Source organism: Ornithorhynchus anatinus, chromosome 2 (genome assembly GCF_004115215.2).
Source record: "Ornithorhynchus anatinus isolate Pmale09 chromosome 2, mOrnAna1.pri.v4, whole genome shotgun sequence".
Lineage (NCBI taxonomy): Eukaryota > Metazoa > Chordata > Mammalia > Monotremata > Ornithorhynchidae > Ornithorhynchus > Ornithorhynchus anatinus.
Genome location: NC_041729.1, coordinates 117229775 through 117806490, shown reverse-complemented (window position 1 = coordinate 117806490; position 576716 = coordinate 117229775). Strand labels below are relative to the sequence as shown.

Here is a 576716-nt window from a genome sequence, read left to right as displayed (position 1 = left end):
ACATTAGCAGTGTGCTCAAACTTCATGCCATTTCCCAAGGGGATATGAGGGAACAGGCCATGACTCATTCACTTGGAACTCAAAGACATATTTGATTGTCACAGAGTATTATTCTTGGGAATCCTGAAATTAGTATACTGCAAAGAACATCCAACAAATCACTGACAGACTGAAAGCAGTGTGTGCACTATTTAATTCACAATGAAATCCTAAGGAACAAAGGCCTGCAATTTTCAAGTTCACAGATAGAACAAGTTGCCAGAAATTGGGCCTTCTGTCACACTTCATCTAACCCTAATTATTCATCAAAGGATTAGTGGGAAGATCGATCCAGGCAGTTAGGAATTTGATGAAGAAAGTGTTTGACAATAGGCAAGACTTGTGTAAAGTATTATTAACTTACCCCTGGATGATGCATGGTTCCTAGCACAGCTGATTTACTTATCACTGATGGTAGCTGAGCTGGGGAGAAAATCAAACCACCAGAAGGATGAAAATGACTCAGAAGCAAAAAACAAATATGGCATTTTTATGAGACAGCCAATGATGTCCCTTTGTTAAAATCAAGTGGCAAGGTTAGTTTGAGGAATTATTTCTAATATAGAGGAAGGATACAACAAGAAAGATTGGTGCTAAAGTCACACAGTTGAGAAGAGTAAAAGCAACATATGTTGCATAGCTGACAAGACCTTCAGACACCCTTCCAAATTGCTACACTCAATAGGACAGCAAAATAACTTCAGACCTTGGTCAGATCACTAAGACCTCATCTCCTCCAAGAGGCCTTCCCAGACTGAGCCCTACCTTTCCCTCTGCCCTTCCTCCCCACTCCCCCTACTCCCTCCCTCTGCTCTACCCCCTTCTCCTCCTCACAGCACTTGTGTATATTTGTATATATTATTTATTACTCTATTTATTTTATTAATATGTATAGGTCTATGATTCTATTCATCTATCTTGATGGTAATGATACTTGTTTTGTTTTGCTGTCTCCCCCTTTTATACTGTGAGCCCATTGTTGGTCAGGGATCGTCTCTATCTGTTGCCAAATTGTACATTCCAAATGCTTAGACCAGTGTTCTGCACACAGTAAGCGCTCTATGAATACGATTGAATGAATGAATGAATGAATGAATGAATGAATGAACAACTGAATCCTCTTCTTCATCTGACCTAGAAGTAGAACAAGGACAAAGAGTCTGACCAGCCACAGGAAAGATAAAAGCACCATCAAGATTGATAAAAAAAAAAGTATTAATGACACATACGGAATAGTAGAATGAATAGGAATAATAATAAAAACATCAAAAATCAGAGGAATGACAGGATGTTGACATGGAAGAAATGCTATAAATGAGAATTAAGCAATATATCATTTTATATAACCAAGCTCATTGAGGGCAGGAAATATGTCTGTTAGTGCTCAATAAATATGATTAAATGAATGCATAAGAAAACTAGTATGCTAGATAGTAAACAAATTTGATAGGTAAATTCAATCTCAATTATTCTGGGTCAAAATAATTATTGCCTATATTCACTAGCATATTTGGTTTCTCCTATTCTTGATATTTTGGCATTTTATTCCAAACATGTACTAACAATGGCTACAGTCCTCTATTCAGTACATAGATCTTCCATATACCAATTTTAAACTTACATAAATTGAGGCTTCTGAGTCATTTGGTTTCAAGTGCTGGATAGACATTTTCATAAATTGCTGCTAATTGCCAATTATTGCTACAATTTTGGAGAGCAGTCTTGGTCATAAAAGAGAGCACATTGTGTTTGCAAGCTATTGCTACAGATATTCTTTGTCCCAAAAAGTTTCTAACTGTCTTCTCACATGCCAAAATGTGCCACTGATTTTATACCTTTCTCTCCTTTTCTATGGCATTTGTTAAGCACTTATTATGTGTCAGGCAGTGTTTTAGGCGCTCAGGAATATACAAGATAGGTTGAACACACTTCCTCTCCCACATAGCGTTCACAGTCTCAATCTCCATTTTACAGAAGAGGTAACTGAGGCAAAGAGAAGTGAAGTGATATGCCCAAGGTCCCAAAGCAGAGCAATGATGGAGTTGGGATTAGAAACGAGGTCCTTCTGACTTTCAGGTGTGTTTGCTATATCTACTAGGCCAAGCTTCTTCTGCTCTTGCCATCCAAAAGCTTGCACTTTTGTTACCAGGCTGAAGGCAATAACATTGAATTATTATAGTATTTGTTAAACACTTACTATGTACCAAGCACTGTATTAAGCTCTGGGTAGATACTAGAAAATTGGGTACCACATGGGCCTCACAGTCCAAGTAGGGAGAATAGATATTGAATCCCTATTTTGCAGATGACAGAACTGAAGAACAGAAAATCAATCAATCAATAAGTTAATCATATTTACTGAGCACTTCCTTTGTATAGAGCACTATAATAAACTCTTGGGAGAGTATAATATAACAACATAACAGAGTTGGTAGAAATGCTCCCTGCTGACAATGAGGTGACAGAGAGGGAGACGGATATTAATATAAATAAATAAATTATGGACATGTACATAAGTGCTGTGGTACCGATGGAGGGGTGAATCAAGGAAGACTGAATGCAAGGGAGACACAGAAGGGAGTAGGAAAAGAGGAAAGGACTGCTTAATCATGGAAAGCCTCTTGGAGGAGATGTGTTTTGAGTATGGCTTTAAAGGAGAGAAGAGTAAATGTCTGTCAGATGTGAAGAGGGAGGGTGTTTCAGGCCAGATCAAGATGTAGGAAAGAGGTTGGTGTGAGATAGATAAGATCGAGGTACAGTTAGCAGGTTGGCATTAGAGGAGTGTAGTGTGTTGGCTGGGTTGTAGTAGGAGAGCAGTGAGACAAAGTAGGAGGGGGCAACATGAATGAACCACTTAAAGCTCCAATGGGTAAGGAACTTCTGTTTGATGTGGAGGTAAGACGGGCAACCATTGGAGGTTCTTGAGCAGTGGGAAAACATGGACTGAATGTTTTTGTAGAAAAACAACCCAGGCAGCACAGTGAAGTACGGACTGGAGTTGGGAGGGACATGAGGCAGGGAGGTCAGCAAGGAGGTTGATACAATAATCAAGGTGTGATAGGATAAGTACTTGGGTTAATGTAGCAGTTTGGATGGACAAGAAAGGGATGATTTCAGCGATGTTGTGAAGATTGAAACGACAGGATTTAGGGACAGATTGAATATGTGGGTTGAATGAGAGAGATGAGATGAAGACAATGTTGGTCAGTCAATCGTATTTATTGAGTGCTTACGGTGTGCAGAGTATTGTACTAAGCACTTGGGAGAGCACAATACAACAATAAACAGACACATTCCCTGCCCAAAATGAGCTTACAGTCTAGAGTGGGAGACAGGCATTGATGTAAATAAATAAATTATAGATATGTACATAAGTGCTGTGGGGCTGGGAGGGGGAATGAATAAAGGGAGCAAGTCAGGGTGATGCAGAAGGGATTTAGAGAAGAGGAAAGGAGGGTTTATGAAAGAAAATTTCTTGGAGGAGATGTGCCTTCTATAATAATAACAATGATAATACTTACTCTGGTATTTGTTAAGTGCTTACTATGTGCCAGGCACTGTAGTAATGCTGGAGTGGATACAAAAAAATTAGGTTGGATACAGTCCCTGTCCCACCTGTCTCACAGTCTTAATCCTCATTTTACAAATGAAGTAACTGAGGCATGGAGAAGTGAAGAGACTTGCCCAAGGCTACACAGCATACAAGTTATGGAGACAGAATTAGAACCCATGTCCATCTGACCCTCAGGACAGTGCTCTATCCACTACACCTTGCTGCTTTGAAGGGGCAGAGAGAGCAATTCTCTGTCAGAGTTTTCATTCATTCATTCATATTTATTGAGCACTTACTGTGTGCAGAGCACTGTACTAAGTGCTATGAAAGTACAATTCAGCAATAAAGACAATCCCAGCCCACAATGGGTTTACAGTCTAGAAGAGGGGAGACAGACATCAAAACAAGTAAACAGGCATCAATATAAATAAGTAGAATTATAGATATGTATATATATACACAAGTTCTGTGGGGTGGGAAGTGGGGATAGAGCAAAGGGAGTAAGTCAGCGCAATGCAGAGGGGAGGGGGAGCTGAGGAAAAAGGGGGCTTAGTTTGGAAAGGCCTCCTGGGAGAGGTGAGCCTTGATTAGGACTTCAAAGAGGGGAAGTGTGATTGTTTGGCAGATTTGCGGATGGAGGGTGTTCCAGGCCAGAGGGAGGACAGGGGCCAGGGGTCAGAGGCAGAACAGGAGAGAATGAGGCACACTAAGAAGGTTAGCACCAGAGGAGCAGAGTGTACAGGGTGGGATGTAGAAGGAGAGAAGGGAGGTGAGGTAAGAGAAAGCAAGTTGATGGAGGGCTTTGAAGCCAATAGTGATGGATTTTTACTTGATATGGAGGTTGCTAGGCAACCACTGGAGATTTTTGAGGAGGGGGGTGACATTCATTCATTCATTCAATCGTATTTACTGAGAACTTACTGTGAGCAGAGCACTCTACTAAGCGCTTGGAATGTACAATTTGTCAATGGATAGAGACAATCCCTGCCCAACAACTGGATCACAGTCTAAAAAGTGGAAATGCCCAGAACATTTCTGTAGAAAGGTAATCCAGTGGCTCCTCCTCGACCTCTCAGCTGTCTTTGACACTGTGAACCATCCCCTTCTCCTCAACACATTATCCAACCTTGGCTTCACTGACTCCATCCTCTCCCAATTCTCCTCTTATCTCTAGGGTTGTTCATTCTCAATTTCCTTCCTGGGCTCCTCCTCCAGGCAGCACTGGAGATTTTTGAGGAGGGGGATGACACGCCCAGAAAGTTTCTGTAGAAAGATAATCCTGTCAGCAGAGTGAAACAAGGACTGAAATGGGGAGAGTCAGGAGGTTGGGAGGTCAGAAAGGAGGCTGATGCAGTAATACTGTTAGGATAGGATGTGTGATTGTACTAATATGGTAGCAGTTTGTATGGAGAGGAAAGGACAGATCTTGGCAATGTTGCGAAGGTGAGATCAGCAGGCTTTGGTGATGGATTAGATATTTGGAATTTGAAGGATTTGATATTAGATATGAGGGAAGGCATTCCAGGCCAGAGGCAGGGCATGAGTGAGAAATCTGTGGGTAGACAGATTAGACTGAGGAACAGTTAGAAGGTTAGCATTAGAGGAGCCAAGTGTGAGGGCTGGGTTGTAGTAGGAGAGTAGTGAGGTAAGATAGGAGGGGGCAAGGTGATTGAGTGCTTTAGAGCCAGTGGAGGTGAGTTTCTTTTTGATGCACAGGTAGATGGCCAACTATTGGAGTTTCTTGCAGAGTGGGGAAACATGGCCTGAGCATTTCTGTAGAAAAATAATACAGGCAAAAGAGAGAAGTATGGATTGAAGTGGGAAGAGACAGGAGGCTGGGAGGTGATCAAGAAGGCTCATACAAGTAATCAAGGCAAGATAGTATAGGTAATTATATTATCATGGTAGCAGTTTGGATGGAGAGGAAAGGGTGGATTTTAGCAATGTTTTGGAGATTGAACTAAAGGGATTTAGTTATGGATGGAATATGTAGGTTGAATGAGAGAGGCATATAGGATAATGCTAAGGTTACGGGCTTGTGAGACAGGAAAGATGGTGGTGCTTCACATAATAGTGATGGGAAAGTCAAAGGGAGAACAGGGTTTGGGTGGGAAGATAAGAAGTTCTGTTTTAGACATGTTAAGCTTGAGGTAATGGAAAGACATCCAAGTAGATGTGTTCTGAAGGCAGGAGGAAATGTGAGACTGCAGAGAAGGAGAGAGATCAGGGCTGGAGACGTAGATTGGGGTATCATCCACATAGAGGTGATAGTTGAAGCCATGTGAGTGAATGAGTTCTCCAAGGTTGTGGTTGTAGATGGAGAATAGAAGGGGACCCAGACTAAACCTTGAGGAACACCCACAATTAGAGCATTGGAGGCAGAGGAGGAGCCCATGAAAAAGAATAGATAAGAGGTTGGATCATTTTTCCAGGAGAAGGGGATGGTCAGCGGAGTTAAAGGCAACTGCGAGGACAAGGATGATTACGATGGAGTAGAGGCCATTGGATTTGTAAGATCATTGGTGACCTGTGAAAGGACCATTTCTGTGGCCTGAAGGGGAAGGAAGCCAGAATGGAGAGAGTTAAAGAGAGAACTGGAGTGGAGGAATTTAAGGCAGCAGATTTAGATGACTCGCTCAAGGAGTTTGGAAAGGAATGGTAGGAAGCAAATGGGGCAATTACTGGAGGGATTTGTGGGATCAAGGGAGGGTTTTTTTAGGATAGGGTAGACATGGCATGTTTGAAAGCAGTGGGGAAGATGTCACTGGAGAGAGAACAGTTGAAGAAGCCAGTTAGGAAGTGAGGATGGGAGGGAGCAAATGTTTTGATAAGGTGTGAAGGAAAAGGCTCAGATGCCCAGGTGGAGGGGTGGGAGTTAATGAGGGGTGGGAGTGAACGAGTTCCCCCAGGAAGTGGGTGTAGATGGAGAATAGAAGGGGACCCAGAACTGAACCATGAGGGAGTCCTACAAAGGGGGTGGTCAACAAAATTGATTGAGAATGAGCAGTCAGTGAGTTACAAGGAGAACCAGGAGAGGACAGTGGCAGTGAAACCGAGGTTGGATAATGTTTCCAGGAGAAAGGGTTCATAGACAGTGTTGAGGACAGCTAAGAGTTTGAGGAAGATTAGGATGAAGTAGAGGACATCTGATTTGGCAAGAAGAAATCATTTGTGAACTTTGAAAGAGTGAATTCTGAGGAAGGAAGAGGATGGAAGACATATTGGAGGGGGTCAAGGAGAGAACTGGAAAAGAGGAATTTGTGACAGTGGGTGTAGACAACTCGTTCAAGGAGTTTGGAGAGGAATGATAGGAGAGAGATGGGATGATTACCAGATGGAGCTGTGGGTTCAAGGTTAGGTTTTTTCAGGATACTGGAAACAGAAGCATGCTTGAAAGCAGTGGAGAAAAAGTTATTAGAGAAAAAACAGTTGAAGATGGCAGTTAGTTTAGTTAAGAGAAGTTAAGTGATTTGTACAAGGTTACATGGCAATCAAGTGGCAGATCCAGTATTAGAACTCAGATCCTCTGACTCCCAGGCCTGTGCTCTTCACAGTAGGCTACACTGCTTCTCTTTAGGTAAATTACTTTAAGATAGGTTAACGTACAGTGCTCCAAGTGTTTTGTACAGTTCCCTGCACACAATAAGCACTCAATAAAAATCATTGATTGATGGCTTGAGCAAGGATTACTGTTTCAGGGTAATATCCCCAGGGCTTTACTTATGCTCTCTGGCCTAAAATGTGGTATACTAGTTAATTCTGACCTTTTTGACTAGTTCTGGGAATACAGCATATTTTGTATCAAGTTGATTGTTCTGTGAATTCAGTCCAATTGTAATAAACACTTACATATTAGGAATATTACTATTCATGACTCTATAGATATTCATATGTGGATTGATTACTAATATTTACAGAGCAACAATGCCTGCAGAGCACTGGACTATGTTCCAGAGAGAGTACACTGAAGTAGAAGACATAGTCCTGTCTCCTTTATAGTTTACAATCTAATGGAGGAGACAGGCAGACATAAATCATTTAGAAATAGAAGAGTTTCATGAATACAATAGGTAGTACCACAAGTATGTCAGGACAAGATATGTGCTAAAGGACAATTACAAGTTCATAAGCGCTCCTGGGACACTGGTTGACCTACTATGGAAACAAGGTTTAAAAAGTTCTAGGTGGTGAGGAAAATTTTTAGCCATTTTTTACATGAATCTGTGTTAGTTGGGTGGGAATTGATAGGTGAACTTCAGTTAGGTGTAACCAATCAATCAATCATATTTATTGAGCACTTACTGTGTGCAGAGCACTGTACTAAGTGCTTGAAAGAGTACAATAAAACAATATGACAGAGTTGATAGACATGTTTCCTGCTTGCAACAAGCTAGTCAGGTTGGATACAATCTATGTCCCACATGGGGGTCATAGTCTTAATCCCCATTTAACAGATGAAGGAAATGAAGCACAGAGAAGTGAAGTGACTTGCCCAAGATCACACAGCAGTCAAGAGGAGGTAGCCAAGATTAGCACCCAGGTCCTTCTGACTCCCAGGGCCATGCTCTATTCATTGTCACATTGCTTCTACCCTTACATAAGAGTAAATCTTGGGTCCTCCCTGGAACTCCTCTGGAAGTGGTGCTGGGGCAGAGCCACTCTGGGAGATATTTGTGACAATGTTATTGTTTTGTTGATTACTGTATCATTATCCCTGCTGACCTCCCAGGCTAACCCTAACTCCCTCTTGTCTAACCCCACTATAGTCCATACTTGGCTCTGCTGCCCAGATCATTTTTCTACAAAAATATTTGAGACACATTTCCCCACTCCTCAAGAACTACCAAAGGTTGCCCATCTAACCTGTGCATGAAACAGAAAATCCTCACAATTGTCTTTAAAACAGTCAATCACCTTGCCCCCTCCTATCTAACCTCACTACTCCCCTATAACAACACAGACCACACATTTTAGTTCTCTAATGTTAACCTTGTCATTGTACCTCAATCTCATCTATCTCACTGCCAACCTCTCGCCCACGTGCTGCCTCTGGCCTGGAATGCCCTCACTCCTCATATACATCAGAAAATTACTCTCCCATCTTCAAAGCCTTACTGAAGGCACATCTCCTCCAAGAGGCCTTCCCTAAGTCCTCTTTTCATTTTCTTCAACTTCCTTCTGCATCACCCTGACTTACTCCTTTTATTCATCCCCTCTCCCAGGCCCACAGCACTTATATACATATCTGAACAGTGCTTGCCACAGAGTAAGTGCTTAACAAATACTATCATTATTACTATATCTGTAATTTATACATTTATATTAATGTCTAGCTCCCCTGTAGAATGTAAGCTCATTGTGGTCATGGAATGTCTGTTATATTGTTATACTGTACCCTCCCAAGCACTTAGTACAGTGCTCTACATAAGGTAAGAGCTCAATAATTATGAATTACCAATTTACTATTGTTCTATCCTTACATCAGCACACTGGGGCATTACTTCCTTGCCTCTGATACCCTAGGGTCTGGCAGGGTCTGGTATGATAAAATGTTCATATCAAAGTTGAGCATAGTAGATAATTTAAGAAATGCTTAGAAAGCACTAATGTTTAGACGAACCATTTTGCAAGCAGACACTTTTCTATATTCATAGATTAAAAGATGAAGCAAATACAAGTTACTGATTAATAATAATAATAATAATAATGTTGGTATTTGTTAAGCGCTTACTATGTGCAGAGCAATGTTCTAAGCGCTGGGGTAGACACAAGGGAATCAGGTTGTCCAACGTGGGGCTCACAGTCTTAATCCCCATTTTACAGATGAGGTAACTGAGGCACAGAGAAGTTAAGTGACTTGCCCACAGTCACACAGCTGACAAGTGGCAGAGCGGGGATTCGAACCCATGACCTCTGACTCCAAAGCCCATGCTCTTTCCACTGAGCCACGCTGCTTCTCTAGGTTGTACCCCCTATATAATGTATCAGCATAGACCATACTCCAGAAAAGAGATTATTAATGATTCATTTCTGTAAAGAAGGGTGGGAAACATCAGCCAATCCCTGCAAAATTCAGTCTTTCTTGTCCCCAAGACACGCCTAGCCTTACAATGAAGTTGGTGATCTTTTTCTAATCATCTATGTTTACTAAACCATAAATTCTTAGGTGCATCCTCTAAAACAAGGAGAGGCATCTTATTTCAGTAAAGCAAGATACAATTGATGTGATAATTCCTTTTAGACACTGGTAGTTCATCAGAAACTCACATTTAAATGAAAATTGATATCGATTAATCAATCAATGAATGATAAAGCACTTACTTGTACAGAGCACTGCATTAAGCCCTCTTCTGTTCTCCATTTACACTCACTCCCTCGGCGAACTCATTCGCTCTCACGGCTTTGACTACCATCTCTACACAGATGACACACAGATCTACATCTCCGCCCCGTCCTCTCCCCCTCCCTTCAGGCTTGCATCTCTTCCTGCCTCCAGGACGTCTCCACCTGGATGTCGGCCCGCCACCTAAAACTCAACATGAGCAAGACTGATCTCCTCATCTTCCCTCCCAAACCCGGTCCTCTCCCAGACTTCTCTATCACCGTGGATGGCACGACCATCCTTCCTGTCTCTCAGGTCCGCAATCTCGGTGTCATCCTTGACTCGTCTCTCTCGTTCACCCCACACATCCTATCCGTTACCAAGATCTGCCGGTTTCACCTCTACAATATCGCCAAGATCTGCCCTTTCCTCTCCACCCAAATGGCTACCTTACTGTTACGGGCTCTCGTTATATCCCGGCTAGACTACTGTGTCAGCCTTCTCTCTGACCTCCCTTCCTCCTCTCTCGCCCCGCTCCGGTCTATTCTTCACTCCGCTGCCCGGCTCATCTTCCTGCAGAAACGATCTGGGCATGTCACTCCCCTTCTTAAACAACTCCAGTGGTTGCCTATCGACCTCCGCTCCAAACAAAAACTCCTCACTCTAGGCTTCGAGGCTCTCCATCACCTTGCCCCTTCCTACCTCTCCTCCCTTCTCTCTTTCTACCACCCACCCCGCACGCTCCGCTCCTCTGCCGCCCACCTCCTCACCGTCCCTCGGTCTCGCCTATCCCGCCGTTGACCCCTGGGTCATGTCCTCCCGTGGTCCTGGAACGCCCTCCCTCCTCACCTCCACCAAACTGATTCTCTTTCCCTCTTCAAAACCCTACTTAAAACTCACCTCCTCCAAGAGGCCTTCCCAGACTGAGCTCCTCTTCTCCCTCTACTCCCTCTGCCACCCCACCTTTACCTCTCCGCAGCTAAACCCTCTTTTTCCCCTTTTCCCTCTGCTCCTCCACCTCTCCCTTCCCATCCCCACAGCACTGTACTCGTCCGCTCAACTGTATATATTTTCATTACCCTATTTATTTTGTTAATGAATTGTACATTGCCTTGATTCTATTTAGTTGCCATTGTTTTTACGAGATGTTCTTCCCCTTGACTCTATTTATTGCCATTGTTCTTGTCTGTCCATCTCCCCCGATTAGACTGTAAGCCCGTCAAACGGCAGGGACTGTCTCTATCTGTTGCCGACTTGTTCATCCCAAGCGCTTAGTACAATGCTCTGCACATAATAAGCGCTCAATAAACACTATTGAATGAATGAATGAATGAATGAATGAATGAATTAAGCACTTGAGAAACTACACTATAATTTTAAAAAATGGTGGTATTTGTTAAGCACTTACTATGTGCAAAGCACTGTTCTAAGCACTGTGAGGATACAAGCTGATCAGGATGCCCCACGTGGGGCTCACAGTTTTAATCCCCATTTTACAGAAGAGGGAACTGAGGCACAGAAAAGTTAAGTGAATTGCCCACAGTCACACAGCTGACAAGTGGCAGGACAGGCATTCGAACCCATGACCTCTCACTCCAAAGCCCGTGCTCTTTCCACTGAGCCACGCTGCTTCTCTATATCATAAAGGGAGGCCTGAGATATTTCAATAAGCAAAATAGAAGATTGGTATTAAGCTTGAGTGAGAACACAAAATTACATTTTGGAAATAAAATGTGGGACATGAGTGATCATTTAAAAACACAAGTACAAATTTCAACATAATAAACAAATATATAAATCAAGCAGTGTAAAATGTATTGGATTATAAAGCCATTTGAGAAATATTTTCACTTATGGCTGTTTTTCCAATTTCCTTTATTATTATGGCAAACATACTAACACAGAAATCCACAAAAAAGCTATAATGAAATGCAGAAGAATAAATTAAACAAAAATGAAAAACATCACTGAGGTTGTGTGACACACTAAAAAAGAAGCACTTCAATGACTTTTGATTAAGCAAACTTGCAAAACTTGGGTTTTATACATACCATTTTTTGCACTTGAATTTAAGATAATTTTTAATTCTAAATCAGTTGTGAAGTTCTATGAAGTCCATGGCTACAGGGTATAATATGAATTATATTCACCAACTATGTTGTTTAAATAATAAATGCGATATATAATAGGAATGAAATTAATTTTATTTCTAACAGCTTTTTATAAAAATTATGCCATATTCAATCTTGCTGCTTTCAGTTAAGAGAATTCCCATAGATTCAATAAAGTCTTCCCCACCTATCCTATCTCCCTCTCCTTGCTCCTTTTCCTCTCCTTTTCCACCTCTTCTCAGGATAATCCCTTGTGGACTCCATACCCTGGAATAATCACATGAAGACAATGGCCAAAAGTTGTCCCATTGTCCCTGTATATGGTGGTTCTCCTGAGCAATGCCTGTTGACTGTGAAGTTCAGGAAATAAATCAATGGTGTTTATTGAGTGCTTATTGTTCGCTAAACACTGTACTAAGTGCTTGGGAGAGAAAAACACAATAGAGATGATAGACACAATTGTTGGAAAGGAAAGTAGGGTTTGGCAGAACTAATAGAGTTAAAAAATGAAGTGAGAAACGGGGAGCCAATCAAAAGAGTGAACTCCTTGGATAACCAGAATATGGAGGTGCAGCTAACCAAAATAGAGGAGACAGAGGCAGATAGGAGGCCTAAGAATGTTAACTGGTGGGCAACAATAAGATAAAGATATTATAATGAAAAAGATAAAGAACAATGAATAAGAATATTATAGAGAAGCAGTATGGCTTAATGGAAAGAGCATGAGCTTGGGAGTCAGAGGTCATGGGTTCTATCCCAGCTCTGCCACTTTTCAGCTATGTGACTGTGGGCAAGTTACTTCACTTCTCTGTGCCTCAGTTCCCTCATCTGTAAAATGAGGATGAAGACTGTGAGCCCCACGTGGGACAACCTGATTCCCCTGTCTATCCCAGCGCTTAGAACAGTGCTCTGCACATAGTAAGTGCTTAACAAATACCAACATTATTATTATTATTATTAATCCCGCCTCCACCACTTGTCAGCTGTATGACTTTGGGCAAGCCACTCAACTTCTCTGTGACTCAGTTACCTCATTTGTAAAATGGGGATTATGATTGTTGAGCCCCATGTGGGACAACCTGATTACCTTGTATGTGCCCCAGCACTTAGAACAGTGCTTGGCACATAGTAAGCACTTAACAAATGCCATTATTATTATTATAAAGGGAACCTCCAGGGGTGCAGATTGCTACAAGTGACACTTGTGTAAATCTAGCCTTTGGGAGAACTCACTAGAAACAGAAAGAAACGGGGAAACATCTGGAATAATAGCAAATAATTGTGTATGTCAGCCAGGAAGGATGGTGGTATTGGCAACAGTGATGGGAAAGTCCCAGGAAAGATGAGAAATAGGTGGGAAGATGAGAAACTTTTCTGTTTTTTGTTTCTCCCTGTGCACTAGAAAGATTACATAAAATGATGCCCCAGTGTGGCCACCAAGGAGAGCATACAATGACTCATAAATCTTGCATCTAATATGAAGAGTCAAGGAATAGGGAAGAGCAATTGGAGGTGTCATGGATGCTGTGTCATCCAAAGGTTGGAAAAAGTTCAAAGGGCAGAACACAGAATTGATCTGAGTCTATCTGTCAGCAGTAGCAGCTGCCTCACCGCTTGTGAATTAACAGTGTGAGGCCTTTCCTGGTTCCCCAAATCTACTCTCAAGACCTCAACTCTCCTTCCCACAATCACACATTTACTTTTGCCTTCAGTATATCTTGGATATCCTACTTACATATATCCTAAGTTCAATTTCTCATCTTCCCACCTATTTCTCATCTTTCCTGGGACTTTCCCATCACTGTTGCCAATACCACCATCCTTCCTGGCTGACATACACAATTATTTGCTATTATTCCAGGTGTTTCTCCCTGTTTCAAGCCACATATTAGCCTATCTCCATATCTTGTGGATTCTATCTTCACATCATCCCAAGAATCTACTCTTTCCTCTCCACCCAAACGGCTACACTTCTAATCCAAGCAACTGCCATAGCCTGACTTGACTATTGCATCAACCTCCTCGTTCACCTCCCTGACCTCTCAGTCTCCACCCTTTACTCAGCTGCTTGTATGGAGTTTGATGCACATGGTTTCTTCTGCCTCATAAATAGCTCCAAAAACAGATAAAGAAACAGCATACATTATCATTACATTCAAATGATATTAATTAGTAGCCTCTGCTGCCTCTGACCCAAGGTTAACACCTTGCTTCTTTCTGCAAACACCCTTCTTCTTCATATCCACATGACTTCAGTTTCTGAAACCCCATCTCATCCAAAAAACTTTACCTGTTTACTTTTTCTTCTCCCCAGGTGACATACTCTATCATCTCAGAACTTTTTTCCCACTTAGCATTTGTAAACTCTCAGCCTCCAGTAGCACTTGAGTACATATGTAAGCATTTCTTTTCATCACTGCAAATGATTTTGTTTCTGTCTTCCCTGTTCCATTGAAAACTGCTCATGAACAGAGATTGATACTTCTTTATTCCTCTATTGTACTTCTCAAAAATCCTAGTACAATGCTCTACATGCAGTAGGTGCTTAATAAACATTTTGACTCACTGCTGTTCTGTTTGTATTTTCGGGAGCACTTAACAATACAGTGTTCAGAACATAGTAAGGGTTCAATAAATGCCATTTATTGATTTATGGATTTAGAGACCCATGCTTTTAGAAGTGATGGAAAGAAATAAGTAAAAGGACATTAGAGAAATGGATAGTGGCAGACAGAAGCAGAGACAGAAGGAGGGGATCGTTTTCTGCCTTAACTCTGCCCTCTCCTCCGCCAGGCAAAACTTCTCCTCCCTCATCGACACCCTTGCCCGTCACCCCCGCCAATTGTTCAGGACCTTTAACTCTCTCTTTAGGCCCCCGTTCCTCCCCCTCCCCCATCTCTCACCCCCAATGATCTGGCCACCTACTTCATCACAAAAATCAACACAATCAGGTCTGAGCTCCCCAAAGTCACCCCTCCGCCTCTCCCCTCCCCGCCACCAACCCTCTCCCCTACTTTTCCATCCTTCCCTGCAGTATCCTCAGAGGAGATCTCCTCCCTCCTCACAAGTGCCACCCCCTCCACCTGCTCCTCGGACCCCATTCCCTCTCACCTTATTAAAACCATCGCCCCTGCCCTCCTCCCTTCCTTAACTTCTATTTTTAACCACTCAATCTCCAATGGCTCCTTCCTCTCTGCCTTCAAACATGCCCACGTCTCCCCCATCCTAAAAAAACCCGCTCTTGACACCACTTCCCCCTCCAGTTATCGCCCTATCTCCCTACTACCCTTCCTTTCCAAAATCCTAGAACGAGTCATCTACAATCGCTGCTTAGAATTCCTTAACTCCCATTGTCTCCTGGACCCCCTCCAATCTGGCTTCCGTCCCCTCCACTCTACCGAGACTGCTCTCTCTAAGGTCACCCATGACCTCCTTCTTGCCAAATCCAATGGCTCCTACTCCATTCTAATCCTCTTTGACCTCTCTGCTGCCTTTGACACTGTAGACCATCCCCTCCTCCTCCATACCTTATCTCACCTTGGCTTCACTCCGTCCTCTCCTGGTTCTCCTCTTATCTCTCTGGCCGGTCATTCTCGGTCTCCTTCGCAGGCGGCTCCTCCCCCTCCCATCCTTTAACTGTTGGAGTTCCTCAAGGGTCAGTTTTTGGCCCTCTTCTGTTCTCCATTTACACTCACTCTCTTGGTGAACTCATTCGCTCTCATGGCTTGGACTACCATCTCTACGCAGATGACATGCAGATCTACATCTCTGCCCCTGTCCTCTCCCCCTCCCTTCAGGCTCGCATCTCCTCCTGCCTCCAGGATGTCTCCACCTGGATGTCTGCCCGCCACCTAAAACTCAACATGAGCAAGACTGAGCTCCTCATCTTCGCTCCCAAACCCGGTCCTCTCCCAGACTTCTCTATCACCGTGGATGGCACGACCATCCTTCCCATCTCTCAGGCCCGCAATCTCGGTGTCATCCTTGACTCGTCTCTCTCGTTCACCCCACACATCCTATCCGTTACCAAGACCTGCCGGTTTCACCTTTACAGTATCGCCAAGATCCGCCCTTTCCTCTCCACCCAAACGGCTACCTTACTGCTACAGGCTCTCGTTATATCAGGCTAGACTACTGTGTCAGCCTTCTCTCTGACCTCCCTTCCTCCTCTCTTGCCCCGCTCCAGTCTATTCTTCACTCCGCTGCCCGGCTCATCTTCCTGCAGAAACGATCTGGGCATGTCACTCCCCTTCTTAAACAACTCCAGTGGTTGCCTATCGACCTCCGCTCCAAAAAAAAACTCCTCACTCTAGGCTTCAAGGCTCTCCATCACCTTGCCCCTTCCTACCTCTCCTCCCTTCTCTCTTTCTACCACCCACCCCGCACGCTCCGCTCCTCTACCGCCCACCTGCTCACCGTCCCTCGGTCTCGCCTTTCCCGCCGTCAACCCCTGGGCCACTTCCTCCCGCGGTCCTGGAACGCCCTCCCTCCTCACCTCCGCCAAACTGATTCTCTTTCCCTCTTCAAAACCCTACTTAAAACTCACCTCCTCCAAGAGGCCTTCCCAGACTGAGCTCCTCTTCTCCCTCTACTCCCTCTGCCACCCCCCCTTTACCTCTCCGCAGCTAAACCCTCTTTTCCCCCTTTCCCTCTGCTCCTCCACCTCTCCCTTCCCATCCCCACAGCACTGTACTCGTCCGCTCAACTGTATATATTTCCATTACCCTATTTATTTTGTTAATGAATTGTACATTGCCTTGATTCTATTTAGTTGCCATTGTTTTTACGAGATGTTCTTCCCCTTGACTCTATTTATTGCCATTGTTCTTGTCTGTCCGTCTCCCCCAGTTAGACTGTAAGCCCGTCAAACGGCAGGGACTGTCACTATCTGTTGCCGACTTGTTCAATCCAAGCGCTTAGTACAGTGCTCTGCACATAGTAGGCGCTCAATAAATACTATTGAATGAATGAATGAATGAATCCTTGACTCAGCTCTCACATTCACCCCACATAACCAATCCATCACCAAAACCTTCTGGTCTAACCTTCACATCCCCAAGATCTGCACTCCATCCAAACCACTACCTTGTTATCACTCATCATATCCTGACTGGATTACTGCATCAGCCTCTTTTCTGATCTCCCAACCTCGTGTCTCTCCCCACTTCAGTCTATACTTCACTCTGCTGCCCAGATTAATCTCTCTCGTTCACCCCACACATCCTATCCGTTACCAAGACCTGCCGGTTTCACTTTTACAATATCGCCAAGATCCGCCCTTTCCTCTCCACCCAAATGGCTACCTTACTGCTACAGGCTCTTGTTATATCCCGGCTAGACTACTGTGTCAGCCTTCTCTCTGACCTCCCTTCCTCCTCTCTTGCCCCGCTCCAGTCTATTCTTCACTCCGCTGCCCGGCTCATCTTCCTGCAGAAACGATCTGAGCATGTCACTCCTCTTCTTATACACCTCCAGTGGTTGCCTATCAACCTCTGCTCCAAACAAAAGCTTCTCACTCTAGGCTTCAAGGCTCTACATCACCTTGCCCCTTCCTACCTCTCCTCCCTTCTCTCTTTCTACTGCCCACCCCGCACGCTCCACTCCTCTGCCGCCCACCTCCTCACCGTCCCTCAGTCTCGCCTATCCCGCCGTCGACCCCTGGGCCATGTCCTCCCGCGGTTCTGGAATGCCCTCCCTCCTCACCTCCGCCAAACTAATTCTCTTCCCCTCTTCAAAACCCTACTTAAAACTCACCTCCTCCAAGAAGCCTTCCCAGACTGAGCTCCCCTTCTCCCTCTACTCCCTCTACCATCCCCCCTTCACCTCTCCGCAGCTTAACCCTCTTTTCCCCCCATTTCCCTCTGCTCCTCCCCCTCTCCCTTCCCATCCCCTCAGCACTGTACTCATCTGCTCAACTGTATATATTTTCATTACCCTATTTATTTTGTTAATGAAATGTACATCGCCTTGATTCTATTTAGTTGCCATTGTTTTTACGAGATGTTCTTCCCCTTTACTCTGTTTATTGCCATTGTTCTTGTCTGTCTGTCTCCCCCGATTAGACTGTAAGCCCGTCAAACGGCAGGGACTGTCTCTATCTGTTGCCGACTTGTTCATCCCAAGCGCTTAGTACAGTGCTCTGCACATAGTAAGCGCTCAATAAATACTATTGAATGAGTGAATAGGAAGTAGAGGTAACCCTCTTATCTCTCACTCACACACAGCCCACATTCATTCATGCACTCAGGTACTTAGACTCTCAGAGATTTGCTAATTTGCCATCACAGTTGCCTTGAGCATAAAACAGAACAGCCATTAATCTATCAGTGGTATTCACTAAGTGCTTACTGTGTTTAGAGCACTCCACTAAGAGTTTGGCAGCTCATAGTACAATAGAGCTGGTAGACACATTCCTGCCCACAAGGAGCTTACAGTCTAAAGGCAATCAATTAATGAATGGTGTTTATAGAACATTCTTTATGTGTTAAGTCACTGTACTAAGCCCTTGGGAGAGTACAACACAGTACAATTAGCAGACACCTCCCCTGCCCATAAGGAGTTTATGGAGCAGTGGCAGAATAGCTAATTGAACCCACCTTGGTGCCATTCCCCCATGGACTGCCCATTAGGAATTTCTAGCTTACTAGAGACACTGGCCATGGTGGTAGGCTGCAATGCTCCCTGTTCTTCCCCAACCTTCTCTTGCAGTTCTTACTTCACTCCACTACCTGCCATCTGAGTGTGTTTATAAGTGTGTGAGTGTGGTGGGGCTATTGAAGTGGCAGCTCCCATCTTGAAAGTGGAGAGGGAAAAGACTAATAATAGAATAACTAAGTTTTTCCAACTGAAATTCATTCTGACATAGTCTTTTCAGTTAGCCATACGTGGTTTCTGTTTGCTGATTGCATGCTTTTATTGTTTTGTTTTATTTTTTCAGTGATCATTTAGTCTGCAAGATAAAATAACTGGACAACTATATCTTGGTTAAGAAAAGACAAAGTTAGAAAATTTCTTACAATATTTAATATCTTGCAAAATGAATAAAAAATATAACAAGAAAAAAAGAATTAGAAGAATCAGGATGAAATAAAAAAATAAATGTATACTTGATTCTCTTTCCCTCTTCAAAACCCTACTTAAAACTCACCTCCTCCAAGAGGCCTTCCCAGACTGAGCTCCTCTTCTCCCTCTACTCCCTCTGCCATCCCCCCTTTACCTCTCCGCAGCTTAACCCTCTTTTTCCCCTTTTCTCTCTGCTCCTCCACCTCTCCCTTCCCATCCCCACAGCACTGTACTCGTCCGCTCAACTGTATATATTTTCGTTACCCTATTTATTTTGTTAATGAATTGTACATCGCCTCAATTCTATTTAGTTGCCATTGTTTTTACGAGATGTTCTTCCCCTTGACTCTATTTATTGCCATTGTTCTTGTCTGTCCGTCTCCCCCGATTAGACTGTAAGCCCGTCAAATGGCAGGGACTGTCTCTATCTGTTGCCGACTTGTTCATCCCAAGCGCTTAGTACAGTGCTCTGCACATAGTAAGCGCTCAATAAATACTATTGAATGAATGAATGAATTTTTTTGCAAGTTCATCATTATGAAAGCATAATCTCTGAGCATATCTCCACATCAGCTGATCAAACAAAGCAAAGCAAAACCGTGGCTCAGTGGAAAGAGCACGGGCTTTGGAGTCAGAGGTCATGGGTTCGAAGCCCCGCTCTGCCACTTGTCAGCTGTGTGACTGTGGGCAAGTCACTTCACTTCTCCGTGCCTCAGTTACCTCATCTGTAAAATGGGGATTAATACTGTGAGCCCCACGTGGGACAACCTGATTCCCCTGTGTCTACCCCAGCACTTAGAACAGTGCTCTGCACATAGTAAGCGCTTAACAAATACCAACATTATTATTATTAAAACAAAAATCATCCAGTTGGTGGAGTAGTCACAAAGTCAATTGCATAATTCCTCCCCCTGTTAGAATCTCTGCACTGGAGTCTTCCAAGTGCTTAGTTCAGTGCTCTGCATACAGTAAGCATTCATTAAATACCATTAATTGATCGATGGCTTAAGGGTAGCTGCCAGATTTCTTCTTTTCAGATTAAAATAATTATCGAGTGTCCATTGGCAAGTATATTTTTGGAGAGGATTTTTAGATTTGTCTCTATCTGTTGCCGACTTGTTCATTCCAAGTGCTTAGTACAGTGCTCTGCACATAGTAAGCGCTCAATAAATACTATTGAATTAATGAATGAATGATTGAAATAACAATAAAGGGACTTATTAACTGCTTATTCCAGTCCAAGCTTATTCCATTCTCCAACCCTAAACTCAATGTCAGCAGGGAATATGTGTGTTTACTGTCATATTGTACTCTCCCAAGTACTTAGTACAGTGTTCTGCACACAGTAAGTGCTCAATGAATACGATTGAATGAATGAGAATAAGCTGCTCACAATTAAGACTCTAGGATTAAATTTGGTAGCCCATGCTCAAAGAATGACTGGAATTTTACAAAAGTCCTCCAGCTAAGCAGCATGAAATGGTGTAGCTTAGTTCATTTACCTCTCAAGAAGGTGATCTTTGATGGCTTTGCACTTGTGGCCAGGGAAAGTTTCTGCAGTCTTTTCTGTATGACTGTTATAAAGCTCAGAGGGAAGACAACTCAGACATTACAGAAACAGCCTGGCCTAGTGGATAGAGCATGGTCCTGCGAGTCAGAAGGACCTGAGGTCTAATCCTGGCTTCACCAGTTTTCTGTTGTGTGACCTTGGGCAAGTCACTTAACTTCTCTAGGTTTCAGTTACCCCATCTATTAAAAGGATTTAAGACTGGAAGCCCCAAGTGGCACAGGGACTGTGTCCAACTTGACAACCTTAAGTCCACCCAGGTGCTTAGCATAGTGCCTGGCACATAGTAAGCACTTAAAAAATACCAATTAAAAAATATCAATTTAAGGCTTCTAAGCAAACTATTAGTTGTTAATTTACTGGAGTTCTTAGAGTCCATTGTCAATAATGGGACAAATACTGAAAACTCTATAGTAAGACAATTAAACCAGGTATTGCAAAATGGAAGTGCAGAGCTGTTTTAGAGCTGAGTGAAGATTACTGAACTCTATCAAAACATTTGCTCCTTTCTTCGCTCCTTGAATTCAGGTTTCTACCACTTACTCTTGAATAGCTCCTTCCCCACTGTTTTCAAACATGCCCATGTAGCTTCTATTCTAAATTAACCCTCCTTTGAGCTCATAGTTCCTTCAAGTTATAACATCTTCTTTCTACCAATCCATTCTAAATTGTTTGAGTGAGTTGTCTACACTTAATGCCTCCACTTCCCCTCCCCCAACTCTCTAATTAGCCTCCTGCAATAAGGTTTCCAACCCCTTCATTCCACAGAAGCTGCCTTTCTAAAGTCACCAATGACCTCATTCTTGCCAAATCCAGTAGCCTCTATTGTACTCTCCCAATCATTTAATACAGTGCTCTGAACACAGTAAGCAACTCAATAAATATGACTGACTGATCGAATGACTGACTCTGATCTTTCTGCTGCTGCCTTTGACACTTTGGATGATCTCCTTCTCCTGGAAATAACCTTGCCTTCAATGACACTTTTCTCTTCTGGTTCTCCTATCTCTCTGGCCACTCCTTCTTAGTCACTGTCACTAGCTTCTCTCTACCTCTATTGTCCTCATTGTGGCCTTTCTCAAGGCTCAGTTCTGGGTCCCCATTTACACAAACTACCTTGCAGAACTCATTCACTCCCAAGGTTTTAACTACCATCCACACAGATGATTTTCAAATCTAGCTCACCAGCCCTGACCCCTCACCTTCTCTGCAGTCTCACTTTTCCTACTACCTTCAGACCATCTCTACTCCACTGACATCTCAAACTTAACAAGTCCAAAATGGAACACCTCATCATCCCATCTAAACCTCTGCCTTCCCACTGAATTTCCTATCACTGTAGACATCACCTTTGTTCTCTTACAAGCTCATAGCCTTAGCAATATATTTGACATATCACTGTCACTCAAGCAACATATTAAAACTGTGACCAAATCCTGACAGTTCTACCTTCACATCTCTAAAATCCACCTTTCTTCTCCATCAAAACTGCTACCATACTGATCCATGCATTTATCATACCCCCACCTTGATTACTGCAGCAGTCTCCTTGATGATATCCCTAGCTCCTACCTTTTCCCTCTTTAGTACCACACTTCACTCTTCTGTCAGGATCATTGTTCTGAAAAAATCCTCAGCCCATGTCTCTCCATTCTTCACAAACCTCCAATGATTGCCCATTCATGTCCACATCAGAGAAAAACTCCTTATGATTGACGTTTGCAGGGAATGTGTAGGGAATGGGTCCATTAATTCTGTTGTACCTTAAGCACTTCTTAGTATAGTGCTCTGCACATAGTTAACAGTCAAGAAATACTATTGATTGAATGATTGATTGGAGACACTCAATAAACTCTCCCTCTCCTACCTTACTTCACTGATATCCTACTACAACCGAACCTACACATTTTGCTTCTCTATGCCAACTGACTTTCTCTATCTTTGTCTTGTCCACTCCTCCGTTGACTCCTCACCCATGCCCTCCCTCCCTCTGGCCTGTATCTCCCTCCTAACTTCATATTTATTTTTTTTAAGCATGGCTCAGTGGAAAGAGTCCGGGCTTGGGAGTCATGGGATTGAATCCCATTCTGCCACTTGTCAGCTGTGTGACTGTGGGCAAGTCACTTAACTTCTCTGTGCCTCATCTGTAAAATGGGAATTAAGACTGTGAGCCTCATGTGGGACATTCTGATAACCCTGCATTTACCCCAGCACTTACAACTGTGCTCCGCACATAGTAAGTGCTTAACAAATACCAACATTATTATTATTATTAGTCAGTCAACTGTATTTATTGAGTGCTTATTATGTACAGAGCACCGTATTGAGTGCTTGGGAGAATATAGTATACCAATATAATAGACACAGTCCCTCCCTACAGTGAGCTTACAGTCTATAGGGGAGATGGACATTAATAATAATAATAATAGTTATTATTATTGTGGTATTTTTTAAGCATTTATTCTGTGCCATGCACTGTACTAAGTGCTGGGATGGATATAAGCAAATCAGGTTGGACATGATCCTTGTCCCACATGGGGTTCACAATCTCAACATGCATATTGAAGCAGCAGAAGCTGCTTCAGAAGCAGAAGCAGAAGCAGAAGCAGAAGCCACGGAGAAGCAGCCTGGCTCAGTGGAAAGAGCACGGGCTTTGGAGTCAGGGCTCATGAGTTCGAATCCCAGCTCTGCCACTTGTCGGCTGTGTGACTGTGGGCAAGTCACTTAACTTCTCTGTGCCTCAGTTCCCTCATCTGTAAAATGGGGATTAAGACTGTGAGCCCCACGTGGGACAACCTGATTCCCCTATGTCTACCCCAGCGCTTAGAACAGTGCTTGGCACATAGTAAGTGCTTAACAAATACCAACATTATTATTATTATTATATTACAGATAAGGTAACTGAGTCACAGAGAAGTGAAGTGACTTACCCAAGGTCACATAGCAGACAAGCAGAGTCAGGATTTTAACCCACAATCCTCTGACTCCCAGGCCCTGCTCTATCCACTATTCCATAAATAACTTACATATATGTACATAAGTGCACTGGGGCTGGGAGGGAGAATGAATAAAGGGAGCAAGCCAGGATGAAGCAAAAGGGAGCTGAAGAAAAGGAAAGAGGGCTTAGTCAGGGAAGGACTCTTGAAGGAGATGTACCTTTAATAAGGCTTGAAGGGGAAGAGTAATTGTCTGAGAGATAAGAGGAAGGAGAGTATTCCAGGCCAGTGGCAGGATAAGGGCGGGAGGTCAGCGGTAAGGTAGATGAGACTGAGGTAGAGTGAGAAGGTTAACACTGCAGGTGCAAAATGTGCTGGCTGGGTTGTAACAGAAGAGTAGTGAGGTGAGGTGGGAGGGAGCACAGTGATTGAGTACTTTTAAGCCAATGGTGAGGAGTTTGTTTGAAGTGGAGTTGGACCACTGAAGTTCTTGAGGATTGGGGAAACGTGGCCTGAACATTTATGAAAAAAAGTGATCCAAGCAGCAGAGTGGAGTATGGATTGGAGTAGGGAAAAATAGGAGGCTGGGAAGTCAGCAAGGAGGCTGTTAGAGTAATCGAGGCGGGATAGGATATGTGATTGTATTAATGTGATAGCAGTTTGGAAGGAGATGAAAGTGCAGATTGTACTTTCCAAGTGCTTAGTACATTACTCTGCACACAGTAAATGCTCAATAAGTACAATTGAATGAATGAATGTGGATTTTAGCAATATTGAGAAGGTTCAATTGACAGGATTTAGTGATGGATTGAATATGTCAGTTTAATGAAAGCCAGAAGTCGAGGATAATGCCAAGGTTACGGGCTTGTGAGACAGAAAGAAAAATGGTATAATCTATAGTGATGGGAAAGTCAGGGAGAGGACAGGGTTTGGGTGGGAAGATAAGAAGTTCTGTTTTGGACATGTTAAGTTTGAGGTAACAGAGGCCATCTGAGAAGAGATGTAGAGTAGAGGCAAGGGGAAAGGTGAGAATGAAGAGAGGGATAAAGATCAGGGCTGGAGATGTAGATTTGGGTGTCATCGGCATATAGGTGGTAGTTGAAGCTCTGTGAGCAAATGTGTTCTCCAAGGGAGTTGGTGTAGATGAAGAACAGAAGGGGACCTGAACCTTAAGTGACTCATCCAGTTAGGGGGTGGGAGGCAGAAGAGAAGTCCATTAAAGTAACTGAGAATGAGCAGCCAGAGAGATAGAAGGATAACCAGGAGAGGACAGTGTCCCATAATGTCAAATATCTGCCATATAGCATATCATTCATATCACATCATATCATATCTGTAATATCCAACAACAAACAATAATAATAATGGTATTTGTTAAGAGCTGATTATGTGCAAAGCATTGTTCTAAGAGCTTCACCACAATCCCCACCTTCAAAACCCTCCTATAATCACATCTCATCCAGAAGACCTTTCGTGACTAAATCCTCATTTCCCCATATCTCTCTCTCTCCTCCTCTTTGACTATGCATTCATATCTGTAACTCTAAAGCACTTTTATTCTGACCCACACTCCAGCCCCATACCACTTATACCCATATCCTTACACTCTGCCACTTTCCCTATCTGTAATTTATTTTAATGTCTATCTTTCCTTGAAGATGGCAAGCTCCTTGTGGGCAGGGTTCACAGGTACCAACTCTATGGTACTTTATTTGCCAAGGCGGTTAGTGCAGTGACCTATAAATGCTCCAAATCTACCCACTGACTGTTAGCCTTCTTGATAGTTTGGATAAATAGGCAACAGTGTATCTATGGAGAAAGATGAGTTGCAGATATTGTAAGTGGGAATGTTCCTTGGAGAAAGTAACCTTGGATAAAGACTGTGAGCCCCACGTGGGACAACTTGATAACCTTGTATCTACCCCAATGCTTAGAACAGTGCTTGGCACATAGTAAGTGCTTAACAAATGACATCATTATTATTTAACAAATACCATAATCTTTACCAGGCATGCCATGAGAAGTAATAGTTGCCATTTAAACAAATAATTTGCCCCTTTCCAATTAATCTCAAAGGCTTTTTTTCTTTTGTAATTTTAAAACATCATTTGCTATACAATTTATATGTGAACTATCCCATTAAATTGTCTACAGTATTTAACATTTGGGACAAAGTTCCTCCAATATAAAGGCCATAGATGCCCTCTGCTCTCTGCACCTCAATTTTTCCCTTTCTTCTTGATGCCCCTTTGTGTCCAAAAGATCATTTCCAACTCAGATTTTATTTATTCTATAATAGATTATCACAACTTGCTCCACTTTTAGAAACCACCAGCTACCTCTATTGAAGTTTCTGAAGAACTACAAAATGATGACCATCCAAGCAGAAAGCACAAATTACAGAAAGATTGCTAAACAGGATTGCCAAAGGAAAAAAAAGTGCTCTTAACTTTTTCAAACTCTCATCAGGAATTCTGTAAATAATTCCATTTCACTGCACTTTCAGTTCAGCATGCCTTTCCCCTTAATTGCATGCTAAGCAAAATAATACATGAAATGTCAAAATTATAGCATAATGACATGACTCATTTTCTTAACGATAATTGTTTTTAATTATTACAGTATTTTTATTTAGCTTCTCCTGTGTAAGTACTTTTTTTTCTGTGCTTTAAAAGCCACTGATTTTGTTTTCTAGTAAATGGATGGGATATAAAACTAAATGAGCCCCTTTTTTTGCTTTACTTTTATGTCCTGGGGCTGTGAAAGGGGTTAATGATTATATAGTTAAGAAGATTTCAAAGCTAAGAATTTTGGCCTGCAAAGCACATTAGGAAAGCTACTATTAAACAATATATAATGGTACCATAAAGATGCCCATTTTTATCACATGAATGTTATTATAATATTAACATTTATGTCCAATACACCAATGCTTATAAACTTGTTTGCTGAGATTTTCCTTTAGAAGACTTATTTTACAGTGTATCATAGTATTCAATTGTTTAATCTTAAGAGACTGATAATTCTATAGTCTTATTGGAGCAGAAAGAATGTAATATTTCTTTCAAAAAACAATGTGGTCTAAAACAGCTCTTCTTCAGACATTAAATTTAGATCTGATAAACATCTATGCCTGATATATAACTGGTCTTGCTGTAAATTAAAAAAATCTTATGGAGAATTAGATTTAGATTACAAGAAATTCTATCCATTTATATCAATACCTGTTTCCCCTTCTAGACTGTAAGCTACTTGTGGGCTCCATTATACCATACTCTCTCAGGTACAGAAATTTATACCACAGTAAACACTAAATAAATGCCATTGATTGATTGTTTGATTGAATGATTGATTTTTTTCCCAATTATCCAATTTAATGTGTTGAATTCTAACAAATCACCAATATTAATGAACAATTCTACAAGAATAAGAAAATGTATTTTGCCAAATATTTTAATAATAAGAATAATGTTGGTATTTGTTAAGCACTTACTATGTGCTAAGCACTGTTCCAAGTGCTGGGGTAGATACAAGATCATCAGGTTGTTCCACATGGGGCTCACAGTCTTAATCCCCATTTTACAGATGAAGTAACTGAGGTCCAGAGAAGTTAAGTGACTTACCCAAAGTCACACAGCTTACAAGTGGCAGAGGCAGAATTAGAACCAACAACCTCTGACTTCCAAGCCCATACTTTTACCACTAAGCCATGCTGCTCACAACAAAACCAAATTTTCAAAGCAGAATACAGTCCCCAAAGCACAAGATAATCATTTCACCAGATTTCCCCAGTGTCTAAATCATTTTTAGTAAAAAGTTAGGGATTTAGGAAAGAACATAAACTGTTTCAAATAGGGCAGCACTGGAGAAAATACTGCAGGAAAGTTTTATTTCCATATGTCTGGGGGAAAAAAAAGCAAAACAAAACTGGAAATGACATATAAATTAATGCAAATTCCCTAACAGCATAGGTTAGGTAGTTAGTTCTTTTAGTTTTATTCCCATAAGCCTAGCACTGTACTCTACAAATAAAGGTTTTTAATAATGCTCTTAATAATGAAAATGAGTCCCCAGAAATGCCCATTTCCTTTTCTTTCATGCTACTTGTACTCCTTGTACTTCCCACCCTTCCTGATCCCTACCTCTTCACCACTTTCTCTGGCTTTAAAAGTCATAAAATTCACATGCTGAAGGATTACCATATTACTCTCATTCTTAATATGAGGAATTGCCCACCATTATTAGTAGGCACTTCAATAGCTTGCATTTTATGAAGTTTATATTTATTTAATGACAATTTATTTTTCCAAAGTAGATGATTAAATCTCTCCATAGACTGAAAGGACGTAAATAGCAGATAAAATGTCAACATTTCAATGAAAAGTCTCTATATAAGACGTGGTTAGCCATTTTCCTATTAATTATTGACATCAAGTGGCTGCTTTCATTGCTTACCTGTATGATCCCTTCATATCCTGAATATAGGAAAGTGACAAGATGCATAGCAAAAGAAAATTACTTAAAATAATGCCAAATATTTTAGGCACTAACTCCAATGTTCTTGAAAATATAAGTAGGGCTGGAAGGTGTTATAAGTATTTATACTGCAAGCCCCATCTGGGACAGGAACAGTAAATGGCCTAAGTGGTACTGTCCTCTACACATAGTAAGTGCTTAATAAATATGATTGATTGATTGATTGGTTCTACTTCAGAGAGAGGATCAGAGAAAGGACAGAATAAGTTGCAACTTCAATTCAGACTTTGCGGCACCTCAGTCACTTTTTTAATGTTCCTCAAATGTACTACTGAAAAAATGCTAAGCTAATGTTTAATTATGAGTCTGGTGATTTTTCTGGAATGCTTTGAGGTTTTTACTTAGGAACCTTTAAAAATAATAATTCCAAAGACATTAATATATTTTGCAGTTTTTTAATCAAGTTGTAATTTTATAGAAATCTATTTCACCAAATTGCCATTTTCCCCTCCATTGTGTATTATTTCAATCAATCAATTAATCACAGTTGTTGAGCACTTAGGGTGTATGCAGCACTATACTAAGCACTTGGGAGATAATATAACAGAGTTGGTAGACACAATGCCTGCCCACAGTGAGCTAACAGTCTAGAGGGTTATTAGAATGATAAAAGAATCAGCATAGCATAGTAGATACAGCAAGGGCCTGGAAGTCAGAAGGTCATGGGTTCAACTCTCTTCTCCACCACTGTCTGCTGTGTGATCTTAGGCAAGTCACTATACTCTCCATACCTCAGTTACCTCATCTGTAAAATGGGGATCGAAACTGTGAGCCCCACATGGGACAGGTACTATGGCCAACCCAATTTATTGTGTTATTATTATTATTATTAACTGTATTTACTGAATGCTTTACTGTGTGCAAAGCACTGTTCTAAGCACTTGAGAGAGTACAGTATAACGTAAGACACATTTCCTGCCCACAATGAGCTCACAGTCTAAATGGAGAGACAGACATTAAAATAAATAAATAGATAAATAAATTACAGATACATACAGATATATACATATGTATCATGTGGAAAGGAGAGAGGATGAATGAAGGAGCAAGTATAAGAGATGCAGAAGGGAGAGAAAGAAGAGAAGTGGAAGGCTCAGTTAGGGAAGACTTCCTGGAGGAAGGCTTTGAAATGAGGGAGAGCAACAATCTGAGCAGTGTGGCTTAGTGGAAAGAGTACGGGCTTGGGAATCAGAGGTTGTAGGTTCTAATCCCGGCTCTGTCCCTTGTCTGCTGTGTCACCTTGGGCAAGTCACTTAACTTCTCTGTGCCTCAGTTACCTCATCTGTAAAAATGGGGGTTAAAAAACGTGAACCCCATGTGGGATAATCTGATGACCCTGTATCTACCCAGCGCTTAGTATAGTGCCCAGCACATAATAAGCGCTTAACAAATACTAACTATAATTATTATTATATGAGGTATTATTATATAACATTATATAATTGTATTCATTACATATGAATCATTATATTATAATTATGGTTATATGGATGTTCCAGGCCAGAGGTAGACTATGGGCGAGAGGTCAGATAGATGAGATCGAGGTAGAGTGAGAAGGTTAGCACCAGAGGAACAAAGTGTGTGGGCTAGGTTGTAGTAGGAGAGCAGCAAGGTGAGGTAGGAGGGGGCAAGGTGGTTAAGTGCTAAACAGCCAATGGTGAGGAGCTTTTGTTTGATGTGGAGGTGGATGGCCAACCACTGGAGTTTCTTGAGGGGTGGGGAAACATGGTCTGAGCATTTTTGAAGGAAACTGATTTGGGCAGCAGAATGGGGTATAGACTGGAGTAGAAAGAGACAGGAGGCAGGGAAGTCAGCAAGAAAGCTGATACAGTCATCAAGGGGAGATGAGATAAGTGCTTGCATTAATGATTATTCCTACCCCAGCATTTAGTACAGTGACTGGCACTTAGTGCTTAACAAATACTATAATTATTAGTGCTGCTGGTGGATAACGTGCACTAATGCTAACCCTTTTCATAAATGTTCAAACAAGGAAACTAAAACCCCAAAATGATAGTAGAAATAAAACCATCAGCCAACATATTCTATTTTAAAATGACCAAACCTATCAATGTAAGTAGGACAGCCATGAGACTTTATTCTACATTGCACCTTCAGAATGGTAGCCTAAAGGAACCCATTCAGTTCCCACTATTCTTCATGGTGGCAGGCATTAGTGGATAGAGCACGGGGGTCTGGAAGTCAGAAGGATTTGGGTTCTAGTCTCAGTTCCACCACGTTTGCTCTGTGATCTTGCGCAAGTCACTTAATTTCTATGGGCCTCAGTTACTTCATCTCTAAAATGGGGATTAAGAGTGAGAGCCATGTGGCACAGGGACTGTATCCAACTTGAATGACATGCATCTACCCCAGTGCTTAGAAAGTGCTTGGCAAACAATAAACCCCTAACAAGTACCATAATTATTATTATCATATTATGATGATGGCTTTGATTGTTGTAGCCTGCTCCATAGGAGATTGCAGCCTATGTCCCAGAGGAGTGGTTATGGTGGCAGCAAACAGTGAAGGGCAGGGCCGTATTAAGAAACATATAGGCCCTGGATTGGTCTGCCTAGTGCTCCTCGATCCCCCCGGGCTCTCAGTAACACCTTTATACCATCACCATTCAGAGTGGTGGCAGAGATTTAGGAGGGCTGTGGGTGACACTGGCAGCTGGGGCCAGGAGGCCTCTTGTCTAGATGGGAGGGTGGGAAGAAAGGAAAGAAGAAAGAGAAAGTCAGAGTCAGCAGGACTCCCAAAGTAACCAGGTGACATTTTAATCAATTAATTCATTCATTAAAGTGTGATTTTCCTCCCCACCCCCCTCTCCATGCTTTGCTTGGTGGTGTGCTCTTTCTAAAAGCAAAGCCAACTGAGGGGCAGGATAGGGCAGGGAATAGGGAATACCCCATCTTCCCTGCACTGATAGTAACAATCGATTATTCAGTAGAATTTATTGAGTGCTTGCTATATGAAGAGCACTCAAGAGCACTTGGGACAATACAATATACCAGAGTTGGGAGACATGTTCCCTGCCCAGAAGGAATTTATAGTCTAGCAACAGGTGAAGGTATTTGTGGGGGGCACCCAGATGAGTAAACAGTACCCAGCCACACAGCTGTCACATAAGTGCCAACTTTACACACCTTGAACATCAAGCACAGTTTTCCCCTTTTTATTCACTATCAACTTAATGACCTCTCCAAATCAAGGAATCAACAAATCCTCCTGGAGGTAGAGAACTCCAAGTGGTGATTAGAATCTCTTTGTTTTAACTACTATCCACATCCTCCCTGGACTAACTGAAGCTGAGGCAGCATATTTTTAAAAGAAGTCCTGGGGACAAGAAGCAAGGAGAGTCCTCTTTGTCTATTGCTCAAACAATGATAATGCTTGCATGTACTGTTGCAACCCAGGTAGTAGCATCAGGGACTTCATGATGGAAGGAACAGTGGTAACTGGGTGATAAGGGGTACTCTAGATGAGTGTCATGAGCTCATCTGCAAATTCTCCTTCCCCTACTCTCAGGCACTCAAGACAAGCCCTAAATTAAAACTTTTCTTGTAACCAATTTATGCCATAAGCCCTGGGCCCTGCTTTATGTGTTCCAAACCAGCCCCTCCTTCTGAACTGGGAAAGCCTACTATCCTAACCAACCTCAATGGTCGGGAGCATCCTAACGGGTCCAGGTCATCTGAGACAGATCCTAGTCAGAAGCAATGACCAGGAATTTCCTAGTCCAGCCATTCTGTGAAAGATTCAAAATAAATTAAACCACTATTATGTATAGGGGAGACCTTTATTTAATTCTTGGCCTAATTACATAGGGAAACACACATATGCAACAGACATTGCTACCCATCTAACAGTTTGCACCAAAGTTCATGGAAGTGATCCTTCATCAAAGGAATCTGAGGAGTCTGGCTGTGGACAGAGGTGTGAAAACACGATGTGAGTCTTAGCAATTCACAGTTCGTGGAGGCTCTGTTGGTTCATGATGGCCCTAAGTGGTAGCACGTACTCTCAGCACAAGCTTTAGCTTGTTCGTGGAGGCTGCACTAGTTTGTGATGTCCTTGAGCAGCAGCGTGCGCTACTAGTGTGAGCTTTAGCTGGTTCACTGTGGCTGCGCTTGTTCGTGGTGATGACTCGCTCTGGTGACGGTGGCAGTAAGGCAGTGGTGGTAGTAGCAGGGGAGGCCAGGGGCCGCAACTCAAAGTGACTGCCTTTTATCTGCCTCTGCCTCCAGAATCGCAGAGTTTCCTGATTCTCTGCCTCGGGCATTTGTGATGGTTGTGGGTTTGCTGCTTTGGACATTGTGGTGGTTGTTGATTTGCTCCCAGCCCATTAACTGGGTGAAGCATGGAGGGGAAGCTACTTCTTCCTCAGTGCCCGACTCACGATCTGTTTTTTTCCAAACATCTGCCCTGAAGAACAGGCTAGATCCTTCTTGAATTCCTTCCTCAATGTTATTAACAGGATCAAAAACAGTCCCTTACATAATGGATTCTTAGCTAACAAAATGGCTCCCGCAGGATCACCACAATGAGTATTTGTCATTTTGGGTCAGGGTGCTGATACACATATATGTGTCAAGGAGTATGTCTACCAACTTGGCTATATTGTCATATTGCACCCCTCCAAGCACTCATTACAGTGCTCTGCACACAAGTAAGTGCTCAATAAATTAACTGATTGCATCCTGCCTTTCTCTTATTGTCCCTATTGCTCTGTGCTTATTTTTAACTCTCTATAGTTGACTAGCTTTCAATTTCCTTTTCATTCTATTTAATCTTCCTCATGGAGAACACTCCTCCTAACTTTCCCAAGTGCTTAGTACAGTGCTCTGCACACAGTAAGCACTCAATAAATATAACTGAAAAAATGAACCATTTTCAACACATTTAAATATGTGTTGCATTATGGGTATTTGGAATACCCAAAATATGTTTTTTCCCCAAGAATATTTGCAGATGCTTTTTAGTTTGAAAGTTAATCTTTGATCTCCTTAGAAGAATATTGATTTTGGAACCTCAGTTAGAATCTTATTTATCTACAATAAAATTATCTCAGAGATATCCATTAGCCTTCACAAGACTATCATTGAATTCTAACCCCCTGGTTATTTTCAAAAGTGTAGTGTAGACTAGGTTTAATTTGTCCTGACACAAATTCTAGTGAATGTTGAGAAGGGAAATGTTCTTTCTTATGAAGCTTTCCTATTTTTTCACTTGAGTTCTCATGCCTTTTTCATAAATGTGACTCCAAACACATCCTTTTCAATTTGTCTTTTGTGCTTCTTTCATGCACCGCTGCATTAACAGAACCAGTCACTGTGCCGAAGTATAGGGCAGTCAATTCCAGGAAGTTCTTAGTACATAAGAAAAGAAATAAATACTTGGGCTGACTTTAATTTTGGTAGTTAGATGTAGCCAATAGCAACCAACTAGGAGTGTAAAGAAACTATTACTAAATTAAACTAAAAACTACTTAGTTTTTACTGAAAATTTAAAGGAGTGAAAATAACTTTTACAAACTGATAGGTTGTGGTCTTTTCTAAATTAGAGGATCCAGATTTGGGGTTCAGGATGATATTTTGAAGGGTTTGGAGAAACTTGAGCTGGTGGAAACCAAGCTGAAAGTAGACTTTTAGAAGGCTCCTTCTCCTCCATATCCAAGAAGTTACAATTGATGCTTGGAAATAGGAAAAGCTCAAACCTTATTTTTTTTTCTTGTGACACACACTCAGCATGGGCACGAACCTAAACTAAATTGAAAAAGATAGAAGTAAATAAGAATCATTGCTAAACTTCAGCTGTCCATAAAATCCAAAACCCTTCAGATTTGCAGATAGTTTGTCCTTTATATAAATGCTAAGAGGTAATATTGGCTCAGAGGCATTTTATCCCTAAGCCATCAGCAATAAAACTGGTAACACAAATAAATATAGAGACATATTAAAGGCATTATTATTTCCTCCCTTGTTTCAAGCCTATTGCAAAGGCAAATGCTTCCATCTGTTCTTATACAATGTTAAGAACCCACAGTTAATCTTCTTATTGTCTGATTTTACATCTGATTTGTTTCAAGGAATAATCTTCCTTTTCATATTTATTACATTTGACTGAATTTTGTTATCACCTCACAGTATTTTACTCCATCACCTACAGCTTTGGGAAACCCACTGAAGTGAAGAAGCAACAGACTGGGAAAAAGGAGATAGAGCTCAGTGGGATTCAGATGCTGAGTGAATGAACAAAGGTGAAAGAATCACAGAAGATAAAGTTCAACAATGAGGCAGATTTGCATTCTAAGGTATCCCTCCAGAGCTACTGAGAGCAAATATCTAGTCTTTTGGATAGTAAACAAAAAGTTAGTGTAAATAGTATGGAGAATAGATATCTCCTGAATGAATTATTCCTCTGTTTTTACATTAGTGACTGCAAATGCCACACTTTGTCAGTAAAGGAGGTGGCTTGTTGATGATTCTAAAGCCCTATGAGAATATAAATTTGATATATATATACTGAATAATAACAAGAACAAGAGGTTATGGTAATAATCCCAAAATTCTGGTTAGTGATTTCTGTGTTCCTAGTCAAGTATAATCTGTTTAAAAGCTCTAATAGAAAATGTGACGTGAGAACCTGAATAGGATCTAAGATTTGTTAACTGACTGCAAGTGGATAATAAAAGGAAAATCCCCAGAGAAAAGCAATGAAAATGATTCAGAGGCCAGACAATAAGGCTCTCTAAGGAAAAGTTGAAGAAGTTAGGAATATTTATCCTGAAGCAGAGCACTCCAAGCGTGACAATAGTAGTCTTTGAGCATATAAAGGGTTATTACAAAGAGATTGTCCATCTTCACTGAAGCTAGAGTAGGAAGAGTTTAAATGGAAACAAAGAAATAAAAATGCATTTTACTTTTGTTAAATACTAATATTGGATTTAAAAAGGAAGCTGTGTGATCTCCTTCATTCCAGGGCTGTGAGAAGAAAACATAGCATTCTGATCCTGTCACTTCATGAGACCTTCCCCTTAGAAGAAATTAGGCCAAAGTAGGGATTAGATCAGAGGAGAACTGGTATTTTAACTGTGGTATTGTTGCATTTGAATGTCAAGCAAACAAAGATCATGGCAATGGAAGTTTTAACACGTTTATAGGGGATGGAGAGAAGATTGAAATAGCTGGTAGTTTTTCTTTCCAGGAATACATAATCAATAATAAAGTAAGTAGTAGTCAAGAAATATACCCAAGATTAATGTTGGGAAAATCTGCTCTGAGTCCCTGGAAAAATCATGAAATGTGTTGATGTAACAATTGCCACAAAAATACAAATTGTCAATTCAATGGCATTTCAAGTGACAATATATGGATCTGAATTCTGGAGAGTGAAAAAACAGGATAAAAAGAGCATCAGTTCTTTTGAAATGGGTTTTGGAGAAGGCTTTTGCAAGTATATAGACTGCCCCAAAAACAAACAATTGGGTTTCAGAGCAAATTAAGCTAAGATCATCTTTGGAAGGCCAAATGACTCAACTTAGATTAGGATATTTTGGACACATCATCAAGAGGACTAATTCTCTGGAGAAGACACTAATGCTAGGGAAAATCCAGGGAAAATATGGAATTAGCAGACCAGCAGCTAGAAGGATAGAAACCAAAACAACAACAAGGGAAGAACTGTTAGCAAGGTTACAGATCATGGTAGAAGATAGGACGTTCTGGAGAAAATATAACCATAGAGTCGCCATGAATAGGAAATGACTCCATGGCATTTGATAATTACAATTGTCACGACAGCTTGAGACCACAGCATTAATTTTTCACCCCAAAGTTTATAGTAGGCGATCCTGGTCTCCTGAGGAAATATTTGCCTATTAAATATTAAACATTAAATACTCTTTACAGGCTTGGGGGTGGAGGGAATCTAACCTCCTGGAAATGAAGGTTTAATATAGAAATGCTAGCTGCTCCCCTCTTCTCTCAGAATTGCACCTGCAGAGTTTTCAATACTCTACCAGTCTCAGCTATGGGAGGGAAAGTCAAACAAAGACATATCCATTCCATTCCTAGCTTGGTCAGTGGCTAGCGAATGGAAGGCAATCTGCTACAAGTTAAAATTTACCTGGCATGGGAGAGAGTTGAGGGCAGAGACTCAGGTTTACTGTGCAGAAGGAGGCAATGGTAAACCACTTACGTATTTTTACCAAGAGAACTCTAAGGATACACTACCAGAACTATTGCAGATAGAGGTGGGGCAGTCTGGGAGAGATGTGTCCATGGCATTGCTAAGGGTTGGAGGCGACTTGACGATGTAAGACAAAACAAGTTTCTCCCTACCTAGAACAGTGCTAAGTATTGGAGGTTGCAGCCCTGATACTACATAGATGTAGCACATTGGTACGGTAGGACAATTTTTTTTCTAATTAATTAGCACATTACCAAATTTAATTTATTTCCAAGGAAACTGGAATGAACAAGTTGACAAACAGTCCCACCACAGATTTCTAGCTGGCCATGTTTTGGCTGGTTATTTTTAGCATCTTCCCTGCTCACTGCTAACTAAAAGAAGAAAATATTGAGGAATTGGAAGACTTTTTAATGACAAACTAATACACAGGACCTCACTCTACTTTCTCAGCCTGACTTTTATGACTTGAGCTCCAGGTCAGAACTATATTTTTTGGGTTTATAGTTTTTTTAAATAACCAAATGTTCACTGGGAAAGATTAGAATACTAGAACAGAAAATATTAAGACTATTAGATGGTTTTTCTTTCTTTCCCTTTAAGTAGAAAAGTTTCACTGAAGCTTTGGGAGCACTATATTAGTCATCTGAATCAGACAGAACAAATCATGAAATCAGGGACTAGATCTTTTTATCAAGGCAAAAGTACAATCAGTTGAAGAGGGAAGTGATGCAGCACACTTTGAGGAAAGAGAAAAATTAGCTAGGGCACCTACTCTTCAGTTTTCAAGTATAAGTGGTGATCCATAAGATATATAAAAAAATCCCAATGAATCAGTTCCCACTTCAATTGATTGTACTTCTGCCTTAAATAGGCTGTTTCAATTCTGGAATCCTTTTGTCTAAAGAAATTCAAGCTACTCAGTTGCTTATCTTAAAAGTACAATCACCAATTGTTAAGCTCTTTTCTTTTGTTCTTGTTGTTCTTTTTTTTAAATCCCAGCCTCATTGTTCACATTATTCATTTCTTTTCTAATACTTAGTGATCTTTTTCATTTTCCCTTCCTCCATCCATTCCTGTCTATTTATTTTTTGATCCTTCATTTCTCCTTTCCTTGAGTAGGCAGACTTGGATGCTTACCTTAATGTAACTGTAAACTTTAATATTTAGTGTAATATAAACCTGAATAAAAATATTCCACTGAATAATCCTTTTGTTATCTTGAAATTCACTATTGTGGAATTCAGAATTTTCCATACAACACTGAGCCCTGAAGCAGTAGCTTAAAAGTTCCCAGATAATTCACAGTCCTAAAATCTAAACTGGTCCTAAGTATTTATATGCTTCAGGGGAGTGGATTTATTTTTTGAATTTATTTTGGCTGAAATATTTAAAAATTCAGACTAAAATATACTTTTTGGACTTATATAGCCAATAATTTGCATGGGTAGACCACAATAAAACTGTGTCTATGTTATTCTAACATTTCCCAAGCTTTATGACTATTCTCTTCTACTGCATGGTGAATTTCTCAGATACATTTCTGGTACTTTTGACATTTTATCAGTGCCAGTGATGACAGGCATTTAAAATATTGTGTTATGAAAAATGCAAATGGAATAAACTCTAAATGAGATAGACACATAGGAACAAGTTCTAAAGTCGTGATTTAAAAAAAAATCTACTTTTGATATCATGGCCTTTAAAACAACACTTTTACTTCATTTTCGGCACAATCATTAAAAAGCATATTCATGTCAGTAAAGGTTATTTGTATGCTATCTTTTTATATATTCAGCTCAAATGCTCCAAGTTTCATAAATATCTTTATTCAACAGGAATAAAAAGCACATCATTTTTGATGCCAACTATCATTTATAAATATTCCCCAAAGATTTGTCATTGGTGTTAACATATATCTCTCAGATCTCCTAGACTGAGTTACTGCTATTTTGGTGAATGAGTTAATTGTATCCACTAGGTAAATTAAGTAATGAGTTCTTCAATATTGGTCAGAAAAAGAGTTGTTCATTCTTTTCAGTGCATAATGTTTAAAATTGGGTTTTTTAAAGATATAAATGTCCACATAACTCTTTAATACTTTTAAGTGTCAGGTTGATTAGGGGATTCAGGAAAGAATTAAGAGTGAATATATCCACTTTTCCTCCCTTAAAATACCCTCTATTATCATCTAGATTCCCTAATTCAAAGAGGATTAAAGCAACTTGTTTATGGGTTGTGAACAATATGATTAAATTAAAGAAGACAGGACCTCATTTTACACTCCTGAAAAGATCTGAAGCCTCTGGTACTCATAATCAAAGTATTTCAAAAGCAACCAAGTTAAAATTTATTTATGATATTATTAAAATTTGTCCTCCTGAATGCCATTTTGAGCTCCAACAAATCATTTCCACAGTAGCCTTATAGGTCACTTCCCCTGCATTTGGAGTCTGGAAATGCTGAGTTCTAATTGATGGAAATATTATAAATATAAAATCAAACTTTAAAAACCATCAGAACTAAGCTATACATTAAAAGTATGTGATTTCTGAAGTGACTACCATCCTTTCAACTGGAATCTGAAGTGGCATGACACAGAAGAAGGTACAGAAGAGAAGATATTCTGACACTTCAGAGCATAACAAATCTAGACAGAAGTAGTAGCAATTTTACTCTATTAAATTTTGTTAGCCATAATGAGTGCTGTTAATGACTTTTTCCAAAGGGTTAACTCTGAATTTTCTGGGCTAGTCAGTTCAGAGCTATGTAATAATAATAAACATAAAAAAAAGACCCAAAAATATCAGTTCTTCTATGGCTGACCCCTAGATGCCTCTGTGAAGCCCTTTCAGTTAGGGAAACTTAAAGGCTATAGCAGTAATAGTAGTGGTAGTAGTAATTATAGTAATTAGTATTTATTGAGCACCTACCAAGTGCCATACAATGTACAGTGCATTGGGACTTAAGGGTATATGGTAACTAAATTTTGAGTAGCAGGTAGTGGATAGATCATGGGCTTGGGAGTCAGAAGGACCTGGGTTCTAATTCTGACTTTGCTCATGTCTGCTGTATGATTTTGGGCAAGTCACATAACTTCTCTGTGCCTCAGTTGAATATCTGTAAAATGTAAGTGAGCCCCATGTGGGAAAGGGACTATGACCAACCTGTTTAATTTGTATCCAACCCAATATTTAGAACAGTGATTGACACATAGTAAAGATTTAACAAGTACCATAAGTTTTTCACAATGCTTCATCCTTACCCCATTGTACAGTCAGCGGCCCTCTGGGTTGCATGGGTATTGTAGAGTGGAAGCAAAATTGTTCCCTTCTGCTTAGGTCCAAAGAGGACAGGCAGCTTCCATATATTGGAACAGATCCAGGAATTGACATATCATTATCATAATCTTCAAAGAGCACTAAAACACATTTGACCTCAGTATGTAATTAAGTTCAGACATGCTCCCCTGAATTCACAGCAAAGTAGGGGCAAAGCATAAGAAGCCAGGGAGAGGCTAAGTAGCGCACTGAAAGGAAATACAAGTAGCAAATGGCTATTTACGCATTTGTGAATCCCTGCATAATATGCTAGGTTATGCAGACATCATATTTTAAGAAATTTAGAAGATGACTAGAAAACTGTAACTTGTTCCTAAAGGCTAAATTACTTAGTATTGGTGACCACTGTAAAACTTTGGGCTATAAATAATCACTTTCAATCTGACATTGTGGTCTGTTAATAATTTGGACTGATTAGATCTCAAAATGAGTTTTGAAAATGCTGCCAATAAAGATCGTTCCCTATTAGTCTAACGTAGAACAGCTCACTAACTCCAAAGAAAGTGTGGAAGAGTATAGCTTTCACTGTACATACAGCTCAAAGGGTGTTGATGATGATGATGAAGATGGCATCTCTTAAGTACTTAAGCACTTAAGCACATGTGTCAAACACTAGGGTAAATAAAAGCTACTTATAATATAATTCTACTTATAATTTTACTTATTTATATTGATGCCTGTTTACTTGCTTTGATATCTGTCCCCCCCACCCCCTGCCCCCACCCTCTGACTAGACTGTGACCCTGTTATGAGCAGGGAATGTCTCTCTTTATTGCTGCATTGTTCTTTCCAAGCACTTAGTACAATGCTCTGCATACGCTAAGTGCTCAATAAATATGAATGAATGAATGGATGAATGAATGAATGAATGAATGAATGAATGAATGAATGAATGAATGAATACAAGCTAATCAGGTTGGACACAGTGCCTGTCCCAAATGGGGCTCGTGCTCTTAATCCCAACTTTACAGATGAGGGAACTGAGGCAGAAAGAAGTTAAGTCACTTTCCCAAGGTCAGACAGTAGACAAGTCAGGATTAGAACCCAGGTCATCCTGACTCTCAGGCCCATGATCTATTCACTACGCTACAGATAATGGCTATGCTTTCCTGGGACAAATACATTTTTGACAGAATTTTTTTTCCTGTCAATCATTTCTGCTCAGAATACACACAAAGAAAATTTAATACCTGACTGAAAAAATATTTGTGTGGTGAGAGCTAGAAATTAGGGATATATTTATGCAAAAATCATGTTCTGTACATTCTGATCCCAGAACTCAACTCCTGAGGTGTAAGTAACAGGTGAATTATGGGGTTTTTCCAGCTCCCAATCATATCATTTAACCTCTCTGCCACCTCAGTGGACTACTGGGAAATGTCTGGAGTCCAGTTACACGGTCAGATGCAGAGCACTGTACTAAGTGCTGGGAAAGTACAATATAATAATATTTATGGTATTTGTTAAGCACTTACTATGTATCAAGCACTGTTCTAAGTTGGGGTAAGTACAAGGTAATCAAGTTGTCCCACATGGGGCTCACAGTCTCAATCTCCATTTTACAGATGAGGTAAATGAGGTTCAGAAAGGTTAAGTGACTTGCCCAAGGTCACACAGCTGACAAGTGGACGAGCCGGAATTCAGACCCATTACCTCTGACTCCCAAGCCCGTGTTTTTGCCACTAAGCCATGATGCTTTGCTGCTTCAGTATGATAGAGTTAGTAGATGTGACCCCTACCTACTAGGATCACTTGGACAATCTATGGTATTAGTTGAACAGTTGTTATGTGTAGAGCCCTATAGGATAGAGCACGGGCCTGGGAGTCAGAAGGTCATGGGTTCTAATCCCGGCTCTGCCATATTCATTCATTCAGTAGTATTTATTGAGCACTTACTATGTGCAGAGCACTGTACTAAGCGCGTGGAATGTACAATTGGGCAACAGATAGAGACAATCCCTGCCCATTGACGGGCTTACAGTCTAATCGGGGGAGACAGACAGATTAAAAACAATAACAATAAATAGAATCAAGGGGATGTACATCTCATTAACAAAAATAAATAGGGTAATAAAAATATATACAAATGAGCGGACGAGCACAGTGCTGAGGGGAGGGGAAGGGAGAGGGGGAGGAGCAGAGGGAAAGTGAGGGATAAAGGGGCCTAGCTGAGGGAAGGTGAAGGGGGGGGGGCAGAGAGGCAGCAGAGGGAGCAGAGGGAAAAGGGGAAGCTCAGTCTGGGAAGGCCTTTTGGAGGAGGTGAGCTCTCATTAGGGCTTTGAAGAGGGGAAGAGAATAAGTTTGGCGGAGGTGAAGAGGGACGGCATTCCAGGACCGCGGGAGCAGGTGGCCCAGGGGTCGACGGCAGGATAGGCGAGAATGGGGGACGGTGAGGAGGTGGGCGGCAGAGGAGCGGAGCGTGCAGGGTGGGCAGTAGAAAGAAAGAAAGGAGGTGAGGTAGGAGGGGGCTAGGTGATGGAGAGCCTTGTAGCCTAGAGTGAGACGTTTTTGTTTCATGCGGAGGTTGATAGGCAACCAATGGAGGTTTTTAAGAAGGGGAGTGAGATGCCCAGAGCGTTTCTGCAGGAAGATGAGCCGGGCAGCGGAATGAAGAATAGACTGGAGCGGGGAGAGACAGGAGGAAGGGAGATCACAGAGAAGGCTGACACAATAATCCAGCCGGGATATTATGAGAGCCTGTACCAGTAAGATAGCTGTTTGGGTGGAGAGGAAAGGGCGGATCTTGGCAATATTGTAAAGGTGAGACCGGCAGGTCTTGGTGATGGATTGGATGTGTGGGGTGAATTAGAGAGCCGAGTCAAAGATGACACCGAGGTTGCGGGCTTGAGAGATGGGAAGGATGTTCGTACCATCCATAGTGATCGGGAAGTCAGGAAGAGGACAGAGCTTGGGAGGGGAGATAAGGAGCTCACTTTTGGACATGTTGAGTTTTAGGTGGTGGGTAGATGTCCAGGTAGAGACGTCCTGGAGGCAGGAGGAGATACGAGCCTGAAGGGAGGGGGAGAGGACAGGGGCAGAGATGTAGATCTGTGTCATCTGCATAGAAATGATAATTGAAGCCATGAGAGCAAATGAGTTCACCAAGGGAGTGAGTGTAAATGGACAACAGAAGAGGGCCAACAGTTAGAGGATGGGAGCGGGAGGAGGAGCCTGCGAAGGAGACTGAGAATGAACGGCCAGAAAGATAAGAGGAGAACCAGGAGAGGACGGAGTCAGTGAAGCCAAGGTGAGATAAGGTGTGGAGGAGAGGGGATGGTCTACAGCATCAAAGGCAGCTGAGAGGTCAAGGAGGATTAGGATAGAGTAGGAGCCATTGGATTTGGCAAGAAGGAGGTCATGGGTGACCTTTGAGAGAGCAGTCTCGGTAGAGTGGAGGGGACGGAAGACAGATTGGAGGGGGTCCTGGAGAGAATTGGAGTTAAGGAATTCTAGGCAGCGAGTGTAGACTTCTGTGTGACCTTGGGAAAGTCCCTTTACTTCTCTGTGCTTCAGTTACCTCATCTGTAAAATGGGGATTGAGCCTGTGGGCCCCACGTGAGACATGGACTGTGTCCTACCTGATTTGCTTGAATCCACCCAGCACCCAATGCCTGGAACATAGTAAGCACTTAACAAATACCATTAATATTATTATTATTATTATTACAACATAATTAGTAGACATGATCCCTGATCACAGGGTGTTTACAGTCTACAGGAGAAGTTTATACAGAAGAAGGGGAACAAAGACATTAAAATAAACTACAGAGAAGAGAAATAAGTGCTTTGGGTCTGGCATGAGTATCAAACTAAGGGGTACACAGCAAGTGCACAGTGGATAAAGAGGGGAGGGCAGTGAGAGGACAGGAAGACTTAGGCAGGTAAGGCCACTTAGAGGAGATACGATTTTCAGAGGGTTTTGAAGGTTTGGAGTGTAGCAGACTGTCAGATCTGAGGGAGGACATGGGCAAGAGGTCAGTGGAAGAATAGTTCAGATAGAGGTTCAGAGACTAAGTTAGAGGAGTAAATTGTGAAAATTGGATTTTAGTAGGAGACCAGTGAAGTAAAGTAGGAGTGGGAAAGTTGATTGAATGCCTTCTGCATGCATTCTGATGGGTAGCCATTCATTTAACCATATTAATTGAGTGTTTACTGAGTGCAGAGCACTGTACTAAGTGCTTGGGAAAATAGAATACAACCACAGAGACAATCCCTGCCCACAACAAACTCACAGTCTAGAAGGGGAGAGACGGACACCAATACAAGTAAACATCAGTATCAATATAAATAAAATTACAGATATACATAACTGCTGTGGGGTGGGGAGGGAGGAAGAGCAAAAGGAGCAAGTCATTCCCTGCCCACACAGGTTTACAGTCTAAAGATGAGCTCACAGTCTACAGACTGTTCCAGTAGTCATCAGTTATCTTCAGCCTAGTCCAATAACCAGCATATGATTGCATGATTGAAAGTTTGTACACAGTTATCTTAGAACTGTGGTTTTACACAAATCAGTGAAAAAGATAATTTCCTGTTAAAAATGTAACAGCTATTTAGGAATACCACTTTCAACCATTCTTCTTACATGTTTAGTGAGAACAATTCTATATCAAATGTTAAGATAAGGGTACCATCAGTGGGATCCTGGAAAGCAGTTAGCCCTCGACCACAGGCACTGCAGTGGGTGGGGCATAGAATAATGATAATCATAATAATAACAATAATTATTATTATTATTATTATTGTGGCATTATTAAGCACTTACTATGTGCCAGACACTGTGCTAAGTGTTTGGGTAGATAAGAGGTACAGGACTGGCATGGTGGGTGGCAGAAATGAGGAACACTATTAACTGCAGATAGTGGATGTAGAAGGTAAGGGAACCTGCATGGGGGAAGCAGGGAAAGTAAGGGATGAGAATGGTGAGGAGACAAGTTATTTTTTTTAAAATGTGTTTGGATTCTTATGCAGATGATTACCAAATTTACCTCCCCAGCCCTGACCTCTTCTCTTCTCTGCAGTTTTACATTTGCTCTTGCCTTCAGGATGTCTGTACCTGGAAGTCCTCCTGACAGTTCAAATGTGACATGTCCAAAACAGAACCCCCCATCTTCCTGTCCGGCTCCCTACTTTCCTATTATTCATTCATTCATTCAATTGTATTTATTGAGTGTTTACTACATGCAAAGCACTGTACTAAGCACTTGGGAGAGTACAATATAGTAAAAGACACATTGATGCCCACAACAAGCTCAGAGTCTAGTTGGGGAAACAGACATTGATATAAACAAATAAGTAAATAGATTACTAAATAAATAAATTACAGATATATACACCACAATGATTTTTCCTAATTCACAAGTCTGTATCCTTAGAACTACTCTCAACTCCTCTCTCTCAAGAAACCCCACATATTCAGTCTGTCACCAAACTGCTACTATGCTGATAAGCTGATAAGGATTTATCCTTTCCTGCCTTAACTACTGCACCTGCCTCTTTGCTGATCTCCCTGCCTCTTGTCTCTCCCCAGTCCAGTCCACACTTGACTGTGCTGCCTGGATAATTAAAAAAAAAAACATTAGGTCCACATCTCCAAACTTCTCAAGAACTTCTGTCTCCTCATCTTTACCATCAGGCTTAAAACATTCAATCAGCTTGCCCTTTCGTACCTTACCTCACTGATATTACCTACAGCCCAACTCGCACTCTTTACTTCTCTATCTTAAGCTTGCTCACTGTGTGCCAATCTCACACACCTCCTCACCCCTTTTTCACATCCTTCCTCTGGTCTGGAACTCCCTCCCCCTTTATATGTGCCACACCACCACTCTTTCCACCTTCAAAGCCTAATTTATGAATAAACCTTCCCCAACTAAGCCCTCTTTCCTTGACTTCCTCTCCTTTCTGCATCTTCTATGCTCTTGAATCTCTACCTTATGGTCCCTTGGAATTTACCTTACCCTCAGCCCCATACTCCACTCTCAGCCCCCAGCATATATATATTATTTATTTATTATATTATATTGTATTATTATAATACTATATTATGTTATATTTTATGTTAATGACTGTCCCCTCTCTAGACTATAAGCTCTCTCACTCACTCTCTCTCTCTCTCTCTGTCTCCATATATATATATATCTATACACACACACATATCAAATCTAAACTAAAAGAAAAAAACAAAAATGCAAACTTCTCATTTTTACAGCAATATTTTTTACACATACTCCATTAAAATTTGCATTCAGTAATTTTTTCTTCCAAACTAACATTGGTCATGGTCTGCACAGACACATATAGAGCAGTAATGACAGAATGTGCAATAACTGAGTAGTCCAAGAAGTTTAAGTTGAATTGTAGCTTCCTTTTTAGATTCTTTGAGCTTCCTCTGGGCAGTTAATAGCAAAGAAATCAATGACTGAAAGATGTGGAAGATGAACTGCCTCTCCTCTCCTAGAAGAGATACTTCCAGGTCAAGGTTTTGACTTAATGGCAGGATGGACTAGTGAAAAATGAATTGTGACTCCCCAGGCAGTAAATGTCTGGTGAATAACCTTAAGGGAGAGGTTAAACCACCTCTGATTACACAAGTACCACTAAGGAACAAAGTGGTTTTCCGGTAATAGCTTTTTGCAGGAAATAGACTATGAAAGGCAAGGATTGTAGATAGCTGACAGGAATGAACATTCCAAGAGTTATTGCTGTTTCTGATTTGGTATTTGATCACAGTCTGATTTGGCCTTCTCACAGGAAGGTTCTAAGTTCTCTGACTGAAGATCTGAATCTATTCAACTGAAGTGGAAAATTAGTCTTTATTATATTTTGTTTCATTCAGTCTTGTGACTCAACACACCTCTTCTAATACTTTCTAATCCAGTCTCCCCATCCCCCAGTCACTTTCCTCCCATCTGGTAAGGGAATAGCCAATATGTAATTCTTGGTAACAGTGCGGGAGAAAGTGTCCTCTAAGGTAGCATACATGTAAGAGAGAGGAGAACATGGAATTGAAGTCCCCGGGGAACAACCTCACTTGGTGAGTGTGTGTGAGGTCTGAGGAAATCACCAGTAAAGAGTCATTGCTTTGTACACAGTAAGTACTCAATAAATACATTGGTTGGTAAGAGAGGGAAGGCTGGTAAAGGAGCAAAACTACTTAGTAATGCAGTAGTTTTGTATTTAAGGAACTTACAATCTACTGTATGCAAAACAATCTTCTAAGCACTTGGGAGAGAAAAAAATTCAGTTGGTAAACATGCTTCTTGCCTTGAAGGAATGTAAATTCTCCCCATTGGGTTCTGTAAGGTAGGTGCATCAATTTAACATACCCTGCCTCTGGGGAACTATGGCCCTAGAAATACGGGAAGCAATTCCTCTCCACCAATTCGTGCAAAAGTTACTCTCTCTCCTGCTACTTTCTCTCCCCCAACTCTTCCCCCTTTTCTGCCCCCCAAACCCACATATATTGGGTAGCTATGAAAAATCTGTTACATTATAGAAAGTTAGGAACCATGATTTTGGAAAATTGGGATTGATTCATCACCTCTCATTCAATCAGCCAGTAGTATTTATGGAGGATCCATTGTGAGCAGGATAGCATACCAAGCACTTAGGAAAGTTAAATAAAGTTAGAAGACTTGATCCATGGCCTGGAACCTTCTCCCCAAATTTGACAGACCACATATCTTTCGTCATTCAATACCTTCTTCAAAAATCACCACCTACAACAAACCCCCCAGACCTTTAGACTATGATCCCGTTTTTGAGCAGGGATTGTCTCTATCTGTTGCTGAATTGTAGATTCCAAGTGCTTAATACAGTGCTCTGCACAAAGTAAGCACTCAATAAACATGATTGAATGAATCCTCAAACCATACTAATTCTACAGCAGTATTTATCCCCATCATCAGCATTTTTGCATATATGCTTCATTGCTCTCAACTTTCCCATATAGCTCCCTTGCTCATGCTATTTCCATGATTTGGAATTCCTACCCCTCTCACAAGAGAAGTTGTCTGCATACAGTAAGTGCTCCATTAATAGGATTGAATGAATGAAGTTCTTAGCTCTCCCCACCTTCAAATCCCTCCTAAAATCATCCCTCTTCCAACAAGCTTTCCTAAATTGATTTCCCCACTTCCTGAGCCATTTAATACCTTGAGCCAATTCTAGTACTTTAAAACTTGTTTCCATCCTACTTAGGCTTGTGTGTGTATTATATTATAATGTATTCTGGTGGCATGAATTGTAAATACTTATATAGGTGCCTTCCGGTTAGAATGAAAATTCACTGAGGCTATGGCAGGTCACTTCTTATTCAATGCTGCCCAAGTGAGCACTGAATAAATTCTACTGTTACTAGTAGCATTTATTACTACTCCTAAAGCTGCTACTGTTACTAGTACTATTATTTATACTATTTTTTAATTGTACAGTTAATTATATTTACTGTTCTATTTCTAAATATTTTCATGTATGTCGCTAACCTTAGAATATAAACTCCTGATAGACAGGAAACATACCACCACTCTGGTTAGAATTACTCAAGCAGTACAATATACTACATTGTAATGGACCCAGTGAGCATTCACTAAGTATTACATCAACTACTACTATGACTACAATCCATTCCTCAAGGTGCTTACGATCTAGCTAGTGAGACAGAAACAAAATTATTTTCAGGAAGAAGAGAATGCAAAACAAATGTAGATGAGCAAGGCAACATGTACAGATGTGCTACGAGTGAATATTACATAATTGGCACAGGAAGACTAAGTAGTCACTGGGGATATGACAAAGGGAGTAGAAAAATTAATTAAAAAGGCCTCCTTTGATTTCAGACCTCCTACCTAATCACCCAAACACCACTTTTAGTTGCTCAGTGCTCATTTACTCATCTGATCCGGCTAAACTACAACTAGGATTCCTACTCAGAGATTTCTGCAGTTTTAGAAATAGCCTCGTTTTGATCATTTTCTTCTGATAGGGTAACTTCCAAGAGAAGACAATAGAAATCTACTTTGAAACCTCAGCCTAATTGATAATTTTATTCCTTTTATTATTTATTTTTAAATGGAACAGGAAACTGAAAAATCATTATGATCATATTTTTAAAAATACCATTAAAGGCATAGTCAAATTCCTATTCTTTCATTTTTAGCTTGATATATCAAATTCTTACAGTGATAGATCAAATATGGAGATAAAAGCTTCTACAACATAATGGGTTTTAAGGATTTCAATATGAATAGCTTTTTTGGCCATTAATATAGACATGCTATATACAGTGTATACTTTTCAAGGAGACCACAGAAATTTACCCTGGAAAGGGGAATTTTTTAATAGAGGATCCTTAAATTCAAAGTCTCCAAGGCACGATTTAAGTCTTTAGTCTTTATTATTGAATTAGGGTCAAAAATGAGAAATAGTACAGTGAGTAATTTCAGGTAGTTGAGAGATGAAATCTTACATGACTTCATGTGAAAGGACATCATTTTGAAAGTGACTAACTCAATTCATTTCTTACTCAGAAAAGGGGACATGCCTCATTAGTTACATTTTCAAAGTGAGTTCCCAGTGACCTGCTATATTCAAAGCCACACTACACTCTACACTTCAGTATTCACAAAAATCATAGAGCAGCTTCTCACTGATCGTAGCGGTATCTAAGATAGCCCCTTTGTTCTTCCGGCAGTGATAGATCATCAAGGGCTGGGAGAAAGTACTTAATTTGCCAACTGATTGACAGTCACCATTGAAATAGCAAGATAGTGGCCTTTACCCGGAAGGATGGTAGTGTTCCATTTGAGACATTTTTTCTTTCTCACCATCTTGTTTCATTTCAGGCTTCACCCCAGCTTTACATTTAGATTCAGAGGGCATAAATTAGCTTGTCAGCCATAAACATAAAAATAAGTTACTCTTGTTACAGCACAATAATCTCAGCACTTTGGTAGTAAGGTAAAATTTTAACTCAGACTGTCCTATTGTTTCCTCATCTTGACCACATTCATCCCCTGGGCTTTTTTTGTGGGCATGTACCTTTAGTATTTGAAACTCAACTATTTCCAAGGTAAACACTTCAAGATTCAGATTGATTATCTCTTTCTGAAGTTGTCTTCCTTTTTCACCACCAAGTTAACAATTTTTTTTTCCTATCTATCCCCTACCCTTTCAATATTTCCATAATTGTCCTTATCAGCTCATTTTACTGAGTTTTTTCTCTCCCTGATTTTTTCCCTTCCTACTCAGGCCTATCTCAATCAATCAATCAAGGTATTTAATAATAATGGTATTTAATAATAATGACTTCCCATGTGCCAAACACTGTTCTAAGCAGGGGTAGATACAAGGCAATCAGTTTGTCCCACATGGGGCTCACAGTCTTAATCCCCATTTTACAGTTGAGGTAACTGAGGCACAGAGATATTAAGTGCCTTGCCCAAAGTCACACAGCTGACAAGTGGCAAGGTTGGATTAGAACTCATGACTTCTGACTCATGACCCAATTGCTTATTGGGGCAGAGCACTGATAGAGTATAGTACAATATAGTTGGTAAACCTGGTCCTTGCCCACAAGAGGAGGGTGCCCTTCCCTGAAGGAAGTGTAAACGCTAATCTGAGCCATTTAGAAAAAGAAATATTGGGAGAAACTAGGTGGTCAGTTAGATGGAGAGAAAGATCCTCAGCCATCTTAATGCAAGTGGTTGCAAGCTGTATTCTTAGGCGAGCAGCCAGGAGAGTCACTCCCGGAACCTCTGTACTTTCCTGTAGGTGTCCCAAAGGCTTAGATTCAGTTGGTCCTTTCTCCACTTTTTTCAGGGCATCCCAGGTTCCAATTTTACCCTCTCTAAGGCCTTCAGATGAACAGTGTCTTAGTATCCTTACTTCCTATTAGGGACAGTAGTCTCTCTCCTTCAGAGTCCTAACTCTGGACCCTGAACTTTCAGGATATTCTCAACTCTCTTCTGGGATTATTTCCAATCCTTCCTTGCGCCCTGGGTCCATAGAGGGCTATTGCATGAGCTTAGTCCATGTGCTGCTCTCCCAGGTGCACAGCTTGCAACCTCTCACCTTAAAATGGATTAGGATTTTTCTCCCCAATTACCTGGCCCCTTACTTCCTCCCCAGTCCTTCTTTTCTGATTGGCTTGGTTAAATATTTACAATTCTCTCAGGGCAGGGCACCATGAAGTGACTCTCCTGGCTTCCTCCTATCAACACAAGTATTTTGGCGGCCAATGGACTTGTATGTCACAGTTTAATAATGTTTCTTGAGTGTCTACTGTATGCAGAGCTCCGTATTTGGAGGCTGAGAGAGTGTAATAATATTAGTTGACATGATGATTCCTACCCTGGAGGATCTTAAGCTCCTGGGTCCTGTCTTCTCCATACGCTTCCTACACAATCCCTATCCCAACTTTTTCTACAGCCAGGGGTCCTCTCATTCCAATGCTCTGCAAAGCCCAAGGGTGGGACCTGATCAGAAAGAGGGGGAGAGAGCAGATGACAGCAGAAAAGAGGAAGAGAAAGAGGAAGAAGCATGGAACAAACATAGACTGTTCTTTCTTCATTTCCCTCACTTCATTTCCTTCTTCATTCTTCCAGCTGAATCTCCTGGTCTGAACTTAGTCCCTGTTTCTGCAGCCATGAAAGTTGAGGACTACTAGCTTTGAAAGCTTCTGGGATGGTGCAGGTGGGTGGAAGGGTTAGGAAGGTCCCCAGTGGGACACAGAAGAATAAATTATGGAAAGATGGGTTTGTGGTTATAAATAGCTGGAGTAAGAAAATCAAAAGCCTTGGGAGCCTTGGAGGGAGAGGGACATGGAAGGGACAGGGCTAGCTTCAGAGACCTTGACAAGAAAGAGGTCATGTGGGTCATTATCCAGTGCCACAAAATTTGAATCTACATCTGAGAATACAGTGCATGGTTTGGCACCCACCTTTCTACATAATGAGACCAGAAGAAAATAGTATAAAAGACATAACCAGCTCCTTGAATAGCTTCACAAGCATCACTAAACATCACATGACAAGGACATGATTACCAAATAAAATTGGAACACAGTCAACTCACCACAACTGAAGCAGCACTACAGACAATCAAGCAATTAATTAATGATATTTATTAAGCATCTAAAGGGTGTGAGCAGAGTTTTAATTGCTTCAGGGAAAACAAAATATGCAAGATGCATATTTCCTGCCTACAAGAAACCTAGTCTACCTGCAGGCTTGTTCCTCTTATACCAACCTACTCACATACTTTAATCTCACCTGTCTAAACCCTGATCCCTTGCCCTCATCCTCTCCCCAGCCTGAAATTCACTTTCCCCTAATACCTGACAGACAATCTCCATCCACCTCTCTGAGGTCCTATTAAAATCACACTATCTCCAAGATGTCTTCCCTGACTAGGGCTTCATTTCAACCATTCATCCTCCCTTTAATGGCCTGAAGAACTTGATATTTGCTCCAACGTGAACACCACAACACTTAGGCACATATTCCTATACTCTCTCATTCCCTTATAAAAAATGTATTTTAATGTCTTTCTAGACTGTGAACTCCTTGTGAACAATGAACATGCTTAACAACTAAAATGTGTCATGAGCCCTCCACCGACTCATTCCAACCAGGAGGAAACTCGTAGTACAATCAAACCACACCTCTGATCACCAAGGTCACTGTGGAAAGTTTTTTACTTAGTTCTACCAATGTGCAAGGGAGTGGCACATACCCATACTCACTCATTCACTCCAGTCCATCAGGGGAACAATACTAGTCTGCTGATTAAGGGAGTCCGTTTGTCAATGCTTCTTCTTTTTTCTAAATACTGTTGCCTTTGGCTGCTTCCAAGTGCTTCTCTCCTACTGTTGCTGCTGCTCCAGGTGCTTCCCTCTGTGTTAGGCTTCAGCATGCCTCTGTGCTGCTTCTCTGCATCCCCTTTGTGTGCCTCTGTACTGAGCTCTCGTGATTCAAAGCAACCACCTTTTAGATGCCTTAGGGGTCACAACTGTGGCTCTATGTAGCAGTCATTGATTGGTCCAGGCCTATTACTGGGTAGAACAGGGAGAGAAGGTCACACCTCCCTCAATGCTCCACCCCCACAGGCCAATCACCTGCCCTCAAATAGAGTCTATCAGTGGCTTTGCCAGTCTCTTTCTTGTGTTCTCGGGATCACAAACAGTCACTAATAAGGCAGCTTGTTGTCGCTCACCACAAATTGTATTGTGTTTTGTTTGTTTTTTCCCACTTGGGCCTAAATACAATGCTTAGCACACAGTAAGTACTCAATGAATACCACTTGCTGATACAATCTAACTGGGGAGACAAAGAGACAAAATAATTTGCAAATATTGGGATCCTGAGAAAAAAGTAGAGACACTGCAGGAAGTAGTGCTTAGAACATAGTAACTCTTAAAACAAGTAACACAACTATTATTGTTGGCTTTTAGGGGGATTAAGTGATTGTTTTTTAATTCCTTAGAAGAATTTAAATTCTTAGAAGAATTTCTTCCTTAGAAGAAATTAAGAAATGTTAAGAAGTAACTTCAGTACATTAGATTGATATAACATCTAATGTACTGAAGTTATTATCTCTTAATATTATGACATCCCAACTCAAAATTCAGAATATTTGAACTGTAAATTGGAAATGCATTTAAACAACTCCAGTGGTTGCCTATCGACCTCCGCTCCAAACAAAAACTCCTCACTCTAGGCTTCAAGGCTCTCCATCACCTTGCCCCTTCCTACCTCTCCTCCCTTCTCTCTTTCTACCGCCCACCCCGCATGCTCCGCTCCTCTGCCGCCCACCTCCTCACCGTCCCTCGGTCTCGCCTATCCCGCCGTCGACCCCTGGGTCACGTCCTCCCGCGGTCCTGGAACGCCCTCCCTCCTCACCTCCGCCAAACTGATTCTCTTTCCCTCTTCAAAACCTTACTTAAAAATCACCTCCTCCAAGAGGCCTTCCCAGACTGAGCTCCTTTTCCCCCTCTACTCCCTCTGCCATCCCCCCTTTACCTCTCCGCAGCTAAAGCCTCATTTTCCCCTTTTCCCTCTGCTCCTCCACCTCTCCCTTCCCATCCCCACAGCACTGTACTCGTCCGCTCAACTGTATATATTTTCATTACCCTATTTATTTTGTTAATGAATTGTACATCGCCTTGATTCTATTTAGTTGCCATTGTTTTTACGAGATGTTCTTCCCCTTGACGCTGTTTAGTGCCATTGTTCTTGTCCGTCTCCCCCGATTAGACTGTAAGCCCGTCAAACGGCAGGGACTGTCTCTATCTGTTGCCGACTTGTTCATCCCAAGCGCTTAGTACAGTGCTCTGCACATAGTAAGCGCTCAATAAATACTATTGAATGAATGAATACTTGAGAACTAGGTCTCTTAAGATTTATAAGATGTTGCTTGGAATTAAACAAGAATCTTGTGGTCATGGGCACCTTTATTTCTCTATCCAAATAAAAGAAAATTCTGAAACAGTCATAAAATTTCTAGTGTTACAGTTCACAATGCAAGTGATTAAAAACCTTAAGAATTTCAATTCAGCCTCCTGAGATTTCGAACCTCACCTCCAATCTAAAGAGACAGATAATTGAAATCATAAACACCTCCAAATTTAAACGAATGTGCAGAAAAGACAAATGAGGAAAATAAACACATGTACATCTGCAGAAGCACTTTTTTTTTGCTGAGATTGAAAACTGCAGAAAAACTACTGAAAAGCATTGGTAGGGAACTTAAAAAAACAAACAAAATGACACTACTGTAACTAGAGATCAGGCCTGCCACTGGAGGACTCAATAGTGTCCAGATAAAGCACTATCATCCTTTACCTTAATGAACCCTGAACTGACAAGTCTTTTATGACAAATTTTGTGCTCTAGCAGTAACTTCAAAACTATATGAGATTTGGAGCCCCATTTAAAGCCATATCTGGACCTGTCTTGCCTCTATGACAAGTTATATCAGTTCTCATCTGGGTCACTAAATGGAGATCCCATGATAGGGACAGCTGACATCTCATTCATCTTGCTTTGCATGAGTGCTTCTTCTGTCAGTGGACCCACATAACAATGTTAATTTTCTACACTCTCAAGAAATAGCTTGTACTGGCTGCCACAAACTAAACAGAAAAATCATGGAGGTGAGAAAGTAAATACAAGGAGCCTAATTAAAAATTTAAATGACAACAGTCCCTCCCCACACTAAAAAGAGCTTTTGTGTACTTTTTAAAGGGAAAGATTAATTACCCTTCTTCCTGTGAAACAAAGGAAATGGAATTGAACTGGAAAGATACATTTCTTTGTGTAATTAATTAATTTTTATTAACATTTTGCTCTAGTTACTTCCTCTATGGAAAGAAACTAGATTTTTTCAGATCTGAAATGGAGTAGATTGTTCATTTTAAAATCAAAATCTCACACACCTATTGAATTGTTACATATGTCTTTTTTAAAAAAGAAGTAAAGTTTTTTTATTTATTTTTCCTGGAGATTATATTACATTAGCATTTAAAAGATACTTTGAATTTTTGGATGTTTTGTGGAAGATATAAGAGCTTTTTAACCTTAAGTGAAATTTTTGGTTCCTTAAAGGAGCATAAAGCATTTTCCAGTCCTTAATACAGAGTAAAGAGTGCTTTATGTAATGGCTAAATGATGTGCAAATCAAATTAAAGGTGATATATGTCATCTATACAAGTAAAGTGGCTCATGCACATCGAATCCCAGCTCTGCCACTTGTCAGCTGTGTGACTGTGGGCAAGTCACTTAACTTCTCTGTGCCTCAGTTCCCTAATCTGTAAAATGGGGATTAAGACTGTGAGCCCACGTGGGACAACCTGATCCCCCTGTGTCTACCCCAGCGCTTAGAACAGTGCTCTGCACATAGTAAGCGCTTAACAAATACCAACATCATTATTATTATTATTATTATTATTGAAAAAAAAACCCTTTGCCATCATCAAGTCTTTTATCCATTGCTTCATAAGGGAAGAAGGGTGAAACCACCTAAATGCTAATGAAGGTTGAAACTAATAAAGAATGGACCAAATAGGCTCAACTGTAAATACTTCATAAAGATGAGATGTCAAAATATTATAATATTACTAGCTTTAAAGACCAATGAAAACATTAATGGAAAAGAATGGTTTTTAGTCAGAATTTTATTAATAAAGACTAAGTGTGATAAGGTTGAAAAATACCTAAGTCTTATTTGAAATCCTCCATAGAAGTATGTTGCCCTGGGGATCTTAGCAGCGTGGCTTAATGAAAATAGCCCAGGCCTAGGAGTCAGAGGTTCTTGGTTCAAATTCCGGCTCTGCCACTTGTCAGCTGTATGACTGTGGGCAAGTCATTACCTTCTCTGTGCCTCAGTTACCTCATCTGTAAAATAGGAACTAAGACTGTGAGCCTCACGTGGGTCAACCTGATTACCTTGTATCTGCCCCAGCGCTTAGAACAGTGCTCTGCACATAGTAAGCGCTTAACAAATACCAAGATTATTATTATTATTATCCCATAATGGCATCCTGACATCTTGCCCAACATATTATTATCTGTAGAGAAAATGTCATATCAAGTATTCCCTAGAAATGAAGAGACAAGTTCGATTTACTTCTAATAATATAAACTCCAATGGAAACAAGTTTGTGTTGTTCAGCAACACTTAATATTCCAAAAAAAAACCATCCTGCTTCTTAACCGGTTCTTGAAAGGCAGTGAAATTGAATTTCAAAACATGACTTCTGTTACCTGTTTAGTTTAGATTAAATGTAGGTTAAAGTAATCTTTCTGTAATCTGATCACAGGCCTCGACAAATAGAATGGCTAGGGGCAGGGCATGAAAAAGAAAATGGTTATAAACTTTTTCATATCAGCTTGCATAGCAGAGGTTCCCAAGTGGCTTCAAGTGCCAGCCCTGTATCTTCAGAAGGATGTGGTATCTCATAGTGAACTCCATATGAACTCCACTGGAGTAATACTCATTTTTCCTTTCAGGTTTCTTGCTTGTCAGGAAATGGTGAAATAACAGCATCATGTTAACAAAACAAAACAAAATGCAGTATTATTGTTACAGTTAGTATCATTAAATATTAATAGTGGTTATTTTAAAATCGGAATGTAATGATATCAAACAATTGTGTTGCTTGCAAAAGATATCCTCCTAACATTTACAGTTGCATTTCTAATGCTTTCAGAATTGAGGGACTTTAACTGGGAAATCACTTTTTTCTCTCTTGCAGTTTTAACTTACCTAACACTTCATTTTTAATCTAGTCTCTTCTTAGGCATGCTAAGTCTTCTCATACCTGTACGTTAGAAGGAAAATGGCAATTTCAAACAAGTGCCATCTGCAGGTTTATCGGGATCGATATAGGGGAAGGGGTTGACCCTCCCCTCTACATGACTGTGTGCAGGACTGGGAGAGATTTCCCTGAATCTGGCATGCCCTGTTGGTCCAGAAAAGTTTTAGGATTGCCCTGGGAAGTAGTGGTATTGTCTGTAGTAGAAGTAGTAATGGATTCATTAAGGCTTCCTGAGTGCAAAACATTGTACTAAGCAGGGGTAAATAGAACACAGGTGGGAATTGAAAACTGATTATGTGCCTCAAGGGGCTCACATCTATGAATAGATGAAAGAGAGGACAGGAGAAAGATACACTGGGACCAACGAAACAAAAAAAACATTAAAATACACAACACATAATAAAAGCTCATGTCAATAGGGAGCTATGGCCAGAACAGCAGTATTTAAGGCTTCTTGTGATTCAGAGTCTATGGTAAACCATAGCCTCAGGAGTCACTGCTGCAGACCTGATGTTGCAGGTGTTGTTCTGTCAGCTTTGGGGGATGGGAAAGCAGGACAGGATGGGGTCTCCTTGGTGGTGCTGAGGGTAGTCAAACAATCAGTCAGTCCATCAAGAGAATTTATTGAGCACTTACTCTGTTTAGAGTTCACTTCTGCACTAAGTGCTTGGTAAAGTACGATACAATAGAGTTGATAGGCATGAGCCCTGCTCACAAAGAGCTTGCAGGATGCAGACATCAAAATAATTTGCAGAGAGGGGAATAGTAGAGTATAAGACTATGTACATAAGTGCTGTGGGGTTAGGATGACTATCAAACTGTTCAAGGTGCAAGATCTCCTCACTATTGGCTTCAAAGCTCTCCATCACTTTGCTCCTTACCTCACTTCCCTTCTCTCTATCTACATCCCAGCCTGCATACTCCACTTCTTTGGCGATAACTTTCTTACTGTGCCTCGTTTTCACCTGTCCCGCCGTCAACCCCTGGCCCACGTCCTACCCCTGGCCTGGAATGCCTTTCCTCCTCAAATCTGCCAAACTAGCATACTTTCCTGCTTCAAAGCCCTACTGAAAGCTCACTTCCTCCAGCAGGCCTTCCCAGACTAAGCCCTCCTTTTCTTCTGTTCCCCTCCCCATTACCCCAACTCGCTCCCTTTGCTCTACCCTCTTCCCTGCCCCACAGCACTTGTGTATACATAATTGTAATTATAATTCTATTTTTATTAATGATGTGTATATATCTATAATTCTATTCACTTATAATGATGTTACTGATGTCTTTTATGTGTTTTGATGTCTGTCTCCCCCATTCTAGACTGTGAGCCCATTGTGGGCAGGGATTGTTTCTATTTGTGCTTGTACTTCCCAAGCACTTAGTACAGTGCTCTGTATACAGTAAGCACTCAATAAATATGATTGATTCATTGATTGAATGAATGAATGAATGAATATATAGACAAATGCATCTCTTCCCTCACCAATTCTGAAATCCCTCAACCTCCTCACTTGTATCCTCTCCCACATGCCTCCTCTCCATAAATCTGTGCTAACACCTCACATTTTTCAGATTTTCAGACCCTACTCAATTTTCTAAACTTATCATGCCCCATTTAGCCTCATACCCAAACTACCCTTCCTTATGATCAAACATATTTTCTCAACATCACCCTCTCTACTGAACTAAACTCACTTTATCCCTATCTCTTCATTGATCTCATACCACTAACCCACAGCCCTGAATCACCTGCAGAGTCTGCCTCCTTCACTCTCGTGCTTGCACCACAGAGCCCTGCTGGCAGAAATCTAAATATCTGGTCAATTTTGTCCACTTATCCTTTGCAATTTATCCTTGCATACTTTAACTCTGCCCTCTCTTCTGCTCGGGAAAACTATTTCTCCACCCTTATTGATACCCATGCATATCGCCCTTGCCAGTTGTTCCAGACATTAAACTCCCTCCTCAGGTCCACTGTCCACCTGCCTCCCCCATCTGTTGCCCCCATTGACCTGGCCACTGTTCAGTGCTTTGCACACAGTAAGTGCTCAAAAAATATGAATGGTTAGAAAATTTACACCATTAGGTGTGATGTCCCTAAAACCACCCCTGCCCCTCTTCAGTTCCTCCTGCTTTTAGCCCCCTCTTCAACTCTTCCATTCTGCTCAGAAATATCTCTAAAGGAGATCTCCTGCCTCCTCTCAAAAGTCACCCCCTCCACCTGTGCATCTGACCCCATTCCTTCACAGCTTATCAAAACACTTGCTTCCTCCTTTCCTCCCTCCCTAACAGCCATCTTCAACTATTTGCTCTCTAATGGCTTCTTCCCCACTGCTTTCAAACATGTCCATATCTCCCCTTTCCTAAAAAAAAGTCCCTTGAAAATCCAGCATAGAGGAAATTGTGTTTGTAGTATTACCAAAAGAGCAGTGAACAGAGCAAATGTGAAAATTTCTATACCGCTTTTCCATATCTTAGGTGCTCATTCATTCATTCATTCAATCATATTTTATTGAGAACTTACTGTGTGCAGAGCACTGTACTAAGCATTTGGGAGAGTACAATATTAGAGTAAACAGACACATCTCCTGCCCACAACGAACTTACAGTCTAGAGGGGAGACAGACATTAGTATAAATTCATAAATTACAGATATGTACATAGGTGTTTTGGGGCTGGGAGGGGAGGCTAAATAAAGGGAGTAAATCAGGAAATTGCAGAAGGCAGTAGGAGAAGAGGAAAGGGGAGCTTAGGAAGGGCTCTTGGAGGAGTTGTCCCTTCAATAAGGCTTTGAAGGCTGGGAGAGTATATGTCTGTTGGAATTGAGGAGGGAGGGCATTTCAGGCCAGAGGGAGGATGTGGGTCAGCAGCTAGGTATATGAGATTGAGGAACAGTCATAAGGTCAGCATTAGAAGAGTGAAGTTTGAGGGCTGGGTTGTAGTAGGAGAGTAGTAAAGTGAGGTAGGAGGGGGCAAGGTGACTGAGTGCTTTAAAGCCTATGGTGAGGAGTTTTGTTTGAGGAGTTATGGGATAGGGCTATGCTGGTCAATTTGATCAAGGTTGTTCATATCCTCCCTCCTGCTTGAAATTCCTTTCTCTAACGATAACTGTACTCCCCATTTTCATTAATACCTCCTCTAAGAAGCCTCTGTGACTAGCCTCTCACCTCCATATCCTATTTTCCTTCCCTTCTGCATTGCTTATGATTTTAGGTCCATATTTCTTAAGGACTTTGTTACTCGTTTGACCCCCATCCCTACACCATGTCCTTAAAATAATACTAATAATACTAATAATGGAATTTGTTAAGAACTTATTCTGTGCCAGGCACTGTAATAAGTGCTGGGATGGATACAAACAAACCAGGTTGAACACAGTCCAGGCCCTTGTGAGGCTCACAGTCTCAATCCCCATTATATAGATGACATAACTGAGCCCCAGAGAAGTAAAGTGACTTGCCCAAGGTCACACAGCAGACATGTGGAGCCAGGATTAGAACCCAAAACCTTCTTACTCCCAGACCTAAGCTCTATCCACTACACTATGCTGTTGCTATGCTGTTTCTCTACTTTTTCTTATTCTATTTCTTCTTTTAGCCATACTTTATTTTAATGTCTACTTCCCCACTATAAGGTAAATTCCTTGAAGGCACGGATGATGTTTGCTAGTTACACAACTGCTGAAACACAGAACACCTTATTTTCCCCACCCAAACCCTGCCCTTCCCTTGACTTTCCCATCACTGTAGATGGAATCATCCTCCTTTTCTCACAAGCTCACAGTCTTGGCATTATATTTGACTCATCTCTGTCACTCAATCCACATAACCAATATGTCACCAAATCCTGCTGGTTCAACCTTCACAACATCACTAAAACCCACTGATTCCTCTCCATCCAAACTGCTACCACTTTAATCCAAGCACTTATCCTATCCCAAAAGTCTTCTTGTGAACCTCCTTCCTTGCTGTCTCTCTCCACTTCAGTTCTAATTCACACTGCCATCCAGTTCATTTTTCTAAAACAGTGGAGTCCATGTTTGCCCACTCCTCAAGAACCTCTAGTGGTTGCCATCCACTTCAGCCCCTCAGCACCTATGAAATTATCATTACTTCATTCATTTATATTAATGTCTATTTCCCCCTATAAACTGTAAGCTCTTTGGGAGAAGGGAGTATGTCTACCAACTCCATTATATTGTATTCTCCCAGGCTCTTATTATAGTACTCTGCACACGTTAAGTGCTCAATAAATACAATTGATTGATTGATACTAATTCAAGCTAATTTTGCCAAGTGCTTACTACAGTTTTTGTTGATAATATGACCCATTTCTCCATATCCCTCCTACCATTCATCCCTCTCCAAACTCCTAATGTGAGTTGTCTACCCACACTGCCTCCACTTCCTCTCAAATAATACTTTCCTTGACACTCCTCCAATTTTGCTTCCAATCCGTCCAATCAATCAATCACTCATTTTATTGAGTGGTTACTCGGTGCAGAGCACTTACTAACTACTTAGGGGCATACAGTATAACAGAGTTTGTAGACATGTTTCCTGCTCACAGTGAGCTAACAGTCTCCAAAGAAACTGCCCTCTCAAAGTTCACCTATGATTTCCATTTTGCCAAATCCAATGGCCTCTACACCATCTTAATCCTCCTTGACTGCTCAGCTGCCTTTGACACTGTGGACCAACCCCTCTTCCTGGAAACGTTATCTGAACATGGCGTTACTCACTGTCCTCTTCTGATTCTTCTATTTTTCTGATTATTTCTTCTCAGTTGATTTCACAGTTATTTCTCTTACTCGTTAACTGTGGGAGTCCCTCAGGTCTCATTTATGGGGTCCCTTCTTTTTACTATATGTACTGTTGGCAAATAATTTGCTCCCATACCTTCAACTAGCATCTTTATATAGGTGATTCCCAAATGAACCTCTCCAGCCTTGACCTTTGTCCTTCTCTATAGTTTAGTATTTTCTCCTACCTTCAGGACATCTCTACTTGGATGACCCGTTTACACCTCAAACAAAACATTTCCAAAGCAGAACTCTTTATCTTCCCACCCAAACCTTGTCTTTCCCCTGACTTTCCTATCACTGTAGATAGCACCACCATCCTCCCTGTCTCCTAAGGTCATAATCTTGGTGTTATCCTTGACTCATCTGTCTCATTCAACCCACATATTCAGCATTACCAAACCCTATCAGTTCTACTTTCACAACATCGCTAAAATCCAACTATTCTCTACATCCAAAGTACTATTACACTTATCTAAGCACTTATTCTATCCCACCTTGACTACTGCATCAGTCACCCTTCTGACCTCCTGTTTCTTGCCTTTCTCTATTACAGTCCATACTACATTCTGCAGTCCAAATCATTTCACTTTAAAAAAAAACAAAACTTGATCCATGTTCCCCCATTTTTCGAGAATCTCCAGTGGTTGCCCATCCATCTCTGCATCAAACAGGAACTCCTTACCATTGGATTTCAAGCACTAAATCATTCATTCATTCATTCAATCGTGTTTATTGAGCACTTACTGAGTGCAGAGCACTGTACTAAGTGCTTGGAAAGTACAACTCAGCAAAAAATAGGGACAATCCCAACAACGGGCTTACAGTCTAGAAGGCTTGGCCTCTACTTCTTTACACCCACTGACTCCAGCTGCCCCTCAAGACTCCTATGGCTTCTACTACTCCTCTATGTAGATGACTCCCAGATCCATCTCAATATCCCTGACCTCACTCCTCTGGGCAGTTTCCTATATCTCCTGATTCCATGATAGTTGAACTCTCCTATCTCACCTTTATGATTTCCTATTATGTTCCAGTCCACTCACTCAATTCCTCTAATGCCAATCTTCCTCAGTCTTTTCTATCTCAGTACTGACCTCTTGCCCACATCCTCCCTCTAGCCTGGAAGTCCTTCTCCCTCCATATATAACAGATCACTACTCATCTATTTTCAAAGGCTTATTAAAATTAAATCTTCTCCAAGAGGCCTAAGTATGGACTAGAGAAGGGAAAGACCAGAAGCAGGGGGACCAGTGAGAAGGCTAATGCAGTAGTCAAGCCAGGTTATGACAAATGATAGGACAAGAAGGGTGGCCACTGGGGAGGAGGGGAAGAGATGGAACCTGCAAATAATATAGAGGATAGTTTTGGTGACAGACCTGAATATGGTGTTTGAAAAACAAGGAAGAAGCAAGGATAATGGGTTTCAGAGACAATGATTATGGTGGTTTTGTTCACAGTGATGGGAAAAGGTAGGGGAGAAAGGAGGATTTGGGGGAGAAGATAAGGAGAAACAATTTTGGACATGTTGAGCTAAGGTGTCAGTGGGACATGGTTCAACTGTCGTGGAATCAGGAGATATGGGAAATTGCCCAGAAGGAGTGAGGTCAGGGATAATGAGATGGATCTGGGAGTCATCTACATAGAGTAGTTGAAGCCATAGGAGTCTTGAGGGGCAACTAGAGTTAGTGGGTGGAAAGAAGTAGAGGCCAGGCCTTCTAGACTATGAGCCCGTTGTTGGATAGGGATTGTCCCTATTTGTTTCTGAGTTGTACTTTCCAAGTGACTAGTACAGTGTTCTGCACTCAATAAGCACTCAATAAATATGATTGAATGAATGAATGAACAATATTGTAAGCTCCATTAAGACTGGGTAGTGTCTTCTGTTTTCATTGTATGCTTCCTAGCACTTAAAAAACTACATTACAGAGAGACATTGTCCAATAAATAGTGATGATCACAGTAATGATGATGTTGCTAAAGCATCTTTTGTACCTAAAGTTGAGATTTATGGCCAATACAAACAGAGGAAACTTTAAGGAGCTCTGTTTTGCTTTGTTTTTTATGTCTGTAGATTGAAAACAAGGAAGTACCTGGGTTCAAATGCCAACTTCACCACTTTTTTGCTGCTCTGTGACCTTGGGCAAATCACTTCACTTCTCTGTGCCTCAGTTCTATAAAGTGAGCATTCAATAGTATTTATTGAGCGCTTACTATGTGCAGAGCACTGTACTAAGCGCTTGGGATGAACAAGTCGGCAACAGATAGAGACAGTCCCTGCCGTTTGACGGGCTTACAGTCTAATCGGGGGAGACGGACAGACAAGAACAATGGCACTAAACAGCGTCAAGGGGAAGAACATCTCATAAAAACAATGGCAACTAAATAGAATCAAGGCGATGTACAATTCATTAACAAAATAAATAGGGTAACGAAAATATATACAGTTGAGCGGACGAGTACAGTGCTGTGGGGATGGGAAGGGAGAGGTGGAGGAGCAGAAGGAAAAGGGGAAAATGAGGCTTTAGCTGCGGAGACGTAAAGGGGGGATGGCAGAGGGAGTAGAGGGGGAAGAGGAGCTCAGTCTGGGAACGCCTCTTGGAGGAGGTGATTTTTAAGTAAGGTTTTGAAGAGGGAAAGAGAATCAGTTTGGCGGAGGTGAGGAGGGAGGGCGTTCCAGGACCGCGGGAGGACGTGACCCAGGGGTCGACGGCGGGATAGGCGAGACCGAGGGACGGCGAGGAGGTGGGCGGCAGAGGAGTGGAGCGTGCGGGGTGGGCGGTAGAAAGAGAGAAGGGAGGAGAGGTAGGAAGGGGCAAGGTGATGGAGAGCCTTGAAGCCTAGAGTGAGGAGTTTTTGTTTGGAGCGGAGGTCGATAGGCAACCACTGGAGTTGTTTAAGAAGGGGAGTGACATGCCCAGATCGTTTCTGCAGGAAGATGAGCCGGGCAGCGGAGTGAAGAATAGACCGGAGCGGGGCGAGAGAGGAGGAAGGGAGGTCAGAGAGAAGGCTGACACAGTAGTCTAGCCGGGATATAACGAGAGCCCGTAATAGTAAGGTAGCCGTTTGGGTGGAGAGGAAAGGGCGGATCTTGGCGATATTGTAGAGGTGAAACCGGCAGGTCTTGGTAACGGATAGGATGTGTGGGATGAACGAGAGGGACGAGTCAAGGATGACACCGAGATTGCGAGCCTGCAGGACGGGAAGGATGGTCGTGCCATCCACGGTGATGGAGAAGTCTGGGAGCGGACCGGGCTTGGGAGGGAAGATGAGGAGCTCAATCTTGCTCATGTTGAGTTTTAGGTGGCGGGCCGACATCCAGGTGGAGACGTCCCGGAGGCAGGAGGAGATGCGAGCCTGAAGGGAGGGGGAGAGGACAGGGGCGGAGATGTAGATCTGCGTGTCATCTGCGTAGAGATGGTAGTCAAAGCCGTGAGAGAGGATGAGTTCACCGAGGGAGTGAGTGTAAATGGAGAACAGAAGAGGGCCAAGAACTGACCCTTGAGGAACTCCAACAGTTAAAGGATGGGAGGGGGAGGAGGCTCCAGCGTAGGAGACCGAGAATGATCGGCCAGAGAGGTAAGAGGAGAACCAGGAGAGGACAGAGTCCGTGAAGCCAAGGTGAGATAAGGTATGGAGGAGGAGGGGATGGTCGACAGTGTCAAAGGCAGCAGAGAGGTCAAGGAGGATCAGAATGGAGTAGGAGCCATTGGATTTGGCAAGAAGGAGGTCATGGGTGACCTTAGAGAGAGCAGTCTCGGTAGAGTGGAGGGGACGGAAGCCAGATTGGAGGGGGTCTAGGAGAGAATGGGAGTTAAGGAATTCTAGGCATCGATTGTAGACGACTCGTTCTAAGATTTTGGAAAGGAAGGGTAGTAGGGAGATAGGACGATAACTGGAGGGGGAAGTGGGGTCAAGAGCGGGTTTTTTTAGGATGGGGGAGACGTGGGCGTGTTTGAAGGCAGAGGGGAAGGAGCCCTTGGAGATTGAGTGGTTAAAAATAGAAGTTAAGGAAGGGAGGAGGGCAGGGGCGATGGTTTTAAGAAGGTGAGAGGGAATGGGGTCCGAGGCGCAGGTGGAGGGGGTGGCGCTTGCGAGGAGGGAGGAGATCTCCTCTGAGGATACTGCAGGGAAGGATGGGAAAGTAGGGGAGGGGGTTGTTGGGGGGGAGGGGAGAGGCGGAGGGGTGACTTTGGGGAGCTCAGACCTGATCGTGTTGATTTTCGTGAGGAAATAGGTGGCCAGATCATTAGGGGTGAGAGATGGGGGAGGGGGAGGAACAGGGGGCCTAAGGAGAGAGTTAAAGGTCCGGAACAATCGGCGGGGGTGACGGGCATGGGTGTCGATGAGGGAGGAGAAGAAGCTTTGCCTGGCGGAGGAGAGGGCAGAGTTAAGGCAGGAAAGGATAAATTTGAAGTGTGTGAGGTCGGCTTGGTGCTTGGACTTTCGCCAGCAGCGCTCAGCAGCTCGAGCATAGGAGCGTAGGAGGCGGACGGAGGAGGTGATCCAGGGCTGTGGGTTAGTGGAGCAAGAGCGGCGGAGGGAAAGGGGGGCGAGAGAGTCGAGATGAGTAGAGAGGGTGGAGTTGAGAGCGGAGACCTGATCGTCGAGAGTGGGAAGAGAGGACAGGGCGGCAAGGTGAGGCGAGATGCTATTGGACTAAGCATCCATTAACAGCATTAAGACTGTTAGCCCCTTATGGGACATGGACTGCATCCACCCTGACTGGTGCAGTAAAAACAGTGACAGTGAGAGAGACCTACAACAGAAAGAAGCTCTTCTTTTGAACAAAGCCACTTTACTAATTGTGAAGTAGACAACAGAAACAAGAACAGAGTAGGTGCTACAGCTGAAAATTGAAGATATTGCATGAAATTTGGATCAGACTTTCTAGTAGTACTCAACCACATGGATAATAATATTAGTGACTTAGATTCCAAGGCATGGTTCTTTCTGTGTATTAATATATAAATATATATATATATGTATTTATACGTATATCTTAGTGTTGGTTTTTGTTAAGCGCTTACTATGTGCAGAGCACTGTTCTAAGTGCTGGGGTAGATACAGGGTATTTAGATTGTCCCACATGAGGCTCACAGTTAATCCTCATTTTTACAGATGAGGTAAATGAGGCACAGAGAAGTTAAGTGACTTGCCCACAGTCACACAGCTGACAAGTGGCAGAGCCCAGGCTCTTTCCACAGAGCCACACTGCTTTCTTACCGCCCCCCCCCAAACTATATATGTAGTTTGTCTCTTTTATGTCCTTTATTCTTCACAGAACAAACACACACATAAATATAAAACTCTGAAAAGAAAATAATGGAAGCATGTTTAAAAGTGATGTGTACTGACTGCATACCAATTGGAACACAATTCAAAATTACGAACTCATTTCTTTACAACATTTATCGACTGTCAATTTCATGAAATCGTGCTATGAACTTCAATTTTTCAGACTCATCTCAGTTTCCCGCTGTCCCTGCATCTCAACTCCTAAGCACCACTCACTGCACCTTGGAACCCAAGGCTTCAAATGACAATTCTTCATGTCAGTCAATCAATCAATCATATTATTGAGTACTGACTGAGTACAGAGCATAGTACTAAGTGCTATACATAGTACATAATACACAGTAGTTCATAGTACTACTTTATTCCACATAACTAGAATCTTGTACCTAGCCAATATAGACCATGAATACTTTAGGTATCAAATTGAGGGGGTTGAGCACCAGCTGCTGAAATCAGATGTCCCCAGAAAATCATTTTGCAGCTGGGCAAACTGTCTTTTGATTTCATTTAATATGAGGCTGTGAGCCTGAAATATTGCAGCATGTAGCCCAGCCAGCCTAAGAGAAACCAATTGCATGCCATCCTCCAAACTTATTGTCACCCCGGGGACATTGCCTAACACAGGAATCATTATTGTTGGGAACATTTTGAGGCTGATGACAAATCAAAAGCATCTGTTTAAAATTGTGAAGTCCCTAATGAGTAGTAAAAGCCATTAGGCAAGTCTGTAGAGCCAATATAATTGGTGGTAGCCTTGTCTGAAGTTTTATTTAGAGAATGCTGTGTAACTGCATAGTCATGACTTCTATGGCTGGAAGAAGATAAGCATTTGGGAAAGAGATTAATTTGTTGCTAAAAAAAATCTGCTGGTAAACCCAGTCCACCTATTTATTTCAAAGGGATTATCACTAAATGACAGTTCAGGTGACGAATCAAGTGCCTTAACTATATTAATATTCAAAAATTTATCAAGTTCAAACTAAGGTTCCAAATGATATAATGAAGTAGTCCAAAAGATGATGGTGTGTAGTGGTTTGGGGCAGTGAGGAAGCGGGAAAAAGAGAAAGGGAGGCATCAACACTATCCAAACAGTGATTAGCTTGAAAATGATCTCATGCAACAGTTGGCTATAGGTTTGGGACATGGCTTCATGGATTCCCTCTCTCCTCTTTCTCTCTCAAGTACATCTAAATATACATTCACACACACAAATCACCACTTTCTCAAGTGCTTACTACAGTGCTCTGTACACAGTAAACTCTTGATTAATATGACTAAATGATGAATGAATTAATATTGATATGTATTTCATTACTCTCATTCTACCCGCATACTCAGCCTGTCGCTGTCACTAAATGCTATTGGTTGCTCCTTCACAATATCTCTATCTTCCCCTTTTTCTCAATCAATCAGTTAATGGTATTTATTGATCACTTACTATGTGCACAGCACTGTCCTAAGCACTTGGGAGATACCATGCAACAGAATTAGCAGATACATTCCCTGCCCAGTTGCTATGATGCTGGTCCAAGCACTTATATACCACCACAACTACTGAATCAGCCTCCTTGCTGATCTCCCTTCCTCCAGATTCTCCCCCTTCCAGACCACTCTTCACTCTTGCTTCCTGGATAACTTCTAAAAAGGTGTTTCTCCACTTATCAAAAACTTCCAGTAGTTGCCCATCCATTTTAACATCAAACAGAAACTATCACCCACTCTAGGGCACTCAATCAACTCTCACCTTCCTACCTAACCTCAATAATCTCATGGTATAACCCAGACCACACACGTATGTGCTCTAATACCAGCATGCTCACACTACATTAATCTCATTAATCTCATCTCTCTCTATATTGATCCCTTGCTCACATTCTCCCTCCAGCTTGGAACTCCCTCCCATTTCATATCTGTCATACAACCACTCTCCCCATCTTCAAAGCTCTACTAATGTATCTTCTCCAATGACAAATTCCTCATTTGCCCACAATAATTGCTCTCCCTCCTGTGTCACCCACGCAGCTCCATCTGGAACACTTATGAAATTTGATACTCAACCTACCCTCAGACCCACAGACAGCAGCCCCCCAGCAGCATTTAATCTGCTGTTTTTTCCATTCATATTTTATTTTAATGTCTGCCTTCCCATTAGGTTGTGAGCTCCTTGAGAGCTGGGGTCATGACTTTTAATTCTATTACCCTGCACTCTTCCAAATGATTAGCACAGTGCTTTGTGTACACCCTAAGCTGTGTACCTGGTAAACTCTCAATAAATAGCATTGATTTTATTTCCTCTGTCTGCTTTCCTATCAGCCTTTATCTGTTTATCTAATTTACACCTCTTTACTTGTCTCACAGTTGGTTGATAGCTGTGCCTTGCTGCTAGTTCATGTTATAACTGTAAGACAATTATAACACTTATTAACTCTTCCTACTGTTACCTGTAAACTCAGTACATCCAATCAAGGCACTATCTGTGCTTATGGATTTTATACCTTTAAATGTGAGGGCAAGAGGCTTATTCAAATCTGATAAATGTGAATCCTACATTTCAAAGATTAAAAAAATTCCCTATGTTCAGGTGATTCATCTTGGGCAAGGTCAAACGGCTACTGTTAAAGAAGGGTGACTGCAGGAAGAAGGTAAACTTGTATGTAAAGATTTTAGCCATATGTCCTAGAAACAGGAAAACTGCGATTCAATCCAAATACTCTTTGCAAACATAATTATGAAGTCCAAGAAAATTGTGACTGAGTTTTGATGAGTGGCCAGGAATCCTACTGAGAATCACATAGAGTGGCTTCAGGAAAGGACTTCTGCCACCTAGTAAAGTGATTTAATTTGTAACATCCTTGGCTTGTTTCTACTTCCTGGCAGGATACTGACTTCTCTGTATTTTATAAAACCACAGTTGTGCATCTAGATGAAATCGCATCTGCTCCTGCCCATTTTACTGGAATGTCCACATTCTCCACAGGTCCTGCTGCTTGGACAATATGCTATACTTCCTGTGTAGCCAACTGCATTTGGCAAGAACCGTCTACAACAATCTGCAATCAAAGCATATCTAGTTTCGTTAATCTCTCCCAAAGGCATTTGCTGCAGTTTTCTTTTTTTCAATTAATTGGATCCCAAGCTATTTCATCTTGCAGCAAGCTGATTTAGAGGTAGCTGTTAAGCTAAGAAAGCTGACCCAAGCTGCAGGATACTTGACCAATGAACATTTTGCTGGTTCTGAGCTAAAATGAAAAGCTTCTGCATGATCTGTCTTTGAAAAGGCTTACAATGACCATTCTAGAGAAAATACATTAGTTTTGACCCCCAAAAAGACAGTATTTGATGCATTCAATTGCCAGAATTCTAGAAACTCTTGTTAGTGTACTGTGAAATCAGTAGTAGGATAGAGTCAAATGCGTTTGAATGTTTCTCCATGTGTATAAAGGTCACTTTAAAAAGAACAATATCTTTTTTCAGTGGCATTTGTTAAAAGCTTACTGAGCCAAGCACTGTTCTAAACACTGGGGTAAATATATATAAGCTGAGCCCTCCCTTTCCTTCTGGTCCTCCTCCCCTCCCCATTGCCCCACCCCCTCCCTCTGCTCTAACCCCACAGCACTTGTATATATTTGTACATATGTATTGCTCTATTTTATTAATGATGTGCATTCATCTATGGTTCTATTTATTTTGATGGTTGTGATGCCTGTCTACTTGTTTTGTTTTGTTGTCTGTCTCCCCCTTCTAGACTATGAGCCCATTGTTGATTAGGGATTGTCTCTATTTGTTGCTGAATTGTACTCTCCAAGCGCTTAGTAGAGTGCTCTGCACACAGTAAGCACTCAATAAATGTGATTGATTGAATGAATGAATGAAAAGTTAATCAGATCAGACACAGTCCCAGACCCACATGGCCTCAGAGTCCAAGAAGGAAGACAGACATTGAGTATAACCTAGTGGATAGAGCATAGGCCTGGTAGTCAGAAGGACCTAGGTTCTAAGGTTGCCACAGTTACTTCATCTATAAAATGGGGATTAAGACTATAAGCCCCATGTGGAACAGGGACTGTGTCCAATATGACTAGCTTGTATCTACCCCAGTACTTAGAATAGTGCTTGACACATGGTAAGCCTTTACCAAATTACCATTATATATATGTTTGGCAGCTAAGGAAACTAAGGCACTGAGCAGTGAAATGACTTGCCCAAGTCACACAGCAAGTGGTACAGACAAGATTAGAAACCAGGTTCTCTGGCTCCAAGGCCCGTGCTTTATTCAGTAGACAACACCACAGAACTTTATAATTATTTTTCATAATATTTTCACATTCATTATGTAATTGGATTTTAACATTTCTGTGATACAGGGAGAGCAAGTTATTATAGTCAGTGTATAGATGAGGCAACTGAGGTCTAGAATGGTAGGTGACTAGTCTGAGGATCACACATTTGGTCATTGACAGAGCTGTGATCGAAATCAGTTCCCTTAACTCATAGACACTCTCCTTTCCTTTAGATGTGGATGTGTCTTACTATGCCTTTTTATTTCCTAAGCAGGGCATATTAAGGGGTTTGATCTGGATTTCTTAGAATGAAAAGATTTGAGGCACAAGATGATGTGCCAATTGAGGAGATGCAAAAACAGTATTGTGGAAATAAAGGAACATTTGCTGAACAGTGGAGAAATCTTTATATAAAAATGCAATGGGGATTCATATTCATTCATTAATTCATTCAATAGTATCTACTGAGCATTTACTATGTGCAGACCACTGTAATAAGCGCTTGAAATGTACAATTCGGCAACAAATAGAGACAATCCCTGGCCAATGACGGACTCACAGTCTAAACGGGGAAGACAGCAAAGCAAAACAGAACTAAACAAACACAAGACAACATCATCAAGATAAATAGAATCAAGGGGATGTACACCTCATTAACAAAATAAATGGGGTAATAATATATATAAATGAGCACAGTGTTGAGAGGAGGGGGAGGGGGAGGAGCACAGGGTTGGGGGGTAGGGCAGGGGAAGCAGAGGGTAAGGGGGGCTCAGTCTGGGAAGGCCTCTTGGAGGAGGTGAGCTCTCACTAGGGCTTTGAAGAGGGGATGAGAGTTTGGCAGAGGTGAGGAGGGAGGGCATTCCAGGACAGTGTAGGACGTGGGCCAGGGGTCAACGGCGGGACAGGCGTGAACGGGGGACAGTGAGGAGGTGAGCGGCAGAGGAGCAGAGTGTACAGGATGGGCAGTAGAAAGAGAGAAGGGAGATGAGGTAGGAGGGGGCAAGGTGATGGAGAGCCTTGAAGCCAAGAGTGAGGAGTTTTTGTTTCATATGGAGGTTGATAGGCAACCACTGGACATTTTTAAGGAAGGGAGTGACATGCCCAGAGTGTTTCTGCAGAAAGATGATCCAGGCAGCGGAATGAAGAATAGACTGGAGCAGAGAGAGACAGGAGGAAAGAAGATTAGAGAGAAGGCTGACACAATAATCCAGTTGGGATATTATGCGAGCTTATACCAGCACAGTAGCCATTTGTATAGAGAAGTAAGGGTGGATCTTGGCGATATTGTAAAGGTGAGACTGGCAGGTGTTGGTGACAGATTGGATGTGTGGGGTGAATGAGAGAGCTGAGTCAAGGATGACACCAAGGTTGCGGGCCTATGAGATGGGAAGGAGGGTCGTGCCATCCACAGTGACAAGTGTGATTTTCCCACCATTTCACAAACTTTTTCCCCAAAAATCCTGTGATCTCTCTCATTCCATACTATGGGCTATCTTTTTCCTAATCCCTGTGGGCCCACCATAGTTCCTATTCCTTTCTTTCAGCCAGCTCTGTTTTTTGAATTTAGCTCCATGTTTTAGGTTTGTCTGTTTTCTTTTTTCTTAATGGTATTTAAGTGCTTATTCTGTGCCAGTTATTGCACTGAGCAATCAACCCCCATTTTACAGATGAGGAACTGAGGCACAGAGAAGGTCACATGGCTGGCACTTGACGGGGCCAAGGATTAGAACTCAGGTTTTCTGAGTCCCAGGCCTATGCTCTTTCAATTAGGTCACACTGCTCCTTCTCTTTGAAGGCAGAGATTATTTTATCTATCTTACTATATTCAACCAAGCATTTAGTAGAAGTGCTCTGTACGCTGAAAACACAAAGTGAATACCACTGAATGATGATTGATGAATCAAAGTGAAAAAAATAACAAAAACTGACTCTGGGTGAGTAATAAAGTAAAATACACAAGCGCGAACACAGGATTCGGGGACTGGAGGTATGAGAAGAGATGATTAAGGGCCATGTACAGTGGTAGGGGACCGCCCTTTCCTCTCCACCCAAACGGCTACCTTACTATTACGGGCTCTCGTTATATCCCGGCTAGACTACTGTGTCAGCCTTCTCTCTGACCTCCCTTCCTCCTCTCTCGCCCCGCTCCGGTCTATTCTTCACTCCGCTGCCCGGCTCATCTTCCTGCAGAAATGATCTGGACATGTCACTCCCCTTCTTAAACAACTCCAGTGGTTGCCTATCGACCTCCGCTCCAAACAAAAACTCCTCACTCTAGGCTTCAAGGCTCTCCATCACCTTGCCCCTTCCTACCTCTCCTCCCTTCTCTCTTTCTACCACCCACCCCGCACGCTCCGCTCCTCCGCCGCCCACCTCCTCACCGTCCCTCGGTCTCGCCTATCCCACCGTCGACCCCTGGGCCACGTCCTCCCGCGGTCCTGGAACGCCCTCCCTCCTCACCTCCGCCAAACTGATTCTCTTTCCCTCTTCAAAACCTTACTTAAAAATCACCTCCTCCAAGAGGCCTTCCCAGACTGAGCTCCTCTTCCCCCTCTACTCCCTCTGCCACCCCCCCTTTACCTCTCCGCAGCTAAAGCCTCATTTTCCCCTTTTCCCTCTGCTCCTCCACCTCTCCCTTCCCATCCCCACAGCACTGAACTCGTCCGCTCAACTGTATATATTTTCGTTACCCTATTTATTTTGTTAATGAATTGTACATCGCCTTGATTCTATTTAGTTGCCATTGTTTTTAAGAGATGTTCTTCCCCTTGACGCTGTTTAGTGCCATTGTTCTTGTCTGTCCATCTCCCCCGATTAGACTGTAAGCCCGTCAAACGGCAGGGACTGTCTCTATCTGTTGCCGACTTGTTCATCCCAAGCGCTTAGTACAGTGCTCTGCACATAGTAAGCGCTCAATAAATACTATTGAATTGAATGAACACAGGAACCAGTGGGACTTGGGAAAACAATATCAAAAACCACATGGCAGTGAAAAGAGGGTGGCACAGGTCAGAATGGGAGAGACTGAAAAAGAAAGTTACAGTCTCTTAGTGGAGTCACCATGAATGAGGACTTGCACTTTGCTCATTCTACTTCTACTAAAGTAGAAGTGGCTTGTCCATTATAAATAATAAAGCTATTTAAATATACATTGAGTTTGAGAGGTTTCGTGATATAATGGCCAACTTTTACTTTGTTTTGATGCTATGTAAGCTCATTCAGATTCTGAAGCATCCTCTTGACAGTATGATTGGACAAGAAGAAGCAGCGTAGCTCAGTGGAAAGACCACGGGCTTTGGAGTCAGAGGTCATGAGTTCGAATCCCAGCTCTGCCACTTGTCAGCTGTGTGACTGTGGGCAAGTCACTTAATAATAATAATAATGTTGGTATTTGTTAAGCGCTTACTATGTGCCGAGCACTGTTCTAAGCGCTGGGGTAAACAGAGGGGAATCAGGTTGTCCCTCGTCGGGCTCACAATCTTAATCCCCATTTTACAGATGAGGGAACTGAGGCACAGAGAAGTTAAGTGACTTGCCCACAGTCACACAGCTGACAAGTGGCAGAGCTGGGATTCGAACTCATGAGCCCTGACTTAACTTCTCTGTGCCTCAGTTACCTCATCTGTAAAATGGGGATTAAGACTGTGAGCCCCACGTGGCACATCCTGATTCCCCTGTGTCTACCCCAGCGCTTAGAACAGTGCTCGGCACATAGTAAGCGCTTAACAAATCCCAACATACATATATACATGTCAGGCCTGGGCTGCCCTGACTCAGTCATTCCTCCTCACCAGGTGACAAATCCAGTGTGTGCAGTGTGCTAAATCTAGACAACTTGTAGTTTGCAGCCTAATAATCATAATGGTGGTATTCTTAAGCACATAATATGTGCCAAGATGGGATAGTTCAAGATAAACAGTCCCTGCCTCCCACGTGGGACTCACAGTCCAAGGGGGAAAGAGTAGTCCATGAGTCCCACGTGGGGGATAGGAATTGTTTATCTGGCATCAGGCTTTGATACACATCTATAGATGAGTCAACTGAGATGGAGAAGTTAAGCAACTTGCTTAACTTCTGAGTGTATATATGGCTGAAAAATTTGATTTACGGTCTGTCCACACTGTGCACACAAAGAGTCTGTTTCTTCCTGTCACTTTTGGCATTTATAGTGCCTGTCATTGTTTTCTTTTTAACTCCCTGGTTTTATAATAATAATAATAATGATAATGGCATTTGTTAAGCACTTACTATGTGCCAAGCACTGTTCTAAGCACTGGGGGGGGGTACAAAGTAATCAGGCTGTCCCACATAGGGCTCACAGTTTTAATCCCCTATGAACCATAAGAGAACCATTCTTTTAGTGATTTCAGTGTTCTGTGCTGGTTAGTCTATAGCAACTGACTACCGGTTTTCAGCAGAGATATAATATTGCTGATGTATTGTTTAAATCTGTTCTTGAATGTTTTTCCTGTCCTCATTGATTTTGAATTCCCAATTTCAGTCCATCATATAATGGGTGCTTTTTTGTTGTTGTTGTCACTGTATTTGTTATGGGTTTACTAAATTCCTAACAAGCTCTGGGGTAGGTACAAGATAATCAGGTCCTGCATGGGCTCACAGTCTAAATAGGAGGGAGAATAGGTATTGAATCCCCATTTTGCAGATGAGAGAACAGAGGCACAAAGAAGTTAAGTGACTTTCATAAGGTTACATACCAGACAAATGGTGAAGGCAGGATTAGAATCCAGTTCCTCTGACTCCTAGGCCTATGCACTTTCTATTAGGCCAGGATGCTTCTCGTTTTGGTTATCCTACTATTGTCCATTCTCCTCTCGCATTTCCCCATAACCACAGTTTTATTTCTGGGAGACTTTTTTTAGTATAGAACTTCACTGGTTGTGATCCTACCTTACCATTTGATGTTATGTATATCCCATGAATGATGCTGATGGAACCACTGGAGTTGGGAATAATGTATATGGCTATTCGATTAGACAGTCATGGAGCTCTGCTGACTTTTGAGTTTGGAGCATAATGCCACATTGCTGCCACACTCGTTTTACCTTTTCCCAAAGGATATGCTAGCCTACTCGATTTGATTTCTGCATCCTGATCTTTTGTTGGTTGAATTATTTTGTGACTGTATTCAACATAGCTGCCAATATAAAGTTTTGATTACTTTCATAGCTGCCCTAGTTTTCTTTGGAATTATTGTTAATTTGGACATCCTGGTTGAAAAGTTTAGAATCATTGACATGTCATTGGTGGGTGCCTCTATAATGCAGCTATCTATGTTCAGCATTCTGAAGTGACCATCTCCAGGACTTTGGATGATGCTAAGTGTCTCCTGCTTTGGCAGGTTTGCTGAAGAGTGTAAATATATTTAACACTTAAATTCCAGGCTCTTGTTGCATCATTCAACTAAGCCCCCCTGAGAAGCAGCATGGCTTTGTAGCAAAAACACAGGCCTGGGAGTCAGTGGAAGTAGGTTTTAAAGCCAGCTCAGTGTGGCTAGACAAACAGCATGGCTTAGTGGCAAGAGCAGATGCTTTGAGTCAGAGGACATGGGTTCCAATCCTGGTTCTGTCATTTGTCTGCTTTTTGACAAGGGAAGCCACTTTACTTTTCTATGCCTCAGTTCCCTCATCTGTGAAATGAACATTTAATATCTGTTCTCCCTCTTAATTAGAACTTGGGACAGTGACTGCAACTAATGTGATTAACTTGTACCTACCCCAGCACTTGAGCAGTGCTTAACACATAATAAATACTTAACAAACACACCATCATTAATATATACACATATATAAATATATATACACATATATAACATGACAATTATTAACTTGAATGGAAATTCTCTGAAGTCCTATATTTATCATTTTATAAAACAGCACCTTTCACTTGACATGAAAATTATTTGGATAGAAATTGTGCTTTCTTTTTTTTTACTTCTACTGGAGATAGCACTCCTCCCACCCCACCCCAAATATAATTCTGTGGCTAGAAATGTGCTAAACAGTGCCCTAACAGAAAAGAATTAACATGTCTCTGGTAAACTATCGAGGTTTGGAGTCTGGGATTTCTCAAACAAAGCTAAAATGTTCCTTTTGTTTGAAATTCTTTCTGCATTCCTGTTTCTTTTTCACTTGCAGTTTTCACATCATGAAACAAATTTCTAATAGAGCAACAAATTATGTTCTGAAATCTGTTTGCAAATATATTCTGAAACCTCCCCTTATTTCCTTCTGGCAACCCTTCCCAAAAGCATTCATTTTCAGGCCTACAGTGATCTATGAACACTAGAGTTCTCATCAAAAATTACCTGACTCTCTGGGGACAGAAGGGAACCTCACCAGAAGTGGCCTGCCTTTTTAATCTTCATCAAGAGGGACTTTGAAACAACCTGAGATATTTACAACCAGTACATCTCTGCAGTAATGTAGCATTTCACAGGATTTCTGCAATAACTATCTTTGGGTCTTCTCATCAGAGCCCTATAATGGTCATAAATATTCCTCAGGAGAGTAGGATAGAAATTGAAAGTCTTATAATAGCTATCATAAATGAATAATAAAATGTAGAAAGGACAAGTTCCCATGAAATGGCAAATGATTTGATGATATGGGTCCTGTTCACATGGCAATTATTTGAATGCCATATTTACAGATATTTCCAGCAGTTTTTTGTTGTGTCTGCAAAATTTTATAAAAGCCTAGTGAGTTGTAAGGTTTGTAGTATGGAAAGAGGTGGTTCAGCATAATAAAACTTATGAAGCTGTTTCTTCATGTATTTATCATTATGAAATCAAGTACTGACCTACCCCAACCAACATCTGAAATTTATCACTCATAAAAGGAAATCTTAGGCATCCTAAGCACCCAAGTAAGCATCACCTTAAAATTTCAAAAACCTAGCAATATTCTGTAAACCACAATCCTTGCAAGAACACTAGAGAAGCTCTTCAAGTGGCTGGAGTAGAGCTTTTCAAACTAAAATGATTTCCTGAAGAAAATGGAAAATGATTTCACCAAAAAAAAATATCAGTCAACAGAAAGAAATGAAAAAAAATGAAAACTCACCTCTTGAATCAATCAATATGAAAAGGAGGAAAGTGAAAAAAAGACGGGTAACACTGCAATATAGATAGTAAGAGAAATAATCTCAGGAATCCCAAGGTGAAGTGTTCTCTTTATTCAGAGGAGGTTTGTAATGGTTCCTGACTAAGAGGCCATTTACTCTGCCAGGGTAAAAATGATAAAAGAACAGCTGTGAAAGAGAATGGAGAACCTTATGAGAAATCTCAGAATATGAAAAGAACCTTTTAAATGCTCATGTGAAAGCAGTCTCTCAGTCTAACTTGCTCTATAATGCACCATGTTTTTAATGATGCTTTTTCTTTTCCCCTTTTGGGAAAGAGAGTATGGGTATTGATGAAGAGCCCTCATTTGGAAATAAGATATTTGTTAGGATTGGATCTCACTCATACTTCTTCCTCTAGTGTCCCAAAATTTTTTCAGTGACACTTTCTACAGTCAGCAATAAACCAGGAAAGGACCCGAGAACTCCCAGGGAAGAGGCAGAATGATTAATCTAGGACACTTCTTGACTGAGAAATTATAACAATTGGGTCTCAGATTTATGGATAACAACAAGGATATCTTCAATTTGAAAAATATTTGTCAAAGGTAATCCAAGAGCAAAGGTGACATAGAACAGAAAAGGAGTATATATGAGTTGGGAAGGCCTCTTGGAGAACATGCAATTTGAATAAGGATTTTGAAAGTGAGGTGAATGATGATGGTCTGTTGTATATGGAGGTGGAGAGGGTTTTAGACCAGAGGGAAGATGTGGGCAAGAGGTTGGCCCTGAGATAGATGAGATTGAGGTACAGTGAGTAGGTTGGAGTTATAGGAGTGAAGTGAATGGGTTGGGTTGTACCAGGATCTTAGGTAAGATAGAAGGGGGCAAGGTGATTGAATCATTTAAAGGCAAAGGTCAGGAGTTTCTATCTGATACAGAGTTGGATGGGCATCCACTGGAGGTTCTTGTGAAATGGGGAAACATGGTTTCAACTTTTTTTAGAAAAATGATCTGAGCAGCAGGGTGAAATATGGACTGAAGTGGGTAGAGATGGAAGCAGGGAGATCAGCAGACAGGGTAATGTAGTAGTCAATGCAGGATCAATCAATCAATCAATTAATCAATGGCATTTATTGAGCACTTGCTATGTGCAGAACACTGTACTAAATGCTTGGGAGAGTACAATACAACAGCATCTGTGGACACAGTCCCTACCCCAAAAGATCTTACAGTCTAGAAGGATAGGATAAGTGCTTGGATTAATGGGGTAACAGTCTGGATGGAGAGGAAAGGGTGGATTTAGTGATGTGGTGAAGGTTGAACTAAGATGATTTGGTGACAGAATGAATACGTAGGTTGATCGAGAGAGATGAGTAGATGATAATGTCGAGGTTAGGGGCTTGCAAGGTAGGGAAGATGGTGGCACCAACTATGGAGGTGGTAAAATCATGGGAGGACAGGGTTTGGATGGAAAGATGAAAAGTTATGCTTTAGACATGTTTAAGTTTGGGGTATTGGTAGGACAACCAAGTAGGCATGTCCTGAAGGCAGGAGAAAATATGAGGCTGCAGTGAAGGACATAAGTAGATTTGGGAATCATCAGTATACAGATATTAGTTGAAGATGTAAGAGTGAATGAGTTCTCTGAAGGAGTGGGTATAAGATGGAGAATAGAAGAGGACCCACAACTGAGCCTAAAGGGGCTCCCACAGTTAGAGATGGTGGGAAGCAGAGGAGGAATGATAAAAAATACTAGAGAAGGAACTGTCCAAGTGTTAGGAGGAGAACCAAGAGAGGTCAGTGTAATTTTAGCCAAGGTTAATGTTTCCAAAGTTAGATGATGTTTTCAAGAGAAGAAGGGTCATCCCCAGTGTCAGAGGCAGCTGAGAAGTCAAAAAGGATTAGGACGGATTAGAAGCTGTTGGATTTGGCAAGAAGAAGGTCATCGGTGACCTTTGAGAGGGCAGTTTCTGTGGAGTAGAGGGGGTAGAGCCACATTGAAGGGGATCAAGGAGAGATTTGTTGAAGAGGAAGTGGAGGCAGTGGTTGTAGAAAACTTGCTTAAGGATTCTGGAAAGGGATGTTGAGTGATGAGAGATGGCTCCCATGCTCACTTAGGATGGCTCTGCTGAACTGTGACTGCCACTCCTTGCACTCCAGGGATGACAGTACTTGAGCAACAATGGGATTAAGCTGAAAAGATCCCAAACTACTCCTTTTAGCACTAATGTAGTTTCACTTTTCCTGCCAATTTTTTTTTTGTTTTTATCAGTTATATTATCATTTATTTCCAATATTCCCACAAAGTCTCAACCTACAAGGTCCCCACAAAGTCCAACCTCTAGAAGTCCAACCTCACCACAGTGGAGGGGTAAAATAGAAGTCCAAGAATGTCAGCTGAGACTATTCCACCCATGGCAAAAATTTCTGACCAAAGAACCACCAAGGGAATTTCACTCAGTGGACAGTCTCAGCAGGAATTCTGAAATTAGCTAGCTAACTTGGGCAGCAAAGATTGCTGTGACTATTGAAATAGTTATTCTGGCAACTTTCCACTGATCCATGAAGCTATATCATAGCGTGGAAAGTATACTGAGGACAATTTGGCTATTTTGCCTGTGTTTTGCATGTGTAATTCTTGTATACGTATAACAATATACCAAACCCCTAACAACTTACTCACTTGTTGTATTTCACAAACCCAAAGGACCAGCATTGGCAGGAATGAAGAGGACAAGTGGTTCTGCTCAAGCCACCAACACTGACCTCAATTCCTTTAACCCAGGTTCTAAATGTGGTTGTCTCAGAACTAATGCTCATATGTCATTCCGATGAAAGAAATCCATCACCATCATGATCATCATTCATTCATTTAATCATAGTTACTGAGTGCTTATTGTGTGCAAAGCACTGTACTAAGCACTTGGAAAGGATAATTCAGCAATAAAGATAGACAATCTCTGCCCACACCAGGCTTACAGTCTAGAAGGGGGGAGACAGAATCAAAACAAGTAAACAGGCATCAATATAAATAGAATTATAGATATGTACATATATACACAAGTGCTGCTGGGGGGAGGGGAGGTAGAGCAAAGGGAGTGAGTCAGGATGACATAGAGTGGAGGGGGAGCTAAGGAAAAGAGGGGCATAGTCTGGGAAGGCCTCTTGGAGGAGGAAAGCCTTCAGAAGGGCTTTGAAGGGTGCAAAGTGTGATTGGTGGATTTGAGGAGGGAAGGCATTCTAGGTCAGAGTAGGATGTAGGCCAGGAGTCAATAATGGGACAGGCAAGAAGGAGGCACAGTGAGGAGGTTAGCACCAAAGTAGCAAAGTGTGCAGGCTGGGATGTAGAAGGAGATAGGGAGGTGAGGTAAGAGGTGGCAAGGTGATGGAGAGCTTTAAAGCCAATATTGAGGAGTTTTTGCTTGATATGGAGGTTGATAGGCAACCATTGGAGATTTTTGAGGGGTGTGTGGGGTGACATGCCCAGAACATTTCTGTAGAAAGATAATTTGGAAAGCAGAGTGACGTATGGCCTGAACTGGGGAGAGACACGAGGTTGGGAGATCAGAAAGGAGGTTAATGCAGTAATCCAGTTGGGATAGGATGAGTGATTCATCATCATGATGTTGATCACTATGATCACCATCATTCACCATCATCATTATTATTATGTTTTATATTTGATAAGGTTGAAATGGACCCCAACAATGCTGACCAACCTTTAGGGGCTGTTGGAGAAGAGACATGAAGCAGACATGTAGCTGTGAAAAAATTCCTGAAGCAGTTTTGTCCTTTTTTCTCCTTCTCTACCAGTCATCACACATGAGATATCCTTTCCTTGCTATTTTCATTCGTAGTACTGTCACTGGATTTTTTTCTTCTTTTCCTAATTAACCCCACTGAGCTCTTTACCTTTGTTCCCATAATTTTCCTTTCCCTTTCAAATTGGAGTCTCTTCTGTCCCTAAGATCAGATCTTAAATATTCTCCTTGTCCCTTTTTTCAGTGCTTAGATAGTTTTGCAGAATAATAAGTTTATTATAAGTTAAATAAAATAAAAAATAGCCATCGTGAAGGAAAACCACAATGAACTTATTTTTGTCATGGACATATTTAACAGGGCAGAAGACTGTCCTGCTTGGCATTCAACAATGAGACATGGAGGTGACTTTATTGGAACACCTGTAAAATGGGGATTAAGACTTCTACTCCCATGTGGGACAGGGACTGTGTCCAAACTGATCTGCTTTTATATACCTGAGTGCTTAGTACAGTGGCCAGTACACAGTAAGTGCTTAACAAATACAAGAATTATCATTATTATTATAATTATCAAAGTTTTTAAGACGATTGTGGGTAAAGGGGAAACAAAGGAGACCCAAGGAACTGTGGTAATGAAAACCAACAGTGCAGCAAGGAGCAACCTTTACATCACACAGTCTTTATATGATGGAATCAGTCTGACCAGCCATGCTCACCGACTCTGATAACACCTTATCAACGGAGTCATCCTTCAGGAAACAAACAATGGAGAGTTAATCAAATAAAGAGAATGAATCTATCTTGTTATTTCTTCTCTAAGTACTCATAATAGTCACTCTCTAAGACTGTGAGCCCCACATGGGACATGGACTGTGTCCAAACATATTAGCTTGCCTGGTACAAGGTAAGAGTTTAAGAAAAACAATTGAAAAAGGGTCAGGTTCCCTCACTCATGGACTTTTTTTTAAAATGTTATTAGTTAAGCGTTTACTATAGTCCAGTCAATGTACTAAGCATTGAGGTAGATACAAGCTAATCAGTTTGGACACAGTCCATATCCCACATGGGGCTCACAGTCTTAATCCCCATTTTATAGATAATGTAACAAAGGCACAGACGAGTTAAGTGACACCCAAGGTCACAGAGCAGACAAGTGACTCCTACGCCTGTGCTCCATCCAGAGTACTCTTTAAGGTAAGTATGTCAGAGGAAAGCTGGTCTTTTTACACCATCTATTCATATCCTGATGTAGAAGGGTATGGGGCATAAGCCTACAGCATAGGCATGTTTTTCTGAAACTCATGACTTGCAGGGTGTCTTAACACTACCAAGCACATAAGTACTTCACTAATCAGTACTACTTATAGGGTTCTACAGAACCAGGGATCAAGTTTCAGAAAGAGAGCAGTTATAATAAAATGCAGACCCAGGCAAGTTATGCTGTTAAACTATTAAGAAAACCATGGTTTAGTTTTAATTATTGATGATTTCATTTCAAAATGTACTAGTATCTGTCATGTAATACATCTTGTAAAAGTAGTAAGATCACAGTAACATGAAATTCTACCACAGTTCACTTCTCTATAGACAAATCTTCTCAAGACAAAACTTAGGTGCTTTAGTGGGAGTCGAAAGGATAAGAAATCAGGGTTTTAGAGGGCAATGATGTGTAATTCTTTTCTAATCCCTATAGATACAAATTGTTATGAATGATGTGGTGATTGCCTGCTTTATTGTTAAATTCAGTACTTCCATCAGTAAATCTGGAGCAAATAGCTTTGTGCCAGGGAAAAACTAATCCTTTATGTGGTCAAGTCTATCGGAGACTATTTTCACTTGTATCTGGGGTGAAAGGCTGACAATATCATAGGGCTGAAGACAGTTACATACAGCACTGGGAATCTTTCACCCAAAGGGCTATCCAAGTCCCTTGGTGTCAACCAATACTTTCTCCACAATAGGCTTTTTGATCATTTTAATTTGCTTTCAAGATTACTTTCAGATAACATTTATTTTAGACCACTTACCAACTTAGCTATGCAACATGGCCTAGTGGATATGAGCCTGGAAGACAGAAGGACCTGGGTTCTGATTCTGGCTCTGCCACTTATCTTTTGTATCACCTTGGGCAAGTCACTTAAGTTCTCTGTGCCTCAGTTGTTGTTGTTGTTGTCTTAAGATGTCTAGTCATCTTCAACACATAGCGATGTCATGGACACATCTCGCCCAGAATGTCCCACCTCCATCTGCAATCATTCTGGCAGTGAATCCATAGAGTTTTCTTAGTAAAAATACAGAAATGGTTTACCATTGCCTCCTTCTGTGCAGTAAACTTGAATCTCTACCCTAGACTCTCTCCCATGCTTCTGCTGTCCAGTATAAGTGAGTTTTAACTTGTAGCAGATTGCCTTCCATTTGCTAACCACTGCCAAGCCAGGAATGAAATAGGTATGATTCTGCTTGACTCTCCCTCCCATAGTTGAGACTGGTAGAGTACTGGAAACTCTCCAGGTGCAACCCTGAGAGGGGGTGCCTCAGTTCCCTCATCTGTAAAATGGGGATTAGGATTGTGAGCCCCATGTGGGTCAGGGACTGTGTCCAACCTGATTACCTTGTGTCTACCCCAAAACTTAGTGCAGTGTTTAGCACAAAGTAAGTGCTTAACAAATACTACTATTATTATAATAATTATTATTATTGTTATTATGCACACATGACCAAAAAAGGACTACATGTGGCTGTCCAAAGTGAATTTTTAAAATGAGCAGGTATGCCCAATATGGCGTTTCCCTTCTGGATGACTTCAAATTATGGATTATTCTGCCAAAATAATCTCCAGATTATTCTGGAGATTGAAAAAGGAATTTTAATCTATCAAATTCACAATTTACAATTTGTTCCATTTTTGTAATCAGTGTAAGTGCACAGCCACAGTAATCTACTGGATTGTTACATTCTGTCAACTGTCCAGTGGCTGATATCACTGGTTGAAATTAATGATAATAATAATAATAAAAAACCTTTGATAAGCATTTACTATGTGTCAAGCACTTACTATGTACTACATTGGGATAGATACAATATAATCAGGTTCCATAAGAGGCTCAATAAGGTGAAGAACAGGTAATGAAATGACATTTTGCAAACAAGAGAACTGAGGTCCAGAGAAATAAAGTGATTTACCCCAGGTCATGTAGCTGGCAAGTGGCAGAGTTGGGAATAGAACCATGTCCTCTGACTTCTCCCAGGCCCATTCATTCATTCATTCAATAGTATTTATTGAGCGCTTACGATGTGCAGAGCACTGTACTAAGCGCTTGAAATGAACAAGTCAGCAACAGATAGAGACAGTCCCTGCCGTTTGACGGGCTTACAGTCTAATCGAGGGAGACAGACAGACAAGAACAATGGCAATAAATAGAGTCGAGGGGAAGAACATCTCGTAAAAACAATGGCAACTAAATAGAATCAAGGCGATGTACATTTCATTAACAAAATAAATAGGGTAATGAAAATATATACAGTTGAGCAGACGAGTACAGTGCTGAGGGGATGGGAAGGGAGAGGGGGAGGAGCGGAGGGAAATGGGGGGAAAAGAGGCTTAAGCTGTGGAGAGGTGAAGGGGGCTGCTAGAGGGAGTAGAGGAAGAAGGGGAACTCAGTCTGGGAAGGCCTCTTGGAGGAGGTGAGTTTTAAGTAGGGATTTGAAGAGGGGAAGAGAATTAGCCTGGTGGAGGTGAGGAGGGAGGGCATTCCAGGACTGCAGGAGGACCTGGCCCAGGGGTCGACGGCGGGATAGGCGAGACCGAGGGCCGGTGAGGAGGTGGGTGGCAGAGGAGCGGAGCCTGCGGGGTGGGTGGTAGAAAGAGAGAAGGGAGGAAAGGTAGGAAGGGGCAAGGTGATGTAGAGCCTTGAAGCCTAGAGTGAGGAGTTTTTGTTCGGAGCGGAGGTTGATAGGCAACCACTGGAGGTGTTTAAGAAGGGGAGTGACATGCCCAGATTGTTTCTGCAGGAAGATGAGCCGGGCAGCGGAGTGAAGAATAGACTGGAGCGGGGCGAGAGAGGAGGAAGGGAGATCAGAGAGAAGGCTGACACAGTAGTCTAGCCGGGATATAACGAGAGCCCATAGCAGTAAGGTAGCCGTTTGGGTGGGGAGGAAAGGGCGGATCTTGGCGATATTGTAAAGGTGAAACCGGCAGGTCTTGGTAATGGATAGGATGTGTGGGGTGAACGAGGCCCAGGTTCTTTCCACTAGGACAAGCTACATCTCAGAGGACCTGCATAAACCATCCCAGGTGCATTATTGCTTGTGGCAATTTTTCTTTCAAAATAGCTAATCATCTACTGATGGGCACCTCTGATTTTCAAAAGACTGCCTAAGAAGAGTAAAATTGTTACATTACCTGAAGTCAGCATAACCAGCACATAGTGCCACTCTTGTGCGCCCTCTTAACGAGTCTTCAAATTTGATGAAGTCTAATCTTCCAGCAGAACAGGCATCAGCAGATCTTGCAGACACCACCCACGTACTATGATTGGACTGTGATGGGCAATATGGAACTGCTATGTATAAAAACCCTGCTATTTTAATTCAGGTCTTTGTCACTGCCAACTTGGAATTAAAATGCAAATTTCCATTTCATTGACTTTTGAGAAAAATTAGCAACTTTCCCATCTAGCAAAATAAAGATGTCACGTGGTCTCTATTTTTATATTGCTTTTCACTGGTATTATAAAACACCCACAACAGTTCAGGCAAACAGGCTGCGTGCCTTTTCCTCTAGAGAGTTTGCTAAATTTGCAATTGAGATAGCATTCAATGCTCACCTCCACTAAACTGTACATAAATATTATTTCCAAAGGAAATTCCTTAGAGGAATGCTTTTTTAGAACATAACTTCGTTAGTAATGGTTTCCCTATTGTATGCTTTCTCTCATCAAGATTATATGGAAATTGTTAATTGCCTTGCATCCCTTTTCTATGTTAATATGAATGATGTTCATGTGGTAAAATTGACCTGATTGTTTTCCACTGGTTAACTGTGTTACTCTCATTTGACTTGTATTCATATTCATCTTTTTTGTGTATATAAACTTAGACCAGGATTTACTCTAGCATTTTCCATTCTATCCTGGGACTTACTGTGGCATTACAAAAACTATGAATAAGGAAAGCTAAGTAAAAAGTATTTAGATGATATGACCAAAAAGAAAAAAAAAACAGAAATATAATTAAGAAAGAGGTCATATAATCCACCCTCAAATTTATACCCTTTTCCTTGATTGTCACCCCATTCTCAGCCCCATAGGACTATGTATATATCTGTAATTTATTTGTTAGAGAAGCAGTATTGCCTACTGGAAAGACCATGGGCCTGGGAGTCAGAGATTATGGGCCCTAATTCTTGCTCTGCCACTTGTCAGCAGTGTGACTTTGGGCAGGTCACTTAACTTCTCTGTGCCTCAGTTACCTCATTTGTAAAATGGGTATTAAGACTGTGAGCCCCACGTGGGACAACCTATATCAGTGCTTAGAACAGTGTTTGCCACATAGTAAGTGCTTAACAAATACCATAATTATTATTATTATTGTTCATTTATATTAATGCATATCTCTTGCTCTAGACTTTAAATTCTTTATAGGTAAGGAACATATCTACTAACTCTGCTGTATTGTACTCTTCCAAGTATTTAAGCTGCTCTAAGCACTAAGGTAGATACAATTAATCACATTGGACAGAGTCCCTGTAACACATGGGCCTCACAGTATACGTAGGAGGGAGACAGGTATTTTGTTCCCATTTTACAGTTGAGGAAACTGAAACATACGGACTTGTCCAAGATCATACAATAACAATAATAATGTTGGTATTTGTTAAGCGCTTACTATGTGGAGAGCCCTGTTCTAAGCACTGGGGGAGATACAGGGTCATCAGGCTGTCCCATGTGAGGCTCACAGTTAATCTCCATTTTACAGATGAGGTAACTGAGGCACAGAGAAGTTAAGTGACTTGCCCACAGTCACACAGCTGAGAAGTGGCAGAGCTGGGAGTCGAACCCATGACCTCTGACTTGCAAGCCCAGGCTCTTTCCACTGAGCCACACAGGGAAGTGGCAGAGCTGGGCTTAGAATTCAGGTACTCTCATTCCCAATCCTATGGTCTTTTCCCTAGAACATGCTGCTTTCCATATACTCTTGAATTTCTTGGACTGTATTTGGATTACTGTATTTGGATTGCCCTCGCCTATTGTTCCATATGTTTAATTTCCTCCTCAAACTCCCTGTCCCTCCGCCTCCCCTATCCCTAGCCAGTTATGACCTGGTTACCTACTTTGTTGATGAAATTGAAACTCTCACTCTAAAACTCCCCTACTCCTCTCCAGTCCCTCCCTTATCCTGCCCCTTCTTCAACTATCTCAAGAGAAGATCTCCTGCCTCCTACCTCCTCTCCACCTGTGCATCTGACCCCATCTCTTCGCACTTTATCACAACACTTTCCCCCCTCCTTCTTCCCTCCCTGACTGTGAGACTGTTCACTCTCCAATGGCTTCTTCCTCACTGTTTTCAAAAAAACCCACATCTCCCCATGCTAAAAAATCCTTCCCTTGATCCTACGGCTGCCTCCAATTATCATTGCATCTCTCTCCATCATTCCTACTCAAACTCTTTGAGCAAGTTGTTCACACCTGCTTTCTCAAGTTCCTCTTCCATTCTCTCCTTGATCCCCCCCAATCTGGTTTCTGATCCCTTCACTCCATAGAAACTGCCTTTTCAAAGGTCACAGGGAAGCAGCGTGGCGCAGTGGAAAGAGCATGGGCTTTGGAGTCAGGGCTCGTGAGTTCGAATCCCAGCTCTGCCACTTGTCAGCTGTGTGACTGTGGGCAAGTCACTTAACTTCTCTGTGCCTCAGTTCCCTCATCTGTAAAATGGGGATTAAGACTGTGAGCCCCACGTGGGACAACCTGATTCCCCTGTGTTTACCCCAGCGCTTAGAACAGTGTTCTGCACATAGTAAGCGCTTAACAAATACCAACATTATTATTATTATTAGATGATCTTGCCACATTCAGTGGCCTCTATTCCATCTTAATCCTCCTCAACCTCTCAGATGCCTTTGACACTGTCAACCACCCTCTTTTCCTAGAAACATTATCCAACTTTGACTTCACTGATACTGCTGTCTCTGGGTTCTCCTCTTCCATCTCTGGTTGCTCATTCTAATTCTCTTTTACTGGCTCTTCCTCTACCTCCCATGCCCTAACTATGGGTGCCCAGAAAGTCCAATTCTAGGTCCCCCTCTACTCTCCATCTACAACCGCTCCCTTGAAGAACTAATTCTTTCCCATCATTTCATCAACCACCTCTATGTGGATGATTCCTAAATCTACATCTCCAGATCGATCTCTCTCACTTCATCTACAGGCTCTCATTTCCTCCTGCCTTTAAGGCAGCTCTATTTGAATGTTCTGCCATCACCTCAAACTTAATATGTCCATAACAAAACTCCTTATCTTCTCACCCAAATCTTGTTCTCCATCTCATTTTCCCATCACTTTAGACAGCTCCACCATCCTTCCTGTCTTACCAGCCTGTAACCTTGGGGCTATGCTTGACTCCTCTCTCTCATTCAGCCAACAGGTTCAATCTCACTAAATCCTATTGGTTCAACCTTCACAGCATCGCTAAAATCTATCCTTTCTTCTCCCTCCAAACTACTACCACTTTAATCCAAGCATTTATCATATCCCACCTTGATTACTACACCAGTTCTCAGCTGACCTGCCTGCCTCCTGTCTCTCTCCACTCCAGTCCATACTTCACTCTGAAGCCCAGATCCTTTTTTAACAAAAACGTTCAGTCTGCTTCCCCACTCCTCAAGAACCTCCAGTGGTTGACCACCTACCTCTGCATCAAATAGAAACTCCTTACCATCGTCTTTAAAAAACTCAATCACCTATCGCACCTCACTGCTCTTCTACTACAGCCTAGCCCTCATACCTCACTCCTTTAATGTTAACCTACTCACTGTACCTCAAACCCGTCTCTCTCACTGCTGACCTCTCCCCCAGATTTTGCCTTTGGCTTGGAATGCCCTCCCTTTAAGTACTTGACAGACAATTATTCTCCCCACCTTCAAAGCTTCATTGAAGGCACAACTCCTCCAAAAGGCTTTCTCTGACTAATCCCTCATTTCCTCTTTTCCCACTCCCTTCTGCTTCTAGAATAGACTGTAAACTCAAAGTGGGCAAGGAAAGTGTCAATTGCTAAATTGAATTCTCCCATGTGCTTAGTACAGTGCTTTGTACATAGTAAGTGCTCAATAAATACCATTGAATGAGTGAATAGCTGTAATTTATTTGTTTATATTGTGTCTTTCTCCCCGACTAGACTGTAAGTTCATTGTGGGGAAGGAATGCGTCTGTTTCATTGTTTTGTTGTACTCTCCCAAGCACTTAATATGCTGCTTTGCACAGTAAGCACTCAGCAAGTATGACAGATTGATTGCTTGACTGTGGGAAGGAACATGTCTACCAACTATGTTATATTGTTCTCTTCCAACACTTAGTATAGAGCTCTACACACAGTAATTGTTCAATAAAAAAAAATATTTATTGCATGTTTATTCATTCATTCATTCAATAGTATTTATTGAGCGCTTACTATGTGCAGAGCACTGTACTAAGCGCTTGGGATGAACAAGTCGGCAATAGATAGAGACAGTCCCTGCCGTTTGACGGGCTTACAGTCTAATTGGGGGAGATGGACAGACAAGAACAATGGCAATAAATAGAGTCAAGGGGAAGAACATCTCGTAAAAACAATGGCAACTAAATAGAATCAAGGCGATGTACAATTCATTAACAAAATAAATAGGGTAATGAAAATATATACAGTTGAGCAGACGAGTACAGTGCTGTGGGGATGGGAAGGGAGAGGTGGAGGAGCAGAGGGAAAAGGGGAAAAAGGGGGTTTAGCTGCGGAGAGGTAAAGGGGGGTGGCAGAGGGAGTAGAGGGAGAAGAGGAGCTCAGTCTGGGAAGGCCTCTTGGAGGAGGTGAGTTTTAAGTAGGGTTTTGAAGAGGGGAAGAGAATCAGTTTGGTGGAGGTGAGGAGGGGGGGCGTTCCAGGACCGCGGGAGGACGTGGCCCAGGGGTTGGCGGTGGGATAGGCGAGACTGAGAGACAGTGAGGAGGTGGGCGGCAGAGGAGCGGAGTGTGCGGGGTGGGTGGTAGAAAGAGAGAAGGGAGGAGAGGTAGGAAGTGGCAAGGTGATGTAGAGCCTTGAAGCCTAGAGTGAGGAGTTTTTGTTTGGAGCGGAGGTTGATAGGCAACCACTGGAGTTGTTTAAGAAGGGGAGTGACATGCCCAGATCGTTTCTGCAGGAAGATGAGCCGGGCAGCGGAGTGAAGAATAGACTGGAGCGGGGCGAGAGAGGAGGAAGGGAGGTCAGAGAGAAGGCTGACACAGTAGTCTAGCCGGGATATAACGAGAGCCCGTAACAGTAAGGTAGCTGTTTGGGTGGAGAGGAAAGGGCGGATCTTGGTGATATTGTAGAGGTGAAACCGGCAGGTCTTGGTAACGGATAGGATGTGTGGGGTGAACGAGAGAGACGAGTCAAGGATGATACCGAGATTGCGGGCCTGAGAGACGGGAAGGATGGTCATGCCATCAACGGTGATAGAGAAGTCTGGGAGAGGACCGAGTTTGGGAGGGAAGATGAGGAGCTCAGTCTTGCTCATGTTGAGTTTTAGGTGGCGGGCAGACATCCAGGTGGAGACATCCTGGAGGCAGGAGGAGATGTGAGCCTGAAGGGAAGGGGAGAGGACAGGGGCAGAGATGTATGTTTACTGTGTGCAGTGCACTGTACTAAGCACTGGGTATAGCGAGGTGATGGGAGGACAACTAGTAGAGGTCTTGAAGGCAAGAGGATTTGCGAGACTGCAGAAAGGGAGAGAAATCTGAGATCTTCAAGGGAGTGGATGTAGATAGAGAATAGTAGGGGACCCAGACTGAACTTTGAGGGAGCCCCACAGTTAGGGAGTGAGAATCAGAGGAGGAGCCCACGAGAGATACTGAGAATGAATGGCCAGATAGGTAAGATGAGAACCAGGATAGGAGAGAGTAAGTGAAGCCAAATTTAAATAACATTTCCAGGAGAAGGAAATGTTCTCCCTCCAACTATTAGAAGGAGCATGGCATAGTGGATAGAGAACGGGACTGTGAGTCAGAAGGTCATGGGTTCTAATCCCAGCTCCACCACTTGTCTGCTGTGTGACCTTGGGCAAGTCACTTCACTTCTCTGTGCCTCAGTTACTGCATCTGTAAAATGGATATTGAGACTGTGAGCTGCACAAGAGACATGGACACTGTACAACTTGATTTGCTTCTAATCACCCATGCAATTAGAATAGTGCCTGGCACCTTGGAAACACTTAACAAATACCATTATTATTATTATTGTCTCATTGGCCAAATCCCTTGAATGGATTGAAAAAAATCCACTGCCTTCCCTTCCTCTCCAAGGAAGGACCTAATTCTCCAAGGTCACAAATGACTTTTTTGATCAGTGGCATTTAGTGCATAATTACTGGGTGCAGAGCATTGTGGGAGACTACAATCCAACAGAGTTGGTAGATTTGCTCCCTGCTCTTAAACAGTTTAGAGTTTAGAGGGCTGTTTATGAAAACAAATCGAACTAGTGCTACTCTGTCCTTTTTCGCCTTGATTTCTCTGCTGCTGTAGACACTGTGAACTATTCCTTCTTCCTTGAAATACGTTCAGTCTTTGGCTTTGCTGTGTCAAGCTCCTCACCTTATTCTGCTTTTACCTCATTGACAGCTCTTTCTTAGTGTCACTCAGTGGCTTCTCTTCCACCTCTCATCCTGAAACAGTGTATGTTCCATAAGGTACTGTATATTATACAGCTATGTATCTCAATGGCAACTATGATTCTGGCCTCAGAATAAGAATTTAAGGGTATTCTTTCAGATTAATAATTTGGTATTTGTAAATATGTATGCCCAAAACAAGGAGGATGTAAAACCAGTCACCACAAAGGCAGAATTTTTCATTTTGCAATGTAATTCTGAATCAACGTCCAACCTTTCAATAGCCCAAGCAGCAAGGTCTCCTATGAATTGCTTTGACATTACCTGTCAAATTTATCATTATCTCAGACTTATTCTGATTTGTAGCAATTTCATAATATAAGGCACTACTCTCTGATGTTCAGCTACAATACAGAATATTTCCTGAATTGAATCAATGATGTTTTCCATACAGTCACAAGAAACTGTTGTGTTTTTTTCCTCTGTATCAGGTTTTATTTCATATATGTGTTAAATCTTGAAAGATGTGTCTTTTTTTCTATTCTTTAGCCAATTCACCTATTCTTTTGAGATCCTTCATTTTAAAATCTATTTTTGTAAATAGGCTTAATTCCAAATTCCACATTAATGGGTAATCTCCCATACCTTTAGAAAATGAATAGTTTTTGTAACTGAATAAATACCATAAAAGTAAATATCTTATCCTGGCAGGGAAAATGGGAAGATGAATGAGTAGGCCTTCCATCCCTAGAGTTTATGATTAAAAGCAAAATTCACTCTTGGAATGTTAATCAGCTCGAGAGAGTTATTTTTGCACAGCACACAGTCTCAGCAATAAAAAATAGAAGGTTCATCTGACTCAGAGGTCATGTGGCATGAAAGATACAGAATAGTATCTAATGTAGAACTCAAATGTATAGTGTCAGAAATAGAGCAGGATCCTGCTGGGAGCCAAAAAAAAATATAGTTTAAAATGGAAGTTTTACTTGTAATCTGAAATTTGAGACAGCTAATCCAGAGGAAACTTTGTTCCAATGTACATCTAATGTGACAAAGGTACTGCTCCAACTGCTTCTGGCTGAAGAACAGACATAAGCAGATAGACTAAGCACAAAGCCTTACATCAAATCATATAATCTCAGTTGTATTGTATGGAGGAAGGTGTGTCACTACAATAATTTCCTCTTCTGTAAAAGGATAGAATACTGCCAGAATGTGTATGCTCAAAGGTTTTTGCAGACAGCAGCAACTGTATCCTAACATAATGTAATTACTTCAAGAATCCAGACCTTACGGAGGCAACAGACTTTTGTTACCGTGGTACAAGTCTAGCTCTCAGAGTAGGAGAGAGAATGATCTCTTTGGGCAAACACTGTATTAGAAATGGAAATGTGCAAAATAATAAGAAAATGTGATACAGTTACAATGGATTTCAGATCAAGTTTTTTCTTTACCATAGGAGAAAGCAGAAGCAAAAAGAAATTAAGAAGGGATTCAACTTGCAGGTGTTTGCAATCATGTCTTTTCATACAGTCTTCCAGGGCTACTCCCTTAAAATGAATTAAAGTGCAAGCAACTTTCTTAATGCTTTTAGAAATCAGGTATGGATGGACTTTTAAAACAGGGTCTTTGGTGCAAGGCTGGGGTATGACAAGAATATAGTAAACTGTTTTCTCCTTGACAGGATCTGTCACATGCAAGAGTAATGCATTTTTGTTTATGGAACTTGTATGCAGTCTCTGGAACTCATAATGCCTACCTGTCATGCTCCTCTGGTAAAAAGCATAAGACTTTTAATTTTCCACAGGACAATTTTAATAGTGATTTAGAGACAAACGGGCTTTCATGTTCTCTGGAGAAAAGGGAGAGGGGTGAGGCTTTGTTTCTCTGTTAAGATGCTAAGAATCTGGGCAGCTGTTCTGATGTGAATGGAGAAGGTCACTAAATGAACATATTTTTTAGAACTGTGATTCTGTTAGGATTCTTTTCAAAAGCCCCTTTTCTCTGTTTCTGAATATACCACTAGATTCTTCCTTGTAAATTAATTTCTAACCTGATTAATTTGCATTATTAGTAGAAAAAGTAGGATTAGGTCTTCAAACTACTGCCTGGTAGAAAAACCAACCCAATTATTTCCACATAATTCAGTTTCTGCTTTCCAAAGCTCATATTTCAGAATCACAGCATCTTCCTCAGCATGAGAACACACGCACATATATATACATATATATGCATATGTATATATATGTGTGTGTGTGTTATTTCCCATATACATTATATATATAATATATATGGCAAATTGAACACAAACACTTTGAAACTTGCAGAATGTGTTTCTTTGTTCAGTAACAGTTCTTACACTCACATTTAAGCTCCATCTTTTGATTTCTATAGGACTGCAAAAATGAAAGAAAAATTTGATTGTCTCCTTCTAACACCCCTATTCTGGAACCTCAGATATATCTGCACAATAAGATATCACAGAGAACATTCTTCAGGATCTGTTTCCTTTTATCATTCATTCTGATGCTTCAGACCAGGTTTTCTCACTGATATGCCATCCCACTAACTATTAATCAATGAAGGTCAGCATTGAGAGTGGAGAAAAGGAAAAATTAATGGTTCCAACAATTAAAAGCCCATATTTTTTACATCTCAGTGACATTAATGATGGCAATCAATATGTGAACCTGAAAATGGATAAAACGATAGCTCTACAAATGAGATCTTGTTAGCAAGCTTGGAAATTGAAAGAGAACTTTCAGGAGAAGGCATCTAAAAAAGAATAAATGATCATTCCAGTTGAATAAGTTTTGCCTTTACTGTAAGTTGGACAATTTTGGAGGCACATTCACTCCATTAATTCCTGGTTCAAGCAAGTTACTAAATTGTATCCAGTCTCCAGAAATGATGATGGCACTTTCAAAAGTGTCTGCATGGCATTCAGGCATGACTAACCCATTCACAGGGGTCTAGACTATCAATTTTATGGAAATCACAATTATTTGAAAATGCATACAAATAAATAACCTGAAAAGACATATGCATGATTAATTATGAGCTTGTCAAGTAATAATGAAAAATTGGGAGAATAAAAAGATATTGATGTTTCTACGACTGAGCAAAACCTGGCAGCATTTGTCTTTAGAGAAAGGTCAATCTATTTTTCAAATGTTTTGTTTCTGGCAAAATACTAGGTTGAATGAATCAATAAGGGGAGCATGCAGTAAATGTAAACTAGAGCTTAGTGGAAATGAGACCTACGATTCAACCTAAAGTAGATATAAAATAATTTCCCATGATAAACATGTAAGAATAAATTAGACTTTTGGCTACACAAAGTTGAAGCAATTCTGTGAATAATAAAGTCAGAAAACATGACGTTTCTCTTTCAGATAATTTTTCCTGTGCAAATAACCATCTCAGTTAGACTCTGCCAAGTGCACAGTAAACAGATAATATCTGTCAGTGGAGATTGCCCTGTGCAATGTAGGATCTAATTACCACTATTCTCCCCTCAGAACTGATTCCATAAATACTGGAATACAACTGCCTGATTAAAATTCCATCAATAATCCACATTAAGACTCTACACAAGGCTTTTCTAGTCACTCCTATCTCAACATCATCATTAATACCAGCAGCATTTATTGAGCTCCTCTGGTATAAGCACTGACTGCACTAAGGACAGTTCTGTCCTTTTATTTGTGGCCACTATGAGTTGTTCTGAAGTAACAAAAGCCTTAACAAATTGATGTTATGAAGAGAACCACAGGAAGAACTATTGCTTGGCAATATTATTATTACCTCACAACTGTGAAAAAATTAAGTGTCAACACAAAAAGATACATTTATATTAGTAATGATAGTTACTAATCTTAATTACTAATTACTAATTACAAGATTAGTAATATTGTAAGTGCTTACAAGATGTCAAGCTCTGTACTAAATATTGTGGTAGATACAAGATGATCAGGTAGGTCATTGTCACTCTCCCACATAGAGCTCACAGTCTAAAGGGGAGGGAGATGAGGTATTTAATTCCCATTTTTAAGGATGAGGAAACTAAGGTGTAGTCATGTGATCTGATGAAGGCTCTGACTCTCAGGCTCTTGCTCTTTTCACCAGGCCATGCTTCTTCCCTAGTGGCATCATCAGGAATAAAGTAATAGTAAAGTAATAGTAAATACTATTACTATTAATTAGTAAGTAGCAAAAAAGGAATAGTAAAGGAATAAAGTAAAACAAGAGATCTCTTGTTAGTGGTTCTTGATATATTATCTAGTAAGGAAACAACAGATCATACCAGAGCAATTTTTATTTCAGTAGATCATAAATGAGAGCAAATAATAAACCTAGAGCAGCAGTGCTGAGCATTCATTCATCCATTTATCCAATCATATTTATTAAAGCGCTTACTATGTGCATGCACTGTACTAAGCACTTGGGAAAGTACAATACAACAACAAACTGTGACATACCCTGCCCACAGTGAGCTCACGGTCTAGAAGGGGGGAGACAGACATCAATACAAATAAATAAAATTACAGATACATACATAAGTGCTACGGGGCTGGGCTAGGGGTAGAACAGCAAAGGGAGCAAGTTAGGGCAACGCAGAAGGGAATGGAATATGAGGAAAACTGATGCTTAAGCTGGGAAGGCCTCTTGGAGGAGATGTGCTTTCAATAAGTCTTTGAAGGGGGGAGAGTAATTATCTGTCGGATTTGAGGAGGGAGGGCATTACAGGCCAGAGGCAGGACGTGGGCCAGGGTCAGCAGCGAGATAGTAGAGATTGGGCACAGTGAGAAGGTTAGCACTAGAGGAGCGAAGTATGCATGATGGGTTGTAGAAGGAGACAAGCAAAGGCGAGGAAGAAGGGGGCAAGGTGATGGAGTGCTTTAGTCAGTGATGAGGAATTTTTGTTTGATACAGAGGTGGAGAGCCAACCAATGAAGATTTCTGAGGAGGGGGATGACATGTCCTGAACATTTTTGTGAAAAGATGATTTATAACCCAAACAGAAGTTATATTTGAAGATACAATTGAACAGGAAACTAAAATCTGGCACTTCATTCATCGGACAAATATAATTCAAATATTCCCTTTAAACTGTGATGGTAATAGGGGCTTCCATAGGGTGCTGCCAGTTGGGTTCTCTTGCATGGGAAGACTCCTCAACAGTTGGTGGAGAGTTCTACATTATCCAATACCAGCCAGAGAGGAGTTTCTGCAATGTTCCTTGGAGGGCATTTCGTATATTAGTGATTCTGAAACAACATTAACTGCTGCAGTTAAAGTGAAGTTGAAATCCTAAAGCTACAGCATTCAGGGTGTGCCTGGCACCTGTGAATCTATGTCAGTGCCAATGTAGTAATACATATGCTTCCTTTTCACAGATCACTGATTGAGTTATTAGTGCCAGTAATGGTGTTGATGTTGATGGTGGTGTCTTATTGGGTTGGGACCAGCCCATAGGAAACAGTTAGAACTTGAAATAGGAGAAGTGGTTTCTAATCCTAGTTCTGTTAACTGCAACCTTAGACAACTCACTTCACCTCTTTGTTTCTTGGGTTCCTCATCTTCAAAATGGGAATTACAATACCTGCTTTCTTTCTCTCCTTAGACTGTGTATATTGTGTGGGACAAGGACTATGTCTGATCTATCTTGTATCAATTTCAGCACTCAGCCCAGTGTTAGCAACACACCAAACAATACTATCATTATCATCATCATAATTATTATTGAGCTTACTAAATACAGTACACTGTACTGGACACTCAGAAAAGCACAACAGAAGTTTGCATGAGACAAGCTCCCTACTTAAAAGAAGTTTAAATCTAAAAGGGGAGGCAGACACAAAATATTTATTGAGAATCTAATAGAATAAAGAATCCAATCAATGGTATTTATTAAGTGCTTACTGTATGCATAACTCTGTCGTAAGTGGTTGGCGGAGTACAACACAACTGTTTTGATAGACACATTCCCTTCCCACAAGGAGCTCTTTGTATAATTAAATGTATGCATACATGCAAATTCCTAGGATGAGTATAAATAAATACATAACTTCTTAAGGTGTGGGCTGATGTGATTTGGAATGTTTAAATTGTCAGGAATTAATTGCCATCTGATTTGGGATCCCAGAGGGTCAGGAAGAGGATTGGCACCAAGTGAGAGATGAGCTGGGTACAGTTAGAGGTTGAATTTGAGAAGAGTGAAGATTGCAAGCTTGAGAGTAGGAGGTGAACAGGGTTACGATGTAAAATGGAGAAAGCTGATGGAACCCAACAAAACTCTGCTCCAGAAGCCTGTGACCTTGCCATTAACCTAGACTACTCATGGTTTGTCAATTCTCAGATTAAATCAATCAGTGAGTGGTATTTATTGAGAGTAACTGTATGAAGAGCATTAAACTAAGCATTTGGCAAAGCACAAAATAATAGGGGCTTCTACACTAGGACAGCACATTTTCAGCTACAGCATGTTATTCAGGCAAAATTATTCAAGATATTACAAGTGCTTGCTGTTTTTATTATTCAGAGCAATCTGTTTCACAGTTCGTATTGCCTAAGCTACTTGTTCTTCTGAGCAGAGGTCAGAGCCGGGGAAGAGAGAGGTGGGACTTACTGTGAATCTGGGGAGGAAGGAACACCAGGGATGTGGGAGGGGAGGGAAGGGAGGCAAAGAGCTGCCATTTTGTGTTTCCTTTCCTTTTACTTAAAAGTAAATGGAAAAATAAATGTTCAACATTGGTGAGCCCAGTTTTTACCCCTTCTGGTATTGCCTTCTACTCTGTCCCTCTGACCATTCCAAAGCCTTGCAGAGACACTGAGGCAGCAGGGCCAACAGTGCTAGAGAAGGGCAATAATGCTGATTTTGACTTTTCAGAAACTTTCTCGCTGTCTTTCAGTGTCTGGGTCTCACTATGGTCTGACTATCACAGGCTGGGAAATCAGAAGGCCCTGGGTTCTAATCCTGGATCTACCATGTGTCTGCTTTGTGACCATGGACAAATCACCTCACTTTTCTGTGCCTCTGTTCCCTCATCTTTCAAGTGGGGATTGAAACTGTGTTCCCCTTGTGGACAGGGACTGTGTCTAATCTGATTTGCTTGTATCTGCCCTAGCGCTTAGTGCAGTGCCCTGCACATAGTAAATCCTTAACAAATACCACAGTTATTTTAAATATTATCATTATTTAATAAAGCTTCAGCTCCCCAACTACCATCTTCCAAGGATATGCTGCCAGCAGGAATAAATTAAAGGATGAAGCTTATACTGTGCCATAAATTAATCACTTTAACAGAGTGAAGGGAAATCATATAGGGATGCCCAGGAATGTCTACAGTGCAATTAGACAAAGCTTAGAGAGTTTGCACCTGTATTGTGTACTCCAAAAGGATCATGGTAGACATGATCCCTCCTCACAAGAAGCTAACAGTGTACAGGGGAGACAGACATTAAAATCAATTACATATAGGGGAAAGTGTAAAGAAAAAGGTATGTACAATCAATTAATCAATGATATTTATTGAGGCTTTACTACCTGCAGAGCAATGAACCAAGCACTTGGTAGAGTACAATTCAACAGAGATGGTGGAAATTTATTTATTAATATGCATATGAGTGCTGTGGGGTTGAGAGGGGACTATTACCAAATACCCAAAGCTCACAGATCCAAGTGCATAGACAAAGTAGAAGGGAAAGAGAGCTGGAAAAAAGAGGGCTTAAATGGTAAAGGCCTCTTTGAGGAGATGTGACTTCAGCAAAGCTTTAAAGTTGGGGAATATTTGGAGGGAGAGGGAGGCCAAAGGTATGGGAAAGGGGTCAGTGGCAAGAGAGACAAGATTGGGAGTGAGCAAGCAGGCTCTAGAGGACCAAAGTGCGTGGAATGGGCTATAGTGACGTAGAGGTAGGAAGGGTTAAGCTGATTGAGTCCTTCCTTACAACCGCCAAACTAACTCTCTTCCCCTCTACAAAGCCCTACTGAGAGTTCACTTCCTCCAGTAGGCCTTCCCAGACTGAGCTTTCACTTTCCCTCTGCTCCTCCTCCCTTCCCCATTCCCCCTACTCCCTCCCTCTGCTCTTCCCCTTCCCTCCCCACAGCACTTGTGCATATTTATATATATTATTTATTACTCTATTTATTTTGTTAATGATGTGTATATTTATCATTCTATTTATCTTGATGACATTGACGCCAGACTACTTGTTTTGTTTTGTTGACAGTCTTCCCCGTTTAGACTGTAAGTCCGTTGTTGGGCAGGGATTGTCTCTACCCGTTGCCGAATTGTACATTCCAAGCACTTAGTACAGTGCTCTGCACATAGTAAGCACTCAATAAATATGCTTGATTGAATGAATGAATGAATACCTTAAAGCCCATGGTAAGGCATTTCCATTTGATGTGAACATGGATGGGCAACCACTGGAGGTTCTTGAGGAGATGTGAGCTGAATATTTCTGTAGAAGAATGATCTAGGCAGCAGAGTAAAATATGAACTGGAATGGGGAGAGACATGAGGAAAGCAGGTCAGCAAGGAGGCAGATGCAGAAGTCAAGGCAGGATAAGATAGGTATCAGCACAGTAGCAGTTTAAATGGAAAGGAAAGGGTGGATTTTAGCAATATTGTGAAAGTAGAAGTGACAGGATTTGGTAAAATATTGAATATGTGGGTTGTATGAAAGAGGTAAGTTGAGGAAAACATCAGGGTTATATAGGGGAAATAGTAGAGGGTAAGTCATGCACAGAGTGCTGTAGGGTTGGGAGGATTATCAAAGTACTTAAGGGATACACATACAAGTGCACAGGTGATACAGAGGAAGGGGTAGGGAAAATTGGGGCTTAGTCTGGGAAGGCCTCTTGGAAGAAATATGATTTAGAAGTTGCAAAAAGCAATGGACTATTGGTTATGAAGGCGGAAGGAGGTCCAGGCCAAAGGGAAGATGTGGCAAGGGGTTAGCAGTGGGAGACACAAGATCGAGGTATGGGAGAGATGCATGATGGCCTGGTGGATAGAACACAGGCCTGGGAGCCCAAAGGACCTGGGTTTTAATCCCACCTCTGCCATTTAATAATACTGATAATACTATTAATGATAATGATAATAATTATGGCATTTGTTAAGTGCTTACTATGTGCCCTATATTAAGTACTGGGTCGTTACAAGCAAATCTGGCTAGACACAGTCCCTGTCCCACATGAGGCTCACAATCTCTATCCCAATTTTACAAGATGACATTACTGAGGCAAAGAGAGGTGAAGTGACTTGTCCAAGATCACACAGCAGACAAGTGATAGAGCCGGGATTAGAACCGTGACTTTCTGACTCCCAGGCCCATGCTTTATCCACTACACCATGCTGCTTTGTCTGCTGTGTTACCTTCAGCAAGTCACTTAACTTCTCTGTTTCTTAGTTTCCTTATCTATAAAAGGAGGATTAGGATTGTGAGACCTATGAGGGACATGAACTGTGTCCAGCCCGACTAGCTGAAAGCTACCCCAGTGCTTAGTTCAGTCCCTGGGATATAGTGAGTGCTAAAGAAATACCACAAAAAAATAGAGAGCAGATTGGCATGAGATCTATTGCTCATTGGCATTAGTTCTTTCTACCTATCTCCTGGATCTCCCTCATTTAACTCATTCAAACAACTGTGATTCTTGTTTGAGTTCTAGTGATATTATTGCTACACCATTTCAACATCCTTCTTGCTGGTCTCCCTGACTCCAACCTCTGCCCATTCCAATTACAGTAAACACTGCTGTAAAGATTATCTTTTTGGAGCATCATTCAATCCACATATTTTCACTCATCAAAAGCCGTATCAGCAACCCATATGCCTCTGCAACAAAGAAAAACTCATCACACTTGGCTTTAGTGCTCAGAACCACCTAGCTCCATCCCACAGAGATGCTCTTTTCATCTGCAACTCCTCAGCTTACTCTCTTCTGTCAATCTAACTTCTAGATGCACCATGCTCTCACATCTTCTACCTTTGTCCCTTCTATCCTCTCACCTTTGTAACCTCCCCCAGCTAGGAACTACCTTCCCCACAAATCCAACAGACTAAAGCATTCCCCACATTCAATGCCCTTTGAAAGTCCCACCTCCTCCAAGTCTTTCCCGTTTAGTTTCCTGCACCCCAAGTTGCACAAATCCATATGCAATCTCCAGTACTTAACTACTATTACTTGTACCTATTCTAACCTCTTTACTTTTATTACTCAGAACATACTTTTATGTCTGACTCCCACATTAGAGTGTAAGCTCCTTATGTCCTTATCATGTCATTTCTCTATTTTAAAATTTCCATGTAAATTTCACTCACTCAGCAATAAATACTATACTACTACTATTACCTTTCTATCCCTGACTGTGAACAATGCAGGAGGGTGTATAGAACCAGCATGTATCTTTTCAGTAATATTCACATACATGAATTTACAGTAGCATCATTTTCAATATAAAGAACAGCTTTATATTCACAAAAAGATCTTATTGTAAATATTCCTTTTTTGAATGAAAATGAGCCTGCTTCTGTTGCGCCCAGTGAATAATATGAACATGTCTTGGGTTTATTTTAAATGAGCATTAGTTTCGCCCTCTGCAGACTAACTGTTGAGGAAATGTTATTAAGTCTTAATTATCCAATTATACCAAATTAAACAGTCACTGGGTCATTGCTCAACTCTCCAGTTCAGTATATCGCCTTAAGGACAGACACTATATGAATTAAGCAAATGTTGTTTTTGGCCTTTTTTTAATACTCAATTTCTTAGTTAATAAAATGGAGAAAACATCTCTTCCCACAGTCTCATCAGGATCACTATGCCATTCATGACTTCTAACTTCCTCCTGGAATAAGACATACAATATCAATATTTGCTCTTGTGCTAGATTGAGGAGAAGGGAAAAGGATGCAAATAAGGTCCTATAAGAAAGTACTAATAACTAGTCTCAGTGACTGTAGAAATTCCTGTCCATCATCTAAGACTCAGGACAGGTGACCCAGGACACAGAAGAGCCAGATCTCAATGGACTGTCTTCATGAGACCAATTTTGCATGTCAGTTGCACTAATAAACATGCTCAACACACCAATAAAAGTAGGGGGAAGTTAGCTGAGTAATGAAATGATGCCCTAACATTATTCTATTGTTTTTCTTGGCAGCAACAAGCATATTTTTTCTCAGTTTTCCCCATCTTTGAAAAAAATAACTTTATGTGTAGTCATGGTGCGGTGCTACAACATGCTATACCATTAAAGACAATAAATATCATTAAAAATATTCACTGACTATAGGTTTAACTACAGATGAAGGGAATGTGTACTCTAAATCAAGAAGAAAATTTGTTTCCAGTAATTTCTTTTCAAAACTTGGTATGTTCTCTCTCTAATGTCATGGATCGATTAAAGCCAATTTGTTTCAGTTAGTAATAATGCTCTTAAATTACCCCTAATTCAGAATCCATTATCAAATTTAAACCAAATGAAGTGCACAACCATTCCCAATAAATTTTCCAGTTTTTGTTTAATGCAGTAGTGAGGACGCACTGATTGCAATATCAAAACACCATGGACCAGAGGGCTACCAAGAATTTGCCTAAATATTGTTCAGCTGGTTTATTCACTCCCAAAAAAACCCCAGATTTCATTTCAAAGTAAAGAGGGAGATACTTGAAAAATTATGACACCTTCTTAACTTTATTTTTTTCTTGATTTCAATTGGAGCTTTAATGCAGCAGAATGTTCCGTAACCTCCAAAATCTTTGAAGTGAAAGTTTATTTAAATGTAGATAGGAAATACCATTCTGTAAATACTGCAAATGCATTTATTTAAATATAGGTGGGTAAATAAGAGTTTAGCCAAAACAGAAAGTCATTCACTTAAGTACAGCAAATAATGTACATTTGGAGGGATGTGCAGTTTGAGGTTAGGTAAGTAGCATTGTAATGCTACTACCTACTATTAAGCATTCACTGTATGTACAGCACTGTACTAGGCACTGGGTAAAACTGTACAGGTGAAAGTTAGACATGTACCCTGTCCCTCTAAAGGTTAATAATCTATATGCATTGTGCTTTCTGTTATATTCTCACAGGACACCTTTTTTCCCATTTCTTCCATGTGTAGGTTTAGAATATGTAGTTAAGTTGAATACCCAAACAAAGGTTGGATTTCAAAGTGAATAATGGATAAAAAGGCACTTTGAAACCAAATAACAGATTAAAGACTTGGCTTGTTTGGCAAAGAGTGATCTGAAAGCCTATAAAATATGCTGTCAGAATTTCTCTCAGTTTTCAGAAGGAACAATCATTGTTTTTTCAGACATGTGATTAGCTGATTCAATCCCCTTTCTCAGTTACAGAAAAGATATTTGTGTACCTGTGGTTTTAAAAAGTTCAAATATGCCTTAAATATATGGTGCACAATTGAAAGGGAAGAGTAATGAGAATATAGATATCTATGAAGGATCAGAGATCACATGCATTCCTGCTTCAAGACATCAGATTCATGCCTGGAAATTCTTTTAAAAAAAGAAATGTTCAATGAGGTTCGTTGAGAAATTGATGCTCAATACCACAATCAAATCTATTGAAAATGAGAAATTTTGATTTTCAACTACTCTTCTTAGCTTCTCTATGTACATTGTTCCTTTTGAAACCAATAAGGAAGTCAGGGCAGAGAAAATCAGCTAGGCAGAAAGGAAAATTATCAATTTCTCAAAGCCTAATGAGGGACATAATAGGGAGCCTAACCCCCAGAAAACTTAAAAGTTTTATGTAGAAGATGAAAAATTTACAGAGTAAGAAAACTAAGAATGAAAATAGAACCTAACACATAGTTTTGTTTTGCTATGAAACCAGATGCAGGGTGAGAAGGATGAAATAATTTATTTTATTTAATCATACCAATTAGAAAAAACATGCTTTACCAGAAATAACATGATGTAGGACTTTGTAAATACCATCTCAAGCTGTCAGTCTTCTTGCTGGTACCACTGAGCAACAGTGTTAACCAAGAGGAGGAGGAACATGGACTTATTTCAAGCCTAGGTGATGAGCAATTTGAAATGCATGAGCTCCTTATTGTGAAACTATCATTTTGTTCTCATCACTTCATGAGCTGTGCACATGGTGAATGCACATTTACTTGTATTTATACGTGCAGATTTGCAAGAGGACAGAACACTTCTGTATACTGTTCTTTTTGTAAGTCAGGACCAGCTGAAGACATTTGGCCAAACTGAGGCAGAGGGAAATTCACTACCCCCACATTGTTTCTATGATATCATCCAAAGTTTATTCAAACAAAAGCCCCAAGCCTAAAACAGTTTGGAGGGTAGGCAGGGTGTGGCATACAGCTCTTTGCTGTATCTGTATGGGCTGGACACTTAAACTTCTAACTTTTCCACATTCATCCGGATGCTACTGGAGGGTGAGAAAGGTACTGAATGTCTAAGGAATTTTACAAGGTTGAACTGATATTACAGCCACTATATGAAGCTGGCCTCTGATCTAAATGCAGATCAGGAACAAAGTGGGCATTTCTTGGAAACCTTCGACCGCCCCCCAAGAGAAAAGACAGAAAAAACGATAGTAAAATTCCTTGAATAAATTTTGATTAATGTTTATTACTTGATTTACTCCCTTACCTTTGTTCACTCTATTTGCCCAGAACATCCATAGGTGTTGAATTTGAAAGGGTTATGAACCAAGCAATTGTGATTTTTAAGCCTGACTCTTGGAAACAGGATTAATTAAATCATTCTATTTCTAGCTGTATCTGTTGGAGGTTGACCATTAATAACTTTTGACCTCAACCCACCTGAATAAAACTTTATGGAGAGCCTTGAAGATCTTTTTTTTTGGTATGAAATATCAGAAAATTGATACGAAAGTATGATGTTGGTTTGGATTATACAACTTGCTAATGTAGATCTTGTCAGTGACAAAACATTCTAAATAAGGTAGAGCCCTGATGGTTTTGTAACAATAGCTGAATAAAATACAAGAGTTTCTAAATGGCACTGGATTGTCTGAGACTTTCTTGTTCTTCACTGGCTTTGTTTAGTATTACAGAATTAAATATAAATTAAATAGTTAAAAATGTATGTCAGAAAAAACTAACCAAGCAGGAGTCATTGACAGCCAGTTAGAAGATTTTTATCTCTTTGTAATAATAATAATAATGTTGGTATTTGTTAAGCGCTTACTATGTGCACAGCACTGTTCTAAGTGCTGGGGGAGACACTGGGGAATCAGGATGTCCCACGTGGGGCTCACAGTCTTAATCCCCATTTGACAGATGAGGCAACTGAGGCACACAGAAGTGAAGTGACTTGCCCACAGTCACACAGCTGACAAGTGGCAAAGCCGGGATTCGAACTCATGACCTCTGACTCCAAAGCTCAGGCTCTTTCCACTGAGCCACGCTGGTATCTTATCCCCATTTTACAGATGAGAAACCTAAAGCACAGGGAAGTCACAGGGAAGTTCACAGAGCAGGACAGTGGCAGCAGCAGATCTGAGTCTAGAACAGGAGCCTCCTCCTGACTCCCAGGTCCGTGTTCTTTCCACAATGCCTTACTGATTCTCATTATCAGAGTATGTTCATTAATCTGAGCATCTCCTGTGTCAAATTTTTTTCAGAAACATTGAGTGGAATCTCCTTACAGGTTTGATTAAAATTTGGTCTAGCCAAATGTTTTATTAAATAAGTTTCTGCTACCTGTTTCCTCTATATTTGATTTTGATTTCCTGCTACAACCTAGCATTCATTCAATAGTATTTATTGAGTGCTTACTATGTGCAGATCACTGTACTAAGCACTTGGAATGAACAAGTCGGCAACAGATAGAGACAGTCCCTGACGTTTGACGGGCTTACAGTCTAATCGGGGGAGACAGACAGACAAGATCAATGGCAACTAAATAGAATCAAAGTGATGTACATTTCATTAACAAAATAAATAGGGTAATGGAAATATATACAGTTGAGTGGATGAGTACAGTGCTGAGGGGATGGGAAGGGAGAGGGGGAGAGGCAGAGGGAAATGGGGGGAAAAGAGGGTTAAGCTGTGGAGAGGTGAAGGGGGGGTAGAAGAGGGAGTAGAGGGAGAAGAGGAGCTCAGTCTGGGAAGGCCTCTTGGAGGAGGTGAGTTTTAAGTAGGGTTTTGAAGAGGGGAAGAGAATCAATTTGGTGGAGGTGAGGAGGGAGGGCGTTCCAGAACCACGGGAGGACATGGCCCAGGGGTCGACGGTGGGATAGGCGAGACCGAGGGACAGTGAGGAGGTGGGCGGCAGAGGAGCGGAGCGTGTGGGGTGGGCGGTAGAAAGAGAGAAGGGAGGAGAGATAGGAAGGGGCAAGGTGATGTAGAGCCTTGAAGCCTAGAGTGAGGAGTTTTTGTTTGGAGCGGAGGTTGATAGGCAACCACTGGAGTTGTTTAAGAAGGGGAGTGACATGCCCAGATCGTTTCTGCAGGAAGATGAGCCGGGCAGCGGAGTGAAGAATAGACCGGAGCGGGGCGAGAGAGGAGGAAGGGAGGTCAGAGAGAAGGCTGACACAGTAGTCTAGCCGGGATATAACAAGAGCCTGTAGCAGTAAGGTAGCCGTTTGGGTGGAGAGGAAAGGGTGGATCTTGGCGATATTGTAAAAGTGAAACCGGCAGGTCTTGGTAACGGATAGGATGTGTTGGGTGAACGAGAGAGATGAGTCAAGGATGACACCGAGATTGCGGGCCTGAGAGACGGGAAGGATGGTTGTGCCATCCACGGTGATTAGAGAAGTCTGGGAGAGGACCGGGTTTGGGAGGGAAGATGAGGAGCTCAGTCTTGCTCATGTTGAGTTTTAGGTGGCGGGCCGACATCCAGGTGGAGACGTCCTGGAGGCAGGAGGAGATGCGAGCCTGAAGGGAGGGGGAGAGGACAGGGGCAGAGATGTAGATCTGCATGTCATCTGCATAGAGATGGTAGTCAAAGCCGTGAGAGCGAATGAGTTCACCAAGGGAGTGAGTGTAAATGGAGAACAGAAGAGGGCCAAGAACTGACCGTTGAGGAACTCCAACAGTTAAAGGATGGGAGGGGTAGGAGGCGCCAGCAAAGGAGACCGAGAATGACCAGCCAGAGAGGTAAGAGGAGAACCAGGAGAGGACGGAGTCCGTTGAAGCCAAGGTGAGATAAGGTATGGAGGAGGAGGGGATGGTCGACAGTGTCAAAGGCAGCAGAGAGGTCAAGGAGGATTAGCATGCTGACCTTGCTCCTCTAGTCCCAACCTACTGACTGTACTTCAATCTTATTTATCTTGCCACTGACTGTCATCCACATCCTTCCTCTGGCCTGAAACTCACTCCCCTTCATATCCACCAGAACATCCATCACACTCCCTATCTTTTATAGTCTTATTAAAATCACATCTTCCCCAAGTTCTCTTTTCCCCTTCCCCCTCTACATTCTCTTTTGACCCTGCACTTAGATTTGTACCCTTTATGCACCCTACCCTCAGCCCCACAGCACTTATGTACACATCTCTAAATTATTTTAATGTCTGTCTCCCCTTCTAGACTATAAGTTCCTTGTGAGCAGAAAACAGGTTTACCATATTAGACTCTCCTAAGCTCTTAGTTTAGCGTTCTGCACACATTAAATGCTAAATAAATATGGCTGATTGACTGTCAACCCTGGATGGATACTGAGCACAGGGACAAAGTGAAGAGGAACCCTGGGGGTTCGCAGTCCAGAGACCAGGACCCTGGAGAAGCAAGCCTTCTAGTCCTGAAGGAGAGAAGAACTTTGTCCCAGGATGCATACATGGAATTTCAGAGGGTCCTGGTGGAGGAGGTAGTAGATCGAGGGAAAGGTAGTTTAAAGTGGATTTGTTTGGTTTGTTACCTTTTTAAGAACATATTAAATATTGAGAAATCCCAGATCTTGATGTCTCCCTGTGGGCGGGGCTGGGAAGACACATTAGTGCTTTGTCCGTGAGTTTCCTGAACCCAGCTCCAGGAAGGGTGTGGTAGACTGATCCGTGATTATCTCTATGCCCTTGGAAAAAGGCTTAGGATTCAGCCACAGAGTAGTGACAGCAAGAGGAGTGGAGGAATGTGGAGAGCAGTGAGTAGAATGCCACAACACCTGTGGTGGAAGACCAAGAAAACTGGAAGCCTTTAGAGCACAGCTGAAACCCACCTGGTCCTGGTACTCTGAAAATGACGCCAGAGGCTGTTTCAGATGGAATCTAGAACTCAAGACCCATACTCTTTTTCTGCTGGGGAAGCCAATGGGTGATCAAAGATGTTGCTTTCAATTAATTACCTGTAAGGGCTCAATTCTCACATTGGGGTTGGTTCTAAGACAGAAAACTGAGAAATGACATATAAGTCTATAGTAAAATGTTGCACACAATACAATGATTTATAACACACACACATTTTCAAGCAGCATTACATAGGATTATGCCTCTATTTCTAAAAAGTATCATCCTTGCGTTCAGGGAACTGTTATAGTGTACTCTTCCAAGAATTTAGCACAATGCTCTGGACATGGTAACCACTCAATACATATGCTTGACTCATAATAAAGATATCAGGGATATGATTTGATAATCAGCCATTTCAAAATACATCTAGGAATATTTAAGCAGCATTTTAAATTGGAGAACAGTCCATTATTTTGTAAGTAGTAGCAATAGTTTGAGGAGCAGCGTGGCTCAGTGGAAAAAGCCCGGGCTTCGGAGTCAGAGGTCATGGGTTCGAATCCAGGCTCTGCCACTTGTCACCTGTGTGACTGTGGGCAAGTCACTTCACTTCTCTGTGCCTCAGTTACTTCATCTGGAAAATGGGGATGAAGACTGTGAGTCTCACGTGGGACAACCTGATTACCCTGTAACTCCCCCAGTGCTTAGAACAGTGCTCTGCACATAGTAAGCGCTTAACAAATGCCACATTATTATTAGTTATTATCAAGTACTTACTGTGTGCAGGGCACTGTACTAAGCACTGGGAAAGAAAACATGGGTGGGAATAAACATGGTCCTGGTACACAAATTGCACAAATAGCAAGGTCTCTGTCTTACTATTGATAGAAACTTTACAGTGCTCACACACTCCTTTATAATGGGACAAATGACTCGTATTACAATTGCAAACAGAGCAGCAGACATAATGAGAAATTTCCTTATGTTTGCTAATTTGTTGCTCATTATTCCTTGTTTTAGAAACAGATTTTGATAGCATAATTTTTTAAAAAGGGTATATTCTTTTTAACTTGGGCCTATTTCATTCACTCAATAAGTGGTTTTCCTAGAAATGTGTTTACTAAATTCCTGAAAGTAATATTCTACCCTCTGTTACAGTAAGAAACAGAACCTTAGCCATAAAAACATTAACTCCCAGGCCTCAGCTTAGGGGCAAATCTTTAACCTAGCTAAGTATGTATTTTTGCCTTGATGAATTTTTAAAAGTGGTTTGTAAGACATGTTCCTTTAACTTTAAGTTTTCTAAATTCATCTCACAGGAGAACATCTGGCTGAAAAATAAGATTTAAAAAGGCTTCATGATCAATAATAATTTTTTTAGATACGATAAAGGTTACATTTTTTTCCAAGCAGGCATCATTGCAAACAAATATTTTGGGAAGGAATTAACCAGCAGCCATTATTATTACTAATATTTTTTTTAAGTAGGAACAGAGTTTGTCCCATGATTCTATAACAGGTTTCTCCAACCCTTCCTTCACCATAGTATATTCTGTGGCTTTGGTAATTTCCTCAAGATTGTTTTGGGAGTATGCCTTCAATTTCTCAAATATCGCAAATGGCTATCCCCATGCATCAAGCGGAACCACTGAAGCCACTGGCTTCAAGGCTCTCCATCAGAAATCTGTCTCATATATCTTCTATCTCCCACCATGTCCTTCACTCCTCATAACTCTCCATCTTATTGTGCTTTGCTCTTGATTCTCCTCATCTCTAGCTCTGTGATGATGCCCTATAACCAACTTGGAATTCTCCACCCTGCTTCCAATTCAACCAGACCATTCTTCAAAACCATCCTGACAACTCACCTCTTCCAAGAAGCATTCATTGGTTAATTCCACTATCCCACATATGTGCAGCCATCCTTCATAAAACATTATTAGATGGAGAGGAAGGGCTGGGGAGTGATATGCTTTCAGAGGCTTTCCAAAAATCAGGAGTAAGGCTGGCAAGGAAATTGCAGAATTGTAGATGAACTACAAGTTGAAAAGGGCTGCTTTGGCCTGTGTATTTCAATCAGTCAATCAATCGTATTAATTGAGCATTTACTGTGCACAGAGCACTGTTTTAAGCACTTGGGGAAATATAACATGTGAGCAGAGTTCGTAGACATGTTCCCTATCCTCTCAGGGTCACACCTGGAGAGTTTCCAAAATTCTGCCAGTCTCGACGACAGGAGGGAGAGTCAAGCAGAGACATGCCCTACCTTGGGCAGTGGCTACTGAGTGAAAGGTAATCTGCTACAAGTCAGTACTCCCCTGCACTGGGCAGCAGCGACATGGAAGAGAGTCAAGGGCGGAGACTCAAGTTTACCACGTGGAAGGAGGCAGTGGTAAACCACTTTAGTATTTTTACCAAGAAAACTCTATGGATCCACTACCAGAACGATGGCAGTTGGAGGTGGGACATTCAGGGAGAGATGTGTCCATGGTACTGCTATGGGTCGGAGACAACTCAACAAAATAAGACAAATTACGTTCTCTACCCATAAGGATCTTATAATCTAGAGGGACAGACATTAAAATAATCTACATATTTGTACAGAAGGACCATGAGGCTGAGGCTCGGGTGAATTGAGGGTACAAAACCAAATGTAAGGGCAGCAAAAAAGGGAATGGGAGTAGGTGAAATAAAGGAAGCTCTCTTAGAGGAGATGTGATTTTAGTAATCATTCAATAAATCAGTGATATTTACTTAGCCCTTACCAAGTGCTGAGCACTGTCCTAAGTGTTTTTGGAGAGTACAATAAAACAGAGTTAATAATGATGGTATTTGTTAAGCGCTTACTATGTGCAGAGCACTGTTCTAAACGCTGGGGTAGACACAGGGGAATCAGGTTGTCCCACGTGGGGCTCACAGACTTCATCCCCATTTTACAGATGAGGTAACTGAGGCACAGAGAAGTGAAGCGACTTGCCCACAGTCACACAGCTGGCAAGTGGCAGAGCCGGGATTTGAACTCATGACCTCTGACTCCAAAGCCCGGGCTCTTTCCACTGAGCCACGCTGCTTCTCTAGTTGACATATATGTTCCTTGATCACCACAAGCTTACAGTCTTGAGGGGGAATAATTAGGCTTGAAGGTGGAAAGAGTGATGCCCTTTGGATATGAAGGAAGGAGAACCAGGCCAGAGCAGGACAGAGCGAGCAAGGGTCAGTGGTGACATAGATGAAATCTAGGTAGAGTGAGTAGGTTGGCATTAAAGGAGTGAAGTGAGTGAGCTGGGGTATAGAAGGAAATCACTAGGTAAGGTGAAAGGGGACAAGGTGATTAAGTGCTTAAAAGTAAATGTTAAGGAGCAGCACTAGACTGCCCTGGATCCTGATCTCCCAGGCACACTGCTCACTTCCCCTCACTTCAAGATGGCTGAGGGTCTTCTTTTTCTTCCTCATCTTGACCCCTCTGTTTCCACCCCAATCTGACTGGTTCAATTTACCCTTCAAGGAGAGGCCCTTCTAGCTTTCTCATACTTCTACTAAGTCCGGGAGCCAGTAGAACTGGTCTTCACTAAGAAGGAAAAGCCAACAGTCACATTTCTGAATCCTGACAACAACACCAATTTAGCAACGGATAGAAACAATCCTTAACCAACAACGTGGCACACAGTCTAGAAGGGGGAGACAGACAACAAAACACAAGAAGTCACAAAGCTTAGCTTGAACTCTGTTTCAGCAGTGTGACATTAAATCTGCAGGGACCATCAGATAGGGATAACATTACTGGTGGGAAGGAGCTGAGGTAGTCATCTAAGGGAATTTGGCCATCTCAGGGAATTTGGCTCCCTAGAAGAATCAGTAGCATATCCTCCATCCACAGAGGAAAATATTTCTTCCTGAGGAACTTGTTCACCCAGAAAAATAGGCAAAATTCTCTATACCTCAAAATAAATTCATTTTTTAATACCACAGCACAAAGATAAACCAACACCTGAAAAGAATGTCCCGCTATAAAAATAATAGATTCATCCCAAATATGTAGATAATGCTTAGAGAGATATTATGGAAAGCATTAAGGAAGTGGTCACTTCACCTTGAAGCATCCCTGAATGGAAAATTAACTATTAATCATAATAGAAAAGTTAACCTAAAAAGAGACACTGCTGTGACTAAAGTATTTCAGAATGGAAAATCCTTCAGGAAGTACAATGAAATTTTAAAATATTATCAATGTAAATGCTTTAGTAAATAAAATACTAGAGGGTCAGCTTTTTAGTTGTTTTCCCCAATCTTGAACAACTATTAAAAATGTAGACTTTTTCGGTGACTTTAAAGAGACCTCTCTGCTGGGATGAGCTATACGTGGTATGTTTGCATGTATTTACATGTCTGTGGATATGTGATATGGCATATGGCAGAGAGAGAGGCATAGAAAACATAGAAGGGCTAGTTATTTTGCACACGTAAGGATTTTACAAGGACCCTTTCACAAAGCTATTAATCTCTAATGTATGTGTATTATTTCTAATTCAGAACATTTCAATATAGTATATTTTCCTCAAAGAGTATTTGATTTGACACAGCAGGCCTGGAAGATGAATAAATACCATGTTTTTCTTTATGTAAGGAAAGAAACCATACCATGATAGCAATACCATCACAAAACTTTACAAATTGACAAATTCAAATATAACTTTATTCATTCAGGCAAGCAGGTATTTTATATACATATTAAAGGAGCAAAAATTTCTCTCCCCTTCAACAAACTCAGACATAACACTGAAAGTGAAGGTTGATCTCCCATTTGGTGAGGGACAATCCCTCTTACACCTGAGAGTTTTCACTGCTGCTGGCAGGATTTGCACCTTGTCTTTCCTCTAGGAGAACAGCTGCTAGGAATCAGCAGTATCTGTCACCCTGCTCTCAGCCCAGTCTGCTGATCCTGTGGATGTCCCCACGGCCTGTGGTGGGGTTCCCAAGGAATTAGAAAGATCAGCATTAGACATACTCTAGGCATCAGTTGTGCTCACCCCTCCTCCTTACAGCTTCTCTGAGTTTATGTCCTACTGTTCCCTCTGGCCTCCAGCTAGAAACTCAATATCCGTTCACTCCTGGTAGGCTATGTTACTCCTGATACTGCTCAGCATGTTTTGGTGGACATCTCTCTGCTGCTTCAAGGTCACAGACTGGGTTGAGATAAAATTCTCAAAAAACCACACATCCTTAGCCCTTATTCCTTTCTTTTCCCCCTGCCTGCTATCAGGGTAGGTGAGCAGCACCTCGGCCGAAATCTAGCAAGTGATAGGGGTCCATCACCCCTGTGTTCAACTCCCCTGCACTCTGCCAGTGCTCCTTACTGGACACTGGGATCTCTGCCAATGGCACCTCCCTGGCTGCCAAAGTCTGAATATAGAAGTGAATAGATAATTGCAGCATTTAAACTGATATACACGTAAGTGCTAAGGGTGGTTATATTGTAAATCTCTGCTGATTTCCAGAGGACCTAAGAAATGATTTATCTCTGGTGGTCATTCTTTGATCATATTCCACCAGTTGAAAGGGTTAGTTTCAAGGGTGGCATCCTCTGATTGGTTCCCAGGGGCAGGATTGGCCAGGGAATGGTGTGGAGGGGAATAAACGGTGGCAGATCTTGCATCTATTGCTCATCCCTGCTGGGGACTGGGAGCAGCTATCACTCTGCATACATTCTCAGGTAGTCCCCTGGTTCAAGTTCTTCCTGGCTGAAACCTGGGTCTAACTGTCTGTCATGTAAAGTTGAATGAGAGCCTGGGCCAGGCTTCAGGGGGAATGTCCCACAGATATCCCCCGATCAAGGGCAAACGTTTCTTTCACACCCAGTGGATGAGTGTGTGCATATGTATACCTGTGTGTGTGTGCATGTGTGAGTATGTATAGGATTTACTGTTTATAGTTGCCTTATTAAAATCCACATAAAAGAGGTTAAAAGAGCACCTCTCAGTTGCTACCTGGGCTCACCCTCTTCCAAGTAGTTTTAATAATAATTTTGGTGTTTGTTAACTGCTTACTATGTGCAGAGCACTGTTCTAAGCGCTGGGGTAGACACAGGGGAATCAGGTTGTCCCACGTGAGGCTCAGTTAGTCCCCATTTTACAGATGAGGTAACTGAGGCACAGAAGTTAAGTGAATTGCCCACAGTAACACAGCTGACAAGTGGCAGAGTCGGAATTCGAACTCATGACCTCTGACTCCCAAGCCCGGGCTCTTTTCACTGAGCCACGCTGCTTCTACAGGCCTGGCCCCTGCCACCACACTCAGCTTCCCCCACATCTCCTCCCCTTGCTGACTTCATAGACCATAAAGCAGGCAGGGTGGCTTGTAGCAGATTGCCTTCCACTTGCTAGCCACTGCCCAACCTAGGAATGGAATGGGTACTCCTCTGTTTGACTCTCCCTCCACTAGCCAAGATTGGGAGAGTACTCAAAACTCTCCAGATGCGACTATGAGAAGGGACCTATATAAGGTATACCGCTTATAACTGTAATAACTACACAAACATTATAAAAATCCAGCAATAGAAATCCCACTAAAATCATAAATAAGCACAAATAATTTCAGTTTTTCTACTTTAGTTTCTACCTAATATGTTCTGCTAGATTCTATGAATATCTACAATTACAATAATTTATTTCTGCTCATTTTGAATGCCAGCATTTCATTCTTTAGAAAGAAACAGTTGTACTTCTGAATGTTAATCACTATCAGTCAAAATATGATTATCTGCAGTGTGTTGATTCCTTACCAAAAGCGGTAAAATATCATATGTAGAATCTTCACCAGAAGTGATGAAATATTATGTTGCACCAACTTTATAGTAGGCAAATGAATCTTTAAATTGAAAGGACAACTCATATGTAGCATAGTAGAAAGAGCATGGGCCTGGGAAACAGAGGTCCTGGGATAGTCAATGATAGTCAAAGTTAATGCCAATACTTCAAAGGTAACTCACATTTCAAAATTCCAATATTTATTGAATGAATGATCAAAGTTCCAGTCCTACCTGCAAACAAAGGTTATGGAAAAGCAAACCACTCATGGGCAAAACCAATTAAACTCCTAAATTATGTCTCCTAAATTTTGTTGTCTATCTGATTAACATCTTTGTTCATTTAAAATTCTTTTTACTTAAAAGTCCTTAATATTCTGAATCTTTTTTTCTTAATTGTATTTAAGACCTTACATGTGTCAACCACTGTTCTAAGTACTGGGGTAGGTATAAGTTAATCAAGCCAAATATAGTCCCTGTCTCCTGTGGGGTCGGGTATTGAATCCCCACTTTGCCGTTGAGGAAACTGAAAAACAGAAAAGTTAAGTGACTTGCCCAGGGTCACACAGTAGGCAAGTGGTGGAGGCCAGGTCTTCTGGCTCCCAGATCTGTGTTGCCACTAGGTCTCGCTCTTCCCATGTTTTCATATACTGTTGGAAATTTTATGCATATACTTTTTACTACAAAGTTCCTGAAGTCATTGACAAAATATAATGCTAAAATATTCTGTAAAAGAAAATTACCTAAGCACTAGGAGAATTGAAAAATATATCTCAGATGATTTCAGAGTGAGAAAATTGCCAGTGTAACAGGAGAAAAAAACTAAATGATGGAGATCTATTAAGAAGAAATGTTTAGCTGATCTTACTGTTATAAGGATAAGTAGAAGTAAAACTGAATCTTCGGTTGATCTGTATCAATGATAGGAATTCTGAATTTTGTTTAAAGTAGCTAAATCTAGGGCTTTAAGATCATCATCATAATAATAATAATGTTGGTATTTGTTAAGCGCTTACTATGTGCAGAGCACTTTTCTAAGAGCTGGGGTAGATACAGGGTAATCAGGTTGTCCCTCGTGAGGCTCACAGTTAATCCCCATTTTACAGATGAGGGAACTGAGGCACAGAGAAGTTAAGTGACTTGCCCACAGTCACACAGCTGACAAGTGGCAGAGGCGGGATTCAAACTCATGACCTCTGACTCCCAAGCCCGGGCTCTTTCCACTGAAGCATGCTGGTGTCACTGTAAGTGATTGGTGTCACTGTTCTGAACATCTCACATAAAAACCATCAATCCAGTGCCCACTAATCACACTGGACAATAATAAATTTTCTTCATTGCCATTAATAAGAATATGCCACATTTTCAAGACAATAAAGGCTTTTTCTTCAGAAAAACAAATCACATTGAAAGATTATAATTTTTTAGTGAAATCTTTACCTGAGTGTGGAAATACATTAGTAAGGTTGAACAACAAAAAAATTGAATAGATCATTCTTGTGGTCAGGGTGGTTCCACAGTGGGTTGGTGCATTTTGTTCTCTGAAATGTTATTTAGGAAAATAGTGCTTTTTAATGATTAGTGATTGATCCTTTCACATAAGTCACTCGTTCTTCCAAGCAGGGGTAGGTGCTGGGGAAAAGGGAGGGAAGTTCTTCGAGGGGACAGAATCCAGGACAACCATGGGCTTGCAGTCTGTCCACTGGGGAAGCAAGCATGAAGTCTCCTCCAAAGCTGAAGAGTGGATGGGTGAACTTGGAGTAGAACTCAGTGGCAGGGGCAGGAGGGACCCCCAATCTGGGCTGCTGCAGCTGGGGTTCTCCTAGCCTGGTCATGGAGAGCTGATGCTGCTGCTACTGTCACGACCACCACTGCCGCAGTTGAGACTGCAGGAGGAGAGCAAAACTAGGCTGGGTTTTCCCAGTGGAGCATGGAGACCTACTGCCTCTGCTACTGCCACCACCACCTGCGCCAGGGGAAAGAGAAACCGCGCTGGCAGGGGGATGGGAGGTGGTTCATTGCCCCAACTTGCTCTGGAGTGTGCTCTGGAGTGTGCTCTGTGTGCTCTGTGCTCTGGAGTGTGAAAACCCTTTTCTCTCTACTCAAAGCAGAAAAGTGGTGCCAAACAAAGCAACTCTGACATAGCTTCTCAGGAGGATTTATGCTGCTAAAGATCCACCTCTCCATTACTCTAAGGCAGGGAAATCGGAAAAGCACATAAGTAGACTTTTCATTTAAAAACCTGGCAAAATAATATAAGATCCCAGGGGCCAGCAGTGGTCTGAGGCATGAGCGGCCCCAGATCAGAGGGCGGTGAGGCCATTACCAGTCCTCCCAGTTGTCAGATTGCATTATATGACTGCTAGGGGAAGGCGCTGCCACATTGCATTTTAGTTCTACCCTGTTGCTAGGGATTGGTAGGACAACTGGACAAATGTATAAACTAGCCAAATACCTCTTATGTTACAACTAAATACCCCCATCATGAACTCATCAAGGTTTCCTCAAATATAAAAATGGTGGTTTATGGAAAGTGGAATTCAGGCAGAAGTCTGAATTTGCTTAGCCTCTATAAGGTTTAATCCTAATTTGATATCGTTAATGTGCTTGTAATTCCATTCCATTATACAACAGTTCTAATAGGAATAGAACCACTTCACCAACTAAAATTCTTCACACAAAAAAAGGAGACCTAAAAGTATGTTGAATATCTTTGAGTAACTTGAACTAGTTACAGTGGAGTCAGAGGAAACTCAGACTATCTGCATTTCTTTTTGATTCACAGTGACTTTGGGTTGCCACTTAATGGACAGTGAAGAAAGTGGTATATGTTCTTTCCTTACCACACTCTCATGTTATGAGAACTAATGAAATAATGTCTGTGGAAATCTTAGACAACTAGAATTTTATAATAATAATGATGATGATATTTGTTAAGTGCTTACTACGTTCCAGGTACTGTTCTAAGCACTGGGGTAGATACAACCTTATCAGGATGGACACAGTACCTGTCCCACATAGGGCTCACAATCTTAATTTCCATTTTACAGTTGAGGGAACTGAGGTCCAGAGAAGTTAAGTGACTTGCCCAAGGTCACACAGCAGACAAGAGGCAGAGTCAGGATTAGAAACCATGACCTTCTGACTCCCAGGCCCATGCTCTGTGCACTAGGACATGCTGCTTCCCTGATCTCAGGGAAGAAACCAGAAGATCTTCTTATCAATATTGCCATGAATTGCTGAAATTCTCTGCTTCAAAAATGCAAAATAGTATCTATTTTGATTTTGACAGTAAAGAAAATAAATAAAAGATACTAGAAAATTTAAATTAAAGTAAAATAAATAAAATCCTAAAAAGAGAAATATCCTGAATCATGAGGCTGACAAATATTATGTACCTTAGTAAGAATAAATTGTATTTGCTGATTGATGCAATGAGAATTATATAGGGACACATAAAATTCCTAGAAGTAGGTAGATTTTTTTTAAATGTAAACTCTTTAGGAAAGTTTTTACCTAATGGAAAATTTTGCATTTCTTCTTTTTTTTGACACTCTGTCTAAAGAAGTAGGACATCTGAGGTCAATGCCGTATAATGATAATAATAATATTACAGGAATTGTGGTATTTGTTAAGCATTTACTATGTGTCAAGCAGTATACTAAACACTGGTGTAGATACAAGATAATAAATTCCCACATATGGCTTATAGTCTAAATAGGACTGAGAAACAGGTATGTCAATTATTTTCCTTCTTTAGCATACTGAAGAGGAGACGCTCTTTCTTACTGGGTGTGTTTTGTATAGAGTATAAGAGAAACAGGGTCAATATTCTCCACTGAGGTTAACTAAGAGTACACATTCTGAGCTGCCTTCAAATCTTGGCCTAACTTTGAGGCAGAAAATGATATCATTAGAAAAACTGTTCATCAGTTATATTTCTTAAGTGTTACTGTGTGCAGAGCTCTGTACTAAGTGCTTGAGGGAGTACAAAATAACAGAGTTGGTTGATATACTCCCTGTCCACAATGAACACACAGTTTAGATGATGAACTCAGAGCCTCAGGGAGAGAGAAAATTAATAATTTTTACTAGAAAAGTGCCTTAGGAAAAGCAACATTAGCAGTAAAGACAATAGTTCTTATCATTAAGGATCATATTGATCCTTAAGTCCAATTATAATGATGCTGAGGATTATATTTCTCACCCATATGTACACGGAAATTAGTTCTTTGTTGGGAGATTTGGGTGCGATGTGTGGTGAAAGTGGAACTGATCCTTCAGTACTAAAGTCAAAATTTGAAATGGTAACTATTTTTCAATATTTCAAAGTTATTATTATTATTGTTTCTACTATTATTAATTCCTATTAATGAATAAATTCACTTCATTCAAATTAATGTCTGCCTCCCTGTCTAGAGCAGAAGCTCATTATGGCCAGGGAAAATGTCTGCTAATTCTGCTTTATTATACTCTCCCCAGCACTTAGTAGAGTGCTTTGCACACAATAAGCACTCAAAAAATACCATTGATTGATTGATTGATTCTTGCCCATTCACCCAACTCTAAACCTGCCTGAGGTTGGGAAGCTTCAGTTCCAGCTCACGTACCAGGGGCCCCAGGAGATAGGCTGTAGAGAGCTAGTGTTTCTATTCAGATGTATAAATGCTCTATTCTTCAGTATGTGTTTCCTTTACAACTTCTTACCTAAATAATGTGGTTTTTCATCCATCTTATTTGACTGGAGATTGCATCATTGTGCATTTCTTCACATTGGTATAGAAAGGATAGGATAATCAATCAATCAATTGTATTTATTGAGTGTTTACTGTGTGCAGAGCACTTTCCTAAGCACAATATAACAGAGGTGGTATACATGTTTCTTGCCCACAGGAAACTTTCAGTCTAACAGGGGCTAGCTTTTCTTTCACCCTTTCCACTTTTCTTAGTCTGTCTGCAGTCCAGGGCATTAGGGTGGCAGTAAGATGAAAGGACAAGGCGGGATCTTGGAAAAGCCAAAGGATTCTGTGAGATTCAGGCAGCCATCAGTATGCCTGAAGTAGGCCCCAAGGAGGAGGCCTAATGACAAATGACTCTTAATGCTTGTTTTGTCTATGCATCACAATTTCCACTATCACTAAATTGGACTTTAGTATTATACTTGCTGCAGGCATTATGGGCTTCAAATGGATTTTTTTATTGAAAAATTATCTTCAAAAACAGTCTTACTCTATGCAGACATGGTCTGTATGTAATCTGAAGCTCAAAAGCTAATGAGACTATTTAGCTTTTGAGTCGGTGAGCTTTTAACCTTAATACCACACAACTCAATAAAAAAAACTGGTTTCTAGATTTAGCCTCTCCTATTCATTCTTAATTATACTCTCTCAATGGAGCTTTCGAAACCTAACAATAATCCTATATAACCTCCCTTGTAGAACATTCAAAAGGATCAAAATATTATACTAAAGAATGAAAAATATAAAAGAAACAATTATAGCTTAATCTCCCTAGCTACAGAGCTTTTGTTTGCTTATTTTCACAAACAATATGTATTCTGCAAAATAATATTGTTCCCTATGTTGTCTTTTTTACAACAAACCAACTATATATGTTATGTAGATTCTATAAGAACTGGTTTGTGAATGATTCAAACTTTTCAGGTCTTTCATGGAAGACCAGGAGGACAGGGAAAGATTCTGTACTGTGTGCCTCCTTAAACAGTCCTTGAAGAAAATGTAATGCAAATTTTATTCAATTTTTATGTCACATACTGTGCCCATAACAACTGAACAAATTATTGATTTTCAATGGCAAAATTATTTAAAGTACCTATTTTATGCATTTGGGATCAGAATTAGCTACTGGCTTGAAGAAATGACATTTATTTAAATTGTGCAACGTGTAGTAGTGAAGAAATTACTGCTGAGTTTGAGGTTATCATAGAAGTATCTTTTAATAGACCTGCCTAAGCTTTCTCTTAAAACACTGAAGAATAATGGAGCATGTTTAAATGAAAGGTTCTTCTTCTGGAGGTGTAAAATATTTGTTTTATAGAAGTAATTTCAGTGAGAACTGGAGAATAACCCCTACTCTATGCTAAAAAGCGAGACCAAATCTTCATGAGAAAGCTTATCACAGCCATCTTTCAGAGATCCTATTTTCACTTCAAAGAGTAGAATAAAATGGAGTTTAGTTTCCTTCAAACAGTTTCTGAATGGGAGTCTACATATCATAGTGTAGTCTAATGGAAAGGGCGCAGCCTGTGGAGAAAGGGAAGGTGGATTCTAATCCTAACTCCACCACTTAATAATAATAACGATTGTTGTATTTACTAAGTACTTACTAAGTGCCAGGCACTGTACTAAGCATTGGGGTGTATACAAGCAAATTGGGCTGGACACAATCCTTGTCCCACATGGGGCTCATAGTCTCAGTCTCCATTTTACAGATGAAGTAAATGAGGCACAGAGAAGTATAGTAACTTGCCCAAGATCACACAGCAGATAAATGGCAGGGTCAGGATTAGAACCCGTGACCTTCTGACTCCCAGGCCCAGGCTCTATCCACTGTGCCATGCTGTGTGACCTTAGGCAAGTCACTTAACTTCTCTGTTCCTCAGTTCCTTCATCTGCAAAATGAGGATTCAATCCCTGTTAACCCTCTAATTTCGACTGTGACCCCCGTTTGGGAACTAATTGTCCTGTATCTATCTACCACAATGCTTAATACAGCACTTGGCACATAGCATTTAGCAAATATTGTTATTATCAATATTAATATTACTTAGAGGGAGTGGAGCTGGTCACTTAAGTGGGTATCATTTCCCTGGGATTTTTTTTGTCAAGAAAGAGCAATTCGCTTATTGTTTTCATTTGATTTTCTTTAGCTTACATCAAATATTGTTCATTTCAATCACGCTAAAAAAACTACCACTATGTTGGTAATAAATGTCCATTACCAATCTTTTAATGACTCCAACTATTATTACAGCTAATGTACATAAGGTACATTATGAAAACTTAGAACCACAGGAGGGCACAGCATGGTCACTGAGGAGAGGTCAGAGGAAATTTCTGTCCCACAGCCTGCATCTACTTGCCCTGTAAACCTTCGATCACCCCTTGCCATTGGTTCCTTGCAGTGATAGTGTGGATGGTTCAGTGCAACTCATCACTTCTGCTGGTAAAACACATTAACTATATGCCCGGCTTCCAAGTGTGAACAATCATGAACAATATACCACCCAATCACAAAATCCCTACTCTAGGACAGTATGCAACTGATGAAAAAGTGGACTATATTTTGGTAATTCTCATATGGTATTATGAGCATTAAACAGGGAAGCACTGATAATCCAACTGAGCAAGAGGGTCCCAGCAGATTTTCTGTTAGTTTTACATGCATTTAATTTGGGATGAGAGAGGCTGTCTTTCTGGACACAAGAAGGGATGAAAGACTCAAATCAGTATAACGGCCTTCCCAAATTTACCTCTCCAACCTTGACCTCTCCCTCTATACGCTTGCATTTTCTCCTGCATTCAGGTCATCTCTTCTCAGATGAGCCACCAACACTTCAAATTTAATATGTCCCCCCCTTCACCTCCCCTCAGCTAAGCCCCCTTTTCCCCCCACTTTCCCTCTGCTCCTCCCCCTCTCCCTTCTCCTCCCCTCAGCACTGTGCTCGTCCACTCAATTGTATATATTTTTTATTACCCTATTTATTTTGTTAATGAGATGTACATCCCCTTGATTCTATTTATTGCTATTGTTTTTGTCTGTCACCCCCGATTAGACTGTAAGCCCATCAATGGGCAGGGACTGTCTCTATCTGTTGCTGATTTGTACATTCCAAGTGCTTAGTACAGTGCTCTGCACATAGTAAGTGCTCAATAAATACTACTAAATGAATGAATATCCAAAATAGAACTCTTCACCTTCCCACCCAAACTCTGTCCTGCCTATGATCACTGAAGATGACACCACTATATTCCCTGTACCACAAGCCCACAATCTTAGTATTATCCTTGACTTATCTCTTTCATTCAACCCACATATTCAGCCAATGACCAAATTCTGTTGATTCTACCCTTATGTGATCATGAACTCCTCTCTTTCCTGTCAACCAAACTGCTTCTAAAACTCATCTATGCACTTATCACATCCCACCTTGACTACTGCATCAGCCTCTTCGCTGACTTTCCTGCTTACTATCTTGCCCCACGTCAGTCCATACTTTACTCTGCTGCCTGGATCATTTTTCTTAAAAGGATTCAGTTCATGACTTTCCACTCATCAAAATCATCCAGTGAGGGACCATCCACCTCCACATCAAACAGAAACTCCCTGCCATCAACTTTCATTGTACGCCTGTTATATTGTACTGTCCAAGCACTTAGTACAATGAAACGCTCTGCACCCAATAAGCCTTCAATAAATGCTACTGATCGATAAGTCAGGAATTCAGTCAGCTAGCCAATCATATTTATTGAACACTTACTGTATGCAGAGCATTGTGAAAAGCTCTTGGGAGAGTATACTATAACAAAATAACAGATATTCCCTGCCCACAATGAGCTTACAGTCTAGAGAAGGATAAGTGTGTGTGTGTGTGTGTGTGTGTGTGTGTGTGTGTGTGTGTGTGTATACACACATAGAGGACAGGCTTTACTTGAAATAATTTTCACCAGGCTGCTGTTACTAAAATATAAGAAATACTTTTTAAACTAAAATGCCATATTAGGCAGAGGAAGCCTTCAAAAAGTGTTGTCACCTAATTTTAGTAAATTTTAAATTTGTGATTTTTGTCCACTTTGGTTATTCATTCATTCATTCAATAGTATTTATTGAGCGCTTACTATGTGCAGAGCACTGTACTAAGCGCTTGGGATGAACAAGTCGGCAACAGATAGAGACAGTCCCTGCCGTTTGACGGGCTTACAGTCTAATCGGGGGAGACGGACAGACAAGAACAATGGCACTAAACAGCGTCAAGGGGAAGAACATCTCGTAAAAACAATGGCAACTAAATAGAATCAAGGCGATGTACAATTCATTAACAAAATAAATAGGGTAACGAAAATATATACAGTTGAGCGGACGAGGTTAGGGAAGTGATGTTTGGGGCACACCTTGTAAGATGTTCTACCTATGACAGGCATGGTCAGTCGATTGATAAATAGCATTTATTGAACATTTATTTTGTGCCAAGCCTGAAGAGTACAAAAATGTTAGTAATTATGATCCCAATCATCTAGAAATTTGGTTAAGACTGGGCATTAAGTTGGCTTGAGACTTTAGCTAATGTAAATAGTTATGTATTTTCATGTTATCTGTCCTAGGAGGGAGTAAGCTCCTTGTGGATAGGGAATGTGTGGCTTGATCATTCTGTAATTCTCATATACCTAGAACAGTCTTCTGCTCTGAGGGCACATAAAATAGATATTACTACTTCTACTTAGAAGAGAGAAGAGAAGAATGTAGGATTGCAGATGGGTAGCTTGCAAGAGCTACTGGAAAAAGGAAAAACTTCGAGACCTATGAATGGGGTGGGGAAAATATAAAAGAGGGATGGAGGTGCAAGATGGCATGAGCAGAGGAATGGGGAGGAAGCATGATGAGAGTGGGGTTTGCCAGGTTTCTAACTCTTACCGAGGAAGTTATTATATCCCCTTATCAAAATTGGTTTTTTTGAACAGATGAAAGGAAATAGATCAAATTGTTATTAATGCACAGTGTAATTGATATCATAGTGATAAACTAATTGTAAAGAGATCAATTGAATTAAAACAGCATGAGAGCATTGATGAAACTTGATAGAATGATCTGATCTGAGCTTAGTGATTTGATTAATGGAAATTTGACTCCAAATGTTTCAGACATGCAGCTGGCTGAAGACTTTACTTGGGGAAATGGATGGAAAAAGGTTTTAGTCTAAAACAATCTCCCAAATTCACTCTCACTATAGCTCCAAATGTAGCTTAAGCCAAGATAAATGCTTTGCCACTTAAAATCTCTTCTTCAAAAGAGAAGTCCATCATGCAGAGCACATTACAGGAAGTCCCAAATTGATTCTCCTCTCCCATTTATCCCTGAGGATAATTCAGCCACACCTCTATGAACCCACCTGGGTTCTAATCCCAGCTCTGCTACTTGTCAGCTGTGTGACCTTGGTCAAGTCACTTCACTTCTCTTTTACTTCATCTGTAAAATGGGGATTAAGAGTGTGAGCCCTATATGGGACATGAACTTGATTTAACTTGTAACCCCAGTGCTTGGCACATAGTACAATTATTATTAATAATAATATTAATAATATTAATATTATTATTAATAATAATAGCCAGTCTCCTCCAGAATGTTCTAAAAGCATCTATGAACTATAGTCCAAATCATATCTTTCTAGTCTTATTCCCTACAATGTTGCTGCCAGCCATTTTGACTCAGCTTGCTCTGTGGTCTCGCTCCCTTTCTACCCTCATGCTGTGGAATTCCTAACAATAATGTGCAATATCTCATTTCCAATGAACATTTAGATTATGGATGTAATTCCCATATGAAAAAAGCGTACCAGACACAACTTGTGAATTGCTACATAAAGAGTTGCATTTCTCTCCGAGAAGTATCTCCTTTCCTCTAGACTACAATCTCCTTGTGAGCAATGATTATGTCTACCTACTCTATTGTATTGTACTCTATCAAGCCCTTACTACATAGGTCTGCACTCTTTAAAATACTCAGTAAATACTGATTGATTGATTTCTCATCAATTGATTTCTCATCAAATTTCTCTCTCAGTTGATTTCTCATCAAATTTCTCTATACAGAACAAGGAGGCATCAACTGAAACATGAAAGTTCATGTTTTAAAACAAACCAGGTAGCTAAGCATTTGGGATTATTTTCTACAGGCAGTTATCACAGGTCATAAATACCATTGAATTCAAGTGTTATTTGAATAACTTCACAGATATAAAACAGATTCCATATTGTGCTTCTTTGGAGGAAGATGGGGTATAGAGGGCAAAGCAGAAACATTAGGGCATAGATAACCATTAGGGCAGATGTCATGTGTCTTCCAAATTGGAAGACTCCATTCAACCCCACTGGTTTTACTGAAGACTTGGGGGGGTGTGCTAGGTGATAACCCTCTGGATGCATATGAACCCTTAGCAGGTGCTTGGGAAAAGGGTGGATGAGAAAGGAAACAATGTTTTTGAGACAGGTTACATGAAAAGGAAGTAAAGTGTGAAAGTAAGAAACCTTGAAGACATATTAATTTAAGTGGAGGGAAGGTAAAAATAAAGGTAAAGAAGGAATGAGTAACTTATAGATAATATACTATAAAATTATGGGAATGTTTCACAGATTCTGAGTTGCCATAAAGATCATGAATCTTCCCACATGAGAACTAGAGGATTTGGATAGGGCTCGATGTCAGAAAGGCAGCATTACAAAGCGACAAAAGAGTGGAATGGAAAAGAAATTACCATTTCTACACCTGCTAAAAATAGCAATTAATAAACACTTACTATAAGCCCAGTACTGTGATAAACAATGGGATAGATACAAGATAATCAGATCAGACCTGCCCCTGAATCACAAAGGGCTCACAAATCAAAGATAGGAAAAGCAGGTTTCTTGTACCTATTTTATAGATGAGGAAGCTGAGGTGCAGAGATGTTAAGCAACTTACCCAAGGTCACTTAGTGGGCCTGTGGCCAAATGGGGATTAGTCTCATGCTCTAATTTTTCTCTTAAAATGACAGGAAGTTTGGTAGCTGAAGTGACTGCTGTTTCTTTCAAGTGGATCATTGCAGCCAATTACTAGAAAAATATCTTACTAGAACCTCAGGTAATCATAGAATTGAGAACAACCTCACTTACAACTGCAAAGTTTATATCACTTTGCAAACTCTCCACACCAGTTTATCCATTAAGGTAATAATAATTATGGCATTTAAGTGCTTACTATGTGCCAAGCACTGTTCTAAGCATTGACCACTACTGAAGGCACTATTTTCTATTTAAAATATAGGTATTTGGTGTGATATAGTCAAACTAATATTTGTCTTCTGTGGTGATATTTGCAGAGATATGATCAGTATGAACTGATCAGTATGAACAGTACTATAATTTGGAAAAATTAATACCCAGATATGAAGATTTTCCTGGAAGATTCTCCTCTACTTTTGATTGGCACTCAAAAATACCAGACACTGAAATACATAGGCACATGTGTTACTAGGGTACAGGCCATTCAGCATAACAGGATAAGGCCACATACACCGTTCCTGGAAGTATGCAGAACATTTTTCTGACTTCCATTTCGTCTGGAGCTATTGTGTTTCCTTAGTTGTCTAGGCCACAGAATTTAGTGAGAGGAAGGTAGTGGGGGAGGCTCATCTTTGGATTGCAAGCTTTTCATAAGCAGGGAACTTATAATCTAAATCTGTTGCATTGTACTCTCCCAAGTGCTTAGTACAGTGCTCTGCACATAGTAAATACTCAATATATACCATTAAAAATGAAAGTATCAGCTATAAAATTGACTAGTGCCAAATCCATACTGTATATGAGACAAACAAGTAAACAAGCAGGCAGGATCTCTAATTTGTTCCCCAACTTCTACACCTAAACTTTTAAATCAACTTTTGGAAGCATATCTAGTCAAATAAGGAAGTTTACAATCTACAGTAAATCCAGCCAGAATGTTCTAGACTGTGAGCCCGTTGTTGGGTAGTGATTGTCTCTATCTGTTGCCTAATTGCATTTTCCAAGCACTTGGTACAGTGCTCTGCACACAGTAAGCACTCAATAAATACGATTGAATGAATGAATGAACAGATCTGCCACAGTAATTTTCCAGGGGAGGAAAAAAAAGGTCTCAAAAGCAAGGATGGTATCCTTTGTGGCCCAGGAAAACCTAGAAGTGCTCACACTCTTTTAGGAAAAAACTGGGCCACAAAGAAGTCAGAAATGATTACACAAAGCCTGAGATCACAAATCAAATACATTCTATTCTCTAATGACGAAACTGATCTTTTCTTGTTAAATTGATAGTAGTAGATGTATCTTGTATACAGTGTCCAAGTCCAAGTGTGATTCATTTTTAAAATGTAAAAAGTGAATGATTTACTTTCTTGGCTCATCCAGTATTCTAGGTTTAGATCAATCGTGTTTATTGAGTACTTACTATGTACAGAGCACAATACTGTTTGGGAGAGTACAATACAATAGAGTTAGTAGAAGCATTTTATGAGAGACTTTCAAAAAAACCAACTGGTCATTTCCCAATTAGGTGTTTCAGATTATGCAATTTATATAATTAATTATGGGCAGAGTTTTTAAATCAATTAAGGATATCTCTATAGCAGAAGGGAAGGAAGAACACACTAGAAATACAAAATATGAGAAGGTCATGAATTTTATTGAGAAAGAAAACTGCAGCAAAAGTCCTAAAGGAAAATGGCAGAGGAAGCTATACTCAGTATTCCTGATATGCATGACACCATTGCCAATAAATTTTCAAACATGATTAGAAAAAAATGATTGCTTTATTTCTTTCTATATTTACAATATTGGAGCTCAGAGGGAAAAGAATAAACAAGTTAAAAAGAGGAAATTAAAGAAAGCTACTGTCAAAAGAAGTTAGTAGAGTACTATGGTTCTCAATCTCCCATAATTTTCCACCATCTCCTAATTTGAAAAAAAAAACTTTACTCATTGAAGGGATGAAATATTTAATATCAAAAATAAATCCTTATTATGGCAGTTGCTTAGGCAGAGAGCAAAACAAGGAGACTAGGTCACTTCCTGAGAAGGTCCAAGACAGGCTGGCAAAGAAAACAAAAGAACCCACTGAAAAAGACTTAGTCACAAACCAATGGTGGCTGAGGATTCCTCTTGATAATGAAGGCAAACTCCTCCCAGAGAATGCATGGCCTTTGGAAAATATAAGGAATGAATTCTTTAGTTTCCTGGGACATGTAGTTTTATTTATCTTTTCCTTCCCTTCCCTTTCCTAGAGGTCTGGTTCTAGCTTTCCACCATGCCCTTCCCCATTTTAGAGCTCTTTACACTTTCAAATTTAATAGATCAAAACTCTTCCCATTTTCAAAACCCTCCTAAAATTACATTTCTTCCAAGAGACTGTCCCCAAATAATTTTCAATCTCTTAGTTTCATTATCACCCTACATCCTGTTCAGCAAAACATTTCTCATCTCCCATATCCTCCTTGCTGCCTATTCAGTACTTGTACATCAGTTACACACTTAAGTACCTGCAACCACTAGAAACACATTTTTGTAGATATTACTTAGGTTTATGTCCTCTTTTTCTTCTTATACCTTTATGTAACTGATTTTAGTACAATACAATCCTACCCTCATGAGGTTTACAATACAATGAGGGAGTCAAGACCAAACATTTCCAGTTAAGTGGAAAAAGAATGTTGATTGACAAATAAATAAATACATTTGGGAAGCAGCATGGCCTAATGGAGTTGAAGCATCTGGTTTATGATCCCGGCTCCACCACTTTTCTGTTGTGAGATCTCGGGCAGGTCACTTAAACTCTCTATAACCTCTCTATACCTCAGTTATTTCATCTATAATATGTGATTTAGGACTGTCCCTATGCGGGACAGGGACTGTGTCAAACCTGATTACCTTGTCTATATCCTGGTGTTTAGACAGTAACTTGCCCAAGGTCACACAGCAGACAAGTGGTGAAGTAAGGATTAGAACCCATGATCTGAATTTTAAAAAAATCATTCAATCATGATTGTTTACTTTTTTCAATAAATTGGAAGACAGTGGAGGTTTCTGAGAAGTAGATTTGAGACATACAACAAGAATTATTCTTTTTTTGAATTTGGGGACATCTATCAACTCTCCAGGCCTTGAATATTGGCACTCTTCACCTGTTATTTGCCAGCAACTCTCATTGTTACTAATAAGCTAGCTTTCCAATTGTGCCTCTCTCTTGACTTTCTGGTCTCCTTCCCCTCACACACTTCTTCGACTCTCAAACTCCTTTCCCTCTTAAATATTAAAGCCCAAAGAGTTCTAATCCCAGCTCCACCAATTGTCTGCTGTGAGATCTTGGGCAAGTCACTTAACTTCTCTATGCCTCAGTTACCTCATCTGTAAAATGGGAATTAAGATTGTAAGCCCCATATGGGACAACCGATTACTTTGTATCTATTCCAGTGCTTAGAACAGTGCTCGGCACAAAGTGAGAGCTTAAGAAATGCCATCATTTTCACTATTATTATTATCTGTGCAGCAGGCGTAGTATGTAGATTGGAAGGAATGAGAATGGGAACATAAATTGTTGCAGAAATTAGAAAAGTCTGGAAATAGGGAGACCACCAAAGTGGGTTTATATGATAGTCCATCTTGGAACAGGGTGGTAGCAGTTTGAGTGAAGAGGAAGGAAGAGATTAAAAAAAATATACAGAAGAATTGGTTAAATTTAGTAGTAGATGGATTTAAGAGCTGAAAGAGTGGAGAAAGACACTAGGGATGTAAGGTTCTAGTTCCAGATGTGGTGGCATCATTAGGAAGCATAGGAGAAAAATTGGGTTTAGGAAGGATGAAGAGTAGCTCAGTTTTAGATACGCTGTGAATTTTAGGACAGTGGAAACACCCAAGTGCAGATATCCTGAAGGCAAGAAGAGAGTTAGGATTGTAGGTTAGGTGAAAGGTCAGTTCTGGGAAGATATATTTTGTTGTCATCCACATAGATATATCTTAAGCCCATCATATAAGGTGATGAACTTCCTGAAAAAGTGAGTGTAGAGCAGGACAAAAAGTAGACCAGTTCATAGGCTTGTAGGCCGCCAATTTAGCAGATGAAAGTGGCAAGAAGAGCTAGGGCATAAAACAGATCAGTGGCTGTCACTGAGGTAAGAGAGGCTTGATGGTTCAAGAAGGAAGGTAGTTCACAATGTTAAAGCAGATGGAAAATCAAGGAGGATAAAAATAAAAGCAGAGTCCATTGGTGAGCACTTACATGGATCAAGTCTAAGGGAATAGAGTTCCACACATGGGAAGGCATGACACGGAGATTGGAGGTAGAAAAAGTGAGGGTGAAGTGCATGAGGAAGTCTGGTTGGTAGGAACAGGTAAAGAGAACCAGATAGCTAGGAGAGAGAAGTAGAAAGTTGCAGGAGAATATTAAAGCCCTTGATCAGGAGTTTTAAGGTCCTTTGGATCACTTCTACTTTGGTCCAGACCTTCAAACTGATAATACAGACACCCCCCAATGTCTGGCAGTAGAGGCTGGAAGACACGAAAACAATATATAATATTAACCAGCCTTGACTGGGGTGGAATGTGAGGCAAAACAAATCGACTTCTAGAGTACATTAGAATAAATGTCTGCTGCAGGCGATTTTCATTTTAATACCCAAAAAACAGAAAAGATGTGAGAAAACAGTAAGATGATTACAAAAAAACATTTCCCAACTTCTTAGTTCCCATCAAGTATATTTTTAAAAAATAATTATAAAACTGTTTCAGTTTTCTCCACCAAAATTTTAATTTTTGCCAATATTTGTAAGAATTCCTTGTGCGGCAAGGAGCGATCTCTGGGCATGGGCACTCACTGTCAGACCAGCAGTCAGGCCATCTGGTCCAGGTAAGAGTTGGACCAGAAGCAATGAGGCAGATACAAATGAATTAGGTTGGACTCAGATACTGTCCCACATGGGCCTCACAGTCTAAGAAGGAAGGAGAAGAGGAGAAGCAGCATGGAATAGTGGATAGAGCATGAGTCTGGGAGTCAGCAAGTCATAGGTTCTAATCCCAGTTCCGCCAGCTCTCTGCTGTGTGACTTTGGGCAAGTGCCTTCACTTCTCTGGGCCTCAGTTACCTCATCTGTAAAATGGGGACTGAGACTGTGAGCCTCACGAAGGACAGGGACTATGTCCAACTCATTTTGCTTTATCCACGCTTAGTATAGTGCCTGGCACACAGTAAGGGGTTAATAAATACCACAATTATTATTATTATCATATACAGTTAGAGAGAAAGGGTTTTGGAATGGTACCCAGATGGTATTTTGTTTTCACCCCTTTATTTATCAAAGGCTGCAAAAAATATGTTAAAAATAGTAACCCCCAAAACCTAAAATAAAGTCTTCCATCAATTGTGTTGATTTCTGTTATACTTCATTAACATAGTTAATCAATCATATTGAGTGCTTACTGTTTGCAGAGCACTAAACTAAGCACTTGGGAGACTACAGTATAACAATATATAAGACACTTTCCCTGCCCATTTATTAATTCATTCATTCAATTGTACTAATTAGACTGTGAGGGCCATGTGGGACAGGATCTATGTCCAGTGTATTTATTTGTATATATCCCAGTGCTTGGAACATAGTAATCCTAGTTTTATACATAGTAAGCACTTAAATATCACTGAATTTAAAAAATTTTTAAAAATAATAAAAATAAAATTTTTTTTGCTATAGGATTTTCCCAGTGCATTGGACTACTAGCTTGGGAACCTTTATCTGTTGAATTCCTCAGTACTGAAGCATCCATTCCAATTTTGCCTGGTAGTAGTGCTAACTGAGATTTAAATCTATGCTTAAATACTATTTTCCTTGCTCTGACATATCCCACAACACTGAGCCCTGGCACTGTCTCATTGTAAATCACAGCGGGAAGTTCTGCAATGAAAGACACAGCGAAGAGTTTTTTTTTTCTTTTGGATAGACTCCTAGACAAAACAAAACCTAAAGCTTCACAAAGAATGTCATATCATCTAGAAGCTATCAATGGGATATTCTGTACTTATTTACAAAAGGGTAGCCCTTAGAAGAAAGCGATTACCACATGCTATTTCTTTTAGAAATACAGTCTTCTAGTCTATTACTCTAGTTGGTAAAGCAAATCCTCAGACTCCCCTCCTTCCTGATAGAGCTAAATGTCTTCTAATGGTGAAAGGTGTAACCTGGAAAGATCCCTCATGAATAAGAATATATATGAAAAAAGAAGTGGAGACCTCACTTTAATTTAAATTGAAAAACATAGTCATCTGCATTGTTGATGAACATGGGGCTAGGTGTTTAAATTCATGTAAGAGTGACATAGAGTCTTCTGGTAAGTAAAATAGTGCATATGCAATATGCATTCACCAGAAAGATGAAAAAGATTTAGACTAAAGAGGATTAAAGTATACCAATACCAAAACAACTAACACTATTAGGAGGTGAACAATTATCACTAGAGAATTAAGTCTATATCTTTGTAGCCAAACCATTCTTGTGGTGCAACTTCAAACTTCTGAATCTTACAGAAATACTGTAATGTGTCAAATTAGGAGTACTGCTTTCTTGAGGAGGAAAGTTTATGCATGTACTGCACACCATCCATCATTTAATCAACAGTACTTTGAGCAGCTATTGCATGCAGAGTTGGGAGACATGATTCCTGCCCACATTAGTTTACAATCTTTAGACACTAGACAGTCTACTTCAATTATCTTCTGCTTTGCACACTGTATGTGTACATTTTATAGAGAGAACTATATGTGCCAGTGGTGGGCTCAAGGTGGCATGTGTTCTGAGATGAGAGCCCAGCACCCCTTCACATGACCTGCAACAATCTGTGGCACATTTGATAGTATCACAGTGTGCTATGCACTCTGGTAGATGGATCACTTTATCTGGCAATACCTGGATGACCTCTGGGCTCTAGTAGGATGGAACAGGTGTACGCCTGGAAGACCAGAAAAGGAAAGGCATTTCTAAGGCTTTAGCAATGGTGGTCCTGTGTTGCTGGGTTAATGCTACCAGCAACACAACATAACCCACTTCTGGGCTTAGTCATCAATGAACCCACAAGTTCTGAACTTTGGACTCAAGGAAGAGGAGGGCCAGCCCCTCTGCTACTCCCAGAAACCACTGCTAAGATGGCAGGAAATACCCCTCACAACAAACAGTGCACAAGCCTCCCTCTGTGCAGCATAGGCTAGGTGGGAGTGACTGTGTGAGACACTGCTAACCTGCACCTCAAGGACCAAGCACCTTCCAACTCCCAGGCTCTATTTACATTATCCAGTGCCCCAAATTAACAGTCAATCAATCAATCATCACATTTATTGAGCTCTTACTCTGTGCAGAGTGCTTGGGAAAATGCAGTAATAATAATGATGGTATTTGTTAAGCAATTAGAGTAAGCAATTACTATGTGCCAAGCACTGTTCTAAGCGCTGGATTAGTTACAGTAATCAGGTTGTCCAACATGGGGCTCACAGTCTTAATCCCCATTTTACAGATGAGGTAACTGAGGCACGGGGAAGATAAGTGGCTTGCCCAAGGCCACACAGCAGACAAGTGGTAGAGCCGGCATTAGAACCCACATCCTCTGACTCCCCAGCCCATGCTCTTTCCACTAAGCCACACTGCTTCTATGGCTACAATATAGACTATAAGCTTGTATGGGGAGAGAATGTGTATTGTACTCTCCTAAGTGATCAGTACAGTGATCTGCACATAGTAAGCACTCACTAAATACCACTGATTGATTACAACATAACAGAGTTGGTAGACATGTTCCCTGTCAAGCCCTTCACTATTTCATCAGCTGCTAGTGATGAAATCAGGTTGTCTCACGTGAGGCTCACAGTCTTCATCCCCATTTTACAGAGGAGGTAACTGAGGCACAGAGAAGTTAAGTGACTTGCCCACAGCCACACAGCTAAGTGGCAGAGCAGAATTCGAACCCATAATAATAATAATAATGTTGTTATTTGTTAAGCGCTTACTATGTGCAGGGCACTGTTCTAAGTGCTGGGGGAGATACAGGGTAATCAGGTGGCCCCACGTGAGGCTCACAGTTAATCCCCATTTTACAGATGAGGGAACTGAGGCACAGAGAAGTTGTGACTTGCCCACAGTCACACAGCTGACAAGCGGCAGAGCCGGGAGTGGAACCCATGACTTCTGACTCCCAAACCCGGGCTCTTTCCACTGAGCCACGCTGCTTCTCTAGCACAGCAGCTGCCATCTGACACCTCCCAGAGTGGCTCCTTGCTGACTCTAGCTACAAGGGCAAGCTCTGCCACTTTTCTGCTGTCATCTTGGGCATTTAACTTCTTAGTACCTCAGTTACCTTATCTGTAAAATGGAGACTGAAGCTGTGAGCCCCTTGTGGGACAGGGACTGTGTTCAACCCAATTAGCTTGTATCCACCCCAGCTCTTAGTACAGAGACAGGCACATAGTAAGCATTTAACAAATACCATAATTATTATTATTATTAAAGTCCATTTTTCCCCCTTGACCTCAGTCTTCCCTCCTGGTGGTAAAATACTGCATCTGCCACACCAGGACAGAGGTGTTTCATGTATGTGCTTTGTGTGTATCCACGTGTGTGTGCATATACATGCCTGCATCCTGATTATGTGTGCATATTTCCTCATCAGGGCGCTGCACTTTGGGGCAGTACTACCCTATATGAAAGCTCCTTTTCTTTTATCTTACTCCCTCAGTCTTCACTTTCTGCCTCCCCTCTTGGGGAGCAAGTCATGGGCAAAGCACTGTGAGGATTAAGGGAGGAGAGAGACAAGCCAGGAAATGCCACTTGGTCATAGTGAGACAGAAAAGCACAGACTCAATTTCTGCAGTGTGGAGGTGTGTTCCTGACTCTGGTTCCCCCCCAAGAAACTCCCTAAACAAAAGGAAAGCTGTCTGGCTGTGTTTGGGCGTGTTCAGTAAATTAAGACCACCTGCCATCCTCTTCTGTTTCCACTGCTGCTCTGCTGGGGGGGCTCAGTGTTGACATCATGATGATGACATCATCTAATAGCCAAGTTTTACTTCATCTGAGAAAAGTGGTGTGGCTTAGTGAAAAGAGCACTTGGGAGTCAGAGGTCTTGTGTTCTAATCCCAACTCTGCCACTTATCAGCTATGTGACTTTGGGCAAGTCACTTAACTTCTCTGTTGCCTCAGTTACCTCATCTGTAAAATGAGGATTATGACTGTGAGTCCCACATGGGATAACCTGATTACTTAGTACAGTTCTTGGCACATAGTAAGCACTTAGCAAATACCATTATTATTATTATTATTATTATTATTATTATTTTCTGTGTCCCAGGTCATATGAAGGGTGACACAAAACACTCCAGCCCCAGGCCCAGGGTTCAGGAAACCATCCCTACTGGGTGTGGTCATAACTGGGTAGAGGATAAAAGGGATGAAATTGGTGAATCCAACACAATTTATTAAAAAAAAGAATTAAACCAAGATCTTCAGAGCCTATTTCAGTAGGCAGTAGGAGTGATATTAAGGGGGAGATATGGCCCAGATCCTGCATGTGGCTACTGTGGCTTTACCATATGCTCCCAGGAGGGCCCAAATAGCAGGTGTCCTGGGTTCAGTAGCAGGCAGGGCAGAGAGACTCTGGGCCAAGAGTCTTGTAGCTGGGGGACATGTCTCCCTACTCCTCAAAAAACTTCAGTGGTTGCCTATCCATCTCCATATCAAACAAAAACTCCTCACCATTGGCTTTAAAGCTCTCATTACTTTGACCCCTCCTACCTCAATTTGCTAGTCTCCTACTACAACCCAGCACACACAGTTCACTCCTCTAATGCTAACCTTCTCACTGTGCCTCGAATTTGATTATTTCACCACCGACCCCTTGCCCGTGTCCTGCCTCTGGACTGCAACACCCTCCCTTCTCAAATCTGCCGTACTATTACTCTCCCCCACTTTAAAGCCCTATTGAAGACACATCTCCTCCAAAAGCCCTTCCCTGACTAATCCCCCCTTTCCTCTTCTCCCTTTCTCTTCTGCATCACTCTGACTTGCTCCCTTGCTCTTCCCCCTCCCAGCCCCAAAGCACTTATTTATATATAACTGTAATAACTTTTTTATATTAATGTCTGTCTCCCCACCTCTAGACCTTAAGCTCACTGTGGACAGGGAATGTGTTTATTGTTATATTGTGCTCTCCTAAGTGCTTAGTATAGTGCCTTGCACACAGTAAGTGTTCAATAAATATGATTGAGTGAATGAATGAATGATGGGAATGATCATTCATGGTGACCTGGGTAATTATGCTCCCCAACCTGTCTTCCGTAGCCACAATGGGGAAGCACATGGTCAGGGAAATTAGCAATTCTATAGCACTTAAAAACCTGTAGGACAGTGATGGGGGAGAGTGGCATGCACAAGTTTCCACCACCATCATGGTCTGGGAGTTGTAACTGGTTGTGAAGTTAGTTGCTTCCCCTCCTCCCACCACTCAGCTCCACACTCCATGGTCCCTGACTTGGTCCATCACTCACACCTGGATGGAGAGCTGTTCTGGATTACCAGGCTCACAAGGCACAACCCTAGGGCCCTTTGGACAACAGCTTCTGCAGTACGCATCTCCCAGCTTCTTATGGGAAGGGAAGGGGTCTGCTAATTATGCTGTATTGTACTCTCCCAAGCACTCAATAGAATGCTCTACACATAGTAAGTGCTCAATAAATATCATTGATTGATTGATTGTTTGATCTACCTCTTGACTAGGATACTGCAAATGTACTCACCTCTGGCCTCCCACATTGCAACCAGATGAACAGAGATGGGGCTCCCACCAGAGTGCATAATCCCCTTTCAAGTTCAACAGAACATTTATTCAATCTTATTTATTGAGCACCTACTGTGTGCAGAGCACTCTACTAAGCACTTGGAATGTACTATTTGGCAAGAGATAGAACAATCCCTGCACAGCAATGGGCTCACAGTCTTAAAGGGGGAGACAGACAGCAAAACAAAACAAGTAGTCAGGCATCAATACCATCAAAATAGATAAATACAATCATATATATATATATATATAATTAAGGAAATAGAGTATAAATAATATATACAAATATACATAAGTGCTGTGGGGAAGGGAATGGGGTAGAGCAGAGGGAGGGAGTGGAGGAATGGGGAGAGGAGGAGGAGCAGAGGAAAAGGGACAGCTCAGCCTGGGAAGGCCTCCTGGAGGAGGTGAGCTTTTCAGTAAGGCTTTGAATAGGGGAAGAGAGTTAGTTTGGTGGATGTGAGGAGGGAGAGCATTCCAGGTCAGAGGTTGGATGTGGGCCAGGTGTCGATGGCGGGACAGGAGCGAATGAGGCACAATGGAGTGGAGTGTATGGGTTGGGCTGTAGAAGGAGAGAAGGGAGGAGAGGTAGGAGGGGGCAAGGTGACAGAGAGTTTTGAAGCCAAGAGTGAGGAGTTTGTGTTTCATGCTCCCCACACTCATTGGCACTTACCCCTGTTTCTTCTGCCTTCCACTCATTCGTCCACTCCACTGCTCCATCCTTCACCATCTGCTTCCACAGCCTTTAACGTCCCCCACCTGGATTCCTATGAATCACTGCCTTATCGTGGCAGAAGAGCTTGCACATGGTAATGACTATGAGCCTATGTGGGCAGGGATTTTCTATGTTTCTAGCTGAATTCTACTTCCCAAGTGCTTTGTACAGTGCTCTGAACGCAGTAAGCACTCAATAAATATGATTGAATGAATGAATGAATAATGAAGCTTAGACCTATGCCATGTAGAATTACCCATATGGAAAGGTTTAAGCTGAAGCATCAGACAAAGTTGATTCACCTGTGCTGGGCAGTGGTGGCATGGGAAAGAGTCAAGTCATCCAAAGGTTGATCAAAGTCAATGGCAGAGACTCAAGTTTTTTACTGTGTGGAAGAAGGCAGTGGTAAATCACTTCCATATCTTTACCAGGAAAACTCCAGGGCTACACATATCAGCAGGACTTTGTGGAAGAAGATGGATGTACTGAGAGGGTATGTCCATAGGGTTACAATTGGATGAGAAATGATTCAACAGCAATTAAAGAAGACCTGGATGTTAAAACCAAAACAATGTATAAACCTTATGGCAGCAACATTCTTATCACCAGGGGCTTCAGGAGGAACGGTAAGGTAAAAGTAGAATAGTGAAAAATTAACCAAAGTAGCTGCCATACATGGGCAGCCTCATAAGAGTCATAAAAAACTGCACATTTGTGTTAGCAATTTTTTTATAGTCATTTACTGGTGCCTCAGTAATAATAACATCTGCAGAATTTGGTAAGCACTTACTATATGCCAAGTACTGTATTAAATGCAGGGATATGTACCAGCTAATCAAGTTGGACATATTGTCTAACCCATATGGGGCTCACAATCTAAGTAGTGGGGGAGAAGCCATATTTAATCCCAATTTTGTAGATATGGAAACTGAGGCACTGAGAAGTGAAGTGACTTGCCAAAAGGCACTCAGTTGGCAAGTGGTGGAACTGGGATTAGAACATAGGACCTCTGACTCCCAGCCTATGCTCTTTCCACTAGTCCATGCTTCTCAAGTGCTGGCCATCTTAACTAGGTCAGAAGGCCTACAAATGTCCTTGCCATCTGCCTAATAGAGACAACCACTTAAGCCCTGATTCATATCTAGCATAGAAAACAAGTAAGGTGTGAAACAAATCACAATGAAAATTTACAAATAGAAACAAATGACTTTCAATAGACAAGTAAAAATGAGAGACCAAAGCAAAGGCACTCTCAGCTCAGTAAACTGCAGAACTCCCAACTACTTTAAATCAGCCACCAGTGAAGGTGAGTGAACTCCTAGATGACTTTCTTGACTCAAGTTTCTCCCCTTTCCATTCCATTCTATACCCTGATCATTTGCCTTAAAAATTCAGAACACCTCTTCCCTACTCCTCAAAAACCTCCTATAGTTGCCCATCTATCTCTAGATAAATGAAAATCTCCTCATCACTGGCTCTAAGGTACTTAATCCAGTCTTCTACTGCTACTAATCTCTAGACTGTAAGATTATTGTGGGCACGGATTGTGTCTGATCACTGTTGTATTGTATTCTCCCAAGCACTTAGTACAGTGCTCTGCACACAGTAAGTGCTCAATAAATATGAATGAATGAATGAATGAATGAATGAATAGTACTCTACAGCTCACACTCTTCATTCCTCACAAGCTAACCTATCCTCTGTTCTTATTCTCAACTACTGCTACCATCTTCATGGGCAACCCCTCTCCCCAACCTGGAACTCTCTGTTTTCTCATATCTAACAGATTAAAACTCCTCCCTTATGTAAAGTCCTTTCAAAACGTGATCATATATTAATATTATAAATTTTCCCAGTTCACAACTATCCTGTCAATTTTTTCATTTTAGTATTTTCCTCCTATATGAGACTGCAGGTTGGGCAGGGACAATAACTACCTCTTGTACCCTTCCAGAGTTTAGTATAGTGCTCTGCCCACAATAGGCTTGCATTAAATACTTTTGATTGATTGTGAATATTAATTGGTAATAACTGCTGCCCTTCTAAATCAAGTTAGTCAGGAGTGCCACCTGCAGAATAAATATGTTTTTCATGTTAGTTGTAAAAGTGAAGTAATATAACTACTGAAATGGAGGGTGAGCAGAAGTTGTGACCCCCACGACCTCCATGTCTATAGGACTTACTGTGGAGACTAGGCTTTTTACATTTTTGTAATCATGAGCCTAAATTATGCTGCAGTGGAGACTTATGTGGAGCACATAGCACTAAGTGACAGAGCATCTTATTTTGATGTGATTCTCAGCCAAGTCAAGTTCAGTTATCATTCAGGGACTATAAAAGGGATAGCACTTGCCACCAGAAACAATTGAATCCATTACTGCAATCACTGGTTAGTGAGGATTTTCCACATACTGTGATCTAGCCCCTTCACACAGAATGTTATTATATATTAAAATATAATCAAAATTATAACTGCTATGGTGATTGCTAACTCTGATTTCAGGTCACACTAGCAAAAAATCAGTGATACAGGTGTTAAATGATCATTATAATAGGCTTTCAGTGCAGTACTTGGTGTAATGGGGCAGAGAGGCAGTTCAGAATATCTTTTAGTTTCTACTGTATTTTCAATATAATCCCAGAAAATTTATATTAGAAGGGGTTTTCTTTTTCCCCACCCAAAAAAAATGTAGCCATCTAAAAGCCTCTCAACTGCCAAGCGCAGCACAGACTTCAGTGTAATTAGACAAAAATAATTATTGTAATTATAATTATAGAAAGGCAGAACTAATCTAGAATGTAGTAAATTAAGAGAAAAATGACAAGAACTGATTCAATACCCCCGACATAATAATTTTTTCCTACTATAATTAGCTGTCGCTTCTCAAAAACACTTGAAATGTGCAAAATGTCTGCAACATTCTGCTATGAGGATTTAAAAATGCTCGATTCTTCTCTCTTCGTTTCCTTTGTTGCATGTATGTCTTTGTTGTTATTGTGTCATGCTAGCAGACAGTCAACAAATCACCTACTAAACCAACTTAAGTAAATTAATCAACAACTTACAATTGTTGACCACTCCAAAAAAAAAACATAACAAATCCTGGATAAATCATAGTGGAAAAGCAAAAAAAAACTCTCCATCATTCACTTTGGAATGTCTATGTACCAGCCTCTTCGGCCCGATTTTTTTTTCCTGTTTCATCCTGGTTAAGCCTCCTGTTGAAGCCTTCTTGCAAATGATGTCCTATCTGTTTGCTACCATTTTAAAATCTATAGAACACTTTGTCATTTGAAAATAGGTGTGTGGCTGGTCAGGTCTTGAATGGTTTCAAAGAGGTTGACAATAACAATTGGGGTAAAGGGAAGATAATGTGAGTTGGGGGTGGGTTTAAGGTAGAAATTGTACAAACTATAATTGGGGCAGCTTGGCTAATATTAAGGGGGCCCCTGAACTACAGTTGTTCTGTATATCAGTCCCTAAGTTTTGGAACTACTGCAGAAATAGACACTAAAAATCATTCAATAGTATTTATTTATTCATTCAATAGTATTTATTGAGCGCTTACTATGTGCAGAGCACTGTACTAAGCGCTTGGGATGAACAAGTCGGCAACAGATACAGTCCCTGCCGTTTGACGGGCTTACAGTCTAATCGGGGGAGACGGACAGACAAGAACAATGGCACTAAACAACGTCAAGGGGAAGAACATCTCGTAAAAACAATGGCAACTAAATAGAATCAAGGCGATGTACAATTCATTAACAAAATAAATAGGGTAACGAAAATATATACAGTTGAGCGGACGAGTACAGTGCTGTGGGGATGGGAAGGGAGAGGTGGAGGAGCAGAGGGAAAAGGGGAAAATGAGGTTTTAGCTGCGGAGAGGTAAAGGGGGGATGGCAGAGGGAGTAGAGGGGGAAGAGGAGCTCAGTCTGGGAACGCCTCTTGGAGGAGGTGATTTTTAAGTAAGGTTTTGAAGAGGGAAAGAGAATCAGTTTGGCGGAGGTGAGGAGGGAGGGCGTTCCAGGACCGCGGGAGGACGTGACCCAGGGGTCGACGGCGGGATAGGCGAGACCGAGGGACGGTGAGGAGGTGGGCGGCAGAGGAGTGGAGCGTGCGGGGTGGGCGGTAGAAAGAGAGAAGGGAGGAGAGGTAGGAAGGGGCAAGGTGATGGAGAGCCTTGAAGCCTAGAGTGAGGAGTTTTTGTTTGGAGCGGAGGTCGATAGGCAACCACTGGAGTTGTTTAAGAAGGAGAGTGACATGCCCAGATCGTTTCTGCAGGAAGATGAGCCGGGCAGCGGAGTGAAGAATAGACCGGAGCGGGGCGAGAGAGGAGGAAGGGAGGTCAGAGAGAAGGCTGACACAGTAGTCTAGCCGGGATATAACGAGAGCCCGTAATAGTAAGGTAGCCGTTTGGGTGGAGAGGAAAGGGCGGATTCCTGTTTCCCTCCTACCCCTCTATTTGCTTACTATGTCCCGACATTACAATAAGATTTGGGATCTTAAAATTTGCCTCAGATGCCAGCTCTTTCCAAAGTCAAATACATGATTTTAATTCACTCAGTTACAACCTCCTACCATCCAACATGACTCCTTGACAGTTTATTGTCTAGGGAACAGCAATCTCTCCTCTGGGCTCTGGCCTGGCCGCCACAGAGAAATCCTGGGAGATGATGGAGCTGCTGTGGCATGGCCTGGAAGTCAAAGACTGGGGAGCTGAGCAACCCAGTGGAGCCTGGGGATCAAAGGGACCCCACCCAGCCCACTCATTCCCTATGGGGGCACCCATTCTATTAGACCTTGCTGCTGTCTCCTCCCAGACTACCAAACAGAAAAGTTGGTAGGGCTCCCTGTGGACTCTGTGGGGAGTCCGGGCAAATGAGCTGTGCTGCGCTCAGATCCCTATGTGAGCTCAGCTGTTGACAGAAGGAGCTGGAAAGAGCCTGGAACAATGAGCTAGGGGACCACGTTGAGCTCACTGTAGGAAGAGAATGTGTCTGTTTATTGTTGCATTGTTCTTTCCCAAGCACCTAGTACAGTGCTCTGCACACAGTAAGAGTTCAATAAATGCAACTGATTAAATGAATGAATGAGACCTGATTGGCCTCTCCTTGTTGCTCTCTGCACTGCCCCAACTGTCTTCTGAGAAGCTCTTCCACACTCGCCTCCCCCAAGAGAAAATACCACTCCCTGCCCCTCCTTTCTTTCTCCCACCTTCCACTCTTTCTCCCAGCCCTGTACCCTGTCATGCCAGCTTGCAACTTTGTTACAAGATCTGGGGCTTCATGATGGCATACAGTATTTTTGCCATGGACTGACTTTGGCTGCAAAGGCTCATCTTGATGGACATTGTTGCCTACCACACCAGTGATGGCACTGCCTCACCCTTAACAGCTACCCGCTTGTGGATACTGAAGACATATTTGTAAGCAAATGAAGGTACCCATATAAAGGTGGATGATGTTGAGGCCTAGCAGCATCTTCAACTTGGGCTTCTTAGGAAAGTCCTACCACACAGGAACAGAGGAGGCAAATGCTGGAGATAGCATGCTGCTGCAGCATTAGAAGGAGACTGGGTGGTTCTCTTACATGTGGAGCCATGCATCGTAACATCTTTTCCATAATGGCTCCATCCTGGCTAAACTGAGTGTCTCAACAAGCAGTTTGCTTTGGAACATGGGATTCCCATGGATCAGGTTATGCAGTGGCCTACCACCACTCAGTCATATATATCGATCCATATGCAGCTCTGTGAGACCTGAAAGTCTATGTGTGGGCATTTAGGTGACCAGGAAGATCCCCATCTCCACCCAGCCAGACACCAGCATGACTTCATGCACAATAATAATGGTTTTTGTTAAGTGCTTACTATGTGCCAGGTAGTATACTAAAAGCTGGGGAGGATAAAAGCAAATTGAGTTGGACACAGTCCACTTCCCCCCTCAAAACCCTACTGAAGACTCACTCCTTCAGGAGGCCTTCCCAGACAGACTAAGCCCCCCTTTTCCTCAACTCCCCCTCCCCTCCCCATTGCCCCAACTTGCTCCCTTTGCTCTACCCTCCCTCCCCGCCCCACAACACTTGTGTATATATACTTATATATAATTCTATTTATTTATATTAATGCCTGTTGACTTGTTTTTATGTGTATATATCTATAATTCTACTTCTTTATATTGATGCTAAGGATGCCTGATGTCTGTCTCCCCTCTTCTAGACTGTGAGCCCATTGTGGGCAGGAATTGTCTCTCTTTGTTGCTGAATTGTACTTTCCAAGTGCTTAGTATAGTGCTCTGCACACACTAAGTGCTCAATAAATATGATTGAATGAATGAATGGCTCACAGATCCCCATTTTACAGATGAGATAACTGTGGCACAGAGAAGTAAAGTGACTTGCCCAAGGTCACAAGCAGACAAGTAGCAGAGCCAGGATTAGAACCTATGACCTTCTGACTTCCAGAGCCGTGCTCTATCCATTAGACCACACTGTACTGTCTCAGTGGACATATGGCCTCATCACTCATCCCATCTTCTACAATAAGTCTCCCAGGAGTTTCTTCAAGCTGGACTGAAGCATCCGAGATGAAGAGTTCTTCCTGACTGTGTTCTTGAACCCAATCAGCTTCTTCATGACAAACCTGTTTTGTTGAAAATAATACATTTGGACTACTACCCCAACATTGTGTATTTCCAGATTCTGTTGGCAACAGTGAGAGGAGTGTGATTTGAAAATATCCTCCAGCATTGTGGGATGTTCACATTTCAAGCTTCAAAAGGCAGTGGGTTCAAAACTGAGCATGCTCAACTCCTGAGCAGGAAATAGAAATACTTAAAGTTATCAAGAGCTGTTGGTTTCTCTGTTATTTAATAGTTTGTATTATTCTAAGACAGGAAATTTTTTTTAATTTCCAAGAATAGTCAACAAAATCCCAGGATTGTCTCAGATAAATTAGGATATTTGGTATGCCAATTTATACCAAAGGGCTCAGAATAGGGAATAATAAACACTTAACATTCGGAATTCCTAAAAAAAATATCAAGAAGTTGAGTGTTTCATTGCATTGTGAAAAATAATCTGCCAAAGTCTCTTTAAAAATTGAAAAGTTTTCAAGACATGCAAAAAGAAAAACATGAATATTCACTAATTACTTCATTTTGTATCACATTTCCTACGTTCTTAACTAAGATGTTGAGCATGAATGAAATGTAAAAAAAAAGAAAAGAAACGAGTTTTGTCTTTTGTACTCACCTATTTAGAGAAGTAGCGTGGCTCAGTGGAAAGAGCACGGGCTTTGGAGTCAGAGGTCATGAGTTCGAATCCCAGCTCTGTCACTTGCAGCTGTGTGACTGTGGGCAAGTCACTTCACTTCTCTGTGCCTCAGTTACCTCATCTGGAAAATGGGGATTGACTATGAGCCCCACGTGGGACATCCTGATTCCCCTATGTCTACCCCAGGGCTTAGAACAGTGCTCGGCACATAGTGAGCACTTAACAAATACCAAAATTATTATTATTATTATTACTATTTCTAACTTTTAAAGCTCTATCATTATTTTTAAATATTTAAATTATAATTTAGAAGGGGTGGAAAGCTTCTCAGCAGATGAGTAGGGTATAACCACATTCCAGGCATGCACATCAACTTTTTTGACATTTAAAAAAACCTTCTTATTTCTCCTGAATCTTTGGTCCTTTAGTCATCAAACCCAATCTCCTACACCTGGGTTGGCTTATCCCTGCTTCTTTACTAGATCCTGCAGGAGTGAAACTAAGCCACCTGTATTTTGAACTATTTCTAGTCCAGATACTTGAAAACAGTTTATCTAAATTCATCAGAAGTGCTGAAATGACTTTAGAAATCTTTGTAGGATGTTTAATATACCAACCATTTGCTCAGAGGGTGGTGGATGAATAAAGATGAAACAGAGACCTGTCATGGAAAAGATCTTGGAAAGTGATCAGTAACGGGGAAAGGTTTATGAAAAGTCAACTCAAGAAGAGGACATTACTCGAAAAGAATGAAATTTGAACTGTTAGATGCATATCCTGTGGGAAGTCATAGGGAAAGAACAGGGGGGTGACAACTAGCCTCCAACTATTCATAAATTCCAGTGATACAGTCAAGAAAATAGATTGTCTTAGTTTCTCATCTCCCAACCAAATGAAACTTGATTGCTTATCCTCCAATTTCCTGCAGTAATACAAAATAATAAACTTTTTTTTTTCTGGAATGGGTTGCTTTTCTATTATTCCTAAAATGGTGCTGACAGATGATCCAAATACAAAATGTGTTTGTTTCATTTTAGTCATTGAAGACAGAGATTAGTATTTTGGAATGGGCACTGGCACTATAGCTGTTTATAAATACGTGGATATTAGAACAATAATAATAATTATAATTGTAGCATTTGTAAAGTGTTTATTATGTGCTAGACATAGTACTAAATGCTGCGGTAGATCCGAGACAATAAGGTTGGACTCGGTCCCTGTCTCACATAAGGCTCATGGTCTTAAACCCCATTTTACAGCACAGAGAAGTTGAGTGACTGACCCAAGGTCACACAGCAGATAAGAGGTGGAGCCAGGATTAGAATCTCGGTCCTTTTGACCACCAGGTCCATGGCCTATCTACTAGGCATGTTACTTCTCCAAGCGTTTTCTCTTTCCTTCTCAGCAATCTTGAAAGTGTGGAGGGATAGGGGAATAAAGACTATTAGGGTTAATAGCCCTCAGAATCCCATAAATTCCTCCACTAGATTGTAAGGTTCTTGGAGACAGGAATCATGTCTAATACTCTCTTCCAAGCACTTAGTAAAATGTTCTACACAGAGTAAGCATTCAATAAATTCTACAAATTATGTCAGGTCCTGAAAAGGCTTGAGATCTGAATTTAGCACAAACTGAAAATCCTATTCCACAGAGCCATAGCCTGATAGCCTGATCCTAGTGACTGAAAGAAATATCAAAAAAGTTATGCCCCCAAAAGTAAGGTAGAAAGAAAAAATCAGTGGGTTGAGTGATGAATACAGTCTTTCTCATTTTGGGCAGGGAATGTGTCTGTTTATTGTTACACTGTACTCTCTTAAGTGCTTAGTGCAGTGCTCTGCGCACAGTAAGCAATTAAAAAATAAATGACTGAATGATTTCACATTAAGGTTTTTCAGAAAAATATGTTTACGAAGCTGTATCTTGATGTGACAAAGTTTCAATAGAGGGAATCAATTAGTATCCCTAAACTTGAAAATGAGGTATGAGTAGAGAATTACTTTGTTCCTTCAAAAATCAGTGGGAAAATAAAGTAGACTGGTGTTGACATAAAGAATGCTAAAAACAGGATCCTGAAATCTATGCAAAAACTTTTTAATTTTTCCCTCTCATTTTTTGGCTGGTTCATGTTTTCTTTCTTTCAGTACCCAATCAATGTTGCTCTAAACCTGCATAGTTGGAGGATTTTTACCAAACATCAATACCAACTTCCAGATTTATTGTAATTTCAAAATTGGCAATGGGAAAATTTTTCTGGACTGGATAGCTATGTTCCTGTGGATTGTGGTCTCAAGGAATCCATGTTCTTTTTTTTAAGTTTCCAGAGTCCATTGTGGCCTTGGAAGTTGGAATCCAACCAAACGTCATGCAAGTCCATTGACTTGTTTTATACACCGAGAGGTAGGTTCTGTTGACTGGGGCATCAGTGCCCAGAGGCCCCCAGAGATTTAACACTGGAGTTGTTAGACTGAAGTCTTTCTTTTATGCACTCTGGACTTTCTTTCTCAGCTCTAGACTTTGTTTCTTGAACACTCTGTTCTCCTTTCTACTAAGACTGTGTGTGGCACAGAGACTATGTCAGACCACATTACCTTGTATGACCAGTGCTTGACATATATAAGCACTTAGAAAATACCACAATTATTAATTAATGTCCTTATTTTCTGATTGTGAGCCACAAAGAAGGCAGACCATGTCTAACCACAAACGTTATATTTTTTTTTCCTTGTGCTTATAATATCGCTCTGCTCAGAGCAGGTTCTATTTACTATTATTTACTACTACTAGTACTACTAGACAGCACTAAAGTACAGGGGTGTTTCTTTGGTCTTCATAAGCCGACAAAGAAAATTTTAATTCAGTTCTTCTTGCCGAATGCTAACTGAAATAACTGAAACTTTAATTAAAAGAACATCAAAGTACATCTTTCTTCCTAATAGGTAGCACCTGCAACACATGAAAATGATTTATTTGGATTGCTAGATTTTTCTAATGTTACAGAGGCAATTGACTGCACCCATAAGCCCATTAAACCATCTCCTGATAAACAAATACATAAGAGTTGTAAGGTGATTCATTCCCCAAAAATGATGACAAATGATGCTTTCCTTGAAAAATAAAATTGTTTGGTATATCCAATATAGCAATATGAACAGTCTTAACCATCTTCCCTATGATAGGCTCTGAGAATGGACTATAAAAGTGAGATTTCAGATTTTATATTTTTGCTCTTCAGGATATTTAGCAGGAAATCATTTTGTGAATATTACCTCAGTGACACATGTTGATTACATTCTATCATGAACTGAATACCTTAAATTGCATTCTTCAATTTGTGTAAGGATGGAGACCTACTACAATACACTAAATTACTACATAAAATCATTCACACCTGCAAAACTGAAACACAAGGTGCATCATTTTTATTCTGTTAGAAAATGTCTGACTTTATTCTATTTGGTGAGAGTTAGTAACATCCTTGGACACAACTTTATCAATAATAATAATGACAATGATAAACATAATTATAGCATTTGTTAAGCACTTACTATATGTCAGGCATTGTACTAAGCACTGGGTTAGATATAAGAAAATTGGGTTGAACACAGTCCCTGTTCCAAATGGGGTTCTTAGTCTCAATCCCCATTTTACAGATGAGGTAACTGAGGCACAGAGAAGTGAAGTGACGTGTCTGAGGTCACGCACATGGCGGATCAGGATTAGAACTCATGACCTTCTGACTTCCAGGCCATGACTCACTGGAAAGAACCCAGGCTTGGGAATCAGAGGTAATAGGTTCTAATCCCAGCTCCGCCGCTTTCCAGCTGTGTAACTTTGGGCAAGTCACTTAACTTCTCTGTGCCTCAGTTACCTCATCTGTAAAATGGGGATTAAACCTGAGAGCCCCACATGGGACAACATGATCACCTTGTATCCCCCAAGTGCTTAGAACAGTGCTTTAATATTATTATTGTACCATGGTTTCTCCAATATTTCTAGTGCTTAGTAGAAATAAGATATTTCTTACAAATATATTTCTCTAGTATCCTTAAAAATAAGGTCCATATTTTTTCTCTCCATCTCAGAATTCTTCCTCCAAACCAAGCTGCCTAATGATGGTGTCTGTCATTGTGAACAATGTATATGTCTTTGTCTTGAGTCTTCAGAATTGGAAATCTGTGCAAATCAAAGCAATCAAGAAATCTATGGCATTCATTGAGCCTTAACGGTGTGCAGAGTACTGTTCCAAATGTTTTTTGGTTTTTTTTTGGGGGGGGGTGTTGAATATAGTAGAGTTGGTAGACCCAATTCCTGCTCAAAAGGAATTTACAGTCCAAAGGAGGAGTCTACAATCTAGAAGAAGAGTCTGCAGTTTAGGAATTTATTACAGTGCTAGGGGTTGTAGTACCATTCACACTCTCCCAAACCCTAACAGTCACATTACCACTGGGGCAAGGAATGTAATAAACCAGTGGGCAAGGATGCAGCACCCTGTGAAATGCTCACAAAAGGGTTTTTTTAATACTCAAACCCCTTTTATGGCCCAAGTTACCATAGCTTAGTACAGCTATTGTACTTAGTACCCAGCAGTCTTAGTCACTATGGTAGTGTTTGCTGCCCATGTTAAACATGTGTTCTTCAGAACCCCCACTGAGTAGGTTCACCTCATGGAACATTCTACTGGTCCTTTGGTCACAAATTGATGCCACTGATGGATTATAGCAGAAAAAGGCAGAACTAGGTCTAAAGCCCTGACCTCGTGATTGGCATACCCATTTCATAGAATGAACAGTAGGGCTGTCTTGCCTACTAGAAACTAACAATATTGCTTAACCAAAGAAAATATTTTGCAATTTCAAAACATGTATTCTGTTTTTTCTAATGTGACTAACTTACAGTATAATTTCAGGAGTCTATGCTAGGTCTTGTGATTCTCTGAACACTAGGAAGGCTCAGACAAAGCTACTTATAAAATGGATTGTAAATTGACAAACTACTAAATAGAACACTATATCAGTTTTAACAGTCTTCATTATCTGTACATTTCTGTGTTAGATAAATGAGGTATATATGTATAAGAATGAGAATAACCAGATGGTGATTGTTTTTACTTGACCAGACCTTCTATCTGTGAAGCCCAACATGGTGATATGCGGCTATTAATGTTACACTATATCTGACTATTAATAATGTTATTGAAGGTTCAAATGAGGATGACTTTGATGGTCTCTCAGTCATCCTTTTCCAGACATGACATTTTATATTCTACTTAGGCTTGAAATTAGAGTAACCACTTCAGTCTTTTATGCTAAATGTTATAGTTTGGAATGTCTGTAATTAATTGTAAGATCTTGATGGTTGAAAATTCATTTTTCAAGGATGTCTAAAAGGTAACAATAGCAGTGTTACATCAGTTCAAGTCCTGAAAACAAAAAGAAAGAAGGAAAGAATAGATTAGTAATCCTGAAACCTACTCATTCACCTAAAACACTAAATTCCTTTCTTCTCTCTTTTGAATACTCAAAATGAAAGAATCCAACACCTTGTATGTATACTGATCAGTTCAAAAGCAGATTTGACTTGTACTTGCCCTTTCTTTTGCCAGGATTCAAGAAGCCTGGATATCTTTCCCAAGGTGTAACATCAGCAAAATTCCTTACTGGCTTCAAAGAAATATCTCTTCTCTCCTTGCCCCCTTTCTCACACTGAACATTGTCTGTGGATTAAGGTTTGATCATTCCAGATTCCTCCACACTCTAAGCTCATCCTCTAGACAGTAAGCTCATTATGGGTAGGGAACATGTCCGCTAATCCTGTGCTATTGTAATGATAATAATAATAATAATGATAATTATGGTATTTGTTAAGCACTTAACTATGTGCCAGGCACTGTACTAAGTGCTGGAGTGGATACAAGCAGATCAGGTTGGACACAGTCCCTGTCCCATGTGGGACTCACAGTTTCAATCCCCAGTACAATACTCTGCACATAGTAAGTGCTCAGTAAATATGATTGACTGATTTTACTGACAAAGAGTTGAACTTCTGTTTCCCAAGTAAAATGCATGGAGGTATTTGTTTCCAAAATGGATGACCAAGTAGCAACTAAGCTCAAGGCTGAACATTTTGTAATGTTAATTAAAAGTAATAGACACATAGGAGCAATTCAACTATCAAAACCTTCTGCCATGCTGCTCTCCAAAGAGTGCTATGTCACCAATTAATTTTGTACCAGGTGTTCAGGCTTCTGGAATCCTGGTCAAGATTCAAGAAACAAGAAGGAAGACACTTGCCAAGGCACTGATGGCTCTACCTGAGACAGGTGATTGCTGATTTGTGGGGATGAAGCATGGAGAGAGACATGGCTTTCTCTCCCTGTTCTATCCAGAAATGGCCCTGAACCAATCAATGACCATATAAAACTACAGCTGTGATGCCTAAGACAGATAAAAGGCAGTCGTTTTGAATCATGAGGGCTGCCCAAAGGGCATGAAGGTGGGGTCATGCAATGAAGCAGCATAGGAGCACGCTGTGGCTCAGAGAGAAGTAAGTAGTGGAGCACCAGAAGTAGCAGAAGGCAGCAGCACTTGGAAGCAGAAAGAAGAAACATTGGCAAAATGGGCTCCTTTGACCGCAGACTGGTATTGGACCTTTGGGGGAGTGGAGTGAGTGTGTGTGTATGTGTCACTCCCTTACACACTGGTAAAACTAAGTAAAAAACTTTCCACAATAACTTTGGTGATCAGAGGTGTGGTTTGATTTCTACTACTTGTCACCGAGGCTCCCCAATCCAGGAATGTCCTGGTTGGTAAGAACCGGGTATTTGTGACAATGCAGATACACAGTTGTGTGCAAATACAGATACTCAAAATATCAGATGTTTCCATTTCATGCTTGATCCCTGAAGTTCTCAAATGGCTTCATGAGCCTTCATTAATTCTCTCAGGTAGTACATATTGCAGGCTTTTCCCCCACTTCAGGAGCTTAATCCTGTTTCGTTGATTCAACAAGGAAGACAAAACAAATGTAGCAAGAATACATCCGCCTTGCTGTGCTTTTGGAAATTCAAGATAAAAGACGAAGACAACTGGAGTAAGGGGACAGGTAGAGGCTTTTGAAAAGAAAGGCAGAGGAGAAAAACAAGTGGGGGGAACAAGGAAAGCCAGGGGAAAAATTGAGTTTGCACATATTTAGATCTTTCCCAAATCTGAAATATCTAAGGAGACAAACTATAGATATATATACATATATATATATATATATGTATGAATACACACATGCACACACACACAGAGCAAGCAGATATATAGTATTTATATTTCTTGGGGTTGCATCAAACTTCTAAAAAGCAGGTTCATTACTGAACATCCTACGACAGTGCTTGGATTGGAACTCAGATCCTCTGACTCATGGGGCTGTGCTTTTTTGCTAGATCATGTTGTTTAAGACTGTTGAGCCTTTCTCCTGAGAAACTTTTCAATATGCAAATATTTCTTAAAGGATTTTGGTTATAGCATGTTAATTTGGGAGAATTGAAGGCAAAGAGTTGCTAGAATTTAGCCTTTTCATGATATTGTCTGATCCAAAGGATCTAATTCAATCATATTGAGCACACACAATTAATGCAGAGCACTGTATTAAGCACTTGAAAAGTACAGTTCGGCAGCAAAGACAATCCTTACCCAACAACGGGCTTACAGTCTAGAAGGGGGAAGACAGACAACAACAACAACAACAAAAAAACAATAGAAAGGCATTCATTCAATTGTATTTACTGAGCACTTACTATGTGCAAAGCACTGTACTTAGCACTTGGAATGTACAGCTCAGCAACAGATAGAGACAACCCTTTACAACAATGGGCTTACAGTCTAAATGGGGGAGACAGACAACAAAACAAAACAAGTAGTCAGGCATCACTACCATCAAACTAGACAAATAGAACCATAGATAAATGCACATCAGCAATAAAATAAATAGAGCAATAAATATGTACAAATATATATAAGTGCTGTGGGGAGGGGAAGGGGGAAGAGCAGAGGGAGGAAGTAGGGGTAATGGGGAGGGGAGGAGGAGCAGAGGGAAAGGGAGGGCTTAGTCTGGGAAGGCCTCCTGGAGGAGGTGAGCTCTCAATAGGGCTTTGAAGAGGGGAAGAGAGTTAGTTTGGCGGATGTGAGGACGGAGGGATTCCAGGTCAGTGGTAGGATGGATGTGGGCCAGGGGTCGATGATGGGACAGGTGAGAATGAGGGACCATGAGGAGGTTAGCAGCAGAGGAGCGGAGTGTACGGGGTGGGCAGTAGAAAGAGAAAAGGGAGGTGAGGTAGAATCCTACAACGAGTCGTCTACAATCGATGCTTAGAATTCCTTAACTCCCATTCTCTCCTAGATCCCCTCCAATCTGGCTTCCTTCCCCTCCACTCTACCGAGACTGCCCTCTCTAAGGTAACCCATGACCTCCTTCTTACCAAATCCAATGGCTCCTACTCCATTCTGATCCTCCTTGACCTCTCTGCTGCCTTTGACACTGTCGACCATCCCCTCCTCCTCCATACCTTATCTCACCTTGGCTTCACGGACTCCGTCCTCTCCTGGTTCTCCTCTTACCTCTCTGGCTGGTCATTCTCGGTCTCCTTCGCTGGCGCCTCCTCCCCCTCCCATCCTTTAACTGTTGGAGTTCCTCAAAGGTCAGTTCTTGGCCCTCTTCTGTTCTCCATTTATACTCACTCCCTCGGTGAACTCATTCGCTCTCACGGCTTTGACTACCATCTCTATGCAGATGACATGCAGATCTACATCTCCGCCCCTGTCCTCTCCCCCTCCCTTCAGGCTCGCATCTCCTCCTGCCTCCGGGACGTCTCCACCTGGATGTCGACCCGCCACCTAAAACTCAACATGAACAAGACTGAGCTCCTCATCTTCCCTCCCAAACCCGGTCCTCTCCCAGACTTCTCTATCACCATGGATGGCACGACCATCCTTCCCGTCTCTCAGGCCCGCAATCTCGGTGTCATCCTTGGCTCGTCTCTTTCGTTCACCCCACACATCCTATCCATTACCAAGACCTGCCAGTTTCACCTTTACAATATCGCCAAGATCCGCCCTTTCCTCTCCACCCAAACGGCTACCTTACTGCTACAGGCTCTCGTTATATCCCGGCTAGACTACTGTGTCAGCCTTCTCTCTGACCTCCCTTCCTCCTCTCTCGCCCCGCTCCAGTCTATTCTTCACTCCGCTGCCCGGCTCATCTTCCTGCAGAAACGATCTGGGCATGTCACTCCCCTTCTTAGACAACTCCAGTGGTTGCCTATCAACCTCCGCTCCAGACAAAAACTCCTCACTCTAGGCTTCATGGCTCTCCATCACCTTGCCCCTTCCTACCTCTCCTCCCTTCTCTCTTTCTACTGCCCACCCCGCACGCTCCGCTCCTCCGCCGCCCACCTCCTCACCATCCCTCGGTCTCGTCCCACCGTCGACCCCTGGGCCACGTCCTCCCGCGGTCCTGGAACGCCTTCCCTCCTCACCTCTGCCAAACTGATTCTCTTCCCCTCTTCAAAACCTCCTCCAAGAGGCCTTCCCAGACTCAGCTCCTCTTCTCCCTCTACTCCCTCTACCACCCCCCCTTCACCTCTCCGCAGCTAAATCCTCTTTTCCTCCTTTCCCTCTGCTCCTCCCCCTCTACCTTCCCATCCCCTCAGCACTGTACTCATCCGCTCAACTGTATATATTTCCATTACCCTATTTATTTTGTTAATGAATTGTACATTGCCTTGATTCTATTTAGTTGCCATTGTTTTTACGAGATGTTCTTCCCCTTGACTCTATTTATTGCCATTGTTCTTGTCTGTCCGTCTCCCCCGATTAGACTGTAAACCCGTCAAACGGCAGGGCCTGTCTCTATCTGTTGCCGACTTGTTGATTCCAAGCACTCAGTACAGTGCTCTGCACATAGTAAGCGCTCAATAAATACTATTGAATGAATGAATGAAAAGGGGGGCAGGTGATGGAGCGCTTATAAGCCAAGAGTGAGGAGTTTTCATTTCATGTGAAGGTTAATAGGCAACCAGTGGAGATTTTTGAGGAGGGGAGTGGCATACCCAGAGCATTTCTGTGGAAAGATAATCCATGCAGTGGAATGAAAAATAGACTTGTCAATATAAATAAATAGAATTATAGATATATACATAACATTAATAAAATAGACTAATAAAATAATAAATGTGTACATATAGACACAAGTGTTGTGGAGCTGGGAGAGGGGTAGAGCAGAGGGAGGGAGTAGGGGTGATGGGCAAGGGAGGAGGAGCAGAGGAAAGGGGGGGCTCAGTCTGGGAAAGCCTCCTGGAAAAGGTGAGCTTTCAGTAGGGCTTGGAAGGGACAAAGGCTGCTAGTTTGACAGATGTGAGGAGTTGGCATTCCAGGCCAGAGGTAGGATATGGGCCAGGAGTTGACGGCAGGACAGCCAAGAACGAGACACAGTGAGGAAGTTGGTGGCAGAGGAGTGGAGTGTGCGGGCTGGGCTATATAAGGAGAGAAGGGAGGTGAGGTAGGAGGAGGCAAGGGACAAAGTGATGGAGAGCTTTGAATGCAATAGTGAGGAGTTTTCCTTGATAGGAAGGTTGAAAGGCAACCAATGGAGATTATTGAGAAGGGACATGACATGCCCAGACATGCCCAGACCATTTCTGTAGAAAGATAATCCGGGCAGCAGGGTGAAGTATAGAGTGAAGTGGGGAGAGACAGGATGTTGGTAGGGCAGAAAGAAGGTTGAAGTAGTAATCCAGTCAGGATATAATGAGTGATTGTCCTAACAAGGTAGCAGTATGGGTGGAGAGGAAAGGGCAGATCTTGGTGAAGTTGTGAAAGTGAGATTGGCAGGTTTTGGAGTAGGATTGTATATGAGAGAGAGGGGTCAAGGTTGACACCAGGGTTGCGGGCTTGTGAGACAGGAAAGATGGTAATGCCGTCCACAATGACGGGAAAGTCAGGGAGAGGACAGGGTTTGGGAGGGAAGATAAGGTGCTGAGTCTTGGACATGTTGAGTTTTAAGTGTTTAGGCAAACACCCAGGTGGAGATGTCCTGAAGGCAGGAGATACAAGCCTCGAGAGAGGGAGAGAGAACAGGGGAGGAGATATAATTTGCTATGTTCATCCAATCATATTTATTGAGCACTAGCTGTGTGCAGAACACTGTACTCTGCACTTGGGAGAGTGCAATACAATAATAAATAGATAAATTCCCTGTCCACAACGATCTTAGTCTAGAGGGGATGTTCTTATTGAAGCATGTCTGTCCTCTAATGACCAATATTAAAATTCACAGTAGAGCTGGGTTGAGATGTTTGGTGGTCAATTGCATTAGGAGTAGGTTCAGCATGGAGAAAGGAAGAGGAAATGACTAGTAAAGTTGTCAGGGAAAAGGACTCCTTGTGATTTCTGTTGCAGCTAAGGAACATGACCCTGTGATTTTTCTTGAGGTTCAAGTTGCCAACTTGATATTGCCCCCTTTAGTTCCTTCACCCAGGGTCAACCCCTAAAAACCTGGTTGTTCTATTTATTTGTAATGAATGATATGAGGAATTAAACCATACACGATGAATCTACAGTATAGTTCTACTTTTTTAAAAAAAGCAGAAAATAGGGCTTTGAGGTAAGCAGAGCAGTCAGTACAGGAAGTGGTAGGAATCATTCTTCAATATAGGCAAAAATGAATAACAGCTGTATTGAAATGTATTTTCCCCACATTACATGCTTAAATTTGCAAAAGGCAAATGTGATGCTTAATTTCAATTAGATGAATTTGGGCTGATGTTGTCAAGAGTTAGGAAGAAGTGGACAAATAGGAGCCAATTGCACTTATGATCAACAATTCAAAGGGAAATTTGAGACTCTCAGAACCCAGTGAATGCTTCTGAAGGGTCATATGTCCTATATGAGAGGAAAGAGGGAGGGAAATTATATGAAGGATTGCTTGAGAGATAGAGAAAGAGAGCCTGTATGAGAGACAAGAGACTGTACCCATAGCTGGCCTAGTGGACAGAGCCTGGGATTAAGAAGGACCTGGGCTATAGTGCTGGCTCTGCCACTTTTCTGCTGTGTGATCTTGAGTGAGTCACTTAACTTCTTTGAGCCTTGATTACTTCATCTGTAAAATGGGATTAAGACTGGGGACATGGACCTGATTAGCTTGTAGCTACTCCAGGACTTAGAACAGTGCATGGCACATAGCAGGCACTTAACAAATACCATAAAAAACCAACAATAACAAAACTTCTCCCCTCCCAAAACCTCTATGGGAAAAAGTACTGATGTTAACTATTAGATACCTTTAGTTTAATTGCTCGTGTTTGGGAGAGCAGATGGAAGGGCTCCCTTAGATGTTAAGGAAAGAGAACTCTTCCACTCTGACCTTCTTTTATAATAATAATGTTGGTATTTGTTAAGCGCTTACTATGTGCCAAGCACTGTTCTAAGCACTGGGGTAAAAACAGGGTAATCAGTTGTCCCATGTGAGGCTCACAGTCTTAATCTCCATTTTACAGATGAGGTGACTGAGACAGTGAGAAGTTAGGTGACTTGCCCAAAGTCACACAGCTGACAGGTGACGGATGCAAGATTAGAAACCATGATCTCCGACTCCTAAGACCGTGCTATTTCCACTGACCCACGCTGCTTTATGTGACTAGGTCATCACGTAAGCCTAGGTAGTGGACTCAGATGCTGTAGCAGCCACTCTCTCTATTGCTTGGTGGCTATACAAAGCCCCTCCATTTCTTGATTCATTTTTACAGTGATCTATTAATGGGTTTTTTTCCCTTTTTCCCTCTGGTTTGATCTCTTCTCTCCATCCCCCTCCCCCTTTCAACTGCCAAGCTTTGAAATATCCACCCTCTGAAATGTCCAGAGATTTTTCCCCTTCATGGTCATCTAATGTGCAACAGTCTCTGTACAACAGTCTCTGTGGCATTAGGTCCCTGCTTGGTTATTCAAACACTATCCATTAATAGGTCATTGCAAAAACAAATAAAGAAACGGAGGGATTTTCCTTAGCCATCAAACAACAGTGAGATGGGATGAAACCGCATCTTTGTCCACTAATTTATTCATTCAATCATTTATTAAGCACTTACTGCATACAGAGCACAGTACTGAGCACTTGGAAAAGTACACTACAACAATAAACAGTAACAATCCCTGCCCACAAAGAATTCACAATCTAGAGAGGAGGGGAGACAGACATCAATACAAATAAATAAAATTATAGATATATACATTAGTGTTGTGGGGCTGGGAAATGGTGGGGCAGAGCAAAGGGAGCAAGTCAGGGCAACGCACAGGAGAGTGGGAGGTGAGAAAAGTGGGGCTTAGTCTGGGAAGGCCTCTTGGAGGAAATGTGCCTTCAAAAAGGCTTTGAAGTCGGGGAGACTAATTTTCTGTTGGGATTGAGAAAGGAGGGTGTTCCAGGACAGAGGTAGGATGGGGTCCAGGGGTCAGGAGCGAGATAGCTGAGATGGAGTTACACTGAGAAGGTTAGTGCCAGAGGAGCAAAGTATGCAGGCTGGTGGTAGAAGTAGAGAAGAGAGGTAGGAGGGGCCAAGGTGATGGAGTGCTTTAAAGTCAATGGTGAGGAGTTTTGTTTGATACAGAGCTGGATAGACAACCACTGGAGAATTTTGAGGGCTACCTAGAGGTCCACTACCTACAGCAATGTGGTGACCTAGCCATATGTAAGAAGGGCAAAGTGAAAGAGTCATCTTACCAAAGTAGGCAGCTTCACTCCTGTTTCTTATGAAAGAGGCAAAAGCATAGCATGATTTCCTGCTTTGGGCCTTATAAAGCTTTTCTATTCAGCAGTCACAGACTACATTTTGTGATCCCTGTCAGCCACCTTCCCTAGCACTGCATTGGCTATTTGAGAAAGGGCTGAGAGAATCCAGATGGCTCAGGAGAACCTTTCACCAGTACTGTAAAAATAAATCAAGTGCATATCTCATTCTCTGGAGGACACTACTTGCCACTTCTTCCCTCAACCCTAGGCTAAAATTCTGCTTTGGAAAGCAGTTAAATGTTGGTGCCTATATCTGATAGCAACAGCTTTTTTTGTCTGAACTCTAGTTAAATGAGCAGTCCTGTTTATGAACATATTAGATAAGGGAATCCCTATCTTTTTAAGTGTGAACCATGGAAAATTTTTTTTTCCCCACTTCCCACTATCTACTCAGGAAATGAAATCTCAACAACAGGAGTGTCATCATCAAATACAAATTCTTCTGTGTGTATACATATCAAGGATATACATACATAATAGATAAAGATACAACAACAATGCTTCTACCAGGCCGGCATAAAGTAACTGTGTTCTGGTACTTACTTTCTTAATTTTGTCCATTCCTAATCTCATACATATAGACCATGAGGTTAGTCTCCTTCTGGGGCAGTAGTGCCTGGTTACAACCATGCCCTAAGTTGTTTTGCATCTGAGTAGTGGAAGAAACATTTCTTCTACAGACATGTTATAGACACAAAGGCTACCTGGAAGGATTACTATACCACGACTCAGGAAGGAGAACTTGCAGTTACTGTTAACAGTCTCTTGCATCACTGTGAAGGAAATGCAAACAATTCCAAAAACACAGTTCTGACACCCTCTGAAGCCACACTGCCTTTAGAAGGGAAGTACTGTGGGAAGTTCTGGTTGCCCCACCCTAAGAATGATATTATAGAGAAAGTAAAGAGGACAATTAAGGTGACCAGGAATTCTGAGCAATTTACAGATGATGATAGATTTAAAATATTTTAACCTAGGAAAGTTAAGGAAGAGAGAACACATATGATTGAAGATTACAAAACTATGAGGCAGGAAGACACTGTATTGTTGTTCACAAAATCCTACATCAAGACAAGTGGCAACCACTGAAATTTAATGGTAGTTCAAAACATCGATTATGCATTGCCTGTGTACACCTTAAGCACTTTGTATAATCCAGCCTCACAATACTTATTTACATATATGTCCCTATACCCCATTATTTTTCCTATTGAAAATTTAGCTTAATGTCTGTGACCCCCTAAGAACTGTAAGCTCCTTATGGAGGGATCACATCTACCAGTGCTGTTGAATCATGTGGGGAAGCAGTGTGGCTCAGTAGATAGAGCATGGGCTTTGGAGTCAGGGCTCATGAGTTCGAATCCCAGCTCTGCCACTTGTCGGCTGTGTGACTGTGGGCAAGTCACTTAACTTCTCTGTGTCTCAGTTCCCTCATCTGTAAAATGGGGATCAAGACTGTGAGCCCCACGTGGGACAACCTGATTCCCCTATGTCTACCCCAGTGCTTAGAACAGTGCTTGGCACATAGTAAGCGCTTAACAAATACCAACATTATTATTATTATTATTACAGTAATAAAAATGCTCGATAAATATCACTGATTGATCGATGGAATCATAAGGATTAATTGGAAGAAGGGGAGCCAACACACTGCCACTCAAAGCATTCTTTGCTGGTACAGCTGGGGAAAGAATGCAGGGAACAATGATGTGATCTACAAATGCTATTATTATGAACTTATTTACAAAGAAAGGACAGGAAAAGAGAGCTGATTGTGATACAAATGAAATCTCCAGGACGGTATGCTATTGTTGTGCATTTAGAGTAACAACAAATGAGTAGATTTGTCTCGATCAGTGGTGGCCTAGTGCCTACAAGGTGTGAAGGAGTGATCCGGCATTAAGCAGAATCCAGTATCTCATTTAATTTCAAACTATTTATAAGTAACTTTCATACTTCAGGATAACAAAAATCAGGTGCTCAGTTCTGGAAAGAATGATACATATTTATATATAATTAATAACACAGGGATGTAACTTTGACCTTAATTGTCATTTTAATGAGCTTCAAATTTGGAAAATTCATCCATCAACTGCAACCTTAAAAAATACAAAAATATCTCCACACACAAAGAGAACATCAGCCAACAGGGAGAAGGAAAATGAGCAAACAGTCAGACCACAGAGAAATGTTGCAGTGATAATCTAATAAACCCATTGACATACTGCCATCCTTTCCTTCCATACTAGCTCTTCTTTCTGAGAGATGCTAACTTCATTCATTCATTCAATCATATTTATTGAGCACTTACTGTGTAAAGAGCACTGTACTAAACACTTGGAAAGTACAATTCGGCAACAGATAGATATAATCCCTACCCAACAACAGGCTCACAGTCTAGAAGGGGGAGACAGACAACAAAACAAAACAAGTAGACAGGCATCACTACCATCAAACTAGATAAATAGAACCATAGATAAATGCACATCATTAATAAAATAAATAGAGCGATAAATATGTACAAATATATACAAGTGCTGTGGGGAGGAGAAGGGGATAGAGCAGAGGGAGGGAGTCGGGGCAATGGGGAGAGGAGGAGGAGCAGAGGGAAAGGGAGGGCTTAGTTGGGAAGGCCTCCTGGAAGAGATGAGCTCTCAGTAGGGCTTTGAAGAAGGGAAGAGAGTTAGTTTGGCAGATGTGAGGAGGCAGGGCATTCCAGGTCAGAGGTAGGATGTGGGCCAGGAGTTGACGGCAGGACAGGTGGGAACGAGGCACAGTGGAGAGGTTAGTGGCAGAGAAGTGCAGTGTCAGGGCTGGGCTGTAGGAAGAGAGAAGGGAAGTGAGGTAGGAGGGGGAAAGGTGATGGAGAGCTTTGAAGCCAAAGGTGAGGAGTTTTTGCTTCATGTGAAGGTTGATAGGCAAACCCTGGAGATTTTTGAGGTGGGGAGTGATGTGTCCGGAGTGTTTCTGCAGAAAGTTGTTGAAGTGTACCCTTTGCAGGTGCAATCAGGACAGACAAAAGAAAAACCCAAGGGTTGGTAACTCCAAATAGAGCAGGTGGAAAGCACAGAGAATCTAAGGGAGATGGAAATAATGCACACACAGCCTGGTCACATTTTTCCACAGGCAGGAGAAAAAATTAAAAACACAATCTATGTGGGATTAAAAAATGCTTTTTAAACAGGAACTGTTCTTGCTGAGAAAAACGGGAAGCCAATACCTACACCCACCTAAATGGTCTTTAAAAACATGGTCCCGGCAGAACACAAAACAATATAAACTACATTCACTAACCTTGTAAACTTTAATACATAAGCAACCAGTTTGTTGCAGATGTAGGGCAGACATCACAGTAAATCCAGCTATCAGGGTGTGAAGTTAACTGTGTCCCTCTCTCTGATCATGGCTATGAAGCCCATGGGGTTGGCTTCCATCCTTCTTGAAGGCAGGGGCCCCAAAAGAGTTCATGTGCTTCAGAACAGTAGAGAGGCCTTAGCTTCTGCTGTCACTGGTGGGGCCTACAACCCTACTATCTTCATCTTCCAGGGTTCCCAGCAAAGGCAGGACAGATCTTGAGAAAATACAGAGTTCAGGAATTCCACCCATAGATGGATGAGAGCATGCACTTGCTGGAATCATTTGGCTGGAAACAAGTAAACCCAGTTACTTTGGCCAGAAGAAAACCGAGGATAAGAACTGGACCTTTCACATTTGACTTTGAAAGCTGTTCTATAAATGCTGCCTTCAGTCAGTGCTTGCTATCAAATAGCGAGAAAGGATGCCAAATACTGAGGTCTTGGAATATTAGGAAGTCTTGAAACAATGTTTATTACATTACATTTTTTCTGGGCCTGTTATGTGTGGAGAGTGGGCAGCAATATCTGAACTAGGGTGAGCTGAAATAGGGTATAGTAAACAGGGTGTACAGAGGAAATAATTGGAAGGCACAACAAAGCAAAACCTCAAAGGATGTGGTATAACTCTAGACAGATTGGAGATAACGATGGAAAAAGATCAGCTTGGCATGCTAAAAAGCATAATGATTGAATTCTGCCCACAGTACATATGGGATTAACAGTAACACACAGGTTTTATCTACCATACTTGCTTTCACCTTCATAGGCGTAATCATCACAGCTGAAGCGTGTGTGGCGTGTGTGTGTGTGTGTTTGTGTGTGCATGTATCCACATGACTGTGAAAGAATTCAAACTCCATGGTGTGACTGATTTAGCATGTAGTTGACACTGAGAGGTGAAATTCTTAGCTTTGCTCACACAATTCTTTGGACAGCAGTGGCTTCAACTCAGCCGGTCCAGCTAGGCTGATCCAGAAATGCTGTCCCTCTGCTAATGACAGCTTCAGTGGACAGATGCTGGCTATGACAGCCAAGAAGGGGGCACCAAACTTACAGACCTCATGGAACTTAAATAGCCCCTGTAGTGATTGGTTTTGGATGGCTCCAGGGCTGAAGATGATTGGAACTCCTATCCTGTGTCTGAAACCTGGGAAGAAAGAGTAAAGCAATAGTGGTGTTAGTAAAAGAAGAGTATGAGAAGGCTAGAGGACAGGAAGAACAAGTTCATTTAATCATTTAATAATATTTATTAAGCACCTACTATTTGCAGAGCACTGAGCTAGGGACTTGAGAATGAGCAATGAAAGCCAAAGATGTTTATTCTCCAGTTAAAGTTCAATTCACACGGTAAATGCTCAATGATAAATTGATTTATCTCTTACCTTCCACTTTCTTCCTCCTTTCACTTACCTTGCATTTTATTCCCCTTCCGTTCCCTCCTATATCCTCCCTTCCCCTCTTTTCCATCTAATATCCTCACTCTTGAAATCTTTTCCATTTGCTCTCATAAATTGTCCCTCTTCCCTTTAGGCCCTTTAAACTCCTGCCTACTGTAGTCACTCCTGTTCTCATAATTAAATTTTGGTGTCTAAATATCAATAAAGAAAATATCAGTACTGAAAAAAAAGGGAAGGGTAAAAGCAGAAGATACTGTGCCAAGTATTTCTTGCTGAGAAAAGTAATTAGGAAGTGATGGAAACTTCTGACATAAAGGAGTTAAAAAAGTATTTAGGAAGGTTGTATAATGGGAATGAATCAACTAATCCAAATGATACATCATGAACAGAGGGATTAGCTATCTATGTATTTATAAAACACCTGCACCTTGGTGGCATAGGCTTCTTTTTCTTTTTGCTAATCCCCCAAATTTGCCATAATTATCTAAGGAGAGAAGTAAGTTTTAAGCAGTAACACCTTTATTTCTTCAATGCTTTTATATACAGGGATCAGGAGTGCTCCTCAATGAAGGCACAGCCTTTCTAGCCCATTCTTCCATTACAATTTTGCTTTGAATCCTCCTCTCTTTTATGCTCCACAATAAACAAACTGCCTCTAATACTTTAATCCTTACTGCCACGCCATTCTTAAACTCTCCCTTCTACAGCTCTTCAGTCCTGTTGTGTTCGCACTAGTGATTTATTGACAGAAATGTTTTTGGAGCCTATTTCCAATTATACAAGTTCTGTCTGATATGGGATCCAAGCTGTATCTGGATCTAAACCTTTTGCTCTTTCTTCGTATCACGATGCCCATATCTCTTTATAGGTTTGTAGCTTCTCTTAGAACCAAAGTTCAGTGCTAGGGACAGTTTGGGTTAAGCTAGGGACTGCCTACAGAATGGAAAACTTAGAAATAAATAGCTAGTGTTTGAACTCTATAAGAACTAATGGTTTTCTAATAGGTATTTTTGAGTGGAGGGATGAGGGCCTTTGGCATTTTGGAAAAATGGAGCCTGTAGCTCTATATAAGGTAGTCTGAAGTGGACAAGTGTCTGGAGCTCAGAAACCAATCAGTACTATAGTTTCAACTCGGGGATAGTGGGAACTTTTTTTAATAGCATTTAACAGTGGTATTTGTCTAGCACTTTCTATGTGCCAGGCACTGTTCTAAGAGCTGGAGAAAAACAAGGCAATTCAGTTGGATGCAGTCCCTGTCCCATATTGGGCTTACAGTCTTAATCCCCATTTAACAGATGGGTTAACTGAGGTCCAGAGCATGAAATGACTTGGCACATAGTAAGCACTTAACAAATACCCCCCCAAAAAAACAAAAAACAAAAAAATTGCGCAAGGTCTTGTGGAGCAGCATGGCTCAGTGGAAAGAGCATGGGCTTTGGGCAAGTCATTTCTCTGGGTCTCAGTTCCCTCATCTGTAGAATGGGGATTAAGACTGTGAGCCCCACTTTGTATCCTCCCCAGCACTTAGAACAGTGCTTTGCACGTAGTAAGCACTTAACAAATGCCATCATTATCATTATTATTATCAGTCAAGTGGCAGAGTCAGGATTAAAACCCCTGACCTTTTGAATTCTAGGTCCGCGCTCTATCCTTTAGGCCATGCTGCTTCTCTATCTAGTTAAGTGTTTACTATGTGCCAGGCACTGTACTAAGTTCTGGAGTAGACACAAGCTAATAATTTTGGACACAGTCCATGTTCCACATGGTGCTCACTGCCTTTATCCCAATTTTATAGATGAGGTAACTGAGGCCCAGAGAAGTTGAGTGACTTTTAAAGAGTCATACAGCAGACAAATGACCGAGCTGGTATTAGAACCCAAGTTCTTCTGACTCCCAGGCCCATGTTCTACCCACTGGGCCATGCTGCTTACCTTATCTGGATGATGATAATCACAAGTAAAATATTTAGCAGAATTCAGAGACAGATTGAATGTGAAAGTGAATTAGAGTGATAGGCTTTGAAATGATGACATAGGTTGAGAGGAATTCATTTTGACGTAGTGGCTAGAAATTCTGGCCACTAACTTGACAAGCTGAAATATGGGAGTCTACTAGGTCTGTTGCATTGCACTCTCACAAGCACTTAGTACAGTGCTTGGCACACAATGAAAGCTTAATAAATATTATTGATTGATTAAAAGACTTACAATGCAGTTTCTTATCTTCAGCATGAAGATAAAACTTTGACCCCACGGGTTGGCACTCAGAAATACAATGTCTCTAAATAAAGTTTCACCCATATTCCTCAGCATCAGTCTTCTAGGCACCTCTTTTCTAGGCTAAATACTAAAATAAATTTAGGGTTTTTCCCTTATCTTTCTCTGTATAAGGGTAGTCATTTCCAAAGTCTTTGTTTTCCCCTTTTGAAAACCAAGCAGCTGTCCTCCACTCTTACCTCACAGACGTTTTCCCCCTTTGAAGTTTTCTATTTTCACTTTGAATATATTTTTGAGAGTTGGCTCAGTCTCTCTCACCAAAATAAATCTCTTCCAACAAGAGTCTGAATGGGGTCTGAGGAGTAGCAATTAGTCTGATGTTTCTCTACTTCCAGTTTCCTGGAAGAGTGAACAGACACATCAGTGAGAGCAATTTGTCCTTGGAAAATGCTTGCTATATTGTTTGGGTGTGCAGTCATGTATCCTATCCTGCCTTTCACAGCACTGTAGACAATATCACTATCCTCCCTATCTCACGAGCTCATAGCCTTGTTATTACCATCTACTAATCTCTCTCATACAACCCACATGTTCAATTTGTCACCAAATCCTGTTGCTTCTACCTTCACAACATTGCTAATCCACCCTTTTGTCTTCATTCAAACTGCTACTATGCTGAGCCAAGCACTTATCTTATCCCGCCTTGACTACTGGACTTTATCTGCTTCCTCCCTGACTGTCCTTCCTCTTATCTCTCCAGCCCATACTTCATTCCACTACCTGGATCACTTTTCAAAAAAAAAAAAAAATTCTGTCCATTTTTCCCCAGTACTCAAGAACCTCCAGTGGTTGCCCATCTACCTCCACATTATTAGAAACTTCTTATCATTGGTTGTAAAATATTCAAACAGCTCACCCCTTTATGATGCCTCACCGATCTTCTACTATAACCGAACCCACACAGTTTGCTCATTATGCCCCAATCTCACCTATCTTGCCACCTTACTCCTTTCCCACATTCTTCCTCTGGCCTGAAACTCCCTTCATTCATTCATTCATTCATTCATTCATTCATTCATTCATTCATTCAATAGTATTTATTGAGAGCTTACTATGTGCAGAGCACTGTACTAAGTGCTTGGAATGTACAAATAGGCAACAGATAGAGACAGTGCCTGCCTTTTGATGGGCTTACAGTCTAATCGGCGGAGACAGGCAGACAAGAACAATGGCAATAAATAGAGTCAAGGAGAAGAACATCTCATAAAAACAATGGCAAATAAATAGAATCAGGGTGATGTACATCGCATTAAATAAAATAAACAAAATAAATAGGGTGATGAAGACATATACAGTTGAGCGGACGAGTACAGTGCTGAGGGGGTCGGACGGGAGGGAGAGGGGGAGGAGGAGAGAGAAAGGTGGGAGAAGAGGGTTTAGCTGCGGAGAGGTGAAGGGGGGGGGTAGAGGGAGCAGAGGGAAAAAGGGGGGAGCTCAGTCTGGAAAGGGCTCTTGGAGGAGGTGTAGGGATTTGAAGAGGGGAAGAGAATTAGATTGACGGAGGTGAGGAGGGAGGAGCGGAGCGTGCGGGGTGGGCAGTAGAAAGAGAGAAGGGAGGAGAGGTAGGAAGGGGCAAGGTGATGGACAGCCTTGAAGCCTAGAGTGAGGAGCTTTTGTTTTGAGCGGAGGTTGATAGGCAACCACTGGAGGTGTTTAAGAAGGGGAGTGACATGCCCAGAACGTTTTTGCAGGAAGATGAGGCGGGCAGCGGAGTGAAGAATAGACTGGAGCGGGGCAAGAGAGGAGGAAGGGAGATGAGAGAGAAGGCTGACACAGAAGTCTAGCCGGGATATAACGAGAGCCTGTAGCAGTAAGGTAGCCGTTCGGGTGGAGAGAAAAGGGCGGATCTTGGCGATATTGTAAAGGTGAGACCGGCAGGTCTTGGTAACGGATCGGATGTGTGGGGTGAACGAGAGAGACGAGTCAAAGATGACACTGAGGTTGCGGGCCCGAGAGACGGGAAGGATGGTCGTACCTTCCCCTCCATATAAACCAGACTACCGCTCTCCCCATATATTCAACAACTTATCAAGGTTACATCTCCTCCAGGAGGCCTTCTCCATTTAAGCCCTCTTCCCCAGTGCACTTTCTCTTCGGTGTCATCTGTGTACTTAGGTCTGTGACCTTTAAGCACTTGGTATTCACCCCACCCTTAGCTACACAGAACCTTTAAGCATATTTGTAATTAATTTATTTACCTGTCTTCTCCTCTAGACTGTAAGCTCATTGTGAGTAGGGAACATGCCTACCAACTCTGTTGCATTGTACTCTCCCAAGTATTTAGTTAAGTGCTCTGCACACAATAAATGTCACTGATTGATTGATTGATTGATAATATCCTAAATGCCCTGAGACTCAGCCTCCAAGAGCCCAACTTGAGTATGTACCAAGTTGTGGCATAAATTAATCCTGAAAGATCTTCTCCTCTGTAAAGGTCAGCTAAAGGAAATAAAACTGAGGCAGAGATTGTTAATAGGTGGGAGCAAATTCAAAAGCAGTAATTCTAAGTAGGGCCAAGAGGTGAATAAAAAATATATGCACAATGTTTTTGGATAATAGGCCCCTAAAACAGGCTCAAATTATAGGCTGCAGAAAAGGAGTAATTGCTTTAGAGGACTGGAGATGATAATCGATCTCTACATATTCCCATGAGAATAGATTAATCTACTCAGTGGCTGGGAACTGCTTTTGATTTTGTCATTTCCTATATCCCTTTTATAGCAGCTGCCAAAAAGTCATGGCAGACAACAGACATCATATTTGCAAAAGGAAAAAATAACAACAACCTTCAAACTTCTCAATAGTCACCATTATGTGACTATTCTTTTTTTTCTGAATGAGACTAAATTTGTCCTCACCTCCACCCTTAGTCATCTGATGTCTAGTTTACATTTAAGAGCGACACATTTTAATATTGAATAAACAATACTTCTTTTGTGTTGAGGTTATTCTAATGTAAGAAGTCTCTTTGTGCTACATGATCCTTAATTTTAATTGCCCAATTAGCCTATCTGCCTTCTTCTTTCCTAACAAGAGCCAGCCAGATCACTGCATTAGATAACATAACAGTTTAGGTCTGGCAATTTACCCAGTTGTAACTAGAAAGCAAGTTGCATAGCAGACTAGGTCTTGTGTAAGTGATAGTGTAGAAGAACTAATATAGCCCCAAACTGAAAATAATGAGGCAAAAGAGTGATGTTAAGAAACCATTATTTTTTTATTTGTTAAAGCACATTGTGATTCTTTCACTGAAGGATGCCACATAGAAAGTGTTGCTCCATTTTTCATTTCAGGCCACTTTTTTACCTGAAAGATCATTATGGTAAAAGAAATGAAAAGGATTCCTAAAAAGAATGCTGTATTTGCTTCAGTTAACTACTACAGTGGTTGCCTATACATATTCACAGATAAACAGATCCTGAACTAAAATATTGACAAATATCATTCCATTTTGATAAACCATCGATACACTTGTGTAAGAAGCACTGGAATTTTAAGTGTTTCTGTAGACACAAATCAGTGTTAAATAATCATTACAAAATGTAAATAAAATAATAGTAATAATTATAAGGGTACAAGGGTATTTGGTAAGTACTAACTACGTGGCAAGCAGTGTCCCAAGTGCTGGAGTAGATACAAGATTATCAGGTTGGTCACAATCTTTTTTCTGCATGGGGCTCCCAGTCTAGGTAATCAATCAATCAATCAATCCATCGTATTTATTGAGTGCTTACTGTGTGCTGCGTACTAAGCATTTGAAAGAATAAAACACAACAATTTAACCGACCAAATTCCCTGCCCACAAGGAGCTTACAGTCTAGAGGGGGAGACAGACATTAATATAAATTAATTATGTACAGGTACACAAGTGCTGTTAGGTCCAGTGGGTTCATTCATCCATTCAATCATATTTATTGAGCACTTACTTTGTGCAAAGCACTGTACTAAGTGTTTGGGAGAGTACAATACAGCAATAAACAGACACATTCCCTGCCCACAACAAGCTCACAGTTTAGAGGGGGAGATGGATATTAATATACATAAAGTACAGATATATATATGTGTGCTGTTGGGTTAGGAGGAAAGAGGAATAAAGGGAGCAAGTCAGGGTGATGCAGAAGAGAGTGGGTGATAAGAAGAGGAGGGCTTAGTCAGGGAAGGCCTCGTGGAGGAGATGTGCCTTCAGTAAGTCTTTTAACTTATTGTTAAAGGAATTGTTTATCAGATATGACAAGGGAGCGGATTTCAGGTCAGAGGCAGGAGATGGGCAAGGGGTTGGTGGTGAGATAATTATGATCAAGGCACAGTGAGAAGGTTAGCACTAGAGGAATAAAGTGTGTAATAAGAGAGTAGTGAGGTGAGGTAGGAGAGTTAAGGTGTTTGAGTGCTTTAAAGCCAATGCAAAAAAGTTTTTCTTTGATGTGGAGGTGGATAGGCGACCACTGAAGGTTCTTGAGGAGTAGAGAAACATGTCCTGAATGTTTTTATGGAAAACTGATCCAGGTGACAGAGTGACATATGAACTGAAGTGGGGAAAGACAGTAGGCTGGGAGGTTATCAAGGTAGCCACAGTAGTCAAGGTGGGATAAGATAAGGCCTTGGATTAACTTGGTAGCAGTTTTCATGGAGAGGAAAGGGAGGATTTTAGCAATGTTGTGAAGGTTGAACCAAAAGGATTTAGTGATAGATTGAATATGTGGGTTGATTGCAAAACAGTGGTCAAGGATAATGCCAAGGTCACAGGCTTGTGACACAGGAAGAATGGTGGTGCAGTCTACAGGGATGGGAACAAGAAGGGAAGTGCAGGGTTTAGGTAGGAAGATGAGTTTTGTACATATTTAGTTTGAGGTAATGTTAGACATGCAAATACAGATGTCTTGAAAGCAGGAGGAAATGTGAGACTACAGAAAGGAAGGGAGATCATGGCTGGAGGTGTAAATTTGGGTATCATTTGCATTGGTAGTTGAAGCCACGTGACCAATTCAGTTCTGCAGGGGAGTGAGTGTAGATGGTGAATAAAAGGGGAGCTAGAATTGAACCTTGAGGGATGCCCACATTTAGGGGCTGGGAGGTAGAGGATTAGCCTTCAAAAGAGATTGAGAATGATCAGCAAGAGAGACAAGAGGAGAACCAGGAGAGGACAGTGTCAAGGAAGCAGAGGTTGGATAATGTATCCAGGAGATCGGACTGGTCAACAGTGTAAAAGGCAGCTGAGAGGTCTAAAAGGTTAGGATGGAATAGGATGGCAAGGAGGAGATCATTTGTGACCTTTGAGAAGATTGTTTCTGTGGCGTGAAGGGGATAAAAGCCAGATCGGAAGGGATCAAGGAGAAAATTGGAGAACAGAAACTTGAGACAGTGGAAGTTTGGAAGAGGAATGGTAAGAGGGAGAAGGGATGATAGCTGGAGGGAGTCATGAGGTCAAGGGAGGTTTTTTTAGAATAGGGGAGACATGAGCATATTTGAAAGCAGTAGGGCAGAAGCCACTGAAGAGTGAACAGTTGAAGATAGAGGTCAGGGATGGAAGAAAAGAATGGGCAAGTGTTTTGATAATGTGTGAAAGGATGGGGTCAAATGAGCAGGTGGAGGGGGTGGAATTTGAAATCTCCTCTCATGATACTGCTGAGAGGGATGATGGAGTTGAAGAAAGAAGGGGCAGGGAGAGGGAGGGACTGGAGAAGAGCATGGGAGATTTTAGGCAGATCATGCCTGAGAGTTTCAATATTTTCAATAAAGTAGTTAGCCAGGTCATTAGGAAGAGGCAGGAAGGACAGGAGGCTTGAGGAGGGAGTTCACTGTTTGGAACAACTGATGATGGCAATGGGCATGGGTGTCGATATGGAAGGAGAAATAATTTTGCTGGGAAGAGGGCACAGTATAGCATGTATATATATATATATATATATATATATACATATATTAGAGGGCACAGGCATAGTTTTTACCCTTAAATTGACACTCTTTAATTTGTAACAATTTTGGAGCTCTACTTTTAGACTGATCTTCCAGTCTGCTGTAGCCACATTTAAAATGTGGTTTTTGGTAAAGGAATCTCCTATAAAAAATATTTGTGTCATGTGTTGTAAAGTTCTAAATTTTAGCATATTCTTTCTGAAGTCCGGCTCTTACTTTAATCAATTTTAAGTCCTGATAATTTTGAGTTGACAGTATCTGACTTAATGAAAGAAATGATTGGGTCTGTAAGTTGTAGATTGTAAGCTAATTGTGGGCAGGGAAAGTGTATGTTTATTGTTGTATTATACTCTCCCAAGTGCTTAGTACAGTGCTCTGCACACAGTAAGTGCTCAATAAATACACTTGAATGAATTGAATGAGTTAAAGCATGCAAGAATGAATTTGAGGTGGAACTAGGCTAGCCTGATATCTAGATTTCCACCAGGAGTACTCTGAGGCTCATGCTCGGGTAACACAAAATATTTGATATTGGATATTTTTACATACTTATTTCCTTTATGCCAAGTTTATACAATTAAGTGATCATCCAACCATATTGGCTGACAATCATATATTTTGAAACTCAAGTTCAAATGACCTGCAGAAATGCTGAAATTTCAATTTTTCACAAGTAGTTTTTGGGATGCATCATAGCCTAATGGAAAGACACATGATTGGGAATCTGGAGACCTGGGTTCGAATCCCAGCTCCATCACTTAACTGTTGTGTGACCTTGGGTAAGTTATTCATATCCTCTGTCCCTCAGTATTCCCATCTGTAAAATCAATAGTATTTTTAGAGAACTTACTGTGTGCATGGGAAAGTGCAATGCAATAGAATAGGTAGACACTAACCTTTCCCACAAAGAGTTCAGCGTTTAGAAGTCTAAAATGGTTATTAATTACCTATTGTCCTTCCACTGAGACTATGATCCTTATAAAAGTCAGCAACTCTATCTGATTGTATCTGCCTCAGTGGGTGAAGAGTTAAAGCAAGAAAGAATAAATTTGAAGTGGACAAGTTTGGCCTATTATTTAGATTTCTGCCAGCAGCATTCTGTGGTTCGAGTACAAGAGTGTAGGGAGCAGACACTGCAGGTGATCCAGGGCTGTGGGTTAGTGGTATGAGAGCAGTAAAGGATAATAGAATGCCCCACTTAGTACGGGCTTGGCAAATAGCAAACACTTAACAAGTGCCCTAATTATCATCATTATTGTTATTATTTTGCCCAGATAGCCAAAAGAGATGGGACGCAAGGATCATTGTAGCCATAGAAGTTACTGTGTACTGGCCATGGCAGTACATCCAAATTTGAGGGGGCAATGTAGACAATCTATTTAAAATGTTGTTCAAATCACAAGATGGCTCATCATCTAAAGCTGAAAGACAGTATGTATAAACTACATCTTTCATTTATTAGTAAATAGTATTCTACATCTCCTTTGGGTATCATGGGATTAAGTTGTTTTTGCTGTCAAATATTAAGTAGTAATTGATCTAATTGCTGTCATTTACCTCGCCATCCTCACCATGACCCTGCAATCTCCCTGCCGCCCCCAGGTCTGCCCATTCCTGTCCTCATCTCCCCCACCCCCTCTGTCACCCAACTCCCCCCTCTTTTCTCTCTGCCCCCATTCGTCCCCCCAGCCGCTTCCCTGGAATCCCTCTGTCCCAGCGCCACCCCTCGTCCCCCTGCCCCCCATGCTGGCCCACATTAACTAGCTCCCATCCACCCCCTCCTCCCCGTCCTCACCCCATCCTGTCCTCCTCTCCTGCATCATCCCTCCTCCCCCTCCCCCGATGCCGGTCCCCATCATCTCACTCCCATCCAAACCCTCCACACCACCCCCCTTCCTCTACCCCCTCCACAGCTGCTGCCAAGTGTGGCCTACAGAACCCCTGCTCTATCATGGAGAAGCTCCCCTTCATCCATACTACTGTAGTGTGCCTTACTGTAGCATGTTGCTATATTTGTGATCTCGCTTTTTATTGTTTATTGTCGTCAGACTTTGAATTTGATCAGGTCACCCCTTAATCGAGTCTACCCCCGACCCTGATCATCACCCCTTTTATTAACACGACTATATTGTATCATACTGTATCATGTTGCTATATTAGCACCACTGTATTGTATCATATTGTATCATGTTGCTATATTACCGATTTCGTTTATTACTGTTTATTGTTGTCAGTGCTGCCACCCACCTCTCTGTCCTCGCCATGTCCCTCCTCCCCCCCCCCCCGCCCCTTCCTATCCTCCCCTTCCCCTTCCCCTCTCTCGCTCAGCTCTTTCCCGCTCTCTCCTCTGTCTCCTCCCCCCCTCCTCTCTCCCACCCTAGAACCCCACTTTACCAGCGCTACCCCTCTTCCCCCTCCCCCTACTCTTCCCCCCACCAAACCCCCTCTTCACCCCCTCCCCCCTTCTCTCTTCCCCACCCATCCCCCATCCCAGTCCTCTTGTCCCACCGCCACCCCTCATCCCCCTCTCCTCGTCCAGGGCCCCGCCACCTCCTTCCCATCCAAACCCTCCCCTCCCCCCGCCCTTCCCCCCCCCTCCCCTTGCACCCACAGCTACTTTCAAGTGTGGCCTCTGGAACCCCCGCTCTATTACAGGCAAGCTACCTTTCATCCATGACCTTTTCCTCTCCCGCTCTCTCCTCCTCCTCGCCCTTTCGGAAACGTGGCTCTCTCCCGAAGCACGGTCTCCGCCGCCGCTCTCTCCAGCGGAGGCCTCTCCTTCTCCCACTCCCCCAGACTCACCGGTAAGGGAGGAGGCGTCGGCTTCCTCCTCTCGCCCCGATGCCGCTTCCGCACTATCCCTCCTCCCCCCTCCCTCTCCTTCCCCTCCTTCGAAGCCCATATCATTCGCCTCTACCACCCACTCCAGTTACTTGTCGCCGTCATCTACCGCCCTCCCGGTCCCACCTCCGACTTCTTCAACCACCTTGACCCCTTTCTCACCTTCCTTCTCTCCTTCTCTCTGCCCACTCTGATCCTTGGAGACTTCAACATCCATACGGATGTACCCGACGACTCCTCTGCCGCCTGCCTGCTATCCCTCCTCGACTCTGCCGACCTCCTCCTCCACCATACCGCGCCCACTCACCGACTCGGTCACACCCTCGATCTCGTCATCTCCTACCGCTGCACTATCTCCTCCCTCACCAACTCTGAAATCCCTCTCTCTGACCATAACCTTCTCACCTGCCTCATCTCTCACACTCCCTCCCCCTGCAAATCTTCGCTACTGCCCCACAGAGACCTCCGCTCTCTTGATCCCATCCGTCTTTCCAATAGCATCTCGCCTCACCTTGCCGCCCTGTCCTCTCTTCCCACTCTCGACAATCAGGTCTCCGCTCTCAACTCCACCTTCTCTACTCATCTCGACTCTCTCGCCCCCCTTTCCCTCCGCCGCTCTCGCTCCACTAACCCACAGCCCTGGATCACCTCCTCCGTCCGCCTCCTACGCTCCTATGCTCGAGCTGCTGAGCGCTGCTGGCGAAAGTCCAAGCACCAAGCCGACCTCACACACTTCAAATATATCCTTTCCTGCCTTAACTCTGCCCTCTCCTCCGCCAGGCAAAGCTTCTTCTCCTCCCTCATCGACACCCATGCCCGTCACCCCGGCCGATTGTTCCGGACCTTTAACTCTCTCCTTAGGCCCCCTGTTCCTCCCCCTCCCCCATCTCTCACCCCTAATGATCTGGCCACCTATTTCCTCACGAAAATCAACACAATCAGGTCTGAGCTCCCCAAAGTCACCCCTCCGCCTCTCCCCTCCCCCCCAACAACCCCCTCCCCTACTTTCCCATCCTTCCCTGCAGTATCCTCAGAGGAGATCTCCTCCCTCCTCGCAAGTGCCACCCCCTCCACCTGCGCCTCGGACCCCATTCCCTCTCACCTTCTTAAAACCATAGCCCCTGCCCTCCTCCCTTCCTTAACTTCTATTTTTAACCACTCAATCTCCAAGGGCTCCTTCCCCTCTGCCTTCAAACATGCCCACGTCTCCCCCATCCTAAAAAAAACCCGCTCTTGACCCCACTTCCCCCTCCAGTTATCGTCCTATCTCCCTACTACCCTTCCTTTCCAAAATCTTAGAACGAGTCGTCTACAATCGATGCCTAGAATTCCTTAACTCCCATTCTCTCCTAGACCCCCTCCAATCTGGCTTCCGTCCCCTCCACTCTACCGAGACTGCTCTCTCTAAGGTCACCCATGACCTCCTTCTTGCCAAATCCAATGGCTCCTACTCCATTCTGATCCTCCTTGACCTCTCTGCTGCCTTTGACACTGTCGACCATCCCCTCCTCCTCCATACCTTATCTCACCTTGGCTTCACGGACTCTGTCCTCTCCTGGTTCTCCTCTTACCTCTCTGGCCGATCATTCTCAGTCTCCTACGCTGGAGCCTCCTCCCCCTCCCATCCTTTAACTGTTGGAGTTCCTCAAGGGTCAGTTCTTGGCCCTCTTCTGTTCTCCATTTACACTCACTCCCTCGGTGAACTCATCCGCTCTCACGGCTTTGACTACCATCTCTACGCAGATGACACGCAGATCTACATCTCCGCCCCTGTCCTCTCCCCCTCCCTTCAGGCTCGCATCTCCTCCTGCCTCCGGGACGTCTCCACCTGGATGTCGGCCCGCCACCTAAAACTCAACATGAGCAAGACTGAGCTCCTCATCTTCCCTCCCAAGCCCGGTCCGCTCCCAGCCTTCTCCATCACCGTGGATGGCACGACCATCCTTCCCGTCCCGCAGGCCCGCAATCTCTGTGTCATCCTTGACTCGTCCCTCTCGTTCACCCCACACATCCTATCCGTTACCAAGACCTGCCGGTTTCACCTCTACAATATCGCCAAGATCCGCCCTTTCCTCTCCACCCAAACGGCTACCTTACTATTACGGGCTCTCGTTATATCCCGGCTAGACTACTGTGTCAGCCTTCTCTCTGACCTCCCTTCCTCCTCTCTCGCCCCGCTCCGGTCTATTCTTCACTCCGCTGCCCGGCTCATCTTCCTGCAGAAACGATCTGGGCATGTCACTCCCCTTCTTAAACAACTCCAGTGGTTGCCTATCGACCTCCGCTCCAAACAAAAACTCCTCACTCTAGGCTTCAAGGCTCTCCATCACCTTGCCCCTTCCTACCTCTCCTCCCTTCTCTCTTTCTACCGCCCACCCCGCACGCTCCGCTCCTCTGCCGCCCACCTCCTCGCCGTCCCTCGGTCTCGCCTATCCCGCCGTCGACCCCTGGGTCACGTCCTCCCGCGGTCCTGGAACGCCCTCCCTCCTCACCTCCGCCAAACTGATTCTCTTTCCCTCTTCAAAACCTTACTTAAAAATCACCTCCTCCAAGAGGCCTTCCCAGACTGAGCTCCTCTTCCCCCTCTACTCCCTCTGCCATCCCCCCTTTACCTCTCCGCAGCTAAAGCCTCATTTTCCCCTTTTCCCTCTGCTCCTCCACCTCTCCCTTCCCATCCCCACAGCACTGTACTCGTCCGCTCAACTGTATATATTTTCGTTACCCTATTTATTTTGTTAATGAATTGTACATCGCCTTGATTCTATTTAGTCGCCATTGTTTTTACGAGATGTTCTTCCCCTTGACGCTGTTTAGTGCCATTGTTCTTGTCTGTCCGTCTCCCCCGATTAGACTGTAAGCCCGTCAAATGGCAGGGACTGTCTCTATCTGTTGCCGACTTGTTCATCCCAAGCGCTTAGTACAGTGCTCTGCACATAGTAAGCGCTCAATAAATACTATTGAATGAATGAATGAATCCTTGACCTGTTTCTGTCTCGGTCACTCCTCCTCCTCACCATCACTGAAAAATCGCTCTCCCCGGATGACATAGTCTCCCCTGTTGCTCTCTCCAGAAGGGGCCTCTGCTTCTCCCACTCCCAGACCCACTGGGAAAGAATGAGGTGTCAGCTTCCTTCTTGCACCCCAATGCCACTTTCGCATCATCCCACCACCCCCTTCCCTGTCTTTCCCCTCCTTTGAAGCCCGTATCATCTGCCTCTACCACCCCTTCTAGATTCTAGTAGCTGTCATCTACCGCCTCCCAGGTCCCACCTCCAACTTCTTTAACCATTTTGAGCCCTTTATATGATCCTTCTCCCTTTCTCCATTCCCATTTTGATCCTTGGAGACTTCAGTATCCACATAGATGTTCCTGATGACTCCTCTGCCGCCCACCTATCACTCCTCAAACTCTGCCAAGCTCCTTCTCCACCCCACCTTCTCCACTCACCAATTTGGGCACACACTAAATCTCATTATCTATAAACACTCCACACCACAGGCTTCTAACTTGCCTCTTCTCTCACACTGCTTCTCCCCATAAATCTGTGCTATTCCCCCACAGAGACTTCCAATCTCTTAACCCCATCCAACTCTCTCAACTCATCATGCCCCACTTAGCCTCCATACCCAAGCTACCCACTCCTGTTGACCAAATAGATGTTCTCAATATCACCCTCTCTACTGAACTCAACTCACTCGGTCCCCTATTTATTCCTTTATTGCTCTCATACCACTAACCCACAGCCCTGGATCACTTGCAGTGTCTGCCCCCTACACTCTTGTGCTCGAACCACAGAATGCTGCTGACAGAAATCTAAATATCAGGCCAACCTTGTCCACTTCAAATTTATTCTTTCTTGCTTTGACTCTTCCCTCTGCTCTGCCTGGCAAAAAATATTTCTCTTCCCTTATTGACACCCATGCCCATCACCCTCACTAGTTGTTTCTGACATTTAATTTCCTCCTCAGGCCTCTGGCCATCTAATTTATTAAGAAAATTAACACCATCAGGTGTGAGCTCCCTAAAATCAGTCCTCCCCAGTCCCTCCCTTTCCCGACCCCCTCTTCAACTTTCCCATCCTTCCCAGCAGTATCTCCAGAGGAGATCTCCTGCCTCCTCTCAAATACCACACCCCCTCCACATGCACATCGGACCCTAGTCCGCACCTTATAAAAACTCTCGCCCCATCCCTCCCTTCAGCCATCTTCAACCATTTACTCTCCAAGGGCTTCTTCCCCAAGCCCTTCTTCCAAGGGCTTCTTCTTCCTTCAAACAACCCCATGTCTCCCATCCTTAAAAAATCCTCCCTTGACCCATTTATTGTCCCATCTCCCTTCTACCATTCCTCTCCAAACTTCTTGACCAAGTTGTCCACACACGCTGTCTCAAATTTCTCTTCTCCAATTTTCTCCTGGACCCCCTCCAATCTGGCTTCCATCCCCTTCACTCCACTGAAACCACCCTCTCAAAGGCCACCAATGATCTTTTTTCTTGCCCAATTCTATGACCTCTACTCCATCCTAATCCTCCTTGACTTCTCAGATGCCTTTGACACTGTGGACCACCTCCTTTTCCCAAAAACATTATCCAACCTTGGCTTCACTAACTCTGTCCTTCCCTGGTTCTCCTCATCTCTCTGGCCATTCATTCTCAGTTTCCTTTGCAGGTTCGTCCTCTGCCTCCCATCCCCTAACTGTGGAGGTTCCTCAAGGTTCAGTTGTTGGTCCCCTTCTATTCTCCATCTACACTCATTCCCTTGGAGAAGTCATTCACTCCCATGTCTTCAATTACTATATCTATGCGAATGACACCCAAATCTATGTGTCCTCCCCTGATCCCTCTCCTTCTCTCCACGCTTATATCTCCTCCTGCCTTCAAGACATTTCTACCTGGATGTCTCTCCTGTCATCTCAAACTTAACATGTCCAAACAGAGCTCCTTATCTTCCCACCCAAACTCTTGTCCTCTCCCAGACTTTTCCGTCACTGGAGATGACACCAATATACTTCCCATCTCACATACCCATACCTTGGTGTCACCCTTGACTCCTCTTACTCCATGCCATACAAACTGCTACCACATTAATATAATCATTCATCCTATCCCATCTAGATTACTGCATCAGCCTCCTCGCTGACCTCTGAACCTCCTACCTCTCCCCACTCCAGTCCAGAAGTAGCTTGGCATAGTGGATATAGCACAAGCCTGGGAGCCAGAAGGTCAGGATTTTAATCCTGGCTCCACCAATTGTCTGCTGGGTGACCTTGGGCAAGTCACTTTATTTCTCTTTGCCTCAGTTACTTCATCTGTAAAATGGGGATTAGTACTATGAGTCCCATGTGCAACAGGGAATGAAGTAGTAATAGCAGCAGTGGCATTATTGAACACCTATTTGGTGTGTAATTCATGGGTTTGAATCCTGGCTCTGCCACATGTCAGCTGTGTGACTGTGGACAAGTCACTTAACTTCTCTGTGCCTCAGTTACCTCATCTGTAAAATGGGGATTAAGACTGTGAGCCTCACATGGGACAACCTGATGACCCTGTATCTCCCCCAGTGCTTAGAACAGTGCTCTGCACATAGTAAATGCTTAACAAATACCAACATTATTATTATTATTAATTAGATGCTTGCAAAGTGTGAAATAATGAAATGGCAAGTTGCTTACAAATTGCTTACATATGGGAGTCAAAATAGTGGGACTAAAATAAGTAACTTAGTTAAACCTACGTGAGTGGTAACAAGGGTTTAAATAAGATTTTAAGTGTATGTATGAAGAAATATGTTTGCAGATGACATCATTTTTATCATGAAATTACTCTAAGACATAATTACTGCCATCTTTTTGGAAGAAGAAACCTGGCTGCCACAAAGAGATGTTTCTTTAAGCACTTGATATTCAACGCACCTTCAGAATTTATATACACATCTATAATTTAATATCGATCTCCCCTTCTAGACAAACTGCTGGGTGGCAGGGATCAGATCTACCACTCTGTTATATTGTACTTTCCTCTAGACTGTGAACTCATTGTGGGCAGGGATTTTCTCTCTTTATTGCTGTCTTGTACTTTCCCAAGTGCTTAGTACAGTGCTCTGCACGAAGTAAGCACTCAATAAACCATTGAATGAATTGAATGAATGCTTTCCCTAGATCTTAGTACAGTGGTCTGCTCACAGTAAGTGCTCAAGAAACACCACTGATTGATAATGAAACTCAGTGACTGCTTTATCAACTGTTTTGTTATTTTTGTATCACATTTGTTAAGTGCTCACAAAGTGACAGGCACTGCACTAAGCAGTGGAGTAGATACAAGTTAATCAGGTTGGACAGAGTCCCTCTTCCACAGAGGGCTCACATTTTACAAATGAGATAACTGAGGCCCAGAGAAGCTTAATGACTTCCCCAAGGACACAGAGCAGACAAGTGGCAGAGCCAAGATTAGAACACAGGTCCTCTGACTCCTAGGCTAGTGCTCCATCCACTAGGCAATGCTGCTTCTCAAATAAGTTCAGTGGCTTGCTCCAAGATCGAGCAGGTAAGCAGCAGAGCTGGAATTAGAACCTGAGTCCTTTGACTTCCAAGCCCGTACTCTTTCTACTAGGCCATGAAGCTTCTCTAATTAACTAGTATAATTGGAGGATCTTTCAAAAGCGGTGGAGAGGGTGATCAGGGAGAGGTTGTCAGTAACTGAATAAAGGTGATTTATTGCAAATTTTGCTGGTTACACAGAACATTTGAAGGCTTAACAATTTCAGCACTTCTAGAATTTACAAGATTGTTGTTTTCTTTGACTTTCAATTTTAGTTTATGATTGAGAATAAATTCTGATGTAAGCTTAACATGAGAAAAAAAATCTAAGAAAACCTTTTCCTTATATTCGCCATTTGAGAAGATATTTTCAGGAAGGGCACAGTGTCTAAGGATTAGAGTGTAGTAATAGGCACCAAATATCGGAGGAATTATCTATCTCATTCAGAGCCTAGAGATGAGAATCAAAAGCTTGAATTGGATCTGACATGGGATTGATAGCCAGTTCAGAATGAAAGAATGTTAGGTATTTCTTTGAGAAATCTATGGTAAATGACTTCTAGGGTTTCTTTCTAGGTCAGCAGTTTGCAAACGGTCTTTCCGGGTTCATGTTAAATTGTTCTGTTTCCCTGTTGACCTAAAGATAATAAATGGGAGATCCTATACAATTAATATTTCTGTCCTTTAGAAACTGTCCACATCCCACAGTTCTGAATTGATTTCTATGCCCAGAAATTCATTCTTCTGGATTTCTTCCACACCTGGAAATTGTTAATAAGAAAATGATCACTGTTGTGGAAGTAACCTGGTGGTAAAGAGTACTTCTGGCCATTTGCTGAAATATAAATTTGAGTAATAACATAACAGCTGTCCACTGGTGATGTTCCAGAGTTCTACTCCCTCTGAATCTGCTGCATATAACAACCTAACTCATATCACATCTTTTTTTTTTTAAATCAGGCCTCAGGCAAGAAGCTCAAGACTTTTACACCCTCCCCCATCTCTCACCCCTAATGATCTGGCCACCTATTTCCTCACGAAAATCAACACGATCAGGTCTGAGCTCCCCAAAGTCACCCCTCCGCCTCTCCCCTCCCCCCCAACAACCCCCTCCCCTACTTTCCCATCCTTCCCTGCAGTATCCTCAGAGGAGATCTCCTCCCTCCTCGCAAGTGCCACCCCCTCCACCTGCGCCTCGGACCCCATTCCCTCTCACCTTCTTAAAACCATCGCCCCTGCCCTCCTCCCTTCCTTAACTTCTATTTTTAACCACTCAATCTCCAAGGGCTCCTTCCCCTCTGCCTTCAAACACGCCCACGTCTCCCCCATCCTAAAAAAACCCGCTCTTGACCCCACTTCCCCCTCCAGTTATCATCCTATCTCCCTACTACCCTTCCTTTCCAAAATCTTAGAACGAGTCGTCTACAATCGATGCCTAGAATTCCTTAACTCCCATTCTCTCCTAGACCCCCTCCAATCTGGCTTCCGTCCCCTCCACTCTACCGAGACTGCTCTCTCTAAGGTCACCCATGACCTCCTTCTTGCCAAATCCAATGGCTCCTACTCCATTCTGATCCTCCTTGACCTCTCTGCTGCCTTTGACACTGTCGACCATCCCCTCCTCCTCCATACCTTATCTCACCTTGGCTTCACGGACTCTGTCCTCTCCTGGTTCTCCTCTTACCTCTCTGGCCGATCATTCTCGGTCTCCTACGCTGGAGCCTCCTCCCCCTCCCATCCTTTAACTGTTGGAGTTCCTCAAGGGTCAGTTCTTGGCCCTCTTCTGTTCTCCATTTACACTCACTCCCTCGGTGAACTCATCCGCTCTCACGGCTTTGACTACCATCTCTACGCAGATGACACGCAGATCTACATCTCCGCCCCTGTCCTCTCCCCCTCCCTTCAGGCTCGCATCTCCTCCTGCCTCCGGGACGTCTCCACCTGGATGTCGGCCCGCCACCTAAAACTCAACATGAGCAAGACTGAGCTCCTCATCTTCCCTCCCAAACCCGGTCCGCTCCCAGACTTCTCTATCACCGTGGATGGCACGACCATCCTTCCCGTCCCGCAGGCCCGCAATCTCTGTGTCATCCTTGACTCGTCCCTCTCGTTCACCCCACACATCCTATCCGTTACCAAGACCTGCCGGTTTCACCTCTACAATATCGCCAAGATCCGCCCTTTCCTCTCCACCCAAACGGCTACCTTACTATTACGGGCTCTCGTTATATCCCGGCAAGACTACTGTGTCAGCCTTCTCTCTGACCTCCCTTCCTCCTCTCTCGCCCCGCTCCGGTCTATTCTTCACTCCGCTGCCCGGCTCATCTTCCTGCAGAAACGATCTGGGCATGTCACTCCCCTTCTTAAACAACTCCAGTGGTTGCCTATCGACCTCCGCTCCAAACAAAAACTCCTCACTCTAGGCTTCAAGGCTCTCCATCACCTTGCCCCTTCCTACCTCTCCTCCCTTCTCTCTTTCTACCGCCCACCCCGCACGCTCCGCTCCTCTGCCGCCCACCTCCTCGCCGTCCCTCGGTCTCGCCTATCCCGCCGTCGACCCCTGGGTCACGTCCTCCCGCGGTCCTGGAACGCCCTCCCTCCTCACCTCCGCCAAACTGATTCTCTTTCCCTCTTCAAAACCTTACTTAAAAATCACCTCCTCCAAGAGGCCTTCCCAGACTGAGCTCCTCTTCCCCCTCTACTCCCTCTGCCATCCCCCCTTTACCTCTCCGCAGCTAAAGCCTCATTTTCCCCTTTTCCCTCTGCTCCTCCACCTCTCCCTTCCCATCCCCACAGCACTGTACCCGTCCGCTCAACTGTATATATTTTCGTTACCCTATTTATTTTGTTAATGAATTGTACATCGCCTTGATTCTATTTAGTTGCCATTGTTTTTATGAGATGTTCTTCCCCTTGACGCTGTTTATTGCCATTGTTCTTGTCTGTCCGTCTCCCCCGATTAGACTGTAAGCCCGTCAAACGGCAGGGACTGTCTCTATCTGTTGCCGATTTGTTCATCCCAAGCGCTTAGTACAGTGCTCTGCACATAGTAAGCGCTCAATAAATACTATTGAATTTTACAGAATTCTCAAATTGAGACTCCATCCCTGGTCACCACTACAGAGCAAAATGTTCCTTTGACAGCTCGCCAATTAGTTTTGTAAGTAAGTTAATCGAACTGTAATTAGAACTCAGAAAGTTTGATGTACATAATGTCATGAATAGTTCAACAAACCCCAAAGAATGATGTCACCATGGATGAAGATGACAGGGGGATATGGTCTGGATTAGAATTTTTAGCAGTGATCAGTTGTATCATGCTGTTTCACTGGTATTTTTAGATATTTCCTCCTTCCAGCTCAAGTAGAGGACCCCAGAAGGAGCATACCAATGTTTCTTCCTGAATCTACAAGGGCAAAGAAATTGAAAATAGAATTTAAAAAAAAGTTGTGGCTTTTGATAGACTGCAAGACAGATGTCAGTGACAACAAGGCATCAAACCCCATCCCAAATTGAAAGTGTGTGTGTGAATTCAAACCTGCTATATAACTCAGATCATATAGTCCATGTCCCCACACCTCAAAAACCTACTATGGCTGTTCTTACATCACTTCATCAAAGAGAAATTCCTTACCATAGGCTATAAGACTATAAGACTATAAGGCTATAAGCTTTACCAGTCTTACCTTACTATACTGATTTCCTACTATGACTCTGCCTGCATAGTTCTCTCCTCTTATGCCAACCTCCTCACTGTCTCTCCTTCTAGGCTGTAAGCTTCTTGTGGGATGGAAAAGTACATATCAACTAGTATGTTCTACTCTTCCAAGCACCTAGTTCACTGCAAGGCCCACAGGAAGGACAAAGTAAAACTAGTGATTGACTGATTGATTGAAACAACCTTATATCAGAAGACACTTCCAATTTCATCTGCTGACTACAAACCAATGTCAATGCCAAATTGCAGAATAATATGAATAATGAAGTTCTGAACCAGAATTGTCAAACCAGTACTGAAATAATATCTCATTATCTACTCTGGTGGGTAGAACAAACAATGAAAATGGAGAATAATAGAATATTCAGTGAATTCCTGAATAGTGAATTGAAACAGGTAGATACAGACTAGGAAGCAGAATAGATAATAATAATAATTTGGTATTGTTTAAGTGCTTATTATGTGCCAAGCACGTTCTAAGCATTGGGGTAGATACAAAGTCATCGGTTTGTCCCACATAGGGCTCACAGTCTTCAACCCCATTTTACAGAAGAGGTAACTGAGGCACAGAGAAGTGAAATGGCGTGCTCAAGGTCACACAGTTGACAAACGACGGGGCTGGGATTAGAGCCCATGACCTCTGATTCCCAAGCCCAGGCTCTTTCCACTAAACCGTGCTGCCTCTCAATGATGGTATTTGTTAAGCACTTACTATGCCCCAAGCACTGTTCTAAACTCTGGGCGTAGATACAAGGTAATCAGGTTGTCCCACGTGGGGCTCACAGTCTTTATCCCCATTTTACAGGTGAGATAACTGAGGCACAGAGAAGAGAAGTGATTTGCCTGAAGTCACATAGCTGATAAGTGGCAGATCTGGGATTAGAACCCATGACTTCTGACTCCCAAGCCCATGCTCTTTCCACTAAGTCACACTGCTTCTCTAGAATAGATGATTTACAAACCTAGTGAAGCAGTGAGAAATAAGTGTAGTGGGTAGACTAGGCTGTTAGATGGCTCTCCTTGAGCAGAAGCTTCATTAAGATATAGATACCAAGTGGTGGGTTCCAAAGTGAATGTCGTGAGCCTAGTTCATACCAACCAGGACCCTCCTGGACCAGGGAAACCTCAGTGACACAGAGTTCAAAACTACACCTCTGATCATCAAGCTTACTGTGGAAAGTTTTTTACTTGGTTTTACCAATGTGCAAGGAAGTGATACATACACTCACTTACTCCACCACCCAAGGGTCCATAACCAGTCTGTGGTCAAAGGAGCCCAATCTACCAATGCTTCTTCTTTCTACTTCCAAATGCTGCTGCCTTCTGCTGCTTCTGAATGCTGCTTTCCTATAGCTTTCTGCGTGCTTTTTTCTCTGCATGCTTCTGTTCCTCTGTGTGCATCTTTGGTGCCTTCAGGTGTCCCTACAGCCGCCTTTTATGTGGATTAGGTGTTGCAGCTGTGGCCCTACATAGCAGTCATTGATCCATTACCAGGTAGGACAGGGAGAGAAAGCCACACCTCCCTCCATGCTCTGCCCCCCATATACCACAATCACCTGCCTAAATAAGAGCACATCAGTGGTCTCCCTTTGTGATCTTGTGAATACAGTCACTAACAAGGCACCTTGTTGTGGGCTCACCACAGTGATAAGCCCTTTATGGGAGAAATTCATTATTACAGTACAGACTTAGATATACTGTCAAACAACATTCAATCATTCATTCAATCATATTTATTGAGTGCTTACTGTATGCAGAGAACTGTACTAAGCGATTGGAAAGTACAATTTGACAACAAATAGAGACAATCCCTACCCAACAATGAATTTACAGTCTAGAAGGGGCAGACAGATAATAAATCGAAACAAGTAGACAGGCATCAATAGCGTCAATATAAATAAATAGAATTATAGGTATATACACAATAAAATAAATGGAATAATGAATATGTACATATGTACACAAGTGCTATGGGGCAGAGAAGGGGCTAGAGTAGAGGGAGGGAGAAGGGGTGATGGGGAGGGGAGGAGGAAAAGAGGAAAAAGGGGGCTTAGTCTGGGAAGGCCTCCTGGAGGAGGTGAGCTTTCAGTAGGGCTTTGAAGGGGGGAAGGGTGCTAGTTTGGCAGAAGCGAGGAGGGTGGGCATTACAGGCCAGAGGTAGGATGTGGGCCAGGGGTTGACAGCGGGACAGGCAAGAACGAGGCACAGTGAGGAGGTTAGCGGCAGAGGAGCGGAGTGTGTGGGTGGGGCTGTAGAAGGAGAGAAAGGAGGAAAGGTAAGGGGCAAGGTGATGGAGAGCTTTGAAGCCTATAGTGAGGGTTTTTTGCTTGATATGAAGGCTGATGGGCAACCACTGAAGATTATTGAGGAGGGGCTGACATGCCCAGAGTGTTGTTGTAGAAAGATAATCTGGGCAGCAATGTGAAGCACAGACTGAATTGGGGAGCAACAGGAGGTTGAGAGATCAGAAAGGATGCTGATGCAATAATCCAGTTGGGATATGATGAGTGATTGTACTAACAAGGTAGCGGTTTGGATGGAGAGCAAAGGGTGGATCTTAATGATGTTCTGAAGGTGAGACGAGTTGTGGAAAGGGATCGTGTCTATCAACTCTGATGTACTGTACTCTCCCAAATGCTTAAGTCAGTGGTCTGCACTCAATCAATTGTATTTATTAAGTGCTTACTCTTTATTGGGTACTGTAGAAGCAGCATGGCTCAGTGGAAAGAGCATGGGCTTTGGAGTCAGAGGTCATGAGTTCGGATCCCAGCTCTGCCACTTGTCAGCTGTGTGACTGTGGGCAAATCACTTAACTTCTCCGTGCCTCAGTTCCCTCATCTGTAAAATGGGGATGAAGACTGTCAGCCCCACGTGGGACAACCTGATTCCCCTGTGTCTACCCCAGCGCTTAGAACAGTGTATAGTGTAACAGTGTAACAGCACATAGTAAGCGCTTAACAAATACCAACATTATTATTATTATTATTATAAGCACTTGGGAGAGTAGAACAGAACAATATAGCAGACATAATATATACCATTGATTGGTTGCCCATCAGATTTTCAACCATCTTAAAAGGCATGGGATGGATCACAATTAGTCATTGGCTTCAAAATTAAAGGACAGTTCTTTTCTTTCCATATCAGTCCCTCTGTCCTTATTTCTGACACTCTGCAAGTTGAGGAGAGTTTGCCGAAGAGATTGCAGGTGACACCACAAACAAGAGAGCAGCAGTAACCCCATATAGACCAAATACTGTATGCAAACTTCTCTCACTTGGAGATGGGAGAAGTATCCCACTATGAGGTGCTCTTCAGAGGTGTCCCACACAAAGAAGGGACAGACAAGGTACTTACTCATCCTGGTGTATGAGAAAGACAGACTTTCTCTACCTAAACTAATTTCTCTTGATTAGGTTAATCCTGGAAAAATGGAAGTAGTTCTTAGATCAGAAAAATAAGTCTTGTAGCATTTGATGAAGGGCTCTCCAGTGGGTGATGAGGAGCAAGAGTACTTCATCACCTGTGTCCACTGGAGAGGGTGTCTCCAAAGAGTCACCACCTACACTCTACTTCATTCTGCTGCCTGGATCACTTTTATAAAGCATCATTTTGTGAAATTCTCCCCACTCATCAAAATCTCCTGTGGTTGCCCTACTCAGTGGTTAGAAACTCCTAACCATTTGGTCTTTAGGCATTTAATCAAACTGTCTCTCCCCCAAACCATCCTATTTATTCTCTTCAACTACACCACAACTCACATGCTTCACTCTTCTCAAGCCTGCCTTTTCACTCTGACTCACTCATCTCTCTTGTTATTGACCTATCACTCATGGCCTCCCTCTTGCCTGGAACTCCCTGTCCCTTCAGGTCAGGTAGACCTCTGCTCTACAAATTCAAAGCCCTTCTGAAATCACATCTCCTACAGAAGGCTTTCCATAATTACTCTCTCATCTCCTTACCTCTATGGCCATTTCAATATTTCTGTCACCTAAGCATTTGGATACCCACTCCATCCACCAATAACACTTATGTACATATCAAATTAATCAGTCACATTTATTGAGAATTTAGTGTGTGCAGAGTATTGAACTAAGGACTTGAGTACAATATAATAGAGTTCAAAGGCACATTCCCTGCCCACATGTACAATCTAGGTGTGTAGACGATAGTGATATGAATAAATTATGGACAAAAAGTAAGTGCTGTGAGACTATGGGTGAAGTGAATAAAGTCTTCAAATCCAAGCTCAAGGGTGTTGCAGAAGGGAGTGTGAGAACAGGAAATGAGGGCTTAGTTGGGGATGGCCTCTTGGAAGAGGTGTGTTTTTAATAAGAAAAGCAGCATGTCCTAGTGGATAGAGTATGAGCCTGGGAGTCAGAAGGACCTGGGTTGTAATCTCTGCTCTGCCACGTATCTGCAGTGTGACACTGGGTAAGTCACTCCACGTCTTTGTGTCTTAGTTACCTTTATTTGTAAAATGGAGATTAAGAATGTGAGCCTTGTGTGAGACTGGGATTGTGTCCAACTGGATTAATTTATATATACCCCAGCACTTAGTGCAATATCTGTCACATACTAAATGCTTAAAAAAAATTTTGAAGTGGGGAGAGTGATCTTCCATCAGAAGTGAAGGGGGTGGGAGTTCCAGGTCTGAGGCAGAATGTGAAGTGTGTCAATGGCACTATAGGTGAGATGGAAGTACAGTTAAAATATTGGCAGTAGACGAGTGAAGTGTGTGGGCTGGGTTGAAGTAGGAAATCAAAGAGGTAAGGTTGGAGGGAGCAAGGTGATGGAGTGTTTTATAAAGTCAGAGGTTACCCAGTCACACAGCAGTTCTGTCCCACATGTGAACTAGAAATGAGGCAGATCAGCTGAAATATGACTATTTGATATAAAACTAGATGACTGGTAAACCTACCTTTGACCCAGGCTAGAATATTTGGAAAGAAACGCAAACAGCCTAGAACAAAACCAGCAGCCACTAATTCTCCAGTTTCCAAAATATAATTCAGTAACCAATTCACTTAAATATAGAGTTAGGTAATCTGTCTGTATTCACTGCTACTAAATCAAAAGGCTGGTTCACTTTATGTGGCGAATCACTAGGGTGATCATAAAAAGCAGGCATAAAACAAATCAGCCTCCTGACACAGCATTGACAATGTGGAAAGCATGCCTATTGTGATGTGGAAGAAGTGCCAAAAAATTCACTCATTGGATTTATGAAACATTTACTGTGTGTACTGAATTGTAGTAAGCTCTTGGGAAAGTACAATATGACAGGGTTGGTAGATAGGTCACTGCTCACAATGAGCTTACAGTCTAGAGGGAAGGAAGGCTGGTAATGTGGTTATCATAATAATAATTTTGGTATTTGGTATTTGTTAAGCACTTACTATGTGCAGAGCACTTTTCTAAGAGCTGGGGTAGATACAGGGTAATCAGGTTGTCCCTCGTGAGGCTCACAGTTAATCCCCATTTGACAGATGAGGTAACTGAGGCACAGAGAAGTGCCACAGTCACACAGCTGACAAGTGGCAAGGCTGGGATTCGAACTCATTACCTCTGACTCCCAAGCCTATGCTCTTTCCACTGAGCCACGCTGCTTCTCTAAGAGTAAGTGGAGAAAGATTAGGTAACCAAAGGAGGATAGAATGCAGAAGAATGATTATGTGACAGAGGATGAGGTTAGGCTGATGGGAATCCTGGGAAAGATCAATAATATGAAGCAGAGATTGAACCCCAAAGGTAGAGGTCTCCAGAATCAGAAGTGAGTAGCATCACTGTGAAGAAAGACCTCCTGGCCTTGGTGTGCTTCATGAACAATAAGCTAGTGAACCCCTATGGGGTATGGGTCCACAGAGTTTATGCTTCACTTAAAACATAGTCCCAAACCAAAACAAGTTTGAAAATCCTTAATCCAGGAGATCATTCTGCCTTCAACTTCACAGTTAAAATCTGATTGTGGAGCACCCTTATTTTCATGCACATCTCTAGGGTTCCCAGCTAAGCTGTAAAAGTCCTCTGTTATGGGTATCTATGAGAAGCAGCATGGTCTGGTGGATAGAGCATGGGGTTGGCACTCAGAAGGACCTGTATCTAATCCTAGCTCTGCCACTCATCTGCTATATGACCTTGGGTATGTCACTTAACTTCTCCTTGCCTTGGTTACCTCATCTGCTAAATGGAGATTATTACTGTCAACTCCATATGGGAAAGGGACTGAGTCCAACCTGATTACCTTGTAACTACCCCAGCACTTAGTACAGTGCCTAACATATAGTAAGTGCTTAACAAATACTGAAGTTATTATCATTATTATTTTAAATAATAAAATTATAGTGACTTCCCCTGCTTATATGCAGGACCTGAACAAAATTATCTGAAACAGAGACCTCTACCAACTTTGGTAATAATTCTTCCCAATTATTTATCTAAATCTTTTTGGCTGCAACCAAGTTCTTTCCCACTTATTATATTCATTCAATAATTCACTCAATTGTATTTATTGAGCACTTACTGTGTGCAGAGCATTGTACTAAGCACTTGGAAAGTACAATACAGCAATCAAGAGAGGCAAGTTTGGGGAATGTATAGAACATCTCATTCACTACTGGATGGAACATTTGATGATCTGGGTCTAAAGAAGTTCTCAGGGATAAAAAGAAGATGCTGCAAGACTTAATTTTTTCACTAAGATACTAAGAGGGAAACCCACATAGAAATGGACCAAATTTTAGTAACCACCTGGGATATTTTTGACCACAAAGATGAAAGTGATGAAAACAAAGCCCCAGGACCAGATGGCCTCCACCCAAGACTTCTGGAGAAATTCTAAGGGGAAAATGCAGAACTGCTGGAAAGAGTGCAAAACTTGTCATTGCAAACATCTGCTTACAGTGAAAGGAGAATTACCATTGGTGGATTTCTCCACCCATAAGTGGGCTCCAGAGTGAACTCTGCTAATTATAAGGTAGTCAACCTTACTTCTATACCTGGCAAACTGGTAGAAGCCTTAATTACGTTTAGGATCAGTAAGCACCTAAGCAAACATAACCTGCTGGGGGAAAGGTAGCTTGATTTCTGTTAGGGGAAATTATGCCTCACTAATCTGCTGATGTTCTCTTAAGGAGTCAATGACCATGAGAATAGCAGAAAATTGAAGACATTATATTTGTAAATAATAAGGGATTAAAAGGAATGTTCTTTCATAGAAAACTGACTAAAAGCCAGTGGCCAACAATCTCTGATGACATTTAAGTACTTTAATTCAACCTCAGCACTTATGTATATCCTCATTCCTCAATAATATAAGAAGCTGGATTTTTGGAAAATTTTTCACTAAGAAAAATACAGTTGAGCACATTTTCATATTGCCCAATAATTTCTTCCAGCACAACATCATGTTATAATCAAATAGGTTTGCTCTTTTGGAAGAGCATTCCAAAGTTGCCCCACAATGACAACATTTTAGTAAGAATACAGTAAAAATGAGCTACATCAGAAATGCATGTATAATTGTCCATTCATATTTTAAGAATTCAGCTATTTTATTCTGCCATCCAAGCCCCTTTCTGATATATTTTTGTCAGCCCCTTTAAGGCACCTCATCCTTGGCTTTTGTGATCTTTTTCAAGCATTTAGCATCCCATGTTATTGGGTGGGTTTGGGAGGAAATTCTGGTGGGTACTATGCCATCATTAGTGAAGTTTTTGGACCAAAGCTTTATCAAAAAGCATTTCTTGTGTGCATTGGCTCACAAGGAATCCTGAATTCTGAAAATAGCTGATTAATATGGGTAGCAAATACTGCAACAATTCCCAAGGTAGCTCTCAAGGTAACTGTCAGTTGGTCTATAGTATTATTGAGTACCAGTTTGAAGGCACGCAATCAGCTCTCTCTCCACTATCTATCCTCATTCGTCTCCCCCTGCAACCCTGTCTGCACACTTCACTTCTCTAATACTAGTCTACTCACTATGCCTCAATGCCTCAATATCATCTCCAATATCATCTCCAGTATTACATGTAACAGAGTTGATAGGCACATCCCCTGCCCACCAGAAACTTATGGTATAGATATTAATATAAATTATGGATAAATACAGGAGTGTTGTGAGGCTGAAGGTGGATGAATAAAGGCTGCACATACAAGTTTCAAGGGTGATTCAGAAAGGAGTTAGAGAAGAGTAAATGAGGGCCTAGTTGGGGAAAGACTCTGCGAGCAGATGTTATTTCAATAAGGCTTTGAAAGTGGTAAGAGTGACCATCTGACAGATATGAATGGGAAGGGTATTTCAGGCCAGAGGCAGGATGTGGGTAAGGAGAGCTAGATGAGACCAAGGTGGAGTAGGTTGGCATTAAAGGAGAGAAGTGTGGGGGATAGTTTATAGTAGAAGATCAGTGAAACAAGGTAGGCGGGGCAAGATGATTGAGTACTTTAAAGCCAATAAGTGAGAACTTTCTGTTTGATGTGCAGGTGGAAGGGCAACTTCTGGAGGCTCTTGAAGAATGGGGAGATGTGAACTGAACAGTTTCATAAGGAAATGATCCAGCAAGCAGAGTGAAGTATGGACTAAAGTAGGGAGAGACAGGAGCCAGATAGGTCATCAAGGAAGCTGATGCAGTAATCAAGGTGGAATAAGTGCTTATGTTAACGTCATGGTAGTAGTACAGATGGAGAGGAAAGAGTAATAATAATAATAATGATGGCAATTAAGTGCTTACTATGTGCGAAGCACTGTTCTAAGTGCTGGGGAGAATACAAGGTGATCAGGTTGTCCCATGGAGAGCTCACAGTCGTAATCCCCATTTTACAGATGAGGTAACTTAGGCACAGATAAGTTTAGTGACTTGCCCAAAGTCACACAGCTGACACAAGGCAGACTCGGGAATAGAAAGAACTCACAACCTTTGACTCCCAAGCCCGTAGATTTTAGCTATATTGAGAAGGTGGGACCAACAGGATTTAGTGATGGATTGAATATGTGGGTTGAACGGAAAATTGAGTTGAGGATAATGCCAAGGATATGGGCTTGAGAGACAGGGAGGATGGTGGCATTGTCTACAGTGATCAGAAAAGTCAGGGAAAGGAAAAGGTTTGGGTGGGAAGATGAGGAATTCTGTTTTGGATATGTTCCATTTGAGGTGTCAGTGGGATTTCCAAGTAGAGATGTCCTGAAAGTAGTGCTTATTATTTTCCTTGCACTTGAGTACTTGAGTAGATTAGCTTGGACACAAGTCCCTGTCCTACATGGGGCTCAGAGTCTAAGACGGAGAAAGGAAAATATAAAGCCCTAAGGCTATTTTTACCTTATGTAGTACTACCTGTGAATTGTAATGTTTTACAAAGCTTGTAAGACCCCAGAAATAGACAATCAGCTTAGTAGTGTCATCCATGTGCTGGGTCCCTAAGAAAATAAAGCTATATTCAATGTAATCATCTAGTTTCAATTCAGATGAGAATTTAAGAATTATTTCTTCTGACCCTAGGCTGAGGAGACTCTAAAGGAACTTGTCTCCCAGGAAGAGCCTTATTCAAAGTGTCATAAGCATTGAGACAAATATAGGTTATATGTATTTTTTTATTTTCCACTTCATATTGTGTGCATATATTTTACCCAAAATGGCTCCAGGTGAAATAACAAATCAGAAAGGAGAGAGAGAGATGAAAGGGGAAAGAGAGGAGACAGAGAGAGGACAGAAAGGGAGAGAGATAGAGAAGGGGGGGAAGAGAGAAGAGATATTAAATTATTCTTCTTGATATATTTTGATATATTTTTGTCCTCCCTATCTCCTCTGAAAAGTCAGGGATTTCTTTTTTCTACTTATAACCAAATTCTGAGGGAGTTAGGCAGAAAACCAGAGGGAAAACATCCTCACTCGTTTCTCCTCCCCAAACTGATGAACCCCACAAAAACATAAAGAGAAGACAATCTTATGGGTCTATTAACACCTATTACAGAGTATTCTTTATTTTAGTACATCAGTGGGCTTCAGAGTCCAAATAATAATGCTCTTTCACATTGAAGACCGAAGGCCGACATGAATGGCAGCAAAGAATATCCATTAGGCTAAATTTTAACTTTTGAGCCTTGAAGTTTAGCACCTATTTGCAATTTAAAATATACCACAAATCCAGGAATATTTAGCCCAGTTAAAGCTGAGAATTGAACAATTTGAGAATGAGAGCACCCAATTTGTATTTTTCAGGCCAAAAAAAGATTACAAAGCCCATATTCCCTGGATAATGACCAATGCTCACTTTCACAAAAGTCAGATAAGTAATATATTTTACTATCTACAAGCAATTTTTAATCCCTTTTTTTGAGAATATCTACTAAAATAGGTCAGAAGTATATGCATGGAACAGGCATAAAGCTATAGATCCACAGGTGTTCGAAAAACACTCGATGAGAAGCAGCATGGAGAAGCAGTATGGCGTAGCGGATACAGCATGGGACTGGGAGCCAGAAGGTAATAAATTCCAAACCCAGTTCCACAACTTGTCTGCTATGTGACCTTGGGCTAGTCAGTTCACTTCTCTATGCCTCAGTGACCTCATCCGGAAAATGGGGATTGGAAATATAAGCCCCACATGGGACAGGGACTTTAACTAGATTTGTTTGTATCAACCCCAGGGCTTAGTACAGTGCCTGGCACACAGTAAGTGCTTAACAAATACCATTGTTATTATTAATACTAGGAATTTGGTAAAGATAGCATATCCAACTAGTCAGACCCAAATATACAAGGAATAGTTTGAGTTAAGATGATGTGGCTTAGTGGATAGAGTACAGGCCTGGGAGTCAGCAGGACCTGGATTCTAATCCCATTCTACCATATGTCTGCTGTGTGACCTTGGACAAATCATTTAACTTCTCTGGGCCTCAGTTCCCTCATCTGTAAAATGGGGATTAATCCTGTAAGCCCCATGTGGGACAGGACTGAGTCCAATCTGATTGCCTCATAACTACTCTAGCCCTTAGAACTTTGCTTGGCACATAGTGCTTAACAAGAACCTTTATTATCATTATTATACTACAATTTCTTAGAAACAATAGCCAGTAGTTTAACATTTGGAAATATGCAATATCAGGCCCAAGAACAATCAACATCAATATGTTTCATTTTCTTCAGAGGTGTTTTTTAAGGGTTTTAGTTTCCATGAGAATGAATTAAAAATTACTATTCTGAATTTCCTATGAAATCCGTGTAACTAAAAAACATCAAAATAGCTGTTAGTAGGCACAGTGAATAATCAGCCACATATCTTAAACATCAAAGGATATATTTCTATGTAGATATAACAAATAAAGTTAATAGGGCAAAACTGTGATGGACTTAACATTAGTCTTGAAGGACAGAGTGGAAAAAAAATTTTTAAATCAATACAAAGTTCTTGGCACTCTTCACACAGCAAAGTGAGCAATGTTTAAGATACAAAGAACATATTTTGAATAAGTCACTTAGACAGGTACTTGGCTCTTTCAAATGGGGAAGAAGCAGGCAATCCATTTTTGCATGAGTCCTGGCATCTCATGGGCAAAGATCCAGTCCTCCAGGGTACCAGGAGAATTGAGACTGGAGCAACTGGAAGAATCATTTGGTATAGTGTCTCCCAGCTCTTTTCAGCTTCCTTTGATTGCAAATGCTTTCCCTCCTCCTCCCACTCCCTATTAGGTTAAACAATGGATGAGGTGGAAGCATTTAAAGACTCTCCTGAGCCAAGTGAAGCACTGTCGAAAAACTTGTTTATGTGGATTTTCTAGAGTCCAAAAGAGTCATTATCGGTGAAGCATGGGCTTAAATATTCCCAAAAGATTCCGCCTGGTTTTGGACAGAGTGAGCTAATACAAACTACCTGAAAAATTTTTTGTCATAAAAGGAGATCTCAGATATAAGAAAACCAAACAATGGCATATTTACTGTTTATCACTCTTGTTTGCCTTTATAATCAAACTAACATGTGGATGATGACTTTAAGTAATAATACTAATAATAATGATGGTATTTGTTAAGTGATACTATGTGCCAAGCACTGTACTAAGTGTTGGGGTAGATACAAGGTAATGAGGTTGCCCCGCGTAGGGCTCACAGTCTTAATCCCCATTTTACAGATGAGGTCACTGAGGCACAGAGAAGTGAAGTTGACTTGTCCTAGGTCACACAGCAGACAAGTGGTAGAGCCGGGATTAGAACCCATGGCCTGGGGCTCCCAAGCCTGTGCTCTTTCCAATAAGCCACACTGCATCTCCAATCTATCCTTTTCCAAAAGATCACTGGGGCATACATGCTACATGAAAGAAAGAGTCACCCCTGCCTCCCCTCCACCAGAATGTTCATCGGCTAGCCCTTCTTCAGGTGGGACGGTGAGGATCAAGGGCCATGAGAGGCCTACTCAACTTTCTGAACATTGGGAAGATTGTGGTCATTGCCATGATAGTGCCAGCAGCTATGGCTTTTGGAATCTGAGCATCCACGGTCCCAAAACTCTTCCTCTCCAGCCACAAACCTATCCCCCTTGTTGAATGTATCATTGCTCTTGTATTTGTGTTTTTATTGCTTTATCCTTCCTTATTTGTCTACTGCCTTTCCCCTTTTCCATTTCTTATAAGAAAACCTTGAATTCTAGGATCTATGTTTAATTTTCACCTGTGTATTTTTTCTCCAGCACTTAGTATGTGCTATGCAAAAAAGCAAATGCTTAATAAATGCCATTGCTAATATTTCCTACAAACCTGGCCTCCAATAGCCATTGAACAGACTTGGCTGTCCTATACAGTTCATCAAGATTTTAGGCATCTTCACAGTGTTAAGCTAGAGTCGAAGGTGACCATGTGAGCTTTTCTCCATCTCTATCCTAGTAGAGCAGAACTATGTAGAAGCACAGCCCTGTAAGTTATTATATACATCCCTGCTTGAGGAGGTGATAAGACCTGCAGGTCAAAATTAGAATTAGATCCCTCAAGTAATTTTTCTAGCCCCATCTCCTTTTTTGATGTTGTTTTGCTGTTTTTATCATTTCAATTTTTCCTTATTTATTTCCATTGCTAAACACACCTCAACTTTTAACTCATTGTCCTTAGATTGTGGGCCAGGAATTCTATCTGAATTACAATCCTTATCTATGTTTAGAGCTTTGCACTAGATGCTCCACTAATTCCATCTGATGAATGAACATAAACAAGGAAGTAACATGGATTGGAGAAAAGAACACGGGTCTAGGAGTCAGGCAACCTGGGCTTCTAATCCCAGCTGTAACACTTACCTGCTGAGTGACCTAGGGCAAGTCACTTCTCTGTGCTTCATTCCTCATTTGAAAAATGGAAATTCAATGCCTGCCCTCCCTCCTACTTAGGTTATGAGCCCCATGTAGGATGGAGATGCAGTCTAACATGATTATCTCGCATCTACCCCAGGGCTTAGTACAAAGTCAACAGTTCACAAATACTACAATTATTATTACTCTGCTACAAGTAATTGACAAACTGCTCATGACTTTGCTTTTAGAGGCATACCAGCTATGTCGATGATTATGAATCACTTCACATTTTCTGCACAGTACTGTGAACCAAAAATAACATCTGAAGAAAAACATCAATGCAGAACTTAAGGCAACTATTTAATTATTTTACCTAACTGGATTATATATAATGCATAGATCAGAAAATACATATTAAATCAAGAAGGCCAGAAAGGCTATTGGGGTATTTAGAGTTTGGCAATAACCCCAAACCATAATGAACTGAATGTTTACAAAGTGTAGTAGAGTTCAATATCCCTCATTACTGTAATATCAGGACATATGACAGAAAGCACAACCACCTCCCAGACAGTTAAATCAGCATCACCTATGAAATGTACCCAACCACAAATTCCAGGACAGGATTACTAACAAGAAGGTCTTAGAACACAGTCAGCTTACTGGCAGTGAGGCAATTATTGCATCATATTATCTTGGCTATGAAAGAAATGCACAGGTTGTTCTATAACTTGACAGTTGTTGTATATGAAATCAGGTGAATTTAGGGAGCTTTAGGAGATGCAGCCCTGAGTCCTTGGCTAAGGCAGGACCCTGGCTGTGGCTCAGATTTGCACCCAAACCTATGCTACTTCAGAAGATGAGTACACATACCTTGTTCCTATCTATACGTCTGTCAATTTGGATGCTCTTAAGGATAAGGTCTGAGTCAGATCTTCCCAAGTCCCTTAATTCTACTACTACTACCACTAGGGGTATGGCATACATAGACTGACATGACATAATGTATTTTGGTGAGGCCCCAGGATTGAATAGCTACCAGGCCCATGAAAATCTTAATCTGTTCCTGATGCTATAGTGAACTGGAATAGGGCATATGCATATAGAGAGAGCAGAACTAGTGTTTCAGAGACTATGATGGATTGATAGTGAATCAGAGTCTCATACAATGCAGCATAGCAGCATATTACGAGGGAGCAATAGGCAGCAAATAGGTCTTTATGGCATGCCACAGTCAGGAGAGGGATTGCAGCTGCCCTTGGAAAATCAGAGTACAAAGAGCCAGTTTCCAAAACAGCAACAGATTTCAATTAGTAAACCTGAATCCACATCATAATGATTACCAATCACAGTGTGTTACAGATGTTTTAATGACTCATAAAAGGTATAACAATTTAATATTTTTAATGTGCCACTTTTCTTGCTGAACTGACATTAGGTGCATCAAAAATATGAATTATCCAGCTATCATTTAGATTGCAAATTCTTCAAGGTATCACAGATCAGTTTTCCAAGACACAAGAATGCTGTCCATGTGGCATTTAGTAAAGATTGGTCTAACCCTATAAATCGGAGAAAAAGAAATAGTGCTATCAGACATTCAGAATCTAACACAGAAGTTTAGTTAAATACTCAGTGAGAGGAAAAGAGAAAAACTAAACCAGAGCCAAAGTTTGTACACTCATTACTTAAACACACTTGAATATATGCAGGCTATCAAAAACAAAGTAAACTTCTCTTGATAATCAAAACTCTGTAGATACATACTCATAGGTTCCTGAATAATGCAGGACAACTGGTGAGTTACTCAGCAGTTAAGGAAAAAGCCCTACTTCTCTACCTAAAATTTAGAAGCTCTGTTGGGCTGCCTGATTGGGTCTCATACCCAAAGTATTATGGGAGCTGTGAGCCTCTGACCCATATAATTCAGGCATCAGGTGCTAACAAAATAAGCTTTCTGCTGAGCTTTAGGCTCTAAGCTCTTTGTGGGAGGGAAAGGATCTACTATTTTATTTAACTCTCCGAAGTGCTTGTATGGTGCTCTGCGCATGGTAAGTGCTCATTAATATGATTAATTGCTTTAACCAGGTTTGGCTTATTATGTAGGATTGATAAGTAAAAACATTAAATGACCACCAAGTATGCTGCTTAAAATTCCAACTATGCAGGATTGAAAAGGCAAGATATTTTTCTTAACACTAGCTAAGTTCAAGTAATAATAATAATAATAATGTTGGTATTTGTTAAGTGCTTACTATGTGCCGAGCACTGTTCTAAGTGCTGGGGGAGATACAGGGTAATCAGGTTGTCCCACTTGAGGCTCACAGTCTTAATCCCCATTTTACAGATGAGGGAACTGAGGCACAGAGAAGTTAAGTGACTTGCCCACAGTCACACAGCTGACAAGTGGCAGAGTGGGGAGTCAAACTCATGACCTCTGACTCCAAAGCCCAGGCTCTTTTCCACTAAGCCATTTGCTCTAGCCTGACTTGTCCAGAAAAATTGAACTGGCCCATCTTCTGGGCAGTACCTTCAGGTCCAGCCAAACATCACATGATTATTATCTCCAAACTCTGGGGATTTTAATCTTTTTAAGAAACTGTTTCTTTGCCATCTGAAGTTTCACCTGAAATATCTCTTCTGTTATGTGCCACAAGGCACCCTCAAACAGTTTTTCCTGTCTGGTAGCCCTATCCAATCCCCAAACAGTCTGCACACATACTTCTGCTTTATAGTAGAAGTGTAAAGCAGAAGCAGGTTTCAGAAGTAAAGATCAGGAGCTGGAATTGCCACCACTACAGTGTTTTGAAGCATGATAAAGGGATCATGCAATGACTGGTTGGGAACATCTTTTTTTTTTTTATGGAATTGTTAAATGCTTACTATGTGTCTTCCAAGCACTCTACTGAGGGAAAGGGTAGGTATCAGGTGGGATACCTGTCCATTTCCACCTGGGGCTCAGAGTCTTGATTCCCATTACACAGATGCGGTAACTGAGGCACATAGGGACGTGTCTCAGCCAGGGTCACAGAGCAGACAAGTTTCAGGATTAGAACCCACATCATTCTGGCTCCAAGCCCATGCTCCAACCATTAAACTGCACTGCTAATTAAGCTGCAATGTTTTTAGATGGTGACCCAAATTTTGAAATCCTGGTAAATTGAAAGCTCACTTGAATTGTGCATTGGTTTTCACACAAAGGTAGCACAACAGTTACTAATCCTGGTGTATTGCCTAATTTGAACAGTTCTATCATTTTAAGACAATGCATTTTATGAAGATAAATCTTGGTTTTGTCAAAGAGTAAAACTATCCAACCTTTGAAAGGCCAAATGGCTTAGTGGAAAGATCTGGGGAGTCAGAGGACTTGGGGCCTAATTCTGAGACTTCCATTTACCTGTTTTGTGTCCTAGGCAAGTTACTTCTCTGTGCATCAAACTTCTTATTTGTAAAATGAGGATTCAATGCTTGCTCTCCTTTTCTCTTAAACTTGAATCCAAAGTGGGCAGGTCAGGGTTGCACCTGGAGAGTTTCCAGTAGTCTACCACTCTTGACCACTAGAGGTAGACTCCAGCAGAGGCATTTCCATTCCTAACTTGGGCAGTGGCTAGTGAGTGAAAGGCAATCTACTACAAGTCAAAAGTCACCTGTGCTGGGCAGCAGCAGCATAGGAGAGAGTTGAGGGTCGAGACCCAAGTTTATTGTGTGGAAGGAGGCAATGAATGGTAAACCACTTCGGTATTTTTACCAAGAAAACTTGATGGCTACACTACCAGAACGATTGCAAATGGAGGTAGGGTGTTTTGGGAGATGTGTCCATGGCGTCGCTATGTTTCGAGAAACAACTTGATGACTTAAGAAATGACAAGGCTTTCCCTACTGTATCAGCCTACTTTATGACCTCCCTGCCTTCTGTCTCTCCTCTCCTCTGTCCTTCTTTCCACTGTCCAGATCATTTTTTTCTTCAAAACTGTTTGGTCCTCATCTCCCATCTTCTCAAAAATTTCCAGTGGCTGCCCATTCATTTCCAAATAATAATAATGTTAGTATTTAAGCGCTTACTATGTGCAGAGCACTGCTCTAAATGCTGGGGTAGATACAGGGTAATCAGGTTGTCCCACATGAGGCTCACAGTTAATCCCCATTTGACAGAAGAGGTAACTGAGGCACAGAGAAGTTAAGTGACTTGCCCACAGTCACACAGCTGACAAGTGGCAAGGCTGGGAATCAAACTCATGACCTCTGACTCCCAAGCCCGGGCTCGTTCCACTGAACCACGCTGCTTCTCAAATCAAACAAACTCCTTGCCACCTGTACTGAATCAACTCTCCCTCTCTGATCTCCAACCACAACCCAACCCACACACTTCACTCTTCCAATGCCAACCTATTCACTGTACTTCAATCTCAATATCATTTTTCTTACTACCAAACCCTTGCTCCCATCTTCCCTTTGGTCTGGAATTCCCTTCCATTTGTATTTGGCAAAACAATTCTCTTCCCACCTTCAAAGCCCTACTAAAAATCACATCTCCAAGAAGCAGGCCTTCCTGACTTTGTCCAACCTGATTAACATGTACCTATCACTCACCCCTGTACAATGCCTGGCAGGCACATAGTAAGCATTTAATAATACCATAAAAAAAGAAGGAAGTTACCAACCAGTCGTTACATGATCCCTTCAAAGTACTTCATTTGCCCTATCTGTCCTCCCTTCTGGGTTGCACATGCACTTAGGTCTGTACCTTTTAAGCACTTTGATTTTCACCACACCCCCACAGCACATATATGCATATCCATCTGTAATTTACTTTAATACATGTCACGCCCTCTAGTCTGTAAGCTCCTTCTGGGCATGATCATGCATTGTATTCTCCCAAGTGCTTAATACAGTACTCTGCATACAGGAAGCACTCATTAAATACTATTAATTTTTCAAATTTGAGTGTGTCAGACTTGTTCCTCTTCTGTCTACCATACATAGTAAACTACCCAGTATGCCACATAGTAAACAGTTAAGTGCCACAATTATTACTATTTTGGACAAGATCACAGCTGTGGAGGAAGTTGGAGTCTAGCAAGTCTTCTTGCAATGAGTGAATGCAAGAGTATTACCTTTGTAAACTGAGTGGATGTGAGTATTTGTTTCGGGTTTTCATCAAAACAGTGAGTGACAGTGTAGATTTGAGCTGTTTCTTCAAACTCGTCTGTAGTCACTTAGTCCTTTAGCCTTGGCTGTGTAATGTAGTAATTCCATATTTAGGCAATATGTTGGTATAATCCGAAAGGCTTGCATGTTTGGGCTTTTTACAGTTGTTGAAACCACTCTATCCAGATCATCACTATCTCCACCCATTTTGAAACCTTAAAGACTATTTTGCCAATAACAGTTCACAGAAAGACAAAAACTGGGAAAAAAAAAGTACTAAAAATGTGGCTAAAACACATTCTTCTCTTAGCCAGTGAAAATCAAGCAGCCCATAATAACGTGTTGGGGTTGGAAAAGTTCATGCCAAAAGCTGCTGATTTCCCTTGGGCCAGTCAAAATGATGGAAGCATTGGTTCAAATCACAGCTGAGCGGGTTTAGTCCTCTCTTCACTAGCTGCAGATGGCATGCAATTTAGGAGTGCCCATTTGGTGAAATTTACCAGTTTCTCTAGAGATCACACATATGGATTTGCATTTAAAAAGCAATTGCACCACGAATAGCTTTTTAAACAACAGATGTAAGTATTGACAGTAAAAGGATGTCCAAAAAGCAGAGTGTGTCCACATAAGAGAAACAGAAGTATTTGTGTTATCGTTTACAGTACTCTATGCCTTTTAAACTTTACAAAAGAGGGAAGAGAATAACTATAAAATCAATGTATCCCATAGTTGCCAAACCTTCTAAATTAGATATGAGATTGTATTTTTCAATTTATGGCTTTGGCATTTTCCATCTTTTTTCCAACTTTCTATATCAAAACCACACTCTTAAATCCCAAAGAAGAATAGAAGTACCTTGAGGAAAGTTTGAATTCCCTAAACTAATTTGAGATCTTTCCTTGCTTTAGTAGCTCTAGTTTCACTGGCAGGAAGCATACAAATATAGTATCCAATAACAGTCTGTTGTCATTTATAGATCTGTGGATGTATTTTTCTATGAGTGCGTGTGGGAACCATGCTGAGCCTACTCCTTTTAACCATTTCCTTAAGAAATGTGATAGTTATATTCTCTGTGTGAAGATTTCAACTGGATGTCATTTTTTTACAAATAAAAACAAAAGCAAATGTATTTTGTGAAATTGCTTGTCTGGTAAAGCAAAGCCAGTCTGAAATAACCACACTGACCTAATCTAACTCTTATCATGCAATCACCCCTTCCTCAGTAAAAGTCATTGCTATTTTGTAGGATTTGTAGGATCCAGGACCCAAGCCCCTGGCAAAACACAAACCTACTTTACATTGCAGTGTTAAAGAATAGCTTTGTCTGCAGTGCAAATCTTTGCTCTTTTTAATTGAAAGTTTTTGTCTGATAAGACTCTTCACTATAATATACCATATGGAAGTAAACTATAATTAAAAAGTTGGTTTTCAGCATATGGCTTTTGACATTGATTGTTGCCTGATTAGATAAAATACCATGTTACTTTTTCTCCTGCCTTCTTCCTGTCAATGGTCTGGAATACTAATTGCTATGCAAATAATGACATTAACAGGGAAGATTCCATTTCTAGCTGCTCATGAATAACATCATCTGAAATATTGCTAGGGATTGTCCCGTTTTTGTTTGTGAGGTGGAAATTCTGGCAATTGGTGCTAACTCCAAAAGCGGAAGAAAATGAAATCGATTCTACAAAATGCTGAACAGAGTCATATTAGCACTGAAATATTTATAATATCACTATGAGTCTTATTGCGTAGGTAGAATATGAACTATCCTTATTCCCGAAGCTTTTCTTTTAAAATCAGGTGTTATCTTACATCTTCAGAGGTCCAAATGAATTTTTATTCATGGAATTTCTATGGATTTTCTGATATTGGCTTGGTTTTATCACATATCAGCTATTAAATATGTTTAAATAGTTTTACTATTTTACTGTTTGAATGACAGGCCTTAAGCAGTGCCCGCTTGTGTGCGGTTGCTGGGGAAGGAGTGAATAGAGAAAGATGTGCTATATATTCCACTCCTTTGTTTTCCCTTTTCCCATCCAGATTCTACTCTATCCTTTGTAGATTTACCAACTGAACCATCATATTATTTCACATAATCATCTCACCTTTTGCAAACACAAAATCAGGGGAGGAGTTATAATGTGATGTCATAGATGAGTGCTGGCCAGAAATAAGTGGAGCAGGATGAAAATAAGGAGGGACAAAGGAAGAGGGGACAAGGAGAAGAAAGGAAATATCAGTCTATCAATCATATTTATTGAGTGCTGACTGTGTGCAGAGGGCTGTACTAAGTGCTTGGGAGAGTATAATATGACAGAGTTGACAGACATGTTCCCTTCCCAAATATAACAGAGTTGTCAGACATGTTCCCTTCCCACATGATCTGATAGTCTGGAGGAGATAAAAATTCATAAAAATTCATAAATTATCAATATATACATAATTGCTCTTATGATATGGGGTGGAGGATGAATAAAGGGTGCAAATCCAAATGCAAAGGAGACACCGAAGGGAATATGAGAAAAGGAAATGAAGGCTTAGTCAGGGAAGGGGTCTTGGAGAAGATGTTCTTTTAAATAAGATTTTGAAGGTGGATAAAGTGATTGTCAATCAGATATAAAGAGGGAGGAAGGTCTTGGACATTCGCAGGATCTGGCCAGAGGTAGGTGGTGAGATGGACAAGATTGAGGTACAGTAAGTACACTGGCATTAGAGGAACAAAATATATGAGCTAGGTTGTAGTAGGAAAGCAGCAAGGTAAGGAAGGAAGGGGAAGATAATTCTGTGCTTTAAAGATGTCATTTTAGACTTTCTTTTACATCTGTTGCATTTTCCCAAGTGCTGAATATTAGGGACCCTCAACAAATTGACCCCATCTCACTTTTCTTCTTCTTGTCCTGGAGTTTAAATATCAGGCAGCCTGCCTTGCTGTTATTTCTGATTCTTATCATCTTCCTACCCCAGAGCAAGCATAACTCAGTGAAGAAAGCCCCTTCCTCTGTTGTGATCTTGTTTCTGAAACATTGTAGCAATCTTACCCTTTTACTTTTCCTATGGAACATGCTCACCCCTCGCTGCCCAGATCTTTTCCTAAAAAATATTTACTCCATATCTCCCCACTCCTCAAAAACCTCTAATGGTAGCCCATTCACCTCTGCATCAATCAGAAACTCCTTACTATTTGCTTTAAGACACTCATTCGGCTCTCTCCCACCTACCTTACCTCACTGATCTCCTATTACAACTCAGTTCACACACTTCACTCCTCAAAGCCAACCTACTCCCTGTACTCCTCATTATTGACACTAATGGTCTTCCCACAAATTCCCTCTGACTTGGAACTCGCTCTCCCTTCATAATTGACAGACCACTCTCTCCCAGTCTTCAAGGCCCTATTAAAATCATTCCTCCTCCAAGAGGTCTTCCCTGTTTAGGCCTTCATTTCTCCTACTCACTCTCCCTTCTATGTTAACTGTGCCCTGAATATGACCCCTTAAACACTTGGTCCTCACCCAGCTCCCAGCCCCACAGCACTTTTGTACATATCTTTCAATACTCTCCCATTCTGCCCTATCACAAAATTATTTTAATATTTGTCTTCCCCTCTAGACTGTGAACTTTTCGTGGGCAAGAAATGTGTCTACATATTGCAATGAATTATTGTCTTCTAGATATCTAGTAGAGTGCTCACAAACCCAAAGCCCTCTCAACTGAACTCAATTCACTCACTCCCTATCTCTTCATGGATCGCCTACCACTACCTCACAGCCATTGATCACCTCCACAGTCCTCCACCATCGCTCCTGTTCATAAGCTGCACAGCGCTGCTAGCAGATATCTAGATATCAGGCCGACTTCATCCACTTCATGTTTATCCTTGTGTGCTTTCACTCTGCTGTCTCCTCTTCCTGGCAAAATTATTTCTCCATCCTTATTGACACCTATGCCCATCTTTCTCACCAGTTGTTCCAGTCGTTTGACTCAAACCCCTGTCCTCCCACCTCCCCCATCCCTTGCCCCTAATGATCTGGCCACCTACTTTATTAAGAAAATTGACACAATCGGGCATAATATCCCTAAAATCTCCCCTGCCTCTCCCAAGAGCTTCCCCACTCCTGCCCCTTCCACTCTCCCATCTTTTCCAGCAGTATCTCAAGAGGAGATCTTCTGCCTTTTCTCAAAATCCACCCTCTCCATCTGTGCAACTGACCCCATTCCTTCACTCCTTATCAAAACACATGCCCCCTCCCTTCTTCTCCCCTAACTGCCATCTTTAACTGATTGCCCTCCAGGGGCTTCTTTCCCACTGTTTTCAAACACATCCATGTTTCCCCTGTCCTAAATATACCCTCTCTTGACCCCATTCATTCATTCATTCAATAGTATTTATTGAGCGCTTACTATGTGCAGAGCACTGTACTAAGCACTTGGGATGAACAAGTCGGCAACAGATAGAGACAGTCCCTGCCGTTTGACGGGCTTACAAGTCCCTCCAGTTATTGCCCCATTTCCCTCCAACCATTCCTCTCCAAGCTCTTTGAGAGAGCTGTTTATGCCTGCTGTCTCAAGTTCCTCTCCCCCATTCTCTCCTTGACCCCTTCCAATCCGGCTTCTGTCCCCTTCACTCCACGGAAACTGCTCTCTCAAAGGTCATCTTCTTTCCAAATCTAATGGCCTCTATTTCATCTTAATCCTCCTTGACTTTGACACTTTCAAATACCCCCTTATCCTGGAAACATTATCCAATCTCAGCTTCACTGACAACACCCTCTCCCGGTTCTCCTCCTATCTCTCTGGTGGCTCATTCACGGTGTATTTAACAGGCTCCTACTCTGCCTCTCACCCTAACTCTGGGTGTCCCTGAAGGTTCAGTTCTGGGTCCCCTGATATCTGGTCCCTTGGAGGACTCATTTGCTCATATGGCTTCAACTACTACCACTATGCAGATGATACCCAAATCTACATCTCCAGCCTGATCTCTCTCCCTATAAGCAGTCTCACGTTTCCTCCTGCCATCAATATATCTCTACTTGAATGTTCTGCTATTACCTCAAACTTAACATGTCCAAAATATGTCTCTTATTGACACCCATGCCCATCACCCTTATCAGTTTTTCCGGACATTTAACTCCCTTCTCAGGCCCCCTGTCCCTGCCCCCAGGCCCCGCCATCTCTTGCCCCCAGTGATCTGGCCAGAGGTCATGGGTTGGAATCCCGGCTCTGCCACTTGTCAGCTGTGTGACTGTGGGCAAGTCACTTCACTTCTCTGGGCCTCAGTTCCCTCATCTGTAAAATGGGGATTAAGACTGTGAGACTCATGTGGGACAACCTGATTACCCTGTATCTACTCCAGCACTTAGAACAGTGCTCTGCACATAGTAAGCACTTAACAAATACCAACATTATTAGAGAAGCAGTGTGCCTCAGTGGAAATAGCACGGGCTTGGGAGTCAGAGGTCATGGGTTCTAATCCCAGCTCTGCCGCTTACCAGCTGTGTGACCTTGGGCAAGTCACTTCACTTCTCTGTGCCTCAGTTCCCTCATCTGTAAAATGGGGATGAAGACTGTGAGCCCTATGTGGGACAACCTGATTACCTTGTATTGACCCCAGCACTTAGAACAGTCCTTGGCACATAATAAGCACTTAACAAATGCCAACATTATTATTATTATTATTATTACTTCATTAAGAAAATCAACACCAGGTCTGAGCTCCCCCAAAATCACCCCTCCCCTTCCTCCATCCCCCCTCCTCTAAGTCCCCTTTTTCAACTTTCCCCCCTTCCCAGGAGTATCCTCAGAGATCACCTGACACCTCTCAAGTGCTACCTCCTCCACATGTACATCAGAACCCATTCCTTCGCACCTTATAAAAACTCTCACCCCTTCCCTCCATTCCTCCTTAACTACCATCTTCAACCGCTCACTCTCCAATGGCTTCTTTCCCACTGCCTTCAAAAATGCCCATGTCTCCCCCATCCTAAAAAAACCCTCGTGTGACTCCACGGCCCCCTCGAGTTATCACTCCATCTCCCTCCTACCTTTCCTTTCTATACTCCTTGAGTGAGTCGTCTACACTCGCTGCCTTGAATTCCTGTCTTCCAAGTCTCTCCTGGACCCTCTCCAATCTGGTTTCTGCCCCCTCTATTTCACTGAAACCGCCCTCTCCAAAGGTCACTAATGACCAATGGCTCCTACTCCATCCTAATCCTCCTCGACCTCTCAACTGCCTTTGACATTGTGGATCATCTCCTTCTCTTCACTATGTTATTCAACCTTGACTTCACTGACTCCATCTTCTCCTGGTTCTCCTCTTATCTCTCTAGCCACTGACTCCATCCTCTTCTCTCCGTCCTCTTACCTCTCTGGTCATTACTTCTCAGTCTCCTTCATGGGCTCCTCCTTCCCCTCCCACCCCCTAACTGTAGGGTTCATCAAGGGTCAGTTCTTGGTCCCCTTCTATTCTCCATCTACATTCACTCCCTTAGAGACCTCATTCACTCTCATGGTTTCAACTATCATCTCTACGCAGATGACACCCAAATTTATATCTCCTCTTCTGTTCTCTCTCCCTCCCCCCAGGTTCACATCTCCTCCTGCCTTCAGAACATCTCTACTTGTATGTCCTCCTGCCACCTAAAACTCATCATGTCTAAGACAGAGCTCCTTATCTTCCCTCCCAAACCCTGTCTTTTCCTGAACTTTCTTGTCACTGTGGATGGCACAACCATCCTTTCGATCTCACAAGTCTGCAACTGTGGTGTCATCCTTGTCTTCACTCATTCCTGTGAGCTCTTTGTTGGGTAGGGAGAGTCTCTATTTGTTGCTGAATTGTACTTTCCAAGTACTTAGTACAGTGCTCTGCACACAGTAAGTGCTCAATAAATACAAATGAATGAATGAATTCACCACACATATCCAATCCATCACCAAATACTGAAGGTCTCACCTTCACAACATCGCCAAGATCCACCCTTTCCTCTCCATACAAACTGCTCCCATGTTAGTACAATGACTCATCCTATCCTGACTGGATTCCTGCATCAGCATCCCTTCTGACTTCCCAACCTCCTGCCTCTCCCCACTTCAGTCCCTACTTCACTCTGCTGCCTGGATTATCTTTCTACAGAAATATTCAGAGCATGTCAAACCCCTTCTCCAAAATTTCCAGTGGTGGCCTATCAACCTATTGGCTTCAAAGCTCTCCATCACCTTGCCTCTTCTTACCTCACCTCCCTTCTCTCCTTCTGCATCCCAGACCACATACTCTGCTCCTCTGGTGCTAACCTTCTCATTGTGTGTTGATCTTGCCTGTCCCACTGTTGACCCCTGGCCCACGTCCTCCCTCCCTCCCTCTACAAAAGCCCTTCCTCCACAAATCCACCAATCACTCTTCCCCCCCCCCCCTTCAAAGCCGTACTGAAGGCTCACCTCCTTCAGGAGGCCTCCCCTTTTCTTCAGCTTCCCCTTCCCTCCACATCACAACTCGCTCCCTTTGCTCTTCCCCTCTTTTCCTCACCCCACAGAACCTATGTATATATGTGTATAACTATAATTCTATTTATATTGATGACTGTTTAGTTGTTTTGCTGTCTCTCTCCCACCTTCTAGACTATAAGCCCGGCAGGGATTGTCTTTCTTCATTCCTGAATTGCACTTTCCAAGCATTTAATACAGTGCTCCGCACACAGTAAGCATTCAATAAATATGATTGAATGAATGAAAAACAGAGCTTCTTATCTTCCCACCCAAACGATGTCCTCTCCCTGACTTCCCCATCACTGTAGATAACACCACCATCCTTCCCATCTTACAAGTCTATAACCTTGGTGTTATCCTTCACTCCTCTCTCTCATTAATCTCTTATATTCAATTTATCACTAAATTCTGTCAGTTCAACCTTCACAAAATTGCTAAAATCTACCCTTTCCTCTCCATCCAAACTGCTACCACATTAATCCAACCACTTATTCTATGCCACCCTGGTTACTGTATCAGTCTCCATGCCAAATTCCCTGCCTCCTGTATCTTCCCAACACCAGTCCATACTTCACTCCTTTACCCAGATCATACTTCTACAAAACATTCAATCCATGTTTTCCCACCCTCCAAGAACCTCCAGTGGTGGCCCATTCACCTTCTCATCACCCTTTCTACCTCACTTTCCTACTACAATCCAGCCCACACATTCTGGTTCTCTAATGCTAACCTACTCACTGTACCTCATTCTTGTCTATCATGCTATCAACCTTTTACCCACATCCTCCTTTTTCATCTGAAAGGCAATTACTCTCCACAACTTCAAAGCCTATTAAAGGCATATTTCCTCCAAGAGGTCTTTCCTGTCTAAGCCCTCATTTCCTCTTTTCCCAATATCTACTGCATCACCCTGACATGCTCCCTCTATTCACTACTCCCCACTCCTGCCAGTCCCACAGCCCCTCTGTATATATCCATAATTTATTTACATTAATGTCTGTCTTCCCCTCTAGATTATAAACTCATTGTGGGTAGGGAATGTCTGTTATATTGTTGTGCTGTACTCTCCCAAGCACTTAACATAGTGCTCTGTATACAGTAAGTGCTCCAGAAATATGATTGATTGCACAGCATGTCAATCAATTATAGTTATTGAAGGCTTATTGTTTGCATAGGACTGTACTAAGCACTTAGGTGAGTTGATTAGACACAGTTCCCACCCACAAAGAGCTTACAGTCTGAAGGCCCCATTCACATTCTCTAGTTCCTATCAGTTATGATCTAGCTAGGACACAGGGGACAACAAGCAGAGAGACAGATAGACTTGCAGTACATTGTGAATGACACACAGAGTTTTTTTTACATGCAGGACCACCAGGAATACCTTGGCTTAGTGGAAAGAGCACGGTCTTGGGAATCAGAGGTTGTAGGTTCTAATCCTAGCTCTGCTACTTATCAGCTGTGTAACTTTGGGCAAATCACTTGACTTCTCTCTACCTTAGTTACCTCATCTGTAAAGTGGGGACTAAGACTGTAAGCCCCATGTGGGACAACCTGATTAACTTGTATATACCCAGAGCTTAGAACAGTGCTTAGCACATAATGAGCACTTAACAAATACCATCATTATTGTTATTATTATTACTGCTTTCCCATTGTGACACCCAGGGACCCTACTCCTGACATCCGTTGTGTATGTGAGCACAAGATACTTAAACAGGGGCAGTGTGCATCTTTTGTCATTTTTTAGGGCCCCAGAAGGTCCCCTTTAGCACCATACACGTTGGATTCTGTATTTTCATGTTTTCTGTTATGTTATTTTTTATTCATATTATTTCATTATGCCTACTTAATCTTCCTTATCTTATTCTTCAATTAGGAGTCCCTGAAGGGCTAGGGACTATGATTAATTTTCATCTGTATATTTTTTCTTAGCATTTAGTTTAATCCTCTGGACTCAATAAGAACTTAGTAAACACTATTACTACTACTATGACCAATTTATTGGGAGCTTACTGTGTGAAAAGCATTGTACTTGGGAGAGTACAATATAACAGTAAACAGACACATTCCCTGCCCATAACAAACTTATACTCTTAAGGGGATGAGCTTACAGTCTAGAGAGGACAGGGACTGTGACCAAGCCAATTACACTGTACCTACCCTAGTGATTAATATAGTTCCTGGCTCATAGTATTCACTTAATAAATACCATGTGAACTACACTATTGTATCTAATACCACTGTAACTGGAATTATTTTTTTTCCTATATGTCACAATCTTTCTACAGGTTCTGTTCTAAGAATCACTTATTTCTGATTTCTATTCACCAGAGTGAACAGCCTGTTCTCTTTTCTCCTATGGTCTCCCCAGCTTTCTTTCCACTGCCATGCAACATTGTGTGGATTCAATGTTGTATCAAAAATATTTCTTCTATCATTGTGGCAATACGATTTCAACATATAGACCTATTTGGGTATTGGTATCCCACTATAACCCATTCATCTCACATAGCCTGGCAGCAATTGTGTAGTAAAATGAGCATGTCCGTAGATTTAACTGCATCTCATGGCCTTGTATTTGTAATTCTGTCCAGTCACTTGATGTTAGTCATGAAGGTGGCATTACTTAAACTACTCTAGAAGTAAAATATGGCAACTGTAGCAAGTTCAACTCTCATATAGCTGCTAATATATGATGACCTTTTCTGTAATTTACCCAAAATAAAGTTGGTACTTAATAAATGTTCATTATAGTTATGATTAAGATGACAATTATTCTCCTGTTGATGTGGCTCCCTTCAGAAGTAGAAGACAGAAAGATAGGACAGAAGAAGGACAGGAATCAGCATGGCCTAGTGGAAAAAGCACAGTTCGGGGAGTCAGAGGACCTGGGTTCTAATCCTGTTTCTGCCACTTACCTACTGGGTTACCTTAGGCAAGTCAATAAATTTCTCTGCACTTCAGTTCCCTCATCTGCAAAATGGGGACTCAATACCTGTTTTCTTCCTACTTAAACTCCGAGCCCCGCTCTGAACTTGATTTACCTTGAATCTACCCCAGAGCTCAATAATAATAACAATAATAATAATGCAGTGTGGCTCAGTGGCAAGAGCCCGGGCTTGGGAGGCAGAGGTCATGGGTTCGAATCCTGCCTCTGTCACTTGTCAGCTGGGTGATGTGGGCAAGTCACTTCACTTCTCTGGGGCTCAGTTCCCTCATCTGGAAAATGGGGATGAAGACTGTGAGCCTCACATGGGGCAACCTGATGACCCTGTATACCCCAGCGCTTAGAACAGTGCTCGACACATAGTAAGTGCTTAAATACCAACATTATTATTTGTTAAGTGCTTATTATGTGCCGAGCACTGTTCTAAGCTCTGTGGTAGATCCAGGGTAATCAGGTTGTCCCACTTGAGGCTCACAGTCTTAATCCCTATTTTACAGATGAGGTAACTGAGGCACCAAGAAGTTAAGTGATTTGCCCAAAGTCACACAGCTGACAGGTGGCAGAGCCGGGATTAGAGCCCATGACTCCTGACTCCTAAGCCCGTGCTCTTTCCACTGAGCCACACTGCAATACCATGTTTGGCACAGAGTAAGTACTTAACAAACACCATATTATTATTATTATTAATAAAGAAGTGTAACTGAAATTGGTAAGGCTTGAGAACATCTTTTGCTACTATCATCCCAAAGAAAGAGGTAGGAGTGTGAGGAATCATGCTCTGGCCTTCCAAATTCCATACCCAGAATTCTAGGTACATCTACAACTGGATCTTAAGGGTTACCTCAAGACAAGCTCATCACATAAAATGTCACTAAAACCCTTTCCTCATAATCCAAAACTGAGCTACCTGTAAGTGAACAGTCAAGCCAGTCAGAAATCCATATCATTAGCAAGTTCCTGCCAGTTTCCAAGAGGTAACAATGATTGGAACACAGCTGAATGGCAGGGCAGATTATTCTCCCCTTTGGACAAAACAGAGTATGTTTCCCACCTATGATTGTTCCCTGCCCTTGAACAGGGTCCTTTATTTACTGGGCCCAGGAGTGTTGGTGCATCATCAGTCATTTGTATTCATAGCATTTGTCCTTATCATGGGTGATTTAACTGCCCAGATAGAATACCTGGGAGATTCTCAAAAACACTTTCTCTAAATTAGCTATACAATTAGATTAACATTTTAATTAACTACACTGATGAATTTGATTTCCATTTCCTCTTTGCATTTTGAAATATTTGCATGCCTCTCAGAAGACCTGCAAGTTCTCTTTCTACAATTTACAAGCTAGTAAATTTTACAACTAAAATAAAATGCAGAACTTTCACTTTTTCCTTAACATTTTAGGGGTTTAGATATGAAATGTATTCATACAAAACATTTAAAAATATAGGCCATGAAAAATAATGTAAATACAAAACAATCCTTAGTATAAGTGTTTCCACTAATAATGATTTAGTTATGGCACACCTCAACAAGATTAAAATAATTTTCATGAGATTTATTAAAGCTCAGTTGGGAACTTTAGTAACATATAACATGCTGAGAAGGAGCATTGCCTAGTGGATAGAGCACAAGCCTGGAAGTCAGAAAGACCTGGATTTTAATCCTCCACCATTTGTCTGCTGTGTGATTTTGGGCAAGTCACTTAACTTCTCTGTGCCCCAGTTCCCTCATCTGTAAAATTCATTCATTCATTGTTTCAATCATATTTATTGAGTGCTTACTGTGTGCAGAACCCTGTACTAAGCACTTGGAATGTACATTTTGGCAACAGATAGAGACAATCCCTGCCCCACAACGGGCTCACAGTCTAAAAGGGGTAGACAGACAGCAAAACAAGTAGACAGGCATCAAAACCATCAAAATAGATAAATAGAATCATAGTTATATACACATCATTAGTAAAATAGAGAAATAATATATACAAATATACCAAGTGCTGTGGGGAGGGGAAGGGGGTAGAGCAGAGAGAGGGAGTAGGGGTAATGGGGAGGGGAGGAGGGACAGGGGACCAGGTTTGAAGAGCTCAAGTGGTGGGCTTACTACGACCAGAAAAAATAAACTTTACTCAATACTTCACACTGATGCAGCACTACTGTAGAATTCAGAAGGATCTTCACTACAGACAAAGGAACTTACAGACTAGAGGGTTTTTAGAACATTCAGGCAGAACATTCATTCAAATCTGAATGAATTCAGAAATTCATTCATTCAAATCTGTTTATCGATCTGGAATGAAGTACTCTAACACAATTTGATTCTTTTATTTCTACTTATAAAAAAAAGTGAGTGTGTTAATCATTCTAACATCTTATTCAGTAAAGCTATATTAAAATTCTGCCTCTGTCCTGGAATGACCTCCCTGTTCATGTCTGACAGACAATCAGTTTTATTAAAAGCGCATTCCCTTCAAAAAGGCCTTCCCTGACTAAGCCCTCATTTCCTCTTCACCCCCTCCCTTCTGTGCTCTTGCACTTGGATTTGTTCCCTTTATTCATCCTCCCCTCAGTCCTACAGCACCTATGTACAAATCTGTAATTAATTCATTTATTCATATTAATGTCTGTCTTCCCTTCTAGATGTAAGCTTGTTGTGGGCATCGAGCATATCTACTATTTCTATTATATTGTACTCTACCAAGCACTTAAGCACTTAGTATGCTTCTCTGCACATAGTAAGCTTTCAACAAATACGATTTATTGCCTGATTCTTTCATAAGGAAGAAGCAGCGTGACCTAGTGGAAAGAACATGAATCTGGGAGTCAGAAGGACCTGGTTCTAACCCCAGCTTCTTGACTTGTCTGCAGTATGATCTGCGGCACGTCACTTAATTTATTTGGGGCCTCAATTCCCTCATCTGTAAAATGGAGCTTAAGATTGTGAACCCAAAGTGGGACAGGGACTTTGTCTAACCTGATTAGCTTGTATCAACCCCAGCACTTAGTAAAGTGCCTGGCACATAGAAGTGCTTTAAAAGTACCATTTTAAAAAGGAGGTGTTAAAGAGAGCTTCTTATCAGGAAGGAAGCCTCCTAGCATAGCACACTCCCATAATAATGATGATGGTATTTGTTAAGTGCTTACTACGTGCAAAACACTGTTCTAAAGTGCCAGGGTAGATACAAGGTAGTCAAATTGTCCCACGTGGGATTCACAGTCTTAATCCCCATTTTATAGATGAGGTAACTGAAGCACAGAGAGGTTAAGTAACTTGCCCAAAGTCACAAAGCTGATAAGTGGTGAAGCCGGAATTAGAACCCTCGATCTCTGACTCCCAAGACTGTGTTCTTTCCACTAACTCACGCTGCTTAGTACAGTGCTTTGTACCCCCGTAAATGTTCAAAAAATACCACTGATTACTTGATTGATTAAAGAGTGTCATGTGATGACTACAAATTACCTGTTGGGGGGGCCCTTCAGAAATCTATTGGGCAAAAGATCAACACCTCTGTGAATTTAGTGAACGTTACCTTTTTTAATTTTTTTTCAAAATAGTTTTACTTCACCTTTAAAATCTATCCTCTTTCAAAAATGTCTTTATCACCCAATCAATGCCTTTCCCTCAGCTTTCCTCTAAGGTTAAGTAACAAGAATTTCCCACAAAGCACATTTATAGATGCACATTTTGGTGACCTAAGCAAAAGGAGTAGGGTGGAAGGAGTCTCTATCCTCGGCAAGTTCTGAAGTCGAAAACGTGGAAGAGTACCCCTAGCCAAATAGCATCACAAGCAATAGCCTAGTTTGCCATTATGATTTCACAATAGTTTTTAAGAGATTCAAAATTGTGCCTTTTGTGTTGTTTACTCCCTTTTCCTCATGAAGCCTAGGAAGTCGTGGGCTTTTTGGCTACTATAAAATACTGGACTGATTATTCAAAGGAACACTTGGTACTGACTCAAAAATCAACTTCCTGAGTTGTGATTTATCAGCTCAAGGCCCAATACTGTGTAGTTTAGTTTGAACTATTTCACCCAAGGTAATTGTAATGCATTCACTATAGAGAAGCTCAGTTCCTGGGCCTGTGGCTAGCAAATATGGCTAGACTTCAAGAGTTTGGGATTTATATGTCCAAAAGCATTGGGAACATAATGCAGCAACACTTGCTTTTATGGTTAAAAAAAATCTCACTGTTATCCACATCATGTTCAGAACATACACACTCTCTTTTCTTCTCTCTCCCTTTCTCTCTCTCCCTTTCTCAGCCCATTTTGCATTTATTCCTTTCTTTTCTTCCAAGAGTTCATAATTATCAGAGATTTGTTACTCATTATTGAGTTATTTTAAGATTCTTCAAAATCCTTAATGTTCACTTCATAAATATAATTTAATCAGATTTTTCTACTTTAAAGGGATGTGTGCTTAAACTGTTTATTAAGAAAGTCCAGATATGTATCTTGTTCAGTGAAGAGATGTAGCTAATGCAACTAAGCGATGCAAAACATTGGCTTTGGGCTTCTAAATCACATTTCCCCAAACATCACCTTCTTTATTATTTAAACTACAATTATGTCATTCATGGGGAACTAATTTTAGCATTTCTATGGGGCATTTTCCTTTTTCCTAGAAAATTTGAAGAACATAAGTTATTTTATGTTATGTAAAGGGCCTTTTCTACCTATTTGGGTGATTTTCTCCATGCTCTCTATACAACTTCAGACTATTATATTCATTTGTGATCTCCTTGTAATTGCCAGGTGCTGGGTTTCATATTTTGCACAAAGCTGAAATCAAGTATAATCAAATGCTTAATGCAGTACTTTCAGTACAACCCAATTATAAATGATTTTGAGCTTTATCTGAGGAAAGGTCAATTATTATCTTAAATCAGGAATAGTTGCTGTGGCAATGCATATTTATCTAAAATTCCATTAAAACAATCTTCCTTTCTGCTTGTTGATTTGACTTTGAAAAATCCATGGTTTTAACAACTATCTGAATCACATAATAGAGCTCAATTACACCAGGTGGTATTGACTGATGTATTTAATAATGCAATAAAGATGCCAACCTGACACAATTTGTTAGTTTGAAAATAGGGCAAAGTGCCATTTTCCTACAAAGTTGGCTAATGAAAAATACTGCTTACAAAATGATGAGACCAGTCAAGCAAACTTACTGCCTACAGTTTTTATGTCTTCAAGTAGTTCATAAGGGCTGGCCATGTGGATAACATATAAAGTCTCATTTATCAGGGCAAATGGATATGAACTAATGAGAGGCCACCATAGCTGACAGACTGGCCCAGCAAACCACCAATTAAGAGAAGGGTTGGTGACCTCTGGGGAGGCTTTGTGAAAATCGAGGTACCAAGATGAATTCTTGAAAAGAGTCAGGGTCTGTAGGGACTATGTACAATGAATCCAGTATCAGTGTAGCCTAGTGGAAAGAACATGGTCTTGGGAGTCGGAGATCTGGATTTCAACTCCAGTTCCACCTTTTGCCTTCTCCCTTAACTCTGTGCCTCAGTTTCCCCCCTGAGACCATGAGCACCATGCAGGAGACTGTATCTGACCTGAAAATCTTGAACCTACCCAGCACTTAAAATAATATATAGCCCTTAATAAAGACTTAAAAATTATAAGAAGTATTATTGTGCACATAATAGGAAGTGACTGACAGTCATGAATCGGTCATTTTTGTCACAACTTTAGACATGGCTTGTTCTTTTTATTGGTAGTATTGTATTCAAAAACAAAGAACAATTAATTTTCTATATTTGAATACCTACATACTACATACATATGCATTTGGAAAAAATATATTGGTTAGGGGTAAGATGTTAAACTGCATTTTTTGTGATTAACTGTGCACACAGGGCTCGATAAATTTATTCATTCAATCTTATTTATTGAGCACTTACTGTTGCAGAACACTGTACTGAGTGCTTGGAAAGTACAATTCAGTACCAAATAGAGACAATCCCAAGACAATCCCTGCCCACAGCGGGCTGACAGTCTAGAAGCAGGAAGAAATTCACTGATCCACTGATTAAATCCACTGATTAAGCTCTACATGCAAGACCTTCTCTCACTTTCCTACTCAGATGGTCCATATTGAGTGCTTCTATATTACATATTTCATTTTGACCATCACTTTTATGGTTTGACAAGTCCTATAATTTGAAGAGAACCTACTCATTAAAGAATATAGGAAGGGAAATTAAGAGTTGCAATTTTGATATCCAGAATTGGCAAATCCCAACAGAATATTAAGAAAGGGTCAGGGAGTTCCTGGAATAGCAGAGGTGGTGGCTAAGGTCAAAAGTCTAATCTAGAGTTCACAACACACATGTTCTCTCATCCCCATTATGCCTGTGCTTCCATAAGCAAAATCCAGATTTTTTTTTTTTTGAAACACATACTAAGATCAGTGTTCAGAGCATCAGAATTAGATTTAGTCCAGAAAAACATGAAGTATTACGCTTTTTATGAGCCTTCATGAACTTGTAAAAAGTTCAAAGCCTTGTTAAAAATGTTTAGAAGAAAGTAGATGATTAATTTTTCTTAACTCCCCACCCACTGCCTATTACACACACAAAAGACATTTAGGTGCCTTTGATTCAAGGTACAGAAACAGTACGGGAGGAATTTTGAGAATCATGATAAAATCATGATCATTTTTTGTGCAAAATAAAATAAGTTAAATGGAGATATCATGAAAGCACAAATATTTTATTCTCCAAGATAATTCTACAGAATTTTAAAACAACACACTATGTGTGAACTGCGGGTTATGAGAAATAACAGTGTCAGCATATGAAAACACAAGAATTAGAAAGTTTGATTTGATTATTTATATCACTACTTGATTTGCATCATTTTGCTATTTTACTTAGTGGTACTTGATTGGAATGATTTTCTTGTCTGAGAAAGGAGGGCAGAATTCACAACAAATGTGGGGCTGCAGAAAGCATTCCATTTTCTCTTGGAACTCTCCAGAATACTAACTCTTGTTTTGGAAGTTAATCTAAGGCCATTTTCTGGATTGTTCTCATCTATCAGGTCAGATGGAGGATAGCCAAAAAGATGTGGTTGATAATAGAAATGAGAAATGAGGACTGGAACAACTGAGAGGTGCAGAGGATTGATGCACTATCTTAATCTTCTGCCCTTGAACTATATGAACTCCCTAGTGAAGTCCCAGATTAGGATGGTAGGAATCAGATTCAGATGGCTGTAAAAGATCCAATAAAATAGATGACTCATATATGTATTATGTGGGCTGCACACAAGACACCCCTTCTACAGTAATAATCGGGGTGTTGGGGGGAGGGGAAACCCTTAGCTTGGCTAGCTTGAAAAGCAAGGCACAAGAAATCCTGACCTTTTTGTTCAGAGAAAAATCCCATTTAGCTGAATGATTGATTTTGTGCCTAACATCCTTTTTATTCTCAGCATTTCTTTACTTTTTCCCCCCTGTCCCTTTCTGTTCACTTCTTGTGATGCTCCAAATATTTAGACACCATTGGATACTTAACCAGAAAAGCAAAATGAAAGCAGAAAAACAAATTAGAAACACTTGTTGTATCATATTTCATTAGAGCTAAGCTTCTTTAACCTTCAATTCTAACAGGTTAGATGTCAGGAATTTTACTGCCTTTTTGGAAAAAGAAACATCTCAGTGAAAGTAATGCTATTATTTTCTATCTCTCTATTATTCGCCTAAGGGAAACAAAAATTGAAACTGAATAAACTGAAACTGATGAGAACAGAAAAGCTCTTTCTTTCACCATTAGCTTGACTTAGAGTGGTCCAGGACTGCACCATGTGCCCTGGTGTCATATTTAATGTAGATGAGATTGGTAGAGCCAGATAACTCTTAATTTATTCATTGTACCAGTAAAATATCAACCACCTCCGGTTTTTATTATACTAATCTAAAGCCAGCCATTTCCTGTTTTCATTAGACCATTGTAATGCTAGTCTCCTACTGTTCTCATTAGTGCAGGACTGTGTAATGGCAGCCACCTCATGTTTTCATTATAACAGAGCTGTATGGTGCCAGCTGCCACTTATGTTATTTTACAGAATAGCATCTGACCATGACAGTATTTCCTTTCATGTGGTAGTGACAGTCACATTGAAGACCTCAGAGGTACTCAATCAAAAAGAGAGAATCCCTTTATTGATTTACTCGGCATTGTCAGGTGAGAAATGTTGGCTATTAATCCATGGAAAATTGGCTCCAACATAAACTGGATGAAACCTAAAAAAACATGCAGAACAAGATTTGTGCATAAACTTGTGCATGAGGGGAGGAAGTCCACATTATCAGTTGCTAAATATCTTGTCTCAAGGAATAATCAATCATATTTATTTAGTGCTTACTGTATTCAGAGCACTCTACAGTATAACAGAGTTGTTATCTAGAGGGGGAGCTTACAGTCTAGAGGGGGAGCTTACAATCTAGAGGGGATTTCATAAGGAGCAATTTGTGGGCAGCAGGGACAATATTCATATAATACTGGCTTAAGAAAGAAACTTGTGTTTAATTTGTCAAAGGATTTTGGCACAACCAAAGGAGTTAGCTTTAATTATGTGATTTTCATATCATGTGCTACTCTTTACAAAAACATGTAAACATGAACATGTACATGTAAAGAGCAGAGAATATGAAAATCACATAATTTCATGTGTCATAATTTTAACAATGTTTTTGCAAAGACTCTAAGACTGTTATAAGATAATTGTTTCTGTGAAAATGTAGTTTTATTTTAATATCTGAGGTGTTGCTTTAGATGGCAAACATTCAAATATATTTTCTTCTTTTGGAAAAGCAATAATTTCACAAAAATCCAAAAAATGTTTTCTCTCATTTTAAATATTATTCTTTGCCAATATATCTGTAGTGTAATTGACAGACATGTATACATTTAGTTCAAATGATTGAAGCTGCTAAAAACTGTACCTGTCAGTACTCCTTCAGAACACCAGAGACCCAGACTTAAGGTAGGAAACTTTCCAAATTACAGTAATGACAATCTTAAAAATGACAGCTATCACCTCCAAATTTGGACCCTCTTGGAGAAAATAAATGAATGATGCAAAACTCTCAACCTATAGAAAACAATACTTTGAATTTCCAGTTTTTGGCTCACTTAATGGTAAACAGAGAGTAATACCTGGTTGTGCTTTCTGGGACTGGATCTGATGCAGACCAATCAGATTTATCACTTGGCATTATGTTAAAGTGTGATAAAAATTTGCTAGCTCTATATATATCATCTCACTTGGCTTTCATTTTTCTGAAAATGAATAAGGTCTTCTAAAGGTCTTGGTGGTTTCTAGAAACTGAATGGCAAGTATACAGGATTTAGTACCTTAATCACATTTTTTTTCATCTGGCACATTAGCCATTTCTAAAGGAAACATTTTTTGGGGTGGTTTTTTTTTGGTGCTTATAAAGTGTTTCTTTTTTTCTTTTGTTGATTCTATTTATTCTCCCTGTTCTGTTGTATTATCAAAAGTAGGGCAGGTGGAGTCATAACAATCTCTGTGAAATCAAATGCAAATTCCACTATGCAAATGGACTATTAAGAAGTAAATTAGATTGAACAGCGGTGGTAAATCAGCAATTATATTGTTTTTTATATAGCAAGATTTGAGTACAAATAAAATCCAACAACTTTTCAACACATGTTGGAGATGGTAATGTGAGTCAACATTGGAAGAACAACCTAGGGCTGCTGATGCTTTACTCAACCTGGTACACACTTACTGCCACTTTGATGTAGTCTTTAAAGCACTGGATGCTGAGCAAAGTGCTTCTAGCCCCCTGGTAACACACTTTATTAATTATTGTTTACAATAACTTTCATCTCTACATAATTGTTGCATATTAGTGCATGTTATGCCAAATAAAATCCTCAGTGTGAGCTGGTGATTAGGATTAATATTTATATGATACTTGAAGTGTGCATGTTCTTTATTTTGCCATTGTAAGCTAGTCACTGGTACTGTAAGCTGGCTATTACTGTTATTTAACCAGTGTCACTTAAGGTGCAAAATCTAGAAACGTGAAATTTTAACTGCCTTACAACTACACCCATGTCAAGAGAAAACAATTCTTTTCTTCTTCTTTGGTCCTCTAACACTTGTTAATCTTCCATATTTTAATCTAAGTGATCAATGCATCAGGAAAAAGAACACGTTAGTTGAGACATGCATGAATACATGTTCATGCAGGGACTGTCTCTATCTGTTGCCGACTTGTTCATTCCAAGCGCTTAGTACAGTGCTCTGCACATAGTAAGCGCTCAATAAATACTATTGAATGAATGAATACTGTTGGAGCTGAGAAATACCAGATTCAAGATTCTGCAGCAGCCCCTGGTGGTTACACAGCTCTCAAATTTGTCATCGCTTCTGGACATTTGGAACATATCCAGGCGCAAGGTGCTGTGAATGGCACCTTGGACAGAAAAAAATCACCAGTTATCAACAGAGCTCTTTCAGGTTTGCATTCCTGATTTCACATTAAGCTTGGCTAGCCTCCAGAAAAACTCTTCAACTCGGAGAGTTTAATTCACATGCCCTCTATCCACCCCACACCTCTCTTGAAAATGCTCTGAAAATGCTCATTCACGTCCCTGGGGTGTCAGTCTTTAGTAGGGTTGTTAGACACTCCCATCTCCGGAGCATCTGTTTTGCCTTTTCTCTTCCCTCTCCATAATGTCATATCAGAAGAAACTTGCTAAGAGTATTATTAAAGTGAAGGAAATTGATGTAAAGCATGTATGCAGGTAGAATTCATGGGAATAGTGTTTGGGGAAGACTGCATAGAGAAAAACTGAAATTACCCAAATTATCTTAGACTCTCAAAATACAACTGGATCATTTATACTTAAAACAGATAAAATGCCATTAGATTGTGAGGATTCTAGCTGACTTTCATCAGGTTATATAAGCCCAATTGCATCATAATAGGCTAATGTGACTTCAGAAGGAATCTATATTAACCTTCCCAAAAGAGACAGAAATCTTGTTTATTTAAAATTGGATATAGGAATTTTTAAAGTGGTAAGGAGATGCATAAAACATCAATTTATGCAGGAATTATGTTCATAGCTATATGTGAAGAACAATTATGAAATTAAAAAACATGATAGAGAGTGCATGTACAGAAATTCTGGAAGAAAATCGAAAAAGATAAAGGTTGAAGAGGCTTCTATAGCAAAAAAATGCATTCAAGACATGGTATGTCAATTAGAGCTTTAGGACCTGTGAAATTACTGAAATTTGCTATTCATTGTTGCTAAATTGTGAATTATTCCCAAGTTATTCAGGCTTACTGATCATAGCCAATTAATTGTCTAGCATGAAGGATAGAATTATATGTGTATGTGTACAAGATTTGTACATAGAGGTCTGTGTTTGTGCCTATGTGCTTCAAAAAATGGAGCTATAGACTATTGTATATAGTGTATAGTATAGTGTATAGTGTATAATATATAGTGTATTGGTGTAGCTGATAAAGTCCAATATGTGACCAGCAGACCCATTCACATTATGTACATGAAAAGAGTTTACCTCTGCTGCAATGACACAATAGCTGGGGATGTTTTGTTTCTCTCCTTTGCTTAGAATGGACAGCAATAGGACAACAATGAAAATTATGTGGTGATCACAGATCACTGGCGTACCGGATAGAGCATGAGCCTGGGAGTCAGAAGGTCATGGGTTCTAATCCTTGCTCTGCCACACATCTGCTGTGAGACCTTGGGCAATCACTTAACTTTCTCTCTGCTTTAGTTATCTCATCTGTAAAAAATGGGGATTAAGAGCATGATCCCTCTCAGGGTCGCACCTGGAGGGTTTCCAGTACTCTGCCAGTCTCGACCAAGGGAAGCAGAGGCATATCCATTCCATTCCTAACTTGGGCAGTGGCTAACAAGTGTAAGGCAATGTGCTACAAGTCAAAACTCACCCATGCTGGGCAGCAGTGGCAGGGGAGAGAGTCAAGGGTGGAGAGTCAAGTTTACTGCTTGGAAGGAGGCAATAATAAATCATTTCCATATTTTTACCAAGACAATTTTATGGATCCACTACCAGAACGATTGCAGATGGAGGTGGGGCATTCTGGGAGAGATATGTCCATGGCGTCGCTATGGGTCAGAGATGACTTGACACCATAAGACAAGACAAGAGTGTGAGCTACTGTGAGAGAGGGACTGTATCCAACCTGATTAACTTGTACTACCCCAGCACTTAGGACAGTGCTTGGCACATAGTAAGTGTTTAGCAAGTATTATTTTTACTATTATTATCTGACCAGTTGGAGTTACAGATTTTTTAAATCTCTTTAATTCTGGAAATTAAGTCTATTCCCTCTTTTCATATTTTTAGTGAAGAGCACACTTTACCAGATTTATCCAGGTACTGAAATGAAAATTTTAAAAATAGTATACGTAAATATTTTTCATTTCCAAGACTGGTATAATCTTGATTTGTATGCTTTTTTAAGACTCAGCAACTTATCTCCATTAGCAACTTTACCACTTCCTGTCTTTAATCTGTTAGACTTCCCATCCTAGGCACAGCACTAAAAATGGTTTTGTTGCCACGACAGAGAGAGTAAGAATGGGATATGAAATGGAGAAAAATAATAGGACAATTTTTCTCCTGAAGTGTTCTAAAGTCCAATAAATTGAGTAATGCCTCTTCTTTGCTTTGACAACTAGTATTAAATTTCCCCCAACTTCAAAGGTGTGCATTATAAAGTTAAGTGCTTGCCAAGTCCTGCTCAAATTTCTTTAAAAATACAAATTAAGAGGGTATAACCTCGCTTTCTAAAGCCATGTCTCTGATATGCACTTGGAAAAAAAAAACTTGAACTATTTTAGGATTGTCATATTAATTAATTTTAATCTCAGCTTTACCAGTTACTTTGGTCAAGCCATCTAACCTTCCTGAAATTTACAGGTTTCTAACAAAAACAATTCTTTAATAACAGACTTTTAGATGTTTGTACAAAATTGGACTATCATCTTATATTTTCATATGCTGGTTTTTCTTACATCTGACAGGATTACTTTAAAAATATTTAGTAAAGGAACAACTATTTTCAAGTAAACAGCACAGAGTCTAGTCAGTTTTAACAAGTAATTAAAATACAGCATCCTGTGGGGGTATGAAATATGTCTATGGATATACGGAATTGGTTCTGCTTTCCTTGATTTTTCAAGATAATTAAATTAATACTACTTCAATGAAACATAGTTTTATAGCCACTATAGTTGATTCCTTTGTCAAATATTCTAGAGCAAGTTTCTCAGAATTATTCTGCCAATAAGCTTCAAAATTGACTTGGTAACCAAATTATTTTCTTCCTCTAATTTACAATTTTAAATGAATAAGAACTGTGAATTAAGGATCAAATTTGTGTATGTGGTATAATGGCTATAATTTTGGAAAGTAAAGTAAATATAATTGATAAGTAAAAAGTTGTTAGACTCATTCAAAATGCACCTCCATTCCAAAGGCACAAAATTGGTCCTTCTGAAAGAAAAAAAAAATTTGCTACTTTATGTAGAGAAAAAAATGAATAACATTTAAAATTGATAACATGAGAAAAATAGGAAACAATAACTTCCATCCAAGGAAAAGAGTACCCATTTTACAAGTAATCCCAAAAATGAAGAGGTGATATTTTTCCGTTTGTGAAACATGTTGCAAGCATACTGGAGAGAATATCTTTCAAATGTTAAAAATAGTTCATTAACTTCTAAATCTATGTGTGCACTTTTGATCCACTTCTGACCTTTAAGAATTCTGATTGCACATCTTCTATCGAGGACTCTTCCTTATTACTGTCAGGAAAATTCAGCCTTAGGGACAGGTTACTATGTGAAGAAATATACTTTTGGCTTCTTTCATAACTCACTTACGTAGAGGATAAAACAAGGATGGTTATCTCATGAATAAATAAATGATAGAGAATATGATTAGTTGAGTTATTGAATATATGTAAAAATACTTTAGTCAATTCATAAGCCTCTTTCTATATCTAAAATCATCTGAAAAAAAAGGTTCTATATTCTACAGAAAGTTTATCCTAAATTGTGAGCCTCCCAAGCTACATGGACTGTGTCTAATTCCCACTTGGGTAATAGCTCTCATAGCTCAGAACAGAAATACCCAGCATGATCACTTCAGTCCTCTTACACCAACCTCCTTGCTGTACCTTGATTTCTTCTAGCACTGGCAATGGCACCTTGCCCTCATCCTCTCTGGCCTGGAACTTCCTGCCATTCATATCCAAAAGATTATCACTCTCCCTACTTTCAAAGCCTTATTAAAATCACATCTCCTCCAAGAGGTTTTCCCCAACTAGGCCCTCACTTGACCTACTTCCTCTATGCACTTGGATTCATGTACCTTTAAATTACTTGATAGTCACCTCACCCTTTCCCCATCAGCACTTATGTACATATTTGTAATTTATTTCATTGTCTGACTCTTCTAGACTTTAAGTTCCTTATGGGCTGAAATTGTATTGTACTGTAAGCTCCTGTGAGCAGGGAATCTATTTATTGTTACACTGTACTCTCTCAAGTGCTTAGTATAGTGCTATTCACATGGTAAGAGCTCAATAAATATGATTGACTGACAAGCACTTAGTACAGCGCTCTGCACACAAATATAATTGATGGAGTGGTTGATTGATCTGCACAAAATAACATAGTAATAACTACTATTACTACAATATAAATTACTGTCTTTCTGCAATAGTAACAAACCTGACAGAGGTATTTATGGGCATAATTATTCTTTATCAAGTTTTGCAACCCTTGAGCTACATGGATGACATGCCGGCAACTCTATCTCAAACTCTGCCATCATGATACAAAAAAAAAATACTAGTATACTTCCCATCTCAAGTCTATAATCTTGACTCCTCTTTCAACTCACATATTCAGTCTGTTGCCAGTAGTGTTGATTCATCCTCCACAACATTTCAAGATTTTCCTCAAATAGCCATTAGAGTGGTCCAAGGACTAGTCATATCTGGCTTGATTATTGCATCAGCCTCCTCACTGATTTTCTTGACTCCATAATCTCCCCTTTCTAGACCATACTTCACTTTGTTGCCAAGTTCATTTTTTTCCTAAAAAAAATTATGCACATCTCCTGTTGCCAAGTTCAATTTTTCTAAAACAATATTATGCACACCTCTCCTCATGCCTAAAGAAATCTTGAATGGTTCCCCATTTGTCTCTCTATTAAGTAGAAATTTCTGACCATCAGCTTTCATATCATCTCCTCTCTCTCCCTCAACATCTATACCAGATTCCTTTCAAGCTAGCCTACTCACTGGTCCACATTTTCCTCTCCTTTCGCCAATGCTTGTTCACACCATATCCCTTGCCAATAATTCCCTTATCCCTTGCCAATAACTCCCTTCCCCGTAATATTTGAGAGACTATAACTCTCCTCATTTTCAAAGCCCTTTTGAAATAATATCTCCTTCAGGTGGCTGCTTGCAGTGAATTTCTAATTACTCTAGCTTATATCCCTCCCACCTTAATTCATTCATGCCACTTAACTACTCACAACTTCCCATACCACTTTTGAACATATCTTATATACTTGATTACTTTCTTCTTTCTGCAATTACTTTAGTATATCTCTCCACCTGGATTGTGAATTCCATGAGGGCTGGGATATTTAATAATTCTACTGTATTCTCTCAAGCACTTAGTACAGTGTTTTGCAAGCAGTGGATGCTCAATAAATACTATTGATTGACTGAGTGATCACATTGAAATAGGGATTTTTTTCTTTTGACTTTTAACTGTTTAAGGCAGTATGGCATATATGAGTGTGATAAGCTTAAATTAAATAAAATCAATGGGATGAAGGCCTAAATAATGAGATAAGACCATACCTGAGTCAGACCGTCATTCAATTCAGCTTGATATACTTTTTCTGAAAATGGCTACGTTGTGAAGTTATTATCCTGTAAAACCTTTGTAATATTTAGAGATGTACTCTCAGCTCCCATAACATTTACACCATATCCTCATTTTTCCCACCAGTAACATGATATGAATCCTCATCTGTGAATTATCCAAACCATTCTTAAATCTGCTGAAGTTTCTGGCCTGAACATCTTCCTGTGGTAAGAGATTTTATGTTTATCATTTGTTGTATGAAAAAGTGCTTTCTCATATTGGCTATCATATCCAGGCCTCAGTGGTTGCTACCTCTATTTGATGAGAAATGATTTGATGAACAACAGTTCTAGGTTTCTAAATTCAGAGTTTGTAAGTTTCAATGATGCCCTCTTTTAACTTTCATCTCTCTTGATTGAAGAACACTTGGTAGCTGCTGAGGTTTTCATCCTCCAGCTATTTTCAGTATTCCTCCCGCACTTATCTATAACACAAGACACTCTGGCTGGTTCTCTGGTAAAAAAAAAATCATTGCTCAGACTCCATTGTGTTGAAGTATGGATCAGTCTTTGGGGAGGAGAATTAAGTAGAAATGAATCATAACTTTCAAACTCACAGTTACTATATGTTTATAGGAACCAGCATGCCTTAAGTAATTATAGTTAGTTCCTTATATGATATTAATGAATTAGTATTTTGGGGGGAATAATAATTCCTGAAAAGTCATTTAGCCTTGGTGTTATGATTTAGTCATGGCTATTTTATTCATTGTCCTCTATCACTCTATCTCTAGTCTATGAACTTGCTGTGGGCAGGGAATGTGTCTGTTTATTGTTATACTATACTCTCCCAAGCACTTAATACTATGCTTTGGACTAGGTAAGTGCTCAATAAATACAATACATTGAATGAATGTATAAATGAATCTTTTCAGCCTATTATACAGAGTCTTCAATACTCCTAATCATCTATTTTGTCTTTTTCCACATCTTCAATCAATCAATGGTATTTATTGAGCACTTACTGTGTGAAGATCAATGATGCAATGATAGACAGGGAACATAAAAAAGAGCCAAGAAGGCCAGCACATCCTTTGGAAAACTGTCATAAAGAGGGTAGAAGCAGCATGACATCAGGCTCAGGACCAAACTACTGAGCCGCAGTGTTGTCCAACTTTCTCTATAGCAGTCACTCCTAGACCATACAAGTGCTACATCCAGCTCCTTGAGCAGTTCCACCAGTATCAATTATGGGCCATATTCAATTCAAATGGCAATACAAGGTCATGGAAAATGAAGTTCTGGAATGTAGTCAGTTTCCTAGCATCAAAGCTATGCTTACCTTAACACAGCTACACTGGATGCACCATGTAGAGAGAATGAACCACACTAGGATATTCAAGTAACTGCTGTAAACAGAGCTAAATTTAAGAAACCAAAAGCAAGGAGGACAGAGGAAGAATTTTAAGTACAAGAAAAAACAAAAAAAAAATGCTACCATCCAAATGAAAACTGGGTGTCAGTTGCTGAGAACAGACCTACATGGCACACTGGTATCAAAAAGAGAATAGTTCTGAGAAAAAAGCAAACCACAAACTAGCACAAAGTGATGCAAATATTAAATCAAATAACACAAGAAGGGGTATTATTTTAGTGTGGGCTAATGTGGCCAGGACTATGGATCCCACTCTCAGATGAACTTCACTGTCAGTGGTGTCTTTTTCAAATATAAAAGACAACTACATATTTATACTGTGTGCAAAGTCCTGAACTAGGAATTTTGGGAGAATAAAATAAAGTGGGTGGAGATGATCCCTGTCTTCAAAGAGCTTACAATCTTTTAGGGGAGATGTTCATTAAAATAAATTACAGATGGGGAAGCAACAGAATATAAGGATATTTGCTAAGTGCTTTGGTGGTAAGGTGAGTTATGAACTCAAATGCATAAGGGACGCTAAAGGGAGAGAAAATAGAGTGGGCAGATAAAAGATATTAGACATAGAAGGCTTCTTGGAGAATGCATGATTTTAGTACACCTTTGAAGATAGGGATCAACGATGAGAGAGAAAAGAGCTAGGCACAGTGAATAGGTTGGTATTAGGAAATGAAGTGTTTGGGGTGGGTTATAGTAGGGATGATGCAAGAATAAGAGTGGTGAGAGAGTTGATAGAGTGTCTTAAAATCAATTACATATTCTATTTGATTTTCTATTCTATTCTATTTCTATTCTATTTGAGTTTCTATTTGATGTGGAGATATATGGCCTCCACTTATGTGTTTTTTGAGAGTTCATTCATTCAATAGTATTTATTGAGTGCTTACTATATGCAGAGCACTCTACTAAGCGCTTGGATTGTACACTTCGGTAGCAGATAGAGACAATGCCTGCCCAATGACGGGCTCACAATCTAAGCAGGGGAGACAGACAGCAGAGCAAAACAGAACAAAATAAAAAGAAAACATTATCAAGATAAATAGAATCAAGGGTATGTACATGTCATTAACAAAATAGGGTAATAATATATACAAATGAGCACAGTGCTAAGGGAAGGGGAAGGAGGAAGGGAGAGGAGCAGAGGGAGGGGGGGAATGGAGGGGGGAGCAGAGGGAAGGGGGGGTTCAGTCTGGGAAGGCCCCTTGGAGGAGGTGAGCTCTCAGTAGGGCTTTGAAGAGGGGAAGAGAGTTAGTTTGGTGGAGGTGAGGAGGGAGGGCATTCCAGGACAGTGGTAGGATGTGGGCCAGGGGTCGATGGCAGGATAGGTGTGAACGGGGGACAGTGAGGAGGTGAGCGGCAGAGGAGCGGAGTGTACGGGGTGACCAGAAGAAAGAAAGAAGGGAGGTGAGGTAAGACGGGGCATGGTAATGGAGAGCCTTGAAGCCAAGAGTGAAGAGTTTTTGTTTCGTGCGAAAGTTAATAGGCAACCACTGGAGGTTTTTGAGGAGGGGAGTGACATGCCCATAGCGTTTGGTTTTTGAGGAGGGGAGTGACATGCCCATAGTGTTTCTGTAGGAAGATGATCTGGGCAGCGGAATGAAGAATAGACTGGAGTGGGGAGAGACAGGAGGAAGGGAGATCAGGGAGAAGGCTGACACAATAATCCAGTCGGGATATTATGAGAGCTTGTACCAGCACGATACCTGTTTGGATGGAGACGAAAGGGTGGATCTAGGCGATATTGTAAAGGTGAGACCGGCAGGTGTTGGTGATTGGATGTGTGAGGTGAATGAGAGAGCTGAGTCAGGGATGACACCAAGGTTCCAGGCCTGTGAAATGGGAAGGATGGCCGTGCTCTTCACAGTGACAGGGAAGTCAGGGAGAGGACAGGATTTGGGATGGAAGATAAGGAACTCAGTTTTAGACATGTGGTTAGTGGTTAGAAGAGTGGTTAGGCCGGCACAGAACATTTCTTTTTAGAAATCTGACTTGGGGGAGCAGAATAAAATACAGTGCGGAGCCAGATGCAGTAACCATGACAGGCTATAACAGGTTCTTGTCTCCATGCAGTTTGTATGGAGAGGAAGAGGTGGATTCTGGAGATAATGTGTGTGTTGAAGGATAATTCCCAAGGTTGAGAGCTTGTGAGATAGGGAAGGTAGTGGTATTAATAAAAGTTGTAGTATTTTATCAGTACTTACTATATGCCAAACCCTTTCGGATTGCTGGAGTAGACACAAGATAATTAAGAAATGTGGAGTCCCTAGACCAAATAATAACTATAATAACAATAATGATAATACTATTTAACCATTTGATAATAACAAGTGCTTTCTCTAAGTAAGCACTGCACTAAGGGCTGGACTCAATCAATCTATCGATTGTATTTATAAAGCACTTACTTGTGCAGAGCAATCTACTAAGCACTTGGTACAGTACAATATAACAAAGTTGGTGATATATTCCCTTCACAATATAGAAGGGGAGACGAACATAATATTAATAGATGAATTACAGAGATGTTTGTAACTGCTTTGGGGCTGAAGAAGGGATGAATGAAGGGAGCAGATTCAAGGCAACACAGAAGGGAGTGAGAGAAGAGGAAATGAGGACTTAGGGAAGGCCTCTTGGAGGAGATGTGCCCTTAATAATAAGGTTTTGAAGGTAGGGTCAGTGATTGCCTGTCGGATATGAAGAGAGAAGGCATTCCAGAACAGAGGCAGGATGTGGGAGAGGGGCTTTTGGTAAGATAGACAAAATTAAAAATAAAAATAAAGTAAGGTTGGCAGTAGGTGAGTGAAGTGTATGTGTTGGGTTGTATTAGGACAGCAGCAAGCAGCAAGGTAAGGTAGGAGGGAGCATCACTGAGTGCTTTAAAGAGGTTTCTGTTTGTTGCAGAGGTGAATGGGCATCCACTGAAGGTTCTTGAGGAGTGAGGAATCATGAACTGAATGTTTTGTATAAGTATGATCTGCATAAAGAAGTGAAGTATGGACTGGTGTGAGTGGTGTGATAAAGTAGTCAAGGTGGGATAGGACAAGTGCTTGGATTAAAGTAGTAGCAATTTCGATGGAGAGGAAAGGATGGATTATAGTAATGTTTGAAGGTTGAACTGATAAGATTTAGTGATAGATTGAATATGTGGGTTGAATGAAGAGATGAGTCAAGGATAACACCAAGGTTACTGGATAGTGAGGCAGGAAGGATGGTAATGCTGTATACAATGACAAGAAAGTCAGGGGATGGACAGGGTTTGGGTGGGAAGATAAGTAATTCTGTTTTGTTCATTTTTGAGGTGACAGAGGGATATCCACCTAGAGATGTCCTGAAGGCAGGAGAAAATGCTAGACTGCAGAGAGGGAGAGAGATCAGGTCTGGAAATGTAGATTTGGGAGAGAATGAGTTCTCCAAGGGAGCAGTTGTAGATGGAGAATAGAAAGGGACACAGAACTGAACCTTGAGGGACACCCATATTAGAGGGTGGGAGGTAGAGGAGGAGCCCGCAAAAGAGACTGAGAATTAGCAGCCAGAAAGATAGGAAGAGAACCAGGAGATAATGTTTCCAGGGAAAGGGGATGTTGATGGTGTTGAAGGAAAGCTGAGAGGTTGAGGCTGATTAGGATGGAGTGGAGGTCATTGGATTTGGAAGGAAGAGATCATTTGGGACCTTTGAGAGGGAGGTGTCAGTGGACTGAGGTGATGGAAGCCAGACGGGAGGGTCAAGGAGACAACTGGAGAAGAGGAACTGGAAACAGTGGGTGTAGATAACTCACACAAGGAGTTAGTCAAGGAATGGTAGGAGGGAGATAGGTTAATAATTAAAGGGAGCCATGGGGTCAATGGAGGGGTTTCTTAGGATAAGAGAGACATAAATATTTGTGAAAATAATGAGGAAAAGTCATTGGAGAGCAAGTAGCTGAAGATGGCAGTCTGGTAATGAAAAAAGATGGGGGCAAGTTCTTTGCTAAAGTGCAAAGGGTGGGTTCAGATACACAGGTGGAGGGGTGGAGTTGGAGAGAAGGAGGAGATCCCCTCTTGAGGTACTGTTGGGAAAGATGGGAGAGTTGAAGAAGGGGCAGGAGGAGGGAGGGACTGGAAAGGAGCAGGGGAGATTTTAAGGAGATAATGCCTAATGATTTCAATTTTCTCAGTGAAGTAGGTGACCAAGTCATTAGGGGCAAGTGATGGGGAAGTTGGGGGAACAGGAGTTTTGAAGAAAAATGTCTGAAACAATTGGTGAGGACAGTGGACGTGTGTGTCAATAACGATTGAGAAATAATTTTGCCCGAAAGAGAAGACAGAGTGAAAGCACATGAGGTTGATGAGCTCATCCTTATATCTAGATTTCTGCCAGCAATGCTCTGTGACTCATTAACAGGAGCAAAGGAAGAGGACTGTGGAGTTGATCCACGGATGTGGGTTAGTGGTATGAGGTCACTGAAGGGGTAAAGGAGATAGTGAATTGAGTTCAGTAGAGAGGGTGGTGTTGAGGGTGTCAATTTGGGCACCAAGAGAAGGTAGTTTGGGTTGGGAGACTAAATGGGGCATGGTGATGAGGTGATTCGAGAGGATCAGGAGATCAGAGGTCTCTTTTGGGAAGCAGGACAGATATGTGGGGAGGAGGTGTGTGGGAGATGAGGCAGTTGAGGAATTTGTGGTCAGGTAGAGTGATTTTAGAGTTGGTGAAGGTAGAGATTGTACAGTGACTGGAGATGATGAGATCCAGTGTGTGTCCAAGTTGGTGAGTGGCCTAGCTAGGGTGGAACAGGAGGTCTGTGGAATTGTGAGGTGATGGAAAGTGGTTGGAGGAAGGTTCACCCTGAACATTTATGTGGATATTGAAGTCCTCAAGGATCGATATAGAGATGGAAAAAGAGAGGGAAGGAATTTGAAAAAGGGATCAAAATGATTCAAAAAGTTAATTAATTAATGTTGGTATTTGTTAAGCGCTTACTATGTGCCGAGCACTGTTCTAAGCGCTGGGGTAGACACAGGGGAATCAGGTTGTCCCACGTGGGGCTCACAGTCTTAATCCCCATTTTACAGATGAGGTAACTGAGGCACCGAGAAGTTAAGTGACTTGCCCAAAGTCACACAGCCGACAAGTGGCCGATCCAGGATTCGAACCCATGACCTCTGACTCCAAAGCCCATGCTCTTTCCACTGAGCCACGGGAGGTGGTACTAAGGTAGATGGTAGATGATCATGGGGTGATACAAGTTAATCAGGTTTGACAGTCTCTCTCCGACATAAGTTACACAGTCTAAAAGGAAGGATGTATAGGTATTGAATACTCATTTTACAGATAACTAAACTGAGATATGGAGAATTTGACTTGTCAGAGGTGTTGGACAGAAAAAAAACTTTAGCTCTATAATGGTTTTCTTGATGTAAAACAATCAGAACTGCCTGCAGTAGTTCATGTGTGGACATAGCATGGTTTTATGTAGTTGCAAAGCACAGCATGATGTGGTGGCTATAACATGGATCTGGGAGTCAGAAGATCATGAGTTCTAATCCCGGCTCCACTACTTAGCTCTGTGACCTTGAACAAGTCACCTCACTTCTTTGTGCCTCAGTTCCCTCACCTATAAAATGGGGATTAAGTCTATGAGCCCCATGTGGGCCAGGGACTGTGTCCAACCCGATTACTTGTATCCACCCCAGTGCTTACTTGCCCACTGTACTTGTATCCACTAAGGTACAGTGCCTGGTACATAATAAGTGTTTAACAAATACCACAATTATTATGCTTCTGGTGGTGCTTTCTATTCTCTCTGGATGATGCCTACTCTTTGGATTACCTTTTTGCCTTTTGCTCCACACATGTTGAACAATTGGATGATGAGTTCACAATTACTAGAACAGAAACACAGATGAAAAATTCAAATATTCTAGTAGAGATAAATTCTTAGTTATTTGTTAGTAAAAAATATTTAACCTGACAAACTCATAAAAGATATTTCAGAACACAAATTACCTTAGGAAATTCCCTTTACTGTGGGTTTGACAAATTCATCTTTATATATCTAACCAAGAATTCTAACTACATTCATAAGTGATGAAATTTAAAACTATACTCTCCCCCTGTGCAACTCTTTCCCTCCTACACCTTTCTCACCTTCAGTTCTTACCCAAATGTCTCACTGGCATACTACCCCAAACACATAGGCTGAAGTACAGTTCTTTCACATTCTATTCCTTGAGGAAGGCTTTTCTACTTATTCGCTGTTCACAACTATGAACTTTCTTCTGAAGGCAGTGATACTTAGTGGGAAGAGCACAGGTCTTGTGGCCAGGATACTTGGGTCTAGCACTAGATCTCTCACTTGTCTGTTGTGAAACCATAGAAAAATAACGTCTTTGTGCCTCAGTACTTCATCTGTACAAGGTGGAAAAGTTCACTTTTATTTCCACCTTTTAGACTGTGAGCCCAGAGAGAAAAGAGCTGATAGCTCATCTGATTATCTTGTATCTACTCAGCATAGTTTTGGCAAATAGGAACCACTTCTAGATATTACTTAATATAATCCAAGAAACGAACAATTATTTTGGTCCTCTCATTTAAGATACTATGATGACCATCTGTTCCAGAAGCTACCCTTGTAGTTCATCAGCATAGCAACCACTAGAGAGTAAAACCTACTCAACTGGTGGAATCATCTCCTATTAAGAAAATGAATTATTTATAAAGCAGAAATTGTATTCTTTTTGAAACTGATAACTAGCTTTAACAGTTGCCTCCTCAAAATTTTCTTTTCCAGTGTATTCCTTTAGGTAGCCTGTGGTATGAAGTAGATATACACATTTCTTCTATTTAATGAATGCAAGAGCAGGAAACACTACTATTAGTAATTGCTTTTTATTTGTAGTCCTCATTTTCCAGATAGGTCACATTAAACACAGCCATTAAACAATAGCGGTTGAGAAAATCCATACAATGTATGCTGCTTTTGTTGTTGTTGTCATTGTTCACCAATCACTTGGTGCAGCTTAGAACTTTTATTGGGTAATGGGGCTGATAAATGTGAATTGCCAACCTGTGAAACAATGGGGCCAGGAAAGCCAAGACTTTAATCAGGTTTCATTCAATTATATTTCAAATCAACAAGTCTTGATAGCCAAAACTCTCATTTGAATCCATGTTCTGATAAATGCTGTCTGTTGTCAAAATAATTTAATCAGACAATAATGAGTGGGTTTATATTATGCCAGGCTTCAGACTACTTGTTGTCCCCAGCAACTTCAGTTCCATTAGGCAGTAAACAGCTTTAAAACTGGTTCTAATAAAGCATCTAACCTCATTACTAGTAATCACATGATTGTTTTATGGTCATAGTCTGTGGGCCCTTTTTACAAGCTCTAATGGCAAGTCATAGTTATGAAGGTCTGTGCTAATTGAGGAAACCAAGACAAGTCAATTTTTGGTCTGACTGCAAATTGAGTTCATTTATGGTGTGAAGAGTAAACTTCACTACATATATTAAGGACGAGTGAGTCACATAAGGAAAAAGTAGGAAGGCATTCTTTGAAATTGCAGGATTTGCCACTTCAGTATTTGCTTTTGTGTGTGAATATTATAGGAAACAATTTTTTGGATTTATCTTTTACGTTCCCCTCCTGAATTAAATTATTTAGTAACATCTACAGAAAATTTATTTTCCATTCCATGAAATGTTATTATCCTTGATTTAAGTACATGATGCCTAAAAACATCCAAAAAAATTCAATTACTGGAATTTATCTGGGGCCTTTTGGAGGATATGAGATATCTTTTCCACATGTCTCAATTCCTCTACAGTTCATGTTACCAATTAGGATGAAATCCTTTCAAATTTCACTAATCACAGATCACTATAGTAGTAGGATGTTCTTTAAACTGTGAAGCTGACAATTGCAGTAGGCTTCCTCAGAAGCAAAGTGTTAGAGGTCTCAAAGAAAGGCACATACCAGCCAATGAACAAAAGCAAGATTCCCTCAACTCAGCTAGAAAAAATGAGTCATGAATACCTAATTACCGTGGACTGGTAAATAAATAATCACTACTAAATACAGATGTGTTAAACGGCTAAAGCTAGTAAATCACCAGTGACAGAGAGCCATAAGTTAAATTCCTCTTACATTGGTACAACCAATTTTAAATTTTTCTTCTAATGTCTTCAGACATATGTGATGAATTGTATAACTGGTTACTCCATGTTTAATGGACAAATGTTAATAAGATATCCTTATTAACATCTTATAAGGATGTTATAAGAAGAAGCTTTATACTCTCAGTTGATTTTAAGTACTCATCACTGCCTTAGCTTTTACAGAGTGGATATTGGTGATTAATGAGAGAGAGATAATTCTTAGGAAACTCACTGAGAACCACTCTTCCATCAAATTTCAGCTATCAAGCTAAATCAACCTGTAGTCTCCTGGCAAAATAACATTGTAGAACAGAGACAACACATTTCAGTTACATAAATTGTCCAAAATATGGAGAGTAGGTAGGTTCACTGTGTACAAGTTCCTTTTTTTAATTTAAAATTTTAAACACAAAAACTGAGAACATTGCTTTGGAAGATTTGTTACCAAGAATAAAAAAAACAGTTCACTGTAAGATTGGAAGGTTGATGAGATCTGATGATTGTTTTAAATGCAGTTTTGCAATGAGGTGAAATTCAAAATTTATCTTGAATTTGAGCTCTCTGAGGTTTGAAATTGAAAAACTGAATTCAGTTCACTCTCTGTAGGTGTGCATGTAAGTGTGTATGTGCGTATGTGTATATACACACATATACATATATATGTATATATATGTATACACCATTTCTACACAAACACAGTGGCCAATATGGAAGGCACAATATTCTCCAACAGTTGTAAATACTGCACTTTGCTGTACTGGTGTACAAACAGCCTTAATCTAACTGAGCACCATATTTCCCGAGTGTGATACTGGTGCTGATAAATGCCAGGTATTTATAACACTCAGGAAAAATATTAAGCAAAGGATTTTCTCTTTGCCATTTCTTATGCATGTGCTATTATTATTTTTGCTATTTCTGAACGTGAATTTTTTTAAATGGCAAAAAGCCACTGTGAAAGTTGGAAGAAAGAAGAAAATGGTTCTTTTTAAACAAGTCCAAGAAAAAGTAGGCAAACTAACATTTCAAATAACATATACTACTAATCAGGAAAAAAAATGGTGTAAGCAACATAAGACATTGAGGGAACCATAGATAAACCCAAGGCGCCCCCATCCTGGGACTGAAACAATTTCATGCTTTCTAAACAAAATAGGTTATTACCTTGAACTATAAAGATGTTTCATTAAGTTAAAAAGTGTGTGATACATATCAAATGAATCTGCATACTTCTTGACAAAATCAAGGAGGTTTCTGGGTTTGGTTAAAGTATAACATTTTGTTATCTAGATGGGTTTTGTCATCAAAGCTTCAAGAAGGACTTGCACATAACCTTAACTGATGGTAACAGATCTTGACCATTCAGGTAGTTCCACCAGCTCACTCAAACACATTTTGAACAGATTTATGTACTGTAGTACTTGGTAGACCATACATTAAACAAGAGACTTTGCTCTGAGGCACTGCTTCCCACACTCCATTGGGAAAAGGAAGCAGGAAAAAACAAAACTCATAGAGTTCGACAGCTACTGAGGCAACACTTGCCATTTACAATATAAGCCCAAATATTTTTGCAACACAACTATATATTAATTTAATAAAATACACAATATAGCTCTTATACACTCAACAATTTGGCTCATATGCACTGAATCTGCAATAAATCAATAAAAATATGTCATTTGATGTAAACACATTGAATCTTCTTACATTTGCACATTTAAATGATCATATGATTTGTGTATGTCTAGGATATTTTCACTTTCCTGAGCTATTTTAGTGTCCACAAATGAATAAGAAAGTGTTAATAATCAAGTTAATTCATTCTGGGTATTACCTTTCAGTGGTAACTATCTTTGAGCGACTTGTTAAACTTCAAGGTTAAAAACATATTATAATTATTTAAACCTTTGTTGGACACTAAAATGCTAAATAGGCATTAAAACTTTTATTCTTCTCTTTTATGAAATGAATTAGGTTGTGTGTGCAGGACAAAATGGACTATATCATTTTACATTTAACTTTTCTATGACATGAAGGCTGCCACTAATGACTAGGATATGTGTTCTTGAATAGTGGTCTGGAATGTTTGTAGGTGAATGTACGGCAGAGAACTTTATACAGAAATGTTTACCACAAATGCATGCTAATGTTTGGTGTAGCTTGGACTACTGCAAGATCTTTTCAGGACTTTCAGTAGAAGCCTGTGATGACTTTTGGAAATCCACCACAGACCAGAATTTGTCAACCCTGCTTTTCAAGGGGTTTGTAGGTAAACAGTTGTCAGCAATAACCAGCAAGGACAGTCTTAGCAATGATCAGAAGTACTTCCATTCTTCCTTCCTTTATTTTCCTAACAGATTGTCAGAAGGTCAACATGTTTCTTTCTCTCCCTCTATTGTTAGGGTGTATTTGACTCTGTCCTAGTAAGTTTGGCCAAAACGAAATCAGTGTTATTTGTGAAAAAGAAACAGCAGTGAAAAGAACATACTTGTGGGCACTTCAGATGTTCACTAAAAGCCTTAAAGCAGCATTGGTCTTCCTTCATCCCTGTCAAACTGTTATAATCAGGGGAGAGTGTTTCTAAATCAGCAGAAGAGGCAAGGAAATGCCAATGCTTCCCTTTTTTTCTTTTGTTTTTTCATTTTCTCACAGCCACAGGGTCACTGCCCCGGCAGTCCTGTAGAAGCTTATCAATTTCTCTCACAACTTCCTCTGCATCCACTGACTCTCTGCCTACATCCCGGCTTGAATGGTCTAACTGTTCAAGAACAGAGTCCATTTCACTGGAGTCTCGGCTCACTCGGGAATGTACATCTGCAAAGACCCTGGCCATCTGATCCGACGCGATGAATGGAGTGTCTCTCGACTGTTTATTAGGCGATAGGTACTGACTGTCAGTGGACAGGTACTGGCTGCTGGGTTCGACCAGAGCTCCCGATTTTGCTTCACAACCATCCAGTGGTCCTTTTGTTGAGGTGCAAGGCTCAATGCATGTCTTGGTTGGGCTGCTTGATGCTGAGGGAACCTCTTGGAGGAGAGGACTCAGGGCACGTTTGGCTTTTAAATAAGGTTTAACATTGGCAATGAGAATAGTGTGCTCTCGCTTGTCTTTTCCAAATGTACAAAAAGTCTTTTTCCCAGTGGGATTCACAGTTTCATAAGTCTCAGTCTCAACATTAGCTTCAACTGTGGGTACAAAGAGATTTGTGCGGTAGTCTGCATTTTCGGCCTGATTGGCGTTAGGAAACTGTGGCATCCAACACCTGTCAGAATGACCAAGCACTCGGCATTCATCTGTGCAATTAACACACTCTTCTTGTTCTGGAAAACAAATGAGAAAACAACAAATCCAATAATTAGGGTTTCCTTTAAACTCATACAGAGGTTACTAGCAGCTCTCAGTGGGCTTGCTGGACCTCAGGCCTCTAAGTTAAAAAAAAAAAAAAAAGAAAATAATAATTCAAGTATTCAGATGGGTTGAGAGGATGGTTTTATTTTACCTCTATTCTCCACCTATTGAAGTAGCCTCATAACTCAAAGAAAGTAAAAAGCATGAGAATAATTTTCAGCAAAATAGAACTGCATTGTAAATTAAAATTCTGCAGAAATCTGTGGGTCTTTATTCTGTAAAACACATCCTAAGGAAATGATGAACATAACTTTGGAAACTCAAAGGGCATTATCAGGATTAATTTTCAAAAATATCTATCAAGGAAGTGAAGGTCTCATATTTTCATAAAAATCCTTTTAAGTTAGTTTTTCATTTATCACCTCCATTTGGTTGGTAATTGTTATTTCGGGTGACAATCATAAAATAAAATGTTTCTTAAAATGCCTACTCTTCCTCTGAGAATGGAAAAATGAAATATTCTATCAAAAGCCATTCTAAATAAGCTAGTCAAAAAGCACACAACATTTTTTCATTGGGTACGTCTAGGAGTGATGTAATCTGTTTTCTTCACTTTGGCTTTTTGTATTTGATACAAATGGACAAATAGATTTGTTCAAAACATATGATTTGGAATGAATGACAAATCATGTTACAATTGCAAATAATAATGCTTTCAGTAGGAAGTTTTATTTATCTGTTTTGCCTAGAAGAATACTGAGTATCCAAATAAAATGGAGTTTTAAAAGATTAAATGTTAAAATATGCAAGAATATTCCTTTATGCAGTCACCTGTAGGCAACAGCTTTAACTTAACTTTCTAGGTCTTGAATGGGATACAGGGTAAAAGTGGTATCATTCCCTTCATGTAGGATGTTACTCAAAAAGTAGTAACAGACATCAGTTCATATGCCCGTTGACTTTGTGACCTGGTACTATATAGGTAAACCTTTTTGTGAAGTATGACCCTTTACTTGCATTTCTCAAGTTTCTAAGAATATAGGAAATGCAGTAGTCAGATTAGTACACTGATTGATTGATTGATTACCATAGTAGAAAATACTGAAATAGTACAATGATGATAGCATCTTTTGTCAGGAATAACAAAGAGCCTTGGTTTTGAACATCAGGGAAGCAGTGACCTAGTGGAAAGAACATGGCCCTAGATTCAGAGGGCTTGATTCTAATTCTGGCTCTGCACCTGTCTGCTGAGTCTGCTGTATGACCTTGGGCAAGTCACATAACTTCTCTGTGCATCAGTTCCCTCATCAGGAAAATGGAGAATAAATCCTATTCCCTCCTACTATGGGACAGTTTTGCACCTATGCATCCTTCTGGCATTAAGATCTCTTTTTAATGTATTTCCATTGTTGAATCTTTTTCTCCAGTTCATCTGGCAGAGTAGCAGTATTCGCATTAGAATGTCATTTGATACATATCTGACATAGTCCCTGACTTCAGCCTGGCAGTCATCAATTTATATGCCCACTGACTTTGTGACCTGGTACTATACCTTTTTGAGAAGTATGGCCCTATATCCACAGTTCTAGAGTTTCTAAGAATATAGGAAATGCAAGTAGTGAGTCAGATCAATAGCCTATCAAGTCCAGAATTCTGTGTCTGATGATGGAAATAAACTGCTTAGGAAGATAGTGTGATATATGCTATCCTTGACGTTTAATAATGGTTTAGTGTTGCAGCACCTAATATCATTAACTTTTATCAATCCATTCCTGAGTTTCCCTTTAGTACCCAATTTGAATTTAGCTAAGATTTTAACCAAATGCTTCTTGATCTATTAATACTTTTTGCTGATCCAGCTTGCTGTAGTAACAAAAACTGTGTTTGTCATAGATTGTGTGAATCAATAATGAACTAAGTAATAAATAATATGCATTTGTCCTATCTGAAAATGAAAGCTCAAGATAAACATACACACACGGAGCAATTATGTGAAATTTTGTATTTCTAGGCAGGGAAGTTATTCATTGTCTATCCACCTGGAGGTCAGCTAACTGAGCTAACTATAAGTTCCTTGTGGTCAAGGATTGTGACTACCAAATATGTTTTATTGTACTTTCTCAAGTGCTTAATATAGTGTTCTGCACACAGTCAGGACTAAATAAATACTACTGATTGATTGGTTGATTTGGACCTACAGCAGGAGCTGGAAAAGAGAGCATTTAAGAAATTGAGGCAACTCCATGCAGCACAAAATGAAGGTCCACCTTGATAAATGAAATTGATAATCAACTGGTTAACTGAATCCACATAAATACCCAAAGTGGAAAATCCCCAAATGAACTTTTTAGAATGAATGGTTAGGTTTGTATATCTACATCAATCACATCAAGTGGTTGAAGGCCAAATCTTCACTTTCATTTATTTTATGAAGGCAAAACCACAATACCTGTTGATATGCATGGGGCTAAGCAAAGTAAATGCCTGGCAGATAGCTGCTTATTTGTTTCCCTCAAGTGGTTGAACTGAAAAGAAATTTATAGCTCTGTCTCTGTCTCTCTCAAAGTAAATATATACTCTTTTAGGTATACATATATAATATGATATATTGAAAATATATGGTGTGTGTGCTTATCTTATTGATAAAGACATGTATGTCATTTTTATCTTATCTATTTTTACTCTTCACAAAGTCAGAAATGGAAATTAAATTCAATATTAGTATCCCTCTAGACTGCATGATCATTGTGGGCAGGGTACATGTCTACCAACTCTGTTACTTGGTACTCTCCCAAGCACTTTAGTACAGTAAGTGCTCCAAAAGTATGATTGATTGACTGACTGGGTGGTAGTAGAAAGAAAGGTATTTAGTCAGTGCCTACTGAAAACAATGCACTGCACTAAGAAAACCCTTGGGGATTTTAACAGAAGCACAATGTATGGTCTCTGCCCAAAGGGAATTTACATTCTAATGGAGGAGAAAGACATAGACCTATGTGGTATAATCAGAATAAAAATGAATGTTTAAATGAATATATATATAATCAGAAGTGCTGAGGAAGAGAATGAATAAATACACAATAAATTCAAGAAGTAGATGAAGGGTTGTTAAGACTTAAGGTACTAAAAATTAACCAGGAAAGTCTTGTTAGAAGATGTGGAATTAGGTGGGTTTAGAGGATGAGCAGTATATCTAAATTAACAAACTTGGTCCCTCTAGACTATGAGAGCCTTGCAGGCAGGGAACATTTCTACCAACTCAACTGTTCTCTCCTTAGTGCCTAGTACACTGCTCAGCACCGAGAAAGTGCTAAATAAATGCCTCTGATTGATATCTAAATTACAAGGCTTAGTGGAAAGGGCACAGGCTTGGGAGTCAGAGGTCATGGGTTCTAATTCTGCTTCCCCCACTTGTCAACTGTGTGACTTTGGCCAAGTCACTTAACTTCTGTGCCTCAGTTACCTCATCTGTAAATTGGGAATTAAGACTGTGAACTTCACATGGGACAACCTTTATACCTTGTATCTTCTCCAACTATTAGATCAGTGCTTGGCACATCTTAAGCGCTTAGCAAACACCATCATTATTTAATAATGTTGGTATTTGTTAAGCGCTTACTATGTGCTGAGCACTGTTCTAAACGCTGGGGTAGACATAGGGGAATCAGGTTGTCCCACGTGGGGCTCACAGTCTTAATCCCTATTTTACAGATGAGGGAACTGAGGCACAGAGAAGTTAAGTGACTTGCCCACAGTCACACAGCCGACAAGTGGCAGAGCTGGGATTCGAACTCATGAGCCCTGACTCCAAAGCCCGTGCTCTTTCCACTGAGCCACGCTGCTTCTCCGAGCAGAGAAGCAATGTGGCTTAGTGGAAATAGCACGGGATTGGGAGTCAGAAAACATGGGTTCTAATCCCTGCTCCGCCACTTGTCTGCTGTATGACCTTGGGCAAGCCACTTAACTTCGCTATGCCTCAGTTACCTCATCTATAAAATGGTGACTAAGACTGTGAGCCCCATGTGGGGCAAGATAATTATCTTGTATCTACCCCAGGGCTTAGAACAGTGCTTGGCACATAGTAAGCACTTAACAAGTACCATAATTATTATTTGAAGTTATTCTCAAAGTTTAGGTCATCAGCATTATATCAGCTACCACCAAATTACAGAGCTTAAAATCTTTAGCTTTTTTCTTCACTTTTTCATGTCACATTCAGCAAAGAAAATATATCATATTTTACTAGAAGAAAATAGTATGAATGCAAAGTGCATTACTTTTTTTAGGGGTCAAATCTGTATTCAGTCAGAAAGAAGCATCAATTTAAAGTTATAACGATTAAATAGACAAATATTTTCATCCAATCACAAATGCATAAGAGAAGTTTAATTAATGGCAAAGTATGCTGACAAGGTGATATGCACATTTATCTTTGGGCCTTTGCCTTTTTCTACCTCCCACTGAAAATAAACCTTAACAATTTGAATGCATACACTGAACAACAGTTGCTTGGAGGTGTTTCTCACACTCTAGAGATCTAAAATTAAACAATTAAAATTTCTTTAAACAATTAAACTTTCTTTAGGTAATTTAGGGAGAAGAAATCTTTATAGGTATGTCAGCCCATTATTTATTTCCTTTCTTTCTGTGCCTATCTAGAAGGTACTACTGATCTAGACTAGAAATATGGAAATAAAAACAAAACTGAAAGACCCTGGGAAGTAGAATTACAGTCAAACAACGTGGAATAATTTAGGATAAATATCTTTGGTGTTCTATTCCCAACTCAGGTTCAGTGTCACTGATTAAACTCATTGTAGGTCTCCCAGATGTGAAATGAGTGACGAAATGTAGAAGTGTCAGTGTATGAATTTGCTTTGTGGTTGCTATGTTTCCAGATGTCACCCCTAATTTGAAACATGCACTTACATTATTTTGCTGCAGCAACTGCATTGCAAAAGCACAGCTGTAATTGATGAGTGATCCTCTCTTTGAAGGTAGTCAGTCCTAACTGCAAGAAGAAATTCCAAGAAGGGAAGGTGCATTTTGTGGGGGTATCTATTCTAATACACTCAAAACGAAAGGGGCTTCTTCTTCTAAAATGTTCTAAGTCTACTACAATATCCAAACTTAACTTTTACTACTTTTTTCTTTTCCTGTCTGATTGAAGTGTCTTCAAAGAAAATGGAATAAATCAGTTCTTGTCCGTATTTCCTTGTTTCTAATCCAATGAAAAATACAACAATTAGAGAGATATTTCATTTAGTGTCACTGGTCAGTCAAATAATACAGGGAAGCTTCTCCATCCCCATATGATTTTGCAGAGACATCTTTCTACAGACTGAATGCAGCCAGTTGTCCCCAAACTCATGTAGAAGAGTTAGGGGACTAGTCTATTTACATTTGCTTCTAGATATTTAAACTACAAACAAAATTGTTTTTTAAAAATCTCACACACCTAATCATACAAATACAATGTGGCTGCATAATCGCAATGGGGCCACTTTAGCACTCAGCTCATGTATCATTTAAATCCCTGCCAGCTAATGTTATAGATTTAGCTTTATACACACACAAGGCAAATCTGAACAATATATTTTTTTCTTCTTGATTCTTCACATTTCTTTATTTAAAACCATATTATTCTGTTGGGGCAAGCAATTTTTAAGGGGATTCTCCAGGAATGAAAAACCTCATTTGCAGATTTCTCAATTCTGAAATCAACATCAGCTTTGCTTGTTGCTCCCTAGAATTCTCATACCTCCTAGGGACCACTTCTCTAGGCTGAGAAAGGTCATTATCATTCACCACAGTATGCAGGAGAACTACAGTCAATGCAGTATTTTAAGTACTTAACTGTTTTTGCTATTCCATAAGTGACTTTGCATGCTTCTAAAGTAATTTGTATGGAACTGTTTATATGTGAGTGAAAAATCATATATCTCTTTAGCTGCTTTCTCACTCTGATTCATTAAATATACTGTCTAAAATACAGAAGCTGGGCTAGACAAGTGTTGGGTTAGTAACAGAACTATACCTGATTATTATCTGAAGATGAAATTTGAGACTTTTCGAGTAATTGGCAAATTTATTTTTGTCAAGAGCATGGTGATCCCTTTTTTGTCTTTAACACATTTCCTGTGAAAGGCTATAAATGTTCTATAAGTCTACCAAAATGAAAAATCAGTTTTTACAGATTTAAATTAAAATAAATATTTTAAGCTATTTTTGAATCATCATAGAAATATTACAGATTGAAACCCAAATCAGATGCACACTCTAGATATAATTCTACTTGAATATACAACCAAACTGATAATAATGATATTTGCTAAGCACTTACTAGGTGCCAAAATTGTACTAAGCACTAGGCAGATATAAAATAAATCAAGCTAGACACAGTCCCTGTCCAATATAGGGCTTACAGTCTAAGAAGAGGCAGCAGAACTTAATCCTTATTTTACAGATGAGGAATCTCAGACACAGATAAGTCGGGACTTGAGCGAGGTCACATGGCATGTAAGTGGCATCCAAGGATTAGAATCCAAGCCTTCTGGCTCCTAGGCCCATATTCTTTCTCTTAGGCCAGGACTCAAGTATCCTCATTTCAAATATACACATAGTGTCTCCTGAAACATCTCCCCTATCTGTAATCTCCCCAAGTAGACTGTAAGCTCCTTGTGGTCAGGGATAGCATCTATCAACTCTTGTACTTTCCAAAGGCTTAGTAGAGTACTCTGCACACAGTAAGTGCTCAATAAATATGACTGAATGAATCGACTCTTTTATACTCTATTCTCCTAAGCACTTAGTACAGTGATCATAATACAGTAAGTACGCAATAAACAGACTAACTGATAAGAAAAAGTTTTAATATGTATTTGAAACTTGTAGTTTCATTTGAACACTTCAAATGAGTTACTAAAAAAATATTAGCATTACAAGGTCTATTTACCATAAAGAGTCTTTTGGAAAAAGGTAAATAAACATTTTCTCTAACACCCTAAATGTTAGGGTTATGAAATATTTCTGATCAGAAAATTTAACCACTGTCCTGAGATAATTATAGTTTGATTTTGAATTGAATCCAATGATTCTGATGTAAATAGATAAAACAAGCTCTCCTAAAATACAGGGATTTCCTCTGGCAGAATCTTGCAATCAGTAAATCACTGGTATGTATTGAATGCTTACTATGTAAAGAGGCCTGAACTCAGCTCTTGGGAGAGTATAATACAATTAGAGAAACTAGTACTGCAATTATCATTGCTATTATTATTATTAATATTAAGCGTTATTATGTGCCAAGCACTGTAGTAAGTGGTTAGGTAGATACAAGTTAATCAGGTTGGACACAGTCGCTATCCCTGAAGTGGGGAGTAGGATTTAATCATCATTTTACATATCAGGTAACTAAGTCCCAGAGAAGTTAAGTGACTTGCCCAAGGTCACAGAGCATACACAGGGCAGAGACAGAATTAGAACCGAGACCCTGTGACTCTCACACTCTTTCTGCTAGACCACACTGCTTCTTAAAACATGTGGTAATACATGTCATATTAAAAGCATGTTCAATCTTTTCTTCCAATATCACATCATGCTTTATTCAGAATGTTGTTAGAAGAACAAACCCTAATCCTGCTGTTGCATTATAGCTAAAACATAGTGGAAGCATATTCTGATAAATCTGAGTGTATTCAAACAGTTCCATACACATTAACAGTTCTTAAGTAGAAGTGTCAGCAATCTTTATATTCACATTGACTTTCCCTTTTAAAGATGTTCTTCTGCTAGACTAAGAAACTAAGTATCTTAGCTTGGCAACGAAAGCAAACTGTACTGTCATTAATCTTTCTTTGTACATATTCCTCTGATTTGCCTAAAATCATTCCCATTTCAGAATACTTTAGTGTTTTAGTGCACAGACAAAAGTAACATTTGTTTCAAAAGGAAAATTTCCAATTTTTTTTAATGGGATAAATCAAACTAAAGGGATTTGCAATAGATTTTTCACTGACAATGCTGCATTCCTGTAGACCACCTTCTGTTAGATTCCAGGTAGACATGAATTTTTGGTTGCTAAATTCTGAGTTTGGGTATGACTTCTCAATCACCCCCAGGTTGCTAGTCTCATTGCCAATTTCTGGGCAGGAATTTTGGGATTCTCTGAATGTCTGCTTTCACACTGCTGCCTGTCAGCTGGAGCTTTAGGACCACCATGTGACTTAACCATGATAGCAGGGTGACAAGATTAGAAAAAGCCCATGTTATCTCTCCATCAGAGTTCCCAGGACAAAGAAACTGGTATGAGCTTCACGAAAGTAATTTTTGTTTTTGTAACTCCACCCCAGTAAATTTTAATTTGACATCAGGGATTAAATAATTTACACTGTAAAGATTTGGTCAGAAATCAATATTTAAAGTTTAATGAAATATATTCCCCCATCTGAATATGACCATTGTGTCAAAACTACTTTAAAAGGAATAGAAGCATAAAAAGGACAGATTTACCTATTTACATTGGGGATAAGTCCACCCAAGGTGTTAGTAGTTCTAACACCGTTTACTGAGTACCCACTGACTGCATTGCATTGTACTAGTGCTTCAAGGCAAATGGGAGCAGAGTCCATTCTACCATTATTCAAGATTCATAATCCAGTAAGACAAACATAAATCTTAGAGTCTTGACTTGCCATCCAAAATTTACTTGAAGTCCCTTCTTTTTTTTCTTTTTTCTGGAATACCAATGGGGGAAACACTCTGGTAACTGAAATGAATGCATCACAGCTGTACGTTACTGAAGCTACTTTTCCCCTTTCTACTCCTCCTTCTTCTCCTTTGTCTCCTTCCCATCTGATCTTCCCATCAACCTGTAGGGGGGTAAGCCATGGCTTACAATGGCTGCAGCAGTATTAGCAGCAGCAGGAGTAGTAATAGTGACATTGGAAGACAGTGAAAATATAAGGGACATTGGTGGCAATGAACAGAGGGAGGGAATGGTAAAATGAGAAGTTAAGAGATTCCATCTATGTTTATATGTGAAAAAGTGTGTGTCTATAACTCCTGCATATCCATTCTTTCTTTTGTCCAAGGTCTGTCTCTGTTTTGGTCCCTATATCTCTGTTCTTCTTTGTCTCTTTCACTCTCTCCATCTGTAGAGTTTACTTCTTTTTCCATCTCAATCTTCCTTTCTATGTCTCCATCTTGTCTTTCTCTGTGATAGTGTCTTGTTCTCTTGGTATCTTGTCTTTCCATTTATTTACTTTTTGGTCTGCTTCTTAGAGAGGCTAACCTTGTTCTAATTTGCTGTCTGGAAAATACAGACATTGCAATTAAATCTGCTATGACTTCAAAGTGCAAAATTAAAGTGTTTTTAATAGTGTACTAAACGCAGTAAATGCTATACTGGAATACCGGCATGTATCTGTTTCTGTGAAGTCCATTTAGAGACCAGTTATTCTATTTCTAGTCTGAAGATAATAATAATAATAATAATGATGTTGGTATTTGTTAAGCACTTACTATGTGCAGAGCACTGTTCTAAGCACTGGGGTAAATACAGGGTAATCAGGTTGTCCCACGTGAGACTCACAGTTAATCCCCATTTTACAGATGAGGTAACTGAGGCACAGAGAAGTTAAGTGACTTGCCCACAGTCACACAGCTGAGAAGTGGCAGATCCGCGATACAAACCCATGACCTCTGACTCCCAAGTCCATGCTCTTACAGTAGCATTTATTAAGTGCTTACAATATGCAGAACACTACTTAGCACTTGAGAGAGTACAGAACAATGTTAAACAAAGAGTTGTATAAATTGAAGTTATGCATAAATTATTTTTAGTATGCTTTGGTAAACAGTATTAATGTTTCAGTTCAAGTCTCTTGCATTAGTTCCTCCTTAGCTCTCTGGTGTACTAGTGTACTAGTTATCAAAAAGATACAAATCAGCAGTTTAACGTAATCGCTAGGATCACTACTCAGTGCACTGCACTGATGGATGAAAGATGAAACTTGTTACTATCAAGGGTAAGTGTTAAAAAGCATAAAAACCTTCCTTCCCCTTAGCTTCACAATAATCTTGTGCTAAGGGAATCCACATATTTGTATATCGGGAATCATGCATATGCTTTTAGCTAACAACTTCAAATATGTATCAGGGACCTGACATTATAAAAAAAAACTTAATTGTTCTGATGGGCAGATGTTAACACTGTATTTCTTTCTTGGCTATTAACAAAAATGGAGCAGGCATCAGCAGGCATCAGTGCAGAAGTTCGAAAGTTTTGTTGCTGTGCTACTGTACGACAAGATCTGGAGGAATATCTTCTCTGTTTCATGAGGTTATCAACAAAAACAGTTTAATTTTTGTTTTGTGAATAGCTTTAAATAGAGCATTTCCTCTTAACACTGACATCTGTATCTTAAAATCAGAATTGTTTTCAAGTAGAAATATTACAGAAAGTCCAAATAAAAAGTTCACTTTTTTTCTCTTCACATTTTTCTTTTAGATTTCCAATTCCCCTTCATCACCAACACAAGCTTTCACAGCATCTAATTAGATGTCTAGCAAAGCAGGAACAAGTCGCTCATCTCTATGGCCCACTCAGTTGTTTCATAGATTAATAGAATACTAAGTGATAGATCTCAGATGATATGCCACATGCCAGGCAACAATGGCAGGTCCAGGCTTCTAGACCAGCAGATCACTTGAAATAGTTTGCTTTTAATATCAATGATATTTACTGAGTGCTTACTGTGTGTAGATCAGATTTGGTAGACACATTCTTTGGCCATAAGGAGCTTACAGTCTACATAGGAAGACAGATATTTAAAATAAATTATGAATATGTGCCTAATTGCCAAAAGGCAGAGTGTGAGGTGCTTAAAGTATTGAAAGTGTACAGATCCAAGTGCATAGCTGATACAGAAGAGGAGAGAGAAGGGGAGATGAGGGATCATTAGGAAAGGTCTCTTGGAGGAGATATGATTTTAAGTCTTTGAAGGTGGGGAGAGTGGCCTGTCTCCCCCTCTAGAGACTGCATATTCGTTATGGGTGAGGAATGTATCTATTAATTCTGCTGTATTGTACTCTCCCAAGTTTTAGAACAGTGCTCAGAACATAGTAAATACCACTGATTGACTGATTTACTGATCCGAGGGGGGAGGGAGTCCCAGGCCAGACACAGGGCACATGCAAGAGGTCAGCCATAAAACAGACGAGACTGAGGTACAAGGTATGAGATTGAGGCTGGCTTTGAGGCGACAGAGTCAGTAGGCTGGGTTGCTAGGTAAGGTAGGGGTGAGGTGATTCAAGTTTTTTAAAGACAAGAGAAAAGAGTTTCTGTTTCATGTAGAGATGGATGACAACCTTTAAAAGTTCTTGAGAAGTGTGGTAATATAGACTGAATTTTTCTTTTTTTAGAAAAATGCTGTGGGCAGCAGAATGAAGTAAGTACTGTAGTGGGGAGAAATAAGAGGCAGGGAGATCAACGAAGAGGCTGGTGCATTAGTCAAGGCACGATAAAATTAGTGCTTGGGTCAGCTCAGTAACAATTTGGATAGATATGAAAGAGCGGGTTTTAGCCATTATTAAGACAGAAAGAATCAACAAGATTTAATGACAGAATTAATATGTGAGTTGAATGAAGAGATGGGTTGAGGATAATGCCAAGTTACAGGCTTGGGATATAGGAAGGATAGTGATGTGTCTCCAGTGATGGGAAAGAAATGGGTCCGACTGGGTTTAGGTGGAAAAAGAAGGAGTTACGTGTTGGACACTTTAAGCTTGAGGTGTTAGTGGAACATCCATGAAGAGATGTCCTAAAGGCAGGAGAAAATATGAGCCTAAGAGAAGGAAAGAAGACAGGACTGAAGAGGTAGATTTGAGAATCATACACTTACAGATGGTAGATGTAACCATAGGAGTGAATGAGTTCTCCAATTGTAGTGAATGTAGATGGAGAATAGAAGGGGACCCAGAACTGAGCCTTGAGGGACTCCCAGACTTAGGGGGGTAGGAGGCTGAGTAGGAACCCGCTAAAGAAAATGAGAATGAGTGGCCAGAAAGGAGGAAAGGCAGGAAGTGACAATGTCAGTGAAGCCAAAGTTAAATAATATTCACTGGAAAATAGGGTGGTTCACAGTGTCAAAGGCAGCTGAGAGGTGGAAGGGGGTTAGGATGGGGTAGGGTTGGATTTGGCAAGGAAGGTATTGGTAACTTTAGGGCAATTTTTGTGGTGGCTTTGATGTTGTAGTAATAACCATATAAAAAGGTAACAACATGAATACAAGAAATCCCACGTTATTCAAATCTCTGTGCTTTGGTCTTCAAGCAGCTTAACTGGCAATTTTAGCAAGAATTAGAAATTTCTAATAGAAATTGCCAATAATGCCAATATTATATTTCTATAGATGCCAATTTTTACAAAATTCTGAAACGTCATTTAAAAATAAGAACGGAGCAAACCCAATTTATTAAAACCTAACCTTATTTGGTGTTGGTTATATACTATTCACTTCCTTTCCACAAAACCCAAGCCTAAAATCTGCCTAACTGTCCTCCTAAAGGAAGAAAATAACTCAGGCTTACAACTGTGTAAGAACTAAGTGCTTGGGAGAATACAATATAACAGAGTTGGTAGACATATTCCCTGATCACAAAGAGTTTATAATCTAATGGGTGAAACACATATTAATATAAACAAATAAATGACATATATGTACATAATTGCTGTGGGGCTGATGGAGGGATGAATCAAGGGTGTAAATTCAAGTGCAAGGGTGATTCAGAAGGGAGTGGGGGACAAGGGCTTAGTCAGGGAAGGCCTTTTGGAGGAGATGCGCTTCCAATCATGAATATAAGGATTCATACTATCCGTATGATCACTTCATGTCTTCAGAAGTGATTTAATAAGCTGTATTTAACAATCAGGTAGAGAAAAGAGCTATCCATATGAACACTTGCCTTGCACATGAGCTCTTGATTTGCTTTCATAATTGTTTTAATAAACTGCACTTAATCAGGCTTGGACAAAAGCTAGATGAAATGTGACAGGAGGAATTAATCACATTTCAGATGAATGACATTTTATCTACTGAATTTTATCATCAATAGGCACTGGATATCACGTCTTTGGGAGAGACCTTTCCCAAAGTCAACTATCATGGCTGGATTTGCAATCATTAACTAATACTGGGCTATTCAAATCTCCCCAAAGTATATTCATTCATTCAATAGTATTTATTGAGCACTTACTATGTGCAGAGCACTGCATAACTGATCATACATGTGCACTGAAAACTGACAAACTCTGCCATCATCATCAATGCATATGCTCCCACAATGACAAACGATGATGATGAAAAATAATATTTCTACAAAGATTTGGATAAACTCACTGCAGGAAAGATAACATCAGAGAAACTAATTATAACGGGCAATTTTAACGTTAGAGTTGTTAATTATTCCTTAATCCTGGAAGGCAGGCTTTGGGTCTTTTTATAAACTCAACCGCAAGGGCCTACTCTTCCTGAGTGAATGTGCCAAACACTATCTTGTGACCTCAAACACTATCTTCTGCCTATTTAGCAAACAAACAAAAAAATATATTGGACCCTCACCAAAGCACTGGCATCTCATTAACTACAACATAACATGCACAGAGGACTCAAGCTAACACTTCTGGAATTCATACTTACAACTAAATATAAATATTGACAAAGCATAACAAAATGCTATCACAGAATTATGTTACCTAGGCAGCACATCAATCAATGATTCAACAATCACTGATAGACAAGGAAGTAGAAAACTAGATAAATAAGGTCAGATATCACTTGAGAGACTTTCAGAAAGGTTCCTCAAAGCTAATTGTATTTTAAAGGAAATATCTTCCACGTGATTGAAAGATGTGTTGTTAAAATCCTACATATGATTTGCACTATTCATTCTGTAGTATTTAACCACATAGCCCTTAACTATGTGCCAAGCATAGTTACTTAGTACACTAAGTGCTGGGGTGGATACAAGCAGATAGGGTTGGACGCAGTCCCTGTGCCATAAGGGGTCACAGTCTCAATCCCCATTTTACAGATGAAGTAACTGAGGCCCAGAGAAGTGAAGTGACTTGGCCAAGGTCACAGAGCAGACAAGTGTCAGGGCTGGGATTAGAACCCATGACTTTCTGACTCCCAGGCTCACGCTCTGACTACTATAACATGCTGCATCCAGAAGGTTTTATTTTGGTGAGGGTTGGGGGAAATGGAGGGGACTTTCTTTTCACCTTAGGTCACAAATTGATCACTAGTCTCACCCTGGTCAACTTTAATAGATTTCAGATTCATTTTCATTTTTAAATATTTACATATTTTATTATATTAATGAATTAATATTAGTTACTGTGCTCCTTCCACCCTTAACATTATACATACATATTAGATTTTAAGAATTACTAATAAACTATGTCTATAGCCATATTCAGAAACTTTAAGAATACTGAATATTGAGTTTTTTATATAACTCCCCAAAACCACAGGATTCTATATTTTTACTTGAAATTTTAATCAGGTAAGCTTTCCATATGTTAATTTTTGATAAATAAAATCTTAGAAGTGTTTTTTAATTTTTTATTATTCATTATGTTTTCATTATAATGATGCATTTTCTTATGTTGATATTCTGTGTGGGATATAACTATCTCATACAGATAATTATTTTCCAGTCAAATGAAATTGAAAGTTGTTTTGCAATCTGCAGTTTTACCCAGATGTATTAACTACCACATAGTTTCTCACCCTCTGTTCTTTAGCATAGCTAATTATATTAAACATGACAAGACAAAGCCCTTGTTAAGGCGATAAGCACTTTGATAAAATAACTGGGAATGAGTGAACACACAAATTATTCTTTCTCATTGGTCATTCAAACACAAATGAGCTGCATTCTCAGAGGACTGAAACAGAGTATAGTGATGACATGGCATGAAATTCCATGCTGAACTAAAATCTACAGCACTACTCTATACCTTGACTCCCCATATCTTATTGCATAAACAATACCATTAGTTTTACTTAAGGACTAGTCTTATAGAAGACACAAATAAGACTTGGAGTGAAGTCTGTATTCTAGCATTGAAATTAATTTTCCTAAACACAACTTCATAGGGTTTGTAAAGGATATCAATCAATCATTCCTATTTATTGAGCATTTACTGTGTGTAGAGCATTATACTATGTGCTTGTGACAGTACAGTTTAACAATACAACAGACACATTATCTGAAACAATGAGCTTACAGTCTAGAGGGGGAAACAGACTTTAACATAAATACATAAATTACAGATAAGTACAAAAGTGCTGTGTGGCTGGGATGGGGGAATGCATAAAAGGAATAAATCGGGGGAATGCAGAGGAGGGTTTAGGTGATGTACCCTCAATAAGATGGTGAGAATAATGTCTCTCAGATTTGAAGAGGGACGGCATTCCAGGCCAGAGGAATGAGAGGGCAAGAAGTTGACAGTGAGTTAGATGTGATCGAGTTACAGTGAGTAGGGTGGCATTAGAGGAGCAAAGTGTGTGGGCTGGGTCGTAGTAGGAGATTAGTGAGGTGAGGCATGAGGGGCAAGATGATTGAGCACTTTAAAGTTGATGGTAAGATGTTTCTGTTTGATGTGGAGGTGGATGGGCAACAACTAGAGGTTCTTGAGTGGGGAATACATGGACTGAACTTTTTTGTAGAAAAATGATCCAGGCAGCAAAGGGAAGTATGGACTGGAGTGGGGAGAAACAGGAGGCAGGGAGGTCAGCAACTACACTGGTACAGTAATCAAGGTGGAATAGGATAAGTGCTTGGATTAACACCACTCCACAGAACCTCACAGAGAGCAGTTTCAGTGGAGATGGGGGGTGGGGGAGAGAGAGGAATCCAGGTTCTAGAGGGTCGAGGTGAGAAGCAGAGGATGGAAGTGGAGGTAGTGGGTGTAAGCAACTAGTTTGAGCAGTTTGGAAAGAGAGATGGAAATGGGGTCAAGGAAGGGTTTTTTGGGATAGGAAATACATGGACATTTTTGAAAGCATAGGGGAAAGAACTACTGGAAAATGAGCTGTTAAAGATGGTGGTCAGAAAGGTAAGCCTGTGAAAAGTGATGAGGTCAGTGTAGGTGGAGCAGGTAGATTTCAAAAGGAGGTAGGAGACCTATTGAGAAGCTGTTGCTAAGGATGACAGAGCAGATGTACTTAGATTTGAACACTTGATATTCACCCCACCCACAGCCCCACACCACTTATGCATGAATCCATAATTTATTCATATTAACGTCTGTCTCTCTCTCTAGATTTTAAGATATTTGTGTCTAGGGAATGTCTGCCAACTTTTTGTACGGTACTCTCCAAGCAGTCAGTACAGAGCTCTGCTCCCAGTAAGGGCTCCATAAATAATATGATTAATTGATAAATGTGGGCATAGGAGGATGAAGGTACTGGAGAACTATGAAGGATATTTTTGGGACATAACATTCATTAAAAAACAGAGGCAGCTTCAGCTTCAAACTGTCTCCAAAATTTGCAGTCATTGTTCAGGGAAACTGTATACTTTCAGGGAATGTTTCAGATTGTAGTGATGCTCTGGACAAAGTAAAAAGTACCATGTTCATTTACAGTTGAGATACTATTGAAATCAAACTAATGTTTAAACAACTGCTATTACAAATTTTGGTAAATGATGATCAGATAATTTTAAGAATCACATTCCATCATATGGCTTCTTCTTTTCTCCTAGAATGTATTATCCTTTCTGATATTGCCACTTTGACATAGCTAATTAACAAATGCTTATTGTAAAAAGTAATGTGACCTTTTATTTGACAAAATCAAATCTAATATTCATTCAGTAGTATTTATTGAGCACTTATTATGTGCAGAGCAGTCTCCAGCAATGGTGCATTTTAGTTACAAAAAATGTTTTGCATTTTTGGCAAGTATCACAGCTAGATAATTTCTAAAATTCAGAACTAGCGAGAAGAAAGGCTTCAATCCCTGGTAAGTCCATAAAATATGCCTGTTTAGATCAAGTGCTTGTAAGTAGGAGGCTATATATCTCTGCTTTTATGTTTTGATTTTAGGATGTACATTTCTTTGTACCAGAATAAAATCCTCAATTAACATATATATTTTTAATTCACATCATTTGTTCCGGTTCTAGTGGTCCTAGTAGCCATAGTAGTAGTATAATTATTACTATTACTATTATTCTTTTATAGTCGATGCACAAGAAACTGCTTTATCCTTATATTCCATAGCACCACTCTTGGTCTAGTGAAAAAAGTTTGGCTCCAGGAATAAGATCTGGGTTCTAGAACTGGGCAGCACAAATAGATTACTAATGCCTGCTAGAAACTGTGCCACCACTGCCAAAAGTGACCTGTGAGGTGCACAGACCCAGCAGTGATCCTAAAAAAAATGCTGGCAAATGTGGGTGAAATAAGACTGCAGTGGCAACCATGATAAATATATCAGTATTATGTCACAGCATTCCTACTACGTTGTGTTCATTCTGGGCAGTAAATAGATCCTACACATAAAGAACAACTTAAAAAAACCCAACAAACCAGAGCATATACTTTGCAGTATACTGCACTCATAACCTTCTACTTAGTCAGTGCACTCTAAGCCCTATAGAGAATAAGATGGTAGGAGATGATGAAGTGTTGATGACCCTGCACATATATTGATCACTATAATCAATTCCTTTCACTGGTTTTCGGGCCTGATGATTGTCAGTATTTCCAACAGGAGCCACCACTAACATCATATTTCATAATTGGTGCCAGCCAATAGGACTTGGAAATTTCAGAAAATATTTTTTTTAAAGAATGGTTTAAATGATATCCTTTTTAATAGTATTTCCTATTTCTGAGTTTTATGGGAAAATCTACTGTGGAGGGATCTAAAATTGTCAATTCCCTTAAAATTAAATTACGCAGATACGTATTACTTGACAAACTAGTTATCAGCAGATAAACTTGGCAGTAGTGCCTGCACTACATAAGGTTTGGTATTTTTGGACACTACATGATTAAAAAGAAAATATTTCTTTTCTACTTAATTGTTGGACTTATGTGTTTTAAGGAACATCATGAGACCTAGTATTGACTATTCATAACTGTGCTCTGTATATATCCTATGGGTGTGTGTGCGGATTAAATTCTGGAAATGTGTATTATCAGGCATAAAATATTCATGTGTAGACTGTGCTAATAAACAATTAGCATTAAAACCATGAAGACAACGAGAACATTAAGACTAGGTTAGAAAACTCACATCTTCGTTCTTAGTTGTTTTAAAGCAGGTAATATGCTATATTTAGAAGGCAAAATATGTACCCCCAAGTAAAGTCAAAAATTAAAGTACTATCTAGGAATAAATGGACTGAAACATCAAAAGTATATATATAACTGCTCAACTGGTATTTGATCTTATTCCATGGCTTGCAGATATGATCTGAATGATAAATTTTTACTGACTTCAAAGAGAGCTCATGGTACTGATCAATAACATGCCTCTTCCATATGGAATGGTCTATATTCCTTTAAAACTCACCCCTGCAAAAATTTCCCTAATACTAAAATATTCATATTTGGTGTTATTCTACAAGGAAATAAGATTACAGTAATTTGCAAGTTGACACTATAATTATTCCCATTTTGTTATTTGTGATCTACAAAGAGTCAGCAAGCAATAAATGAACTAACAACCTTAGGTAAAGTTGGCCTGGTAAATTCTAGGCCTGGTGAAGCCATCTAAAGCTAGCCTTGTTCTTAGGTAACCTTACCTAACTACAAACTATGATTCTAGCTTCATGTTAAAGAGTAAAGCTCACTAAAGGTTATGGAGCTATACATTTAATTGTACAAAGGGCCAAAATATATGAATAATTGTGTCTGGGGACCCAATGTGTATACAGTATATGTGTACCCAGTACAGAGAACACATAGCCAGAAGACTACAAATGTGTTCCTTGAAGAAAGAAGATGAAGTGGTTAAATACATTAGGAGGTGGGCAACTTCTGTAGGAAGTTGAAGTGTTACATGAAAAATGAGTTCCATTTGGACTAAAATAATCTTAGGATTCTGGCATTAAAAAGTTAAAAGATAACAGACTTTAAAACTGGGATAAGGCCAAAGAGTGAAAAAATACGAGAACCAGACTGACATAATCTCTAATTCAGATAAGGTTTGAAGACTTTAGGACATGGAAATGCTGGTAGATTTGGTGGGAAGTCAGTAAAACACAAGAGAATAAAAAGGGAAATTTAGACTATTCAATAAACCATAAGAAAGGAAAAGTGGCAATCTTGGGGGAAAAGGGAAGCGCGCACGCGCGCACACACACACACACACACACACAGAGTGTATGTATCCATAAACATATTTCTGTGTGTGTGTAATAATAATGATAATAATAATGTTATTTATTAAGCGCTTACTATGTGCTTAGCACTGTTCTAAGTGCTGGGGTAGACACAAGGGAATGAGGGTGCCCCATGTGGGGCTCACAGTCTTCATCCCCATTTTATAGATGAGGGAACTGAGGCCCAGAGAAGTTAAGTGATTTACCAAGGTCACAGAGCTGACAAGTGGCGGAGCGGGGATTAGAACCCATGACCTCTGACTCCCAAGCCCAGGCTCTTTCCATTGAGTCATGCTGCTTCTCTATAAGTATTTCTACTCTAACGGCTGAAGCCAGACAATACAATAATTAATTAATTATACAATAACTAATTGCAAGAAACCTTGATATAAATATCATTTTTGATATTTGGGGGTGGTAGGGTGAAGAAACCTGAGACGTACAGCCATAATTTAAATAAATGCAAAAGAGAGGAATGGGAAACACTTAAAGGGTATATACTGTATCTTGGTTACAATACAGACAGCAAATTTAGCCTGAAAATACAAAACGTTTTCAGATAAGAGGAGTTACTGTAAAAGTACATACTAAAGCCACAATAGTACAGCAGTTATATGTTAGGCAGTATTGAGAAAACTGCAAAACTAGGGGTTACATTGTAAGATTTCAAGTATCCCCACATAAATTGTTTTAATGTCACAAAGCACAGTAAAAAGTAAGGGGGGGCTTCGGTTAAAATAAATTCCTTTTGGGTCCAAAAATACACATTTCTTCCAATCAAAATTTTGTTTTCTCCATTCTTCCTGACAACTAGGGTTAGAACCCATAAAGAAAATATTGTCCTGAAATCAATTCTAAAAAATGGAACAAAACTTTATGCAGAAAGATCACAATGGAAAAGCCTCTTTGAAACAACGATCACAGTATAATAAAATCAGGGAGGGAAGGTCAAAAAAACCCAACATGAGGAAACTGTATTTTAGAAAAAGGATCTCTGATACCCTTGGTTATAAAAAGTGGTAGTAGCTAAAAATTGAACACAATTATAATCTATCAGACTGTTAAACCCTTTGTACTGTAAGTTCGTTGGGGGCAGGGAATGTGTCTTTTATAATGTGATATTGTACTCTCCAAAGCACTCAGTTTTGTGTGCTCTGCACACAGTAAGCAGTCAATAATTGTGAATGATTGACTGAGACAGGGACTAACACTTTTGCTTCTAGTGTTCTCTCTCGAGCATTTGGTAGGGTGACTAGACCTTAGTGATGTGCCCTGGAACACCCTTCCCTCTAAAACCCTCCTCCATACCTCAACCCTTGATACTTTCAATGCCCTCTTAAAATCCCAGTTTCTCCAACCAACAAGACTTTCAGATAAATTCCCAACACTCCAAGCCACACCAACCCAACAACTCTGTCTCCCCAGCTAGAGCATAAGCACCATGAATGGAAATGGATTTTTGTGCTTTTGCTGTACTTTTCTAAAGCACTTAGGAAAGTTAATTGAATTCAACATTACTACTTCTACTATTAAGTATGGTAGTGCAAAATTCCTTAGGCATTTATAATATGCAAAGCACTGTACTAGAAGCAGGATAGCCTGGTGGAAAGATCATGAGCCTGGGAGTCTGAGGACCTGGATTCTAATCTCAGTTTCACCACTGACCTGCTGGGTAACCTCAGACAAGTCACTTAACTTCTCCGTGCCTCAGTTACCTCTGTGGCAAAATGGAGGTTCAATACCTCTTCTCCACCCTACTTAGAATGTGAGCCCATGTGGTACTTAATTATCTTGTATCTATCTCAGAGCTTAGTACAGTGCATACACTTAACAAATGCCACAATTACTATTACTGAGCACTGGGCAGATACAAGATAGTCCCTGTCTCATATGGAGCTCAGGGTATGAGTAGGAGGGAGAAACATTGTTTAATCCTCAATTTAAAGATGAGGCTAAATGACTTACTTGCCCAATGTCACACAGCAGGAAAGAGGCAGAGTTGGGATTAGAACACAGATGAACTAACTTCCAGGCTAACTCTTTCCATTAGAAGTGGCTTCTACTACTACTACTACACTACAGTAAATGCTCATTTAACATTATTGATTGATTGAAATCTGAGGACTGTTTAAAATACCAAATAAATTATCATCCTCTAGTGAGTAAAAGAAATCACTCATGGGCAACCAGCATAGTGAAATATGTCATTAGAGGGATAAAGTAATATTTTAAAAATTGATAATTTATTCTACTTAGGGATAAAGTTGAGGCAGATTAAGTACAAGAAGGAAATTATGGGCTGTTGTTGAATGATATTTTTTAAATGCTTACTATGCAACAGAGGTGGATAAATAAGTTTTCAGAGTACCTTTAATGGAATACCTAAGCTAATTCCCCTACCTTTTTTCCCCCTAATTTATCAGAGGGAGAAGGCTGACTAGAGACTCAGTGAATTCTTTATCTGTGATTATTGTGAGCCCTTTGAGGGGTACTTAGACTGTATAAACGAAGATTATAATCTGTCAAAAAGGTTCAAGAAGTGAATTTAGGAATTATAGAATGGGTCACTTCTACTCCTGAAAAAAGTGACAGAATCTAAAATAAAGTTTAGGATTAGTGAGCCCTACTGAAACATAATCTGACATTTCTTCTAGACTGTGAGCCCATTGTTGGGTAGGGCTTTTCTCTATTTGTTGCTGAAATGTACTTTCCAAGTGCTTAGTACAGTGCTCTGTATGCATTAGGTGCTCAATAAATACACTTGAATTAATTAATGAATGATTTCTAAAAAAAGACACCTGATTAATACCTGTTCTCCCTCCTACTTATACTGCAAGCTCCATGTGGGATCTAATTACCCCAGTACTTGGGATACTAATCTGCTGAAATATTTTGAAGGGATCAGTAAGCATATTGGTAAAGGGAAGTAAATTAATGGAAAAACATATTGTACTTATTTGCATAATTGCATAATTTTTGTAATATTAAAACAAGGGTCAGGCTATTACACAAAATCACAGAAGTAATAAATCCAGCAAAACAGAATGCAGGAGAAAAAAAGAGAAGAGAAACAAGGTATGGGGAAGGAAAAGAAAGGTAAAATGACACTTGGGATTCTACTACTGGACACTTCCAAATGCTTCATAAAGATCCATGACAGGGTGATTTCGGATTGGTTGGTTGATAAATTTGTCTAGCCCTCCTATCAAATCTACCAATCTTTACCAGAAGGGACTGAATTATGACACAACATGGTGCCAACACTCCTGCCAATTATATGACACAATCTGAAACCTGTCAAGTGCACACCCCCAGTGCATGGCCTTGCTGGGTCAGGCAGTGGCTGCGGTGGTATCCCAGTTTGGGGATCTCCCCCGCCTCAGACTGCAGAGGCCCTGGAGGATTTATTTTTGTCAGTTTCTTAAATAAGAAGAAAACAAACATGAAGCTTCTCACTTCATTTTCTCTTCCTGCCCCATGGCTGGGACAGAGGGTACCTCACCGAGGGTGCAGCGAGGAACTGTAGGTGCTTTCCTGCTTTCCCTGCTCTGAGTTGACAAGTGGGGAGATGAACCTCTGGCCACAGGAACCTCCCGAAAGAGTCACTTCAGTTAGTATTATTATTAATACTATGGAATTTGTTAAGTGCTTGCTATGTATGTATCTAGCACTGTTCTAAGTGATGGTGAAGATAAAAGCTAAGCAGGTCCCAAATAACACCCACAGTCTAAGTAGGATGAAGAACAGGTACTATTTTACAGATATTACAGATAAGGAAATTGAGGCTCAGAGAAGTTGAGTGACTTGCCTGAAGTCATACAGCTGACAAACGACAGAGCTAGGATTAGGTCGCAGGTCCTCGGACTCCCATGCCTGAGCACTTTACACTAGGCCACGCTGCTTCTCTTCACATGGCTTCCTTGCTCTGAGGGGAGGGAAAAGGACTTCACCCACAGACCCTAACAGCAGCATGGCTTGAGATCCCTGGATGCAGTGGCACCGACTGGTGCCCCCCGCCCCTGGTTGCTGGGGTCAGCTCCACATTCACCCACACACAATTCATTTTCAGAGAAAACTGGGAGCACTCACATTCCTGGTGCATTTCCCATGAATGAGTGCCTTTCTCCCTACGGAGCTTCACAGAAAGTTCCACCTCCCTCTTCCCCGGAGCCGTCCCCTCTAAAAGGTTTGGTGATCTAATAATTTAAAACATGAGCTGATCAATCAGTAGCCATTATAAAACTCCCATTTATCATATCATTCAGGAATTTTGCATGAATAATCTTTCATAGAGCAAAATCTCTCATGGAATCCTGTATACAACAGGCACCCAATGAATTAATGGCACTCTAATGAATTAAAATCAGCCAGTGGATTAAGGGCACTCTTCCATTTCAAAGAAGAAACTCCCCATCTCTTGATGTGAGCCTGTCTGTGGTGCATTACCACATTCTGGCCCTTTCCCTCTTCTTAACCAGGAGAGATTCCATTTCAAAGAAGAAATATCCCTCCCAGAGGAGTTCGCCTGTGCTGCATGATTTTCTCTGACTCATACCTATTTTCTATACTGATATACACCAATTTCAAAGAATCCCCATTCCCTGGCTTGGTGAAATTATCACATTCCTAGCCTAAGGAGAAGTCCTTCTGTTCCTCTGGCCCATGCCACTATCATTGTTACAATTATGTTGTGCAAAAAATAATCTTTCATTTCCTCAAATAGTGAAATGGAGTAATTATGCAAATAAATATGGAATTTAATTTTCATAAGGATTTTTTATCATCAGTGGCATTGATTGAGCACTTACTAGGTGCAGAGCACTGTTCCAAGGACATGGGAGAGTACAAAAAAGTTGGTGGATAATTTCCCTGCCCACACTGAGCTTACAGTCTAAATAATTTTGACATGATTTCGCCTGAAAAGCTTTGGAAAAAAAATGAGTAACTGTATGACTTGGGGTACATTTTGTTATAGAAAACCAGTATGATTTAAAAAAAATGCTTATGGGTAGACAGCCAAATTTTTGTATGCAGAAATACAAACAGATCTGAATTTATCATTTTTCTACTTATAGACCCAAAGCTCATACCTTCTCCTTAATTAACCAATATAAAATATGAAATTATTATAAAATAATTTATATACACATTCATAAAAATGTGTTTATCACATTATAACTTATTTTGAAGTATATACAATACTTCATTTCTCATTCAGGATAAGTAATTAATGGTGTAATGAACTAAATGACAAGACTTTCATCACAATGCACCTTTTACTAACATTCTATTCAGACATTTTATTCTAGTTATGAAACAAAACAAGTTTTATATGCAACTATATCATTTTATTGGTGACTTTGCTACTAGGTTACCAAGGCATAAAAAGAGTTCTGTCTTATTATTTACTGAATTACAAAACTCTCAAATATTATCTTGGACATAACTTAAAGATGAGCAATATGCACAGCTATCGATCTACAGTTAATAGTAATAATAACATAAAATTACATTTTTCTAAAAAAAGTCATGCCCATAAAATTTTCTACTTGAGCCTGGAGCCTTAGAAACCTTTTGGGAAATCTGCCATTAATATGTAGTAATATTTTCATAAATGATCAAATGGTTGCACAGCAAAATCTGCAAGATTTTTAAGTGCCAAAGTGTACTAAGTGGTGAAATGGTGGAATAAACCTCAGGAAAACATAGAATTGATAAAGTGGGTAAAAAGTAACATGTACTTCACTGTTAATATTTGTTAAGCGCTTCCTATGTGTCAAACACTATTCTAAGCGCTGGGGTAGATGCAAGTTAATCAGATCAGACACTGTTGCTGTCCCACAGTTGGGTTCACAGTCTATGAAGGAGAGAGGACAGTTGAGGAAACTGAAGCACAGATAAGTTAAGAGACTTGCCCAAGGTCATGCAGCAAGTAAGTAGAGGTGCTGGGACTACAACTCAGGTCTTCTGACTCTCAGGCCCGTGCTCTTTCCATTAGGTCATGCTGCTTCCCTAAACTGCAAGATATTCTCTCTAAGGAAAAGTAATCCACACTATAACCATATGGTTAGCTGCTTTGAGCTCTCAGTCATGACTCTGGAAAGGTATGGGAGAGTCATTGTTCTTCAAATCATTGATCCAATTAATGGAGGCAGTCAATCAAGTAATTCAAATGTGTGTCATCATCGTGAAAAGTATAGAAAATAAAACAGAAAGCACAGTTTTCCACTATAAAAAACCATGGTAGGTCCGCACCTGTAATATTGCGTGCAGTTCTGGTTGTCTCATCTTAGGAAGGACATCATGGAGCTGGAAAAGGTACAGAGAAGGGCAATGAAAATGATCAGAGTGATGGAGGAGCTTCCACACAAGAATGGGGCTGAAAAGATTAGAACTCTTCAGGACAAAGGCCAAGAGGGGAAATGATTGAAATCACATAATAATGAAGTGTGTGGACAGGGTGAACAACACATTATTTACCAAAGTTCACAACTCCATATCTAGGTTCATCCAGTAAAACTTGAAAGTGGCAAGTTCAAAGACACTACAAGGTATAAAACACCTGTAAAACATCTTCACTTGAAATACTGTGTGAAATGTTAATCAACTTATTTTAGGACTGACAAAATAGAACTGGAAAAATAAAACTGCAGAAAGTGGGAAACGGCTATTAGGGGAATGGAGTATGAAACTGAAAAGATTAGGACTCTTTCACCTGAAAAAATCTGGCTTAAAGACATAATTGAAGTTTACAAAATCTTGAAGGAAAAGCAGGTCTTCTGACTCTAAGGCCCATGCCCTTTCCACAAGGCCATGCTGCTTCTCAGCAGCTTCTCAGAAGCAGCATGGCTCAGTGGAAAGAGCCCGGGCTTTGGAGTCAGAGGTCATGAGTTCGAATCCCAGCTCTGCCACTTGTCAGCTGTGTGACTGTGGGCAAGTCACTTAACTTCTCTGTGCCTCAGTTCCCTCACCTGTAAAATGGGGATGAAGACTGTGAGCCCCACGTGGGACAACCTGATTCCCCTGTGTCTACCCCAGCGCTTAGAACAATGCTCTGCACATAGTAAGCGCTTAACAAATACCAACATTATTATTCTCCCTAAGCCATGCTGCTACTACTTCTTGTCCTCATCATCATCATCATCATTCCTACTCCTGACATTGTTTTAATTTCCCATTTATCTAATACCTGTAGTTGACAAATGGAATTCAAACTATTACTAACCCTTATTATGACCTGACTTTTAAATGATGTCTTCCAGAAAAAGCAATTGATAAATGTACACCCACTCAATCTTTAGAAAAAAACTACCATTTGAAAATACATAGTCTATGCTATCTCTACCTTTAGAACAGCAACAAACTATGTGGTAGTGAGCAAATTAATTTTTCAGAATAGTAGTCAAAATGCCAGGGACACGAACTGTCACATTCTGTTATCCATATATTAATTACACAGCACAGTAAATGTATATGCCAATATATAATAAGGTGGCTAGCTCCCACCATGTTCACAGCCCACTGGGGAGGCACCCACTTAGACATCAAATCCATTTAAACGTTACATACCCATGGTGATGAATCTGGCTTCCAACCTCATGAGCACTCAGCAGGACGGGACACTCACTTATCCCACGGCTCGTCACTTGGTGCAAGCAGAGAGGCCTTCTCACACTCTGGACAGAGGCGACCGGCAGCCGGCTGCTGCAAGTCCAGTTCCTCTGCACAGAAGGATAGAGGCGGCAGGTATTTATCACCTGTGCCCTTAGGCCATTCCAGCTTCCAGCCTCAGTTTATCCAATCTGTGCCCTCCCGCCTCCTCCATTCCTAATTTGATTGGCACGGGGGCGAGGGGCACCTTCTGTATTCCCGGCTTGGGCTGTTAATCTGGCAGTTTCAGTTGTGGGAGCGATGTCCCACCCTCACTCCCAAGTTCCGCCTGCTGGCTCAGGAGGTCACGAGATAGCATTTGACCTTGAGATGGTCGGTACCCAAGGGTCACCTTGGGACAGGCCCCCTATTCCTCCCCCTCCTCCATCCCTCACCCTCAATAATCTGGCCACCTACTTCATTATGAAAATTAACACCATCAGGTCTGAGATACCCAAAGTCACCCCTCCCCTTCTCCATCCCCCTGCTCTCAACCCTCTCCCCTACTTTCCCATCTTTCCCATCAGTATCCGAATTGTACATTCCAAGCACTTAGTACAGTGCTCTGCACATAGTAAGTGCTCAATAAATACTATTGAATGAATGAATAATTGGTGTAATAAGATTACTTTCCTGTCTGAGGTGCTTGCACTCACAGAACTCACTTTCACACTGTTTTTAAATGTATCGAATGACACACAATAACTTGCCATGTCCACCTGCGTTGTTCTTTGCTATGACATCAGTCTGAACTAATGAAATTCAAAGTTCCCTCAAAAAATAATTCAAAAACAAAAGAACATATTCATTCAAAATAGTCCCTACAAATATTTACTTACTGTAAAGTTTTCGCAGGGAATGTCTTTAGTATGAATATTGTGATTAGAATCTTATTGTATTAGAATGTCAAATCCTTACTAAACTCACACCCCCTTCAAGCAGCCTTCCCCAGTCAACGACCAGTCTCATCTTCTCTAGTCCTACATATTTAGCTATTTTCTCCCTTGGAACACAGACATATGTGTCTCCTTAATTTTACATCCAATTATTTATTCTGATTACTCTGTTTTTAAATTTTTTTAGGACTCTGCCATTAGACTATGAATTCCTTGTGGGCTGGAAGTGTGTCTCCTCTTTCTGTTGTATCTTGCCAAATAGCTAGCAGTGTTCCATAGACACCATTATTACTACTACTACTACTATGATTAGTAACTGATGAACAATAATGCTAGGAGTCATCTTACTATGCTTTTGATAACTGTTTTTCCCAAACTGTGAGTAAATAAGCAAAAATAGTAGATACAAGTTTATCGCAAACACTATAGGCTTACTACACTCTGGGATGTGTTTATATTGATTTATTTTTACATACTAATTCAAATTCTGTATTTTTAAAAGCTTCACATTTGTTTGTGGAGGGTAATGAATATCCCAAAGGAAAAGTCCACAAATCCTGAAAGGAAAAGATTTATATTTTGATTTTTAGCCTCACAATAATGTTACTGTCCCTTTAAAAAAAAAAGAAAACATAAAACAAAGACTTCCAAAATGATGAGACTGTTTTTCAAATGGAAAAGGAAGGGTTTCAAAAACACTTAGGAATATTTTTCATATTGACAAGCATATGAGCATATACAAGTATATGGAAGTGTCGGTTAATGCCATTCTAGCTTAAGAACAAAGTATTCTAAAAAAAGTGGTTAAAAAAAAGACTCAATCTACCTTTCAAAAGAGATCCTGTTTTTCCTTGTGTTCAAACACATTTCCCTGTACCTCAGTATATGACTTTGATAAATGGCCACTGTTAATTACAGATGTCTGTGTGCTGTGTGTTTTCTTTGCTGTGTGTGTTTTCTGTGTGTGTGTGTGTTTTATGAATGGATGTTAAATAGAGAAAAATTGGTGATATATTATAATGGAAATTCACTTTCTATACAACAATCTATTCCAATTAAATTTTTATTCTTGTGAAAAATTTTCCAATTCTTGTCAAATATAAAGAACAAGCAAGCACAAAATATTTACAAGAGTCACAGAATACAAAATCATAGTTATAGAAGATCAAAGTTATAAAAGTCATATTGAACAATCCATCCAAAAAGGAAACATTTATAGTAGGGGTATACTAGGAAAGTGTCATACTTTCTCCAATAGAAATTTCCAGTTTAACCAAAATTTTGTACAGGGAAAATATAACATCCAGCAACAACTTTAGTCGATCAGTTGTGTAAATATACCTTTCCACTGAGCCTGTCCTAAGCACCCTGGTATTTCAGGATGAACATACTTTTCTTTTCCATCCCAGTTCATCTCAATGCCAAACTGGGTGAACTCCAGAAACCCTCAGAGTTGGTCAAGTAATCAAGGGGAGCACTGCATAGCTGCCAACATACTCAAATACAGGACAACAAGTGTTGTGCAACAAGAATCCTATTGTTGGGCCTACCTTACTTTACCTGATAATGCCATTTGGCACCCACTGTGTGACATTATCACAATGGATCGCCAATGCAACAAAGAAGGAAACACTCCCTGGGCCCATTAGCTCAAGTCCTAGTCTACTCACTGGGCCCTGGAAGGAGAGGGTAAGTCAGGCAAGATCCTGGGGGTTGGCAGGAAGTTGAAGCAGGCACTCTCCAGGGAGTGGCAATAGTGATGCTGGGGAATAGATAGTGTCATGCTCTACTGCTGGCTACTCCACTCCACACATGTTCACAGGGCCTGGTATTCACCCTGGAGAGAAGGACCTCTCTGGCCACTCAGATTTGCAATACACAGTGTGACTCCACTCGCCCACTGGGTTCTTCCTGGAGCAACCCGTGGCCTAGAAGATATGGCATGGGATTGGAAGTCAAAGCACCTTGGTTCTATCTAATCCAACCAATCTTCCCTGCTGTGTGAGCCAGGGGAAGGCATTTACTTTCTCAGTGTCTTAATTTCCTCATCTGTAAAATGGGAATTCAACATTTTTCCCCTTACTTAGACTGTGAGGCTCTTGTGGGACACAGACTACGTCTATCCTGCCTTCTTGTATCTACCCAGTGCTTAGTACAGATCTTGGCACATAATAAGTGCTTAACCAATCTCTCAATTGTATTTATTGAGTTTTTACTGTGTGAGACCACTGAATTAAGCAATGGGGAGATTCCAATATAACAGAGTTGGTAGACACATCCCCTGCCTACAAGGTGGTTACAGTATTCAACAATTATTGCTGTGGACACTCAGCACAGAGAGATGAGTTGCCACACCTTTAAATGTAGTCAAGGGCCAGGGTCTGCGGCTGGAAATGAGACTGAGACTGCCTGCACTTCTTCTTCACTCACCACAATCCCTGACTGCTTTGCTGGGCCTTGGCTCACTCCCTCTCCCTTCTGCCCATCCAATCCCACTGCCTTTTCCTTCTCCTCCTGCCACTAATCACTTCCGCAGTCCTGTGCCATTTAACTGTACTTCTCTCATAATTTGTGGCATTGAAATAAAAACATTTTAAAACCCAACAAACATTATCGTGGAGAGACGCATTAGGCTGACAGGAGAAGGTGTGAAGAGGAAGGGAGGATTCCTGAAAAATGAAACACTGCTTACTGCCATTAGGTTGTTAGTCCATTGTTGGGCAGGGATTGTCTCTATTTGTTGCTGAACTATACTTTCCAAGCACTTAGTACAGTGCTCTGCATACAGTAAACGCTCAATAAATACAATTGAACTGAACTGAAGGCAACATCATGGGGTGTCAGGGGGTCCTGTGCAGGCCTGGTGGCCATCTTGATGAGGACTCCATATTGGGGATCATTTGGAACGTTCCCAATGATCCCTACCTTGGTTGTATCAGGAGCTGAGCCATCTCCCCTGCTGTGAGGTATCCTGAGATGACCATTTACAGTGTTCACTTTCTAATGCCAGCCCTGTTCACAAATCAGTTGACAATTTGGAAGACTGATCACAAAGCAGACACAAGAAATCATCCCTTCAGGGGCCTAACATGCCACTCTCAGGTTGGTAAGGTGGGGATTAAAGTAGTATACCATAGCATTTCAGCGGTTAATTGTGGACCAATCAGAAGACACAGAGAAAAGCCTTTCCTTTACTAATCCCACCTGGCACTTTTAGGACAAAATATTAAACTCCAACCCAAAACACTGATTAATATTATCCTTTGCTTTTGTTTCAAAATGTGGCAGACCCAATCAAAATTATTTTGATTTTGTTCAAACTGTTTAGCTATTCACCTACCATCAATACAGTATTGATGTAACAAATAATCCCAATGCCTCAAAACATGCTCATGAGACAATTAGAATGTGGCTACCCAAAAAAGTAGTTTCTTTGAGGTTTGTGCAAGGTACTCATCATCTATCAATGTGCTATCATATGCATTTTCCAAATCCATTAATATAGGATTTGGATATTGGAGTGCTAATATAGTGGACAAGTATTTTAAAATATTTGATATATTCAACCTTTCTTTCAAATACTGAATATAACCACTGCCTTTTTTCTTTAATTACAGAAATTGAAGTGCTCTCTCAAATTTTCTCAAGTGTGTCAGAGAATTGGCTTCCACAAAATGTAAACACATAGGAGGAAAGAAAAGATAAGGTTTCAAACATTGTAATCTGGATAAGGGCAACAATTACCAACAAATAATGAACTGAGGTTAGGTTTGCACGAGGCAAATATTTCCAAGATGTCCTTCACTGTCTGATTAAAAATAGTTTTACCTGCTCAGATATTACCTGACTACAAAGGTCAAGAAGCTGTTAAAGATATGGGAAGATGAACATCAAACTAATCAGAAAGTTTATCTACCAATCTGATTAGTAAATGACTCATTTGCAGAACAACAGTTATTATTTTTCATAGAAAAACTCACCTCGCTACAGCCAAAAAGCACAACAATAGGAAGCAAAATTGAAAAGGTGAAACAAAGGGTTGAAATTGTTGGCTGTTAAAAAAATATCACCTACAATCAATCATATGAATCAATTTATTCTCTGTCAAAGCATACTCTTAAATTTGTACAGAAATGTGCTAAGTGAAAACTGCTTTTCTACCTAGTGGTGGAAAAATATGGTTTGAAAGTACAATCATTAGAACATAGCCTAGACAGGATACGATGAAAAAATGAGGAAAAACATACAATGGTTGTGAATGGATTTTAATTTGAGGTGGGTCTTCCAGGAATTCTTCCAGTGCTTAGAATAGTCCTTGACAAGCCCTAAACAACCAGAATAACAAGAATAATAATAATAATAATAATGACAATAACCTCCCAAGTGCTTAATACAGGGCTCTGAACAAATTAGACACTCACTAAATATTGACTGATGTGTCCAAAACACAAATCACAAAAGTACAATACTTGAATTTTTACCCACTGTATTAGAAGTCATGCACTATTTCAATTGCTTTTTGATCATCTTCACTCAAACTCTATTTCCCACTGAAACTGCTGACACATTAGAATGTTTTTTTCCGACAACATGAGGGTGTGCAGGAAGATAACTACCATGATTTGTAGGAGGAATGCTTTTAAGAAATACACTTTAACTAAGTGCCTTATATTCATCCAACCTCTACCCATCCTAATCCTCCTTGACCTCTCAACTGCCTTTGTTGAGATGACTATAGATGACTCCCTTCTCCTGTAAAAGTTCTCCAACCTCGGCTTTCCTGACACTGTCCTCTCCTGGTTTTCTTTCCCATGTCTCTGGCCACTCAGTCTCTTTTGCAGGCTCCTCTCACCTTCTCACCCCCTAACTGTGGGTATCCCTAAATGTTCAGTTCTGGGTCCCCTTCTATTCTCCATCTAAACCCACTCCCTTGGAGAACTCATTAGCCCACATGGCTTCAACTACCATCTCTATGCAGATGATACCCAAACCTAGATCTCCAGCCCAATTTCTCTACCTCTCCTCACTCTCACATTTCCTCCTGCCTTCATGAAATCTCAACTTGGATGTCTTCCCATAACCTCAAACAAAACATGTCTAAAACAAAACTCCTTATCTACCTACCAAAAACCCTGTCCTTCTAACTTTCCCATCATTGTAAGGATGGCACGATCATCCTTCCTGACTTATAAGCCCATAATATTGGCATTATCCTTGACTCCTCTTTCTCATTCAACCCACAAATTCAATCTATCACTAAATCCTCAGTTTGATTTTCATAACATTGCTAAAATCCACCCTTTCCTCTCTTCCAAATTGCTCTCACATTAATCCAATCATTTATACTATCTTGCCTTGATTATTATATTAGCCTCATTGCTGTCTTCACAGCCTCCTGTCTCTCCCGACTCCAGTGCACACTTCACTCTGCTGCCGGATCATTTTTCTACAAAAATGCTCAGGCCATGTTTCCCCACTCCTCAAGAACTTCCAGGAGCTTATCCACCTCCACATCAAAGAGAAACTCCTCACCATTGGCTTTTAAGCACTCAATCACCTTGCTCCCTCTGACCCCACTTTGCTACTCTCTTACTACACCCCAGCCCACACACCATTTCCTCTAATTCCAATCTTCTCACTGTGCCTCAATCTCCTCTACCTTGCTACCAACCTCTTGCCCATGCACGTTCTGCTTCTGGCCTGGAACATCCTCGCTCATTATATACAACAGACAGATACTCTCCCCACCTTCAAAGCTTTATTGAAGGCATAATCTCCTCCAAGAGGCCTTCCCTGACTAAGCCCTATTTTTTTTTCTTCAACTCTCTTCTGTGTCACCCTGACTTACTCCCTTTATTCATTTCAGCGTGGCTCAGTGGAAAGAGCACGGGCTTTGGAGTCGGAGGTCATGGGTTCGAATCCTGGCTCTGCCACTTGTCAGCTGTGTGACTGTGGGCAAGTCACTTAACTTCTCTGTGCCTCAGTTACCTCATCTGTAAAATGGGGATTAAGACTGTGAGCCCCACGTGGGACAATTCCCCTGTGTCTACCCCAGCGCTTAGAACAGTGCTTGGCACATAGTAAGCGCTTAACAAATACCAACATTATTATTATTATTATTATTATCTCTCCACTCAGCCCCAAAGCAATTTACATATATATCTGTAATTTGTTTATTTATATTAATGTCTGTCTCCCTCGTTAGACTGTAGTCAGGGAATTTTCCACTATATTGTACTCTCCCATGTGCTTAGACAGTGCTCTGCTCATAGTAGGCACTCAAGAAATGTAATCATATTTCATAATCATATTGGTTGACTCACGAATTATTAATATAATCTTTGAAAACCAAGAAAATTCAGGTGTTCAATTTTCGAGTATAAAGTCCATCCATCTTTTCAGTTAACCACTGAACTTCAGGGTGTAATGTAGGCAAACCTGTTCCTCATTGTTACTTAAAGCAGAAAATCAACACCCCACCTCTCATGAATCAGTTTTGTAATTATCACTGACAAAAGTGAATCTCAAGAAAGATGTTTTCTGACTCCATATACAGATCTATCCAACTGCTAGTATTGTTGCACCATGAGATTCCTATAAGATTCATGGTGCAACAATATTACTTACAATACTACAATAAGGCTTACAATACTAAATGTGGTAAGTGCTGAACTACTACTACTCACTCCCAATTAATGACTTAGAAAATGTGCAGTAAATGCTTTCCTAAAGTGCACACACCATTACATATAATTGAATTTGTTTTGGATCTCAAAATTCCTCCTCTACTCAACATTGCATCGTTGAAAAAAGTGATTTAATTTTGAATATTTATCTTGAATTTTGGTCCTTTGCTTTTATAATACAAAATGTATTTTCAGTCTTTTTTTTTATAGTAAGGAAAGCTTATAAGGAAATAATACATCTTGCAAAATCTGACCAAAGGCCATAGAAAAACTAAGTGCTTCATCATCTGACAAGGAAAATTCTAATCACAGGAGAAGACAGCTAGCAGATGAAGGATTTGCTCACCTGGAAGAAGCAATTTGACAGACTGAAGTTACTAGTGATGGTGTGTCAGGGTAAGGATAGTAAAGGAAAGCAGAGTTGGGAATGCTTAAAAGTAAAATATTTTCAGTTAAGCACACAAAATCAAGCTGGGAATTGGTTTTATTTGAATTCTGAATCCCTCTTTATAAAATGACTAGCCCCCAAAATATAACAAATGATATCCTCAAAGAATGGGATAATCTGCAGCCTTGGAATCTGAATAACTATTTTCTTGGCCTGAGGTAAGTGCAACATATAATCCAAATAAGATAATAATAACAATGGTATTTGTTCAGCACTTACTATGTTCCAGGCACTGTACTAAGCACTGGGGTAGATACAAGCAAATCAGTTGGACCCACTTCCTTTCCCATGTGGGGCTCACAGTTTCAATCCCCATTTTACAGATGAGGTAACTGAGGCACAGAAAAATGAAGTGATTTGCCCAAGGTCACAAAGCAGACAAGGGGCAGGGCCAGGATTAGAACCCATGACCTTCTGACTCCCAGGCCCATGATCTATCCACTACTCCATGCTGCTTCTCCAATGAGACCCACTCCAAAAGTCCCATTTGGTCACCCTGAAATTTACTGTAAAAATAATATGCAAATATATTCATCCCCAGTAGCAAGAAATGAACATTAATAACTGCAAAGCATTTACTACATGCCAAGCACTGAACTAAGTGCTGGGGTAAATAGAAGATAATCAGATCCTTTATGGGGTTCACATTTTATGTAGCAAGGAGAACAAGTATTTAATCTCCATTTTGCAGATAAGGGAACTGAGGAACTTTGAAGTTAATTGCCCAAGGTCACACAGCAGGTAATCATCATAATAATAATAATAATGTTTTTTGTTAAGCACTTACTATGTGCCAAACACTGTTCTAGACAGGATTAGAATCCAGGTCCACTGATACCCAGGTCTATGCTGTTTCCACTAGGCGCTGCTGCTTCCCAAGGAATGAAAAAGAAAAAGCGTGCCACTGAAATTTAAAATGGCTAGAACCAAGTACTGAAGATAATTTCTAATAAAAATGAAATTACAGTTCAATAGAATTTATTCTGAATGTGCCTAGATAACACAGTATTTATTATTCCAATCTTTGCACAATAACTTAGATATCAATGACCTTGCTGATTTACTTACACAAACTAGCAGGAAAAATGCTATTTCACAAAACTTGCAGTTTTGTTAACCTGCTATCATACTCATTTAAGAAGCTTTATGAAACTGCTTGGGGAAAGTTTCAGCTGCTTTCAGACAGACTAACTTGGGAATTATTGGTGCTGCATAAATGTTCAACTGATGAGACTTTAAAAAAGCCACTTTACATTAATTCTGTTGAAATGGGCAATGAATCTGAGAAATAGATTGCTGCTGAAAAGTCTTGCCAAAAATAATGCCTAGCTGAGAGCAACTATATCTCTATTTTTTAAAAGTCTCATTTTCTTATTTTCAATATTTATTCAACATCTGTTGTTTCCCTCTTCTTGCAATGTAATTATGCAGAATTTCAGCATAAAACAGGTTGAGTAGTTAATAACAGGCAGCTTAAACATTTTTCGCACTGTTGCCCTGCAGATGTTTCTTTCATATTTTTTTCTTTGACTTCTTGTTTAATTTGTGCATGTTTTTCTCTATTCTTAAAGTGCACTCCCATAACAGATGGAAACACCTGAAAACAAGCCTAACATTGGCACATGCTTATTGTGACACCCGGTACACTGAAGACAGAATAAAATGTTGAATATTTTTTTAGTTATCCAAATTGAGTTACCAAATTCAAATTATTATCTCAAAGGGTGTAGTGGCTCTCATTAAAGGAATTCAGTTTAAGGCTCCAAATTCTCCAGTAATCTAAAATGCAATCTTCTTCCTAAGAACGCTGTCACTTGTAAGAAGTCAGGCTTCTTTGCAAACCAATGCTCATTAAGGAGTTTTATCATTTAATAAACAACATTTGATAATTAGCTTTCAATAACATTGCCCTATTAATAGTTGCCCAAATCATTTCAAACAATGCACTGAATCTCACATTACCTTTACACATCACAGCTTGGGCTGAATGATGCCCAGTTCTTCCCATTTTCAAATATACAAATATAAAAGCATATTAGAAGTTCTAATTCCAATTAGAATATTACAATATATTAAAATTGGATATATGCTGGATTTTTATAAATAATTAATCATAAAGTACATATAAACCTAATCTCTCCATTAAATACATTTTAAAAGTAGACACAAAACTAAAAAAATTAGACTAGAAAGATAATGCTAGATCTCATCTTTCTCATGAGAAACTTTAAAGGATACAAGTATGGCAGGGGATGATAAGAACTTAGCGAGGAAATTTAGAAGCTATGGACTACAAGGTTTAAGTAAATATCTCGACTAAGATCAGGCAGTGAATTTGATTTTATTCAAGATGGATTCAAATCATGTGAAATAATTTATACTGTTTGCACCACAGAGTTGCATACTGATAACTCTTTAAATTTATACTCCCAAGACTGACAGGACTTACAATTCATTTATAGTAGGTTTGTTTTTATGTGATCACATTTTGATATGCAGCATGAAGGAACCCCTTGGTGAGTTCTTCCCATGTTTCCTGACAAGTTATTACACAAAATGCTGATTTTAGAATTTTTTTGAATGGTCTACTATAGTATGGAGAGTTCTGTAATTGGCAATTATCTTATCAAAGGAAAAGACGCCATACTTTTAAATTAAATGGACTTTATGCTCCTCGGAAAAAATAAGCAAATCTTTGTCTTTTTTCAATGTTATAATTCCTAGGTTTCCTTATTGATAACTATTATTTCATTAATATTGCAGCAAAGGCAGTAGTTCTGAATGGATGGCTAACTGATGGGGAAAAAATAAAACAAAAAATATTTCGAACTAATAGACTCTGTCAGAACTAACGAGATAATAAAAAACAGCATATGGTACAGAAGTGGCCAAATTGTGGCTCTTCTTCACTATTTGGATGGCTTGTGCACAGTTGCTTTATCATTTATTGTTTTGCTGTGGGTTTCGGTGATGGCACACTTCCTGCCCACATAACTCTGTCTGGGGAGTGGTGCAGCACCTGACCCCATCCTAGGTCCTCTTCCAGCATAGCCCAGCACCAACTAAACACACCAGAAAGCAGGCTACTCTGCCACTTGTCATGACCCTCCACCTTCCAGGAATACTTGCTGGCCAATACCACTCCCTCCATGGACTAGCAGGCTGCCGTTCTGGCTAAAGGAATTTTGGGGGGACCTGCAGCTTTCGGACATATTCTACCTATAGCTTGCAGAACTCAGTTCATGAAGCTTGGCCACTCCTAAAATAATATATTTAATATTTGCATAACAAATATTAAACCTAGAAGAGGTCTATCGTTTATTCTACATTGCGTTTCTTTGAAAGACATCTGAAATTTAAAATATTATTTTCTGAATATATAATTGGGATTAATTTGATTTTTAAAATGAATGAAATAATAATAATTACGGAATTTTTAAATGAATGAAAATATTTGAAAAATATTTTCCTTGATACGTTATGTGAGGCTTGTGAAATTGTGAATTGTGAAATTAACCATGATTATTTGCAATATTTACTTGAATATATATATTTGGATTATCAAATTTCACTTCGTTAAAATGTACTCTAATGCTCAGATTTTTTAAAAACAAACAAGGTAACTCCCTTTATCGTCTTTGTGCCAATTGTCATCATGTAGCCAATATCCAAAATTGTTCAATGGCATTCTTAACTAGAGTGAAAACAAAACAAAACAATAAAACCCCCAAAATCCAAACCTCAAAAAACTTCGAAAAAAAGATGTTTTGTATAAAGGAAAGCTGACCTGAAAATGCTAAAAAATGTTAAAATGAACTGAAATAAACTCTCTATCTGGCAAACCTTGGATCTAACTACAAAGATTGAAAGATGATAACAAGGCATAGTATTACAAGTCATATATTATCACTAATTGAGCTTGCATGGATGCTTAGAAAATGTAGGGTCTCGAGACTGATCCATCCAGATTATAAATTGGAGTAAGGTTATTGAATCCAACAGCATATAAAAGAATGAAAAAACGTCTTGAATGTAAATACAAGACAGTATTCTATTCACCTGGGATAATGTAATGATAGAAGCTTTCTGTCAATTCTGAGTTTCTTTGAATGAAAAAGTGCTGCATACCATACTCTAATGCAGCAAATTATCTCACCTTCTTCAGCTTCAAATAACCTCTTACAAGCACTATGCACACGTCTTAGGTTTCTATTTTTCTTAGTGGGAGTTCTATTCAGTGAACCTAGACTTTTCTATAGGAAATTATCCAGCCATTTAAGTTAATTTTTCCTGACATTTAGCCCATTACTCACTATGTTGACCAGAAAAAAATGCATTTAGATATCTTTAGTGCTCCTTATTGTTAAAATTATCACTCAAGAGAAGAAAGGCATGCGTATATTATATTTCCTTCATATAATTATGTTGCATATTAGAACATTTTCTTGGTTGACTATGCAATGCCTACAAAAAAATTATGAGAACATAATAAGCCTCCTGTAATAATCATTATCCTTGGCAATGGGTTAGGGAAAGAAAAAGAATGAACCCTTTCATTCGAATGTCTGAATGTCAAAATAAAATGGCATCCTAATGGGTACATTCCAGGTGGTGATTAAATCACCTAGACTTCTCAGATTTCAGGAATGAAATCAGGAAAACTTTCTTAGGATATAAACCATCAAACAATACATTCCCCAGTGTATTCAAAAAGGGCAAAAAATTAATAACCGTTGCTATTATTCAGGAAGGAGCAAATCTCATTTGAACATCCTAGAATGAATAAACAGTCTACAATTGTGTAACACAACCTCCACAACCCCCAACCCACAATACTTATGGATATAGCTTTAAATTACATATTACAATTATTTATTCATATTAATGCATATATCCCCCTCCAAACTGTAAGCTTATTAGCAAGGTATGTCTGCTAATTCTTTTGCATTGTACTCTCCCAAGTGCTTAGTACAGTGGTCTGCACGTAGGAAGTGCTCAAGAGATAACACTGATTGACTGATTTATAATAAAGTAGTGCTATTCTAACTGTAGTGCTCAACAACACTTTAAGCAAAAATATAAAGCAATGATAGGGCTCTTCACACCATTCTTCCACTCTGCTTGGCAAATGTGTTCTTATGACAGGGCAGGAATTAAAATTTAGAAGGCTGTTTGGTTGGATTCTTTATATAACATTTTCCTTAGTTCAAAAACATAAAAGGGAACCAGTAGAGAATTCTTTAAGTGCCACTAGGCTTCAGGGCAGAAGCTATGCAGCGAAATTTTATTCATGCAGTAAATCTTTCTTTTGAGGGACAAGATAATCAGAATAACCTTTTTAATTCTGAAAGTGATATTATTGGTGATTTGAGGATAGCCTCAATCTCAGATCAAGCATTGTAGCCTAGTAGACAGAGCATGGGCCTGGGAGTTAGAAGGACCTGGATTCTAACACCAGCTCCACCACTTATCTGCTGTGAAAGTCTGGGGAAGTCATGTAGCTTCTCTATCCCTCAATTACCTCATCTGTAAAATGAGGCCCATACGGGACATAAACTGTGTTCATTCTGATTACCTTATATTTTTACTCCAATGCTAAGTACAGTGTCTGGCACAGAGTAAGGGCTTAACAAATGCCACAACTACTATTATTAGTAGTAGTAGTAGTAACAATAATAATCAGCTTTTACAGGCCTAAATGTTTTTATTCACGAATCTGGAGTACATGAGGGTGCTTCAGCTAGACTGGCCACTGGCAGCCTTTCTGAATGCCGGACTGGGAGATGCCTGTGATGTCACACATTCTGCCAAAATTACATAGTGTAAAGGGATGTTGTGCCAGCCACCATTTTAAGAAACAATCAATGAATCAATCAAGAGTATTTACTAAACTTTATTGCATTACACTACCTTTATGAAACTACACTGATTATGTTTGATCTTAGATGGTGTGCCCAGAATGAAACCAGACACTTGGTCATCCCAGCTACTAAGCACTCTTGGAACTGCCAAGGGGAAAACAACAGTCCATGACATCCTCCCTTATTTTCCAAGGAAAGACCACCTCTGCAGAGAATCACTACATCTGCAGCAGAGAGCAGTAGAATTTCTTAGGGTTTCTTGCTCAGCCCCTTTACAGCAAGCTCCTTTCAGATGTGTTTAAGGCAGATGGCAGCAAATCCTGAAGGAGAAATTGCTAGGAAAGGGAACTTTCCATTTCACTCCTAGTCATCTGTGTCACACACCAAGATTTTCAAAAATTTCAACTGTGGTAAAGCATGGGAGGACCCTACTTTTAAAAAATACAATATTTTTTTCTCCATCTTAAACACTGACAAATTGCGTGGCCTACTGGAAAGAACAAAAAGCTGAAAGTAGAGGATCTGAGATATAATTCTGGCTCTGCCAACCTGCCTGCTAGGTCACTGCAGGCTTGTCACAACTTTTCTGTGTCTCAATTTCTTAATCTATAAAATGGAGATTTATTAACTGTTATCCCTCCAATGTGTGACAGAACTGTGTCCGACGTGTTTATCCTGTATCTACTCAAGTACTTACACAGTGCTTGGCACTTGGGAAGCACCTCTCTTCCATCGCAGCTGAGGCAAAATGCGTGTGTCTTGCATGTCCTAAGTGTGTGCAGTTAAGGAACTATCTGCCTACCTCTGCCATGCTCTGTGCATCCTGGATATAAAATCCGCTGATGTGCTTCCTTAGCCACTCTCTACCATTGTGGTTGAGCAAAATGCATGTGCTGTACACTGTTGGCCCTCCTACCTTAGTTGAAGAATTCTCTGCCTGTCCCCAGCCTGCTCTGATAGAGCGGGGCTGGGTATAAAAAGCCACTGCTGTGCCTCTTCAGAGCCTCTTCACTTCTAGACAAGCGAAACATCTGGTAATTGCAGCCTCTTCCTCCCTTCACACTCTCTGCCCCCTCCAGCAGGGCTGAAGAACTCTTTCACGTTCTGTGGCCAGCCATACTGCAGATCTGGGAACCAGTCCTACCTCTCCTCCACACCTTCAAAGAGTGGGAACCAGTCCCACCTCCCCTCCACATCTTCAAAGAGACCCATCCCTTCCTGCCTTACACCACTCAGTGAAAAAGAGACCAGCACCTACAGCAGGAGACCTCCTTAAAACCTCAGCAAGGCTAGTGGCTGTGGTACCCGTTGTTGGTTTGGCTTTGGGTATGCTACTGAGTTTATTTTTTACTTTGTGTGTTGTGTATTTGGTCTTCTCTCTTATGCTGTTTTAATATTTTATTGTTCATTGTTCCTTATGTATATGTCTCAAGTCCCCTCTCTTTCACACCACTATTCACAGATGGCTAGTGCTCAAGGAAGAGTGACTGTGCCTAGTATCCACTTTTATACTTTTTCCCAACACTTAATACAGTGCTCTGCATAAAATATGCACTTCATATAAACTACAAGACTACAATTGCAAAGAGTAAAGGCCTGAGAGTCAGAGGACCCAGGTTCTAATCCCAGCTCTACCACTTGCCTGTTGTGTGAGCCTGGGCAATGTTTTAGTTTTCTTATCTATAAAAGGGTAATCAAATGCCTGTTCTCCCTCCTACTTGTACTGTGAGTCCCATGTAGGACAGAGACTGTGACTGACATGATTACCCCACCACTCAGTATAGTGCTAGGCATATACTCCGATTTGTACATTCCAAGCGCTTAGTACAGTGCTCTGCATATAGGAAGCGCTCAATAAACACTATTGAATGAATGAATGAATACTAAGCACCTAACAAATACTAACTACAATTATTACTATTATTATTACTATTAATACTACTTAATAAAGACCACAGTATCCTGGTTTACTGTGGTAAAATATACTTTATCATTCATTCATTCAATTCACTCAATCGCACTTAGTGAGCGCTTACTGTATGCAGAGCACTGTATTAAGCACTTGGAATGTACAATTCGGCAACAGATAGAGACAATTCTTGCCCAACAGTGGGCTCACAGTCTAAAAAGGGGAGGCAGACAGCAAAACAAAACAAGTAGTCAAGCATCAATAAGCTTATTATCACTACTTTATCAAGCAATTATCACTACTTTATCAGTCCAGGTTTTTGTCTCATTTTTTTTCAGCTTCTGCACAGTTACTCATTGACAACCTAGAATTGTACTTTCCAGAGAGCAAGCATATTAATCACTTGTTGTGGGCAGAGAATGTTTCTGTTTATTGTTATATTTTACTCTCCCAAGCACTTAGAACAGTTCTTTGCTACTCAAAAGAAGTAAGAACTCAATAAATACAACTGAATGAACAAATGAATTTGCAAAAAAAGTGGGAATCTGCATGTAGAACAATGGGTAAAGGAATCATTCAATCAATCACATTTATTGAGCACTTACTATGTGCAAAGCACTGTACTGAGGGTTTGGGAGAGTACAATACAACAGAATTAGCAGAGGTGTTCCCTGACCATAACAAGCTTACAGTCTACACGGGGAGAGGAAAGAAGATTCATTCATTCATTCATTCAATCATATTTACTGAGCGCATACTGTCTGCAGAGCAATGAAATAAGCACTTGGAATGTACAATTGGGCAACAGATAGAGACAATCGCTGCCTAACAACAGACTCACAATCTAAAAGATTAAAGATAGAACTCTGAATAAAACAATGAAAAAATAGGGAAAGTCTTCAAAGTCAAATGAAATATCAAGGAAAACAGCAGTATATAAAAGGTGAATGCAAGAGTAAATTAAAAAAAAAATACGAAAGCAGCAAACACTACATCTGCATTGGCATAACAAGTTCCTTTGACCACAGACTAGTACTGGGCCCTTGGTGGTTGGAGTTAAAGTGTGTATGTGTCACTCCCTTGCACATTGGTAAAACTAATTAAAAAAACATTCCAAGGTAACCTAGGTTTGACTGTACTATGTATCATCGAGGCTCCACCGGTCCAGGAAGGTCCTGGTTGTTACGAACTGGGAGCTCACGACAACATTAAATGTTACAAATAAAATGCATGTATTATATTAATACATATCTAAATTATGCAGCAGTTTCACAGATAAAAATTATTTGGGGTAAAAAACAATCAAAGGAAAACCTAGTCTAATAAATCTTCCATTTTTTTAATACTTTAAATCTGTGTGGTATGCTAAATAGTCATCAAGACTGAGCTCTTCTTACAACAGAGTAAATAATGGTGAAATAGAGAATACTGCTTTGTCTAATTATAAAAAACAATTTTTCTTCCCAAAATTGACCTAAAAAGGCTAGTTCATTTTTGTTAATAATAATAATAATGATGGCATTTGTTAAGTGCCAAGCACTGTTCTAAGCACTGGGGTATATATAGGGTAATCAGGTTGTTCCATGTGGGGCTCACACTTTTAATCCCCATTTTACAGGTGAAGTAACTGAGGCACAGATAAGTTAAGTGACTTGCCCAAGGGCACACAGCAGACTAGTGATGGAGCCGGGATTAGAAATCATGTCCTCTGACTCCCAAGCCCGTGCTCTTTCCACTAAGCCACTGCTTATTCTGAACATAGCCAAGGTGCAAAACTCAAAGGGATGGCTATATGTCATTTATTTGAGAATGTATACAAAAGTAAGAGATGCTATTCAAAAGGAAGACCAACTAATTAGCAGCTGGTTTTAAGGATGAAGCTATGAGGGGCAGTTTGGCAGTTTTTAATTATGTTCCCAATTTACACATAATGTGTATAAATCCACTTCTGAATCTGCACTTCCTCACTAAAGGGCACTTGTTATTTAGGAGGGGTTAATAAAATTCATTTTCAAATTAAAATGAATTATAGTTGTGATCTATTCATTTCTTAGTTCACAGATGCAGATTATGGGAGACATCTGGTGGCACCCCTGTATTCCATGAGAGATCAGACAAGGCACTTTGCATACCTGTTTCTCCATTCTAAAATGGGAACAGTAATCCTTACCCCATGTTTATTTCATATAAGGAAATAAAGTCATTCTTGCAAATTTGAGAAAGCTCACTGACCTAGATATCTGGAAAGAAACAAACAACAGGGAGAAGTGAAAATTTTAATTAAAAAATTATAAATTATAATCTGGATTTTCATTGTTCTCTGATGCCTTATCATTAAGTGTGGAAAAACTCAAAATACTTAATGGGATGAGATAATATGCAAGCCTATGTGAAAGGCTGATGTAAACTGACTAACTCTATTGAGTTTTTGTATGGAAAGACAAGTAAATGAGACCCCATCCTGCGGGCCATTCTTTCTCTTTTAATAGCCAGGCAAAATAAACCAATCTTTGTAATTAATATCCATCCATTTTATGTTTCCCCTGTGTAATGGGAAATAGGAATATATAAACTTGTGTAGGGTTTATTTCAGGGCTAATAAGTGATAAAAACATCGCTCAACAGTGCCTTAAAATAGGACTGGATACTGGTCTGCACTGATCTCAATTCTGCCCTAAATTCTGTAGTGTCACCATATTATTTCGTGCACTCCACTCCATGAGAAGTATCCAGAGGCCACAGGTCTGGATTTCCCAAGCTCCATATTGCCATGAGACACTAGATCTAGTATCCTGACTATAGTAGCCTACACCTTGCAGATTATTGGAACAATTCTAAAACTACTACTAATAATAATATTTAACTATTATTTTATGTATTATTATTATTTAAGAATTTACTATGTGTCAAGCACTGGGGTAGATATGAGTTAATCAGGTTGGACACAATAGTTGTCCAATAAGGTGCTCACAGTCTAAGTAGGAGGAAAGAAGCACAAAGCGGCATTAGAGGATGGATGTCAAAACATCATATTTCTTGGGGGAAATTCTACTGTAATAAGAATATATATAAGGCAATTACTCAGCAGAGAAGAAATTTTTTTTAACCTGACTGAATAGATGTAAAACCCTTTTGGCCTGTATTTTATGAGACTATAAATTTAGTGGTATCATTAGATATTTTTCTTATTTTGCATATTTTCCAATCTATATTTCTTAGCTTCTTACACAGATATTAATTTATGTTTAAATGCCTTAAAAAGGTGAGAGATTTTTAAAAAATAATAATAAATCAACCTACAGGGCTTCAGGAAGTGGGCAGGGGAACAGTCACCTTAGATTTCTACATAGAGTAATCAGGCATGAAAGCTGCTAAATCATTGTTCTGAAACACTGCTAATCTGCATAAAAACAATTTTATTTCATGAATAAATAAAACAACTTTGAATTGCCAGGAGGTTCTATACGGTAAGGGGTATAATACCTAACTAAATAGCACATAGCTATCCATGTAATGAAAACAAATTTATTCTTCTCAAACCAAAGGAGAATGGAGCAACAGAAAAACGAGCTGTATTTTCACTGATGTAGAAGCTGTCTTCATGAATGGTGGAAAAAAACAAGCAATTGAATCTAATTCAACAATTTCTTCAAAATTTTTATTTGAAATCCTTAAAAAAAATTCAACATTCACTTATAACAAGTATAGTGGGCAATTAATGACTTGTTGAGAATGTCAATCAAATGAGATTGTGGGAGGAATTTAAGTAGATGGAAATAATGCCCAGCTTCATATTTGACTTTTTTTTCTAATAAAAGGGTAAAAAACTTACATCAGGTTTTCTGCTGATAAAAGTAAAAACACTCTTCAACTGTGTGAGTTTCTAGCCATACATCTGTTGGAAACCACATTTTATTACCTCAGGTGCAACTTCCTTGTATTCACCCCAGCACTTAGTACAGTGTCTTGCAAATAGTAAATGCTTAACAAATACTATAATTTTTATTATTTAGAAATGAGAAGTACTACTGCCCTTTATTCAGAGTAATTTATAAAATAATACATGTAAATTCTTCTATTACTTTATAATTTTAAATAACTTAACAAATAAAGTCTATTGATGCATCTATTTTGGCCTGCAAAACTCTACTTTTAACAATCCTAGAATTTTGCATTTCAAAATATTTTAAATCTATTTTAAAAGATTTTTGTCATCACAAATTGGTATATTTTCATAAAGTTTGCTAAGTGAAAAATACTTCTTTGAATATACTGGGTAAAGTTGAATTTTTTGAACTAGTTATAGCAAGGGAAACTGCTATAATGGAAATGGGTTATAGTTTCAGAAGAAAGTCATTACCGATTTTACTGAAGTATCAGATTAAATGTGCTTCTACAAGATGTAACATTTATATATGAAACTTTGCTGTCACATAAAGCCTCACTTTGCAACAGTCTAATTTTCATTTTGAAATACATTTGATAAACTTCATGGAAGAGATTTATGCAAATACATTTGCAGAAATAGTTGCTCCTAATTAAAAGCAGCTGAATAAAATGTCTCTGAATTATTGATTTGATTTTAGAAGTGATCATTGTGTTCCATATTGGAGTTTTACTGCCTTGCTTTCTTTAAAACCACAATCTCTGGTAAACTCTGCCACCTGGATATGACTGCATTCCCTCTCAATTGTGGTGAGTGGAATAAATGGCAGGACATGTTATACGGGTTATATATCTGACAATCACTACCAACAACAAAGTCAATTTTTTTTCATGTTCTCTATATCCTAGTGATTTCACCGAAAATCAATAACTCACACAAAAAACTATTTTATCTATTTCTCATTAATAACAGATTTAGCTACTCAGTTACCAATTTCATTTTTAAGTGTGGCACACTAAATACATACAATATACATTTTCAGATATTTTAATACAGAGAAAATTTGACTCTAGCTTTGATAATAATAACTGTGATATTTGTTAATTGCTTAGTATGTGCCAAAGCACGGGGTTAAGCACTAGCCAGATAAACAGATAAGACACAGTCATGAACCACACAGAGCTCACAATCTAAGGACTTACTCTCTCAATTCTAAATGATTTAGCAAGGGAAATTATTTTTTAACCTTCACTTCTAATGTAGGTTAAATAATACTATTTGCTCCCCTGGATGCCACCATACAAAATCTGGAGTAGCAATGGATCTGAATTTAATCTTATTTTGCAGAAACCTGAGGGATGTATAAAATATAAAATGATGACGTGTATGTTTGTGGGAGTCATAGGAACTTTATATTAGGGCAACTCCTTGGGCACATACAATTTGCCATACATATTTAAATTCCTGGTGAAACACATCTGGTAGTGTTGTACATATTCAGTTTTCAAAGAATGAAGAAAAAAATAAATACATTGAATTAAACCTGGAAATTCACAATCCTATATACATCACGTTTTAATAGTATGATAGAGTGGCTCTGATTTTTTCACTTTATTAAAAAATTTAAAAATCTGAAATCTAAAAATAAATTAAATGCTGATCTCAAAAAGGTGATTAATTTACGCAGCTAGGTGTCATATCACTTTACTTTAGTGTTTGTATAACACCATATGTCTTTTAACTCCACAGAATCTCCCAATTGTTTTAATGGTATTTGCTAAGTGCTTACTATGTGCCAGGCACTGTAGTAAGCCCTGGGATGGGTAGATACAAGCTAATCAGGTTGTAGCCACATGCAGCTCACAGTCTTAATCCTGAGGCACAGAGAAGTAAAGTGACTTACCCAAGGTTTTACAATAGGCAAACGGCAGAGACAGAATTTTAACCCAGGTACTTCTGACTTGCAGGCCTTTTCTCTATCCACTAATAATAATAATTTTGGTATTTATTAAGCACTTACTATGTGCAAAGCACTGTTCTAAGCGCTGGCAGGAGAAAAACTGATTAGGATGTCCCATGTAGGGCTCACAGTTTTAATCCCCATTTTACAGATGAGGTAACTGAGGCAGAGAGAAGTTAAGTTTCTTGCCCAAAGTCACACAGCTGGCAAGCAGCAGAGCTGGGATTAGAACCCATGACCTCTGACTCCCAAGACCTGGCTCTTTCCACTGACCCATGCTGCTTCACTAGGCAAGCTACTTCTAAGCATTTTAAAAGACATGAAATCAGATTTTTAAAAATAAAAACACTCATATTATTTAGCAAGACTGATAAATAGAGATGTTAAGTGAGTTGCATGTTAAGTGACTTGGTCATGACGTGGTGTATCCACATAAGAACCCAGGTCTTCTGACCCCCAGTCTTGTGCTCTTTTACTCCATGTTGAAACTGTATCTCATAATTACTATATTATTTAGTTATTATTTACACCATTAACGTAAAATGATACTTTTTAAAAATGTAGACTTCTATACACTCTATTGCACTGTACTTTCCAAAGCACTTAGTACAGTGCTCTGCACACAGTAAGTTCTTAATAAATATCACTGATAAATCAAAGGAGACAGTGATCTCTGCTTCTTTTAATATGCCCCTGAATGTCCATATTTCATATGGTTTTGCCCAGAATGTCAGAATTCTATTAATGCAGATATCTTAAAAGGTAAACTTGCCATTGTTCTTGTCTGCCTGTCTCCCACAATTAGACTGTAAGCCCATCAAAGGGCAGGGACTGTATCTGTTGCCGATTTGTACATTCCAAGCGCTTAGTACAGTGCTCTGCATATAGTAAGCGCTCAATAAATACTATTGAATGAATGAATGAACTATTTCTTACAAAGAGGATTTGTAAGCTATGTAAGCATACAAAGCATATGTAAGCATACAAAGAGCTATGTCAGCCCACTGGTCCATGTGATGCAAAGTTTAGATATTCATTCATTCAATAGTATTTATTGAGCGCTTACTATGTGCAGAGCACTGTACTAAGTGCTTGGAATGTACAAATCGGCAACAGTTAGAGACAGTACCTGTCCACTGACGGGCTTACAGTCTAATCGGGGGAGACAGACAAAAACAATAGCAATAAATAGAATCAAGGGGATGTACATCTCATTAAAACAATAGCAATGAATAGAATCAAGGTGATGTACATCTCACTAACAAAATAAATAGGGTAATAAAAATATATACAAATGAGCAGATGAGCACAGTGCTGAGGGGAGGGGAAAGGAGGGGGGAGGAGCAGAGGGAAGGGGGGGAAAAGGGGCTTAGCTGAGGGGAGGTAAAGGAGGGGGCAGAGAGGCAGCAGAGGAAGCAGTAGGAAAAGGGGAAGCTCAGTCTGGGAAGGCCTCTTGGAGAAGGTGAGCTCTCAGTAGGGCTTTGAAGAGGGGAAGAGAGTTAGTTTGGCGGAGGTGAGGAGGGAGGGCATTCCAGGGCAGAGGGAGGATGTGGCCCAGGGGTTGACGGCGGGATAGGAGAGAACGGGGGACGGTGAGGAGGTGGGCGGCAGAGGAGCGGAATGTAATAATAATAATAATAATGTTGGTGTTTGTTAAGCGCTTACTATGTGCAGAGCACTGTTCTAAGTGCTGGGGTGGACACAGGGGAGTCAGGTTGTCCCATGTGGGGCTCACAGTCTTAATCCCCATTTTACAGATGAGGGAACTGAGGCACAGAGAAGTTAAGTGACTTGCCCACAGTCACACAGCTGACAAGTGGCAGAGCTGGGATTCGAACTCATGAGCCCTGACTCCAAAGCCCATGCTTTTTCCACTGAGCCACGCTGCTTCTCTATTTCCTCTCATTCTCTATTCCTCTCTATTCTCTCTATTTCCACCACACATCATGCAGAAGATGTATTTTTATTTGTAAATGGTTAAAACTTGGGACTTAGAAAAGCAGCATGGCCTAGTCGATAGAGCACACAGACCTGGGGGTCAGAAGAACTTGTGTTCTAATCCTGGCTCTGCCACTTGTCTGTTGTTGGCCTTGGGTAAGTCACTTAACTTCTTTGTGCATCAGTTACCTTATATGTAAAATGAGGATTATGATTGCGAGCCCCATGTGGGACATGAACGGTTTCCAACCTCACTAGGTTGTATCTAACCCCAGGGCTTAGTATAGTGCCTGGCAAATAGTAAGTGCTTAAAAATACCATAAAAAAGATGATCTACCGATGATCATGCAGTGCCATTCTGTAACTAAGTGGTTGCATACATTTATGAAAATTTAACTATATAATTTATAATGTAAACTAAATGAGGGATGTAATTTTGTAAGGTCTCAGTATTGAATTTTCTTAGGATGAACCTAATGTTAAGTATCAATCTGTTAGAGGGGACTGCATTATGCATTTGAAACTAACGCTTTGGAGAGCTGTATCACCAGTTCAGCACGTAGTCATACATATTTAGACATTTCCATCCTGGGGGTCTGGGAGTTCCTGGAGGGTTTCAAGTCAAAGCAGGTGAAGAATGATATGAGGGTGGTAATACATTCATTCATTCATTCAATAGTATTTATTGAGCGCTTACTATGCGCAGAGTATGGTACTAAGCGCTTGGAATGTACAAATCAGTAACAGATAGAGACAGTCCCTTGCCCCTTGACGGGCTTACAGTCTAAACAGGGGAGATGGACAGACAAGAACAATAGCCATAATAGAATCAAGGGGATAAACATCTCATTAAAACAATAGCAAATAAATAGAATCAAGGCGATGTACATTTCATTGACAAAATAAATAGGGTAATGAAAATATATACAGTTGAGCAAGGATACATCAGCATCCTTGGACACCCACTATCAGTTGGTTAGACAATTCCACCACTAATAAAAATACAGTCACCAGGACAAATTATAAAATACAAATTCTTAAGGAAAGTTAGTTCTCTTTACTAGCAAATTCAATTTTTTTGAGTCTGACAATACTGAACAGCAACAAAATATATTAGATTCACATCTCCCCAACAACAGCTAGAAAATATGTAAGGTATCCTTAGGGCAATTAAGAAAATTAGATTCCAGTTAAAAAAAAAATCTACCTATTGATAGGTATAACTTGAAAGGACAATCTAACAGTGCTCTACAAAAAAATATGCAAGTATTTGTTTCCACACTTCTTACATTCAACAGTGCTTTTGGTTTGCACAATTGGCAGGTTTTCATTCCTATTTTCAGAAGAATGTAGTAAATGGCCCTTGTCTTCTTCTGGAAGGTTATATAGGAATTTTGAGGCATTAATGGAAATCTCATTTAAAAAAACCTTTTATTCAAAAAAAATTATATGGAACACCTCAGTTCACATTAGATTTGGTAAGTAGGAAGCAGCTATATTACAAACTTCCTTTAGATGGTACAATACAATTTTTAAATGAATTGTAAAATGGTTAAAAGAAGTATTCATTCAAAATATGTTTCCTGCATTAAAAATGCTAAGGGATCATGGTTTTTAAGATTTTATACTTAGACTGTCAAATAAATGCATAAACACAGTCAATAACAGAAATTAATTAGACTATTATACTGAAAATTGTACCTGACTGGCAGACTATATGATTTTTTTTCCCAGTACTTTCCTCTATTTGGCTGTCTTCAACCTATTAACTTACTTCTTAGTTTTAATATGGTGCTTTACACACTCTAAGTGTTCAATAAATGTTTGTGATTGTGAATTTTCAATTCTACATATTCATTAGATAGCCTAAACATCCCTCAGGTAGCAATACAAGACTTTGCACAAATAAAGAGACCTTTGTGACCTTAACAAAGCCTAATATATCTGAGAAATGTTTGTATTTATATGCAGGAAATCATCTGAATAAATAAAACATGTCTACTATGACCAGCAACTTGGGACTTTTGACTCATAGTATATATGCAAAGGCTCACTCAAATATAAAAATGAGTGAAGATTACTGATATTTTTATAACTAAGCTGTTTTTGATTTCATAAAAATATGAGATACATAAATATGAAAGGATAGATCACAGTCTCAATTAAGAAAAGGAGATTAGCCTATACCCTGGATACATATATTGGAAATAGGGAATTCATAGTCTAAGAGATATGGAGGTATACATATTTAATCTTTATTTTACAGATGAGAAAACTGGGGGGCAGAGAAGTTCATTTACTTGCCCAAGGTCACAGAGAAAGCACTTGGCAGGGCTAGAATTAGAATTCAGGTCTTCTGACTCCAGTCCTGTGTCCTTTCCACTAGGTCCCGCCAATAAGTACCCTTAAGTGTCCTTAAGTACAAGAGGGTCTGGGCTAGGAAAAGGAGCATTGGCTTACCCTAAAATCCCTCACTGCTTTTCCACATATGATACAGATAAAGTTGTATTCTTCAGCACTGAAAGACAGAACATACTTCTTCATTTTTTGAGAGAAATATTTCCTTTGGTAACTAATGCCAACTATTTCCAAAATTAGGCAATCTCACCTACATTCATTTTTCTCTGTTTACTAATTTTTCTTTTCAGTGAGTTCAACTAGCTTGGAATCAAACCTTGATGTTGACCAATCATCTGGAGACAGCTTTGCAGCCCACACCCTGTTTTGGTGTCCCCAAACATCCCTTGCTTGTTACACTCCTTTTGGCAACCCTGATCTCCCCAAAGTTGAAGCAGCATCCTTTTACATATGAACATACAATCTTCTAGATTTTTCTCTTTCTCAGGCCCATCCATTGAGATTCTGCTGTGCTCCAACCTCAACACACTGTCCAACTTTTATAAATTAGTATTGTAAGCAAAGAACAAGTTTGAATCTGTAAATGCATTTGCATTGACACCTGTTCCACTTTTTTCCTTACTCCTCTTCACCGGTAATACCAATTAACTCATTAGCAATAATTCTACTTTTAGTATTAGTATTAGTCATAGTACGAGTAATAATATTTTTAGAGCTTTCTTTGTTCATAGCACTGTTCTAAGGACTGTAAAATACCATTTTACATTTTTTTTTACTACTAAACATCTTGGCAGTCCAGTTTTCATCAGTCAATCCATGACATTTACTGAGTGCTTTCTGTGAACAGAGCACTTGGAAGAGTACAATACAACAGAGTTGGTAACACATCTGGCCTGTCTGGTTCTGATATAGTCCAGGGTGCCTTTATGATCATTTAAAATTTTCTGGCACTAAGCCTGTCTTCTCCATGCCCCTGCTTCCAGGTTCCAGGCTCAATTCTTATATCAAACTTCATAAAGATCTGGGAAGGGAACACAAAAGCCCTGATGCCATTGGGAAAGTCATGGTTTCCCAGAGAAGTACTTTAGTTTCAGGCCTATTTTGGGTAAAACAAGCAGTCTTACACAGAATGGTAGCCATGCGACATTACTTTGTTCTGTTGCATGACAGCACTTTACTAACTAACTTTACTATCTAGACAGTACTTTACTACTGCTAAGATAGAGCCAGTCTGAAATCATTCAGCATCTCTCCATGGACCTTATTTTTTTATGGCATTTGTTATGTGCTTACTATGTTCCAGGCAATGTTCTAAGCACTGGGGTAGATACAAGGTAATCAGGTTGGACACAGTCCATGTTCCACATGGGGCTCATAATCTTAATCCCTATTTTACAGATGAAGTAACTGAGGTACAGAAAAGTGAAGTGACTTGTCCAAATTCACAGAGCAGACTAGTGGCAGAGCCTAGATTAGAACCCAGGTCCTTTGACTCCCAGGCCCATGCTTACCCACTAGGCAACCCTGTTATTCCTGAAATTAGGGAACTTCCAAAGCAATGTTCTAAGCACTGGGGTAGATACAAGGTAATCAGGTTGGACACAGTCCATGTTCCACATGGGGCTCATAATCTTAATCCCTATTTTACAGATGAAGTAACTGAGGTACAGAAAAGTGAAGTGACTTGTCCAAATTCACAGAGCAGACTAGTGGCAGAGCCTAGATTAGAACCCAGGTCCTTTGACTCCCAGGCCCATGCTTACCCACTAGGCAACCCTGTTATTCCTGAAATTAGGGAACTTCCAAAAGGTTTAGATGGTCATATAATTAAAGGATTTATAAAAACTCACAGACATTTCTCTGAGACATAATCTTAATCCACATATTCAAGAAGTGTTCTATGTCTCTTAATAGATGATTGTGTCTTCCAACATAGACATACTTAACACTGGAAGGGGAAGCAACATGTACATAAGCTCTAATTTTATCCTCAACATAATGGATACAGTGGATAGTAGTATCTGAAAAAAACAACTGAGGAAATAACTGAAAAAGTGCAACAATGACATCACTGTTTATCGGGCAAGTCACTTAACTTCTCTGTGCCTCAGTTCCCTCATCTGTAAAATGGGGATTAAGACTGTGAGCCCCACGTGGGACAACCTGATTCCCCTGTGTCTACCCCAGCGCTTAGAACAGTGCTCGGCACATAGTAAGCGCTTAACAAATACCAACATTATTAATCACACACATCCGTCTCCTCTGCCAGACACAGAACATTCAACTGTACTCTGGCAGTCAAATATTTTATCAGCACTATTTATTCTCTTACATGCCAGGATAGCTAGAGTGCACACCATAATATGGTAAGGGTCTGAACTACTGCATAGTAAGAACTGAAGTATATAGTCTCTAGTTAAAGATGTTTCAACATAGTGTTTGATGCTGCAAAATGCTTAAAAATACAATTATAAATATGAACTATAGTGGAGTAAAGGTTTTACTATATCACTTTCAAAAACCAAACTCTTGACACCATAGCAAACTAAATACCAGAAAAAAAACCTAAACTACATGTCAGGAACCAGAAGCTGATGATAAGGGGAAATAACAATGTAAATCAAAAATATGACAAAAATTATGAGGTTATCTGTATTTTTAAGCATCTGTTAGGCACACCAAGGATTTTTATCTGTAAACTTTACAATTTATGTCCTCAACTTATGACCGATATTTCCAGTCACAATACTTCTAAAATCACATACTATATCCATTTGATTCATTCATTGATTAAGTACTTACTGTGTGCAGAGCACTGTACTAAGTGTTTGGGAAAGTACAATACAACAATAAACAGTGACAATCCCTGCTCACAATGAGCTCATAGTCTAGAGGGAGGAGACAGACATCAACAGAAATGAACAGACAATAGAAATAAATGAAATTACAGCTATATACCTAAGTGTTGTGCGGCTGGGGGCGGCAGGAAGCAAAAGGAGCAAGTCAAGGTGATGCAGAAGGGAGTGGGAGATGGATTTTAGGTGTTCCATAATAATAAAAATTATAATTTAAAAATCAACAACCATATTGAGGCAGAAAATAGAAAGATGGCTATCTCTATGAGGGGCACAAGCTAGCACTGAAGGAAAAGAATCTGTGGCTAACACGGGCAAAAGAGAAGAAAATATATCTCAGGTTACTCCTGAATTGAAGTACTTGGAGCATTTGTTCTTAATTACTATGTGCAATCACAGTGCTAAATGCTAAGGTAGATATAAGGTCAGGCACAGTTTCTATGCTACATGGGGCTCACAGTCTAAGAGGTAAACAGATATTTAATCCCCATTTTACAAGTGAGAAAACTAAGGCCCAAAGAAGTTGTGACTTGCTGAAGGTCTCCTGACCCCCAAGATACATGCTCTCTGTACCAGGCCACACTTTACCTTCCTTTCATCAATCAGTAAATTAATTAATAGTAAGTGCTTGGGAGAGTACAATAAAACAGAGTCGGTATACCTGTGCTCTGCCCACAATGAATTTATAGTCTAGAAGGGGAGAGAGAAATTACTATAAATAATAGATTGTGGGTATTTACTGTGGGGCTGAGAGTCGGGTAAAGCCACAGAGTATTAGCTATGATAAGGGGTTATGATAAGGAAGTGGGTGTGCACTGAAGCTTCAGGGAAAAAAGAGAAACTACTTTTAAAATGTATTGTAATAGTATTTTGCCAGATTCTGTATTTCTCAACTAGTGCAGAAATGACTACTGAGTACCATTATAGGATGGAACAGTTTTTCACAGAAATAAAATGAAAACGCCTATTATTAATGAGAGAAGCAAACTGCAACTCCTGTTAAGATGACAAGAAACGCTGTGACTCTACTGAAAGCAAAGACCCATAAAATGATGCTCAGTTTAAATAATTTAAAACAACTTCTATACCAACTGAATTAATGAAAACGGGTTTGAAAGTAAGGTGATGTTTACTGAACATGTGTTAAATCTTATTAAAGTGGGAGTTATATTTAATATGCTTGGGAATTATTTCAAGTCAATTAATGATAAAAAACTTTATTAGCAATTCATACTTCAATGGAAGCATACAATTCATGAAGTAAACTTGAGAAAAGTAAATGTTTAAGAAATCAGTTGGTATTTAATTAGTGTAACTACCTTACTGAATCTATGGATATTTCTCCACAAGAGAGTAAAGTGATTAATACAGTTAAGCACATGGGAAAGACTCAATTGACCTTTCTTTCTTTATTGAGTAACCCAGTGTACATTTCCATGAAGCAATATATCCAACGATATACCTCTTTTGTGCTTAAGGATGACAAACGTGAGTAAAGGGAATAAAACAAGTTGAAGAGTGCCAACATGAAATGGGTGGACAAGGGGAAGAGAGTACATCAATTGAATTCTGCTTGATGAGAATAAGTCTTTCTACATTTCCATTTAATAGTTATGCAAAACGAAAAGCAATCCACTTAGAAATGTATTTTCACCCTCATCCTTTGCATGTCTTTGAATTCCTGTCGAGATATAAGAGGAATTGATAGGATTTTTAAGTAAATGAATTTAGAGACTTTGATAAGTGCACTACACATAAATACCTAGTGTAATGAAACAGTAAAGTCAACCACTTATAGAAAACCTCATCTAAACTGTATGTCAGTTAAAGGTATTGCTCCTTTTGGTTCTGTACAATTTCAGATAGTTTTAAAATATATGCTGATTTCATTAACCAATATGCCCTTAAGGAGCCACAGATACCAATTTAATTCCAAAGATTTAAACTTAGGTTCAAAACTCAGCTAATAAACTTATAAATGAATAACAATTAAATTCTTTACCAAAAATAGGATTGTATACTGTCTTGAATTCTTCTGGAAATTTTCTATGGTGGGTCCATTGATGACTATGCTGCTTGAAAACAGTTGTCTAGTTCAGAGTCCTGCTCACTACTAACACAAGGATCTTCAGGGAGGACTGACTGCGTGGATCAGAAGTTCTGAAGTTGATTTATGGGCTTGAGGTACTTGTAGACATGCCTCCCAGAACCCACCTACAAACATAAAATTTGGAGTCAGGGGTCATGGGTTCGAATCCTGGCTCTGCCACTTGTCAGCTATGTGACTGTGGGCAAGTCACTTAACTTCTCTGCGCCTCAGTTACCTTATCTGTAAAATGGGGATTAAGACTGTGAGCCCCACGTGGGACAACCTGATTCCCCTGTGTCTACCCCAGCGCTTAGAACAGTGCTCTGCACATAGTAAGAGCTTAACAAATACCAACATTATTATTATTATTATTATTATTATAAGCTTGGGAACCCTATGTACAGAAGTTGTGACTATGCCCCTGGACACAACAGAATCCCCCACTGAGAGCAACAGAAAAGCCTCAATCCTGAGATTTCTGGACTGGTGATCTGCATGAAACAATTAATTATACAGATTTAATTTAGAGGAGCAGCATGGCCTATTGGATAGAGCATGGGCCTGGGAGTCAAAAGGACCTAGATTCTAATTCTGGTTCTGCCACTTGTCTGCTCTTTGACCTTGGGCAAGTCACTTAACTTCTCTGTGCCTCTGTTCACCTGTAAAATGGGATTGACTGTGAGCTGTATGTGCCTGTGGACACTGACATGGACTATGTCCAACCTATCTGGTATCTACCCCAGTGCTCAGTACAGTACCCAGCACACAATAAGCACTTAACAAATACCATAAAAAAAACCACAAAAAAGAGTAGTTTATGCAATAGCAATAACGCTTTTGTCCCACCCAGTTGGAACTGTAAAGATTGTCTTTAAGTGCAGGAACCATTTATGGCGAATTGGCCACAGCACAGTGCTGATGCTCTGTGCCACTGGTCTTAGCCCAACAGAGGTTTGCCTTGGTTAGCGGGTGAAGTTTCCACAGGCCACATAAATGAGTTGTTTTCCAAGATTCCTGCTTTGATCTGCTTTACCTGCTGGATCTAGGTTATTTGGACAGTAAGTTTCAACACTGATAACATAACCCCAGCAGGTATCCCCTATCTGTGCAGCTGGAATGGAAACCCTGATCTCCTGATTCACATGGTCATGTTCTTTTCAATGGGACAAACAGCACTACTTTCCCGGTCACAGAGTGTCATTCCCCTAGAAATTTAAGCTGTTTGAAGCTGCCTCTTTCTTCTGCAGAAAAACAGCACTGGATCATCTTTCATTTCCTCATCAGAGTAGGGTCTGTTTAGCCAAATCACACATATGAATAAATTCTCTCCACCTTAGAATCTGCTTCAGATATACGACAACTTCTAAAACTATCTAATTTACCAACAGAAACAATCAATCAATGGTATCCATTGAGAGTGCACTTGGGCACAGCAATGTACTAAGCACCTGGAAAGCAGAATACAACGTATTTGGTGGACATGCTTCCCGCCTACAAGGACCTTACAGTCTATAGGGAGAGACGGGCATTAATATAAATACTAGATTACAATATACAATTTATAGGTATGTATAGAAGTGCTGTGGGGTGAAAGTTGAGGTGAATACCAAATGCCCAAAGGTCACCAACTGGTATTCATTCAATCATATTTATTCATTCAATCACAATTACTGAACGCTTATTGTGTGCAGAGTACTAAGTAAACAATTGGGAGAGTACAATACAATAATAAAAAAAATATTACCTGCCCACAATAAGCTTATAGCTTAGAGGGTGAGACAAACATTAATATAAATAAATTATAGATATGTACATACATTCTATAGGGCTGCGAAGGGGGGATGAATTAAGGGAGCAAGTCAGGGTGACACAGAAGGCAGAGGAAGAGGAAAGGAGGGCATAGTCAGGGAAGACCTCAGGGAAGTCTTGAATAAAACTTTGAAGGGGGCTTTGTTGGTATATGGGTATGTGGAACTGGTATTCAAAGATTGAATCATCACTCTTCTCTAGACATTTTTGGACTTCATACTAGCTGAAGTTTTCTGTTTCATTTTTCTCATATGGCTAGACGTAACTGTCTGACAAAGGTATTTTTTAATCAGTTACAAGTTTGAAATGAAGTGGTTAATGTATGATACTGGTATAATGGAATTATATTTACAATTAGTTTCAAATTCTGTCTAAATATATTTCAAATATTTTGTGAATTGAACTAAGATCACCGAATCTACCTCACACTGACAAATCTAAAGAGCAGTTCATAATAAAAAGATCTGAAAATGCTTTGCCAGCCAACCAATACCATTAACAAAATAAATACAAATAATGAGCAAATCACATATATTTTCTCCAGATCTTTACTCCTCTGGAGAATCTCAGATCAAAAAAGAAGCAGCGTGGCTTAGTGGAACGAGCCTGGGCTTGGGATTCAGAGGACATGATAATTCCGGCTCCGCCACTTATCAGCTGTGTGACTTTGGTCAAGTCACTTAACTTCTCTGTGCCTCAGTTACCTCAACTGTAAAATGGGGATTAAGACTGTGAACCCCACATGGGACAACCTGATTATCTTATATTTACCCCAGTACTTAGAACAGTGCTTGCCACATAGCAAGTGCTTAACAAATACCATTATTATGATTATTATAAAAAGATAAAAAGAAAACCTATTATGAAAATATTGCATTGTTAATGCCAACCTACTCAGTGTAACTCAATCTCGTTCATCTCACCACTGACACTCACCATTGCCCTACTGGCCTGGAACTCCCTCCCCCTTCATATCTGACACCACTCTTTCTCCCTTTACAGTGTACTAAACTCACACCTCCTCCAAAAGGCCTTCCCTGAATAAGCCCTCATTTTCTCCTTCGGCTGTTACCTATGTACCTCTGTATGTACCCTGTAAACACTTGAAATCTCTAGATTGTAAAGCTCCTTGTGGGCACAGAACGTGTGTACCAACCTTGTTGTATTGTATTTTCCTAAACAGTATGGTGCTCTGCTCAATAAATTCATAAATGCCATTTATTATTATTGATCTATTAATTGAACTATTCAATTATCTGAACCAAGAAGAGATTGGAAGAAAAAATAAAAACACCCATTCTACAACTTGTCTTTAAAGAAAAAGACGTTTCAGGTTGCCATATTATATTACTTCTTACGTGGACCTCTCAGGAAGAACAGCCAACCAACAACCAGATTTGAACACATCAAGTCCTGTGATTGGAAACAGTGGAACAGGACCATCCTACTGATTACCTGACTTTTACGGTTCTTGTTTACAATTTCAGTTTACACACTGACAAGTAGCATGGCCTAGTGGCCTGAACATAGAAGAGTGAGCCAGGAGGCACAGATTTTAATCCCGGCTCTGTCACTTGACTGCTGTGTGATACTGAGCAAGTCACATGAATTATCTGTGTATCAGTTTACTTATCTGTAAAACTGGGATTAAATATCAGCTTGTTGTCCCCTTAGACTGTAAGACTATGTCGTTAGATCAGATCCTAGCATCTGTCACATAGCATACATCTAATTCCTTAAATATTACTATCAACTATTAAAGCCGGTATTTTTGAATATTAATATTCTGATGAACAGAATAGTCATTTCAGTGAAAAACAGGGATCTGTGTGTTACTTCATTCAATATAGCACATGGCAGAGTCTTTTATCACTCTGATAGTCCTTAGCCCTTTCCTGATGGAAAAAAACAGAGATACCAGATTGCAAAGTATTTAGAACAGTGCTTGGCACATAGTAAGTGCTTAACAAATGCAATAATAATAATAATAAATAAAACCATAATCAGCATTTTGCAAATGCACACCATTAATGAGATAGCAAAATAATATGCGCATACGAATTTTTCAAATGAGGATGCTTCGCAACATATTATACCCAATTCTACAAACAGGGTGTGGGGCTTCTCAGCTGACATAAACCTTTGCAAGCCATTCTCCTTCCTCCTTTCCATACCCTTCCTTTCTCAGCAGTATTAATCTCTCAGGCCAGATTATTTCCAGAAGCAAACTATTGCACTAAGAAATGCAAGTTCTGCATTTTATACATGGAGATAGTGGCCTCAGAGAAGTAGTAGCAGGAGACAGACAGGAAGGGATATAAATTCCTCATTAAATTAGCTTCAGGAATGAATCAGAACTCCAACACAAGAAGACAGGTGTGTATTTATCTTGGTTTAGAGTTTATGTTGGTGCATGCATCTGGGTATATGTGGTGGTAAGTAAGCAATTCGTTCATTCATTCAATAGTATTTATTGAGCGCTTACTATGTGCAGAGCACTGTACTAAGCGCTTGGGATGAACAAGTCGGCAACAGATAGAGACAGTCCCTGCCGTTTGACGGGCTTACAGTCTAATCGGGGGAGACGGACAGACAAGAACAATGGCACTAAACAGCGTCAAGGGGAAGAACATCTCATAAAAACAATGGCAACTAAATAGAATCAAGGCGATGTACAATTCATTAACAAAATAAATAGGGTAACGAAAATATATACAGTTGAGCGGACGGGTACAGTGCTGTGGGGATGGGAAGGGAGAGGTGGAGGAGCAGAGGGAAAAGGGGAAAATGAGGCTTTAGCTGCGGAGAGGTAAAGGGGGGATGGCAGAGGGAGTAGAGGGGGAAGAGGAGCTCAGTCTGGGAACGCCTCTTGGAGGAGGTGATTTTTAAGTAAGGTTTTGAAGAGGGAAAGAGAATCAGTTTGGCGGAGGTGAGGAGGGAGGGCGTTCCAGGACCGCGGGAGGACGTGACCCAGGGGTCGACGGCGGGATAGGCGAGACCGAGGGACGGCGAGGAGGTGGGCGGCAGAGGAGCGGAGCGTGCGGGGTGGGCGGTAGAAAGAGAGAAGGGAGGAGAGGTAGGAAGGGGCAAGGTGATGGAGAGCCTTGAAGCCTAGAGTGAGGAGTTTTTGTTTGGAGCGGAGGTCGATAGGCAACCACTGGAGTTGTTTAAGAAGGGGAGTGACATGCCCAGATCGTTTCTGCAGGAAGATGAGCCGGGCAGCGGAGTGAAGAATAGACCGGAGCGGGGCGAGAGAGGAGGAAGGGAGGTCAGAGAGAAGGCTGACATAGTAGTCTAGCCGGGATATAACGAGAGCCCGTAACAGTAAGGTAGCCGTTTGGGTGGAGAGGAAAGGGCGGATCTTGGCGATATTGTAGAGGTGAAACCGGCAGGTCTTGGTAACGGATAGGATGTGTGGGGTGAACGAGAGGAATTCGGGGAATGTATTGGTGAAGGTGAGCATGTGACATTAAGTCTGCTGGCAGGTATACAACTGTGTATATATGTGCAGAAAAAAGGAGTACGGTCAAACTCCTTGAAGAGAGAAACGAAGGATATATACCATAATCCTGGTGAAGACTGGATATTCTAGCTCATGGTGTATCCACCATGGTAAAGGTGATTAGACTAGTGGTTTTTGTTTTAATAAATACTTAAAAGTCATATTTAATCAACCGTAAATCATCCTAAAGAATAATCTTAGATATTATTAAAAAGACTAATGCACTGTAACTATAGAAAGCAAATGACAAAAAACTATATTCAGTGAAAAATGATCTTTGGAATCCATGGAACAACACTGTTCTATCAGTTAACTTTATCTGAATTGCTCTCACTTTTGCCATAATTTTTAAAAAAACAAGAAGACAACTATGCACTAAAGACGTACTTCTGACACACCTCCAACTAACAATCCTATACTTTTCCCAGTTCTTTTCTCTGGGGAGGGTCTCAAAAATGTAGTATTTAAAAATACTTTGATATTTCATGATTTCAAGGACAAGTCCCTAGGGTCCTGTTATAGTTTTCATCCATATCTAAGGTGATTTGGGAATGTTCATCATGTTAAAAAATAGATAGGCTAAGAGTAAGTAAAAAATAAATATACCCTTCACAGCTCCAGATATAAAATCGTATTTTAAAAAGGAGAACTAGGTGCGGATAAAACCAAATCGACATCTGTCCCCACCATGGAATGTGTTTTCTATCCTCTTGGGTTCTATCCAACCTAGTTTTAAATATCCTAATAATATTGCTTTTTACCCTATGAGAAGTCAAGCATGTGCCTATTGGCCTGACCTGTTTTGGCCTGGATGGAAGCCAATCGAGTGGAAAAAGCAGGGGCCGAGGAGTCAGACAACCTGAGTTCTACTGCCAGCTCTGCCACTTGCCTGCTGTGACTTTAGGCTAGTCACTTAAATATTCTCTGCTTCAATTTTCTCATGTGTAAAATAGGTGTTAAATACTTTTTCTCCCTTAGGGATTGTGTCTGACCTGATTAACCTGTATCTACCCCAGCGCTTGGTACAGTGCTTTGATTATGCTTACATACCACAATTATTGTTATTAAGAAATTATTTTAGGAAATTATTCTAGAATAATTATTCTAATTATTTCTAATGGAACTGGAGAGAAACCCTTTTATTCTAAGATGAACTGCTGGACATTGGCTACTAAGAACACAGGACTTTCAGGGGCTGCGGTCTTGGGTTGAGAATGGATGTAGGGAATTGAGGGCACATCCACATTTGGAAGGAAGAAAAAGAGAAGGACCAGTCAGAGAGCTAGGTGGAGAACCAAGAGAGAACAGTGTCAGTGAAGCTAAGTTTGGATAAAGTTTCAAGGAAAAGGGGGAGGTCTACAGTGTACAATGCAGCTGAAGGATGTAGGAGGATAAGGATAGAGTAAAGGGCATCTGATTTGGTGAGAAGAAAGTCAGGTGGTTTCCTTAGAGAGGGCAGTGTCCATGGAATAAAGGGGGTAGAATCCAGATTGGAGGGGTTCAAGGAGAGAAGTGGAAGAGAGGAAGTGGAGACAGTGTGTGTAAACAACTTTCTCAAGAAGCTTGGAGGGGAACAGGAGAAAGGAGATGGGGCAACAACTGAAGGGAGCTATGGGGTCAAGAAAGGGTTTTTTTAGGATGGGGGCACCTAAGCATGTTTGAAAATAGTGAAAAGAGGCCATTGGAAAGTCAACAGTTGAAGATGACTGTCAAGAAGGGACAGCAATAGGGGAAAGCGTTTTAAAAATGAATAAGGGATGGACTCAAAAGACAAGGTGGAAGGGGTAGATTTAAGGAGGAGGTGAGAGATCTCTTCTTGAGTTACTACAGGGAATATAGGGAGAGTCAAGAGGGTAGAAGAGGTGGAGGGGGATTTAGAGAGGATCGGCGGGATTTTAGGGAAATCATGTCTGATGGTTTCAATTTTGCTGATGAAGTATGTGACCAGGTCATTGGGGAAAGAGATGGTGGGGGTACAGGAGGTTTAAGGAGGTAGTTAAATGTCTACATCAGCTGTTGGGGACAATGGGTATGAGAGTGAATTAGGAAGAAAGCACACTGTGGGCATATTGTTATATTGTATCTTCCAAAGTGCTTAGTACAGTGAACTGCACGCAGCAAGCCTCAATAAATATGACTGATTGGTACCATCAGCAGAGAAAAGGGCTGATTGAAACAGATAAGAATGAATTTAACCCGGACAAAGTGAAAGAGATATCTGGATTTCTGTCAAAAACATTCTTCAGCTAGGGCACAGGGGAGGAGGAAGTATACTGTGGAGATGATCCAGGGTTGCGGGTTAGTGTCACAAAATCAGTGGAGGGACAGGGGAGCAAAGGAGTGGAATTCAGTGGAGAGGGTGTTTTGGAAAATGTCAATTTGGGCATCAGAAGTAGGTAGTTTGGGTGTGGAGGCCAAATGGGGTAGAATGGCTGTACAGGAAGTGAAAAGAAAGGAAGTGTCTGTGGAGAATCAGGACATATTTGCAGAGAGAAGGAATGCGAGAAAGCGATCAAAAAGGTTCATAATTTGGAGGAGCATCCTGGGGGGCAGTTGATGACTGTGATTAGTAATTGTGACTGTGACATGGATGACATGATCTTCAAAGAAAGGGAATGAGAAGGATGGGGGATTTGGAAGTGGCACTGTCTAGTGGTTAGAGCATAGGCGTGGGACTCAGAATGACCTGTATTCTAATCCTGGCTTTGCCATTTGCTTGCTATATGACCTTGAGCAAGTCACACCAGGACCCAGGACGCCCAGACTGCCTTGTGACAAGGGTCAGAAAATGGCAGCAGGGCTGGTGATGGGGAGTCATTCACTCAATAGTATTTATTGAGCGCTTACTATGTGCAGAGCACTGTACTAAGTGCTTGGAATGTACAATTTGGCAACAGATAGAGACAATTCCTGCGCAATGACGGGCTCACAGTCTAAACGGGGGAGAGAGACAGCAAAGCAAAACAGAACAAAACAAAAACAAGACAACATCATCAAGATAAACAGAATCAAGGGATGTATACCTCATTAACAAAATAAATAGGGTAAAAAATAATATATACAAATGACCACAGTGCTGAGGGGACAGATGGGGGAGAAGCAGAGGGTGGGGGGAGAGAGGAGGGGAGGGGGTGAAAGATCCTTCTGATCTTAGGGTCTCTGTTTTGCTTCGGCTCCCCCTCCCACCTCTCACCCCCCAGGGTGATGCCAGGCAGGGTCAACTGTTACCTGTGCTTTCCTGATTGGTAAACTCTCTATCCAGTCCCTGGGTTCTTCGTTGGTTTTCAGCTGCAAACTGTGGCGAGACTTGGGAAGACACTCACCAGACAAACCAACCTTAGTGTCTGGTGACTTGGCCCCATCCTTAGCACTTGTGAACCAATAATAATAATTGTAATAGCTACACAGCACTTATGTATATACATTCAATCGTATTTATTGAGCACTTACAGTGTGCAGAGCACTATATATTAAGTGCTTATATCTACATACCTATAATTCTCTTTATCTTGATGCATGTTTACTTGTATTGATGTCTGTCTTCCCCCGCCCCAAAGAGTGTGAGCCCACTGTGACAGGGATTGTTACTCTTTATTTGCTGTATTTTACTTTCCAAGCACTTTGTACTGTGATCTGCACACAGTAAGTGCTCAATAAATACGACTGAATGAACTTAAACTTCACTGTGCCTCAGTTCCCTCATATAAAATTGGGATCAAGACTGTGATCCCTATGTGGGACATGGACTTTTTTCAACTTGGTTAGTTTGTATCTACCAGAGCACTCAGTACAGTGCCTGGTAAAAAGGAAACATTTAACAATGCTTAACAAATATCATTAAAAAAGAAAAGTGGGATTGTACGAAAGCAACATGTGCGAATGAGAAGGAAGTGGACTTCTTCCCCCTTCCTAGTAAGTTTTGGAGAGTGCGAGGAAATGAAGACCTTGTAGAGGGAGCAGCAGGGGAGACTATGTCACTTGGGGAGAACCAGGTTTCAGTGATACCGAAGAGGAGCAAAAACTGCATCAGGATCGGGTCAGTGATGAAAGGCAGCTTTCCCATGATGGAACAGGGGTTTCTTAGGCAGTACTTGGTTGAGGTTGTGGGAAGGGTATAACGGTGTTAAGGGAGAGGATAGTGTGAGGTGTAGTAAAGGGTTGAATGGAATTGAGATGGTAGGGTACAGTGCAGGGGGAGGGTAATGAGAGGCGGCACTGAGACAGAATAGGAGGGATGGAGCAGGGGAGAGAAGAAAGGGAAAGGGGTGCAGGCGGCGCAAGGCGTGGGGGCAGTGCAAGGTGGGGAAGGAGTTGGATGGGACTGAGTTAAGGAGGGCTGGTCTGTGGGATGGGGGATGAGGAAGGGATCAGAAGCAGTGTTGCTTATTGGAAAGAGCGTGAGCTTGGGAGTCAGAGGACCTGGGTTCTAATTCAGGCTCTGCCACATGTCTGCAGTGTGACCTTGTGCAAGTCACTTAATTTTTCTGTGCCTCAGATACCTCATATATAAAATGGAAATTAAATAATATTCCCTCCTACTTAAGCTGCATGGCATAGTGGAAAGAGCACGGGCCTGGTAGATAGGAGGTCATGGGTTCTAATCCCGGCTCTGCTACTTGTTGGCTGTACGACCTTGGGCAAGTCACTTCACTTCTCTGTGTCTCAGTTACCTCATCTGTAAAATGGGGATTGAGACTGTGAGCCGCATGTGGGACAGGGACTATGTACACCTCGATTTTCCTGTATCCACCCCAGCGCTTAGTACAGTGCCTGGCACATAGTAAGCGCTTAACAAAAACCACAATAATAATAATAATAATGAATAGTGAGCCCCATGTGGGACAAGGACTATGTGCAACCTGATAATCTGATTAATTTAAAACACAGTAAGTGCTTGACAAGTATCATAAAAATGGGGTGTTGGACATGGGATGGGGCCGGGGGGGAATCAGAGGGAGGGGATTGAGAGCAAATGGTGGGTAGGGGGTAGGGCGGTCTAGGCATAAGAGAAAAGAAGTCCAGAGCAGTAGCAATAGAGCCCAGTGGCCAATGCAGGTTCATCAGTACGTGGTGAGTCAGCAGCTTCCAGCTGGGGCGAATCTGCAAAACCTAAACTGCGTTAGCTTTAGCGAGTCATTATAACTGCTGTCCTTGATGAATGGGAGAGTACTCCAAAGTCATTAGTTTTATAGGTGACTGTTTACCAGGCACTGAGCTAAGTGCTGGGGTACATATAGGACAATCAGGTCTGACAACATAGGGCTCACAGTCAAAGAAGAAGGGACACATGTATTTAAACCCCACATATGGAAGCTGAGGCATAAAGACTTTCCCAATGTCTCAAAGCAAGCAAATGGTGGAGCTGGGATTAGAACACAGGTCTCCTAACTCTCATTCCTGTGCTCTATCCACTAGGCTTTGCTGCATGACTTCTATGGGTTCATAGGTGGCTCTGATTGGATAAAGGTGGGAAATATGTACCACTCCCTCCTATTCTGTGTATTCATTACAATAGACTATGACATGTAGCACAACATAACGATGCCCTATGGAAATCAATCAATCGTAGTTATTGAGAGCTTTCTATGAGCAGAGCAATGTACTAAGTGCTTGGGAGAATACAATACTATGGAGTTGGACGACATGATCCCTGCCTATAATAATCTAGAGGGAAAAACAGAATTTAATATAAATAAATTATGGATATATACATAAGTGCTATAGGGCTAAGGGAGGGGTGAATAAAGACTACAAATCCAAGTGCAAGGAAGATGTAAAAAGGAGTGGAAGAAGAATAAATGAGGGCTTAGTCTGGGAAGATCTCTTGGAGGAGATGTGCTTTTAATAAGGTTTTGTAGGTAGGGAGAGTGATCGTCTGTCGATATAAAGAGGGAGGGAGTTGCAGGCCAGAGGCAAGACAGAGGTGAGGGATCGGTGGCGAGACAGAGATCGAGGTATAATGAATAGATTGGAATTAGAGGGGCGAGGTGTGAGGACTGAGTTGTTGTAGAAGAGCAGAAAAATAAGGGAAAAGTGGCAAGGTGACAGTGCTTTAAAGCCTATAGTAAGGGGTTTCTGTTTGATGTGGGGATGGATAGGCAACCACTGGAGGTTCTTGAGGATTGGGGAAACCATGGATTGAGTGATTTTGTAGGAAAATGATTTGAAGTATGGACTGGCATGGGGAGAGAAAAGAGGCAGGGAGGCTGATGCAGTAACCAAGGAGGGATAGGATAGGATAGTGCTTGGATTAACATGGTAGCAGTTTGGATGGAGAGGAAAAAAGAGCTCATATCTAGAGCTTTTCTTAGGGGACCCTGCCTGACCGATCCTCCTTTGTTCCAAAGGCACTGAATTTCCCTTCACAAGAGCTTCTAGGGCTGATGCCTTTCCATTTTTAGCTCCCTCTAGCCTCAGATAATGCTCCCTGGGGCAACTGCCTCATTTGCTTTAGTGTTTGAACTTGCTGGCCTCAGGTCTGTGCTGCTCCCATTTACCGTCAAGCCATTTAAGTCTTATTCTCCTCAGAGAGATTTGAAAAATATTAATGACGGCATCTATTCATTCATTCAATAGTATTTATTGAGCGCTATGTGCAGAGCACTGTACTAAGCGCTTGGAATGAACAAGTCAGCAACAAATAGAGACAGTCCCTGCCGTTTGACGGGCTTACACTCTAATCGGGGGAGACAGACAGACAAGAACGGTGGCAATAAATAGAGTCGAGGGGAAGAACATCTCGTAAAAACAATGGCAACTAAACAGAATCAAGGCGATGTACATTTCATTAACAAAATAAATAGGGTAATGAAAATATATACAGTTGAGCGGACGAGTACAGTGCTGAGGGGATGGGAAGGGAGAGGGGGAGGAGCAGAGGGAAAGGGGGAAAAGAGGGTTTAGCTGCGCAGAGGTGAAGGGGGGGTGGTAGAGGGAGTAGAGGGAGAAGAGGAGCTCAGTCTGGGAAGGCCTCTTGGAGGAGGTGAGTTTTAAGTAGGGTTTTGAAGAGGGGAAGAGAATCAGTTTGGGGAGGTGAGGAGGGAGGGCGTTCCAGGACCGCGGGAGGACGTGACCCAGGGGTCGACGGCGGGATAGGCGAGACCGAGGGACGGTGAGGAGGTGGGCAGCAGAGGAGCGGAGCGTGCGGGGTGGGCGGTAGAAAGAGAGAAGGGAGGAGAGGTAGGAAGGGGCAAGGTGATGGAGAGCCTTGAAGCCTACTAGAGTGAGGAGTTTTTGTTTATTCAGTACTTACTATGTATCAAGCACTTGTGGTAGGTACAAGATAAATCAAATACGGCATTGTCCCTGTCCCGCAGGGGATCATAGGTTAAGAGAAATGGAAAGTTATCGTCCAGGAAAAATAATTGAAATATGTCTGCTTCTTGAATCTTCCTAATATAAGGGCAACTCTTTGAAATTTCCTAGAGCCTAGAAAAGTTTCACTCGTGCAACAGGTGTTCAGTTAAGTGACCCTTTTTCATTTTGAGAATATTTTATCAATCAGTCAATAAATGGTATCTATTGAGCACTTACTATGTGCACAGCACCGTAGTAAGAGCTTGGGAAAGTACCATACAATGGAATTATTAGACATGTTTACTTCCCATAATAGGTTTACAGTCTAGGGGGGGAGTTTTATAGGAAAAGGATCTATAATAAAAGTACTACAAGGCTTTTTTATTCTAACCCCTTTCTGGTTAGGTGACCTTTCTCATTAGTTCAATTTAATTCATGTTTCGTGGTTATATATTCTTTCCTCTCAGATATCTCATAGTCACATTTACTTCTTTTGTCTTTTTCTAATAAATCAATCCTTTTCTTCTTGAATTATTTAGGTAGTCTTCTTCTATTTGGGCATCCCAAACCAACTATTATACCATTCACTTACAAATCACACTGTCAGTAAAAATTAATTACTTTTTTTAGTTCTGTGAAATCCATACATACTCAACTTGAAATAGCATTGTCCTTTTATTCCTGCTGGAAATATTAATCTCCTTTCCACTTGTTATTGGGCTCCTATTGATTTCTACCAATTGGATATCTTTTTAGTCAATTTCAATCAGGGAAAATTTTCATTCATTGAAAAGACAGGTTAGTGTTTTGGCTTACACCCTTAGTTATAACCTGCCAAAACCAGTTCAAAATACACACATTGTTATCATCAATATATCCATTATGCCATGATTTACCTTTTATAGATGTTTAATTTGAAGGGTTCTAATTCAATGTAATGGTCTGTAACGGGTATTGTTTTCCAGATGATCCTTTAGCAGGGTATACCATTTCAGACATTTCTGCACACCTCTCAAAGTGTTCCTGATAATCTTCAGCTGGACAGCAACAAATTGTAGTTGACTATTCCCGGGTAATAGAGAACTCTGGGAGAGGGCATGGCTTTCTATGCCTTTTTTGGTAAGGTTAGGTTGCTTTTTGGGGACATTCCTCATGGAATTCCCTCCTGGGAGTAGTCTTAGAAGAATCACAATGTCTCATAAAAAACAAGGAGAGCTGTAATTTGCACTCTCCTTGATTGTCCACCCAACTATGAGAAGAGAGTACAGAATCTTCATGCATTTAGGAAAAAACAAACAAAAAAAACAGTATCTTGACTGAAATAAATGAAAAAAATCACTTTTGCAGTATTTTATACATCCAATGGATTAATGTAAAGTTTCAAAACACTGCTCTCTAAGTTATTTTCTATGTTGCCAAAATATTTATTCATCAACAGCAGAATTGCTAGTAGGTGCCAACTGAGCAGCTAATAATATACACAATGCACGCTGTCCAGTTTAGTGGTTTTTAGAACCATTGACAATTCCAATAAGGCTCTGTCTATATAGACAAATTCTTCTGTGGTGATATTTACCATTTCCACTGAATTTATTACCCAAGTAATCTTTGTAGTGGCCTAAAACACTATGAAACACTGGAATCTTGAATAAACTCATTACGTTTGAGTGTGAAGCCTAATATTCAAAAATATTTTCACAAATGCTATATAATACAACTTGCTTACAAAAGGTGAAATAATCAGCAAATAATTATCATGTTGTTGACTCTCTTTTCCTAGTACTTAATAAACATATTACACCCGATCTGACATAAAATACTCGTGACACACAAATGGATACTTTTCACATAAAACTTTGATAAATTTGTACTCCCTAGGTTTTCAATCAATTTCAAAAGTCATAGGAATGTGGCAGCTCTGCTTGTTCTCGACGTTTAACTACCAATAGTGAGATGAAAGGGGGGTTCTCTGTTATAAATAGCAATCCCAGTTATTACATAAGTAGTTTCAAACTGAATTGTGGTTTACCTAAGCACTTCCTAGTGCTACACTTAAGTTTCATCCCTTGCTTTAAGGCAAAGAATGCATTACATCTTAATCCTAACAGAATTCTCATTCAGCCTATCAGTCTAAAGGATTTCCCAGTTGTCTAGGGTTTAAGAAACCAGAAGCACTAACAGTATGGATAAAGGGATTGGCACCTAATCTCCTTACATATTAGTTAAAAAGATTTCTAATCATTATAAACTAAAAATAATATATAGAGAACAGTGCTTAACAACAGATTCTAAATTTCATGCCTAACTCCTAGTGTATATATGCTATATATACCCATTCTCAGTGTTCAAAATTGGTATTATAGTGAAGTAACATACACTGTAAGTGGAAGAGATTTGGGGCATTTCAGAGCTGCCTTACTTTTTTCATCACCATCTTCAACTTATCTCCTCATCCTTGCCTTTTATTAATCCATGGCATAAAATTATTTTTCCCATGGCAAAACCTATGTACTGTTCTGCTAATATTAAAGTAGGGTGTGTGTTACAGATTAGTTTATGTGAACTGTTAAAAGGATGCAATGCATTAATGGCTGCAAAAGACTGCAGTGCCAGGGATTCTACACCCCTTGCTCAGTGGCAATACAATGCTGAATCCAGTGAGGAATTCCCAATAGACTCTATCAGCTCTAGCCCTGTAGAGCTCATTTTGTTTGGGGGAAGGAGCAGTATTTCAGGAAAAAAGAATCCAAATCCAGTTCTAAAACTGTAACTCTTTGTATTTGTTTCAAATGCAATTTGTGCCCTACCAACTACAAGAGCTCACTGCAACCCTGTAGTGGGATTCTTTGTATAGTGATGGTACAAAAGTGAGTTTGTCCCTGGGGCAACATGCATGTACATAATAACACAAATATTTCAGTATCAATGAACTTATCATGTTAAAAGTTTCTTTCTGATATCGCTTTCCCCAGAGTTTCACTTTTATTATAGAAAGAGTTCCTAGGTTCCAGGAGTGACTCAGCTCAGAAATTCTCCATTCACCTTCAAACCCTCCCCTCCTCTCCCAGTGCGGCATCACTGGCACTGGGGACTCAACAGACAGTTGTGCCCACCAACTAGATCTTGCCTGGAGAAAACAATCAGAGGTAGAATTGGAGGGCAATTGTAAATCATTGTTTGATCTGGAAGAATCTGAACAACAAAGGTTGTAATTTAAAGACTGTCTCTTGTCATGCATGGCATAAATTAGTCAGCCACACTCCATTTTGTAGTGACAAGATCACAATTACTGAAAGAAGTGCATTACGTTAATTCAAATGGAAAACAGGATTGTATCACCAGCTAACTTAAGTCAAAAAAAAGAACCTACTCTGTGGCAGTTACTATTGAAAACTGAAGGCTTTAACCTCATCAACCTCTTCTCAAACTCCCAACTGCTGGCTTCAAGACCTTCCAACCAGCAGTTTCCTTCTTCCTTATTTATTTTCTTTTCTTCTTCCATACTAGCCACACACTTCTCTTCCAAATCACCTGTGATTCTTTCATCCAATCTTTTGCTCATGCCTTCTCCTTTCTCACTCAAATCTGTCAAACCATGTCTTTCACCCCTTTAAACATTATCTTAAAGTACTATCACCTCCAAAAGGCATCACCCACCCATCTTCCCAATCATGTCAACCCAAACAATAAGGTGAAAAAAATCTTATCCTGTATTTATTCAAGTATTTAATTGTTCATTTTTGTTTTTATCATTTCAGTAATGCATCATGCCTTCATATATTTTATATTTGACACATTTAACACAGACTGTACAAATTCTACAAGCATTTTGCTTTTGTTGTACATTTACAAGTATCTAATATAGTGCTATGTTCCAGTATTCTTATAGGTGCTCAGCATTTTACAACTTAGTAACTCAGACATAGCACTTTAACACAATCATAAATCACTTTACAAATGTTAATTAAGCTTCAAAAATTTTTGTAGTGAAGGCAGGAGGTTGAAATAATGTAACCTCTTGAATGAAGTACAGTAGTTCTTTAACTGAGCATACTGCAAGACTGAAAAGGTTACACTGAAAAGGCGGTTAGTTTTTACTTTATGTAGGCAGATTGACATTTTCAATCTTAGAATGTATTTTGAATTTTCTAACTGAAACTCCTATTTTAAGAAAGTCTTTGCTTTAGATCCTTAATAACGATTAGTTTAAGCCTGATTAGTCTCTCTCCTAAAAAGATTGCATTCTGGCTAGAGTGCAATTTTGCAATGAATTAAGGATTGCTTAATTAGTGGCCATGCCTACACTGGACAAACATAAGGAAAGGTTAAAAGAATTATATTCTTCTATCTGTTCCTCACCACTGCTAATGTAATCTGTTTGACTCTTTAAGAAGGTTATATAGGGAGATTAGGAACTGGAACTTCATTCTTTCAGCTGTATTTATTGAGCACGTACTCAATAAGTGTGTGTACTATACTATACTAAGCTCTTAGGAAAGTACATACAGCAATAAAGAGAGACCATCCCTGCCCACAACGAGTTCACAGTCTAAAGTGGGGTGACACACATCAATACAAGTAAACAGACAACAATATAGATAAATAAAATTACAGATATATACATAAGTGCTGTGGAGAGAAGGGAAGAGCAAAGGGAGCAAGGCAGGGTGACACAGAAAGGAGTGGGAGATAAGGAAAAGTGGAGCTTAGTCTGGGCAGGTCTCTTGGAGGAGATGTGCCTTCAGTAAGGCTTTGAAGAGGGGGAGAGCAATTGTCTGGTGGTTTTGAGGAGGGAGGAAGTTCCAGGCTAGAGGTAGGGCATGGGCCAGGGTTTGGCAGTGAGACAGGACAGATCGAAGCACAGCGGGAAGGCTACCACCAAAGTGAAGTGTGCGGGCTGGATTGTACAAGGAGAGAAAGGAGGTGAGAAAGGAGGGGGAAGGCTTTAAAGCCAAAGGTGAGGTGTTTTTGTTTGGTATGGAGGTGGAGAGGCAACCATTGGAGATTTTTGAGGAGGAGGGTGACATGCCCTGAATGTCTGTGTAAAAAGATAATCCGGGCAGTGGAGTGAAGTATGGATTGGAGTGGGGAGAGGCAGGAGGTTGGGAAGTCAGAAAGGAGGCTGTTGAAGTAATCTAGTCAGGGTAGGATGAGTGACTGTATTAACAAGGTAGCGGTTTGGATGAAGAGGAAAGGGCAGATGTTGGTGATGTTGTAAAGGGGAGACCAACAAGATTTGGTGATGGATTGGCTATGTGGGTTGAATGAGAAAGAGGAGTCAAGGATAATGCCAAGGTTACAGGCTTGTGAGATGGCAAAGATGGTGGTGCCATCTACAGTGATTGGAAAGTCCCAAGTGAGGTCAGGGTTTGTGTGTGAGAAAATAAGGAGCTCTGTTTTGGACATGTTAAGCTTGAGATGATGGGAAGACATCCAAGTACAGATGTTTTGAAGGCAGGAGGAGATGCGAGCCTGGACAGAGGGAGACAGATCGGGAAGGAGATGTAGTTTTGGGTATCATCCACGTAGAGATGGTAGTTGAAGCTGTGAGACCAAATGAGCTCTCCAAGGGAATGAGCTTAGATGGAAAATAGAAGGAGGTCGAGAACTGAACCTTGAAAGATCCCCACAGTTAGGGGGTGGAAGGCAGAGGAGGACTCTGTGAAGGAGACTGAGCATGAATGGCCAGAGAGATAAGAGGAGAAACAGGAGAGGAACAAGTTAGTGAAACCAACAGTGCTTGGCACATAATAAGCACTTAACAAATACCAAATACCCAGTAGAAGTGGGTGATCCAAAGTGTCAAAGGCAACTGAGAGGTCTAGGAGGATTAGGATGTAGTAGGAGCTATTGGATTTGGCAGGAAGGTGATCACTGGTGACCTTTGAGAGGGTGGTTTCAGTGGAGTGAAGAGGACGAAAGCTAGACTGGAGGGGGTACAGGAGAGAGTTGGAGAGGAATTTGAGACAGCTGGTGTAAACTACATGCTCAAGAGTTTTGGAGAGGAAAGTTAGGACAGAAATGGGGCTATAACTTGAGGGACCTCTGGGGTCAAGGGAGGGTTATTTTTTTTTTAGGATGGGGGAGACATGGGCATGTTTGAAGGCAGTGGGGAAGAAGTCATTGAGAGTGAACGGTTGAAGATGGCTATTAAGGAGGGATCAGGTGAGAGTTTTTTATAAGGTGTGAAGAAATGAGTCTGATGCATATGTGGAGGCAGTGGCATTTGAGAGGAGGCAGGAGATCTTCCTTGGAGATACTGCAGGAAAGGATGGGAAAGTTGACGAGGGGGCTGGGAGAACAGGGGATTAAGAAGGGGAGAGGTGATTTTAGGGACCCCAAACCTGGTGGTGTTAATATCCTTAATAAATTAGATGGCAGATCACTGGGGGCAAGGGATGGGTGAGGCAGGGGGACAGGGGGCCTGAGGAGGTAGTTAAATGTCTGGAACAACTGGAGAGGGTGATGGGCATGGGTATCAATTAGGGAAGAGAAATAGTTTTGCTGGGGAGATGAGAGAGCAGAGTTAAAGCAAGAAAGGATAAACTTGAAGTGGACAAGGTTGGTCTGATATTTAGATTTCCACCAGCAGCGTTATGCAGCTTCAGCACAAGAGTGAAGGAGGCAGGCAGTGCAGGTGATCCAGGACTTTGGGTTAGTGGTACGAGAGTGATGAAGGAATAAGGGAGTGAATAAGTTGAGTTCAGTATAGAGGGTGGTGTTGAGAACATCTCTTTGGTCATCAACAATGGGTAGACTGGGCATGGAGGCTAGGTGGGGTATGATGTGCTGACAGAGATGGATGGAGTTGAGAGAGCAGAAGTCTCTGTGGGGACATAGCACAGATTTACAGGGAGTAGGAGGCAAGTGTGCAGGTTGAGGTCAGAGAGAGGGATTTCAGAGTGGGTGAGGGTGGAGATTGTGCAGTGGTTATAGATGATAAGATCAAGTGTGTGTCCAGGTTTTTGGGCAGTGGGGTGGAACAGGAGGTCAGAGGAGTTGAGGAGTGACAGAGGCAGGTGGCAGAGGGGGCATCAGGTACATCTATAATAATAATGATGGTATTTGTTAAGCGCTTACTAGGTGCAAAGCACTATTCTAAGCACGGGGGGGATACAAGGTGATCAGGTTGCCCCATGTGGTGCTCACACTCTTAATCCCCATTTTACAGATGAAGTCACTGAGGCACCAAGAAGTTAAGTGATTTTCCCAAAGTCACACAGCTGACAAACGGCTGAGCCGGGATTAGACAGGGATAGGGAGGGGAGGGATGGGGCAGGGAGAAGAGGCGGGGAGGGGTTGAATGGGACCGAGATGAAGCTACCCATATGGGGCGGTGGAGGGGAGATGAGGGGTGTCGCTGGAACAGAGGGATTCCAAGGGCGGGGCTGGAAGGAGGGATGGAAGCAGTGCGAAGGGAGGAGGGGGAGTTGGGTGGCAGGGTGGGTGGGGAAGTGGGGGAATTGTAGGGTCATGGTGAGGTTGGCGAGGTAAATAAGAATTAGATCAGTTACCACTTAATATAGGATAGCAATAACAACATAATCTGGTGACACCCAGAGGAGATGATTGAATTGTTCTTTGGCCTTATTACTTCAATTCAGGGGATGAAAAACACTATGCTGAAGTTATGGCTAAAGAAGGTTTTTTTCCATAAGATTGCCTTTTAATCATAATAAGAGTTGTACTTACTGTGTGCCAAGCACTGAACTAAACTCTTGGATTCATACAATGTAAGTAAATCAGACACAGTCCCTGTCCTACAAGGGGTGCACAGTAGAAGGATGAGAAAGAACAGGTATATTATGCACCTATTTACAGCTAAGATCACTTAGTCACAAAGAAAGTGACTTGCCTAATGTCACACAGAAAGCAAAGGCCAAAATCTGATTATAATCCAGATCTCTTTAATCCCAGACTGGTGCTCTTTCCACTAAAACACATTTTCTAATATGATGCTCTAAAAGTAAGATCTCCTCTATGTAACTGACCCACTGTATTACTGTTTTCAGGTGCTATCTAGCTAGAAGCAGTGTGGTCTAGTGGAAAGAACATGGGCTTGAGGCTCAAAGGACCTGCTCCGCCATAGAACTGCTGTGTGTCCTTGGGCAAGTCGTTTAACTTCCGTGTCTCAGTTCCCTCATCTGCAAAATGGGGATTCAAAACCTGTTCTCCCTCCTACTTAGACTGTGAGTCCCATGTGGAACTTGATTATCTTGTATCTACCACAGTACGTAATACAGTACTTGACACATAGTAAGCACTTAAATGAAATTATTATTATTATTACAGTCTTGTGGTGACTTCAGTATTCAGTCTGATGAAACAGGTAATTTTTGTTTAGCTTTTATAGCCCCTACTCCTTTTGTAGGGGCCCGTTCCTAAGCAGAATGGCTCAGTAACTTGCCTAGGACTTAGGTTTAGGGTAGAAAAGAAACGTATACTAATCCTATTGAACTTTTTCCAATAAGCCTTTCTGAAATAACGTCTTTCTGCTGCCCTTAACGTAATGAAATTCCCCCTCCCTTCATATCTGAGACAGTTAGCCTTCTCATCTTCAAACCCTGTCAAAATCATAATTCCACAAAAAAGCTTTTTCTAATTTTTCTCCCCATTCTTCTGAATTACCTATACACTTGAGTCCAAACCCTCTAAGCCCTTTGATACTCACTTCAAACTTACCTCCAAAACACTCTTTCCCTACTTGTAATCTATTTTAATGTGTTTTCCTCACTAGACTGTAAACCACATGAGGCAGAGATCACGTGTGACGACTCTACGGTATTGTTCTAAGAGCTTATAAAATAACCTGTACATAGTAAGTGCTCCATAACTATCAATTTACTGATTGAGGACTTACTATCTACTGAGCACTGTACCAGGAGTTTGGGAGAAGACAATACAAGAGATTGTAACAAGGTGGTTACAGTCTAGAAGAGTGTACAGATAATAAAGTAAATTATAAGCTGAAGCTGTGGGGCTGAGGGAAAGGTGAATATCAAGTGTTTCAAGGGTTATGCTAAAATAAGGGAAAACGAGTAGTGAAAAAGAGGACTTCATCAGGGAAGGCTTCTTGGAGATGATGCTATTTTAATAAGGCTATGAAGGTTGAGAGAGTGGTGGTGTGACATGCATGAAGAGGGAGGGAACTCCAGACCAGAGGCGGATTATGGGCAAAGGGTTGGTGGCAGGGCAGATGAGATAAGGTCCTTGTGTGTTTACCAACTCGGATACATTGTTATATTCTAGTCTCCTAGATATTTAGTAAAGTGGCTCAGTGGAAAGAGCAAGGGCTTTAGAGTCATGGCTCATGAGTTCGAATCCCAGCTCTGCCACTTGTCGACTGTGTGACTGTGGGCAAGTCACTTAACTTCTCTGTGCCTCAGTTCCCTCATCTGTAAAATGGGGATGAAGACTGTGAGCCCCACGTGGGACAACCTGATTCCCCTGTGTCTACCCCAGCGCTTAGAACAGTGCTCGGCACATAGTAAGCGCTTAACAAATACCAACATTATTATTATTATTATTATTCATTCATTCATTCAATAGTATTTATTGAGCGCTTACTATGTGCAGAGCACTGTACTAAGCGCTTGAAATGTACAAATTGGCAACAGATAGAGACAGTCCCTGCCCATTGACGGGCTTACAGTCTAATCGGGGGAGACAGACAGACAAAAACAATAGCAATAAATAGAATCAAGGGGATGTACATCTCATTAACAAAATAAATAGGGTAATAAAAATATATACAAATGAGCGGATGAGCACAGTGCTGAGGGGAGGGGAAGGGAGAGGGGGAGGAGCAGAGGGAAAGAGGGTGAAAAGGGGCTTAGCTGAGGGGAGGTGAAGGGGGGCGTAGAGAGGCAGCAGAGGGAAAAGGGGAAGCTCAGTCTGGAAAGGCTTCTTGGAGGAGGTGAGCTCTCAGTAGGGCTTTGAAGATGGGAAGAGAATTAGTTTGGCGGAGGTGAGGAGGGAGGGCATTCCAGGACAGAGGGAGCACGTGGCCCAGGGGTTGATGGCGGGATAGGAGAGAACGGGGGACGGTGAGGAGGTGGGCGGCAGAGGAGCGGAATGTGCGGGGTGGGCAGTAGAAAGAGAGAAGGGAGGAGAGATAGGAGGGGGCAAGGTGATGGAGAGCCTTAAAGCCTAGAGTGAGAAGTTTCTGTTTCGTGCAGAGGTTGATAGGCAACCACTGGAGGTTTTTAAAAAGGGTAGTGATATGCCCAGAGCGTTTCTGCAGAAAGATGAGCCGGGCAGTGCAATGAAGAATAGACTGGAGCAGGAAGAGAGAGAAGGAAGGGAGATCAGAGAGAAGGCTGACACAATAATCCAGCCGGGATATTATGAGAGCTTGTACCAGTAAGATAGCCATTTGGGTGGAGAGGAAAGGGTGGATCTTGGAGATATTATAAAGGTGAGACCGGCAGGTCTTGGTGACGGATTGGATGTGTGGGGTGAATGAGAGAGTCGAGTCAAAGATGACACCGAGGTTGCGGGCTTGAGAGACGGGAAGGATGGTCGTACCATCCACAGTGATAGGCAAGTCAGGAAGAGGACAGGGCTTGGGAGGGAAGATAAGGAGTTCAGTTTTGGACATGTTGAGTTTTAGGCGGCGGGCAGACGTCCAGGTAGAGACGTCCTGGAGGCAGGAGGAGATACGAGCCTGAAGGGATGGGGAGAGAACAGGGGCAGAGACGTAGACTTGTATGTCATCTGCATAGAGATGATAGTTGAAGCCGTGAGAGCGAATGAGTTCACCAAGGGAGAACTGCACAAAGTTCTGCACAAAGTACTCAATAAATATGATTGATTGATTGGACAGCAAACAGGCCTACCAACTATGCTCTATTATACCCTCCCAGGCATTTAGTTCAGTGCTCTGCACACATTAAGTACTTAATGAATAAGACTCATTGATTGATCAAGGTATAGTGAGTAAATTTGTGTTAGAGGAGCAAAGTGGGCAGACTGGATTGCTGGAGGAAATCAGTGACCCAAGGTAGGAGGGGGCAAACTGACCAAGTGTTTTAAAGCCGATGGTAAGGAGTTTCTGTTTGATGTAGAGGTGGATGAGTAACTACTGGAGGTTCTTAAGAAATGGGGAGACATGCACTGAACATTGTTTTAGAAAAATAATCTGGACAGCAGACTGAAGTATGCACTGGAGTACAGAGAGACAGCAGGCAGGGAGGTCAATGAAGAGGTTTATGCAGTAGTCAAGGCAGGATAGAGTAAGTGCTTGGATCAGCCTTATAGCAGTTTGGATGGAGATTGAATAACAGATTTTAGCGATGCTGGTGGCAGATTGAATATATAGGGTGAATGAGAGCGATGAGTTGAGGATAATGCCATGGTTATGGACTTAGGAAGCATAGAGGATAGTAGTGTTGTCCACAGAGGGGAAAGACATGTGTAGGACAGGTTTTGTATGGGAAGATGAGTTCTGTTTTTAACATAAATACCAGCGATGTATTGATATCCTCCAGAATCAATTCATCTATATATTTATTACATGTATCCCATTCTAGACTGTAAGCTCCTTGTAATCAGAGGACATGTCTAACACCTCTGTTGTACTGTTCTCTCCCAAATGCTTAGTTAGTACAGTGCTCTGAACACAGAAATCACTCAAAAAATAAAACTGATTGATTAGTTGAGTGACAACTGTGTACACTAAATGCTTGGGAACACACAATAGAATTAGCAAACAGAAACACTGCCTTCAAGAGCTTAAAATCTAGCAAGGAGGCAGACACTAAAACAAATTAAAGGCAGGAAGAAGTAATAGTGTGTGTGTGTGTGATTATATATATAAGTGCTGGGGTGAGATATGTGTACACAAATGCTTAAGTTGGAAATTCTGATGTAGCAGTTGGGGAAGTTGAGTGTGGAGAGATGGGAAATTAATTAAAGAAGGCCATTACTGGAGGTGTGCTTTAAGAAGAGCCTTGAAAATGGGGAAAGCAGAAATCTGCTGGAGTTGAAGGGAGAAGTTTACTGATGGGTGTAGAGAATGAAGCACAATGAGTATGCTGGCTTGATAGACACAGTGCAAAATGTGGTTTGGTGGTAGAAAAGTGAAGATAAAGAGGGTGTGAGGGAGCTGGGTTGGTGAATAGATTTGGTGGAGCTCATGCTTGATAGTTTAAATTTTCCCAGTGAACGACTTCACAATGTCATCACAGACCAGATATTGAGAAGGTGGGATCACTGAGGGCTTAAGGACTTAAATATTTGGTATAATTGGTGCAGTCAGATGAAAATGTGAGTCAGTGGGGGAGGAGAGGTAGTATATATGAGCAGAAGAGAAGGCAGAGTTACAGTAAGTAAAGACAACGCTAAAGTGGCCAAAATTGGCATGAGATCTGGATTTCTTCCAAGAGTGCTCCATGGAAGTAGTGCAAAATGGGAAGAAGTGCATTATTGAGGTAATCCCTGGCTGGTGGTGAGAAACTGACCAGGGGACAAGGCTTCCAAGATGCTGAGTTCAGTGGAGAGGACAGAGCTGAAGGTCTAGAGAGGACCATTTTGCAGAAAAGAGAAAGTCGAAAAGAAGTCACGTTAGCAGGGGATTAGAAAGCAGTAATTCAGAGTTGGTGAGACTGAGATGGCATAATGATCAGTGATGATACGATCCAGTGTGTGTCCAAACTGTGGGCAGGGAATGTGTCTATTATATTGTTATACTGTACTTTCACAAAAGCTAAGTACACTGCTCTGTAGACAGTAGACGTTCAATAAATACAACTGACTGACTGGTGAATGGATGAGGCTGGATGGAGCAAGATGGGTCCGTACAGTGGAGATGGGGAGTTAGAGGAACTGGGCATTGAGGGTCATCAGAAATGTTCACATGAACTTTGAAGTCCCTGAAAATCAGAGTAGGGGAGGAGAAGAGAAAACCGGAGGTGGGACTAGAGGGACAATATATCTAGCAACTAACAATTTTAGAGGGAAAAAGAGAAAGAGGTTGTGGATTTAACAGGAAGAGAAGGTGATACAAGCAGATGGGTTGGTGCAAAAGTGGCATTGTAGGGAGGAACAGTGAGGAGTGGGAGAGGTGAGGCTTGCTCTGCAAAGAATAGCAGGTGAGACAGTGTCATTTCTTGAAAACCAAGTCTTGGTGACAGCAAGGGGGAAAATAATCTGCCTGAAGATGGAATTTGCTCTTGGTAGAACAGGGGTTCCACTGGCTTCATTCAGACAGGTCTGTAGGGAAAGGTTGGTCGAGGTGGCATTGTGAGGTTGGATAGAAGTGAGATGAAGTGGTGTATTCCAGGGGATTGGGGCATCAGTGATAGAGAATAACAGTATTGTGAAGATGAGGAAAAGTTGGGAAGATCATGGTGAAGTCCTATGTCCTCAAGAACTGCACATTCCAGTTCCTTATTCTGAGAGGTCTCAACATACAACTGGATTGTGAGTGCCTGCAGGTTCAGGTCCCTAGTACAACTTCCTAAAACTCCATAGGTTTTGAGGTTTGCTCCTGGTGGTAGTATGTGTGGGGAGAGATCTCACTACGAGATTTCAAGAACAGGAGCTGTGCTCTATAAATTGTTCTCTGTCCTCTTACTTTATGTAGTCCCAATAACATGTATGCATATACCTTTACACGCTATTACTTTCCCCTATCTATAATCCTCTTTAGTGTCTGTCTCTCCTGCTAGATTGTAACTCTATGAGGGCACGGATTACATCTACCGACTCTATTGTAACAATAATAATAATAATGGTGGCATTTGTTAAGTGCTCACTCTGTGCCAAGCACTGATCTAAGCGCTAGGGTAGATACAGGGTAATTAGGTTGTCCCATGTGAAGGTCACATTTTAATCCCCATTTTACAGATGAGAGAACTGAGGCACAGAGAAATGAAGTGACTTGCCCGAAGTCACACAGCTGACGGGATTAGAACTCATAACCTCTGACTCCCAAACCCATGCTCTTTCAACTAAGCCACACTGTTTCTCTAAGCACTCTTCATACTCTTCCAGGGCTTATTACACTGCTCTGTTATTGTTTTGTAACAAGGGGGAAAGGTACAACTCAGCCCACACACTTCACTCCTTAGTGCCATTTTGCTCACTGAGGCTCCATCTATCTTGCCACCAACCCTTTTCTCATGTCCTCCTTCTGATCTAGAAGTCCCTACCTCTCTATATATGACAGACTACCGCTCTCCCCACCTTCAAAGCCTTATTAAGGTCACGTCTCCACCAAGAGGGCTTTCCCAATTAAGCCTTCTTTTCCCCACTCCCTCTTCCTTCTGTGTCACCTATGCATTTTGAACTGTACCCTTTGGGAATTTGTATTCACTCCATCCTCATCCCCATACCACACACATATCTGTAACATCTATGTATATTAAAATCACTGTCCCTCCTACCCATAACTTGTGGGGGTCAAGGACATGTCTACCAACTCTATAGTATTCTCCCAAGTGCTCTGGACTCAGTAAGAGCTCAATACTATTGGTTGATTGATTGATTCCAATCAGTCATGTAGAATTCCAAATTCCTAAGGTCATCACAGAGGAGAACTAATTGTGAGAGGTTTCATACGGCTATGTACATTTCAAATGAAATGATTCCCTTTCAAATGAAAGTGTGAGGTCAACAATCTGACAGAATTAGCACCAAGCAGAAGAGTTGCCTTTTCAATTCACAGGTTACAGGTCTTCACCCCACTCATCCCCAACCATTAGGTCTGATTGATATAATAAGCTGGTCTTCATCCAACTCCTTTCAAGAAATGTTAAATCTGGAGAAATGAGCAAGGAAGCTACACCTGGACAATAAATAGTAATGGCTGATTGGAAGCCCATTTTATCAAACATTTTGACCATAAGAATAAAAATGCTATACTGGATTGAGCCAATGTTCCATCCTACACAGTTCTCTGCCTTTGAAGGAGGCAAAAAAGATGCTTGGTGAAACAGTATGATTGGTCATTCTCCTTGTCATCTGTCTTAATGGTTTACTATTTGCAAGTAAATCAGAATAGCAAGGAAGACTGCAAAAATGCCTAAATGAATGACAGTAATTAAGAAACAATTCAATAAAACTGTAAACATCTAAATTGGAAGACTCTGAGGAACAGAAAAATGCCAGTAAATCCAGATTCCAATCACCCCATCTGAATTCTCCATATCTGATGGTGACTTCTCCCTCTAAATACCACCTTGTGTTCTTGGAGTCCTTCCCAGCTTTCTAAATTTTTATTAAAACCCTCACTATTTTGTTGCAACCTGAATATCATTAATTATTGTGTTTTTTGCATTTATATACACATGTTATATGCTTATTTGACACTTGATATTTTTCCTTTTCTTCCTAGAGAACATGAAAAAATACTTCTCTTGTAATTCCCATCAATGCAGTAAGGCAGAGGGTGAGGATAAGAAAAAGAAGAGAAGAAAGGAGTACAAAAAGGCATTCCTTGATTCTTCACTAAATTACTGGAGTTAGGAAAGCCCCCACAAACCACTTGATTCCTACTCTGTTTTGGGATCTGGGACTAAAGAGATGAGAAATGTATGACCTCTTCTGAGCTTACAGAGATAAAAACTATTAATACTGCAAGTGGACAGTCTGGGTACCACCATTTTAGTGCACAGGAGGTCTCTAAAACACATAATCCAGGAGACAATATGAAATCCCAGTTTGGGCCACATGTCCATCATCAAGAAAAGCAGGGGGATTACAGTAACACAAGGAATTGGGATAAGCATTTTAATAACTATTATTTATACAGCAATCATTTTAGGGAAAGATTCAACAAAAACTGTGCCTTAGAATTTCTCTCATTTGGCTTCACCATCCACATTACAATTCTGTAAAAATTTAGAAGCTTAATAAATGACTGAGCTAAAAGTCAAAATTTATAAAATATGCAAATTTGTTATTCAAGTATTAATTAAGCACGATTAATTTTAGGGAGAAAATATTGAAATCTTGCCAAGAGGAGAAAAAATATTCACCAGTAACCTAAAGCAAAGACTTTCTAGAGACTTTTGTTAGGTAGAAGATCAAATTCTAAAAATATTCTTAAGACAGTTAAAGTTACACTGTTGTGAGCCAAATGAAAGATCAAAACCTCAACTATTTTGATTAAGTCTTACAAAAAAGAATATTGTGCTTCCGAGGGTCATGTTGGGTGTGAGAGGTGTTTATTAGTGATAACCAGGAATTTAAAGCCAGACAAGTCAACAGAAATGTAGGAACAACAGTAATAAGAAAGAAAGATAAGAACTGTTACAGAACAAAAAAAGGGTCTAAGGAATAGAAAGATAGAAAAAAGCACTGTGGCCTATTGGAGAGAGCACAGGCCTGGGAGTCAGAAGTACCTAGGTTCTAATCCCGCGTTCACCATTTGTCTGCTATGTGACCTTGGATAAGTCATTTAACTTCTCTGTACCTCAATTACATGATCATAAAATGGGGATTAAGATTGTGAACCCCATGTGGGACATGGACAGTGTCTTACCTGATTAGCTTGTATCTGCCCCAGCATTTAGAACAGTGGCTGGCACACAGTAAGTGCTTAAAGAAAACCAAAAATAAATAAATATAGAAGTAGAGGAAATAACATTGGTAAGGAAAATGAGAAGGGTCTGGAGGAGAATGGGGAAAATTCTGAATAATGATGGGTGAAAGAAAGTTATAGCTACAGAGCTTGAACAATTCATTCATTTTTCATGGACCTAAGGTATTAGCAACATGTTAATCAATCAGTAGTCTTTATTTAGGGTTTATCTGTTTAAGAATTGTAATAAATACTTGGGAGAGTACAACAGATTTGGTAGACAGGGAAGCCGTGTGACCTATTGAAATCAGCATGGGATTGGGTGTCAGATGACCTATGTTCTAATACTGGTTCCCGCATGTACCAGTTGGGTGACCTTGGCCAAGTCACTTAACTTTTCTGTGCCTTAGTTCCCTCATCTGCAAAACAGAGAATTCAATACCTTTTTTCCCCTCCTACTTAGACTGTGAGCCCCATGTGGAACCTGATTATCTTGTATCTACAACAGTACTTAGTACAGTACTCCGTACAAAATAAGTGCTTCGCAAATATCACCATAATTATTATTAACAAACCACAGTCAGTTTACAATATAGTGGGGGAAGCAGACACTAAAATAAATTACAGATAAAGGTAAGCAACAGAGAATATATGGAAAGGTATAAGTGCACTTTGAGTGGAGTGGAGTGAGTGAGTGAGTGGAGTGAGTGACCAGGTGTTTAGTGATGAGGAAGTGCTCAAATTGCAAGTAGGAGGCCTTAATGAAGTGGGAAAGAAAGTTTAATCACGAAGGCTTCTTGTAGGCAATATCATTTTAGAAAATCCTTGAAGGTGGAGAGAGAAGTGGTCTGTCTGGTGGATGTGAAAGAATAGGGGGACTCTAAGGACAGGAAGTAAATGATTTTGAGAGAAACCCAGAATGCAAATAATAGGAAAAGAAACTGAATTTTTAGGAGGGGGGGGAGAGAGAGAGAGAGAAAGTGAGAGAGAGAGAGAGAAAGTGAGAGAGAGTTGATGGAGTGGTTAGGAATTTCTCCTTGGTGCAGAGATGGAGGTCCTTTTTAGGACTGGGAAGATGTGGGTAAACAAAACTATAGAAAAATGATTTGGTCAGAGTGAAGTATGAACTGATGAAGTGAAGCTAGCAGATCAACAAGAAGACTACTGTGTATTCAAGCTGGAAAGTGCCTGGGTTAGTTGTTCAGTAGAAGAGGGTGTGGCAGATTTTGGAAATGTGGAAGATGAGGCAACAGGATTTTGTGACAGACTAAATATGAGTATTGAAAGAGAGGGAGTCAAGGATATAATGCCAAAATTGCAAGCTTCAGAAATGGAAAGGACAGTGATGTTGTCAAAGGCAATGGGAGAGTTAGCTGAAGGAAAAGACTTAGAAGGGAAGATGAGGATATGTTAAGCATGAGATGCTGGCAGGATATCCAAATTGAGAAGACCTGGAGGTAGACATCTGTGAGAGACTACAGAAAAAGAGAGGTCAGGGCTAGTGAGCTACATTTTGTAGTCGTCCATACAGAAATGGTACTTGAAGACATCAGAGTTGGATGAGTTCTCCAAGGGTGTGAAAATAGACAGGGACTCAGCCTTGAGTCTTAAAGAACCAACCCCCCGGACAGGAGGTGGGAAACAAAGCAAGAGTCAGTAAAAGGGACTAAAAAAGATCAGTAGAGAGGCAGAGGAGAGCAGTGTAGGAGAAGACAAGGTTAGATAATGATTCCAGGAGAAGAGAATGGTCCCCAGTATCTAAGGTAGGCAAAAGGTCAGGGAAGATTTGGACAGAGTAAAGTGTATAAGTAACACTTGCTATAGAGGTCACTTTTCTAGTTTTAATAAAAGATCTTTCACTGGTTTTCTGATTTTTCTCATATATTGGCACAATGAAACAAATCATTTATACATTTTTCCTTCAGATTCAATTTTCCTTCAATAACATATTTACTTGGTATGCTATCTCCACCCTACATTCCACATATATTTTCCATCAGCAACCAAGTCTAAGGAACCCCAAAACACATTTTCTTCTACTCTATTCATTAAATTTGACACAACACTTGTAGGTAGGCCTCTATAATAACCTTTAAAGTAGTGGTATTTCCTGAGTGCCTTGTGAATGCGATGCATGGTACTGGGAAGCAGTACAGCCTAGATGAAAGAGTATGGTTCTAATTCCAGCTCTGCCACTTGCTGGCTGTGTGACCTTGGGCAAGTCACTTCACTTTTCTGTGCCTGTTTTCTTAACTATAAAATGGGGATTCAATACCTGTTCTCCTTCCTACTCTCATGAATTCATTCATTCAATTGTATTTATTGAGCACTTACTGTGTGCAAAGCACTGTACTAAGTGCTTGGGAGAGTACAGTATAACAATAAATAGATACATTCCCTGCCTACAGTGAGTTTACAGGCTAGAGGGGGGAGAGAGACATTAATATAAATATAAATTAATAAATTACAGGTATGTATATCATAACTGCTGTGATGTACATAAGTGCTGTGGCCCGATCTGGGTCTGATCCGATTAATTTGTATCTACCCCAGTGCTTAGAACAGTGCTTGACACATTGCAATATATCTTATTATGATTATTATTAAGTACTACAAAGTAGAACAGAAACACAAGACACATTTCTTGCCTGTAAGGAAATGTTTTTAAATGAATAAATGTGACATATATTTCAGCCTTAGCTGGGATAAAGTGCTCAGCTATCTGTCCAGTCACCAGTAATTGTTTGTCAAGATCACCAAAAATGATGGCTATTATTATTTCTTCAATTGAAAACTCCTTGAGGGCAGGCAGGAATCAGGTATGTACTCACGAGTTTAGTACAGCACTTTGTACACAGAAGCTCAATAAATACTATTGATTTTCTGACTGATTCTTTGCAGCATAATTTGAGAGGCAGTTTTTTAGTTTTCTAGCTCAAAATTACATACTTTCCTTTTCCACCCTCATAGTGTATTTTTTGCTTGTCCATCTCTTTATAGCTACAGTTCAATTTATGTTTGGAGAAGAATTAACGTGAACTGTTTGCATGAGTTGCTTTGTGATGAATAGGCTCCTCAACCAGATGTGATGACGAATGCAAACCTTTGACTAACTCTATGCAATTTTACAAATATAAGCTTTAAAACCAGAATCTGCTTGCTAGTTATTTTTTTTCATTGTTTACTGGAAAATATATCCCGTCTTGATTCAGTCTGTGCACATATGTTCAAATTCTACCAATTTAATCTTTTACAAAAATCCAATCATTTCACGTGGCCCAACCCATAACCTACTTCAGTCCCTGGGATCGTTTTCCATATAAACATCTGCAGATGTTGTTCTTAGTTACCTGTGCAAGAACTAAAAAACTTTGATCAGTGTTCAAATAGCTTTTTAAAAATAAAACAAGGTTGAAATCTGCACCTTTATAAAGATCAATGTCCAAATATAAGCACATAGTTACCATGGTAAAAGGTCATAAAAATGTAATCATTCTGGAATTTATTACTTTCAAAAAAAGGCCTTATGGGAGGTCAAGTCTCAAATACTTATGGAATAATTACACTACAGCATGTTAAATGCTCTACGCAGCAAAAATTATACTGCAATCTCAACATGATCAGAAAAATGAACTAGAGCATGTATTTGCTGATGAATATGCTTCAGATCAGACTGTACTGTAGGGAAAAATACAGTTCCAAATTAATCAGTAATTAATAAAATGGTTCATTATTAATTTCTACTTAATTATAAATATAGCCTCTCATTAAGATTAATTAATCAATTTTTAAACATTCTTAAACACCATGAGACCCATTTTATTACATATTTTTGCCACTACCAGCTTCACAAATCCACAATCAAATTAACATAATCTTACCTTTTCATATGTCTAAAAATATTCAAGTGGCCAACTAATCCCCATAGTGCTCTCTGAATTCTGTTTGGCTGGACTAATAAGGAAATGCAAAGTTTCTTTAAAGTAGAAGTTATCAAAATAAGTAGAGTCCCCTCTAGAGACATTCTTTAGAAAAAGGATCATGCTCAATTTTCATAAGGTCTGCTTATAAAACAATGCTAGGGTATTAATCAATATTTTATGGAAGTTGTAAACATTTGTTCTTCTTTGTATATAAATGAAATTACTGTGCTGAATATCAGGCTAAATCAATGCTTGGCCTTCCTAATATTAACATTTAAGCCGATGTCCACAACATACATTGAACAATGCAGCCAAAATCTCTTGCAATTATTCCTCCTCATCGCTAAATAAGTCCTGTATTCCTCTGATTTCAGCTGAACTTTCTTATCTTGGAAGAAGGGAAAACAAGGTATTTATGGTATTTCTGACAAAGGATGGGACACAGCCCTTCACAAGTGGAGAACCATATGTCTCCACTGTGCCATGGACAGGAACATGAGGAAGTATCTGTTGCAGGTATCTCCCCACTGGCACTTGGGATCGTTCAGGGGACAGTTGGCTGGACTATTCTGGTGGTGATTCAGCACTGGGCACGGAAGTCATTCCTGTGATTCCACACATCATCCTGACACTGCACACTCAGAGTCACAATTAAGAAACTGCACAGCAGAATAGGAGCACTAACCAAGTATTCCAGCTAGAACAGGTGCTCTCCCCTCTGAAGGTCTTGAGGATGCAATGCTGGATTCCTGCAGTGTTAGGGTCAACAATACTAAAAAAAGTCTTGATTTCAAAACTATTTAATTAGGATATTCTATAAATATGCTGACATAAAGACAACATATGACACACGTCTAGAAATGCTCATTGGAGATAAGGTAAAACTGATTATTTAGGAAAAGTGCTTATTTGGAAGACATACTCCCTAAGAAGATAAATGAGTATGATTACTACTGTTTAGCTTCATAATGTTATTTAGAGAGGCATGGAGCAGTGGGTACTGTTCAGGAACATCTGCAAGATTTGCTATTTCCTTCGATATACCACCAATGGCTTTACAATTGCTAGCCACTGCAACTGCAATACTTATAAGTCTTTAATCATGCCTTACACTTGTAGGAACTGGAGATTTGACTCACCTTGTTCGAGTGGTTGGCTTTTAGTTGAAGCAGTTTTCATCTTGAGCGCCTCCCTAACAGACATGTCACAGCAGGAGCCTTTGTTAGTGTCTTGGTCACTGTCAGCCTGATCGCTGTCCCCATGTCCGCTGTCCCTCAAACTAGCCCTTTCTGGGTCCTTGAATGTGGAGCTACTGAAATACATATGAGACAAAAAAGAAAAGAGAGTGGTTTCTTTATTGCCTTCAATCTGAACTGTAATACTAGCAAAGCAATTTTGACACGAATGCAAATGGGGAAGCTGAGAAAGTTATTTAATAGGCCTTACCTTTGAACAAACTGCTGCCTGCTGCCCATGTAATTGGGCTCTGCGGGAAAATTGTCTGTCTGTGAAAGAGAAGGAAAAAAATACGTATAGTTGTACATTGGACAAATCTCCTGCAGAGCAACAAGATTTCCTAGTGGAGAAATGATTAATAATTCAAAAATTCCCTTAATCTTCAGATTTGTACATTTTAATTAAATCGGAAAATCCTGGCATGTAATTATGTACTCAGAACAATTAAATGATTCCAGTCCACAAATTACCTGCTAAAGTAAACAATGAGGCTGTCATAACTGGCATTCTCTGTTAGTAACTGATGGATGACACTGCTTATGTTGTTTCATTAGTTAGATATTAAGATTGGATATTTGTGGAGGAGGGGAAAAAGTGACCTAATTTGGCATATTAAAAAAGTGAATTATTTAATAATACTCATTTCTAATCATAAATACATCATCTGCCAGGATCCTGACATCCTCATTGCTGAAATACTATTTAAGGACATAAACCAAGTTGTGCTTGAATGAAAGAAAACAGTTTAGAGTGATCTTTCCTCAGACTTTCCTTCTAATTCTGCCATTATTCAAGGCAAGATCTACACATATGGTTCAATATGAGTGTTATACTTGATTTTCATCCTCATTAGTAGACACATCTCAAGTTCAGAAATTGCATCCAAACAATAAAATACAAAATTCTGGAAGGCAAACACTTCTAAAATATATGGGGAGTTCGAATGTTTAAAAGGGGGAATGCACGTCATGTCTTAAGTATTTGTGACCTTGCAAGTGAACAAATTATAGAACCAGTACTTTTTATGGCATACAGACTGATTTGGAAAGTTGCCAAAAAAGACTGAACTCTCCTTGTATCTTCAATTAGGAGCTTTTGGGGAGAAAGAGACTAGATCTTTCACAGAGACTACTGTACATTCATACATGCCATTTCTCCCTGCAGCTGACCTAGTGACAAAGGTTCTCTTGTTTGCTAATTCTCTTCAAATCAATCCATTGCACTTTGGAGAAACTACAGGTTTTACAAGATTATCCAACAAAGTGTATAAGTAACACAGAGACACTTAATGAAGGAAAAGATCTGCACAGTATTTCATAAATAACTAATTTTAAAATATTAGGCCTTTTTACCCCCTTCCCCTATTTCATTGTCCATGGGAGATGTGAAAAATAGAATGGAAGGAAATGAGGACTGTTCATTATGATTATTATGATTATTTTCATCATTTGGACCCCTTTGCACTAACAATTGTTTCTTCTGACATTTTTCATTTGCATATTACACTGATTTCAAATTTCAGAGACTTTAACTGCAAAGTGGAAAAATACAAGCTTCTCAGGGTTTGCTTAAATTCCCAGTAAGAGGAAGTTTAGTACCCAATACCAAGTAAAACTTTTTGTGAGTCATGGTCTCCTGAATTTTGAAACGTACAATCCAACAAACAAAAGAATCTGCTATACTGAATTGTTCCCATAAATGCTATTTTGTCTACTCTGTCCAAGTCATTGTTAGAAAAATGAGGCTATAAGTTGAACCCTAACAGTAAGAACATGTTGATGAGTAATTTGAAATCAGGTTTTAATAAATGATCTCATACATTCTATGTTTGCAACTAAGTTGAAAGGAAGGGGTTGGACAAGAACTATCAGAATTATCACATGCAGTTGAAGGGTTCCACGGAACATGAACTGGGTAGGCTCTCGAGAGATATTAGTTTGGTAGGTATCTGTGGTGAAGGTTGAAAAATATTCCAACTATGGCCAATGAGAAGTTCCAGGGCAATAATGTCCTAGAAACTCTAAATGAACAGGGGACTAAAACTGAAAGACCAAAGGATAGAGTTTTTTACTCAAACATTTTTTTAAAGAAAAAATTATTAGGTAGCTTCAAAATAATACAAGCATCATCTTTACTGTCCCCTCTAGCCTTCCCTGTACTGCTTTTTAACTTATATAGAATAATGATCTCAATCTGCAACTACTATAAGAACCATGTCTAGTTTACGGTATTTGGTCAAATAACTTGAGCTTACACAGATAATACTTTACAGAGTGTTGGATACCATCAACATGAAAGGATGGAGGTGGGAAGGCAGTAACAGAAATTCCATAACATCTGCACCCATTAAATAATGCTTTTATTTATTTCTATGTATATGTCTATAAACGTACAGTTTTCCAACTCCTAGTGCAGTGCACTACACCCAGTACTTGAGACTATTAACTCTAATACTGATACCTGCACAATACCATTTCCTAACCATTTCAAAGAAGAGAGTGCAGCAATGTCTGCTGGGGCTATGTCATCTGGGGTGGTTTTCAAATAAAGAATCAGATAGGATTTCATGCAGGATAAACAGGCTCAGGAGAAATCTTAAATAATAGCTGGCAAATGTGCATGGCAAAGATCAGAGTTGCTGGTGGCTGACAGGCCTAGAAAAGAGCTACGGCACAAAGCCGCAGTCAGTCAGATTGGAAATGGGTTCTGCTAATGGAAATCTTGCATGTGCCTCCCAATGTGCTGCAGTCCTGATGGCCCACTTGTTTGATGCCTTCTAGTCATCATCAGGGGCATAGCAGGAAGGGAAGAAAGTGAAGAGAGTGTTCAGGCTACACTACCCACTGCTATCAATTAATCAATCAATCATATTTATTGAATGATTACTGCATTCAGAGCACTGCACTAAACGCTTGGGAGAGTACAATCTAATAACAGACACATTCCCTGCCCACAATCCATTCCCTGTGTCGATTTCCAGTCCTCAAAAATAAGAGGACGAGCCTCGTCTATCATTTTCCACAGAGGATTCCTTCAACATGCTCAAAATTCTGACTTTATAAGAATTGTAAATGGATAAGGCTATAAGACTTCTTAAATTGCTACACAGTAATTCAAATTTAATGTTAACGATTTTAGATTGCCATACTCTCCTTCCCAAAATCTAATTTTATAAGGTATACAATCTCAAGAAGAAACGGTTAACTTTTAAATCATTATTTTAAACATACATAAACTCTATGGCTACACTACTAGAACAATTACAGATGGAGATGGGGCGTTCTAGGGGAAGTGTGTCCATGATTTCACTATGGATCGCCAATGACTCGATAGCATAAGACAAGATTTACACCCTAATTCTTAGAACCAATATTATAATTCTTATCTCATATTAAAAGTAAAATGTGTTGATACACTACCAAATTTGAGTAATAAATACAAAAAAAGAGAAAAATGAGTTATGTTCTGTGATCACAGAAACAAAAAATGCTTATACGAATCACTGGATCTTGGTGTTCCATGATAGTTTTTCCTAGAAATTTGTTTTCAATGAAAAGTTGAACTGCAACTGCTTTTTTTTTTTCAACAAGAAATACTTAATTGGACAAAGTTTTCTGGAAGCTCTGAAGGCTTTGATGGGCTAAAAGGTTTTCAGCATTAGCCATTATTAAGATTTGATATGTTATTTAGATAACTGAGGAAGGGTAACCAGTGAAATTGAAATATGAGGGACAGTAACATCAGTAATGTAGATCGAGTAGTTTGAAACTGCCCAAATCAGTGGCCAATTTAACATTCAACTAGGACATATATGCATTAAATCAAGAAGCATGGGAGGCTCCTCTTCATTTGCACCTACTTCTCTCTCCCAGAACTGTACTATGTGACTGATATTTTGGGGGCAGGGTAGTCTTTCTATGGAGATATTCTGCTTTGCCCCCATCTACCAGATTATCAGCTCCAATTCCCTGATTTTTCCCCATCAATAGTTCATTTGTCATACAGGGATCAGACTAATTCCTACCTAATAATCATGACTGGGATTAGGTTATTAAAAAGCGATGGTCAAGGTGGTGGGATATTCCTTCTAGCACAGGGCCAGATTTTCTCAGTCTTGGCAACATCATGGTTAGGAGCACTGTTGAGAATTTTCTACATAGGCAATTATTTTCCAAAAATTTAGAAGACTCTGTCAACCCTGGACTCTCTTTCCATTCTTCATAATCTCTCTCTACTTCCTCCTCTCTGTTCTATCTTCAGGGTTTCTGTCTTCTTTCTGGTTTAAAGTCCCCTGGAAATTTGGCCGTGTAATGCATATGGTAGGACTAGAGTAGGCAGATGAACAGGAGGAAAGTATGTAAATATTAAAGGAATTAATGTGAAAATTAAGGAGATTATTCACCATTCAAATGAAATCTAGCTGAGCTATTCTGTTTCTTTATAATGACGACTGAAACCAAATTTAAGTTGTAATAGCATTATTTCAATCAAAAGCTTTTCTGGATGCATTTTAGGCTTTTTTCTCTTTCCAATTTTACCACACCAAATAACACAAAACTTATAGACTGCTAACATTATATATTTGGAATTATTTTGACGTGCTTATATGCATTAGATATAAAAGGAACTATTTAATCACATTAGAGCACCTTGATATCAGAAATGTCATTTTCATGTTGTGAAGAGGCAAATACACAATATTTATGTATATATATTTTTGTTTCATTAAATGATTTCCATAGTACTTTATTATTTTGAAAATTATGTATCTTCTCTCTATCAATTCCTAAATACAGAAAAATTAAATATAGCAATAACTTGAAACAAAACTAAACAAAACAAAACTAAAGAACAAAAGACATCTCTAGAAAATGCTTTGTTTTCTTCAGCAGTTAAACCATCTTGCTTCCCTTTGTAAACTGTAATTAAAATAAGGTCATCCGAGTTTAATATTGCTAATAGGTAATGTTTAGAAGCAAGATCTTTTCCAAGAACCTTAGTCAAGGGTTTTAGAGAAAAATTTAATAAGAAGAAAAATCAACTTGCACAAATTATGTTTAGAATATTGAAATTCATTCCCAATGATATGGCATTACATTTTTCTTTAGACAATTTTATATCTACAGAATCTATAAATCTAATTCTAGTATGAGCTTAATGTGCCTATATGCTCATTTTACTCCATGCCCCACTGGGAACATGTTTGGCAGGGAGGAGAGAGTGAGTGATGCTGCAGAAACACCAATACTTGAAATCAATTCTTTTGCCCAGGTTTTCTGCCTAGAAAGCTTAGGTCGAGGCTTATGTGGGGTTCTTGATGACAGACATCACCAGTGTACCTAAAAGTGCATCTACTTTTGACTTGTTCAGAGATATTGAGTGCTTACTGTGTACCCAACGCCATACAAAGTGCTAGGTTAGATATAAAATAATGAGGCTGGACACAGTGCCTGCCCCACAATGGACACATAGTCTAAAAGGGAAGAACTGTTTTATTCTCATTTTACATTTGAAGAAACTGGGACACAGAGAATGTTAAGTGATTTATACTAGGTCAGACAGCAGGCAAGTGGCAAAGCTGGGGACTACTCTTAAGTTTTCTGACTTCCAGCCCCACGTTCTTTCCACTAGACCACACTGCCATTTAGTTAAAGCAATTAATGACATCTTTGAGCGCTCACTGTGGGAAGTGCTCTGTACTAGGCCACTTTACTAAGCCACATTTCCTGTTGCCTCATTTATGTGCCTGTTGGGCAGCAGTGAATTAAAGAATGGCTGGTTATGAAAAATGGCTAAGATCAGCTACATAGAGCCAAATTTGAACGTAGCAGTTATTTGGGGAGTTTACAACATCTCATTATACCTAACCCACTTAGCTGAATTTTGAAAACTTCAAAATACTGTAAAATAAAATGAATTATAATTAAATTTCACACTGCACTGAGTAGAGTAGTTTGAAGACCCTCCTAATTACTCTGTAATAAGCATACTTCTTAACAGCTTAAGCAGTAGTGCAGGATTACTGTTCACAGAGAAGGAAGTAATTTTTCCACAATCACAGACCACGAGATAATCCATTTCAGATCTGTGGTCGTGTCCTTTAGGTCACTAGTAGGATACTCATATCTTTCTGGATGTAACAGTATTAGAAATACAGCTAATTAAAACTGTTGCAAAATACTTTGCAAAATGGAAATAAAATGCTAGCCAACTAATAATAATGCTCTAATATTGTAATACCTCTCCTAATAATGAAACAAAATGTTTATATCCCATACAATGTTTTATAAAAGAGTATAAAATCTCTGGTTGAGGTTCAACAGCCCGCTGAAGGATAGTTAACAGAAACAGGATCTGCGTAAACCTTGTTACAGAGAAGTCTTTCCTCCTCAAAGCAGAATCTGACAGGAGAACGGTTTTGCTGTCAGAAAAATGCTGGAATCAGGCCTTTAAATCTGCCTAGAAATGAATTCTGATGCCTCTAATCTGCCCCCCTGATTAACCGTTCTTGACTGCAAATGCCCTGCTCTGATACACCTGCTATTTTCTGACTCCGGTCTGTCTAGTTGTGAAGAAAGCAATTGTGGTTTGCCCCTTCATTCATTTATTCAACTGTATTTATTGAGCACTTAGTGTACTAAGCACTTGAGAGAGTACAATATAACAACAAACAGACACATTTCCTGCCCACAATGAGCTCACAGTCCAGAGGGTGTGACTGACATTTATATAAATAAATTAATTAATAAATTACAGATATATGTGCTGTGGGGATGGGAGAGAGGATGAATGAAGGGAGCAAGTCAGGGCAATTCAGAGGGAGTGGGAGCAGAGGAGAGGAGGGCTTAATTAGGGAAGGCTTCTTGGAGGAGATGTGTTTTGAAGTTGAGGCTTTCAAGTTGGGGGAGAGCAATTATCTCTCTGAAGTGAGAAGGCAGGGAGTTCCAAGCTAGAGATAGGATGTGGGCGAGAGGTTGGCAGTGAGATGGATGAGATCGAGGTAGAGTGAGAAGGTTAACATTAGAGGAACAAAGTGTGTGGGCTGGTTTGTAGTAGGCGAGTAGTGAGGTGAGGTCGGGGGGGGCGGGGGCAAGGTGGCTAAGTGCTTTAAAGCTAATAATGAGGAGTTTTTGTTTGATGTGGATGGAGGCAGATGGGGAAACACTGAATAATAATAATAATAATGATAATGTTGGTATTTATTAAGCACTTACTATGTGCAGAGCACTGTTCTAAGCACTGGGGTATACAAGGTAATTAGGTTGTCCCACATGAGGCTCACAGGCTTAATCCCCATTTTACAGATGAGGTAACTGAGGCACAGAGAAGTTAAGTGACTTGCCCACAGTCACACAGCTAAGTGGCAGAGCCTGGATTCGAACCCGTGACCTCGGACTTCCAATCCCATGCTCTCTCCACTGAGCCTTGGAGAGTGGGGAAACATGGTCTGAACATTTTTGAAGGAAAATGATCTAGTCAGCAGAATGGAATATGGCCTAGAGTGGGGAGAGACAGGAGGCAAGGAAATTAGCAAGGAAGTTGATACAAAAATCACAGCAGCATAGGATTAGTGCTTACATTAATGTAATAGCAGTTTGGATGGAGTGGAAGGGGAAGATTCTGACGATGTTATGAAGGTAGAACTGACAGGATTTAGTGATGGCTTGAAAATGCGGGTTAAACAAGGGAGAGGATTCAAGGATAATGCAAAAGGTTATTGGCTTGTGAGACAGGAAGGATGGTGGTCATCAACAGTGACGGGAAAGTGAGCAGGAGGACAGGGTTCGAGTAGGAAGATAAAAAGTTCAGTTTTAGACATATTAAATTTGAAGTGACAGGAGGGCATCCAAGTATAGAAGTCTTGAAGGCAGGAGGAAATGAGAGAAAGGAGAGAGGTAGAGAAATCAGGGCTGGAAATATAGATTTGGGTGCCATCAGCATATAGGTGATACTTGAAGGTGTTTGAGCAAAGGAGTTGCTTTTGTTGCTGTTGTTGTTATTTGGTGTTTTTTTCATTTTGTCTTAGTTTTCACAATAAAGTGGTAAAGAATCCCCCTTACTAAGCCAAAGTGAGTATCATATACTGATTAATGGCTTAGAGTGGTTTCTCCTGCAGTTGAGGTCTCAGAGACTAAAGACTGCACCTGTTCTTCCCACCAGTCACTGCACAATGCATTCTACTGGGCACAAGGGCACCAGGGAAGACTCAATACAAGCCATCATAACTACTTCAAAAACAGCTTAAGCACATTTTCTGGAGGTCATAATCAGTGAATCAATCAACGGTAATTACTGAGCATTTCTGTGTGCAAAGCACTCTACTTACACTTGGGAGAGCACAATACAAAAGCATTGGTAGATGGATTCATTGTCTTCAGTGAGCTTAGCCTAGAGGTGAGTTCACAGTCTAAAGACAAACTTATAATCTGGAGACAAAACAGTCCAAGGTATTTTATCTGATTGGCAGGGGATCCAAAAAGATGCACCACTGACTTTTTCATGGAAAATGTGTCCAAGTTATTCTTAAAGACATTTATACTCAAGAATGGAGTCTCATATTCAAAGCCAAATGCATATCAGAGTCATAGGAGTATTTTTAACTTTATCTTTCTAATTTCTGCCACATATTTCATAGTAAATATTCCTACTTTTACCATTTTAGGCATCTCACTACTATCATAAGCATGTTCCTCTGACTAGTAGAGATTAAAATGTGCAAGCAAATGAGTTTGATATCTAATAAGTATCTTTATAAACAAGCTATGCTTACAAATATGCATAAATGTCAATATTTATTTTTATATTAAAATACAAATCAGTATCCATTTGTGAGCTCACTCTGTTTACTATTATTTGCAAGTTCAGATAAAGTCATTTTAAAATACCATACATCAAATTTAGTGCATATATATATATATATATCATAAAAATCCATATAATAAATTCCATTAGCTAAACTACACTAGCAAATAAATAATAAAAGTTATAGTTTACATTAAACTCAAGAAGTAAAGCCTTCATATCCATTTTCTTTTTCATAAAATTTGTCATCTTAGAAACAGCAAATATAGGAGTCATTTCTTTGAACACAATTCACACAGTCAAGATCTTTCTGTGGATTAATTTAATTAGCCACACTAACAAAGACTGCTAAAAAATCTGACTTCTCTCCATCAGGGGCATGATCTGTGAACACGAATACACAAGCAATCTAAGGACCCTTAGTTTGACATCAGATAATACTATTACTTTCATCAGTACTGTCCAATCATAATCATTCCAGATGCCAGCAGAGTTATCTTTAGCAGTCTGCTTTTCTCTTTGGTTTAGGAATTTTGAGAGGAAGGATTTCCTTTTTGAATCCAGTAACTTCCAGGTTCGGTTTTCGGCATGATACCAGATATGAAAATATACCAAAGGTCAGTGACATTCAAAAATGGCACTGACATGCACATGGCCCTCACTCCTACAACAGAGGAGAAAGTAACGTAGAATGAGAAGATAGATCAACCACAGCCTTCCCTATCTCCAAAGTCCCTCTGAAATCCCCCATCCTTTTATTTCCCTGACTGACTTTCTTCTCCTCAAGACATACATACTCACACAAACATACTCAGCACATATACACAGTGACCCATAGCACTTATGTACACACTGACATATATTCATATATGTCACATATATACTGTACACATATATACTGTACTAAAAACTGTTTCACTCGCATCCATATTTATATTTTATTTTTTCTCTAAACTAAGTAATTTTGTACCTGTCTCCCCAATTATAAGGTAAATTCCTAGAGGGAAAGGCCCTACATTCTTTACTGCTCTTCCTCTCTTGAGGGGCTTAGAAAAAAGCTCTGGACACAATAAATGTTCAGTAAATATCACTTTTTTATTTTAATAGTATTATTTATTTGTAAATGCTTACTATGTGCCAGGCACTGTACAAGATCATCAGATTGGACACAGTCTAATCCCCTATGGGGCTCCCAGTCTTAATTCCCATTTTACAAATGAGGTTATTGACGCACAAAGAAGTGATTGTCCAAGGTCACACAGCACTCAAGTGGCAGAACCGGAATTAGAACCCAGATCTCTGATCTCCAGGCCCCCGCTTTTTCCACTAGGTTATGCTGTTTCCCATTAATTAACTGATTGAAAGAGTTCATGCACACACCATATGGCTGGAGTCATATCTTGAAGTGAGCCCATACCTTCCTCCCTCCTCAACTGGCTTACTGCAGAAAACAGCTGAATTGCGCAAGAAGTATTTGTAGCCATCAATATACCTTTTGAATATATGGGGCAATAATCAGGGCTGAGTCTGAGAGCCATCAGGGGTGGGGACTCCCAAAGGAAGACGGAAGAATTTAAGTGAATTGAAAGGCATGTAAGATGAGCAAAAAGAGTAAAATCTTTCCTCTCTTTATCCTTATATTCATCTTATCCTTCTATGCATTCCTTTTTATTCTTTACCCCCACCCCACAGCTTTAACATGCCAAAACCCTTTGTTCCACACAATGAACTATTTTCCCTTTCTCCCCCTTCTTCTTTGCCAGCCCTTTATCCCTTCTCTCCTGACACTTTCTTCTTCCCTTCTTCCTCCTTTCTTCCTCCTCTTCCTCCTTTCTCCATCCTCTCCTGATCTTATACTCTTTCTCTATTTCACTCCTTCACTCCTTTTCCCATTGTCCTTCGATTCATCCCTTTGCATTTTCTTCTGCTCCACTCTGTCTCATTGTTCCTCACTCTTCCATTACTGCCAAGAAAAGCACGATGGTAACCAAAGTCTTTCCCTTCAACCACCAAGGGCCCCTGCTCTCCACATGCTCCGTGCACAGTGGGTTAGGAATAAAAGCTTCTCCTGCATGCTTTTTTGCCTCCAAGAAAAGCATTATGGTATTTGCTCGCATTTACTGCCCCCACTGAAGGTCCCTGCTCCTGGCTTGCTCCTACATGCTCTCAGACTCCTCCATCACTAACTAGATTTTGAGCCAATTTTGTCTATTTGCTTGTATTGTGTTTTAATGTTTCATCACTCTTGTGACTCTGTCTCCAATCCTTTCTCTCTGCTTGGACTTTTAGATTGTGAGTCTCATGAGGGACAGAGACCATGTTTAATTTCCACCTGTGTATTTTGTACGATGCTCTAGGCAAAGTATGCACTTAACACTATAATTACTACTATTACTACTCTTTTTCCCAATTCGTCCATTAACCTGACTTGCAATTCATTCTCTTTATTATCCAATACTTCTTACCGTGTCCTCCTCATCTCTATACTCATTACTCCTATTCTCCAATTAGGAACCCTTTAACCACTTTAGACATGCAAGAGTGAAGGGTTCTGTTTTAGGCTTTGCTCTTGGTAATGGTATGTCTCCCCTATCCCATCCAATAAATTGATTGGGTCTGGCTAATAAAATGCATTTCATTTATCTCATAAAACTTGACTACTTGTAATAATTGATCAGAATGCAACAGTTGTATGAGAGACATTTCAAGACCCTGAACCTTAATGGTGTTACCAGTAGGTAACACTGGAGTAGGTACATGTTAGAAAGGTTGTACACAGTCCCTTTCCCACAAGGCGTCACACTCTTAATTTCCATTGTACAAATGAGGTAACTGAGGTCCAGAGAAGTTAAGTAACTTGCTAAAGTAACACATCAGACAAGTGGCAGAGCATGGATTAGAATCCAGGTCCTTCTGACTCCCAAGCCCATACTCTATCCACTAAGCCATACTGCTTTACAAGTCCAATGTCTTCACTAATAAATCAACAATAGTTCTGTTATATGCTCTGGGTCCCATATCTTGTAAGCTTTCCGCATTTTACTATACACCCAGTCTTCTTACAGTTGCACTTTCGTCAACCTTTATGTTAAGAAAAGCACACAGTCTAGGGCTCAACAATTCTGAGAATTGATGTTGCTTAGTGGAAAGAGCACAGAGTCAGATGACCTGAGTTCTTATTGGCTGTACTCTATACCTGCTGTTTGACCTTGGTCAAGTCCCTTAATTCTTTGTGCTTCAGTTTATTCATCTGTAAAATGGGGTTTAAATAAATGTTCTAGCCTCTACTTACACTGTGAGCACCATGTGAGACAGGGACTGTGCTCAAACTGATTATGATTACATATGATTATGATATACAGTGATTGGTATATCTATCAATCAATCAACTGTACGCATTGAGCACTTACTATGTGCAGAGCACCATAGTAAGTGCTTGGGAGAGTACCATATAACAGAGTGGTAAACACATCCTACCCACAAAGAGATTAAATGCTTTAAAAAGTCATTATTATTATTGTTACTATTTCTGAGGTTGTGCCCACACAAGTCTTTTCAATAGTGCAACTCAGTGAACCCAAATGGCTCATGTTACCAGAAGAATGGTCTCTAATCCCTCAACCTGCTTTAACCAAGATATGTATTGTTTTTTTTCTTCATTTTGTTTTTGTTTTGTTTCATTTTTGTTTGGTTTTGAGGTTTTAAAAAAAAAAAAACTGAAAATAACAAGACACATTTGTTTATTCATTCTTTTGGAGAGGATGATCTGTGAAAAAAAAAAAAAGCTCTGGGAAGAGGAATTTTTCCCAAAGCTTTATTCAATGCTCTGGAATAAATAAATCAAACAAAAGAAGTTGAAACAGGTTAGCTTTCTCTTGTGTAGGATATACTAGTCTTCTACTTTTTATCGATAAAGTTAGTCAGCCAATGGGTTCATGAGCCTTTATCACCTTCACAATATTTTGAGAAAATATCACAGTTTTCAAATAAGATATGTCATGATGAGCATCTGTGTTGTCCAAAAGAATAAAAGATAAGCTTAAGAGCACAATTTCCATATGCTGGAAGACACTGAATAAAAATACTGTTCTTTGATAAGTTGTTCCCAGAAAGAATTGAGTGGTGTCCTTGAAATAACTGCCATGGAGGAAATTGTATTCCCAAATCTAAGAATTATATATTTATTCTATTTATGAAAATTAGGCTCTTATTAATTATTTTCCTTTGAATTACAAGAGTAATGATCACACTATTAAAATGTATGATTCCACGCAGGTTTATTTTATGTAAGAGTTCATACCTGAAATTAAAATAAAATGAAATCACTTTACTGGGTTTTTAATTAAACATTAGTATAAAATTAAATGTCTACTAAAATTAAATATCTATTCTTCTCAGTCTGTCACTGAATAGTTAATTCAAGAATCTCCTAGTCCTTTTCTTGAAGACTAAATTCTATTTTTTTCCTGCTATAGCAAAATGAATGATGTTACATTACAGCAACCATTTTACAAGACGGTATGCCTGTATTTTGCTAAATTTAGTTATGAAGCAACAGACAATAGGGTTGATTTGTTATAAACTGTTTACAGTAACACAGTGCAAATTTTCATGATGAAAAGCATGAGAGTAACCTTAAAAAAAGTTCCTTCAGAAGGATTTTAGAATTGCATACTGAGAAGTATAAATATAGATACCCAAACCTCATCTGAAAAGAATCAACATGAGACTGAAAAGGAATTTCTTTTGTTCAAACCTATGAATAACAAAGGTTTCAACCCAGCATAAATCAATCAATGGTATTTATTGACTGCTTATTGTGTGCAGAACACTGTACCACATGCTTGGGAGAAACTAGCAACTAGAACCAATATAAATTAATAATGGAAGCCCTTAAATTGACATCTTATATATTTTCAAAAGGGAAAAAAGTAATGTAAAACAAATTTAGAAATACGATAATTATTGTTACTAGCCTGACATTCTAACCTCACAGAACACGACATGTTTACAAAGAAGGTAGAAACTGTTTAAATATAGTTTGAAATGGTTTTTTACAATTTGCAGCATTTTTTTTTATTCAGCCCCTTAACAAAAACTACAGGGAACCTGAGAACTGCCATGGGAACACCTACAAACAAAAAGACAAAATACACTTAGACACTTGAAAAATACAGTGGATTGTATCAAGATTGTCCCAGGGGTATACTTGGGGGACAGGCTTTTAATGTCCCATTGTCTGCAACAAAGACATATTTCCAGTATCTGTTTAGCCATTTGCTTTCATGGTCCCAATCTGCAAAAGAAAAGTTTAATGAGCAGTAATAGGTGGAGCCAGAGAGGTAAAGGGGAGGTGGGGAATAGGGGATTGACTGATCAGCTAGTGAAGTTGCCAGGTAAAGTTGATATGTCCATTTTATTTACAATGAACCTCTATGACTCAATATGAATATGTCAATGTATCTAGATTACTAACCTATAATTGATTGATATATAATTCTGGATGATTTTGGTCAAGACAGGCCAACGGACCTTCATTCAGAAACAAATCCCGTTTGCCATACTTTTCATACAAAGAAACTGGTTCTGACTTACAACATTTCACCTAAGGTGCAATTTGCAGGACTTCACTGTCATGCAAAATTTTACTACTTTCTGCATGCAGAACACTGCACTATGCATTTGGAAATGCCAATCAATACGTGTCACTGAAAAAATAGTTCTTCCCTCTTCCCAATTTGACCATAAATAAGATCATTTATTTGACTTTTCCACCTCACAATTCCTGATTTCCTTAGTTGGTTAATGTTGACTGCCTCATGACAGTCAAAATGACACTGAACTAGCTGAATGTACAGCCATGAACCAAATGGTTAGAAAGTGTGTCTTCAAAAACTGCTGCCTCATTCAACTAAGGTTACAAGAATAAGATGACTGGAGGACCTTAACTTTCAGGATCAAAAGGAAAAGCAAGAGAAATCTAACCCTCTCAAAGAAAATGACAACTGCTTTATCCATTTTCAGGATCCATTTATCCATGGTGATGAGAACAGCAATCGTCATTAAGGAGAACAACTCTAGTTTCATGTAAAGGCTCTTTGAAGAAAATATTACAGTACTGGATAAGGCAGGATTTTCCTATGAAAGATGACTCTCAGAAAAACAGGATCTTAATGCACCTTCTTTTATGTAGGTGTTCTCTCCTTTGAATAAAAGCAAATATTTCGGCATCTGAAAAATCACTTGTCTTAAACCTTCCACAGCTTTCCAGAGCTATTAGTGTGCATCTAATGACCCCTATGCCTTTCAAATATAAGGAAGCACTCTGCTACTATCACCTGTGCACTGGACTTTCCTGCAATTGTCACCAGTGAGGATGAAGAAAGATTCTATAAAGATGCATGAAAATATTCACCAAGGCCAATATTTGTCAAAGTGACTGTCACAGCCAACTGACAGGCAGTAAGCAGTGATCCTGAAATGTAAGAAAATGATATGGCTGGGAACCTTACAAGATTTAAGAAACAAAATATGGGACTATCTTGACTCAGGAAATGTGCCAAAAAAACTTATATTCACCTACACAGTATTTTGCTAATTGAATGAGAGACTGAAATAGCAGACCACCCAAATGTTAAGCAGTCACCTTATCACAGTCAAATCCCTAATGGCATGACCTGAAGGATGCTCATATGCATGCTGCTATTAAGGACACTGTGTGTTGGACCAATAATAGAACCAATGAATTTCAGAGTAGAAGGCTAAATGTCAACTCCTGAAAAATGAAAACTCATCTAAGCACTGTACATTATGAATGCAGCAAGAAGCCATTCATTCATTCTATCGTATTTACTGAGCACTTGCTGTGTGCAGAGTGCTTTACATGCTCATAATATCAAGGTGATTGTCTATTCCCACATGCAAGGCAGCACTGCCTAGTGGAAAGAACATGGGTCTGGGAGTCAGAGGATCTGAGGTCTAATCCTGATCAATCCCTTGCCTGCTGTAGGACCTAGGCAAGTCACTTCACTTCTCTGTGCCTCAATTTCTTTAGTTACAAAGTGGAAATTCAATAACTGTTTTCCCTCCTACTTAAACTATGACTCCATGGGAGCCAGGGACTGTGTCCTACCTTATTATCTTATATCTACTACATTGTTTGGCAAATGCCACAGTGATTAGTATTACCTTGGTCATTTCAATCACACTTGGTGTCTGAAACTATCTCACATGAGGTGTGTTGCCAAGTTGTGATTTCTTTATTTTACTGGCAAATTTTCTCCACAGAACTTCTACCCTGGGAAAACTCTGTATAGAAAATTTTCATCTTCAATAATAGTCTTCTAATTTATCTTAAAGGGAGTAAATTTTCATTTTCCTCATCTTGAGTTTGGTGCTAACCTGGTACAACAGGATAAAGACTGCAGCTCCCAGAATCCCATGAATTGTCCAGGTTCCTTTTAATCTCAGTGGTTTCTCTGGAAAGTGGAAATTTCTCCAAAATTTAAGCCTCAATACTGGTCACGCCTTAATGTGGTAAACTTGATCCAAGCTACCTCCATTCCCACCATGAGCAGCATGCTTAGCCATCAGTCGGATCCCTTGGTTGTCTCTCTCAGGCCTCACAGGTTGGCCTAGGGGCACTAATCTTGCCTGTATTCTTTGATGGGTAGCCAAGTATTTGGAAAGTGAATATGCCCAGGGGCTTCTCTTTCACTACCCATAAAGGGACTTGGGCACTGCTCAAACTCCCTGGGGTTTTACAAACAGGGGGCAGAAGGTAGGTCGGTAGGCACCCTGTAGACTTTCACCGATGAACCGGTTTCTGCTGTTGGGGGCAAGGATTTCATTGACTTCATCTTGAGAAGCAGTGTTGTCTAGTGGAAAAAACACAGGCCTGGGAGTCAGAATGACCTGGGTTCTAATCCCAGATCTGCCACTTGTCTCCAGGGTAACCTTGCCAAATCACTTAACTTCTCTGTGCCTGAGTTATCTCATCTGTCAATGAGGTTAGGATTACGATTATGGGCTCCATGTGGGACATGAACTATGTCCAGTCTGATTAGCTTGTATCTATCCCAGTGCTTAGTACGTCCATTGTGTTGCTATCGGTCGGAGAAGACTTGACAGCATAAGACAAGTGCTTACTATGTGCATGTTAACAAATACTATGAAATACCATGATATTTAAGCAAGCAAAACTGGGCATTGTCAGGTATCCTAGCCTAAATCCCTAAATGAAAATGAAACAACATCTAAGCACTGTGCATAATGAATGCAGCAAGAAGCCATCTTTACATGCACAAACTATGAAGTTGATTGCCCATCCCACCTGGGAGACCGCAACCATGTTGCCTGGAACTCCCCACCATTGCAACTGGGATGTTCCTGCAAATGTGGCACTATTCCCTTACCATCATCAGAAGAAACACCTGTCATGAATGGGTGGGGTAGAAAAAGCATACACTCAACTATCAGAACATTAGAAAGGTTAAAACTGTTTATACACACACCAAGCCTACAAGAAGTGAGGTTGAAGCCTGAGATGCCCAACAATAATGAACTGGTGCTTTTATTATTTTTTGCTTTAGCAAATTTCCCTGGTTCTTCCTTTCACTGTCCCTCCTTGTCCCCATATTTTAAACTATGAGCCCTCTGTAAATCAAGGACCTTGCTTAAGTCAATGTCTTTGCCCTTTTGCCAGCATTGCTTGATTTAATGTAAGGCTTTATACTAAGCAAAACCTTAATAGGAGTTTGGTGCTTAATACAGTGCCTGGCACATAGTAAGTGCTTAAGAAATACCATAAAAAGTGATTCAGAGTTACTTGAAATTTGCCTACAATTTAGATCAGTGTTCTACACCCAGAATATTCTTAGTTAAAGAATTTTGAATGAATTAATTTTATTGCATGTGTATTGGGTCCTCTTAGCTGGAAACGCAACTCTGGTTTCAGTTCTGATAGCTCTGGCAGTTCCAAAAGTTTCTAAAGGGTTTCCTAGGTTGTGAGCAGATGCAATGTTTCTAAAAAAAAAAAAAAAAGCAACAAAAAAACTTAGCCAATGTCTTTCCCATGATCCTTGGCACACCCTTGGCATTAATAGGTACACTGTCATATAAATAGATCATGGAAGGTTACCAAAACGTGCTCCTAATCTTTGATGGTCTAATAGGATTTCATAACTTTATAAAATGACAACCCAATCACAATTATCTGTGGGATCCTAACGCAGTTTCTTTCTTGGAATACTTATAACAAGATAGTTTTGTGAAGATCTGAGATCTGTACATCATCTGAAATCAACTGAAGCACTGTTCCTAAGAGTACAAAATCCTCTCTGGAATTCAGTAGAATTAAAAGAAAAAAAAGCTTTCTCTAGAGAAAAAGAGTCTAGAAAGAGTTATGAAAAGAATTAAGAGAAGAAAAAATGTTCTTTTTTGGAATCAGAGAAGCAGTGTAGCCTAGTGTAAAGAGTTCTGAGAGTCACAAGGACCTGTGTTCTAATCCCAGCTCTGCCACTTGTCTGGTGTGAGACCTTGGGCAAATCATTTAACTTCTCTGTGCCTCAACTACCGCATATGTAAAATGGGAATTAAGACTGGGAGCCCCATGTGAGACCAAGACTGTGTCCAACATGATTAGCTTGTATCTACCCCAGCACTTAGTACAGTGCCTGGCACACAGTATGTGCTTAACAAATACCATAAAAAAGCAGATATAATATCCAAGTTAAATGTTCCCAACCATCAATCAATCATATTTATTGAGCATTTACTGCATGCAGAGTGCATTACTAAGTGCTTTGGAAGCACAATTTAAAAAGTTGCTAAACGTTCACTGCCCAAATGGCATTTATAGTCTAGAGGGGGAGACAGACATTAAAATAAATTATGGATACGCACCTAAGTGTTGTGGTGCCTAGGGTGCGTAAATAAAAGGTATAAATCCAAGAAAAAGGGAGAGGGATTAGGGGAAATGAGGGTTTAGCTGAGGAAGGGGTCTTGGAAGAGGTGTGATTTCAATCAATCAATCACTGTATGAACTGAGCACTTACTGGGTACAAGGCACTATACTAAGTGGTTGGAGGCTTTGAAGGTGGGAGAAGGATAGTCTGTTTGATATGAAGGAGTGAGTTCCAGGCCAGAGGCAGAATGTGGGTGAGGGACCGTGAGCGACATTGGCAATAAACCATAGAAAAGGGGCAGGGATTACTTAGAGAAGTATTTTATCTCTAGAAGATTTACTGTGTCCTCAAAATCTACTATCCAAAGGCTCACCTCTTACATCTAGACCCTTTCTGAATGATTCTTACCTAAATCTTCAGTCTACTTTTTTCTCACATATTCCTATGCATGAAAGGCATGTTAAACAATTAACTAGTAGAACATAAAATCTTCTCTAAAGAAGCTGAGGAACAAAGGGAAGGTAGAAGGCAATGGCTGCAATCAGTGAAGTACCCTGCCTCTTTCAACCAATTCATAATGGAGAAATCAACTTGTCTGACATATTGTGGTAGTCTTTGCTCCGGCCATGGGATTCCAAGCCTTTTTTTCCTAAAATGAATTTAAATAGTGTAAATAATAAAGCACTTCCCATAAATGTATGCAGAGTATGAAAAATAGATTTTGCTTATTTTAATTAGATTTTTGGATACACTACACTACTTCTGGTGAGCAAGCAGACCATCACAAAAAGAAACATGCAATCCTGTATGCTATACTCAACCAAAAGTGGAATAATAATGTTGGTATTTGTTAAGCGCTTACTATGTGCCAAGCACTGTTCTAAGCGCTGGGGGAGATACAGGGTAATCAGGTGAGGCTCACAGTTAATCCCCATTTTACAGATGAGGGAACTGAGGCACAGAGAACTTAAGTGACTTGCCCACAGTCACACAGCTGACAAGTGGCAGAGCCGGGAGTCTAACTCATGACCTCTGACTCCGAAGCCCAGGCTCTTTTCCACTGAGCCAGGCTGCTTCCCAATAAAAGTTCTGCCTCTATTACTGCAGAGTCAATAAAGAATTGTGATTAAAATCCTGACACATTACATTGGAATAATTCTATTCATTTTAAAAAAATAACTGATGTGCACATTAAAATATATGCAATTTTTGTGATACTTGTTAAGTGCTACTATGTGTCAGACTCTGTACTAAGTGCTGGGGTAGGTACAAGATCATTAGGTTGAACACAGTCCCTGTCCCACATTTCACATATGACATGCCAGTGAACCCTGGAGTTGATACTGATGCTGAAATCAATCAATCAGTGGCATTTATTGATCACTTACTGAAAAATGTTTAAGATCAGATGAGTAGGCTTTAAGTGACATTCCAATGTTAAGATGAAAGTATGAATAATCAAGCTGATGGATTAACTTGAGCCTGTTAAACTGTAGTATCTATTATATTTATATAATTCAAAAGAGATATGTACTTAATGACACTATTGTGTCAATGAAAGCCACTTTTAAAAAAAAAAACTCTGAAAGAGTTTTCTTGTTAGTTAAGCCATAGATAAATTCCATCGTTGCAGTTCTTCCATCAGGTTAACATAGTGGATCATATTAATCACACTGGCTTGTCAATAAGGCAGATTTGAATCCTATTAATAGGATTTTGCTGGCAATATAATTGGCCTCCTATTTATGGGGCTTCTGGCACTTGGAAAAGCTGTAAAATGGGATTATAAGGTTATGTCGCATACTTATGGCTCTTTGCCATAAAAATGTGTCCGAAATGTGATTCCACAGGCAAAAGAAAACCTGCCTAAACACGTTTTTCCATTACATGAACTTTAGACAAAGAACAGCAGATCAACACTGAGAGGACATTAAATCATGTTCACTTATCACAATACGCTTCCTCCTCTATCTGAGTAATCCTGTAATTTTACAAGACTCTCTCCCCATGTGTTGAAGTAGCACTGGGGGGATGTGTCATAGCTATCCCACCTGTGTGAGATAACATCTGTGCTAGAAAGGGAAAAAAAAAAAGGAAAGTTAGATGTGTATTTGAGGTGAATACCTGAGTGCTCCATAATTTCTGGGTTTATTAAAATCCTATGTCATGCTGAATAATCCTGGTTTAATTGGAACTTGTAAGTATAATTTTAGTGTAATACGGACTCCTGAAAATAATTGATGAGGGAGTAGTTCATGCATAAAATAACACTAAAAAGTTCAGCAATTCTTCTAGTTAATAGAAGCCTTAATGAAGTTGAACATTAGTTGCTTTTAACCACATTCAGTATTAAATAACTACTTGGATTGGATTAGTACACTATCCAACAGTTCATTAAACCTGATTATAGGAAAAAAAATTGCCCCCCACCCCCAAAAAAATTGTGTTAAAAATTGACTGGGAATTGCTCTAATCAAATTATTCATTCATTCAATAGTATTTATTGAGCGCTTACTATGTGCAGAGCACTGTACTAAGCGCTTGGGATGAACAAGTCGGCAACAGATAGAGACAGTCCCTGCCGTTTGACGGGCTTACAGTCTAATCGGGGGAGATGGACAGACAAGAACAATGGCACTAAACAGCGTCAAGGGGAAGAACATCTCGTAAAAACAATGGCAACTAAATAGAATCGAGGCGATGTACAATTCATTAACAAAATAAATAGGGTAACGAAAATATATACAGTTGAGCGGACGAGTACAGTGCTGTGGGGATGGGAAGGGAGAGGTGGAGGAGCAGAGGGAAAAGGGGAAAATGAGGCTTTAGCTGCGGAGAGGTAAAGGGGGGATGGCAGAGGGAGTAGAGGGGGAAGAGGAGCTCAGTCTGGGAACGCCTCTTGGAGGAGGTGATTTTTAAGTAAGGTTTTGAAGAGGGAAAGAGAATCAGTTTGGCGGAGGTGAGGAGGGAGGGCGTTCCAGGACCGCGGGAGGACATGACCCAGGGGTCGACGGCGGGATAGGCGAGACCGAGGGACGGTGAGGAGGTGGGCGGCGGAGGAGTGGAGCGTGCGGGGTGGGTGGTAGAAAGAGAGAAGGGAGGAGAGGTAGGAAGGGACAAGGTGATGGAGAGCCTTGAAGCCTAGAGTGAGGAGTTTTTGTTTGGAGCGGAAGTCGATAGGCAACCACTGGAGTTGTTTAAGAAGGGGAGTGACATGCCCAGATCGTTTCTGCAGGAAGATGAGCCGGGCAGCGGAGTGAAGAATAGACCGGAGCGGGGCGAGAGAGGAGGAAGGGAGGTCAGAGAGAAGGCCGACACAGTAGTCTAGCCGGGATATAACGAGAGCCCGTAGCAGTAAGGTAGCCGTTTGGGTGGAGAGGAAAGGGCAGATCTTGGCGATATTGTAGAGGTGAAACCGGCAGGTCTTGGTAACGGATAGGATGTGTGGGGTGAACGAGAGGGACGAGTCAAGGATGACACCGAGATTGCGGGCCTGCGGGATGGGAAGGATGGTCGTGCCATCCACGGTGATAGAGAAGTCTGGGAGAGGACCGGGTTTGGGAGGGAAGATGAGGAGCTCAGTCTTGCTCATGTTGAGTTTTAGGTGGCGGGCCGACATCCAGGTGGAGACGTCCACCTCATTATCTCCATGAGTCTAACTTGAAATGTGGGTTTTCACACTATGGTCCAAAATAACAGCTAAAGGTCAATGAGCTAAATTTCCAATTATACTCTCTGGTAGCAGATGGATGCAGTGAAACCTAATGATTGAACTGGAAATACTTTAATGTGCCTTTTATCTATATTTCTCACCGTGTTGATTCTACTTTAGTACTACTAACAAGATAGTATATTATTTACTGCAATTGACTGACTGGAATAATACATGCACTTCCATTATTCATATCATATTGCCTTGGTATATTTTACCACAAATTCTTGCCTTTCATATACACACATATACCACATTTTTGTAGCATTACATATTTTTTTTGCTTGCTTAAATGTGTGCTTTCTCTAATTATATAGTGGATACTAAAAATATGAAAGAGTTAAAAGGAAAAATTAAATGAGAGGCTGATTATAAACTATACTATAAAGAAAATGAAAATTAAACAAACCTAGGACTGGAAAGTGAAATATTGATATAATGTATATTTTCATAAATTAAGCCTTTTCTTTAAATTAATTACTTTGATTTTTTAATTTGAAAACTTGGTCTTTTATGATTATTCTTCATTCTAAAGCTACAATGTTTGTGTCTGCACTGCTTCTCAGAACAAGTAAAAAGTTTGATAAAAATGAATTCGGCCTTACATTGCAGAAAAGCCGATGGAAGAGATTTTTTCAAAATGACACCAGATGACATCATATTCCAAGTCTTTAACCCAGTTTTTTTATTTATTCCTTAGGGTATCTGTTAAAAGCTTACTATGTGCTAGACACTTTACTAAGCGCTGGGATAGGAACAAGATCATTAGGTTGCGACAAGAGCCCGGGCTTGGAAGTCTGAGGTCACGGGTTCTAATTCTGACTCTGTCACTCGTCAGCTGTGTGACTTTGGGCAAGTCACTTAACTTCTCTGTGTCTCAGTTCCCTCATCTACAAAATGGGGATTAAGACTGTGAGCCCCACATGGGACAACCTGATTACCTTGTATCTACCCCAGTGCTTAGAACAGTATACGACCCATAGTAAGCGCTTAACAAATACCATCATTATTATTAACACAATCCCCCATTTCAAATGTCAATAATCCTTTGCTTCTCATGGCACACACAGGAAGACCACACATTTGTTTTCTTACTGGATCATCTGGTTTCCATCTGGTGTGCTCACTATCTGATGTGGATGCAAGATCCAACCCCTTCATGTTTTTTATTTTTATTTTACACACCCGACCTTCCTACACACCTCAAAAGCAACATCCACGTTGACAGGAGGAACCTTGGAGAGCACATACGAGGCTCTGGAGTGAATGTGCAGGGTCAGGGATTCTGCCAGAAAAAAAGTTTTGGGTTTGGGTGGTCTTACATTGAGTTCTGCAAAATGGTGCATAAGAGATCATTACTTTATCATTTATGTCCACCAACATGCATGTAATGTCACACAACTTTATGTATGCAGCATCTACAAAGGCCATCAGTGGCCCTCCTACTGTCAAATCTTCCCTGCGCAGAGATTTTCTTTTAAAATTAAAGCAAGCTCAAGACACACAAGGAAATGATCACATATCAAGATAAATCCCCCTTTTCCTCTTTCCCCTCCTCCCCTCCCCATTGCCCCGACTCACTCCCTTTGCTCTACCCCCCCTCCCCGCCTCCCCGCACTTGTGGATGTATGTACATATATATAATTCTATTTTTATTAATGATATGTATATATCTATAATTCTGTTTATTTATACTGATGCTACTGATGCCTGTATATTTGTTTTGATGTCTGTCTCTCCCCTTCTAGACTGTACGCCAGTTGTGGGCAAGGATTGTCTCTGTTTGTTGATGTATTGTACTTCCCAAGCACTTAGTAGCAGCATGGCGTAGTGCAAAGAGTGTGGGCTTGGGAGTCAGAGGTTGTGAGTGCTAATCCCAGCTCTGCCGCTTATCAGCTGTGTGACTTCAGACCAGTCAGTTAACTTCTTTGTGCCTCAGTTACCTCATCTGTAAAATGGGGATTGAGACAGTGAGCTCCACATGGAACAACCTGATTACCTTGCATCTACCCCAGCTCTTAGAACAGTGCTTGGCACTTAGTAAGCGCTTAACAAATACCATCATTATTATTAGTATTAGTGTAGTGCTCTGCACAGAGTAAGTGCTTAATAAATTCGACTGAATGAATGAATCTCCAGTACACTGACCAAATATGGACAAAGATTCTGTTTTCTGAGAAAATTGATGCCTGTCACATATACTGGGAAATTTCATCACTGAAGAAGAGCCTGTGCATTTCCTGCCTGTACGCAGAGCTTAGAGTGGATAGTCTATCAAAGCAGTTTTGCCCTTCTTTGTAGTTCTAATTGCAATCGTGGTAGCCTCATTTTATTTTATTTTCTTTGTGGTACTTGTTAAGCATTGTTAATAGTTAATATCGGAGAAGCAGCGTGGCTCAGTGGAAAGAGCCCAGGCTTAGGAGTCAGAGGTCATGGGTTCTAATCCCCGCTCCACCACTTGTCAGCTGTGTGACTCTGGGCAAGTCACTTGATTTCTCTGTGCCTCAGTTTCCTCATCTGTCATATGGAGATTAAGACTGTGAGCCCCACATGGGACAACCTGATCACCTTGTATCCCCCTAGCGCTTAGAACAGTGCTTTGCACACAGTAAGCTCTTAACTAATACCAGTATTATTATTATTATTATTATATATTATGGTTCCCACTTTGAATAACTAGACTTTGTGGTAGTAGAAAGCATAAGAAGAAGAAGATCCTAATCAGTCAATCGATCAATGGTACTTCTTGAGTGATTTTGTTCAGAGCACTGTACTAAGCACTTGGGGGAGTACAATAACATAGATTTGGTAGTCACAATTTCTCAGAGTCTGTAAAGTCAGAGGTGAATGTTCTTTACTTAGAAAAAATGACTTATAAAGTAAATGTATTTCTTTGTAAAGCATATATTAATATTGATAAATGGTTTTTGCTACAACATTAGAGAAATAGAATGGCCTAGGGGAAAGAGCACAAGCCTGGGAGTCACTGTCCCTAGGTTCTAATCCTGGCTCCACCACTTGTCTGCTGTGTCATGTTGGAAGGGTCTTTGAACTTCTCTGTGCCTCATTTACCTGGTCTGTAACTGTGAACTTTATTTGGACAACAGGGGCTATGTTCAACGTGATTAGTTTGTATCTATTTTAGCACATAGGACAGTGTTGGCACATAGTAAGTAAATGCTTAACAAATACCAAAAAAAAAAAATAAAATAAAATGAGGCTACCACGATTGCAATTAGAACTATGAAGAATGGCAAAAATCTGCTTTGATAGACTATCCACACTAAGCTCTACATACAGGCAGGGAATGCACAGACTCTTCTTCAGCGATGAAATTTCCCAGTAGTTCACAAATGACACCACTATCAGCTTTCTTCACAAGATGTCATATGTGATATCGGCATTACATGATCCAGATTACTAAAGTATATTGTAAACGTATCAGTATCAGTATAGGACTTAAATATTCTTGTCTAACTTCTTTCCAATCATTAACAGATGGAAGCAGAGCTGGGTACCTAACTAGAACCTTTTTAACATATTTCAGTAGTCATGCTCAAAGATTTAACAACCAGTCTTGTGACGGTGTGAGACTAGGATGTGATTTTCTGAAAAACCTCTTCTAACCAAAATGAAAACATGGATCATAATCTCATCAAGGCAAACCTGATCCTTGGCATAAACAACTTCCAAGAGAATATTATGTAATTAGCGATTATGTTTTTGTAGCTATTTTAGAAAAAAATGTCCAAATCCTTCACAAGAATTTGGTCACCTTACCTCTAGAACCCTGAGTGAAGCATTATAGTCCCCATTTACGGATGGGAAACTGGGAGCCAGGAGAAATGAAATGTCTTTTCAACATCATAGCAAATCTGTGGCAGAGATGGGACTAAGTCCCAGTTATCCTGACAAAAGCCAATGCTGGATCCACTAGGCATAAACTAGCACCTCCTCAGACCTTGCCCCAGGATCTACATTAGGAAAATTTGTATTAAACTAACAAACATAATCCTGGTCTTTTCCATCCCTAAACCCAGTTACTCTTTTAGTCATGCTGAGATACTTCAAGGCAGTTTCCAGAGTATAGGTAGCCTGGAGGGGTGCGGGGGTGATGTGAAGCTGCTACCATCCAGCTTCTGGAATTCATAGCAAATCTGTGGCAGAGATGGGACTAAGTCCCAGTTATCCTGACAAAAGCCAATGCTGGATCCACTAGGCATAAACTAGCACCTCCTCAGACCTTGCCCCAGGATCTATATTAGGAAAATTTGTATTAAACTAACAAACATAATCCTGGTCTTTTCCATCCCTAAACCCAGTTACTCTTTTAGTCATGCTGAGATACTTCAAGGCAGTTTCCAGAGTATAGGTAGCCTGGAGGGGTGCGGGGGTGATGTGAAGCTGCTAGCATCCAGCTTCTGGAATTCCCAAGGCAGCAGCAGTATTGAGGTTCACTCTTAAACTAACTAGAAGAAACAACATATGAGCATACTGTTTCAAAATGTAATTTCCTATTTATGATAGGAATTAGGGTAAATAGGATCTGATCAAAAACGTACTTTTCAGAGTTTTCAGGTAACTGCAGCATATACATAGATTAGCAGGCTGCACTATGCACAAGAAAGAAAGTTAACCATGTAGCAGGGAAAAGCTAAGTTATTCGTCTGACTAGGTAATAGCATTTGTTACATTCTTATGTTTGGAAAGAAGTTGAAAGTTCAACACTTTCTTCACTGGGCAGTTCTACTTCCATTTTATGTTTGTAAAAGTTATATTATTTGCCTGTAAAAGATCAGATTTTCTTTCCTTTCCCAAATCCACATCTCTCCCCTGTATGTTCAAGTTCCAAAAGAAAGGAAGGTCCAAAGTTATATAGGTAGTTTATAAGGTGAGGATAGGAACATAACTAAAGTGGGTTTACCGCCACAGAGGCATACATGTAACACCATCAACTAGAGCAAGCTATCTCGTATAATTACACTGAAGAGAAAAGAAATATCTGAAATCTTCCATGTGATCATCTTTGACAGTGCGGAAAGCATCTAGTAAAGTCTTCTATAAATATTGCCTTTGTATAGCAAATGAAGGGATTTGGGGTTTCAAATGTAACAACGTACCTTATTAAAAAACTTAATAATCACAGTCATACTTGGATAGAAGATTTTTGTCTTTTTGGTGCTATAATATTTATAATTGAATATATTTGTATTTTAAGAATTAGTTACATATATATTTTTTAAAATTTAAGCAAAGTTTTGACTGCCCTTTTTTTTTTTAATGGTATTTGTTAAGCGCTTATCAGGTTGGACACCATCAATCTCCGGCATGGGGCTTACAGTCTTTATTCACATTGTACAGGTAATGTAACTGAGACATGGGAAAGTTAAATGACTTACCCAAGGTCACATAGCAGACAAGTGGTGGAGCCGGGATTAGAACCTAGATCCTTCTGATTCATTGGTCCATGATCTTTCCACAAGGGCACCCTGCTTCTCCAAATTTACCATCATTTCAGTTTACACCTTTCTCAATACATTTTCCAAATAATAAACAGTAAGGAACTTGCAAAATACTACTTTTACAATAAGCAGACACAGAAAAAAAAAGTATGCCTGTCCGGCATAATTTCATTTAATATTTTTTTCTTAATACTCCCACATTTGAAGACTAGAGCACAAAAAGGTTCAATACAAAATCCTACTACAGGATCATTTGTCATGTACGAATCAGAATAAATTGTTTATTTATTAATAATAATAATCATATGTATTGAGCACTTACTGTGTGCAAAGCACTGTACTAAGCTCTTGGGAAAGTACAATATAACATCAGACATATTCCCTGCCCACAACCACCTCACAGTGCAGGGAATTATTCCTAGTTGATAGGAGAGGGAGGGTGTTCGGCTACACCGTTTTTTTTTTATTATTTCAAACCATGAAAGCCCTAATCCAAAACTCATGCTTTTTTTAGACTAAAGACATACAGAAGGCAATTTATAAATAACTGTATTTCACTTTGTTCAGCTCCTGGAACATACTGAGTTACATACCGAGTGCTTTCAGATGATGATGATGATAATGATGACGACAAGGTCCACAATGACAGGCTCTCCTGGGGAGAAGTATTTATATCTGCGTTGATAGCTACGTCTCTATTGTATGCTGTATGTTGTTGCACTGTACTCCCTCAAATGCTGAGTACAGGGCTCTACATTGAGTAAGCACTTAAAAAACACTACTGACGGACTGCACAGGATAAAACACCCAATAGTAAGAGGGTTCTCATTTGCAATGAGTGCCTTGGGTGAATCACTTCTTGATGACATGTTATGGTCACCATTTCTTCCAGGCTTTGCTTAATTCATTCAACAGTATTTATTGAGCACTTACTGTGTGCAGAGCACTACTAAGCGCTTGGAATGTACAATTCGGCAACAGATAGAGACAATCCCTGCCCATTGACAGGCTTACAGCTTAATGATTCTGTCTTCCCACAATCAACAAGGAAAAAAATACATAGCCTGAGATTTTCTAGGCTTCCATTTAAATTAATCTGTGATACAATTAAATAGCTTCCCTGAAGCTACCCAGGGAAACCCGACTGAAATGTAAACCAAAGAAGCATATCAAGTAGTAACCTGTTCCATGAAAAAACTGAAATTGTGACTTCATTACATAAGTGTAGTTGCCTTACATGTTTACAAATGATAGTGGATAATAAAAGAAATAGTAATACTTTAGATTTAACTTTTTAAAAAAATTTTTTCAGAAGTACTGTCACATCCACTATTTCATCTTCGCCTCTAAACTGTAAACTCCTTGTGGGGAGGGAACGTGTCTACCATATCTGTTATATTGTACTCTTCCAAGAATTTAGTTCAGTGCCCTACCCACAGTCAGGACACAACAAATACAATTGACGGATTGATTGTTTGATGCTAACTAGTAGTGCAGATGTGACAGAAAACACTAACAGGTGACACTTTCCAACTTGTATTCAGGTTTGTGATTTTCCTAATGCTTTTAAGGAAAACTATTTTTTCTGCTTTGCTGTATGCCAGGGCTAACCTACCTGGTACCATCAGCTCCTGAAATTCTACTGCTGCACCATTCTGTTTGAGATGATACTTTGTTCTGCCTTTAAAATATCATTTCTGCCTTTCCTGCACTTAGGAAACCCATTTCAGAAATGGAAAAGTAACAGTTGATTTTTTTTTAACCAAGTCAGTGTTTGATTAAAATCCTCATATATATAGAAAGTTTTTTTCCCCTTCAGATTATATACATACATATATTTTTAGAAATGACAAAAAGAATGGAATCGATCAATTAAGCACTTTATTAAGCACTTACTGTGTGCAGAGCACTGTGCTAAGGGCTGGGAAGAGTACAATACAACAGAGTTGGTAGAAACGTCTCCTGCCCACGATGAGTTTACAGCCTAGAAGGGGACATGCCCAGATGCCAAATATGCCACTCTATCATATGCTTCTGAAGTGTGTTGGGGCTTTTCTATATCCAAAGATTAAGAGTTAGCAAACTGCTGCACCATTTGCTACCCTGGCAAAATGGCAAATGGACCAGTCTAACTTTTACTTTAAATCCAAAGGCTACAATGGGAGGAAGATATAAAAAAAAAAAACCATCTGCTCTTTAGCTGAGACAATATACCAAAGATTTCATAAGACTGGTTTGTGGCTTTGTTTCTGTGGATTGACTGTAGAGACACTTGCAAACCTGCTACATAGTAAACCATGCCAGTATAACGAATAGGCTACACCAAATTACTAAAAACCCCAAATCTGCACAAGGAACCGGCAGATCCTGGCAGGAATTAATCTACCATTTTCACACATCTGCCCAAGGGAGGAATTGTAATTGCAAAAATTTACTCTTCGACTGCTGAGACTCATAGTAATTATGTTTCTGTTTTTTTTTTTTAATAGAAATAGCCACAGGTGGTAACAAATTGGGTTTTTAGAGATGGGGAACTGGGCATGCATTCTAACCCAAATGACTGCGTAATTGTCTTGATTATAAAATACTCTCCAAAATTCAAATCTGAACAAAATAAATTTCCTTTAAATATTCTTCTCCAGCTTCTCAATATGAGTTTATTCACTCATTAACTGATATCTGCTTATCTAATATTATTGCAAACAATAATAGGTGCCAGGAATAACCCCTATTTAATGTAGGTTTTGCACGTTAAAATTCTTAACGTTTTATAACATTATTTTATAGGAAACATTTCTATTTCCTCCTTTAACTCCGGCCAAGCCTAAACAACATCCTTATTGAAAAGATCAGGATATGGAAATTTAGCTGATAATTGATACAATTGCAACTGCCAAAATTCAAAATGGAAGGTACTTTAAAAATAATAATAATAATGATAATGTTGTTATTTGTTAAGCGCTTACTATGTGCAGAGCACTGTTCTAAGCGCTGGGGTAGATACAGGGTAATCAGGTTGTCCCACATGAGACTCACAGTTGATCCCCATTTTACAGATGAGGGAACTGAGGCACAGAGAAGTTAGGTGACTTGCCCACAGTCACACAGCTAACAAGTGGCAGAGCTGGGATTCGATACGTGGTGAAATTATCAGGCTGTGAAGGATCATGACAATCAGTTTGAAATACAGAACGTATACTGTACGTACACTTAAATGCATGCATAAGCACTTAATGCCGTGGTTCACCATACAATACACTTTATATTACAATAATGTTCAGGGTTAATACCAGCGACCAAAACACGAATTAATAAAAATCAGTAATGTCTAAGATACTTTACTAGTTCTAAAACCAAACTGTAGCAAAATTTTAAAAGCAGACCAAAGACAAGTCTGGACCTATAGAGAATAATTAATAAATAAACAAACAGTTTTCACCCATTTAAGTAGTGACCTGTATCTTCATGAATGCAAAGGGGTATGTGGTTTAGAGGGTCTCTTTAGGTCGATAATGTATGCAAAGAACTACAATAAAAGTGCACTTTTAAGTAGCAGCCCATTCACATTTGAGTTGTAGACATCTAAAAAACAAAAACAAAACTGCTTCTCTTCCATTTTATTTATTTGGCCTATGGATATTTTAGATATGTAAACAATTTCTAATATTTCTAGATATAAATTTTAAAAACTGTTTTTATGTAATTATTTACAGTGTATTTTAAATTACACTACATTTTATTATCATTGGCTCTACAATAACAGGACAGTAAAGGGTAGACACACTGGAGAGTTTAACATCTGATGCGGGATAATCTTGTTCATGATAACCAAAGCAGGATTGTTTTTGTGATATCCAAATCTGCATATCAAATTACGCAAGTGTTTTTCAAAACAGCATAAACTAACAAATATTCAATTATTTCTAAGGCTATTACAGGATGCAGTTAGAAACACAATGAAATTAACATCTCTGGCAAAGATCGAATGATTTGGAGGGAGGCACTGGTGGAAAGAAACAGAACTGTTCAGAATAAGGACAGTTTTAAACTGGGATATAAATTGACCTGATCTGAATAAGGTTAGAATGCCAATGGCTTTCCTCAGGAATTCAACAGGTTGAGTTAATTTAGCATTAATTTAGAAAACAAATATTTCTTCTCTTTGACAATCCTAGTTTTTTCTAAATGGCCTGCTTTCTTCTTTTAGAGAATTAAAATATTGAAATTCAGGACCTTTCCTAACTGTATACATTTAATACAATGTACAGGTATTAATACATTCTATACACTGTATACAAGGGATGTTTTATTGACTAGCTAGTCGAAATGAAACTATTTAGGAATGGCTTCTTAGCTATCAGTCATGATTCAGATAAAAAATACTATAAGAAAATAAACTGACTATGCCGTGTTTCAATCATCCTTTTGAAATACATCTAGACAAACTGAAGAAAAGTAACAGAAACCACATAGCTGTTATAAAAAAAGAAGAAATGTTCGTTTAAAAACTGAAAATCGTTATCCCCATGATGGCAATTTAGAAAAATACACAGAAATGATCAAGTGCACATTTAATTATTTCAAAATTATGAGGAGGTCATTCTTTACTTTTTATAAACCTATTGTCAGAGGTACACCCCTAGGATGTTAAAAATGGGATGTATCTCAAAAGAAAGCGAAGAGTGGACAGAGTTGAGGACTTGAAGTTGATTCTTAACGTTTCTACTTTCAAATACTAGAATAGCTCTTTTCAGCAAATACAATTTAGTCTCTTCACTATTTTTAATTTAACCTCAATCAAAAATACACTGAAAATGTACAGCTGATAAGTGTATTTAATACACCCTAACGTCTTCCAAAACTCAGTGGTATGAAACTTTTATTTACCTTTCATTTTATTTTATATTTTGCTTTATTGTCAAAGGTACTAATTAGCAACAAAAAAGCCCAAAGAACACTTTCACACTCTCTTAAATAGAAGGATCACAATCGCAGGGGGAAAAATCATAATAAAATGAAAAATGATGAAAACTGCTTTGAATACTTTTATAAATTATTTTAATGTATTCCTTTCCCTCTAATCAGACCAGCTTATTTATGTAGATTAGTTACAACCAGAAACTCATTTATCCAACCTGTATTTATCCTTTGATCACAAAGCTTGTTAACTTAAATGGTCTTTTATTGTTATGATTCCTTTTCCCACAATTATGCAGTTTAACTGCCTGATTTTTTTTGAATAATTATATGCAAACGTGCCAGTCATAGTCAGCAATGTTATGCTTGATACTCAATGAACTCTAAGAGTCATTTCAATACAATAAAACTGCCTGGAAGGCATCCAGGGCAAGGACTGCAAATACTAGTAATCAGAGTGTCACTAGGACTAGAAAAGGCAATTCTAAGTGTGTCACATATAGAGCAATGATTTTTTGAAACACTGTCTGAAATTAATTTCACACATCTATGACTGAAAGAAATGAGAATGCACCAGTAAGTGATGCCACCCACAGAGATGGAATTATGTATTTTCATTTTGGAACAATCCCTTGCTTTTACCTTGACGTTACCGGATTTGAGACTCTCGCTGGGCAAGCTGAGGAAAATCGTCTGTTTAGTTGCAACATGTAATGCTGCTGTAATTAAGAAGAACTTCTCTGTTAAAGACAATGTATTTTCAGTAACCAGAGGCCAGCGACTGATTAATGTCAAAGCCACCGGTAAGAGCTACGACTAACTGTAAAATGCAGCATTCAGCTGAAGGAGACACTTATCCATATCACCTTTACTAAAGTAGACTGACAGCAGATCAGTGTAGGACTGATGAACTTTAAATGAGAGAAAACAAGACATCTATCTTCCAAAATGACAGGCCAAACTCATCTTTTATGCTAACCGGTCATAAGTAAGGCCAATGGTTGAAGGAATTCAACAGGAAAAAAAAATAACATTTCCCTTGTGACCTTGGTAAAATATGACTTGTAGGCAGCACCCTGTGGGGTTTATTAAACAACACTATTACAGCAGGGAATGCATTATAATGCAATAACTAACATCATAATTAACAAGCGCATTTGTAAGAATTTACCTACTATTGAGTGTATTGAAGAAGTTGTAAACCCTTCTAAGGAACGAAGTTCTATCTCCTAATTGGCAGGAGCCCAAGTCTAGAACTTTATCCCTTCCTTGAGCCGAACCTCCCTTAATTAGTATCATTCCCAAAGAGTTCTTCAAAGAAAACGACACAAACACACACGCATCTCTTCTTGAGAATTTTGTTAGCTTGTTGTGAGCAAGGAACAGATCTACAAACTTTATTTTACTGTACTCTGCCGAGCACTTAGTAGAGTGCTCTGCACACAGTAAGCACTTAACACATTTGACTGATTTTACTGTACGTTTCCAGGCACTACCTGGGATTCCATAATAAAGCAGATTTAACTTATTTGACAATTCTCTAGCTAGTCCAGAAATAAGTAACTTTTTAAATGCCCCCAAATATAGAGTCCCCAAATGTTTTTTCTTTAAAAAAAAAAAAAATTTTTTAAATTCCAGGCTTCCTGTTATGGTAAGACTGAAATGGTCAAAGCATGAGAATGGACGAAGGTTTGTCATCTGTCAACAAATCAATGCAAAGTTTTCTTTTCTCTAAAAATAAAAGCTTCAAAACTCTACCATAATACCATAGTACCATTCTACCATTAGTTGAACTGGGCAGCAGTTCAACTAATACATTACAAGTTTCATCAATGTTAAGATTCTCTAAATTGTTTTTGTGACTGGATGCTACTTTTATATTCAGTTGTAATACAAAAAAAAATAGATCTCAGGTAACTATATAATTTTTTAATGGCAGTAACTAAAGTATAGCATGGCTTATTTTGTAGACATGAAACGCAAAAAAGACTGTTGCCAAATATCTGGTAAAAGAGTGAAAACTCTTTGAGACTTTTATGATGGCAGCGAGTAATCTGCTGTTTAGCAAATATTGAAAAGTATCTTTGCAGAGCCTGAAGCCCTTTCCATTCAGTAACAAATATTTTATATTGAATTCTCATTGCCAAGAGTGAACTTACACATTAGCCCATTGTGAGCAGGGACTCTCTTTATTGCTGTATTGGGCTTTCCAAGTGCTCAGTACAGTGCTCTGCACAGAGTAAGCACTCAATAAATACAATTGAATAAATGAATGAATGTAATGGAACGGACTGAAGTGCTATACAATGAAGTCAAATTCAAAGAGCATTTCTTCTTTTATTAGAAACATTGACGAATTATCATTGGGGGTTAACAGAGGTCAGCAGGCAAAATGTCGCCCAGGTATCTTACACATGAGGATTCTGCAGTTAATTTAAAAAAAGAAGTCTGTCATACCAACAGTCATCTATCAAGTAGCATGTTTAGAAGTGAAATTTAGACACATATGTTTTTAATTTTTCAAGTATTTTTATTCCCACACTTTATCAATTCCCTATTTCAATTGTGCTGAATTTAATTAAACAAACACTTGCTGTAAACAAGTCTCGGGATCAAGTGGAGGAAAAAAAATTCACCGCTGAAGCAATTATTAGAATGTGAATGCCCTCAGGTGAATGTATCTGATGCTTTTCCTCCAAAGAGCTCCAAGTACTTCTGTGGCCGAGGGGGATTTAAATTAAGCCGGCTTTCTTCTTCTTGACTTCATTTTTCAATATCAGTTCACTAGCATCCCAAATAACTTTGGGTCACTTGTGCTGACGCCCTTGGACTGTAGTACTGTATTAGATAAACCTCTCATCAGACTGCACGGGAGGTATTTTCCATTCCCCTTTTCGCAAACCTCCCAAAAGAAAATACCATACCTAAAAGCAACATTTCAGTTGTGATGACATTTTATATGAAGTTCTGTGCACGTGTGAGTTAGTGCCTAGAGGAAAATCAACTGCATACACGATGCTCTGACTATATGCATAACACTGTACTAAATCCTTGAGACAATACAGTAGAATTTCATCAACCAGATCAGAAACAGCCCCAACGTGCACATTGTTTATTTCTGAAAACGTTTAGAGATTGCTCAAGAATGAAGCCACTGCAGGTGACCTGTAGGGGCATTGTGGTCTGAATCTGTGGCAGGAAACCATTGTGACAGGTCAAAGATGGAAATATTAGGAATGCTGCAGCAGCGATGGGTCAGTAGCAGTGAAAACTCAAAGCCTCCGCGAGTCTCAGAGCCCAGGCAAGCCCCCATTAGCCTTACAAACTGACAGTGACTCCATCAACTGGTGCTTTTCAAAAGGGTCCTATTCCCACCTAACCAGAGCACCGCGAAAATCGCAAGATTATAATTTGCAACTATCAACGACCTGCATAATCAGAGCCTCACCCTGTAACCATCTACCATCACAAAGCCATTTCTTAAAAGGGAAGAAGATTTATGAGTACCCCAGTGGAATGCCACACGATTCCCCGTATTTTGTGCAGAAGGCCTTAGAAAAGTCATTAGGACAGCACCCTGCACACAGTCAGCCCTCAATGAATGCCACTGATTGATTGAAGACCTTCAACACACATGAGGAGATGCTCTGTCCCTGCAGGAAAGACCCAAGAGCCAATCAGTGTGAGTTATTAAAGTTTTAAATGCTGAAGTAGAATACGTTTTTGCTTTTATATATATTTACTTCATACTGTCGTCACAAGCATATTTCCTTCTCTGAGGGCACACTACACTTGCTGGAAAAAAAACACAAAACAACAACCCTGAAGGCTGAAGCACTACAGCTTTCAAAAGTATGGGGCAAATGGAGAAGTTGCTCTGAGACACAATAATTCTGTGAGGAGGAGGAGCGGCAAATGTCTACCTGTCTTTGAAATAATCTGTGTTCTATTTTAAATGTCAGGTTCCTGGAATCCTAGCTCTAGCATAGAAACTCAAGAGCCCCGAGCTTGCCTTTCCATTTTTAAAATTATCTCCACAGATTCAGCAACTTCCTTGCCTACCATGCCCTCAGCTAGCCATCATAAAAGCTAACCTTTCCACCTTCTCTCTTTACATAATTACAAGGATCTCAGATGTGAATGTAGCTCAGACTACGGATTGGTCTCAGCATTAACTTTAGTAGGGCTTTTTAAACTAATTTCCTTACATCTGTTTCCCATTTAAGTCACACACTTGTGAGAAATTTCATAGGAAGGATACAGTGCTGATTATTTGCATCTGTTTACCTACATTTGTTTTCGTGACCTTAAAGTAATTGGATGAACTCCAACAGGTCTTAACAGAGATGGTGACAGTGTCTTATCTCATTGATGCATCGCTAAATTTGATTCTTCATAGCTAGATTCAATACCTGCATTTATCCCATTAGCACAAAAAGTTCCACATTTCTTGCTCTGAATGTCTTCATAACTGTAAAATCCGCATCCTTTTTCTAAACTCCATGATAAGAAAATGACACAACTCACCTCCTCTAAATCAACTCTTAATACGTGCTAAACTTCCTCGGGTTATTTTGTTAGAGCGTGAGGTTTATTTACGGATTTCTCACCGTAGCTCTGCATTTACCCTGATTAAATTTAAAGAGAAGCTTAAATATATGCATTTATCTTCCAGATTTCATTTACCGTGGAAACAGAGATTCAAGGAGACTTCACAGCAATATACTTTTTATCTCTCTAAGCAGAGAAACTAGATTCGCAATTTTAATGACTGGTGATTTTGAGGGGGAAAATCTTAATGATTGGTGATTTTGAGGGGGAAAAACAAACAATCAAAAAGTTTAACCAAACTCTCTGCCGGTCAGTCCCAAACAAGACTCTGCGGCTGCTCCCCTAAGCCTTCTGTCCTTTAACTCAGAGCCTAAGTAATGGGACAAATGAAGCAGGATGCTGGTTTGTTCTGGTTTCTACTGTTGTACTTCATTTTTCGCTCGTATCTAAACAGGAATTTAAAGGAAGAGAGTTTGAGACTAAAGGCCGCGGCATTAGCCCCACTGTGGAACCTTGCAAATTGTCATGGCTAAATATTTGAAAGCCTGTATGTACACCTTGCCTCTAAGCAAGGTGATATGGTCTGTCTAGAGAGATCAGCTGCCTAGCTTATATAAGCAGAGTGTCTAGGTACCTCTCTAGACAGATCGTATCATAAACTAAACTTCTGTTGTCATCACAGAAACCACTAAATACATTTTTAAGGGAGGAGGTGCTTAGGAAGGTGCTTCTAGCACAGAGGAAGTGCTCGATAAATATGACTGAACGAATGAATGAATTTCCTCATCTTCCTTTAGGCAGATCTTAAAAAAAAAATCACAATTGATGTCATCACATAAACACTGCAAAAGTGACTTGAAACCACTGGGCTTTAAAATTACAGTTGATGAGTTACCCTTCAGTAGCCTCGGCGCAAGGATTAAGTTCATTTAGGCAGACATTACAGGGTGGGAGGAAAAGTTTGGAGTCCTTGTTACACTTGTCACTTGCCAAAGAAGTTAACTTCTTTGATCGATGCAATTTAAGAGGAAGCTTTTCGAAAAAGTGCATTAAAAAGGGCTCATCTTTTTAAGCATGAATTCTACATCAAAGTCTTTTCGCTTGGTCCTAACCTAAGCACCTTCTGGAAGTGACCCCTTTTGTAAGGTCGCTTTTCCCCATACCATCTATGGCTCACCTGAACCAACTGGAAACGACAAACTGACCCGATGCGGAAAAGAAAATTATGTCTGAGACCCAACCTATGAAGGTTGGGAAACGGGGACCTCCAAGAGGGACCGATTTCCTGAAGTGACCAAGCTACCCGCCTCCGCTGGGTCAACGGGCGATCGTACTGACTGAGCGCTCAGTGTGCACAGAGCACTATAGTGAGCACCATCAACGTTTGGAATTCTGTCTCTATCGGACGCTCGCCATTTGCTCTAAGCTTCAATTCTCTCTACCTCTTAAAGCGGGCTGCAAACTTCAACAACGTGGCCCGGGATGAAAATATGGCAGATGTTAGCATCCGTGGACTCCGATTTTCCTTTTGGACCATGAAGCACTTAGCGCGCAAGCCCTTCCAGTGCATTCCATGACCGGGGCATGGAAAATGGGTCTCTGCCCCTGCCGATGCCCACCCACTCCCTGACTCGGAAAAGCCCAGCACGGGCCCAGACAAAAACAGCCCATTTCGCTTCGGCTGAGAGTCGTCACCTAGAGTCGGCCGGGATTCACCCGAACTTTTGCGAGTCGCTTCACTCATTCATTCAATCGTATTTCCTGAGCGCTTACTATGTGCAGAGCACCGTATTAAGAGCGTGGACTGTACAGCTGTGTGGAGAGAGGGAGACTAAACTGTCCTCAGGGTTTCTCTCTCAGCTCCAACTGTTGATGACATTCGATCCACGTGTGGGGTTTTTCTTTTTTCTTTTTAAACGTCCTTTGACAAAAGAGCGCCTAGTCCTCTCCGTGAAAACCACTGTGGGCAAGTCACTCAACTTCCCTGTGCCTCAGTTACCTCATCTGTAAAATGGGGATTAAGACTGTGAGTCTAACGTAGGACAACCTGATGACCCTGTATCGGCCCCAGCGCTTAGCACAGTGCTCTGCACAGAGTAGGCGCTTAACAAACACCAACATTATTATTATTATTATTACGGGAGGTCTGACGGGTCTTTGGTTAGTTTCCTTTTTGGGGGTGGGGGGGCGTTGTTTGGGTTTTTTGGGCTTCACGAGAACTTCTAAATCTTGCAGCGCACTTGCCGTCTGTTTCCCTCCTGGTGGCCTTCAAAGGGGGAAGAGTCTAACCCGCCCTCATTGGCTGAAGAGAAAAGAACCCAGCCACACACACACACACACATACACAGCAGATGAATTCGGGGATCTGTCAAAGGTGTGAAGCTTTGGGATGAGGGAGGAAGCGAGCGAGTTGCTTGGAGGCAGTCCGGGCCCTGACCGGGGAGCGAAAGCGGGGTCACCGGCCGAGGTCAGGACCGGCCAGGACGGGCAAGGACGGGCCAGGACGGGCCAGAGCAGGACCGGCCAGGCCAGGACGGGCCAGAGCAGGACCGGCCAGGCCAGGACGGGCCAGGCCAGGACGGGCCAGGCCAGGCGGGCCTTCCTTCCTCCCTCCCTCTCTCCCTCCCTCCCTCCGTCCGTCGGGTCCCTCGGGTCCCCCCCCACCCCACCCCACCCCCGCCGGTGTGGGGGTGTCGCTCCCACCGCCCTACCTGAATGATGGACATCCTGGCGGCGGGGGTGTCGTTGGCGTTGGGCCCCTGGCCGGGGAAGGCGGCGTGGCAGCCGCCCCCGCCCCCTCCGCCCAGGCCGTGGCCCTGCGGGACGGTGAGGCTGTTGGAGGCGGGCTTGAGGTACATGAGCTCGGACCTGGGCGAGCTGAGGGGCAGGCGGGTCTGGTAGTCGAAGTAGATGGGCGAGGCGGGCAGGGAGGGCCCGCTGACCACGTTCATGACGTTGACGGCGTGGCGCTCCTCCCCCTCGCTGGGCACCAGCATGATGTCGTTCTTGCTGAGCTTCTTCTTCTTGCCCCTGCCGCCGGCCCCGCCGCCCCCGCCGCCGGCCCCGCCGCCGCCCCCGCCGGCCCCGCCGCCGCCGCCGCCCCCGAGCTGCGGGTGCCCGTACTCGGCCACGCGGCAGTTGTAGGTGCGGATCTCCTTGTTCTGGCGGCGGCAGCGGACGGCGATGGTGACCATGGCGGCGAGGAGCAGCAGGGAGACGGCGCCCAGCGTGGCGATGAGCGGCAGGGACACGTCCCAGCGGCGGGCCGGGCCGGGCCCGCGGGGCACCCCCTCGGCGGGCGAGGCCCCGGCGGCGGCGGAGGCGGAGGCGGCGGCGGCGGCGGCATTGCGGACCAGCAGGCGGGCGACGGCCGACAGGGCGGGCCGGCCGTGGTCGCTGACCCGGACGACCAGCTCCACGGGCTCGGCCCCGGCCCCGGGCCCGGCCCCGGCCCCCGGCCCGGCCCCGGCGCCGCCCCAGAAGGGGCCCAGGGCGCGGAGCTCCCCGCTGGCCGCGTCCAGGTCGAACAGGCCGCCGTCGTTGCCGTCGACGATCTCGTAGGTCAGCCGGCCGCTCTCGCCCGCGTCGCTGTCCAGGGCCCTTACCGTGCCCACCAGGTAGCCCGGGCCCGCCCCGCGCGGCACCTGCAGCTCGGCCGTGTCGTTCTGCAGGGCGGGCAGCACGATGACCGGCGCGTTGTCGTTGACGTCCAGCACCGACACCCGCACCGTGGCGTTGCTCTCCAGGTGCGCCGGGGCGCCCGAGTCCTGCGCCAGCACCTTGAACTCGAAGGCCCGCGTCTGCTCGTAGTTGAAGGAGCGCAGCGCGTAGATGGCGCCGTTGGTGGGGTTGACGGACACGTAGGTGTAGATGGACACGTCGCCCACCCGCGACGGCAGGATGGAGTAGGACACCGTGCCGTTCTGGCCCAGGTCGGGGTCCTGCGCCAGCACGGAGCCCAGGTACTCGCCGGGGATGTTGTTCTCGTGGACCTGCAGCACGTAGAGGCCCTTGGTGAAGCGCGGCGGGTTGTCGTTCTCGTCGAGGATCTTCACGGCGAAGGACTTGGTGGAGTTGAGCGGGGGCGAGCCGCCGTCGCGGGCCACGATGGTCACGTTGTACTCGTCCTGGGCCTCGCGGTCGAGGGGCCGGTCGGTCACCACGGTGTAAAAGTTGTCGTAGTTCTCCTCCAGCTTGAAGGGGACGCCGCCGCTGCCGCCGCCGGGGCCGCCGGGTCCTAGGCCCAGGCCCGGGCCCAGGCCTCCTCCTCCTCCTCCTCCCGCTCCCGCTCCCGCTCCGCCTGCTGCTGCTCCTCCTCCTCCGCCTGCTCCTCCGCCTCCGCCTCCGCCTCCGCCTCCCAGGACGCGGCACTGCAGCTGCCCGTTGCGGCCCGAGTCGCGGTCCGTCACCCGCACCAGGGCGATGACGGTGCCCGGCGGGGCGGCCTCGCTCAGCGCCCCTTGGCGCACCGACACGAAGCCGATGGACGGCGCGTTGTCGTTGCGGTCGATGAGCCGCACGGCCACCTTGCAGTGCGCCGGGATGGGGTTGGGCCCCAGGTCCCGCGCCTGCACGTCGATCTCCAGCAGCCCGCTCTCCTCGAAGTCCAGCCCGCCCTTGACGCGGATGAGCCCGCTCTGCGGGTCGATGGAGAAGAGGTCCCGCACCCGCTCGGGCGCCGTGCCGCCGAACGAGTAGAGCACCTGGCCGTTGGCGCCCTCGTCGGCGTCGGTGGCGTTGAGGTCGATGACCACGGTGCCCAGGGGCGCGTTCTCCGGCAGCTCCACCAGGTAGGAGGGCGCCTCGAAGACGGGGCTGTTGTCGTTGGAGTCCACCACCTTGACGTCCACCCGCACCGTGGCCGAGCGCGGCGGGTCCCCGCCGTCCAGGGCCGTCAGCTCCAGCGTGTGGTGGCTCTGCTCCTCGCGGTCCAGCGCCTTCTGCACCACCAGCTCCGGGAACTTGGAGCCGTCGCCGCGGGCCTTGACGTCCAGGGCGAAGAGGCCGTGGTCGTCGCGGCTCAGCAGGTAGGTGCGCAGCCCGTTGGCCCCCGCGTCGGGGTCGCGGGCGCCGGTCAGCGGGAAGCGGGTGCCCGGGGCCGCGTTCTCCGAGATGTCCACGTCCATCTGGTCGGCGGGGAAGGCGGGCGCGTTGTCGTTGACGTCCTGGACCTCCACCTTGATCATGCAGATCTCCTGGTCGTGGGCGAAGACCTCCAGGGACAGCTGGCACTTGGCGCTGTGGCGGCACAGGGCCTCGCGGTCGATGCGCTGCTTGGTGTACAGCAGCCCGCTCTCGCCGTCCACGTCCAGCAGGTGCGGGGCCGAGTTCTCCAGGACGCGGTAGCTGCCCGGCCGCCCGCGCCCCGGCCCGCCGCCCGACCCGGTCCCCCGCTCCGGGGCCGGAGAGCCGGCCTGCAGGCGCGCGTCCCGCCCGATGTCGCCGATCACCGTGCCCGCCCCCTGCTCCTCGGGCACCGAGTAGTTGAGGTTCTTCAGCGGCAGGGCCGGGGCCCACAGGAGGAAGCAGCAGCCGAGCCACAGGTACATCCCGGGCGGCCGGGCTGGGGGCGGGAGCCGGGAGCGGGGGCGGGAGCCGGGGCGGGAGCCGGAGCGGGGGCGGGAGCCGGGGCAGCCGCAACCGCCGGGGCAGGGGCAGGGGCGGCGCCGAGGCGAGCGCGGCACAGTCGGCGGCCCTTGGCCCTGGCCCTGGCCCTGGCCCGGCTCCGAGGCGACCTCGACAGCCGCCGGCCCGAGGGGTCGGGGCGGGAGGTCCTGCCGGCAGCCCCCGCCCAAGGCCGAGCTCGATGGCTGGCGCGCCTCTGCCTCGCCCTGTCTCTCTGGGTCTCGGGGTCTGTGTGTGTGTGTGTGCGTGTAAACGGAGCCGGGGGAGGAGACGCCGTCCGCCTCTCTCGAGCCGCCGCCTCCTTTCCGCCCTTCTTATCTCGCTCCAAGTTCCGCGAACCTGTTGATCTTCTTCAGCATCTGCACAGGGAGAGAAGCAGCAAATGGACCGTAGCCCACAGGTCGAGCGCCGAACGAGAAAGCAGCTGCAGAAGCGGGGCGGGGGGCTGGGGTCGCGGGGGCGAAACACGGCCGAGAGCTGGCTAGCTGGTCTCCCCCGTCTAGACGGATGGACAGGCAGAGAGAGAGAGAGGGGAAAATCCCCGCCACTTCGGACGGCACAAACTTCAGCGATGCGGAGACGGATAAGAAGAAAATCCTCTCGGGGTGGGAGGATAATGGGTTGGGGGTTTTTCCTTCCTTCCCCCTTAATCCGCAGACGGCTCTCTGCCCCACCAGTGTGCTGGAAACCTACTCGCACACGCCGTCTCCGAAATACTATTAAAAATAGAGGGGAGGGAGGGCGGGGAGGCTGGGTGGCGTGGGGGAGGTGTGTCTCTAAGCAGCCTTCTAAAGTGAAATCCTTACTTGTTACTCATCTCCTGGGCTGAGATGGATGGGGACGGGCAAGAGACAGAGCCGCGGATGTATTCCGGGGAGCTCTCCCTGTCTACAGGGGAAATGTCTGATTGCACCGCGCCAGGTTGCCCATTTTCAGCGACTGTTTTGCTGCATTTTAGAGATCTAATCTTGCACTGCTTGCGGCTGAGGCGAACTGCTGCTCGCTGCCATCGGTTTTTTCCCTCCCTTTCCAAGCCACCTAATTGGGGGGGGGGGGGGGGGAGGAGATGCAGCGCAAAGAACCAGTGTCCGGATTTGCAGTTTCCACCCTCTCAGCTGCCGCCCTCTCCTCTCTGGAAAATGCGCCCCGAAACGAGGAAACCCACAATCTGATCGTCAGTCTGGGCAAAAGAGAAACAATAATTTCCTCTCAAATCACCTCAGGCAGGCACACGGCACATACCACACACACACACAGGCGCGCGCTCACACACACACACACACACAAACCCCACCCCCCCCCCATAAACATACACATTAACCCTCACACGGTCTGCGTTCAATCGGTCGCACACTCTCGGGTTTCTTTAAAACAGGCCAGTAGCCGCCGCCACCACCCCATCCTCAGCACTTTTCTCCATACAGTTTAATTCCAGTTTGCTTTTCTCCCCAGCAGAAAGGAAAATCAACAGGCAACCCATGGCTGAATGCTCAGATTTCTTTAAGGCGAAAAATAAAAAGAGAAAACGGGGTAAAAAAATCGACAGTACTCACACACAGACACACCACACTCTCCCTGCCTCTTGCTAAAAGGGAAAACAGTCCTTGCATTCACAAGGCTCCGCTGTCAAGTGCCTCTTTTTTCTTTCTATTCAGCATCTCCTTCCAATGGCACTGCCTCCCAGTCCTCTTCATTGAGAAAGGAAAACCTCGGCGATGAATAAAAGTGGGAAATATTTTAAGCGATGAAAGAATGGGATCTTTTTTGGGGGGGGTAGGAGTGGGATGGATGAAAGAAATATAAATTAATGTTTGGTGTGATGCCTTCTGCAGTCTCCAGCTCAAGCAGTCTTGCTAACATCTTGGTAAGGGGAGTAGAAGCAGTCCTAGCAGCCAAGCCTGATGCGTTCACCCCGGATGATTTACCTTCCGAGTGAATATTAGGTATAAGCATATACTGTCTTTTTTTTGGGGGGGGGGGAGGGGGAGATTTCAGGTTCTTAAAACAGCCTGAAATAAGTGAATGACACATCCAGAAATGCAGGTGTTCCAATCTGCTCGATGAGTCAGATCCAGCGGAACAAATCACATTCACTATCGCCTCATGTTCCTCCCTTCACACACATTAGTTGCAGCTTCTTCCTAACGCTTCTCTGACTCACTCTAGAAGGAAAAATCAGATTCACGTTTCGAAGGAAAAAAAGGAAAAAAAAAAAGATGGGGAGGGGGTGGTCGAATCCAGCTGCACTTTTTACTATACCTCTTTCTCCTGGAGACTGAGAATCAGGAAAACAAGGTTGTTATCCACAGCCACCGAGGAGGCGTCTGCTTTGCTGGGTGGGATTTTTTTTTTTTAATCTTCGGCGCTACGCATGACACCCCGAGATTTGTTTGATCTTAAGGGAAAGCGAAAAAAAAAAATAGGACTCCAAAATTTCACCTCTTAGTCCCGAATCTTTGTTCTGGGTTTTTTTTTTCAATCTCTCTCTAATGTCCTCTATTCACAAAGTCCAGACCCAGTGTGCATAATTAATTCGGCAATCTGTTGTAGAGGGGTATTTGTTCCTCCCTCTCTGAGACGGGTGGCCTCTTTCAAACCGGCATCCCCCACGATCGGCCGGCAGTAGGCAAAGGACGTGCCGTTTTCCGAGAGAATAAATCCATCCCCCAAACCGGCCGGAGGTCAGTGGAGGACGGCAAAGCGAAGGAAAAGAGCAGAATTCAACAGTTGGAAGAGCTTTCCGCGAATCTCCCCGCTGCCGCGGCTGCATCGGCGGGGCTGCCGGCCCCTCCGCTCTCTCCCACCCAGTGCCTCTTGCTGACTGACTCTATTCACCTCACGCCGCTGCTTAAACATTGATACTGATTCCCTGCCAGCCAATCACCGCGAAGAACGGGACCCTGCCTCCGACAGCGGCCTCCAATGAAAAGCCGCGGCAGGGCCTGATGAGGCGGGGTTAGAATCCCCAAGGCTTTGGTGTCATTGATTAGATCAGTTAGATTGGAGACTAACAATGTGAGAAGGGCTTGTAAACGGCCGCGCCTCGTTTCTATCCTGCAGCGTCTCCTCGGCCTTTTTTTTTTTAAAAAAAAAATATATGATAGAGAGAGCTTTCTCTCTGGGCTGCCACTGCTGGATGAGGGGAAAAAGTTAGATGGCAATTTAATTTTCCCTGGGTCACGTAGACAGGAGACCGAACCCTTGTGAGGTTTGAATCGATGCAGCACATTCCGGATCCTGATAGGTAGATCTGGACTTCACAGCTCCTTATGCGCAGTTCAGATGTCTCCTCAGTACGGAACGATCTGCCTCCGATGCAGCTCTGAGGGTGTGAGTGTGTGTGTGTGTGTGTGTATTTGCGTATCTGCATGTGTGAGTGCGTGAGTGTGAGTCAATCATGTACGTTTCGAGAGTGCCACAGAAAACGAGGGGCAACTTTCTCAAATCTCGGGGACCTGAGGCTGTCTACAGGTATCTATGCAAGGAAACACATTTGATTTGATTACAGAATCATTTAAGATTTTTAAAAGTAGAACTACCGTGATGGATTAGCCATCACACCCGAATTTAAAAATGCCTCTTTCCTTTAAAGGGACACACATGACCAGTACAAAGCCCACTCCATGAAATGTTTAAAACGTTCAAGGGCCAACGCCCCTCTGTCGCTCCCATTTTAGCCTGGGCCTTTTTTTTTTTTTGGAAGGTGTTTTTAAAAATATCTTTGCCCCTCTGCTCAACTTCAGTGAAAAAGTTTCCCAACATAATCTAAAGCTGCATTTTAGGAGGACTAAATAATATTTGGCCAAAAGCCTGCAGTTTCCCCTATGTTTCACCGCATTATGTTCTGCAAAATTAAAAAAGAAAAAGGAGATTTCACTGGAGGTGTCTTCTACTAGAGGTCTAGAACAGAAATTTTTTAAAGTTGGCTTTTTTTTTTTGACAAGTTCCATTTGCATTCGCATTTGGTGCTGAAGCAAAAGGAAGGGATCGACGCTCTCCAAAGCCTTCTTCGAAACTTCTGCGTTGGGGATTCGGTGTCTCCCTGGAAAAAGGATTAGACCACAAAGGAAACTGAAATATTGGGAAAAAAAAAAGGTGAGTGTTTTGATGACTGAAGTGTTGGTTTCTATTCCTAGAGTTTAGCTTCCATTTATAAACCGGTAATGAAGATTATACAAGGACGTAACATGAGTCATTGAACATACAAAGAATCACATCTAGAGCCATTGCAAGAAAATTCTGAAAATGATTCTAGAAGTGGTATCTTAAGGATTCAGGTAAAAGGAGTTGTTGCTTCCCCCGAACCAGCGTGACCCTAGTTATTCAGCCTGGGTTTCCTGTTTCTATAAATACAGTGTTAGTCAGTTTAGAGTTTCTCCTGTTCTGTTCATTCAAATCACAGCTCTTTCAGACAGATCTCAAATGCTAAGACCTTTTTGGTATTCAGAACGGCCCTGCTGCTAATCATTGGGAAACCAATGCTCGGTTGTTGTTGTTTTTTAAAAAAAAAACACACAAAAAACAACTGTATCGGTCTATGGAAGACTTAAGTGGTTTGCAACGTGAAGCAAGCATTCCAATGCACTTGTGGGAATGCATCCACTCCCATCCACGTAAAACGTGCCTGTGTGATTTGAAGAATCAGTTAAGTTTTAGACTGTGAGGAGTGGGTAGTAAAACTCATTGTTCTTAAAGAAAAAACTATTATAAAAAAAATCGTATGCTCAAAAAAAAACAACAACAGGTAATTCCTATTTACAGCCTCTCCCATGAGCTCTGTGTCTTACCACATACCCAAGGTAGGTAGGTGACTGAAATAACCCTGATATATTACACTAGTCCGGAGACGGCAAATCCCACAGGATGTATGAGGCACGTGTCCCGTTACAGAGTTTTAAAAAAACAAAAACACCACACCAAAAAACCCCTCTCTTTGCGGTTATATTCTGACTCCCTCTAGTGCACTGAACAGGTATTATGATTGAAGGGGGCATCTACTGAATGAATTGAGGCAAGTTGAAGAACGTATGACATATTTATGAAGGGTGTATTTGCTATTTATGACCATTTTTGTAGCTGAGGATGAAATACAGGACCTTTCCTCCATCCTCCTCTTCTCTCTCCCCCACACCCCACCCCCCAGTTTTAACAGAAGGCCTTGTACTTTCGCTGTCGTTCAAGGAGGAGATGCATTTCTTTCTCTTGACATCTCCAGCTATTCAAACCAAATCTTTTATTTTCCTTTGAGGTATTTTTTTTTCTGATAGCTTCTGTTGGTATGCTACCTAATTCGAATTTAGGTGATCATTATTGAAGTCTTAACCAGTTCACACATTATCTACACTTTTTACCCCCTTAAAAACGTGTGGGTGATATTGTTATTCGTTAACACTTTAAGGACTTAGCACACGTTTCACTGAAATTATGCTTTTGAGCAAACAAAAGTACTGTAATTTTCTCATCATAAACATACAGTATATAAAGTAAGAGAGGAGAAGGAAGGGGATAAAGAAAAATGAGACGAAAGGGAAAAGAAAGGGACATTTCTTAGAACGTTTAAAAGCGTACTTCCTTCCCCTTGAAAACAGTTTTGTTAGTAACATCGCCTGTTTGTCTAAGGAGAATTTCAAGACTAACTTAAACTCCTTGCTAGTTGATTTTTTTTCCTTTAAAGAGCAAGTAATGTCTGTTTTTAACGTAGGATATTAAATTAAATAACGCAATTATTATCACCACCTCCAGACACTAAAATGAAGAGCTGTAGGTGAAAGCATAATTTTTAATATGTTCCTTGTAAGTACGTTATGCTGTTTTGCTATCTGACCAATGATTGTTGGGAAGTATCTTGAGCTAGGAAGTGTCTTCATTTTATATATATTTTCATTTTTTTACCAGTAGTCCCACGGGTATATTAGCAGCATAAAAATATACTTCACAAATTAGCTTTGTTTTGTTTACAAGCTCATTGGAAAAACAATGTTTTTCCAGTTAAAGGTTATTTGATGCCAGTTATTTTTAATATATAACTCGGTTCCTTTTCTGTTTAAGTACTGATAATAATTCCAGGGTAAGTTGTTTGATGGGAAAATTAACAGTGTTGGAAGGGATATACCAAACCATACATTGGGTGTCAAAGAGGGGAGCCATTGCCTGTTAATTAAAAGTATCTTTGGTGTCATTACAGGGAAGGAATATCGAGCTAGGTGGATCATAGGTCTGACATACTATACCATGGCTTTATTATGTTTGGATGTGGACAAAAATTGAGAAAACTATGGGGATTGTTGATTTTTACTTCCACCTGATGGCAGCTTATTCAGTGTTTTATTTTTTAAATGGATGTCAATCCATAAAGACTACTTGGATGACCAGTTGCCATAATACAACCATCATATGCAATTAAATTATAAAATGACAGGACCGTCTGGAAGTATGGTCATGTGCGGCGGGGGGGGGGGGCCGGAAATCCAGTTTTCGTTTTTTTTTTTCTCTTGCACATCAAATCCATCAAATCAGCCTACCCATTTCTTTTTATAGTATTTCTGTCAATTCATTCATTCACTCATTCAGTCGTATTTATTGAACGCTTGCTCTGTGCAGAGCACTGTACTAAGCATTTGGAATGTACAGTTCGGCAACAGATGGAGACAATCCCTGCCCAACAACGGGCTCACAGTCTAAACGGGGGAGACAGACAACAGAACAAAACAAAAAGGAGCGGGAATAGATACACATTAATCAGGCCAGATGCAGGCCCTGTCTCACATAGAGCTCACAGTCAAGTAGGAGGGAGAACAGTTGAGGAAACTGAGGCATGGGCACTTTAAGTGTCTTGCCCAAGATCACACAGCAGGCTAATGGCAGAGCTGGGAATAGAACCCAGGTTTTCTGCCTCCCAGGCCTGTGTTTTAGTTACTAAGCCACACCGCTTCCAAAATCCTGTTCCACCAATTCCATATTCCAAGGTTCTAAAGGGACGCTATTCTTAGCTTGCTACCTTCTCCCCACTATTACGAGGACAAGCACCCAAGCCTCAGAGCGTTGTACTTAATGCCGGGCATAATTATGATTAAGGAAGTCAACAAACCCTGTAAAAATTAACTTACCACTTAAATGTCAATGTTGAAGGACACCTTCCTTTCATCTACCTCCCAAAACAAAGCTCAATCAGTGTAATTTCAAGTATGAAGTACTGTGATCAGCCTATTCTGTGCACCTATTTCCAAATATAAATGTATTTTGCTTTTCTTATTGAAATCAGGATTTGAAATAATCTGCAGGGCAATGTCATGGCTAAAAGCAATGTGTGGAGGAGATATAGAGAGACAGATTGAGAGAGAGAGAAGGAGAGAGAGAGAAAGTCTGAATGGAATCTTGAGCTTTACAAATTTTGCTGGGAAATTTCAGCCCAGACAACGATGCAGCTCCGTGTTCCTAAACACAAATGCACACGGTAAAACGCTCAGTACATACGATTGACTGGCTGACAAATTGCCCAGCAACAAGTTACACTCTACCTCCCCCTTGTGGGCTATTTTATAGCATTCAGCCATGCATTTGCAGGGCTTGTGTCTGGTCGGAAAGTAAGTGTATTTAATATTGCATTTATTTCTAATCATTGTATTGCCAAAAAAAGTAAGTAGGCGGGTTTCAGGCACATTTAATTCTTAGGATTATATTTGCGGATCCTCAAACTGTTGAAGCTGACAATTGTGACAATACAGAAGAAATCATGCTCAGCTCAGTGTGGCTCTTCTGTGGTCTTTTCTCAGGTAAACAAGGTTGGCCATTACTAAAGTTAAGAACTAAGAGGTACACCCAGGAAATGTGATTCAGTAGGTGGCACTCTTCCCTCAGAGTCATTGCAATGATGACCTGGCTCAATGTTTGAAAGAGCTGTGTCACTGAGAGGCTTTGTTCCCAGTAAAGCCAAAGCCACAGGATAGCCATTCTGGCATATAAAAAGCTATGTCCAGTAGTATGCACAAGAGTCGATGTGCCTATTACATCATCTAACGACCTCATGAGAATTTATCCTTATTTATCATGATGATAAATGAGTAAGTACAGAGAATTCCCCCCTCCCCACCTCCCCCAAGGAAATTGGTGCCATAGAAATTCACTGGGTTACTCTCATTACTATTAGTATCTTTCAGGATCAGAAACCACATCTGTCTTAGGAAATTGCATATCCAATTCCCCCCTTTTCAGATAAACACATTGTTTTTACATCTTTTCCTACAGCTATCACAGTCCATTGGTAGCTGAAAACTATTAAAATGGTAGTGTACTACACAAGAAATGGCACGTGCCAATGAAAGGAAATAGATTTTAAAGCTTATTTATTACCTTACTAATAAGATAGTTAGATGACTCAGAGTTGTGTAGAACTTTTAATTTGTCAAATAAAAGTGACATATGATCAAAAATATACTTTCTGTCATTCTTGTATGATTTGGGCTTCAATAATATTCGTGAGTATGGATTTCACATTAGGTTTTTCATCTACTTTGGAAATCATAAAACAGTTGGCTGATCTTGCAAAAATGCTATCCACAATTTGCAAACACAATAATAGATATATTAAGATAATACAATGAAATAAATAGAACACTTCATTAGGATAAGATTTGTAATACCTAAACCATGATACTTAGTTCTTCACAATTTTTCCAGGCGGCCAGTGTAGCATACTGTGCCAAATGTTTCTTTTCTCACTGACATATGGAAATGTGGGATTTTGTATATGAGAATAAGATTGGTGAGACAACAAATTCAGTAGCCCTCATAAAAACAGAGAATAGATAGTTACACATATGAAGGCTCAGTTTTAGAAGGTTGCTTTTGAACGACATTTATTATCAGTAATCAGGGTGCTTCTCATTATGCAGAGTCTTCAGGAAAATTGTGATTCTACATGGCATTTCTGAAAACGTCATCTAGTGCTACTACTAGCAATTATATCAGTGTGGCAAACGACTGTCATTCAGGGAACACAGTACAGAATGCATTGTGTTTGGACATGAATCTTTACAGCCACACTAATGCACATGAACCATACCTCACCATTAGTAGTGTTATCTTCTGATCCTTTAAACACTAGGGGAAGCTCAGTCTCTTTCTTTCTCTCCCCCCTGCCCCCAACCCCCAACCCCCATGTGTTATATGTATCTGTATATGAAACCAGATACAGAGAATAAAACTTCTTTTAAAAGGAGTGTTTTGTAATACTACTATGATCTATGCATCCAATTTATACATTTAATTTTCATGAGAAAATAAAGTAATTGTGTTTTCGATGTAGTATACACAATTAGTGTATAGACATCTATCCAAACTACAGAAACTGCATTTTAGAAAATGTGCTAGAATAACCAGGATCAGGATGTGTTCCTCAGTCACTATCAGGATTTTAGAGACCAGGAGTTATATTACTGTGAATGTAAAAATTGCATAGGAACTTGCAATTCCAGAATTTTGTCAATGTGACAAACAGGCAGGGTGCAGCCTCGGAGCAGGCTGCTCTCACCTGTGTTTGAATCTTGGGATGAGCTCCACGATGGCTCTGGAAGGGCAAGGTAGAAGGAATCAGCTGTTGAGGGGGAGAGAATCAGTACTCCCCCACCAAGGGAATGACTGTAGGTACAGGCAAACTTCTATAGGATGTCATTTTGTTACTCCACATGCCTGGCATGATTCCCATCGTGGCCTAGAGGAAACAGCACAGGCCTGGGAGTCTGACAACAGGTATCTAATCCCCGCTCCGCCACGTGCCTACCTTGTGACCTTGGACAAATAAGTCACTTAACTTTTCTGGGCCTCAGTTCTCTCATCTGTAAAAGGGGGATTAAAGACAGTGAGTCCCGTGTGAGACAGGGACTGGATCCAACCTGATTGCCTTGTATCTACCCCAGAGCTTAAAGCAGCGCTTGGCACATAGTAAGTGTTTAACAAATACCACTATTATTATTATTATCATTGGGAAGTCAGTTAAATGTACTTACTGAGCACTTACTGTGTGCACAGGACTGTACTGAACACTTAAGAGAATACAATATAGCAAGATGACAGACACATTTCCTGCCCACAGGATCGGTCAACACATGTTTCCCCACCCAAAAGTCCCAACCTACAAGAAAAAATATGAAAAGGCTTTATGTTTGGTATTCGGGTATCATCCATTCTGTATGTCATTTGTAAAAAAACTATTTCTGAAGCACATGACGATTTAGAAAGTAAGTAAATCAACACTGGATTTGTTAAAAGAACTGGTACTTTCTTTGCCATGTCTGAAATGAGAGCCATGCAAGTAGGGCAGGTAGAAATAAACATTTTAAAGACATAATTATTGAAACACAATCTGAAAGAACATGGCCAAAGAGCAAAATTAGTGGAAAGCAACAGTTTAGGACAGGTCAGCTTAGAGTGCAATAATCAGGAAGAATAGTTATCCCTTAGCAGAGGCATCTAGAAATTCACATCCCACAAGACAGGTCTGGACACAGTAGAAGGTACTACTTGTTGGTGTGTCAGTCACATCTGCACAATAAGCTGGCCCTACAAATAAGATGCTGCATTATTAGGCTACCTCTTCCTTTTTTGGTGTTTAATATGTCAATAAAGAACTGTCGCAACACTTGTGAGAATCAGGGGAAATTTAAAGTTCACTAATCTGAAGCTTATTTATTTCATTATTCAGGTCTATGGGCAACAAACCTATTGCAAACTAGAGGTCTTTCCCTCCTTCATACTTTTGAAATATGGACAGGATTTTAGTTGGAGGTGAAGGGCTTCTTGATATGACAAACATGGTAGGGTCAGAAAGAAGGTACGGAAAGGGAGGGCGGTAAAGTTGACTTTGCTCTGCAGTAACTTAGGCAAATAAGATTTGTCTATTTGTCTGAGAATAGTTCTACAAAACTGCAAATAGGGTAGCTCTACTACAGAGCCTCCAAACAAGAAATGAACAGGCAAGTAATTCAGGTAATTTGGGAGAGATAAACCACTGTGCCAGACAATTTAATTAAAAAATGAACTAGCTTAAAAAAAGCAAACTAATGGCCAAAACACCCTAGCCTCAGCCCCTCAGCATTTATGGACATATCCATAATTTATCAATTGTATTTATTGGGTGCATATATATCAATCATATTTATTGAGTGAGCAATGTACTAAGCACCTGGGAGAGTACAATATAATTGAGTTGGCAGACATATTTCCTGCCCACAGAGTGATCCTCTTTTAATACATATTGTGCCAGAAGAGACAATTCCTGGATTCACTTATAATTCCTAATACACTCTGCAATCTGTACCTTAATTTTGATGGCTTTCGCTATGAAATGCTTTTTTTGTGTATAGATATATGGATCTTCAGTTTGGAATAATTTAACACTTTTAAACAGTTTTAAATCACTTTGAACTGATTAAAGTGTTTACTCAAAACCAACAAATTAGGCCAAAGTTTTGTTTTCATGAACATCTACATTTGTATATGCCTATGCTATGGCATAGGCATAACTGCAAAGAGCACAGATAAGCTCTCAAATGTTCTCTGGCATTTTACCCAAACATCTGTCAAGGGAAAGGTTAGGGTTTTCACTTTTTAAAGAAAAACATATACCAATTAGTAGCAGTGAACTACTGTCTACAACATGTTTTCTTTGGAAAATATTGACATATGTGCAGATAAACCTAAAAAAGGAACACTTTTGAAAGGGCAGTTTTTATGAAAATTATATTCATTTGTTCGGTAGTTATGGATATAGGCCTTGCATTGTAAAAAGTGCATAGGGATTACTAGGTTTCTACATGATTGATTTATTTCTATATAGAAAATATCTTTGTTATTTAATGTTTTTTATTTGGATTCTAGTTTCTGGGGAAACAACTCTTTACTAAATTTAAAAACGGTACTGTGTTTTGATTTAGAAATCATAATTCAAATGGTTAGTTAACATAATGCAGTCTCCCCTTTGATGTTAACTAGGCGTTTATGGTATTTAAATTGAACTGTGTACTTAGATGCCCGGTGAGGTATTCAAGAGGCAGTTATTCTTGTAGATAACAAACCCTTTAAAAGCTAATATAACAAATATGTATATATGCAGTAGGAAAGAGGAGAAGAGATAAACAGAGATAGAAAGAGATTGACAGAGAGAGAGAGAAAGAGGGAGAGAGAGAGAATAAGAAAGACAGAGCTGCTCTTCATGCTTAAAGTTGATACTGCTGATTGTATTTTTTAAATATTGTATGTGCGGGTGTAGTGTTGAAAAGGCCTGCAAATGTACAGACAGTAGGGTACTTTCTCTAGCTCTTGGTCCCAAGGCGGTTAGTATTCCGTTTGAAACATGAAGAGTGCTACCAAAATAACTGCAAAAATAATTTGGAGATTTATGTCTGTATAGAGCTATATTCAGACATAATTGAAAATGACATCACACATGGTAAAATTCACCTTTGGATGCCTGTATGGCTGAAAAAAGTCCTGACAGTCCTAACCACACTACATAAATACAAAAGCTGTTCCTGGTTAAAAAAAAAAAAAAATTCTGGTATTTCTTAAGTGTTTACTATATGCAAAGCACTGTTCTAAGCACTGAGAAGGATACAGGGTAATCAGGGCCCACAGTCTAAGTAGAAGGGAGAACAGACTTTGAATCCCCATTTTGTAGGTGAGGAAAGTGAGGCACAGAGAAGTTAAGTGACTTACCCAAGATCACACAACAGGCAAGTAATGGAACCAGGATTAAAACCCAGTTCTTCTGACTCCCAGGACCATGCTCTTTCCACTCTGCTTTTCAGAGTACTGTCATGTTTGCTCTTCCCAGAGCCTGGAGCTGCCTACTTACATAGTTTAGGGTTGAGGATGAAGTCAAAGAATGAGTATCTCATAATCATCAGAGATGAACTATATTAAAAAATTAACCAGCAAATGGTCAATGTTTAAATCATTAATAGTCTAAGCATTAATAAAATCAATTATTTATCTTCATTCCTCTGTCCCTGAGAAGCAGGGGTAAGAGATAAAAGGAGTTACAGGAGTTTCTGGAGATCACTGTGATCAGATGGCGAGTGACTCAATTTAGAACAGATCGACCCTGAGCTGTGTAACAATATTGGCAATTTAAAGCTGCAGTTTACACCCTACTATTTTTTGGTATTATTCTTTGCGATGTGTATTCATTGAATTTTCTTCCCTGAGTTCATTTCCCTGAATTTTTCTTTTTTAATTCCCTTGTATTTTTAGTCTTTCTCTTTGAAAAATTCACTTTGAATTCTATCCCACCCAAGTTTAGTTTCATCAAGACTGTAATGTTGTTGCGGGCAGGGAATGTATCTGCTAATTCTGTTGTATTGTGCTCTCCTAAGCACTTAGTATAGCATTCCCAATAAATATAATTGATTGATTGATCAATGAGTTTAATGTAATCTTTAGCATCTATAATACTGTGTAAACATTCTATGACTTCTGAGAAGTTTATATGCAAATAAGATGATTATTTACATACATGAAGATATGATAAGCAGGGACCACATACGAAAATGTATGTTTTTTTTCTCCCTGGGGACAAATTTGTTTTATTAATTTTGAAAGGGTTATCAAAGTTAAAACCCAGCTTTTTAAACTAGATTTAAAATCCCTGCATGGAATTATGAAACCATTTTATAGAAAAGGTTTGGAACAATTATAAATTATCATCTGTTATAGATTCTATAATTGTAATGCAGATTCATAACATATTCATATTACTTGTTCTCCAAGCTATTAAAATGCTGCTTACATAAAGATATCTCCTCTTCCCTGTTAATTCAGGAGTAATTCAGTCTTATTAATTTAGAGCAATGAATACAATTCGGATCCAATTCTGGATGATAGAATTGAAATATGTGCTGGTCTTAAAAATTGAGCTTAAGACACTAAATCAATTTCTGTTAAATTCAAAGCGAGCCTTGAACTTAGAATCTATCCACCAACAAATCATGGAAAATCATATCGATCATCAAGTCCTAGCAAAGGGTAGGGCTAAGGACAAAATTAGAGCTGGGGCAAGAGTTAGGATTTATATTAACATTAGGATAGGGAATATGGTGAGGCTAAAATTGTCTTAAGGTTAAAATTATGGTTCAATAACTGATTTGACTGAAAATTGGAGGTTCAATATTTTAATGTTTATTATTAAAAGTGTTGATTATCAAATATATTTTACTCAATAAAACACTCATATTTCACATTGAAAACATTGAGGACTGATTTCCATATTATTTTAAATGTGCCATAAATATGAAATTTCCAATAATTTAGAGAAGTTAGTCAATCCGGCAGTGGTATTTACTGAGTGCTTATTTTGTGCAGAACTCTGTACTCTTGGAAAAGTACAATACAACAGAGTTGGTACACACGATCCCTGACAACAAGAACCTTACAATCTACAGGGGGAGACAAATATTAAATAGATTATGGATAAGGGGAAATAGTAAAGTATCAGAATATTTACACAAGCACTGTGGGGCTGGGTAAGTATCAAAGTATCAAAGCATAGTCGACTTTGAGGAGAGGGCAGATGAGAAAATAAAAGGTTTAGTCTGGGGAGGTCTCTTGAAGGAGATGTAATTTTAGGAGAGTTTGGAAGGTAGGAAGAGTAATAGACTGTTGAATACAAAGAAGGATAGAGTTACAGGCCTGCGGTAGGTTATGGGCAATGGTCTCAAGTGAAATGGATGAGATTAAACTACAGTGGAATTAGACAAGTGAGCATGCAGGTAGGGATCAGCAAGGTTAGGCAGGATGAAGAGAGCTGATTGAGTGCCTTATAGCTGATGGTACAGAGTTCCTGTTTGATGCAGAGGTAGATGGGCAACGATTGGAGGTTTTTGAGGAGAGGGGCGATTTGGGCTGAATGGATTTTAAGAAAAATGATCTAGCCAGCAGAGTGAAGTATGAACTGGAGAGGGGAGAGACAGGATCTGGGGAGATCAGTAAGGAGTTGGAAATGGTAGCCAAGGCAGAAATTGATGAGTGCTTAGATCAGCATGGAGCCATATGGATGTATGGGAAAGGGTGGATTCTTGAGATGTTTTCCTTCCCACTTAGATGGTGAGCCCCATGTGGGATAAAGGCTGTGTCCAACCTAATTAACTTGAATCTACCTCAGAGTTCGTAGCAATGCTTGACATATAGTAAACCCTTAACAAATAACATAATTAAAATATGTTGATGATGAGTTGATGTTGTGAAGGTAGACTGACAGCATTTAGGAATAGATTAAATAAGTGGGTTGAATGAGAGAGATGAGTTGAGGATGATGCTAAGGTTATGGGCTTGTGAGACAGAGAGGATAGCAGTGCTGCCTACAGTGATAGGAGACTCAGGGGGCGGACAGAGTTTGGGTCTGGAGAATAAATTGTTCCCCTTTGTTAGTTTGAGCAGTTGGCAGGACATCTAGGCAGAGATGTCCTGAAGTCAAGAGGAAACACAAAACTGCAGAGAAGGATGAAGGTCAGGGTTGGAGAAATAAATTTGGGAATCATCTACGTAGAGATGGCAGTTGAAGCCATGGAAGTGAATGAGTTATCCAAGAGAATGGTTGTATATGGAAAATAGAAGGGATCCAGGGTTGATCTTTGAGGGACTGCCTCATTTAGAGGGTGGCAGATAAGGGAGGAGCCTGAGAAATAGACTTAGAAGGATCCGTCAGATAGCTAGCAGGAGAACCATAAGAGAAGAGTGCCAGAGATGTCAAGGTTTCACGCAGTGAAGGGAGCTGATGATATATGGCAGGGGGTAGAGTGAAGGCAATGACTGTAGACAACTCACTCAAGGAGTTTGGAAAGCAGTTGTAGGAAGGAAATAGGACAATGATTGGAGAGTGCTGTAGGGTCATGGGGGGTGTTTTGGGGAATTTTTTGAATAGGGGACATCTGGGAACACTTGAAAGCAGTGGGGAATCAATGAATCAATCATATTTATTGAGAGCTTACTGAGAACAGAGCACTGTACTAAACACTTGGGAGAGTATGTTATAGCAGAGTTGGTAGACAACGTTTCCCGCCCACAGTGAGCTTATTGTATGGGAAGGAGACACTGGAAAATGAGCAACTGAAGATGGCAGTGAGGGAGGAAAGCAAGGAGGGGACAATTGGTTTGATAAGGTAGGAAGGGATGGGGTTAGAAGCCCAGGTGGAGGGAATACAGTTTGAGAGGAAGCAGGAGATCTTCTCTTGAGATACTATTGGGATGGATGGGAAAGTCGAAGAGGGGGTTAGAGGAAGGCAATATAGGGAAGCAGGGAAGATTTTAGGGAGGCCACAGCTAATGATTTCAATTTTATTGACCAAGTATATGGCCAGGTCATTGGGGCAAGAGATGGGAAAGTGCAAGGGGACAGGAGGTAGGAGGGAGTTAAAAAGTCTGAAATAGCTCTTGTGAGAATTGAGCTTGGGAATAGGGAAGTATTGTTGCCAGGTGGAGGAGATGATAGAATTAAAGCAGGTAAGGATGAAATAGAGATGGCTGATATAGGCCTGATGTCTCAATTTCAACCAACAGTGTTTTGCAGCTCATGAACATGAGCAGGACAGTGCATGCTGTGGAAGTAATTCAGGGCTGCAGGTTGGTAGCCTTCCCTCTTTCTCCCCTGCTTAACTCAAGGGTCCCTTGCACCCAATTGGGTCCCAGCACCATTAGGATTTAGAGCTCACTTCCAGGGTGGTAACACGGGGTGACCTGCGGTGAACTGTACATTCCAAGTGCACAGTACAGTGCTGTGCACATAGTAAGCACTCAGTAAATACTATTGAATGAATGAATTTGTGGTGACCACTGTGGCTTCAGCGATGGAGGCTGGCATTTGCTGGGAATTTCATGGTTCATAATTTGAAATGCCCTAGAATCCCTGAAGAAAACAAGATCAAGTTTTTGTTTTAAAATGTGCTTAGTAAAAACTCTGTAGTTCAATTGGGTCCAGGCAGGGAATGGGAGAAGAGTGGGAGATGAGGGGATATGAGGGGAGTTGAGGAGAAAGAGAGAGATATGTCAAAAAATGAGGGAAATCCTATCATCCAGTGGTGGAGGGCTAGTACAGGTGGGACATATGGAGAGATGCAGCAAAATGAGGGGATGAGGAGAGAGGCAGTAGGTCAGGGGGAGATACAGGGGAAACAAGAGGAAGGTCTGACCCTCCTTGCTTTTCCCGTCCCCACTTTGCTAGTTCCGGCTAAAATGATGCTGAAAGGATTTAATCTGCCCACTCCACTGGCCTTATGAACCCCAATCTTTAAGGAATTCACTAAATAGCAAGATTGACATCCTGCTTATTATAAAAGACATTTGGGGAGGCTTCCAATGAGATGTGGAGAATCAGTCTTGATTTATTCGCAAGTTTTGTTTGACTCTATATATTCTTACTTTACAACAGTGCAGTAATTAATAATACATTCTGAGTAAAGATCAGACTCCTGTTGAAATGATGTCTTCTATTCCTTAAAAATAGACACATGTATTTCATTGTTAAGATGAAATATTACACCAATGCGGCTTAGAGATATGTGTATGAAAGTGTGGGCTCTTGAGGTGTATTATGAATGTTATTTGAAATAAGGTATTTCCATCATTAAATTGAACTAAATATTGGTGATATACTAGAAAGCAAAGCAGCTGGTACACTAAAATGAGTATCCATGCTATGTTTCTCTCTGAGTAATATTGTAACCTACATAAAGTATAGCCTCTGAAGGAAAAATTATTTATTGAGCATTTATTATGAGTGTCTAGAAGATACAATAGAATTAGTGGGCATCTCTCCCTCTAGAATGTAAGCTCTGGATGGGCAGGGAACATGCCTGCTAACTCTGTTGTATTCTCCCAAGCTCTTAGTACAGTGCTTTGCATATACTAAGTGCTCAATAAATACCATTGATTGACTGATAAAAATGGTCTCCACCTTCAGAGCACTTACATTCTAGCAGGAATGACACTGAAATAATTTATTGAGAGGACAAAGAAGGAGAAGTGGATATGTACATTAAATAATAATGATAGTATTTGTTAAGCACTTACTACATGCCAAGCACTGTTCTAAGCATGGGGTAGATACAAAGTTATCAGGTTGTCCCTCGTGGGGCTCAGAGTCTTCATCCCCATTTTACAGATGAGGTAACTGAGGCACAAAGAAGTCATACAGCAGACAAGTGATGGAGATGGGATTAAAAACCACGACCTTTGATTCCCAAACCCGTGGTCTTTCCACTAAGCCATGCTGCTTTAGTAGTAAGATATGCATATGATAAAGATTCCTAGAATTAATGTACTTAGTCCCTAGAACATATTTGGAATAATCTCATTATTTGCTCCCTTGGTTTCAGCTGCCATCTCTGTGCAAGCATGGGCCTGGGAGTCAGAAGGATCTGGGTTCTAATCCTGACCCCACCATTTGTCTGCTGTGTGACCTTGGGAAAGTCACTTAACTTCTCTAAGCCTCAGTCTCATCTGTAAAATGGGAGTTAAGACTGTGAGCCCTATGTATGACATGGACGGTGCCATCCTGATTAGTTTGTATCTACTCCAGCACTTAGAACAGTGTATGAAACATAGTAAGTGCTTAACAAATACCATCATTATTATTATAATTCCCAAATTTACCTCTCCAATCCTGACCTCTCTCCTTCTCTGAAGTCTCATATTACCTCCTGCCTTCAGGTCATCCCTATTTGGATGTCCCAGTGACTCCTCAAATTTAGCAGGTCTAAAGCAGAACTTCTCATCTTCTCACTCAAACCCTGTCTTTCCCCTTTTTTCCCATTACTGTAGACAACAACAGCACTATCCTCCCTATCTCACAAAACCATAACCTTGGCATTATCCTCAAATTATCTCTTTCATTCAACCCACATATTCAATCCACTTTTTTTAATGGTATTTTTAAGCACTTACTAAAGCAGGCACTGTACTAAGTGCTAGGGTAGGTACAAGATAATCAGGTTGGACAAAGTCTCCATCCTACATGGGGCTCCCAGTCTTAATCTCCATAGTACATATGAGGCAACTGAGACACAGAGAAGGTAAGTGATTTGCCCAGGGTCTCACAGCAGACAGGTGGAGGAGCTGGAATTAGAACCCAGAACCTTTGACATACTTTCCTGTGTTCTTTTCACTAGACCATGCTGCTTTTCTCTGTCTTTAGAGGTCTTCTATATGCTTGGCTTGGTCTCAATTAATGGTATTTATGGAATGCTTACCGTGTGCAGAGCACTATACAAAGTGCTTGGGAAAGTACAGTACAATAGAGTTGGGTAGTTATGAGCCCTGTCCACAAGGAGTTTACAGTGTATAGAGGCTCTTGCAGTTTTTATTATTTTTATATGGTTAGTTCTATGTCAGATTGAAAAAGAATGTACTATACACAAAATTTTCATTAAAAGCAGTATTTGCTATTAAAAGCTTTTACTCTTCTACTTTATATCTATTTTTGGAATGAAACTGAAAGCAGTTGCCTTTAAAAACTTCTTCTGATATGTAGGAATCAGTAGTAAGCATAAAAGTGAATTGCATTAATTGCTTTTCAGATTACAGAATACATTTTTCATTTGAGGGACAAGAACAGGAGATTTAGAGTCTGTTCACTAAATTGGTTGGTTTGTGATCCAACCATCTTATGGAAACTGAAGAATGGGAAGCTAGAAGTAATATTTTAAAATTACCATGCTTTGTAAATTGAGAAATTATTGCTGAGATGTGAGTTAAAAAACAACCTGTTATATAAAACATGAGGTATGCCAGTGAAATATGCAGAGAGTTCACCTATTGTGAATTCTGTTTAATTACTTGTGGTATTAGAGTTCTTGCTATCAAGAACAATGGAGAATATTGCATTTAGCAGCCTTCCTTATATGCCAAAGACTTTCTTTCCACTGTGTAATGTAGGTGAGCATATTCAGGACTGCATCTGGTTTTTTAATGCAAGAATGAATTGTTTTCGAAATTCAACAGACGTAAACTACATTTAACACTCTGATAAAATATGAAACTCTGAGTCCAGTAGAAGTTGAAATTATGAAAAAGAAAACTTGTTTCACCAGCCTGCACAGCAATTTGACAACATGAAGAAAAAAGCAATCTATATAAAATGACTTAAATACGGTTTGCAAGTTTTTTTAAAAAACTCTAGTCATTTTTCATTTAGGCAATTAGCAGGTGTCAATTAGGAGAGACAATTGACTATGTATTTAAATACTTTTCAAACAACAGTTTGCAATCAGGAGGATGGGTGATGAGGTTTAATCAAAGATTATAACTTTTCAATTAAATAGAGCCTTTTGTGACTAGTCATTTGACATTAATTACTGTTTTAGTTGGATTCCTTTTGATTTATAAAGGGCCCTGAGCACTGCAGAAATTTTATCGCACAACAGAAATTGTTAATAATTAAAATAAAAACTTGTCTTCATCAGTCCATCAAACACCTTATAAACGAACATCATTTCAAATGTTTAATGGGTGCCTTATATAAACAGACTAGTGGGTTTTAAAAAGCAAAATAACAGATGGCATGTCAACCCAGTTGTTTTGGATGGGCAGCCTGAAAGTTCTTAATTGTAATGATTGATAAGGTGTTCCATCAAAGCTCAACAAAACTTTCAGGAGGCTAAATAGCTGGCGTGAGATGAATATAGAGTTTTAACTGACGGAATAACCCCTTGGGGACCTTAAAGCTATTGCTGTTAACAGAGGCCATTAATCAAAAACAGTTTTGAAACAAAAACTAATCTAAAACTTCAAGTAATATTTTAATTTGTTGAACCATACAAAGTAGGGAAACTTAACAGTACTCTTGTTTGAAAGCTCCTAAATTCAGGGGCAAGTGATGGCAGCAATGTTTGCTGGTCATCCTTCTGTGATTTGCACTAAATCACACTCTGGGTATTCATATTAGAGTGGATGCAATGACAGGGAAATTGCTTATCTGAAAAAAAATACAGAAAGAAAGAAAATGAGAAAGTATAATTGTTAACCTCAGAAATACATAGTTGTCTCTTTGAAGGGCACGCTAGAAACCTAACTGTTCTGATTACTTATATCTTATGATTCAGTTATATAAGCAAATTATGTATTAGACAGTCATTTAAAAACATGTTCTTAGCAGTGCTTCCACGTGCTATAAATTAAAAGCCATATAAAGTAATACACTGAATAAAATGGGAATAATAATGTTGGTATTTGTTAAGCGCTTACTATGTGCAGAGCACTGTTCTAAGTGCTGGGGTAGACACAAGGGAATCAGGTTGTCCCACGTAGGGGTCACAGTCTTAATCCCCATTTTCCGGATGAGGTAACTGAGGCACAGAGAAGTTAAGTGACTTGCCCACAGTCACACAGCTGACAAGTGGTGGAGCTGGGATTCGAACCCATGACCTCTGACTCCCAAGCCCATGCTCTTTCCACTGAGCCGTGCTGCTTTACATTGTTTAATTGTTAAAACCCAAAACCAGCATGACCTAGTGGAAAGAATGCAAGCCTGGGAGTCCCAGGATTTGGATTTTAATCCCCCTTCTGCCCCTTGTCTGGTGTGTAACCTTGGTTGTGTTGCATTCAATCAGGGGTATTCATTGATCACTTAACTTAGTAGTAGAGAGGTTGGTAGACCAACCCTGCCAACATGGAGCTTACAGTCTAGAGGACAAGGCAGACATTAAAATCAATAGCTTACAGTCTAGAGAAGAAGACAGACATTAAAATCAATTATATGGACATACGTGCTGTGGGCCTAAGGGTGGAATAAATATTAAGTGCTTAAAAGGTACAAATCCAAGCACAAGGGTATTGTAGAAGGGGAGAAGGGAGTAGTGCAAATGAGGGATTAGTTGGGAAAGTCCCCTTGGAGGAGATCTAATGTTAGGAAGTCTGTGAAGCGGGGGAGAGCGGTGATCTGTCAGATGAAGGGGATCGGAGTTCCATGCCAGAGGGAGGTGTGGGCAAGGCGTTGACAGCCAGATAAACAAAATCAAGCTAAATTGAGTAGACTGGTATTTCCTATACCTCAATTTCCTCATCTGTAAAATGGGGATCAAATATTTATTCTTTTCCCCCTTAGACTGGGAACCCTAGATATCTACTCGGTGTTTAATACAGTGCTGGCCACATAGTAAGCACTTAACAAATACTACATTTATTATTATTTGTTTGGAATTAAACTAAAATTCTCTCTCTCTTTTTCTTTATGGTATTGGTTAAGAACTTATTATGTGTCAGGCACTGTATTGATTGTAGGGGTTTATTAAAAGCTAATCTGGTTGGACATAGTCCACATCACACATGGAGTTTATAGTATTAATCCCATTTTACATATGAGGTAACTGAGACAAAGAGAAGTTAAATGACTTGCCCATGGTCACACAGCAGATAAGTGGCAGAGCCAGAGTTAGGACTCGGGTCTTTCTCTCAGACCCATGCTATATCTGCTAGGATGCTGCTTCTCCATGTTTCAGATTATCATCATCATCATTACTACTAACAATAACCACCATGACAAATGAATCCCAAATTAAAATAAAACAGATGTTCTTTGTGACTGATTTATTTTAGCAAAGTCTTTTTCATTTAATTTTTTTATATGTAAATTTCAATGTTAAAGCATCGCAATGACGAAGCAGGAGATTCATAGTTCACAGAAAGGGACTGGATGTAATAAGAAGCAGCTCTTCTTTCTTGAAAGCCATGGACATGGAACCAGACCCAGTGGTACAGGTCAGCAGCTATTCCTTCCCAGTCAGAATAAGGAGGACAGTGTTTATGATGTCCACAGGGTACTGATCAAGAGAAGATGATATTCAGTGGCAGGAACAGCAGTTTATTAGTCTTACATTTGAAATAGATGATCTTGAACTCTTGGACTTTTACAGTAGTATTAGTTAAGCCCTCACTATGTGCCAAGCACTGTACCAAGATAATCAGTTGGACACAATGTCCGTCCCACATGGGTTCACAGTGTAAGTAGGAAAGAATAGGATTTAGTCTCCATTTTTAGAGATGAGAAAACTGAGGCAAAGTTAAGTTGTACTCTTCTATCTCTATGACTTGATAAATAAGATAATACCCTAACTTCAGGATGCTGCACCATCAGTGTTGAATATCTTTCATGGCTGTTCAGAAAATTGCGTAGGCATTCATGCCACCCAAAATCACACAGCTAGCAATGAACACTGGAGGCAACTTAGTTCATTCATTTGGCTTCCGAACCCCCCTGTAGTAAATGAGAACAATAAAAATTGTTCTATTTTTAAACCTCCCTGCACTAACAGTATCAAACTGAAGGTCCTATGTCTCTGTGACTTAACAGAGCCCCAAAAGGGTAATAAAAATAATAGTGGTATGTGCTGGGTTAGATACAATATAAACAGATCAGGCAATTAGCAGGCGTCAGTTAGGAGATCATTTGGGATCACAGTGTAAGGAGGAGGGAGAACAGATACTTTGTCTCCATTTTTAAAGAGGAAGACACTGAAGGAGAGTGACTTGCTGAGGTCACAGCACAGACGCATGGATGGACCGGTATTAGAACCCAGGTCTCCTGACTCCTGGCCTCTGCTCTTTCCACTAGGTCACACTGTTTCCCATGGGAATCATTAAGACTTTTGTAGCCTTACAAGGATCACACCATATTAATTAATTAATGATATCATTTGTTAAGCGCTTACTATGTGCAAGGCACTGTTCTAAGTACTGGAGTAGATACAAGGTGATCAGGTTGTCCCACATGGGGCTCACAGTCTTAATCTCCATTTTTTACAGATGAGGTAACGGGGGCACAGAGAAGTTAAGTGAGTTGCCCAAAGTCACACAGCTGACAAGCGGTGGAGCTGGGATTAGAACCCATGACCTCTGACTCCCAAGCTCGGGCTCTTTCCACTGAGGCACACTGCTTCCATATGTGAGTTCTGTGCCCAGTTCAAATGGAATATGTACATGTAAATGATGGAAAAGTAGAAAATGGGAAATTTAAACTATAAAATGTTTGATTGTGTTTGATTTAGATTGCTCCCTTTCTTCCCTGAACTTGCTAGAAGCTTTCCATTGAATTAAACCACCAGAATTGAATGGCAAAATACCTCTGATTGCCCCATTGCTTACCTGTCAACTAACTCCTTTTATCTCTGCTGATTTCCTCCAAAGCAACTTGAATTCTCTAGACTGGCTTAGTTTCTTTACCAAATCCCTTTATTCTCATCACCTTCTTTCTGTCCTCAATGTCCCCTACTTTCACTAAGTCCTTCCGTCCCTAAGTAAATGGCTATACCCTCTGCTCCTTCCTACCCTCTGCTTCTTCTTAGACATTATTCCTATTAATTTCCACCTTCTTCATTTGCTTTCACTTTACTTCTCTTGTCATTAAATGAACCTGGCGCTCTCACCAATTTTATACCTTGGTCATCAGAAAATTCCAGTCATTTATTTAGCTTTTTCACAAGATTTGGTTTTTGACTGATGAAGGGAAGAGAAAATGGGAAGAAACTTGCTGACCTTGACTCTTTCTCTTACTTTTCTCCCCAACAGCTGAAAACAGCAGGAGTCAGAAGGATAAATAGAAGATATAATATGGATTCTGCTTAGTCTGACTCTATACTAGTAGTACTCTATATTTGCTTGCTCAAAGTACCCTTGGGAGGAATGCAATTCTAATTACAAACTCTGCTCATGCAAGGTGAAATTCAGTCCACTGTAAAAGTATGATTTACAGCATTAAGAATAAAAGGGTTAAAATTACAACATCATAAATGCAAACTAGCTTTCTGATCTTGTTTTAAATGACTATAAAGGTGTTAAACATGTGCAGACCAGTGATTTTAAACACACTAATAAGTACAGAGAAATAATGTATGTTCTATAATTAGTAGAAGAATAGGGTTTACTATTGAAGAGAGTTGATTTTGAGAAAAATACATTTAGAAAGACTACAACATTAAGATTTTATTTGATATTCTTCACATCAGTTACATTCTAAAGAAAGCCTATCAGTTAAAATGATGAATTTTAACCTTTTCCATTTCTTCTAGAACATTTAATTCATATTCTTCAGGCTTTACTCGTTTCCCATACTAATGCAAACAATTATAGTTTAGGTAATATTTACTGAGGTCTAGTTACTGAATCCTTTCCAAGGGCATATTCATATTGCTTTTAAGTGTAAATCTTCAAGTGCAGTTTAAGGAACAGAAAAAGTATTTACAAGGGATAATTATGTTATTTAGTAAATTCACATTAAGACAGATTGTGCTCTACTAAATGCAATTCATATGGTCAATAGGAAATAAGAAGGTCATGATATCACAGAGTACAAGAGACCCAAACACTGAATACCAATGCTGCAGACAAAATGCATTTTTCTCTGAATCTCAAATTTGTTCTTTTCAAAGTGAATGATCTCCAATCCCCTTACTAAAAGTACTGATGTGATTTTAGAGCAGCGTGAATCCAGGAAAGTTGGAATTTGAATTATGCTTTAAGCTGTTCTCTTGCCAAAAATAATTAGCAGAAATCATAAATGCTGAACATCGATCTGTGAGCATGAAAGACACCAATTTAAGAAGTTTTTTTATTAGGTAGATTAGGAGGGAAGGAGGGAGCGAGAAGAGGAGAAGAAAGGAAGCATGATCTGTACCCATTCCTAAGGGAAAGCACAAGATTTTATCTGTGAATATTTTCCACCACAACGTGGGAGAGGAATATCTGTTACAGACACCATAAGTGTAATCCTAGAGCTTGTCTAGTAGCGTACAAGTACTACTTCAACACATATTACTGATTATGCCTTGTCCTGACCTGCATTCAGGTAAGCCAGGAGAAGAAAAAGGACCCTAATGGAGAAAACAAATTGAAAGGCACAAAGAGTTCACCAGCTGCTCTTAGTATAGTGCCTGGAATATAGTAAGTGCTTACAAATGACAATAAAGAAAAGTAAAGTAAGGTATAGCATGATTTTAAAGGTGTGGTCAACCTGGTGGCTGTAGAACAGCAGGATTGAGCTGTTCTACTTCCAGGCTTCCTCCTCCCATACCCCTGTCATTTGGGTCCCTGTGACTGTGGTTGCGAGAGTGGAAGGAAAAGATGGCAATCAAAGCCCCTCCCATACTCCCTCCTCTCCACTCCTAATGCTGGCAAATCCAAACTGTCCCCTGCAGCAGTGGCTGCCCCTGTGGGAGGGGAAAGATGCAGTTGAGGAAGGGAAAAGGACTGGGTACAATCAGTCAGTCAATCAGCATTATTTATGAAGAGCGCCATACTAAGTACATAGGAAAATACAATAAAATTAAAAGACATGATCCCAGCCCTCAGAAGCTTACAATCAAGCAGTGGAGACAAACCCTGAAATAATTTATGGATAGAATAAAGGAGAAGTGAAAATATACATATATATATATATGTGTGTGTGTGTGTGTATGTATATATATGTATATACATATATTCCTGTTCTCCCTCCTAATTAGATTGTGAGCCCCATGTGGGACAGGGACTGTGTCTGACATAACTTGTAACCAGAGCTTAATAATAATAATTGTGGTATTTGTTAAGTGTTTATTATTTGCCAAGGACTCTTCTAAGTGCTGTAGTAGAAACAGGGTAATCAGGTTGTCCCATGTGGAGCTCCCACTTTTAATTCCCATGTTTGAGGTAACTGAGGCTCAGAGAAGTTATGTGGCTTGCCCAAGGTCACACAGCAGACAAGTGGCAGAATCAGGATTAGAACCCATATCCTCTGACTCCCAAGCCCGTTCTCTTTCCACTAATCCATGCTCAACAGTGCTGGACACAGAGTAAGCACCTACTGTTTTATGTATATTCATTGAGGCTGGGCTACAAGAAAATCAGGTCAGAAAATCAGTGCTCTTTCCACTAATCCACGCTCAACAGTGCTGGACACAGAATAAGCACCTACTGTTTTATGTATATTCACTGAGGCTGGGCTACAAGAAAATTAGGTCTGTACTACATCAGGATTTCAGTCTAAATCGGAGGGACAACAGTTATTGAATATTTATTTTACAAATGAGGAAAGAGGAACAGAAAAATGAAGTGACTTTGCATTTCCTCCTGCCTTCATGACATCTCTACTTGGATATCACTAACACAAACAGAACTTCTCATCTTCCTACCCAAACACTGTCCTTCCTGCCAATGCTTTTCCCATCACTGTAGACAACCTCCCTCCCTGTTACAAGCCTTGACCTCTACTTTCAAACCACTTATTCAATCTGTTATTAAATTCTGTCAGTTCTACCTTCACAACATTTCAAGAATCCATCCCTCCCTTTCCACCCAAACTGCTATGATGCTGATCCCTTGACTACTCTTCAGCTTCATATCTCTCTCCTCTTCATTCTGCTACCCACATTCTGCCAGGCACTGTACTAAGCTGTAGGGTGGATACAAGCAAATCAGGATGGACATAGTCCACAGTCCCTGTCCCACATAGGGCTTACTGTTTCAATCCCCATTTTACAGATGAGGTAGCTGAGGCACAGAAAAGTGAAGTGACTTGTGCAAGGTCACACAACAAGCAAGTGGTAGAGCCAGGTTCAGAACCCACGATCTTCTGACTCCCAGGCCTGTGCTCTATCTACTATGCCATGCTGCTCCTCTATTCAGTATATGTCTCCCCACTTCTCAGAAACCTCCAATGGTTGCCTATTCATCTGCACATCAAACAGAAACTCCTAAAATAGGCTCTAAAGCACTCAGTCAGCTCTTCCTCTCCTACCTTACCTCAGCGAACTCCTACTACAACCCAGCACCCCTCTAATGCCAACCTACTCATAGTATCTAGATCTCAACTGTCTCACTATCAACCTCTTGCCCACATCCTTCTCCTGGTCTGTAACTCTCTCCCGCTTCATATCCAGAGAAGCAGCGTGGCGCAGTGGAAAGAGCATGGACTTTGGAGTCAGGGCTCATGAGTTCGAATCCCAGCTCTGCCACTTGTCAGCTGTGTGACTGTGGGCAAGTCACTTAACTTCTCTGTGCCTCAGTTCCCTCATCTGTAAAATGGGGATTAAGACTGTGAGCCCCACGTGGGACAACCTGATTCCCCTGTGTCTACCCCAGCGCTTAGAACAGTGCTCTGCACATAGTAAGCGCTTAACAAATACCAACATTATTTTATTATTATTATATCCGATAGAGCACCACTCTCTCATCTTCAAAACTGTACTTCATCATACCTTCTCCAAGAGGCCTTCCCTGACTAAATGCTCATTTCTCTATCCTATTCACCCTCTCCTTTATGTCACTATTCACTTGGATCTGGACCCCATAAGTACTCATTTCACCTCCAGTCCCATACCAGCTCCCGGCTCTGACTCCCGGCTCTGCCATTGACTCCCGGCTCTGCCACTTGTCAGCTGTATGACTCTGGGCAAGTCACTTAACTTCTCTGTGTCTCAGTTACCTCATCTGTAAAATGGGGATTAATTGTGAGCCTCACGTGGGATAACCTGATTACCCTCTATCTACCCCAGCACTTAGAACAGTGCTCTGCACATAGTAAGCGCCAAACAAATACCAACATTATTATTATTGCCACTTTTATAGGTTTAGTGCATCTCCTCATGTAGTCCGGATGCTCCTTAAGGGAGGGCAGAGTTCATTTCTACCAGTTCTACTGTATTGTATTCTATCAAACACTTAGTAAAGCGCCCTGCACAGAGCGAGTGCTTAATAATTACCATTTATTAATTGATTAAATGACTTGTCCAAGGTCACACACTAGGCAGAGCCAGAATTAGAACCCAGGTCCATTTCAACCCTCACACTCAAACCTGTGCTCTTCCCTCTGGGCTATGCTAGTTCTCACAATTGCATGTTTGGAGCAGTAGTGCAGAAACAGTAGTTGGGTATCAGTTAATCGTATTTATTGAGCGCTTCTATGTGAAGAACACTGTACTAAGTGCTTGGGAGAGTTCAATACAACAGAATCAGCAGACACATTCCCTGCCCCTAATGAACATCAAGGGTATCCTGCCTTAATTACTGCATCTGTCTGCTTGCTGACCTCCCTATAGCATGTCTCTCCCCTCTCTAGTCCTTACTTCACTCTGCTGACCAGATCATTTTTCTACAAAACTGTTGAGTACATGTTTCTCCATTGCTTAAGACCATCCAGTAGTTGCTCGTCCACCTCTTCATCGAACAGAAACTCCTTATCATTTACTTTAAAGTGCTCCAGCAGCTCGCCGCTCCTACTTTACTCACCTATATCCTACTATAACCCAGCCCATATACTTCCCGCTCCTAGCACCAGCTTCCTCACTGTGCCCCAGTCTCCTTTATCTCACTGCTGACAACTTTTCCACATCCTCCTTCTAGCCTGGAACTTTCTCCCTCCAAAAATGCTTGACCACCACTCTTCCACCTTCAAAACCTTTTTAAGGTCACATTTTTTTCAAGAGGCCTTTCCCAGCTAAGCCCACTTTTCTCTGGCTCCCTCTCCCTTTATCATTTATACATTTGGATGGGTGACCTTCGGCGCATGTTATTCATCCCACCTTCTTCCCCACAGCAGTCGTATACATGTCTATAAATTATATATTATAAATTACTTATTTAAATTTATATCTGTCTCCTCTCCAAACTGTAAGCTTCTTGTGGGTGGGGAACGTGTCTACCAATTTTTTGGTATTGTAGTCTCCCAAGAGCTTAGTACAATTCTCCGCACACAGTAAGCACTCAATTAATGCTGCTGCTGCTGCTGATGATGATATAGTTAATTGTGGGGAGAGAAATTAATCAAGGAAGACTTCCTGAAGAAGATGTGATTTAGACTGTGTCCTTAAAAAATGACAGTGGGTAGGAGAAGGATGTGGAAAAAGGCACATGGGAGCTAATAAATGGAAGAATAATTTGTGAGGAAAAGGAGAGGTAAGTTTCAGATGGGTTGCGGCTAAAGAGGGAGAGACAGGAGGTATAAAGGAGAGGGATGGGAGAGAAACGGTATGGAGTCACCAAGAGGATCGACATGTCTGGTGAGGCATGAACAACTGTAGGCAGTTATCTGAGCTCGTTCCATACAAGAAATTAGTGTCATTCATTGAGTCAGACCTGATTTAAAGCCAAAGCAGGGAATTAATTAAAAAGTTTTGGAAGTATTGTCAGTCAGAACTCAGAGTCATAAATTGAAGACACCTTTACATGTAATAACATGATGATCAATTGATGGTATTTACTGTGTACTTACTTTGAACAGAGCACTGTGCTAAGTATTTGGGAGAGTATAATATGACAAAGTTGGTGGACACATCTGTTCACAGTGAGTTTACAGTCCAGAGGAGGAGACATATGTTAATATAAACAATTTACAGTTCTTCACAGCATCATTAAAATCCATCCTTTCCTCTCCATTCAAACTGCTACACGTTAATCCAAGCACTTATCCTGCACTGATTACTGTATCAGTCTCCTTGCTGACTTCCCTGCCTCCTGTCTCTCCCCACTCCAGTCCATAACTCCATTCTGCTGCCCAGGTCATTTTTCTACAAAAGAGTTCCATCCATGTTTCTCCACTCCTGAAGAACCTCCAGTGGTTGCTCATCCACCTTTACATAAAATAGAAACTCCTTACCATCAGCTTTAAAACGCTAAATCCACTTGCCTCCTCCTTCCTCATCTCACTGCTCTCCTATTACAACCCAACCCACACATTTAGGTCCTCTTATGTCAACCTACTCACTATTCCTCCATCTCATCTATCTTGCCACAGATCCCTCTCCCACATCCTGCCTCTGGCCTGGAAACCCTCCCGATTTATAACCGACTGACATTTTTTCTCTCCACCTTCAAAGACTTACTGAAGGCACATCTCCAAGAAGCCTTCCCCGACTAAACCCTCATTTCTTCGTTTTCCACTACTTTCTGTATTGTCCTGTCTTATTCCCTTTATTCACCCTCCCCCCTAGCCCCACAGCACTTATGTACATATCTGTAGTGTATTTATTCGTATTAATGTCTGTCTCACCCTCTAAACTGTGAGCTTTGGTGGGCAGGCAATGTGCCTACAAAATCTGTTGTAATGTACTCTCCCATGTGCTTGGTACAGAACTCTGCAGTAAGCCCTCAGTAAATATGAGGGATTGATCGATTAATTTATGGACATAAGTGATTGATTAAATCGTTATATGAGGGAAAATTGTTTTAACTAAGAGGGAATCTCTTTTAGTTTTCTTGAAACATTGCTTTGGTAGTCCCCAACTTGTCACTGGTATGTCATGACATATTCAGTAATCTTGACATTGGTATGTCCTATATATATTCAATCAAGTTATCAGTGGTATTTATTGAGCATTTATTGTGTGTAGAATACTGTTCTAAGCACTTGGGAGAGTACAATACAGTTGAGTTGGTAGACATGAACCCAGCCCGCAGAGATTTTACAATCTAGTGGAGGAGCTATTGTCTCCTTGCCTTGAAACTTTCCTTTGATGTATGCATTTTGTAAAAATGTGTAGAGTGATCATATCCATTATTCTAGTGAATAACAATCAAAAACAATGAAATATGTTTGATAAAATATTTCACTCTCTAATCTAGGATTTGTGCCTGACAAAGTTATTCTATCAGTAGAAGAGTTAATTCTTCTCACATTAATGAATAGATTAACCATAAAGTAATCAATCAATCATTCAATCAGTAATTTACTCACTCTGGCTAATGAATATTAATATTGCTTCAGTTGATTCTCCTTCTAGCAAAAGTTTGAACATAATCAAAGTGGTCTTTTGTAGGGATGAGGCCAATTAACTTTTTTTACTCAAGTATGCTCAAATATGTATCATAGCTCAGAATGATTTTCAAATAGGAATTCAACCTATATTAATGTATTTCAGTAGTCTAAAGGTATTTACTATGCAGTCAGGCATCAATAATGGATATCATCAAAAATGGGGAAATTAATTGTCGATATGACCCTACTTCATGTTAGTTGCAGTTTTACCTTGAATGCTATCAGAGTCTGGGTGCAGTGAGTTGGGAATTTATTACAAAACCTTTAAACAATAGGTAACAAAATATTGAGAAATGACCAGTAAAATGTCTAAGACCTTAGACCTGAGAAGCAGCATGTTGTAATGGATAGAGCACAGGCATGGAAGTCAGAAGGTCATGGGTTCTAATCCCTGCTCCACCACTTGTTTGCCACGTGACCATGGGTAAGTCACCTTACTTCTCTGTGCCTCAGTTACCTCATCTATAAAATGGGGATTTTGAATGTGAGCCCTATGTGGGACAGGGGCTGTGTCCAACCCAATTTTCTTGTATCCACCCCAGTGCTTAAGTGCCTGGCATATAGTAAGTGCTTAACAAATACCATAATTACTGTTAGATGTCCACTATAAATGCCTCAAGCCCTATAACTACCATTGACTCAAGAGACAGATGGGTGTTGCTAAAGATTAAAATATGAACTACAATATACTTATTATTATACTACAATAATAATGTTGGCATTTGTTAAGCGCTTACTATGTGCAGAGCACTGTTCTAAGCTCTGGGGTAGACACAGGGTAATTAGGTTGTCCCATGTGAGGCTCAAATTAATCCCCATTTTACAGATGAGGTAACTGAGGAACAGAGAAATGAAGTGACTTGCCCAGAGTCACACAGCTGACAAGTGGCAGAGCCGGAATTCGAACCCATGACCTCTGACTCCCAAGCCCAGGCTCTTTCCACTGAGCCAAGCTGCTTCTCTATTAAGAGAATTAATTTTAAGATAAACGATGTGAATCTGATGGGTATTCATTCTCTATTCACCATTTTACTGCCACTGAACTCTTGAACTGACAGTGGAGAATGTTGAACAAGAAACGGAATGGGAAAGGAAGGTTGAGAGCATGCTTGAAATTTATGTTTTTTATTTCTATTGCATTCTGTTTTATTCTCCCAGAATACTAAACACTAAAGGTAACTACTTTATCCTCCCTGCTGAACTCTCACTCTCGTCCTCCTCCTGTTCTTATCCATCATTTATGTCCCACTTTTCCTTATCTTCCACTCCCTTCTGCATCATCCTGACTTGCTGCCTTTGCTCTTCCTCTCTTCCAGCCCCACAGCACTTATGTACCTATCTGTAGTTTTATTTGTTTGCACTGATTTATTCATTCATTCAATCATATTTATTGAATACTTACTGTGTGCAAAGTACTGTACTAAGCACTTGGGAGATTACAGTATAGCAAGAAAAAGAAACATTCCTCTGTCTATCTCTCCCCGCCCCACCAGATTGTAAACTTGTTGTGGGCAAGGAATGTGATTGTTTCTTGTTGTATTGTACTTTTCCAAGTGCTTAATACAGTGCTCTGCACACAGTAAGTGCTCAGGTACAATTGAATGAATGAATGAATGAATGAATTTAGCATCTTCTTATCAGGCTGTGGGCCTGGACCAAGTCTACTTACACCATCCGTCACAGAGCTTGTGAGGACAACTGATAATAATGTTAATAATTATGGTATTTGTTAAGCGCTTACTATATGCCAAACACTCTTCTAAGTGCTGGGGTAGATACAGCCTAATCAGGTTGTCCCACGTGGGGCTCACACTTTTAATCCCCATTTTATAGATGAAGCAACGGAGGCATAGAGAAGTGATTTGCCCAAGGTCACACAGCAGACGAGTGGCAGAGCCTGGATTAGAACCCACATCCTCTGACTCCCAAGCCTTTGTTCTTTCCACTAAGCCACGCTGCTTCTAGTGATTCGGAGTCATTGCATACTTTCCTAGTTCAGTACTGCTGTCTTCCCACCCACTACTGTAATAGGTAAGCACAGTGGCCCTGAGTATGAGTTCGTTGAACCAGACTCACTGTGGCACCCGTTTCACAGCAGCTCACCTAAGATGCTTAGCTGTTGTGACAATGAAAAAGTTGGGGAGAATGGGAAAGAGCTTCAGTTCTTCTCTTCCAAGTACCCTTCTCCCTCAGTGTCATGCTCTTCAAGCTGTAATCTTTCTCTGTCCTCTTTCCCTCTGCCCAGACTGTTCAGCTTCAGGTCCAACTTTGTACCCTTGGCTGAGACTGCCAGGTACAAATGGATGGGGAAGCAGCATGGTTTAGTGGAAAGAGCCCGGGGCTGGGAGTCAGAGGTCATGGGTTCTAATCCTGATTCTGCCACTTGTCAGCTGTGTGACTTTGGGTAAGTCACTTAACTTCTCTGGGCCTCAGTTCCCTCATCTGTAAAATGGGGATGAAGTCTGGGAGGCCTATGTGGGACCCCCTAATTACCTTGTACTACCCTAGCACTTAGAACAGTACTTTGCACATAGTAAGCGCTAAACAAATGCTGTCATTTTTATTATTATTATTATGGGGTAACTGCAGTGGTGGCAGCAGTGGCAGCCACTCCTGGGGGTGTAAAAAAACAGATTTTTCAACAGATCCAGAACAGAGGAAGGAAGGTCACACTGGGGTATGGAGAGGGAAATTCATGGGTCTGGTGGAGAGAGCTAGGCTAGAAAGGACAGGGTGCTAATTAAGAAATTTTGGAAGTACCATTCTTCCCAGGCAGATTTACTAATACGAATATTGTGAATTTGAGCAGATGAAGTTCTTACTCACTGAAATGACATTTCTTTGAGAAATCAACCACTTGTTTATGCTACCACCTTCTATGCAAGGTCTAACTTTACATATTCATCATTTTACTTGTCATTTCTCAGAATTTAGTTACTTATTGTTTACAGGTTTTGTAATACATTATCATCTCACTGCACCCAACTGATAGAATTCAAGCTAAAACTGCAATAACATAAAGTAGGTTCAAATGATCAACTAACTTCTCCCTTTTTGATGATACCCATTATTGATGCCTGACTGTGTAGTAAACACCTTTTGACTACTGAAATAAATTAATGTAGGTTGAAATCCTATTTCAAAATCATTTGGAGCTATGATTCATATTTGAGCATATTTGAGTAAAAAAGTATACCAAAGTATACCATACTCATTCAGCCATAATGAATATTAATATTGCTTAAGTTGATTCTCCTTCTAGCAAAGGTATGAATGCAATTAAATTGGGCTTTTTTAAGGATGAGGCCAATTAAATTTTTTTACTCACCAAACATGGAAGAGCCAAACTCTAACTTCCCCATGAGTGGAACATGGGCAGAAGCTGGATCTTCATCTCTGTACCTTCACCTAGACCCATTATAATAATAATGGTATTTGTTAAACACTTATTACGTACACTATAGTAAACAGGGTAATGAGGTCAGATGCAGTCCCTGTCTTTCACTGGACTCACACTCTAAGTAGGAGGGCGAAGAGATGTTGAATTACCATTTTACAGATGAGGAAACAGACATAGAGAAGTTACATGATTTGCCTAAGGTCACGCAGTAGGCAAGTAGGATTAGGATTAGGACCCAAATTTTCTGATTCCCAGGCCTTTGGTTACTCCACTAGACTATTTTAATTCTCAAAAAAAAGTTATTTAAATTGATTATAAACTCCTTATGGGGAAAGACTGTGTCTCTTACTCAGCTGTACTTAACACATAGTACACAGTAGAGAAGCAGCGTGACTCAGTGGAAAGAGCCCGGGCTTGGGAGTCAGAGGTTATGGGCTCGAATCCCGGCTCCGCCACTTGTCAGCTGTGTGACTGTGGGCAAGTCACTTAACTTCTCTGTGCCTCAGTTACCTCATCTGTAAAATGAGGATTAACTGTGAGCCTCACGTGGGACAACCTGATTACCCTGTATCTACCCCAGCGCTTAGAACAGTGGTCTGCACATAGTAAGCGCTTAACAAATACCAACATTATTATGTAATGACTCCTGTTTGTTGATTTTGAAGGTGGAGGACATTGGTGGCCTATGTGAAGTTGGTGTTAGCATTGATACGAAAAACACTAATGACTCCAGAGAGTAGTGTGGGGGTAAGGAGGGCAGACTAGCTGTGCAAATACAGAAAAGTAGAATGCTGTAGCCATCACTTCATTAGGAAGTAATATTTGCAAGGATTTGTGGAACCCATTCTTAATAACAAATCTACCTATGTGAATTTGGGGTTCCTCATCCATTTTATCCATTTGTAAAATGGGAGAAAAATGCTTTCTAATCTTTGAGCTGTTCATCCCTGCTCATCAAGGTTAGCTTAGAGCTGCACTGCAGTGTGACATTGTTTATGTTTTCAGGCCATAAGTATGGTGAAGCGTTTGCACATGTGCTAGTAAAACTGTCAATAAGGTATTGATATTCCAGAATCTCAGACTGTTGTGAGCTTTATTGATTGATGGGAAAAAGATCTTGATCATGATTCTTTCAACATGAAAATACTTCTGGCAGCAGAGTCTAAGGAGTTGGAGAATTGAGACCAAGCCAAACATATAGAAATCTCTAAAGACAGAGAAAAGCAGCATGGTCTAATGAAAAGAACACAGGCAAGGGAGTCAGAAGTCCTGAATTCTAATCCTAGCTCCTCTACTTTTCTGTTGTGTGACCTTGGGCAAGTCACTTTACTTCTCTGTGCCTCAGTTACCTCCTCTGTAAAATGGGGATTAAGACAGCCCTATGTGGGACATGAAATATGTCCAACCTGATTAGTTTGTATCTACCCTACGCTACCCTACGCTACCCTACGCTACGCTACGCTACGCTACCCTACGCTAGAGAAGCAGCGTGGCTCAGTGGAAAGAGCACGGGCTTTGGAGTCAGAGTTCATGGGTTCGAATCCCGGCTCGGCCACTTGTCTGCTGTGTGACTTTGGGCAAGTCACTTAACTTCTCTGTGCCTCAGTTCCCTCATCTGTAAAATGGGGATTAAGACTGTGAGCCCCACGTGGGACAACCTGATTCCCCTGTGTCTACCCCAGCGCTTAGAACAGTGCTCGGCACCTAGTAAGCGCTTAACAAATACCAACATTATTATTATTATTATTATTACCCTAGTGCTTACATAGTGCCTGGCATAAAGTATGTGTTTAAGAAATACTATTAAAATAACATAGCCTTGAAGTAGTAAAATGATGTAACCCTCCTTGTATGTAGGATCACAGTACAATCAGAGAACTCAAAGCTGATCTAGAGTGGCTGTTGCCACACTGGTTCAAGCCCTTATTGTATTCTCCTTTAACTACTGCATCAGTCTCCTTGTCTCCAGGGACTCCCCGCTCCAGTCCATACCCCGCCACTCCCCTGTATGCATCATTTTTCTAAAACTTGTTCTGTTCATGTCTCCCCACGTACGTTCATCCATCTCTGCATCAAGTAGAAATTCTTCATCATTGGCTTTAAGGCACTCCCTCTATCTTCGTTCCTCTCCTACTATAACCCAGACAACACCCTTCACTTCTCTAATACTAACTTACTCTCTGTGTCATACTCTCTTCTCTCCTGCCACCAACCCCTTGCTCATGCATGCCTTCCTGCCTCCCTTCCTTTGACAGACAACCACCCTCCCCATCTTCAAAACTCTCCTAAAATCACATCTCCTCCAGGAAGTCATCCCTAGATCATCACTCCTCCATCCTGTTTTACCTTTCTAACTGCCCCACCCATGCACTTAGTCCCATCCTCCAAGTATTTATGTACTCAATGCCTGCTTCCTCTATTGTCCCCTCCCAAGTGCTTATTTATTATAATGCACAGAATAAAAATTCAGTAAATAACATTAAGTGATCAGTTGATTGTTAGAGACTCACCAGGGGCTCATGGAGCCATCAGATGTGTAGAGTGGCCTCCTTCCTCTCACCAAACATGGAAGAACCAAACTCCATCCTTCACATTAATGGAATGTGGGCAGAAGCTGGGGGATATAAAGCCTCCACACCATTGGGTGGTGCTAAAATTCCCAGGGTTGGATAGATCTACCTTCCACTTCCTTCGGACAACTGCTGGTTCATCTTCTCAATTCCTCTCCACTCCCCTCCCCAAGCAACTTTTAATGTTGGAAATCTTGTGGTAGGTTCGTCACCAAGGCCTTACCTGGAGCAGTACGATACCTGAGGACTGCTCTCTTGAATAAGTGTTTTCATAATTATAATTATGGTATTTGTTAAGCACTTCCTAAGTGCTGGCATGGATATAAGCAAATCAGGTCGGGCACAGTCTTCATCCTCATTTTACAGATGAGGTAACTGAGGCATGGGGAAGTGAAGTAGCCTGCCCAAAGCCACTCAGTAGACAAGTGGCAGAACTGGGATTAGAACCCAGGTCCTTCTGAATTCCAGGATGGTGCTCTATCCACTAAGCCATACTTCCTAATACTCTAGCTCTTTTAATGCATTTACCCTAAGAGTTTGCCCTTTCATTGAATGAGAACATGGTTACATTTTCTTCCAGGTGAAAGTATCCTCCTGACAGTCTGGGAAGAATAGGAAATACAAAAAAGAAATCTGGAAAAAACAGGGAAATTGGGGTTTTCGAGCCAGAAGAAGTAAAATTGTCAACTTCACAAAGTCATTCCAAGTGTTCTATCAATAGAGGCTACAAAAAAATTGGGAAAATACTGCTAAGTCAAAGTACAATAAAAAATCTAGTGGCAGGAACTTGGGTGGGGGAGGCATTTAGAGAACTAAGATCTAGGCAATCAATCATATCTATTGAGTGCTTACTATGTGCAGACCACTACTAAATGCATAGGAGAGTACAGTACAACAGAATTATCAGACATGTTCCTTGCCCCAAATGAGCTTACACTATACTAAACACTTGATTTATTGATTAATTGATAATCAATTAAAATTACAGTGGTGGGGAACTTTGGAAGGGAAGAGAAATAATGATTTTTTAAAATTCACAGTACTTCATAGAGTTCTCGGAAAATGCACCTACAATATTAAAATTCCAGCATCTTATGGTTACTGTTGATAATAGTCTATATTTTTCAATAAGATGTTTCTGTACCTGCAAGTAAACAGATTCTCTGCGGGCTTCCTAGTTCTAAATCTCTAAATTATAAATAGGATTCTGTCAGGTTAGATCAATCAATTGTATTTACTGAGTGCTTAGTATATGCTAACTGTGGGAGATTACCTAATTACCTTATCCATTTCAACTTTATTCTTTCCTGCCTTCACTCTGCCCTCTCCTCCTCCAGGCAAAACTACTTTTCTTCCCTCACTGACACCCATGCCCGTCACCCCTGCCAATTGTTCCGGACCTTTAATTCTCTCCTCAGGCCCCCTGTTCCTCCCCCTCCCCCATCCCTCACCCCCAACAATCTGGCCACCTACTTCATCACGAATATTAACAAAATCAGGTCTGAGCTCCCCAAAGTCACCCCTCCCCCTTCTGTCTTCCCCTGCACACAAACCCTCTCCCCTACTTTCCCTTCTTTCCCTTCAGTATCCTCAGAAGAGATCTCCTCCCTCCTCGCAAGTGCCACCCACTCCACCTGTGCTTTGGACCCCATTCCTGCTCACCTTATAAAAACCGTAGCCCCTTCCCTCCTCCCCTCCTTAACTTCTATCTTTAACCACTCACTCTCCAACGGCTTCTTCCCCTCTGCCTTCAAACATACCCATGTCTCCCCCATCCTAAAAACACCCTCTCTCGACCCCACTTCCCCTTCCAGTTATAGCCCTATCTCCCTACTACCCTTCCTTTCCAAGGTCCTCGAACGAGTCGTTTACACTCGCTGCCTAGAATTCCTTAACTCCAATTCTCTCCTAGACCCCCTCCAATCTGGCTTCCATCCCCTCCACTCTACCGAGACTGCTCTGTCAAAGGTCACCCATGACCTCCTTCTTGCCAAATCCAATGGCTCCTACTCTATCCTAATCCTCCTTGACCTCTAGGCTGCCTTTGACACTGTAGACCATCGCCTTCTCCTCCACACCTTATCTCACTTTGGCTTCACGGACTCCATCCTCTGCTGGTTCTCCTCTTATCTTTCTGGCCGTTCATTCTCAGTCTCCTTTTCGGGCTCCTTCTCCCCCTTGCATCCTCTAACTGTAGGGGTTCCTCAAGGGTCAGTTCTTGGCCCTCTTCTGTTCTCCATCTACACTCACTCCCTTGGTGAACTCATTCGCTCTCATGGCTTCAACTATCAACTATGCAGATGACACTCAATTCTACATCTCTGCCCGTCCTCTCCCCTTCCCTGCAGACTCGTATCTCCTCCTGCCTCCAGGACGTCTCTACCTGGATGTCTGCCCGCCACCTAAAACTCAACATATCCAAAACTGAGCTCCTCATCTTCCCTCCCAAGCCCTGTCCTTTTCCTGACTTCCCTATCACTGTGGATGGTACAACCATCTTTCCCATCTCTCCAGCCCGCAACCTTGGTGACATCCTTGACTCGGCTCTCTCATTCACCCCACACATCCAGTCCATCACCAAGACCTGCCAGTCTCACCTTTGTAATATTGCCAAGATCCGCCCTTTCCTCTCCACCCAAATGACTATCTGACTGGTACAGGCTCTCATAATAACCTGGCTGGATTTTTGTGTCAGCCTTCTCTCTGATCTCCCTTCCTCCTGTCTCTCCCCGCTCCAGTGTATTCTTCATTGTGCTGCCCGGCTCATCTTCCTGCAGAAACGCTCTGGGCATGTCACTCCCCTTCTTAAAAACCTCCAGTGGTTGCCTATCAACCTCCGCATGAAACAAAAACTTCTCACTCTAGGCTTCAAGGCTCTCCATCACCTTGCCCCCCTCCTAATTCTCCTCCCTTCTCTCTTTCTACTGCCCACCCCATAGGCTCGGCTCCTCTGCCGCCCACCTCCTCACCGTCCCCTGTTCTCGCCTATTCCGCCGTTGACCCCTGGGCCACGTCCTCCCGCTGTCCTGGAATGCCCTCCCTCCTCACCTCTGCCAAACTAACTCTCTTCCCCTTTTCAAAGCCCTACTGAGAGCTCACCTCCTCCAAGAGGCCTTCCCAGACTGAGCTTCCCCTTTTCCCTCTGCTGCCTCTCTGACTCCCCCTTCACCTCCCCTCAGCTAAGTCCCCTTTTCCCCCCCTTTCCCTCTGTTCCTCCCCCCTCCCCCTCCCCTCAGCACTGTGTTCGTCCGCTCATTTGTATATATTTTTATTAGCCTATTTATTTTGTTAATGAGATGTACATCCCCTTGATTCTATTTATTGGTATTGTTTTTGTCTGTCTGTCTCGCCCAATTAGACTATAAGCCCATCAATGGGCAGGGATTGTCTCTATCTGTTGCCGAATTGTACATTCCAAGTGCTTAGTACAGTGCTCTGCACATAGTAAGTGCTCAATAAATACTATTGAGTGAATATAATAGAGTTGGTAGACCTGTTCCCTTGTTCACAAGGACCTTACATATAAGGACCTTACATACCTTAACAGTCCAGAGGTTAAATAAAAAAAAAACAAACACAAGCACACAAAAGAACCTTCTTTGGAGCTATAGCTTGTCACATTAGATATTGTATAGCATAACTTCCCTCACTTACTAAGATGGCTGAAATTGGACTTAGTATATCAAAATCCTTTGACTTCTAGAAGTGTACATCTTCTAGTGTATATTGGAAGACCAGGGGCCTGGGAATCAGAAGGACATTCATTCAGTTGTATTTATTGAGTGCTTACGGTGTGTAGAACACTGTACTGAGCACTTGGTAGAGTACAGTATAACAATAAGCAAATGCATTGCTTGCCCACAGTGAGCTTACAGTCAAGAGGGGTTCTAAATGTAGGTTCTAATCCCAGCATTTAACAATATCACAATTATTATCGCAGTTATTACATTGTAGTGTACATTTGGAGTGACCAAGGGGAATAATGTGTGGGTGAACCCCCCACTGCTTGTCTAATAGATTTACTCATAAATATTACCATGATAAGGTATTTCCATTCTAGACTTTTTTTTTAATGGTATTTGTTAAGCACTTACTATGTGCCAGGCACTGTACTAATGCTAGGGTAGAGGCATCCTAATCAGGTTGGACACAGTCCCTATCCCACATAGGGCTCACAGTCTCAATCCCCATTTTACAGATAACATAAATAAGGCAGAAAGGAAAAAAGTTACGTGGCCACGATTACACCGCATAGTGGTGGAACTGGGATTGGAACCCAGGTCCTTTTGACTCCTAGACCCCTGTGTTATCCACTAGACTGTGCTGCTTTTAAACACAATGCAGTGTGGATTAATAAAAATAACCTGATCTAGAAATTGTTTACAATTTGTAATATTGGTGATAATTTTTTTTCTCAAAGCAGTACAGGAACATGACTATCTCATTCCTTCGCCCCAAAACAGTCAGTGAGATGCTTAAATAGGCATATTAAAGTCATTGTAGTGTCTTTCTTCTGAAATGTGTTTGACTTGAAGTAAACTTAGGCACATAAAGAAAAATATAAAACCAAAACATGCTTTTCACTCAAAGACCAGAGGAAATGAAAGGATTTGGAATTTGGACTTGAAATTTTATGCAAAAAACAACTTGCAAGGGCATTCAAGGACTCAAGTGAAATATTTGTGGCTTGACAATTTAAGCAAAAAGCAAACTACAAAATTTGCTAAAGTGAAATGTTTGTTCGTAATTACATTTAGGGTCCACAAAATAAACTAACAGGAGAATTCAAAGTGGTAATTCAGTAGAAATGGTTGCATTTGCTGGGTTTTAGTAGAATCCGTTAATCAATTAATAGTATCCCGACTCTGCCACTTGTCAGCTGTGTGACTGTGGGCAAGTCCTTTAACTTCTCTGTGTCTCAGTTACTTCATCTGTAAAATGGGGATTAACTGTGAGCCTCACGTGGGGCAACCTGATTACCCTGTATCTACCCCAGCGCTTAGAACAGTGCTGTGCACATAGCAAGTGCTTAACAAATACCAACATTATTATTATTATTATTATTATTAATTTGAGTGCTAGATTGTGTGCAGAGTTAAGTGCAGAGTTAAGTTAAGGGAGAATACAATAGAGTTGGTAGACATGATTCCTATACATAATGTTACAGTCTAGTGGAGGAACTTGCAACAATATACACAGGTAAGCAGGGTTTATTGGAACCACACAGCGAAACAGTGTGTCCTAGTGGTTAAAGCATGGGTCTGGGAGTCAGAAGACCTGGGTTCTAATCTCAGTTCCACTATTTGTTTGCCCTGTGACCATGGGCAAGTCACTTTACTTTACTTCTATATTACCTCATCTGCAAAATGGGAATTAAGACCCCCGAGTCGCATGTGGGAGATGGACTGTGTCCAACCTTATTAGCTTGTATCTACCCCAGTGCTTAGTGCTATGCCTGGCACATAGTAAGCTCTTAAAAAATACCATTAAATAATTAAAATTAAGAGCAGTGCTTATAAGCAATTGATTACAGGCATATAAATACATAAGGAGAACCAAAAATGATTTTTCCTTTGTAACAGAGGATTTATAGGAAGAAGCATTTAAGTGAAACAACAGATAAAGTCTGGATTCTTGAGTTATTGGTATTGCTCATGCATAAAAATGATTTCCTTCAGCCCTTTTGAGAACAGACTTCCTTGGATGTGAATGGTTCATTTTTATTGGTGAGCTGTTCAAATATATTTCCAGTGGAAAAAAGCCTTTTTCCAAGAATTTGTAATGGTGTCCTTTGTTTTGGTCTCTAAACATATAGAGTATGTATAGTATTGTATATAGGACAGTTCTAACTGTGTCATATATTAAACCTATCATTCTTCTTGTGGTATGAATATATAAATAATGGACAAAGTACCCAATTTAATCCTATTAAAAAAAACTAATTCTCTGTCGCTCTCTCCCTTTTTCCCTATCACTCCCTTTCTCACTCTCACTCCTTTTGCTCTCTTCCTTTCTTCTTTTTTATTGAATGTTAAATTTTAGCTGGCAATGTAATAAAAACATTAGATGCTATTATATAAATGTGCCATCTCTTTGTAATAATGGAGATTCATTTTTGAAGATTATATTCTGAAATCTTATCTATATGCATGCATCCCTTCAGTCTTTTTCACACTGTGAAACTCAATTCTTCTATTCAGACAGTACACTGTTCGATGATGCAAGGGTAGGCAAAAATATAGAAAACCAATCAAGAATGTTGGGTAGCCTTTGAAAGGCAGAAAAACACGATATAGTATCTATGTGGCACTAATATGGAAACAAAACTGAAATTCTTTAAAGAAATAGTAGTAAATTTTATTTATGACTCAGACTTTGACAATATCATGGATGCCATATTTTTTAAATTAGATCTGTTAAGCACTTACTATGTTCCATTTACTGTATTAAGCACTGGGATAGATATCCAGTTATCAGGTTGGACACTGTCCATATTCCACATGGGGCTCACAGTCTTAATCCCCATTTTACAGATGAGGTAACCAAGGTGCAGAGAAGACATGTGGCAGAGCTGAGATTAGAACCCAGGTCCTGTGACTCCTATCTAAACCAGTGCTTTCTCCAGTAGGTTATGTTTCTTCTCATCCTAGATGTGCTTTGAGTACTTAGAACAGTGTTTTGCACATAGTAAGCACTCAAAAAATACCATTGAGTATTGCTGCCTTTTAGTTTATGACCACATTTTGATCAGAGAGTGCATGGTTGACTATATCCCTTAGTAACATAGCTGGAAAGCTTCTGGCTACAATCTTGCCAGCTGCAGAAAACCGTGAAATGCACTGATAGTTTCCATGTTCACTTTGTTTATCTCTGGGGTACCATAAATAATATTATAATTAGTCCTTCACCATATTCATTTTCTGTTAGTTTTAAAAATATTCAATTGTTAGATTTGCTTATGACCTTATTCATTCATTCATTCATTCATTCATTCATTCATTCAATAGTATTTCTTGAGCGCTTACTATGTGCGGACTACTGTACTAAGGATAGAGACAATCCCTGCCCATCGACGGGCTTACAGTCTAATCAGTTCTTAACAACATTCATGCAAGACACTTACCCTAAAGAAGGTAAACATATGCTCCCAGATTTATGACACTATTAATTGAAAACAATTTAAATTTCACGAAAATAGAACTAATTCAAGAAATAGAACTACTTCAAGTGTGTGGTAAAGTTATATTACTTTTGTGGTAAAGTTATATTACTCTTGTCTTTAAGATTCTGGTGGGCAGAGAATGAACATACCAACTCTCTTATATTGTATTCCCCCAAGCACTAAGTACAGTGCTCTGGACACAGTAAGTTATCTATAAATGACATCGATTAATAGATTAATCTATTCATAATTGTCCTCTTAATATACTGCTGCTCTTTGTCATCAATCCTTTGAAAAGATCATTCCTTTAAAATTGTCAGTTGCTAAATAGCACAGTAAACCTTTCCAAGCATTAAGTAAATACTATCTTACCAAAGATTCTTAGCACTTATTCCTAGTTTTTCATTTACTTACACAATATTATAGTTTTCATTTAACTAAATTAGCACAAAGGAACATTATTTTTCTTTCCTTTTGGGTTTTGTTCCCTCAGCATATTAGTCTACCCCAAGTTTTCTTCAATTCTTTCTTCCTATAATTTATCTACTCAATGAAAACTAATCAATGAATCAGTCATATTTATTGAGCTCTTACTGTGTGCTGAGCTCTCTACTAAGCACTAGGTAGAATACAGTACAACAATTTAACACATTCCATGTCCAAGTGAGCTTACAATCTAGAGGGCGAGACAGACATGATATGAATAAATAAATTAGGGATATGTACATAAGTGCTATGGGGCTGGGAAGAGGGAAGAAGAAGGGAGCAAGTCAGGGTGACACAGAAGGGAATGGGAGACTAGTAAAGGAGGAATTTGTCTGGGAAGGCCTCTTGGAGAGGATGTGCCTTCAATAAGACTTTGAAGTTAGAATAATTGTCAGAAGTAAAGAACAAAAGCATTCCAGGCCAGAGGCAGAATATGGGCAATAGGTTGGTGGCAAGATAGATGAGACTGAAGTACGTGAATAGGTTGGCATTAGAGGAGTGAAATGTGCTGGCTAGGATGAAGGAGGAGAGAAGCAAGATAGAAGGGTTAAGGTGATAGGCAACCACTGGAAATTCTTGAGGATTGGGGAAATCATGGACTCAATGGTTTTGTAGAAAAAATGATCCAGGCAGCAGAGTGAAATATGGACTGAATTGGGGAGGGACAAGAGGCAGGGAAGTCAGCAAGGAGGCTGAAACAGTAATCGAGATGGGATAGGATAAATACTTGGATTAACATGGCAGCAGTTTGGATGGAGAGGGACAGATTTTAGTGATGCCGTGAAGGTTGAACAGATAGGATTTAGTGAAAGATTGAATCTGTGGGTCTAATGAGAGGAATCAAGGTTATGGCTTGTGAGACAGGAAGAATAGCGGTGCTGACTGCAGTGATGGGAAAATCAGGGATACGACAGAGTTTGTGTGGGAAGATGAAGAGTTCTGTTTTGCATATGTTAAGTTTGAGGTGATGGCAGGACATCTAAGTAGAGATATCGTGAAGGCAGGAGAAAATGTGAGACTGAAGAGATGGAGAGAGATCTTGGCTGGAGATGTAACTTTGGGAGTGAATGAGTTCTCCAAGGGACTGGGTGTAGATGGAGAATAGAAAGATACCCAGAACAGAACCTTGAGGGGCACCCACAATTAGCAGGTGGGAGACAGAGGAGGAGCCCACAAAACAGACTGAGAATGAGTGGCCAGAGAAATAGGGGGAAAACTACGAGAAAGACAGTATCAGTAAAGCTGAGGTTAGATAACATTTCCAAGAGAAGGGGGTGGTTGACAGTGTTGAAGGCAGCTGAGAGGTCAAGGAGGATTATGATGGAATAGAGGCCATTAGATTTGGCAAGAAGGCGATCATTTGTGTCCTTTAAGAGGATAGTTTGTGTGGATTGAAGGGGATAGAAGCCAGATTGGAGGGGGGTCAAGGAGAGAATTGGAGGAGAGGATTTTGAGTCAGCAGGTGTAGACAACTCGCCCAAGGAGTTTGGAGAGGAATGGTAGGAGAGAGTTGGTGTAATAAGTGGAGTGATAAGTGTGGAGTCGAGAGGTTTTTTTTAGGATTAAAGAAGCTTAGACATGTTTGAAAGCAGTGGGAAAGAAGCTATTGGAGAGTGAACAGTTGAAGATGGTGGTTAGTGAAGGAAGATGGGAGAGGGTCAGTGTTTTGATAAGGTGTGAAGGATGGGGTTTGATATGCAGGTAGAGGAGGTGGATTTTGAGAGAAGGCAGAATATCTGCTCTTAAAATACTACTGGGAAAGATGGGAGAGTTGAAGGAGAGGCAGGAGGAGGGAGGGATTGGGTGGGGGGGGCAGCAGGGAAGATTTTAGAGAGATCATGCCTGATAGTTTTGATTTTTTCAGTAAAGTAGGTGGCCAGGTCATCAAAAGCAAGAGATCGAGGGAGGCTGGGAGATAGGGGGTTTGAGGAAGGAGTTAAACATATGAAACAACTGGCGAGGGTAATAGGCATGAGTGTTAATAAGGATGGAGAAATAATTTTTCCAGGCAAAGGAGAGGTCAGTATTAAACTATATAAGGACAAACCTGAAGTGAAAGAGGTTGGACTGGTGTCTAGATATCTGCCAGCATTGCTCCATGGCTCTTGCACAAGTACTAAGGAAAAAGACTATGGAGACGATCCAGGGCTGTGGGTTAGTGGTGTGAGAATAAGATTAGTGTGAGTCTTTTCAACAGAAATGTGACTTAGAAATGAAACGTTCTTAATATAAGGTAGAGTTCAAAATGCATGCATTACAATGATCGTGACTTCGGTATGGAGTTGTAGTTATTGTTAATATGGCCTGTTTTATAATCCACTAAATACTCACTTCTCGGAGCACTTTAGGATTGTAGTCCTCATTTATCATGAAGGAATGACTTGGTCCCCAAAATCCTCCTGAGAAGCCTGTGACATATCTACATATCAAGAATCCCTGAATGATTCTGACACTGATGCATGGTATCAGACTCATAAATCTGGAGACATTGAAAACCCATGGAAAATTACCTTCCTACTGAAATATGACCTGACCTTCAACTTTTAATTCTCTAGGAGGAATTCATTTATAATTTTAAATCAAACAAATATTAAGATTCCAAATAATTTTATGGTGAAATTAATTTCTTTCTCTACAGGGAAATTAACTTTACCTTTATGGCAATAGTAGTGAAAGATCTCGACTTTCTCTGGCTTAGGTGAGAGGGACAAGCTTAGCTCATAGGTACTGGAACAGTCATAAGAGGAAATCAATCAATCGGTTGTATTTATTGAGTGTTTACTCTGTGCAGAGCACCATATTATGCTCTTGGGAGAGTACAGTATAAGAATCTAACAGAAACATTCCGTGCCCACAACAAGCTTATAGTCTAGAGGGAACAGATTGACTTGGGGGTCAGAGAGATATACCATCACCTAATGTGAAGTTATCACCTGGAAAGAATCAGCACCAGACTAACCTATTTTATTGGGCCCCAATTGGGACATTCCCTTGCACTTGAATTTGTACCCTTTGCTTCCCCCACTCTCAGCCCCACAGCACTTACGTATATATCCATAATTTATTTATTAATGTAAACTCCTTGTGGGCATGGAATAGATCTACCAACTCTATTATGTTGCACTCTCCACCACTTGCCTGCTTTATGACCTTGGAGAAGTCACATCACTTCTCTGGGCCTCAGTTACCTCATCTGTAAAATAGGGATTAAGACTGTGAGTCCCATGTGGAACAGAGACTAAGTCCAAACCAATTTGCTTGTATCCACACCAGCACTTAGAACAGTGCCTGGTATATAGTAAGCACTTAACGAATACCACAATTATTATTACTCTCCCAAGTGCTTAGTATAGTGTTCTGCATAGGCTAAGTACTCAATAAATGTGATTGATTGATTGACTTGCCAGTGGACCATGCCACACCTCTCCATCACCACCTCCTGCTTCAGTCGGACAGGAGCTACCCTTTTGTGCTTATATTCCTTATTTTCTCACATTGGTGAACTCAGCCACCCTGTATCACGTGTATGCTCTCTTTTCTTTCAGTCTTTTCTTTCCCTTGACAAAATCTCCACTCATGGTTGAGCAGTATTTCTGGAAGGGTCAGAATGGCAGGAGAGAGGAGAGCATATCTCTTCCTAGAAGCCTTCCCTGACTAATCTGTCATTTCCCTACCCTTTTCTTCCTTCCTTCTGCATTACCTGTGCACTTGGGTCTGTATCCCTTAAACACTTTGATTCTCCCCACAGCCCCACAGTACATATGTTAATATACTTATATTTCATTATTTCCCCCATCCATAATCTATTTTAATATCTGTCTTCTTTTCGAGACTCTAAGCTCCTTGAAGGCAGAGGTCATGTCTACCAACTCTTTTGAATGGTACTCTCCCAACTGTTTAGTACAGTGTTCTGCACACAGTAAGTTCTCAGTAAATTTCTTTGATTAATAAATGAGGGAGAATAAGCAAAAGCAGGTGAGCAAGTGAATGAGAAACCTTGACTGTTGATTTTGGCCAGTGCCTGAGACCAAAAATCACATCTGCCAGGATCATCCCCAAACCCTACCTTTCCAGGTCAAGAAAATCTCTAGGACCACCCCCTCCTGACACTGACAGATTATGTAAATCCAGGACCCAGAATGGAGAGGCAGTGGGGACCCCAAAGTCATATTTGACACCCAGCACCTCCCAAGACATCCAGGTTGCTCTCCTGGCATGGCCTGCCCACCTCATCAACCCAGCAGTGAGAGAGCCTTCCTATATGCTACTGCTGCTTAATCCTTCCCCACCCTGTTCAGGTAAGCAGGTTGCAGACATATCCCATCTCCTGGGAAGATGCAGGCAAAGCCCAGAGGGGGTTACTATCAATTTTCCTTCCCTCTTCCTTCTGCTGCTCTGTATTTATCCACCCCTTGTCCCTTTTAAGAATCAGCCATACCAGGGCCAGAGGAGATGGCAGCTGACTGACACAGTGTATTTGCTGCTGTGTCCCTGGGCTGTGTTTGACTGGGAGTTTAGTGGTGGGGATCTGTGAGTGAAGAGGGCAGGGAGGCTGTGGCAGAGCCGGAGCCATGCCCAAACAACATAGGGTTGCAAAGTCAAGCCACAGCCAGGGGCTGGAGCTGCTTTGAGGTGCAGTCTTCCTCTGATTCTTCTCAGCCACCCTTCCACCTGCTGAAGTAACTTAAGATGGAGTCCCTTCTTCCCAGAGATCTCCAGCCTTGCCCCTGCCCCCCCGGTCAAAGTGAGGAATTGCAGGACACTTTAGGCTGTTGCTATCACTGTGGCTGTGACTGTTTCGAACGCTGGACTTAAGCAGCCAAATATGTACCTCAGCCTGTAGTACCTTATTCCTCCTCTTGTATTTATCCATGTCCTCATGTTTTAGTTCTTTCGGTATTTTTCTCATTTCATCCTTTCTTATGTGTTCACCAGCAAGCCTCCCCTCATTATACTCATATTGGGAGAACCTTGGGTACAGGAGCCGTTTCTAATTCTCATATGTAGATTTCTCCTCAATACTTACTACACTGTTTTGTGCACAGTAGATGCTTGATAATACTGTTACTACTATCTGCAGACAAACTAGCACAATTTTCCCAAATTTAAAAGCTTGGACAGGTGACTTTTAAATTGTAGGCAGTGGGATTTTTCTCCTGCTGGGTCAGGTGAATACCTTTTCTTTCAGACCTCCCCTCTGTGAACAGTGGAGCTAGGCAGAAGAGGGTCTGGGGGAGGCATTCCATGATTCCCCAATAGAAGTCATCACATACATTACAATATCTGGGGAGATCATTTTATCCCATTTAGCAATACTTTTAATGATACTTGAATTTGTAGAGCACTTTCATCTTTACAAAGTGCTTTCACATCAATTATTTCATGCTTTGCTCAAGACATTCCCATGAGAAAAGAAGAGCCAAATATTGTCTTATTCTGTTGAGTCATCTCCGACCCATAGCGACACCATGGGCCCATCTCTCCTAGAATGCTCCACCTCCATTTGCCGTTGTTCTGGTAGTATATCCATAGTTTTCTTGGTAAAAATACAGAAATGGTTTACTGTTGTCTCCTTCCATGCAGTAAGCAGCGTGGCTCAGTGGAAGGAGCACGGACTTGGGAGTCATAGTTCATGAGTTCTAATACCTGCTCTTCCGCTTGTCTGCTATGTGACTTTGGGCAAATCACTTAACTTCTTTGTGCCTCAGTTACCTCGTGCAAAATGGGTATTGAGACTGTGAGTCCCACATGGGACAACCTGATCACCTTGTATCCCTCCAGTGCTTAGAACAATTCTTTGCACATAGAAAGCACTTAATAAATGCCATTATTATTATTAAACCTGAGTCTCTGCCCTTGACTGTCTCCCATGCTGAGGAATATATTACTACTGCATTTTACAGATGCGGACTAAGGCACAGAGAGGTTAAGTGACTGACCTAAGATCACACAGAAGGCCAGCGTCAGAACTGGGATCAGAACCCAGGTCTAATGACCACCATTCCTTATCCCCTTTCACCACACTAAGCTGCAGAAACATAAGCATTTTAAATGATGATGATGGTATTCGTTAAGCTTATTATGTGCCAAGCACTGTTCTAAATGCTGGGATAGATGCAAGGTAATCAGATTGTCTCATAACATATATGTAAACAGCAACTGTGATTTAAAGACAATGTGGTTCTAGATCACAGTAGAGAAATGATCCTTAATGAAATAACAAACCTTTTTCCAGCCAGGTACAGAAAGATTCCAAAGCAGCTGCTGTGTGGCTATTTGGGGAGTTGATATATGAGTTGAGCGCAAGCATTGAAAGAGCAGAAACATTAAAGTGACTCACAAGCTTAAGTTCAAAAACCATGGCCCTGCTGTGAAGCATTGAAAATTAATAGTAGTTGAATAACTTGTATTGCAACAATTAGAGATTAGATGGCTACTTCTGAGCAATTTGGCATGTTTACCAAGAAACTGAGATCATTATTAGTAGTCACTGTAGTCTCAAACTCCATGGAGTAATGTGGTTATGAATGTTGGTCAGACACTGGTCTTTTCAGTTATAAAGATGTATAAGAATAACTTAACTGAATATGAGACACAGTTCTCCTATCAAATCCAGTCAATCTTCACAATACCTTTAGAATCCACTCCTTCCTCTCCCTCTAAACTTCTTCCATGCTGATCCAAGCACTTATATCTTTCCTTGACACTGCCTCAGCCTCCTGACTGATTCCCCTACCTCGTGTTTCTCCCTACTACAGTTCATACTTCATTTTGTACTCTGCCTAAATCATCTTTCTAAAATAAATTTTTTTTTTAATCAGTTCATGTCTCCCCTTTCCTCAGAAACCTCCAGTAGTTGCCATCCATCACCACATCAAACAGAAACTTCATGGACTTTAATACATTCAGTTAGCTTTCCCCCTTCTCCCTTACCTCACTGACATTGGGGTTGGAATTGGGGTTGGGGTTGAAAGTGGGAAGTGGGGTTGGGCAGAAACTGCCTGTTTTCTTGACACAGTTCTAAATTAGTTATCTGCATTTGTAATCTGTTAATTTCAGACTTCTGTGTTGCCAACTTTAGCTAACTCTAGCTCTCATGGTATTGCAAAAATGAAGGATTGAAAAGGATTGCTGGTGCTCTGCCATAGCTAAAAGGCTCTGTTCACTGGCTGGATCCTTCACATTGATTTGTAAATTTTCTAACAGCTAATTATTTCGTTTTTAGCAATTAAGTGTGCATTTTGCATAAATAACTTTTAATTATATCTGAATCATCAAGGAATAGCTAAGTATTCTATGACATTTTGGTGTACATTATCAGGAATCAGCAAGTAAAAGTGCCTAAAGGAGTTAAAGAAAAAACATCACATTTCCTGCTTTTGTTCTTTTGGCAAATGTGATTTCCAGAAATCATTCTGAGTTATGGGCTTTGCGCTGCTCCTATTTGAAGTTAGCATGACTATTGTCACTCAGTAGGAATTCACAACCTTTGTATTTGCATGCTTGTGTGGTATTGTCAAGTGACATTTAGCAGCATTTACCTCTTGGGCTGCCATTTCCTCAGCTTGCATAATATATTTTTCTTGCATTAAAAACTAAAGAACAGGGAAATTTTAAAGTTTGAGTGCACCTGTGAGATGACAGCCTGATAGACAATTATGTAATAAATGAAAAGTTACAGTGGGTGGATACAGCTTTCGCTCCATATACAGGCTTCTGCACATTTCTCAGGCTTGCATGACAAAATGTTCAAGAATGTCAAGAAAAAAATGCATCACATAAAAATTATGATGTAAGAAAAGATGACAGCCCTGTTGTGATGTGGCATGTCTCCAATGGTAGTGACATTTCTAACTCTCTAGGAGGGCCCTTAAAATATCACTTAAGAATGCAAACACATTTTAGGAGAAATTTGTGACCTACCAGTTTAATTTTTTATTATTTGAATAATTTTCCTTCTTCAATTTTTCCCAATGCTTAAAAATCACATATCTAAGATTACAGGATTGTGAAAAATAGTTGCATCATCATTATTAATGGCTCCAATGGGAGAAGCAGTGTGGCCTGGTGGAAATATCATGGTCCTAGGATTCATAGGAACTAGATTCTAATGCCGGCTCTGCCAAATGCTTGCTATGTGAGCTTGGACAAGTCACTTAACTTCTCCATCCATCAGTTCTCTTGTTCTCCCTCCTATCTAGACTGTGAGCCCCATGTGGGATAAGGACTATGTCCAAACTAATTCACTTGTATCTACCCCAGAGTTTGGAACAATGTGTGACAGTAAGTGCTTAACAAATACCATGAAAAGCTTACTCGCTCTAAAGTTAAAACAAAGAGCATGACATTTTCTTCTTAAGAGTAGGCTATTAAATTAATTTTCTTATACACCGGAAATTCAATCCAACATATATAACATTAAGCCACATGACATTGCTTCTGAAAACGAAACAGACAGGTTTTGCTGACTTTGGGAAATCAGAAAACAAAGAAACTCTCAGAGGGATGAAAAAAATCTCTCTTTGGCCACAGTGTCAAGCAGTCTCTTAAATAAAGAGGCAGGGGTATAAGAAGCACCAGAGATCCTAATGTTTGGTCAATGGGATGGTGATGGAGTCTCCTGCCAGGAACAATGGATCAGCCTCCTTCGAACCTCAGAAGAATTTATCATAGTGCTAGAGCCTTCAAGGGCCTTACTTGCCTTGTTCCTGTTGTGTTCCTGCTGGGCCACAAAATACCATGAATGAAAAGGCACAAATTCCATGTTCTATTTTTTCCCCATATTAACTAGGTAAAGGCAGAACCAGGTCTAGAACCCAGGTCTCCTTATTACCTGCAATGTTATGTAGTGGAAAAAGCATGGGCCCAGGAGTCAGATGACCTGGGTTCTAATACTGGCTCTGCCACTTGCCACCTGCTGTGAGACCTTGAGCAAATCATTTAGCTTCTCTATGCTTTAGTTTCCTCATCTGTGAAATGGGGATTCAATACCTGTTCTCTCTCCTACTTAGACTGTGATATGGACTGTGTCCAACCTGATTATCTTGTATCTAGCCACTGTATTTATTATTATTACTATCTGATCATGGCTCTTTCCACTGGACCAACAGTGGGGTTAATGTTCCCCATAGCTGCTAACATAGCTTCTAATCCTGGCTGTGCCACTTGCCCACTGAATGACCTTGGACAAGTAACTTAAACCCTCTGGGAATTACTTTCCTCAACATTAAAATGGAGATTAAAATAGCTGCTTTCTTCCCAATGCATGGCTTGTAGTATGTCTTTAATAAATACCATCATTATTAAGGGGTGGAGAGATCGGCATTTTCATCATTGGGGTTAGGGATTCTGTTTCATGTACTACTCGTCTCAGCCCTGTTAAAACAATCAAACTGCAGTACCTAATTCCAAATCACAAGACGTATCTGTTTGCCCTTCTCCTATGTGGAGAAAAGAGTAGGCTCATATAATAATAATGTTGGTATTTGTTAAGCACTTACTATGTGCAGAGCATTGTTCTAAGCGCTGGGGTAGGTACAGGGTCATCAGATTGTCCCACGTGAGGCTCACAGTTAACCCCCATTTTACAGATGAGGGAACTGAGGCTCAGAGAAGTTAAGTGACTTGCCCACAGTCACACAGCTGACAAGTGGCAGAAGCGGAATTCGAACCCATGACCCCTGACTCCCAAGCCCAGGCTCTTGCCACTGAGCCACACTGTTTCTCATAAGCATCACTGTTGTGATAGACTGGTTGTCAGAAAGGATAATCATCATCAGGAAAGATAAGAATTCCTCATTTCTACACCCTAGTTGAGAAGCCATATGTGGGATCACCACACAGGGGCTTGGGATACTGTATGTTGACCCCACAACTAGCCGTACATGTAAGCTTCCTTCCTATATGTTTCTAATATGCTTTTCATGCAGGGAAGAGTAATGACGTTGCTGGTATCCAGTATTCATGAAGATGACACTACTGATAGTAAGATCCAATTCATGCATACCAATGACATGGGACCAACCCAACTTGCAGGATTATTTGCATTTTAAAATAGATTCCAAGTGACTAATGGATTTGTCATTTCTAAAGACTCTTTCTGTTATTTGAAACTGTCACTTAGTATCCTGAACTTGGGTCTGGGTCTGGGAGACGTCCCAGGGTCTGGGAGACGTCCCAGGGTAGGGTCTGGGAGACATCCCAGGATCCTAATCATTTAGGCGGGACCGTTGATCAGTATGGGGTCAGGTCACAGTAAGCCTAATGAGTGTTTAACTAAATTGCAGAAGTTGTGGGATGAGGGTGTCCTTCCGGTACAAAAAGGAATGACGAAAAAAAAAATTCTTGCAGTGTCATAAAGTATGGACCCAGTTTCAAGATCAAACCGGCCATTATATCTGGCCTGAAGGAGGTTCGTTTGATCCTCAAATTCTCAAAAGACTCCGGGAGATCCTATGCGTCTCTCGTGCCGGGGATATGTGTTATTGGTATTTATGGGCTGAGGCGGGAACAAGAGAAAATCCTGGCAGTGTTCCCGAAGCACTAGCCACCCCTAAAATGTCTATTCTTGGGTGCAGTTCTCCCCAGCCACCTGGACTATATCCTCAGTTGCCCATTGCCCCCTCACTTGTCTTAGCCCTTCCCCACCGTCCTACCTCCCACCGGTGCATCCACCTCCCGCAGTCATGGCCCCGATACAGGTATCTCATCAACCTGGAGAAGCAGCGTGGCTCAGTGGAAAGAGCATGGGCTTTGGAGTCAGGGCTCATGAGTTCGAATCCCAGCTCTGCCACTTATCGGCTGTGTGACTGTGGGCAAGTCACTTAACTTCTCTGTGCCTCAGTTCCCTCATCTGTAAAATGGGGATCAAGACTGTGAGCCCCACGTGGGACAACCTGATTCCCCTATGTCTACCCCAGCGCTTAGAACAGTGCTCGGCACATAGTAAGCGCTTAACAAATACCAACATTATTATTATTATTATTATTATTATTATTAACTTTATCAAAGATTTTGATCAAGGAGAATGATGCCTTTCATGAATACTATATACCACATTGGTCTACCCAGTTTAGTTGTCTCCTCCTCAGTCTACTGCTATTTCACAATGACTAAGGTTGTGTTTCATTATCAATTAATCAGTGGTATTTACTGAGCTCTTATTGTATGCAGATCATTGTATTAAGTGCTGGGGAGAGTACACCAGTACAACAACAACAGAGTTGCCAGTTGCCCACAAGTTGCTTAGAGTGTAGAGGGGAATACAGAAATTCATATAATTTATTATATTATAATAAATATATTATATATTAGTTGTATTTATTTATTCATATATTTATACTATATACATATAGATTATATAATATATAACAAATTGATACAAATGAATAATTTATAGTGTATTATATATTTTATATTATACTAATTATTATATATTATATGATAATATATTATTTAAAATATGTACATAAATGCTATGGAGCTGAGGATGGGGTGAATATCAACTACCCAAATATCACAGATCCAAGTGCATAGACAAGTAAAAGGGAGAGGGAGCTGTTTAGAATAGAGCTTAATCTGGAAAGATCTAGAAGAAATGAGACCTTAATAATGCTTTAGAGAGGGGAGAGTGGTGGTCTGTCAAATATTGAGGGGGAGGGAGTTCCAGGCTAGGAAGAAGCCATGGGAAGGAGGTTGTCAGCAAGAAAGATGAATAAATAATGAGTAAACCTGAGCTAGAGAAGCTCTATTAATCCAATCACTTATCCTATTCCACCTTGCTTACTGTATCAACCTCCTTGCTGACCTCCTAGCCTTCTGTCTCTCGCCACTCCAGCCCATATTTCATTCTGATGTCCGGATCATTTTTCTACAAAAACATTCATGCCATGTTTCCCCACTTTGCAAGAACTTCCAGTGGATACCCATCAACCTCTGCATCAAATATTGGTTTTAAAGCATTCAATCACCTTGCCCCTTCCTACCTCACCTCACTACTCTCCTAACTACAGCCCAGCCCAGATATTTCGCTTCTCTAATGCTAACCATCTCACTGTGCCTAGATCTCATCTCTCTCACCACTGACCTCCCATCTTGCCTCTAGCCAAGAACACCCTCCCTCTTCATATCCGACAGATAATAACTCTCCCCCCGCCCAACAAAGCCTTATTGAAGGCACATCTCATCCAGGAGGCCTTCTCTAAGCCCTCTTTTCCCTTTCTTCAGCTCCCTTCTGTGTCACCCTGACTTATTCATCACCCCTTCCAGCACTTTTTACATACATTAATTTATTAGGGAAGCAGCATGGCTTTGTGGATAGAGCACAGTCCTGGGAGTTGGAAGGACCTGGATTATAATCCTGGCTCTTTCACATGTCTGCTTTGTGACCCTGGGCAAATCACTTAATTTCTTTGGGCCTCAGTTATCTCATCCGTAGAATGAGGAATAAGAATGTGAGCCCCATGTGGCACTGGGACTTTGTCTAACCTGATTGACTTCTATCTACTCCAGCGCTTAGAACAGTGCTTGGCACATAGTAAGTACTTAACAAGTACCATTTATTATTATTTATATTAATGTCTGTTTCCCCATCTAGACTGTAAAGTCATTATGGGCTCTGTATCCAGGAAGCACTCAATAGATACAATTGACTGAAGTATGCGAGATCAATGAGGCAAGGTAGGAGGGGGCAAGGAGACTGAATGCTTAAAGCCAACGGTAAGGAGTTGCTGTTTGATTTGGAGGTGGATGGGCAACCATCAGGGGTCTTGAGGAGTGGTGATACATCGACTTAATTTTTTTTTTAGAAAAATAATATGTGCAGTAAAGTGAAGTATGGACTGTTTTCTCGTAATCATTGGCCTCTTCACTCTTAGAGACCCAAGGACAATCCAACCATCTCCTCAGGGTATCACCTGATTAAGCACTTATTGCTGTCTTTTACCTCAACTATAATGCTTTAACTTCACCAACCCCACCATGATGCTTCAATTCCACCCCCCTACAGTCAATCCATCCCAGTTCTCTCCTCTCACCACACCTCCCCCACCTCCTCTGCCACCAACCCCTCCCCATCCCTTTTGCCATCCTCCCCCCCTGCCCCCTGTAATTCTGTCGCAGTGCCACCCCTCATGCCCCTCTCCCTGAGCCAGCCCCCTTCAACTCACTCCCATCCAGCCCCTCCCCACACCTCACACCATCTCCTCCACCCAAATCCCAGCCTCACAGCCTCAATCACGTGTAGCCTGTGGAACCCCCGCCCCATCATGGGGAAGCTTTCCTTCATCCTTGACCTGTTCCAAATCCAGTATATCAGAAATATAATTATTCTTAATTTATTCTCTAATTTATATAAAAATCCATCCCTCCCTTTAGACTGTAGGCTCCTTGTAGTCAGGGATCATGTCTACCTACTCCACTGTATTGTATTTTCCCAAGCGCTTAATACTCTGATCTTTACATGGTACGTGCTTAATAATACCATTGATTGCTTGATTGTTATACTAGTGATTTGTGCAGAATCAGTCACATTCGCTACCATACATGTTCCTGCTGGGAAATGGAGTCCAAGTGAACAGGTGAAGCAAGAGTGCAGCACATTGCAGAGCTCATGCATTGGGCAGTTATGTGCATTTCCTACTAATCACTGAATCAACTGCAGTATAGTCACAGCACCATGAGTCAGCTAATGGTGCCTTGATACCTGCTGCAGTCTTCACTGCCTACTTCAGACAGTTATTTGTCAATCCATCAATCAATCAACCATATTTATTGAGTGCTTACTGTGTGCAGACCACTGTAGTAAGTGCTTGGGAGAGTACACTAGAACAATATAACAGAGTTGGTAGACGTGCTTAATAATAATAATAATAATGATGGTATTTGTTAAGCACTTACTATGTGCAGAGCACTGTTCTAAGCGCTGGGGTAGACACAGGGGAATCAGGTTGTCCCACGTGGGGCTCACAGACTTCATCTCCATTTTACAGATGAGGTAACTGAGGCACAGAGAAGTTAAGCGACTTGCCCACAGTCACACAGCTGGCAAGTGGCAGAGCCGGTATTTGAACTCATGACCTCTGACTCCAAAGCCCGGGCTCTTTCCACTGAGCCATGCTGCTTCTCTGCTTCCTGCCCACAACAAGCTTACAATCTATATTTGTCAGTATGTCCATGGGCCTGTCCATATTTTGTTATGTTTTACTTTTACTATAGATGGCATAGTAATAGCAGGCAATTCCTAACTTGCTGAACCGAGACTACAGTCCAGGTCTCTTGATTTCCAAGACCATGCTCATGCCAATAGTCCAACTGCAGAAACATTAGTAGCAGGCAGACCAGCTTGGCACTTGACCACAGTAATGTAGTGCCTCTCTTAAAGTAGAGGCATTAATAAGATTGGGTCACCAAATGACAGAATTGAAAAATGGCTTCAGGCACTGTAAGTAGCAGATGTAACAGAACAGCAAGAAATTGCCTTTTTACCCATATTGCACAGGAGGGGAAGTAAAAATAAACACTTACGGAATGGAGGGAGAGAGTTGAGACATTTAAAGTGGCAACGGGGGTGTTAAATGACTGGTTGTTCCAATACCAGGTGTTGCAAGAGGAAAATTGGAAATATGGATGAGGCAAGGCATTTAGAAGTATGGTGGCAATGGCAGTGGGAGCTACTCTAGCTCAGCTGAAGTCGGTGAGAATTTGGGGAGCCCAGGGGCAGTTGAGCAGCCATAGGCCCTGTTCTGCTGCCTGAAAAAGTTGAAGCAGTGGGATCATGGCTGGCTTTACCTCCCTGTCACTTCCCAGAGTAGCTCTGGTGTTCTTCCCTGTTCCTGGCTCACTGTGGAAACAGACTGCACTGCTGGTAACTGTCTGGCTCCTGGCCCATCTGCAGTTCAGGCCCAGTGCCTGTACCCCTTCAGGGCTAAGTCTGGTCCTTGTCACACAGACTAGTTAGCGATAGCCATGGAATCCCTCATCCAGGAAGCTTGGAAAGGTTAAAAAATAAATAGCCACATTTGAAATCATTCATGCGGGAACATGCAGACTGGAATTTATGGTTTTTTGGCTGATGCATTTCAAATGATTCTTTCTTACTTCCATTACTGATAGTAGGTGAAAGGGATTTTGGTCTTAGTAACAATTGCCCACACAGAAAACACCTTACCATTATCAAAATCATTTTCGAGCCCTGAAGCACAATATAGTTTATATATGTGAATTAAGAACCTAAGACAAGATCAGCCTGTGCTAGGGCTTTTAAAGAAGTGAAAAATAATGTTATTCTTTCTTTTATTTAAATTTTTTCCATAGAGTTTGACTGAGTTGATCTCTAAGTTCAATTTTGTTTCTCCACAAAGTTGGACATAAATACTGTGAGGCTCAGTAGACTATCTAAAGAGAACCTGATGAATCTGTGCTCCTGTTTATTGATTCTTCCAAACCTTTGTTTACTTAATTCGTTTTAATCCTTGACCTCTGTCTCTACTTTGTCTTTGAAATGCCTCATATTTAAACAGCAGCACATCATGCTTTGGCATCTTGTCAATGAGTTAGAACTCTTGAATGTTATCATCATTGCCTATTATAGTATCACGCAGGGATAAACTGTTGTCAGGTTAATTGGAGTTCTTCTAAATGACACAGAAATAACACAGGCTTGGAAAGGATTATAGCCTATTAAGGATGTTGTAGTTTTCTAATTACTGTCTTCATGAAAAAAGAGGTTTTTTTTTTTTTACTTATATCTAGATTGGCAACTTATTTCTATAAACTATTTCATTCTGCAGTCTTTTACGAATAAGCAATTTTCCAAACCACTATTATGATGATGTAAGATGGACTGATCAAAAATAGGGGAGCATGGGGAATAATTAAGGATGGGGTAAAGCACAACTTGAGATATCCTTAATGAAAAACTATATACCAAAAGCATTTGCTCCAAATATTTCAAAATGCAGTGATGGGGAAGTTTTAATAGCTACATATATTCAGGCACTAATCAGATAATATGTATTTATTACCATCAGGGCATGGCCGCATGTACAGTGATATTGACAGTTCGGACAGATGTTGTTGATGGCTCTTGTTTTCCATAAAGAAAATTTTATTACTTTGTGTAAGTATTCACTCAGATTCATACATTGTATATAGGGGAGTAAAAAGGATGCTTTGGGAAATGCATTCTTTCACCTTATTTTACTGTGAATTTTTCTGTGAATACTCTATCACTGCAGGCTGGAGAAAAAATGGGTAAAATCTGCATGAGATAGGTGAGCATACTGTTAGTGTCCTGAGGCAGGTGGGACAAATTAGGGAATTTCCTTAGAATCCTGCAGTGAATTATTCAGAATCACTTATAATCAGAGGAAATATTCTGCCTACATTTGGAAATGTACCTCCACCTTGAATCCCATTCCCCTCTCACCTCTTAAGAATGTCTGACCTTATCCTTTTCTATTCTCTTACAGCTTTTACCAACCTCTAAATTCTCTTCTGTTTCTGCTTTTCCTTCAAATATTCAGGCATCTTCCCCATTCTGAAAAAAACAAAAATTTCCTCCTGACATAATCTTTGTGAACATGAAAAATGACTCACTCTTATCCTTGTCAATAATGCTTATACTTATAGATAGTACGTCACCCCACGCTTAGAGAAGCAGCGTGGCTCAGTGGAAAGAGCATGGGCTTTGGAGTCAGAGGTCATGAGTTCAAATTCCAGCTCTGCCACTTGTCAGCTGTGTGACTGTGGGCAAGTCACTTAACTTCTCTGTGCCTCAGTTATCTCATCTGTAAAATGGGGATTAAGACTGTGAGCCCCACGTGGGACATCCTGATTCCCCTGTGTCTACCCCAGTGCTTAGAACAGTGCTCGGCACATAGTAAGCGCTTAACAAATACCAACATTATTATTGCATTTTATTGTCTAGTTCAAACATCTCCATTTCCTAATAGCACTTTCTCATAAGCCTATTTTTCATTCCTTTCGTAATTTTTATTATTCTTCTTAAGGACTTTTTTAGTTTCTCCATACCTTTTTAAAACTGTGAAGACAATATGTTCACCCATAAATGGGTGACCAATCAAAATATAAAGCACAGGTTACCTTGCTGTCCTCAACTGTCATATGCCTATTAATATCTCCCACATATTCCCATGCACTCTGGCTCTGTGTACTTTGTTCTCTTTGAGGGAAATCCACTATAATAATCCAACAAATTATTACCACTCCACTGAATAAGATTCTATCAAATGGTGGCTTTTATGAAATAAAACTGACAGTTGGGCCAGTAATTCATGTTCAGTCTTAATTTAACTTTTAAGGCATTTTTAGATTTTTCCAAATTCAGTAAATCAATAGGATTCAATTTAAATCTTAAAAATACATTACAATGAAACATAAAATTATTTTCTTTATTCCTAGGTATAGAATTCAGGGTGTTTTTCATGTTAAACACATCTCAAGTGGCTAGAATAAAATAAGATTTGCTCAGGTGACAAGGCTGTCAACAGGAGTCAATTAGTCAATCAAACAGTAGCATTTAATGAATGCTTACTATGTGCAGAATACTGTATATTCTAGACTGTAAGCCCATCTTCAGGACTGTAAGTCCACTGTGGGCAGGGATTGTCTCTATTGCTGAATTGTACTTTCAAAGTGCTTAGTACAGTGCTCTGCACACAGTAAGCACTCCATAAATACAATTCAATGGATGAATGAATTAAACACTAATTTTATATTATGCATGGTCTCAGCCCTCGCGGAATTTATAGCCTAGCAGAGGAGACAGATACTTGTTGGAAGTAATAGTCAATTAATCATCAGTGGTATTTACTGAGTGCTTATTTGTACAGGACAATGTAATAAGCACTTGGAAGAGTACAGTAAAGTTGGTAGACATGATACCTGCCCAGAGGAAGCTTAATTTACTGGGAGATATATATTAAAATGAATTACAGGTAGAGGAAGCAGCAGAGTATAGATGCTGTTAATGTGGGTGGGGGTGAGTATCAAAAAGCTTAGAGGATAGGTGATGCAGATGGGACAGCAAATAAATAGGGTGTGGGTGTCCCCCAAGGTTCAATTCTGTGTTCCTCTGTATTTTCCACCTACACCCACTCCCTTGGAGAACTCATTCGCTCCCATTGCTTCAACTACCATCCCTAAACAGATGATTCCCAAATCTACATCTCCAGCCCGACCTCTCTCCTTCCCTGCAATCTTGTATTTTCTCCTGCCTTCATGACATCTCTACCTGGATTCCTGCGGACACCAAAACTGAACTCCTGATCTTCCAACCCAAATCCTGTCCTCTTCCTGTCTTTTCCATCACTGTAGACAGCACCACTATCCTCATCATCTTACAAGCCCATAGCCTTGGTATTGTCCATAACTCATCTCTCTTAGTCCATCCCCTATTCAATCTGTCACCAGATCTGTCAGTTCTACCTTCAAAACATTGCAAAAATCCACCCTATCCTCTCCAATCAAACTGCTGCCACACAGATCCAAGCACTTATACTATACCATTTTGACTACTACATCAGTCTCCTTACTAACCTTTTGGCCTCTTTTCTCTCCCCATTCCAGTCCATCCTTCACTCTTATGCATGGATCATTTTTCTGAAAAAAGGTCAATCCATGTCTCTCCACTCCTCAAGAATCTCCATTGACTAACCATCAATCAATTAATCATTTTATTTATTGAGCACTTACTGCTAATAGAGTTGGTAGACCTCAAAGTCCAAGAGGTCTTTCCCTTTCCCAGTTCACTCTCCCTTTTGCATCATCTATGCACTTGGATCTTTTACCTTTGGACAGTTGATATTCACCCCACCCTCAACCCCACAGTATTCATATACATATTTTAAAATTATGTATTATAAAACATTGAATTTTTTTACTTTAATGTCTCTCTTCCCCTCATTATGGGCAGGGAGTGTATCTGCTAATACTAGGAGCTGTATGGTGAGCCCTCACCAAACCAGGATCTCTTTCTTTTATTTTCCGGTGAATGGGCTGTACCATAAAATCTAACTCTTGGTGATCTAGAAGTGCCATTTGATATTAGCTGTGTCTCATAGGTAATGCTGATGAAACTGCTCAGTCATTCAGTATGTAGTTTGTGGATGTTTACTCTTGTGCATTGGGAGAGAGTACAGTACAGTTGAGTTAGCAGACACAATCCTTACTCTCAAGAAATTTACAATGTAGCAGGGGAAACAGGTACTAAAAAACTAAATTTAAGGCAGGGAAAAGCAACAGAGTTATAAATATGCCCATATGTGTTTTGGGGAGTGAGTACCCGACTATGAGCCTGCTGTGGGCAGGGATTGTCTCTGTTGCTGAATTGTACTTTCCAAGTGCTTAGAACAGTGCTTTGCACACAGTAAATGCTCAATAAATACGACTGAATGAATAAGTGATGCAGAGGTGCCAAAGTGGCTGTAGTGAGGAAGTAAGGGTTCCATAATGAGAGTCAAATAAGGGAAGGCCTCCTGGAGGAATTGTGAGGGCTTTGAAGATTTGGAGAGTAGTGATCTTCCAGGTGAGAACAGAGAAGAAATTACAGGCAGAGGGAGCATGTGAAAAAGAAGTGGATGGCGAGAGAAGTGAAAGGAAGGCTTGGTGAGTAGGTTGGTTCTAGAGAAGCAAATGGCTTTGGAATCCTATAGGTTAATATGGGAACAATTCAAAGACACAGCATGGTCCAGTGAAAAGAGTTCAGGTCTGGGAGTCAGAGAACTTCAGTTCTAATCAATCATATTTATTGACTTTATTTGACACTATGTGCAAAGCACTGTACTAAGGTCTTAATCCTGGCTTTGTCACTTACCTGCTGTATAACCTTAGATAAGTTACTTAAATTTTCTATGCTTCAGTTTTCTCTGTATAATGGTGATTTAATATCTGTTCTTCCTCTCCTCCAGATGTTGGCTTTTTTATGGTATTTATTAAGTGCTTGCTTTATGTCAGGCAATGTACTAACCACTGAGGTAGATAGAAGGTTGGACACAGTCCATGTCGTACATGAGGCTCACATTCTTAACCCCATTTTACAGATGAGGTACCTGAGGCACAGAGAAGTGAAGTGATTTGCCCAAGGTCACAGCAGACAAGTGGCAAAGCCAAGATTAGAATCCATGTCCTTCTGACTCCCCAGCCCATGCTCTATGTCATGGTGCTTCTCTTAGTTCCATGTGGGACAGGACTTTGTCTGAACTGGCTAACATATCTACCCCAGAACTTAATACAGTGCTTGGTACATAGAAAACCCTTAAAATATTATAATAATTATTATTTATGCATTACTTAATACATAATGCATTTCTTGATATTTATTACAGGATGGGCATTGAGTATTGGAGCCTTATAGGTTTTGTCTATATACATAGGCAAATAAAATGGACAGATAACAGAAATTGAGAGGAGCTGAGATGGAGTTACGCATATAGTGAGAGAAACCCATAAGGAATGAGTGTCCTATAGTCTTTTGGCATCCTGGGAATATCCCACCTTTGAGCTTCTATGTCTCAAGCTCATGCTTCAGTATCTGGTGATTGTGAGGTAGAAGGAGGAAAGAAAAAGATTTTCCCATAATACTCCTATGTCTAAACGCTGAGTCTAAATACCTACCAAGAACCTCAGTGAAATAAGAGGGCAGCAGCTCATTGTTGGCAGAGTATGTGTCTGTTTATTGTTGCATTATACTCCCTCAATCCTATCCTAAAGGATACAGACTTAAAAAAAAGTATAGTTGACTTGATTTGGAATAAAATATTGCTACTAAATTATGAATAATGTTTTAGAAAAAAATATTTTTGAAGCTCTGGAAATACAGTGAAATTATTAACATTATTAATAGTACACAGATTAGTAAAGGTGACACAGTCAATCAGGTAGTCATAGATTACAAATGATTTTTTTATACATATGTTGTTTGTTATATTACTTTATATATAGAGAGAGCAATGTTCTCCAAAAGAGGAAAGTATTCTAAATTGGGTTTATTTGGATATTTTTAAAGGGAAGATGTGGCCCATTCATTTGACCTTTCACATTTGCAGAGAGTACAGATATCGGCAAAATCCCCAAGTGGCAAGGCTGATAACAAATACAAGACACCTCCTCGGCCCACATATCCATACTGAAAATATTGCCTAATTATATTTAACATGAAACAGCAACATAATTTCCACTGTTTTGACAAGCAACAAATTGCATATTAGCTACTTGTAAATAAAATTATTGAAAACAGTTGTCCTTGTTTGCAGTTTCTTCTTTGTAAAAGTAAAATTAATTTAAGGCCCATCATTCTCAAGAAATGTATTATAATATCAAAGCCGTGGTTACAAGACATCACACAGAGTAAATAATAGGATAAATTGGGCATTGCAACAAGATGAAAGGAGAAGGTAGGTGAGGTCTGATAACAGTATGAGGCCTTCTGGTAATCAGATTTTCAGTCAGGATTCATTTGGTCTAGTTCTTCTGCTGAAACTATTGTCCTGACTAAATCGAAACATAACAGTATACACTGGGAAATGCCAATTACAGATTTACATGAATCTTTTATTGAGAATATTTTTTCATTTTCAAGTAATTAGTGAAAATGTCACCTTTTTTTCCCTTAAATATACTGATAGTTATTCCTATGGACAATTACTGAGGTGGATACATTTTATCTCAGGAAAATGTAAAGAGTCTACTTTTTATCAGAATTACACTGGCAATTGTGGCTAGATAAACTTAAATATAATTGAAATACACTTATATTTGGGATATTTTTCTTCTGAAAATAAAGGTTAAGGATTGAATTGGGTCATGATTTGCACTAGAGAATAATTTGGAATCACATGAATGTCAAATTCATTTTTTTTCCATTATTACAAACCTTGGAACACATTTCCACAGCAGGGTAATATTTTGAACCCAGGATTTCTTAAATACCATCTGGGTGTTTTTAAATCAAAGCACCTTCACTGGGTTAGATCAGTGGTGCATCCAGCCCACTGTTCAGTTTTAAGAGTGTTACCCAGGCAGATCGATTCTACTGGGGCACACTGTGCCACCCTACCCAATATTGAGGGCAGTGAGGACCACCCACCTGAGCTGTGCTGGTAATGTTGCTGGGAAGAGCCCAGGATCCTGACTAGGAACATGCCCACAGTGGCTGGTGGGGAGGAGTGGAGTGTTTTGGGGTTCCTGTGATGCTAGCAAGTGGTGTTGATAGACAGCAGTAAGTCTGGGGTGCAAGTAGGAATGAGGAAGGGTTGGCATATCACACTGTGATCTCAGGCTGCTGTGACAGGGTGGGGCAGAAGTATCTTGGTACAGGAATGTGGGCCTAAGGGTGGATGGCGGTGCCACCACGTGTGACCCCAGCACTTCACCTCTGCCCAGTGCTCCAACCCTGGACTCTGGCCATGTGATTAGCAGGGAACCTAGCACCGTGAATCCCATTGTGCCCCACCAGGAAGAGCAGATGCTGATAGAAATGACCCCTGATTGGATGACTAATAGCCTAGCAACCAATGGAAGAACATGGATGAAAAACTGTCCAGCAGAGGGGTAAGGCAAATGGACAAAAGTGATAGAAGGCCAATTTTGTAGGCAACATGTGCTCAACAGCAGACCCGTGGACAAAGTAATTGTGGTATTTGTTAAGTGCCAGTGTACTAAGTGCTGGGATAGATACAAGATAATCATGTGGGACAAAATCCCTGTCCCGCATAGAACTCACAGTCTTAATCCCCATTTTACAGAGGAGGAAAATGAGGCAGAAGTGAAGTGACTTTCCCAAGGACACACAGCAGAGAAGTGTCAGAGCCAGAATTAGAACCCAGGTCCTCTGACTCCCGGGCCCATGCTCTTTCTACTAGGCCACATTGCTTCTCAGCGTGATCATATGCTGGGACGTACAGGGGAGTAGGAATAACGGCTTTTCGACTGGAATAAGCTGCTGTTGAGGTGTTTTCTGCACTACGCTTCTCTAGGGAGCGGTAGTAAGGGCAACATTGTTATTAGAAAAAGGATTAGCCAGAGCTGTAAGTGGGATAGTGTGACTGGAGCAAGTGCTGTGGGTGCTGCCCTTAGTGGGCCTCAATCCAAGGCAGTGTGGGTGGTGGCAGAGGTAGAGTAAGCTCTACCGCTTCAGCAAGCCTGGTGATTCCATGGAATTGTCAGGGAGAAGCCATTTTTGGAAGAATAATCTCAGCCAATTTCTGTTTTGATCACTGCTGTGGCCCGGTCTTTCTGACCTCCATGCATCACTGACATTTACCACTACCCCTTACATTACATTAGAGAAGAAGCATGTCCTAGTGGATAAAGCACAGGCCAGGGAGTCAGAAGGTCGTGGGCTCTAATCCTGGCTCAGTCACTTGTCTGCTATGTGATTTGGGGCAAGTCACTTCACTTCTCTGGGCCTCAGTTCCCTCATCTGCAAAATGGGAGTTAAGACTGTGAGCCCTGTGTGGGACATGTACTCTATCCAACCCGATTTGCTTGTATCTACCCCATGCTTAGTACAGTGCTGGCACATAGTAAGCACTTAAATACCATAATTATTATTATTATTATTATGTTAACATAAAGTCTCCAACCTCAAGCACTGGAGGGTTTGGCTTACATTTCTGGGGGACTAGAGAAGGGGCTCCTGAGCTGTGGAGGGAAAGGAGGAAGTGGAGTTACAGCTACCTCGGGCTCAACTTAAACTAGTCTAATTGTAGCTTACATCTAAGGCAGTAAGACACAACTATCTCATTGCTCATATTTGAAGCAAGGCATACTCGAAATTCACTGGAGCATCTGAAGGACAGGATGGGTCAGTAATAGCCACATTAAGGAAGAAAAAATTCATTAAGGAATATTGTTACATTAAAAACAAAAAATCACTTAGCTGGGATTTTTTGAAGACTCATCATAGCAATCGAGTAACATATTAGTATGATCAATAGCAAATGTGTGTTTAAATACTGCTTTCACCATCATCACAAAACACAATTTTTAGGAAATGTATTCATACCATACCAATTGTTATATAAAGGTTACTCATCTCATTGTTAAAAAAAAAAAAGGAGGGGGAGTAAGAGAATCTTTGGTGATGTAAACTGATCTCCTTCACGGTAATTCATTATGTGGTGTCTTGATGGAAAACTGCCCCGACCTGTTAGGAATGGTCACTTTTGCCATCAGGGGTCAAGCTTTCAGGTAGCACTTGATCCATCTAACCTACAGAAAGAGAAATGTCATACAGAAGAAGCAAACATGCTTCTTAGAAACAAGCAAGATGTACAGGTGGGTTCTCTGGTGTTGAAATGACTTTTCTTACTTCTTCCTACTTATACAAAGCAATCAGTCCATCAGCTAAGTCACATTTGTGCTTTGTATTATCAGGTTTGTTGTTTTCTACCTTGTTTGAGCTTTAAGGCAGTTAATCCTTAATTCTCTCACACTACAATTCTGCCTTCCCATTTCACTCCTCTAATGCCAAGCTACTGACTGTGTCTTAGCCTATTATTTCTTGCCACTAATCCCTTATTTTCCTCCTTCTTGCCTGGACTTCTCTTTCATTCATTCAGTCGTATTTATTGAGCACTTACTATATACAGAACATTGTATTAAGCGCTTGGAAAGTATGATACAGCAATAAAGAGAAACAATCCCTGCCCACAATGGACTTACAGTCTAGAGGTGGGGAAACAGACATCAAAACAAGTAAACAAGCATCAATATAAATAGAATTATAGATATATACATATGTATATAAGTGCTGAGGGGCAGGAGGAGAGGGGAAAGAGGAAGCGAGTTGAGGTGATGTGGAAGAGCGGGGGAGCTAAGGAAAAGGGGACTTAGTCTGGGAAAGTCTCTTGGAGGAGATGCACCTTCAGAATGAATGGGGGGAAGAGTGATTGGCAAAATTGAGGAAGGAGGGCATTCCAGGCCAGAGGTAGGACATGGGCCAGGGGGCAGCAGTGAGACAGGTGAGATTGAGTCATAGTGAGAAGAATAGCACCAGAGGAGTGGAGTGTGTGGGCTGGGATGTAGAAGGAGAGAAGGGAGATGACTTAAGAAGGGGCAAGATGATGGAGATCTTTAAAGCCAAATATGAGGAGTTTTTGTTTGATACAGAGGTTGATCACTGGAGATTTTTCAGGAGGGGGGTGAGATGCCCTGAAAATTTTTGTAAAAAGATAATCCAGGCAGAGGAGTGAAGTAAAGACTGAAGTGGGGAGAGGCAGGTGGTTGGTAGGTCAGAAAGGAGGCTGATGCAATAATCCAGTTGGGATAGGATGAGTGATTGTACTGAAGTGATAGTGTTTTGGATGGAGAAGAAAGGGCGGATCTTGGTGATTTTGTAAAGGTGAAACCGGCAGGATTTGGTGATAGATTGGATATGTGGAATGAATGAGAGAGTGGAGTCAAGGATGACACCAAGGTTGCAGGCTTGTGAGATGGGAAGGATGGTTGTGCCACTTACAGTGATGGGAAAGCTCAGGAGAAGACAGGGTTTGGGAGGAAAGATAAGAAGCTGTCTTGGACATGTTTAGTTTGAAGAGGCAAGTAGAGATGTCCTAGAGGCAGGAGGGGATGCGAGCCAGGAAGGAGGGTGAGAAAACAGGGGAGGAGATATAGATTTGGGTGACATCTGCATAGAGATGATAGTTGAAACCATGGGAGTGAATGAGTTCTCCAAGGGAGTGAGTGTACATGGAGAATAGAAGAGGACCAAGAACTGAACCTTGAGGGACCCCTAAAGTTGGGGGATGGGAGAGGGAGGAGAAGCCTGCAAAGGAGGCCGAGATGAACTGCCAGAGAGATAAGAGGAGAACCAGGAGAGGGCAGAGTCAGTGAAGCCAAGGTTGGATCATGTATTGAGGATAAGATCCACAATGTCAAAGGCAGCTGAGAGCTGAGGATTTGGCCATAAGGAGGTCATTGGAGACCTTTAAGAGGGAGGTTTCAGTGGAGTGAAGGGGGTGGAAGCCAGATTGGAGGAGATCCAAGAGAGAGTTGGAGGAGAGGAATTTGAAGCAGTGAGTGTAGACAACTCACTTAAGGAGTTTGGAGAGGAAGGGTAGGAGGGAGATGGGGTGATAACTAGAGGGGGCTGTGGCGGTTGAGGGAGGGTTTTCAGGCCACTATCACCCCTATATTCAAAACCCTTTAAAATTACATCTCCTCCAGGAGATATTCCCTGACTAATCTCTTACCATCCCATCCTATTTTCCCCATCTGCTGAGTCAACTGTGCATTCATTTGTTCATTTATTCAATCATATTTATTGAACACTTACTGTGTTCAGAGCACTGTACTAAAAGCTTGGGAGAATACAACGTTAAACAGACACATTCTCTGCCCACAATGAGTTTACAGTCTATATGGGGGGAGATAGACATCAGTACAAATAAGTAAAATTACAGATATGTGTGTGCGCGCGCACACACGTGCACGCTATGGGCTGGGAGGAGAAAGAGCAAAGGGAGCAAGTCAGGGTGACACAGAAGGGGGTGGGAGATTAGGAAAGGTGAAACAGTCTGGGAAGGCCTCTTGGGGGAGATGTGCCTTCAATAAGGTTTTGAAAGGGGAGGGGAGAGTAATTGTCAGATTTGAAGAAAGAGAACATTCCAGGCCAGAGGCAAGAAATTGGCTAGGCGTCAGCAGCAAGATAGGTGAAATCGAGGCACAGTGAGAAGGTTAACACTGAGCAAAGTTTGCAGGCTGAGTTGTAGAAGGATAGAAGCGAGATGAGGTAGAGAGGGCAAGGTGGGGCAAAGTGGTAGAAGGCTTTAAAGCTAATGTTGAGTTTTGGTTTGATGCAGAGGTGGATGGGCAACCACTGGAGTTTTTGAGGGGCAGGGTGACATGACCTGAATGTTTCTGTAGAAAAATGATCTGGGCATCAGAGTGAAGTATGGACTGGAGTGGGGAGAGATAGGAGGCAGGGAGGTCAGCAATGAGGCTGATGCAATAATTCAGTTGGGATATGATGGGTGATTATATTAACATGGTAGCAGTCTGAATGGAGAGGTAAGGACAGATTTAGCTATGCTGTGAAGGAGGGATCAAAGGATTTAGTGGTGGATTGAATTCGTGGGTTGAATGATGGAGAGAAGTCAAGGATAATGCCAAGGTTAAGGCTTGTGAAACAGGAAGGATGGTGGTGCCATCTACAGTGATGGGAAAGTCGGGGGAGAACATGGTTTGGATGGGAAGATAAGGAGCTCTGTTTTGGACATGTTAAATTTGAGGTGACAGGAGGACATCCAAGTAGAAATGTCTTGAAGGCAAGAGGAAATGCGAGACTGGAGAGAGGGAGAGGGATCAGGGCTGGAGATGTAGATTTGGGTATCATCAACATAGAGATGGTAGTTGAAGCCTTGGGAGCAAATGAGTTCTCCAAGGGCCTGAGTGTACATGGAGAATACAAAGGGACCCAGAACTGAACCTTGAAGGACTCCCACATTTAGGGGGTGGAGGCAGAGGAGGAGCCAGGAAGGGAGGCTGAAAATGAACAACCAAAGAGATTAGAGGAGAACCAGGGGAGGGCAGTGTTAATGAGGGCAGCTGAGAGGCCAAGGAGGATTAGGATGGAATAGAGGCCATTGGATTTGTCAAGGAGTTCTTTGGTGACCTTTGAAAGGATGGTTCCTGTGGAGTGAAGAGTACAGAAACCAGATTGGAGGGAGGCAAGGACAGAATTAGAGGAGAGGGATTTGAGACAGTGGGGTGACTTAAGGAGTTTGGAGAGTAATGGTAAGAGAGAAAAGGGACAATAACTAGGAGCTGTGGGGTAAAGGGAGGTTTTTGGTTTTTTTTACAGTAGGGGAGACATGGGCACTCAAGTCTTCACCTTCTAACCAGTTAGGTACTCACTCCACCACTTTCCTACACATATATCTTGCAACTCCGTTACTTTCCCCTACCTGTAATTCTTTTACTTCTGTCTTTCCCACTAAGTGGTACCACAGAAGGGACCAAAGGATTTAGTGATGGATACCTGACACTGTCATCTTCTGGTTCTGCTCCTCTCTGCTCAGTCTGAGTCTCTTTCATGGGCTCCTCCTCTGCCTCCCATCCTCTATGGGTGTAGTACCTCAAGGTTAAGTCCTGGGTCCCCTTCTATTCTCCATATATGCCCACTCATTTGGAGAACTCATTCACTCCCACGACTTCAGCTACCACCTCTATGTGGAAGATACCCAAATCTACATCTCCAGTCTTGATTTCTCTCCCTCTCTGCAGTCTCACATTTCCTCTTACCTTTAAGACATCTCTATTTTGATGTTCTCCCATCATCTCAAGCTTAACATGTCCAAAACAAAACTCCTACCCAACAGAATCTTCCCACCCATACCCTGTTCTCCCCCTTAACTTTCTTATCACTGTAGATGGAGCCACAATCCTTCCTGTCTCCCAAGCCCATAACCTTGGTGATATCAGTTTCTTTCTCTCATTCAACCCACATCACTAAATCCACATCCCAACCCACATCAATCTATCACTAAATCCTATCAGTCCCACCTTCACAATGCTGCTAAAATACACCCTTTCCTCTCCATTCAAACTGCTACCAGGTTAATACATATCCTTTCCCTCCTGGATTACTGCATCAGCCATTTTGCTGACCTCCCACCTCCTTTTCTCTTCCCATTCTAGTCCATACTTCACTCTGCTGCCTGGATCATTTTTCTACAGAATATTCAGGGCATGTCAGCCCATTACTCAAAATACTCCAGTGGTTGCCCATCCACCTCTGCATCAAACAAAAACTCACTATTGACTTCAAAGCACTCAATCACCTTACCCCCTGTGCCTCACCACTCTCCTACTACAATCCAGCCCACACATTTCACTCCCTTTATGTTAACCATATTGCTGTGCCTCGATCTCATCTATCTTGCCACTAACCCTCACCCACATCCTGGCTCTGGCCTTGAACATCCTCCCTTCCCAAATCTGACAGTCAAATGCACTCCCCCACTTCAAAGCCTTATTGAAGGCACATCTCCTCCAAGAGGCCTTCTCTGACTAAGCCCCTCTTTCCTCTTCTTCTACTCCTTCTGCAGTGCCCTGACCTGCTTCCTTTATTTTTCCCCTCTCCCAGCCCAACAGCACTAATGAACATATCTGCAATTATTTATCTTAATGCCTGTCTCTCCTCTGCACCCCCTAGACTTTAAGCTCGTTGTGGGCAGGGAATGTGTCTGTTTGTTATATTGTACTCTCCAAAGCACTTAGTACAGTGCTCTGCACACAGTGTTCAAAAAATATGACTGACTCACTGACTAGAAATGGATCAATGAACAGATGAATTAAATTATTAAGTATAGTAGTGCCTTCAATAAATATGACTGAAACTAGTTAATTTCATAGTCACATAATTAACTGATTAACATTTAAAAATGGAAACAAATCAAATTATACTTTTTTAATTTCCAAAGTACACTCATTACTAAGCATCACAGCTTATGTATATGAAAAAAGTCAATATTTAAATATGTATAGAATTGGACTTCCATTTGCTGAGTTTTTCCATATAATTAGGGAGATGTCTAATTGAAAATATGGATCCTGCACTGCAAAGTGACTTATCAAAATAAAACTAGAAGGAAAGCAAGTGGTAAAGGAATAAACTCTTCATATAAACTGTCTCATTTCTATTTCTCTGTCACTGAAATAAGATCACCTTCATTGATCAAAATTGTCCCTATGCAGCAAATTTGAGCTAGAGTACTTCAACTGTTTATGTTCAGTTCCAGCTTCAGAAAAAAGAAATGGTTACTTTTGATCTTCATTTGAGTCATATTACTTTCTTTTAGTTTAAGCTACTTATTATATTCACACAGTTCTATTAGAGTACTTCTTTTTCCTCAGAAATAATCAGAGCTCTGTACTAAGCAACTGGGAGAGAACAGTATAACAGCATTGGTAGACATGTTCCCAGCCCTCAATAAGTTTACAGTCTAGGTGGGGGTACTAATATGTACTATGGATATGTAGTTAAGTGCTATGTATCAAATATTTGTTATTCAATTTTTGATGCTTCAGGTGATTTTCTTTAACTATCTTCCAGGAAGCTAATAGCCTGGGCATATAAAAAATGGTTCATACTGTACTTTCTGATGATAATGTCTGAGAAATATTTGTTAGTGAATATTTTAGGCAGAGTAAGTGAATGTACAAAAGGCAATTTAAGAGACATACTTAAAATCACTGTTTTAAAATCTTTGAAGGCTTTTTTTTCAGATATTAGTGGGATAGATGAAAAGATTCTATGCAGGTGGTGTCATCAATAAAGTTAAAGCCCTTCCCAAACTGGTGAAAGACTTCATGTTATTAAATCACCAACATAAAAGAACATCTGTTTCAGGCACAAAGACATGTTGATTCACTATAGCCTTCTTTCTCTCTCTTATGGAGTGCTGATTAATAGATGGAGTAACATTCCACATCCCCAGTTATCCATGTTTCTGGTCAGATGCTTGATGGGAACCCTCGGGTGAACTGCTAACATGAATGCTCTTATTCTTAGGCTCATCAGAGAGGAGGAAATCCCCAAGCTGTAAAGACTTCGATAATCTCTGTTGGTTCTCATTTCTATATATGTAGTATATTCGACACATGCAGCAAATGAGGCTAAAATGTGTTTTATGTAGTTCACATTTGGGAGTGCATTTGGAAAATATGTCTGTGAATACGTCCATCTGTGAGATATGATGGGGAACCAAAGGACACCAAGAAAAATTTGCAGTGGGGTTATTTCTGTGGACACAATGTGGATCTCTATGCCAGTTCTTGGCTAGGTAAAGTTTTAGACTCTTAACAGTTTATATATTAACATTTTATTTGTTGGTATTAATCAAGCAAAAGATGAGACACTGTTTTCTCTGCCTCTGAGGGTCGTTAGCATCTGTCAAAAAATAAAACATTTTACTTATACATTTTATCAGATTCCAGGAACATCTGTGCATTTAAAACTATCTCCCTAGTAAAAATTGACCACACTTTAGCAAATGATTTCAGAGATAAACATTTGTTATGCATATTTTCAGTTGCATATTACTTTTTAAATCTGTTTCTTCCCTTTGGCAGAGTACATGTTGCATTATTTAAAAAATAAAATTTAAACATTTTGTACAGACTACCATCCAAATAATGCATATAATTTCCAATTTGCTGTTTTCAGCCCTTGTGGGTACAAGGGCTACTAGATTTTGTGTCCTTAGATAACTGAAAATATTTAAATATAATCAATCCAAAAGATGCCTGGGTAACTATATTCCAGCTGGTAAACATATCTGTCCTACTTCAGTAAAAAGAGAATCTATTTTAAATGTACTTTATGTAATCTGTTAATTATAATACAAGCCTCAAAAATACACTCTTAAATTTGTATTTAGTTAGTATGTAGGCTCAATATAAACATCTCAAAAGCACTGAAATTGGAAAAAATATAGTGTCACCAAGATCACTACAATTTATAAATACAAAACTAACTACCTGCATCTGTTCTCTTATTTTCTTTTTTCAATTTAAGAGAAAAATTGACCTTACAATCTTCAATGTGACTTCAGGTTATTGTTATTAGTGATGAGAAAATGCTGGGTTCTTCTTCTGACTGAACCTGGCAATCTTCCCAGAGTTTAAAATCACACTATAAAAACTCAGAAATGTGCAACAATATTTTATAGTTTGCACTTAGATGTTCTACAGTTTTGCAAATCAGGTAAATATAAAATCTTTTTTTAGAGGGTGGTGTTTTTCACTATTGTGGAACTATTTATCTTCAGAATTGGAATTGTTTTAAAATTAAGAGAATATTGAAATTTAGTTGGCTATCAGTAGGAAAGTAGATTAGCACAGATGGGTAATGAGACCCATCCTTAAAGGGTGGATTAAGGAGAGAAAAAGGTGTTTCTGAAGTAGCTAAATAACAGATCCACCTGCCTCCATCCTAATTCCCAAACCTAGTAGTGAATTTTTCACGTTTTTAGAACACTGTATTTAAAATTGCTTATCTTTTTATTAAGTGCCGACTGAGTGGTAACCTATTTGCATACTTGTTGACATGTGATGAACCAAATTGTCTAGGGAGAATTTAAATATGTAAAAATAAATCATTACAGGGTAAGTGCACAGGACAGGGGATATTGCCTAAAAAGTTAGTATGTAGAAGCAGGGAAGATTTGTTTTTGAAAAGTAATTTTATAAAAGTTGTAATAAGGAAGCAAGAAAAAAATTAGTAATACAAGGTATTTTAACAAAGGAAGTATTAATTTAGGAGATCCAGAGTATGTCCATTTGGTTGTGTGGCTGGGAGAAATAGGTAACAGCATGGCTCAGTGGAAAGAGCACGGGCTTTGGAGTCAGGGCTCATGAGTTCGAATCCCAGCTCTGCCACTTGTCGGCTGTGTGACTGTGGGCAAGTCACTTAACTTCTCTGTGCCTCAGTTCCCTCATCTGTAAAATGGGGATTAAGACTGTGAGCCCCACGTGGGACAACCTGATTCCCCTATGTCTACCCCAGCGCTTAGAACAGTGCTCGGCACATAGTAAGCGCTTAACAAATACCAACATTATTAGGTACAGATGGAAAATGGTAAGGAAATTTGAATTGAGAGCAGGGATTTAGGCTCAGTCCCTTATTTTCCTTATTTTGAAGGCTGTCATCTGTCAGTATCTCCTGTTAGACTAGAAGATCCTTGAGAGCAGGGACCATGTCTCTTACTCAACTGCTCTCTTCAGACTCACTCTGCGGATAATGATGAATGGTGTCTACCTTCAGGGATGACAGATGAGTCTGGGTTATGCAACTTCAGGAACAAAACACTTTGCACAGAATCACTCATGGTGTTAGCGGTCTGTGCCGCAACACTCACAAGCTTCCAGTTGTGTTCCTGTTGGGGTTCAGTGGGTGGATAAGAGGTGCAGAACATTCCAAAGCACTTTAAGAGGATTTTTGAGGGGAGCTCCCAATTATGGCTTGAATGATTGTAAGCCAGGGTTGATGCAGTTCCTTAACACCCACAATCTGGGATTTGGTACTCCAGTAGCTGCTGGGCTGTTCCTGTTCATTAGCCATTTTTCATGTTTCATACATTCTTATTTAAGGGTATTTGCATGTTTTAGAATGTTCTTTAGTGGTTCTTTAGTCAGAATCTTTACCGTGAATCTTTTTCAAGAATCTTTTTCCAGCAGGCCGAATTGGGACTAGAATCCAGCTTTCCTGCTTTCCTGAATGATAAACTTTTCACTGAACCAATATCAGGGCTACTCTACATATAGCAGGAGCTCGGTAAATACCATTAATGATGATGATATAGCAGGCACTCAATAAATACGATTGATTGGTATTTAAACTCAAATTAATGAGCTTGTGTTGCTCGAAGTTGTTAAACATGCTCATGCTCCTAAAATCTACCCCCCTTGCCCTCATGGCTCCCTCCAGTTATCACCCAAACTCCCTCTTATCATTCTTCTCCAAACTGAGAAGCAGCGTGGCTCAGTGGAAAGAGCCCGGGCTTTGGAGTCAGAGGTCATGGGTTCGAATTCTGGCTCTGCCACTTGTCAGCTGTGTGACTGTGGGCAAGTCACTTAACTTCTCTGGGCCTCAGTTACCTCATCTGTAAAATGGGGATTAAGACTGTGAGCCCCACGTGGGACAACCTGATTCCCCTGTGTCTACCCCAGTGCTTAGAACAGTGCTCTGCACATAGTAAGCACTTAACAAATACCAACATTATTATTATGATTATTAAACCTACTTCCAGTTCCTCTAATCTAATTCTATCCTTGATTCCCTCAAATCTGGCTTCTGCCTATTTAACTACATGGAAGTGACCCTCTCTCAAGTCCCCAATGGCCTCTACTCTATCTAATCCTCCTTGACCTTTTTTTAATGGCATTTGTTAGTGACTACTATGTGGAGTAATCCTCCAAGATAATCAGATTGGACACAATCCTTGTCCCACATGGGGCTCACAGTCTAAGAAAGGAGTACAGGTATTGAACCCCCATTTTGCAGTTGAAAAAACTGAGGCCCAGAGATGTTAAGTGACTTGTCCAAGGTCACTCAGCAGTTAAGTGATGGAGCTGGGATTAGAATCCTGGACCTCTGACTCCCAAGCTATGGCTCTTTCTACTAGGTATGCTACTACCTCTTGCAACCTTCAACCCTGTGAACCAAGCCTTTACTTGGAAACATTGTTAGGCTTCTTCAGGGGCTATCTACCACTGCTACCATGTTTATCTAAGCACTTATCCTATTTCTCCTTGACTACTGCATTACCCTCCTCACTAACTTCCTTACCTCTTGTCTCCCCTCTCTCCAGTCCTTATTTCATTGGGATGCCCAGATCATTTTTCTAAAAAAAACATTCCATTCATGTCTCTACATTCCTCAAAATTCTCCAGTGGTGGCCCATCCATCAACTCATCAAACAGGAACTCCTTACCATGAACTTTAAGACAGTCAGTTAGGTCTCCTCCTCCTACCTTATACCTCACTGTTTTCTTACAACATGCATGCTTCACTCCTCTAATGCCAAACAACTCTCTCTACCTCAATCTCTTCTGTCTTATGGCCAACCACTTGCCCCCATCTTTTCTCTTATCTGCAACTCCCTACCCCTTCTTATCTAACAGACTTGCACTCTTCCCACCTTCAAGGCCCTCCACCAAGAGGCCTCCACTGATTAAGCCTTCAGTATCTCTTCTTTGCCTTCAGCTCTGTGTTACCTATGCATCTGGATCTGTACCCCTTAAGTCTGTAGACTGTAATTCTCCCCTGTAGAGTTGTTGTTAAGTCTGTAGACTGTAATTCTCCCCCTGTGCTCATTGTTGTCAGGGAATGCATCTGTTTATTGTTATATTGTACTCTCCAAACACTCAGTACAGTGCTCTCCACACAGTTAGCACTCAGTAAGTACAATTGACTTACTGATTTGATATTCGCCTCACCCCCAGCCCCACAGCACTTATGTATCCTTATGGTCTGCCATTTTCCTATATGTAATTCATTTTAATGTTTGTCTCCCACTGTAGACTTGAGGGAAATGTATTGTAGTGTACTCTCCTATGAGCTTAGGTCAGTTTTTTACACACAGTAAGCCCTCAATAAATACTGATTAACTGTAAAGCTAGTGTAAGGGGAGAATCTAAACTAAATTGCAAAAGTGCATTTTTGAGCACAATTATTTCTAAAGTTACTGGAGTACACAATTGCTTACCACAGTTGTTTGTGTTTACTCTGGAAAGTACTAGAAATATGATAGATATATTACCCCAGTACTGGGGGAAGTATTTTAAATGAGACATTTATTAAATAATGAAGGATAACTGCAGGTTTTGTAAAGAAAATTTTTGTGAAGCTATTTTTTAAAACTATTTGCAAGACTGGAATAGTCTTTTAGTTTGCAAAGAATAGCAAAATAATTTTAGAATTACAAAAAAGTCTTATGGAAGTCAAACACCATAAACAATGGTAGGACAATGACTGAGGAAACTATATGTATCTATTTTGGTTGTAACACTTGGGCAGTGCGTAGTTATTTCAAAGGGTTTACTGACAATGTTTTCTCTGACTTATAGAAATCGTGCAATTTAAAACTCTTACTATTTTACCTAATGCTTAACTCATTCAAAGAAACCATAAAATGGAAGTTTTTATTCTTACATTTAAAATGAATATTTATGAGGAGCCTATCTGAAGTAGAAGTTTTTCATAAGCCTCACATAGATGATCTAAGCCCTATTTATTAATATTTCTATGATCAGACTTTAACAAATTATAATAAGAATAATTATAGATAAAGGTCTGACTTAAATTCACAAAAGACAGGAAATTCAGAGTTCAGACTTGTCATTCCTTCCTTAACTGACACCATTGTGCATGGGTATTAGAGAAATCTGAACAACTCTGTACAATCTGATCTTCCTACAATGCCTTAGTGTGATAGGACAAAATAAAACAAGGAAAAGAAAGGCAAACTTGTGCAAGTAAAAAAATATTGAATTTACTGAACTAATATTTTTCATAATCAAACCTTAGTTTCCTAGGTTCTCCATAGACCTCAGTTCATGGAGGGGAATTAGCTCGATGACATTTCATCTATCTGTGAAACTGATAGTTTACAAGCCTTGTTGTTGAATATTTTAAAATTCACATTTGAGTTTTAAGATAATTGTGTGAGAAAGTAACAGGAGAGATTCTGAACTGTCAAATGGACTTTTGACTCCTTTTCACTAAGTACTGACCCATTAAACCAACAAGAATGGGTAAGATTTGGATTTATAAGAGAGTGTATTTAAAGTAAAACACATTTCTCAAATGAATTTCCAATTTTGAAAGGATAAGCCTATAACTGTATTTCTAAAAAAGCCAGTTATATTAGTAGTGGAACAGCAACAATTTATTTTCACTTGTGTTTGTCATTCTTATCTTTGCTCATATACACTTAACTATTACGTGTTCTACGTCTGATGTAGACTTATCTTTCCCATTTGACTGTTATTTCTTTGCAAGCAAAGGCTGTGTTTAACACTTCTCTGGACTCCTTAACAAGAGAGAAATGACACTGTCTATTGGAAAGAGCCTGGGCATCAGAGGAGCTGTGTTCTAATCCCAGCTGCCACTTGTTTGTTGTGTGACCTTGGGCAAGTCACTTATCTTCTCTTTGCCTCAGTTACCTCATCTGTAAAATAGGAATTAAGACTGTGATGGGGACTTGGACTGTGATGTAGGACTTGGACTGTGTCCAACCCAAATAGCTTATTTCTCGACCCCAGCACTTAGTAATCACTTAACAAATACCACTTAAAAAATAAAATCTAGTGTTACTTTTCTTTGTGTTATGCATGGAGGAAAAGGGACTTGGAGGGAGACCCTGGGATTTTGAGGGCTAGGCTCTAGGTCCCTTTAAATGTAATGATCTTGCTACCATGATATTAAGAATGAACACAGCGTAGAAGAAGCCTTGTTGTTTGTACTCTCCCAAGGCTTATTAGAGTGCCCTGCACACGGTAAGCACTCAATAAATACGATTGATTGAGCTACCCAGGAGGGTTTCTCTGTCTCTCTCAGTAGCATACAGTCCTCAGCCTGCAAGGACAAACCAGCTGTGTTGAGTTAGCAATGGCTCAGGGAAAGTCTCAAGGAGAGTGTTACCATAAAAATCGACTGCATCATCCTAAGAAATCACCAAAACCTTGTTTCAGCACCCCTACTCCCCTCCCCAAACCCTTGCTTTTCCAACCCATGATCCTGGTCCTAAAATTTGAAATACTCCAGAAAGAACAACCCATATTCTTGTTTTGTTTTGCCTTATTCTTGAGCTACAGACAGACAGCCTTACCAAACCTGGCTACAGTGTTGGCATACCACCAAATGGAAGCTGCCTACCTAATTGTTCTGGAAAACTTGAAAATATACTTTTTTGTTTCAAGGCTTCTCATTTATGGTACTATTTTGACCAGATGTCTTTTCTCTTTTTGACTCATTCTGGTCTCTCTCTACACTAACTTCTTGTTCTTTGCCTGTCTGTTCCCTGATGTCTGGAACTCACAATCAATTAATCATCATGCTTATTAAGCACTTACTATGTGCACAGCACTTCTCTAAGCACTTGGTAAAGTACAACAGAATTGGTAGACACATTCCCATCCCAAAATGAGCTTAGAGTCTATAGAGGGAGACATACATTAAAATAAATTACTTACATATACATAAATGCTGCAGGGCTGAGGATGGGGTGAACAGTGGGTACAAATCCAATGCAAGGGCAGCACAGAAGGGAGAGGGAAGGGGAAATGAGGGCTTATTCAGAGAAGACTTTTAATCACAGGAGTGATTAGGAGGGGTGCACATATCCATCATTTGGGAAAGGTGAGGGGTAGGTTCTCACACCATAACATTCTAAATTAAGCATTTTGTTAATCTGCCCATATTAGGTGCTTAATAATATTAATCATGTAGCATACTACTTTGAAATGCAAAAGACCCTTTCATTATCTGGATGAGGTGATTTCACAGTGGCCCTGAAAAAGAAAACTCCAAGAAGAATTTTATTCTGTAAATCCAGCAGCTTCTAGGGAAGCACTGGTATTTTTCTCTATCAGCGTGACAATTTATTTTATCAAATATGTGCACATCTTCATTAACCCTTTCCCTGCAGATGACTCACTATGCCCTTGATAAGTTCTCTGAATTTAAAATCTCATATTTGAAAACAAAACTAAAAACATTTTAAATGATGTGGCCTTTCTTTGACAGTGGATTATGACTGTCAAGTCTTTGTTATTTACCTCTTATTCTGGATGTCTTTTGATATTATTGATACTACTTCACTTATGTCAAATGCTTTTTACCTTTCCATCATCAACATTATTGCTGTTCCATCATCATAGCCTCTAAAGACTAAAATGTCCTATTGACTGCCCCATCTCTCTCCACTATCCAGGTGAGGGCTACCCTCTCTGGGTGGGAACCAGAGAAGCTGCTAGACTGCATAATCTCAATTGTTCTGTCATCATCAGAGCCCTGTGGCCTGGTAGAGCCTGAGTTCCTGCAAAAAGACCCTGGACCCTTCCTTTCCCTCTGCCCACAAGCAGGGACTGCCCTGCCCAAGTGAAACCTGTTGAATTTCATACAACATTTGGAACATGAGAAAGATTGTCAGTTGTGACTAGTGGAGGCAGACCTGGCCTGGCCCAGCGATAAGCAGCCTGAAATGGCTCCTTTATCTGTAACCTTTAGCTCTCAGTTTGTTGTTTTCTTATGTTATTTAGTTTCTTCAATCTTTACGTGCGTGTCCGTTGCTCCCCCCACTTTTATTCTTGGACTGTGAGATCCTGTGAAGGCTGGGGATCAAATCAAATTTTTTCTTAATTATAATCTTTCTCAACACTTAGGACAGTGCTCTGCACCCAGAAAATGTTCAGTGAGTACTTCTGAATGAACAAATCAAGATTTACTTCTAAATCTCTTCTATAACTATTGGTCAATTCTTTATAATAATTCCTTAGTTTAAACTTTTAATATCTACTTTTTATCAACCTTAATTTTATCCTTTGCCTAAATGACAGATCTCACTATTTAGTGTAAGCAAACCCATTTAAATGTACATTAAACAACTGCTACATTTCTAGTCCCCTCTCAGGAGTGAACCTAGAGAGTTTCCAGTATGCGACCAGTCTCGGCTATGGGACAGAGAGTCAAGCAGAGGCATACTTATTCCATTCCTAGCTTGGGCAGTGACTAGCAAGTGGAAGGCAATCTGCTACACTCAATTTTACTCAAATTTACTGCAAGGTAACCACTTCCATATTTTTTACCAAGAAAACTCTATAAATACACTACCAGATCGATTGCAGATGGAGGTGGGGTGTTCCGGGACAGATGTGTCTATGGAGTCGCTGTGCGTTGGAAACTACTTGACAGCATAAGACAAAAAAGACATTTCCAGGTGCTTCAATTTTTGATTGAAAGCAGTTATGTACTCCATGCTATACATTTGCATATGTTTTGGAAGATTCCATTTTTCTTTTTTCCTATTGATACAAATGTTTACATGTGCTCTTTCAAACATCTACATTTGCACCTGTAGAATTTAAGAGTATTTTTTCCTAGCTATAATGTAATGTTTCATTTCTATTTCCTCTACCTTGATCTGTACCACACACATTTTATGGCTCATTTCTATTTTAATTTGAATTTTATAGACCTCTGGTTTCTGCTACTGCTTATCATCGTTCTTTTATTTTCACCTGGAGAATGATGTAAGAGCAATTTGTAATGTCATCAAAACCCTGTGCTCCATGGCTTTCTTCAGTATTTCTATGCTGTGTCCTGAGTGCTTACTTCTCCATAATGATATGGCTAGCTCTGTAAGAATTGGAGGAGGCTTTTCTGATACTTTCTGACCTATGTAATAGGTCTGTTCTTGTTCAGCAATACTATAAGACACAACAAAAATGTGGACTACTATGTCAGGATAGTTTGAATCCTCTGGATAATTTTTCACCTCATCAGGATGAAAGCATCTTCTTTGCATCACTCCTTGAATACAGTGTTTAGACAATAAGTCCCCTGAGGGATAGGGGCCATGTCTAATTCGCACCTGTGTATTCTTGTCCAGTGCATAATGGAGTGCCCTGAAGACAGTGTTTCATAATAAAATTATTAATCCAGAACTAGTACTACAGTTCAGGTGTCTTTTACATTGAACGAGTTTTGTTTCTTTTATGGTATTTGTAAAGCACTTACTATCTGCCAATGTCCTAAGCACTGTGATATGTAGAAGTTAATTAGGTTGAACAAAGTCTCTGTCACACATGGGGGCTCACAGTCTTAAGTAGGAGGGAAAACAGGTATTGAATCCCCATTTTACAGTTGAGGAAACTGAAGCATAAACATAAGAAATGTTAGAGTGTAAGACATTTGAGGGCAGGAAAGGAAGGGATCATAATTTACCTCTTGTATAGTCTTCCAAATTATTAGTCCAATGTTCTGTATTCAGTAGTTGCTTATTCAACACTACTTACTGACTAATTGATTGCTTCTGAGTATAAGCTTTCATCAGCACAGCAGCGGTATGAAGGGAGAGGAAAGGGTGGATTTTAGAGACACTATGAAAGCACTCAATTACCTTGCCCCCTCCTACCTTACCGCTCTTCTACTACAACTCAGCAGCAGTGAGAAGTAGCATGGCATAGTGGATAGATCACAGGCCTGGGAATCAGAACCACCTGGGTTCTAATCCTGGCTTCACCTCTTGTCTGCTGTGTGACCTTAGGCAAGTCAATAACAATAATAATAATATTGGTATTTATGTGTTTACTATGTGCCAAGCACTGTTCTAAATACTGGGGCAGATACAAGGTAATCAGATTGTCCCACATAGGGCTCAGAGTCTTAATCCCCATTTTATAGATGGAGTAACTGAGGCACAGAGAAGTTAAGTGACTCACCCAAGATCACACAGCAGACAAGTTGCAGAGCCAGGATTAGAAGCCACATCCTCTGACTCCCAAGCCCGTGTTCTTTACACTGGGCCATGCTGCTTCTCTGTGCTTCAGTTACCTCATTTGTAAAGTGGGGATTAATACTGTGAGCCCACAGTCCATGTGTTCTTATTAGCTTATATCTTCCTCCAGTACTTGGTATAGTGCTGGGCACATAGGAAGCGCTGAACAATACCATAAGCAACAAAAAAACCCACCCCCACACACTTCCATCCTCTAATGCCAACCTACTCACTGTACCTCAGTCTCACCTATCTTGCTGCTGACCTCTCACCCACATCCTGCCTCTGGCCTGGAACACCCTCCCTCTTCATATCCAACTATCACTCACACCTTCAAATACTTATTGACGGCACATCGCCTCTGGGATAGCTTCCCATCCCTGCACTTGGATTTGCTCCTTTGTGGCTCAATGGAAAGAGCGTGGGCTTCAGAGCCAGGGGTCATTGGTTCGAATCCTGGCTTTGCCACTTGTCAGCTGTTGGACTGTGGGCAAGTCACAACTTCTCTGTGCTTCAGTTGCCTCATCTGTAAAATGGGGATTAAGACTATGAGCCTCACGAGGGAAAACCTGATTACCCTATATCTACCCCAGCACTTAGAACAGTGCTCTGCACATAGTAAGCGCTTAACAAATACCAACATTATTTACTCCACCCTCAGCCCCCAAATAGTTATGTAAATATCCATAATTTACTTATTTACATTAAAGTCTCTTTCCACCATAATGTATGCTTATTGTGAGCAGGGAATGTGTCAACCAATTCTGTTATATTGAACTCTCCCAGTGTTTAGTGCAGTTCTCTGCCCACAATATGCACTCAGTGATTGATTATGAAGGTAAGAGCAACCAGATTTGGTGGTAGATTGAATATGTGAGTTGAATGAGAGAGATGAGTCGACGATAATATTAAGGTTATGGACTTGTGTAACTGGGAGGATGTTAGTGTTGTCTGTGGTGATAGGAAATACAGGAGGAAAGGATTTGGGTGGGAAGATGAAGAGTTTTATTTTTGACATATTAAATTTGAGGTATCAGTTGGACATCCAACTGGAGATGTCATGAAGACAGGAGGAAATACAAGACTGCAGAGAGGAGAGGTGTCTGGGTTAGAGAAGTAGATTTGGAATTTATCAGCATAGAGATGGTAGGTGAAACTTTAGAAGTGAATGACCCCTCCAAGGAATGGTTGCAGACATAGAGTCCAATGGGAATGGAACTGAGGCTTGAGGGACTTCCACAGTTAGAGGGTGGAAGGCAGTAAAGGAGCCTGCAAAAAAAAAAATTGAGAAGGAGAAACCAAAGAAATAGGACTATAACCAGGTACAATGAAGCCAAGGTTAAGTAATGTTTCCAGGAGAAGGGGACTGTCCACAGTGTCAAAGACAGCTGAGAGGTCAAAGAGGACACTTTCTGTGGAGTGAAGGGGTAAAGTCAGATTGGAAGAGGTCAAGGAAATAACTGGAGGAACAGAAGCAGCAGGTGTAAATAATTCATTCAACAATAATAATAATAATGTTGGTATTTAAGCACTTACTATGTGCAGAGCACTGTTCTAAGCACTGGGGTAGATACAGGGTAATCAGGTTGTCCCACATGAGGCTCACAGTCTTCATCCCCATTTTACAGATGAGGGAACTGAGGCACAGAGAAGTAAAGTGACTTGCCCACAGTCACACATCTGACAGGTGGCAGAGCCAGGATTCAAACCCATGACCACTGGCTCCCAAGCCCATGCTCTTTCCACTGAGCCACACTGCTTCTCAAGTTTTGAGAAGGAATATGAGGAGGCCAATTGGTGATTACTGGAGGAAACTATAGGGTTAACAGGTTTTTGGGTATATTTGTAGAATAGGGGTTACATGAACATGTTTGAAACAGTAGTATAATAATAATAATAATAGTACTTGTTAAGCAATTACTTTGTGCCATTATTCTAATTGCTGAAATAGGTACAGGTTAACAAGGTTGAACACAGGCATGGTCCCAAATGGGGCTCATGCCACAAGCCCCCAGTTCATCTCAACCAGGACCTACCTGGCCTAGGAGAACCTCAGTGAAACATGGTAGAATTCAAACCACACCTCTGATCACCAAAGTTAATGTGAAAGCTTTTTACTTAGTTTTACCAACATGCAAGGAAGTGACACACACACACATTCACCCACTCCACCACCCAAGGATCCAATACCAGTCTGTGGTTAAAGGAGTCTCTTTTGCCAATGCTTCTTCATTCTCATCCCAAGTGCTGCTACTTTCAAGTACTGCTCCCCAACTAATTCAATGCTTGCTTCTCTCTGCATTTTAACACACCTCTATCTAAATACCTCTACTCCTAATACCCCCAGGTGTACCTCAAAGCAACAGCCTTTTATCTGCCTTAGGCATGGCAGCTGTGGCTCTACACAGCAGTCATTGATTGGCCAAGGCCCATTCCTGGGTAGAACAGGGAGAGAAAGCCCTGCCTCCCTCCATGGTCCACCCCCCACAGGCCAATATTCACCTCCCTCAGGTGGAGCACATCAGTGCCTTTGCAAAGTCTCTTCCTTTTTGTAGTTCACGGAATCACAAACAGTCATTAATAAGGTAACTTGGGTTGTGCACTCACCACAGTTCACAGTCTAAGTAAGAGTAAGAAGGATTTAATCTCCATTTACAGATGAAGTAACTGTAGCACAGAGAAGTTAAATAATTTGCAAAGCCAGGGATTAGAACCCAGGTCTTCTGACTCTCAGGCCCATGCTCTTCTCACTAGGTCTCGCTGAAGGTGCCCTTGAAAAGTAAACAGTTTAAGATCAAGGTAAGGGAGGTGAGAAGGGATTGGATTCACAGGTCAAGAGGGTAGAATTTGAGAGGAGGTGGGTCATCTCCTCTTGAAATACTATGGGAAGGTGCAAGAGTCATAGAGGGGCAGGATATGGGAGATTTTAAGATCATTCCAGATGGTTTCCATTTTATCCATAAAATGACATCTATGCACACTTTCATACACATGCCACGTACACAGACATACAGATGCACACATATCCTTCCCCAAGTCCAGGCAATTTATTCATTAATATCAGTCGGTGTAACTTTAATAATCCTTTAGCAGGCTGAATCAATATCTGATGGAGAAATAAGGTGACTTGTGGCTGCTTCCACTGTCCCACTGAAAAGTCTAAGTCAACTATCATATATCAATTTCTGTTCATTTTCATCTTGCAATCATACTAATTCCTTACACTTCGATGTTTTCCTCACAGTTAAACAAGATGTCTATTCTGACAGTCCTGACACCTGATAGCTGTGAAATATAATTGTTTTGTCCAAAATGAGATTTGGCAATAGTAACTGAATAAAAATCAAAAATGAAAAGGATCATTTAAAATTATCATAAAAGCCATAGGACTTATTCAGTGACAGAGCTGTTTTTTCTTCATGTAGAGATATGGAATTTTAAAATGTCATTTTTATTTAAGTATTAAAGAAATGTGAAAGGTAAGCTTTAAAAATATTTCTTTGTACCTTGGCCTTACAAGACATGCCTATGAGAAAACCATGATGAGAAATGAAGATTCAGTAATGTATAATCTGATATTCCATCAATCCCTTAAAATAGAAGCTCTCATAGTTTCTTTATTACCTAACTTGAAATATAAAATACTATAGATTCATAAAATGTCATTGATGGCTAAATGCCTTTACATTAAGAGAATGCAAAGTTTCTGAAGGCAGATATAATGTTTTAACATTCTCCAGGCTCTGCTAATTAGCATAAACTAATTGCTAATAGAAGCAACCAAGTTAATTGCTGGAAAAAAATATTGAAATGTTTCACAAAGATTCTGCTGCTCCAGTTCAAATGTCCAATACAAGTTACTAAGATCTGTTTCCTCATTTTTGAAGATTTTCAGAAATAGTGGAACTAACATTAGATTACAGAAACTTGGGTTTTTGCTTTATTTGAGACAAGGATCACTCCCTGGGTACCTATGGTAGCTGGCACTGAGAGATACCCAGAAGTTAATAGGGGACAAAATTACCAGGATTGTGTAGACACTGCCACACCCCTAAATCATCTCCAAATGGTGTCTCCTGGAGGATATTTCTGGATTTTTGTAGTCATGAATGAATACCATCTTGCAGCCATGTGCCCTGCAAACATTGTAGGGAAACCAAATGTGAGGCCCACTGAATTCTTAAAATAACATGTCCCAAGGGTGTATGCATTATGAAGAGCATGATAATAATCTAACAGTAGCATTTATTTTCTTTGGTCTAGCAGTTTTTTTGTGTGTGTCTGCATTATGAAAGGCATGATAATAATCTAAAAGTAGCATTTCTTTTCTTTGGTCTAGCAGTTTTTTTTGACCATTTTAGACTTTATAAAAGAACGAGTGCCAATAAGCACATGAAACTAATGAAGAAGTAAGTGATCCTGTGTAAGAGGAAATTGTTACAGGAGAATCTACATTAATGATCCCCAAAAAGACTCTTTAGGAAAAGGAATTTGTCATGAAATCATTTACCCCAATGATTTATGAAAGTATGTGATATCTTTCTTGTAATGAATAATTACTCTCATTATAAATCATGTCAGTTTTCATAAGTAAGATATTGTAGAAGGTTTAAAAAATGGAAAATAATCTTTAAATTTAAAGGGATCCCCTGGCATTAGTTGAAGTGATGCAAGAGGACTATAATGCCTACCCACACATTCACACAAACACAAAAGCATAAACCAAAATCAAAAAGAAACGGAGGAGCTATCTTTCTTATCACACTTTTCTCTATTGAAGATGAGTCTTCACAAAAATATAAGAAACCTCCCAATTTTTAAAGACTTGGCTCTTAGTAAGGCAGTAAGTGCCATGAAAAAATGGGAAAAGCATCCAGGAATGAAGGCTTACCTGATAAAATCTTCAAACACAGAGGGAACACCATGCTTGAACACTTGCATCATAAACATAAGGACCACTGAGGTATGCCACAAGATCTCAGAGAAAAAGAATACACAAAATAGGTTGACCTTCAAGATCTTAATTACTACGGATAGCTAATAAAGTTTCTGGTTCATGAGATCAGCAGTGGGGCTGTTAAACTGTGTAACAAGAACTAATGTTAACTATCCTGTACTCAGAGTAATCCCAGGAAGATATGGCATTAGGAATTGTAGTCGGGATAATGTTGATAATTCTTTGAAGGTTCCATGATTCATGACTGAACTAATCTCCCAAAAAGAATAATGGCCAAAGTCAATATTTAATCAATATTACAAATTGGAAAACCTAGCACAATATACCGATGCTGAGATGTAAAGAATGTAAAACCACACCACCCAAACCCCACATCACTTATATACAGATCTTTAAATTATAAATTATTTATTCATATTAATGTCTTTCTCACCCTCTAGACTGTAAGCTCATTATGGTCAAGGAACATGTCTGCTAACTTTCTTGTATTGTACTCTTCCAAGCACAGTGCTCTACACATAGTAAGCACCCAAAAAATGCCAATGATTGATTGATTGTGGACTCTGTAGTTTGGGTTTCCTTTCCTGAAGTTCTCCAGTCAGGCTTGTTTGAAAGGGTTTGAAAACACAGAATGTTAGGTACGGCTTTACCATCTAATATGAATCAGAATGTGATGCTTTGTTGCTCCATCACATTCTTGATCCCTGGTCATTATTTATGGAAAGGAAGGCAAAGTGACGCCATCTATAATGTGGTTTGTGAAATCAATCCTGTAGTTTTGTTTTAATTGATTTTCTTCAACACTCGTAATAATAATCTTGGTATTTGCTAAGCGCTTACAATGTGCCAAACACTGTTCTAAGCGCCGGGGGAGATACAAAGTTATCAGGTTGTCCCACATGGGGTTCCCAGTCTTAATCCCCATTTTACAGATGAGTTAACTGAGGCGCAGAAAAGTTAAGTGACTTGCCCAAAGTCACACAGCTGACAGGTGGCAGAGCCTGGATTAGAACTCACGACCTCTGACTCCCAAACCCGTGCTCTTTCCACTAAGCCACGCTGCTTCTTTATGTTTTCATGGTATCTTCTTTCATTCAGATTTTAAAAATTAGGGTAACTATGTGTACTCCAACCAGTTGATATTCTTTTCCTCCATCATCATTAGTAGCTACAATCTATATCAATCAATTAATCATATTTATTGAGCAATTACTGTGTGCATGCTACTGTACTAAGTGACTGGTAGATTACAGTATAACAGAGTTGATACACATGTACCCTGCTCAAAAGGAGCTTGCACTCTAGAGGGGGAGACAGACATTAACATAAATAAATTATTGATATGTACATTACTGCCATGGAGGTGAGGGTGGGTCAAATAAAGAGTGCAAATCCAAGTGCCAGCCTATAGTGCCAGACTGCTTGCTGAGATTGGGATTTTCTCACCCAGCCCCATATACAAAAGACCACATATCTCCTCATTTTCACTGGTACTACATAAGATCTGGTCTACTAGCCACTATACTTTTCACTGGAATTATCTTCAGTTACAGCTAGCCTACTTATTTACCAAACAGGATCTTTTGCCATTTTTATGACCTATTTCTAATCAGAAGTCCTCAAACCTATTCTCCAGAGTCAAATTGCCCAGCTGGTAGTCTTTCCTCAATGGGATTTGGTTAATACTGCCAGGTTTAGATGGATTTTTTAAACTCCATTCTTGTATAAGTACACAATGTTAATGCAGCAGTAAACAATATTGGGCAGATGTCTTCTAAAGACTTAGCATTAGTTATTCAGCAAAGACTCTGCCCATTAACTAGGTATTTGCTAATAGTGCCTTCTTGTGTGGAGTCTTAAAATTCAAAGCTGATGAGTGGAATACCAACAAATTTTAAGATCGAGCTAGAGTTGCTCTTTTACTTTGTGCTGTATACTTTATGGGGGTTTTTTTTGTTTGTTTTCAGCAGGACAGGTGCAGAAGGGATACAGCTAAAATATGGATTCAATGAATTCAATCCAAGAATCAATGAAACAAACAGAAGAATTTATTGAGTGCTTACTTTGTGAAGGACACTATGTTCTGCATTTGGGAAAGTACAATACAGTAGACTTGGTAGACATGACTCCTGCCCAGAAAGAGCTAATGGTGTTCTGAAGCTGGCCTGAGAGATCAATTTCTATGCTGTTTGAATGATGGTGTTTGAGCTTTAAACAACTTAAGCTTGGGCAGTGCTGATTGAAACCTGGTACAGGAATGCCAGCAAGAATGGACTTTTGCTCTATGCAGATATGTCCCCTCTTCAGCACTCTTTTAGCAGGTGATTTTGTGAGAAACCAGGCCTGACTTTTGCTTCAGCAGAAGTAAAACTGTTGTCTTATTCCTCTGTTGGTGATCAGGTTAACGCCCACCTGATTGATCCCCAGATTCTAGGGCAATACTTTTCAGTAATCGCATTGCCCCCTTTTGAGTTTCACTCACTTCTCCCTTCATGCCTATCGGAATTATTTCACTTCTCCCACAATTTCTAGTCAGTCTTCTCCAACTGCATGTTCCTAACACTTGTGTGCTGCCTCTGGGAACTTAAGAAGAAGGAGTAGGAGAGGAAGAAGAGGAAGAGGAGTACCTGATATGTGAATTTGAAAGGAAGTTTCTGATGATCCCTCTGTGCTTGAGTTTCCTTATTTATAAAATGAGATGAAATACCAATTTTCCCTACCTCTCAGACTGTGGACTCCAGGACTGCAGAGTTACAGAGGCTGTGTCTTGTCTGATTGTATTATATCTTCCTCAGAGTTTAGTAAAGTCCTTGGCACATAGTAAGCACCTAACAAATAGCAAAATGGCATAAAATAAAGATGCAGCACCAGCAGTGCTGGTTGCTGCAGAAGTTGAGTAGAGATGTTTGTTCCTTGGACAATAGCCTCCTAACCCAGGTTATCCATCTCACAATTCCTGGTTCTGTCTACTGGGGCTTGGTCCACTCATATAAGTGCCCAGTATAAACAACCATGATCAATGAGAAAATAACTCAAGCTCATGTTCTGCTGATGGTGGAATATTCCTCACCCCTCTTTACAGACTCTCGTACTTCCTTGGATAAGATCTTCCTGCCAATAGAGTTATCTATGATAAAGGACAACTGTATATTGAGAAAACCTGCTCCCTGAGTCTTCACTTTGGTTCTCTGTGCCTCAGTTACCTCATCTGTAAAATGGGGATTGAGACTGTGAGTCCCACGTGGGACAGGGACTGTGTCCACTCCTATATGCTTGTATGCACCTCAGCATTTATATAGTGCCTGGCACATTCATTCATTCAATAGTATTTATTGAGCACTTACTATGTGCAGAGCACTGTACTAAGCACTTGGAATGTACAATTTGGCAACAGAGAGAGACAATCCGCGCCCAATGATGGGCTCACAGTCCAAACGACTGTGTTAGGCACATAGTAAGTGCCTAACAAATGTCATTATTATTATTAGTAGAAGTAGGCCTTTTTAAAATGATCTTCTTCTTTGCATTGCAATTTTCCAGTTGTGAAGAGTGAGGCATTAACATTAACATTAAACATTAAACATCCTATGGAGACATTTCAGTGATTCATGGAACCCCCTTCTGTACCTTAGAATGGGACCATTAGAAGATTACAGAACCAGTCAAATGTGAATGGATCGTTTTAGCTCCAACTTTTGAGGATCTCACTGCCATAATCATGATCACGAAAACACCTTGGATCTGATAATCATCTGAAAGAAATCTACAATTACGGAGGAAACAACACTTAGACCATCTCTTAGTATATACATAACTAAGGAAAAGCCACAGCACCTCAAAGATGATACAGTAACCTACTTCTTCAAAATGAATGCTGGAACTACCTGAGCAATTATCTCCATTTCCAATTGGATTTTATTCAAAATCCTTCTAGTTTTAGTTAATTAACAATAGTTAATTGTACCTTCTCTGTATTACCACATGACTTCAAACCAAACGTAGGTCATATATCTAATAACAGATATGATATTTGCATATTCTCTATTGTAAAGGATAAGTATAGGAGGCGGCAGAAGACTACGAGACCTGAAAACTTCAGAGACAACTAATAGAGGGGTTACTTTCAGGACAGCAGCAAGTTAGAAAAAGACATATTTGAAAATAGACTGTAAAGATTTGCAAGTGGCAGATTTACCAACGTGTCAATAGATAAGTTAAGTCTTCTTATACACACTGGTTGGTTACTTACAGGTCACACATAGATCCTTTCATGAAACACTTGTATTACATTCAATAGGATCAATTTAGAATACGAAAGTCTATTGTGATTTGTGTGAATGCTGAAAATGCGGGCTCTCTTAAGAATGTCATAGAGGATGAGAAAGCACCATCCCATTCATTGTTATAAATTCCATTTAAGCACTCCAATCCCTAATTCACTCTGCTGCCCAGATCATTTTTATATATAAATTTTAGGGCATGTTTTTCCACTCCTCAAGAAACTCCAGTGTTTGCCCATCCACCTCCGCATCAAACAAAAACTCCTCACCCTGGACTTCAAAGCACTCAATTACCTTGCTCCCTCCTACCTTACTTGGCTATTCTCCTACTACTCTCCTACAGAAAGGCTATACACTTTGTTCCGCTAATGCTAATCTTCTCACTGTGCCTTGATCTTGTCTATCTCACCTCCAATCCCTTGCCCATGTCCTTCACTGGCTTGGAATGCCCTCCCTCCTGAAATCTGACAGTTATTCTCCCTACCTTCAAAGCCTTATGGAAAGTACATCTTCTCTAAGAGGCCTTCTGGAAGCCCTCCTTTTCTCGCCTCCCACTCTTTCTGCATCACTCTGACTTGCTCCCTTTATTAGAGAAGAAGCATGGTGTAGCACAGGCCTGGGAGTCAGAAGGTCATGGGTTCCAATCCAAGCTCCACCACTTGTCTGCTATGTGACCTTAGGCAAGTCACTTGACTTCTCTATGCCTCAGTTACCTCATCTATAAAAATGGGGAATGAGACTGTGAGCCCCACGTGGGATAGGGATTGTGTTCAACCCAATTTGCTTTTATCTATCCCAGTGCTTAGTACAGTGTCTGGCACATAGTATGCACTCAACAAATACCACAATTAATATTATTATTCATCCCTCCTCCCAGCCCCTTAGCAGTAATCTGTAATTTATTTATTTAATGTCTGTCTCCACCTGTAGACTGTAAGGTGGTTGTGGGCAGAGAAATGTGTTTCCTTCTTGTTGTATTGTACTCTCCCATCAGCTTAGTTCAGTGTTTTGTACACAGTAAGCGCTCAATAAATACAATTAATTGAATGAATGAACAATCTAGTTAGGAAATGGGTTCAGAAGTCATCAAAGGAAGTAATATAAAAGGTATGTGGTTGCCTGGAAATGGCTGACACTAGTAATTCTCCAGCCCTGAACCATGTGATACCATTGCCCCTTGAGGTTTTTAGCTAGGTATTCTGGTGGGAAAGCTAATCTATTTCTCTCTACTTCCTTGTCCTAAGTAGGTGTTTGGGGCTACTTCCTGGAATCTGTCCTAATTCTACAGGAAATCATAAAGGCTGTTGATCCTGACCAATAACGTCCTTAGCCTGACTTGTAGGCCATTTGTCTAAACTAAGAGCCTCTTCAACCACCCTTTCTTTTCACAAGGTGTTCAGAGTAGCTGGAAAATGCAGCAAAGTATTTTGGTGACAGAAAAGAACTATGTGAAGCAGTATTTCTTTTTAAATATTAATAAATCACTTAAAATGCCAGAAACTTACATTTCAATATTCTGTATCTCTATGGGAAAATTGATATTAGACTAGTTAGGTACATGTACTCCCTCCTATATATTATAATAAAAAAGTTAGTTACTAGGAAAAAATGTAAAACCTGGTGAGATTTTTTGACATGCCATCTTAATATTACATTGATTGTACTGCATTTAATTTTACTCCCTTTAAAAAGTAATTAAGAAAAACAAGAAAGCAAGGGAGACAAAAGAGAAACCAACAGCATTTAGAAAATTTCAATATTCTTCTCGTTATGATGTGATGTGGGAGAAATTTTAGTTTTTACTTTTTCCTATTAAATTGAGGTAATACAAAGATGATTTTGATTTATTTTTCAAAAGTCATATATTTTCAATGAAAAATTCATGTGCTAATAGAAGCAGTGTCGCCTGGTGGCAAGGACATGGGCTTGGGAGTCAGAAGTAGATTCTAATTCTGTCACCGCCACTGTCTGCTCTGTGACCTTGAGCAAGTCACTTAACTTCTCGTAGTCTAGTGGTTAGGATTTGGTGCTCTCACCGCCGCAGCCCGGGCTCGATTCCCGGTCAGGGAAATATGTCTTTTGAGAAGCAGCATGGCTCAGTGGAAAGAGCCCGGGCTTGGGAGTCAGAGGTCATGGGTTTGAATCCCGGCTCTGCCACTTGTCTGCTATGTGACTGTGGGCAAGTCACTTAACTTCTCTGTGCCTCAGTTACCTCATCTGTAAAATGGGGATTAAGACTGTGAGCCTCACGTGGGACAACCTGATTACCCCGTATCTACTCCAGCGCTTAGAACAGTGCTCTGCACATAGTTAAGCGCTAAATAAATACCAACATTATTATTGATTTGTACATTCCAAGCACTTAGTACAGTGCTCTGCACATAGTAAGTGCTCAATAAATACTATTGAATGAATACCTCACCTGTGAAATGGGGACTAAGACTGTGATCCCCATGTGGGACAGGGACTGTGTCCAACTTCACTACCTTGTATGTACCCCAGCACTTAGACCAGGGTTTGGCACATAGTAAGTGCTGAACAAATTCCATAATTATTAATTTTAAAATGTTCAAGGACACTCCTGGATACATAAAAACTTTGACAAAATTTCCTGGATTCATGAATTTTTGAATATGCCAGGTTGCCTTTTTTATAAATCCAAAAAGCTAATGCTTCCTTTAGAATATTTCTTTAGGACATGCTGATTTGATTCTAAAGTTATTTGGTTATAATATGATTCTACTGGTCTCCAAAATGAGAGCATCTAGGGATGTAATTTCATTAGACCCAGCTGTGAAAACCCTGGCAGGTTTTGATTGAACATGTTCAGCAGGATATTTTTCATTAATAATGATATTTCACTGTTAACATTTTCCTTCTAATTTTGCTTAGGTTTTGGATCCATTGGAAAGCATGCTATATAGCACTTTTAAAGTTTTCCTGTCATTTGGGGAACAAAGATAAACAAACAAGAAACACTGTAAACACACTCCAATTCTCAGCAGCATGGCCTAGTGGACAGAGCATGTGTCTGGAGTCAGAAGGACTTGGGATCTAATCCTGGCTCCGCTACTCGTCTGCTGTATGACCTTGGGCAAGTCAGTTAAGTTCCCTGTGTCTCATTTGTAAAATGTAAGTTAAGATTGTGAGTCCCATTTGGGACAGGGATGGTATCTAACCTGATTAGCCTGTAAATACCCCAGTGCTTAGAACAATACCTGGCACATAATAAGCTCTTAACAAATACCATTAAAAAAAAAAAACCTTCGAAAATTCAGACAAAGCATAGTTCCACTTATCTTATTGATCCATGATGGGGGATGCAACAGAAGACTTGGAGTTAGAATACGCAGAAGTTAGAATATGCTTTCACACCCCTGGAAAACTTTTATCTTAACGGACTTCAAACATCAACTCTACTCCTGGAAACACTAACTGTATACAGTGTCACTGAATCAACCATGTGCTACAGCATGAGAGTAAGTCTGAAGAAAAGTGAAGTAATCTATCAGTCTGCCCCAGCTATACACACAACTCAAAATTTTATTGGTAATACAGAGCTAAAAGCAGTGACAGAATTCTGCTCTCTAGGCATCATGCTAACCAATGATAAACAAGGAAATAGAAAACAGAATAAAAAGGCTAGCACAGCAGAGTGTGGTGGCAGCATCGTGTCAGGTTGAAGTGTACTCTTTTAATGTAAATTGTAATATCTGTAGTAAATCATTAAAAGTGAAATACCTAAAATCAAATATTGGAAAATAGATCAACAAAATTTTGTCAGCAGCGTGGCTCAGTGGAGAGAGCCCAGGCTTGGGAGTCAGAAGTCATGGGTTCGAATCCCGGCTCTGCCACTTGGCAGCTTTGTGACTGTGGGCAAGTCACTTCACTTCTCTGTGCCTCAGTTACCCCATCTGGAAAATGGGGATGAAGACTGTGAGCCTCATGTGGGACAACCTGATGACCCTTTATCTACCCCAGTGCTTAGAACAGTGCTCTGCACATAGTAAGCGCTTAACAAATACCAAAACTATTATTATGATTTCTCAAAACCTGTGTTAAGTCTGTGTTTAGGTGATGTCTGGACAGAACCTGTTGGGGGCAGACAGAGTTTTCTAGTAGCAGTAATAGTAGTGATGACATTTTTGAAGCACATGCAATGGACAAGTCACTTAAGTTCTCTGTGCCTCAGTTATCTCATTTGTAAAATGGGGATTAAAAGTGTGCGCCCCTTGGGACAAACTGATTACCCTGTATCCACCCCGGTGCTTAGAATAGTGCTTGACACATAGTAAGTGCTTAACAAATACCATAATTATAATTTAGAGATGTAGCATGGCTTTAGTGGCAAGAGCCCGGGCTTGGGTGTCAGAGGACATGGGTTCTAATTCCGGCTCTGCCACCTGTCTGCTTTGTGACCTTGGGCAAGCTACTTAATAATAATAATAATAATGATGGTATTTGTTAAGCGCTTACTATGTGCCAAGCAATTTTCTAAGCGCTGGGGTAGATACAAGGTAATCAGGTTGTCCTATGTGGGGCTCTCAGTCTTAATCACCAATTTACAGATGAGGTCACTGAGGCACAGAGAAGTAAGTGACTTTCCCAAAGTCACACAGCTGATAAGTGGTGGAGCTGGGATTAGAACCCATGACCTCTAACTCCCAAGCCTGTGCTCTTGCCACTAAGCCATGCTGCTTCTCTGTGCCTCAGTGACCTCATCTGTAAAATGGGGATTAATACTGTGAGCCCCACATGAAACAACCTGATTACCTTGTACCTACTCCAGTGTTTAGAACAGTGCTTGGCACATAGTAAGCACTTAACAAATACCACAATTATTATTATTATTATTAATGTATAATTCCTTGTAATCCTTATAATGTGGGTAGTGGAAAGTGGAAGGAAGGAATACAGTGGACATTAATTAAGATTTCTTGCTTCATCCATAGGGAGCTCCCAATCTAGAGGAGTGAAGGAGGAGAGGACAGACACACCAGGAAAGAAGAGCAGAGTATTATTAGCAAAATTAATAACAACAATAATGTTGGAATGGGATAGTCCTAAAACTCCATAGTGTTCCAAGCAAGGCTGTCCTTGGTCCAAACTCCAATGCCTCCTGGCCTAGTGGAAAGAGCATGTGCCTGGGAGTCAGAGAACATGAGGTTTAATCCCAGCTTCTCCACTTGTCTGTTGTGTGGCCTTGACTTCTCTATGCCTCTGTTTCCTCATCTGTTAAACGGGGATTAAGACCGTGAGCCCCATGTGTGACAGAGACTGTGTCCCACCTTATTATTTTGAATCTACCCTAGCACTTAATTCAGAGTCTGGAAAATAATAAGCTCTTAATAAATGCCATTATTATTATTATTACTACTACTAATAAAAAAATTAAATGTTGCCAAATTAGCTTATTCCTCCCATTCATTCCCAGGAAGCATGGCAGAAGGCAGAAAATGATGGGGATGTCCTGGTAGTAGGGAAATATGGGCCATGGTTTAGAACAGAACACACTGGTTTCAGCTGCAGGCATGGTACAGATTAAAATTGCCTGCCTCCAATAATGATTATAATGATGGTATTTGTTAAGCACTTACTTTGTGCCATGCACTGTTCTAAGCACTGGCTATAGGGTTATCAGGTTGTCCCATGTAGGGCGCACAGTCTTCATCCCCATTATATAGATGAGGTAACTTAGGCACAGAGCAGTTAAGTGATTTGCTCAAAGTCACACAGCTCATACGTGGCAGAGCCAGGATTAGAACCCACGACCCCTGACTCCTAAGCCCGTGTTCTTTCCACTAAGCCACGCTGCTTTCATATACCTCTGATAGACTGTTTGATTGAAAGTAATAGTAGTAGTAGTAGCATTTATTGAGCACCAACTTCATACAGGACACTCTACTGTATTTCTTCCCTTAAGAAGTTTTCACTTTCCTTTTGCCTCCTCATCTCGTATTTTACTAGCTCTCATCCCTTGTCACCTCTTCTTGTTTCCAAATTCCATTTTTCTATTCTCCCATCCGTGAGCCCCATGTGTAACAGGGACTGCGTCCAAACTAATTAGCTAATTAACCTCAGCACTTAGCACCATGCCTGACACATAGTAAGCACTTTAACAAATACCACCCCCCCACAAAAAAAGATGAGCAATGTTAGGAAGGAAAGAGGGCATTGATTGAGTGCCTTAAAGCCAATGGTGAGGAGTTTCTTTTATGTGGAAATCAAAGAGCGACAACTGGAATGATTTGTTTTAGAAAAATGAATTAGACAGCAGAGTGAAGTATGGACTGGAGAATGAGGAACCTGAGGCACGGACATCACCAAGGAGGCCGATATAATAGTTGACAGGATGTTACAAGTACTTGGACCAGTTTGGATTGAGAAGAAAGGATGTATTCTAGAAATGTTGTGAAGAACTATCAATCCATCATGTGATGGTACCTATCGAGTGCTTACTGTGTGCAGAGCACTATGTTAATTACCTGGGAGAGTACAACACAGTTGGTAGTCACATTCCTTGCCCACAAGGAGCTTACAGTCTTCTGAAACTGGCCTGTCTCTATGCTTTTTGAAGATAGTTTTTGGATTATGAACAACAGAATTTGGGGTGGGACTGATTTGAAACCTGCTATAGGAGTGCCAGCAAGAATGGACATTTGTTCTATACAGATATGTCCCCTGACTCCTGTCAGCAGGGGATTTGTGAAACACCAGGCCTGACTTTTGCTTCAGTAGTAGAAAAATAGTTGTCTCATTCCTTCTGCCTGGTTATCAGATTAACCCAACCTGTCCGATCCTCAGACTCTAGGGAACCACGTAATCCTGTTGCCCCCTTTTGATTTTCACCCACAAGTGGGATAGTCAACAAGAAAAAACAGGATCTGTTGACTGACTGAATATGTGGATTAAAAGAAACAGCTAATTCAAGTTTAAAGGCTTGTGAGACAGGAAAATCATCTCAGAATCACATCTGGAGAGTTTCCATTACTCTACCAGTCTCAGCTGTGGGAGGGAGAGTCAAGCAGAGGCATACCCATTCAATTTCTAGCTGGGGCAGTGGCTGGTGAATGGAAGGCAATCTGCTTTGAGTCAAAACTCACGTGTGCTGTGCAGCACAGCATGGGAGAGAGTCAAAGGTGGAAACAAGTTTACTGCATGGAAGCAGGAAATGGTTAACTACTTCCATATTTTTAACCAACAAAACTCTATGAATACACTTCCAGAACGATTGCAGATGGAGAGTGAGGTATTCTGGGAGATATGGGTCTATGGAGTTGCTATGGGTCGGAGATGACTTTATAGCATAAGACAAGAGATAGGAAAGTGGTGTTTTCCACAGTGATGGGAAATATAGGGAGAGGAGAGGATTTAATGGGAAAATGAGGAGTTCGTTTTTGGACATGTTAAGATTGAAGTGCCAGCTGGACAGGCAACATCCTCAACATAGGAGGAAATGACCCTGCAGAGGATAGAGTTCCTCAATTTTCTCATCTCCCCTCTTTCTCAAGTCTGTCTTACCTCTTCTGACCTTTCTGCTTCATCCCTATCTTTCTTCTTTCTTGTTTTTCTCTTCATCCTCCTGTCTCTATCTCTCCTTCTTGTCATTTCTCTCCTCCATCTGTCACTCTTCCCCTTCATTTCCCCATCTACTGTATTTATATCCCTTTTCTGCCTCTTGTCCCTCAGCTCCATTTACCTTATTCACACCTCTTCCTCCTCTTCTCTACTTCTCTTTCCCCCTCTCTCCCATTTCATTTTGTCCCATCTTCCCTCTCTTGATATTTCTCCTTCCAACTTCATTTTAATAGTCTCCTCTAACTTCTCCACAGAAATTCTTACTCCTATTTTCCTTATTTCTCTCCTCTACTCCAGAATTTTAAAACACTACTGAGGGGAAAGGTTAATGTATGGGACAATTAGGCAAGAAGAAACAATTATATTAACACTACTGGTGTGCCAAACATAACATTGTAAGTCGGGATCACAATAGCACACTGGGTCAAATTTAGTTCAAAGGAAGGGAAGTAGAGGACAAAGGGGATTGGTGCTTCAAAAATCAAGATATGATCAAAATACCACACTACATTGAGAATTATTCAGTTATTTCTAAATTCATAGAAAATCTAATATTCTCTCTCTCACTAATCCATATTCTTAGCCATTTCTATGGCAAACTTCCGATGAACATTTTTTTGTGTGTCTTTTTCTCCATTCAGACTGTAAGCACATACTCACACACATAGAAATGCGTAAATGTTGTTCTCTAGAATTAATAGCTTTCAGGATATTAGGGTTCAGGTTGGCAAATTACTCCCCCAAAGCATCAAATGAGAGCCTACAGTCCTATAATAATTAATATATTCCCAAAGTACACTCAGGAAATCATTTACTCATCTTCTAGGTTCTGACTCATTATGTAATTTGTTAAATTCACCTATACTCATGAGTTGTATAAATGAGTAGCAAAATTAAAGGTTCATATTGCTTCTGTTTCTCTCCTTAGCTTATTATATTAAAGTGGTTTGTCACAATAATTTCATAATAATAAAGGATAATAAAGAATATGGGATAAAAAATGTGTCTGTCATGTCTGAAGGCTAGCTTTAAAATTACAGGACATGACTCTCCTTTTTTAGGAACTAAAACCCTATTTATTTTATACATATTTGAATTTACCTAGTGAATTAATATTGCTGTGATATCAATCCTTAGACTTCAGTAGTGATTACCGTGAAATGCTTTATGTAGGCCTACAATCCTAACTCCAATTTTTCAAATACAGACACTTAAGAATAGGTACTGCAGTAGAGTTTACTGCATTCTACTTTAAATCTTAGATGCTACTGCAGTTTCTCCCAGATTGAATTAATGAATGAGAGTGCTGGATTGTATTTGGAAATCAGTGAGGTAAGATAGGACAGGGCAAGCTGATTGAGTGCTTTAAAGACAATGACAAGGAGTTTCTCTTTGATGTGGAGGTACATTTACAAGCACTGGAGATTTTTGAGGAATAGGAAAATGCAGATTGAACACTTTTTTAGAAAAATGATCTGGTCAGCAGAGTGAAGTGTAGACTAGAATGAGGAGAAGCAGGAGATGAAAGTCAGTGAGGTGGCAGATGCAAGAATCAAGATGGGATAGAATAAGTGCTTGTATCAATATCCCCTTTATAGTCCTACCTCTTTTTCATAGCCCCTGCCATGGGAATGGAGGCTGGGACAATTGGACCATGATAGGCAGAAGAGCTGTTGTGATTGGAACCACCCCTCCACTGCCCTTTTGCATCCCCTACTTCGCTGGGATTGAGTTTTGGAGTGGGGAGGATTGGGGTGATTCATTCAGTTATATTTATTGAGTGCTTACTGTGTGCAGAGCCCTGTTCTAAGTGCTTGGAAAGTACAATTCAGCAACAAATAGAGCCAATCTCATTCTGGAAACAACGTTTATGAAAAATATTCTTAAAAAATACTGAATCATTATGGTGGGGAAATAGGAGAGGGCTGGATTTGAGGTAAAGTGGAATAGGAAAGCCCCTAGGAGCAGAGGAGGAAAATAAAACAGAGGAGGAGGGGCTTAGGGAGCGATTTACAGTGCAATTTTTATTACCTGTATGGGCAGTCATCATGTCAGTGCTAGTTCAGGAACAGAAGCTAACAAATAGCTTTTACAAAATAAAAATTTTTTGTGTGTGTGAAAATGTGCAGTACAATGCAGCCACTCTTGATACCTCCCTACTTTGAGGTACACATGGCTGATTCTTGGGATACACTCGTACAATTTAATCACTGAGTTCTGACTTTCAATGTCAGTTTAGTGTTGGAATATTTATGTACTTATTATAGTTGTGTTCACTGAATTTTCTAAGAGTATTAGACCCACATATTTTGAGAAAAAGGGCCCACCTCACCAAAGTACTCTGCATGAAAAGCAAAGGGACACCCTTTACCGAAGCAGTTATTCAAAGGAGATGTGAAATCTGGCAAGAGTGTGAAAGGGAATTATGCCCAAATCATTTGAATAACTATAAAATTCTGATTATAAACGTTTGCTAATAACTATTTTAATCAGAGATACAACTGAATAGAATGTAGGAAGAGAAATTTGAAGAGAGATTTAAAACTACGATCTAAGATTTAAGCCACAAAAAAAAAATTGTCACCATCTACTGTCTCATCATCTTAGGTGATAGAGCCATTTTTTCTTCCATTTGGAACCTGTTTCCAAAGCTGAAAGATGAAGTACCACACTCCACCATCACCAGAAAGCAAAACAAAATCCTGTCCATCGCCACACCAGGAGAACTAGGCTCCACCTAAGACAACCCTTGCAAAATGAAGTAAATCAAGTTCTTTGCTTCTTGGGAAATGTAGTTTCTCCCTGCCTAACTGGACCTCTAATTGAATTTTTTTTTCTTTTAACATGGAAAAAAATAGAGCTGTCACCAAAGCCTGACTATAATATAGCACAGGCTAATGGTGCATAATTCAATCACAAAACCATTCTTTAAAAATTCTGACTTTCAATGTCAGTTTAGTGTTGGAATATTTATGTACTTACCATAGTGTGCTCACTGAATTGTCTAAGATCAAGGGTGATCAATATATGTCATATTACATTAGCCCCATTGTGAGACAGAGGTGAATGTCAGGTAAATTGATTAAGGATTTAATTAAGTATATGATTAAGGATATAAGGTCTTTTCCACATCACAGAAATATAAATCTATAAAATTAATGGGAAAATACACCAAGTTGTACTTACAATTCTGCTGACATTTGTTTCCATTTTGCACACAAGATACTTTGCCTACTCTTTATCACCTCAACTCTCCATTTCAGCACCTATCTTTAGCCCCAGTAATGTCAGATAGCTGGTCAAAGGTGACATTGGAGTGGTCAGTTCTTTTCTAGGTCCCTCAATCCTGGGTAGGAATGAGGGCATTGACCCATGTGCCATGACCAGAGGATTCAAGCTGCTACTTCTGATGCACTTTCTCATGTTTTATGCTGTTCCCTACTTTTGTAGTAGGGATGACTTCTGTGTGGGGAGAATCACTTATTAAGCTGCTTCTCTGCATCCAAGAGATAGGGTATTCAACTTTGAAGGCTTAAAACTGCAAGGTGACACAATCCCACTGCAATTCACTCCCCATGAAGAAGGAAATCTGTTCTCCCTACCCCTTATGCTTGAGTTCTGTCGGACAGGAACCATATCTGACATGATTATCATGTACCTACTCCAGAGCTAAGTACAGTACACGGCACATAGTAAACACTTAACCCAGATTACTATTATTATTATTTTCCAGGAATAGGGTCAGGATAGGAAGTTGCAGTTGGAGTGATGTGGGCAATGGGATTTTTGGTGATCATTCTATTTTTAATCTAATGTCCTTTTTCCTTGTGCTTTACTCATCAGTCTTTTTCTCTTCAAGTTTTACCAAAGTCTAAAAAGGCAAAATATTTTTTCCTTAGCATTTTAGATGCTGAATTGATCAAAAATCCAACTGTTTGCTTCAGATCCCCTATCTTTACGAGTCCATGTCCAGGTCTCCCTCTTGGACTGTGAGCTCTTTGAAACCAAGAATGCATACTGAAGAATGCTTTGCAGAGAAGCAGCATGGCTCAGTGGAAAGAGCACGGGCTTAAGAGTCAGAGGCCACGGGTTCTAATCCCAGCTCTGCCACCTGTCAGCTGTGTGACTTTGGGCAAATCACTTGGCTTCTCAGTGCCTCAGTTACCTCAACTGTAAAATGGGGATGAAGACTGTGAGCCCCACGTGGGACTATCTGATTCCCTTGTATCTACCCCAGCGCTTAGAACAGTGCTCAGCACATAGTAAGCGCTTAACAAATACCAACATCATTATTATTATTATATCTCCTTAGCCTCTACACTACTCCCCAATGTTCAGTGGCGTGGTGCAGTGGAAAGAGCACGGGCTTTGGAGTCAGGGCTCATGAGTTCGAATCCCAGCTCTGCCACTTGTCAGCTGTGTGACTGTGGGCAAGTCACTTAACTTCTCTGTGCCTCAGTTCCCTCATCTGTAAAATGGGGATTAAGACTGTGAGCCCCACGTGGGACAACCTGATTCCCCTGTGTCTACCCCAGCGCTTAGAACAGTGCTCTGCACATAGTAAGCGCTTAACAAATACCAACATTAAGTGGGTATTTTTCAACATAGTCAAAAATAGGAAAGCTATCTATAAAGAGATACCAGGGGTGGTGGACAAGAGGAATGGATGCTGAGCAAAGCCAGAGATATATAGCAGTTGTTCTTCTAGGAAATTACAAATGTGGGAGGACCAGAACTGGAGGATGAACCTTGGGTGACCTTTGTAATTCCTCCACAATGAGTAGGGTGCTTTTCTGACAGAGCATGATAGAGGTAAAGTGAATAAAATGAATAAAAGTGGGGATTGGAAAAAGGGGAAGAAATATCAAATCAAAGGATTGAAGGTTTGTCTCGAGGGCAGGGCATCATTTAAACCACCCCATAAACAAATAAATGTCTTCAATGCCTGGCCACCTTTAAGGGGAAGTCATTTCTGCTGCCATTTTTTGGACCAGTCAATCTCACAATGTGATATACAGGGCTTGGCAGGTACATGGATATAAAGGAATTAATTGGACTCTTAAAGACCACTTGGTTGATGATCTCTGAAGTCAAATTTTTCTAAGTAGACCATGGCAAAGGGAGACCACAGTAGTTCCATGGTTAAAAAAATCTGCATTTTAAAGCCGCCTTAATTACATATTTATTCCTTCTGTAAAACATTACATATTGTTAAACTTTTAAAAATTTTCATGTTAGTCCATCATATTTCTAAAAGAATCATTAAAGTCTATTCAGGTCACTGATCTACAGACTATGAATTTTATAACTGGGTCGTCTGTGATACATTAACTATTAAAAACTTGGCTGCACTCTGGGTAGAAAAATTTAAGTACAATAATGTGGTATATTAACTTAATGACTTGGCACTAAGGCTGGGATAATATATGCGAGCCCGTCATTGGACAGGGATTGTCTCTATCTGTTGCCGAACTGTACATTCCAAGCGCTTAGTACAGTGCTCTGCACATAGTAAGCGCTCAATAAATACTACTGAATGAATGAATGAGAAAAGATTTCTAGGTAAGTATTGACCACGGAAATTAGGTTACATGCTACCTATGCCCTACCATTCTCATAAGTCTAGTCTATGCAGAGCACTCTACTAAGGGTTTCTCTCTCACAGCTTCTCCAAACCACCAAGCCGCAGGAATGGGCTCTGGCTGCTCATTCCCATCCATGCTTTCCCCAACCTTCATTCCAACCCTTCTCCAGCCTCTCTTCTGACAATTCTAAGTATGACCTGTGAGGCCCCCCACTCCATTGTGAACAAACTCCTTTTCAATCTCCATCTGTTCCCTACCAATCACTGCTTTCCCCATTTCATAGGGAAAAGGAAAAGTTGATTTGCTCCTTGCCTCCAATATGACTTTTACATCATCACACCCTCCTCCTTTCCACAATTTCTTCTCTTTTGAATCCCACATCATCCACCTGAACCACTCACTCACTGAATTAGTAGTTGCTGTCATCCAATGTCCCTCTGGCCACACCTCCAATTTTCTGAGTATATTCTGAGTACCTTTTTCATTTTCCTTCTCCTTCCCTAAACAGATCATTGGGGATTTCAAAATCCATGTGCACATTCCTAATATCTTTCCCAGTCACTTGTTTCATACTGTTCCTCAACTCAACCAAACCTCTTGTTTCCCTACACCTCACCCACTCACTAATTTGGGCATATTCTAGTCTCATCATCACCAGTCACTGCACAAAGTTCTAACCTCACTGTCCCTAAAATCCTACTCTCCCACCGCAATTCATAACCCTGCTTTCTCTCCACACTCTGGAAAACTATCATGATCCCCAAAGAGGCAGCCAATTATTTATCCAACAACACCATGCTCCATTTTGATTCCCTCATCAGCCTTTTCTTTCTTAATGCACAAGTCCATGCCCTCAGTTCCACCGTCTCCATTTGGACCGTTACAAATTCATCCTTACCTGCTGTAATTATGCTCTCCATTCCACTTAGCAACACTATTTCTCCCTCATTGACTTCCAATCCCATTGCTCCAACCAATTATTTCAGATCTTTAGGCTCACTTCTGAGACCCCTCAAGTGCCTCCATCTACCCTATCTTTCACCCCAGTGGCTTTGTTGAAAAAATAGAAGTCAGTAGGCATGTATGATCACCCCAAAATCTCCCTCATATCCACATTCCTCTCTCGTCCTTTCTCCCAGTCTCTCATTCCTTTCATTTGCCTTTCATACCTGCAACTCTAACCTCATTCCATCTCATCTTAAAAAAAAAATTGCTCCCACTCTTCTTCTCTAGATGACCTCAACCTCCAACTTTTCAGCCTTTGATAGCTCCTTCCTCTCTGCCTTCAAATGCCTCTATGTCTCTCCTATCTTGTTTCTCCCTACCTTCAATGCCTTATTAAAATCACATCTCCTTAAAAAATCCTTTCCTAAGTCCTCATTTCCCCTACTCCCTCTCTCTTCTTTGTCACCTATGAAGTTGGATGTGTACCTGATAATGATGATAATAATGATAACAAAAATATTTGTTGAGTGCTTACTATAAGTCAATCACTGTTCTAAGCACTGAAATAGGTAAGAGTTTATCAGGTCGGATACGATCCCTGTGCCATATGGGGCTCACAATCTAAATAGGAGAAAAGGTAATGAATCCCATTTTACATTTGAGTAAACTGAGGCACAGAGAACATAAGTGACTTGACCAGTAGGCAAGCAGTGAAGCTAGGATTAGAATCTAGATCCTCTGTTTCCCAGGTTTGTTCTCTTTCCATTAGGCCATGCTGCTTCCTATATTCACTTCACCTTCAGCACCACAGCACTTATATGCATATCCATAATTTATTTTAATGTCTGTCTTTCCCTCTGGGCTATAAACTCTTTATGGACAGGGAAAGTGCCTACAAGTGTTGTAATGTCCTACCAAGCACTTACTGCAGTGCTGTGCACACAGTAATCACTTAATAAATACCATTGATTGGTTGATAAAAATGTTTTTCTAGACTCTACTGCACCATTCAGCAATCCCCTGCTATCTCTTCTCCCATTCCTCTACAAACTTCTTAAATGGATTGTTCACACCCAACATCTCAATTTCTTCTACTCAAACTTTCTTCTCGACTCTCTTCAATCCAGTTAGTCTCTTCACTCCATGGATACAATAGATATCACTCCATCCTAATCTTCCTTGATGAAAGCTTTTGGTTCAGCAGTTCACTGTTTTCTCTTTGAAACAATCTAACCTTAGTTTATGTGACATAAGTGACCTGCCCAAGGTTGCCAATTACCAAGCAATCAATTGGAAGAGTCGGGGTTAGAACTCAGGTTTTCTGACTCCAAATCTGTGCTCTTTCCATTGCCCTTCCCATGCTCCTTCTACAGTGTTTCCATGTGCAAGTCAAACAAAATTAAAGCTTTGTGCAATTCAATTGCCCAGAGCCAATCATATAATTAAACAGAAATATTTGGGGGTAGGGAGGAGCCAGGAAAAAGGAGTTGAGAGGAAGAGAAATAGAGAGTGAAGAGAAACTGTAAGACAAAAATAGAGAAAGAAAGAAAAATAGAGACAAGATTGATAAAGATAAATTAAGGCAAAGAGTGTGCACAGCTATGATGAGAGAGAGAGAGGGAGAGAGGGGGTGAGAGGATAGAGATGTGTGGAGTGCAGGTGCCAGCAGCAAAAATCATATCTGCTCTTGTCATATTTCACTCAACACCTTTTCCTCCTGGGAATCATCATCACCAATCATCAATCAATTATATTTATTGATATATTACTGCGTGCAGAGAGAGCACTGTACTAAGTGCTCAGGAGAATACAAGAAAACTGAGCTGTTATATATAACACAGTGTAACAATATAACATAACATAATGTATATAACACCTTCTCTACCCACAATAAGCTGACAGTCTAGAAGATGAGCTTACAACCTTAGAACGGAAAACAGACATTAATATAAATAGATTATTTAAATGATCTATTAGATCAAGCAATGAACCTGTTTCCCACGGAGCTCACAATCTAAGAAAGAAAGGATAGTACAGAGGCAAAACCAATATAATATATAGGAACAAATCAAGATGCTGAATCTTGGAAATCCATACCATATTGAGAAAAATGAGAAAGAATGTCTTCCTATACAATTCATTGGATATCCCCAATTTCTGGGAAATGTGCATTCAGATACCATTAAAATTTTTTGGTATATGAACCATATCACATAACTTAAATAGCTTCCTTGGCACTCCGAGTGCATAAAATATTGGTAAAGCATATTCCATTTGCATACAGCATAATTGCATGCTGAATAGCATGCTATAATTAGTGATAATATGAAATCTGAACTGAAGACCAGAAAACTTAAAAAAAAAAGAGAGAAAATGTAGACATAGGCAAGAGGTGAAGCACTCCTCTCTTTATTGTTCTGTTTTTTTCTCTAAAACATTGTGTAGTGCGTGGCGCAGTGGAAAGAGCACGGGCTTTGGAGTCAGGGCTCATGAGTTCGAATCCCAGCTCTGCCACTTGTCAGCTGTGTGACTGTGGGCAAGTCACTTAACTTCTCTGTGCCTCAGTTCCCTCATCTGTAAAATGGGGATTAAGACTGTGAGCCCCACGTGGGACAACCTGATTCCCCTGTGTCTACCCCAGCGCTTAGAACAGTGCTCTGCACATAGTAAGCGCTTAACAAATACCAACATTATTATTATTATTATTATTAGCGGGAAGGCAGCACCCAGATGTGAATTGGTTGAGATGGTTGAGGTTGGTAGTAATGAACTAGTGACCTGATGGCCACTGTGGAATGACGAACAATCATTCTTTCTAGTAGTTTTATGCCACATCCATAGTATTTGCCGGAACAGGAAGGGAAGCCTCAGAGCATGCTAGATGTGGGCTGGGTTGTAGTAGGAATCCCACTTTCCTCTCACAATCAGATGATTGAGGAAAAATCAAACAAGAAAGAAGCCTCCAAATACTGCATCTATGCTGTCAAAGCAAAATTGGGCCATAATATTGAAAAAGAACATAAGGCCTCAGAGGCATCGAGGAAGTTTCCAGGGTCCTGATCTTTGTGTTCTTTTAGTCTCACCAAGAAGATAAAGGTTAAATTGGCTCCATTCCAGGAATTCTATTAAAATTAGTAAGTGGATTATCTCTGGAAAAGGTCCAAGGATTCATAACTGTAGTGAGATCATGTAGCTCCAAAATCCTCCATGCTTCCAAGAAGACAACAGTTTAATAGGCTGTTAACTTATGGGAAGAGGATGCATCGGCCAATTCTGTTGAATTGTACTCCCCCAAGCATTTAGTACAGTGCTCTGCACCTATTAAGTGCTCAATAAATACTATTGATTGATTGATTGATTAATTGAGGAGTGGTAACTGAGTGGGTGGCTTCACTGACACTGTCCTCTCCTGGTTCTCCAATTTCTCTGGCTGCTCATTCTCACTCCCTTTTGCAGGCTCCTCCTCTGCTTCCCATCCCCTAACTGTGGGTGTCCCTCAAAGTTCAGTTCTGAGTGCCCTTCTTTTCTCCATGTAAACCCTTTCTCTTGGAAACTCATTCACTCACATGGCTTCAACTATCACCTCTATGCTGATGATGCCCAAATCTGCCTCTCCAGCCCTTATCTCTCTCCCTCTCTGCAGTCTCTCATTTCCTCCTGCCTTCAAGTCATCTCTACTTGGATGTCTTCCTGTCCCCTCGAGCTTAACATGGCAAAACTGAACTTCTTATGTTCCCACCCAAAACCTGTCCTCCCACGCACTTTCCCATCACTATTGATGGCACCACCATTCTTCCTGTCTCTTAAGCCCATAACCTTGGCACTATCCATGACTCCTCTCTCTTATTCCACTCACATATTAAAGCCATCACTAAATCCTATGTTCTACCTTTTAAAACATCTTTAAAACCTGCTCTTTCCTTTCTGTCCAAACTTCTACCACATTATTGCAAGCACTTATCCTGTGTTGCCTAGAGAAGCAGCGTGGCTCAGTGGAAAGAGCACGGGCTTTGGAGTCAGGGCTCATGAGTTCGAATCCCAGCTCTGCCACTTGTCGGCTGTGTGACTGTGGGCGAGTCACTTAACTTATCTGTGCCTCAGTTCCCTCATCTGTAAAATGGGGATTAAGACTGTGAGCCCCACGTGGGACAACCTGATTCCCCTATGTCTACCCCAGCGCTTAGAACAGTGCTCGGCACATAGTAAGCGCTTAACAAATACCAACATTATTATTATTATTATTATATCAGCCTCCTTGCTGACCTCCCTGCCTCTATCCCCACCCCAGTCCATACTCCATTCTGCTTCCTGAATCGTTTTCCTTCAAAAACATTCAGACCATGTTTCCCCACTCCTTAAGAAACTCCAGTGGTTGCCCATCCACCTCTCCATCAAACAAAACCCCCTCACCATTGGCTTTAAAGCACTTAGTCACCTTGCACCTCCTATCTCACCTTGCTACTCTCCTACTACAACCCAACCAATGCATTTCATTCATCTAATGCTAACCTTCTGACTGTTCCTCGATGTCTTCTGTCTCACCACCGACCTCTCGCCCACATTCTGCCTCTGGCCTGGAATGCCCTCCCTCCTCATATCAGACAGGTAATTGTTCTCTCCCACTTTAGGGCCTTTTTGAAGGCACATCTCCTAAGCTCCCACTTCCTTCTGTGTAGCCCTGACTTGCTTCTTCATTCGTCCTCCCTCCAATGAATGAATGAAGAACAATATAACCAGAAATGTGGTGTCTGTCCAACTTCTCCCCTAACTCTAAAGCTCCTTATTCATTTATTGGCCATAATCACGGGAGCTTAATGTGGAGTGAAAGTGGGTGTCATTAATTAATTCATTCAATAGTATTTATTGAGCAGAGCACTGTACTAAGCACTTGAGAATACAATATAACAATAAACAGACATATTCCTTGCCCACAACAATCTTACAGTCCTACCCTTGATTTTCCCATCGTTGTAGATGGCACCATCTTTCCTGTCTCACAAGTCTATAACCTTGGCAATATCCTCGACTCCTCTCTGTCATTCAACACACATATTCAATCCATTACAAAATCCTGTCAGTTCCACCTTCGCAACATTGCTAAAATCTGCCATTTCCTTCCATCCAAACTGCCACCGCATGAATCGAAGCATTTATCCTATTCTGCCCTGATTATTGTATAAGCCTCCTTCCTGACTTCCCAGCCTCCTGTATCTTTCCATTCCAGTCCATACTTCATTCTGCTGCCCAAATCATTTTTATACAAAAACGTTCAGGATGTGTTTCCCCACTCTTCAAATGTTCATCCCCCATCCCATATTAATGTTTGTCTCCCTCTTCAGAAGGCAGTGCTAAAAAAGTTGGAAAGCAACAGAGAAAGACAAAGAGAAGAAAGAAAAACACAAAAGGAAGCTGAGAAAATGGAGGAAGAAATAAAGGGACAAAACCAACAGGCACACGTGCATGCACACATGCATGCACACACACACACACCCACAACAGGAAGAGAAGAATCTGTTAAACTTTCTTCCATGCTCTTACTTCCTGTTCCCACAGATACTGGGTCCCCACCTACCATCCCATTGAGATCCCAGTGAGCATCCTAATAAGCTGTCTCATTCACCCCACACATCCAATCTGTCACCAACACCTGCCAGTCTCACCTTCACAGTATCGCCAAAATCCGCCCTTTCCTCTCCATCCAAACAACTATCCTGCTGGTACAAGCTCTCATAATATCCCAGCTGGATTATTGTGTCAGCCTCCTCTCTGATCTCCCTTCCTCCTGTCTCTCCCCACTCCAGTCTATTCTTCATTCTGCTTCCTGGATCATCTTCCTACAGAAATGCTCTGGGCATGTCACTCCCCTCCTCAAAAACCTCCAGTGGTTGCCTATCCACCTCTGCACAAAACAAAAACTTCTCACTCTTGGCTTCAAAGCTCTCCATCACCTTGTCCCCTCCTACCTCACTTCCCTTCTCTCTTTCTACTGCCCACCCCATACATTCCGCTCCTCTGATGCTCACCTCCTCATGGTCCCCCGTTCATACCTGTCCCACTGTCGACCTCTGGCCCACATCCTACCGCTGTCCTGGAATGTCCTCCCTCCTCTCCTCCACCAAACTAACTCTCTTCCCCTCTTCAAAGCCCTACTGAGAGCTCACCTCTTCCAGGAGGCCTTCCCAGATTGAGCTCCCCCTTTCCCTTTGCTCTTCCCCCTTTCGCCCCCCTCAGCATTGTGCTCATTTGTATGTATTATTTATTACCCTATTTATTTTGTCAATAAGGTGTATATCTCCTTGATTCTATTTATCTTGATGATGTCTTGTTTTTGTTTTGTTCTGTTTTGCTTTGCTCTCTGTCTCCACCGTTAAGACTGTGAGGCCATCACTGGGCAGGGATTGTCTCTATCTGTTGCCGAATTGTACATTCCAAGTGCTTAGTACAGTGCTGTGCACATAGTAAGCTCTCAATAAATGCTATTAATGAATGAATGAATGAATCCCAACTAAAAGTGTCAGTTTATTGGGCTAGGTGTGTGTGTCCTGGAGCCCAAAATCTATGCTGACTGAGGAACAACTGATCATTTTGACACTCTGTCCTTTCTGTTAACTTTGCTGTTTTCTCCAAACTTCCACTTACCACTCCCCTAAAGTTTAGCTACTGGCAGGCATTCCCAGACTTTCTGTGTGCCCTATGTTTCCTGTGGCAAAATTAGAGCAGCAGTCAAATGTCTGCCAAACCAGATTAATGATTATTGGTCCTGTGGACAGATGGAAGCATGCTCTTGCAGTGCTCTCCTCCTGGATTCTTCTTTTTGGCACACAATTGCCTGAGTCTGGGGAGGAATGAGCTCTCACCTCCCAGTGGCCAATGTGATAAGAGTAACTTCTTTATGACCTCACTGGGAGGAATGGTGGCAGAGTTGTTACTGGCATTAAATGCCCACCCATTGTGGAGTCACAGTGGTTATGACCCCTCAGCAGCGTGGCTCAGTGGAAAGAGCACAGGCTTGGGAGTCAGAAGTCGTGGGTTCTAATCCCTGCTCCACCACTTGTCAGCTTTGTGACTTTGGGCAAGTCATTTAACTTCTCTGTGCCTCAGTTACCTCATCTGTAAAATGGGGATTAAGACTGTGAGCCCAGTTTGGGGCAACCTGATTACCTTGTATCCACATCCCCCCCAGTGCTTAGAACAGTGCTTGGTACATAGTAAGCATTTAACAAATGCCATTGTTGTTATTATTATTATGCCACTAAACCTTGAAACCATAGAATTCTAATGTGCAGGGAAAAACAAATTTTCCCCACATGGATTAAATATTTAGATTTCTTCCAACAGATTGTGGCAGCTCACTCACCTCCTCAAGAAAGTGAGGGTGATGAGTAGAATACAGGGGAAATTCAGCTTATTGTTCCTATTTTTTTCCTTCAAAATCATTCAGAGAAATAGGCCTTAAGTGACTTGGCAACTTAATGTATTTAAATTTTATTTATGGAAAACTGTATTTTAACTGCTTTGGATTATAATCAAAATGAATTTGATGCTTCAGCTGAACTTCTAATGGATTACTGTCTGAATTTCATCAACTTCATATTACTGTAAAATTATGATCCTTTTCCAGATTTAGAAGTCCAACACTTGAACAAACAGAAAGACTAAAAGTTCATTCTTTGATCCAAAGAAAGAGGTAAAAAGAAAGTTTAATGTCCCTGCTCGTTCAGTGAGACTTTCTCTTGGCTGAGCACGTGCTACCTTTATGTTTAATAACATGCATTTATTGAAAACCAGAGAAAGCAAGCATTTTGATAAAAGGTATAGGCTCATGGTGCATTGAACCTACCCCAAAGCCTTAAAAATCTCAACAAAGTTCACTAAATGATTGCTACTGAAACAGAAGACAACCTAGGGAAACAGCTTGGTAGCCGAAATAACAGTTCCCTAAGATATGCCTTGAGTGTATCTATTTCAAACTACTCTTAAGACTCAAGAAGCTACTTTACTAATGTCTCCTTTCCTAAATTTACCTCACTAAAGTAATGCTCCATGCAGAATATTTCAATATCGACATAGGAAAACCAGACTTCAAACCTGAAACTCCCAGTGAGAAGGAAACTGCAGCTTCTGAGAATGTATAATCTCTGCCTAATTATTTGGATATATGTAACAGTTTTTCTTTCAATTAAGTAAATGGTACTTTAATGATCTCAAATATCTAATGTCTGATTCACATAGTTTATGAAACTGGGGCCAGCTTGTGGCTCAGTGGAAAGAGCACGGGCTTTGGAGTCAGAGGTCATGGGTTTAAATCCCGGCTCGGCCATTTGTCAGCTGTGTGATTTTGGAGAAGCAGCGTGGCTCAGTGGAAAGAGCACGGGCTTTGGAGTCAGGGCTCATGAGTTCGAATCCCAGCTCTGCCACTTGTCGGCTGTGTGACTGTGGGCAAGTCACTTAACTTCTCTGTGCCTCAGTTCCCTCATCTGTAAAATGGGGATTAAGACTGTGAGCCCCACGTGGGACAACCTGATTCCCCTGTGTCTCCCCCAGCGCTTAGAACAGTGCTCGGCACATAGTAAGCGCTTAATAAATACCAACATTATTATTACACTGGACAGGGAGTAACACGAATAATCAACCATCTTACAACAGGCCACCCAAAAGAATAAAGTAGGTGGGAGTATAACCCAGATCTATGGGGAAGCTGTCCTAAATCCCTGGTATATATGACTTAAATAGGATCCAAGACAGAATACTGACCAAGTCAATGTTTAATTTGCAAGAGCAAAGAATGCCAAAATAAATCAAAATGGAGATTTACTAACTGAAATTCACAACTGATGACCCAGATATAAACAAAGTGATACAGAGAGTGAAGAGAGCAGAAGCCTGGGAGTCAGGGAAGCAAGTTATTAATCCCAACTCCATCACTTGCCTATTATGTGGACTCAGGCAAGTCACTTAACTATTTGAGCCTTATTTTCAACATTTGTAAAATGTGGTTGAAATACCTGTTCTCCCTCTTACTTATACTGTGAGGCCTTATGTGGTACAAATATTGTGTCTAACCTGATTATCTTGTATATATCCTAGGACTTGCCACATAGTAAGTACTTAAAATCCAATATTATTATGAATATTCGAGAGCTCCTTACCCTATGTTCTCTGTGTTCAGGTAAAAGGCATAAGGAGTGCAATTTTAATTGTACGTTCTTTTTGCTCAGAAATGGGTAGAATTCCAGATCCCAAATGTAACTCTTTATATTCCTGGCCCATTTCATTCTATTATTGATTAAGTTGATAAAGACAAATTCACCACATGCTAGCTTAAAGCAGGGACAAATTTCCTCCTGGTAGGAACTGAAGCAGACAGACAAAAAACAGAAAGCAGCCAGCGAAGAGAGGTCAGGCCTGTGAATATCACTTACAAAAATTTAGCTCTGCCCCAGAGATGGTTGTAGCTATTCATCTCTGGCAACTGAGATTAACTATTCCATAAAGTCCCAGTCCTTTTGCTTCTTGGATCATATACAGTTTTACTTTTTTTTCCCACTTGATAAACTTGATAAAACTCTTCAAAAGCACACTGGTCTTACCCGAAAGACTGGCTGTGATCCAGCTGCTTAAAAATGTCCCTGACAGACATTTTGCATTTTAGATATAACTACCTCATCCCCAATACATATGTGTAGATTAGCATGTGACCCCCTTACCGCTCATTATTGTCAAGCAATGAATCTTCTCCCTCCATCTTAGACTGTGAACTCCATGTGGAACAGGGACTGTCTCTGACCTGATCATTTTATACCTACCCTGGCACTTAGTGCTTGACACAGTAAGTGCTTAAGAAATATGATGATTATGATGATGAGGATGATTAGCTGCTGTCTGCCCTCCTGCTACCTGAAAGTCCTGCTCCCTGCATGTTCTGTGCCTGCTGAGCCAGGGATATAAAGCTGTCACCATGGACACCCATAGTATAAGGCCTTCACACAACCCCAGGAAGAACAGTAGCTTCAGGGTTGCCCTTAACTCTGAACTTTGAGAAGCCTGAAATTCTGCTCCTATAACCACAACACCCTTCTGATTTTTTTATTTTGTGTATTTGTCCATGGTATTTCACTGTTTCATCATTTCTGATGTCTGTCTCCAGTCCCTTCTCCCACACTAATACTCTTAGATTACAAGCACCTGATGGAAAGGCATCATTTCTAATTTTTTCCTGTGAATTATCTCCCAGCTTTTAGTACAGTGGTCTGCACACAGAAAGTGTTTAATGATGATGATATTTGTTATGCGCTTACTATTGTCGAGCACTGTTCTAAGCACTGGGTTAGATACAAGGTAATCAGGTTGTTCCACGTGGGGCTCACAGTTTTTAATCCCCATTTTACAGATGAGGAAACTGAGGCACAGAGAAGTTAAGTGACTTGTCCAAGGTCACATAGACAAATGGCGGACCCAGGATTAGAACCCACATCCTCTGTCTCCCAAGCCCTTGCTCTTTTCTCTAAGACGTGTTTAATAAATACTACTCCTACTATATTGTTGGGCTTAGTTTTTGAAAATGATGAGTTTTACCATTGTGCCGTAACAGCCATCTTTAACTGTTTGGTCTCCAATGGCTCGTTCCCCACTGAGCCCCCCCTACCCTCTGTTCCCATCCCCCTCCCCTCCAACCTCTGCTCTTCCCCCTTCCCCTCAGCACTGTGCTCATTTGTATATATTTATTACCCTATTAATTTTGTTAATGGGGTGTATATCTCCTTGATTCTATTTATCTTGATGGTGTTGTCTTGTTTTTGTTTTGTTTTGTTTTGCTGCCTGTCTCCCTTGTTTAGACTGTGAGCCCGTTATTGGGCAGGGATTGTCTCTATCTGTTGCCCAATTGTACATTCCAAGCACTTAGTGCAGTCCTGTGCACATAGTAAGTGCTCAATAAATACTATTGAATGAATGAATGAATGAATGAATGAATGAATGAAACATGCCCATGTCTCCCCTGTTCTAATAAAACCTTCCTTTGACCCCATGACTCCCTCCAGTTGTCACCCCATCTCCCTCTTACCAATCCTCTCCAAACTGTTTCAGTGAGTTTTCTACACCCACTGTCTCAAATTCCTCTCCTCCAATTCTCTCCTTGACCCTCTCCAATCTGGCTTCCATCCCACTCACTTCACAGAAACTGCCCTCTAAAAGGTTACCAATGATCTCCTTCTTGCCAAATCCAATGGCTTTACTCCATCCTAATCCTCCTTGACCTCTCAGCTGCCTTCAATACTCCTGACCACCTCCTTCTGGAAACATTATCCAACTATCACTGACACTGTCTTCTCCTGGTTCTCCTCCTCTCTTTGGTCATTCATTCTCAGACTCCTTTGTGGATTTCTCCTCTGCCTCCCACCCTCTAACTGTGGGGGTCACTCAAGGTTCTTTTCTGGGTCCCCTTCTATTCTCCATCTACACCCACTCCCTTGGAGAACTCATTTGCTCCCATGGCTTCAACTACCACATCTATGTAGATGATATCCAAATCTACATCTCCAGGCCTGATCTTGCACCCTCCCTGTAATCTCGCATTTCCTCCTGCCTTCAAGTCAACTCTACTTAGATGTCCTCCTGTAACCTCAAGCCTAATATGTCCAAAACAGAACTCCTTATCTTCCCACCCAAACCCTGTTCTCCCACTCTCTTTCCTGTCACTATTGATGGCACTACCATCCTTCTTGTCACACAAGCCCATAAACCTGGCATTATCCTTGAATCCTCTCTCTCGTTCCACCCACATAATTCAAGCCATCACTAAATCCTGGCAGTTCTACCTTCACAACATTGCCAAAATCTGCTCCTTCCTCTCCATCCAAACTGCTACCATGTTAATACAATCACTCATACTAGCCTGTTTGGATTACTGCATCAGCCTCCTCATTGACTTCCTAGCCTCCAGTCTCTCCCCACTTCAGTCCATGCTTCACTCTGCTTCCCAGATCATTTTTCTACAAAAACAGTCAGGCCGTGTTTCCCCTCTCCTCAAGAAACTCCAGGGGTTGCACATCCACCCCATATTAAACATTAACTCCTAACCACTGGCTTCACAGAACTCAATCATCCTTCCCCCTCCTACCTCACTTGCTACTCTCCTACTACAACCGAGCCCACACACTTCACTCCTCTAATGCTAACCTTCTCACTCTTCCTTGATCACATATATCTCACCGTCAACCCCTTGCATATATCCTGTCTCTGGCCTGGAATGCCTTTCCTCTTCAAATCCAACAGACAATTACTCTCCCCTGCTTCCAAGCCTTAGTGAAGGCACATCCCCTCCAAGAGGCCATCCCTGACTAAGCCCTCCTTTACTCATCTCCCACTTCCATTTGCATCTTCCTAATAATAATAATGAATAATAATAATTATGGTACTTGTTAAATGCTTCTGACCTTCTGACTCCCAGGCCCATGCTCTGTCCACTACACCATGCTACTTCTCTAACTCCCTGACTTGCTCCTTTTAATCAACCCCACTCCCAGCCCCTCAGCACTTATGTACATATCTGTACATATCTGCTGCTACTCCATTTTTCTGCTCTCCATATCCAGATAAATCCCATATCTATTTACAGAACAATAGCTGTTAAGGTGTCCAGCTAGCATCCATGGCCTCAGATGTACTGAACAGAGCTAGGTTGCTAATGAAAATGCCTCAGTGAAGATGAGCTGACTGTATTCTAGTGCCTCATAGCGATCATACCTTGCCATTTAATATTAAGTAGGGTGGCTCTTGGGAGGAATAATGAAACTCCTACAGAAATTTGAATCAATCATTGCTATTTGCCAGGCACTGTACTAAGTACTGGGATAAATACAAGATAATTAAATTGGACCCAGTCCCTCTGGCACTTAGGGTTCATAGTCTTAATCCCCATTTTACTAGATGAGGTAACTGAGGCACAGAGAAGTAAAGTGATTTGTCCAAAGTTACACAGCAGATATGTGATGGAGCCACAATTAGAACCCAAGTCCACTCACTCCCAAACTCTTGCTCTTTTCACTAGGCTATGATGCTACTCAAAATTATTGTAATTTTTCCAAAGTGTTGAAAGAAGTATTGTGAAGATTTTTTAAAATGTTAACTCACCCATGGGAAGAATGAATCATGGTTCAGTTTTTTTAATCACAAAATTGAGTTAAGGCGCACAGAGGTATTCAGCAGTTGGCCAACTACAATTTAAGAAGAAACATCCCAATTTATATAAATTCTTCACTGTAGTTTAAAAAACCTACTACAATAAGTAGAACTAGCTTCTACTTCTGTGGTCTCCTCTGAAGACATATAAATTACATAAAAACTCTTCATTTACTTAATCTTATAATATCATGATATGAACTATTCTAAACAATAGTTTAGGAATATGTTTAACAAAAGCGTATATAGAAAGAACAACCATTTTGAACAACTTTTCCAGAGCTCTGGAATAGATCTCAATTTATAGCATTCATGTCTAAGGAAAAACATACACCGCAAAACAACCATTCCCGATGGAAACTCATTTTCAAGAAACTTAGCCAGGTTGTATCATGGGGTATACTTTTACAACGTTTCTCATCTTTATTGCATACTTACATTTCAAAAAGAGATGAATTAATGGTGGTAATTCCCCAAACAAACTTCCTGTTGGCAGATTTTCTGCCAACTGCATAAATCTCTCTGGAATGGAAAGAAAACATATGATGTGTTAATTTTATACAATATTTTTTTTTCTAATAACTTGACTGTTCTGCTTTCTTTCCTTCTGTTTTTAAGTAGACCTAAGTCTTTCCTGTATAGAAAAAAAGTACTCTTAAGCCCATCACCCACTCCAACATCATAAAACCATAAGATCCTATGTTAAACCACTATTGGGCTAGGCCCATGATCCATCCATTCCAGTAAAATGCTACAAACGATAGTAACATGATACTTCCAGGAACAGTGTAAAGGCTGCTTTCCATGATATCTTGTCTTATGGCTTTATTATCATGTTAACAGTTATTAACAGAATTTATCACATGGCTACTCTATTCACTACTGTCTTCTGCAGGGTGGGGAGTGAGCAAACAGGAAGGGTATAAGGAGTAAAAAATATGATTCCAGTCTATAAGGAGCTTATACTGTAATGGAGAAGTGGAGTAAATTATATTTGTTGATGACAACCTCTCTCTATCAACAATAGTCCAAAGTCCCTGTAACAGAACTCCCACAAGAGCCATAGTTCTTTTCCTGCTCCAGCACTGTAACATAACTATCTAAAAATGAGTGATATCTCAGGGAGTCTGAAGTAATGCCCTACAATAGAGAAACACTATCACACAATGGGGCCAGTGGTTCACTCCATCCATGAAGTGGAATGGAAGATGCCATGCTGTCTCCCAAGTCCCTATTTTTTACCCCTCCAGTATATCACACACCTCTCAGAATTTCACCTAGAGAGTTTTCAGTACTCTGCCAGTCTTGGCTATGGGAGGGAGAGTCAAGCAGAGGCATACCTATTCCATTCCTAGCTTGGACATTGGCTAGCCAGTGGAAGGCAATTTGCTACATGTCAGAATTTACTTGTGCTGGGCAGTAGCGGCATGGGAGAGAGTCGATGGCAGAAACTCAGGTTTACTGCACAGAGGAAGGCAATGGTAAACCACTTCAGTATTTTACCAACAAAACTCTATGGATTCACTACCAAAACTATTGCAGATAGAGGTGGGGCGTTCTGAGAGAGATGTGTCCATGGAGTTGCAATGGGTCGGAGAAGACTCAAAAACATGAGACAAGAATATATTACAATCTTCCTCAGTTCTGTCCCTAATTCCTCATCTCATGTCACTTTTTGGAGGGCCTGGGGCATTTCTGAGATGTGTCTGAATATTTTAGGAGTATTTCCTGTCTAAACATTTGCATGGTTCTTAAAAGAGGTCATTGCCAGTTGAACTGATGTGATCTCTGTATTTAAAAAAAACTCCCCTTTTCTGACCATATAGGAAGAGGAAGAGGTCTTCTCCCATTCTCTTATATCTTCATGACTGCTGCTTTTCATCATTCCAAAGTATTTCTCTTTTGCTCTTTATTGTTTCTGCTCTGGTCGAGTACAGTTATACTTAGGGAGTTCAAAATTTTAAAATTTGTAAAGGCTGTATACACTGCTCAAATCCCTCATGACTCCTCATGTACAGGGAATTCATTCATTCAATAGTATTTATTGAGCGCTTACTATGTTCAGAGCACTGTACTAAGCGCTTGGAATGAACAAGTCGGCAACAGATAGAGACAGTCCCTGCCATTTGATGGGCTTACAGTCTAATCGGGGGAGACGGACAGACGGACAGACAAGAACAATGGCAATAAATAGAGTCAAGGGGAAGAACATCTCGTAAAAACAATGACAACTAAGCTAGAATCAAGGCAATGTACATTGTTGTGAATGGAGTAGCAAGGCCCTGTTTTTTCTTAGCAGAATGAGGGAAAGAAAGGCCAAGGAACATGGCTCGGCATTCAATTACATGTGTCACTGTCATCCTTGGCTTTCCCAGTCTTTTAACTCTCAAAATTCATTTAAGCCCTTCCAGTTCTGCTCCACAACATTTCCCATACTCACCCCTTTTTCCCTACCCAAACAGTTACCAAGTTGATTCATACTCTTCTCATATACTATATAATATACTAGTTCATCAGTCTGTTCCCTATCCCAGGTTTCCCCAGCACTCATTGCTCCACTCCTCAAAAAACTCCAATAGCTACTCTTCTAACTTCACATCAGCAAAATTGCCTCTCAATGGGCTACATGGTTCTCTACCAGCTCTCCCCATTTTTCATCTCAATTTTCTTCATCTACTAATCTCCACTCACATTTCTGGCTCTTCATAAGCCTACCTTCTAACTCTATTTGCACTTGACTCTTCCATCTCCGATCCCTTGCTCATTACCAGACCTCAGGTCTCCTCAGACCTCCTAATTGTAATGGTAATATTTGTTAGATGTTTACCATGTACCAAGCACTAGGCCATGTACTAAGCTAGATACAAAACAATCAGGTCAATCACAGTACCTGCTGCATGTGGGGATCACAGTCTAGGAGGAAGAACATATTTTGAACCCCATTTCACAGATGAAGAAACTGAAGCACTGAGAAGGTAAATGACTTGCCCAAGGTCACACATAGAGAAGCAGCATGGCTCAGTGGAACAAGCATGGGCTTTGGAGTCAGAGATCGGGGGTTCGAATCCCAGCTCTGCCACTTGTCAGCTGTGTGGCTGTGGGCAAGTCACTTCATTTGTCTGTGCCTCAGTTACCTCATCTGTAAAATGGGGATTAAGACTGTGAGCCCCACGTGGGACAACCTGATTCCCCTGTGTCTACCCCAGCGCTTAGAACAGTGCTCTGCACATAGTAAGCACTTAACAAATACCAACATTATTATTATTATGATTATTAAACCTACTTCCAGTTCCTCTAATATAATTCTATCCTTGATTCCCTCAAATCTGGCTTCTGCCTATTTAACTACATGGAAGTGACCCTCTCTCAAGTCCCCAATGGCCTCTACTCTATCTAATCCTCCTTGACCTTTTTTTAATGGCATTTGTTAGTGACTACTATGTGGAGTAATCCTCCAAGATAATCAGATTGGACACAATCCTTGTCCCACATGGGGCTCACAGTCTAAGAAAGGAGTACAGGTATTGAACCCCCATTTTGCAGTTGAAAAAACTGAGGCCCAGAGATGTTAAGTGACTTGTCCAAGGTCACTCAGCAGTTAAGTGATGGAGCTGGGATTAGAATCCTGGACCTCTGACTCCCAAGCTATGGCTCTTTCTACTAGGTATGCTACTACCTCTTGCAACCTTATTGTTGCAAATACCAACATTATTATTATTACCAGGCAAATGGCAAGGCCGGGATTAGAACCCAAGTTTTCTGACTCCCAGGTCTATTCTCCTTCTATTAAGAGAAACATCACCTTCCACCACAAGAAGAAGAGACAGGTAGAAAACCTGGGAACATAGTGGCAGTTGACCCACAGATGGTTCTGCCTGATGCAAACAGGAGTCAGAAAGACCAAAAGGAATGAACTATGACATTTTTCCCAATGATTTTCTTTTGAACCTTTCAATTTTGCCTCCTAGTCTCCTGTTCACAACACTAAAACCTTAATTCTGTCAGGAATATTGGGTGTTATTTCCTTCCACTTATCCCCCTCTAGACTGTAAGCCAAAGAGTAGGGAACATGTCTGCTAATTCTGTTGAATTGTACTCTCACAGGTGGTCAGTACAGTGTTCTGCACACAGTAAACACTCAATAAATATGATTTATTGATTTCTATATTCTAAAACAGTAAAAGTATGCAGCTGCTCCCAAACTTCCAAAAATATCATCCTGCTCCTAAAATATGCTTAAGGGAGGAGACAGTATAGTATAAGCAGGTGTCTCTCCTATGAATCAATGCTTTATTATTGCAGGAGAGTTTGTGTATGCTGATGAAGCTTAGAGCTGTGCTATACAGGGCTACACATAATGAAAAACACTAAGTTGAAGTGTCAGTCAAAGTTGATTCACCCATGCTGGGCAGCAGCAGAATGGGAAAGAGTCAAAGGCAGGTGATCAAGTGATCAAAACGTTGATCAAAGACAACGGCAGAGACTCAAGTTTTTACTGCACAAAAGAAGGCAATGGTAAACCACTTCTGTATCTTTACCAAGAGTACTCTGTAGATACACATACCAGAAAGAACTTATGTCAGAAGATAGGACATTCTGAAGAGGGTGTGTCCGTGGACTCATTATGGGTCAGAACCAACTTGACGCATTTGAAGACATATGAGTGTCTCCTTTGAATATTTGGAGATTGACTTTGCTACTTTAACTGCTTCTTTTTTGTCTCAGGTCTGATAAAAAATCCTCTCTCTCAGATTCTTTTTCAAAGCAATTACCTCACCAGGCTACAATCCCTAAATGTGGTAGAGCATTAGTGCAGTTAATTATCTTGCCTTTCTGATATAGCTTTTGTGTTCAGCAGGAACAACAACAAACATTTTTGTTGGAAGGAGGGCCCCATTCATTAATCCATTCAAAACATGGATTAATGACAAAAAAAAAATTGGGGGGAGTGTTTTGCCCAGGATTAGTGAAGTCTCTATCCAGATTGAGTTAGCATCAAGATAACTGTATTTTTGCCTTTTTAAAAGTCGAAAGGAAGGCAGGGTACCTGTTATAGGGAAATGCCAACTACCAGTTGCATTGTACTCGATTTCAATGGGAACCTGCTGATCTGATTAAAGGGTGCTGTTCTGCAGCCACATTATCTCATTCACTTTGAAAGGAAATGCAGCAGACTTGATCAAAACAGGCCTCTCTGGGTTGCTGCATTCTAACAGTCACTTTCAAGGTAGCAGCAGACAATGCGAATGAGAATTACTATTTTTCAGGATTGTTAAATGAATATCTTATGATCGAAGCTTGTTTCCATGTGCTTCTTAATCCTGCTTTATTGGCAAAAGCTTAAAATGGATCAGTGATACTGACAGTGATCATCCCTGCCCTCAGCTCCCTCCAAACCAGGGTTTCCATGGATCTACTTCAGCCTTAAGTGGTAAATATATGTGATGCCCTTCATTTTTTTGACAAAACACTGTTGTATTTTGATTTGAATGAAGTTTTCTTCATCAAAGTAATTTTCCTGGTTTTTAAAGTAATTAAAATATTATCTTTCCCACATGAATGAACTTTTTTCTATAAAATTTGCATTAATCCAGTAATACAGGTTTCAAGGTTTCATATTTGCTTACCATATTTTAGGAAGACAAGAGAGACAAACTGTTGTCTGTGAATATACATTTATGTACAGTGCCACACCCATGATAAGTAGATGGTCTTGATTCAGTAAAGTACCCGGAGACAAGTTAAACCAGTTAACCAACCCCTCCTTGAGCTGATCTTGTCAACCTGAGGAAAACACCTCTTTGGTGGTGAAGTAGATGAGATTGGGGCATTATGAACAAGTTGACATTAGAGGAGCAAAGTGAGTGGGCTGGACCACAGACGATCAGTGAGGTAGGCAGGAGGCAGCAAGCTTTAAAGCCAATAGTATAGAGTTTCTGTTTGATGCAGTGGTTGATGGGTTCTTGAGGAGTCGGTTGATATGGACTGAATGTCTCTTTAGAAAACATGACATGGAAAGCAGAATGAAGTTTGGACTAGCGAGGAGAGAGACAGGAGACAGGGACGTCAGCAAGAAGCAGATGCTGTAGTTAAGGCAGGATAGGATAAGTGGTTGGATCAATGTTGTCACAATTTGGATGGAAAGAAAAGGTTAGATTTTAATGATGTGAATGTAGAAAAGATAGGTTTGGTGGCAGATTGAATATATGGTTTTTCTGAGAGAGATGAATTGAGAAAAGTACCAAGATTATGGGCTTGTGAGATAGGGAGGATAGTGGTCTCCAGTGATGGGAAAGACAGGAAGGGAGGACAGGGATTGGGTGGGAAAATAAGGAGTTGTGTTATGGACTTGTTTACTTTGAGGTGTCAGCAGGACATCCAGGTAGAGATATACTGAAGACAGGAGAAATTGTGAGACTGAAGAGACCCTCCCTCCCCTTCACCCTTCATCATCCAGGTCCTGTTCCTTAAAGGGATCAGTACAATGGAGCTTGCTCTCTTAAAACTTCAGCTTCTCATATTTGGTAGCAAAAACACCAGCAGATATATAAGCAAATCTGGGCTTTAGGTACTGAATTTATTCCCTAACTATTCACTATATTAGAATTTTCATACAGTGACTTGCTGTACTTTCCACTTTGAAATGGAAACTATGACAAAGCTAGTCTACGGTAGGCTAACTCAAATTGGCATTAAAAACTCCCAATTTCCAGTGACAAGTTCAACAAAGTTAACAATTGTCATGTGCTGACTTCATAGTCTTAAAGCACCATAATTTGGGGGAGTGGAGAGGGGAAACTACTAAACTCAAATTGATATTACTTGTTCATAATATGTGGTAGAGATGTGAATGAGAAGTGGTTCAGTGTAACGTTACCAACTCTTGGGGATGGAGAAGCCTTCATATAATAATAAGAAAGATTGGAACTAGCTGAATCTTAAGATTAAGAGTAGCTTCAATAGATGGGAAGCAGTTGGGTCTAATGGAAAGAGCAGAGGACTGAGAGTCAGGGGATCTGGGTTCTAATTTTGGTTCTTCCATTTACCTGCTGTATGACCTTGGACAAGTCACTTAGCTTCTCTGTGTCTCAGTTTCATTGTCTGTAAAATGGGATTCAATGCTTGTTCTCCCTCCCTCTTAGGCTGTGAGCCCCATTTGGGACAGGGACTGTCTGATCTGATTAACTCGTATCTGCCCTACAGTTTAGAACACTACTTGACATGGAGTAAGTGTTTAACAAATATAATAATAATGAGAAAGGTCAGGCCTGGAGAGGTAAATTTGGGAATCACTGTGTGTCTCTCTTTAGCCTCAAAAGGAGGAAGTATGCTGTCTCCCCCCCTTCTAAAAAAACTTATAAGGAGTTGTTCCGGGAAGTTCCATGATAGTTGATCTGTCCCAGACTGAGTGATTGTCACTCACATAGGGGAAGATCTAGGTTGTGAGGGTGAGGGCTGAGTAAATTACTTCAATTCATCCCACTTTAAGAATGGCTCTGCCTACAATAGCCATCTTTGGAAATCATGGGCTAGCATGAGAGTAACATTTTGGCAGAAATGAGTTAATAAAGGCTGGACCTTGGTGAAGAAGGCCAATAACTCCTTAGAGAAGTGGCAAATTAAAATGTCCTGATTCTGGTTGAAAATAAAGAACATTAAAAGAATCAGCCTAAGCAAGGGCAGTTTTGATTCCATTTTGTAATCAACTGGAGTGACTACATTTTTGGGGGGCTTATCCTGTCTTGTTTAATGGTTATTTTTTAGAGATCATTGTTATTCATGTGTTATCTCTGAGAACAAAGGACAGATGTATCATCAACCTATCCCCTTCACTGGGTATGTTTTCTATAATTTGGTGGCATGCTAACAGATAAATAATAGCCCTACAAGGTCTATCAAAAAATAGATGTTTTGCTTCAAAGGCTTTAGAGCTCATAAATAGAAAAAACTGTCACCACAGACCTAATTCGTGTTATTCAGCATTTTAATTGATGTTAGAAATAGCCTGCAACATTCGTAATCTTTATTTCCATTCTCATCAATGGGCACTAAGCATCCCAGTTCTTAGTACAGTGGTTGGTACACAGTAGGCACTTCAATGTCATTACTACAACGCATTCAGTACCAAAAAATCTGGATCAATTCAACAATCAAAGATTTCTAGGGTCCTGTTGAATTTATCTGGCCAACATGGATTTTTCTTATTTTCCAGGGTAGGAGAAAATCATTAGCTTTAGTAGTGTTCACGATGAGTTCAGAACATGACATTTTAGGATTTGGGATGAAGTTTTAAGTCCTTGCAAAGAACAGGTGAAATGGTGCTTATAAGTCCCTCCCTAACCACTGATTCAGATAAGCAACTCAATTGGTAATGCTAAATTAGGTTGGTAAATTTTATAATTATTGTAGTAACATTTTTAATAGACTATTAAAATATTTAATAGAATATTCAGGCTGCACATATGCCTACAAGGTCATTGATCTTTTCCAAGGAAATGTAATTTCTGAACAGTATCCAAGAGTGCATTGAGAGACAGAGACTTATAAAAGAAAACCAAAAATATCAGCAAGACTCTTGGCAGATTGACAGAGTATAATAAGATCCAGGCATCAATCTTCATAATATTTTTAAGGTTTATAAAAGTGTAGTGGTGTCCAATCATTTATAAGATCTGGCCCTGCTACAGAAGATGCATCCAGTTTCTGAAGTGGTTTCTACAATTTCACCAGTGAATCATTCTCAGCATCAAATGGCATGACAAAATAACTAGAAACAAAGGCCAAGAATGCAGGCAAATCATTAGCACTGAAACATTGCTCACAGTGTGGCCTACTGGAAAGATCATGGGCCTGTGAACCAGAGGCCCTGAGTTCTAATCCTACTCTTCCTGTTGCACAAGTTACTTGAGCAAGTCACTTAACTTCTCTGTGCTTCAGTTTCCTCAACTGTAAATTGGGGATTAAAACTGTGAGCCCCGCATGGGACAACCTGATTACCTTGTATCTACCCTAGTACCTAGAACAGTGCTTGGCATATAGTAAGCACTTAACAAATACCATCATTATCATTATTATTATTACTTAGAGTGTGAGCATTATGCATTACAGGAACTACGTCTGACCTAAATAACTTGTACCTACCCCAGTGCTTAGAAAAGTGTTTGACACATTGAAAACACTTAACAAATACCATAAAATACCATAAAAAAAGCAAAATACCCACTTTGGTAGAAACCATTTGGGCAATAGTGGAGAGAAGGATACCTAAAGCAGCAATTATAAAGTGAACTGAACTGAACTGAACTGATGTGAAGTGAACTGAAAGGAGAGTAACACACAAGTAAGAAAAGCAGAAAAAAAGAGTTTAAAGATATAGTGAACCATGGCCCAAACAGCACAAAGGCTCAGAGGAAGCTATTCATCAACACAGCAGATCCGGTTGCATTAGAACAACGGAATTTATCTGCTCAGTCCCTTTCCTGTACAAATATGAAAGGTGGGCTCCCCTTCCAGAACCTGAGATATTCTTACCAACTGAATTTGTCCCCCTGTCTCCCTGGTACTTTGTCCTTCTATGCTACTTTTTAGACTGATTTTATTTTTTTAATAGCGCTTTGCTACTGGATTCCACTGGCCTCTTGCTGCCCTGGCCATAGAGGAAGCAGCATGGCCTAGTGGGTAGAGCATGGGCCTGGGAAGGACATGGGTTCTAATCCTGGCTCTGCTACTTGTCTTCTATGTGACCTTGGACAAGTCACTTCATTTATCAGTGCCTCAGTTACCTCATCTGTAAAACAGAAATTAAGACTGTGAGTGTCGTTTGGTAATGTGCCCAACATGATCAGTTTTTATCTACCCCAAAGCTTAGAACAGTGCTTGTCACATTTATAAAACTTGGCATAAGTGTTCAGTTACTACTTTTGAGAAACAGCATGGCTTAGTAGAAAGAGCATGGGCTTGGGAGTCAGAGATCATAGGTTCTAATCCCGGCTCAGCCACTTATCAACTGTGGGGCTTTGAACAAACCACATAACTTCTCAGTGCCTCAGTTACCTCATTTATAAAGTGGGGATTAAGAATGTGAGTCCCACGTGGGACAACCTGATTACCTTGTATCTACCCCAGGGCTTAGAACCGTGCTTGGCAAATAGTAAGCACTTAACAAATACCACAATTATTCTTATTAACAAATACTATTATATCATTATTATTATTATCATTATTACCTTCATTATTATGATCATTATTACCTCTGTGGTTGGAAGTGGCTGCTTTCTGAGGCTGTCAAACCAGAGGATCAGACTCAAACTAGGGAGGGATAGGAGCCGAAAGACAAGAAGGCAGTGGAAGATGAGTGGTTGGAAGTGCAGGAGAAGCCCCTTCAGCATCCTCCTCCTCTTCCAGATATTTTTTCCATTACCCCTTCTCCTCCTCTACTTCCTGCTCTCCTTTTACCATATCTTGGTTTAGTTCCAGTTCCTGACTTTGTGGTTCTGAAAGTCTGGGCCTGCCATCCAGTGGTAGTGATGTCAGCAGTAGTAAGATCTTTGAAGAAGTTCAGCAACGTTGGATTTGTTAAAAAAAAGAATGAAACAGTTAAAGTAATGTATACTTTTTGGAGTGCAGGGAAGGGCAAGGATGGGAAAGCCAAGGCTGGGAACCGAGGAGGGATGGGTTCGGCAGCAGGAGCGGGGGTAGCAGAGAAAGGGCAGAATTACTTCGTGTGAATAAGAAAAAGTGGAATCCCAAGGAGCTATCATTTCAAGAGGAAATATTTCTGCCAGGCTGCCCTGAGACCACAATGGACCACAGTGCACTAGCATTCAGAAAAGGGAGAAAAATCCTTGAGTAAAGGCTTCACAAAGACTGGAATGATAAAAGGTTCAAGAACAGAGACTATTCTGCATGTGGAAAATGCATCAGCATATAGAAGTTTTATTTACAATCACAAATTGCAATAGAGAATGTCCGTTGGTCATTCGTCTTTTTGACCACACTCATGCCCATAAAAAGGTCTTCACTATCAATAGTATCATCTTCAAAAACAAATTCAAGCTATGCATATATGATATAATTGTGAAATTATGTATCGTAATTTCACAGTCGGGCCTTAAAATCTGAATAGTTTGAAGTATAATTTAGCACATCTTTTATTATTTTTTTATAATGCTTCAATCTGGGTTACCAGTAAGACTTCCCATGATATTCAATAGACATGTCTAGTCTTGATCTCTAACTTGTACTTTATGATGAAACAAAACATTGACATAGTTTTAAGAGAAAATTGGGATAAACTTGTAAAGTTGATAAGATCAATTTATTACATTATTACACATTAATTTTTCAATTCATTAATTCATTAATTTCTTAAGTTCATATTGATTTGAAAAGCATAAAACTGTTTAAGATTGATCAAATATGGTCAAATTATCTTAGCACTGTCATAGATCTGTTAAATGGATGTCACATTCTGTGGGCAGACTGGCATAGTGACATCTCTGTACCATATCCCAGGGAGTGAAACTACTGACTTGTGTTTTAAAAGAAGAAATACTATTTTAAGATAATTGTGAGCTATAATGGTGAGCAATGTATCAAGATTCAAACTGTCAACAACCTAATCTGTCTTCTTTTGGTCATTTGACTGGCTTGAAGAAGACTCCAGAACGGAAAAGATAGCCTTCTTTTATATCTGGGACAGTCCATAGACTGTATCTAAGATCACCTTCCAAAAACTGGTTGCCATGCCATATTGATGTGATCAAGTTATCTGATTCAAGTTTACTTCTTTCAAGGGTCAGAATGTGTCAGAGCCACAGTGCAACTGTCACTATTATTTTCAAATCCCTGGCTCTTCCATCTCACATTTCTTTCTCAGAATTTCCACTGCTTCTGACCACAGAGATGGACAGGAGAAAATGAGAAGTGATGGTGACACAGGGCTGTGTAATGACTCAGCTCAAATTCTGTCTTTGAAGTGACTTCTAGTTGACTGAACAGAGGCCAGTGTGCCATTGGAATGACGTATATATGCCATACCCTCAGCATTGTGAACCCAAAGATACATAATTATAATTATTGATAATTATTTATGGGATATACTGTGTCTACACATTAGAATTATCCAGATAATGCATATTCCATATTCATTAAACTCAGTTATCTCAGATATTGCCAAGTAATTTCACAACTTGGATCATTTTCTATATTTTGCATTTGTAATACTGTTACAATAGAGAAACAGGCATACCTCATTCTATGATTTCCCCAAGCAACTAAGTTTGTGTGCTTGTGAATAGTATCTTCTGTCAAGATTATATGTACTGAGCACTTAATATTTTCAGAGCACTGTAGTAATCACTTGGGGGAGTATAATGCAATAGAGTTAGCAGAAATGTTCCCTGGTTACAATGAGCTTACAGTATAGAAGGGAAGATAGATATTAATATAAATGATTTATAATTTATAATCTAAAGATATATACATAAGTGCTGTGGGGTTGAGAATGGGGCAAATGTAAAATGCCCAAAGGTCCCTGATCCAAGTGCATAGATGACACAGAAGGGAGAGAGCTTTAAGAAGGCTTAATTGGGAAGGGCCTCTTGGGGGAAATATGACCTTAATAATGCTCTGAAAGTGGGGAGAGTGGTGGTCTGACATATATGGAGGGGAAAGAAGTTCCAGGCTAGGGGAAGAATGTGGGACAGGGGTCAGTGGCGACATAGATGAGATGGGACACAATGAATAAGCTGGCATTAGAGGAATGAACTTTACAGTCTGGGTTATAGTAGAAGATCAATGGGGTGATGTACAATGGAACTAACTGATTGCATGTTCTAAAGCTGATGAAGAAGAATTTCTTTTGGATGCAGAGGTGGAGGGACATCCATTAGAGGTTCTTGAAGAGTGGGGAGACATGCACTGAAAGCTTTTTAGAAAAATAATCTGAGCAGCAGAGTGAAACTGCTGGAGTGTAGACTGGAGTGGAGAAGACCAGGAGGCAGGGAAGTCAGCAAAGAGGCAGATGCAGTACTCAAGGAGGGAAAGGATAGGATAATGCTTTCCCATGCTTGGAAGTAGCATGGCATTGTGGATAGAACATGGGCCTGGAAATCAGAAGGTCATGGGTTCTAATTCCAGCTCTGCCACTTGTCTGCTGTATAATTTTGGGCAAATCACTTCACTTCTTTGGGCCTTAGTTACCTCCTTTGTAAAATGGGGATTGGAGTGTGAGCCCCATGTGGGACCAGTACTGTGTCCAACCTGATTTGCTCATTTCCACCCCAGTGCTTAGTACAGTGCTTGGCACATAGTAAGCACTTAACAAATACCACAATTATTATTATTGTAAGAGTTTGGGTCAGCATGGTAGCAGTTTGGATGGAGAGGAAAAAGCAGATTTTAGTAATGTTGTGATGACATATGGTAACAGATTGAATATGTGAGAGAGAGAGAGAGAGAGGCCAATACCAAGGTTACAAGCTTGTGAGATAAGGAAGGTAGTGGTGTTATCTACAGTGATGGGAAATACAGGTGGAGAACAGGGTTTAGGTGGGAAGACTAAGAGTTGAGTCTTAGACATGGTTAATTTGAAGTGTCACAGCAGGATATTGAAGTAGAGCTGTCTTAATGAGCTTGGGTCATGAAGTTTCTGGATCAAGACCCTATATGAAAGAAATGATTGCAGTGATAATGGTTCACACTGCTCTACCCCTATAATCTCATCCTAGATGGGAACTGGCTGCTTCAAGAGAGTAGTCAGGCAGATAATAATAATAATAATAATAGCGGTATTTGTTAAGTGCTTATTATGTGCCAGGCACCGTACTAAGCACTGGGATGAATACTAGCAAGTTGGGTTGGATACAATCCCTGTCCCACATGGGGCTCACCGTTTCAATCCCCATTTTGCAGATGAGGTAACTGAGGCCCAGAGAAGTGAAGCGACTTGCCCAAGGTCACACAGTAGACAAGTGGTGGAGCCACAATTAGAACCCTTGACTTCTGACTCCCAGGCCTAGGATCTATCCACTATGCCAAAACTAGCATATATTGCAATCCATATCTATAAGCAAAGGATTAAACCCATTTATGACCAAAGTAACTGCATCGTGGTGCCAATGTCCTGCTGGACAAACCAGGACCCAGCCTGAGGCTGCCTAGGTCATCACTGCGGCTTTTTCAATTCATGCTAGCCAGCTATTTTTCAGGATTCCCTTTGGGTGCCTCCACCTTACAAAATGTCCTTGGTGGTTCTTCAGTCAGAAACTTTCACCACTTGTGGCATGGTCCCATCTGCCAAAAAATCAGGACTAGAACCCAGGCCTCCTGATTCCTAGACAAGTTCTCTTTTACCTGGAACAATAGCAGAGAGGGACTTGTGAATATGAGTGTGGAACCTCTCCAAGAGTCACAGTGAGAATAATTGAGGCCCCTTCACTGGTGTCCTGAGCCGGATCCAACTTGGTCGGGCTACCCCAGGCCAGGCCACACCTCACCCCATTTTGTGGAGGACCTGACTCACTTTCATCCAGTTCCAACTCCAAGCTATTCGTGGTCTTTCATCTCCAGCCCATTCCTTCTTCCTACCACCTCAACTCACCCAGCTGGGTCCTGGGGGTTCTGTCTTGTGACTTCCTGTACTTACTGAACCCTGGCATCCTTCCACATAATTATTTATTAATATTATTGTTGCCTCCAATAAATTCAGTCACAGTACACTCCTTTGAATAGACAATTCATAAAATAGACACTCAGATAGACTGTATGGTTTTTTGGAACTCTTTTTAAGCTCTAAATGCCTGGAAGTTGATGTTTTAATTATTGGGACTGTTTTTCTATGTAGACTTAACCCAATCTGTGCTAACTGCTGTTTCAGAGCATTTGGAAGGCACTTGAAAATTTTAAAACCCTAAAAGTCAAAGACAGGAGAATGATAATGTTATGCAGCCAATTGTTATCTCTTCTCTACAAAGAGAATCAATTATGATTAATTAAAACAAGCTCTTTATGTAAACAACATAACCATTTTGTCTTTTTCAAGAACTGTCTAATTTTCTAACAAAATTTCACCTTCAGTTCTGGAGAAGCTACTTTTTTATAAAGAACCTATTTTAAATATGTGTATTTAATTATTTATAAAATAAATGCCCACTAGGCTTCCATTTAGACGCCGTACAAAACATCAAGCATTCATAATTAATTCAAAATAGAAAAACATTGTCCACTGAATAGTCAAGTTTATAATAAATACTAGAGAAAGCCTTTCTTCAGGGTTTCCGTCCTGTTCTACGCTTGCATCTGGGCATAAGCAAGGATACTCTCCAGACATAATTCTCTGTTCCTTATGGACATTTTACTATTGCTGTTACATGCTTACACTACTGTATATCCAACATTGAGTCTCAGCAGAGCAAATGAAGTAGTTCAGAACCAAACTGGTTAGCTGGTCTAACCAATCAATCACTGATTGAATCAATCACTCAATGCTATTTATTGAGTGTTTACTGCATACAGAGCACTCTACAAAGTGCTCGGAAGGGTACAGTACCAGAGAGGTGGTAGCTACGTCGCTGACCACAAAAAACTTACAGTCTGGAAGAGGAGGCAGACATTAAAATAATTTATGGGTAATGTACGTAAGTGCCTTTGACTTAAGGGTGAGGTAAATAATAAGTACCTAAAAAGTATAGGTATGAATGCTAGCTGATGCAGCGGGGAGGGGGATTAGGGGAAATGAGGAGAAGTGATGTTAATAGGTTTTGTAGGTGGGAAGAGTGGTGGTTTATCATATGTGAAAGGGGAGGGAGTTACAGGTTAGAGGGAGGTGGTGGGCAATGGGTTAGCTGTGAGATAGATGAGATCAAGGTTCAGTGAGTAGGCTGACATTCAAGGTGCCAAGTGTGCGAGACCTTTTGACTCCCCAGCCCATGCTTTAACCACTACGCAACTCTGCTACCCCAGTGAATATACCCTTCTTCAAGAGTATAGCTGTTACTCTTTGAACAAAGAATGCTCTGATAGAATCTTCTTTGATATATATTTCTTTACCTTATAGTCTGTTTATTTCTTTCCTCATTCATTTAATTGCTATATTCAAATTATTCTTTGTAGAATTTCTAATTGTAATAGACAGGTTTCCTGAAGTGGGGAGCATATAATATTACATACATGTTAAAAACAATTTCAATGATTTTACCTAGCTTTTTGAAAGGCAGCAAGCATTTGAAACTTCAGACATTTCATTTTGAAAGCTTCCTGTGTATTTTGTTTCATCCAATTTTCTCTCACAAAGTGAAATGGAGAATTGAGGTCATTGCTGGATATGGATATAGTGAACCAAAGCTACCACAAGGAAACAGTTTCACCTTCTTTATTTGGCTATTTCTGGTTATTTTCTACCTTAGATATATTACTTCAGTGTTTATTCGGTTTCTTGAAAAAATGGCAAATACAAATAATAAAGTTATTTTTCTTTTTCTTCCAATATTTTTTTTGAAAAATGCTGCTCATGAAAATGAGAAATTAATAGCACTGGCAAGAGCCAAATAGCTCTGGCCAAATAGATGCCTGCTGTTTAGCATCTCTGAAATGTAAGTCATGGGCTTCCTCTGAAGGTAGGTTGCCAATTTTGCTTCATTGCCAAAATGCTTGTAGTCTAGTGATGTAGACAAATGGGCTAATTTGCAACTGTTAAATTCCTTTCACTTATGAACTGAGCCAGATTTAAACCCAAGTCTCCAGAGGTGAAGTTGAGTATATTAATTCATTGTATCATGAAACCTAGGGCAAGATGGTTCCAATAACATTAAAAAACCTGTTAAAATTGAAATATGAATAATTTAACAAACAAGAAACCTCAACTAATAGCCTATAACATGTTCAATTTCAATAGCTTGTGATCTGTAGCCTCCATTACTATAATGCATTTCATTTCTGACTACTTTGATAACCATTTGCACATTACCAGTATTCAAGAGCACAGTGGCATGGCTGCTTAACTTTGCCTAGGAACGAAGTGAGGTTTGCTCTCTGAAATCTAGAATGACTGCTTGGAATGCAACAAGGGCAATTTAAGGTCTTAATGCTTTTAATTAAAACCTGAAATTGCACAAGAATAAATGTACCTGAGGGATCATTACCCAGTCTGCTCTTGGGCTACCTGCTTAGTTTAGCTGCTACTTAATGTTTGATTCTGGAAGAAGGTCACTGAGAAAAGCTAGAAGGAGGACTTTAAGTAATGCCTCTGTCATGTTTGTGAGCCACCTCATAGCCTTAAACTCCTGTAAATCAAGGATAGGGTTGAGATATCAGAGCATAGGTCATAAGATTCACTTTACTGATGTAGATTGCAACTTGCTCCATAAGCACTCCATAGCACACCTTATTGCTCCTCCTGCCTGATCCCATTTTATTAATAAACACTACTACATTTAATAATGTACTTCACCTATTTATTGATCCATTTCTAGTCAGTCAGTGAGTCAGTCAATCATATTTTTAGAACATTTATCGTGTGCAGAGCACTGAAGTAAGTGCTTTGGAGAGTACAATATAACAGTAAACAGACACATTGCCTATCCACAATGAGCTTAGATTCTGGAGGGGGAGACAGACATTGATATAAGTAAAAAAATTACAGCTATGTATATTAATTGCTGTGGGGCTGGGTTGGGGGATGATAAAAGGGCAACGCAGAAGAAATGAGGAGAAGAAGAAAGGAGGAATTAGTCAGGGAAGGCCACTTGGAGGAGATGTGACTGTTTTAAAGGATGTAAGGGAGTAATTGTCCTTCAGAAATGAGAAGGGAGGGAGTTCCAGGTCAGGGGTAGGACGTGGGTGAGAGGTCAACAGAGAGCTAGACGAGATTGAGATACAGTACGAGGCTTAGCATTAGAGGATCAAAGTGTGAAGGTTAGTTGTAGTAGGGTAGTAGCAAGATGAGGTAGGAGAGGGCAAGGTGACTGAGTACTTTAAAGCCAAAGATGAGGAGTTTATGTTTAATGTGGAGGTGGATGGACAACCACTCAAGTTTCTTGAGGAGTGGGGAAACTTGGCCTGAACATTTTTGTAGTAAAATGATTTGGACAGAAGAGTGAAGTATGGACAGGAGTGGGAAGAGACAAGAGGCTGGGAGGTCAGCAAGGAGGTAATCAAGGCAGGTCAGGATAAGTGATGGGATTCATATGGTAGCAGCTTAGATGGAAAGGAAAGGGCTGATTTTAACGATGTTGTAAAGGTTGAACCAACAGGATTTATTGATGGATTGAACATGTGCATTGAATAACAGAGAGAAGTCAAGGATAATATCTAGGTTACAGGCTTGTGAGACAGGAAGAATGATAGTGCTGTCTATAGTGATGGGAAAGTCAGTCAAGGACAGAATTTGGGTGGGAAGATAAGAAGATCTGCTTTTGACATGTTGAGTTTGAGGTGACAGGACATCCAAGTAGAGATGTCTTGAAGGCAGGAGGAGATGCGAAACTGCAGAGAGAGAAAGAGATCAGGGCTGGATTTGGGTAACATCTGCATTGAGATGGTAGTCAAAGCTATGTGAGTGAACGAGTTCTCCAAGTGAGTGAGCATAGATGGAGAATAGAAGGGTACCGAGAACTGAACCTTGAGGAAAACCAGTAATAATAATAATAATAATAATAATGGTGGTATTTGTTAAGTGCTTACTATGTGCAAGGCACTGTACTAAGCACTGGGGGATTATTTGTTAAGTGCTTACTATGTGCAAGGCACTGTACTAAGCGCTGGGGGATACAAGGTGATCAGGTTGTCCCACGTGAAGCTCACAGTTTTAATCCCCATTTTACAGATGAGGGAACTGAGGCTCAGAGAAGTGAAGTGACATGCCCAAAGTCACACAGCTGACAAGTGGCAGAACTGGGATTCAAACCCATGACTCTCCAGCCCAGGCTCTTTCCACTGAGCCATGCTGCTTCTCTAGTAGCAAGGCAGAGGAAGAGGTTGCAAAAGAGACTGAGCCTAAGCAGGCAGGGATATAGGAGTAGAGTCAGGAGAGGACAGTGTCAGTGAAGCCAAGGTTGGATAATGTTTCCATGAAAAGGAGGTGGTCGACAGCATTGAAGGCAGCTGCGATATCAAGGAGGATTAGGATGGAGTAGAGGCCATTGGTTTTGGCAAGAAGAAAATCATTGGTGACCTTTGAGAGAGTCATTTCCATGAAGTGAAGGAAATAGAAGTCAGAATGGAGAGGGTCAAGGAGAGAATTGAAGGAGAGGAACTTGAGACTGTATGTCTAGACACTCGCTTGAGTTTGGAGAGGAATGTAGGAGTAGGTGGGGAGAAAACTGAAGGGAGCCCTGGTGTCAAAGAAGGGTTCTTTTAGGATAGGGGAGAAATGGGCATATGTGAAAGCAGTGGGGAAGAAACCTTTGGAGAGCAAAACACTTAAAGATAACAGTTATGGAGAGAAGCAGGCAGGGGGCAAATGTTTTGAAAAGGTGCAAAAGAATAGGGTCAGATGTGCAGGTAGAGAGTATGGATTTTGAGAAAAGGCAAAATTTCTAGAGGCATCTAGAGATCCTGCTGGGAAAGATGGGAGAGTTGAAGAAGGGGCAGGAGGGGAGAGGGACAGCAGAGATTTTAAGGGGATCACCTGTGATAGTTTCAATTTTCTTAGTAAAGTTGGTGGCTAGGGCATTAGAGACTAGTGATGGAGGAGGCATGGGGGCAGGGGGCTTGAAGAGGCAGTTAAATGTCTGGAACAACTGGCGAGGGCAGTGGGCATGGGTCTCATTAAGGATGGAGAAATACATTTGCTGGGCAGAGGAGAGGGCAGAGTTAAAGCACACAAAGATAAACTTGAAATGGACAAAGTCAGCCTGATATCTAGATTTCAGCCCGTGCTCAAGAGCAAAGGAGGCATACTGTGGATCCAGTGCTGTGGGTTAGTGGTACGATATTGGTGGAGATGAGTAGGATTTTAAAACTCTTTTGCAACCCAACTGTGTAAAAGAGAAAATGTAGCCCTTTCTTTCTAAATCAAAGAACTCAGGCTTAGTTTACTTAGTGAACACATTTTTTGTTCATGTTCAACCAATCAGACAAGCATAAGGATAATATAATGGCTTCATCTGAGTTACCAGGCATCAATTCAAAGAAAGAAGGGAAAGAAGTGAACACATCTGGAGAAGTGCAATTGAGAAAGTTCATGAGCAGGTATTGATTTTTATGAAATATCCTCACTTTTAAAAAGAAATCAAAGCAGAAAATACATAGTGACTAGAAGATGAATGATACAGTTTGGTTAGATTCATTATCCCTTCGGAAAACATACTGAATCTGATGTATGCTGTGTTATTAAAATTATACCAATTACCATCAGGTGGAAGTTTTCTTGACTCTTTGGTGCTTTTTTTTAAAAAAAGTTTCTTGTTAATATATCAAGCATGGTATTTATTAAGTGCTTATTATGTACAGAGCACTGTCTTTAGCGCTGGGATGGATATATGATAATCAGGTTGGACAAAATCTCTATCCTCATTTTATGGAAGAGGTAACTGAGGCATGAGAAGTTGCCTAAGGTCACACAGCAAACAAATGGCAGAGTTGGGATTAGAACCCAGGTCTTATGACTCCCAGGCCTATGCTCTTTCCACTAGGTTGTGCTGCTGTAGAATTAGCAGGCTTTCTTAAATAGCTATATCTTTGTTTAAGTTAAAAGACATTTATGTAATCAAGATGGTCATGGCAGCATAAAAATGATATTTGTAGAGCTAACGAGAATTAGGAAAATTAGGAAATGACAGTATATTTGAACATGAATTACAACCTCTTTCTAGCCTTTATATCCAACAGACCTGCATTGTCTCCATCTTCACAGTCAACCTAAAATCACTTCTCCAAGAACACCCCTCATTTCCCCTATTCACGCTCTGTATAAGCAATCTAGGCATTTGGATATGTACCCATCAAGCACTTGCTATTCATTCCTCACTTCCAGCCCCACAACACTTATGTATATAGCCTTATGCTCTGCCATTTCCCATATCTATATTATATTTTAATGTCTGTCTCCTCTTATGGACTGAATATTCTTTGTGAGCAGGGATCATATTTACTGACTGTTACATTTTACTTTCCCAAGCACTTAGTACAGTGCTCTGCACCCAGTGAGCCCTCAATAAATAACAGTGATTGATTCAAATTTTTATAAGGGTTTCATTATGCCTCCCAAGAGCCACTCTAATATTAAACGGCAAGCTCTGATCACTATGAGACACTAGAAAACAGTCAGCTCTTCTTTACTGAGGTAATTTCATTAGCAACCCAGCTCTGTTCAGGACAGTTGAGGTCATGGATGATAGCTGGACACCTTAACAGCTACAGTTTTATGGCTATATATGGGATTTATCTGGACATGGAGTAGCAGTAGAATATTGGAATCAACTAGAAGAAAGACCAGTGTTAGAATGTGGTAGTCAAGTGGTATGGCTCTCCCAAAGAGAAGAAAAGGAGGTCAAAGCCAAATTCAGAATCAGAAATAGGTACTGCAAAGGATAATTCATCATCAAAGAAAGAACAATCTTTTGGTACATTCAGTGAGGAACAGAATATCTGTAACTCATAGATCTTTTCATGTTAGTACTCAAATTAAGATCTTCAGGATAGAATCTATTTGTGAATCAGAGGACAAAAGTGAAGCAAAGTCCCAAGCATAATTGAAATTTTCAGCCATAAACTCCCAAGGCAGTCAGCAGGCATCACAGGAGCAACAGTATTTCTTAATTGAGCCCCACTCTCCCCTCTCTCACCAGTTTCCATTCTCCTGAATCTGCCCCTAAAACCTCAAAACCTGATCCTTTGGGGGGGCCTTTACGAAACCTCCCCCAAACCTTCCCCTCTTTATTATTCATTCATTCATTCAATCGTATTTATTGAGCACTTACTATGTGCAGAGAACTGTACTGAGAGCTTGAAAAGTACAATTCAGAAACAAATAAGAGACAATCTCTGCTCAACAATGAGCTCACAGTCTAGAAGGGAGGAGAGAGACATCAACACAAGTAAATAGGTATCAATATAAATATAAATAGAATTATATATATATGCATCATTAATAAAATGAATAGAATAATAAATATATACATATATACATAATTGCTGTGGGGTGGGGAGGGGAGTAGAGCAGAGTATTTATTAAAACCCCCCATACCTATTCCTGTCCCCTATTCTGTCCTGCTCCCTTTCAATTATTCCCTTGAGTGCCCTATGGGGGTTGGGGTGGAGGAAGAGGAGCAACTGGTGTGCTAACATGGATGACATCGGAGTAGCTGTTTTCTGGATAAAAACTGGTCACAAGTTCATATCCATTGACACTTTGTTACAATTACTCATGAACTTGAAAATGTGATCAGTTTTTCCTGTTGCAATTTTAATGAACCATAGGCTAGCCCAGTGATTAAAATAAGCTATCTTTCAACCTGAATTTTACAAATGAAAATTTAATTTATAAATGAAGTAAATTAAAGTGATGATATTTAAGTGGGTATATTATAAGCTATACATTGTCTACATTGTTTTTTTTTAAATTGAAATCTACATGGGCCAAACTAAACCACAAACAAATGTTAGTAGGAATTATCCCATGATGACAAGACTAATTTTTTTTAAGTCATTACCACTAATCTCTTCTAAGAACCCACCTCAGGAACTTTGATGTCAGCTTATCCTCTTTCTGGAATGACAGTATTTAGGACTTTTCTAGGTCCCAATTCTATCTCTGTTTTCTACTGTTATCCATTTAGGGACCTCCCCGAGTCCAGTCAGAGTACAATAGAGTTTGGGCAGCTTGCTCTAAATAGTATCCTGGGACAAACCCAAGGATGTAGTGTAGTCTTAAAGAGAAAAAAAACCCTTACATAATTTCAACATTTGCCTTGAACTCCTTATATATGAATTGTGAGAACATATGTTAGTGGCAAGAAGTTGTGAATAGTGTTGCATTATCCATTATCACAAGAGTCATTCCTTCATTCAGTTCTTGATTCTGACATCTGAGGACAGAGAGTCATTTGACATTCTTGATACAAAGAGACTCTATCCTGAAGAGCAACAAAACATTTACATTAGCAAATTGTTTATTGGTAGTTGAGTACTGAATCGGCCATTAAGACATATGTGGATCCTTCAAAATTTATTAATAATAATAATAAATATTATTTAAGTGTTTACTATGTGCCAGGCACTATACTAAGTGTTGGGGTAGATACAAAATAATTGGTTGGACTCAGTCCCTGTCGCACATAAGGCTCACAGTCTTAATCTCCACTTTATAGATGAGATAACTGAGACACAGAGAAGTGAAGTGACTGCCCAAGGTTACACAGCAGACAAGTGGCAGAGTCAGGATTAGAACCCAGGTCCTCTGAATCCCAGGTCCATGCTCTTCCCACTAGGCTCAAACTGATGTTCATTTGTCTAGTATAGATTCAGTCATAATCTGATGTAGACAGTGATGAAATCACTAAGTGATTTTCAGTGGAGAGGATCTTGGGTGAAGTGAAGAAACATCATGGTCTAGTGGAGAATGCATGGGCCAGGAAGTCAAAAGGACCTGGGTTTTATTCCCAGCTCCACCACTTGCCTGCTGTGTGTCCTTGGGCAAGACTTCTCTGGGCCTCTGTTACCACAGCTGTAAAATAGGGACTAAGATTGTGAGATTTATGTGGGAAAGGGCGATATCCAACCTTATTAGCTTGTATCCAATGCTTAGTACAGTGCCTGACACACAGTAAGTGCTTAACGAATACCATTTAAAAAAAAGGATGGACTGTGTCCAATCTAACTATATAGTATCTACCTCAGTGCTTAATATGGTGCTTGGCACAAAGTAAGGACTTAACAAATATCATTTAAAAACAAAGAAACCCATAAAAACAAAGAAACAAAAAAACAAACAGAAATGGTGATTTTAGCAGTGATGCACTCGGGGGTTCTAGGAATGAAAATAAGTTATTATTGGCTTCAGGTAATTGATGTGTTCCTAAAAGTCAAAACACAAGGGTGGAAATGTCTGAAAATGAATGGAATGAATGAATGGAATGAAAATTAATGGAAAAGACTTTGAAAAGATGTGAGTCCCATGTGGGACAGGAACCATATCTAATTCCCACCCCTTTATTCTCCCTCAGTATTTAGTACAGTGCTCTGCACACAGTAAATGCTTAATAAATATCTTTACTACTATTCTTCTTCAGCCCATCTGTCTATATACAACTTCTAAATTGTACAAGAAGATTACAAACTGTGGTAAACAAGCTCTTGAAAGGAAATGAGAACCTATCTTAGTAAGCTATTCTGGTAGTTAATACTCCTGATTTACAACGATGTGATGTTTACAGATACTTTGTTTCACACAGAAAAATGATCATGTAATAACTTTGCACTCCTTGAGGGCAGGGATTATGCCTACTAACTATGTTGTATGCTCTCAAGTATTTGGTCCAGTGACCTACAAAGAGTAAGTGCTCAATAAGTGATTATTAATGGACTTAGATTCTGGATTTCTGAATCAAACCAATTTTAAGGGGACAGCAAATAAGTAATCTCCACATGTTGTCAAATAGGCTATTGTAAACATATCATTAATGAAAGATCTCAAATTCTGTCCAAAAACATGCTTTCTTTTTACCAGAGTTGCCATATTTCATATCAGCACTATGACTGTCAAAGTATATCATCTCACTAATGTTTGATTAATTTACATTCAGTAAAATTTGAAGTAAATATGAGAAAATCATGACTAAAGATAGGGAATATGAGGGAAAATTATTTAAATATTTTGTTCTGGATGACTTATTAATGCCATTTATTTTTATTCTTATCAAAACATGAGTTCTCCCTTCCATTTAGCATTTTAGACCAAAATCATTATTTTAGTTTACATGATTAAAATAGACCTGCTCTGAGGAGAATATTTATTGGAAAATGTGACATCAAAACATTATTTGATAATTGAATTATTATATATTATGCAAGGCAAATAATGGTAATTTAAATACATATTTTCAAAATAAGCATGAAAATATGTTTAATATGCAGTTAAATCCCAGTGTTTTGAAAAAAGGTAATCTCCAAGGAAATATGTTAGATAAAATATCAGAATGACACTTCCAAAATGTTATTCTCTGAAATATTCAAAGTACGCTAACAATTACAGACGGAGTCAACCTGACCCTCAATTTTCCCAAGTTAATTGAAGTTCTGACATGGTGTTTAGCATGACAACTTCAATTTTCTTTCTTCTGAATATCACAAATGCCTGTGCAAAGTGGTATTATGGCAGGAAATATATTATGAATCAAGTCTTAAGTTACCTTTAAAAAAACAGTAAAATAATAATCACACTGAGATCTAAGGGCCATGTGACAGCTGAGCATGTTATAATATGCTTTTATTCTCCATAAAATTGAATTTCTTTACTTTTAATGTTTGATCACATTCATTTTGATTCTTCTTTTGCTGCATAGGTCAGCATCATTATTACAGAAAAGGAAAAAGAACTTTAATGTAGTAATATCAAAACATGAAAAGTTCATAATCTGTCAATATTCAATACATTTCACATTTCACTGTAATTAAGATTAAAGTGAATTCCAAAAAAGAATGCATTGCTAATTAAAAATTGAGAGCTCTTTTACTCATGAGGGTCATCTTTCCTCAGATGAATAAACAGATGGATAATCACAGCAGTTAAAATGTCAGATTTGAAAGCATTTCAAACACTGTATTCATAGAATTTAACAGAACCAAAGGAACACTGAGACCTTGGTAAAATGCAGTTCTCAAGTCTGGGTCATGAAATTATATTTAAATTATTATAAGTAGGTTGGCCTTGTAGGTTGACCTTATAGACTCTGGGGATCCTTGTCTGCACCTGCATCCAAACCCTTGGGAGAGTACAGTATAACGATATAAGAGACACATTCCCCGCCCACAGTGAACTTACAGTCATGCGGGGGAGACCGACATTAATATGAATAAATAAAATTACAAATATGTACAGATACATATGAATGTATGTAAGTGCTGTGGGGCTGGGAAGGGGAACGAATAAAGGGAGCAGGTCAAGGCAACGCAGAAGGTAGTAGGAGAGGGGGAAAAGAGGGCTTAGTGAGGGAAGGCATCTTGGAGGAGATGTGCCTTTGATAAGGTTTTTAAAGAGGATATAGTAACAGTCTGTCAGATAGGAAGAGAAGGGTATTCCAGGCCAGAAGCAGGATATAAGCATGAGGTTGGTGGTGAGATAGATGAGATTGAGATACAGTGAGAAGGCTTGCATTACGGGAGTGACTGGGTCATAGTAGGAGAGTAGCGAGGTGAGGTAGGAGGGGGCAAGGCGGCAGTGCTTTAAAGCCCATGTTAAGGCGTTTCTGTTTGATGTGGAGGTGGATAAACAACCACTGGAAGTCCTTGAGGAGTGGAGAAATGTGGCCTAAATTATTTTGTAGAAAAATGATCCAAGCAACAGAGTGAAGTATGGACTGTAGTGAGGAGAGATTAGAGGCAGGGAGGTCATCAAGGAGGCTGATACAGTAATCAAGGAGGGATAGGAAAAGTGCTTCGATTAGCGTGGTAGCATTTTGGTGGAGAGGAAAGAATGGATTTTAGTGATGTAGTGAATATTGAACCTTCAGGATTTAGTGATGGATTGAATGTGTTGGTTGAATGAGAGAGAGGGCTACAGATATTAAAATGAATTACTAAGGGAAATGGGAGACTATAAGGCTAAGTATATGAATGCTGTGGGACTGTGCGTGGGGTGAAGATCAAGTGCTTAAGGGCAAAAGTGTTACAGAAGGGAGGGTGTATAGGAGAAATGAGGACCTAATCAGTGAATGGGGATTTTGGAGGAAATGTGATTTTAGTAGAGCTTTGAAGTTGGGGAGAGTGATGGTCTGACAGTTATGAGGGGCTTGCAATTCCAGGCCAGACAGAAGCTGTGGGCAAGAGTTGGTGGTTCGGTAGATGAGATTGAGGTACAGTGAGTAGGTTGGAGTTAGAGGAGCCAAATGTTTTGGTTAGATTGTAGTATGAGAAGAATCAGTGAGGAAAGATAAGAGGGGAAGAACTGATTGTGTACCGTAAAGCTAATAGTTTGAAGTTTATGTTTGAAAGAGAGGTGTTAAGGTCAAGGAGGATTAGAATGGAGTAGAGGTCATTAGATTTGGCAAGAAGGAGGTCATTTTAGGGTACTTGCCAAGAATTGAAGGGGCAGAAGTCAGAGTCAGGAGGTTGAGGAGAGGAAGTGGTGAGAGTATGTAAAAAACTTCCTTGAGTTGTTCGGAGGAATGGTAGGAGGGAGATCGACATTAACTGGGAAGGGTCATGGGACAATGGGATCCATGGGCAGGCTTGAAAGAAGTGGGCCAAGGCCACTTAAAAGTGAGTAGTTGAAGATGGCAGTCAGGTAGGCAAGAAAGAAGACAATAAATGTTTTAACTAAGTGTAAGAGGATGGGTTTGAGGTGCAGGTGGGGGTGATAGATTTTGAGAGGAGTAGAAAGATATCTTGAGATACTGCTGGGCAGGATGAAAGAGTCAAGAGGGGACAGTAGGGAGGGAATGGAGATATTTAGGGGAGATTTTAGGAATACCATGTCTGATCATTTAAATTTTATGGATGATGTGGTTGGTAAGGTCCTCAGGAGCAAGAGTTGAAGGAAGTAGGCAGGGGGTTTGAGGAGGGGGTTTAAAGTCTGAGCATCTGGCATATACAGTGGGCATAGGATAGTGAAGTATCTGGGTGGAGGAGAGGCCAGAGTTAAAACAGGTGAGGATGTGTGTGCATTGGATGAGGTGTGCCTGGTGTCTGGATTTCTGCCATCACTACGGTGAAGCTTGTGCAAAAGAGTTTAGGAAATATACTGTGGAGGTGATCCAGTGCTGCAGGTAGCTAGTACAAGAATAATGGAAGGAAAGGACAACAAGGGAGTTGAGTTCAGAGGAGAGGGCAGAATGGACAGTATGTATTTGTGAATCGAGAGAAGGAAGGTTAGGCATGGGGACTTTTCATGCTTGTCTGCTACTTGCCCCTATCCCTAAAATATTCTTTCAATGTTCTGGGCTAGTTAATGTTGGTGTTTGTTAAGCGCTTACTATGTGCAGAGCACTGTTCTAAGTGCTGGGGTAGACACAGGGGAATCAGGTTGTCCCACGTGGGGCTCACAGTCTTAATCCCCATTTTACAGACAAGGGAACTGAGGCACAGAGAAGTTAAGTGACTTGCCCACAGTCACACAGCTGACAAGTGGCAGAGCTGGGATTTGAACCCATGACCTCTGACTCCCAAGCCCGGGCTCTTTCCACTGAGCCACGCTGCTTCTTTAGTTCCATAATTTCCACTGCCACAAGTGCCTTTTTTTAAATTACCTTACTAACACCACTTCCTTCCTGTCTTGCATCTCTAGAATGAAACTAGAATGAAACAGGACAGGTGTAGTGAAGCGGTGTGGTAGTAGTAGTAAGAGAAGTAGTACTAGTAATAATAATGTTGGCATTTGCTAAGCGTTTACTATGTGCAGAGCACTGTTCTAAGTGCTGGGGGAGATACAGGGTGATCGGGTTGTCCCACGTGAGGCTCACAGTCTTAATCCTCATTTTACAGATGAGGTCACTGAGGCACAGAGAAGTTAAGTGACTTGCCCACAGTCACACAGCTGACAAGTGGCAGAGCTGGGATTCGAACCCATGACCTCTGACTCCCAAGCCCGGGCTCTTTCCACTGAGCCACGCTGCTTCTCTAAGTAGTAATAAGAGTAGTAGCATTAGTAATATAAGTAGTAGTAATAGTAGTAGTCGTCGATGCAGAATGGTAAACCACTTCGGTATTTGTTTTTACTAGAAAACTGTGGATATACATACCAGAATGACAACAGCAATTGCAGACGATAGAACGTTCTGGAGTCCATAGAGTCGCTATGGATCGGAAATGACTTGACAGCATTTGAAGATGGTGATGAGTAGTCATAGAGGTAGTGAGTGCCCATTGGGTTCAAAGCACTTTGCTGAGCCTTTGAAAAGTACAAAGCAACCCATTCCCTGCCCACAAGGATCTTACCCTCATAGTCCTCCTTCTGCCCTGAATGGAACCTGTCCCCAGGACTCCAATAGTCCCGGGAGGCATGAGCTTTAAGCAGGAGAGGTGCTGAGAATGGTAGTAGTGAGACAAGAAAGTTCTAAAGCCTAAGTTTCACCAGGAGGATCCAATTACTGGCTGCCTCAGCATGAGAGGAACCACAGTGACAGGAGAAAGACCACAAGTTCAGATGGCAGCTTGCATGCAAACTGTTGCTGGGATAGTGTAATGGGCTGGAGTAGGAGATAGGAAGAGGTCCAATGGGATGCAAGATGTACTTGCTTCACAGGTAGGGCGAGGGGCTCTGGATGTCAGGTGAGATGTCACTTCAACATGGCTTCACCCCAAAGAGGGTCAGCTCAAGGTCCATCTTCACAGACAGAAATAATGGAACACTGAAAAATTATCTTATATATTTGATCAGTGTAGGGACCTAGCCTGGGATAAATCAGACCTGCTCAATTACTTTTCCTTCTCTTCTCTCCACTTTGCTTCAATTTTATTTTGTTTTTAATGGTATTTGTTAAGCACTTACTATGTGTCAAGCACTGTTCTGAGAATTGGGATAGACACAAAATTTATCAGGCTGGACACATGGGGCTCACATAAACAGTGACAGTCCATTATTATCAATTGTCTATTGAGACTAACTACTATTTTTTTTGGACTAAGTCATCTGTATATTTCAGGGTAAAAAATAATTTCAGTAATTGAGACTAAATTTATCTTTTAGTCTGAGCAATCCAGACCATTTGCTCGTGTTGATCTAATTACTCATATGATTAAAATAGGCTTTTGTATCAAATCTAAAGATTTAAAAGTGTTTCACACCATAAATACCAAAAAAGCAGCGAGTATTGTGGAACAGAATTGAGTTCAAAATTCCAACTTTCTAAGGTTTTGGTGTCAAGGAGAGTTGTCCAATGAAAACTTTTCAGACTAAAAGCCTTCTTGTACTAGGTAAGAAATGCAACATCAAATCCTGCAGCATTTCATGGCCGTATATAGAAGGAATAACTGGGTTGCCTATAAAAGTGACTTGTATTCCTCTGTTCCTGGGTGACAGCAAAATGGAAGAGGAGTGGTGTATGGTTTTCTGTGTTATTTCAATATTGAAATTGCTTTTCTGAAATTTATCTCCCTTCAAAGTTTGCAGCTATTTAGGGACAACAGTGGTGGAAGACCCATTTCCCAAGATAATATATGTTGGGGTCTGGTACTGAATTGGTTTCGCCACAGAAATTCTAATCCCAATGGACTCTACTTTGTAAATAACTACCAAAACCATAATTACTTATTCTGACAGTCTAAGGCAAGACATTTTACTGATATTCTACTAACATTTTTTTCTTATATTCTTCCTTGTGCTCTTAATATCCAACTAAATAATCCCTTCTCTTCCCTGGTTGTTAACCAAGTTTTAGAATATTGGAATGTTCCCCTGTTAGTTGTCACTTAGCCAAGCTATTCATCTTTTCATCTTTCCTTATGTCAGTTGATCTATTTCCTTAGTCATTTTTGCTTCTTTTCTCTGAACGCCTTCCAATTTGTCTCTGTTCTGTGCTGCTGAGGCAATAAAAACTGAATGTGGCTTTGGTGCAAATGCCTCAGAATTGCATTGAGAGGATTATCACCTATGTGCCTATGATGGCATGATTCTTTGACTGAAGCTTAAAGCTTCACCAGCCCCTTGAGTATTGTATTGAACCACAAGCCTATTTTTAAGACGTGAGTTTTTGTCTTTTTTATTTTTATTTTTTGTATTCTAGAATTATAAAGCTAAAATGAATTTTGAAATGTCATCTAGCACAGGAATCAGCAATGCATTGCAAAGCTATCAGAGAAGAGGGAATCAGGCATTCTTGCTAGAATTATGGCCATAGCTATGGTACCAATAGAATAATAGTAATTATGGTACATAAAAGCACCTACATATGCCAAATACTGTGCTAAGCATTGGAGTCAATACCAGTGGCTCATAGTCCTAGATGCAGGGAAAGCAGTAATCCAATCAACAGGGCTAAGTGACTTGACCAAGATCACCCAATTTGAGAGTAGCAGACTGGGACCAATAACAAAATTTCCTTACTCCAATCCCTTGATTTTTCTGAAAAACCACTGTGCCTCCTTTATTGAGTGTTGGCATTTACTCTTGTACTGCCATCTCAGGATTTGGGTTTTCTGCTTCTAATACTATGTATCACTATGGGCACCCCATTTCACTCCCCATATCACTATTCGTGTAAGAAAATCTCAGTCAAAGCTAGTGACAGTTTCAAGTCCTATTATTCAGAGAGAATCTCTTCTTTCCCTTACCCTCTCCATCCTCTCCCTATTTCTGAACATTACAGTGTTGAGGCTGATGGGAGATGTAGAGAAGAGGAAGGAGATAGAAATAGGATATAGATCGGTTAAGGAGGGGAAGAAAGGAAAGAAGATGTTGAGAAGGGGAGGAGAGGAAAAAAGGAGTTAATCTATTCCCTTTTCTAAAATGGGCTAAAACCAGTTAAAACCAGTAAAATCTGCAACCCTGAGAGCAGCAGTGCCCCTGAATGAGTCCGTGGAGTTGGAGGGTCATGGAAACTCTCTCCTCCTGGAGCCCCGAGAATGGCGGTGGCCCTGCACCTGTCTGCAACAACAGTGGCTCATGGAACACCTGCTGTTCTGGAGCCCTAAGAGTGGCATTGTCCCAGCACAAGTCTGCGGCAACAAAACTGACGCAGTTCAGTCCTCACTTGTGGATTTATACCACAGATTATGGGAATCACCTCTGGAGAAGTGGTCTAGCCACAGGATGTACACTCCCCAGACCACCTTCACAATCCATACATATCTTCAGACAGACTCCATCCCCTCTTGACTTTGAGGAAGAGGTCAAGAAGCAGGGTGTACACTCCCCAGCACACCCCCACAATCCAGTGTGCCCCCAGCAGACTCCATCTCCTTTGACTCTGACTCAGGGATCAGTTCTGGGGAAGAGGTCTCATAGCAGGGCATATGCTCTGTGGGCCAGCCCCATCCCCTTAATACACACATGTCCCCACAGAGTCTCTGTTCCCTCTGCCTCTGACAGGAGTCGTTCCAATTCCTTCTTCCCCAGGCCCTTCCCCTGATTTGAGGTCAGGTGACCTTGAAATATAAATTACATAAACACCAAAGCAGGAGGCACCATAAAATGCCCCATTATAGGATCATCCTAAAAGATTTCACCGATTATGTTTTGTAGAGCAAATGAGTTCTCCAAGTGACTGAGTGGAGATGGAGGTTGAAAGGAGACCCAGAACTGAGACTTGGTGGACTCCCATATTTAGAGGGTGGGAGACAGGGGAGGCGCCAGTGAAAGAAACTGAGAAAGAATGACCAGGGAGATAGAAGAACCAGGGGAGGACAGTGTCAGTAAGCCAAGGTTAGATAATGTGAAGCAGAGTGGCTGAGCGGAAGGAGCATGGGCTTGGGAGTCAAAATGTGTGGGTTCTAATCCCAGCTCCCCAACTTGTCAGCTGTGTGACTTTGGGCAAGTCACTTAACTTCTCTGGGCCTCAGTTGCCTCATCTGTAAAATGGGGATTAAGACTGTGAGCCCCATGTGGGACAACCTGATTGCCATGTATCTACCCTAGTACTTAGAACAGTGCTTGGCACATAGTGCTTAGTAAATACCATCATTATTATTATTATTATCATAATGCTTCCAAGAGAAGGGAGTGGTCTACAGCATCAAAGTAAGCTGAGAGGTCGAGGAGGTTTAAGATGGAGTAGAGGACTTTGCATTTGGCAAGAAAGAGATCACTGCCTTATAGAGGGCAGTTTCTGTGGAGTGAAGAGGGTGGAAGCCACATTGGAGGGGATCAATAAGAGAATTGGAGGCATACTCCCCATCTGTCACTCCACTCCTTTTCTGTTTTCTGTGCTGGGTCTTCTCCCTCTCATCAAGCTCCCCTCATCTGGAGTACTGTGAAAGAAATGTCCCTCAAAGTTCTCCTCTGTTCTGTCTTTTCTACCTACAGGTTTAACTGCAGTGTTTGTATTGCAGATATTACCTGTTTAGTTGCTTTGATGTCTGTCTCCCTTCTCTAGACTGTGAGCCCACTGTGGGCAGTGATTGTCTCTTGCTGAATTGTACTTCCCAAATGCTTAATACAATGCTGTGCACACAGTAAGTGTTCAATAAATAAATACAATTGAATGAAGACGTAGACCTAAACAAGGGTTAGGACAAGAGGAAACATCTGGAAAGCTGCCATATGTCATTCCAAACTGAATGTCTATTGCCTTTGCAAGCTTAACATGGTAATACAGAGTTGCTCTTTTCCCATTTTTTAGCTTCCTTTATCATCAGGTATTTTAAGTAGCCTACAAGTCTTTAAACAGTCTGTTGAGGGAATAGGTGAATTGTATCTAATTTCTGTTGCAGTTCTGTTTTGAGTATATGGCGGTGTCTATCATGAAAGATAAGTTTTATGAGGAGAGGGAATTTGATTTACCTGGATAAACTTAGTATTAGTATCAATATGCCAATATTTAATGCATGGTATGCATATATACATAATAAATATTGATGACCGTTTTTAAATCAATCTTTTATTCTGATGACCCACTTGTTATAGAAAGATATGTGAATTATGAGAGATTTTGTAATCGAATTTATTACTTTCAGTATTAGTAACATTTTCTGAGTCAACAAATTAAGGGCCAAAACCAATCCAAGTATACAATAGTTCCCTTGTTTAATGTTCCTTCAATCACCAATTTTTGTAATTCTTCAAATTATTTTGAAAGGTGTCATTTTGCAGTCATAGTTTGTTATTTCTAAACCAAAATTTGTGAATTAAACCACAAATTTGTGAATTAAACCACCCCAGACATTAAGCAGACAAATGAAATGCTCTTTTAAATGAACACATTTTTAGATAACTTTTGTTTAGGGGCCGGGAGATTCAAACAACCTCAAGAGTTTCTTTTCTTCTTCTTATATATTTAACAAGGATTGACTTTATCAGTCTTAAACAGAATTAACTTAAAACCCCACTTTAGAATATGCCTGGATTGTTCTCATTTCAAGAATGGAAACTTGCCTTTTAACACAGGCATGTGTTCAACCTGAGTCATCTACCTCCAATTTCTTCCTGCCAATACCAGGTGCATGATAAATCTGTGCCGGCTCCATTTTAAAATTTTCACTTATAATTCACATTACATTTCAAAATGAAATGTACTTTTAATGTGGGCTGGGAAAATGACTGTTCAGTATTCTTTCTCATGGGAAAAGGAATTAGTAATTCATGACTATTAAAATAATGTTCTCATAATACAGGAGGGAAATCAAATTCTCATTTTTCTTGCATACTGCCTATAAACATAAGGGAAATAATATCTTCTAGTTCTTGGTACTATTGGAGCAAATTTATAATGTTTTTAGCATGCGTCTTCTAGTAATGTCTGAAAAAGTTCTAATCTAAAATAATCTAAACAATTGAAGATGTTATCATTCTTTAAAATTTAAAAAAAATTGACTTTTGGATATTTAGGATAGATGGATATATGGGGAAATAGCATGGCCTATTGAACAGAACATGGGACTGGGAGTAAGAAGTAACAGGATTCTAATTCCAGCTCCACCATTTAACTGCTGTGTTATCTTGGATAAGTCTCAGTTAACTCATGTGTAAAATGGGGAATAAGACTGTGAGCCCCATGTGGGACAGGGTCTGTGTCCAACTTGATCAGTTGGACCTACCCAACACTTACAACAGTGTTTGACACATAGTAAACGTAACAAAACTACTATTATTATTGTTAGGCCAATTTAGCTTGCCCAATCAAATTCAGTTCATAATGCAGTCTAATCATTTGAATCTTTACTGACTTCAAGTAAGCAGCCTCTGAGAAAGTCTTGAATCTTCATCCAAATTGAACTAAAATATTTCCCTAAACCACTCAGTAGATGGAAAGATTTATCTTCACAGTCTCTTAGAAAAAGCATAAGTGATTCATACTCAGACTGAACCTTAGTATTTCCATCCTGTAAATATTGAGCTCATGTAAGATTTTCGTTTAACCGAAGTTCAGAAAGTCCTAATAGATATATACAATCATGACATCCAGGCTTACCAATTTCATGTCCCTGATATCAAGCATATAGTTTTGAGAGCAAAAGCATCTCAGCTTAGTTGTGTGATTCATTCAGGGAGTTCAGAAAGACAGTAAGTGTTCCAAACTAAAAAGAAAGAATACATTGAAAAAAGACCAGCTGTGTTGGTATACAGGATGAAAGTAAGGTTCTAAATTCTGAATTCTGAACAATTCTGACCCTACTTTCATCTGGGACCTTCAAATGTAAACCTTGTTCTGGATGTCAAGCTGTGTTTTCAGGCCAATTAATATCTACACACTTACCTTCCTAGAAAAGACTGAGGAAAAAAATAATTTCCTAGAAATATTTCCATCCATATTCCAGGCTATAATACTTAAAGTTTTCAGTATTCTAGGCACAGTGAGGAAACATTAATATTTCATTAATATTGAAATATTTCAAGCAATAGGTTGAAATGCTTCTAGTGACATGACTTCCCTAAAACCACATACTGGGTTTCCCCAGTTCCCCATATATAGCCAATTAAGTTACAGTCCCTGATTTGCTTTGGTAGTTCATTAAGGCAAAGATGAAAATCCAGGCTCTAAGTTAGATTTTCAGAACTGGTCTCTTCATGTACTCCTGACAAATTGTCTTGTCTTTGGACTACCTATAAAACCTACCGAGGCACTGAAGCTGAAGGTCAGAAAGAAGTTTAGTGATAGGAAACGTTTGAGGAAAATAACCTCTCACATTCTTCAGTTGCTAAGATATTACCCATCTGCTCAGATGGCTTAGAAAAAGTGATTTGGCATTTGTTCTGTGACAAAATTAATTTGACTGGTATGATTACTTTAAAATATACATACCACATTTTGTTGGCCACCATACTGTTAAGTTCCTAAGTGCTATGTTCCTTATGAGATAGTGATTAGATTTCATTTTGTGATAATACTGCCACTGTGTCACTGACCTCATCTGGGAGAACAATCTTTAAACACATTGTAGTTACTTAAAATTTATAAATTTTTAGCAAAAGCCCCTTCATTTTTTTTTAATGCAAAAGGACCATCATATACTGCACTGAAGGATTCTAAAACCAGAAATCTTGTTAACAGTACCCTTGTCCTATAGCATCCCTTAAGAATTCATCAGGAGAGGCTTACCACATCCTGAGGTGGTAGCTTAGTGACTTCTTTTCAGTCCATTAAAATAGCAGTGGGGGGAAAAAATATTGGTAAATGCTGAGGCTCCCCGAGGGAAAACTTGAAGCTGAATTATGTGCACACATATATTCTGTTACTTTGATACATGCCTCCTTTCCTATATTCATTAGGAAGCATTTATCCAGGGAGTTTTCCTTATCCTAATGCAGTACTTAGCAAAGGCTAGGACCAGTCATAGAGGGTAGTGAGATTCTTACAATTTTTCCTTTTGTTAGAATATTGCTTTTTCTCTCTGCTGCCTTTGACACTGTTGACCATCCCCTCCTCCTCCATACCTTATCTCACCTTGGCTTCACGGACTCTGTCCTCTCCTGGTTCTCCTCTTACCTCTCTGGCCGATCATTCTCGGTCTCCTACGCTGGAGCCTCCTCCCCCTCCCATCCTTTAACTGTTGGAGTTCCTCAAGGGTCAGTTCTTGGCCCTCTTCTGTTCTCCATTTACACTCACTCCCTCGGTGAACTCATCCGCTCTCACGGCTTTGACTACCATCTCTACGCAGATGACACGCAGATCTACATCTCCGCCCCTGTCCTCTCCCCCTCCCTTCAGGCTCGCATCTCCTCCTGCCTCCGGGACGTCTCCACCTGGATGTCGGCCCGCCACCTAAAACTCAACATGAGCAAGACTGAGCTCCTCATCTTCCCTCCCAAGCCTGGTCCGCTCCCAGACTTCTCCATCACCGTGGATGGCACGACCATCCTTCCCGTCCCGCAGGCCCGCAATCTCGGTGTCATCCTTGACTCGTCCCTCTCGTTCACCCCACACATCCTATCCGTTACCAAGACCTGCCGGTTTCACCTCTACAATATCGCCAAGATCCGCCCTTTCCTCTCCACCCAAACGGCTACCTTACTATTACGGGCTCTCGTTATATCCCGGCTAGACTACTGTGTCAGCCTTCTCTCTGACCTCCCTTCCTCCTCTCTCGCCCCGCTCTGGTCTATTCTTCACTCCGCTGCCCGGCTCATCTTCCTGCAGAAACGATCTGGGCATGTCACTCCCCTTCTTAAACAACTCCAGTGGTTGCCTATCAACCTCCGCTCCAAACAAAAACTCCTCACTCTAGGCTTCAAGGCTCTCCATCACCTTGCCCCTTCCTACTTCTCCTCCCTTCTCTCTTTCTACCGCCCACCCCTCACGCTCCGCTCCTCTGCCGCCCACCTCCTCACCGTCCCTCGGTCTCGCCTATCCCGCCGTCGACCCCTGGGTCACGTCCTCCCGCGGTCCTGGAACGCCCTCCCTCCTCACCTCCGCCAAACTGATTCTCTTTCCCTCTTCAAAACCTTACTTAAAAATCACCTCCTCCAAGAGGCCTTCCCAGACTGAGCTCCTCTTCCCCCTCTACTCCCTCTGCCATCCCCCCTTTACCTCTCCGCAGCTAAAGCCTCATTTTCCCCTTTTCCCTCTGCTCCTCCACCTCTCCCTTCCCATCCCCACAGCACTGTACTCGTCCGCTCAACTGTATATATTTTCGTTACCCTATTTATTTTGTTAATGAATTGTACATCGCCTTGATTCTATTTAGTCGCCATTGTTTTTACGAGATGTTCTTCCCCTTGACGCTGTTTAGTGCCATTGTTCTTGTCTGTCCGTCTCCCCCGATTAGACTGTAAGCCCGTCAAACGGCAGGGACTGTCTCTATCTGTTGCCGACCTGTTCATCCCAAGCGCTTAGTATAGTGCTCTGCACATAGTAAGCGCTCAATAAATACTATTGAATGAATGAATGAATGAACATTCTTCCCACAACATGTCTGCTTCATCACAACTTATGATGTTGGCAAGTTACATTTTAATAATATGTGTGGAGTCAGAAAAGGTATGAGAATTATAATTGAGTTTTCTGTAACATTACATATATCATAAAGACAACTCTCCCATTGTAGGAGAACCAATTAAATTTTCAAAATATCTTTGATGAAATAATGCTTTGTTATAATAGTTTTTTACAAAGTATTAACACGTAAGTTTTATGTCTTCTACACAATATCCCTGTGAGTTTAGTATTTTTATTCCCACTGCCTTTGACACCACCCATTTTCCTGAAAATATTATCAAATATTGGCTTCACTAACACTGTTCTCTTTTGGTTCTTCTCCTCTCTTACTAGGCACTCCTCAGGCTTTTTTGCCAATTCCTTCTCTGACTCTCACCCTCTAACTGTGTGAGTTCCTTAGGACTCAGTTCTGCATCCCCTTCTGTTCTCCATCAACACCAGCTCCCTTGGAGAACACATTCATTCCTATGGCTTCAACCACAATCTCTATACTGATGATCCCAAATTCTTCCTCTCCACCCCTGATCTCTCTACTCTGTGGTCAAGCATTTCCTCCTGCCTTAACCTAACATGCCCTAAACATAACTCCTCATCTTTCCACCCAAACCTTGTCCTCTTCCTTACTTTCCTCTCACTGTAGACTACAGTGAGACAAACCTCCCTTTCCCACAACCTGTCATCTTGACATTTATCCTTCACAATCTCTCATTCAACCCCACGTTAAATTTGTCATTTTGCACTGTCTGTTCTATACTTCCACAACATCCATAGAACCCACCCTTTCCTCTCCATCCAAACTGTTATCACATGGATCCAAGCATTTATTTCCCACTTTACTGCATTAGCTTCCTCACTTGCCTCCCTGCGTCCTATCTCTTCCCTCTCTAGTCCATATTTTACTCGCCACCTGTATCATTTTTCTGAAAAATCATTCAGTCCATACCTCTCCATTCCTCAAACAATTCCAGTGGTTGCCCAACCACCTCTGCATCAAACAGAAACTCCTTTCCATTGATTTTAAGCCAGTCATTCTGCTCTCTCCCTCCACCTCTGCTAAAACACAGTCTTCATACTCTGTTCCTCTAAAGCCAACCTCCTTTTTTCACCTCGATCTTGTCTGTACTGCCACTGATCCCATAGTCACGTTCTCCCTGGAACTCCTTCCCTTTTCATCTCCAATGTTCTGTCACTTTCCACCTTCAAAACCCTCTTAAAAAATCACATACCCTTCAAGAGGCCTTCCCTGACATTTCTTATTTCTTCTATCCACCTTTCCTTATGCATTTAGTTCAGTATAATAATGGTGGTATTAAGTGCTTACTCTCTGCGAAGCACTGTTCTAAGCACTGGGGGGGATACTAGGTGATCAGGTTGTCCCACGTGGGACTCACAGTCTTAATCCTCATTTTACAGATGAGGTAACTGAGGCATAGAGAAGTTAAGTAACTTGCCCAAAGTCACACAGCTGACAAGCAGTGGAGCCGGGATTAGAACCCATGACCTCTGACTCCCAAGCCCGTGCTCTTTCCACTGAGCCATTCTGCTTCTCCTCCCTTTAGCACTTTGATACTCATCCCAGACCCACAACCAGGCACTGTACTAAATGTCGGGGTGGATACAACAACTTGGTTTGGGCATAGTTACTGTCCCACGTGGAGCTCACTGTCTCAATCCCCATTTTACAGATGAGGTAACTGAGGCACAGAGAAGTGAAGTAACCTGCCCACGGTCATAGAGCAGACAAGTGGCAGAGTCAAGATATTTACTTTCATAAATATCTTTTACTATACCATTTTCCCTATCTGTAATTTATTTTTTGTATGTCTCCACATGTAGAATTTAAATTCCTCATAAGCAGGGATTACATCTACAAACTCTATTATCTAATGTTGAATTCACTAACACTATATTCTTTTGGTTTTCCTCTCACTAGCCACTCCTCAGGCTTTTTTGCTGACTCCTTCTCTGCCTCCCACTCTCTGTGTGACCATTTCTACCAACTCTATTAAATTCTACATCCCCAGTAAGCATTCAATAAATGTAGTTGATTGATTGATGCCCAGATGATGAAACTGAGACACAAAGAGTTTAGGTAACCTCTCCAAAGTCACAAAGCAGGCTATTGGTCAAGCTGGAATAAAAATCCTACTCTGTAATATCCACTAACCACACTGGCTCAGATTATGATCATATTGAGGACTAACAGAGGATTGGAGGAAATGTTCTGTCAGGGTTAGAAATATAACAAAAATATAGTAAATATAGAGTAGAGATGAATGACATATTGACCTAGATCAATAGTGCTTTGGGGCATTAGTGCTAAAAATGAGAGGTTTGTTTAAGGTATTCATAAGCATTCTATCCAAAACATGTGGGGAAAACATGGGTTCCAGACATTCAGTCAATCAGTGGCATTTCCTGTGCACTTACTGTGTGCAGAGCACTGTACTAAGTGGTTCAGAGAGCACATATAATAGATTTCCTAGAGAACACACAAAACTAACAGTTATTCATTGCAACAGATTTTGCTCCTGACTTAGGTGAAGTTCTATGGACTTTCAATGTGACTGAAAAGACTGATCAGGGACAATCACCTTCTGCCACATTGTTCGCCCGTAAGAGTCTGTAAGCTTGTTCTCTAGACTGTAATTATTGTGGACAGGGAAAATATCTACTACCTCTGTTATATTGTGCTCTCCCAAGTACTTAGTACAATGCTCTCCACACAGTAAGTGCTCAAAAAATATGATTGATTGACTGATTGAAGACGGATTCCCGTACTATGGGCTTGGTCCATTAGGAACTTGTCTTTGTTTTCAAGCCTGCCTTGTGGTCCTGATATTTGCAAAGCCTATGCTCAAGAAAAGCAATCCTTCTAATGATTGTTGTCTTCAAGACTGGTCCATCCATTGCAGGGGACTCACAACAGCCTATTACTGTTCTGTTACATTGCTTGAGGCTACCGTTTACAACATCTTTCTGCAGTGTACACTGTTCCCTCACTCTGTATTCCCTTTCCATTCCCCATACAGCAACTGTTGTCATCCTTTTTTTGTCAGATGACCTGTAAGGTGGGGCTGTATTGCTGAGTATTGCTTCAGTACCAGTGAACCCACTGAGCTTTAGTCAGTTGTTAGTAATGTTGTCATGCCATTTGATGGTATGGTTCATAGGTGACACTAGTGAACCTCTGCTGTCACCTTGATGTGTCATTTGTAGTCTGTTCAGACTCACAGCCATGCAAGAGCTTGGACATCATGGCAACCTTTACAGATCTAATCTCCTAAAATACCACTCTTAAAATATGTGTTTCACTCAGCATCTGTTATATTTCATTTGAATTCTTTCCCCTCTCCCCAACAATGCTTTTGGAGCTTGGAGTTTCAGTTCTCATGTAGAAACTAGGTTATATTGCTCAACACAGTCCACTCTTACCTGGAAGATTTAATTCTTTGGTTGCAGTATGTTGTTAGTTTCTCTGGTTTCGTCCATGCTTCTTGATCATTTCTATAGAAAGGGCATAAATTTTATACCTTTGCTATATGCCACTTCTGCTCCCATCATAATCCAGTCATTCATTCATTCAATCATATTTATTGAGCGCTTATTCATTCAACAGTATTTATTGAGCACTTACTATGTGCAGAGCACTGCACTAAGCGCTTGGAATGTACAAATCGGTAACAGATAGAGACAGTCCCTGCCCTTTCATGGGCTTACAGTCTAATCGGGGGAGACGGACAGACAAAAACAATAGCAATAAATAGAATCGAGGGCTTACTGAGTGCAGAGGACAGTCCACATGCTTCGCTTGTCCAACCTAATTGTCTTTAAGTCTCTTTTCACTCTGTCAACCCCTTGCTCACATCCTCCCTCCCTCAATTCTCCTCATCTTCAAAGCCCTACTAATATCAAAGCTCCACCCAGAAGCCTGGGTTACCCTGGCTAACCTATTTTCTCCACACTATATTCCTCCTCCCTTCCACCTCTCCTGATAACCTCTCATTTCCCTATCCCCTAAGGCAGTGGCACTAAATTTCACCTACGCATAGAGTTCCTCCCACCATTAAACATTAGAGTACTCCCTCTGGTAGCACTTTAATCACATCCTTGCTCCTCTCTATCTGTATCCTATTTTATTGTTCAACTTCCCTCCTAGATTGTAAGCTTCTCAAGGTCATGGATTGTATCTATTAGCTACTGTACTCTACAAGAGCTAAAAAAGTACAGTGCTCAGCATAGAGTAAGCCCTCAACAGATACTATTGAGTGATTAATCAATTATTTGCCTCCAATCTCTCTCCTCTCTAGTCCATACATCACTCTGTTGTCCAGAGTTAATGGGGATTAAATATCTGTTCTCCCTCCTACTTAGACCTTGAGCCCCATGTGGGATGGAGACTGTGTCCCATTTTATTATATTGTAACTACCCTTTACAGTGCTCAGCACATAAATATCCCAGCGTTCTCATAATATCCTGGCTGGATTATTGTGTCAGCCTTCTCTCTGATCTCCCTTCCCTACTTAGACCTTGAGCCCCATGTGGGATGGAGACTGTGTCCCATTTTATTATATTGTAACTACCCTTTACAGTGCTCAGCACATAAATATCCCAGCGTTCTCATAATATCCTGGCTGGATTATTGTGTCAGCCTTCTCTCTGATCTCCCTTCTTCCTGTCTCTCCACACTCCAGTCTATTCTTCATTCCGCTGCCCGGATCATCTTCCTGCAGAAACGCTCTGGGCATGTCACCTCCCTCTTTAAAAACCTCCAGTGGTTGCCTATCAACCTCCACACGAAACAGAAACTCTTCACTCTGGACTTCAAGGCTCTCCGTCACCTTGCCTCCTCCTACCTCACCTCCCTTCTCTCTTTCTACTGCCCACCTCATACACTCCGCTCCTCTGCCACTCACCTCCTCACTGTCCCCCATTCATGCCTATCCCGCTGTCGACCTCTGATTCACATCCTACTGCTGTCTTGGAATGCCTTCCCTCCTCACCTCTGCCAAACTAACTCTCTTCCCCTCTTCAAAGCCTTACTGGGAGCTCACCTCCTCCCAGAGGCCTTCCCAGAATGAGCTTCCCCTTTTCCCTCTGCTCCCTCTGCTCCCTCTCTGCTCCCCTCCACCCTCTGCTCCCCCTCCACCCTCTGCTCCCTCTGCCTTCCCCCCTTCTCCTCCCCTCAGCTAAGCCCCCTTTCCCTCTGCTCCTCCCCCTCTTCATTCTCCTCCCCTCAGCACTGTGGTCATGAGCACTGTGCTCATTTGTACATATTTTTATTACCCTATTTATTTTGTTAATAAGGTTTACATCCCTTTGATTCTGTTTATCATGATTATGTTGTCTTGTTTTTGTCCATCTGCCTCCCCCAATTAGACTGTAAATCCATCTTTGGGCAGGGATTGTCTCTATCTGTTGCCAAATTATACATTCCAAGTGCTCAGTACAGTGCTCTGCACATAGTAAGCGCTCAATAAATACTATTGTGAATGAATAGTAAGCCTTTAACAAATACCACTATTATTAGATCTAAAATAATATTTTGGTTGTCTCCTCACTCCTTAAAAACCTCCAGGGGTCACTCATTCCTCTCTTTGTTAAGGTAAATTCCCTGACAGTTGGTTTTAACACAATCTGTAAGATATTTTTCTATTTGCCCACTGTGCTTCTCCCAGTACAAGCTAGCTCACACTCTTCCATCCTCTCTAGCTAAGTCATTTGCTGTGCCTTGTTCTTATCTCTTTTACCACCAGCTTCTAGCTCACACCTTTCCTGTCGCCTAAAAATATCTCTTCCTTCATATCCAACAGATCATAGGTCATCCTATTGTTAAAACTCTGCTGAAATCACATCTCCTCCAGGAAGCCTCCCTTGATTCATTTCTAATCTTCCTATTTTATATTCCCCAATTCAGCACTTGAATAGTCATAACTTTCCAAGTCACCTAAAGCTGATATCTCATATATTCTGGTTACTTCAATTTATGAGTAATACATTTTATTGTCTATCTAATCCACTAGATTGGAAGCTCCTGAGGGCAGGAATCATGTCTACTAAATTACTGTACTCAGAAGCCTAGAGAATGTTTTGCACAAAGTATTCAAACAATACTATTGATTAATTAATTGAGGGAAGAGAAAAGAAGGGGGAAAATATCTTTCACTTTCCAAATGGGTGGAAATTCCTCATTGCTTCCAGCAAGTCCTGTCCCCTAGTAACATATTGTCTTTATTCTGGGAAAGTGTAATCTCCACTAAGAATCAGTACATTCTCTCAACATATTACAAATCGGAGCAGTAAAATTATCTACTGCCTTAGAAAGGTCAACACAGTACTCCGATTATCTCCTGGAATCAAGAAATAGTAAAATAATGGCATACACGAGCATCATTAGTAATTTGATGAGGAGACTGTAGAATAAAGCACTTATAAAAAGGGACTCACATTTAGCTGAGTCTAAGACTATACTTCTATCTTTCGTCCCTCATTTTTTGGATGCATTCACTGCACATCGGAAACTGATTTGCAAAATAATTTCTCATTACAGGAATTTTGCTTATATTGGGAAAAACATAGGAAAGATCAGTCAGTTGGTCATTATCTGTCAGTCAGAAAGAATTTATTGGACATCCATTGGTTGCATAGTATTGTACCAGGCACTTTTTCCAAATTAAAATTCCCCCAACCAATTTTACTCCATGCCCTTCCTGTCATCTTCCTACAGGCAGTCATTAGACTTACGACACAAATGGTTCCTGAAATCTGTGTCTTAAATTAAAATGTTAACAGAACAATGTTATAAATGGGGAATTGATTCTTAAACCAAGGTCAGACACCCTATTTTTATGAAATTTAACCAGAATTGTATACTGAATCAATTATAGAAGAGTAATATATTGGGAAGTGGCATGGCCTGGTGGAAACAGCACAGGTCTGGTATTCAGAGGGCCTGTGTTCTAATCCTAGCTTTGTCCCTTGCTTGTGGTGTGACCTTGGGCAAGTAGATTAATTTCTCTGGGTATCAGTTACCTGATTTGTGAAAATGGGGATTAAATCCTATTCCTTCCTACTTAGACTGTGAGTCGCATGTGGGACAGGGACTATATGTCCAACCTAGTGATTTTATATCTACTCCAGCACTTAACTTAGTACAGTCCTTGGCAATCAATCGATCACATGCTTGGGGAACTACAAAATAACAGAGTTGGTAGACACATTCTCTGCCCACAAGGAGCTTAGTCATAGGAAGTGCCCAACAAATATCATTAAAAAGAAATAAAAATAGAAAAATACATATTTATGTCAATGCACTATACTGGGTAATAGTACTGGTTAGTAGCAACATTTATTAAGTATAAATACAGTGGTGCAGTGCACTGTATTAGGGACTTGTGAAATACAGAATAAAGAAGTAACATGTTTTCTACCCACAAGGAGCTGACACTAATGGAGAAATACTTATTCAAAGAGATTCCGTGATAGGATGGCCAACTTTTAGTTCCCTGGAAGAAAAATGGATGTGCTGATCAGCTTAGCAATTCACTTGCCAATCAGGTCACCCTTTCAACTACCAGGCTCTCTTGCTTTTCTATGCCAACCCCCTTTAAGCTCTTCCTCCATTCCATCTGTCACATTTTTAGAATTATTTACCCTTAACTCTTGTGAATCCCCCACCTTCCACACTTTTCTGCCCCCTTCACTCTACTGCTTCTGGACCCATGGACCTTCACACCTGTTGTTGTTTTTTGAATTTTTTTTTTTTACTTGTTTCGTACTGGACCAGCTCCTTCCCTGGGTGCAGTTTCCTCTCCACCATCAAGACGATAAAAGCCATGGGGATCGGGTTTCAGCAAGACTGACCATAATACAGCAGAGTATAATACCTAGGAAGACCTCAAAATTGGACACAAACACTGAGAAAAGTCCTTCAGGGAAGCCGACAGCTGGCTTTCTCAGAGGCCATTCTTGGAGAGGCCTAGGGAGCTCTGGGGAGTAGAATCAATGGAGGAGATTGTCATAAGGAAGCAGATGGTTAAGTCATTTTTGAAGATCTCTAGGCAAGACTCCGGCCCCGGAGGGAAACTCAGGAATGTCATGATAATAATAATAATAATTTTGGCATTTGTTAAGTCCTTACTATGTGCCAGGCACTGTACTAAGCGCTGTTATATTGCATCAGTCAATTGTGTTTTACTCACCCAAGTTCAGTGCTCTGCATAAGTACGATGGATTGATTGACTAAATCCCATCTACAATGGGCTAAAATATAACATTATATTGGTATTTGCAGAGCCAACTTTGTAGAAAGTAAGGTGCTGGGAGAGATATGTCACAACTGCCATTCAGGTGTGAGTGTTAAGGATCACTGCTGACAGTAATTCCTTGACCTCCAATGAAGTACTGTATTCTAGGAAGTAAAGGACTAGTACCATGAAGAGACTACTGTTGTAAAGTAGAAACTGATGTGTTAGAAAACTAAAACTGGGTGAACATTACAAAAATTTTTAGTGCTGTTCATCATTTTCTGCTTCTCTGCCACCAGTTTATTCACTATCGCCCAATCTCAACTATCACCACCAACCCTTTTCCCATATCTTGCCCCTAGCCTGGAATTCATTAATTCATTCATCCATTCAATCAAATTTATTGACCATGTACTGTATACAGAGCACTGTATTAAATGCTTGGGAAAGTACAATAGTAAACAGATACGTTCCCTGCCCTTACAGTCTAGAGGGGAAGACAAGACATTAATATAAATAAATTACCAATACGTACAGCTATTTATTCATTCAATCGTAATTACTGAGCCCTTACTATGTGCAAAGCACTGTACTAAGTGCTTGGAATGTACAATTCGGCATAGGTTGGGACAAATCCTGCCCAACAATGGGATATGTATGTAAGTGCTGTGGGGCTGGAAGCGGAGGTGAGTGAAGGGAGCAAGTCAGGGCAATGCAGAAGGAAGATGGACAGGAGGAAAGGAGGGCTTAATCAGGGAAAGCTTCTCGGAGAAGAGCTCTAAAGGGACAGAGAGCAATTGTCTGTGAGATCTCAGCAGGAAAGATATTCCAGGCCAGAGGCAAGATATAAGGGAGAGATCAGTGGTGAGATAGATGAGACTGAAGTACAGTGAGAAGGTTAACATTAGAAGAGCAAAGTTCATGGACTGAGTTTTAATAGGAGAGGAGGGAGGAGAGGTAGGAGGGGAAAGGGGATTTAAAGCCAATGGTGAGGAGTCTTTGTTTGATGCAGAGGTGGATGGGCAACCATTGGAGTTCCTTGAGGAGTGAGGAAACATGGACTGAATGTTTTTGTAGAAAAATGATCTGGGTCACAGAGTGAACTATGGACTGGAGTGGGAAGAGACAGGAAGCAGGGAGGTCAGCAAGGAGGCGGATAAAGTAATCAAGTTGGGATAGGTTAAGTGATTGGATTAATGTGGTAGCAATTTGAATGGAGAGAAAAGGGCTGATTTTAGCAATCTTGAGAAGGTTGAACAGACAGGATTTAGTGATGGGTAGAATATGTGGGTTGAATGAGTGAGAGAAGTTAAGGTTATGGGTTTGTGAGATAGGAAGGAAGGTGACACCATCTACAATGATGGAAAAGTTAGGGGGAGGACAGTGTTTCGGTGGGAAGATAAGAAGGTCTGTTTTAGACATATTAAGTTTGAGGTGAAGGGAGGGTGTCCAAGAAGAGATGTGTCAATGACAGGAGGAAATGTGAGACTGCAGAAGGGAGAGAGATCAGGTCTGGAGATGTAGATTTTGGTATCATCTGTATAGAAGTGGTAGTTGAAGCCATGAAAGCAAATGACTTCTTCAAGGGAGTGGGAACTCTCTCCCCTTTCATATACACTAGACCTTCAAAGTGTTATTAAGGTCATATCCCTTCCAAGAGGTCTTTCTCTCTTAAGTCCCCTCTTCATTCATTCATTCATTCATTCATTCATTCATTCATTCATTCATTCAACATATTAATGAGTGCTTACTGTGTGCAGAGCAATGTACTAAGTGCTTGTGAAAGTACAATACCTGGCTTGCTGTCCATTCAGTTTTGTCTGTGCATTTGGATGTGTGATGCCTGGCCATTTGATATTTGCCCCACCTTCAATCCCACAGCACATATGTATATATCTTTAAATGATATGATATAAATTATTTAATTACATTGTCTGTCTCCCCCTCTACGCAGTTAACTTGTTATGGGCAGGAAATGCATCTGCTAATTTTGTTGTATTGTACTCTCCCAAGTGCTGCACCTAGTAAGCCCTCAATAAATGTGATAGATTGATCAATTATTTCTAAAAACATCCAGAACTACCTGTATCTGTCTTATTTTCACAAGGATAGCTGCTCTCCTTCCTCTGTTTAACAATTCACTATGCTTTGACAGAAAGAGGCTGTGGCTGAGAAGTGTGAATCACCCTTGGAATCCTAAAAGATCACCGCCTTCATCTCTGTTGAGGGTTAGATAGAGGGGCTGATAATGACATGGCATGCATCTTAGTTGGTAGTAGTGCTCATCACAACTGCACTAAGTAATTCCCTGTCCTTGTTAATTTGCAATTGTCGATTTCCTGCTAAGAGTTAATATAATCAATCACTCAATGGAATTTCTTGAATGCTTCCTCTGTGCAGATTATTGAACAAAGCACTTTGAGGGGTACAAAATCACAGAGTTTAGGACACATTCCTTTCCCACAAGGAAGGAAGAGGAGTAGATATCCAGGGGAGAAGAGATTTGAGGCTGTTTGCTGATACTGAGCCTGATACTCAGGGTTAGGGATAAAAATGAAACTTCTGCAGTTGGCATACAAACTGAAATGAGCTATAGGAGCTAAAAGGAAAAGTGCTCCCTCTCAAACACATTTCAAAGGCCATCCCCTACAGGTAGCCTACCAGATTCTGGGGAAAGTGATAAGAATAATCTATCGTTGATTTTATTTTGAATATTTCTTCTTATAGAGAGCTGGCAAATCCAGAGAATAATACAGTTGTCTGTCAAGATTCATCAGGACAGGTGTATACTTAAGAGCATCCTTGCTATTTATTTCCTCAGCATGTTTCCTGCCATGTGAGGTTTTAAAATTCATACTTTCTAAATAAATATGCTGGTGTTTATCACAAACTTAATCCAAGGGCTACCCTTTTTTCTCCATATCAGAACGGTCATTGCTGGCACCTTGCATTTTTGAACAAAACCAATTTATTACTGACATTATGTTTCAGTTGATGCACCTACTGGATGAATTATGTCACAAGTGATGCCATTATTTGACTTCTCTTTTTACCTTTCATATTCATTCCTTTTCAGATTCCATTCTTTGGTTTCCTACTTAGGAATTGCTCTTCAGAACTGTGCAGTCTGCCTGGGGTGGTCAGATTATATAGCAACTAAATTTTACTTCTTGTTTTTTTCTAATCCAGGTGCCCCAGGGCAGAGATCCACCCAAGAGAAAAGTCAAAAGCAGTCTTTGAACTGAAACAGCAAAAGATGAATGGGTCTGTTTGGTTGGGTCATGTCTGGGAAAAATGGTTTCCTGGCATCTATAGAAGATCTTATCTGATGAGATGAAGAAGAGGTTCTCCTCAAAGCATCAGACAAAAGAAAAATCATGACTTGGAGGATCAACTGTCAGTGGTCTCATTAGCAGAAAAGGTGATGTAACTTTACAGCTAAAATTGGAACAGTTTAGATCTCAGAAACCAAATTGTAAGGCAATTTTCACCTATATTTTTGGAGCCTTTTTAGTTGGGATTTTTTCTTCTTTCAATTGCAAATATAGATCAGTCTGCTAAACTAAAGACACAAAACTCTAAAGTTGTGATTTTTCATTACCCTACCAATCTCATGTCCTCAGTACACTTTGTGATTTTGATCAATTTTCACAATCTCAAATGCTGGTCAAAGTTCATTCGTTCATTCATTCATTCAATCATATTTATTGAGTGCTTACTGTGTGCAGAGCACTGTACTAAGTGCTTGGAAAATACAATTTGGCAGCAGATAGAGACAATCCCTACCCATCAACGGGTAGTTCAGTAAATAAAACTAGCATAAGTAAAGTGCTCTGCACCACAAACAATTAAGAGTTAAACTTTTCAGAAATGAATATGATTTGCAGAACTTTTTTCTTCCATCTTTCCAGTTGTATTGGCTCAAGGCCAAAGCACCACTTTCTTTTCTTCTCCAAGTAGCTCCTTGGCTTGGAGCCATTTGGGGTGGCTCATAGAAATAAGGAAACTTTTGAGTCTCAAATACCTCCCATCTAATTGGACCTTTAAGGAATCCCCAGTTTGATATTGCTTTGGACCTTGGCACTTTTCATCTGGTCATGACTCTGTGACTGTGCTTATGGCTGTAGCACCTGTGCAGTTCTGGGAATGTAGCCCAATATCAAAAGGGCCAACTTTTCATTTTGAGGTCAGAGTTGGAAAGGGGAGGAGAGAAACAAAAGTGAAGCTTGGAATTGGCAGGCAGGATTTGAGGAATTAATGGGTCAGAAAGAGCCAATTTTCGATCATTTCAGCCCTGCTCGGAAATTCTTAGCTCATTTCAGTCCTACACCAGGAAAACAGTGACTTTTAGAATGACATTTGTTCCAGAAAAAAGCAAAAGGCATTGATTTAATTCCTAGTTAATTTTCCTGGTTAATAAGACAGGTATCTGTAAATGGTTTTCATGAAAAATAATTATCTTCATGGAAGAGCCAAACAACAACTAAATAGAAAAAACTCCCAAAAAAATCATTTTAAAAGGGTCTGAAATGCTTGCATAAATACTATCAGACAAAATTTGTTGATATTTTAATTTTAGTTTCCCTACTGGTTTAGCTTGCGCCTATTCAAAAGTGAATATGCAATCTTTTTTAGCAATTAATCTGTGGGAAAGTTTGTTTGTCATCTGGAGGACATGACTCTTTACAATATTGATGACTATACACATTGATAAATGTTGTGGATACAGATAGATCAATGTCCTGGAAATAAAACAGACAATGAACAGAGAATATTGCATCTAAAATACTGAAAGTACTCAACTTTCAGAACTTATCAACAGCATTACAATTAACACATTTACTATCAAAGTTCAATTTATTTTCAACGTCTGCAAGTTCTGTATGCCTAGATTTTTTTTCATATTTTAGAATTATTAACCAAATCTATTAATTGTCCTGTTTTCAAGTTGTTGTTTTTTAAATGACTTATTTTTAGGAAAATTCTATTACTTTTCAATATTAAAAGAATGCAGAGAAAAAGCACAGTATTTTTAGGAAATAGTGTCAATCTGTATGATTTCTGACAAAGTGGAATAAATTTGGATGTAGACAAAAATATTGTGTCCATTTTTCACTTTGCCTAGTGTTTCATTAACCTATATTCCATTCAATCAGATTTCTTGCTCCTTATCCTTTATCATTTTTACTATGTATTGTATGTTCATTTTGAGTCTCTTGAAGCTCAGGCTCTCAAAGCATAATTTTGACTTAATAGTTCTGCTTGTAACTAGCCTCCTGCATGTTGCTAGGATACCATTTTGATGGTCAACTGGCTCTAGGGCTGCTTTTATTGGTTGCTGGTCTGGCAGAGAATATTTGTTTTCATCCTTTTAATGTATGAACTATGACTCAGTTATTTTTATTTTTATTGGTAGTTTTGAGAAAACATCAATCCCAAATGCTTTCAATTAAAGCTTAGCTAGCAATTATGAAACCTCATTTATATGGTTTACACTTTGTCATTCCAAATTGATCAGTTTGCAATAGCTTAATGATTACTATATGGCCTTTTAATATTTGTTAATTTGAGAACATATGAATATATTGATTAAGATTGTGGGTAGGAGAGCTTTCACAGACTCATTTTTTGGGGAAAGAACAGTGTGGGGCAAAAAGTAAGTGCTCAATAAATATGATTGATAGATTGGTTGATTGAAGAAATTGTTTATTTTCAGAATATTCTTATTGGAGCAATTAAGCAACTCATCTTCATTCATTCTGGTAAAATGTTCAATTATCAGAGAAGCCTATGTATAGATTTTTTTATGCATTGTCAATATTATTTTATGTCTCTATTTCTTTCTGTCATGGTGGGTTGGGGAAAAATCACTTGGTTTTCAATTTCTCTATATCTCTGACACACTGTTTTTCTACCATTAAGATTCTCACTAGGTGAAACCCCAGATTATTAGTTTCACATTTGTACAGTTTAAGACTAGCTTTTTAGATGGATATTGGGTCAGGACTCTGGTTAATTTATGAAATGGGTGTCTATTACATAACTCAGCAGATATTGTGAAGAATTTGATATGACTCAATCTGAGCAGCTGCAATATAGATTTAAATTAATGTTATTGCAGGCTATTATTAAATAGCTATTCAATTTAGTAGATCATTCAAATATTAGCAACAGTTAGAATAAGTGTTCATGGGGTTCCTACTGGTAATTCTCATGATAAATTTGGAGTAGCAAGTTGTAAAACAACCAGGATTCAATGTTTGCAGGTATTTGCATAGTAACATGATTCAGTTTGCTGCATACCCTCTGTAAAAATAATTGCCTAATTAGTTTTAACCTTATTAACATGATAAAATGATAAAATAATGTGAGCAGTTCCATGATTTGAGTATGCCAAGGTTCTGAATACTGCTGCATGGCTCTTTTTTAATCTCAAAGAGGAAAAAATGAAAATTTCACAAACATTGTTCTGGAAGAACACTCTATCAATAGTTAAATTTCTCTCTGGGTGTGTGGTATGGCTAATAAAGCAATGTGGGATCCTAGTCTTGACCACACCATAAACCTATGAAGACTTTTGTTTGTTGGGCTACAGTGTTTGTTGTTTGTAGCAGCTGGCATTGTTTTCCCTATTTATATTTATAGTAGCAGTAGTATTTATTGGATGCCCCCAAGGTGCAATAAGCACTGGGGAAACTACAAATGAGCAAGTGACATGCTTCCTGCCCTCAGGAAGCTTATATTCTAATGGGGGGAGACAGACATAAAACAGAGTAATCAAGTAAAAATTTGAATTTGTAATTGGATAAACATATATGCAAAACTGTTGGTGGGTTTATATGGCTTGGGATGCAAGGAATTAATGTTGTATGTGATGGGCTTTAAGGAGGATTGTGAATATGGAAGGGGTGAGGCCTCTCAGATTTCGGGGAGGGAGAGGGAGTTCCTGTCTGGGGAAATGGCATAAGTGAGGGGATGGAGACAGAATAACCATAGAGCAATGCAAGTAGAGTGTTAGTTTGGGAAGAACTAAGAGATCTAGTTGGAGAATAGTGGCGAAAAGTGCATATATATATATAAGGTTGAGATGAATCAATGTAGATTCTTGGAGCCAACTGTGAAGGGGCTTTACTTGATGAGGGAGCCAGTAGAGGGTTTTGAGGAGTGGAGATGTGTGTGCTGAGCAATGCTTCAGAACAATGATCCATGTAGCAGATATAGTATTATTATACATTATTACATTATTAGTATAGACTGGAGAGTGGAGAGTTTGAAGGGAGGGAAGCCAGTAAGGAAGATAAATCAATAATCTCATTGTGCATATGACCAGAGCTTGTACCAAAGTGGAAGAAAAGGGAGGACAAGGAAGATGCCCTTTTGGAAGAACCAGAAAGCTTGACAGTAGATCAATTGTGAGAATTGAAAGGTGGGGATAGTTGTGCATAACATCTAAATTTAAGCCACCTGGGACAAGGAGGATAGTGGTACTATTAACGGAGATAGGAAAATTAGGAGGGAGAATAAATTTTGGTGGGAAGATGAATAGTAGAGCTCTCTGAAACACAGGGGTATCTCATGTTTATTTCACCCCAAATAACATTTCCTACATGGAATGTGGAAAGAGAGAAAGTAAAACTGTAGATCTTGATCCAAGTATCTGAGAAATGAAGGAATTGATTAAGAACAGTTTAGAAATACAATGTTAAAGGCAAGGTTCTCTCACACATCTATGCTTGTGTCAGGGTTAAAGGTACATCCCAATTAGAAAGGATTAAGTTGAATGGGAGACATGTTGAAACAATATACTGAGAAGCAGTGTGCCTAGTGGAAAGAGTATGGGGCAGGGAGTCAGAGAACTTGGATTCTAATCCTTGCTCTGCCACTTGTCTGCTCTGTGACTTTGGGCAAGTCACTTAACTCCTGTCCTCTCCTGAACTTTTCCATCACTGTAGATGGCACCACCATCCTTCCTGTCTCACAAACTTGGTGTCATCCTTGACTCCGCTCTCTCATTCAACTCACATATCCAATCCGTCACCAAATCCTGTTGGTCTCACCTTCGCAACATCGCCAAGATCTCCCCTTTCCTCTCTATCCAAACTGCTACCACGTTAGTACAATCACGCATCCTATCCCACTTAGAGTACTGCATCAGCCTCCTTTCTGACCTCCTAACCTCCTGACTCTTCCCATATCAGTCCATTCTTCACTCTGCTGCCCGGATTATTTTTCTACAGAATCATTCAGGGCATTTCACCCCCCTCCTCAAAAATCTCCATTGGATGCCTAGCCTCCTCTGTATCAAACAAAAACTCCTCGCCATTGACTTTAATGCCCTCCTCCTTACTTCCGTTCACCTTACCCCCTCCTACCTTACTTCCGTTCACTCCTTCTACAACCCAGCCCACACATTCCATTTCTCTGGTGCTAGCTTTCTGTGCCTCGATCTCTTCTGTCTCGCCACCAACCGTGGTCCACATCCTACCTCTGGCCTGGAATGCCCTCCCTCCTAAAATCCACCAGAAAATCACTCCCCCACCTTCAAAGCCCTACTAAAGGCACACCTCCTCCAAGGGGCCTTCCCAAACTAAGCCCCACTTTTCCTCAGCTCCCACTCCCTTACACACCACCCTGACTCACTCTCTTTGCTCTTCCTCCCCTCCCCCCCAACCCCACAGCACTTATGTATACATCTATTCATTCATTCTATCATATTTATTGAGCGCTTACTGTGTGCAGAGCACTATACTAAGCACTTGGAAAGTACAATTCACCAACAGATAGAGACAATCCCTACCCAAAAACTGGCTCACAGTCTAGAAGGGGGAGACAGACCAAAAAACAAAACAAGTAGACAGGCATCAATATCATCAAAATAAATAGAACCATAGATAAATGCACATCATTAGTAAAATAAATAGAGCAATAAATATGTACAAATATATAGAAGTGCTATGGGAAGGGAAAGGAGATAGAGCAGAGGGAGGGAGTAGGGGGAATGGGGAGGGAAGGAGGAGCAGAGGGAAAGGGAGGGCTCAAGCTAGGAAGACCCTCCTGGAGGAGGTGAGCTCTCAGTAGGGCTTTGCAGAGGGGAAGAGAGTTAGTTTGGCAGATGTGAGTGGGGAGGGCATTCCAGGTCAGAGGTAGGATGTGGGTCAGGAGTCGACGGTGGGACAGGTGGGAATGAGGCACAGTGAGGAGGTTAGCAGCAGTGGAGCAGAGTGTGCGGACTGGGCTGCAGGAGGAGAGAAGGAAAGTGAGGTAGGAGGGGGCAAGGTATTGGAGAGCTTTGAAGCCAACAGTGAAGAGTTTTTGCTTCATGTGAAGGTTGATAGGCAACCACTGGAGATTTTTGAGGAGGGGTGTGACATGCCCAGAGCGTTTCTGCAGAAAGATAATCCGGGCATCTGAGTGGAGTATAGACTGAAGCAGGGAGACACAAGGGGATGAGATATCAGAAAGGAGGCTGATGCAATAGCCCAGTCGGGATATTATGAGAGATTGTACCAGCAAGGTATAAGTTTGGATGGAGAGGAAAGAGCAGATCTTGGAAATGTTGTGAAGGTGAGACCAGCAGGTTTTGGTGATGGATTGGATGTGTGGGATGAATGAGAAAGCAGAGTCAAGGATGACACTAAGGTTGTGGGTCTGTGAGACGGGAAGGATGGTAGTGCCGTCCACAGTGACAGGGAAGTCAGAGAGAGGACAGGGCTTGGGAGGGAAGACAAGGAGCTCAGTCTTGGACATGTTGAGTTGTAGGTGGTGGGCAGACATCCAGGTGGAGATGTACTGAAGGCAGGAGGAGATACAAGCCTGAAGGGAGGGAGAGAGAACAGGGGAGGAGATGTAGATTTTGGTGTTATCTGCGAAGAGATGATAGTTGAAGCCAGTTGAAGCCGTGGGAGCAGATGAGTTCACCAAGGGAATGAGTATAGATGGAGAACCCTTACAGCTAGGGGATTGGAGCGGGAGGAGAAGCCCGCGAAGGAGACCGAGAATGAATAGCCAGAGAGATACCATATATGTATAATTTTATTTATATTGATGCCTGTTTATTGCTGTCTGTCTCCCCCACTCTAGACTGTGAGCCCACTGTGGGCAGCGATTGTCTCTCTTTATTTCTGTATTGTAATTTCCAAGTACTTGGTAAGTGCTAAGTAGATACAATTGAACGAATGCATGAATTAACTTATCTTTGCCTCAGTTACCTCATCTGTAAAATGGATATTATGACTGTGGGCCCTGTAGACAGAGGTTCTGTCCAACTTGATTATTTTGTAACTTCCCCCCAGTGAATAATTCAGTGCCTGACAAATAGTGTTTAACAAAGACAATACAAAAATAAATCCTGGGAAGCCTTTTTCTTAAGGCAAAGTTTAAACCCCAGAGTACCCAGGTCAAACAAGAGATGGAGGAACACATATTCCTCAAGTATAATTGATAGAGCCGTTGAGAAAAAAGTAGCAAATATAGCCAACAAGAGAGTAAGTCAGATGTATAAAAATGAGGGAGAAAAACATAATCATTAGATTTTGGATAGTGAGTTTGACCTCAAAAAATACTAACCCCAAAACTGGTTACTTCCCTGGGAAAATGTAACCAGAAGATGTGGATGGTCATTAGAGAGAGAGCCCTAGAAAGGAAGAACACAAATTCTGTATTATGTGAAAAAATGTAAATTCATTTGTAACTATAGTTTAGGGGCTGAAAAGCATAATGCCAGGTGATTCTAATCACATTTTCATTTTCATATTGTTTCGAGGACCAAGGGAATTTATCACTCTGTCATAAACATTAAAACCAGTTAAATTCTAGCCCCATTGTTTTGTGTTTAGCAGGGAAAAGATTCAGACTTGAAGAAGGGACACAGAATTGGAGAATTTAAGAAAGAGTGGACATGTTTAGTACAGTGCTGCACACACAGTAAGCGCTCAATAAATACAATTGAATGAATGAATGAAATGTTTTCCTATCCAGGAATAGCAGTGGAGGGTGGTGTTGGGAAGAGGAATCTAATTTAATCAAGCTGGTGGTGGTAACCATAATTTGGGGGTGAATTTGGAGGTTTAGGTGATGGATTCCTGAGGACTGCTCCAATATTGTCAAGGGAAAAACTCCTAGAGTGTAGGTAGGAACTCAGGAATCCAAAGTTTCTCTGTAGTTTATTTTGTGGCTTTACTGGAGTAACCCAGGAAGTGTCATATTCACTAAAATCCTCTTCTAAACAGCAGAGTACCATGCTTGTCTCTCTATTCCAACTGGTTTACAGTTTTCTGGGATATAGTATGTTCTTTACTGCAGTCATAAACATTTCTCTGTTTCCATTGATTTTGGCTGTCAAAATTTAATCAATAAATCAAGCACGTGCTTACTGTGTAGTCCATAAATCAATCAGCATGGCCTAGGAGAAAGAACCTAAGCCTGGGAGTCAAAGGACCGGGATTCTAATTCTAGCTTTGCCAATTGCCTGCTGTGTGACCTTAGGTAAGTCACTTAATTTCTCAGTGCCTCAGTTACCTCATCTGTGAAATAGGGATCGAATACCTGTTCTCCCTTTTACTTTGACTGGGATCCCCATGTGGGATAGGAACTTTGTCTCACTTGATTGAGAAGCAGCATGGCTCAGTGGAAAGAGCACAAGCTTGGGAGTTAGAGGTTTTAGGTTCTAATCCCAGCTCCATGACTTGTCAGTTGTGTGACTTTGAGCAAGTCACTTAACTTCCCTGTGCCTTAGTTACCTCATCTGTAAAATGGGGATTAAGAATGTGAGCCCCATGTGGGACAACCTGATTACCAAGTGCATACATGATACAGAAGGGAGGACAAATACAGTGGAGAAAAGAGAAGTTAGGGAAGTCTTCTTGAAGGAGCTATGCTAATAAGAGAGGCTTTGAAGATGGAAAGAGTAGGGGTCTATTGGTTCTGAAGATGGAGGGAGTTCCAGGCCAGTGGGAGGGTGTGAACAAGGGGTTGGCAATGAGAGGGACGAGATCAAGAAGTTGGTCTCTTTTCTCCACTGTATTTGCCCTCCCTTCTGTATCATGTATGCACGAGTCTGAACCCCTAAACATTTTGTTATTCATGCACCCCCAGCCTGGTAGAACTTATGCATGTATCCTCATACTCTGTCACTTCCCCTTTCTGTAATTCAGTTTAATGACTCCCTCTCCTACTAGATTTTTAGCTTCTTGGGGGCAGTACTAGTGCCTACCAACTCAATTATATTGTACTCTCCCAAGTGCTTAGCACAGTGCTATGCACATAGTAATTGTTCAACAAATACCACCGACTTCTTATGTCATTTGTTAAGCACTTACTCTGTGTCAAGCACTGTTCTAAGTGTTGGGGTAGAAGTTGGTGTTAGAGGAGCAATATATGTGGGTTGATGTAGTGAGGCTACGTGAGGCTAAGTAGAAGGGGGAGACCCAATTAAATCTTTCAAATATAAATGCATGGGAAAGTATAATAGAGTTGGTTGACAGTATGTCTGCTCTCAAAGAGCTTACAATCTAGTTGGGCGAACAAGCACTAAACTAAATGATAAGGGGAGCAACAAAGTATAAGAATATATATAAAAGTGTTGTGATGTTGAAGTATTACAGAGATTAATATCTGAGGACTTAAGTGTCTAGATGATATGAGGATAAGGAGAATAGGGTGGGGAGATGATAGTGTTCGGCACAAAGAAAACACTCAATAAATACCACTGATCAATTAAATTGTTAGAGTGAGAAGGCTTCCTGGGGGAGATATAATTTTAGTAGAGCTTTGAAAATGGAGAGAATAGTTAACTGTTGGATAAGAAGTGAGAGGGGAAAGGCTAGAAGGCAGGGAGATAACTGAAGAGGGTGATAGAGTAATTGAGAGAGAACATTAGTACTTGGACTAGCACAGTATCAGTTAGATGGAGAGGGAGAGGTGGAATCTAGAAATATTTTGAAAGTAGGAAGAGTTGATTTGTGTAGGAAGAGGAGGAATTTTGTTTTGGACAAGTTAAGTTGGAAATGTCAGTAGGACATCCAAGTGGAGATATATTGAAGGCAGGAGAAAATGTGAAACTGCAAAGGAGAGCAATCAGGGCTGGACAGATGGATCTGGGAATCGTCTGCATGGTAGTTGAAGCTATGGGAGAAAAAATGAGTTCTACAAGAGAATGGGTGTAGATGGAAAATAGAAGGGAGCCCAGAACTGATCTTTTTTTATGGTATTTGTGTTTTACTATGTGTCAGGCACTGTACTAAGCACTGGGGTAGATACAAGCTAATCAGGTTGGACACTGACTATATACCACATGGCGCTCACAATCTTAGTCCCCATTTTACAGAGAGGTAACTGAGTCACAGAGAAGTTAAGTAATTTGCCCAAGGTGAAACAGCAGGCAAGTGACAGAGCTGGGATTGAAGCCCAGTTCCCTCTATCACACCCATGCTTTATCGATTAGGCAATACTACTTTCATTGAGAGTTAGAGGGTGGGAGTGTAGACTGTAAGCTCATTATGGGAAAGGAACATGTCTGCTAATTCTGTTGCACTGTACTCTCCTAAGAGCTTAGTACAGAGCTCTATACATAATAAGTATTCAATGAATACCATTGTATTTATATCTTAATTTATTTAGATATATGTAATTCATTTATTTATATTAATGCCTGTCTCCCTCTCTAGACTGTAGGCTCACTGTGGGCAGGGAATGTGTCTGGTTATTATATATTGTATTCTCTCAAGTGCTTAGTACAGTGCTCTGCACACAGTAAGTGCTTAATAAATATGAATGAATAAATGAATCATTGATTGATTGATTGATGCAGAGGAGCCAGAGAAAGCAACTGAGAAGAAGCAGCCAGGGAGAAGAACCAGGAAAAGATAGTGTTAGTGAATCCAAGCTTAGATAATGTCTCTGTGACAGCCTTTAGCTCTGTCTTGGCAATACAGATTGTTGGTTGTGTGAATGGCTTCCTGTTCATTGAGGACTGTTGGCTTGATTCCTTAAAAATAATAATGATTGCAGTATTTGTTAAGCACTTACATTGTGCCAGGCATTGTCTAAGCACTGGAGTAATAATAATAATAATAATGGCATTTATTAAGTGCTTACTATGTGCCAAGCACTATTCTAAGTGCTAATAAGCTTGGGTACAATCCCTGCCCCACACAGGGCTCACAGTCTCAATTTCCATTTTACAGATAAGGGAACACTGAGGCACAGATAAGTGAAGTGAAGGCAAGTGGACAAGTCAGGATTAGAACTCAGGTCCTTCTGACTCCCAGACCTTTGCTCTGTCCACTAGGCCATGCTATTGGCATATGGCTGATGGCTATTTCACAACTCTGACTAGTGTTGCTGGAAGTATATTCATTCTTCATTCTTCAGGTGCCTAATGTTCACCTGTTTTGGTGGCTTGAAGGAAACTTTTTGATAATCTGATTAGTGTAAAATTCAGAAGAGAAGGGAACACACATCAAATCCTTGGGGGACTAGCCCAATCAAACATTCAATCATATTTGAGTGCTTACTGTGATGCACATTACAGTACTAAGCACTTGCAAGAGTACAGTGTAACAGAGATGGTAGACAAATTCCCGTCCCATGATAGTGATGCTGCAGGAGAGGAAGAGCTGGCAAAAGAAGGTGAGTGGGTTGGCAAGTGAGGTAAGAGAAGAACCAGGATAAACTTCTTAAAAAATCTAAATGCTATAGTGTTTTCAGGAAAAATGAGTGGTTCACAGTGTCAAAGACAGCTGAGGAGCTAGGAGAATTAGGATATAATAGTCCATTAAATTTGGATAAAAAGAAGTCAGTGGTGACCTTGGAGAGAAGCAGCGTGGCTACGAGAAGCAGCGTGGCTCATTGGAAAGAGCAGGGGCTTTGGAGTCAGGGCTCATGAGTTCGAATCCCAGCTCTGCCACTTGTCAGCTGTGTGACTGTGGGCAAGTCACTTAACTTCTCTGTGCCTCAGTTCCCTCACCTGTAAAATGGGGATTAAGACTGTGAGCCCCATGTGGGACAACCTGATTCCCCTGTGTCTACCCCAGCGCTTAGAACAGTGCTCGGCACATAGTAAGCGCTTAACAAATACCAACATTATTATTATTATTATTATTAGAGAGCAGTCTCAGTGGAGGAAAAGAGGCATATTTTAAATTGTAGGGCATAAAGAAGGGAGTAGGAGGAGAGGAAGTGGAGGCCATGGGTTTAACAACCACTTGAGGAAGAAAGGATTGAGGTGTGAGGGGTTAAAGCTGAAAGTTTCAGTAGGACCCAGAAAGTTTGTTTTATTTTTTTGGGATAAGGAAGATATGAATTTGCATTACAACTAATAATAATTGTGGTATTTCCTAAGCACTTACTGTGTACCAAACACTGTTCTAAGCACTAGATCAGATACACGATAATCAAGGCTCACAATCTAAGTAGGAGGGAAAACAGGTTTTAAATCTCCATTTGCAGGTGAAGGGACTGAGGCACAGAGAAATTACATAATTTGCTGTGCCCAGTCACACCTTGGCCAGGCTAATGATCTTAGCTCACTTGCACTGGAGGGGTTGGCAGGGAGCAATGGAAAGCATTAACACTACCCGTAGGTCCTGGCACTACGGACCTGGAGGGGATGAGTGAGCTTTAAGGCTGAAAAATTAGACCTGAAATGAGACAATCACAATAGATCTTGTCCCACAATCCTTTTTCACACCAAATATGGGCAATGGAAGGGAAGAAGATCGGGAAGTAGCAAGGCATATCTGGGGAGGGATAGTCACAAACTCTCTTTTTAGTTTGTTAGAACTCTATCACACCCGATTTGGTGAGTTGTCTCTACCCTGAGCTGGGGACGACCACTCTGTCAGACCTCGCATGGTGCTAAGAGACCAATCGGACCTCCTTGTTAGAGCTAAGAGGAGCGAGTATTCTAGGAGCTTGACCTGGGAACCTGAAAGGAAGCCCCTTTGGGTTGGTTTGAGAGGTAGCCTGTTTGGGGTTATTTGAAAAGGAAGCCCATTTGGGGTGGATAAGCCCATCTGAGGAGGTTTGTCAGGTGTCCTCCTTCCTAGTTTTACCAGTTGGTGGGTGGGATACCATGCTGACCAGTGTACTTCCTGCTTATTAAGAGAAGCAGTGTGGTTTAATGGATGGAGCACAGGCCCGGGAGTCAGAAGGACCTATGTTCTAATCCCCAATCTGCCACGTATCTGCTGTGTGAATTTGACTTTGACTTTGACTACCATCTCTATGCAGATGACACGCAGATCTACATCTCCGCCCCGTCCTCTCCCCCTCCCTTCAGGCTCGCATCTCCTCCTGCCTCCAGGACGTCTCCACCTGGATGTCGGCCCGTCACCTAAAACTCAACATGAGCAAGACTGAGCTCCTCATCTTCCCTCCCAAACCCGGTCCTCTCCCAGACTTCTCTATCACCGTGGATGGCACGACCATCCTTCCCGTCTCTCAGGCCCGCGATCTCGGTGTCATCCTTGACTCGTCTCTCTCGTTCACCCCACACATCCTATCCGTTACCAAGACCTTCCAGTTTCACCTTTACAATATCGCCAAGATCTGCCCTTTCCTCTCCACCCAAACTGCTACCTTACTGCTACAGGCTCTCGTTATATCCCAGCTAGACTACTGTGTCAGCCTTCTCTCTGACCTCCCTTCCTCCTCTCTCGCCCCGCTCCAGTCTATTCTTCACTCCGCTGCCCAGCTCATCTTCCTGCAGAAACGATCTGGGCATGTCACTCCCCTTCTTAAACAACTCCAGTGGTTGCCTATCGACCTCCGCTCCAAACAAAAACTCCTCACTCTAGGCTTCAAGGCTCTCCATCACCTTGCCCCTTCCTACCTCTCCTCCCTTCTCTCTTTCTACCATCCACCCCGCACGCTCCGCTCCTCTGCCGCCCACCTCCTCACCGTCCCTCGGTCTCGCCTATCCCGCCGTCGACCCCTGGGCCACGTCCTCCCGCGGTCCTGGAACGCCCTCCCTCCTCACCTCCGCCAAACTGATTCTCTTCCCCTCTTCAAAACCCTACTTAAAACTCACCTCCTCCAAGAGGCCTTCCCAGACTGAGCTCCTCTTCTCCCTCTACCACCCCCCCTTCACCTCTCCGCAGCTAAACCCTCTTTTCCCCCTTTCCCTCTGCTCCTCCCCCTCTCCCTTCCCATCCCCTCAGCACTGTACTCGTCTGCTCAATTGTATGCATTCCCATTACCCTATTTATTTTGTTAATGAATTGTACATTGTCTTGATTCTATTTAGTGCCATTGTTTTTACGAGATGTTCTTCCCCTTGACTCTATTTATTGCCATCGTTCTTGTCTGTCCGTTTCCCCCGATTAGACTGTAAGCCCGTCAAATGGCAGGGACTGTCTCTATCTGTTACCAACTTGTTCTTTCCAAGCGCTTAGTACAGTGCTCTGCACATAGTAAGCGCTCAATAAATACTATTGAATGAATGAATGAATGAATGAATTTGGGTAAGTCACATCACTTTTCTGGGCCTCAGTTGCCTCATATGTAAAGTGGAGATTAAGAGTGTGAGCTCCACTAATGTACTGCCTCTATTAGTAATCTATTTATAAATTACTATATTTGTGCTCTGAGCCTTTCATCAGTCCATGTCAGTTATTTCATGTAAAGTAATAATATTGAGCTTTCAGGAGGAACAGATCTGTAGAAGAGTAATGGATGATGCTGTAAAACTGGGTTTTAACATAAAAAAAAGTGAAAGGAGTTTGACCTAACAGGACTTTTTTTTTATGTGAGGCATATTGTGGAAGGCAGTTACTTGAGTCATTTCTTACTTGATTGAAATTATTAAAGCAAATTTAGCATATAGTGGGTATTTGGTACAACATGATTATGTACCTTACTTCCAGTGAAACCCAACCTTAGCTCCTGTCCATGCCAAGATTTGGTTCTGAGTTTTAATTATTTGAAGAAAAGAAGGGATGCAGTATATAGGCTTGTCTTTAGGGGGAGTTTATTGTAGGAGCAGTGCGTGAAAAGACCTGGTACAGTGCCAGTGAAGGGAGAAGTAGGGTGAGAAATAGCAGGTGCTGGAGCAGAGAAAATCTTCTTATTCAACCCTGCATTGAACTACATCCTCCATCTATCATCTATCTACCTATTTATCTCCTACATATTCAGAGTTTATGTTACTAACCAAGGGGTTCTATTAAGTGAATTACTATGGCTTAAAAACCTGAAACATGACTGACATACCTCCTGTACTGTTTAATAATAATGATTGTGGTAATTGTTAAGCGCTTTCTATGTGCCAAGCACCATTCTAAGCAGTAGGATAGATAGAGAGATAATCAAGTCAGACACAGTCCCTGCCCCTCATGACTATCAGTCTATCAGTCTAAGAAGGAGAGAGAATAAGTAATAATAATGTTGGTATTTGTTAAGCGCTTACTATGTGCACAGCACTGTTCTAAGCGCTGGGGTAAATACAGGGTAATTAGGTTGTCCCACTTGGGGCTCACAGTCTTAATCCCCATTTTACAGATGAGGTACCTGAGGCACAGAGAAGTTAAATGACTTGCCCACAGTCACACAGCTGACAAGTGGCAGAGCCGGGATTCGAACCCATGACCTCTGACTCCCAAGCCCAGGCTCTTTCCACTGAGCCATGCTGCTTATCTATGTTATCCCCATTTTACAGGTGATGAATCTAAAGCACAGAGAAGTCAAGTGACTCTGCCCATCAAACAAATTGCTGATGTAGCACAATTTAGTAAATGTTTCAAGTTCTGGATTACCAGTGAAAACCTTGGGTCATGTAGAAGATTCTGGGCTGGTAAATGGCTGCTGTTTTCTTCAGACTTATTGTCAGGACGTAGCACATGCTCTATGTGCAAAATGATTCTTAATCATTAGTGCATCATCTTGTGTATATGTCTCTAGAGCATAGTAATCTGCATATAGTTCCTGAGTCACTCTCTAATGCTATGCCTGCCAGCCATTTCTTCCATTTCTCCCACTCCATACTTTCCTATGGTACCTACCATTTTATTAGTCATCCTCCTACAAGTCAGGGACACTGGTGTGATTTTCACAGAGGACTTTGGTTGGCTTATAAAGTTGTCTGGATGGTGTATCAGTGCTGCCAATCCTGAAGCAAAAGGGGTTGAACTACCATCCAACACTGCTCCACTTTCCCCTCACCCTAGGCATATGACACAATCTAACTTAACCCTTGCTCATGTCCCAGTTGCAGAGCAGCACTAATAGCAGGTCTCCAGCTTCCTCCTCTTCCTTCCCTTGGGCCTGAGAGCAACAATTGCCCGCATAAACCTACAGTAGCTGCAGCTTGTGGAACTACTCTTCTCTCCGCAACACATGGCAGCAGTGGCTCCATTACAAGTACAGAGGCAAAATCGAAGTGGCTCATCTCTGCCATGGACTGCTGCCCCAGCTTCTAGGAATCAGCTCCAGAGGAAAAGTCTAGTGGCAGGATGCATACTCCCCAGGCCATCTCCACAATACACACAATGCATGTCACCAGACAGATTCTGTCTCCCATGACTCTCCTGTAGAGGTTAGCTACGGATGGAAAGTTCCACCTCCCTTTTGCCCACCATCGCCCTGGTTTGGAAGGTCCAGCAACTTCATAATATAAACCGTGTAGACAACAGAGCAGGAGGTACAATAAAACACTCCCTTACGGGATTATCTTAAAGTATTTCACCTGATTATGTTTCATTACTAGAGAAGCAGCATGGCTCAGTGGAAAGAGCCCGGGCTTGGAGTCAGAGGTCGTGGGTTCAACTCCCGGCTCTACGACTTGTCAGCTCTGTGACTGTGGGCAAGTCACTTAACTTCTCTGTGCCTCAGTCACCTCATCTGTAAAATGGGGATTAACTGTTAGCCTCACGTGGGATAACGTGATTACCCTGTATCTACCCCAGCACTTAGAACATTGCTCTGCACATAGTAAGCGCTTAAAAAATACCAACATGATTATTATTACTGCAAAATGGCCCCATCTGCTGTGGAACTCCTCCTCCTCCTTATTCGTCTTCTCCTCCTCCTTTATCCCCTCTCATTTCTATTTTCTTTCCATTTTTTTCCTGAAAGGGAAGAAGTAAAACACTGCAAACAATGGAAGAACTTCAATCCAGTTACAAAGATTTTGAGGCTGAGAACCTGTAGAAGTAGCAGAAATAGTAATAATATTTATTAAGCTCTGGGATAATAGAATTAGACACAGTCCCTGTCCTTCAGGGTGAAGCAGTTGATTACTGTACTTGAGCACAGTTAATTAAAGAGAAGGATCATGGCTTAGTGGTAGAGCATGAGTTTAGGAGTCAGAAGGACCTGGGTTCTAATCCCAGCACTGCCACTTGTCTGATGTGTACCTTGGGCAAGATGCTTAACTTCTCTGTGCCTCAGTTACCTCAACTGCAAAATGGGAATTAAAATTATGAGCTCCATGTGGGACATGGACTGTATCCAACCTGATCAGCTTGTATCTATTCCAGCACTTAGTACAATGCCTGGCACAGAGTAAGCACTTAATAAAGTTGGTATTTGTTAAGTGCTTACTATGTGCAGAGCACTGTTCTAAGCACTGGGGTAAACACAGGGGAATCAGGTTGTCCCACGTGGGGCTCACAGTCTTAATCCCCATTTTACAGATGAGGGAACTGAGGCACAGAGAAGTTAAGTGACTTGCCCACAGTCACACAGCTAACAAGTGGCAGAGCTGGGATTCGAACTCATGAGCCCGGACTCCAAAGCCCGTGCTCTTTCCACTGTGCCACGCTGCTTCTCTATACTTAACATATACCATTAAAAAAAATTAAAGCTATTAAACCAAGCACCCAAGGTATTACCAAATTACACTGCTGACACGTTAATGAACAGATGTCAAATATCCTGGTACTCTTATTTATAAAGGATTTTGATTTTTTGTGGGGAAGAGGATATGCCATTTCCAGCGAGACATGTGCACTTGAATTGATTTTCAAAAAATTGTGATCATTTATATTGAGCCATCCTAGCATTATCCATCTGGAAGGAAGGGAGGCATGAGGCTAGACAGTTCTCTTCACATTTACTGAAGTTAGTTCTTTCATTTTAGTAGCTGACAACCAGACCTAAGCATAATCCCCTCCTAAAAACCAAAAGTCCCATGACTTTACCGTGCACTGGGTTTAGCCCTTTAAAATGGGAGCAACTAGCAGATGGGACCCAGATGTCAGAAGTCCATTTTATGAACATGTGATGCATTTTCAGTTTATAAAGGATTCCTATAATTACAAGAGCTATTATGGAAGTTTTATGGGAGAAAAAATCCAGTCATATAGAAAATTTAGCTCAGTTTTGAATTCATTCATGAAATCAATCAAAAAAATTGTATTCATTGAGTATTTGCTGTGGGTAGAGGATTGTATTAAGTGTTTAGAAAAGTATAAAACGATGGAGTTAGTAGGCATAGTCACTGCCCACATTCCCTACCTACAAGTCAATGTTGGACATACCTGAACATTCACTACTGAGTTTCTAAACCAGCTAAATAGGCCTAACAAAACTTTGGTTATTGAACATCAACAATGAGAGTTATCAAATTTATAGCCATAAAATATAATTGATCATCTGACTGCAATGCTGACTGCATTTTGAAAATTAGATAAAAGTGGCACTATGAAGTATTCAGGGTGAAATCTAAATTCAGAGACATAGAAATAAATATTGGGTTTGGATAATTTCATTTGAAACTTGGTTGACAAAAGTGTAATGATTTCAGCAGTGAAAAATACAAGATTAATATTTTCTATTCAAAGTATTGTTGGTTTACTATGATTTTAAATTATTTACTAATCTCCAAATGAAAAAAACAATTTGGAGAATATAAATTAATCCAGGAAGGCACATGAATTGTCTATTAGCCTTTCATCTATAAAAACAGAGATTAAACCAGGATTTTTCTTTTGCTTTCCACTTAGGTAACTCAGCATCTTCTGAAATTAGGAATTCCTTCTACTGTGCCTATATGTTGAGAAATAATCTTTTTCTGGTTTTCTAATGTGCAATTTCAAAACAGGAAATATAACTTCTACTGGACCCTTTTGTGTCATTCATATACCATGAGTAGAACACTATTAGTATAACATATCTAGGAAGGTTATCTTTATGCAACATAACTTTAGTAAGTTAAATACCTTTGTAATGGCCTGGCTGAAGGTAGTAGAAAAGTCCCTTACAGGTCAAAAAGACACAGATCTTGGTTGCCGTCTTCTAGATTGCAGTTCTTTTAGGTTGCTTTGGTTACTCTCCAAGAAGAATGAATCAATCCAAAGGACAGGCAGGTCTAAGGTGTGGATGGAGAGAAGTAAGAAGGAAAGGAGAATATTAATAGGAAAGAAATAAGGTGGATTTTTCAGCAGTGGATTGGAACTTTGAATCCCCTTTGGTATTCAGTCCATGGGTCAAAGTATGCTGAGAGCTTCCATCTGTTTGGATTGAGGAGCAGCCAGGAAATATCAGAGAGAGGCACTTGGTTTAAATCAATAGGTAATTCCCTAAAGGTAGCAATTTTTTAAAAGTAGGTAATAGGTGACCCTATCATATAAGATTAATGCTGTTTTAAGTATTTGTGTTATGATAATTTTTAGTATAGTTACCTAATAATAATAATAATAATGTTGGTATTTGTTAAGCGCTTACTATGTGCAGAGCACTGTTCTAAGCGCTGGGGTAGACACAGGGGAATCAGGTTGTCCCACGTGGGGCTCACAGTCTTAATCCCCATTTTACAGATGAGGGAACTGAGGCACAGAGAAGTTAAGTGACTTGCGCACAGTCACACAGCTGACAAATGGCAGAGCTGGGATTCGAACTCATGAGCCCTGACTCCAAAGCCCGTGCTCTTTCCACTGCACCACGCTGCTTCTCACCGTTGTCCTTGGTTGATCAGTGGAGAAGATAAACAGCATGGCTAAGTGGAAAGAGTGTGGGCTTGGGAATCAGAGGTCATGGATTCTTATCCCAGCTCTACCACTTATCAGCTGTTTGAATTTGGGCAAGTCACTTAAGTTCTCTGTGCCTCAGTTACCTCATCTGTATAATGGGGATTAAGACTGTGAGTCCCCCGTGGGACAATCTGATTATCTTGTATCTACCCCAGCACTTAGAACAGTGCTTGGCATAGTAAGCGCTTAACAAATACCATAATTGTTATTATTATTATTATGACCAGGGGCACAAGTCTCTGTGAGTAACACTACACAGAGGGAAAAACTTAAAGAGTTATACATTAGCTCCCAAAGGTTTTCTGGGACATTACAACTGCCTCTTGACCCACTCAGTTACAGCAGGGAATAGCAAAGGGTGGTGATAATGAGAAAATAGAAGGAAATCCTGGGGGTGCTGGGACCACTGAATCCTTTCCCCTGCGATGACCATGCTCACAGAAGGTGGCAGCAGGTCATTAGGAATGGATGCATACTGCACCCTTTTCCTAAGAATTTTTCGAAGTCACTAACAAGTAAGCTCCTTAGCTAGAGGACAAGCACCTTGTCAATCAGTCAGTGATATTTATTGAGTGCTTTCTCTGGGCAGAGCATTTTACTAAGCACTTGGGAGAATACAGTACAACAGAGTTGGTGGACACACCACCTGAGCACACTGAGCTTATAGCCTAGAGGAGAAACTCAGGACTGTAGAGTTTGCCTAGCAGGCAGTAACTGTGCCACTTGCTTGTTTTGTCCTTCTAAGTGGTTAGTACAATGCATTACACCCAGTGGGCATTCAGTACATGCTATTGCTATCACTGACATTTGTATTCTGTGTCAGGGGTGCCAATTTGTGTGGGGAGAGTTCAGGAAATTGGAACTCTAAAGGTGAAGTCATTATTTTCAGCTGCACAGTTTTGGGACTGCATGCATAGCCTTGTAAGAAGTGGATGATGGTGAAGTAGTCATCCTGGGTCCTGAGATGGCTCAGTAGCATGGGCAGCTCTCCTCCTGTTTCTACATTGGAGAAACCATATAAACTGATCATTGTTCTCTTTCTCAGGAATATCTCGTCAACTAATCAGGAGGGCCAGGGTTATCTCTACCACCTGGGCCAAAACCTCATTGCTTGGAAAGCTAGCCAACTGGGCATATTGTCTGTCACGTGTCCTCCTGTCTACAAATACAGATTCAGTTCAGTTTCCAAGAATGATATTAATAATGATAATAATGGCATCAATATCCTATAAAGACTTCTGCATAACTTATAAATCCATTCTGTATAGAAGGTTCAGTACATGGTATGTGCTAAATGAATACCTTTAAATGATTTAATCAGAGAGTTGTGCTGCACTGCCACATTCAACCCTTGTAATGCCTTTCATTGATTTGTTTCTATCTCTACGAGTCAAATAATCACGAAGCTTTGGTTAAAACACACACACACACAGAAAAAAAAAACAACAACCCACCTCTTAACCAGATTGCTTCTTGCCAAACTGGCCTAATGCTGTTACTGCCCACCAGATCACTGTTATATCATATTGCTTGTTTGGCTCTCATTGTTTACAAGTGCCCTCTTCCAGTTCACCATGTAATAACTCCTTGGGTATCAATGACTCTTCCCTCAGGGAAGCAATTAGCATCGACTTAAGAGTGGTGACCAGACACAGTTTCATTTCTTCACTATTGTTTTCTGGTCCTGCCACTTTGATGTTGAGTATGGTTCATGAGTGGTTCTGGTGAAACTACTCCTGAAGTCGAATTCACTCTCTGTGATAAGTTCAGGCCTCAGAGCAATAATGAATGCTGGACAGTAATATAGCTTCATAGACTAAATAAGTGGGTATTTGGCAAGCATTACTATGTGTTAAGAACTGTATGAAGTGCTGGGCTAAGACCAACACCTCTGTAACCCTCAAAGAGAAACTCCACAAAGGAGATGGCCAGCTATTTTCAGAACTTGGTCTCCTAATTCCATATTGGCTAAGTATATATCTATAATTTTATTATTTATATTGATGCCTATTTACTTATTTTGATGTCTGTCTCACCCCTTTTAGACTGTGAGCCCATTGTGGGCAGGGATTGTTTCTCTTTGTTGCTGAATTGCACTTTCCAAGTGGTTAGTACAGTGCTCTGTACACAGTAAGTGCTCAATAAATACAATTGAATGAATGAATGAATTACTGAGATCTTTCACAGTTTTCAGTATTCTAGCCCCATCATTATTTTTATAGTCATCTCTCAGATACTCCAAAGTCCACTGGAATTGATAGTATTCTTCTTCTACAGTGTTTGGATCACAGATGTCTGTGGTATGGTCTTTGACTTTAGTAATTAGGCTCTTCATCAACATCACTACAGACATGACCATCATAATCATCTAGTATCAGTATTAATTGAGCATTGCTCAAGCAGAACACTGAACAAGATATTTGGAAGAAAACAATAAAAACAGAAGACACAGTGCCCGCCTTCCAGGACCTCAAATTTCAAATCAGCGCTAATCAAGTCATAGTGTGGCTATTTTCTAGGGAACTCTAAATCTAACATATGAGAGTATTTGGTTATTGATCCTTTACATGAACATTCCTAGCAATAAATAAAAATAATACAGATACATTATTTGACCTATATTCTTTGGAGTACTGGGAGTAAGTGCTGACTTACATGTGGCAAGAATAGCACTACTGAACATATTTACCTTCCCATAATTCCTCCAGTAATTCCAATGGGGAAAAGGTTCATTCATTCATTCAATAGTATTTATTGAGCGCTTACTATGTGCAGAGCACTGTACTAAGCTCTTGGGATGAACAAGTCGGCAACAGATAGAGACAGTCCCTGCCGTTTGACGGGCTTACAGTCTAATCGGGAGAGACAGACAGACAAGAACAATGGCACTAAACAGCGTCAAGGGGAAGAACATCTCGTAAAAACAATGGCAACTAAATAGAATCAAGGCGATGTACAATTCATTAACAAAATAAATAGGGTAACGAAAATATATACAGTTGAGCGGACAAGTACAGTGCTGTGGGGATGGGAAGGGAGAGGTGGAGGAGCAGAGGGAAAAGGGGAAAATGAGGCTTTAGCTGCGGAGAGGTAAAGGGGGGATGGCAGAGGGAGTAGAGGGGGAAGAGGAGCTCAGTCTGGGAACGCCTCTTGGAGGAGGTGATTTTTAAGTAAGGTTTTGAAGAGGGAAAGAGAATCAGTTTGGCGGAGGTGAGGAGGGAGGGCGTTCCAGGACCGCGGGAGGACGTGACCCAGGGGTCGACGGCGGGATAGGCGAGACCGAGGGACGGCGAGGAGGTGGGCGGCAGAGGAGCGGAGCGTGCGGGGTGGGCGGTAGAAAGAGAGAAGGGAGGAGAGGTAGGAAGGGGCAAGGTGATGGAGAGCCTTGAAGCCTAGAGTGAGGAGTTTTTGTTTGGAGCGGAGGTCGATAGGCAACCACTGGAGTTGTTTAAGAAGGGGAGTGACATGCCCAGATCGTTTCTGCAGGAAGATGAGCCGGGCAGCGGAGTGAAGAATAGACCGGAGCGGGGCGAGAGAGGAGGAAGGGAGGTCAGAGAGAAGGCTGACATAGTAGTCTAGCCGGGATATAACGAGAGCCCGTAACAGTAAGGTAGCCGTTTGGGTGGAGAGGAAAGGGCGGATCTTGGCGATATTGTAGAGGTGAAACTGGCAGGTCTTGGTAACGGATAGGATGTGTGGGGTGAACGAGAGGGACGAGTCAAGGATGACAACGAGATTGCGGGCCTGCGGGACGGGAAGGATGGTCGTGCCATCCACGGTGATAGAGAAGTCTGGGAGCGGACCGGGTTTGGGAGGGAAGATGAGGAGCTCAGTCTTGCTCATGTTGAGTTTTAGGTGGCGGGCCGACATCCAGGTGGAGACGTCCCGGAGGCAGGAGGAGATGCGAGCCTGAAGGGAGGGGGAGAGGACAGGGGCGGAGATGTAGATCTGCGTGTCATCTGCGTAGAGATGGTAGTCAAAGCCATGAGAGCGG

At 40.7% G+C, this 576716-nt stretch overlaps 1 protein-coding gene, 1 long non-coding RNA gene and 3 other non-coding genes across 5 annotated transcripts; 3 read left to right on the top strand and 2 right to left on the bottom strand.

Moving 5' to 3' along the window:
* Positions 1-36105: 36105 nt before the first annotated feature.
* LOC114809761 lies at positions 36106-36243 on the top strand. Its single transcript, XR_003757539.1, has one exon. It is a non-coding gene; the product is annotated as a small nucleolar RNA SNORA7 (small nucleolar RNA).
* A 48340-nt stretch (positions 36244-84583) lies between these two features.
* On the bottom strand, positions 84584-84720 carry LOC114809925. The gene has a single exon (XR_003757696.1). It is a non-coding gene; the product is annotated as a small nucleolar RNA SNORA7 (small nucleolar RNA).
* Positions 84721-240551: 155831 nt separating this feature from the next.
* PCDH17 (protocadherin 17) lies at positions 240552-380326 on the bottom strand. Its single transcript, XM_029056423.2, has 5 exons — positions 379081-380326; positions 377484-378978; positions 337634-337692; positions 337327-337499; positions 240552-245161 (listed from the first exon to the last, which is right to left on the bottom strand). The coding sequence occupies exons 1-5, from the start codon at positions 380319-380321 to the stop codon at positions 244479-244481; spliced, it is 3651 nt and encodes a 1216-aa protein (XP_028912256.1). The 5' UTR covers positions 380322-380326; the 3' UTR covers positions 240552-244478.
* A 3089-nt stretch (positions 380327-383415) lies between these two features.
* LOC120638230 lies at positions 383416-553483 on the top strand. Its single transcript, XR_005659786.1, has 3 exons — positions 383416-383868; positions 384342-384492; positions 552945-553483. It is a non-coding gene; the product is annotated as an uncharacterized LOC120638230 (long non-coding RNA).
* Positions 504585-504722, top strand: LOC114809891. Its single transcript, XR_003757663.1, has one exon. It is a non-coding gene; the product is annotated as a small nucleolar RNA SNORA7 (small nucleolar RNA).
* Positions 553484-576716: the final 23233 nt, after the last annotated feature.

Bases quoted from the DNA above. Each gene is read 5' to 3' on its own strand.
- PCDH17 (XM_029056423.2), bottom strand. From the start codon at position 380,321: ATGTACCTGTGGCTCGGCTGCTGCTTCCTCCTGTGGGCCCCGGCCCTG. The intron at 378,979-379,080 runs AGCAGCAGGCGG...CGGCAGCGGCGG, and splicing joins GCAGGCGGAGGAGGAGGAGC to CGTCCCCTTCAAGCTGGAGG. The intron at 245,162-337,326 runs GTGAGTCAAATC...TTTGTTTTCCAG, and splicing joins AAGCCAACCACTCGAACAAG to AACAAGAAGAGTGTGTTAAT.